Source organism: Trachypithecus francoisi, unplaced genomic scaffold (genome assembly GCF_009764315.1).
Source record: "Trachypithecus francoisi isolate TF-2019V2 unplaced genomic scaffold, Tfra_2.0 Lachesis_group20, whole genome shotgun sequence".
Lineage (NCBI taxonomy): Eukaryota > Metazoa > Chordata > Mammalia > Primates > Cercopithecidae > Trachypithecus > Trachypithecus francoisi.
Window position 1 is genome coordinate 50,216,977 of NW_022681466.1, and position 576,716 is coordinate 50,793,692.

At 43.5% G+C, this 576,716-nt stretch overlaps 6 protein-coding genes, 1 long non-coding RNA gene and 1 other non-coding gene across 11 annotated transcripts; 5 read left to right on the forward strand and 3 right to left on the reverse strand.

Annotated features, from left to right (window-relative positions):
• Positions 1–6,975: 6,975 nt before the first annotated feature.
• Positions 6,976–7,047, reverse strand: TRNAT-CGU. Its single transcript has one exon. It is a non-coding gene; the product is annotated as a tRNA-Thr (tRNA).
• Positions 7,048–18,953: 11,906 nt separating this feature from the next.
• Positions 18,954–169,005, reverse strand: RAB11FIP4 (RAB11 family interacting protein 4). 3 transcript variants are annotated; one of them, XM_033184283.1, is made up of 15 exons: positions 168,615–169,005; positions 127,613–127,700; positions 125,142–125,230; positions 39,650–39,876; positions 36,054–36,248; positions 35,047–35,181; positions 34,714–34,749; positions 33,502–33,601; positions 33,121–33,224; positions 31,920–32,060; positions 29,249–29,330; positions 28,613–28,750; positions 28,378–28,536; positions 26,658–26,801; positions 18,954–25,507 (listed from the first exon to the last, which is right to left on the reverse strand). In XM_033184283.1, the coding sequence occupies exons 1-15, from the start codon at positions 168,771–168,773 to the stop codon at positions 25,391–25,393; spliced, it is 1,914 nt and encodes a 637-aa protein (XP_033040174.1). In that variant the 5' UTR covers positions 168,774–169,005; the 3' UTR covers positions 18,954–25,390. The 3 variants fall into 3 exon arrangements, with proteins under 3 accessions (XP_033040174.1, XP_033040175.1, XP_033040176.1); XM_033184284.1 differs by lacking the exons at positions 125,142–125,230; positions 127,613–127,700; positions 168,615–169,005 and adding an exon at positions 69,032–69,305 and having other exon boundaries at positions 24,086–25,507; XM_033184285.1 differs by lacking the exons at positions 125,142–125,230; positions 127,613–127,700; positions 168,615–169,005 and adding an exon at positions 47,989–48,277 and having other exon boundaries at positions 24,086–25,507.
• A 16,362-nt stretch (positions 169,006–185,367) lies between these two features.
• On the reverse strand, positions 185,368–480,040 carry NF1 (neurofibromin 1). Its single transcript, XM_033184286.1, is given in 59 exon segments — positions 185,368–189,034; positions 203,492–203,708; positions 205,444–205,490; positions 206,147–206,289; positions 207,381–207,481; positions 207,660–207,790; positions 208,182–208,304; positions 212,310–212,467; positions 214,441–214,576; positions 215,486–215,617; positions 218,108–218,234; positions 222,109–222,249; positions 223,945–224,046; positions 224,603–224,717; positions 224,869–224,930; positions 225,164–225,378; positions 225,830–226,109; positions 226,271–226,411; positions 227,693–227,886; positions 232,133–232,335; positions 234,787–235,127; positions 236,315–236,747; positions 301,331–301,441; positions 304,609–304,755; positions 306,259–306,405; positions 307,642–307,739; positions 308,260–308,418; positions 313,811–313,873; positions 318,033–318,168; positions 327,404–327,507; positions 327,653–327,814; positions 330,858–331,069; positions 331,190–331,371; positions 331,881–331,997; positions 333,131–333,214; positions 333,674–333,796; positions 334,081–334,220; positions 334,594–335,034; positions 337,215–337,298; positions 337,529–337,602; positions 338,139–338,388; positions 339,579–339,703; positions 339,706–339,733; positions 341,257–341,380; positions 342,883–342,962; positions 345,479–345,592; positions 349,979–350,113; positions 358,515–358,646; positions 363,414–363,488; positions 363,746–363,868; positions 364,311–364,484; positions 384,899–385,056; positions 386,092–386,167; positions 386,394–386,461; positions 398,120–398,226; positions 404,724–404,914; positions 409,129–409,212; positions 412,018–412,161; positions 479,598–480,040. Coding segments are annotated over 59 exon segments (8,517 nt in total). The 5' UTR covers positions 479,658–480,040; the 3' UTR covers positions 185,368–188,891.
• EVI2A (ecotropic viral integration site 2A) lies at positions 240,956–245,184 on the forward strand. The gene is made up of 2 exons (XM_033184289.1): positions 240,956–241,341; positions 243,826–245,184. Exon 2 carries the CDS (start codon positions 243,835–243,837, stop codon positions 244,543–244,545), a length of 711 nt encoding a protein of 236 aa, XP_033040180.1. The 5' UTR covers positions 240,956–241,341; positions 243,826–243,834; the 3' UTR covers positions 244,546–245,184.
• Positions 248,744–259,173, forward strand: EVI2B (ecotropic viral integration site 2B). The gene is made up of 2 exons (XM_033184287.1): positions 248,744–248,895; positions 257,296–259,173. Exon 2 carries the CDS (start codon positions 257,317–257,319, stop codon positions 258,670–258,672), a length of 1,356 nt encoding a protein of 451 aa, XP_033040178.1. The 5' UTR covers positions 248,744–248,895; positions 257,296–257,316; the 3' UTR covers positions 258,673–259,173.
• On the forward strand, positions 267,811–271,781 carry OMG (oligodendrocyte myelin glycoprotein). The gene is made up of 2 exons (XM_033184288.1): positions 267,811–269,279; positions 270,086–271,781. Exon 2 carries the CDS (start codon positions 270,092–270,094, stop codon positions 271,412–271,414), a length of 1,323 nt encoding a protein of 440 aa, XP_033040179.1. The 5' UTR covers positions 267,811–269,279; positions 270,086–270,091; the 3' UTR covers positions 271,415–271,781.
• On the forward strand, positions 284,307–289,213 carry LOC117067569. 2 transcript variants are annotated; one of them, XR_004430786.1, is made up of 4 exons: positions 284,307–284,600; positions 285,581–285,720; positions 288,204–288,279; positions 289,100–289,213. It is a non-coding gene; the product is annotated as an uncharacterized LOC117067569 (long non-coding RNA). The 2 variants fall into 2 exon arrangements; XR_004430785.1 differs by lacking the exon at positions 289,100–289,213 and adding an exon at positions 288,820–288,986.
• Positions 480,041–562,479: 82,439 nt separating the features above from the next.
• On the forward strand, positions 562,480–569,343 carry TBC1D29P. Its single transcript, XM_033184291.1, is given in 11 exon segments — positions 562,480–562,581; positions 562,911–563,020; positions 564,268–564,316; positions 564,841–564,961; positions 565,674–565,768; positions 566,135–566,200; positions 566,663–566,762; positions 567,132–567,284; positions 568,237–568,598; positions 568,779–568,990; positions 568,992–569,343. Coding segments are annotated over 11 exon segments (1,383 nt in total). The 5' UTR covers positions 562,480–562,503; the 3' UTR covers positions 569,029–569,343.
• The last annotated feature ends 7,373 nt before the right edge of the window (positions 569,344–576,716 follow it).

Here is a 576,716-nt window from a genome sequence, read left to right on the forward strand (position 1 = left end):
AAGCTCGAAGAAGATTAAGATTTGCTCCCTGGGCCTGAAATCTCCCTGCTACCCCCTGAACACATCAAAGGACACGGCCATGGGGGGTGCCTAATCCCATCAATGGAATCAAAGCTGGACAAGAAAGGAAATTCTTCCATCTTGGGGCAGCAGCAGGACGCAGCTCGCTACAGAAAGGCAGATACCAGGGCCTGGCCTTTTCCACTGGCGGGAACATCCCAAGAAAGATCCAGTCCACAGGCAGATAGGGACTGCTCTTTTCTTCTTGAGGTGGCCACTGTGGGAAGGTCAACCACAAGAACTTGGGACACCCAGCAGCAGGACTGGGCCTGCCTCCGGGGGCAGAGAAGGACCCCGGGGGCAGAGGACAGGGGGCTCACCCAACATTCCAACATCACACAGCTTTTCTGGCTCCCAGCTTGACTTCTGGAAAGGGCTTTTGCATGTGACACTCCTTGCGTCAGCGTTTCCCAAAAGGTGGTGCTCATATGAGAGATGGTTTTAGATGGGAAAAAATGTAATATGTAGTATTAAATGTAAATTTTCTGAATATTGCTATTACAATGAGGCTAAAATGGTTAAAGTGAGCCAACTCAAAGACAATAATTTAGTAAATAATGTTATAGGTAGTATTCTGATATGGCAGCAATAGTGGCAGTTGTATGCAAATTACTATTACTAAAGTTAGAAAAATAGACCGGGCGCAATGGCTCAGGCTTGTAAGCCACAAGCACTTTGGGAGACCGAGACAGGCAGATTGCTTGAGCTCCAGAGTTGAAGACCAGTCTAGGCAACTGACGAAACTCTGTCTCTAAAAAAAAAAACAAAAAAAAAAAACAAAAATTAGCTAAGGGTGGTGCCGTGCACCTGTAGTCTCAGCTTCTTGGGAAGCTGAGGTGGGAGGATCGCTTGAGCTCAGGAGGTTGAGGCTACAGTGAGCTGTGATCATGCCACTGCACCCTAGCTTCAGCAACAGAGTGAGACCCCATCTCAAAAGAAAAGGAAAATAAAAGAAACACACTCCTTTCAATCATCTTTAGAGAAATGTTGCTTTAGAACTAGCTTTCAAACTCAGTCATGCCCATGATAGGAAATATCTGTGTGTGTGTGTATGTATATATGTGTATGTATCTAGGTACATATGTAAAACAAATGTTTTATGAAACAATTCTTATGCACTCAAATATATATTCTGCGTTACCATTTCATTTTTAAAATGCTGTTTACAACCTGTTAAATTGATTTCACTTAACAGGGTTACCTCCTGCTCTTTCAGAACTACTGCCTTCAAGAACATATACCATGATGATGATATTAACATCTCTCAGTTATTTTTATTCATTCATTTATTTGAGACAGTCTCACTGTGTTGCCCAGACTGGAGTGCAGTGGTGCAATCTCGGCTCACTGTAACCTCTGCCTCCCAGTTTCAAGCAATTCTCCTGCCTCAGGCTCCCTAGTAGCTGGGATTACAGGCACCCACCACCGTGCCCGGCTAATTTTTGTATTTTTGGTAGATATAGGGTTTCACCATGTTAGTGAAACCTGACCTCAGGTGATCCGCCCGCCTTGGTCTCCCTAAGTGCTGGGATTACAGGTATGAGCCACCGCACCCAGCCCAGAAAGAGATCTGAAAGAAGACATAGGCATCCTGGGACCAGAGGGAGAATGGGGCAGGTGATAACCTGAAGTACTTTGTCGATGACTATGGAATTTGTGAGGTTGATTTTCTCAGCATATTCTGCTTAGATGGCAATGCACCTGGGTTTGGTTTCTCTCGGCCCAAATGGTCTGGACAAGGGAGAGCCCTAGAACCCAGGGGAAAGGCAAGCAGGAAGGGAAATCTTTACTGCAGAAAAAGCACTCTGGCATTACCAGGCTTGTCACTGCTTATGGCCTGTTTCCATTCCTCACCTTCTCTGCAACCTTCAAAGAGTTATTTCCTGCCTCTGAAGTTCAGTCTCCTCGTCGACAAAATTGGGACGTGATTTTCATCTCTCTGATTTCTCCCAGCTTGATTGTTCCATTACTGGAGGAAGAGAAGTTGAGTTTTCTTTTTCTGACCTTCATTCATTCAGCCAACAAATGAAGAGCCTCTTTATCTACCAAGGGAAGGGAAGATAGGATGCTTGCCCTCAAGCAGCAGCAGAGGGGTAAATTCCCCAGAAAGGAATCCATTCTTTCCAGGTGTTGTCATATTTCAGCAATGCCATGGCTGTGCTTTCAGCTGAATTCAGTTTTCCTGGATGATGGGGTCTGGGGAGGAGGCAGGTGATCTGAGGCTCCTGGGAAGTGAGGTCACACAATGATCCCTACTGGCCCCAGGTCCCAGCCCTCTTACTCAGGGTTCTCTGAAATGCTTTCAGTAGCCAAAGCACATGTCTGGAAAATATTAGAGCCCTTGATCCAGAAGTTAAGTCTTTGGCCTATGAGCTTTATCTTTGCACTCACCTTCTGTGACTGAACTGATTCTTGTCTTTAAGTTCCCACTGTGTGTGTGATGGCCACTGTGCCATGTCACCCCTTCAAGAAAGGATTTGTCCCAGCTGCTTGGAGTGCTATCAACAGACTGCCTTCTGCCATAGAGCCGCCTAGTCTAAGGTTTCTGGACAGCCCACATCCAGTGAGTGGTGGGGGAAGGGGGCTCTCCCTCATTTCACACCTGCTTCCCACCCTTCCCCAGGTGGAATAAGCATTCTGCACATTAAACTCTGTCTAGGGGTCTGCCTTCTGGGGAATCCAATCTTTAACAGTGTATATCTCTGTCCCTCTCTTGCTCCTAAAACCTTAATATTGTAATCAAGTATAATGATTTTGGTCATCATCTGCTGTTCCTATTGATCAGGTATGAGTGTTTGACAAGTGAGGTGCCAGTTTGGCCTACAGGCTGGCAAAGAGATAGACCATCTCCTGGGTGCATGTCAAGTTAATAATGAAGATGACTTTTCCAAGAAGATTTGAGCTTGTGCATTTGAGCATAATCTCTATGATAAAGGCAGAGCTTTCTGGGTGACCCAGAACAAATCACTTCCCTTCTTTTTGCCTGTTTCTGCAGTGTGAAATGAGAGGGTTGGCTGGTTTCATTCCTGTCAGTGTATGATTCCAAATTGGTAACTTCTGTCCCCAAGTTTGGGGTTAGACCCTTAGGGTTTGCTAATAAAACCATCTACAGGGAGTGAGAATTTGTTTAATTCAAAAATCAATTTTACCTGCAAGTTAGAGGGGCCACAGGGGAAAGAAAAGAACCCCTGCTGAGATGCAACCTAGATCATGATATTTGAGTGTCAAAGATGACTGAATGAGGGCAGAGATACCCAAGAGCTGGTTGTGCTCTGTTGAGTTCCTATTCATCCTACAGAGCCCAGCCACAATGTCACCTCCTCAGGGAAGTCTTCCCTAGCCCTTCAGGCTGGGACCTTCCTTGTGCCAGGGCTCTGTCTCTGTTCCAGCTGCTGGAAACACAGACATGAGTGAGACACCATGCAAGTCCTAAGGGGCTTCCCAGTATGGTGCCAGACACACAGAGGGGTCCCAGACAAGAAAATGAGTGACTCCTTACCTGGGAGAATCAGAGCCTTCTCATAATACCACAGTCTTGCCACAGGCATCCAACCTGACTCCGATCCAGCATCTGCCTCTAGCTGCCAATTTGCAGGAAGTACTGAGGACTGAGGAGCTTACTGGGTTGCACCAAGAGTTTGCAGTAAGCAAAATCTAGACTGTGGGAAACCCTCCAGGTCCAGTGGCCCAGGATCCTCAACAGACACACTGCAAGGAAATAAAAGGGAAGGAAAGGATACCGCCTGGTTGAAAAAAAGCTTCTATCCATTTTTTTAAATGAGCAGTTAAACTATGGCGTATAAAGATGCTGCAATGCTCAATTAGGTAATAAACTAAAATGCAAGGAAGTGATTAGAGGGTTAAGGATACTTACGGCCCTGGGGGCGGAGGGGTTGTCATGATTGGGAAGGGCACATAAAAAGGGTTTCTGGGATATCTGGCAAAAATATCTGACTTGGATGGTGTTCTCCTTATAATTCATTAAGGCATTCACTTGATTTGTGTGGTTTTCAAATTTGTGTTGTATTGTATAGTAAAAGATTTAAAAACATATTTCTTGGGCCAGGCGCAGTGGCTCACGCCTATAATCCCGGCACTTTGGGAGGCCGAGATGGGCAGATCACGAGGTCAGGAGTTCGAAACCAGCCTGGCCAACATGGTGACACCCCATCTCTACTACACATACAAAAATTAGCCAGGCGTGGTGGCACGTGCCTATAATCAATCCCAGCTACTCGGGAGGCTGAGGCAGAAGAATTGCTTGAACCTGGGAGGCAGAGGTTGCAGTGAGCCAAGATCACGCCACTGCACTCCAGCCTGGGTGACAAGAGTGAAACTCCATCTCAAAACAAAACAAAACAAAACACACAAAAAAAGCATATTTCTCCAGGCTGGTAACGAGCTAAAACTCATAGAATGAGGCATAATATGTAGAATTGCCAAATTCTGGTCTGTGTTTTAAAAAATATCCTGGAGGTTTTAGCTGCCCACAAATGACTATGTCTGCCTGCGTGGCTCTCAAAATGCAGTACCAGAGGCCCTGTGTTTTGCCCTGGACACTAAGGAGGAGCAAAAGGGAGGACTCTACCAGGGGTAACCAGCATGGGCGGAGCCTTTGCAGCTCCAGCGCTTCCCATCAGGAAGGACTGCTTATAACTCTCTGGATGGAGGAGCCCTGGTCACATAGATCTCCATCAGGAGGTCGCAATGGTCAAGCCCCATTGCAGAAGGGGCTACTATGATGGGTGGGGTGGCCTGTGATCCCCTTGCTTCCGCAAAGTCCAGGCTCTGAGGTAGAAACCTAAAATTTCAGGACACGAGGCATTTAGGACATAGCTCTTTCAACTGTAGAATTTACAACTAAGGAAGCTGAAGTCTAGGGAGTATCAGCGATTTAATGGAAGTCATGCAATAAACTCAACATATGTGTCCATTTCTGCCCCTGCCTTCACTTATGTCCTCATTCTTTAAGCCAATGACCTACCCCTGGCTCCATGGGGGTACATGTATATAACTGCGGGCCTTCAAGATAATTACAAGATTTCTGTTCCCCAAGCTCACCCTGGTGCTTGTATCTGACTTGTCTTCACTTCAGTTCCTCTCACCAACCTTGACCTGGATTCCATACTTGACCCCTGCCTCTGGTCCTTCACCTTTGGAAGCCCATGTTTCCCCAGTATCTTTACACTGACCTCTTCTGTACCTTGTACTTTTTTTTCTTTTTTGTTTTTTTTGAGACAGTTTCTCATTGTCTCTCAGGCTGGAGTGCAGTTGCACCATCTCAGCTTACTGCAAGCTTGACCCTCCATGCTCAAGCGATTCTCCCACCTCAGCCTCCTGAGCAGCTGCGACTACAGGCATGTACCACCATGCCCAGCTAAATTTTTTGTATTTTAAATAGAGACAGGGTTTCGCCATGTTGGCCAGGCTGGTCTCAAACTCCTGACCTCAAGTGATCTGCCTGCCTCAGCCTCCCAAAAGTGCTGGGATTACAGGCATGAACCACCGCGGCTGGCACATTTTGTATTTTTTTTGTAGAGATGGGGTTTTGCTGTGTTGCCCAAGCTGGTCTCAAACACCTGACCTCAAGTGATCCATCCGCCTTGGCCTCCCAAAGTGCTGGGATTACAGGCGTGAGCCACCGCGCCCAGCCCCTTGCACTTCTCTTATATTGACTTTGGCTTGGCTCATCCCCCTGCCCTCCGCTGGGGTGGAATTCTCTGCTGCAGCTCCTTCAGATAACCCAATGTTCAGTCCTGAAGCTCCTTCTCACCAGGAATTTGAAGGGACAGGATTCAAGGCAATATCCAGTAGAGCAGGACTTTCCACCTTCCTATTCCCATCCCTGAATATCTGGACTCTGTCTAAGCTAAGGCGCTTGTCAGGAAAGGCCTCAACTTGTATTTAATAACACTTTCATGATGACACTGACACCCTAGCTCGGCATTACCTTCAAAAGTCAAGAGTGTCTCTTCCATTTATTGGGATCTTAGAGAAAAGGTCAATATTTCTCTGCTGCCTGGGCTCTATACCTTCTCTTCTGATAACCTGAGACTCTGCTCACATTCAGTCCACCTAAAGCTCCTCATGGTCATCTGTGTAACAGGCCTCAGGGAAAGTAATGTGGTTTTTGAGGGCTACATTAACAGATGTATGGGGTATAGAGTGAAGGAGGTGAAGTTTCATTCATAAGACTCTATCTGTAGTAGTATGTTTGGTACCGAGTGTTACAATTGAAGAGGAGGACAGACAGAGGAGTGTATCAAAAAGAAGGTCCAGGAATGGGAGGAGGTGCTCAATGTCATGTTATTAATATGTTAAATCGGACTGTTTATCCTAGAGATGATGTGGGGAGTGCCATAACTGGCTGGGGGCAGATTCAAAGGGTCAGTTCACCAGGAATGGGAGAGAAGCGCCCACCAGTTGAGCAATATGGTTTGCTTTGTAGACAGGAAGGCAGGCAGTGCGCATGGCCTGCATAACTCACCTTCCAAGGAACAATCCAGAAACGACTGTTCCGGAAACTCAAGCACCCTCTCTGAAAAGTTGCGCCGCCATAACACACGCAAATCGGGCGTGACCCGAGTCCCCGCAGGCCACCTGGACCTCAGTGTCCCCATCGGCGAATCAGTGAAGACGATTCCGGCTCTGAGGAATGCGGCTGGCGGAAAGGAGACGCGGGGACCGGTGGGGAGGCGAATTGCGGCGTGGCGGGGTTCGAGCTCATCTGTAAGGTGGACCCTGCAGTCTCCAGGCCCAGGTGCACAGGCCCCAGTCGACTGCGGAGCCCCGGGGCAGGAGAGGAGCAGGAGGGCGCCTGAACAGAATCCGAAAATGGAAAAAATGCCACGTAGAAGGGACGGCGTAAGTGGAGAAAACTGACTTCCCACAGCCAAACCCCAACCTCGGGTTTACAGGCACGGACGGGGTTCGAACCCGCGATCTTCGGTTTACGAGACCGACGCCTTACCACTTGGCCACCGCGCCTGACAGCCCAGGAAGCGGTAGAAGCTCTCAGTGGAGGGGAGGTGGTACCGGCTGGGAGCGGCAGCCTCGTCCCCGCCCCCGGCCCCGCCCCGCCCCGCCCCGCCCCGCCCCTCCCCCGCAAGCCCGAGCCCCACTCTGCGAGCACCGCTCCCGCGCGGCCAGTAGTAAGTCTCGCGCCTGCCGCCTGCCGGACCCGAACCGGCGTCTTGAGAGAGCCCGGCCCTCCTCCTTCCTCTCTCGCCCCGGCGCCCGCCGTGAGCGCCGCCCCGAGGCCCAGCCCGCGTCTAAAGCAGGCGGCGGGGTCGAAAGCGACGGCACAGAGCCGTGCCTGAGTGGGAGAGAAGCCTTGGTGGAGGCGGAAGCGGAAGCGGAGACGGTGGCCGCGGAGCGGGCCGGGCCGGGCAGTGTGTGACCCTGGCCGGGTCATTTCTGTCGTACCGGACAGCGTCCGTGGGCGGCCGGGGCCGGGTCGGTAGGGACCAGGGCCCAAGAAGAAGGGCGGCGCGGCCGGGGGCGGGGACTGGGACGAGGCCAGCGCTCCGAGGAAGACGCGGGGAGCCCGGGGCATGGAATCAGGCTTGGGGCGCCGGGAGGTGACCTTCCTTCGCTGGCCCTGCACGAAGCACGACCTTCCCCGGGTTCAAGTCGTTCCCCTTGCAGCCCCTGGCAAGGTGGACTCTGAGCATCTGTGTAGCCTGGATGACCTTGCCCCGGAGGAGCCGAGGTGGGCACGCCAGGAGAGGCCCCCAGGGATGTCATGGCGACCCGATTCGTGGAATCATATAGTCTCTCCTACCGCGGAACAGTTCACGATGAAAAGGAACCATTCGTATTCAAAGGACTGATTGTCAGCATAGGCAGAGCCCAGAAACACACGTGAAAATTTACTGGAAAAGCAGGGAGCCTGGGACTGGGGATGGGGGACAAAGGGGACTTTAATTGGCATTGTTTTGTTTCTGTTCTATGGAAGAGGCAGAGGTGAGGGACTGGGAACATGAGTGCCTATTAGGATGCTGTATACTTTTTTGGTAAACCTTTTATTTTCTTTAAATAAAGGGGGGAATTAGGTCCCCCCTGTTCTTGTTTGGCCTGTGACTACAGCATCTGTTCCAGGAGAGAGGCGAGTGTGCATGGGTGGGGGAAGAGAATCCCTTCTCCCAGGCAGGGCTCATGCTCACTGGGGACAGCCACCCTGCCACTACCACTGCCAAATTAAGCCTTATTTGTGTGTAGAATTTTTTGTTTTTGTTTTTGTTGAGATAGAGTCTCGCTCTGCCCAAGCTGGAGTGCAAATGCAATGGCACAATCTCGGCTCCCTCCAACCTCCGCCTCCCAGGTACAAGCAATTTGCCTACCTCAGCTTCCCAGGTAGCTGGGATTACAGGCGCCTGCCACCGCTCCCGACTTTTTTTTTTTTTTTTTTTTTTTTTTTGTATTTTTAGTAGAGATGGGGTTTCATCATGTTGGCCAGGCTGATCTCAAACTCCTTACCTCAGGTGATCCACCTGCCCCAGCCTCCCAAAGTGCTGGGATTACAGGCGTGAGCCACCGTGTCTGGCCTCCTCTTTATGCTTTGAAAAACTCTCTGGACTCGGTGGGGCGCGGTGGCTCATGCCTATAATTCCAGCACTTTGGTAGGCCAAAGCGTGCGGATCTCTGGACCCATCAACTAATGATGCTGGAAAAACTGGATATCCACATGCAAAAGAATGAAGTTGGACCCTAACCTAGCACCATATACAAAAATTACCTCAAAATGGATTCAGGACATAAGCATAAGACCTGTAACTATAAAAATCCTGAAAGAAAACGGGGAACGGCCTACAACATTAGATGCGGCAATTTTTGGGGGGTATTAGAGCAAAAGCAAGAGTAGACATATGGGACTACATCAGACTTTATAAAAACCGCACAGCAAAGGAAACAACAGAATGAAAGGCAACCTGTGGATGGGAGAAAATATTGCAAATCAGATATCTAATAAGGGATCACTATCCAAATTAAAATTTAGACTCCTACCACTCAACAACAACAAACAACTCAAAAATGGGCAAAAGACTGGGTATGGTTGCTCATGCCTGTAATCCCAGGCTTCTCTTGGGAGGCCAAGGCGGGAGGATCACTTGAGGCTGGTAGTTAGAAACTAGCCTAGGCAATATAGTGAGACCTCATCTCTACAAAAAATAAAGCAAGACAGGCATGATAGCACCTATAGTCCTAGCTACTTGGTAGGCTAAGGCAGGAGGATCACTTGAGTTCAGGAGTTCAAGGTTGCAGTGAGCTATGATTGTGCTACTGTACCCTAGCCTGGCCAACACAGCACAAGAAAAAGTGGATCTTTTCATCAGTTATAACAAGTGCACAACTCTTGTTCAGGGGAAGCCGTGCAGTTGGGAAGGCAGAGAGTATGTGGGCCTTCTCTGTACTTTGTGCTCAGTTTTGCAGTGAATCTAAAATTGCTCTGAAAAGTTAAGTCTGTAAAAAGGAAGAAATGAATTACTGAGTCATGAAAAAACACAGAAGAACCTTCAATGTATATTACTAAGTGAAAATGCATGTTACTGCTATGGTTTGAATGTGTCCCCTAAAGTTCATGTGTTAGAAACTTGATCCCCAATGTGGTGGTCTTGGAGATGGCACCTAGTGGGAAGTGTTTGGGTCATGGGGCCACCACCCTCATAAATGTGTTAGTGCCATTCCCGAAGGAGTGGGTTCATTATGGAGCAAGTAGTTTTCTTATAAAAGAAGTTTGCCTTCCCACCCTCTCTTTGCCCTGCTTCCGTGGGTTGATGAAGCAAGAAGGTCTTCACCAGATACCAGCTCCTCCATCTTGGGCTTCCCAGCCTCCAGTCCCATGAGCCAATAAATTTCTGTGCGTTATAAATTACCTAGTCTTTGGTATTCTGTCTTAGCAACACAAAACAGACTGAGACAAGCTAAACTGAAAAGGCTATATACTATATGACATTCTAAAAAAGGCATTTTAAAAAAACTATGGAGACATGTTAAAAAACAATGGAGACAGTAAAAATATTAATGGTTGCCAGGGGTTGAGGGGTGGGAAGGATGAGTAGATAGGGCACAGAGGGTTTTTAGGGCAGCAAAACTATTCTGCATGATATAAGGGTGGATACGTGTCATTATATATTTGTCAAAACCCATAGAGGGGTTCTGGGCTGGGAAAAATAAAAAAAAATCCCATAGAGCGTTCAACACCAAGAGTGAACCCTAGTGTAAACTGTAGTTTGGGTGATGATGTGTCAATGCAGGGTCATCAGTTGTAACAGATGTACCATTTTAGTGGAAGATGTTGATGGCAGGGGAGACTAGGGAGATATGGGGGCCATAGATATATGGGGAACTCTCTGCTTTCTGCTTAGTTTTGCTGTGAACCTAAAACTGTTCTTTAAAAGTCTATTTTACAAGGCTGGGTGCAGTGGCTCACGCCTGTAATTGTAGCACTTTGGGAGGCCAAGGCGGGTGGATCGCCCAAGTTCAGGATTTCGAGACCAGCCTAGGCAACACGATGAAACCCCATCTCTACTGAAATACAAAAAATTAGCTGGGTGTGGCAGCATGCACCTGTAATCCCAGCTACTTGGGAGGCTGAGACAGAAGAATTGCTTGAACCCGGGAGGCAGAGGTTGCAGTGAGCCAAGATCACGCCATTACACTCCGGCCTGGACAGCAGAGAGAGACTCCATCTGAAAATAAAAAAGTATATTTTACAAAAATGGCGCTGGTCTCAGTGACTGACACCTGTAAGGTCAGGAGTTCGAGACCAGCCTGGCCAACAGCCTGGCCAACATGATGAAACCCTGTCTCTACTAAAACTACAAAAATTAGCCAGGTGTGGTGGCATGCACCTGTAGTCCCAGCTACTTGGGAGACTGAGGCAGGAGAATTGCTTCAACCCAGGAGGCAGAGGTTGCAATGAGCCGAGACTGTGCCACCACACTCTAGCCTGGGCAACAAAGCAAGACTCCATTTCCAAAAAAAAAAAAACAAGAAAAATAATTATTGAATTCTTTCCTGTCTGACCTGTTGCTATGAATCGTTATCAACCCTGGGCCACACTGTAATTGCCCTTTGGTGGGGTCACTGTGGGTTCACCCAGGTCCACTTCTCAGCTGGGTAGGCCTAGGAGCTGGTTCTGAAACACAGAGCTCCAAGTGGGCAGGAATCAAGCCTTACTCACCTTCATACAGCGTAGTCATAAGAGCACCTGGTTATTTATTCTTTCAGCAAATCACGGAACATCTACTGTATGCCAAATACTGTTCTCAATGCTAGGGCTATAGCAGTGAACTAAGCAGCACAGATCTCCGTCCTTATGGAGCTTCCATTCTTAAATAAGCAAAACATACAGTCTATCGGTTGGTAAGAAGTACTAGTGAGAAAAATGCAGGGAAGGAGGCTAGGAAGTTCTTCGTGGGGGTGGGGTGGGGTGGGGGTTGCAGCTTTTTTTTTTTTTTTTTTTGAAACGGAGTCTCGCTCTGTTGCCAGGCTGGAGTTTAGTGCCACGATCTCGATTCACTACAACCTCCACCTCCCGGGTTCAAGTGATTCTCTTGCCTCAGCCTCATGAGTAGTGTAGCTGGGATTACAGGCACGCACCACCACGCCCGGCTAATTTTTGTAATTTTTTTTTAGTAGAGACAGGGTTTCACCATGTTGGCCAGGTGGTCTCGATCTCTTGACCTCATGATCTGCCCACCTTGGCCTCCCAAAGTCCTAGGATTACAGGCGTGAGCCACCATGCCCGGCCGGGTTGCAGTTTTAAATAGGTGGTTGCTTGGTGCTGTGGCTCACGCCTGTAATCCCAGCACTTTGGGAGGCTGAGGCAGGTGGATCACCTGAGGTCAGGGATTCAAGACCAGCCTGGCAAACATGGTGAAACCCCGTCTCTACTAAAAATACAAAAAATTAGCTGGCATGGTTGTGGGTGCCTGTAATTCCAGCTACTCTGGAGGCTGAGGCAGGAGAATTGCTTGAACCTGGGAGGGGAAGGTTGCAGTGAGCTGAGGTCGCTCCATTGCACTGCAGTCTGGGCAACAGAGTCAGACTCCATCTCATAAATAAGTGGGATAGCTTAAATGCAGTCACAAATTCTTTGCAGCTTTTCCCACTTAGAGGTGGAGTCTCTTCCCCCACTTTTTGGTACAGACTGGCCATGGGGCTTGCTTTGACTAAAAGAATGTGGCAAAAGTGAAGTTATGTAAGTTCTGAAGCTTAAGGCCCCTAGAGAGGCTGCCTCTGCCTCCACTGTCTTAGGAAATTGCCCTGAGAATGCTGTGGAAGAAAGACAGTCTAGCTACCGAAGGCTGAGAGGCCCCGAGGGTCATTCCAGCCAACAGCCAGCACCATCTGGCAGACATGTCAAGTGGCCATCTGCGACCTTCCAGCTCAGCTGACCCCTCAGCTGGAGGCAGCTGCAAGAATGAACCCAGGCGCAACCAGCAGAGGAACTGCCAGTCTGCCACGGAATCAGGAAGGTAACAAACCTTTGTATGCCTTAGGATTTGAGGGTGGTTTGTTACATAGAAGCAATAGTTCATTGATACAGGAGGCCATATACAGGTTACACATCTTTCCATTCTAGGTTTGTGGGCTAATGGTTATTTGCATGGAGTAGGCAACACTTAGTGATACAGGGTAACTTTGTCAGGGGCCATGTACGGTGTCCCTTCAGCCTCCATTTAGTCTGTTTCCTCATCTACAAAATGGGAGAGTTACCCATTAGTTACATCCCTGCGTTAATTATAAATTGAGCAAGGTTCATTATCCACTGCTAAAGTGAACAGCAGAATGAAATGCCAGCTTGATCCTTCTGCCTTTGGTACAGTAAACACTTTTCCCTTTGATCAAGTTTCACAGCCACCACAAAAGCTCTAAATTAAGGTGCCATTAATAGGAGGGGAAAGTCAATGCAACTTGAGACTTTTTGGAGAGTATGTGGCCACTTACTCATTTATTTCTTATTTATTTTTTGAGACGGAGTCTCGCTCTGTCTCCAGGCTGGAGTGCAGTGGCACGATCTCGGCTCACTGCAACCTCTGCCTCCCAGATTTAAGCGATTCTCCTGCCTCAGACTCCCAAATAGCTGAGACTACAGGTGCCCACCACCATACCCAGCTAATTTTTGTATTTTTAGTAGAGATGGAGTTTCACCATGTTGTCCAGGCTAGTCTCAATCTCCTGACTTCAGGTGATCTGCCCGCCTCAGCCTCCCAAAATACTGGGATTACAGGCATGAGCCACTGCACCTAGCTTTATTCATTTATTTAGAGAAAGGGTCTGGATCTGTTGACCAGGCTGCATTCCTTCTGGGATGGGGGATCTTCTGAGACAAAGTCTGGTGGAGAAGGAACTAGAGGCCCTGGTGTTTCAGGCACCTACTGCTATGTCTAATCAACTACCCCAACACTTAGATCTTAAAATAACAAGTTTACTGTTTTCCATGGCTCTGTGGGTTGACTAGGCAGTTCTGCTTCATCTGGTGGTGGTTGGAGATTTGGGATGGCCTCACTGTCCTGCTGGCCCTGGCTGGGGCCTCAGTTCTCCATGTGGCTGTTTGAGATCCCTCACAGCTGGGTTTTCCAAGAAGGTGCATTTTAAGAGGAAGGACACAGAAGCTGCTGATCCTCTTAAGGTTGGAGCTCAGAAGTCCCAGAATGGGCCGGGCGCGGTGGCTCTCACCTGCAATCCCAGCAGTTTGGGAGGCCGAGGCGGGTGGATCACCTGAGGTCAGGGGTTCTAGACTAGACTGGCCAACATGGAGAAACCCTGTGTCTACTAAAAACACAAAAAATTAGCTGGGCATGGTGGTGGGTGCCTGTAATCCCAGGTACTCAAGAGGCTGAGGCAGGAGAATTGCCTGAACCCCAGAGGCAGAGGCTGCATTAAGCCGAGATCATGCCATTGCACTCCAGCCTGGGCAAGAACAGTGAAACTTCATCTAAAAAAAAAGTCCCAGAATGTCACTTCTGCCTCAAGTGATGCATTTTTGCATCTCGTGATCAAAGCAGTCAGAGTTAGCCCAGATTCAAAGAGGTGAAGAATAAACTTCACCTCTCAGTGGAAGAGTGGCCTGCACCCAGGGAGGGAATAAATCCATGGTACCTATCTTTGGAGGCTGTATCACACTTGTCGTTCACTGGCTCTGTGACTCTGAGCGTAGACACAAACTGGACTCAGTCCTGGGGCTGGATTCACTCTTTACAAAGATGTAAAGAGACACAAAGTGGGTCTCCTTTGTCTCCGCCCCACCTCAAAAAATGGCCTCATCTTGAGGGCTCACTAGTGGGAGTGTTTGGACCAGATACTCTCCCACGTTTCTTCCAGCCCTGATGGCCTTCAGAGCCCACACTCATAGCCTCCCAACTGCAGAACCAAGGTCTGAGGGTCTGACCCAGACTCTGCCAGAGTTTGGCAAAGTCCATGTTTTGGTCAGGGGCTGCCTGCTGACCTGGGTAAGCTGGGAAAGTCAACCCTGAAACCATAGCCAAGTGGTGGCAGAGCTGGAAAAGGTATTTCTCCCCGGAGGGGCCAGTTGGGCTAGAAAGCAAGGGCCGAGAGTCCACAAGCTCCCGTGGGCTTGGTGCTGTCAAGCAGGCTGTAGGAAGTAGGTTCATGTTTCAGCTCCTCTGCACCCTCAGTTTAGGCCTTTCAGAAACTCTAGCTCCTTTTTAAACCCAAAGGCCACACCAATATGGAGCCCAAGACAAAGCCCGAAATCAAAGTCAGAGCTTGGGGTTTGAAGTGAGAGCCAGACCTGAACCTGAGGTGGCAGGAGAGTGAGGGGAACTTCCTGCAGCCGCAATCCCAGCCACCTCGTTAGTTCCAGGGAAGTCTGGCTTCAAGCCAGCTCCAGATGTCCTGGGCCCTAGAGCCCCCAACTGCTCCCAGTGGACTTGGTGCGGGGTTGACCCCCTCAGCCCACTTTAAGGCACAGTCCAGCCAGCCAGGCTGAGCCACAGTGGAGCTGCCACCCTTCCTGGTCCTCTCTTCAGCCCTACATAGCTGTGAGCAGGGCTGCAGGCTCCACCTCCTGGCTCTGCTCCAGTCGTGCTCATGTCACAACCCCTTGTTGCTGGAGAAGGGATCCAGGCTCCAGGGCTCAGCATGTGTCCTGCCTGTTTTCTCTGCCTTCCCAGCCTGCAGTGACCCTGCCCCATCTGAGCTTGAATCCCAGGTGAATCCCTGGGCTGCCTGGGCTTGAATCCCAGGTGACATGTGGCCAATGAGATCACCTGTTGTGGCTGTTTCTTCATCTGAAATACTACCCACCTCATAGGGAGTTGTGAGGGTCAGATAACTCAGGACATGCAAAGCACTTGGAACGCTGTCTGGTCTAGCGTAAGCCCTAAACAAGGGCAAGCAATCATTATTAACCACCTCATTGATGCCTCTTGTGGGCCAAGCACTGGATAAGGCTCAGGGATTTGGGAGGGGAGGGTGGTAGAAGGAGGAATGAGGCCAAATCCGCTTCCCCAGGGCTCGAAAGAGTGGACAACCAGCTGGACTAACCAAAAAAGAGGACCTGGCCCCATCCTCTCAGAGCACCCCGGCTGCTGACCTGATGGGTCTCTGGATCCAGTGGTTGGTGGTGCTATCACCTGCTGCTCCCAGGGGCCCTGGGCCTAAAGCCTGGTTCTAAGAATGAGGGGCTTTCCACCCTGGGGGAGTAGTTTGATCATTTCCTGGAGAAATGGCTTGGCTGACGTAGACCCTCCCAGCAAGGCTGTGAGAACCCCGACTCCCTCGCCCAAGCAACCACCCTACCACCCTAACCCCAGTGTGACTGTATTTGAAGATGAGGCTTTTGAAGAGGTAAGTAAGGTTAAATGAGGTCATATGGGTCAAGCCCTAATCCAACAGGTCTAGTGTCCTTCTAAGACAACAGAGACAGCCGAGAAAGAGCTCTTTGCATACAGAGACAAGGCCATGTGAACACACAGCGAGAAGGCGGCTATCTGCAGGCCAAGGAGAGAGGCCTCACCAGAACCCAGCCCTACTGGCACCTCGAGATTGGACTTCCAGCCCCCAGAACTGTGAGAAAATAAGTGTCTGTGTAAGCCTCCCAGCCTGTTGTGTTCTGTCAAGTCAGTCCCAGCTAAGACATACCGCAGTCCAGGCCACCCTCACCTCTCACTACTCAAATCTGAAACTGACCTGACCAGGCCACCCCCAGCTTAAAATGCTTTGGCATAGTCCCCACAGTGCCACTCACCATTGAGCTAGCTGGTTCGTAGTTCCTCCCCACGGCAAGGCCTCTGTACCTGCTGTTTCTGCTCCTGCTTCCGCCCTGCCCTCCCATCTCGTTTACCTGGCCAGTCTCTCCTCCTCCAAGTCTCAGTTGAAGCCTCCTCATGTGAGTCTAAGTGCCCTTTTTATACCCCATGATTCTCACCATTGGCTACACCTTGGAATCACCTGGGAGCTTTAAAAAACATCCCAGTGTCCAAGCCCCACTCCCCACCAATGGAATCAGAATTGCTGGGGTGGGGTGGTTTTAAGAACCTCTCTTGTACATTCTAGAGGCTCCCTGTGCCATGAGCCCAGCACCTCCCCTGCACCCGGCATCTGTTAGGTGCTGGTGAAGCATCCGCTTAGTGAGTGAATGCGATAGATCCACCCTTGGCCCCCTAGACTCTATACCACCTGGCTAGGCTGCAGCCCTCCACAATTCCCCTCTCTGTCCACCTCCCAGTCATAGCACCCTGAAAGGGTGGTGCTTTTTCCAAATCTCCTCCCCATGGCAGTTCCCTTAGATCCTACAGTCCTTTGGAGCTCTGCTGAAAGGCCCCTTCCTTGGGAGAAGCCATACCTGATGCCTGAGTGGGCTCAATCCACTTGCCCCCAGCTCCCGAAGCCCCCCATATCTTCCTCTTGGTAGTGCTCATCACTCTGGAAATCAATTATATCTCTCCCCTCCCCCAGGAGCGTGGGGACTTCACAGGGCAGAGGCCTTGCCTGTACGAATTCCCAGTGCCTGGCACACAGAGTGGTGCTTGGTAGATGATGCTGGTGGGTTGAGTGATTTCTGTGCTCAGATATTTTCCACCCATTCATCTGCTTTAGCCTGGGCCCAGCAGATGACCCTAAAGGGCCCTCTAATTGATTGAGGGCCTGGTAAGTCGATGGGATCCAGTGATGAAACACCTTTAGTAGGTACTGTGGCCTCAAAGGGGCACATGGATGACATCATTTTTTAATAGGACTATAAGGCAATGTTCTCCAAAATGGGTGAATGGGGAACACACCTGTGCAGAGGGTACAGCCTGTACATACAGCAGTGCTCGCTCCCACCTCTGTCCAGGATGGTAAACTGAGGCAATTCCAAAGACCTCCTTCAATAGGTGTTATGAGTTGAATTGTGTCCCCCCAAAAGATATGTTGAAGTCCTAAGCCCCGATACCTATGCAAGCTCATTTTGGAAACAGGGTCTTTGCAATGTAAAGATCCTATTTGTAATCAAGTAAAGATGAAGCTCATTGGATTACTTATCTGAAACTCAAGTTTTACTACGCATCCTGTATTCTTACTTGCCAAATCTGGCAGCCCCAGTTGGGAAGGAAAGAAGGAATATGTGGAGGAAGGAGGGAACTGGCCAGGCGCGGTGGCTCACGCCCGTCATCCCAGCACCTTGGAAGGCCGAGGCGGGCAGATCACTGGAGCTCAAAAGTTTGAGACCAGCCTGGCCAACATGTTCTCTACTAAAAATACAAAAAATAGCCAGGCGTGGTGTTGCGTACCTGTAATCCCAGCTACTTATGAGGCTGAGACAGGAGAATTGCTTGAACCCAGGAGGCGGAGATTGCAGTGAGCCGAGATTGTGCGACTGCACTCCAGCCTGGGCAACAGAGCAAGACTCCATCTTAAAAAAACAAAACGGCCAGGCGCGGTGGCTTAAGCCTGCAATCCCAGCACTTTGGGAGGCCGAGGCGGGAGGATCACAAGGTCAGGAGATCGAGACCATCCTGGCTAACACGGTGAAACCCCGTCTCTACTAAAAAATACAAAAAACTAGCCAGGCGAGGTGGCGGGCGCTTGTAGTCCCAGCTACTCAGGAGGCTGAGGCAGGAGAATGGCGTGAACCCGGGAGGCGGAGCTTGCAGTGAGCTGAGATCTGGCCAATGCACTCCAGCCTGGGCGACAGAACGAGACTCCGTCTCAAAAAAAAAAAAAAAAAAAAAAAACAGGGAGGAGGCAATAAAGATCCAGGATGACACAGCACTCCCAGGATTTGGAGGTGACATCTCCTGAGCCAGGAGGCTATGTAAGTCCAGTGAGTGGGGAGCTGTCTGCCCTCCCTAGAGGACTCATGGCACCAGGGCCTGCACTGGGAGGTGGAGGGCCTGGGCCACCTGTGAAGCCACTTTCATGCCTGGAATCCCATAAGAGAGGAAGGGGCAGAGGGCAGAAATCCAGGGGTCTGGGTGACTAAACTGGGGACCACCTTGGTACTTGATGGTGTGGCAGAGACCAGCACTGGCAGGTCTGAAGCCAGTCCTGAGTGGAGGCATTGGGCAGTCACCCTGGGGAGCCACAGTGGCGGACATGGAGGAAGCATGGCACGGGGACCCCACTGAACCCCTAGGAAGACCTCAGTGGGAAAGAGCATGGCCAGAGGACAAAGTTTCCAAACATCATAGCCCTGTGGCTGGAATGGTGGTGTTACAGAGGCTTCTGGGATCCACGTCTTCTCCCCTAGGGACTGAAGAGTGACACTGCCCCCACTCCACGCTGCCCCTGGGGACAGCACCAGCCACCCTGGGAACCACAAACTTGGTGAGGGGTAGGGGATTGCTCTTTTTAAGGGAGACTGTCTGTCCCTGTGAGCCCTGGAACTAGGCCTCTTCTGCCCACCCTCCCGCAACCAAAGAAACTCGGTTCAGTCAGGCGAGAAGAGCAAACTGTTTATTTACACCTTGGTCTGTACAGTACAGCTCCTTGGGAGGAGCCTGCCACCAACAGCCTGTTCCTTTTGAGGCAGAAGCAGGTTGGAGGCATAGAGCTCGGACCCTGGACAGCCTCAGGGCCTCACCCCCACTATCCCCTCCCTGGGGACCACAGGGCAGGTCCCACCCCAGCCCTAAAACTAAGCCTGTTTCCAGACAGAGCCTCCTGGGGCAAAAAACTCAAGTTGAATCCCAGAGTCTGAAGCCATCGAACAAACCTTTGGGCATGAGGCCACGTGTGTAGTTCATTCCACATAGGCCTCAGAAGACCCAGCCAAGAAAGTGGGAGGAGATGGAAGGGGGCCCACAGCTGTGAGTGAGTCCTCGGCAATGCACCGTCCGCTCTGTGACATCAGTCGGTATTTAATGGCACTCTGGTCTGAGCACCTCAGCAGACAAGGAAGGGCTGGGCAGGTATTCACAGCAGGCAAGGGCAGCAGCTAACGCCTCTTCCTTCGGCCCGAGTGGGGCCCGCAGCTGTTCTAGACACAGATGTGGTGGCCTCAAGGCAGGCCTGGAACCACGGACAGGTCTTCCTCTGGGGGCAGAGATGGTACACGGAGTGGCTGCAGTCCCATGACATGTCCGCTGGGGCCAGTCAGTGCCCCAGGTTAAAGAGTGATGCTCTGCCGGACATCGCTAACAATGCAGGAAAAGCTCTGTGGGAGAAGCTGCTTTACACCAAGTTGCCCTTTTCTGGAATGCAAGGCTCCTAAACTAGCTGCAGGCTGGAGAAGGGACTAAGTGGGTCCTAGCCCCCCATGTTTAAGACAATAATGAAAGATTCTGTACAAAGTTACCAAGTCTACAGGCTGAGTGAGCCAAGGATAAGTGGGGCCTGATCCCTGTGGATGAATGTGCCCGGGAGAGTTGGCCTCACCTGGGGGAGGCACGTGGAAAAAGTACACATTTACAAGGCTCGGGAAATGTCAGGGAGACGAGACTATGTAAAAAAGGAGGCAGTGGGTAATGTGGAAAATCCTGTACAGTGGCGATGGGGAAGAAAAGGCACAAGGACAAAGACCGCAAACCATGCAGATGAAAACAGCCTGTGCAGCACAGCAAAGCGGATGGGCCCCAGCAGGAGGCAGGGTTACCCTGGGGACAACAGCACTTGGATCCTGCAGGAGACATGGCCTGGATGCCATCCCCAGCTGGTGGCTCCGGGGCAGACATCTCTACCTTACAGGTGGGGAGAGGAGCAACCTATGAGGTCAGGGCAGGAAGGCCATATGGGAAACCTTGCCTGCTGAGCATGGTGGCATTATACTTCCCCAGGGTCTACACTTTTAGAAACAAATCTTTCTAGAAAGCAGCCTGTTTTCTCTGGTGGGCAGCAGAGAATATGGCAGAAGGGCCTCGGAGTTGTCCTGCCATGCAGGTAGGGCAGGCTCCTGGTTCCAGCCTCTCCTGCTTCCTGCTGGCTGCTCCATCCATGTGTGCACTCAGGGCAGGAAGTGAGGACCTGGCAGGTGCCTAGGATCAGCGTTCAAAGTCATCCATTGAAGGAACGGCCCTTCTAACTTGAGGTCCCTTGGCGCAGCAGGCCTCAGTCTTATCAGCCAGCAGCGTCACCCTAGAGGGGATTCCCTGGGTCCCAACGGGAGGGCCAGAGTCTGGGAGAAAGGACTGTGGAGGATACCAGCACTGAGTCCTAGGTGGCCCCTTTCCTCAATCTAGAATCCACAATAGCCCTTGAAAAAGAGTCACTGTGGATCTGCCGGGCAACCAAAGTCATTTTCTTGGCATGGTGACCACGCAAAACTTTCCTGGTATGATCACGTCTAAAGTTAGTGTTTGTTTTTTGAAAAAATAAAGACAAGAGTTTCACCATGTTGCCCAGGCTGGTCTGGAACTCCTGAGCTCAGGCAATCCACTCGCCTTGGCCTCCCAAAGTGCTGGGATTACAGGTGCGAGCCATCGTGCCTGGCCTAGAGTTCGTTTTTAAGTTTAAATTTGCTAATGCAGTAAACCCCACCACACACACAGGACATAGAAAGAGGGCTTCACTTCTCCCAGTTTCACCTGGCCCTGCTGGCCCCTGGAGGCTTCTGCTGGCTAAGTCCCTCACTGGAACCAAGAACTCGCACTTGCATCCCCCACCCCCACTCCCCTGAACACCAGCACCAGCGGACTAGCACCTGGAGTGTCCAGTGTGTGAGTGGGATGCTGGTTTGGCTAACAGGGAAAGAGCTGGAACTCCCTTATCAACCCAGTCAGGAAACAGACCAGAGGCAAAACCCACAAAGAAATTATCTCCTCCTGCTCAGCTATGCAAATAGGTGGCAGCTGTTTCTGAGGCTGCTTTCAGGGGGACAGCCTCACCTGTCAGTTCCCTGCCGACTCTGTTCTACCTGCTCTTTGCAATGAGCCTGTAGCCAGTATATCCCAACACATGCCACCCACTGACTCCAGGGGCACCAGGCCGAGGTCCTGCCCGCCCACTCTGGTCTGCTAACCTCCGGGTTGGTGAGAACAGTTGGATCCACCAGCTCCTGAAGGCATCTGATCTCCCATCCTGCAGGCCAGGACCATTCAACAACATAAAGGAAAGGGTACCCTCCCAGCAAGAGTGCTCGCTGTCATTCAGCCACGGGCTTGACAAGCCCAATAGCCACTTTGACCAGTTTCCTCTACCTCTGGCCAATGACCTTCCAGGACAGGGAAGTCTCAACCTCGGGCTGCATATCATCACCTGGGGAGGTCTTTGCACATCTGGATGCCTGGACCACACCCCCACCAATTCAATCCGAACCTCTGGTGGTTCAGCCCAGACAGCAGAAGCTTACAAATCTCCCAAGGTAATTCCAATGCACAGCCAAAGCTAAGCCCACTGTTCCAGGCCCTCGTGCAGGTTCCTGAGCTTTGTGTTCTTTTATTTTTAACTTTTGGTAGAGACAAGGTATCACTGTGTTGCCCAGGCTGGTTTAGGACTCCTGAGCTCAAGCGATCCGCCTGCCACTGCCTCCCAAGTGCTAGGATTACAGGCGTGAGCCACCGTGCCTGGCCTGTTCATGTTTTAAATAGGTCAGAAATAAAGTCACGAAAAGGAATTTCTCTGTGACAGTTCACAAAGAAATCTACCAGTTTAAAATAAAATGACCTAGGATTAACTCTGGCCAATTCAACGTTAAAAGAAAAAAAACATTATTACTAGAACTTTCTTAAAGCCTCTCACCGCACAGGGACTTGCTGAACCAGGAGGCACTTCATTTTCTAGTAGATAATGTATACAAAGCTCACTCCTGGTTCAGTTCATTTTGCCTGACTTCCAACTGACCACCAGGGCAGCTCAGGGCCATGTAAAGTCTGAGTCTACTACAGAAACCCTCGCCCCACCCAAAAAACACCTCTAGATTTCAGATAAGTTACTGCTAATCCCTACTCGGTAGGGTTGCCAGGTTTAGCAAAAACAATAAAAACAAACAAAAAAAACCCCAAGTAGGACACGCAATTAAATTGGAATTACCTGAGCAGCTCTTTACAAAATTCCATGCCTGGGTCACACCCACAACAATTAAACCGGAATGTCTAAGGACTCAGTCTCATCATCAGAATTTTTCAAATCTCCGCATTTCAAATATGTCCTGGCCAGGCATGGTGGCTCGTGCCTGTAATCCCAGTGCTTTGGGAGGCTGAGGCGGGAGGGTCACTTGAGGCCAGCAGCTCGAGTGAGGCAACACAGTGAGACCCTGTCTCTACAAAAAATAAGAAAAATTAGCTGGGTGTGGTGGTGCATGCCTGTAGTCCCAGCTACTGAGGCAGTTAAGGCAGGAGGATCACTTGAGCCTGGGAGTTCAAGGTTATGGTGAGCTATGACCATACCACTACACTCCAGCCTGGGCAACAGAGCAAGATTCTATCTCTAAAAATAACATCTGTCCCAAGTACAGATGTTCATTCTAAAATTATTTGTCTATCTGAAATTCAAACTTAACTAGGCATCCTGTCTACTACCTTGCAGCCCCACTACTGAGGTGTAAGGGCAGAAACAAAGATCAAGCTCCATCCCTACCACCAAGGGCTCTGGGACCTGCCAGGGGCTGTGGAGCTGGGACCCTTGGGGCATCTGCCCCCTCAAGCTAGCTTTTGAGCCCAGAAGAATATTTTTACAAACATATGCGATCTTTAAAAGCCAAGCAGGTAGGCCAGGTTTTACAAGAAATGTATTCTGGCTGAAGAAAGTAAGGTTGGACTTGAGGTGTTTGTGAGCTGGAATTCAGCCCCCCATTTAAAAGCCAGCCCTGTTCCAGAGGCCCCTCTGGCACTGCACCAGGTCCCGGGGGCCTTTTGGACTCCAGCCGCCTCCTGGAGCCTGTTCCCACGGCGCCCCCTAGAGGGAGGAGCCTGAAGCACACCCCAGGCTGCCAGCTGCTTCCTTCCACCCGCCTTTCCCGTGGCAGATTCCTTCCCACGTTGTGACTCAGGCTGTGGAACCCATGCCTCTGCAGCCTTCTCTGAAATTCCAGTGCAGCCAAAGAGTAGATAACATTTTACATATAAAATACTCAACCCTGGGGCAAGGCCCCCACGCACCAGTACTCCTTCAACCTAACACCCAGGCCAAAGCTATGTCAGGATCTGTCTTGTTCCTTTCAGCCACGGCCATTGCTTCCTATTGGCAAATTCTCAAGAGACCCTCTCCTCATGCCTTCTTCCACTGCCTCTTTGCAGACTCTTGGGGGAGCCCAAGAAGACCCGCGTCCTAAGGGGCTGAGAAACTCCAGAAGACCGACTGCCTAGCCTAGTCTTCCCGGTGTGGGTGGCTCCAAAGTCTTGGATCAGACCAATGCAACCCCATTATTTGCAGCATGAAACTAATCCCCAACATAGGATTCAAATGAAGCCACGAGACCCAACAAATGCAAAGGCTGATTGGAATGGAACTGAAGGTTGGTCCTGGCCACAGCCCTGTCTTTGTCATGAAGGGGTCACACCCAAGTCCCCAGATCCCCTCTCCTCACTGTCAGTGCCCTCTCTTTCTGCGTCTCCCCCTCCACTGTCCTTCCCAACATGCCCAAACCTTCCTTCTCATACTATAAGATGTGCTGAAGAAAACAAGAAACTGCAGGGGGGAAAATAAGACCACACACGTTTATATATATTTGGATTAAGAAAATGAATCACAAGCCATATAAAATTGAGATAAATTGGAAAACTCTAAGGTAAGTACCATGTCTATTCCCAGCTGCCTAGAACAAAAGATCCATTAAAAATCCATGGCATGAATTTCCACCATGGATCGGAAGGATGGAAGACTAAGGTTTTCCTGCAACTTTCCCAACCACCTCCCACCAGTGCAGCAAGTGCTCCCATGACTGAGAACCAAATACACGTGTTTCTAAACGCTGGAATGAAGCAGTCTTGCTGCCACGTGAGTGGAGCCCGGAGCTCAGATTCTGAAATCCAAACCCAGGCCTACCATCACCAGGCTGCATGGAGAATGAAGACAGGAAGCCAGGCAGATGGTCTCTCCATGCATCCATCTTAACATGCAGCCATGGAAAGGAAACTGGGATGGGAGTTGTGTTCCTCCCCAAAACTCATTTCTTTGGTTGCCTGATGTCAACTCCTGCCTTAGACATCCCATCCCAAACTCTCTCCTTCGTTTTTATCCCTTCATGTTACACCCAGTGAATGCTGCTTCATTGTCTTAAAACCAAAACAGAAACGGGGAGGTAGGTAGCACGGATGGGGAGTGTTTGAACTCTACAGGATGAGGGTGCTCCGCACTAGCTCCTCTGAAACCTGAGTCCTCTATTCACTCTGCACACACATCACAGAGGGCTGCCGGCCGGCGGCCAAGGCGTTTGGTGAGGGCCCCATCTCATGGACCCTCCAGATGCCCCTTCATCCTCTCTGAGCTTGAACACCGGGGCTTGAAAGGTGGCCAAAGAGCTGGCGAGGACACAAATATGGGGCATTCGAACTCCTAGGAAAGATCACAATTTTGCTCCCACACCCAGGGGACTAGGAGTGGGGTGAAAGAGCCCATCGTACTAGAGCGAATGTGGATCCTTATCCCCAGAGGTAGAATCATTTTACCCAGTACCAGAAACATGAGCTTCCAGTTCTTGTTTTTACAGTAACTCCTGATAGCAGACCTTGCCCCCTCCCACTTCCAGTACCCTCCGCCCCTTGCAAAGGGGCCACAAAGTGCATGCACGGCTAACCGTGTGGATGCTGCCCACAGCCACGGCCACTCACCCCTCGCTCGTGTGCACAGCCTCCCCACATATATACACATGTACACGTAACGCATGGTGGCCAGAGAGACATTTACAGTGTGAGTGTGAGGCCCGGCTTAGGCCTGCATCCTTGGGCAGGGTCTGCCCCTTGGTTCTAGGGTCCTAAGGCTGCTCTGCAGCCAGCCCCGTGCCTTAGTGTTTTATCTCGAGGATGGAAGGGTTGTGGTCCAGGATGGCGAGGATAATCTTGTCCATGTACTGCCTCAGCCGGAAGTTGATCTCCTCCTGCTCCTTGAGGGCTTCCATTAGCTGAAGGAAATGGGAAAGATAGGTCAGTGGCTGGGCCTGGGATGGGGTGCAGGCAGAGTCCAGATTCCCAGGCTTGTCGCAGGCCAGTGCCTGACGACAGAGGGCATCAGGAGACCCTGGGCAAGGCGGGCCCAGGACAGCCTCAGCATTTGGATGCCAGGACGAGTGTCGAAGTGGCTCAGCCCCTAGTATTACCTATGCAGGTGCCCAGGCCCCACCCCCAGAGATTCCAATGGGATCAGTTTGTAGAGTGGGCCCAGGTATGGGTAATCTTTCGTAAAAGTAGAGAACACGGGCCAAAGTCATTTACAATCAAGACTCACAAAGCCCCAGGGCCCCTAAGACTCCAAAGGGGAGCTGTCTCCTGCCTGGAACACCTCTCCCCACCCCCAGCCCCACACTGCTCTCCTCCAGGACAGTGTTCTTTCGGACACTGCTGACATGCTGCCTCTGCCCTGCGGCTGGGGCCCAGCTCACCTGGGAGCTCCTTGAGGACAGAGGTCAGTTCATCGCCCCGTGTCCCAGGCAGAGCGTAAGGCTCAGTGACAGAGTGTCTTACAATTCCTGTTCAAATGCAGCCAGGGCATTCTGGAGGCCCGGCCTTTCATAAGCATACTCTGGTGTGGCAGGAAGGGTAGGCTTTGGCTCTGGAGACAGCTGGATCCCTCTCCCTCCCTAGCTGGGTGGTCCTGGGTTCCACCTTCCCAGCTTGGAATGTGGAGCTGTTCCTAAAGCCTCAGAGTCATCAGGAGGTTAAGTGAAAACACATCACAGAAGAAGCAGGTGCTGGAGAAATGCTAATGTCCTCTCCCTCTGGGTTGGGAAGAGTGGGAGTGATAGCCTAACCCAGAGTCACGGCTTGATCCACTCAGCTGGCTATGTTGGCACTTTTCTGGCAGACCTAAGACTCACACGGCACTCGGAACCACACCTGCACTCCTTCCAGCACAGGCAGAACTCAGAGCTGACTTGACCTCTCCAGCAGCCCCCTCCCCTGCTCACGGCTTTGCCCTCTGTCATGTGGGATAGTTGTAGATGGGACTCTCTCCAAACCCTGGCCTGGTTTTCTCACTCTGGGCAGGTGGGGGCTGGGAGAAGGAATTACAGAGGAGCGGCCAGGCCCCAAAGCAAGAGCCAGTGATGTGGTTACCTCATCACGCGAGGCAGTGTCTATCTCGGCAGCCAGAGACTGGGCTTTAGTCTGGGCGGCAAAGAGGTTTTTTGCTTCGTAGAGGCTGAGGCTCAAGATCTGCCCATTCAAGTCATCGTTCTGATCCCGCAGCTTATAATTCTCCTACAGAGAGAAGGACGAAGGCGACGTCAACCCCAAGAGGCATCCACAGCCCACTGGAACCCACTTCTCCACATCCACCGTCCCCGACCCATCGCCAGTGCCATTCCCACAGGTATGCATCACGGCCAGTTCAAGGGGCCATAGATGTTGCAGCCTTTGCCAGGTGCTGGGGGGTAAGAGGGCTGGGTCCTGGTCCAGGGGCCCGGCGTCCTGGGAGTGCACAGGGTTTGTGGAGGAGTTATAGCCCTGCTCAGAGCAGCCAAGGCTCCTGGCCACCCCTTCCTCCCTGGGCCCTGCGTAGGGACACCACCCACCCAGCAGCCCGGCCTCCAACACTGGCCCTTGCCGAAGGAAGTGATGCTCTGGGCTCTCTGGGCAGGCCGGCCATCTCATTTCCTTGGCTCCCCGGCAGCCATGCTCTGAATCCTGCTTGGCTGGAGTTGTCCCAGGCAGACCCACCCAGATCCCATCACCAGTCTCACGTGCCAGCTTTTGCCTAAAGAGCCCTAATGCTCACACCTGGGACCCTGGGCGCCCCACCCCTAGACTAGGAGAAGGGCTGGGGTTTTAGGACTTCTGTGAGAGCACAGCCATCAGCCCCTTTGTCCCCAGTGGAACAAACTCAGAAGGATAATTTATGCTGCAGGCTCTTCCACCTGCAGGGTCAGGCAGAGCTGACACTTCAACCAGCACCAACTGGCCACTGCCTCCTCCTGATCCACTCCCCCACCCAACGGTCTTTAGCTAAGGCAGCGCTCCTTGAAATGCAATCTTCTGGCTAGGCACAGTGGCTCATTCCTGTAATCCCAACACTTTCAGAGGCTAAGGGTGGGAGGATCCCTTGAGCCCAGGAGTTCAAGCCTGGGCAATATAGGGAGACCCCATCTCTACAAATTACATAAATAAATAAATTAGCCAGGTGTGGTAGCGCTCTCCTGTAGTCCTAACTGCTCGAGAGGCTGAGGCAGGAGAACTGCTTCAGCCCAGGAATTTGAGGCCGCAGTGAGCTGTGATCACACTACTGCCCTCCAGCCTGGGCAACACAGTGAGACCCTGCCTCAAAAAACAAAAACAACACTAGCTGGGCATGGTGGTGGGTGCCTGTAGTCCTAGCTACGTGGGAGACTGAGGCAGGAAGATCACCTGAGCCCAGGAATTCAAGGCTGCAGTGAGCGATGACTGTGCCACAGCACTCCAGCCTGGGTATCAGAGCAAGACAACCCTGTCTCTTTAAAAAAAAAAAAAAAAAAAAAGGAACCTTAGCCTCAGGGTCTACTTCTGGGAGAATCCAATGCCAGCGGGCACTATACTGCAGCTGGGTATAGTCTCATCCTCCACCCTGAGCACCAAGGCAAACAGCAGTGTCTATTTCTTTATATGGATATAAGGGGGAGATCTGCGGATCGATTTTCCTGACTGTGAAATGGGACAGCCAGCCCTGACAAACAGGTTGCTGAGAAGCAGACAGGCAGTGCCGCTACAGCTCTGGGCTCCCCTGTCACAGATCCTGCATAGGAAACCCAGGCGGTGGACCCAGCCACCCCGCCCCACTGGACACAGAGACTGCTAGAACCACCTGCTTGAGCCGCTTGACCTCGTGCTCGAGCTCCACCTCGCGGGCCCTGGCATTGAACTCGCCTAGGCCAGAGGAGGCACTGCGGCCCCTTCCTGGCCGCTCGCAGTCCAGCTTGTACATCTGCAGGTGCTCCAGCTCCTTCCGCAAGTCCTCGATGAGCTGCGAGGGAGAGAGGCAGGTTGGCAGGAGCAGGGACGCTGGAAGGAGCCCTGGTGCCTGCTGGCCTGGGACCCACCTCCTGCGTCGCCTCCCGCTCCTTCTGGAACTCGAGGCGGTTCTGCCGCAGCTTGTCCATCATGCGCTTGTACAGGTCCATCTCATCTTTGAGTCGCAGGCTGGTGTCCTCCAGACGGTCGGACATGCGCTGCCGCTCCTGGAGCAGGGAGACCCGGTCAGGGAAGGAGAGTTTCCAGAGAGGGGCTCACTATGTCCAGGGGTATCCCTGGGGTCTGGTCAGACATCTTCACGAGGCAGATGCACAGTGAAACTAGCTCCCTCAGACGCAGCCCTGAGTCTTGGCTTACAGAAACGGCCAGAGCCCCGATGATTCTAGAAACACAACTAAAAACCTCAGCCCTCTGAAGTCCTTCAACAATGCTAGATGCAACCTGAATTGAAGGTACTAGCCCAAATAGAAGCTAACCTCTTTCTAAAACTGTAATTCTTCTCCATTGTATAAAGTAATAAATACATTCGCTGTGGAAAACTTGGAAAATCAGAAATACAGAAACACAAGTTGTTATTCACTTTTTTTGCATTTCTTAGGGGGTAGGGCATTTGTTTAGAAGTTCTGAAGCAATAAACTAAAGGCCCCCGATGGCCAGCCCTGCCCCTCTGGGAGTTTGGCCCCAAGCCTGGATCTGCTACTCACCTCGTCCAGTTTCTCTGTTTGAGACTTGAGCCGAGTCACTGTTGTTCTAAGCTCTGTATTTTCTTCCTCCAACTGCTGCACCCTGGCGAAAGGAGAAAGACAAATCTCAGAAACCTGGAATGCAGACTATCTGATAAGGGCCTGCCAGTCTGCAGTGATTCTCTGCTTCCTCCAAGAGGGAAGATACCAGAAACCAACTGAAAGAAAGAATATGATTATTATGTCAAAGACAATTTAGCCGTGAGCTTCCTATCAGCCAAAGCAAAATAGTAAGGATACTAAATTATTATCCTTCTTATTTTCCTTTCTTTCTTTCTTTTTTTCTTTTGAGACAGAGTCCTGCTGTGTCGCCCAGGCTGGAGTGAGGTGGCACAATCTCAGCTCACAGCAACCTCTGCCTTCCTGGCTCAAGCGATTCTCGTGCCTCAGCCTCCTGAACAGCTGGGATTACAAGCGTGCACCACCATGCCTAGCTAAATTTTTGTATTTTTAGTAGAGATGGGTTTTGCCATGTTGGCCAGGCTGGTCTCAAACTCCTGGCCTCACGTGATCTGCCCACCTTGGCCTCCCAAAGTGTTGGGATTACAAGAGTGAGCCACCACACGTGGCCTTTATTTTTCCAATAAGTGGAAACATTCATTAGAGAGTTGGAACGCAGATTCTGTTTGTATGCATCCTTTAGATCCTCAGACAACATGGGGATGTTTTTCTGCTAGATGGAGAAACAGTCCTCTTGTGGCTTCTGTGACTGGGCCCTCCTGTTAGACTCTGTAACTGGAAGGCAGTGATCACATTGGCTTTTCATTCCCCACCAAGAGCATCTCATCCAGGGCTCTTCTCTGAGCGCTCACTGCACCTGCCTCTGATGACCACAGGTATGGGCTCTGACAGTAATAATCCTCTGTGTCAGCATTCACACAGGAATTCCACAAGAAGACAGAACCTGGGTGTTCAGGTCGGTTTTTTGTTTGTTTTGAGACGGAGTCTCAGTGGTGTGATCTCAGTTCACGGCAACCTCTGCCTCCCAGGTTCAAGCGATCCTCCTGCCTCAGCCTCCTGAGCAGCTGGGACTATAGGCACGCACCACTATGCCTGGCTAATTTTTGTATTTTTAGTAGAGATAGGGTTTCACCATGTTGGCCAGGATGGTCTCGAGCTCCTGACCTCATGATCCACCTGCCTCGGCCTCCCAAAGTGTTGGGATTACAGGCGTGAGCCACTGTGCCCAGTCTCAGGTCGCTTTTAAATGGTCCGAGAACAGGTGCAGGTGAGTTGGGCTGTCGGTGGCACCAGAACCAAGCAGGGTCACTTCCGGCACCGATTCCTGCAGACCATCTTGTTCTGAATCTACCACCTCCCCATCACATCCTCTTTCCTGGAAGGATGGCTTCTGGGCCTCCACTGCCCTCTGGGCTCCAGAGAGGAATTCAGCCCCACCACCCGCAAGTGGCCCTGAGCTGGTGGAAGTGGTAGGGAACCAAGCATACGGCAGGACTCTGGGAACACCACTCAGATATTTTACATGAATGGCACCCCTGGAGCTGTGCGAGGGGCACATGTTAGGAGATCGTTCCCAAGAGCTGGCTTTCTGTGCTTTGTCCTGTGGCCCAGGTTCACACTGTCTTTTACCACCTCCCGTGTCCCAGCCACCTCTCTCGGGCCAGCTGCCAGAGGCGGGCTGAGCGAGAGCAGTCACCCTTAACCAGGCACCAGCCTCCAGAAACAGATGCAAAACAGCAGCTTCTAGAACAGAGTCAAAATGTAAAATGAACCCCTGGTGGGTAACTTAGCAAAGCAGGTCTCAGATACCAGGGAGTTGGGAAGTCTCCTCACCAAACTGCACAGGGGCAGGGACACAGGGGCAGGGAGGCACCTGCCTGAGAGCCCAACTCCCAGTCATTTGCTCAGCAGCCCACCAGCCACCACGTGGGGCTCGGCAACTCTGGGAAGCCTCAGCATGGAGACTGGGGCTTCAGGGGGTCTGAGGAGTGCTGGGGCAGTTGTCCTCTCTGTCAGAAGCCCAGGCGGCCTCCTCGGCCTCGGACAAGGGCCGTAAAGGGGCTTCATCACAGAGGCATCATCATAGCCCTCACCTATGGGAAGGGTCTGGACTTACATCAGCTCACCCACCCACACAGCCGCTCTGTGGGGCACACAGGGAGGTGACCCAATACGTCCAAGGCCATGGAGCTAACGGGAGACCAACCCAGATCCCTGGCCCCGGGCTGCTCCTCGTCCTGCCTGCCTCACGTTCCAATGGTGAAGCCACAGGTACACGCAAGGAACAGGAGCTGGGTTTTCCATTTACCTTGGCCCTGGGGCTCTGGCTCAGTCCCCCAGGGGTCAGGGGAGAACCTGACAGCAGGGGGCGCTCTAGGCCTGGACATGAGACCCAGCCCAGGCCCTTTTCTCATTGACAGACATATGTGTAGTTCGCATTACCAAATGTGTGCCACGCTCCTGGGACCATTCTTTAGTGAACTTTCTGAAGAACATATATGCCTCTGTGTTTCTCGTGGTATGAAAGTGGAACTGTTACTACTGGGAAGGTTCAAGAAGCTGCCCCTCAGCCTCAGCTTCCCATCTATAAAATGGGGATAGCGCCTATCCCACAGGGCTGCCCCAGGGCAGGGGATCCCTCCGAGGGAGGGGGCTCGGTGGAGGGGCCCACCTGGCATTGAGCAGCTCCACCTCGGTAGTCTTCTCCCTCTCCAGCTTGCTGTAAGCCTCGCGGTGGCGGCGTGCCTCCTCCTCCAGCGCCTGCTCGGCTGTGGTCTCCTGATCCTTCACCATCTCCTCCAGCTCATGCACCCTGAGGACAGCGCAAGGCGCAAGCTCTTGGGGACTGCACTATTTCACCCCAACCCTGGCTGTGGCATGGGGGGCCCTGGGCCCTAAAACCCTGAGTCACTGGCATGCCCACCGAGGGCGTGTGGGCCAGTAGCTTTCAGAGAGATGAACAGGGACACCACATATTTAGAGGGGGTGACGGTCACACATGCCATGAAGGAGCAGGCCTGGCAGTCAGAAGGTGGGGCGCTCAGGGCAGCACAGGGAGGGACCGCCCCCACCAGTCCCTGCAGCCACACCTGGCTGGAAGCACTCAGGCCTCCCTTCTTCTTTTTGTACTAATCCGTCCCGGCCACCCCTCTGATTAATAATTCAGCTTATTGGGCATCTTGACTCCCAAAATAGGCACATCCTGGCCAGTGGCCTGAAGTCTGCCCCAGACCTGGGACAGGGCCAGGGGCACGTAGACGTGAGCACCCCAGTGACAGCCTGGTTGGTATTTTGGTCTGGGGTACGTCTCACTGGCAACAGCCCCTCCACCAGGCTGACCTTCTGGGGTGTACAGAAGGGCCCAAGATGGGCCCTGTGACAAGGGTATGTCCCCCAAGGGTCATGCCATCGGTGAGGACAACTAAACCCTGCATCCACCACTGCAGACAGCATCAGGAACGGCAGGCTCAGGGGACCTCCAGCAGCAGCAGTGCTGGACCCTTCCCACCGCCCAGCTCACACTGGCCTGTCCCCTGCAGAGCTTGTCCCTAGGAAGGGACATCAGGCTCCTGTCACTGTATGAGAGACAGTGGATCCCCACTCCCATCTTGGACCAGCCCTGTGGCTGCAGACCTCAGGGGTGGAATCCATCTGGCCTAGAGCCAAGGTCGAGCTCCAACCTGTCTCCCTGTCCCTAAGGTCCCGTCCTGGGTACCACATGTGGGCAGGGCCATGTGACAAGAGGCTGATGCGTCACAGACCCTCAGAGCTGCAAAGGCATGAGGCTGCCTCCTCCCGGAGGTCTCAGCAAGAAGGACCCCCCTTTGTTCCCCAGAGTCACAGCCAAGCCCCCAGTGCCCTGCCTGCCTGACCTGTGCACCAGCTGCGTGTTCTCTTGCTTCAGCTTGCTCTTCAGGTCCCCATTGGTCAGGCTGTCATTCTCCAGCTCTGTCACCTTCTTTTCCAGGAAGCTTACCTGCAGCAGGGGGCAGGGGTTGGGTGGAGAAGACCCCTGAGGCCACAGAACCGAGAACCTCGACGCCGTGAGGTTCGTGAGCAGGACCTCCAAACCACCGTGTATCTGAGAACAGTCATGTGTGGGGTGGGGGGCGGGGAACACACCAGGGCCACCTATCCCCAATTCCTGGGCAGGCACAGGGTCTCCCAAGTCCCCAGACAGTAGCCCGAGCACACCCCACCTCCCCTGGGAGCAGGCATGCATTCAGTCCCTTCTCCAGCCACCCGGGGCCCACCTTCTCTGTGATGTCATTGTCACAGGAGTCAATGCTGTCCCGGAACAGGTCTTCGGTGCTGCCGTTGCTGCTGCTGAAGTTGCTGCTGTGCATGAGCTGCCTGCAGGGGTGGGGAGAGGGCGTCTGGCTGTAGGGCCTTCCAGAGACAGGGGCCTACTCAGGCCACTGGCAAGGGGAGCATCCAGTACCCCAGGGGATCTGCCCCTTTAAGGAGGCCGCCCTCACTCAGCCTGAGAGGGAGAGTGTTGCCAAACCCAGCAGATCATCCAGCCCAGAGGATAGCAAATGGGCTGTACAGACCCCCAGGGTTCCCTGGCAGACACAAAGAGGCACAGCTTCTCCTGCGGCCTCGGAGCCCTCTTCATGCCAGCAGGCTGACCTGCAGCTACCCAGTGACCTGAGCTGGCACGAGAGCACCCTCCTCTTCCAGTGGGGAAGCCCCCGAGGAGGTAGCCCAGCTCCATAGCCCTGGCAGAGGGTCTGGGCCTCCTGAGGCTTGAGCCTCTCCACCAAGCTGGCTCCTGCTACATCTCTGGGAACTCTGGGGGATGGCAAAGGCAGAGAATTCACCAGGCCTTGCAGAGCAGTGAGCTGGGGTGAGACTGGGCCTGGTGAGCTAACCCATGCCTGAGGCAAAATCCAGCTGCCACCCCCAGTGACATCCCCTTCCAGCTCCCTGACAGGCAGCAGCCAGGGTCTCTGCCAAGAGGCCAACCCACCTGGCTCCTGGGCCCTTGCTGCCAGCTCCCAAAGCCCTGAGTGTGGACCTGGGGCCACACTGAGCTGCTGCAGGACTTAATCAGAGCAAAGTGACCGGCCGTGATGGCACCCACTCATGTCCAGAGCCCCGCCTGCAGAAAACCCGGGGTCTCTTTATTGAGTATGGCTGCCAGCTCCAAGAGGGGGGAAGGGCACTGAGCGCTGTGGGGTGCTCTGTCTCTCTCAGGGCATCCCTGGTGTGCCTGCCTGAAGTCAAGGTGACCTAGGATTTGAAGAAGGGACAAGGGGTGGGGAGAGGGCAGGGAGGAGCTGGCCTCTGTTTTTCAGAAGTGGACGCTGCCCCGGCTGCACTGCCCTGGGATGGCCTCATTCCCCTCTGCTCTCTCAGCCACATGCGGGCACCAGCTGAGTCTGGGCTGCTGGCAGGGAGCCCCGGCCAGTGGGCAGCATGGGAACAGCACTCAATTTGCCCTCCCCTGAGGTAGGCCTTACCGTCCAAAGGCTGTACTGGAGATCTTTCGGTTGGGGCTAGAGAGAGAGAGGAAACAGTCATTGAACAGAGTAAGGGCTTTCATCCACCCCTTTACTCTGTCCCAACTGTAAGACACAAAAGTGCAGGACAAGGCCCCACTCAAAGGAATTCACTAGTCAGCTTGGTCCTGAGAAGAAACAGCCTGATTTCCTGTGGCAGAAGAAGCCCCTGGATCAACCCTCTGAGAACTCTCACCTGCCCAGACAGCAGGGGTCACCATGCCTGTAGCTTCTCCCTCCAGGCCCTGCTCTGGCCCCCTGGCCTCCCCCTCCCGGGCTGGGCCTGGGCCTCACCTGTTGGCCTTCAGGTTTTTCAGTCGGGCTTCCAAGTCATTGAGCAGGTTGATTTTCTTGCAGCATTGAGAGCAGTAAACATCTAGCAATTCGCTGTTGTACACGTGCCGCATTTTCCTAGGCGTCTGCCCCGCACTGATTCACAAGGGAAAGGAATCACCACCTTAATTGCTGTCCAGTCTGGTGCCCTATGCCACCCTGCTGAGCTGACTTTACTTGAGTCCCCAGTACCTTTGAACCTTGTTGGGGGAGGGACAGGGAGTGGAAGTATAGCAACAGACCATCCCTTCTCCAACACGCTCAAAGAGAAGACAGTGATGCATACCCATTTAACAGCTAAGGCAAACTGCGAGCTCATTTCAGAGAAACTGGTGACTCAGGTGGGTGAGAAGGGATCACAGAGGGTCACTTGGAAGGACCCTTCAACACTGAGGCTCTAGGACACAAGATGACACAGAGCCCCATGGCCCCCAGTGTGCAGCCTCCTAGGTCAGTTAATTCAGGAGGAACTTCTGAGCCCTCATCAGGGTGCAAAGGTAGCAACCCTAAGCCCCAGGAGCAGAACTCATGCAGCTTAGGACAAAGGAAAGGGGGCCAGCTCAGGACTCGACCCCCACCCCGACCCCCTAGGATGTGCTCAGATTGGTTCTGCAACTTTTTTTTTTTTTTTTTTTTTGAGACGGAGTCTCGCTCTGTCGCCCAGGCTGGAGTGCAGTGGCCAGATCTCAGCTCACTGCAAGCTCCACCTCCCGGGTTCACGCCATTCTCCTGCCTCAGCCTCCCCAGTAGCTGGGACTACAGGCACCCGCCACCTCGCCCGGCTAGTTTTTTGTACTTTTTAGTAGAGACGGGGTTTCACCGTATTAGCCAGGATGGTCTCAATCTCCTGACCTCGTGATCCGCCCGTCTCGGCCTCCCAAAGTGCTGGGATTACAGGCTTGAGCCACCGCGCCCGGCCTGGTTCTGCAACTTTTGACCCCAAATGACATCCCCAACCAAGGGGCCACCTGGAAGACACTGAAGACCCCAGGTCTGAGTAGACATTGGTCCTGGTCTCATCATCGGGGCAAGGGCTGCTGGGGGCGCAGTCCACGTCGTCACCCTCCCCGTAGTCTTCAAACTGCTCCTCATTGCTGATAAGTGAGGTGGTGGAGTGTGTAGAAAGGTCTGAGGTCGTCATGGATGGCGTGTGGACCAGGGACCTGAGGATCCAAAAGCACCCAAGTCAGAGGAGGACTCATGGGTCCCCAGCCACAGCCTGCGGTAGGGAAACCGAGTAGGCATTTCCCTTTAATTGGCACTACCAATTAAGTTTTTTTTTTTTTTTTTTTTTAAGAGATGGAGTCTCACTCTGTCACCCAAGCTGGAGTGCAGTGGCGCGATCTCGACTCACTGCAAGCTCCGCCTCCCGGGTTCATGCCATTCTCCTGCCTCAGCCTCCTGAGTAGCTGGGACTACAGGCACCTGCCACGGCGCCCGGCTAATTTTTTGTATTTTTAGTAGAGATGGGTTTCACCGTGTTAGCCAGGATGGTCTCGATCTCCTGACCTCGTGATCCACCTGCCTTGGCCTCCCAAGTGCTGGGATTACAGGTGTGAGCCACCGCCCCCAGCCTACCGATTAAGTTTGTACTTCTTGACCTGGTAAGTACATTTCAGGGACCCTATCTAAAGGGAAACATCTCACCACAGAAACCATCTCTACAGTTCAAACCAGTTCTACCCATGTTACCCCAGAGGAGCAAAACACTGCTTTACAACCTAACTGTCTAGCTACAGCTAGATCAAATTATAATTATTAAATTACAATGAGAGTAAATTATTAAATTGCAGAATATCAAACAGTTGTTGAAAGGTTAAAACACTTGGAGTAGTGGCCGGGCGCGGTGGCTCATGCCTGTAATCCCAGAACTTTGGGAGGCCGAAGCGGGTGGATCACAAGGTCAGGAGATCAAGACCATCCTGGCTAACATGGTGAAACCCCATCTCTACTAAAAATACAAAAAATTAGCCGGGCGTGGTGGCGGGCGCCTGTAGTCGCAGCTTCTCAGGAGGCTGAGGCAGGAGAATGGCGGGAACCCAGGAGGCGGAGCTTGCAGTGAGCTGAGATCCGGCCACTGCACTCCAGCCCGGGCGACAGAGCGAGACTCCATCTCAAAAAAAAAAAAAAAATTCAGTTCAGAGTAGCTGCTCTCCCTATGTAGCAGCTATTCTTTTATTCCTTTATTTCCTTAATAAACGTGCTTTCACTTTATGGAGAAAAAAAAAAAAAACCCAAACATTGAGAGTAATATAGAAAATGAATATAATGGATCTAAAATTTTAGATACTGTAAGACTAAGTATGGCCGTCCCTTGGTATCCAAAAGAGATTTGTTCCAGGACCCCCAGTGGACACCAAAATCTGAGGATGCTCAAGTCCCAGATATGAAATGGCACAGTATTCACATACAACCTATGCATATCCTCCTGTATACTCAAAATCATCTCTAGATTACTTATAATACCTAATGCAATGTAAACGCTATGGAAATAGTTGTTATACTGTGTTGTTTTTTGTAAGTTTGTCTTTTTTCTTTTTTTTTTGGAGACAGAGTCTCGCTTTGTCGCCTGGCTGGAGTGCAGTGGTGCAACCTCCGCCTTCCAGGGTTCTAGTCAATCACCTGCCTCAGCCTCCTCAGTAGCTGGCAGTAGCCTCCTCCTGCCACCACACACAGCTCATTTTGTATTTTTAGTAGAGACGGGGTTTTTGTCATGTTGGCCAGGCTGGTCTCAAATTCCTGGCCTCTGGTGATCTGCCCGCCTCAGCCTCCCAAAGTGCTGGGATTACAAGGCTGCTCCCAGAAAGCAGCACGGCCCCTCTCTCCATGCACAGCCCCAAAGGACCCCACCAAGAACATGAGGACTCTGAGAACCACTTGAGTTTGAGAAATCCTGCATTGAGATGTACTAGGTTGAACCTCATGAAATTACCTTTTTTTTTTTGAAGATGGAAATGATTAAAAGTTGTCAATTTCATGTGGTTCAACCAACACGGGAACCCCCTCTTCCCTCTCCAAGTCCCTGCAGCAGCCGTAACCATCACCTTCTGGTAAGGGGTTGCCACTTGCAATCCCCTCGGCTTCCTCAGGCACAATGGTGGCAGCTTCCCACCACCCCACAGCACTGTATCCCTCAAGAGACTTGGTGAGGGCTGAGATGGAAGGGACTCCTTCCTGCCAAAACCAAAGTTAAAGATGAAACTGCTTCACTGGGAAGTCACTTAAGTCTTAATGTTGTTTTTAAATAACATTTCTGATTATGGGAATACATGCTCAATACAGAAAATATAGCAGAATAGATGGGAGGTAATTAAAATGATCAATTGGCCGGGCGCAGTGGCTTGTGCCTGTAATCCCAGCACTTTGGGAGGCTGAGGCAGGTGGATCACAAGGTCAGGAGATCGAGACCATCCTGGCCAACATGGTGAAACCCCATCTCTACTAAAAATACGAAAAATTAGCCAGGCATGGTGGTGGGCGCCTGTAGTCCCAGCTACTGGGGAGGCTGAGGCAGGATAATCGCTTGAACCTGGGAGGCAGAGCGTGCAGTGACCTGAGGTCATACCACGGCACTCCAGCCTGGGTGACAGAGTAAGAGTCTGTTTCAAAAAAAAAAAAAAAAAAAAATTCATCCCGCCATACATAAATAACTGCTTAATTTTCCAGATTAATTTTTTCTAGGCATCTCCTAACACATATGTCAAGGTTTGCTTTTTGTGTTTTTTTTTAAGAGATGGGGTCTTGCTAAGTTGCCCAGGCTGGAGTGCAGTGACTACTCACTGGTGTGATCCCACTACTGATCAGCACTCAAGTTTTGACCTGCTCTATTTCTGACCTGGGCCAGTTCATCCCTCCTTAGGCAACCTGGTGGTGCCCCACTCCCAGGAGGTCACCATACTGATGCTGAACTTAGTGCAGACATCCGATCAGGATAGTGCACTAGAGCCCAGAACTCCTGGGCTTCAGCAATCCTCCTCCCTTAGCCTCCCAAATATCTGGGACTACAGGCACATGCCACTTGCCTGGCATATGTTTGTGTTTTTAACAAAGCTGATCTCATGGACATCTTTGTAACCTGCTTTTTTGTTGTTTTTGTTTTTGAGACAGGGTGTTGCTCTGTTGCCAGGCTGGAGTGCAGTGATGCGATCATAGCTCACTGTAACCTTAAACTCCTGGGCTCAAGTGATCCTCCTGCCTCAGTCTCCCAAAGTCCTGGGGTGATAGGTGCGAGCCACCATGCCTGGCCACAACCTTTTTTAAAACTAATTGAGATCATATATCTCATATCATCAACAGTCATTTAAAACTTGACTTTGTCTGCAGGACTAGCACTGAAAATAAAGTAAAATTAAATTTAAAAACTTGACTTTGCACGGCTGCCTAAAATTCCAAAACTATCCCTTCCTGTTAAGCATTTAGTATGTTTAGAATCTTTTGCTATTCAGCTAATGCCTCTGATACACATTTCGAGCATGTTTCACATTTACTTCCTGGAGACACTTTCCAAGAGCCACATTTCTGGGCTGAGAGGGCAAATACTGAGTTTCAGGCGGTTTTAACTCACTTGTCCTCTGGCAGAAACAGGCCCCCGAGTCCCCCGTCCTTCTCGGCAGGACTCCCGACAGACCCCTCCAGGCTCTGAGGGCTCTCCATGGGACTGTCCGTGTCCAACTCCTGGGGGCCCTCAGGTGGCGCCAGCGTCATAGCCTCCTCCTCGTCCTCGGGAAAAAAACCGGGCTCCCTGGGGATGAGCTCGCCATCAGCAAAGGTGGGGCCTGTGACTTCGCTGCCCTGGGAAAGAAAGAACGTGGACAAGGTAAGTGAGGCCAGCTTCCCAGGGCTCAGTGTTCCACTCAGACCGCAAGGGCATCAGCCAGGCCAAAACAGCAGGGATTGGGTGCAGGAGGCCCAGACCCCGAGACCCTAAGTGTGGGAGCACCTGGCAGGTGATTAGTCTCAGGGACCTCTCATACTGGCTGACTCATGAGCATCTAGTGAGGAACTGGAACTCCCAGGAACAGCCATCCATGAAGAATGGCCACAGGCCAGCCACTTCATTCAGGGCACCCTGGTTGGCACATCAGAGCCCCCACTGAGGCAGGGAACATAAGGCTGATTCACGCTGACTTCCTAGAGCTAAATCAAAAGAAAAACCTCAGTTTTCTGCTCCCAAGTAGCTACTCCCTTTGCATCCCCGCCCCTCCTACCCACTGCGCCCTCACTCCCCCAGCCCCCAACCTTTATCTGCCTAGCAGATGAAAAACTGAGAGTATCTCTGATTGGTCCCCTCCTGCAACCAATCAGGCTGGTCACAGGCTAAGTTTTCATTTGCATAGGAGTATAACTTTGTAACTTCACTTTAGTCTCTGGTTGATTGCTTTCTGCAACCAATCAGATGTTTACATAGGGTGTAACTTTGTAACTTCACTTCTTCGCTTTGGCCTCTGGTCCCCTCCTGCAACCAATCAAACTGTGGGCCACTACTTCATTTACATAGGGTGTACACCAAGTAACCAATGGGAAACCTCTAGATGGTATTTAAATTCCAGAAAATTCTGCAACCAGGCTCTTGATCCCCTATGCTTGGGCCTGCTCCCACCCTGTGGAGTGTACTTTTTTTTTCAATAAATCTGTAGACCAGGTGCAGTGGCTCACCCCTGTAATCACAGCACTTTGGGAGACCGAGGCAGGTGGATCACGAGTCAGGAGATCGAGACCATTCTGGCTAACATGGTGAAACCCCGTCTCTACTAAAAATACAAAAAATTAGCCGGGCATGGTGGCGGGCGCCTGTAGTCCCAGCTACTCGGGAGGCTGAGGCAGGATAATCGCTTGAACCTGGGAGGCAGAGCGTGCAGTGACCTGAGGTCATACCACGGCACTCCAGCCTGGGTGACAGAGTGAGACTCCGTCTCAAAAAATAAAATAAATGCCTGTTTTTGATGCTTCATTCTTTCTTCTTTTTTTTTTTGTGCATTTTGTCCAATTTTTTGTTCCAGACACCAAGAACCTTCCACTGGTAACACCACCACAAAAGTCTCTGCCAGAGGAAGTTAAATGGCTTCGAAAAGGCTTCTTGGTGCCCCATGTAAGGGTACAGTCACACTGAATAGCTTTTAGGATCAACAACTCTGATCTAGTAGACTTTGCTACAACGTGGTACAGTGAACGCTGCACAACTTGGGATCCACCCTCCATGACTCTGGGCACGTCATAGAATGTCTCTGAACCTCACTTGTCTCTGTAAATCAGGAATCGTGATGGAATCTTACAGGATCACTGTGTTGATTAAATGAGGTATTTCACGTTAGCATCTAACACACAGTAGGACCTCAATGAATAAACCCCGGCCAGAAGATATGATGCCCAGCCCAGGAGGCAACTGCCTGTCTGCGCCCTGCCACAGCCTTGCTGGGAGCAAGAACGCCAGGCCTCACTCCTGAGCACTGCTTGTGCTGGGTCTGCGGCCCAGCACAATGATGGTGTGTGGTAAAGACATGCTGGCACCTTTTGCGTAACTTTTCAGATAGAAGAGCTTTGGCCTGGTTCAGAGCTAACCCTAGACTGAGGGGCAGCTCTCTGTAAACCATTTACTGGGGCCACTTCACCTCTGAGGAGGGAGGTACTTCTCAGGTGGCACTGCTTCTACCTGACCCACTGGAGAGGTCAGCCTGTTCCCAAGGTTCTTTGGCGTGCTCCTCAGCCAGGGCTGGCAGGGCACGCTATTAAAGGACCTGCAGTCCCGAGACTACAGAAGGGCAACAGAAACAGGCTGGGAAAAGCCTCCTGGAGTCTCAGACAGGAACAGGTTCAGGGACAGCTGAAGAAGCTGCTCAGCGACAGGCCTGGATGTGCCTGCCCAGACATGTGCAGCTGTCTGTTGCCACCAGTGAGCTGGCAGCCCTCCTGGGGGTCCATCCCCACCAGGAGACCCTTGGGCTAAAAATAGATGGCAATATTATAATGAGCCTGGTTCCTGCCTGTGCTGTGATTGGCTGAGCACCAGATGGACCAATAACATGAGCACCGGCGAGCCGGGCGTGCCAACAGCGGAGACTGTGGAGACAGGTTGTGTAATGAGAATCCCCCCAGGGTTCCAGGACCCTTTCCACCCACATACTAATCTTGTCACATGGCTCCCAACCTATCGGATCTTGTGCCCTACGTAAGTTCTTTATCTCCAAGCCTGAAGCTGCATCCCAGTGGAAACAAAAGGAAACCAGCATCACTAAGGAGCCATCAGGCTCCAGAGATCGAGCTGGGCATTCACATACTATCCAACCTGTGCTTCGTGACAGCTCTTCAGAGCAGTGATCGTTATCCCCATTTTACAGATGGGGAAACAGAGGCTCAAAGAGTAGCATGTCAGAAGTCCTCCAGCCAGAGGGCAGGGCAGGGCCAGGCCCACTCCCCCGTCCCACCCCTGCCGCCTGCCTTTGCATCCACACACTTGATTCCATTTATCCTTGATGCCTCCCACACTTTGTGGATTTTCAAACCTCATGGTGACAACAAGGAGAGCACATTTTATAGGGACATGTGACTATGAATCCTTAGCACACCCCCTAATGTAGCAACTTCCACTTAACACCCTCACAGGACACTGCAGGTTAGTGCAGGGACACCTAAGAGAAACAAGGCAGAAGGGAGACTGGAAGAGAACTGGGGCTCTCAGAGGACCAGGCGCCTGGTCTGTTCTTTCACCTGGCCGTGAAGAACTGCAAACTTTTCACCTTCCCGGCCACATGAGTAGGGAGAGTTCCCCCTTGCTGGGAATGCCTGCCCTGTGGCTCACACATGAGCTCAGCAGCTTGGCAATGGCGTTTCTTCTGGTCTTCACCCCAGCCCAATGAGCTGAGCCTCTTTTCCCCTTTCTACACAGCCGGGTTGGGACAGGGATACCACTCTGTGTCCCCAACGCCCACCTTCCCCCTACAGCCACGTCCTAGGGAGGCTGTGGCCCGCTGGCAGAGGGCCTAGTGCAGATCGGAGTCCATGCTCCTCAGGTGTCCGACGAGGCTTCTGGCCAACTTGGGTTTAGCTCACTGACATGATGACACAGAGGCCAAGTGTGTGCCGGGCACTGCCCCACTAACACCTGGCTCACGGCATGCAGGTGGAACCGCCAGGCCCTCTCACCCAATGTCCACAGCAGCATCCTGATACTCCCAGCAGCTGGCCCAAGCCCCTGACCAGGTGGACAGAGCAGCCTCAAATGGCTTGGCTCAGGCACAGGTGGGGCAGAAGCAGGGGCATCAGGGTCCTACCCTCCAAAGAAGACTACCACCTCGTTGGGCAGGCTTTCAGCCTTGGACTAAGTGGAGTCCACATCTGCCCAGCCCTTCAGCAAGCTCCTCGCCTGTCTCACATACCCCATCCCTCACAACGGCCCCGTGCGAGCTGCCTGGGGTGGACAGGGCAAAGATTTGGGATTCATCGGCTCCGTCTGACACCTGGGGAAGATGAGGCTCAGAGTGGGAGGGCGGCTGCCCTGGAACCTCGCAGTTCACAGAGGGCCTGCGGGGACCTGACACCCGGCTCTGACACGCCAAGCCCTCACCCACCTGGCCACACACGCGCACACACTCTCAATCTCTCTCCAGCTTTTTCTCTTAAAAATGGCTGCTCCCAACATTAATACCTTTTCATTCAACCCACAGCTGTTTGTCCAAGGCAATGGGAAATTTTAATTATTACTTTAAACCATTTCTAGTAGTTTGCCCGCTAAATTCAAATATTACAAAGACAGCTTACTGCACGCCTTGGTTAGCCCAGGACAGTACTGGTTTGTGCCCATCCCAAGACCCCCTTGGTTTGGTATTTGCCATGGTCACCCTTGCTCCTCCCTGAGGGCTGAAGTCCCCAGCCCCAGTTCTTGTTTCCCCAGCCCTCTGGGGAAGGGTCTGGTGGAAGCTCCTGCTCCTTCTCCCGCCTGGAGGGGAGATGCTGGAAGGTGCCAGAACGCAGCCTCTTCTCTCCTCCTTAAGCCACCATTCAAGTTCTCTGAGGGAGAACTCGGAGTCAAGCGTATTAGAACTCTTCTTGGACAATTTCCCTTTTGTATGTTTTTTAGATAAAGTTGCAGAGGAAAAGGAAGAACTTGGCCATAATAAAAACATTGCCCTCATAAGGTTTCCAGGTGGCCTGGGGTCACACACTTCCGGAGGCAGTGGGTTCCTCTCCAGCCAGGCTGCCTGCAGGTCAGGATCATGCGGAGCCCCCTGTTGAATACATTTCCAAGTAGACTAGGGCCCATGGGAGAGGAACCATCACCCCATCTCACCGCGCTGTGCTTGTCAGGATGTCCAGAGAGTCGCCCGCTCACCCCGGCTGCACGGTCTGCATCCTCACCATAGTGGCGCCCACTGAAGGCTGGCTCTGCAGGGCTGGCGGGAGCAGCAGGGCAGGGACAGGGCCTCCCTAGTGCTCATGTTTCTAGGTGGCCGGAGTCAGCAAGTCAGGTCTGTGCCCGGGGCAGCTTCCAAGACTGCCTCTCAGAGCCCCCGTTTCCTGCCATTCCCCCATGCTGTGTGAAAAAGGTGTCCACATATGGCCATCCAGTCACAACCCAGGGACCCTAGCACTGGTGACACGTCCAGGCCTGGAGCTTGGCCTAGTGTTCCCAGGGTTTGCACGGAAAGGCTGTGTCTACTCTTTTGGGGACCTGTGGGGAAGGGACAGTGCAGTGTCCTCAGGAGGCAGCACCGGGCATCGTCTGTGGCACAGTCTGACTTGCCAGGGCTCCGTCCCTCAGGACCCAGAGCCAGCCCTAAGCTCATAGCTCCCTGTCCCCTGGGGCACAGGACCGGCCACCATAGGCCCACAGGCTTGGCTGGTACATGGCCACACCACCCCAGGCTTTCTTCCACCTGCCAGGGGGCCCCGGGGTGAAGGGAGACAGCGAACTCAATGTGTTCCTCCACAAGCCCCATGAGGTCCCTGGGGGTGGGCCTGGGTGAGGGCTCAGCTCTGGGGCCAAGGAGTCTGGGTTTCGGGCCCTGCTGGCCCAGCCACTTACAAGCCATGTGACCTTGGACAAGTGACCACCTTTGTGAACGCCTGGCTCCTCACCTACAGAATGGGGCCAGTCACCTCCACCTCAGTGGCAGCTCTAGGGGGCCATGCGTGACAATTTACACTGGAGAGTCGGCCACGGTGGGAGCCTTAAATTCTGACCTGGCCTAATGAGCCTTAAATTCTGCCTGACCTGACAGGCAACAGAGGCTAAGCCTACAGCCACGGGTCCCTGGCTGGTCAGCCAGCAATGTCCTGGACAGATGAGCAGCCAGGAGGATGCCATTCTCCTCAGAGAAGCCAAGCTGGGGAATTACCTGAGGCCAGGGCATTTCGGAGAGAGCTGGGGAACAGGATCCAGCCAGCCACTCTGGCAGGCAGATCTGCATCCCCTGCACCCCTACCTCGCTGTCCTGCTGTCCCACCCTGTCCCCAGCAGGGAGTGGGAACCTGGAGGCACACAGCCTGCCATGGGGCCCTCTCCAGTCATGAGAGCCGCGTTCGCCCGCCAGCAGGCCCCAAGTCACCCCCTTCCTTTGTAGGAAGTTGGCAAGGGCTGAATTCAGGGCGGCTGAAATGGCCAAGTATCAATACACGTGGGGGACATCCCAGCCTCAGAGTGGCCAACAACGCCACACTGTCCACACTCTCGGAGCGGATGCAGCATCTGGTCTTCTCCCTCCCCACCTCCCCCATGGGGAGCCGCCTCACAGGCACACACACCAGCACTCTGCGTTTCCCTGAGCTGACACACAGAGGACATGGACCCCGAGTGACCTCATGTCCACCTTCCCTGTGAGAGGGAGGACCCTAAGTGGGTAGCTATGGGGATTTCCACGTCTGGACCCCAGTGGTTAGCACTGTAGGGAGCACATGGCAGATGGTTAACGTGTGCTGGTTGAACCACACTGTACTGCAGTATGATGAGCTGGGAATAGCCCAGCCACAAGACCCTGAAACCTGGATGTCGACTCTGGTGTGATCACCGCCTGGCTGTGTGATGCTGGATCAGATGTTTAATTTCTGGGCCTCATCTAAACACAGAGAGGGAACCACCTGTCTGGCAGGGCTGCCACAGGGAACTAGGACGATGCCTTGTGTCATGAGGGTGCGGAATACACGGCAAAAGGAGGCGCGGGGTGGCGTTAAGGACAAGCTCTGGAGTAGACGGCCAGACCCGAGCCCTGCTCCACCATTCACCATTCATGAGCTCTGGCAGCTTTAGGGTTACTGAACCGCTCAGTGCCTTAGTTTCCCCATCTATAAAATGGAGTTAACTGTGATTAGGAGTAAATGAGCCGCTACATCCTAAGCACTTTATGGTCTTAGCACACATAGAAAGCGCTCAAAACAAACAAACAACAACAACAACAACAAACCCTTTGGAGTGCAGTGGCGCAATCACAGCTCACTGCAGCTTCAAACCCCCAGGACTCAAGTGATCCTCCCAGCTCAGCCTCCCAAGCAGCTAGGACTACAGGTCCACACCACCACACCCCAAAACTGAACTACTATTGTCGTCATTGTGCTGAGGGAAAACAATCTGGGGTGCCTCCTGGCTCCCATCCAGCCCCTGGGACCCTGTCCCTCTACCCACTGTGGCTCACTGGGCTGCAGCTCGGTTGGGTTTTTTTTGGCTCCAGGAAGCCAGACCTGCAGGTTCCAGAGCCTGCCCTCCAAACATCAGTGCCTCTTTCTCCCCGCCAGGGCCCTCTCCTGCCTACTCTCATGGAAGGTCGTTCTGCACATGACTTACACCCTTTAATAAGCATTAAGATGAGACGCTGCCTGGGGAAGGGAGTCCAAGCAGCTCTGAGGTTCCAGCTCATCCACCCCCAGCCCTGGCAACGGCCTCACTCCCCAGGCACTAACTCAGAGCCAAAGAACAGCTCTGTGGGGACGAGGCAGGGTAAAAATAGCTTGGGCGGGCACATGCCCACTTCCCTTGCAGCAAGGCACCGGCAGGCACACGTGCTGCGCTGCCGCTGGGAAGGTGTGCATGTGTGCGGTGGGGGTGGAAACATACACTAAGACTAGTGTAGGGGAGCCCAGTGGCTGCCCGGGCTAGGCCTGTGAAGAATCTCTCACCCCACGGCTGGCCAACCAACAGCCCTGGAATGAGATGGGCTGCATCAAGGTCTCACGGGATCCTCCCCATGGGCAGCAGGAAATTCAGCTTACTGAGCTAACTCACAGGTGCCAATGCCCCCAGGTCCACAGAGAAGGGATGTGATTGCCGGGGCTGGGGTCTTCTACACTCCACTGTGGCTTGGCTGCTCTCATCATGAAAAGGTGGTGCCGCAGAGGTTGGTGCGCAATCTTGGCTGTAACTGACTCCTGCTGCAGCTGCCAACCTTGGCTCTGGGTCAGGCCTTGCTCTGCAGATGCAAGGCTGCGTACTTATCAGTTGCTGATAAGAGGTTTTGGTTCAACAGAGAGTTGCCCAGGCACCAGCCAAGGCAAGGGTGGGATAAAGGGGGTTCAAGCATCCAACTAGAGGCAGTGCCTCGGCCTTGCCTTCTGAACAACAAGCAACCTCAGCTCAGACACAAGGCCTCGGCTCACCCCGACAGAGCCAGGGGTAAGCATGGGAGCACCAGGTCGCCAAGTCACGAGCATTATCCCACACCTCAGCCAGCCCCGGGGACTGACCGCATACTGTGAGATCAAAGCTCTGCAGCCCAGAGCTTCCTGCTCTGATCAGGAAGAAAAGCTGCGCTGCCACGTTCCATCCCTAGAGTGGCTCAGAGGCCCTGGGGTGTCAGGAAGGGACCCAGTGCCCCATTTCTCCAGCTAAACTCCCTCCCAGGGGATGGCAGCTAAGGCAGGGCAGCTTCCAGGCTCTCTCCTCCCAGCCAGGGGTCCCAGGATCCACCTCCTAAAACTCACCCCAGAAAGGGTGTGGCCAGGAGCTCAAGACCACCTCTCAGCAGGACCCACTGCTCCCACCCTGGAGCTTCTAGGAGCGAATCTTGTGTAGACACCCGGCTGCTGGTCTCCACTTCCATCCTAAGGTGGGCCTGCAGGTCCCAGGAGCAGGGGCAACCGGGACAACTGGGGTTCCCCAGGTGCTCATTCATCTCAGAAGCAAGCAGGTTTTGATTCTTGCATCACCCCCGGAGGGAGGTAATAAATCACCCTATTTTACAGATGGAGAGACTGAGGCTCTCAGGCAGATTTGATTCAGTCCTGGATCTGGCACTCATTGGCTGTGGAACTCAGGCTGGTGCTGAACAGAAGACAAAGCGAAAGCCATGCTTGTGTTTCTCCAGAACTCTCATGACATTTACATAAAGCAAAGGCGGTCACTTGACAAGTTCTGCTGCTGCACAAACATCACCGAGGAAGGGCTGCTGAAGCCCACACTGCCTTGCTTTCAGTGTTTTCATCACAACTCTTGAGCTGTCTCTCTCTCCGATCTCACACCCTCAGCCCAACACACACACTGCTGCTAAGGCAGCGTCATAGGAGCCCACAGAGAGGAAGCGGGGTGTGTGCCGAGGTTCCCAGGAAGACTCAGAAATGAGAGATGTCAGATAGCCTCCCAGGAGCTCAACTAAAACAGAGATGCACACATTTCCTGAAGCTGAGCAGATGGACTGAAGTACTAAGGGATCTAAAGACAGAGCCTGTCCTCAGGGAGGGGCTAAGCGGGTGGTCTTCTGGGAAACACCAAGAGGGAGGGTCTGAGGCCCACCCGGGCCGCGTCCACCCACGCACTGGCCAGAGGTGTTGGGTCTGGCTGGTCAGCACATCCAGCCTGCCCTGAAGGCTGTGCGGCCTGCCTCAACATTCCACACCTGTCCAGCCCTTGGCCCTTGTGTCCAAGTTCACGCAGCACCCACTTCCAGGAGCCTGCTGACAGAGAGAGAAGGGCTGCCCAAGCTCAGGGGAGTGCATTTCTCACCACAAAGGGATCCACTGGCTCTGCACGTCCACCTAGGGACAATCGGTGAGCATGAGTGGACTCAAACTGTGGGGTGTGGGAAAAGCCAGTAATATCTGGTTTTCGAGCCCATTAGGATGCAGACCAGACCCTGGACCGTGGTGTGATCCCACTGGAAACATCTGAACAGCTGGGTCATCCACTGTGGGGGACGCTCTCACCCCTCTCCACTTCCGTTCCAATAACAAGTGAGCATGTCAACGGTTGGCAGTTAAAACCGGACCGGGCACAGTGGCTCACGCCTGTAATCCTAGAACTTTGGGAGGCTGGCTGATCACTTGAGCCCAGGAGTTTGAAACCAGCATAGGAAACATGGCAAAACCCTGTCTCTACAAAAAATACAGAAAGTTAGCCAGGTGTGGTGGCACATGCCTGTTGTCCCAACTACTCGAGAGGCTGCGGATAGACAATCACCTGAGCCCAGGAAGTCAAGGCTGAGATGGTGCCACTGCACTCCAGCCTGGGCAAATGGGAACGAGACCCTGTCTAAAAATAAATTAACTAAAATAAAATAAAACAAAACATATTACTACAAATCTAAGCCAGGCACTGCGTGGCTGTAACCTCAACTACTTGGGAGGCTGAGGCAGGAGGACTGCTTGAACCTAGGAGTTCAAGGCCTACCTGGGCAACATGGCAAGACCCCCACATCTTAAAAAAAAAAAAAAAAAAATCTAATAGACGAGAGAAACAAAGGAATAAAAAAATGCTTGAATCACCCAAAAGGACAGAAGACTGATAGTCAGAATACATAAGGAACTCAAACAACTCAATAGCAAAAAAACAAAAAATTCAATTTAAAAATAGGCAAAAGATCTGAACAGGTGTTTCTCCAAAGGCAACACATAGATGGCCAACAGGTATATGAAAAAATGTTCAGCATCACAAATCATCAGGGAAACACAAATCAAAACCACAATGAGATACCACATCACCCTAGTAAGAATGGCTATCATCAAAAAGACAGAAAATAACAAATGCTGGCAAGGATGTGGAGAAAAGGGAACTCTCATACATTGTTAATGGGACTGTAATTTTATTTATATATATATTTTTTGAGATGGAGTCTCACCCTGTCGCCCAGGCTGGAGTGCAATGGCACGATCTTGGCTCACTGCAACATCCACCTCCCGGAATCAAATGATTCTCCTGCCTCAGCTTCCTGAGTAGCTGGGATTACAGGCACATGCCACCACACCCAGCTAATTTTTTGTATCTGTAGTAGAGACAGGGTTTCATCATATTGGCCAGACCGGTCTCAAACTCCTGACCTCATGATCTGCCCACCTTAGCCTCCCACAGTGCTGGGATTATAGCTGTGTGCCACCATGCCTGGCTGGGACTGTAATTATTAATAGAACAATCATTATGGACAATGGTATAGAGGTTCCTCAAAGAATTTAAACTACCATATGATCCAACAATTCCTCTACTAGGTATACAGACAAAAGAAAAGAAATTAGTATGTCGAAGAGAGATCTGCATTCCCACATTTATTGCAGCACAATTCACAACAGCCAAAATATGGAGTCAACTAAGTATCCATCAACAGATGAATGCATTTTTAAAATGGGGTGTATATATACACAATGGAATACTATTCAGCCATAAAAAAGAATAAAAATCCTGTCATTTGTGACATGGATGAACCTAGAGAACATTGTGTTAAGTGAAAGAAGCCAAGCAGAGAAGGACAAACAGCATGATGTCACTCCTATGCAGAATCTAAAGAAGTTACCCATTGAAGCAGAAAGTAGAATGGTGGTTACCAGAGGCTGGAGAGGGTAGGAGAAGGAAGGATGGGGAAAGGTTGGTCAACAGGCACGAAGCTATAGTCAGATGGGAGGACTAAGTCCTGGTGTTCTATTGTACAGTAGGATTACTACAGTTAACAATAATGTGTATTTAAAAACAGCAAGAAGATAGCATTTTGAATGTTCTCACCACAAAGAAATGACAAGTGTTTGAAGTGGTGGTTATGCTAATGACCCTGATTTGATCATTCTACAATACATATGTGTGTCAAAACATCACACTGTACTCTCTAAATAGGTACAATTGTGTGTCAACTAAAAACTTAAAGATTAGGTGAGATAAAAACTCTACCACATCAGTAATACTTTAAAGAAAACGGAGTCAACAATCCTATTAAAAGATCAATATTGTCAGAGTAAATTAAAAACAACTACGTGCCACTTACAAGAAACACAATTGAAATTTAATAAGATGGAACACTTTTATATCTATGCATCTAACAGTTTCAAAACATAAAGCAAAACTTGCAGGTGGCCAGGAGCTCCAGGCCAGCCTGGGAAACATAATGAGACTCCATCTCTACCAAAAACAACAACAACAAAAAAAAAAGTTAAAAAAAAAAAAAAAAAGCCAGGTGGTACATGCCCGTAATCCCAGCTACTTGGGAGGCTGAGGCCAAAGGATTGTTCAAGGCTGGCCGGGCGCGGTGGCTCAAGCCTGTAATCCCAGCACTTTGGGAGGCCGCGACGGGTGGATCACGAGGTCAGGAGATCGAGATCATCCTGGCTAACCTGGTGAGACCCCGTCTCTACTAAAAAAAAAAAAAATCTAGCTGAGCGAGGTGGCGAGCGCCTGTAGTCCCAGCTACTCGGGAGTCTGAGGCAGGAGAATGGTGTAAACCCGGGAAGCGGAGCTTGCAGTGAGCTGAGATCCGGCCACTGCACTCCAGCCTGGGCGACAGAGCGAGACTTCGTCTCAAAAAATAAAAAAAAGTAAATAAATAAATAAATAAACAAAGGATTGCTCGAGGCCACAAGTTCGAGGATGCAGTGAGCTATGACTGCACCTGGGTGACATGGCTCAAGATTCTGTCTTTAATAATAATAATAATAACAGTTCTATTTATTATTTATAAATAATTATTATAATTATATTTATATATTAATAATTATAAATATTAATAATTATAATAAAATATAATAACTATTATTATTGATGGAATAAGCAAACAAGATAATTAGAGAAAATACAGAAGACCGGAACAACACAAACTTGAGACTGATACAGACAAAACACTACACTCAACAACTGCAGAATAAAACCAGTAGATTAAAGGCTAATGAGAAACTAGATACTTGCACAATACCAAGGAATCACCCTACAGATTGCTGCAAAACACCAAAGCACCTCACATACCTCTACCAGGGAGAACACAGGCTATTGTCCCTTTAATGCAGAGATCAAATGTGATGCCTAAGAGGTATGCAGCATCACCTACAATGTGGGCTTAACGAAGCATTTAACTCAATTCGAATCAAGCCTTAGGATCTAACTTCTACCAAATGGAAAAACGGGATAGAAGAAGTTACACATCACCACAGGGAAGATGCATTTTTTTTTTATTTTTAATTTTAATTTTTTTTAATTTTTTTTTTTTTTTTGAGAAGGAGTCTCGCTCTGTCGCCCGGGCTGGAGTGCAGTGGCCGGATCTCGGCTCACTGCAAGCTCCGCCTCCCGGGTTTACACCATTCTCCTGCCTCAGCCTCCCGAGTAGCTGGGACTACAGGCGCCCACCACCTCGCCCGGCTAGTTTTTTGTATTTTTTAGTAGAGACGGGGTTTCACCACGTTAGCCAGGATGGTCTCGATCTCCTGACCTCGTGATCCGCCCGTCTCGGCCGCCCAAAGTGCTGGGATTATAGGGGAAGATGCATTTCTAAAGGTTGAGACAGGCTGGAAGAAAAGGCATTTCTAACAAGTTCTCGGGTGATGCGGATGCCGCTCGTCCCGGGACCACACTTTGCGAACCACTGTTCTAGATTAACTGAGAGACATAGAAACCGAGTATCATCCTTGATTAGATCCCAGATCAAACAAACAAACCACCACCCAGCTGTAAAAGACCTTTTGAGGATAAATAAGGAAGACAGAATCTGGAGTAGATATTGGGTGATGCCAGGGAACTATGCTTAATTTTATCAGGTGTGTTAATGGCATATCGTTGTGAAGGAAAATGTCCTTAGTTTCGATAATATTTAGTTTAATTTCTTTTCAAATAGCTCATTTGAAAAGAAACTTGGTTCATTTGAAAATTACAGGCCAGGCGCAGTGGCTCACGCCTGTAATCCCGGCACTTTGGGAGGCCGAGGCGAGCGGATCATGAGGTCAGGAGTTCAAGACCATCCTGGCCAATATGGTGAAACCCTGTCTCTACTAAAAATACAAAAAAATTAGCCGGGCGTGGTGGCAGACGCCTGTAATCCCAGCACTTTGGGAGGCCGAGGCGGGCGGATCATGAGGTTAGGAGTTTGAGATCATCCTGGCTAACACAGTGAAACCCCGTCTCTATTAAAAATACAAAAAAATTAGCCAGTCGTGGTGGCGGGCTCCTGTAGTCCCAGTTACTTGGGAGGCTGAGGCAGGGGAATGGTGTGAACCAATGAGGTGGAGCTTGCAGTGAGCTGAGGTCGCACCACTGCACTCCAGCCTGGGTGACAGAGAGAGAAAACGTCTCAAAAAAAAAAAGAAGTAAACATTGTATGGAAACATGAAAAAATAGCCTGCCCAAAATTTGCTGCTGAACTAGTTAAGGAAAGTGTTACTGCCTGTCTTTTGGATAAAAGTTATTTTAACTAGGATGGGATGATACCTCATTAGAGTTTTCATTTGCATTTCTGTGATGATCAATGATGTTGAGCACCTTTCATATGCCTGTTTGCCATTTATATAAATTACATATAATAGAAATGTCTATTCAGATCTTTTGCCGATTTTTTGATCGGTTTATTCGCTTTTTCCTAACAGGTGCGGCTCTACTTAAAAGGATATGAAGAAGTGAAGTCATCCTGAAAGAATACTATCCTAGAGGGTACAGTCCACAGAAACTGGAGCCCGTTGGACCAACATGAGCTTCGAGGATGAAATGAGAACAGAATGATGAGCAGTCTTGGTTTCGAATGATCAGATCAAGAGGCAATGGATGGCTGAGGTCATAAGAATGATCCGGCCTCTAAACGACCATTCACAGTCATAACAGTCCTAGAAATGTTTCCAAATAGAGCAGGTGGTCAAGAGCCATCCCCAGGGGGTCCCTCACCCACGGGCCTTTGCCTGAAAGCAGAACTGCCTCCCCTCTACTCTGCCAGGCTTTGCCTACCCTCCTCTTCCTCTTCCCCCTTCCCTTGAAGGAAGTTCCCAAGACCCTTTTCTGTTATGGGCTGAATCCTCTTCCCTCTAAAATTCATATATTGAAGTCCTAATCCCTAGTACTTCAGAATGTGACTGTATCTGTAGATAAGAGTCTTTATAGAGGTAATTCAGGCCAGGTGTGGTGGCTCACACCTATAATCCCAGCACTTTGGGAAGTTGAGGTGGGTGGATCACTTGAGGTCAGGAGTTCGAGAGTAGCCTGGCCAGCATGTTGAAATCCTGTCTCTACTAAAAAGACAAAAATTAGCCAGGCATGGTGGCACATGCCTGTAGTCCCAGCTACTCGGGAAGCTGAGGCAGAAGAATCACTTGAACCTGGGAGGTAGAGGTTGCAGTGAGCCAAGATAGTGCCACTGCACTCCAGCCTGGGCAACAGAGCAAGACTCTGTCTCAAAACAAACAACCAGAAAATAATAATAATAATAATAATAATAAAGAGGTAGTTCAGTTAAAATGAAGTCCTAATGGGTTGGTCCTAATGGGTTGACCCTAACGCAACGTGACTGGTGTCCTTACAAGAGGAGATTAGGACACACACAAAGGAAAGACCATGTGAAGACACAGGGTGAAGACGGCTGTCTGCAAGCCAAGGAGAGAGGCCTCAGAATAAACCAACCCTGCTGGCACCCTGATGTTAGACTTCAGCCTCTAGAATTGTGATAAAACATACTATGGTTGTTTAAGCTGCGCAGTCTGTGGTCCTTCGCTATGACAGCCGTAGCAGACCAACACACCAATATACCAATATCCCTTCTCTGCCCCTAGGAAGCCTATGTGGAAACCCCTACTCAAGCTCAGTCTGGATTTTTCGCCTACCTTGTCACCCTGATGACAAAAACAAATTTTTTCAAGGTTAATTCAATTAAACCTTTTTTTTTTATTTTTTGAGATAGAGTCTTGCTCTGTCACCCAGGCTGGAGTGCAGTGGCACAATCTCAGCTCACTGCAACCTCCGTCTCCTGGGTTCAAGCAATTCTCCTGCCTCAGCCTCCGGAGTAGCTGGGATTACAGGCGCCCGCCACCACGCCCGGCTAATTTTTGTATTTTTAGTAGAGATGGGGTTTCACCATATTGGCCAGGCTGGTCTTGAACTCCTGACCTCAAGTGATCCACCTGCCTCAGCCTCCTAAAGTGCTGGGATTACAGGTGTGAGCCACTGTGCCCAGCCAATTCAACCTTTAAAGAGAACTACAGATGGTCCTCAACTTACAATGGTTTGACTTACAATTTTTTTTTTTTTTTTTGAGACAAGTTCTCACTCTGTCAACCAGGCCGGAACGCAGTGGCACCATCTCAGCTCACTGCAATGCCCCCTTCCTGGGTTCAAGTGATTCTCCTGCCTCAGCCTCCCAAATAGCTGGGATTACAGGTGCCCACCACCACACCTGGCTAATTTTTGTATTTTCAGTACAGATGGGGTTTCGCCACGTTGTCCAGGCTAGTCTCAAACTCTTGGCCTCAAGTGATCCATCCACCTTGGCCTCCCAATGTGCTGGGATCACAGGCCACCATGAGCCACTGTGCCAGGGCTGACTTTGATTTTTCAACTGCATGATGGTGCAAAGTGATCCACAGTCAGCAGAAGTCATACTTTAAGTACCTATAAGAGCATTGTTTTTCACTTTCAGCATAGTACTTAATAAATTACATGGGGCATAAAACACTTTATTGTAAAACAGGCTCTGTGTTAGATGATTTTGCCCAACTGTAGGCTAAAGTAAGTGTTCTGGGCACATTTAAGGTAGCCTAGGCTAAGTTATGGTTTTTGGTAGGTGAGATGTATTAAATGCACTTTTTTAAACTTATGACACTTCCAATATACGATGGGTTTATCGTGACGTAACCCCATCAAGAAGCATCTGTAACTGGATTTCTAGAACCTACTCAAGAGACTCAGGGATTTAATTTTGGTCTGTCCTAAAAAAAAAAAAAAGGGGGGGGGTTGTATTCTCTTATTCTCTTTCACGATTAGTTTGAAATACAGCTGCTTCTTAAGAGATGATATTTTGTTGAAACCAAAGCTTGGTGAATCTATGATTATCAGGATGGCATTCTATAAACACTATTTATATGCCAATCTAAGTAAGTTATTTCCATTTTCTTTTTCTTTTTTTTTTTTTTTTTTTTTGAGATGGAGTCTCACTCTGTTGCCAGGCTGGAGTGCAATGGCACGATCTCAGCTCACTGCAACCTCCGCCTCCCGGGTTCAAGTGATTCTCCTGCCTCAGCCTCCTGAGTAGCTGGGACTACAGGTGCACACCATCACATCCAGCTAATTTTTGTATTTTTAGTAGAGATGCGGTTTCACCATGTTAGCCAGGATGGTCTCGATCTCCTGACCTTGTGATCCTCCTGCCCCGGCCTCCCAAAGTGGTGGGATTACAGGCATGAGCCACCGTGCCTGGCCAGGTCCATTTTCTTGTGTGTTCTCTCAGTAGTATAAGTATTGTATTTTAATTTTAGAGAAGCATATGCACAGTTCAGAGACGTTAGAATTGCAAAGGCAATTTCTGTTTGCCCAAAACTGTATTTAGTATAGTTATAAGACAAATGTAAAAGGTGTTTTACCTACACAGCAACTGGTTTACAAGAGAAGAAATCAGCAGTTAGCCCTGGAGTCACAGGCCCTCACACAAGGAGCCTTTTACCCTGGGTCAGGCTGCCTCTGTGACCTGCAGTGCTCAGTAACTGAACACGATATTACCAGTTTCTCCGTGCCAGACAGTATTTCTGGCTACTTGACATCTGGAGCATTTTCCTCTCTCTGTTGTGGTCAGTGTGGGAAGGAGGACTGCTACTGCCCCCGGGACACGTGGGCACCCTGCTCAGAGGGATGCCAGCTGGCCTGTGACATGGCCCAAACCTGGGCCCCACCCCCGCCACTCCACAGCAGTCTAGAGCTGGTTTGTAACCAAGGTGCAGCTGAATTTAGCTCAGTGAATCATCTCCAAGGAAAAGCCAGAGAGAAAGTGAACTCACCTTTTAACCAAGTCCTTGATGGGGTATGATTGTCCCAACAAAGCCCTGGGTCCCAGATCTGAGTGCCCCGGTAAGTCCATTTCCTAAACAAAAGGTGTCTGAAGAGGCTATCTAGCCTACCCTCTGCCCTGCAAACAGAGCCAACAGCCTTGATTTTCAAATGAGAATGTGGACTTCAGAGGCAAACTGTTGGGTATTATGAAAACAGAACTTAAATTGCTTCCACATCTGGAAAACAAACCCAGCAGCCAGCCCCAAGAATTCCAGGCGTGCCAGCTCAAAGAGAAGCTGTAGGTCAGGGGAGGTATTTCCTGTTAGCTTTCAGTCTCCCATTACCTACCTGAAGCCACAAAGATCTCCTGTCTATAAACAGCTGGTAAAGTCACAGCTCAGAGAAAGAGAACAAAGTTGATATACTAGGGCGTCTACCACGTGGCCAGTCTGCTCTGTGCTTTACAGAGACAGTAAACTCCTTGCAAGTAATTATCATTTTCCTCCTTATAGATGGGGAAACGTGGCCGGGCACGGTGGCTCACGCCTGTAATCCCAGCACTTTGGGAAGCCGAGGCGGGCGGATCACGCAGTCAGGAGATCGAGACCATCCTGGCCAACATGGTGAAACCCCATCTCTACTAAAAAATACAAAAATTAGCTGGACACGGTGGCACGTGCCTGTAATCCCAGCTACTCGGGAGGCTGAGGCAGGGGAATCGCTTGAATCAGGGAGTAGGAGGTTGCAGTGAGCTGAGATTGTGCCACTGTACTCCAGCCTGGTGACTCCATCTAAAAGAGACTCCATCTAAAAAAAAAGAAAAAGAAAAAGAAAGGTGGGGAAATGGTGTCCAGAGAGTCTCATCCACTCTCCCCTGAAGTACCCTGCAGTTTTTCTCTTTATTCCCCTTTGGAGTCACACAAAAAGTTGGGGCCTTGCAAACCCAAATCAGGAGTTCCCTAATTTCAGTCGTCCCATCTAAATTCTCAGAAAAGATTTTCCAAATGCCTTCTGGAAGCTCCAGTTCCCATGCAGCCACTGCGCCTCTGGTTCCCCTGAGGAAAGCATGGACCAGAGGTCCCAGCAACGCAAGTGTCAAAGCGAAGTAAAGGGCTCTCCTGGTTCTTGGAATGGGCAGTTATGTTTTGCTACAAATTATAGTTTTTCAAGATGTGGCTGTTTGAAGAGAGGGCTTAATTACTCACACAGCCAAGAATCTGTGGGGCTTGTTTTGGGGGCTCCATACTTGACCATTATGATAAGAGGAGTGATGATAAAAACACTTCACTCAAAGTGAAGGTTTGGGAGGGAAAGCAGTGGCTCAGGCCAGCTCTTTCCCCTCATAGAGTCCACTAGGTAGGTCAGGCTCCATTTTCAGGGGAGTGCCCTCTGAAGAGGCGACATGGAACTTTCTAGAGAGAGGCCACTATCCAACTCAAGGAGAGTACACCTGGATGGAGCCGATTCACGGTCCAAAGTTAGGGTGGGTTCCCACCCAACTCCTCCTCCGCCACAGAACCCTCAGGCCTTGGACAGCCAGCAGGGTGCTGATGTTTACCCACAGCTAATGGCCAAGGCTCCATGTGACCCGCCCTTCTGGAGTGGGCAGGTCAGGGTCAGCAGGGTGACTCTCCTCCTCCCAACCCTGCAGGGCCTCCTGCCAGATCCCTTGGGTTTTATAACCCTCTCCTCCTCCCTGCCCCATCTTCTGGTACCTCCCATCAGCACAGAGCCCCCATGGTCTTCCCAGAAAGCTCAGTTCAGGTGTCCCTCTTTGTCCTGTGGCCTTTGCTAGATCCAGCTACCCAAGTTTTGTGTTCCAGAAGCTGCTGTCTTGCATGGGGGATTGGGGTGTGTCACTCAAGCATAGCTGGCCAGAGCTCAGCTTAGGGCCTCCGGCCAGGGCAGGCTTTCCTGCAGTGGGGACAGGTGAGAGGGCATTAGGTCTGGGGCTCACGGGGTAGAGACTCTCCCACCCAGGGAGTCCATAGCGAACCCCCTCTAAGAGCTTATGGGCTCCCCACTGCCCACAGAACCAGGCCCAGCTCCTGAGAGCAGCTCGCAAAGCCCCTTCCAGCAGGTCTCAGCCTCAGGACATGCTCTGTCTCTCCCCTTCCCTAGTACCCCAGGCTTCTGGCACCTTTACCCACCTCCATGCCTCAGCACATGCTGCTTTTTATGCACGTGAGGCATAAGCACCACCTCATCAAAGAGGTGGTGCTTCGAATCTCTGACACTGCATGCAAAATTGAGGTCGGGCTACTGGCTTTCATTGGAATCGCAAGAGGGAGAGGGGCAGAGAGAAGATCTCTGAGGAAAACAAGGTTTAAAACCATCACCTGCTCTTAAAGCCTCCCTCCAGCCAGCAGTTCATGCTCAGCCCCTGCTTGGGGGCCACTGTCACCTAGACATCCCCATGTGGCTATCTCCCAGTGCCTCCCCAACTCAGCCCCGACTTCCATGAGTAGCCCACACCTAACCCTCTGCACTGCTCCAGTCAGACCCTGTGCAGCCTTGTCACCTGCACCCCTGCAGGTGCGGACTGGGTGCCCACCCCACCACTCTTCCTCCTCTCTCTCCATCCTGCCCCACCCCACTGCAGCCCAGCCATCCTGAAGGATGGGGGCCCTGACACATCCTGCTCACACAGGTCCCTGTGCCTTTGCCACTGCCCCCTGCCCAGAACGCCTCCGTCTGTCTCAGGAGCAGTGCCATTGGCTGGCACTCCCCGAGATCCTTAAGACCTAAAGAAGCACAAAATAGTTTTTTTCTCTCTTTTTTTTTTGAGACGGAGTATTGCTCTGTCACCCAGGCTGGAGCGCAGTGACACGATCTTGGTTCACTGCAGCCTCCGTCTTCCGGGTTCCAGCGATTCTCCTGCCTCAGCCTCCCAGGCAGCTGGGATTACAGGCATCTGCCACCACGCAGGGCTGATTTTTGTATTTTCAGTAGAGATGGGGTTTCACCATGTTGGTCAGGCTGGTCTCGAACTCTTGACCTCAGGTGATCTGCCCGCGTTGGCCTTCCAAAGTGCCAGGATTACAGGCATGAACCATGGTGCCTGGCCAAAAAGGGGTCTTAAACATTTGCGAACAAGGAAAGCATGCATCTGCAAAGCACCTATCATGTGCCAGGTATTTCTGTGCATCAGCCACTGTTTAGATGAGAATACACAGGTTCAAGGAGGTTAAGTAATTTGTGAAAGGTCACAGGGCTGTGATTTGAACCAGGTCTGATTTTAACGCAGCAAGGAGGGTACAGAGAATACCAAATGCTCTCAGTGATGCGACATCCAGCACCCCATGGACAACGCCGTGCACTGGAGTGGACTCAGGCTGACCCTGCGGCCATGGGAACAGCAGTTAGCAACGCTGATGGTACCAGAACTTGGACTTGAGCTGAAGCTTGCAGGGACCATGGCACACTGGGTTTCTGAGGTCTGTGCCATCCAGGCCATCGGGCAGAGCCCTCCTCCCCTTTCCCACCACAGGCAGCTTCAAAGAGGCTACATGTGGGAAGACTTTACAGAAAGGGAGAGGAGAGATTTGAAAGAAAATTGCTAAAAGGAAACACATGTGAAAATGAAAACTCAGGCAAAGTGGGAGAAGGACGAGGGAAGAAGAAAGAGTGATGTCCAAGGACTATAAACTGAGTCAAGAACACCAGTTTCCCTCTGCTCCCTTGGGAAGGCCAGTAACCCACTCCCTGCCCTCATTTTCCCTCTGAACCCAGATGGAATGGGGCAGACCTTAGATGATGCCCATTAAGAGAAACAGGGAAAGTTGCCTTGCACACAACCATGACAACTGTGGAGCCACGATTCATATGTGGTGAGGCTCAGAGAGGTCGCTCTACTTTGCCAAGGCCACACAAGCTGGCGAGCCATAAAGCTGGAATCTAAGCCCAATCCAAGCTTGTCCCCTTGAATCGCATCAGCGTCCCCTCATATAATCTGCCACCACTACAAGGTGCCATCTGCTTCCCTGAAGGAACTGGACAAATTATGTAAGTTCCCCAGAGGTTACCTAGTTTGTTTCATTAAATCTGAGACACCTCTGAATTTACAATGCACCGTTATTTCAACTATGCCGAGAAAAAGGCGCCGTCAAATTATAATAATCTGCGAATGTGCGACACATTCCAATTTAAGATGTTAAATGGAAAAAAAAGGAAAGGAAAAAAAGAATGTGCCTTAGAATCCCAGAAAATACCATGGGAGTGTGTGTGGGGAACAGGGATTCAATCACAGTTCTGCAGACTGTGTGTGCAGTGAAGGGCAGTCAACAACTCCACACAAGCACATGAGCACACACCTGCTGCTGTAAACTCCTTCTTTGCTAACAACTGATGAAATCGTGCAGATAATCATACAAAAATGTGTTGGCCAGACCTGCCTTGTCAACAAGAACCCTCATTTCACCAGGAGGCCATCAATTCAAGGTTGCCTAACATTAGTCAGACGGGTCAGGCACGGTGGCTCACGCCTGTAATTCCTGCACTTTGGGAGGCCAAGGCAGGCGGATCACGAGGTCAGGAGATCGAGAGCATCCTGGCCAACATAGATTGCTTGCACCTAGAAGTTCGAGACCAGCGTGGGCAACATAGTGAGACCTCATCTCCACCAAATGAATAAATAAATAGCGAGGAGTGGTGATGAACCCAGCTACTCAGGCAGCTGAGGTGGGAGGATCACTTGAGCCCAGGAGGTTGAGGCTACAGTGAGCCAAGATTGTACCACTGCACTCAAGGTGGGCAGAAATGCGAAACTCTGTCTCAAAAAAAAAATATCAGTCAGGCGGAGGCTGTCCTGCCCACCCAATCAGCCAGGCTAGGCCAGGCCAGCCAGCTTTGCCTGAGTGGAGCTACAGACCTCTGGGCAGCCAAGCTGGATGAGCAGGCAGGTTTGCTCCTTGGTTAACTACTAAGGGCAGTCACCCAGTGTGGCCGGGCGGTGGCACAGCCTGCACCTTTTTGTCTGATCTTTCTCCAAATCTCCTAGGGCGTGTGGCCAGCCAGGGCCTCAGCATTTTAATAAGGCAGATGCTGCAGGCTGGCAATGGCAGACAGGCAGCACTGCTCCAAGCCAGCTTTCCCAGCTAGGCACAGGTGGATGGACAGGCAGGCCCTGGCTGGAGGCGAAGGGTAGGTGGGCCGAGGTATGGATGGCCATCCTCCCCCTGGCAGGCCAGCCACAGCCTGGCAGCCTGAGCAGCTTCCGGAAGGACAGGTGAGGTACAGCCTCCCTCACTGAACCTGGGAAGAAGGCTGTCACCTCGGAAGCTGCTTGGCATCTCATTCACAGATTGCCACGCAGATACTAGTCACTTCACCCCAGACCCAGAATCTGCATCTGCAGAGCCCGAACAGGTTTGTTAAAAACACAGAAGCTGGCCGGGTACAGTGGCTTATGCCTGTAATCCCAGCACTTTGGGGAGCCAAGGTGGGAGGATTACCTGAGGGTAGGAATTCGAGATCAGCCTAGGTAACATAGTAACACCGCATTTCTACTTTTTAAAAAAAAAAATTAAAATTAAAATGGAAAAAAAAAGATTTAAAAACCCACAGAAGCTGAGGAAGTAGAGTTTTGCTTCTCTTGCAAAGGCTCTTGAGTAATGGAGTTTTTCCCCTGCCACCTTCCTGTTTGGGCCATGATGCTCCCCGGCAAGACATTCTGTTAGATGTGAAGGTTATCAGTCACAACAATCAAACCAGCTGAAGCCTGCAGGAACTAAGAATAACAGCTCCCCCCAAAGCACAGTTTTAAGTGCTTTTCATACATGTATATATTTGAGCCTTACCACGAACCCTGTGAGGGTGGTACCACCCTCATCCTCATTTTACAGGTGGGGAAGCTGAGGCACAGAGAAGTTAAATAACTTGTCTAATAGATGATTCCACAAATAGCAAGGGGCACAGCCAGGATTTGAACCCAGAGACAGCCTGACTCTGAAGGCATTTTGGTACCAAACTGGTCTGCCTCTCTAACCATCTAACCGTCCATGAGTGCCAACTGAGTAAGGGCCAAAACCTAGACTGGGCATTTTAAATCACCATGGCTCATTTTATTTTCACCACCACCCTGCGAGGCAGGTGCTATTATCAACCCCGTTCTACAGCTTGGGCACCCCAACCCTCAGCCACCCCGTAGCAGGGGGGGTGGATGAACAGGATGCCCCATCTGAATGCTGCCTGACACGCAAACACGCACATGTGTGCACACATGCATATATGATCTGGGGCCCTAAACTGGACAGACTAAACCCAAAGCTGCTGCCCAAATGTGGGAGTGACTCCCTGGGGTTCTTAGGACCCCACAGAACCATGCTGCTGCCTGCCCACAGGCAGAGGGAGTGAAGAGGGAGGCCAGGGAAAGTGAAACCAGAAGGGTGAGGTCGCTTGTCCGAAGTTCCACAACTAGCGAGCAACAGAGCCAGAATCTAGACCCAGAAGTTTTCTGGCACCCATTTTTTCACCTTAAGGAAACAGGCATTGGGTGACAGAGCGTGGGATGAAGGTGCCTGTGTCTCAGGTAGGCATTTCTTCCAGGAAAACCTGGGAGCAGGGGGCAAGGACTTGCTACTATTCTCGCTTCTATTCTAGGAGAGAGACTTGAGTCTGGTGCAGAGGGCAGACACCCCTCAGCTCCCTTACCCCAAGTTCACTAGAGCAGCAGCGGCTATTTGAAATGTGGGTTCCCTTTTCATGGTATCAGGCTTACAGAGCACAGAGGAAGGTGGGGGTGACCGCGGATGACTAAAGAGAGAGAGCCCGCCCACTCTCCCACACTCGTTCTGTTTAGACCTTCCTCTTTCTGGTCCCTCAAAAGAGAAAGGCTCCCATGAGCAGAGCCACAGATATTAATAACTTCTACAGAGCTTTGTTTTCATCTGAATTAATGTTTACATTGTTGGGAAAGAACCCACTTGTCTGGGAAGATGAAGCAGGTTAAATCAATTAAAAATGTGACCAACAGTTGGAAAACTTCCCATTTCTTAAGGGAAGTCAAGAAGTGGGTTTGGAAATGCCGGCATGACTAGCAACGGCCTGCCAGGCGGATCTGGGCTGGAGGTCACCCAGACCCCACAGCTCTGGGTCACAACAGCCACCCCTCTGACCTTCATACGACCTTTGTAGGCTGCATGTCTTTCTGGTTGCCTGTGTCCTCCTCCCCGTCTCATCTCCTTTCCAGGTCACGGGAAAAAGTGAAGAAGCAACCACCCAGGCTGTCTGGGTGCTCAAGAGGGTTCTGAGAATCTCAGCTCTTGGTCATCAAAGCTCTTGAGGGGGGCTCAGCTTCTGAAGCACCAAGACACTCCGGACCCCTCTGAGCAAGGCCAGCTGGGCGCCCCCAGCATCCACTCAGCCTTGAATGGGGTCCACAGAAACTGGCCAATGACAAATTCCATTCACTTACCAGTATTATGATGAGGCCACAAACACTTGGGGAAGGACTGCCATGTGTAGTCAGACACTCGGCATGAGAAAATCGCTCCAAATGAAAACAGATAAGGGTGCTGTCCAGGCTTTTGGGGGCACCTTCTCTGCAGCCTGCCACCCAGTGTGGGCTCCAGACCATGCTGCTTGGAACCATGGTCAGGCCCAAAGCTGCAAATCCTCCCAGGAGAACATGTGCTGGCCAGGAGAGGTAGCCAAGACACCCTGCTGAAGCCCCACCCACCAAAAACTCAGAGGGCACCCCAACCCTCAGCCACTCCATAGCAGGGGGGTGAACAGGATGCCCCATGTGAATGCTACGTGACATGCAAACACACACGTGTGTGCACACACGCATATATGATCTGGGACCCTAAACTGGACAGATTAAACCCAAAGTTGCTGCTCAAAGGTGGGAGTGACTCCCTGGGGTCCTTAGGACCTCACAGAACCGTGCTGCTGCCTGCCCACAGGCAGAAGGAGTGAAGAGGGAGGCCAGGGAGCTCTTGAGGATCAGAAAAGAGATGAGGAGACAGCCTGGGTGGCACGGGCCAGAGTGTGGAAAACACGGGCAGGCTGCTGGCTGCTTTATGGGCCTTGAGAGGAGGACCTGTCCCTACCCGATAGGAGCTGACCCGTGGGAACAGCAGGCAGGCGCAGGCAGCTGTCGGAGACATGGCTGTAGGCACATCACCGGTGTGCCCTTTGCTGGTTTGATTCATGTGGTGGCAACAGTATAGTCTGGCAGAAGTGTTTCCAAGCTCAATGGACAGGCTCATCTGACCCGACTCAAGCTGAGGCAGGGGAGTCCATGGCAGCAGTGGCCACAGACGCCTGTCCTCCAGAAATGCCTCAAGGCCCAAATCCCCTTGACGCGGAGGTTCTGAGGAGGGCAGAGCAATGGAAGGCAGCTCGTGCCTGTGGATTTCTAGTCTCACTTGTACTGACAGTCCCCTCTTCTCCTCCTCCTGGGATTCTGGGTTGTCACGGCATTGGGTGGTCCCCCATCTCTCTGAGCTTGTCCCCTGTCCCCCCAGCCCTGGCTTGCTCTCCAATCACATCCCGTGTTGTAGTTCTGTGGACACAGCATGCCAGCCACGGTCCCACCTCAGGGCCCTTGCAGTTCCTCTTTTCTCTGCCTGTATCTCTTTTGTCGGGATGTCACCTTCTCAGTGAGAACTTCCCCATCTGACTCTGCAACCCAGCACTCCCTCCCCTTCCCTGCTCTCCCTCCTGCCAACTACCACGCTCCGTGTTTTACTGGTCTGCCTGCCTCACTACCATCCCGCGAGTTCCTTGAAGGCAGGGGTTCTCATCTGTTTTGTTCACTGCTGTATCTTCCAGTGCCCAGCACAGAATCTGTAGACTACCAAGTATCTGGTGAATGAATTCAGTACCACTTGCCCTGTACTGGGCAACATGCTAGGGGCTGAGCAAACAGAGATGGGGAAGCCTCCGGGTCCTGAAACGCCTCCTCATGAGGGAGACTGTGGTACCATTCAGGGGCAAAGATCATACAATGTCCAGTAAGGCACCAGGTGGGCCTGCCAAATCAGCATGTCTGTTTTCTGGTGCCTAACTGGTATAGACGGGACCACCCAATAATCCAGCCATGAGACCTGAGGCAAAGTAACTGGGCATTGATTTTCGAGGCCAGTGTTTGATGCCGTAAGTGCCCAGTTCCTGAGTCAAGAGCCAGCAGAGCTGACCCAGAGGAAAACAGAGTCCAGCCCCAGGGGTTCTGTATGCCTGGCAAGGCCAGGGCACTGTGTCCCACTGCTAACACCAGGCAGATAAAGACGCTTTGGCTGGGCGTGGTGGCTCATGCCTGTAGTCCCAGCACTTTGGGAGGCTGAGGCAGGCGTATCCCTTGAGCCCAGGAGTTTAAGACCAGCCTGGACAACACGGCAAAATCCCATCTCTGCAAAAACAAAAATTAGCCAGATGCAGGGTGGCACACATCTGTAGTTCCAGCTGAGACTGAAGTGAGAAGATCGCTTGTACCTGGGAGGGTGGGAGGCTGCAGTGAGCCCTGATCACACCACTTCACTCCAGCCTGGGCCGTAAAGCAAGACCCTGTCTCAATTTAAAAGAAAAAAAAAAAAGCTTCCTTTTCAAACACAGTGAGCCCTGTGCCAGGAGACAGCATGCCCTTTCCCATTCAGATATGCCTGCCTTCTGGGAACTGCTCACCCGCTATTTCATTGGGAGCCTCTCCTGCCCCCTTTACCCCCTCCTTACCCATACCTAAAACATATAAAGTGAAATTGCGAAGGCCCCTCAGAACAGAATCAGTTGTGGAAAATCTCAGCATAACAGGCTGCCCAGAGCGGGGACTGCCAGACACCTGAGGGTGCGGATGAAAGAGGAAGTTATGAGGGCCCCAGGTGAACCGCCAAAGAGAAAACCTTGGGTCTGAAGCAGACTGCCTACCAGGAGAGGAAGTGGCGAGGAAGGCTCCAGCATGCTTTAGGAGGGGCACAGATGGTGGGGAGGGAGAGTGGGGGCCAGTGGACTGTCTCAAGCTGCAGCCTGCAGTCTTCCGAGTGCAAACTGCCCCTGGAACCCCAAAGGAGGTGGCTTAGAACCCAACGGGCCCTCTAATTTCTTCTGCTTTTCCTCCCTCACTTGGCTAAAAGTCCCTCCCAAGGGCAGGCTCCAGGCAGTCTCTCCTACAGACCTCCCTTAGGGCAAAGGTCATGCCTTCCAGCAGGCTTACCTGGCCTGGCTAGTTCTGTCCCTCGCCTCGGGCCCAGTCTTATCTCTTCTACTGGCCTTAGTCATTTACTCCACCCCCTTCACCTAAGTCCAGGCCCCCCCTCAAATTCCGAAGCTGTTCACTACCCATTTGCCCAAGCGGTGCTGCCTCCTACAGTGAAAAACCCAAGCGGCTTCCCTCGCCCCGGCAGGCCACACTCTCCCCTGTGAAGTCACAGGGACCTCAAAGACAACTGCAGGCAATTTGCAATCAACTTAGAAGAGCCGGGCTGGCCCAGAGCAGACCCAGTATTCAGACTCCCTGAGCTTGCAAACACCTTGAGAGCAGGGAAATGTCTCGCATGTAATGTTCCCTGGGCACATAATCAACAGTCCCCGAAAGCCAGAAAGCAGGGTAAGGTTTGGGCCAGTGCTAGGGTGCCAGCACCTGGGGGAGACCCCAATCAAAGGCAGCGCGACTCAGGCACCCCACCAAGGCAGGCTAGTTGGTGGGAGGAGGATATGGGAGGGGGAGTGTGAGAGCTCCTATTGCAGAGGTCTGCTGGCACACAATTAGTACTGCCTCCGACCCCTTTGGTCTCCTTTTTCCCATCTCAGCAACCACTGTAACCACCTTTCAGCTGGGGCAGGACCTGGGGATGTTCCAAGGAATGTGCCTGCCCCATTGCTTTTCAGCGTCCCAGGAGCCCAAGCCACTGCCACCTGCCGCCTGCTCTGGGAGGGCAGGACAGAGGTTTGGTGGATCACCAGAAACCAGCTCAGCGTGCTGCCACTTCAAGACCTGACGGAGGCTAAGTGCAGAGACAGGACCCAGACCTCTCACATTGCTTTGAGAAGGAAGGTATAAATCAGTCAGTCAAGGAAAACTGGCATGGCCCTCGGGGGAGTGAGGTGTCACTTCCAGTCCTCCGTGGGAGAGCAGGGTGAGGGGAAAGGGAAAGAGGAGGCACTGGAGTTAGCACGGGCGAGGAGTGAGGTCCGGGGCTGTGTCGGAACCTGGTTCCCCACAGCACAGACACGCTCTCCAGAGACTACGCCGCCAGGACCTCGGAGACACTTGTCGCCGGCACAGAGAAGCGGCTGTGCCAACAGCTCCCACCACCGGGGCAGACCGGCCGTCTCAAGGGCCACAACACACCTCCCGCCACGGCAGCTTCTCGGCTAGGGAGAGGCAAGGCCTTGTCCCCCACCACGACCTCGGCTGGCCCCGAGGACTCCCCCACTCCACCCGCCGAGAGGGACGCGGGAAGCCAGAAAACAGGCTGTGTGCAGCCGCCAAGAGCTACAGAAAAACTTCGCGGCGCTCAGCCCCCTCGGGGACCCGGCCAAGGGTACGGCGCTGGGGACCACGCCGGTCCCGCAAGGGCAGGAGGGCAGGCGCGCTGCGGGCCGAGGTGGGGCGCGCGGTCGGGTTCCCACGGAGGCGCCCCAGAAAACAAGCCCCCTTCCCAGCCCACCAGAAGCACTTCCTGAAACTGCGCTGCGGAAGGAGCCGCCACCCGCGCACCTGGCAGCGGCTTCTACCCGCGGCCGAGCGAGACGGCTCAGGTAACCCGACCTCCCAGGCCAAGTCCGCACTCCGCCAACTTCCCGGGCCCGGAACCCGGGGCCGCGGGCCGGACGGAGCCAGGTGCGCGCCGCCAGAGCCCCGCGAGCGCCAGACCCGGGGCCGCCGCTTACCTGGCTCCCGAGAGCCGGCGGAGTGCGCATCCGCGGGCCGGTCCCCGGCAGAGGCGCCGAAGCCAGCAGGCGCGGGTCGGCGGCGCCCGGGGACGCGGCGGGCAGCCCCGAAGCGCAGGAATAATTCCCGCCGCGCCGCCGCCGCTCGCACTCCTGGGCACCAGTGGAAGGCGCGGCCCCGCCCCCGCCCGCGCCTGTTGCCGGGAGACCCGCGTGGGCCGAAGGGCTCTTTGTATCAAAGCTGCGGTGACATCACGAGGCGCCCGGGCCTTGGAACTCAAGGGCGGGGCCTCGCGCCGGGGCGGGGCGGGGGCGGAGGACGGGGACGGGGCCCGGGAACCCGAGCCGCGGGGCGGGGCCCAGGTAACCCCGCCCCCAAAGGTAGGGGCAGGTGGCTCCGGGGGACCGACCAATGGCCGCGCGGCCGGCCCCGCCTCCGTAGGTGCAGCTCGTCTGGGCCTGCCTGGCTCCGTGCGGCCCGGGCCAGGACTCCAGGAGGCGGCGTTTGAGCTCGCGCCACTACCAGGTAGGCGCTGTAGTCTTCTGCCCGTTCCGCGCCACCCTCACGGTTTGTTGTCACCGCACTGCGAGATTCCAGCCGGCGCTCACCGGCTCACACGGCGCACGCCACCCCACACGGCCCGCCGCCGTCTCCACGCCCTAATGAGTTCGGGGGCGCCTAGACTGACTTTCATCCTGAGTCGTACCCACAACTTTCCCAGCCTTTTCATGTGAAGTCGGAACCATCCCCATAACCAGCCCAGGAACATAAAGAACCAAGCGGCAACTAAAGAACCAAAAAAAAAAAAAAGAGAGGACCCTTCCTGTTGAATGCTAGTAAATATTATTTATGTTAAACATGTGCCCTCAGGCTGGGCACAGTGGCTCGGACAAAGTGGCCGAGGCGGAGGATCTTTGAGGCCAGGAGTTTGAGACCAACCTGGGCAACATAGCGACACCTCGTCTCTACAAAAAATTAAATGTTTAAAAATGTACTCGCCATCCCCCCATCACTCTTAACCATTCCCTGGACTTTAAAAAGGCAAAATGAGATGAATGTAAAGCGGCAAATATTGCAAATGTGGTTGGCCTTCGACCTGCTGTTGAACTATATAACTTGAGTGAGGGCAGAGACTTATCTTCCTGTCTAGCTCAAAGCCACCCTTGCCTTCCCTGAGTCTTCACTGGCCAACAAAGTGGCACTGGCACTTTGGCACGGGCAAGATCAGTAGGGCATCTGGGTGCTTTGGTCCTGCACCACCCTAGACACCCACCCACACCCACACATGCACCCACGCTCACACACAGCAGCTTTACCCACTTCTCTGCCTCTTTGCTGTCAAATTCCTTCTCCTCAGTCTCTCCTGCCAGTAAATTATCAGCGGCCCCTATGTTTACCAGGGCTTGTCTCTGAGGCAAAGCAGCCCCTACGGCTCCCAGAACTGCTGGGGACTTTCCAAATGGGACAGCATTAAACAGAGGAGGGCCTCCTGGCCAGAGCCACCTGAGAGAGGAGCTAGAGCTGTGGCCCCAAGGTAGAAACTCCACTGCCCAGCCCTCTCCTCGCAAGGTATGCCTTGCTGTTCAGAGATCTATGTGCAGAGGCCAGTCTGTTTCTCTTGTTTGTGTCTGCTCCCACAGTCTCTAACACATAGGAGCAATGTGGTGTATCATAAAGAACACACATGTTAGTTGGATGTGGTGACGCATACCTGTAATCCCAGTGCCTTCGGGAGGCCAAAGCAGGAGGGTTACTTGAGGCTAGGTATTTGAGGCCAGCTTGGACAACATAGCAAGACCCCATCCCTACCAAAAAAATTAGAAATAAAAACATTAGCCAGATATGGTGGCACGTGCGTATAGTCCCAGCTACTGGAGAGCCTGAGAAGGGAGGATCACTTCAGCTCAGGAGTTTCAGTCTGCAGTGAGCCATGATGGCACCACTGCACTCCAGCCTGGTTTACAGCAAGACCCTGTCGCTATTTGTTTATTTATTTATTTTGAGATTTATATTTCATTCTGTTGCCCAGGCTGGAGTGTAGTGGCACAATCTCGGCTCACTGCAACCTCCGCCTCCCAGGTTCAAGCGATTCTTCTGCCTCAGCCTCCCAAGTAGCTGAGACTACAGGTGCGTGCCACCACGCCCAGCTAATTTTTGTATTTTTAGCAGAGACAGGGTTTCACCATATTGGCCAGGCTAGTCTCAAACTCCTGACCTCGTGATCTGCCCGCCTCAGCCTCCCAAAGTGCTGGGGTTACAGGTGTGAGCCACTGCGCCTGGCTGACCCTGTCTCTATTTAAAATAAATAAATAAAAGTACTTATGTGGTGTATCATGCCACTGGTTTGAAGTCAAACAGACTTGGGTTTGAATTGAGTCTTATTTCCCAGATGTCCTGGGACAAGTTCTGTTACTTCTCTAAGACTCAATGTCTTTTCATCTGTAAAATGGGAATGGTACCTCACGGGATGTTGTACACCCTAGCACAGTGGGTACACTTAATTTTAGGCACTCCTCAAAGGTGTGGTATGTGATTGAGCCCATGCACCCTGGGCCCACTCTATCTGCCTTCCCAGCTCCACCCTGAGACCTTAACTCAGCAGCCTTCCATAAGGTTTTAGGATGTGGCTGAGTCCAGGGGCTCTATCTTGGTTTCCCTTCTTCCCTTCCAAGTCCAATGTTGCCCCTAAGGTTAACTGGGCTCCAGAAAGCAGGTCACATGACAGGATCGTCCAGAACCAAGAAAGAAAAGCAGAAACCAAGGGTGATCATCCCTTCTCTGGTCTTGGCTGTCTCCCAGCAAAGGTCAATGGAGAAAGTCAGGCCTGTCAAGCCCCCTCCACGTCCTCACCACGGGCAGCCTGAGTGACATTCTCAAGAGCTCTGTGGAACGGGTTGTGTCAGTAGGTCCCTCTTTATTTTTCTCAAAGGTAGTGGAGTGGGGAATGTCTCCAGGTACTTGTCCTTAAAAGCAGAGTGACAGAGGAAGGCCACAGATGCATTGAACACTCCTGGGTTCGAAGCCTGCCCGGTTCCACTTACCAAGGGAAGTCAATGTTTTGGAGCCTGAGTCTCCACTTCTAGAAAATGGAAATAAGACTCTTCCTCTTGCAGTTGTGAAGTTTCAATGAAATGATGAAGTGTCTAGTGCAATGCCTGAGATGCTGCAGGTGCTCAATAAATGGTAGCTCCTAGTCACTACCAGCAGCATGAGTGAGCTGCAGTCTGACACACTGGTTCTGTGCATGGGTACTGGGGCCGAGGGCGGTATCTTGGCTTTACCACCTTGTTGCTAAATGACCGTAGGCAAGTTTAAGTCCCAGTGTTTCAATTGCCTCATCTTTAAATTGGAGATAATAATAGAATGTGTTTTAGAACTATTGTGAGGATCAAAATAATCAGGGCCAGTAAAATACATAGAACAGAGCCTGGCACAGAGCAAGTAGCCAATAAACAGTAGCTATTACTCATGATCATTATGGCAAGAGGCTGAGGGGAACAGAGGTGAGGATTAGAGGCAGCCCAAGGGAAAATTTAGGACGCTGACTTTTGAGGTAAGGGCTCACATTTTCCAGCAGGGTTCAGAGGAGCAGTGATAGTCCAGTGGGGGGTGAGGTGGGGATGGTGACTGTATCTGATGGGTGGGATTAGACACGGGATGAATATGGGATCTGAGGGCTCTAATACAGGCTAGGACTCTGTCCTTGGTTCAAACAGGGACTAAGAGTGAGTTAATAGGAAGTATAATCCTGCCTTCTGAGCACAGCACCACCTGTGAGGATGTGGGGAAGGAAGGTCTTGAGTTAGGTACCCTGGTCTCTTAGCATTGCTGTGAGGTTCCTTTTTTTTTTTTTTTTTTTAGAGACAGGGTTAGGCCGGGCGCGGTGACTCACACCTGTAATCCCAGCACTTTGGGAGGCTGAGGCAGGTAGATCACCTGAGGTGAAGAATTCGAGACCAGCCTGGCCAACATGGCAAAACCCTGTCTCTACAAAAAAATACAAAAATTAGCCGGTTGTAGTGATGAGCACTTGTAATCCCAGATACTCTGGAGGCTGAGGCAGGAGAATCACTTGAACCCGGGAGGTAGAGGCTTCAGTGAACCAAGATTGTGCCACTGCACTCCAACCTGAGTGACAGAGGGAGACTGTCTAAAATAAATAAATAAATAAATAAAAAGGACCTTGCTCTGTTGCCTAGGCTGAAGTGTGGTGGCGCAATCATAGCTCACTGCAGCCTCAAACTCCTAGGCTCAAGCAATCTCCCCACCTCAGCTTCCCAAAATGCTGGGATTACAGGCATGAGCCATCATGCCTGGCCTAAGTCTATTTTCTTTCTGCTGCCACCATGCAGGAGTTAGCTCAACATTAGATGGTGTAAAGAAGCAACATTCTGCACATGTTTGGGGCCATGTGGAACGACTGGCTAAATATATATATGGTTTCATGATCATTATTTTGAGAAAAGAACCCTTCTGAACATTACCTAATGTTAACATTAGCCAAGCAACTGATGCCAACCAATATTAGCCAAGTGAACAAACAACAGCTGATATAAATAGTATTGGAGCTAAAACAAAAAGTCTGGCAAGTTGTTCTCAAACTGAGTTCCTTGGAACCCTCAGGGTTCTGTGGCGACTTTGCAAAAGGGAAGGTATACTTCAGGGGGACCACAAAAATAGCTCCACTTCTGTCTGCTGTACATGCTGTCTTCTGCATGAGACTTCATGTGAATAAAGGGTTCTATGGCTTTAAAAATGTTTAAAATCACTCGTATAGTATAATCATTTCCAAGACAGGAGAATGAGCCCCAGAGGTGGGAAATGGCATCTCCCCTCACAAGTAGCACAGGCAGTTAGTGGTGGAGCCAGGGGTAGAACCAGGTCTCATGACTCTCAGTCTAGTGCTTTCCAAGGTGGACACCAGTCATTAATCAGGACCGTGAGCATCAGTCAAACCCGGTCCATCTTAGCAGGGCTTGATTCTGTCAACACACACACACACAGGACATTCTTTTTTTTTTTTTTTTTGCGGCGCAGTCTCACTCTGTCGCCTGGGCTGGAGTACAGTGGCGCGATCTCGGCTCACTGCAACCTCCGCCTCCCGGGTTCAAGCGATTCTCCTGCCTCAGCCTCCTGAGTAGCTGGGACTACAGGCGTATGACACCACGCCTGGCTAGTTTCTGTATTTTCAGTGGAGACGGGGTGTCACCATGTTGGTCAGGATGGCCTTGAGCTCCTGACCTTGTGATCCGCCTGCCTCGGCCTCCCAAAGTGCTGGGATTATAGGTGTGAGCCACCACCCCCCGCTAGAGGACATTATTTCTGCCCAGCTGGGGCTCTGTGTGGAAAAGCCCCCTGGCAGCTGGCTAGGACTTTACCACAAGCACTCATCCTCTCTCACCTCTCTCTCAGAGGTCCTTTGACTCCACACTCAGGAAGTTCAGCTACAACTCTTAAATCTCAGCTTTCATCCCAGGTGATAAATTCAGTATTTGACGACTTAAGCAGTGGCTTAGGGAAGGGACTACCAAGTAAGTAGGCAGGACTCGGAGACTGCAGAGGCCTCTTGACCCGTTCCCAATTTTTTTTTTTTTTTTTTTTTTTTTGAGACAGAGTCTCCCTCTGTTGCCCAGGCTTGAGTGCAGTGATGCGATCTTGGCTCACTGCAACCTCTGTCTCCTGGGTTCGGGTGATTCTTGTGTCTCAGCCTCCTGAACAGCTGGGATTACAGGCATACGCCACCACACTTAGCTAATTTTTTGTATTTTTAGTAGAGATGGGGTTTTGCTATGTTGGCCAGGCTAGTCTCAAACTGGCCTCAAGTGATCTGCCCGCTTCAGCCTCCCAAAGTGCTAGAATTACAGGCGTGAGCCACCACACCTGGCCCCCAATTTTTTATTTAGACAAAAAATGGGGGTGACTCCTGGATCCCAGAGCCCTCTGTCTCCAGTGGGGATGTGTCTAGGGGTCTGCACTAAGCTGGCATCTTCTCTGACCACTCCTTCCTCTGCCTCTTCCCACCAAACCCAGTGAAGATGCAGGAGGCCTGGGTTCTGGGCTCTCCCTAACTTTTTGGGCCTCAGACTCCTCCCCTGGAAGAGCTCTTGGCTGGACAGCATCTTTAGGTCTCTTCCAATTCTGCAACTCTGTGCCAGCCCAGGAGAGGATCTTGGACTGTGGAAATAAGGTGTTTCCCTAGGCAAACACCCCGGTGTTGGTGACTGTCCATTGGCTGGGATGATTTCACCACTCTGCCCCTGGGGCTGGGTTCTCTCATAACAACTGGCTGGATGCTGTGCAGACGGAGTAGGACCTGGACTTATTGACTCTGGAGCCCAGGTTGAGTCTTCAGAAGCTCCAAGCTCTATTTTTGTCAACGTGCGCATGTATAAACAATGGGTTTTCTTACTCATTCAGGCCCAAAGAAAGGGGGAAAATGGTGAGAAAACCAGTGTTTCCTCCCTAACAAACATCCCCTCTGACTCATTCAGTCATCCAAGAAGAGGAGGTGGCAGGGGAGGAGGAAGTCCAGCAAGGTCTTCTTTTGACTTGAATTGGGTGAGGGCAAGGAGAAAAACTTCCTTTTCCTCTACTCTTGGTAATATCAGGTAACTGCAAACCCAGACAGCGAAAGCAACTCTTCTCTCCCCACACACCTCACCGCCCCCACCTCCTCCCAGACTTGGGCAGCACAGAGGTCCCACCCAGGGTACCACTGCCCATGTCTCTGATTGGCCATTAACTCAGCTGGAAGCTTTGTAGGAGTGGACTGCCCTTTTTTAGGAGTAGACAACCCTTTAAAGCAATGGTTCCTAAACTGCACTGCACATCAGGATCACCTGAAGAATTTAAAAAACGATTGGAATCACTTGAACCTAAAAAAATGTTAGTAACAGCCCAGGCGCGGTGGCTCACGCCTGTAATCCCAGCACTTTGGGAGGCCAAGGCGGCGGATCATGAGGTCAGGAGATCGAGACCAGCCTGGCTAACACAGTGAAACCCCGTCTCCACTAAAAATACAAAAAAATTAGCCGGGCATGGTGGCGAGCGCCTGTAGTCCCAGCTACTCGGGAGGCTGAGGCAGGAGAATGGCATGAACCCAGGAGGCGGAGCTTGCGGTGAGCTGAGATCACGCCACTGCACTCCAGCCTGGGTAATAGAGCGAGACTCCGTCTCAAAAAAAAAAAAAAAAGTCAATAACATACCCCATGGCAACCTACTCCTAATGTCACGGTGGAAGCCAGGTGTTGGCAGTTTTTAGAGATCCCAGTGATTCTGATGCAGCGGTTTGGGAACTGCTTTGCTAAACACTTGCCGACAACAGTGGGTGCTGACATGATCACAGGTGAAGGGATCATTTGTTCTTTCAATCCTTCATTCATTCTTTCAATCCTTCATTCATTCTTTCATCCTTCATTCATTCTTTCATTCATTCCTTCATTCTTTCAGTCATTCCTTCATTCATTCAAGAACAGTTAGTGCTAGGCTCTGTTCTAGGTGTTGTAGACACAGCCTTGATCAGTACCAAGTCTTGATTGATTCTCGTGGAGCTGACATTTTAGTGGAGAAGTCGGATGATGAAACAATAAATTAATGAGTGACATGTATAATATGTGCTCTAAAGAAAAACAAAGCAGGGTACGGGCCCACAGAGACCCTGGAGGCAGGGGGACTGTTTCCTTTCTTTTTTTTGAGACGGAGTCTGGCTCTGTCGCCAGGCTGGAGTGCAGTGGTGTGATCTCAGCTCACTGCAACCTCTGCCTTTCGTGTTCAAGCAATTCTCGTGCCTCAACCTCCGGAGTAGCTGGGATCACAGGCATGTGCCACCACACCCAGCTAATTTCTTTATTTTTAGTAGAGACAAAGTTTCACCATGTTGGCCAGGGTTGTCTCAATCTCCTGACCTAAAGCGATCCGCTCACTTAGGCCTCCCAAAGTGCTGGGATTACAGGCATGAGCCACCGCACCCGGCCAGGGGGACTATTTTCACTGTGGATTTAGGCACCAATTTTTGCTTCAGGAAAGGGTGGCTGTGCACTTGCCTGCTACTCCAGACTTTATTCTTCACCCACTCTCTGGCCAAAACAGCCGTTCTTGACCATGCTCAACATCCTACCCGCTGCCTCCCTGCATGCCTCTTTCTCATAAGCTCCTTCTTCAGGGCCGAGGCCTGGCATCCTGGCACACAATGTTCTCGCTCATCCTCCTTCCCAGCTATCAGGAGTAACATCTGACAGGAGCCTGCACAAGGCAGTAATCTGTCCAGGATCATTATGTGCAGCCGCCGAGGGCTTGTTGGATGAGAGGCTATGTGGAGCAGTGGAGAAACAGTGGAACTCAGGGCCGGAAGACCTGGATTTGAGGCCTGGATCTGCCACACATTGGCTAAAGGCAAGTAACTTCACCAAGCCTCAGTTTCCTCCTCAGTCAAATGGAGACAGTACAACCCACTTTGTAAGACTGGGAGGTGCGTTAGAAGAGAAAAAGTCAAAGACTTTCACCAAGTGTTTTGCAAATATGAGGACTTTAAAACAATTATCTAGGCCTACATAAACATGAAATCACAGTGCATTAAAGCTGGAAGGGATCCCATTTCACAAATGAGAAACTGAGGCCTAGAGAGAAGAAATGACTTACCTATAGTCACAAAGCTTGCTAATGGCAGACGGACCCACACCAATCCTAGAAAAGGGAGGTGGTTGGGAGTAGAGTAGGTATGCTGTTTTTAGTACCAAACTTTTGGCCTCCTCTGTCCACTAGGCAAACTCCTATTCATCCTTCAAAACTCCACCCAGGTATGATTTCCCAGGTGATGCCTTCCCTGTCTTCTCCAGTGATAATAAATTATTCCTTGACTTCATGATCTCTATGCCTCAATCACAAGCTCCGTTACTACGAGGAACACACTGAATTGTCAGGATTGGCCTCCTGTCAGGTCCCCTACCGTTCTGCAATTCCTGAGGACAGGGTCCATGCCTCTGGTGTCTTTGGACTTAAGCTCCTAACATGTCTGGCACACAGTAGTCACCTGGGGAATGGTTAGGGCCCTGAATGGGACTGAGAATCCCTCACCCTCAGATAATGGAAAGCTGAGGACTTGATTTGTGAATTAGCAGAAGCCTTTTCTGAAGTTCCTGAGATGGGCATTTGAAGGAGAGAGACCTTTCTCAAGATCAAGCTGCCTGCTTCCCAGACACATCAGATCTCAACTCTGAAGAAACAACTCCTCTACCTAACAGGAACCTTGGACAGGGGCCCCGAAACCAAGGAGAGAACATTTCCCTGCAGCCTATTATTAATAATAGCTATGAACTATGTGCCAGTCACTTCGTTTCTTATTTTAATCCAACAATCTTGTAGACTAGATGTTACCGCACTCATGATACAGATAAGGAAACTGAGGCTCAAGAGGATTAAGTGGTGGCAGAGCCAAGATTTGTACCCAGATCTGGCCCATGTTCAGGACTCCCTTCTGCCTCTCTCGCTGCATCATTGGCTTACTTACAGCAACTAGAATTGCCTGGGAAGCAGCAGAAACTAATAAGGATGATTGAAGACCATGAGCAATAAAAGGCCTCAAGTTCCTCTTCATCATCCTTGGGTTGCAGGTGTCCACTGTCCAGCTCAGCAGTGTCTCAATCAGTTGCAGCCCACATCAGGTGTCTGTGATTCTCCCACATGCACCTCTGTGGTCCTACCTGCTGGCTTAGAGCCGAGGAGTGGCCACTGCCTGGTGTTGACTTGGCTGCTGACTCCTGCCCCAGTTCTAAGCCCAGGGAGACACATCCTGCCATTTCCCTGGCTGCCACCAGATAAGCTAAGCAGGATGAGGCCAGGGCTCCAGGGATAGAGGGAAGGAAGAAGTATTTGTTGTTTGCAAAGATGTGTTTTGTGGAAACCCCATCCCACTGTGATAGCAAGCAGGTGATCTGTGGTCAAATCACTCCCTCTTGGAGATGTCACAGGCACCTGTGCAGGAGAGAAGCCTCCCTAGCTTTTAACCCCAGGCTTCCTTAAGGCAATTGGGCTTGGACAGGACCCTTCTTATCTAACAACACAAGGGATCAGCATTCTGAGAAGAGCACACTTGGGAAGACAATGTACCAGGTTCCCAACACACACAGAAGGCAGATGTTATGTTCATCTTAAAGGTATTAACAGCTGGCCAGGTGCGGTGGCTCAAGCCTGTAATCCCAGCACTTTGGGAGGCCAAGGCGGGTGGATCTTTGAGGTCAAGAGTTCAAGACCAGCCTGGCCAACATGGTGAAACCCCGTCTCTACTAGAGATACAAAAATTAGCTGGGCATGGTGGTGGTCGCCTGTAATCCCAGTTACTCAGGAGGCTGAGGCAGAATCACTTGAACCCGGGAGGTGGAGGTTGCAGTGAGCCGAGATCTAGCCACTGCACTCCAGTTTGGGTGACAGAGTGAGACTCCTTCTCAAAAAAAAAAAAAAAGTATTAACAGCAAATGGTCACATAGCACTTAATATACACAAGCTCCGTTCTAGTGCTTCACATGATATGAGCTCATTTAATCCTCCCGACAACCCTACGAGTTGGTATTATCCCCATTTTACAGATAAAATGGGGTATTATCCCCATTTTACAGATAAAATGGGGTATTATCCCCATTTTACAGATAAAATGGGGTATTATCCCCATTTTACAGATAAAATGGGGTATTATCCCCATTTTACAGATAAAATGGGGTATTATCCCCATTTTACAGATAAAATGGGGTATTATCCCCATTTTACAGATAAAATGGGGTATTATCCCCATTTTACAGATGGGGAAACTGAGGCTCAGAAAGGTTACTCAAGGATATACAGCTAGTAAGTTGAGAGCCAGGAGTCAAACCCAGGCAGCCTGGCTCCAGAGACTGTGCACCTAGCCATTATCCTATGTAAAAAAGAGAAGCTCAGGTTTGTATAATAAAATAACTTTCCCAAAGTAACCATCATAGAACTAAGACCATCCATTCATTCACCCCGTCATTCTTTTACTCAAACAAGAATCACTGAGCAGGAACCGCAGGCCAGGCCTAGTGCTGGCCACCCAGAGATCAAGGAAGAACAAGGTACAGCCTTGCTGTGGACCTGCTGGCCGCCTGTCCAGGCACCTCTGACACCCATGCTGCTTTTCTCCCCACAGCTTGTCTGGGGACCTGGGGCTCTGCTGTCAGCTTCGCGCCCTCCCAGCCATGGCTTCTCATTTATATCTGATGAGTCAAGGAGGGTGGGCAGCAGGCACCCAGCTTCTCCCCAAGCCCAGGCTCCTTCCTCAGCCCCACAGGGGAGCACTGAGCCCCCACCAGGTAAGTGCCCCCTCCTCACAGTCGTGTGGGTGCTCCCTGCCTCCCTGAGGAACACTCCAGGTGGCAGCCATTAGTCTCAGATTTAGCCGCCTCCTGAGAGAAGAATAACAGGCCAGGATGACAGTGGACGATGACAACTCTGAGTCTGTTCTGGGGTTGGAAGGACACACACTGAAAGGCTTGTAACTCCACTCTGAAAGCAAACAGAGTCTCCCATAATTGTCTCCTAAATTATCTCAGTGATGCTGGGATGAAGAAGTATCCCAAACCACAACAAGCAAGCCACGCCACAAAAGACAGAAGAAGGGCTGTGGGCTCTGCCCTGTGGAGAAGGCGGTGGGGCTGAGGAGAGGGTGGCTCCCTGGGGCCTGCCCAAGTTTATCCCTGAATAAACAGGAGGCTGCAGCAGACCGGATGGGCTGGTGTCAGGAGACTGGCTGGCCTCCGTGCTCAGTCACAGATGCCTCCTTTGTGCCTCCCCTGCCAGGGCTGGGCAGGGCAAAGGAAAACCAAAGGCGTCCAGCCTCTGGACACAGAGCCACTGTTCCACCCGCTTAGGGGAAAACCATAGCCTGGCAACAGCTCTGTGGCTGCAGCCCAGGCGGGCTGAGGGAGCGTCTGTGTTCAGGTAGAAACTGGAGAGGCCAGGGCAGTGGGGAGACCGGCTGCTCAAGGGGTGTCCTAAAAAAGAAACCTTTCTTCCAAGCCAGGTCCCCTGCGGTCCCCACTGGATCACAAGGCCACATTCATGGGGCGAAGCCCCGTAGTGCCCTGCCAGCCCAGGTTTCAGCCCCAGCTCTGCTACTACTACCTGTAGCTTGTCTAGTCTCTTAGCCTTGGTTTCTTATGTGACCAACAGGGTTGATAGTACACACGAGGCCGGGCACGGTGGCTCACACCTGTAATCCCAGCACTTTGGGCGCCCGAGGTGGGTGGATCCCTTGAGGTTAGGAGTTCGAGACCAGCCTGGTCAACATGGTGAAATCTCTCTACTAAAAATACAAAAATTAGCCAGGCGTGATGATGTGCGCCTGTAATCTCAGCTACTTGGGAGGCTGAGGCAGGAGAATCGCTTGAACCCAGGAGGCAGACGTTGCAGTGAGCCAATATTGTACCACTGCACTCTAGCCTGGGCGACAGAGGACTCCATATCAAAAAAAAAAAAGTACAGTCGATTGTCATTATTTGCAGTAGTTATGCTCTATGAAGTCACTAAGAACACAGAATCGTGAATACTGAAACATTGCCCCTAGGGGAAATACTGGTTGAATTCCTGTGAGCCTCTGATCACAACATTTTCATCAATCAATGCATAAGCTTGTTTTAAGCATGTCTCTGTTTAAAGACACTGTATTTAATACATATTGCTGATTCATTAACATTCAACTCACTGTAGCTCATGCCTGGGCAAAGCTTATCTAACACTCAGTCGTTATTTTCTCCACAAGGCACATCCCAGCCTTCTTGCATTTAAGAACACTAGACAGCCTTTGGGGGCCATTTCAAATAGCAAAATCGCCAATAAAAAACACAAAAATGCAGAAAATGTGGCACTAACTAGACCGTGAAGAGGACACTTGTTTACAGTATGACAGCTGAAAAAAGACGGCCGCTTGTCGCCTTGTTTGACCTCAGCTGGGAACATGCACGTTGGGAAACTCACATCTTCACCACCCTGAGAATGTTTGCAAATGATCACAAAGGCTCTGCGAGTATTGATTTTGTTGTTACAAATGAATTTCAGCAAGCAGGCAAATTTGCAAATACAGAATGTGCAACTAATAAGGACCAACTGTATCTGTGTCACAGGGGTTTTGAGGGATGGCTTATTAAATGACAGAATGCACGACGAATGCTTAGCATAGCAACAGCTCAAATCTTTTTACTGTAACTAGTATTACTTGCTGAACCTACCACGTCTTGACAGCTTAGAATGTCTTTGTGCTTTTTCCAGCGAATGAAGCCCAGAGTTAGGTTTGAAGCACACCAGTGCCCTTTGCAGCCGGGAGACTTGCAGGTTAAGCTGACTCTTTCTTCTTGTCTTCTCATCTCCAGCACTGCTTCCCACCACTCACTCACAGCCAATGACCGTGCCTAATGACCTCCCCACCAGGTCTACGCTCCAACCTGCACAGGTGCCTCTACTCTGCCTTCTTCCTGATACAAAGTATTATTCACAGATGGACCCTTCCATGCGGGCCCTGGACCCCATCCCCTCCAAGGTTTTGCTCCTGCCACTCCCCTTCTAAATCATCCATTTCTCCTTCTCTACGAGTTCCTCTCCTCACCAGATTATGCCCCTGGCTTTAAAAGTTCCTCCGAGTTCCTCCCTGAACACTACAGCGGTTGAAATGAACTAACTAGAGTGTCATGGGTCCTCATCTTACCCGAACAATCCTCATAGCACCTGGCGAGGTAAATCTCTCCTTTTCTTTTTGAGACGGAGTTTCGCTCTGTCATGCCCAGGCTGGAGTGCAGTGGCGTGATCTCGGCTCACTGCAACCTCCACCTCCTGGGTTCAAGCTATTCTTCTGCCTTAGCCTCCCAGGTAGATGGGATTATAGGCACCAAATCTCTCCTTTAAACACTTCCTTTCTTTTTTTCTCTCTCTCTTTTTTGAGGTGGAGTCTAGCTCTGTCCCCCAGGCTGGAGGGCAGTGGCGCAATCTCAGCTCACTGAAACCTCTGTCTCCCAGGTTCAAGTGAATCTCCTGCCTCAGCCCCCCTGAGTAGCTGGCACTAGAGGCATGCACCACCACATCTGGCTAACTTGTGTATTTTCAGTAGAGATGGGTTTCACCATATTGGCCAGGCTGGTCTCGAACTCCTGATAAGTGATCCACCCACCTCGGCCTCCCAAAGTACTGGGATTACAGGCGTGAGCCACCACGCCTGGTCCCTTTAAACCTTTCTTGGCTTGGTTCCAGGGCACCACCCTTCCAACCTCCTCAGCTCTCAATGTTGGCATGCTCTGTGCTTCAATCCTCTTCCCTTCTCACCTAGCCTGAGACTTCAAATTCCCATGATGTCCTCACCCCACATTGTTGTCGCCCAGCCTAGACCTCTTCCTGGAGCTCCAAACTAAATGCATCCAGTTGCCTGTGAGGAAGTTGACTGGGGAATGTCTTAGGGCTTGGCCTGTGAGGGCACAAGGGATACAAGGTAGGCAGAGGGAGAAGTGGATTGCATTGCAGCTGCAAGGAGCCTCAGCTGACCCCTGGGTCATCTGGAGCCAGGCTAGTCCTTCAAAGTTGCCCAGAAAGAGGTAAGGGGGCAAAATCATTGTGTCCCCACATGGACCAGCCTTCAGATGAGGGCTGCCCCAGAGTGGATCTGTCATCCTGGGCAAGGTAGCCCCTTTGGCTCCTGGGGACGGTCTGCAGCAGCCAACACTTCCAGCAGGTGGGAGATCAAGGGTCTTGGACCTCAAGGGGATGTGGATGCATACCAGTGTGCAGACAACTTCAACTGACTATCCAGTGGGCAGCTCAAATTAACATGCCCACCGCCCAAATGTCGAGTTTCCCCTTCATGCCCGCTGAGCAAATGGCATCAACCTCCATGCAGGAGCTCAGGTGAGAACCACGGGATAGCCCTGGATGACTCTTTCCTCCACCCATATCAGCAGTCCTGGCAGCCTGGCCGAGCTGACCACCTCTCACTGCCCTAGACCAAGCCACCTCCTTCTCACCTTCTTTTCCCTGGACAAATGCAACCATCTAACTCTTCCCGATTCCAGTGCTGTCTTCCTCCAGGTGCTGCAGGGCTTCTTTTTTGAGACAGAGTCTCGCTCTGTCACCCAGGCTGAAGTGCAGTGGCGTGATCTCAATTCATGTAGCCTCTAACTCCTGGGCTCCAGTGATCCTCCCATCTCAGCCTCCGAGTAGCTAGGACTACAGGAACATGCAACATGCCCAGCTAGTTTTCCTTTCTTTCTTTTATTTTTTGTAGAGACTGGGTCTTGCTTTGTTGTCCAGGCTGGTCTTGAACTCCTGGTGTCAAGCGATCCACCTGCCTCAGCCTCCCAAAGTGCTGGGATTACAAGCATGAGCCACTGTGACTGGCCAGAGATCTTTTTAAAACATCAAGCAAGTCTTGTCATTTCCCAGCTGAAAACCCTCACCTGGCCTCCTGTGCAGACTCCTTGCTTGTGCTCTCAGAACCTCCGCCCGGGTCCTCCTTCCATTCCATTCCTGCTTCCCATCACTCAGCCACCAAACAGCCACGCTCTTTCCCACTCCCTCACCTCATGTGCCTCCATCTCTCACTCCTTTTTTTCTTTTTTGTTTTTTCGAGAAGAGTCTTGCTCTGTCGCCCAGGCTGGAGTGTAGTGGTGCAATCTCGGCTCACTGCAACCTCCACCTCCCAGGTTCAAGCGATTCTCCTGCCTCAGCCTCCTGAGTAGCTGGGTCTACAGGTGTCCGCCACTGCACCCAGTTAATTTTTGTATGTTTAGCAGAGATGGGGTTTCACCATGTTGGCCAGGCTGGTCTCGAATTTCTGACCTTAAGATATCCACCCTCCTCGGCTTCCCAAAGTGCTGAGATTACAGGCATGAACCACCGTGCCTGGCCTCCATCCCTCACTTCTGTCTGGCTCAGCTCAGGTCACCTCCCGCATGAGGCCCTCTTCCTAGAGAAAACCCCCCACCATGGCCATCTCTGTCTTCCCTTCTGCTTCTCCTTCTTTACCCACTTTCTCTATCAGCATGGGCGCTACTGACTTATTTCCCTGTTCATGGTCTTGCCTTCTCCCCTCGGACCACAATTCTTTGAGGGAAGGGACCGTGTCTTCCCATGCACAGGTGTATCCCTGGTGCGCGGCTGGGACTCATCCTGGGCCGTTGTAAGGACCTGGGATGGTGAGCGCTGGGGCCGCCTGTAGCCGTGTCTCTGAATGAAGCCTTTATGATGAGTGCCATGACTCAGCACATAAGGCCCAGCTTGGCTGCCAGCTCCGTGCGCTGGCCCCGACCCCCAAGACAGAGCCAGCCACTCTCTCGCCAGGTTCCCCGCACTGGGTATGGTGAGAGGGCTCATCACGCACACTGCACAGTGGTTCTTTATGAGCCCAGGGCGGCAGTCAGCCAGGTCTGGGGATCTGACCTCAGGTGAGCAGCCGCTTTCCTGTTCCGTGACTCTGCATTTTTTTTTTTTTTTTTTTTTAGATAGAGTTTTGCTCTTTTTCCCTAGGCTGGAGTGCAATGGCACGATCTCAGCTCACTGCAACCTCCGCCTCCCGGGTTCAAGCTGTTTTCCTGCCTCAGCCTCCCATGTAGCTGGGATTACAGGCGCCTGCCACCACGCCCGGCTAATTTTTTGTATTTTTAGTAGAGATGGGGTGTCACCATGTTGGCCAGGCTGGTCTCGATCTCTTGACCTCGTGATCCACCCACCTCAGCCTCCCAAAGTGCTAGGATTACAGGTGTGAGCCACTGCGCCTGGCCCTGTGACTCTGCATTTGAGGGCTTCAGCCAAGGCGCCTCCCCACCTGACAAGGCTCCCTGTTTCAGACACAGGTCCAGGCCCAGCCTGCAAGGTTCATTGCCAGCTTGAGCCTCAGGCTCTCCCCCTGGGCAGCAGCAGGGCGAGGCCTTTCATCCTCACACTAGCACTGAGAGCTCGGGAGCTGCTTCTGTGCACACCCAGACTGTCCCCCAGCACCTCTAGCCTGCTCACGCCTGGGCACACGGCCATCTGTCTCCCCTTCAGCAGCCCCTGACTTTGCAGCTGGGCTTGGCCACTTCCCAGCTGGGTGACCTTGGGCAACCTGCTTGACAGCTGAGCCTGTTATTTGTGAAATGGGGATAAGAATAGTATCTCTCTCACAAAGTTGTTGGGGGCTTGGCTGGGGTAGCATCTCTAAAGCACTTAGTTCCTGTGACCTCAATATGTTTACACTTCTATGAGTGCTCCAGCTCTGAGATATGTGACCAAATATTATAATCCTGGACACTTAAAAAACTCCCAATTCCAGCTGGGTACAGTGGCTCACGTCTGTAATCCCAGCACTTTAGAAGGCTGAGGCAGGAGGATCGCTTGAGGCCATGAGTTTGAGACCAGACTTGACAACATAGTAAGACCTTATCTCTACCAAAAAAAAAAAAAAAAAAAATTAGCTGGGCATGGTTGTGTGTGCCTGTGGTCCCAGGTACTCAGGAGGCTGGGGTGGAAGGATTGTTTGAGGTCAGGAGGCCAAGGCTGCAGTGAGCCATGATCACACCTCTGCACTCCAGCCAGGGTGGCAGTGAAAGTCTATCTCAAAAAAAAAAAAAAAAAACCTTTCATTTCCCAGATATACTTTTATCACATATGATTTTAAAACATTTGCTTCAGCTTTTAACCAGGACTAATGGAAATATCAAACGTTTCTGTATTTAAAAACAGTAGGCCGGGCGCGGTGGCTCAAGCCTGTAATCCCAGCACTTTGGGAGGCCGAGACGGGCGGATCATGAGGTCAGGAGATCGAGACCATCCTGGCTAATACGGTGAAACCCTGTCTCTACTTAAAAATACAAAAAACTAGCCGGGCGACGAGGCGGGCGCCTGTAGTCCCAGCTACTTGGGAGGCTGAGGCAGGAGAATGGCGTAAACCCGGGAGGCGGAGCTTGCAGTGAGCTGAGATCCGGCCACTGCACTCCAGCCTGGGTGGCAGAGCAAGACTCCGTCTCAAAAAAAAAAAAAAAAAAAACAGTAACATTGATTTTTTAAATAAAACTTCTATAGAAAACTGCATCTACTATGTGGCCCATTGTCTCCTCGCTAATGACTCCCCTCCCACTTGAAGCCTTTATGATGAGTGCCATGACTCAGCTGGCAAGGCCCTCCTGCCAGGAGTTTATAGGGGATGGTCATTATAGAGGAGACAATGTTCACTTGCCTCTCTGAGTCTCAGTGCTCACATCTGTGAAATGGGGATAAACATACCTACCACACAAGATGGTTTCAAGGCCCACTCAGTAACTGGCTTCATGCACCTAGCAGAGTGGGTGGCACATGGTAGGTGCTTAAGCAGTACTCATCCCCATGGTGCCACACCCCAGCCCATGTGTTAAGCACCTGCTTCCCTCCGTTGGATCATGAGAGCCATGTATCATCCATTCCTGCTTCTGCTAGGCCTGTGGGGATGCTCAGAGATAAGCCTGCTCCCCTACTGTAGTTCTCTGGGCCCAATACTTGGGCTCTCCCTGCTTGCCTACCTGCCTTTTGAACTCTCACCTTCATGGTTTTAAGGCATCTCATGTATGTCACTGTGAGCACCTCCAAGGCAACAAGTAGCAGAGCATCAGTCATCCTTCCGGGAAGAAATGTGCCAGTGGGTAGAGCAGAAAGCCAGGAGAGGGCTGGTGTTTGCATCAATGAGGGCCAGATCTGCGGCCGTACCCATGGTGCAGGTGCCTGAGGACCACACGAGGGCTTCCTGTGTCTGGGAGACTGACTTTTCTTGGACTCTGCTGCCCCAGGGAGGTCACAACCATTTTGATAGTGGCAGGCAGAGGATGTGGGATGGGTCTCAGAAGCAGCGATGCTCAGGCCCTCAGCTTCCTCCGTTCCCACAGTGAGAGGGGAGGAGATTAGACCATGTGGCCCTTGAGAAGGTCATGAGGTCACATGAGTCTGCAGGAGCACCCCTGCTTTGTGTCAGCCACACAATGTGAAGAAAGGACCTGTGAGGCAGTCGGGTGGAGATTTCAATCCCAGCTCCTCCATTTAGTACCTGTGTCAGCTCAGGTAAAGCCACTCTTGCCTGGGTCTCCGCTTACTCATCTCAGAGTTGTTGAGAGGCTCAGAGGAGATAATAATTGCTTAGATTTTAGTTGGACCACCAAACGGTTTAGTTGCTTTAATTAATGTCACCCTGCCAGATTGCCTTACGGATGGACATGCAGAAACTGCAAGCAAACCAGAAACGAGAATAAGAATTCTTCCCTATTCTTTCGTAATGTCTCAAAGAGGCCTTTCCTTATACCCCAAATGAAAATCATTTCCTCACTTTTCTTTCCCTAGATATAGTTTCGCCTTTTTTTTTTTTTTGAGAGAGGGTCTTACTTTGTCACCCAGGCTGGAGTGCAATGGCATGATCATGGTTCACTGCAGCCTCAACCTCCTGGGCTCATGTGCTCTTCCTGCCTCAGCCTCCTGAGTAGCTGGGACTACAGACACACACCACCATGCCCAGTTAATTTTTTTTTTCCAGTTTTTGTGGAGACAAGGTCTCACTATGTTGCACAGGCTAGTCTCAAACTCCTGGGCTCAAGCAATCCTCCTCCCAAAGTGCTGGGATTGTAGGCATGGGCCACTGTGCCTAGCCTTGCCTTGCTTTCTCATAGCACCTGTCCTCATTACATTTGGACCTGCCTATGTGTGTGATTAACTGCCTGATTACCCCTCCCAGACCGAAAGCTTTAAGAGGGGCCATTGGTTCCCCAGTGCTCAGAATGGCACCTGGCCCATTGTGAACACTACACATTAGATGAGCTAATGAATGCATGTGTCAGGTGCACAGCATCTGCCCACACCACATTTGATGTTACTTGGGCAATCTGCAAATGTCTAATGCTCACAGGGACCCTGAGAGGCAATAAGAATGAAAGCCAATACTTATGAGGGGCTTACTCTGTGCCAGACACTGTTCTAGGAGCTCAAATATGAGCTCAGTTAATCCTTCACAGTCCTACCAGGTAGGTGTGAACACATCTGGATTTACTGTGAAGCTAACAGAGCTTAAGCTTCTAAGACTCTCACGTGCTCCAGAGGAGCCCTGACAGTGCATTCACATGGCTAAGTGTTTTGCAAACTTTGCACAAGATGCTAAGATTCTTTATTTTTGAGACGGAGTCTTGCTCTGTCACCAAGCTGGAGTGCAGTAGTGCAATCTTGGTTCACTGCAGCTTCCGCTTCCCGGGTTCAAGCGATTCTCCTGCCTCAGCCTCCCGAGTAGCTGGGATTACAGGTGCCCGCCACCATGCCCAGCTAATTTTTTGTACTTTTAGTAGAGACGGTGTTTCATCATGTTGGCCAGGATGATCTCGATCTCTTGACTTCGTGATCCACCTGCCTTGGCCTCCCGAAGTGCTGGGATTACAGGCATGAGACACCGCGCCCGGCCAGAAATTCTTCACCTTAAAAAGAGATCCACATGTGGTAAGAGCTTCAGGCCCCACACAACCCAGATCCACTAGAGAATGCATTGCTCTTCCATTTCGCAGATGAGAAGGCTGAGGTTCAGAAAGATTAAATAACCTGCAAAAGGACATTCAGAGCCAGGATTTGGATGCAAGACCAAAGCCCTCTCCACTCTGCCCTGGGCCTCTCAAATCTAGGGAAAGGAGCCCAGGACAGTGGTGGCATGTGCGTGGGGGTCTGAGCAGAGGAAGGGAGAGAGAGAGGCTCTGATCAGAAGGGTCCCAAGTTCACAGCCCAGAGCCCTGAGCACCAGCTACTTGGCATTAGAATCCTTCTAAATCTGACCATCTCCTCCCCCAACCCCCTCGTGACCCAAATCTATTGTTTGCCTTTCCAGCTCCTGGAAGCACTGAGTGTAAACTGCAATGGACCAGCGCAGTTCACCCCGAATAAACCTGCTCTCTGTCCCCTTCCCCTTCCCAGGCCCCTCCTTCACTGGGGCTGCAGGGCCCAGTCATCTTGAACACCAGGCGAGGGCGAACAGGAGCTGGCAGGCTGGGCCTCAAGGGCAGGCCCTCCACTTGCTATTTTGCAAAGGACCGGTTTCAGCTGCCTGGGCATTCAGTTACCTTAATTAGAATGGGCCCCAAGCTCAGGGCAGATTCTATCACAGCAGGGATGGGAGGAGAGAAAAAGAGCGATAATGGAGCTGCCCTCCCTCGGGCGCTGAGATGGAGAGCGGTGGGCAGCAGGAGTGGGGTGGTGTGTGCCTGGGCCCTCCACAGGCTTGAACGGCCTCACTCAGTCCCTCCGTCCTCAGAGCAACCTGGGGACAGGGGTACCACAAAGCCCATTCTGAGGCTGAGATCAGTGGGGACGTAGACTTCTGTCGTGTCCCTGGACCAAACTTAGGATCAGAACCAGTCAGAGAAGAGAATTAAGTCAGAGAGAAAGACTGGGGGCAGGGATGAAGAAGGAGGGTACCAAGAAGAGAGCACTTTCTGTTTCCTCTGGAAATACTAGGAAGTGGCCGGGCACCGTGGCTCATGCCTGTATTCCCAGCACTTTGGGAGGCTGAGGCGGGCGGATCACCTGAGGTCAGGTGTTCGAGACCAGCCGGGCCAACATGGTGAAAGCTCCATTGTAGTCTCTACTAAAAATACAAAAATTAGCCGGGTGTGGTGGCAGGCACTTGTAGTCCCAGCTACTCAGGAGGCTGAGGCAGGAGAATGCTTGAACCCAGGAGGTGGAGGTTGCAGTGAGCCGAGATCACGCCACTGCACTCCAGCCTGGTGACAGAGCAACACTCCATCTCACAAAAAAAAAAAAAAAAGAAAAGAAAAGAAAGAGAAAAAAAAAAAAAGAAAGAAAGAAATACTTGGGAGCTAGATGCAGGAGGTATGGTTTAAGGATGCCGGGCCTTAACTCCATTTTCTTCTCCAGACAGGGAAGGAAGTGGTCTTGTTGACACCGAGAGCCAGGAGTGCTGATGTTGGAGAACATTCCCTTAAACCAAAATGCAGAGATTTGAAGTGCAAATTCTTCCAGAAAAATGGAAATAAGCTTTGAGTATAAATGAGCATTGACATAATAAAGCTTGAGCTTTTGAGACTCAAGGTGGTAGCATCTCCAGCGGTCCTGGGTCCCCATTAGGGACTCTGAGGGCTGAGGGAAGTTCAGCTGTGCTCTGTATGGCCACCTGGTTTTCATAGACTCTGCCTTCCTGGCTACTGGGACTGGGGAAATTACCCCAACCCCAGAGTGTGTAGGAAGGTACATGAGTGAATGGGGGAGTGCAGAGGGTCTTTTCATGCCAAGCTATAATCTACCAGCAGAGCCACGGTTGGCACTGGAAGACGGTAGGTGCCCAGGCAGGAACTATGTGGGACGAGGGTAGAAGCCCCAATCAGCTTTGCCATTCAAGAGTCTGCATAACCTCGGCAAAGTCTCAGCATCTCTCTGCATAACATTCTCAGCCTGTAAAATGGTGTAACAGCAGCTAACACTTAGCATTTAACTATGCGATAGACACTAACCTAAGTACTTTTTACTAATTCATTTAATCCTCATAACATCTTAGGAGGAAGGCATCACCACCTACAGGAAAGGAAACAAAGGCACCGACGGGGGGGAAACACATCAAGATCACAGGACTACAAGTGGCGGATTCAGGAACTGATCCCAGCCTGCCTGGGTCCAGGGTGCATGTCCTCAACCACAACATGACACTGTCTCTGCCTCCTTCCCTTGGGACCCACTGTCCTCAAAGGCACCAGATAAGCAACGCTGTAAATGAAGTAAATTAGTCAGGGGCTGGGATTCTTTTCTGATTTTTTAAAGAGAGAGGGTCTTGCTATGATGTTGCCCAGGCTAGAGTGCAGTGGCCACTGGTAGGCGCGATCCCACCACTGATCAGCATGGGAGTTTTGACCTGCTGTTTTTGACCTGGGCTTGTTTACCCCTCCTCAAGCAACGCTGTGGTCCCCTGCTCCCAGGAGGTCACCATATTGATGCAAAACTCGGTGTAGATACCCGATCAACATACAGCATCACAGCCCAGAGCTCCTGGGCTCAAGAGATCCTCCTGCCTCCCCATGACCTGGGACTGCAGGAGCCCCACTGCACCCAGCAGGGGCTGGGATTCTTTTTTTTTTTATTTTTATTTAACCAGGTGCCATCCCTATTGAGGGGCTGCAATTCTTGAATGGTGAGTTTTGATGTGGGATTGAAGCACAGAGTCCCAGAGCATAGGCCTGGAGCGCTGGGGCCAATGGGAAGAGTCCACAGCAGTGATTCTAGAATTTTGGTTAGGGGAGCGTGCTAAGGAAACAGATTCCCAGGTCCACCCACATCCTGGGCCAGTCAATGGGGCCTAGGAATCTGCATTTAACATGGACACATTGGTTGAGGAGTGAGGGCTCTGGAGTCCTAACCCAGATTCCTTCCTGACTATGGGGCAAAGACCTCAGACCTGGAGCCAGGAGAACCGAGTTCTAGTCTGGCCTCAACACAGCCTTGGGAAGTCCCAGGCTCTGTGCAACCTGTTTCCCCATCTGTAAGATGAGTATGTCACCCCAAATGGTCTCCACTGACTGCCCTCAAGCCCTGGATGAGAATATCCAGGCCAAGCATTGTGGCTCACGCCTGTAAACCCAGCACTTGGGAGGCCAAGGCAGACAAATCGCTTGAGCCCAGGAGTTTGAGACCAGCCTGGGCAACATGGCAAAATTGTCTCTACTAAAAATACAAAAATCAGCCAGGCATGGTGGTGCATGCCTGTAGTTCCAGCTACTTGGAAGCCTGAGGTGGGACTATTGCCTGAGCCTGGGAGGCGGAGGTTATAGTGAGCCAAGTTTGCGCCACTGCACTCCAGCCTGGGTGACAGAGCAAGAGCTTGTTTCCAAAAAAAAAAAAAAAAAAAAGAGGCCAGGCGCAGTGCCTCATGTCTGTAATCAATCCTAAGGCAGGTGGATCCCCTGACCTCGGGAGTTTGAGACCAGCCTGACCAACATGGAGAAACCTCGTCTTTACTAAAAATACAAAATTAGCCGGGCGTGGTGGCGGGCACCTGTAACCCCAGCTACTTGGGAGGCTGAGGCAGGAGAATCGCTTGAACCCGGGAGGCGGAGGTTGCGGTGAGCCGAGACCGTGACACTGCACTCCAGCCTGGGCCACAAGAGCTAAGCTCCATCTCAAAAAAAAAAAGAAAAGAAAAGAAAAAGAAGGTCGGGCGCGGTGGCTCAAGCCTGTAATCCCAGCACTTTGGGAGGCCGAGACGGGCGGATCACGAGGTCAGGAGATCGAGATCATCCTGGCTAACACGGTGAAACCCCGTCTCTACTAAAAAATACAAAAAAACTAGCTGGGCGAGGTGGCGGCGCCTGTAGTCCCAGCTACTGGGGAGGCTGAGGCAGGAGAATGGCGTTAACCCGGGAGACGGAGCTTGCAGTGAGCCAAGATCCAGCCACTGCACTCCAGCCTGGGCGACAGAGCGAGACTCCGTCTCAAAAAAAAAAAAAAAAAGGAAAAAGAAAAAACAGAATATCCAGCCCAGCCCCATTTTCTCTGCTCTTTGTCATGAGGCAGCAGTGCTGATGTTTCCCTTTGATTCTGGGCTCCCAGAGGGAGGGATAGAATAAAATAACCATGACAGTAACAGCTGCTCTGTCGTGAGTGGGCCCATGAGATGGGAAGAGTGCCACCAACTGTGGGCCGGCACGGCCAACTTCTGCTTGATCAGCCTGAGAAAGCTGGTGGGGGGGTCCCCCACATGGACAGCACAGGTCTCCTCGCAGCCATGTTCAAACACAGGCATGTACGATCCTTGAACCTGTGGGTCTGGCACAGGAAAAACAAATGGGGAGCAGAGGCTGGGCCCGGTTATATGCCTATAATCCCAGCACTTTGGGAGAATGAGGCGGATGGATCACCTGAGGTTGGGAGTTCGAGACCAGCCTGGCCAACATGGCAAAACCCTGCCTCTACTAAAAATACAAAAAATTAGCCAAGTGTGGTGGCGTGCACCTGTAGTCCCAGCTACTTGTTAGGCAGAGGCACGAGAATAGCTTGAACCAGGAGGCTGAGGTTGCAGTGAGTTGAGATCGGGTCACTGTACTCCAGCCTGGACAACAGAGAAAGACTCCGTCTCAAAACAAAAACAAAAAACAAAGGCCAGGCGCAGTGGCTCACATCTGTAATCCCAACACTTTGGGAGGCCGAGGCGGGCACATCACCTGAGGTCAGGAAGTCAACACCAGCCTGACCAACATGGTGAAACCCCGTCTCCACTAAAAATACAAAAAATTAGCCAGGTGTGATGGCGGGTGCCTATAATCCCAGCTACTCAGGAGGCTGAGGCAGGAGATTCGCTTGAGCCTGGGAGACAAAGGTTGGAGTGAGCCGAGGAGAAGAGAAAGGCACATGCTGGCTGCCTCTGGCCTGGTGGAGGGAGGTTCCGGATGCTCTTGCTATGTGGAAACTTGAAATGCTGGGGTCAGCTGAGAACCCCAGGCCTCCTGTGTTGGTGCCAAAACTGAGAGCCCTCAACTAACTCTGATCTAGTGCCCACCACATGCCAGGGCACTGCCGGACTCATCTTTTTTTATCTTATATGATCTGCACACCACCTGTAGCAGGGGGATTACCATTGTGCCCAGTTTACAGGTAGGGAAGATGAGGCTCAGAGAGGCTAAAGGGGTCATGATGGCAACACAGCTGCCAAGTGCCAGGGCTGGGACTCAAACCCAGGCCTGCCTGGAGTCTCGTGTTCTCCATTAAGCTGAGCGGCCTCACAGCAGGACTCCTTACATAATGGGACTATGCTCTGGTGGTTACAATGTGTTAACGCCTCCCCATGTTGATGGCTTAAGCTTTACTGGTTTTGGGACTGTTTGCTAGAGCCCTGAGCCAGCAGCCAGCAAAGTAAGTGCAGAGGCGGCCTCATGATCAGAACCCAGTCAAGGTTTTTGTTTGAGGACTGAAGCTGAGGCTCAGGATCAGGAAGGAGAATTTTCAAGAAGATGGTGTGAGGCTGGGCACAGTGGCTCACGCCTGTAATGCCAGCACTTTGGGAGGCCGAGGCGGGCGGATTATTTGAAGTCAGGAGTTCGAGACCAGTCTGACCAACATGGCGAAACTCTGTCTCTACTAAACTACAAAAATTAGCTGGGCGTGGTGGCACATGCCTGTAATCCCAGCTACTTGGGAAGCTGAGGCAGGAGAATCATTTGAACCCAGGAGACGGAGGTTGCAGTGAGCCAAAATCACACCACCGCCCTCCAGCCTGGGTGACAAAGCGAGACTCTTCTCAAAAAATAAAATAAAATAATAAAAGAAAAGAAAAAATAAAAGAAGATGGTGTGGAGATAGTGACGCTAAGAGTCTGGACCGAGGCTGGTGCTGGGAAACTGAGTGCTGGTTGAGGCTTCGCAACCAGCCAGCTATGAGACCTCAGGACAGTCCCTTGTTCTTCCTGTGCCTCGCTGGGGCTGTTCCAAGACTTTAAATGCTTCCCTGCAAATTTCCAAGCAGATACTCCAGACCCTTTCTAATGTTCACTCATGCGTACAGCTGGCCACACATCAGAATCACCCGGGAAGCTTTTCAAACTCCCAGTGACCAAGCCAAACTTCAGGCCAATTACATCAGAATTTGGTGGTAGAACCTAGGTCCCGGCATTTTTTTTTTTTTTTTTTTTTTTTTTGAGATGGAGTCTCGCTCTGTTGCCCACGCTGGAGTGCAGATATCAGCTCACTGCAACCTCTGCCTCCCATGTTCAAGCGATTCTCCTGTCTTAGCCTCCCGAGTAGCTGGGACTACAGGCACCCACCACCACACCCAGCTAATTTTTGTATTTTTAGTAGAGATGGGGAGTTTCACCAAATTGGTCAGGCTGGTCTTGAACTCCTGACCTCAGGTGATCCACCCATCTTGGCCTCCCAAAGTGCTGGATTACAGGCATGAGCCACCACACACAGCCAGCCACATTATTTTTTAAAGCTCCCCAGGTGATTTCAATATGTGGCCAAGGTCCAGACCTGTGACCAACAAAAGTGTGTCTAAAACTTTAATGAGCATATGAATGAATCTCCGGGGGGTGTTAAAATGCAGATTCTGTTTCAGTAGAGATGGGTTTCTTTTTTTTTTGAGACGGAGTTTCACTCTGTCGCCCAGACTGGAGTACGGTGGCGCGATCTCAGCTCACTGCAAGCTCCGCCTCCTGGGTTCACGCCATTCTCCTGCCTCAGCCTCCCCAGTAGCTGGGACTGCAGGCGCCCGCCACCATGTCCGGCTAATTTTTTGTATTTTTAGTAGAGACAAGGTTTCACCGTGTTAGCCAGGATGGTCTCAATCTCCTGACCTCGTGATCCACCCGTCTCGGCCTCCCAAAGTGCTGGGATTTCAGGTGTGAGCCACCGCACCCGGCCAGAAATGGGTTTCGATTCTGTGTCTCTAACCAGCCCCCAGGTGATTTGCAGATGATATACGCATGAGTCCATGGACTACACTAGGAATGTCAAGGACCCAGAATGTTCCTAAGGTGTGCTCCAGAGCTGAAGAAAGGTTGCCCTGGCCAAGTCTGCAAATGCATACTCTCATCTCCCTCTTTGGCATCCAGAGGGGCGCTGGGATATTAAAGCTCTGAGAAATCCTGCGTCGAGGTAACCCATGCATTTTTATTTGACCATCCAGGGCTTACATCAGTGCTCAGTGCCAAGCTAAGTGCTTAGTAAGTTCCCCGTATTGTGGTGATGGTTCTTAGCTGTGCCCTTCAGGGACCAGTGAGGGCTTTATAGGGTGGATGGAGATGTGGATGTAGATGATGTCTGAGTCCAAGGCCAGGCCCAGGCTCATGTGTGTGGAGTGGCTTTTCTGCCTCATCTGCACACCTGCACCTCTGTTGCAAATGGCCTCAAGGTATTTATCAGACAGGTGGGGCTATTAGGGTGGTGGGGAAGCTAAGGGTGGGAGTCAGGGGGGTTGTTGGCCAGCAGAGGCTATGAGTAAGGGTCCATGGATTTGGGTGGCATCATCGTGGTGTATGTGGGGGCTGTGGAGGTCTGTAGGTGGTGAGAGTTGGTGGATAGGGGAGGCTGTGGGTGGTAGGGGGCTTGGCATATGACCCAGCCAGCATTTACAGCACAGTGCTATTCCTTACTAACTGTGTGTGGTAACTCCTGTGAAGTGATTAAAAACACACACATGGCTGGGCGTGGTGGTACATACCTGCAGTCCTAGCTACTCAGGAGGCCAAGGCGGGAGGATCACTTGAGCCTAGGAGTTGGAGGATGCAATGAGCTAGGATCACACCACTGCACTCCAGCCTGGGCGACAAAGTGAAATCCTGTCTTGAAGATATATATATATATATATATGTCTCTATATATACGCCCACTCAAGTTTGTGTCTGTGAAAAAATAGCCCCAGAGAGAAAGCCACCTGCTACCACTAGTCTTGGAGGGAGAGAGAAAATGAAGAAGTCCAAGAATTAATGGTTCTTTGCCAGAAAATAGAAGCAAAGTAGTAATATTTATAGCCACCAACGTTTCCAGCACTCTGTCTTGCTGTCAGGCTCTAACACACATTCTAATTGATGCCAGCGGCTTCTAATTTATCTCCTGTATCCTCTCAACAAGCCTGAGGAGTACACCAGGGTCATGCCCATTTCACAGGCAAAGAAAACAAGTTTCAGAGGTGACACAACCTGTCCAAAGGCTCACGGGGAAGGGCCGAGCTGTGATTCAGACCCAGGTCCTTCTGACTCTGATGTCCAAGCTCTGAGGTGAGTCTACACCACCTGCTCCCAGGGACGGCACACACTGATCCACTGCTTACTTTGGGTCAGGTCCTGAGTTAAGCATTTGAAAAGCACTTTATTTTTTAAACAACAGCCTAGTAAAGCCAAGGCATCCGGCATGGGTCTTCAATGTGCTTGCTCCTCCACCAGACCCAAAGACACATTTTTCAGTGGACCCCAAAGCCTGACCATGAAGTGCCCACCCCATCCTATTCCAGCCAGGCTTTTTAGTAGTCTGGTCTGTCCCAGCCCATGGTGGGCTTGTGTCTGGGAAAGCAGGGCTTTTTCCTCAAGGGGCACCTCAGAGGATCGGGAGTGACCACAAGGCAGGAAGGAGCACCGTGGCCACCACCAATTTCCAGAGCACTCTGTGTACTTCTGTTTTGAGCCAGTCCCAGGCTCCACACAAGCCCTGGCACCCCAGGAGGGTAAAGTCCCAGCCACCCCTGTGTCCAGAACAACAGAGGAGCCCCCCTGGGGCACAATCCACTGTCGGGCAGAGGTATCTGGGGCCGCGGGGAGGGACTGGTGGGGGATAAAGAGGCTGCTTTAGGTGGGGGGAGGGGCTGGAAAAGCTTCTGGGTGGCAGCCGAGCTGTGTCAAAGATGACAGTGTGCAAGAAATAGGGAATTCTAGGAGAGGGAACAGCATGGGCAAAAGCCCAGGAGTAGAAAGGGCAGCAGTGCCTGAGAAGTCCTGAGTTAACCCATCAGGCATGGGAGGGGAAGCTGCAGAAAGGTTTTGGTCAAAGTGACATGCACTCATTTATGCAACAAATGGTTTATGATACCATTCATGTTAAATAATCATAATAATAAAACGCTCACCAGAACCGAGGATGTGTCAGATGTGGGTACAGAGAGGAATGAGAGTATCTGGCCTCCTGAAGTTAAGAATCTAGTGATCAAAAAACTACAACCTGATGGGCATTTTACCCCCATTTTATAAATGAGAATAAGTGATACCAGTGTGGGGTTACTCAGAGAGGTTAAGTGCTTTGCCCAAGACCACACAGCTCATCCATCTCAGAGGAAGGCATCTACTCCCAGGGTGCCTGAACAGCTGAGAGTACTCGTAGATCTCTCTGACAGGTGGCTGAGAGGAGAAAGGACTTGGAGGTGGGTAGGACTGGGGAAGTGACACCATGCAGGGGGTGTAGGCAACACTAGAGGGAAGAGACTAGAGGCAGAAAGTCAGCAGAGAGGCCATTGCAACTGTCAGACATGATGAGTGAGGGTCGGGACCAGGACTACCATGTTCAGCTGCCCAGGTTGGGTATTGCACAATTCCCACAGACTACAGTGATAATAGTGTCCCTTGGAGTTGGGTAGCTGTGACCCTGGCTAATAGAGGGACCAGACTCGCACACATGACTGTGCATGTAGCCACAAGTCTTTAGCTCCTGGGCTAACAGCTGCCAGCTAAACCCCACACTGCTGTCAAGGGCTACATTCTGTTTTCTTCTGGGGAGGAAGTGGCAGCTTCGCCCCAAATGTGTTTCACACCCTGGGCGACCCACAGGGCCAGTCCATTCTTCACTAATGTGACAAAGATGCTGGTGCATGAAGGGTTCCCAGAGGAAAGAAGGTTGGCAAACTGCCTCCACCTCTGTGCTGGGAGGCTCAGAGGTGCACATGAGCATTTTATAGACCCCCAGAAGCCCTGCAGTCAGGAAGCTGGCACATCTTTCCTTGATGCATCTCCCAGGCTCCCGTGCAGAGAATGCCCTTTCTGAGGAGCACCTCCAAACACTCCTGGCACAGCCCCACGCTGGCAGGCTCGGTGCCACCTGCCTCTTCCACCAAACCAAAGGGCTTCCCTTTTAGGACCCCCTACATCCAGGTCAGAGCCACCTTCAGGCCTCCACAAGCAGCAGGAATGGGCTGGGGGAATCTTGCCACCCTGCAATGCCTCGCGGGGCTCCTGTGATACTTGCTTCACGCCTCTGGGTAAAAGATGGTCCTGCAGCAGTGCAGCTACTCCTGATGGGCAGCTCCCAACCTATGCAACTCCTCAAAGGAACCCTCTGGTCCTGCCTCCAGGGATGGGGTGGAGGGAGTGAGGAGAGGCCTGGGACACCTGAGGAGCCTCAGGAAAGGTGGACTTAGCCCGCAATCTGAGGCATCTGGGTCAGATGCAGCTAAAAATCCTGGCCCTGCACACTGTGGCCGCGAGGCCTTGGACACACGACTTAACTGCTGTTAGAGCCTCAACTTCATCAGCGAAATGGGTACTACAGTACCTACTTGGCAGGATTGGTCTCAGTAGACAAGAGGGGGCTGGGGGTGATTAAAGGAGATTAGCATGGGGATACTCCATCTGTCCCTTCCCTGAGGCCTTTTGTCTGGCTCCTGCTGAGACCTGGGTCAGACTGGAAGGTCCCATTGTGTTGAGACTGCAGACATCAGGACAGAGAGAGATGGGGTGCAGAGAGAGACAAGAGACAGAGCGGGGAGGGGAAAAGTGGGAGAGAGAGGAAGGAAGGATAGTCAGGGACAGAGAGGGAGGCACAGAGGCAGACACAGACACTCACAAAGAGAGAGAGCGCAGACACACAGAAAGAGCCAAATTGAGAGACAGAGGGTGGGGCAGCAGGAGGGGTGTGGCCACCTGCCGGGTGGGGGTGAGGGTGGTGGGGGTCAGGCCTGCTCCCACGCCCAGGCTGTAACAGCCTTCAAAGCTCCCTCTGGGTCTCTTATCAGTCCTAGGGGGCAGCTGGGTGACTCCTCCTCTCCTTCCCACTCTCCCTCCACCTCGTCCTGCCCCGAAGAAAGGGGAAGAAGCAGGAAGCAGGCGGGGAAGCCGGTTCCAGAGGGGCCTGGGGTGGGGTGAAAGAGACAATGGAGAGTGCTTCCCCAGGTTAGGCCTGGGGACCCCTTCGAGGAGAAGGAGAGGACACAGCATGGCCGGGAGCTGGGGACCCCTGAGGAGAGGTGAGAGTGTGACCTTCTACTTCTTGGAATCTCTGAGAGGGGTCAGCTCCCGACTCTGGAAAGGCCCTCAGTCAACGGTCAGTCAACAAACAGGGACCAAGTAACGGGGTCAGGCCCAGGACAGGGCAGAGCAAGCCAAGAGGCTGTTCCTTGTCCCCCAAGAGAACACAGTCGAGAACCTGTGAGGAAAGCCCTCCAAATTCCCATTCTCTACCTAAAACACGATGCTTCTTAACCAAACTCTAAGTTTCTCTCTCTCCCCCAGTTCTGTGAACTTTGGCCACCCTCACCTGAGCAACTCACTACCCCTCCTGGAGGACAGGTTGGTCTGCGGTAAGACAGGCCCCCAGGACCAGGCCACTTTTTCAACCTACCTCCCCATACCAGTTCTTTCCAGCCTTGTTTACTCTTGCCTAGAAAAGAACAACCCTTTCTGCTTGACCGCGCTCTCCCGCACTGCAATGCTCCCGCTCCCACTGGAATAGTCCCCTCCCCACCACCCCCAGGCAGTAATCCTGTAATAAGTCTCACCTTAGTAAATCAAGATTCCTTGTTTTTATCTCTTCCTGACAGCTATGAAATGATTTACAATAAAAGACACATTCACAGCTAGACTAGTAAAATAAAAATAAACCATAGAGGAAAAGAAAGTAAATCATTAAATGGAAAGGCAGATTTTATTGATTTAGCAGTCTTGTTAGCTCTAAGTTTTCTGACTACCAAAACCAAAATGGAGACAGCAAGGGGATAGTTATGCTGTAATTCCTGTTATCTGATGTAAAAAGGTATCATTTCATCAGGAAGGACTTCTTTTCTGGTGCAAAATCCAAAAAAGAATGTACTAGGGGCCAGCAGGGTGGCCCACACCTGTAATCCCAGCACTTTGGGAGGTTGAGGTGGGTGGATCGCTTGAGCTCAGGAGTTTGAGACCAGCCTGGGCAACATGGTGAAAGCCCGTCTCTACAAAAAATACAAACATTAACTGAGCATAGTGCCATATGCGTGTAGTCCCAGCTACCTGGGAGGCTGAGGTGGGAGGATTGCTTGAGCCTGGAAGGCTGAGCCAAGATTGTGCCACTGTACACCAGCCTGGGTGACAGTGAGACCCTGTCTCAAAAAAAAGAATGTATTGGGGTCGGGCGCAGTGGCTCAAGCCTGTAATCCCAGCACTTTGGGAGGCCGAGACGGGCGGATCACGAGGTCAGGAGATCGAGACAATCCTGGCTAACACGGTGAAACCCCGTCTCTACTAAAAAAAAATACAAAAAACTAGCCGGGCGAGGTGGCGGGTGCCTGTAGTCCCTGCTACTCAGGAGGCTGAGGCAGGAGAATGGCGTAAACCTGGGAGGCAGAGCTTGCAGTGAGCTGAGATCCGGCCACTGCACTCCAGTCTGGGCGACGGAGCGAAACGCCGTCTCAAAAAAAAAATAAAAAAAAAAGAGAGAAAAGAATGTATTGGATCAAAGAGTACACAGGATGACAAATCAGTTGTCAGGTTTCCTGTAGCAATTCTAATGAAATTGAAGCAATATTCAATGAGCCATGGGAATAAAAACAAAATATACAACAGTGAAGAGGTATTTGCAAGGAGGTAAGAGTAAACAGTGCTTTCTGACACGGAACTTGATATTAGGATAGAGAATGGAAAATCTAAAGGAATAGGGTTCACATGACCTGAAGACGATTGACATTCTCTGATATCACATGTCAGAGCTGAGCCTCTGCCTGTAAGCCCAGGACGGCGCTCTCAGCGGAGGGTGAGTGCAGCTGCCTCTAGAGCGTCAGCCCTGAAGGTGGCAAAGCTGACATTCACTGCCACAGGTAAGGGTCCTGACATGCCTCCTGCCTGGTACCCATCTCAGAGGCCCCTTCAGCCTAGAGTAAAGTTTCCCTTGAGGAGAAGAGGTCTAACTAAGAAAGTTGCAAGTCACAGCACAAGGCAGAAACCCCAGGCTGGGCTCTATAAGGCAGTTGTTTTGAAATCTTGGTTGTAAAGTCACATTATCAGAGCAGAGAGGATGCTCAGCTTCCCACTCCCTGTGGTCAAAGGAGACCTAGTTTGAGTAGGTACAGTGAGGTGCCCATGTGTACAAGGCAGAGGGCTGGGGAAGGGACTGAGGCAGGAACTTGAAGGGGATCCGAATATGCCACCCTGCAATATGCCACTTTGGCATAAGGATTATTTTGAGCTGAAGGCAATTGAGAAACAGCAGACACAGGATGACACTCTCTGCCCTCCCCTTAGGTGCCTGAAAGTAGGGCATAAATTTCCATTTGTAAAGGTGCCACCCTCTCCTGTCCCATGAAAAGGAGAATAAATCCAGTGGGGAGGATATGTATCTGTGTAACACATCTAAACCATGCCCCCAATCTAACACACATTTCCTAGCTACCTTCACAGAATATACTGCCCTTAGGAGCCCAAATCCCCCTCTTCCTTGTTTAGTTACTTGCCCACAACTTATCTTCCTTGGTCAAAATTGTATAAAAACCCTGGTTCTAACCACCTCTTTGGCTTTTCATGCATGTAAAATTAAAAACAACAATAAAATTCGTATGCCTTTTTTCTGTTAATCTGTCTTTGCTCAGTTTTATTTGCAGACCACAATTACATAACATAAGAGGGTAGAGGAAAAGTTTTTCCTCCCCTACAGACTTGTTCAGACAGGAGACCAGAGACTGGAGCCCAATCCTCTTCCTGCCTGTTCCCACTGTGGTGCTCATCATCAGCTCACCTGGCACCTCCACTGCCTCCGTAGAGCCCACAGACAGTTTCTGTCTTTGTCTTTTTGTTTTGTTTTGTTTTTGTTTTTTTGTTTGAGAAGGAGTCTCATTCTGTTGCCCAGGCTGGAATGCAGTGGTGCCATACTGGCTCACTGCAGCCTCTGCCTCCTGGGTTCAAGTGATTCTTCTACCTCAGCCACTCGAGTAGCTGGGACTATAGGCAGGAACCACCACACCTGATTAATTTTTGTATTTTTAGTAGAGACGGGGTTTCACCATGTTAGCCAGGATGGTCTTGAATTCCTGACCTCAAGCTATCTTGCCTCGGCCTCCCAAAGTGCTGGGAATACAGGCGTGAGCCACAGCCGTCTGGCTGAGTTTCCATCTTAAGAATCAGACAGTGGCTAACGCCTGTAACCCCAACACTTTGGGAGGCCAAGGTGGGTGGATTGCTTGAGGTCAGGGGTTCAAGACCAACCTGGCCAACATGGTGAAACTCCATCTCTATTAAAAATACAGGCCGGGCGCGGTGGCTCAAGCCTGTAATCCCAGCACTTTGGGAGGCCGAGACGGGTGGATCACGAGGTCAGGAGATCGAGACCATCCTGGCTAACACCATGAAACCCCGTCTCTACTAAAAAATACAAAAAACTAGCTGGGCGAGGTGGCGGGCGCCTGTAGTCCCAGCTACTCGGGAGCCTGAGGCAGGAGAATGGCGTAAACCCGGGAGGCGGAGCTTGCAGTGAGCTGAGATCCGGCCACTGCACTCCAGCCCGGGCGACAGAGCGAGACTCCGTCTCAAAAAAAAAAAAAAAAAAAAAAAAAAATACAAAATTAGCTGGGCGTGGTGGCACACGGCTGTAGTCCCAGCTACTCGGGAGGCTGAGGCAGGAGAATCGCTTGAACCCAGGAGGCGGAGGTTGCAGTGAGCCGAGATCACGCCACTGCACTCCAGCCTGGGTGACAGAAGGAGACTCCATCTCAAAAAAAAAAAAGAATCAGACTTTATGCCCTGTCTTCTATGACAGCCATTTTCATTTTCCTGGTCAGGAAACGGAATGTAGCAATGATCTGGTTGAGAACAGCTGTTTATCTCTCCAATACAATGTTGGAGCATTTGCCCTCTGGCTCGGCAGGTGTGGTTTTCATGTGATCAGGCCAGTCTCTGCCCTGGGAGAATGGTCTGACAAGGGGGTGGGCTCAATTCTTGAGAATGACCAGGGGCTGAATTTTCTAGCTAGTGCTAGAGCAGCAGGTGGCTGTGGATGGGGCTGCGGGGTATGCAGCTGTGGGAGGAGGACTGGGCCCCAGGCCTTGCTATCGGCACCTGGTCACCACCTGGAGTCAAAAGATACTCAATGGACCATGATATGTCTCCCAATCTATGCATTGTGGGTTGAGAAATGCCTGCATTTTGCAGAGTGCTGAGAGCCTTCCATGCACTTTCTTTTCTTTCTTCTTTCTTTCCTTCTTTCTCCCTCTCTTCCTTCCTTCCTCCCTCCCTCCCTCCCTCTCTCTCTCTCTCTCTCTCTGTTTCTTTCTTTCTTTTTTGACGGAGTCTTGCGCCCAGGCTGGAGTGCAATGGCGCAATCTTGGCTCACTGCAACCTCTGCTTCCCGGGTTCAAGTGATTCTCCGGACTCAGCCTCCCGAGTAGCTGGGATTACAGGCACGCACCACCATGCCAGGCTAATTTTTGTATTTTTATCAGAGACAGCATTTCACCATGTTGGCCAGGCTGGTCTTGAACTCCTGACCTTGTGATCCACCTGCCTTGGCCTCCTACTTTCATGCACTTTCATGTTTCATTTTGATAACGACCCTGGGAGGAAGACACCAGTTACAACCTCCATCTAGCAAGTGAAGAAAGTGAGGCTCAGGGAGGCTCAGCATGGCCCAAGTAGTATGTGACAGCATCAGGATTCAACCTCAGAACGCGTGGACCCCAAAGGTCCCCAACTCTCCTCAAGTTTTTTTTGAGATAGGGTCTCTCTCTATGGTACAGGCTGGAGTGCAGTGGTGTGATAATAGCTCACTGCAGCCTCAGTGTCCTAGTCTCAAGTGATCCTCCCACCTCAGCCTCCTGAGTAGCTGGGACTACAGGCACGCGCCACCATGCCTGGCTACTTTTTACATTTTTTGTAGATATGGGGTCTCTCTATGTTGCTTAGGCTGGTCTTGAACTCCTGGGCTCAAGCGATCCATCCGCCTTGGCCTCCCAAAGTGTTGGAATTACAGGCATGAGCCACCGCGCCCAGCCTCTCCCCAAGTTTAAATGAATGTTTTGCCCCCAGGGCCAGTCAGGTACACCTATACCTGTACTCCTGAAACCAAAGCTTGGAAACCTCTCAGTAATGCCTCCCAGTTCCCAGCGGAGTCAGCTGCACCATCCCGCACTAGGGCAATGAGCTGGGCCTGACTTCCAGCAGGGGCAACATCCCCCAGGAGTCTGCCTGAATAAGAGGTGCGCACAGAGAAAACAGCAATGCCAGAAGCAAGCGGCTAAGCACAGTTCCTGGCAGAGAATCTGTCTTGTCTGTCACAGTAGCAGAAATGTGGAGACAGAAACCTAGCAGGCCTCACCACATGCGGAGGTGACAGTGACTGTTACAAATAACACTTGCTGGTAGATGGAGGGAGGAGGGGCAGAGGAGGCAATGAGGACCCCTCCGGCTCTTTCGGCATGGTCCCATGGCATGTGGGGGAAAGACGGGACAGGACTTGCAAGTTACAAAAGCACTGCTAGGGAGATCTGAGGTCAGCAGCACCTGAAAGAGATCAAATGAAATTCACAGGCAGACAGCCCGGGCGGCGCCTTGAGCCTAGTTAAAAGTTGACCCCGGATCTAACCGATCATGTTATCTATAGATTCCTGACGTTGTATAGACAAGAATTGTAAAAGTCCCTGTCTTGTTCTTTTTCTGTTCTAATTACCAGAACAAACGGTCTGGGCATTACACACCACCATTGCTGAGGAGCAGGCTAGGAACGCAGACCCAGGCCTGTGAACCAGCATTTTCTTAAGACCCCAAGTGATTCACATGCACAGGAAAGTGAGAGCCCAGCTGCAGAGTCTCAGAGCATCCAGGCACCCCGTTTCTACTCCCCCAGGGCACTGAGGCAGGGCGTGACTCTTAACAGCCTTTGAGCTGGTCCTGGGAGATTCCTAGGTAGAAGCCCATCCCTCCCTGATGAAGAGTCAATATTCCACATCTGAGATTCATCCATCTGCTTGTGCAACAAATCTGCACCGACAGCCTCTCTATGCCAGGCACTGTGCAGCAGTGAATGACACAGGCGAATCCCCGGACCCACGGGGCTTATAGGCCAGTAGGGGGCTGACAGGACACACGTAGATGATCAAGACTATGCCAAACAAGACACAGTTGGAAAGAAGGAATAAGTTCTAGCATTTGCTAGCACAGCAGGGAAATTATAGTTAATAATTTCTTGTACCTTTCAGAATAGCTAGACGAACCGTAATGTTCCCAACACAAAGACAAAGGTTTGAGGTAATGGATACCCCAGTTACCCTGATTTGATCATTACACATCGTATGCAGTTATCAAAATACCACATGTATCCCAAAAACATGTATCACTATTACACAGCCATTAAAAAAACATGCAGCTAACTGTGGTGCATATTCAAGGAAATAGGGTGCTCGGTGTGATGGGGGCAGAAATTCAGCTAGAAACTCGCTAGAAAATTCAGCCCCTGGGCATTCTCAAGAATTGAGCCCACTCCTGTGTCAGACCATTCTCCCAGGGCAGAGACTGGCCTGATCACACGAAAACCTCTTGAGAGGGTGGTCGGGGAAGGCTTCTCTGAGGAGGGGACATGTGTGCTGAAACCCGAAGGGCACAAGGGCAGCTGTGCAAAGATTTGGGGGACAAGGGTTCTAGTTGGAGGGGAAGCCAGGCAAAGGTCCTGTGCAGAACTCACTTGGGCAGTTTGAGGAAGAGAAAACAGGCCAGGGTGGTTGAACAATGAGAGTCAGCGGGAATCTGGGAGGGGCAAGGTCAAGGATTCAGGCACAAGTGAAACCTAAGAGGCCACAGTGGGAAGTTAGGGTTTCAGATTTCATCACTGGAGGCTCTTATGCAAGGGAGGGGAGGGTGGGACTTACGAGTTTTTTGGTTTTTGTTTTTTTGAGACGGAGTCTTGCTCTGTTGCCCAGGCTGGAGTGTAGTGGTGTCATCTCGGCTCACTGCAAGCGCTGCCTCCCGGGTTTAAGAGATTCTTCTGCCTCAGCCTCCTGAGTAGCTGGAATTACAGGTGCCTGCCACCATGCCCAGTTAATTTTTGTATTTTTAGTAGACACAGGGTTTCACCATGTTGGGCAAGCTGGTCTCCAACTCCTGACCTCAGGTGATCCACCCACCTCAGCCTCCAAAAGTGCTGGGATTATAGGTGTGAGTCACCATGCCTGGCGACTAGGAGTACAAGTTTTAAAGAACACTCTGGTGTCATACGGACCACAAAAGACAAGAGAGAATGCAGGCTGTCAGGGCACAGGGACAGGGTGTGGCTCTGCCGGGACTGGGTTGTAACCTCCAAGGTAGAGGGAAGTGGATGGCTTGGGACACAGTTTGGAGGTAAAACCATCAGGCTGTGGTGATAGGTTGGATGTGGAAGAAGGAAAGAAATGAAGGATGACTTGATCCTTGGTCAGAGTGACCAGGTTGGGGAGATGGTGCCATTTACTGAGATGGGGAGCCTGGGGAAACATTCTTGGGGCTGAGGGGATGGAGCTGGATCAAAGGGTGTAGCCTGGAACATGTTGGAAATGCAGAGGGTGCGCAAAAGATCTGATACAAGAGTCTGGAGCCAAAGGCAGTGTCAGAGGGGAAAATACTATCTTGGGAGCCCTCAGGGTAATGGTGCATTTAGAGTCCTGGACCAACTGGCTCCCCTGGGGAGGAGGCAGGCAGGAAGCACAGGGCTGAGGATGAGGCCTGAGACCCAGCACCATTTAAAAGGACCCAGGAGGAGGGCAGGCAAGGCTGAGGTGGATAGATCACTCGAGGCCAGGAGTTCAAGACCAGCCTGGGCAAGATGGTGAAACCCCATCTCTACCAAAAATAGGAATATTAGCCAGGCATGATGGCGTGGTCCCATAATCCCAGCTACTTGGGAGGCTGAGGCAGGAGAATCGCTTGAACCCTGGAGGTGGAGGTTGCAGTGAGCTGAGATCACGCCACTGCACTCCAGCCTGGGTGACAGAGGGAGACTCCGTCTCAAAAAATTAATTAATTAATTAATTAATTAAATAAAGGGGGGAGGGTCGGGGGGTGTGTGGGGAAAAAAGCAGCCTGAGAGGTAGGAGGAAGCCTCGAGCTAAAAGGACGGTCTGAGAAGGGAGAGGTTGGCTGTGCCAGGCCCTGCCCAGGGTTCTAGTAAAATGTGAATGGAGCAGAGGACACTAGAGGCTGAGAATGGGAGGGGAAGGAGAGTAGGGAGACATTTGTTAAAGGTACAGAATCACAGTTCGAGAGGAGGGATAAGTTCCATTGTTCCACATCACTGTAAGATGACTATCGTTAACAATAATACAGAGTTTTCAGTAGCTAGGAGACCATTGAATGTTCCCAAAACAAAGAAATGATAAATGCCAGAGATGATGGAAATGCTAATTACCCTGATCTGTTCACCACACACCATCACTATGTAAAAACGTGACTAGAGAACTGATGCTTGGATTTGGCCAGTGAGAAGTTCCTGGTGGCCAGGCAAGGTGGTTCATGCCTGTCATCCCAGGACTTTGGGGGGCCGAGATTGGAGGATTGCTTGAGGCCAGCAGTTTGAGGCTGCAGCAAACTAGGACTGCACTACTGCACTCCAGCCTGGGGAACAGAACAAGACCCCCATCTCTACAAAAAATAAAAATAGCTGGGGATGATGGCACATGCCTGCGGTCCCAGCTACTTGGGAGACTGAGTTGTGAGGATTGCTTGGACCCAGCTGTTGGAGGCTGCAGTGAGTCAGGACTGCACCACTGCACTCCAGCCTGGGCGACAGAGTGAGACCCCTGTCTCAAAAAGAAGTTCCTGGTGACTATGAGAAGGGTTTTAGCAGAACAGAGGGGCCAAGACATGACTGGGAGTGGCAACAGAGAGAAAGGGGCGCAAGAAAGGGAGTTGAGACCAGTCTTTGGAGGAAATAGACCAAAGGAAAGAAAGCCAGGATGTGGGGTCAAGCAGGTGCTTCCCTGCCCATGGGCATTACTACGTCAGCTCCAGAAGTGAGTGGAAAGGACCCAGCAGGCGTGGTGTGGGTGCTGGGGGTGAGGGGCTGTTTGTGAAGGCCAGTGCTTGAGTTGGCAGGAGGGGCTGGGATCCAGTGTTCAGGCAGGGTGCGAGTGAGGAGCTGGGATTGGAGGGCAGGGCCTGTGTCAGAGCAGGGTCATGCCACCCACCATCCTAGCAGCAAGCTGAAAGTGTGGGTGCAGCTGGAGGCAGGCTGGTGACTTTGGGAATGGGAAGGGGAAGGAATTCTGTCCCCAGTGTCCTGAATGATTCCCCTGAGGGTTCTGAGTGGTACAGAGAATGCAGTCATAGATACTACTGACTGGGGGACCCGTCTCCTCAGGAACCTTTAGAAACATTAATCCATTGCATTCTCACCACAACACTGAAAATCAGGCTGACGACTCCGAGTTTAGACAGGCAGAAATGAAGAAGGCTCAGAGAAGCGAAGCGACTTGCCAAATGACACAGAGGAAGTGGTCAAGCAGAACACACCCTCAGCCCGTTTGACTAGAACCTGAGCTCTTTCCAGGATTCTAAGCAACCTGGGTGAGGATTCACAGTGTCTGGTGAGGATCTGGTCAGAAGGATTCTCACAGGTTCAGGGCAGCGCTAGACAAAGGGGCCGGAATCAGGCCTCCCTGAGGCCAGCCTTGAGAGGAGGCAAAATGACATCCCTCCTGGAGCCTGCCCGTGGAGCCCATCTCAGGCCTTGGCCACGTGGGATCAAATTTCCTCGTTTCTCCCTCCCAGCCAAGGCCTGTTTTGTTACCAAAAGGAACATTGCATTTACTTTATTATAAGAAAACAGGGCTAGGAGAGGTTGTTCATGACTGTAATCCCAGTGTCTTGGGAGGCCCAGCTGGGAGCCTTGCTTGAGGCCAGGAGTTTGAGACCATCCTGGGCAACACAGCTAGACCTGGTCTCTGAAAAAACAAAAAAACAAAAAATTAGCTGGATGTGGTGGTGTGCGCCTGTGGTCCCAGCTACGGGGGAGGCTGAGGTGGGAGGATTGCTTGAGCCTGGGAGGTTGAGGCTGCAGTGACTGTGATCACACCACCACACCACTGCACTCCAGCCTGAGTAACAGAGTAAGACTTTGTTTCTTAAAAAAAAAGAAAAGGAAAACAAAATAGCAATAACAGTAATACCTTGCATAAAGTGGCCCCACAGCAGAAGAGGGACATGGGTCTACAGTAGAAGTAGGACTCGAAAGAGTAGCCTCTAAAGCAAAACAATTTAAAAAGTCTTTCCTGCAGGGCATGGTGGTTTACACCTGGAATCCTAGCATTTTGGGAGGCCAAGGCGGTGGATCGCTTCAGCGTGGGAGTTCAAGACCAGCCAGGGTAACATAGTGAGACCCTGTCTCTCCAAAAAATCCAAAAATTAGCTGGGTGCACGCCTGTAGTCCCAGCTACTCAAGAGGCTGAGGCAGGAGGATTGCTTGAGCCTGGGAGCTGGAGGTTACAGTGAGCTGAGATCGCGCCACTCCACTCCAACCTGGCTGCTAGAGTGAGATCCTGTCTCAAAAATAAAATAAAGCAGCTGGGCGCAGTGGCCTGTGCCTGTAATCCCAGCACTTTGGGAGGGTGAGGTGGGTGGATCACCTGAGGTCAGGAGTTCGAGACGAGTCTGGCCAACATAGTGAAACCCCGTCTCTATTAAAAATACAAAAATTTGCTGGGCGTGGTGGTGCGCATCTGTAATCCCAGCTACTTGGGAGACTGAGGCAGGAGAATCGCTTGAACCTGGGAGGAGGAGGTTGCAGTGAGCCGAGATCGTACCATTGCACTCCAGCCTGGGCGACAAGAGTGAAACTCCATTTCGAAAAAATAAATAAATAAAATAAAGTAAAATAAAATTGATAAAAGTCTTTCTTATTATCTTTATTTTACTTTTTTTGAGATGAGATTTTGCTCTGTTGCCCAGTCTGGAGTGCTGTGGCACAAACGGCTCACTCCAGCCTCAATCTCCTGGGCTCTAGCAATCTTCTCGCCTCAGCCTCCCATGTAGCTGGGACACACAGGTGCTTGCCACCACACTCAGCTAATTTTTGTCTTTTTTTATTAATAGATATGGGGTCTCACTTTGCTGCCCAGGCTCCTCGCCTCAAGGGATCCTCCAGCCTGGGCCTCTCAAAGTGCTGGGATTACAGGCTTCTTTCTTATCTTCAAAATATGTTTATTATGTTCCATGTTAAGTTTTAATGTTGGACAATGTTTCCCCCAATTCTTCCAGGGAATCTGCTGCTCCAGGAAGATGCCCCTTGGCTTCCCAGCAAGTGGCTGGTCTCTCCCTTGGGCACAGGTACCTGGAGAAGCACCATCCAGTATATCTTAGGGGCTTAGACTTCTCCACATTATCTCAGGTAATTCCCCCAAAGACCTGGAGGGTTCTTTTCTAGTTTTCTCTTGAGATTGGCCCTCTCAGGAGACAAATACACCTACCCCAATGTCCTAATCTCAGCCCAAAGAGGGTGGAGATGTGGCCTGGTCATGTGTAAGAGCCCACACCTCCTAACACTGTCCCCAGTGTACACCGCACAGACATTCAATGGCCCATGGCATGTTCCTGGAGCCAGAAAGTACCGAGGCCAGCTGCCTCCCCACAATTTGAGAGATGCCAAGGGTGGACGCTCGGCCGCACACACACAATTAGTCATTTTTCCCCAAATGCTAGAATGGACACAAGCTGGAAGGAGTGTTTAGATCATGTTTCACCTGGGAAAACTGAGGCCCATTAAGGGCGCCAACAATATGCACTTTAAGTGTGTTTTAGACCTGAAAAATAAACACAGTAGAACTCCCCTCCAGGCCCCCTCCTCGCCACCCCATTTTATTTTTAATTTAAATTTAAGTTGCAATCCCCCAAAGGACTAGAAAATCAATAAAGGCAAATCTAAATTGAGGGGCATTCTTTGAAGCAAGTGGTCTGAAGTTTTTAAAAAGGTCAATGTCATTATAGGAGTAAAAAAAAAAAAAAATAGAAAGAAAGAAAATAAAACAAAGGCCAAGGAACTCTTCTAGATTAAAGGAAGCTAAAGAAACATGGCATCGGCCGGGCGCGGTGGCTCAAGCCTGTAATCCCAGCACTTTGGGAGGCCGAGGCGGGCGGATCACGAGGTCAGGAGATCGAGACCATCCTGGCTAACACGGTGAAACCCCGTCTCTACTAAAAAAATACAAAAAACTAGCCGGGCGAGGTGGCGGGCGCCTGTAGTCCCAGCTACTGGGGAGGCTGAGGCAGGAGAATGGCGTGAACCCAGGAGGCGGAGCTTGCAGTGAGCTGAGATCCGGCCACTGCATTCCAGCCTGGGCATCAGAACGAGACTCCGTCTCAAAAAAAAAAAAAAAAAAAAAAAAGAAACATGGCATCTAAACTGTGTGATCCTGGATTAGATTTGAGATACAAATAAAAGCTATAAAATTATTTCTGGGAGGGACCAGGTGCGGTGGCTCATGCCAGTAATCCCAGCACTTTGGGAGGCCGAGGCAGGTGGATCACGAGGTCAGGAGTTCGAGACCAGCCTGGCCAACATGGTGAAACCCCAGCTCTACTAAAAATACAAAAATTAGCCGGGCGTGGTAGTGGGTGCCTGTAGTCCCAGCTACTCGGGAGGTTGAGGCAGGAGAATCATTTGAACCCAGGAGGCAGAGGCTGCGGTGAGCGGAGATCGTGTCATTGCACTCCAGCCTGGGCGACAGAGCAAGTTTCCATCGCAAAAAATATATATATATACATATATATATATATATAAATTGGAAAATTTGAATGTAGATTTTATAGTGGGTAACAAATTGTGCCAATGTTAAGTTTCCTGCAAGTGATAACTATATTGTGGTCACATAGGAGAGTGTCCTTCTTCTTAGTAATGGCCAAGTATTTAAGGATGAAGTGTCATGTCCGCAACTAACTTTCATATGGTCCAGAAAAAAAAGTAGTGTGTATGCACATACACCCCACCAACAAACAAAGGGGCAGAGAAACTAAGTTTAGCGGCATGTTAACAACTGGTCATCCAAGCGAAGGATATATGTGGATTCATTGTTCTGCTCTTAGAATTTTCTGAAGATTGAACATTTTCAAAATAAAAAGTTGGAGACAAAGCCAACTCTGTAGGTCTTTATTTAGTAAAAGTGATCTACTCTTTATTCCTGCACCTTCTGCAGCAGGAGCCTGGGCCCTCAGAGGTTTATAAACTGAATGGTGGGTGTAGAATCTCCACTGAGATTCCAGTTCAGCCTCTGACACATGAAGCACCCCAGGTCCTGCTGACCCAGAGTCCTCACTGGTTTCGACCACGCTGTCTCGGAGAACATCTGCCCTCATGTGATTGTGTTTGTGTGTTTCCCACAGTTACTGCTTCAAAAGTGCACTGTGCTAGACTCATTAATGAGGGAAGCAGCAGGTAGGGATAGCTGGTCCAAAGGAGAAGGGGAGGGATCAAAGTCTGTGTGTCATCAGGGAAAGAAAGGATGCTGAAATGAGACTGGAACGGCACATACGAAGGTGGTTAATGTCCTACAGGGTCATAAAACCCAAACTTTTCCCTCCTGCTCAGCTTTAAAAAGACAGGATGTAAGGAGTCTCTCCAGAGTTTTATCAAGCTCTAACTTGGTGAGTAGGTTCTAAAGATATATGTGGACTTGGATATCAGGGGCAGGAGGTGGCCCATGGGAAGTAGCACTCGCCGGCCAGCTCAGCTTAGCGTCTCTAGGGTAGGGATGGTCAGGGGCAGGAGGTGGCCCGTGGGAAGTAGCACTCGCCGGCCAGCTCAGCTTAGCGTCTCTAGGGTAGGGATGGTCAGGGGCAGGAGGTAGGAGACACATGGTCCAGGGCAGACCAGGCTGAGGCAACAAACAAAAGAGGCTTCCATAGCTGCACTGCTTCTGTCCCAGCCACCTTCGGCTTAATCGGTTGAGTTATTACCCAAAGATACAAATCGAGGATCTTACAGAAGCTCTGAAGCTTGGGATAAGTAGATTTTTTTCTTTTCTCTTTGGAAGGCGGGAGAGGGTGTTGAAACACAGAAAAATATATTGGGGCCAGATATAAGTAGAAAGGCTCCTTCCCTGAGCTCTGAAACTCCCTCCTGCCACCACACCAGTGGGAGCATGGCGCCCCACCCACACCTCCAGCAGCGCAGTGAATCACAGTGCTGCTTGTCAGGAAAAGTATTTTTAGAACTTATAAGTGCCATTGTCATGAGTGGTTTTAGAAATGCTTGTTTCAGAATGGATGAAATGAAGCAAGGGTGGGCTTAGGTGTTCAGGCTGTAGGCCTCCTCCCCAGCAAGTTCTAGAGAGAGGCACAGGTTATCATCATTTTAAAAACTTCCGGAAAGATGAGAGTTTGGCAAAGCCCCTTCTGAACATGAGCAAAACAGCCATTTTGGGCTCAGGCTCAGGTCTGGGTTCCCAGCAAACCTCAATTCCCTTTTTTTTCTTTTTAGACAGCGTCTTGCTCTGTCGCCCAGGCTGGAGTGCAGTGGCACGAACTCGGCTGGCTGCAACCTCCGCCTCCTGAGTTCAAGTGATTCTTGTGGCTCAGCCTTCCAAGTAGCTGGGATTACAGGCATGTGCCACCATGCCAGGCTAACTTTTTTTTTTTTTTCCAGTAAAGATGGGGTTTCACCATGTTGGCCAAGCTGGTCTTGAACTCCTGGCCTCAAGTGATCAGCCCACCTCGGCCTCCCAAAGTGCTGGGATTCCAGGCCTGAGCCACTGCACCGGGCCAAACCTCGTTTCCTTTGCCATCAGGGGACTGCGTGCGAAAGCATAGCCCAGCAAGAAGCTGCTGAACAGCCAGGCGAGGGAGGGCAAGAGGAACTGACAGGAAAAAGGCAAACTGGATCCCTACCTCACTCTAGACATCACAGTCGGTTCTAAGAATTATAGCTTTAAATAGAAAAATTAAATACACAAAAATAAAACAGAACAGTTTCACAATCTTGGGCAGGAAAGCATTTATAAGCTTTACACCAAAGGCTGAAGCCATAAAGCAAAAGAATGCTGAATTGGCTATAAAAATTTTTAAATTTGGTGTCATAAACAAAGCTAAAAATAAATAACAAGCTGGAAAAACTTTAATGTATGTCAAAAAGTTATATTTCTAGTTCTGAAAAAAAAACTCAATAGAAGTAAACATAGCCAGGGTGGAGAATGTGGACAGGCAATTCATGAAGAAAGCCCTCTTAGTGACCAAAAAATGTACTTTAAGAAGTTAAACCATATTATAATTCAAAAGAGGGGTTCTAATTTTAGCATCTCAAATTTAAAGGATCAGAAAACTCAGCAACACCAGTATCAAAAGGGTAGCAGGAATCTGATGCAATCCTGATGGGATTCCCGCAGAGGAATTTGGCAGATTAGTATTAGGCAGTTTTAATATTTTGCATCTTTTTCTTTTTTCTTTCTTTCTTTCTCTTTCTTTCTCTCTCTCTCTCTCTCTCCTCTCTCTCTCTCTCTCTCTTTCTTTCTTTCTTTCTTTTTTTTTTTGAGACAGAGACAGAGTCTCACTGGCTGGAGTGCGATGGTGCGATCTCAGTTCACTGCAACCTCCGCCTCTTGGGTTCAAGGGATTCTCCCGCCTCAGCCTCCCGAGTAGCTGGGATTACAGGCATGTGCCACCACGCCTGGCTAATTTCTGTATTTTTAGTAGAGATGGGGTTTCACCACGTTGGTCAGGCTGGTCTCAAACTCCTGACCTCAGGTGATCTACCTGCCTCCGCCTCCCAAAGTGCTGGGATTGCAGGCGTGAGCCACTGCGCCCAGCCTTTGCATCCTTCTCATAAAACAGTTTCCATTTGCCTGAATTTACCATATGGGTTGGCAAATTTTTTCTGTAAAGGGCAGACAGTAAATATTCTAGGTTTTGCAGTCCATTTGGCCTCCATGGCAAATTTTCAGCTCTGCCACTGTAGTGTGAAAACAGCCACAGATAAGATGTGAACAAATGGGTGTGGCTGTGTTCCAGTAAAACTTTATTTACAATAACAGGCTCCTAGATTTGGCTCATGGGGTCTGTAATTTGCCAACCTCTGATTTACTTTAAAGCAATGATTGCTGCTGGGGGGAAAGACTTAGCTATAAGAATGATTATTGCCGGGTGCAGAGGCTGAGGCAGGAGAATCGCTTGAACCCGGGAGGCAGAGGTTGCGGTGAGCCGAGATCGTGAAATTGCACTCCAGCCTGGGCAAAAGGAGCGAAACTCTGTCTCAAAAAAAAAAAAAAAGAATGATTATTATACTGCTTTTGTTAATTCCCCAAATTATGTTAAAAATATATATACACCTGGCTGGGCGCGGTGGCTCACATCTGTAATCCCAGCACTTTGGGAGGCCAAGGTGGGAGGATCACGAGGTCAGGAGATCGAGACCATCCTGGCTAACATGGTGAAACCCCATCTCTACTAAAAATACAAAAAAATTAGCTGGGCGTGGTGGCAGGTGCCTGTAGTCCCAGCTACTCAGGAGGCTGAGGCAGGAGAATGGCATGAACCTGGGAGGAGAGCTTGCAGTGAGCCGAGATTGCGCCACTGCACTCCAGCCTGGGGGACAGAGCAAGACTCCGTCTCAAAGAAAAAAAAAATATATATACACACACACACACACACACACACACACACACATATATATATGTGTCCAACAATAAGGAACTGGTATATAAATTTGGTTGTCTTCATGTGATGAAATATCATGTTGCCATTTAAAATTTAAAATGGCAACATGGTTACCTTGTTATATAGAATTAAGCATGATAGAAAATAGCATAAAAATAAACTACTAAAATATAAAGAGAGTTTAATGGGCCAGGCATGGAGGCTCACACCTGTAATCTGAGCACTTTGGGAGACCGAAGCAGGCAGATCATCTGAGGTCAGGAGTTCGAGGCCAGCCTGGCCAACATGGTGAAACCCCATCTCTACTAAAAGTACAAAAATTAGCTGGGCGTGGTGGTGGATGCCTGTAATCCCAGCTATTCGAGAGGCTGAGGCAGGAGAATTGCTTGTACCCCGGAGGCAGAGACTGCAGTGAGCCAAGATCACGCCACTGCACTCCAGTCTGGGCAATAAGAGCGAGACCCTGTTTCAATAAATAAATAAATAAATAAAATAAGGAGAGTTTAACAGGGTTATCATGACAAGATTAACACCAAAAATGAAAACCAATCCTATACATCAGTTGTAACCAATTATAAAATTTCATAGCAAAACAATCCTACACATATCAGCAATAAAAACTCCAAAATATAGTCACCCTAAGAAGAAAGTGTGCATAACCTATTGAAGAAAATTATAAAACTTTCCGGCCTGATGCGGTGGGTCATGCCTGTAATCCCAGCACTTTGGGAGGCTGAGGTGGGCGGATCACCTGAGGTCAGGAGTTCGAGACTAGCCTGGCCGACATGATGAAACCCCATCTCTACTGAAAATACAAAAAATTAGCTGGGAATGGTGATGGGCACCTGTAGTCCCAGCTACTAGGGAGGCTGAGGCAGGAAAATCGCTTCAACCTGGGAGGCAGAGGTTGCAGTGAGCGGAGATCTAGCCATTGCACTCCTGCCTGGGTAATAAAAGCAAAACTCTGTCTCAAAAAACACAAAAAAACCAACAACAAAAAACTTTCTTAGAGGGCATAAAAGGCCAGAATAAATAAAGAGAGATATATATTCCTGGATGACAGAATGCAATATTGTAAAGAAGCCAATTTCCTTCAATTAATGCACAAATTCAATTTCAAACAAGATCTCCGGCAGGATTTGTAACAGAGCTTGACAAATAGGCTGTTCCAGAAGAGAAAATACGTAAGAATAACAAAAAAGGTATTTTTTTGTTTGTTTTGTTTTTATATGTATGTGTGTGTGTGATGGAGTCTCGCATTGTTGCCCAGGCTGTAGTGCAATGGCGCGATCTCAGCTCACTGCAACCTCCACCTCCCCGGTTCAAGTGATTCTCCTGCCTCAGCGTCCCAAGTAGCTGGGATTACAGACGTGCGCCACCATGCCTGGTTAATTTTTGTATTTTTAGTACAGATGGGGTTTCATCATGTTGGTCAGGCTGGTCTCGAACTCCTGACCTCAGGTAATCCACCTGCCTCGGCCTCCCAAAGTGCTGGGATTACAGGCATAAGCCTGAAGGAAAAAAAGAAGGATGGAAAAGAAGGATGAGAGAGCCTTTCCCTATCAGATATCAAACTATGAAGCAAGAGTAACTGAAACTATGGCTTTGGCTTAAAATTAGGTAGACAAATCAATATAACAGACTAGAGTCCAGAAAGAGACCTACGTTTATCAGGCAAGTTAGCATACAATAAAGATAACATTTCAAATTGATTGAGAAAGAGGGACTATTCAACATGAGGAACTCAAAGCACTGGCCATATTGAGGAAGTAAGAGTGCCAGATCTCTACTCCCACCAAAAGCAAAAATAAGCTCCAGGTGGATCAAAGAGCTAAGCATAAATACTTCTTTTTCTCAAAAGTATCTGAAAACGATATATAGAAGAATATGTTTATAGCCTGGAGGTAGAGAAGGCACAAAATGATACACAAAATGTAAATCGTTTAAAAGGATTGATAAATGACATCAGAATTAACATTCTGTGTAATAAAACACTCCCCAAACAAGATTAAAACACAAGCAAAATGCATAAAGATTGATAATCAGGTTATATAGAGATTTCAACCTGTTGCTATGGCTCACACCTGTAATCTCAGCACTTTGGGAGGCTGAGATGGGCAGATCATCTGAGCACAGGAGTTCAAGACCAGCCTGAGCAACATGCAAAACCCTGTCCCTACCAAAACAAACAAACAAACAAAAACAAAAACTAGCTGGACGCGGTGGCATGTGCCTGTGGTACCAGCTAATTGTGGGGCCAAGGCAGGTGGATCGCTTGAGCCCGGGAGGCAGAGGTTGCAGTTGGCTGAGATTGCGCCACTGCACTCCAGCCTGGGCAGTAGAGCAAGACTGCCTCAAAAACAAACAAACAAGCAAAAACCAGAATATACAGAGATTTCTTATAAATCAGTAAGGAAAAGACAAACAACCATATCGAAAATGGGCAAAGAATATGAATAGCTAATTTGTAAAAGCAGAAATCCAGAGGGCATGGGAAGATAAGAAAAAGACGGCCTGCCTCCCTAGGAAGCCAGGCAGCACAGAGGACGGCAGCAACAGGCTTTCCTCCCTTCAGGCTGCTGAGCCGGATACCAGCAGGTGGATGGATGGCTTCCGGGGTTGGCGAAGGCCATGGGGAAAGGGGCACTCTCATATACTGCTTGGATGATACGCACGGTACAGGCTTTGTGGAAGAAAATTACATTCGTATCTATTAAAATATAAAATCTACATACCCTTTGATACAGCAATTCTACTTCCAGATATCTAGTCTTAGAAATACTTAGACACACTCAAGGAGAATGGATAAGGATGCTTGCTCTGGGTGCTGTCCTGGGGGTGAAAAGGAGGAGCTCAGCCTGAGTCCTGCAGCCACTGGGTGGACATGGGGCTGGCTGTCATGAAAGGTGAGGTTCGGGCAGTGACAGAGGGTGCAGGGCCCCCAGGAAGCTCAGTGGGCTTCCTTTGGGCTGGGGCAGAAGAAGCCAGGGAGGCTTCCTGGAGAAGGTGGTACCTAAGTAAATTTTTTTAAAAGAGAAGCAGCCTCACTACATTGTCCAGGCTGGTCTCAAACTCCTGGGCTCAAGCAATTCTCCTACCTCAGCCTCCCAAAGTGCTGGGATTATAGGTATGAGCCACCACTCCTGCCAAGTAAGTCTTAAAAAGGTGAGTAGACGTTAGCTCCTGACAAGTAAGCGGGAGGGAGGACATCCTACGACAAAGACAATACTCACGCAAAGGCTCAGAGGCAAGAGAGAACACGGCTTGCTCAGAAAACAGGGAGTGGTTTGATATCGCCAGTTTTAGGTGTGAGACGCACCTTGGTGAGAGATGAGGCTGGAGCAGTGGGTAGGAGCTGATGTTGGTTTTCATCCCTTGGTAAGGACAGGTCCCAGGAGTGGGGTGACAAATCAGAGCAGCAACTTAGGGAGAGCCTGCCAAACTGTGGTATGCGGGTGTGGAGAGAGGAAGGCTGAGGACAGGAGGACGCCTGGTTGGTGGGTGGCAGTGACTGCGATGGGAGGGGGAGGCAGGGATGACTGGGGAATGGAGGACTCCAGACAGCTGCATGAGGGGCCGCTGAGGATGACTCTCTGGGTTGGAGGCTACTGACACCGTTTGCTGGCATGGTGGCTACACAGGAGGGGCAGGTGGCCGGATGCCCTCTCCATTTAATGGGGTTCCCTGCTAATCCACCGTAGGGTGGGTGAACGGAGCCCAGGGCATTACAGCACTTGCAGGGTTAGGGTTCACATCACCACCTGCCGGGGGTGGCCATGGGCCCCTAGCAACTATCCCATTGCCTTTAGCACCCGAGTGTGGCGCTCTCCACGTGTCTCCATGCCCCCTCCCCACAGGAGCCCCTATAGCATATGGACTGGGGGCTGATGGGCAGCCTGAGCAGGACAGTCTCAGAGGGACTCCCAGGGCGATTCCAGGGACCCCAGGCATGTACCCAGGGACCCTGGAGAGTACTTCAGGACACACCTAGCATTCCCTTTGACCGGAAGCAAATTTCTCTGGGTCAGGAAACTCACTCAACAGCCTGCTCAACAGTTGGGGTTCCCAAGACTCAAAGTCTCCCTGTGCCAGGGTTTCACAGGGCTCTGGGGATGCAGGTGGAGCCACATCCAGTAAGGTCAGGAACTGGTGCACCCAGGCATCAACTGTCTGGGATAGACTCGCACTGGCCTGAGGTCTGGACAGCAGCCCCAGGGGTCCCTGACTGATGTCCAATGCTAGGGGCTTCTCGGGGCCTGAGAGGGGGACGAGAAGGGCAGGGCACTCTCAGGGGCCAGGTAGCAGCGGCTCACCCACCAGCCAGCACTCAAGCATTCACTGCTTTAACTATGAGCCACATCCAGTGGTGACATCAGAGGTCTCCATCCACACCCTGGGGAGAGGGGGGTGTGCCCAAAAGACAAGCTTCATTTCCCAGCACACAAGCACAGCACAGGGGTGGAGGCCTTCCATCCCATCTGTGTGTCATCCCCACACTTCCTCAAATCATGCCTTAGGTTTGCATTCCCTGGGGGCATCTGGGAAGCCCACTTAGTGAGCCAGGCACTGCTTCTTCTCGGTCTCAGACTGACCCCTAGGGGACAGCTAAGACACAGCAGGGTCGGGCCTGAGAAATTCGGACCTGCCCCGTCTGGCCCACTCTGACACCTCATCTGCAGAGCTGTGGTCTTGACCCTGCTACTACAGGAGCCTGAGCCAGGAAGGGGACTCATTCACAACCCATAAGCCGTCTGCTCGGTCAGGCTGGTCTTCGGATTGTGCCCCCTTCCTCTCCCTGTCAACACGCAGGAGCCCATGGTAGGGAACGGAGCCCAGGTCAACCAAGCAGCCCCAGCGAGCATAATGAACAAGGCTGCCACTGTGTGCCCACCTACTGCCATCTCATTAGGCTCTGGTCACCCAAGCCGGGGCCGGGCCTCCATGGAGGGCAGAAAGCAGTTCACGAGAAGCTTAAAACCCAAAGCAACAAACACCTATAGGATTGCAAAGTCCCACGAACAAATGAGGAGAAGCACCAGGCTTGCTGAGATAGGCTGATGCGGTCTTTCTTTCTACTTTCCCATAACCTCTAGACTTTGGAGGAAAACAATATCAGTTTACAAAAAAGAGTACCTTGATGGAGGCCTGGTCTTCTGTGCCCCCTGCTCACCTTTTCTCCACGCGCCATCTTTTCCAGAGGTGTGAATGGCAGAATGTGGGGGCCACAAAAGCAGCCAAAGACTGCAGGGAACCACCATCCCTACCCGCACTCCCCACCCACCCCAGGCCTCGGCTCCACTCCGCCCTGCAGTTCTTGGGGCAGGGCTTTACTTTGACATCATTTTGCAACACCGGTATTCAAAGGTGAACTGAAAAATGCAAACAGTCACTTCAGCACTATTTTCTTACAGCAGCAGGCGGTGAGGAGTTAGCACATATTAGGGGTCTGTCTTCCCACTGACCTTTCACAACAGACCCTCCAGATTGGCGTGGCAAGCCCTGTTTTACAGCTGAGGACACTGAGGCTCAGTGGGGTTGAGAAGAATGTGCTCGGGTTCCATGGCCTGTCCTGGGTGGCCCACGTGGGTGTGGATCCAGTCCTGCACACCTCTGCACGCTGCCTCCTGCTCAGCAATCCAGGAAGGGCCTCCCCACAAACTTCCTGGGGCACTCAGTATTTGTCCCACAGTAGGGGTCCTCTACCCTAAGCCTGGTTCCATTAGCTGGACCCAAATACATATTCAACCCCTCCTTGCTGGACCCATCCAGACAGGCCTGGAGCCACCACTGCTGGCATGGGCATGGGCCTGGAGCCCAGCTATCTCCACGCATCCCTGAGGGCTCTTGCTTTGAGCACAGCAGCCTGAGGCCTAGCCACAGTTGGTGCCTGGCTTTGGTCTCTGCTGCCGTGGACTGGCAGCCCTCAGCACTGTGTCCCTCTCTGTGGACTGTCCCTCCTCCAGTCCTGCCCAGGGAACCCAACCCTGGCCCTACGACCCAGCTGGATCAGCCAAAGCAGCCTCTGGGGTCCTGGATCTCCTTCAGCTATAAACATACTCATGTTTTGGGGGCCGGCGGAGGCACCCATCAGAACTGGGGAAAAGGATTGGGGGTTGGACTGGGTGAGAAATCAAAATCATTCTCTTCTAGTTTTGGGTGTCGCCACCAGGAGGGACCTCGCTGATTGTCAGCTTGTGCACCTTAAACTATTTCTCTGTAGGATGAAGCTGCACTATTTGGAAAACTAGTTCAAAATTTTATAAGAAACACACCATGGCCGGGCGCGGTGGCTCAAGCCTGTAATCCCAGCACTTTGGGAGGCCGAGACGGGCGGATCACGAGGTCAGGAGATCGAGACCATCCTGGCGAACATGGTGAAATCCCATCTCTATTAAAAAAATACAAAAAACTAGCCGGGTGAGGTGGCGGGCGCCTGTAGTCCCAGCTACTCGGGAGGCTGAGGCAGGAGAATGGCGTAAACCCGGGAGGCGGAGCTTGTGGTGAGCCAAGACCGCGCCACTGCACTCCAGCCTGGGCGACAGAGCGAGACTCCATCTCAAAAAAAAAAAAAAAAAAGAAACACACCATTAGGTGATGATAACAGTAAAACAGAGCCTTGGGGACTGTAGTCTTTGTCCCACTTCCTGATACAGAGCTTCAGGATGGGGCTGGTCACCAGAAAGACCAAGCATACAATGAGGTGGGAACTTCCTCACCTTCCCACCTACCCCCAACCTCTAGGCACAGGAGACGGGCTGGAGACCGGGTTGTAAAAACTGTTTTAGTTTTGGAGATGAGTCTGGCTCTGTCACCCAGGCTGGCCGGAGTGCAGTAGCACAATCACAGCTCACTGAAGTCTCAAACTGCTGGGCTCAAGTGCTCCTCGCACCTCAGTCTCCCCAGTAGCTGGGACTACAGGTGTGCACCACCACATCCAGCTAATTTTAAATTTTTTTGTAGAGACAGGGTCTCACTATCTTGCCCAGGCTGGTCTCAAACTCCTGGGTTCAAGCTGTCCTCCTGCCTCAGCCTCCCAAAGTGCTGGGATTACAAGCATCAGCCACCATGCCAGGCCTACAAATTCTCAAACAATGAGTTGCAGAGAGCCTGGGTGCTGGTAGCACAGTGATGTGCTGGGAGGCAGTGCCCCTGAAGGTACGGAAGCTCTGCACCCCCACTCCCCATACCCTGTCTTGTACATCTCTTTCGCGTGGCTATTCCTGAGTTGTACCCTTTGTAATACGCTGATCATCCTAAGTACAACCATTTCCTAAATGTTTCTAGTGAATTACCCAGCCTGAGAGAGGGAGTACTGAGAACCCTGTGTTTGCAGTTATCCAGGAAGAACCGCAGCTGGCATGGGAAGTGGGGCAGTCTCATGGGGCTGACCTTGACTTGTGAAGTCTGTGCTAATGCTGGGTAGTAGTATGGCAGGTGGAACTGACTGCTGGACACCAGTGAGTGTCAGAGAATTGGAGAGTTCATTGTTGTTTGAAAACAAACAGGAAGCGTTCACCTCAGAGAGCGATGGTGCAGGAGAAAAGGAAACAATTCCAGTCCTGCCTCCCCTCCACTTGTCACTTTCCCTCTCTGGAACTCAGTTTCTCCTCCGTGCCACAGATGGGGAACAAAGTTGCTGGGTGGGGACCCCCAGCTGTTACACACTCTGCTGGGGCTTCCCAATGGGGCCTCAGGGCTCCTGTTCCAAAAACTATTTCTTGACTTTGATGCTCAAGAAGGGTCCTCAGAGGGAGGTTCTGGATTCTCCCAGATACTGAAAATGGAGCAAAGGCGAGACCAAGGAGGAGGCAGAGCCATGGAGATCCTAGAGGTCCCCCAAGCCTTACCTGCTCCACGCAGTCTGGGATCTCTGGCGCGCACGGCAGAGTCCCGGCGCTCTCCACCGATAGCACATCCTTCAGAAGCTCCTCGCACCCTGTGCAGACAGGCAGACACAAGGGACGGTGAGAGGTTGAGCCTCAGCCTGGGACGGCTGCTCTGCTTCTAACTAATGGGCATGGGGCAGGAAGGGCTGAGGTGGGGGCCCGAGGCTCCAGGAGGCCAGCTGAGCACTGGAAGGCAGGGATGGAGCCCAGGCGGTGGGGAACTCGGCTCAGGGCACTGTGCAGGGAGCTGCAAGAGGCCCTTGTCCTCTGGGACTAACTCCCACATGCAGAGGGCAGGCTGGGGACACAGGGAAGAAGGAGGCCTTCCTGGGGGAGGGGACCTAAGGCAGTGCTGCCCACTTGGCTCGCAGGGACTCCTAACAACTCTGCCAGCCTCTGGGGAGAGCAACACACCCATTCCTTTGAGGCTGGGCACCCTCTGCGTCCTGCAGACCCTGGGACATCCAGGACAGCGCCGCTCCAGGACAGCTCCAGTTCCTGCTGACTCTGTACACAGCTGGCCTCGCTCCTGAGTTCCCAACCAAATGCCCCAAGGTTGTACTGAACACGGGAGGGGGACCTGACAAAACGCCTGGCACAGGCACATGGCAGGTGCAGCCTGCAGTGGCCCATTGTCAAATCCACGCAGAAACCCTTCCCTGGTGCCTTCTGTGTTCTGCGCCCCCTGCAGCGTGTCTTCGTTTCCCTTCATCCCTCACCCTGCATCCTTCCACCCTCCCAGGGTTCACAGGCACCCCACAGAAAAGGGCTCACCTTGATCTGAGCCACGGACAGGAAACCACGGCTTCCTTTACAGATAAGCAGACACCCTGGGACTCCAGATGTGACTGCATTCTCTCTGCAGCTAGTAGGGAGGTCTTAGCAAGCCCACCTGGCTGGTGATCTATGCCACTGTCTCAGATTTTTTTCTTTTTTGAGACAGGGTCTTACTCCGTTACCCAGGCTGGAGTGCAACGGCGTGACGTCAGCTCACTGCAGCGTTGACTTCCTGGGCTCAGGTGATTCTCCCACCTCAGCCTCTCAGGTAGCTGGGACCACAGGCACACACCAGAATGCCCAGCTAATTTTTCTGTATTTTTTGGAGAGACGAGGTTTCGCCATGTTGGCCAGGCTGGTCTCAAACTCCTGGACTCAAGTGATCCACCTGAGATCAAGCCATCTGCCTGCCTCAGCCTCCCAAAGTGCTGGGATTACAGGTGTGAGCCACGGTGCCTGGCCTTCACTGTCTCAGATAAACAGCTTAGTAGTAATTGAGTGGCCATATTCTGATTCCTGCAAGTTTCTCACAACTGGCCTTTGAATTTTTGGGACAAGACAGAGGGATTTATAGTGTCCCCCTAAAGCTGGAAGGGGGAGCAAGTAAGAAAGGCAGGAATTAGGAAGAATTAAGAGGAAGAGAGGGCAGGGCATGGAGGCCGATGCCTGTAATCCCAGCACTTTGGGAGGCTAAGGTGGGAGGGCCACTTGATCTCGGGAGTTCAAGACTAGGCTGGGCAACGTGATGAAACTCCATCTCTACTTAAAATACGAAAATTAGGCCAAGTGCGGTGGCTCAAGCCTGTAATCCCAGCACTTTGGGAGGCTGAGACGGGCGGATCACGAGGTCAGGAGATCGAGACCATCCTGGCGAACATGGTGAAACCCCGTCTCTACTAAAAAAATACAAAAAACTAGCCGGGCGAGGTGGTGGGCGCCTGTAGTCCCAGCTACTCGGGAGGCTGAGGCAGGAGAATGGCGTAAACTTGGGAGGCAGAGTTTGCAGTGAGCTGAGATCCGGCCACTGCACTCCAGCCTGAGCGACAGAGCGAGACTCCGTCTCAAAAAAAAAAAAAATACGAAAATTAGCCCAGCGTGGTGGTGTACCTCCTATAGTCCCAGCTACTCAGGAGGCTGAGGCAGGAGGATTGCTTGAGCCCAGGAGGTTGAGGCTGAAGGGAGCCATGATAGTGGCACTGCACTCCAGTAGTCTGGGTGACAAAGCCAGACCCTGTCTCAAAAAAAAAAAGGAGGTGGGAGGAGGGAGGACACAAAAGCAGCTCAGAGGGAGGCGGGCAGTTGGGTGACTAGCACTTTGTCCAGGTTTGCCCAGGAGACTCCTTGAGTTTGGTCATCCCAGAGCGGGAGACAGAGGAAGAGGACAGAAAAGCAAGGAGGGAGGCTTTCTTCAGAGGCAGGCAGACAAGGGGAAGGGCAGAAGTGACCTCCATGGGTGAGATCACAGCCCCCACGGCTGGGGCAACTGTGTTCTTCCCTCTGCCCCCTGGGAAGCCAGAGGCAGAACCGACTTCTGGCCCATCCTGGGCTCTGGGACCCCTGTCGGGAGGAATCCAGGCTGGGTCCCCAGCCACACCAGCTTCCCCAGCTGGGCAGAACCTGAAAGCGCCTGGGAAAGCCTCCCCAGAAGACCTCACCTTTCATGGCGAACACCCCCCGGCAAAAGTCCTTGAAGTTGATTCTCCCCAGGTCGTTGGGATCCAAATATTTCACAAGTTTTTCCACCTGTGGGAAGGAAGCAGGGACAGGTGTGAGACACCCAAGGATCACCCGAAGACTCAGGGAGCTGGGACGGGGAGGCCGAGAGGGAGGGAGGGACACCCGTGTCCCCGCCCCATCCTCTCCCCTCACCCTGGGGTCAGTATCGGCCATGGGGCCACTTTATTCTCCCCATGGTGACAGACAACTTGGGCGAGGAAAAGCAGAGCCAACACCAGCTCCCCCATGAGCGCACGGCTTCAGGGGCTGAGCCTCCTTCCCCCAGGGGCTGCACACTGAAAGCCAAGGCTCTGCCAATGTTTTAAAATTGGTTTCTTTCATACAAAACGGACACAAACGCATTGTAAAAGACCTAGAAACCCCACCGTTTCTCTTGTTCTAGGCGCTGGCTAGATGGGGAAACTCACTGAGATGGACACTGGTGGCTGATGTACTTTTCTGTTCTATTTGTACCTTGCACTTCAATAAAGAGTGTTAAATGAATAAGGAAGTTTCCTCCTGGCAGAGTCAGACATCCCTGAGGTTGGAGTTTCTCTCCCGTGTAATAGTAAGTAGGACAGAAAGAGTTTCCATGCTGCTTGGTGTGTACAACCCACATTGTTAGTGGCTGTAACATATTCTGCCCGGTGGGTTCATCATAATCTACTTCACCACCCCTAACAGCTGGGCATTTTGGTTGTTTCCAGCTTTTTGCTTTTATAACTCATCTTTGGGGGTTCCTGCAGCTGTGTGGATGAACCATCAACCCCCGGTCTCTCAGATTCTTGACTTTCTTATTGCCTCATATTCCACCTCAGGCACCAAGTCCCTTGGTCAACCCAGTCATCACCCCCCTCCAATACCACCCATCCGAATGTCCCACTCCCTGACCCCATCCTCCGTCCCTTCCTGCCACTGCAGGGTTCTTCAGCATCACTGGGTCTGCTCACTTTCACTCACGTCCAGTCCATGCCGCCACTGTATCCCACAGCTCCCTATTGCCCACACCACCCCAGAGGCCCCACCTGGTCATAGCCATCATCCTCTCTCTCCTGGACCATGAAAGTCTAACTGGATCATGTCACCCACTCCTCTGCTTAAAACCTTCCAGTATCATTCCACCACACTTAAGATAAAAACCCAAAGTCCACAGCACAGCCCATGAGGCCCCATGCGATCTGACCCCTTCCACTCCCTCTCTTCCCATGCTCTTCATCACTCACTGTACTCCAGCCATACTGGCCTTTGGTCAGCTCCTCAAGCAAACCACCACACTCTTCTCTGCCCCAGGGCCTTTGCACATGCTATTCTCTGTATCTAGCACAGCTGTCCTCCCCATTCATCATGTCAGTTCATCCTTCAGGTCTCCCTTTGTACCTGTATGAAACGTCCCTCCCCAAGACAGGTCTGTCCTGACCACCCGCATCGATTCAGGACCCACCCTGCTGCTATACTGTCTTGTAGCATCCTATACTTTCCCTTCAAACTATTTGTTGCAACTTGCTATTGCTAACTAAAAAGAGATTGACATGGAGGTCAAAGGAAATAGGGTTTATTTGGGAAACAAATAAATAGGGTTTATTTGGGAAACAAGGATTGCAATTCTTTGTTTGGGGAAGGGGACAGCTGCAATGCTGAGGAGGCTGGCAAAAAGTCACTTTCCTTCTTCACTGAAATTTTGCAGGTCTTTCCTGAGAGCCCACTAGGTACCAGGTTCAGGGGGGTTCACAGAAAGAATGTGGCACGGCCCCACTGCCCTTCCCTCATCCCAGACTCACAACAGAGTGGAAGGTACAAGGGATCAGGACAGCCCTGAAGAGCGTCCCAGGAGGCAAGTAGAGGAGAGAATTCTTCTTCTTTTTTTTTTTTTTTAGATGAAGTCTTGCTCTGTCGCCCAAGCTGGAGTGCAGTCGTGCGATCTCAGCTCACTGCAACCTCCGCCTCCCAGGTTCAAGCAATTCTCCTGCCTCAGCCTCTCCTGAGTAGCTGGGATTACAGGCACCCACCAACATGCCCAGATAATTTTTGTATTTTTAGTAGAGAGGGAGCTTCACTATGTTGGCCACGCTGGTCTCCAACTCCTGACCTCAGGTGATCCGCCCACCTCGGCCTCCCAAAGTACTTGGATTACAGACATGAGCCACCGTACCCTGCCAGGAGAAGACTTTTTACGGAGGATTTCTACAGAAAGCTGTTTTCAGAGGCAGCTCATTGGCTGGGCAGAAATCCTAGATTGCAAAGCCTTTCTGACTGGTGAGCTAGTTATGGTACTCGCAGCTGAGAAATGCTGGAGGCTGGCAGATCATGACCTCGGTTGCGCATCCAAGTCTTTTGGGATATTGTGTGGCTTGAACTTTAGCAGGCGTGAGTATCTCCCGACCTCACTGCAGAAAGTCTTAGCCTTAGTTTCTCCATATTCTTTCATGTAGTTGTATGTGTGTGGGATAATTTGATTAATTTATATCTTCTCTCTACAAAGTAAGCTCTCTAAGGGCAAGGACCCTGTCAGTTCTGATCATCACTGTATACCTGGGCGCTTCACCATGACTGGTACATAGCAGAGGCTTCATAATATTTGTTTTTGCTCACACCTACAATCCTCTCCAAGATCAGGGCTCTGCCTTCAAGGCGGAGATTGCAGTGATCCAAGATCACGCCACTGCACTCCAGCCTGGGTGACAAGAATGAAACTCCGTCTCGGAATAATAGTAATAATAATAATATATATTTTTAAGAGCCAGGTCCTCACGCTATTGCCCAAGCTGGAGTGCAGTGGCATGATCATAGATCACTGCAGCCTCATATGCCTGGGCTCAAGGGATCCTCCCACCTTAGCCTCCCAAGTAGCTGGGACTACTGGCACGCCACCACGCCTGGCTCAGAAGCCTGCTTCTAAATCTAAAACTGCTTCTAAAACTTAGTGGCAGCCCTCCCACAGCACCCATACAAGCATTCATTCATTCATTCATTCATTCATTTACTTATTCAACAAGTGATGACTGAGCACCTCTTACATGCCGGGCACTCTTTCAGGGCTTGATGGTGGTACGTGCTGGTTCTGCTGGCTAGCCACACATACACAACAGTGCACACACATGTGTACATGTTCACATTCCTTGTCAGGCATCTTGCCGCTCCCCCTAATAATTACCATCAGTATCTATAGCATAGCCAGGCCAGGATGAGTTCTCTCCAGAATCTGCTCAGGCTGGGCTGCAGATGATGGATCTGAGGGCACCTGGGGCCTGCAGAGCACAGCATGCAGGAAACGGCTCACTGTCACTGTTGTCAGTGTTCACTCCGTTACAGGCAGACTCACCAGCACACCACACCGCCCATAACAGGCACTGAAGCCAAACCACATTGGGGATTCATCTATTTATAGGGACCATGTTTTTCTTGCATGCCCACAGAGTGGCAGCTGCAGCAGGGGTCTGAAGCCCTGGTCACTGCCGGTGGCCTGGCACCATGGGGCTGTGCCCAGTGGGCTTTGGAAGGTGAGCAGTGGACAAAGAGGGCCCCACCCTAACCATCTTCTCCCTGCCTGGAACCTGGAGGCTCTGTGCTTGCATCTTGATTCCGGCTGACCCTGCTTTTCCACTCTAGTGTGAGTCTGGGATGAGGGAAGGGCAGCGGGGTCGTGCCGCATTCTTTCCGTGAACCCTCCTGAACCTGGTACCTAGTGGGCTCTCAGGAAAGATCTGTACAATTTCAGTGAAGGAGGAAAGTGGTTTTTTGCCAGCCTCCTCAGCATTGCAGCTGCCCCCTCCCCCAAGCCATGCCAGCTTCTGACACTGCCATGCAATGACGTGACTTCTAAGAATAGCAATGCCCAGGTGCCACCTGTAGGGCTGCAGGGGAGCCCACCCACCATCCCAGCTGGCATTCTGCCTCCTCTCGTCCTGCCTTCACATCGCTGGCATTATAGGGGGTCTGTGAATGTGGGGATGGGCCAGGGCACCCTCTACCCCCAGCCTCCCATGCTCACACCTATAATCCTCTCCAAGGTTAGGGCTCTGCCTTCATGATTTCCGAAGCAAGTCAAGGTGGAGTCGGCCACAGAGTGCTGCCTGACTGAGGACCCCCACCTCAAGTCCACCTAGGAAGCAGGAGTGCAGGGATTTGGATTCTGTAATCTCTGTGTCCACAACTCTCTGGGGCTGGGAGACACTGGCGGGGTGAGCTGTCCATTCCTCTGCCAGCAAAAGCCTACCTGGACAGAGGTGGGGGTGGGGTTGTTTGATGACAGGCAGATAGATGGGGTACTGAGGGCCGCTGCATGTTCCCCGGAGCACCCGAGCCATGGCCCAGGCTGCAACCGGGGGCACACCCCAGGCTGTGACCTCTCTACAGCTGCTCTCACAGGGCTCTTCAAAGAGCTACAGCCCCAGAGTAATGGCCACAAAAGTGCCAGGCCAGCCGGGCCTGGTGGCTCACGCCTGTAATCCCAGCATTTCAGGAGGCTGAGGTGGGTAGATCACCTGAGGTCAGGAGTTCAAGACCAGCCTGGTCAACATGGAGAAACCCCCATCTCTACTTAAAATACAAAAATTAGTTAGGTGTGGTCATCTGTGCCTGTAATCCCAGCTACTCGGGGAGGCTGAGGCAGGAGAATCGTTTGAACCGGGGAGGTGGAGGTTGCAGTGAGCCGAGATTGTGCCACTGCACTTGGGTCTGGGTGACAGAGCAAGATTCCGTTTCACAAAAAAAAAAAAAAAAAAAAAAAAAAAAAAGAGGCAAGGCACACTGATGTCTTGCCCTTTAGAGAACAGGTGTGGGCTGGGCGCGGTGGCTCAAGCCTGTAATCCCAGCACTTTGGGAGGCCGAGATGGGCGGATCACGAGGTCAGGAGATCAAGACCATCCTGGCTAACACGGTGAAACCCCATCTCTACAAAAAAATACAAAAAACTAGCCGGCCGAGGTGGCGGGCACCTGTAGTCCCAGCTACTCGGGAGGCTGAGGCAGGAGAATGGCGTAAATCTGACAGGCGGAGCTTGCAGTGAGCTGGGATCGCGCCACTGCACTCCACCTCGGGCGACAGAGTGAAACTCCGTCTCGAAAAAAAAAAAAAACACAAATAGAAAACAGGTGTGAAATTGGGCCGGGGCGGTGGCTTACACCTGTAATCCCAGCACTTTTTTTTTTTTTTTTTTTGAGACGGAGTCTCACTCTGTCACCCAGGCTGGAGTGCAGTGCCCGGATCTCAGCTCACTGCAAGCTCCGCCTCCCGGGTTTACGCCATTCTCCTGCTTCAGCCTCCTGAGTAGCTGGGACTACAGGCGCCCGCCACCACGCCCGGCTAGTTTTTTCGTATTTTTTTAGTAGAGACGGGGTTTCACTGTGTTAGCCAGGATGGTCTCGATCTCCTGACCTCGTGATCCGCCCGTCTCGGCCTCCCAAAGTGCTGGGATTACAGGCTTGAAACACCGTGCCCGGCCAATCCCAGCACTTTGGGAGATCAAGGTGGGCAGATCACTAGGTCAAGAGATTGAGACCATCCTGGCCAACATGGTGAAACCCCATCTCTACTAAAAATACAAAAAAAAAAAAAAAAAAAAAAAAATTATCCGGGCGTGGTGGTGCACGCCTGTAGTCCCAGCTACTCGGGAGGCTGAGCAGGAGAATCACTTGCACCCAGAGGTAGAGGCTGTGGTGAGCTGAGATCGCACCATTGCACTCCAGCCTGGGTAACAAGAATGAAGCTGTCTCAAAAGAAAAAAAAAAGAAAGAAAGAAAAAGAAAACAGGTGTGAAGTTATTAGAACAAGGCATGCTAGTTATTACCAATATATACCATCACCACAGGCTCAATGATTTTTAAAATAAATAACAGCATCATTTATGTGGCGAGGTACTGCGAATGCTTGGAGTCCACGGAGGGTTCATACATAGTCTCATTTAATCCTCACAGCAACCTTAACAGTAGCTATTATTATAGTCTCCTATTTTAAATTGAGGAGACTGAGGCTCAGAGAGGTTAAGACATTTAGACAAAGTCACTGTAGGGGTAATCCCCCCCCACTTTTTTTTCCTCTTTTTAAAATTTAAAATTTTTGCCCACCTATAGTGGCAACTCTTGAACCCAGGTCTTACTGACCCTGGAGAGTCAGCCGCTGCTCCCTGTTGCCTTACTGGGCCGGAGACTCTCACGGGGCTGTCTGCACTGAAGTGTTGTTTCTATCCCCTGGTGCCCTGTGCATCAAAGAAGCTTTACCTACTACGGTGGGGACCCCTCGCCTTTGATTACAAAGAGTCTCGACCTTCCTGGACATCGGGTAACCTTTTGCCACAAATGGTCCTCTGCTGGACACATTCCACAGACCCAGCCCATCATTCCACAGTCAGTGAAGCCAGGTCCCAGGGAGGGAAGGGGCTTGCCAAGGTCACACAGGGAGTATAGCAAATAGCTACCCCATGTGGTCTTCGTGGGAAGCCTACACCCCAGGCAGGGGAGCTGGGGGCTGCCCCCACCCTGGCACACACACCATGCGTGACTCCCGCTCTGGCTCCCCAGCCAGGAGAGACGGGCTCACCAGGCCTGGCAGGCGTTGCAGGAGCAGCTGTTGTCGCTGAAGCACACACAGCGGGACCCCAGCTTGCTGCCAGGGAAATTGGTTGTTCACTGGAAGTAAAATATTGATCTTTCCTTTTTGGGGCCACTCAATTACCAGGCTTCCCCTTCTATTTCTGTTGCCTTTCTCTTTGAGCTGATTTTTTCCCTGAACTCAGTCCCCTGGGTCACATCTCTTCTAGCTCAGACCAGATGATGTTAAAAAGCTTCATTGCCATTGTCGTCTGACTGATTACCAGCCAGATACTCCCTGGGCCCATGCCCAGCCACCCACGCCTCCCTAATTTCAAGGTCTGAAGGCCAGACGGACTCAAGCAAGCCATTTGCCTTTCTGAAATCTCAGCTGCCTCATCTGAGCAAGCGAGATAAGCCGGCTTATCTTGCCGCCGTGAAGCTGTCTGCAAGGCAAGGTGCCTAATACACGTTAGCCATTACTCACAGAAATCAAAGCAAATGCTTAGCGAGCCTTCCTTTGTGCCAGGCACTGTTCTGAGCACTCTATGCATATGAATTTGTTTAATCCTCGCCACCACCTGGGAAGTAAATACTATTATTATTCCCAGTTTACAGGGGAGGAAACTGAGACATAGAAAGGCGAAGTCATTCAGAGTTAAGGTCACACACTTTGTAGGAGATGGCTGAACACAAGAGGCCTGGTTCCAGAGTTCATGCCCTTAGCCAGTAATTATTATTATTTCTGCTAAAATAATTGCAATCACTATTATTACGCTGACAGGTTAAAGGCTTGCTCTGACCAGAGAAAGAATAAATCTGTATTCTGCTCTCTTTTCATCTGGAAAAACTGATATTGGTACTGACAGCCATTGCTTAAGAATTTGAGTATTAAAAGAAAAATTAGGCCGGGCACAGTGGCTCACACCTGTAATCCCAGAACTTTGGGAGGCCGAGATGGGCGAATCACCTGAAGTCAGGAGTTTGAGACCAGCCTGGCCAACATGGTGAAACCCCATCTCTACTAGAAATACAAATATTAGGCTGGGTGTGGTGGTGCACGCCTGTAATCCCAGCTGCTTAGGAGGCTGAGGTGGGAGAATCACTTGAACCTGGGAGGCGGAGGTTGTAGTGAGCCGAGATCATGCCACTGCACTCCAAGCTGGGCAACAGAGCGAGACTCTGTCTCAAAAAAAAAAAAAAAATTAGCCAGGTTTGGTGGTGCGTGCCTGTAGTCCCCGCTACTGGGGAGGTTGAGGCAGGAGAATTGCTTGAACCCAGGAGGCAGGAGGTTGCAATGAGCCAAGATTATGAATCCATCTTGAAAGAAAGAAAGGAAGGAAGGAAGGAAGGAAGGAAGGAGGAATAATTTTGACACACTGTGCCACTAAAGCAGAAGTGGCCAGCTAGCATCTCAGATGTGGCTTGTGGAGAGACTTAAAATTAGATGCCAGTATTTAAAGCCAAGCAAGCCTCCCGGTTCTGGTTAAGATGGAATAAGCACACTACAGTCTAGCTTTTCCGTTGATTATAACTAAAAACCCTGACAGGAGACATAAAACAACTACACAAGGACTCTGAAAAGTGAATAGTGGAAGTTGAATTGGGGAGGAAAACAAAAACTTTAAGTAAGACGAATATGGTGGGTCGGGCGCGGTGGCTCAAGCCTGTAATCCCAGCACTTTGGGAGGCTGAGACGGGCGGATCACTAGGTCAGGAGATCGAGACCATCCTGGCTAACACGGTGAAACCCCGTCTCTACTAAAAAATACAAAAAAAAAAAAAAAAACTAGCCGGGTGAGGTGGCGGGCGCCTGTAGTCCCAGCTACTCGGAAGGCTGAGGCAGGAGAATGGCGTAACCCGGGAGGCGGAGCTCGCAGTGAGCTGAGATCCGGCCACTGCACCCCAGCCTGGGCGACAGAGCCAGACTCTGTCTCAAAAAAAAAAAAAAAAAAAAAAAAAGACGAATATGGTGGTGAGCTTCTTAGTTTTTCTTTGCATATTTTCTGACCTAGACTGAGGAGCCCAATCCCAGAACTGTGCAGCAGGTGCACAGAGAAAAAGCTACAGAAGAAATTCTCTTTCTGAAGAGAAGCTGGGGAAGGGGGGCCTCTTGGGAAAAATCGAGTGGGAGCAGTGCCCTGGGTCTTTTTTCTCTCCAAGCCCCCTCCCTACAAGGCAAAGCCTGTCCCAAAGGTTAGGTGGTGGCAGCAGCCGTAGCAGTCACACAGGGGAACTTAAACTCCGAGAAAGGGAAAATCTTTTGCCTGGAAAAAATGAGAAAAGGGGACCCCTGGGAGCTGGATAGGGCAGCATCACAGAAAGAAAGGAGCTTGGGAATGTGATTCCATAAAGTTGTCGTATTTGAGGTCCTAGCCTACTCCTGAGCTGCACATACATGGAACTGACCCCAAATAACCTACCAAAGACTCTGAGAACTGAATTACAGTGTAGACTGAACAAACTGGCCCCTGGAGTATGTATACTTGGGGTGGATCTGAACAGCACTGCAAAGGCTTTGAAAACTGAACTCACATTGAAACTATAACTCACAGAGGGCAGGCTGGGATCTAAGGCATCAACCTAACTGATTCAAAAAGCAAACGGACTGGGCACAGTGGCTCATGCTCGTAACCCTAATGCTTTAGGAAGCCGACGTAAGAGGATTGCTTGAGGCTAGGAAGTTGAGGCTGCAGTGAGCCATGATTGCACCAGTGCACTCCAGCCTAGGTGACAGAGCAAGTTTCTGTCTCAAAAACAAATGAATAAACAAAGAAAAAACTGACATTCTTCAGAGGATTTTAACAGGACCCATAGTCTTATAGTATTCCAAATGTCCAAGACACAATCCAAAATTACTTGACATACAAAGAAACAGGAAAAGCTGACAACAACGTATAAGACAAAAGACAATAAGGCTGGGCATGGTGGCTCACGCCTGTAATCCCAGTTCTCTGGGAGGCCGAGGTGGGCGGATCATGAGGTCAGGAGATCGAGACCATCCTGGCTAACATGGTGAAAGCCCATCTCTACTAAAAATACAAAAAACTAAAAGAAAAATTAGCCTGTAGTCCCAGCTACTCGGGAGGCTGAGGCAGGAGAATGGCAGGAACCCAGGAGGCGGAGCTTGCAGTGAGCCAAGATCATGTCACTGCACTTCAGCCTGGGCGACAGAGCGAGATTCTGTCTCAAAAAGAAAAAAAAAAAAAAAAAAAAAAAGGACAATCAATAGATAGATACCAATGCTGAGATGACCCAGATGTTGCCATTATTAGACAGACTTTAAAACAGTTATTATACCCATGCTCCATGGTTCAGTAAGGTGAACAATCCTGAAATAATGGAAATTTAGAAATTCTTGCAGAAGGCCGGGCGCGGTGGCTCAAGCCTGTAATCCCAGCACTTTGGAGGCCGAGACGGGCGGATCACGAGGTCAGGAGATCGAGACCATCCTGGCTAACACGGTGAAACCCCGTCTCTACTAAAACAATACAAAAAACTAGCCGGGCGAGGTGGCGGGCGCCTGTAGTCCCTGCTACTCAGGAGGCTGAGGCAGGAGAATGGCGTGAACCCGGGAGGTGGAGCTTGCAGTGAGCTGAGATCCGGCTACTGTACTCCAGCCTGGGCGACAGAACCAGACTCCGTCTCAAAAAAAAAAAAAAAAAAAAAAAAGGAATTCTTGCAGAAAAATAGAAGCTAGAAAAAAGGAACCAAATGGAAATTTTAGAACTAAAAATACAATATATGAAATAAAAGTTCATTGGATTGGATCAATAGCAGAATGGAGATCACAGAAAAAACAGTGATAGAACACCAGAAATTACCTAATCCAAACAAGGAAAATTACCAAGGATTCAGACAAACATTATATAAAAGGGTCAACTCACCAAGAAGATACATAACAATCCTAAATGCACATGTCCCTAACAACAGAGCTTCAAAATACATGAAGCCAAACTAATAAAATTGAAAGGAGAAATAGACAAATTGACAATCATAGTTGGAGACTTCAACACTCCTCTACACAATATAACTAGTTAGATAGAAAGTCTAATTTTTAACAACAGAGCTACTTAGATGAAAAATCAATAAGAGATCTAAAAGGTCTGAATATCACCACTAACCAGCTTAACTTAATTGATGTTTCTAGAACACGCCACCCAATAATAGCAGAACACACATCCTCTTCATGTAAACATGGAACTGTCACCAAGGTAGATCATGTAGATCATATGCTGGGCTATTAAACAAACTAGAATACTTTTTTTGTGGGGGGGAGGCAGGATCTTTGTCACCTCAGCTGGAGTGCAGTGGTGTGATCACAGTTCACTGCAGCCCCCACCTCCCAGACTCAAGCAATCCTCCCACCTCAGCCTCCCGAGTAGCTGGGTCTACAGGGATATGTCACCATGCCCAGCTAATTTTCTTATTTTTTGTAGAGATGGGGGGTCTCACTATGTTGCCCAGGCTGGTCTCGAACTCCTGGCCTGAAGAGATCCTCCTGCCTTATTAGCCTCCCACAGTGCTGGGATTATAGGCATGAGCACCTGAGTCTTGCAACAAATTTTTTAAAACTGAAATTATAAATGTATGTCCTGCTGGGTGCAGTGGCTCACACCTGTAATCCCAGCACTTTGGGAGGCTGAGGCGGGCGGATCACCTGAGGTTAGGAGTTTGAGACCAGCCTGGCCAACATAGTGAAACCCCATCTCTACTAAATATACAAAAAATTAGCTGGGCGTGGTGGTGGGCACCTGTAATCCCAGTACTAGGGAGGCTGAGGCAGGAGAATCACTTGAACCTGGGAGGTGGGGGTTGCAGTGAGCTGATATCACGCCTTTGCACTCCAGCCTGGACAACAAGAGCAAAACTCAGTCTCAAAAAAAAAAAAAAGTCCTGTGATTATAATATAATTAAACTAAAAATCAATAACAGGGCTCAATGGCTCACGTTTGTAATCCCAGCACTTTAGGAGGCTGAGGCAGGTGGATCACTTGAGGTCAGGAGTTCAAGACCAGTCTGGGCAACATGGCGAACCCCCATCTCTACTAACAATACAAAAATTAGCTGGGCACGGTGGCCTGTGTCTATAATCCCAGCTACTTGGGAGGCTGAAGCACGAGAATTACTTGAACCTGGGAGGTGGAGATTGCAGTGAGCTGAAATTGCGCCACTGTTTTTATGCCAGTACAACACTGTTTTTTATATTATTTATTTATTTTTTTGAGGTGGAGTTTCACTCTTGTAGCCCAGGCTGGAGTGTAGTGGCCTGATGTCGGCTCACCGCAACCTCTGCCTCCTGGGTTCAAGCGATTCTCCTGCCTCAGCCTCCCGAGTAGCTGGGACTACAGGCATGCGCCACCACGCCTGGCCAATTTGGTATTTTTTCATAGAGACAGGGTTTCTCCATATTGGTCAGGCTGGGTTCGAACTCCCAACCTCAGGTGATCTGCCCCCCCTCGGCCTCCCAAAGTGCTGGGATTACAGGCGTGAGCCACCGTGCCTGGCCCTGAAGTCTCAAGAGAAATTAAAAATAATTTAAACTAAATGAAAATAAAAATACATTACCATAAAATTCAAGCCCAAAGCAAAAGGGAGGAAAGAAATAATAAAATTAAGAGCAGAAATTAATAAAATTAAAAACGAGACTGATAGAGAAAAATCAACAAAACCCAAATCTGGTTTTTTTTTTTAAAGATTAACAAAACTGATGCATCTCTAACCAGAATGACAGAGAGACAGAGACAGAGAGAGAGAGAGAGAGAGAGAGAGGATGCAAATTACTGATACAAAAAATGCGGCTGGGCACAGTGGCTCACACCTGTAATCCCAGCACTTTGGGAGGTCAAGGTGGGAAGATCACTTGAGACTAGGCATTCAAGATCAGCCTGGGCAACATAGCAAGACCCCATCTCTACAAAAGACAAAAAAAAAAATTAGCCAAGCATGGTGGCACATGCCTCTGGTCCCAGCTACTGGGGTTGGCTGAGGTTGGAGGATCACTTGAGCCAGGGAGGTCAAGGTGCAGTGACCCTTGATTGCACCACTGCACTCCAGCCTGGGTGACAGAGTGTGACCTTGTCTAGAAAAAAAAAAAGAAAACGGAGATATCATTACAGTCTTACATCCTTTAAAAGGCTAATAAGGGAACACTAGGAACACTTCTACACACATAATTTCTACAACTTTGATGAACTAATGGACCAATTATTTGAAAAACACAAACTACCAAAAATCATGCAAGAAGAAACAGATAATCTGAACAGTCCTTGAGTGATTAAAGAAATTAATTTCAGAATTTATATCCTTCCAAAAAGGAAACCTCAGGCCCAGATAATTTCACTAAGTATTTAAGGAAAATATACATAAATTCTACACTGCCTCTTTCAGAGAATAGAAGAGACAATTCCCAACTCATTTTATGGTGCCAGCAATACCCTGATAACCCAAACTAAACAAAAGCAATATAAGAAAACTACAAACCGGCCGGGCGTGGTGGCTCACGCCTGTAATCCCAGCAGTTTGGGAGGCTGAGGTGGGCGGATCACGAGGTCAGGAGATCGAGACCATCCTGGCAACACAGTGAAACCCCGTCTCTACTAAAAATACAAAAAATTAGCTGGGCATGGTGGTGGACGCCTGTAGTCCCAGCTACTCGGAAGGCTGAGGCAGGAGAATGGCATGAACCCGGGAGGCGGAGTTTGCAGTGAGCCGATATTGGGCCACTGCACTCCAGCCTGGGCACAGAGTGAGACTCAGTCTCAAAAAAAAAAAAAAAAAAAAAAAAAAAGAGAGAGAGAGAAAACTAAAACTACAAATCAATATCCCTCATGAAAACAGATGCAATGAGCCTCAGCAAAATATTAGCAAATCGAATCCAGGAGATACACATGAATAATATAACAAGACCAGCAGCCGAATGGGGTTTATTCAGCAAAGCTAGCCCAACATCTGAAAACTAATGGCTGTAATCTAAACATGACTAAAGAAGAAAACCTATCAAAAGATGCAGAGAAATAAAGTGGCAAAATTCAACATCCATTCATGATATATAAAAAAAAAAAACTCTCAACAAAGTAGAAATATAAGGGAACTTCCTTATCCTTCCTTAGCTTAGAGAAATGAAAACTTATATTCAAACACACACACACAAAACTGCACAAAAATGTCCACAGCAGCATTACACATAATCACCCAAACCTGGAAACATCCCCAGTGTCTCTCAACAACTGAATGGATAAGCAAGTGTTCTGTAATAAAAAGGAACAAATGATCGACACACAACAACACAGATGAATCTCGGATGCATTATGCTACGGGAAAGAATCCACTCCCAAAGGTTACAAACGGTACGATTTCATTTCTGTGCAAAAGGCAAAACCATAGTGACAAAGTTGGATCAGTGGATGCCAAGAGTGAGGAGGAGGGACTGAAGACAAAGGAGCAGCTGGAGGGAATTTGGGGGATGAGCGGTTCTGTCCCTGATGGTGGTGGGAGTCACAGGAATCTATGTAAATAGTGACACTTCTTTCCCCACTCCCAAAAAGTGAATTTTACTGTATGTAAAGTAAAAACAATTTAAACAATTTAAACAATTTTTTCTTTAAAAATCAAGGGAACTGGCTGGGCATGGTAGCTCACACCTATAACCCCAGCACTTTGGGAGTGGGTCAAGACAGGAGGATCACTTGAGCTCAGAAGTTCTCGATCAGCCCGGGCAACATGGCGAAACCCTGCCTCTACAAAAAATAAACAAAATTAGCCGGGTGTGGTGGTGCATGCCTGTAGTCCCAGCTACTTGGGAGGCTGAGGAGGGAGAATCACCTTAACCCCGGGAAGTCAAGGCTGCAGTGAGCTGTGATTGTGCCACTGCACTCCAGCCTGAGTGACACAGTGAGACCCTGTCTCAAAAAAAAAAAAAAAAAAAAAAAAAAAAAAAAAATCAAGGGAACTGCACATACAAACTTGGATATCTGGCTTTAAATTTTTATTTTTATTTGATTTATTTTATTTTATTTTTTTGAGATGAAGTCTTGCTCTTGTCCCCCAGACTGGAGTGCAATGGCATGATCTCAGCTCACTGCAACCTCCGCCTCTCGGGTTCAAGCGATTCTCCTGCCTCAGCCTCCCAAGTAGCTGGGATTACAGGTGTCCACCACCACGCCTGGCTAATTTTTGTATTTTTAGTAGAGACAGGGTTTCACCACACAGGCTGGTCTCAAACTCCTGACCTCAGGTGATCTGCCTGCCTTGGCCTCCCAAAGTGCTGGGATTACAGGTGTGAGCCACCGCGCCCAGCCTATTTTTATTTTTGTTATAGACAGGGTCTCACTGTCACCCAGGCTGGAGTGCAGTGGCATGACTGATCATAGCTCACTGCAGCCTCGACTTCTCAGGTTCAAGGGAGCCTCCCAACTCAGCCTCCCAAGTAGCTGGGAGTACAGGCGTACACCACTACACCTGGCTAATTTTTTGTAGAGATGGGGTCTCATTATGTTGTCCATGTTGGTCTTGAACTCCCGGTCTCAAGTGATCCTCCTGCCTTGACTTTCCAAAATGTTGGGATTACAGGCATGGCCGCCATGTCCAGCCCCTGGCTTTTCTTGAAATATCAGATCTGGCAACACAGGTCCCATATTCCCCCACAGCAACAATGAGCAACAGCTGAATTCAAGCACGCTCTCTAGAAAGGGAATGTGTCCTGCTCCCCAGTTGTCTATGGGAACCCCAAAATCCCAAGTAGCTCCCCACCGCAGCCCCACCTAGGCTGCGTCCCTTCCTGGCCCCTACGGGCATGAGAGTGGCAATTCCTGCTACCCCGAGCAGTAACCTGGGCTTGGCTGGGCATCTGACACCGTCTATACTCGCAAAAGGAGTTTCAGGGCTTGGCTTGGAGTAGGGTGAAATTGAAACTCCCCAGCATAAAAAAGCAGCCATAATAGAAGGCAGACGGGAAAAGAGGGGAAAGGACAGTGCCTGTGGGCCGAGAGGGGCCTACAAAGAGAGTGGCAGGTCTGGGTACCTGGAGACTCCCTGCAGCAGGCCAGGAAGTGCCTTTTGTCCCCATGTGGAACCTAGATTGCCCTGGCAGTGCTCTGGGGAGGGGACCCTCTGGAGGAGGTGAGGCAGCTGCTGGTGCCAGATCCTTGGTTAGGGGTGGCCACTCTGGAGGTCTTACACTCAGGGGACACCTGTGGGGACACTGGGGTACCGGAGGCATCGTAAATCCCAGGACCAGTTGCAGGGTTTTCTGCTGGGAGCTGCTAAGATGAGAGGGACGGTGGGGATGGATGTGAAAGGCAGCAAGAGGGAACAGGAGAGCGAGAGGGGGCAATGCTGGCAAAGGCAGGGGGTCTGGAGTGGATGGAGGGAATATGGGGAGGGGGCGTCATCAAGAGACGGGGCCAAACAGAGAGGGAATAGGTCTGAAAGACAAGGCCTTATGAGCCAGGCAAAGGGCTTGTATGTGCTTTATCCTGAATATGGGCGATAGTAAGAACAGCGGCAAGTGCAGAGCTGGCTGGTGTCAGGCAGCCTTGGAAGCACTCAAGTGCATCACTCCCAGCAGCCCCATGAAGTAGCAAACGGCCAGTCATTCCCCTCTTACAGCAGTGGATGCTGATGCTGGGCTGGCCTCACCGCACAGCAGGCAGGGTTGGAGTCCAACTCCCCCTAGCTCTGTTTCTCTTCAGACTGGCTCCTTCTCCTGCTGCTGCAGGGGCTCCAGACCTCTCCTGGGGCTTCAGGCAAGATGCTCCAGCTGCTTGTTTATCCTCACTCCGGGCAGTCCAGCTGCCTGACGTCAGGGCACACAATAGGACCCTGTATTCTGGAGCCGCCACTCCCAGGCCGGCCTGTGGGACAAAGGGCACAGGCTGCCACTGGCCCTCTCCATTAACTCTGAGGCGGGGATGGGAAAGCAGCCAGGCAAGAGCTTCAGCAACACCCGCCCGAGACAAGGGATGAAGGAGGCATTTCCAAAGTGGGTCCTGCCAGTTCCTGCACCCCGGGCTCAGGCCAAAATATCCGACTGTCTTGCTCCCAATCCCTAAGCCTCCTCCCCTCCATGTGAAGGACTGTCCCATGGAATCAGTCAGACTCGCCCTGGGTAGGCCTCTGGTAGAGGGGGAACAGCATGTGGTTGTGGAAAGAATCCTGGAGAAGTCAGGAGCCCAGGGCTCAGGACCAGCTCCGTAATTAGTGGGGCCCAGAGCGAAGGGGAAAATTACCACGAATTTCAAGAAAGCAACCTCAGAGCACTAATCCCTGTGTGTCTGCACAGGTCGCATGCTGAGAAAGCGAGCTTGGCTTGGGCTTCAGTAAGGTACCACTGCATGACCTCGGGCAAGCCCTGTTGCCTCTCTGGGCCTCAGTTTCTGTATCTCTAATGCACTTCCGACCAGCTCACAGGACCGCTGTGACGATCAGATCAGACTGAGTCAAGGACGTCAGAGGCTGTAGAGTGCCATGGAAGTGCCAGGTGCAAAGATGCATAAAAGGGGCCTGAGGGTGAGCCTTCCCCCGGGAGGGACAGGCAGAGGGGCCACTAGCCAGCTGGGAGGCTGCGGAGACCGTCCACAGGGGGGCTGAGGTGAGAAAGTAGGGTGGTCCGAGACCCTTTGAGAATCGGGGATGCCGCGCTTTCTGAGCCCTCCATCCAGTCCCAGCTCCACCACCAATTGCTTTACTGAGTGGTCTCGCTGAGCTCCTTCCCCTCTCAGGCCTCAGTTTCCCCATCTGGAAAATGACAGCATTGGATAACATTAATATTGAATGTCTCTTCCAGCTCTGAAGCCTATGTGATCGTAATGCTTTGAGGCAGGTTTGGGGTGGGCGTGGGGTTGGGAGGAGGAAGAGAAGAAAACCAGAGCGGAGAAGTCGATGGGGTCAGAGGACTGGGAGAAAAATGCCTCCGTTCACTGGAGCGTCACTGCGGAACAAGCAAATGGCTTGGGGACCTTGGAAAGGGTGTGGTCCTGGGGAATTACTCAACCTCTCTTGCGAGTCTCTTATTTCCCCTCTTCTATAGTCAAGAAACAATGACAAGAACGGAGGCAGATTCGTCAGTCACCACTATCTTGCCCCTCCCCTCTTCTCTGTCCACGTAGAGCTCCCCCTGGTCGGAGGTGCCCACCTTCTGTCTGACTAGGTGCCTGGGGCCACTCAACCTGGGGCATGAGTTCTGATTGGACCAAGCCAGTCCTGTGGGCTCATTCCCCTTGCCACTGATTGGTTCAGGCAAAGGCATGTTATACATCTCTGGCCAATAAGCCATGAGAAGACATCTGCAGGGGGCTCTGGGAGAGCTGTCTTTGGAGGGGGCGCCCATCCGTAGGAAGCTCTCCCCTCCCTGCTTCCCCTGCTGGAGAATGGACACCATCTTGGGTCGACGCCGGGAAGCTCAATGGAAGGGGATTGGGTCCTAGCTGATGCCTCTGAGCCCCTGAGGAACCAGCCCTGGAGCTGCCCTACCTTGGACTCTTGTGTTATAAGGAAGAATACATTTGCCTCAGCATGTAAGTCATTTTGTGTTGGTTCCTGGTTCTCAAAGCTGGAGGGCCCCTACCCGATGAAGGACCCGGTGTCAGGGACCCGCTCAGATAAAAGGTGGTGATGGGAGGGAAGGTGGAGAGGGCCTGTGCGGCTTTGGAGCGACTCTGGCCAGGGTGGCTAGACATCCAGAGGGCTGGCCAGCACCATGGCCCAGTGACATGGTACCCAGGCTACCGCCTCCTGGGAAGCGCTGTCCCAGCAGCCACAGCTGGAGACATCTTCCTTTATGGGACCACCAACACGTCCATCCGTCTGAGTGTCATCAGGCGGCCCTGATGTCATTCACAGCCTGATGTCATTCACAGCCTGAGCCTGGGCTGACAGAATCCCTCCGGCCACCCACGAGGGCTTTGTTTGGGGTCTGAATAGGAGCGAAAGTGACAGAAGCCTGGGTGGTCTCTGAAGTGGACTGGCCTCTGCATGCATCTGCCTATCTGTCCGTTCCTTCCGCAAATGTTTCCACAGCTCTTTAGCCAGACTGGCCTGTGGGGAGACAGAGAGGCTCCTGGGAAGCTCCCAGGGAAGGAACAGATGTCCTGGAGTTATTTTTGAGTGAAATAAAAATAGCCTGGGGAATAGCATAAAAGTGTGTAGGTGACTGTTAATACTGCCACACGCCCAGAGGCAGGGTAGCGTGGCTCCCAGGCTCTGGAGGTAGACATTGCTGAGCTGGAGTCCCACCTCCATTTCCCAGCTGTGTGACCAGTGGTGGATGACTCAACCTCCCTGAGCACTAATCCCTGAGCAACAGTATTGCCTCATCACATGTTAGGACTGAGAGGGAATGGCGTATCAAGACAGCCTGGCAGCTGACACAGAGCGGGCTTGGGATAAATGAGGCTTTCATAGGCAGAGCATGCCTGGACCCTGGTCAGGAAGCTGTGGACACCCATGAACCTCATGAGCTGGGACAGCCAGTCACTGCACCTCTTCCTCCAGCAATTTTTAACTGGCTGAATTTAAAAAATGAACTGGATCATTTTTGAACTTAGGGAAAAAGTACTCTTTTTACTCTTTTGAAAAACTGCTCACAGCATTGTAGGGGAAGATAAGACAGAATCCATCACAATGTAACCCCTTCGAAGGTGCTACCCCAAATCCTTGCAGTTTTGGGGCCCAGGGGAGACAACCCAGAGGGCTTGGGAGATGTGGAAGGGCCTTGGAGGACGAGGGGGTTTTGCTGGACTGCAGGTGGAAGAAGTGACACAGCAGGTGTGGGGAATGGGAATTCAAGAAGGGGGCTTTGCTGTGAGCAAAGGGAGGAAGGAGGGAGAGGGTAGCCAAGGCCAGGCCCTAGAGGTGCCCGAAGGGTCTGAGGAACCACCAGCTGTTCTGAGTGGCTGGAGGGCAGGTGGAGGCTAAATACGGTGGTGGGGGGAAGAGGGAGGACACTCTCTTCTCGGGGGGACCACGGAAGGACAGCTCCCTCCGTGTGAGGCCCTCTGTTGACATCTCTGGCTCTCAGCGTAGTTTGAAAGGTGCTGCTTGCTATGGGCTTTGGTTGGCTTTAAACCCATTATTTAAGGTTACATGGGAATGTCTGCTCATCAAAGGGGGGTGCTGGCCTGCAGGAGCTGGGCCATTCCAAGCTGTGGTCCCTGGACCCTGCCTCCTCTAATCCGTCTATCCTGCCCTGTCCAAAACAGGCCCAGCTGCCCAGCCCTGACACTTAAACTAGGCTCAAACTGAAAATCTCCCACCAGTCCTCCCTCCGTTCCCCAGAAAATGAGTTAACCAGGACACCTCATGGCCTTTCAGTGAATTGAGGTTTAGCTACAGAAACAAAGCAAAATATAGTGGCTCCAGCCAGAAATTCCACTGTTGTTGCTGTCAGTACAACACAAGATGGCAAGTGAGAAGGGCGACTTGTTCTGGGAATCCCATAATGGAATTTCAAACATACCACGAGACCCTGGCAGACCCCAACCTCTCTGAGCCTCAGTTTTTTCGCCTGTGAATGAGGCAGGTACTGCTCCTCACCTCATACCGTCACCATGGGGATCAGAGGCAATACGGATTTGAGAACTCTTACCATAGGTGAAACATTGCTCAGAGGTTTAATGGCCCCTTGCCGCCTGCCTCCTCCAAGCACCCCTCCCTGCTGCCTAGAAGGGGTCAGGCAGACGCCTATGGTGGCTGCAGGGCCACGGCAGTGGCGGTGGCGGTGAGGTCCTGCCCACTGGTCAATCTCTCCATCACAGAAACCCCACATGGATCCCGGGGGAGGTGCAGCCTGCAGCCCTGGCAGAGGACCAAAACCCACCTGCGCCTAGTGTCAGCCTGCTCCCTGGGACTCACTGGGGCTCAAGTACATTTCCTGGGCCAGGCCTAGCCAGGGGCTGGCGACAAGAGGAGTTCCTAGGCCAATGTGGACAGCAGAGACTAAGGTGGCCCCACCCCTTCCGATCCGTGGTCCCTGTGATGGGACAGGGCAGGATGGGGATTATGGTTCCAGTTTCACTGATGCAGTGAGTGGGACCCAGAGAGGTGAGTCCTTCACCCAAGGTCACCAGGATGGCATTTCTTAGAGAGTGTCAATGTGTTACATGTAGAAAGGTTTCTGAACTCCAGAGGTTTGAGACAGGCTGGGCCAGAGTCAGTGTTTTTCCCCGGAGGCTTTCCTGGACTAAAGTGAAGGGCGAGCAGGCTCCATTTCCACATTGCTTCACCAACTGCTGGACCGGAATATGCTTTCCTCCCTCTCTCTGCTGGACACGGGATGGGACCCCTGCTCTGGGGGTCTAGAGCTTTTCTCCCTTGCACGGGACATTAAACAGGCCATTTCCACGGCAAAACTGGCATCTGGGTGAGAGGAGGGTGGCAGTGTGCACGGTCACCCCTAGAGGATAAACTGCCTAGGTTCACTCGCTCCGCACCCCTGCCTGCGGCTTGTGGGTGCAGCTGCCAGCACTGTTGAACTCACTTGGGGAGGAGAAATTCTGGTGGGATCTCCCTGGGTCCTCCCAGGACCAAGCTGCTCCCCAGGTGGAGAAGCTGGGCGGCTCAGGCCTACCCAGCCTGGCTGCGGCCCTCCCAGAGCTCTGACTGAGGCGAGGACGTGGGGCTGTCTATGTCTCAGGCTTTCTAGCCCTCGCTTCCTCTCTGCTGCAACTGCACTTTCTCCTCGGAAGGACGCCCTGCAGTCTGAGTAGCTGGCCTCGTGGGAGGCACCCCTGGGCAGCTTGGCAAATTCTTTAGGGCCCATACGGCAGGGCCAGGGGCCACAGGGGAGGTCTTGAATCTACTCATTTTGTAGACGCTCTTTGCAGAGGCAAAGTTCTTTTCCAGCAAGCACAGCAGGAGGCAAGAGGCCTCATCCATGATTGAGGCCCTTATTTATAATTTAAACCTCTTTCCCAAAAGAAAGTGGCTCAGAGGCCTGGGGTGGAGGACCGGTGTAACAGAGTCCTGGGTATCAGAAAGGACTCAGGCGTGTGGCACCTGCACACCCTTCTCCTGGTTTATCCTCATGCCAGCCCTTGGAGGGAGGTTACTGGCCTCACTTAATAAACCAGAAAACCAAGGCTCCAGAGAGCCAGGGACTTGGCCGGGATCTCTGGGCTAGGAGACAGGAAAGCAAGGTTTTGTTGTTGTTGTTGTTTTGTTTTCTTGTTTGTTTTTGTTTTGTTTTGTTTTGTTTTGAGACGGAGTCTTGCTCTATCACCTAGGCTGGAGTGCAGTGGCGTGATCTTGGCTCACTGCAACCTCTGCCTCCTGGGTTCACGCCATTTTCCTGCCATTCTCCTGCCTCAGCCTCCCGAGTAGCTGGGACTACAGCCGCCTGCCGCCACGCCTGGCTAATTTTTTTGTATTTTTAGTAGAGACGGGGTTTCACCACGTTAGCCAGGATGGTCTCAATCTCCTGACCTCATAATCCGCCCACCTCAGCCTTCCAAAGTGCTGGGATTACAGGCATAAGCCACCGCGCCCAGCCCGAAAAATGAGGTTTGAGCTTGGCATTCCAATCCAGGGCCTACGCATGGTCCATTAAACCATGTGCCGTCCAGGGCGGAAGGATGGAGGGGGATTCTCATCCTGTTATCTCAACACAGATCTGCAGAGCCTGTTCACCAGGGTGAGACCCTGGAAACTGTATTTTCCAGGGCCTCCCCTGGAGATTCTGATGAGACCGTGAGAGGGGAATCCAGATTGGGCAGCTGGTGGACCTCACCCAGGCAGGGAGTGGCAGGGGCTGGTCTTCAACCAGGGCCCTGGTCTTGGAGCTGGCACATGCCCTCTGAGGCTGGCACAAAAGCGGTTAGGTGGTGGCAGTGGGAATATTTCTAGCAGCAACAGTGGAAACAGAGGGGTTGTGTCATCACCCCTTCCCAGGCAGACTCGGCCCACAGCAGTCACAGCCCCTCCAAGGGCGTGATACCCTTCAGCCCCCTCAGTGCAGCGTTGGGATTACAGGTGCGCACCACCATGCTTGGCTAATTTTTGTATTTTTAGTAGAGACAGGGTTTCACCATATTGGCCAGGCTGATCTTCAACTCCTGGCCTCAAGTGATCTGCCCACCTTAGCCTCCCGAAGTGCTGGGATTACAGACGTGAGCCACCACACCCAGCCCAGCTTGCACTCTTTTCTACTATGCAATACCACTTTTTCAATTTACCCCTGTATCTGCAGCCGGAGGCGCAGGTATGTTTCTCCATCATGGTCATCATCATCATCATCCTGGGACCACGTGGTGGCAGCAGCAAGTGCACAATCTCAGTGACTTATGGACTTGGATGCTTATCCCTATCCCCCCAAGAGCCCGAAATCATCTATAACCAGTGCAGAACTTCCTCTTCTAAATATCCCCAAAGCCACAGAGTGCACCCTAATAACTCCTCTGGGTAAAGGGCTTAGGATGCACAAGGGCTGTGCTAAGTGCTTCACCCACCTGCTTTCATTAGCATTATGAGAACCCTCTCAGGGGAACAGTATTGCATCCCAATTTTGCAGGTGAGGCCCATCCCAGGTCATAGAGCCAGCAAGCTGGAAAGCTGGGAGCTAACCTCTGACCCATTCAGACCCTGAGTCCTTGATCACAAAGCCTTCCTGCCGCCCAAACCATCTAGCAGCCTCAAGAAGCAGAGAGGAACTTGCTTCCAAATCACAAGATTTTTGGGGCAGGGTTCAGAAGGAGCTGGGGCTCCTGGTTCCGGGCTGGTCCCCTTGCACTCCATGTGTTCACTCACTCAGTTGGCTAAGTAACACTGTGCCCCTGTTATGTACACCCTGTAAATCCAGTACTGTGTACCAGTGCAACACCCTGTGTTGGAGGCAGAGGGCTGCAGAAACCCAGCATCTGTCCTCATGCCAGGAGAACCACAGAAATAAATGCTTCTCCCTGCTCCTCCAGTGCAGGGTGGGAACCAAGAGTGCTTGGGCTAAGAGGCTAGGTAGTCCTGCACATCTGTGGTTTCTTTCTACCCAACACTGAGCTGCCCCTCACCTGGTAGGTGCACCCTGATTCTCCTCTGGGAAGCTGCTCCTCCCCCATTCCCTGTAATTTGGGTGGACTGCCCCTGCGGATGGGCACCTGACGAGGCCTGGCCAAGTGGAGACTCACCCATTCCAAACATAATTCTTTACATCAACTGGGAAAATAGCAAGCATCATTGAAACATGTAATAGATGCTGGGAAGACATTTGGTACAATTTACCATCTGGTCTTGAATAAAACTCTAACACAAGGAGAACGGAGGGGAGAGGGGGTGGTCTTTATTAATATGCACAAGAATATTGACCTAAACCCAAGTACTGACAAGGTAGTTCGTGGTAGGAAGCTACTGTCCCTCCACTGTAAAAAATTACAAGGAAAGGATGATAGGGTCCTGCCTCCTCCATCCCTTACCAACCCTTATCCCTACTGGCTCCACCACCATCTGAGACCACACAGGGACCAGGGAACAGCCTCAGCCCAGCTAGCTGTGTGTGGCTGCCCGGATCAACTCTGTGGCCGTCTGTGCGCATGTTTCACCTGGTCCATCATCCCTCCTCTGCTGCCTGGGACTTGGTTTTTCTGCCATGAGGATGGAGTCCCTCGATCCATAGCAGGAGGCCTGACTACCTCTTGCTGGCCCCCTTCCCTCTCTATTAGGCCACCTCTTGTGCCAACACCAGCCTTGACCTCTTCAGGATTCACCGCTTCCTTTGGGACCCCGTCTGTAAGACCACAGCCCCTGCCCCGGCTGTTCTCCTTGACTCACAGCTGGGCCTGTGGCCAATGTTCCAGTGCATGTCTGTTGGGGCGATGTCTCTTGTGCCCACCCCGCTTGGCTCTAGAAATGCTGGCAGCTCCCATCTCAGAAGAAAAAGTAATTGAACTCAAAAGAAGACACAAAACAATGACTTTTGAACTGGATGGGATGGCTTACCTAGGAAATGCAAAGTCATCAACCAGAAAACTACTAGAAATAATAAATGAATTCATACCAGTGGTGAGATCAGAGAAAACATTTACAAAAAATCAATTGTATTCCTATATGCTAGTGACATGCAGCTAGGAAAATAATCAGTGGAAAAAAAGTACTGCATTATCAGCAGTAATAAAGCACATTAAATATTAAACATGTATTTAGTCCATTTGTAAAACATTTATTTTAAATATTAATATTTTGCTCCTATTGGGAGGACTAAATATAAATGTAAAGATGGCAGCTCTCTCTAATCTAATAGACTGAATGCAATACCAATTACAGACCCTGAAAAATGTGTTACATTCTTCAAAATCCATAAATAATGAAGACTATCAGAGGGATTTTTAAAAGGTAATAACGGTTGGCTTGTTTCAATTAAAACTATATTATTCCAAGTCATAATGCTCAAAATGTTATAATGTTGCATTAAAAATAAAACAAAAAACTGTTGAGCATTAAAAAGAATGATGGTAACAAGGTACGACAGGCTGGGGAGGTAAGGAGCCAGGAGTTCATAGTGATACTCAGAAAAGCGGGGTGGAAGGAAAGATTTCCTTCTTTTTTTTTTTTTTTTTTCTTTTTTAAAGAATGAGAGAATTAGAAAAATCACCATTTGGCAACCACCAGTGTAATTTACTCAGGCAAGGGGCAGCAGTGGATGCTAAAACTATTCTGTGAACCAAACGTTTACACTGTCCCAAGGTATGGTCCCACAGATTACCTATTAATTATAAGGGGAGAAGTATCATTATGTTGAATAGATGAGGCAGATACCACCTTAACCAAGTGATTGAACTCAGCATCCCCAAAATAGAACAAATGAACATCATGTGGCCCTCATGAGATGCTCTGAGGACACACCACCACCTGTCCTTGCCAAAAACACTTACTGTGTATCTAACCTCGAGGAAACAGACACATCCAGGTGATGGGACAGTCTATAGGGCAACTCAGAAGCATCAATGTTATGACAACTGGGGAAATCTGAATTATGAGCTGAATATTAGATGACATTGGTGAATTAATGTGAAATCCCTGGGTGATCACTGCGCTGCATTTGGGCAGGAAACTGTCAAATATTTATAGGAGAAAGGTCAAGATGTCTTCCATCTACTGAAAATGGTTCAAGCAAAACAAAACAACAGAAATGGAGATAGATGATAGATGGATAGATGGACAGACAGATAAGAAGTAGAGTGAAAGCCAGCCGCAATGGCTCATGCCTGTAATCCCAGCACTTTGGGAGGCTGAGGTAGGATGATTGCTTGATCCCAGGAGTTCAAGACCAGCTTGAGTAATATAGCGAGACCCTCATTTCTATGAAAAATAAAAATAAATTAGCCGGGCATGGTGGCACACACCTGTTAGTCCCAGCTACTCAAGAGGCTGAGGATCACTTGAGCCCAGGAAGTGGAGGCTGCAGTGAGCCAAGATCACACCACTGTACTCCAGCCTGGGTGACTGAGTAAAGCCTTGTCTCAAAAAAAAAAAAAAAAAAAAAAAAAAAAAAAATAGAGTGAAAGAAAAAACCAAACGTGGCAAAACACTAAACAGCTGCTGAGTTTACTGGGGGTTATAAACAAAATAGCTCATTTATTCTTGTTAGAGATGGAAAATAAGTGTCTAACTACTAAAGAAGTGATAAATATAATCAGAAACAAAGCAGATGTGATACAATTGAAAGAACATATTCATACATAGGAAAACTTTTGAGCAGTAAGATATGATTAACAGAGAGAAAGAGGAAAGCAACAGAGCAAGAAAAAATGGCATGACAAACAGTGCTGAGATATATAGAACTGACTTTAAAATAAAGGGCAAAACAAATATTCCCCTTGATAAATGCTCAAAAAAGATCGATAGGATGGTTTATGCAGAAAGAAATACCAAGAGTAAATAGCAACATGGAGAAAATGCAAAGTCTCACGAGCAATTAAAAATGCAAGTGTACTGTAATCCCAGCACTTTGGGAGGCCGAGACGGGTGGATCACGAGGTCAGGAGTTCGAGACCATCTGGCTAATACGGTGAAACCCCGTCTCTACTAAAAATACAAAAACTAGCCGGGCGAGGTGGCGGGCGCCTGTAGGCCCAGCTACTCGGGAGGCTGAGGCAGGAGAATGGCGTAAACCCAGGAGGCGGAGCTTGCAGTGAGCTGCGATCCAGCCCCACTGCACTCCAGCCCGGGTGACAGAGTGAGACTCCGTCTCAAAAAAAAAAAAAAAAAAAAAAAAGCAAGTGTAAAGAAGCCATGAAATAGCATCATGCACCTATCAAACTGGCAGAAACAAATATATGAAAATAGTAGTGCTGATGGGGCTGTGCAGAAACAGCGTCCTCGTGCCTGCAGCAAGGCTTACTTTGAGGCAGGGGAGAGAGAAGGAGAAGACGCGACCATTTTTAGAAAAGGTGACCAGAAGCCCAAAGCCAGTGCCTCTGGCCAGACAAGTGAACAGACAGGCCCTAGATTCCACCCACCCACCCAGTGTCTAGGACGTGCCCCCGGGGGGTCAGGGGTTGTAAGATGCCCACACCAGAGGCCACTCCTCTGGCTGGCAGCTGAGCACCTGGGCTGGGAGCAGAGCCCAAGGGACAGTGAGTGGTACTGAGGGAGGTGCAGCTCAGCTCAGGGTACCCAGGACTCCTCCTCCAGGCTTTCAGCAGTGAGCCTGGCTTCAGACATCCCCCCTTCTGCCCTCTAGAGGGCATCACCTGGGGAGCAAAGTGCCCCCTGGGCTCCACCCTGCTTGCACCAGAGCAGAGGCTGAGCCCAGGGGTTGACCAGCTGGCCCAGGTGCCCTGCCAGGTGGGCTGGGCTCAGTGAGCTGGGCTGGGCAGAGCAGAGCCCAGAGCAGACACTAATAGTGACTGGTGTGAGGGCCAGTCGGTGCTGGGATGAAGCAGGGGTGGGAGAGGGAGGAGACACCAGCATCTCTTGAGCAGACTCAGGCACAGTAAATACCACGAGGTGAAAAAGGACACGATAGCTCACACTCAGCAGTCACAGCCACATGTGGGTTTTAAGGTACAGAAATTCAATTTAGTGTGAGTTAGCTTTCTTTTTCTACTATAAAAGTAAAACTAAGTATAAAGAAAACTAAGAAAAACTAGGTATAAAGTAGTTTAAACTTCTAAATCAAGAACAATATTTGATAATTTTTTTGTTTTTAAAATAAAGAGCAGGCTGGGTGCGGTGGCTCACGCCTGTAATCCCAGTACTTTGGGAGGCCAAGGAGGGTGGATCACCTGAGGTCAGGAGTTTGAGACCAGCCTTGCCAATGCGGTGAAACACCGTCTCTACTAAAAATACAAAAAATTAGCCAGGCGTGGTGGCGCAAACACCTGTAGTCTCAGCTACTTGGGAGGCAGAGGCAGGAGAATCGCTTGAACCAGGGAGGTAGAGGCTGCAGTGAGCCGAGATCACACCACTGCACTCCAGCCTGGGCGACAGAGCGAGACTCCGTCTCAAAAAAAAAAAAAAAAAGAGCAGCTGCCCTTGGAACGATTCCTGAGAGCAAGGGCAGGCGCTGGAGCCGTGTGAGCTTGGCAGGCATATGAGCGCCACCTGCACTGGACCCAGGGCTCCAGCACCCAGTCACCAAGGTGGGAATCATGGAGGACCCATGTGAATGCCTCCAGACCACCTGGGAGCCTCCCTCTGACCCTCCCCTTCTCTCCATCCTCAGGGTCCCCTCTCCTTGCCCCTGAACTGGGACAGAAACCTCCCACCTCAGCCCCTTCTCCCCTACCCACGCTACTTCTAGGTGGGTTTGTCTAAAGGCATTAGAGCAGTGTGGCCCTCTGCTTAAACCTCTTCAACATTTTATCCTGACACCTTTGGGATAAAATCAAGCCCTGCCACCTCCTGCCTCCAGCCTGCCTGGTCAGCCCCTCCACCCCTGCAGGTGGGCCTCTGCACAGGTAGGTCTCACCTTTGGCATACCTGTCCTTCCCTCCACCCTGGCAGACCCTGTTCCAAACTCAGCCCCACCATCCATTTCTGGAGTCCCACTCCAGAAAGGCTTTCTCATCTTCCAGACTCTCCTGTCTTCATGCTTCAGCCACACCTGCACAAGCCGGTGCCCTTCCCGCAGGTCTGACCAAGGTTTCCATGTCAGTCCCCCTCCCCTACTGCAAGGAAGGAATCCCTTCTTACTCATCTGTATACCCTCTGGCCCCAAACATGACACAGAATCAGACCTCAAAAATATCTGTAAAACAGTGGATCAGAGAGCTGACTCAGAAAACCTAGAGTTGGTGGTAATGGTCATTTTAACAAATATATGTGGCACTTACTATGTCACGTGTCACTATGTTTTGAGGGTTTCACATGCATTGCTAATATTATCCCCATTATACAGATGAGGAGACTGAGGCATAAAGAGGTTAGGTAACTTCTCAGAGTCACGCAGCAAGTAAGTTGCAGAGCTGGGTCTCAAACCAGATGTGCCTAACACTAGGGCCCAGCTCCCAGCCACTTCCCTAGGGCAGGGAGAGAACCTGAGAGATGGCCTGGCCTGATCTGAGGTGCTGTAGAAAAGTGGAAGTAGGGAAGGGGTAGGAGAGCAGGATGGGGCCGAGGCCAGCTGGGGCTGCAGGGCCTCTGACTGGGGAGGATCTGCAGTGCAGGCTGAGGAGGATGCAGGAACAGGAGCCTGTGGTCCAGGGATGGTGGTGTGGCCAATTGGAGACACAGAAGACTCAGCCCCACACAGCCTGGACCTGCAGAGAATTACCTATGAGTGCCTGGCAGGAAATCGGAGCAGTCAGAGAAACAAACGCACACCTCCTGGGGTCATGGAATCACCACTTGAACAGGAAGTGGTGCAGATGCATAATTCCGGGCACAGTTCGCTGGCAGCCTCCCTCCCTGCCCAGTGCTGGGATGCAGTGCCCATAAGAGGGCCCCTGGCCACCCATCCTGCAGATCCCAGACCTACTTCTGATCTGTGCATTTCCCAACCAAGACCACCCCAGGCTCAAATTCCCCAGCCAGAGGAAGCCTCAAATTTTAGATTTCTCCAATGTTAGATTTCTGGAACTCAGATCAGGTCACTCTCTCCCTCCTCTGACCTTCTAAGAACATAGGACCCCCACTGTAGGAAGCTAAAAGGCAGCTTTAGAACTTGACAGACCTGGGTTCAAATCCCAGCTCCTCCAGTTACTCAAGACCCTGGACAAGTCACTTCATCTCTTGGAGCCTCCTGGTTGCCGTGAGGATGAAAGGGATTAAGAAATACAAAGGCAGGGCCGGGCGTGGTGGCTCATGCCTGTAATCCCAACACTTTGGGAGGCCGAGATGGGTGGATCACGAGGTCAGGAGATCGAGACCATCCTGGCCAACATGGTGAAACCCCATCTCTACTAAAAATTCAAAAAAAATTAGCCGGGCATGGTGGGGGGCCCCTCTAGTCCCAAGTACTCAGGAGGCTGAGGCAGGAGAATGGCATGAAACTGGGATGCAGAGCTTGCAGTGAGTCGAGATTTCACCACTGCACACCAGCCTGCGCAACAGAGCGAGACTCTGTTTCAAATAAATAAAAATAAAATAAAATAATCTGAGCCTTCACTTTTTTCAGCAAGACCCCAGCTCTTGCCAGACCCAATGGCCTGTGTAGGAAGTGAGAAGTCATAAAAGGAGTCGATTCCGTAGAGGGCAGGAATTACTGCCTGCATCACTCAGTAGCCAAGAGACAGGGACATACTTCTCTTGGATGAGGTGCTGCTGCTCATCCAAAACTCATCTAAGCTACTTAGACTCTCCCAGCTCCTGAGCCCTCCCGAAAGTCACCATCTGGTCCCTGTTCCAGCCTGAGTTCTCAGTCTCCCTGCCCTTCCTGTCCCTTTACTACATGGAGACACTTGTCACTCCCTGAAAATACCAGTCCCCATCCCTGGGTCTGTGCTTAGGACTTGTGCATGACTGATACTCAGGAAGTGGTAGATGGTGGGTGGATGGATGGATGGATGGATGGATGGATGGATAGATGGATGGATGGATGGATGGACAGATGGGGAGGCTAGGGAAGTGGGAGGAAGGGTGGATGAACAGATGGGTGGGCTAAGGGGTGAGTGGCTAATGAATGGATGGGTGGATGGATGGATGGATGGGCGGTTGGCTGGATGGATGGATCAGGAGGTACATGGTTGGGTATATATGGCTGGACGGAAGGGATGATGGATGGGTAGATGGATGGGTAAGTGGATGCTTAGGTGAACGGGCAGGCAGATGGCTGGATGAATGGGTGGAGGAAGTGTGAGCAGATGAAACTCTAGGAGATAGACTTCAGCTCGTTATATGAACAAGAACTCAGCCAGAGCTCTGCCAGGTGAGAATGGGCTTGCCTTGGGAGGCAGCGTGTCCCTATCTCTTGGCTACTGAGTGATGCAGGCGCTGAATGGGAGTCTCACTGAATGACCTCTACTCCCCTTCTGGTTTTTGTTTTGGTTCAAATCAATCCTCTGTCTATCCTGTCGAGGTGCTGGCCTTAGCCTGGGATTTTCCTGGGGACAGTGCCCATTGTAGGTTCATGTGTCATCAGCAAACACTTTGGAGGAAGCTGGCAATCTTCTCTGGGTTTTGTGCCTATAAGCCCTGAGCCACAGCAAATGAAGTGTGTGTTGGACTCAAGGCCTTGGTCTCCAGGGAAGCCAGAGGTCCTCACAGCTGGAATCTGGGCTACGGCTGTATGCTCCCTGTCTTGGGTCACGGGTCGTTATAGAAACCTATAAGGATTCGGGGCTGCTCTGCTCATCCTGCCCCCAAGGACACAGAAGCTATGGACAATGGGTCCTCAGCAGTGACCTCAGGGGTGACAGGTTGCAGGGAACTGGTGGCCCTAAGCTGTGGCCCATGGGGGAGTCTCCAAGAATCTGAAGATGCTGGGGCAAGCCTTTTTTTTTTTTTTTGAGATGGAGCCTGGCTCTGTCGCCCAGGCTGGAGTGCAGTGGCGCGATCTCGGCTCACTACAAGCTCCGCTTCCCGGGTTCACGCCATTCTCCCGCCTCAGCCTCCCCAGTAGCTGGGACTACAGTCGCCCACCATCATGCCCAGCTAATTTTGTTTTTGTATTTTTAGTAGAGACGGGGTTTCACCGTGTTAGCCGGGATGGTCTCGGTCTCCTGACCTTGTGATCTGCCAGCCTCGGCCTCCCAGAGTGCTGGGATTACAGGCATGAGCCACCGCGCCTGTCCAAGTCTGGCTTTTAAAGGGGGCCAGGCCACACCTGGGTCAGCTTCTGTAAACTCCTTTGTTGTGGGCAGTGAGATGAGACCCAAGGGCCAGGATAGAAGGAAGGGGAGAAAGAGCCCAAGATGTGCCAGGTGGGGCTGGGCTGAAGTGTGGTCCCCAGACCTGTCCATCGCCGCTGGCTCCACAGCTGCACGCAGGTCTCACAGGCCAACGTGGAGCTCCCGAGTCCTCACCCAGCCCTCTTCCTCTCTGCCTTCCCACCCAGCAACGGCAGCCTGTCTCCAAAGTCTCCTCTTGTTCACTCTCACTGCCAATCGGCTCCATTTTCAAGATCCAGCCACTGCTCCACAGCTTCTCCCCTGCTCCCAGCCCCCAGCACCCATCACCTGGGTGAAGCAGCAGCCTTGGCACTGGTCTCCCTGCCTCTCCCAGCCCCTTCTGCCTCTCCGAGGAGCCACATGGCAGCCAGGGTGGTCCCCAGTAAACCTAAGTCTGATCCTATTTCTCTTCTGCTCAGAACCATTTGGGGGCTTCCATCTCATTCCAAGAAAGCCAAAGCCCCTGCAGGGAAGACTGCAGGAACTGGCCCGCCCTTGTCATCGGGCTCACTGTGCCTCTAAGCCCCAGGGCAGGCTCCTGTCCTGAGACATATGCAAAGTGCAGCCCCCACTTCATTCTGGGCTCCACCTCAATATCCATCTATGACATTGTTCTAAGTACATTGGCTTTTGTTTCGGCACTAATGTTTTCTTCTGCCACTTACCCGCACCTGACAGTTGTTTCTATTCCTTTGTCTGTCTCTTTCCTGTGCCCCCCAATCAGAATGCGAGCCTAGGTCCCTGTTGTTTCCTGTTTCCCAGTGCCCAGGGCAGGGTTGGCACACAGTAGGTACCCACGATGTTAATGCAATAAAATGGCTTTTTTTTTTTTGAGACAAAGTCTCACTCTGTCACCTAGGCTGGAGTGCAGTGGCGCCATCGGCTCACTGCAACCTCCTCCTCCTCCTGGGTTTAAGTGATTCTCCTGCCTCAGCCTCCTGAGTAGCTGAGATTACAGGTGTGCGCCATCACCCCCGGCTAATTTTTGTATTTTTAATAGAGATGGAGTTTCACCATTTTGGCCAGGCTGGTCTCAAACTCCTGACCTCAGGTGATCTGCCTGCCTCGGCCTCCCAAAGTGCTGGGATTACAGGCTTGAGCCACTGTGCTGGGCCTAGGAATAAAATTTATTTATTTGTATTTATTTATTTTTATTTTTTGAGATGGAGTCTTGCTCTGTCACCCAGGCTGGGGTGCAGTGGTGCAATCTCAGCTCACTGCAACCTCCGCCTCCCAGGTTTAAGCAATTCTCCTGTCTCAGCCTCCCAAGTAGCTGGGACTACAGGCGCACGCCACCACGCTCAGCTCATTTTTGTATGTTTAGTAGAGATGGGGTTTCACTATGTTTGTCAGGCTGGTCTCGAACTCCTGATCTCAAGTGATTCACCCGCCTTAGCCTCCCAAAGTGCTGGGATTGCAGGGTTGAGCCACCACACCTGGCCTAGGAATAAAAATTTTTGGCTGGGTGTGGTGGCTCACACCTGTAATCCCAGAACTCTGGGAGGCCAAGGCGGGCAGATCACGAGGTCAGGAGATCAAGAACATCCTGGCTAACACGGTGAAACCCCATCTCTACTAAAAAAGCCAGGCGTAGTGGTGGGCACCTGTAGTCACAGCTACTTGGGAGGCTGAGGCAGGAGAATGGTGTGAACCCAGGAGGCAGAGCTTGCAGTGAGCCAAGATCGTGCCACTGCACTCTAGCCTGGGCGACAGAGCAAGACTCTGTCTCAAAAAAAAAAATTTTTTTTTTACATCTGGACCCATGTTAAGCGTAAATGTAAGGGATACTTCCATAAAATCAACTCTAAAAAAATTTCAGCACATTTACCCAATAACTTGGGGCTGGGAGGACAGCAGTGACTTGGGCAAGCCATATGCCATTTCCAGGCCAGCGGGCATTTCCCCTCCATCCTGCCCAGGTTGGCGTGACTCAGCTCTAAGAGTCAATCTCAGCCAGCTGCTGGGTTCCCCTTCTGCACTGTTCCTGGTGGCACTGCTCAGGGCTGGGGTGGGGACGACTGTTGGGTGGGCCAAAGGGGTGCTGCAACAGGAAGGGAAGGAGCCCTCCACCCTCCACTCCAGGACTGAGGCAGAACCCCCTCCACCACGTGGACCTATTCCTGCTGGCAGCAGGTTGCCCAGGCCGGGGCACCGTTGTCCAGGAGCCTGCTGCCCACCCTAGCAACACACTGTCCTCCAAGGCAGTGCTGCCCCGCACCGACTTTCTAAGGCGGTGGAGGCCCTGCTAAAGGAAAAAGGGGTGGCTTTGTAGCCCTCGCCCCCATTCCCAGGTTCCTGGGCTCCCTACTTCCCGCCCACCAGACCAGGCAGCACACAGGAATCTTCTGGCCCAGCCTCTCCTCCCTCCACCCAGTCCTTTCTTCTTTTCCTCTTTGGTTTTCTTCCTGGTGCTGGGGAAGGCTCCTAGGCCTCAGAGCCAGGGCCAGGTCTGAAAGCCATTCTGCCTGTCCAGCCTCGTGTCCTACCTGTACAGGGGGAACATCCCACTTCATGGGCTGTATGCCCCTAAGGGAAGCTTGTGGATGGTTCAAGGTTCTCTACCCACCGAAACCCCTCAGAGGGTACGTCTTGCTGATGGGAAGGGCTGATTCTTCCCCCTACTCAGGTCTACACGTCCCCCATTCAAGTCTCACCAATGGAGGCAGGGATCGCAGCCCCCAACCAGAGCACGGCCCCTCAACACTGGCGCTTCCTTCTCTAGAACTCCAGTGTCTTGGGAATGATGCTGGAACTCAGCAAAGTTTTGCCAAATGGATTCAGGCTTCGTCAAGAGTGTCTCACAGGCCTGTAATCCCAGCACCTTGGGAGGCTCAAGCGGGTGGATGACCTGAGATCAGGAGTTAAAAGACCAGCCTGGCCAACATGGCAAAACCCCGTCTCTACTAAAAATACAAAAAACTAGCCGGGTGTGGTGGCACATGGCTGTGTAATCCCAGCTACTCAGGAGGCTGAGGTGAGAGAATCACTTGAACCCCAGAGGCGGAGGTTGCAACGAGCCAAGATGGCGCCACTGCACTCCAGTCTGGGCGACAGAGTGAGACTCCACCTCAAAAAAAAAAAAAAAAAAAAAACGAAACAAAAAACAGAAAAAGAAGAGTGTCTGACAAAAAATTAGCTGAGCATGGTGGCATATACTTGCAGTGCCAGCTACTTGGGAGGCTGGGGTGGGAGGACGGTTTGAGCCCAAGAGCTCGAGGCTACAGTGAGTCGTGATGCAGCCCTGAACTCCAGCCAGAGCTACGAAGCCAGAGTCTGTTTCAATTTAAAAAAAAAGAAAAAAAAAAAAAGGCAGGGGCGTGTCTGACAAGAAGGATGAGTCCCAGCAGACTTTCTGCATCTGGCCTCCTCCCAGCACAGCCAAACTGGTGGGCATGAGAGGCCAGACAGTGCCCCAGCTAGGACTCGTCCTCCCACCCCAATGCAGAGTGTGGTGCCACGTGCCCATCCCCAGGCCCCAAGGGACCCCAGCCTTGGCCCCACTTCCATGATGACCTCCAACCTCAGGAGCACAGTTCCCCAGAAGCATAGGAAAGAGAACGTCTCTCTGGGCCCAGTCCTGTCCTGCTCCCACCTCAGGTCCCAGGCACTCCCACCTTTCCTGCCAGGCTCAGGGCCCCTGGGCCTTCCTTCTGATGTGCCAGCCTTGTTACTCTGCATGGTGGCCTCATTAGGGTGGGGTACATAGAGGCTGCCTGGTCTCAAAAGAGCACCTTTAACTATCACCTTTTGGGAGTGGCTTGTTGGGGCTTTGCCGGCCTTCCAGGCCCCTGTCAATTCTGCACCCCTTGCCACTGCCCAAGTTAGGCTGCTTTTCCTCTCTTACCATGTGCCACAGTCCTAAGGAGGCCTTCTGCCTCCAATCCTGCTCCCCATCCCCTGTTCTCCCACACACATCCACTCTTGGCTGCCTAGGTCTCCTCACTGCCTACAGGGAACCACTGATCTGGCCCTACCTTCCCCTTCACCCCCTCCTCCAGCCACAGCTAAGGGGATACAGTTGTTTCTTCCCCATTATCCAATCCCCACTCATGAGCAGAGGAGCTTTAGTTCCAGGTGCTCCTGTTCCTGGAAGCCCCATGTATCTCAGAAGACATCAACCCCAGCCCCAGGGCTGGCTCCTGGCTGGTCTCAGCCCATCCTAGCACCCCAACCCTTTTGCCATTTCAAAGACCCAGGCTTAAGCCAAGTGACACTAGCAATTCCCCGATAGCGGGCATTAGCTCAGAGGGGACCTGAGGACTCAGGGAGCCCAATGGGGACCATTATTTCATCTCCAAGCAGGCAGGACAGGCCCGCTGACCAGAGGAGATGGTGCTGTGTTAATGCATGGCAGAGGCCTACCTGGTGATCCTTATTTCCATTTTTCTAGCAAGAAGGACGGTCTTCAAACTGGAAAGGGAAGAGGACCATGTCACAAGGAAGTGTGGTCCAGGACATCTCTGGCTGCTTTCAATGTCTGCCATTCTGATTGCCGAGGGGACGCAAGAGGGGCAGGAATACCACAGCTGGTTAAGGAGGGTAAGTTGAGCACACAGAGGCCAGTGCCAGATCTTGACCTCAATTTCTAGCAAATCCCCAGCCTAGAACAGCCTCTCCAAAATGCTTGCAAGTGTTAAGAAAATAATAATAATGACAAGGAGAGCGCCAGCAATTCTGATATTATGCCTACTCTGTGCAGATACTTGGCTAAGCCCTTTGTATGTATTAACTCACTCAAACTCCAAAATAACCCTATGGAATGGGGTCTCTGATCAGTTCCATTTGATGGATGAGTAAATAGAGGCCTAAAGAGGTTAGGGAGACTACGCAATACATCAGGAAGGCAACGCGGGGTCAGGGTGTTGAGCCATCATGTTACATATTTATCAGAGTCCTGCTCCCCTGGCACTGTAGACTTTCAGGGTCAGGGCAGTGGTATGCCCCCATCCCTCAAAAATCTTCCTTCTTCCCTCCCTTCCTCCCTCCCTCCTTCTTTCTTTTCTTTCTTTCTTTCTTTCTTTCTTTTTTTTTTTGTGGAACGGTCTCACTCTGTCACCCAGGCTGGAATGCAGTGATGTAATCTCAGCTCACTGCAATCTCTGCCTCCTGGGTTCAAGCGATTCTCCTGCGTCAGCCTCCCGACTAGCTGGGATTATAGGTGCATGCCACTACACCAGGCTAATTTTTGTATTTTTTGTAGAGATGGGGGTCTCACCATGTTGCCCAGACTGGTCTCGAACTCCTGAGCTCCAGCAATCCTCCCACCTCAGCCTCCCAAAGTTTTAGGATTACAGGTATGAGCCACCACACCTGGGCCATTGTCTCCTCTTTTCTGCTGTGATACCTAGGTCAACAAAGTAGGGAACTATCAGGGACTAACCTAATCCATAAATAACATTATTAAGTAACATTCATACTTGATACAGACTTCCTTAGTTTTTTACCTAATGTCCTCTTCTTGGTTCTAGGGTCCCATTCAGGACACCACACTGCATTTGGTCATCTGCCTCCTTAGTCTCCATTTGGCCGTGACAGTGTCTCAGAATTTCCTTGTTTTGGATGACCTTGACAAATTTGACAGGTGCTAATCAGGTATTTTGTAGAATGCCTCTCGGTTGGGATTTGTCTGGTGTTTTTCTCAGGGCTAGACTGGGATTACTGGTTTGGGAGGAAGACCACAGAGGAAAAGGTCTGTTCTCACCACATCACACCAAGGGTATATGCCATCATCATAACCCGTCACTATCGATGTTGGCCTTGATCACCTTCTGAGACAGTGTTTGCTGGGTTTCTCCACTATACAGTTGCTCTTCCCCTCCCCTTTCCAAACTCTACCCTTTATAAGGAAGCCACTACACACATCTCATGCTTACAGGGTGTGAAATTATGCTTTACTTCCTCAGTGGGGCAATTATTAGCATATGTTATTTGGATTTCTTCTCTACAAGAGATTTTCCTATTTATTTATTATTCATTTGTTCAATAATTTATACTATATATACTTCATTATGGCCTCATGGATATTTATTTCATACTTTACGATCTAGTATATTTTGGTTTCTGTAAAGCATTTGATCCTGGTATCCCTGGTATTCTGGGGGTAGTGGTAAACTGTGGACAATCAGCTGTAAGTTCACTGAACTCCATATCTATTGAATGAGCATTATCCACCCCAGAGCACCAAGTGGCTGGGAAATCAATGCCACTGCCTGATTTTAAAGCACATGAAATAGAGTACACTGCATTTTGTAAGGGAGGCCCCCTCCACCGCTGGAAAACAACGCTCCGATTTTGTAATGCATCAGGGGATATGATGGGTAGTGGGTAGAGAGGCAAACTATATTTCCACGGGTCTCGGTCAATACAGTGTGAACAGAGAACCACCCCTACAAGTGCCTCGGGGCCCTGTCCATGGTCCTGCCCCGCATGTTTAACCAGCCTTGTGGATTCAGACACACCAAGCACTGCTTCTCCAGCCTGCAGGCAGCAGCACAGCTGAGACTGACAGAGGTAGGATGCTAGATTCTCTTTCTTGACACATACAATGCGAGGAAATGAACAAGACGAAATTAAATGGGAATAAGGGCCAAGAAACAGGCTTATATTCCAGAAATTATTGACACAGATAACAGGCGTGAATGCTTCCACGAGCCAGGATTGTTAAAAGAAAAAAGAAAAAAAAAAAAAAAAAAGAAAAGAAAAAGGAATTGTGTTACAGTAAGAGAGACTAAAAGGTGACAACAACCACATACACTGCACAGTCCTGGAGAGGAAACAGCAAAAATGGACATTTTGCGGTCAAATAGGGAAATCTGAAAAAGGTCTGCATATTAAACGAGATGAAAATTTATTGAAGCAGAAAAGTGATGATCATTTACTGGCAAAAAAATCAGGTTACAAAACAGTATGCACAGTATGATCTCATTTTCTGGAGAAAATTGACATATAAGCATGGAAACAGCTCTGGAAAGGTCTGACAGAAGTGTCATTGAGGCGCTGCGGGAGAGATAGGACACAATACGTTTTATTTTGCTTGTCCCTATTTCCAGTTTTCTGCAGTGCATATCCACCGCTTCTGTAGTAATCTCAGAGTATGTTTTTAAAAGAAAGAAATCACTGACCCTCCCCCAAGGGTGGAGAATCCCTGGCTTGGCAGAGATTTCTAAAACAGATCCCTGGAGGTTTTGGTGGCCAGAAACTTAATATGAGTGGACAGTGCAGAGGCAGCCCCACCCTGAGCTGCGTGCATGTGTGAGGTCTTGGGGCTAGTGGAGTCCTGGGTGGGCGGGGGGGCGGTCTGCTGGTCCAGCCCTTTCATGTTATTGCTAGGAAAACCGAATCACAGAATGAGGCGATGGCAGCTCCAGGGCCAGAAGCCAGATGTCTGGCTACTGGGTCATATGGAAATGGCCTAGGGCTTCAGGAACTGGGGTATTTGTCCTGGAGAAGGGAAAATGGGAGTAAGGTGCTAGGAAGGAGAGAAGGGGCATGAGTGCTATTTTCAAATATTTAAAGGCCCCGGCAAAGAAGAGAGACCCACGTGAGTCCCTGTGCAGAACGGTGATGACTAAGTGACGAGCAGGTCTGTCTCTAGAGTGTATGAGGGAGAAGGTTCTAATGGCAGGAACTATCCAGCTGGGGGAGAAGTGGGTGAGGCTTGCTGGGCACATGGCCGAGGTTGGTGGCCCCTGCCAGAGGTTGCTGGGAGACCCTTCCCACCACTGAGGCTCTGTGGTTCGGGGACTCCAGGTTTCAGCCAGAGCTGGTGGCTTCTTTACCCGACCTGCAGCCTGTGTTCTGAGAGGAAGGAGCGGGACTATACCTACACCAGGAGTCGGCTCAGCCTGCCCCAGATGGGAGCCACTGGGAAAAGGGAAGGGTGTGGCTGGCCTTTGGGGAAGAAAGGTCATGGTGGCAGCAGGCAGTGCCCCTCAGCAGAGCCCCACAGAGGGCAGCCTGGGCTCTCACAGGCACTGCAGTGGTGTTTCCTGGGGTGGGTACCTGAGTTCTCAAGCCCTGAAGCTGCCTCGCTCTCTTCTGCCCACCGCTCTCTGCAACTCACAGGTCCCGGCCCATGCCCAGGTGCCGGTGGGGAGAGAATTCTCCATTGCCTCTCACTGCCTGGTGACACGGAGGCACGGGTCCAACCTGGCCATCATCCCGCTTCCCCCATGTTCTGAAATGCCTGGTCTGACCTGTCCTGGGAACACAATGCCAGCCAGTGCCCATTTGAGGCCCATGGCCCCAGGACCCCATGCAGGGCCTGAGGCCTTAGATGGTCTTGGAAACCCACTTCTCAGGGCTTTTGTCTCCAGGGGAAATCCCTGACCATTTCAGCCAGGTGGGTGTTCTGTCCTCCCCTTAAGACACAGTCCCCAGTCCCCATGCCGGTGCCACCAGAGGACTCTGGTGTGGTGATATGACTCCGTCCACCCTACTGGCTGCACTGACCCTCCGCTTCCAGCCCTGTTAACAATCTATGTAAGTCCTGCTTTTCCCAAATAGATGCCACATGAAAGCCCTCTGCTCAGCCACCACTCCCCGAGCCTGGCTCTGCCTGGCCTGCTGCAGCCAACACAGCCGGCTGCCAGCCTGGCTGCCCAGCAGAGCCTGAATGACAGAGGTCACCCGGCACTGGGCCGGGAATACACGGTGGCCCCAGCAGACACCTCCTTCTATGTCTGGGCAGGGTGGGTGCAGCCAAGGAGCCAAGGCTGCAGAGCACCCCTACCTGTCCCTTTCACCCCCTGGCCCGGCCCAGCAGGGCGTACACAGACCCTTGCATCTTGGTCTCCGCAGCTGAGGGTGGGGTGGGGAGCCTGGGACCGGATTCTGGTTGCTCTCTCCCCAAGACAAGGGTGGATGTGCAGACCGCTCAGAAGGACCTGCACGGCCGAGGAGGGAAGGTGGGCACAGAAGCCACCCTGGGCGTGACGCGTGATGCTCGGGGCACAGGCGCCGGGGAGGGGGGGAAAGCGAGGGCCCGGCTGTGCCCGGGATACCCGGGGGACCGAGGTCCTGGGCTCCGGCGGAGGGAGGGGATTGGGAAGGAGGCCACTGCCTCGGGCCACGCGGGTGACCCGGCGGGAGAGCTGGGGGAGGGGCGGCGGGGTTGGGGGCTGGGCTGGGGTCCCTGAGCCGGGACTGGGGTCGGGCCAGCTTACCTCCTCGCCTTGGCCGAAGCGCAGTCCGAGCGCCGCGACGCGTTCCACGCGCAGGAAGCCGTCGGGGTCGCGGCCGCACACCTCGAACACCTCGCGCAGGCGGCGCACGGAGCGCAGCAGAGCCGCGGGGGCGCCCGCCCAGCCCGCGCCGCCCGCCATCCGGGCCGGCCCGCAGCTCAGCCCGGACCCCTCGCCCGCCGCACCCGCCGCCCTCCCGCCGCCGCCATCGCCGCGCGCCCTCCGGAGCCGCCCGCCTGGGTCTGCGCCGCGCAGCCTCCGCCCGGTGGCGGCCGCGGCCGATCAGTGTCAGCAGCGGCGCCGCAGCCCCCGCCGCTCCAGAGGGGAAGGGAGGGGAGGGGAGGGAAGGGGAGGGGGAGAGGGGAGGATAAGGGGGAGGGGCAATGGGGGAGGGGAGGGGCAATAGGGGGAGGGGCGGGGCGGGGGCCGCGGTGAGAGCGGGAGGGAGAGAGGGAGGTGGCAGCGGCGGCGGGGACGCTGCAGACAAAAGGAGCCCGCGTCCTCCCGAGTGGGGCCGTCCACGCGGGGCCGGCAGGCGCAGCGCGCTGCCAACGGTCGCCTCCTCCGCGGCCTCAGTTTCCCTCCGCGTCCCGGAGCCCGCCCCTTCCCCTGGACACCCGGAGCCACCCGAAGGCCCCGCCCTGAAGGAGGATTCCGCGGGGTCGTGCCCCTCTCCGCTGCCCGTGGCCGCTGCCGCGCCTCGCGTCTCCCGAGCGGTCAGGATGTCCTGGGTGCCTCCTGCGTTGGCGCGTTCCGTGACTACATTCATGTCGGAGGAAGCTGAGGCCCCGAGAGGTCGGACTCACTCTAGGCCACACAGCTCGCGAGAGGCAGGGCCAGGATTCGCTCCCAGCTCTGGAGGGCTCTGGACTCCGCTCTTCACCTCGGCGCTGCGGTCTCCCGGCGCTCTACTCCAAGACAGCAGTTGTGGGGCCATCGGGCGGGGGGAGAGCACAGAGAGGAGGAGCAGGGAACTGAACCCCAGCCTGGACCCGAGACCCTGCGACGGGGAGGTGAGGAGAAAACCAGGATGAGGCCCAAGGGAGGAAAAGCGAGGCCCTTCCAGAGGCCTGCCTGTTGCAGCACCCAGGGCTGCCCCACGCCTGGAGGAGGCTTCCTCCCTTTCCCCGGGTTCCCACCATCACACCTCCCTGGCAGCCCGCATGCCCCAAGCTCAGAGAGTCCAGGACAGAATCTCTGTCCTGGTGGCTGCAGGCTCCAGGTCAGGACCTTGGCCTCCTCCCATTAGTGCTCAGCGGAGCCTCCACCCCAGCTTGTACTAACTTCCCAGCCCCGCTTCGGGGCCCTGCAGGATCCGGCCGGGCTCTCCTCTGCTCTCCACCTCCTTGCTGGGCACATCAGGTCTTTGTGGCAACGATTGGCCCCAACCCAAAAACAGGCCTTGGTTGAGGCTACTTCCACCTATGCTGTCCTGCTCAGCACAGCGGTTTCCTCCTCCGGGAAGGCTTCCCTGATGGCATTCCGTCTTGTCTTCTATTCTGAGTTCTAGGCCCTTCTTCCAGATGCCCAGTTTGTTCTTCATTCTCTAGTGGGGTGCCCATTTCCCCTACCATGCTGGGAAGCCTTCCAGGGCAAGACATGTCTTAATTACCTTCAAGTCCCTGATCTCCAGCCAAGAGTGGGCCCAGAGGAAGCCCCACCCAGAGGGGATGGGCCCGCCCATTGTGTGAGGAGCCAGGAGCAATGTAGTGGGAGTCCGGGGTGAACTGCATGGCCTCCCCTAGCTGGGCCTCGGTTTGTACCTCTGTGGTCTTCCTGCTCAACCCTGAATATATCCTGCGCAGGGACTGCCATTTGCCTTCTGATGGTGGGCGGGGCTCTCTTCTTTCCAGCCCTGGCTCCTGGAATGAACCTGGCTTTTAGCTACTCTCCTTCGAAAGGCAGCACCTCTTGGGAAGAGAGACCTGTGGTTCTGAGGATTGAGGAGTCCGAAATGTGTGAAAGCGGGAAAGGGGAGGCCTTGGGAGTGGAGTGGGGGTATTCGGCTGAGTGAGAGCGTCTCTGCTAGCTGGATGGCCCTCAGCCGGATACTAACATATTTTAGCTGGTTTCCTCGCCTGTACAGTGGGGATAATAGTGCCTTCCTTTTAGGGCGACTGAAGATGAGAGCGAATCTAAGCAATGCTGCTTTCCCCCGACCTACTCTGCAAAATGGAGGTGGAAATGGAGGATAAGGACGGGCGGTTGGCAGGGAGAGACTGGCTGCTGGAGATTCAGCCAGCTCCCCGGCAAGGAGGTAGGGAGTGGAAGCTGGGGGCTGCTGCCTGCCCCTGGGACCCCGATATTAGTTCGTCCAAGGTCAGCTTGTGCGGTTTTCTCTCACCCAAGGGGCTCAGCACAGAAAGGAGATGGCCAGGAGCTGGGGCTGCCCCCTGGTGGGGGCTGCAGAAGTGGCTCTCCGCGCTTTGCCTGGCATTGAATGCCCCCTTACTGGGGACAGGGGAGCTGGAAGACTCACCCACTTCAGCTGGCAGAGGCGGGGACCTCAGGCCTGAGCATGAACAAACCCCAAGTGAACCAAGACAGGATCCTGCCAACAGATTAGCCAGTTCTTGTCAAAGATAGGATCATCACAAATTCAAAAATCCCCCAGGAGAGCTTTCCCTGACTCGACTCTCCTTGCCCAGGTCTCTGCAGTTTTGTCTCTGGTGGGCGGTGGTTTGAAGGACACCTGCCTCGCCCACCAGTGGCACTGGGTCTCTTGCTCACCGCTGTGCTGCTGGGGCCAGCATAGCACATCACAGGCATTCTTTCTGGGGTTGTCATGTTTTTGTGGCGCACCTATGTTGTGTCAGGTATGCTAGGGAGACAGTGAAAGGGGAGTAGCCACTTGCTGAACTTGATGGGGGCAGTCATGACCCAGTGTGATCTACATTGAGGTCCCAGGCTCTAGGAGCCCAAGAGGGCCTGCTGAATGCCTACCCAAAGGTCCCTCAGAGATGGTGCAATTATGGAGTCCTTGGGTCCCTGGACGTGGACCTGGGACCACTAGGGCTCCCATCACCTTAATCGAAGAGCTCAAAGTGCAACCCCGAGCAGAAGCAGCAAGAGAATATCCATGTCAGGACCGGCTGCAGGACTGGGAACCTCAGGGTGAAGGGGGTTGCTCCAGGAAAGCAAGAGGTCCCCATGGACAGAGTGGGAAGGCGGGGAGCCTCCCTTCTGTCCTCCACTTCCTCCAGGTGACCTCTGATTCTCCAGGGGATTTCCAACAGCTGCAGCAGCCTTGTCAGGCTGGAAATAGACTGGGAAATATACATGGAAGGGACAGTTGGGACTCTGGCCCCTTCTCTAGGAAGAAACAAGTTTGATCAGGTCCCTCCCCTGCTGAAAACTCAATGGCCACCATTGCCTGAGCTGGCATTGTGCAGTGTCTTCACACTCTCCTGCACTCCTTAACCCTAGTGTGGGAGCATCCACGCTCCCTCCTGCCTCCCTCTGTTTAGTGGGTGGGAGGCCTCAATCCTACTCCCACCCAATTCCACTTTCTCTAATTCCTGTCCTTGTGTTGTGGAAGTGGCACTTCCTACAGGAAGCCTTTCATGACCACCCTCATCTTGCCCCCTTGACCACCTCTCTCATGTGCTGCTGTGGAGAGGTGAAAGTACAGACTGTGCAGCCCACTTACAGGTGTGGATAAGGCTGTGGTGAGAGTCAGTAACTTAATACATACATGTAAGTGTCAGAACAGTGCTGCTGGTTAGTGACAGCTATTGTTCTTGTGACTGTCCTTACCATCTCTTACCCCTGTTGCCTATCACTGGAGTATCTGGGAAACTGTATGGAAGGTCGTAGGAGTGACCGTGAGGTCCCTGGTGGCAGGGACTATGTCCATTTCTCTCCTGATTTCTGTAGCTCCTAAATAATGCCCATACACACATAGTTAGGGTCTGTGTAGGAATAAATTAAGGAATGGACAAATATGGTGTGGTAGCCTGAAAAATGCCCCCTTAAATGATATCTATGTCCCAATCCCTGTACATCAGTGGTCCCCAACCTTTTTTGGCACCAAGGACTGGTTTCAGACAAGTCGGGGGAAGAGGGTCTGGGGTGAAACTGTTCCAACTTAGATCATCAGGCTTCAGATTCTCATAAGGGACATGCAACCTAGATCCCTCTCATGTGCCATTCACAATAGGGCTCCCACTTCTATGAGAATCTAATGCCACTGACCTGACGGAAGGTGGAGCTCAGGCGGTAATGCCCACTCACCCGGCGCTCACCTCCTGCTGTGGTTCCCGTCAGGCCATGGACTGGTAATGGTCTGCGGTCTGGGCGTTGGGGCCCCTTCTGTAAATGTTACCTCATTAGAAAAAGGGTCTTTGCAGATGTAATTAAGGATCTGGAGGCTGGGCGCGGTGGCTCACGCCTGTAATCCTAGCACTTTGGGAGGCTGAGGCAGGCAGATTGCTTCAGCCCAGTAATCTGAGACCAGCCTAGGCAATATGATGAAATCCTGTCTCTACTAGAAAATACAAAAATTAGTCGGGCATGGTGGCATGTATCTGTAGTCTCAACTACTAAGGAGGCTGAGGTGGGAGGATGGCTTGAGCCAAGGAGGCAGAGGTTGCCGTGAGCCCAGATCATGCCACTACACTCCAGCCTGTCTCCAAAACAAAACAAAACAAAAGCAACAACAACAAAACAACTAACAACAGCAACAAAACAACAAACTAGGATCTGGAGACAGGGGGGTTATTCTGGGTTAGCGAGATAGACTCTTAATGCAATCACACATATCTTTAAGATGGATCAGAGGCAGATTTGACACATAAAGAGAGGGTAATGTGACCACAGAGGCAGAGATTGGAGTGGTGCAGCAATGAGCCAAGGAGCATCAGCAGCCATCAGAAGCTGGGGGAGGCAAGGAGCAGAATCCCTCCCAGAGCCTCTGGAGGGCCCACAGCCCTACTGACGCCTGGATTTGGACCTTCTGGCCTTCAGAACTGTTACAGAATAAATTTCTGGTGTTTTAAGCCACCAAGTTTGTGGGAGCTAGCACAGCAGCCATGAGAAATGAATACGGATGGTACAAATACCATGTGGAAGTTATCAAAGATTATTAAGAGCCAGGCTTTGGAATTCAAAACAGCTGAGCTGGGCACCAACATCTGTTGCTCGTTTATCCCCATGACTCTGGACAGGTTAATTTCTCTAAGCCTCAGTTTTTCTACCTTGCAGAAGTCCTCCAGGGTTTTAATTTAAAAAAGATTGTGTGTTGGCCGGGCACGGTGGCTCAAGCCTGTAATCCCAGCACTTTGGGAGGCCGAGACGGGCGGATCACAAGGTCAGGAGTTCGAGACCATCCTGGCTAACATGGTGAAACCCCGTCTCTACTAAAAAATACAAAAAAGCTAGCCGGGCGAGGTGGCTGGTGCCTGTAGTCCCAGCTACACGGGAGGCTGAGGCAGGAGAATGGCGTAAACCCAGGAGGCGGAGCTTGCAGTGAGCTGAGATCCGGCCACTGCACTCCAGCCTGGGCGACAGAGCGAGACTCTGTCTCAAAAAAAAAAAAAAATTGTGTCATGCCTCACCCAGTGCTTGGCACAGTACTGGCACCTGGGTGATTATGTGTGTCGGTATGGAGCAGTTTAGAACCAGTCTAAAAGGGGGAACATTTCTGTATTTTCATCTGTGAGCCTTGATTTCATTGTCCATGTTGTCTGGAAATGGGGCAGAATTCAGTAACTTCCTGTTCACAACCTGCTGGGTTTTGTTTTTTTTTTAAACCCATGAATAATTATCACTTTGAAGGGGAAGAAGGTACTGTGAACTTATTTTCCTTCTTCACTGATCCCAAAATATGTTTCTGTGAGCAAAAGCAGAGAGGCCCCTGCTTGGAGACACAGCCAGCCCTACCTTTGGAGTGCTGACGATCCTGGCTGGACTAGGGCACATTTAGGGTGCAGAGGGGCATCTTGAGACCTCATCTTTCCTCTGCTGCATGAGCTCTTGATGTGAGGGGTATCCAGAATCTTCTCTGACCCTTAGAAGCAGGATTGCTAAAATTCCTTCCAGGATTCTAAGAAGAAATGCCAAAACCTAACTTATTCTACCCAACTGGGCTCCAGATCCTACTGTCAGCTGCAGAAATGGCCCCTGAAACTAACTTCCAGGCAGGGCACCAATATTTCCCTCCTGGCTTAGGAAGCAGTGTCCTCGGTGAGTGAAATCCACTCACATTCCCTGGCTTTGAGCCTCCTCTACTGCCCACTTCTGCCTAAAAGAAAAACTCAGTCCTCAGGGTGAGTGGCAAGCAGGAAGGCCCTTTACAGCCTGATGCTCTGTTCTTTAAAACATAGCTGAGCAGCAACATCATCTACTATACTCAGTTTACATATATTGAGCAGTTACTATATCCCAAGCATTGTGTGGCATAGACTCCAAGACAGTGACTCAACATGGAATTGATCAGTGAAATGCCTGGCTTGCCTTGCATATGCTGTTCCCTCTGCCTGGATTGTCCGCCCTCCACCACCGCCACTGCCATCCTTCAAACGCCACCCCCTGAAGCCTTCCCTGAGTCAGCTGTCCTTACTGCTCTGCTCTCACAGAACTTCGCAGACTCTACAGTGTGTTCATGATGCACACACTGGGATGCCCTGCCCATCGGCTGTCTCCCCTGGCCAGGGCACCCAGCTGTCTTCTCAGGGATGATGGGATCATTCCAAGATTAGGAAAACAGACACAGGGTAAAGAGCTGAGAGTTAAGAGGCAGGTGTAGGAAGTGCTGTCAGAGCCGTAGGAGGAGAGGGAACAGGTGCCTGGAAGCCCAAAGAGGTGAGGAAAATGACTGAATTATAGTTAAGTATGCACGTCCTTCACCATGTATTTTTTTTTGGAGATGGAGTCTCATTCTTATTGCCTAGGCTGGAGTGCAATGGCGTGATCTCAGCTCACTGCAACCTCTGCAATGTTCAAGCGATTCTCCTGCCTCAGCCTCCCAAGTAGCTGGGATTACAAGGTGCCTGTCACCACGCCTGGCTTTTTTTTCTTCTTTTAGATGGAGTTTCGCTCTTGTTGCCCAGGCTGGAGTGCAATAGTGCGATCTCAGCTCACTGCAACCTCTGCCTCCCAGGTTCAAAGCGATTCTTGTGTCTTAGCCTCCCAAATAGCTGGTATTAAAGGCACATGCCATCATCCCTGGCTAATTTTGTAGTTTTAGTAGAGACAGTTTTTTCCATGTTGGTCAGGCTGGTCTTGAACTCCCGACCTCAGGTGATCCACCTACCTCGGCCTCCCGAAGTGTTGGGATTACAGATGCGAGCCACCACGCCTGGCTACTAACTTTTTGTATTTGCGGTAGAGATGGGGTTTCACCATGTTGGCCAGGCTGGTCTTGAACTCTTGACCTCAGGTGATCCACCCGCCTCGGCCTCCCAAAATGCTGGGATTACAGGCGTGCGCCATTGCGCCTGGCCACCTGAGAGCTGCTTGAGAGCAAGGACTATTCCCCATCAACCTTGTTAACCTTGAAAGGTTGCAAGCTGTTGAGTAGAAGTTATAAAACAACGGTGAAGGTTTGGGGTTGGCCTACGGAGTTGACAGCAGTTCACCTGCACCACTCTAAACTAGTTATGCTGACACTCCCCTAAGGAAGGAAAACAAACCCAGCTCCCTGTAATCCAAATTAGGTAAAGAGCTACCTTTTGATAAAAGGAAAAAGATAAAGGTAAAAACATCCAAGAGGTGGTAGTTAATGTAATACCTAAATAAACTCTGCTCTCATAAACACCCTTTAAGCATTATCCTCATCTCTTTTTTTTTTTTTTTTTTTTTTTGAGGCGGAGTCTGGCTCTGCCGCCCAGGCTGGAGTGCTGTGGCCGGATCTCGGCTCACTGCAAGCTCCGCCTCCCGGGTTCACGCCATTCTCCTGCCTCAGCCTCCTGAGTAGCTGGGACTACAGGCGCCCGCAACCGCGCCCGGCTAATTTTTTTGTATTTTTAGTAGAGACGGGGTTTCACCATGGTCTCGATCTCCTGACCTTGTGATCCGCCCGCCTTGGCCCCCCAAAGTGCTGGGATTACAGGCGTGAGCCACCGCGCCCGGCCTATCCTCATCTCTTAAAACCCTTTTTGTTTTCGAAGCAATAATGATCATTGTAAAATGCTTAGAAAATAGACACAAAGGCCGGGCGCGGTGGCTCATACCTATAATCCCAGCATTTTGGGAGGCCGAGGCGGGCGGATCACGAGGTCAGGAGATAGAGACCATCCTGGCTAACACGGTGAAACCCTGTCTCTACTAAAAATGCAAAAAATTAGCTGGGCGTGGCGGCAGGCGCCTGTAGTCCCAGCTACTTGGGAGGCTGAGGCAGGAGAATGGCGTGAACCCGGGTGGTGGAGCTTGCAGTGAGCTGAGATTGCACCACTGCACTCCAGCCTGGGCGACAGAGCGAGACTCCGTCTCAAAAAAGAGAGAGAGAAAAAAAAAAAATAGACACAAAAAGGAATGAGTGAGCCATACATATTGTTAACATTGAATATATTTCCTTTTCTTTATCCTATGCAAAAACTATATACATATATTTGTATTTACGTAATTGGGAATTAGCCCTCTTATGTGGTTTTAAAACTCTTGATTTTATTGGAAGTCCCCTACCAAAATTTAAATATTATTAGGCCTTTTTTTTATACTTTATGTTCTAGGGTACACGTGCACAACGTGCAGGTTTGTTACATATGTATACATGTGCCATGTTGGTGTGCTGCACCCATTAACTCATCATTTACATTAGGTATATCTCCTAATGCTATCCCTCCCCCCTTCCGCAACCCCACGACAGGCCCCAGTGTGTGATGTTCCCCTTCCTGTGTCCAAGTGATCTCATTGTTCAATTCTCACCAATGAGTGAGAACATGCGGTGTTTGGTTTTCTGTTCTTGCGATAGTTTGCTGAGAATGATGGTTTCTAGCTGCATCCATGTCCTGTATTAGGCCATTTTTAAAGGCTGCATAAGGAAGTGGTCAGCCTCCAGAAGGTGCTGGATAAATGTAGATAATTTAACCAATATTTTGGTTGTCTTCAGGTTTTCTGATATTATAATACTTTGATGAAAATCTTCACTCTTTTACCATTTGTTTCTCTGGGCTAGATTCCTATTACTAGGGCAAATGGTATGGAATTTTTTTTTTTTTTTTTTTTTTTTTTTTTTGAGGCGGAGTCTCGCTCTGTCGCCCGGACTGGAGTGCAGTGGCCAGATCTCAGCTCACTGCAAGCTCCGCCTCCTGGGTTTCCGCCATTCTCCTGCCTCAGCCTCCCAAGTAGCTGGGACTACAGGCGCCCGCCACCTCGCCCGGCTAGTTTTTGTATTTTTAGTAGAGACGGGGTTTCACCGTATTAGCCAGGATGGTCTCGATCTCCTGACCTCGTGATCCGCCCGTCTCGGCCTCCCAAAGTGCTGGGATTACAGGCTTGAGCCACCGCGCCCGGCCTGTTTTTTTTTTTTTGAGACGGAGTTCCGCTCTTGTTGCCCAGACTGGATGCAATGGCGCAATCTCGGCTCACCTCAGCCTCCGCCTCCCAGGTTCAAGTGATTCTTCTGCCTCAGCCTCCTGAGTAGCTGGGATTAACAGGCATGCACCACCACGCCCAGCTAATTTTGTATTTTTAGTAGAGATGGGGTTTCTCCGTGTTGGTCAGGCTGGTCTCAAACTCTCGACCTCAGGTGATCCGCCTGCCTCGGCCTCCTGAAGTGCTGGGATTACAGGCATGAGCCACCGCACCTGGCCAGTATGGACATTTTTAAGGCTGGTAATACAGAGAGATGAGGCCATGTGCAGGAAGAACTCATCGTACCACATTCTTGACCTGCGCCAAGTATTAGTTAAGTATGTCTTCGCTAATGTGACAATGAAAATTTGTATCAGGCATCCCATTGTTTCGGTTTGCATTTTTTTTAACTAATGAGTGTGATGACCTTTTCCATCATAAATAGGAGTTGGTACAGTATTTCTGTGGATTGGCCATTCATGTCCTTTGCCCATTCTTCTTTCTACTTAGGTGTTTTCTTTAGATGGATTTTTATGAACTCTTTATAACTCCCTGTTGGTTGACCTTTTAATTTTGTGTGTGATTTTTTTGGACATGGGGACATTTTAATGTTAGGAAGTCAATGCAGGACCCTTAGGATTTCTGCTTTTAAGTTTACACTGCCTTTTTTTTTTTTTGAGATGGAGTCACCCAGGCTGGAGTGCAATGGCATGATGTCAGCTCACTGCAACCTCCGCCTCCCGGGTTCAAGCGATTCTCCTGTCTCAGCCTCCTGAGCAGCTGGGATTACAGGTACACACCGCCACGCCCGGAAATGTATTGTATTTTAGTAGACAGGCCCATATTGCCCAGGCTGGTCTTGAACTCCTGAGCTCAGGCAATCCACCCGCCTCGGTCTCCTAAAGTGTTAGGATTACAGGCATGAGCCACCGCACCCAGCACTTACACTGCTTTTAAGCTTACAAAGTCCTTCCCAGTTGTAGGAGTCATTAATGTTCTTGGCCAACGTTTCCAGCTCTTTTCCTTTTGGACAGAGGAAGATGGTGATTTTTTTTTTTTTTTTCTTTTTTTGAGACGGAGTCTCGCTATGTCACCCAGGCTGGAGTGCAGTGCCCAGATCTCAGCTCACTGCAAGCTCCGCCTCCCGGGTTTACGCCATTCTCCTGCCTCAGCCTCCCGAGTAGCTGGGACTACAGGCGCCCGCCACCGCGTCCGGCTAGTTTTTTGTATTTTTAGTAGAGACGGGGTTTCACCGTGTTAGCCAGGATGGTCTCGATCTCCTGATCTCGTGATCCGCCCGTCTCGGCCTCCCAAAGTGCTGGGATTACAGGCTTGAGCCACCGGAAGATGGTGATTTTTGACCCTTGTGACTTTGTGAAGCTGTGTGTCAAGTTCTGGCAGTGACTGTACATCTGGCCTCAAGCCTTTAATTGCTGATGCAAGAGCTTCCAGATGCTGCTCTGTCCAGTCTAGCAGTCAACAGCCACATGTTAACTATTCACATTTAATTAATATAAAAGTTTAGTTCCCCATTCTCACCACATTTCAGGTGTTCAATGGCCACATGTGGCTAGTGGCCACTGTCCTGGACAGTGCAGATATGGAACTGGTAATACAGAAAGATGAGGCCAAGTGCAGGAAGAACTCATTGTACCACACTCTGGACTTGCACCAATATTAAGTATATCTTTGCTAATGTGACAAATGAAAATGGAACCCCTCTGTTTTGGCTTCCAGCAGAACATTTCCATCATCACAGTGGCTGGACAGTGTAGCCTGAGCTCCTTCCCTCTGGCATGATGGCTGGCAATCTGTAGATCAAATGAGTGAGTGATCAGATATGGCTGATCACTCAGTCTGGAGTCCCAGGAAATCAGGGTGAGCAGAGCCTTCTGATAACAGGTGATGGACATGTAGCAGAGGTGAGAAATAAGCTTTTGTGGCTTTGAAGCCAATACACTTTTGGAATTACTCATGCTTTTCTTTTTAAATAAAAAAATCAAAGCATAATCTGGACCTTCTAGCCTGTTCCACTCTATATACTCTAATTAACATTAGTATTTAAGCATTTAAAAATTTGTTTTACTATCTAGTAAGGAAAGTTTTCGACTACCCGTTGTTACCCAGGCTTTCCTGTTTATTCCACAAGGTGAAGAATATTTTCCAAAGATCATTTTGTCTGGATACACTCTCTTCTTGTTGGCATCTTGATCAGAATTGTATTAAGCCAGTTCATTTATTTTGGAAGATCTGGCATTCAACGATATTCAGCTTTCCAACTCAGGACTCTGGTCTGTCTCTCCATTTGCTGCAGTCTCCTTTCAGCCCAGCCCCCTCACCTGCCTGCGTGCTGAGCAGTGCTGTGCGGAGAAAAATAAGCAGCAATGAGAGAAAATTGAGAACAACATAGTGACTTTTATAAAGCAAAACTAATTCATTTTAAAGAACTGTACTTCATCCTGTGATTCCCTCCCCCGCTACTCAGAGTTGAAATGGCATTTTACAAAAAACAACTATGTTAGATATATTTTTTCTGGTTTCTAAATGTGTAAGTTGATGAAATGTATTTTGGAAATTTTACTGATGGGTGAAATCTCAAAGTCTGGATTAGAATTTTCAATAGGTCTTCATTACACAGGTCACCTTTATTTTGTTAGGGATTTTGCATTGGGGTTGCTATGGTGAATGGGGTCTTTTTTTCCCCATTATTCTATTTATATAGTTCTTTATAACATAAAGCCTTCAGTATTATTCAACAACTATCTATTGAGCACCTTTGAACAATGCATGTTCCCTACACTGGGAGGCTCATAGTCCTAACCAGGGAGTTAGGAAGATAGTTGATGATTACAACGTTGTTGTATAGAGAAGCTGTCACAGAAGCAATAGAAGGGCTCTCAGCCAATGGGAGATCAGAAATCTTTCCCAAGAGGTGCTGGTGCTCAAACTGAGTGACAACAAGGCACCCAGAAAATGTTTTGCTGAATGACTGACTGCTGCACATTAAAAAAGACTTGGTATTTTGATAACGAATTTTTGTCTCCTGTAGAATCCTAGATATGAGTAAGGGTGGTATTTGTGGAGTCTTTTTTTTTTTTTTTGAGACAGAGTCTCACTCTGTCGCCCAGGCTGGAGTGCAGTGGCGTGATCTCTGCTCACTGCAAGCTCCGCCGCCTCCCGGGTTCACGCCATTCTCCTGCCTCAACCTCCCAAGTAGCTGGGACTACCGGTGCCCGCCACCTCGCCCGGCTAATTTTTTTGTATTTTCACTAGAGACGGGGTTTCACCGTGTTCGCCAGGATGGTCTCGATCTCCTGACCTCGTGATCCGCCCGCCTCGGCCTCCCAAAGTGCTGGGATTACAGGCGTGAGCCACCGCGCCCCGCCTGTGGAGTCTTTTTTAATGAAGGCACAGATCACCTAATTCCTTTCTGCCTTCCACTTACAAATTACCAAATTGCAAAGAATATCTCTTTACCATCAATTTCTTTTTTTTTTTTTTGAGACGGAGTCTCCCTCTGTTGCCCGGGCTGGAGTGCTGTGGCCAGATTCAGCTCACTGCAAGCTCCGCCTCCCGGGTTCATGCCATTCTCCTGCCTCAGCCTCCCGAGTAGCTGGGACTACAGGCGCCCGCCACCGCGTCCGGCTAGTTTTTTGTATTTTTAGTAGAGACGGGGTTTCACCGTGTTAGCCAGGATGGTCTCGATCTCCTGACCTCGTGATCCACCGGTCTGGGCCTCCCAAAGTGCTGGAATTACAGGCTTGAGCCACCGCGCCCGGCCTACCATCAATTTCTTTCTACTTCAACTTTGGGCCAGACTCAAAACATTTATAATTGCTAGGATAGAAAAAGTGTTGCTATTTTTGTGGTCTGGGACTAAGACATATCTTCATGTACCTTTTTTTTTTTTTTTTTCCTTGAGACTGAGTTTCGCTCTTGTTGCCCAGGCTGGAGTGCAATGGCACAATCTCGGCTCACTGCAACCTCTGCTTCCCGGTTCAAGCGATTCTCCTGCTTCAGCCTCCCCAGTAGCTGGGATTACAGGCATGTGCCACCACGCCCAGCTGATTTTGTATTTTTAGTAGAGATGGGGTTTCTCCGTGTTGGTCTGGCTGGTCTCGAACTCCCGCCCTCAGGTAATCTGCCCGCCTTGGCCTCCCAAAGTGTTGGGATTACAGGTGTGAGCCACTGCGCCAGGCCCATATACTTTTTACATGTAGAAAATTAGGCTGCATTCCCCAACGTGGGACAAAAGAATGGAGAAAAATAACATGAGAAGCCAATCTGTGTTGTGCTGCTTTCTGCCTAAACATTTCTCTGCTACTTGCCCTCCCTGGGCCTGTCTCTTTTTATTTTTTTTTTGAGATGGAGTCTCGCTCTGCCGCCCAGGCTGGAGTGCAGTGGTGCGATCTCAGCTCACTGCAAGCTCTGCTCCCAGGTTCACGCCATTCTCCTGCCTCAGCCTCCCAAGTAGCTGGGACTACAGGCACCTGCCACCATGCCCGGCTAATTTTTTTTGCATTTTTAGTAGAGACGGGATTTCACTGTGTTAGCCAGGATGGTCTCGATCTCCTGACCTCGTGATCCATCTCTGCGCCAGTCTCTTAATGGCCTTGATTACCTTCTGTCCATTAAATACTCCAAAACTCTATTTTCAACTGCTCTCTGGACACATTTCAACCTGGACAAACTTCTTGGTCATTTTTCAAGACCCACCTCCTCAGTTGCCAATCATGCCAGTCACTCCATGACCCTCTAAGAACCCCATCCACACCTTGGGACACTGTGGTCATTGTTTGTGTGGCTGTTTTCCCCACTAAGTCATGAGGTCATAGAGGGCAAAGGCCAAGCTTTCTTCTTTTGTATTTACAATTATAACCAACGGAAAATGTTTCTTTGAACAATCAGCTAACGTTACATCTGTCAACATTTTCTTCCTTTAAAAATATTAATTTAGGCAATGCTTTCTGAACTTCTCAGCAGGAAAGGACCCTATTAAGATTCCAATGTGACTGTCTTATTTTATATGGAGGAAGTGGCCAGTGGGGAAAGTTCTGAACCTTGTAACCCCAGAAGCTTAATGCCCTTGATCACTACTAGCTTGACTGTCAGCATAAAGACATAGTAAAGGACCTAGAATAATTTTGCAATATGACCTTTTTGAGAAAATTTTAAAAGACAAAATAATTTGGCCCAATGTAGGTAAAATGTATCAAGCTGCCTTCCATTCACAAATTACAGACAGTATCTCTTTACCATCAATTTCTTTCTACTTCAACTTTGGGCCAGACTCAAAACATTTATAATTGCTAGGATAGAAAAATATGCATCCACATATGCATATGTAGTATGTATGCACACACACAGTATAAACAGATTTTTAGAAGGTAATTTTTTTAAAAAAGCCAAACCAACTGATTAAAATTATAACTCCACATTACTTTACGAAACTTATGATTAGCCAGCACTTCTAAAAGAAAATGTGAGAGATTCAAACCAACAATGACTATGTTGCTGTAGTATTTTTTTTTTTTTTTTTAAGACAATCTCAGGCAATCACAGCTCAACTGCAACCTCCACCTCCCGGGTTCAAGTGATTCTCTTGCTTCAGCCACCTGGTAGCTGGGACTATAGGCATGAGCTACCATGCCCAGCTAATTTTTGTATTTTTAGTAGACGGGGTTTCACCGTGTTTCCCAAACTCCTGACCTCAAGTGATCCGCCCGCCTTGGCCTCCCAGTGTTGGGATTACAGGCATGAGCCACTGCGCCTGGCCGGTTCTAATACTTACAGAAACATAATCGACATTGCAAAAGGGCTTCTTTTAAAATGGCAGCTAGAAGGGTCTTAAGTGGAACTCACCTGAATATGAAGACTGATTTTCTAATGAAGACAGGTTTGGCAGATTACTTGGGGCAATTAATTGCCCTTTAAAGAATTTGGATGCAGCTCTGTCGGAGGCTGTTCTGATGGGCAGTGAGCAGGTTAAGAAGTGCCACTGGTAGTCAAGGGATAATTAGTAATGAAGGTAAATTCCCAAGATGCCTGCCACCACTAGGGGCTTCCCTTGGTGATGGTGGGGATGGATTACTTTGTGGAAGAAGAGGAGTACTGAGATGCTACTACTTGGTTGTAGGTTTTTTACTATTATTCCAGAACCTCTGGCCCCTCCTCAAAATCCCATGGGAATCAGCTCTTCAAGCCAGGCAGGTTTGGAATTGCTAGACTAGCCTAAGGGTGTCCCAGAAAGCAAAGCAAACAACAGGCAGAGAGGCCCATACAAGATGTACTAAGTGGCCCATGTCCTCAGGAAGCTTGTTGTCCAGGAAGGGAGAGCTCTGATCTAGAGGGTCACTACCCTAAAAACATCCCCTAGTTTGGACTAAGATGCTTTAGGCTACAGGGAAAAGGCAGCTATTTGCAGTATTTTGAGTTTTCAGTTCTCTGCTCCAGTGGTCTTTAAACCACCGGGTGCTCAGTAAAATCGCTTAAGAAGTTTAAACACACACTCTTTCTCCCAACAGCCCATCTTTGGAGAGTTTGCCTTTACCTTGGGGGACTGGGATGGGGACCAGTGTATTAGCAAGGTGTATTAGCACCTCTCCAGGTGAGGTACCCCTGCTTTCCAAGCCTGCCCATAAATAGACCAGTACTTGCCTCAGACCTGCAGGTATCTGTCACATGGTCTTTTTTAGTCCTTTGTTCAATATCGCACACTGTTACCCTTCTGAGGATAGCTCTGTCTTGCCCACTGCGTGTGGGTTGTGTTCTTTCTCCACTGATTGGGGGAGGTACTCCACATAATCAAGTAAGTGAAATAGTAACATGGGGCAGCTGAGCCAGGGGAGGTGGTTTACACTGTGTACACGTTTAGTGTCACAGAAGATTCTACAGCAGGAAAGCTGAAAAACTGGAGAGAACTGCCCTCTGGTCAATCTTGGGATGCCCTGGACATTTCTGACTGGCTTCATTTTAACAGAAGCCAGCCGATCCCAGAGAATAGACTCACCTGAGCTTGGCAGGCCCTAAAAAAGTATTTCACCAAAATATTTCACTTTTAGTGTGGAGAAGTTCTGGAAGTGGATCTTTCTCATGGGGAGTAGGAGAGCCAAAAACATCCTTAAAGAAAACGGCCTTAATGTTTCAAAAGATTGGGAGGACTGGGGGGAAGTAAGAAAACAGAACTTGATACATGTGAAGAAATTAAATAACTCCTCATATCTTAGAGCAGTTTGAATTTACATTTTACTTAAAAAAAAGGGGGGTGGGGGAAGTACATACACAAGGAGGAAAATGGGGTGAGGAACAATGAAGATCTGAAATGGATTTCTACAGTTTTCCCCTACAATGATCAATTTTGTCTGTTGGGCAGTATTTTTCCTGCTGGCGTACAACTGCTTACAGTATTAACAAAGTTGTAGACAAAGGAACTGCCAAAGTTTAGGCCCGGATGGAAAGGACAGTATGTTATCATATACAATTTTAGTTTACAATACACAGCATTTTCTTTAAATGATGTAACGCAGTCGCAAAAAGGAGTTAACAATACTAACACGAGAATAATCAAATTTTTGTTGTTATCCATGTGCAGCAACTAACTGCTTTACAAAAAAGCAAAATAATACAATATATCATCACATGTATTTACAGTGTAGTAAATATACTTTTTTGTCAAATTTTACACAAACTATTTACAGGTGAATATACTGCATTAAAAAAAAATTGTATGGCTGACACTAAGAATGAATTTTTGCCTAAATCCATTGCATAACATTGAGTAAGACATGCCTCATTATGCCTGGGAGTCGGGGAAGGATGTAGAAACAAAACCGAAAAACAAAAACCCCAAACAACACTGAAAACCCCTAAAACCTACAAACCTGGGAGGGTTGCTGGCTGGCACTCTGTCTCCCCGACTAGGACACAGGATAGAAGCTGACTGTTTAGGATGTGTCCTGGGCACCTGGCTCAGTCATGAACAGGTGTTGAGTGAATGGAAGATAGAGCTGTAGCCACTTTGCCCCAAATCTAGTGAACTGCATCTGCATCTTGGCAACTAAGGGCACGCCCCTCAGACGTGAGTACTGGCATAACAGGTAGATTATCCAGGACAAAAACATGACTGAGTTCCTGTTTTCCTCTTTAACAAGTCAGGGGAAACATCTACAAACCAAAACAAATTACTTATAATGTTCTTAACAGAACTTTTGTCAATTACACAAAAATGGGCAACTTGCTCTAAACTTCAGAATTTCTTTTACAGATTACAAGTATGAAGACTAAAAAAATGTTGCATTTCTCAGGGGACATGTAGTGGTGAGAGGTTTATCTCATGTACATTTTAGTTACTTGGAAAGCTAGATTTTCCTCAAAAGTCAGAATTTCTTTAAGCAAGGTAAATTTTAAACCTTAGTAAGTTTTCAAATTCCTAGGATGTACTTACTAGTCAAAGGTATTTCTGCATTTCAAAAGCAGCTCAATTTTGATTTGTGCCAATGCTGATCATTTCAGGGGGTATGAAATACTATACCTTGGTAAACTTGTTTATGGAAATATCAATATTTTTAACAGTAAACCTCTGCAAGTTTCTCTATTTTGATGGAAGAGCAAAATAGCATAACACCCACTATCATATGCACCAAACCAACAAACAAAAAAAAGAAAAACATGGAACTAAAGTTATCAAAGGCTTACACTGCCTGCTATTCCAGGGCCTAAAAACTGTGAAACTTACCCCAGAAACACTGGGTTGTGGGAGAGCCAAGACCATCATGGCAGCTTGGCATCCTTGGCACTGGGTTACTGATCTATTTCTAAACTCAGTTCTCATTTCAGCTTTTTTATATGGTCTTAGTTGCTCTGTCATTACAGACATTTTCTTCTAATGCAGCCTCTACAATAGTTTAAAAACAAAAGTTTAGAAAATTGCACCTGTCTTCAGTATTTCCAATAATTCTATGTTAAACTCACTAAGAACACTACGGTTTTCCTTCCTTTTATTTTGGCAAATAATTCTTACTTTTCCCAGGACTGTAAACAAATTAAAAAAATTAAATTCTTGTTATTTCTGAGTATCAAAAACAATTTTATTTACATTAACATATTACATTGTTACTGTGTGGATAAATGTGAAATGTATATTATTAAAATCAGAACACTTAAATGTACCATTATTTATTGAATTAGCTGTGGAATTTAATTTACTGAAATCCTCTAGTGAAACAGCACTACAGGAAACTCCCCTCTCCCCTAGGTTTATTTTTCCCCCCCTCTCAAAGTCATTATATCTTAACATATAAAGGGAACCTGGGAGTAGAGGGATTAATATCTTTTCGTAATAAATATGGTTTAGTTCTAAATTGGAACATCCAGATACCAATATGCTCACTGAAGTAAAATTATTTTGTATATTGCAGGTACCACAAAGAAATTGGATCTGCATTATTATGAAAATTCCAATGCCATGATAATCCATACCACCCGTATAGCAGCAACTCTAATGGCCCCCTATTGTCATACTAATGCAGGCTGACCAGTCTTTTCACAGTGATTAAATGCAATTCTAGCATATATAACCTACATGTTTTCTTAAAGAGGTTTCCGATTTTTTTGGAGAGGAGGAGGAAGATTAAAAGACATTCAAAATACATCTTATCAAAGAAATTTATAATATACACCATACTCTATTCTTGGAAATTATTTAACAAAATAAAAATATCAGCTACCCTAAATGTCACGTACCATTCCATTTTGCTATGGAGCTAATGCAAATATCTATGAAAATTACCTTCTGGGAACAATTTTCAACTCTTTGTTCACTGATTACCCTGCTCAGAATTATTTAGGAAAGAAGAGGGGGAGGGAAAAATAGACATATATATATATATATATATAAAATTACTATACTTAGTATAGTTTTGGTTTACAAAAAACAAAAGACCACCTTTAGCAAAATTAAAAATTAAAAGATAATCAACTGGAGAAAAAAAATAAACTAGTTTGTATGACTGAGTTTGGATAAGGACTTAGAAGCCATTGTTTTAATTCAGTAATGTTAAGATACATGTGGTCACACTTATTTTCCTGTAATTATTGCTAATACTCAAGTGTTAGTATTTCTTAAGAATCCACTATATGAAATTTCCCTGCCCTCCCCTGCCAAGTACCTTGTCTGTGGCTTTATGGTGTCAAGTCACTGAGGCTTGACCTTTATGGTTCTTTCAGTTCTGTAAGGTTAAAAAAAAAGTCCACAACTAAAAGATTAAACGTACTGGGGTTATAATACTATTTCTCTCATAAACTTGTATCTTGAAAAGTGTATAAATAGGACTAACACTTTACTCTGTAGCATGAAGAAGGGAAAACCACAGAAGGCAGAGCTCTGTGCAAATGGCTTTCACTGCTGGCCAGTAGTAGCAGTATTCAAGAATTTATCCTCTCTTACAATTGAGATGATCTCAGTTAAAGTTTCCTGACCTCCCACTTTCTTTGCAGTTGTTCTGAACACTCACATATACCAGATACACGCCAAAAGTAGAAGAAAAAAAGTTAAAGAAAAGGCAGCATTAAATTTAGGCAGTGCTTCCAAAAGTTGATCATCTGGCAACATGGCAAACTGGATGGGTTCATTATATATAAAACAGGAAGTGCAGCATTACAACATGGGGGGATGGGGCAAGGACAGGGAAGGGGTCACTAGTGAAGAGCCCATGTTAAGTTGACTTTAAAAAAGAAAGCAAGCAAGCTTCATACGATCTTCTTAATGCTATTACGTTTGAAACTGCCAGCACTTCTTTGCTTCTGCACTTGGCTTGCGGATCCGTGGCGAGTTCGTCCACTGTTACAGTGGCCAGTGGTAGGGGAGAGTTCAACGTTCTCCTTGTCGATTCCTGGAGAAAAACAGAACAGCCAGTTACTTCTTCTCTTCCTTCCAGGACTGAATTTCATTACAGTCATGTGTCGCTTAACAACGGGGGCATATTCTAGGAAACGATCATTAGGCGATTTTGCCTGTGCAAATATTGCGGAGCGTACTTACATGAACTTAGATGGCATAGTCTACTACACACCAAGGTTATATGGTATAGCCTATTTCTCCCAGGCTACAAACCTGTACAGCAGGTTACCATATTGTGTACTGTATATGGTTGTAACACAATGCTTAGTATTTGTATATCTAACATAGAAAAGGTACAGTAAAAATACAGTATTATAATCTTTCGGGACCACTGTCTATATGTGTTCTGTTGTTGACTGCAATGTTGTTATGCAGCACATGACTGTATTTGTGATAAGATACAACCTGGCAAATTGTTTTTGCACATTTCATTTTAATAGTCAATTGCTAGAATGTTTATTAAGTTAATGTCACACAGAAAACTTCACATTTTGTTAGGCAAAGTTTGCTATCACAGCAGAAAATAGCACAAGAAAAATGAAAAGAGAAGTTGCAAGGAAAAGCCAGAGGCAGGCAGGCTTGAACTAAATGAAAGGCTAGCAGCCATCAGGGAAGACTAGTGCTCTTTCCTCCAAATCATACCAGAAACTTCCAGCAGAGGTCAGCTTCTAGCCTTATTCATATCCTCATTCATGTTTATAAACAATATACTCTCCAGCAGCAGAAAGTACTGATCTTTCCAGCAAATTTGTCTCTTCAAAGAAAACTCAGATGCTTTTTATTTTTTAAATCACAGCGCTTGTCCCAAAGAAACTACTTACTGAGAAAATAATATATCACAAAGGTCATACTGTAGAATCTTTGCTTCTTTTCAGCTATGGCAAGTCATTTCACATTCTGCAACCTTAAACAGATGCCATTTATTTCTCTTGAGGAGGAGATAAAAACTCCAAAAGCTGGGCCTAACAATGATTATTTATTTGTTTATTTAGAGACAGGGTCTTGCCCTGTTGCACAGGCTGCAGTGCAGTGGTGTGATCACAGCTCACTATAACCTTAACTTCTGGGCTCAAGCCATCCTCTCGCCTCAGCCTCCCAAACAGCTAGGACTACAGGTGCATGCTACCATGCCCAGCTAATTTTAAAATTTTGTCTAGAGATAGGGTCTCATTATGTTGCCAAGGCTGGTCTTGAACTCCTGGTCTCAAGCAATCCTTCCATCTTGGCCTCTCAAAGTGCTGGGATTACAGGCATGAGCCACTGCACCCCATCCCAATTAATTTCATAAATAATCTAAGCAGTAACTTCAGAAAAGTAACCAGAAACTAAAATAAGATATTTATTTTTACCTATCACATTAGGAAAGATTACAAATTGGGTAACAGGACTGTGGTCACCCTTGCGGAAGTAGTGACTTAAGGGGGCATGAGGATGGCTTCTTGGGGTGCTGGTAATGTTTTGTTTCTTGATGTAGATGATGGATTTTCAAGTGTGTTTACATTTTAAAAGTTCATTAAACTATAAACTTGCAATTTGTAAACTTTTCTGTTACTCATCAATAAAATTTACCCCCAAAATTAGACTGATTATACCTACTTCTGGCATAACTTTTGGTGGGAGAGCAAACAGCTGCAGAACGTTTTAGTAATTTGTATCAAAATGTACATTACTGATTGATATTTACTGATACAAAAAGATGACCACAATTTTTGGAGTAGGAAAAAAACACTCACACACTGTGGGGAGAGGGGGTAGGGCTGGGTAAACATCTGCCAAAATATTTTATCTCTGTTAGAAGCCAAAGGACTAAAAAATACATTTTACCTCTGTATGGCAAGATTTCAGGTAATTTGTACTTTATTCTTCTTTATATATTGAAATTTTAAATCTTAGAATGGAAAAATTTCCATTTTTAGACAAAAAGTACTATTTCAAGTCAAGAAGTATTCATTATGTTACACAAAATGTACATAGATCTACCCAGTTAGTTATCTGTTGGCTCATGAACAGGAAATGAACTTGGGATGACCTCCCTCTAGGAGCCACTCATCTTTCATTTGGATTCAGCTCAGAATTCAACTCAAGAGTATCAGGCATCTATAAGCACATGGCCTGGTTTACACGGGCTCAACAGGATTTGCTGTCTTGAAAATCTGAAAGGCTGTCAAAGGAACACGGGCATTTGTCAGTGACTGTTTATGAACATGTGCACTGCATCAGGCATATGAGTGCAACAAAAAACATCAGCAACATTTCTCCAGGAAGTGAGCATAGCTGAACCGCCACTGAAAATCTATTCTATTCAAATCTTTTTAAAAAACCCTTATTAAAATTTTTAAGGCTAGTCATGTTCTAATCTAATCTAACCTAATCATATGCATAGAAAGATGACTAGCAACATTCATGGAACTTTTCTCTGGGTAACAGAATTCTGGTCAATTTAAATTCTCTTCTCTATATTTATTTGCATCCTCTCCAGAGCTATTTACAAAAGAAATAACAAAATTGAAAGAAAGCTGCTCATGATCTCTGGAATGTGCCTTGAACAACTTTGGGATGTCTGTTTGTGCAGGTTCTTTTAATTGTCTCGCCTATCTCTACAAGATAAAATTCAACCCATATTTTTTCTCATCTCCTTTTCCTTCATGATGCATTATTCTGTCTCTTGCCAGGACTACTTTCTCTTTCCTTGCTTTTAAATTAACTTGCCTATGATTCCCCAACTTGTATATCCATCTTATTTCCTCTACTAAGTAAAAGCACCTAGAAGGGTAAATAAAGATCATTATTATTCATTTTTGTTTTCCTGTAAAATCTAGTTATTTTTTCAATACATTGAAAAATTATTTTCAATTAATACTGAATGAACTGAATGCTTCCATTTTAAAATGTGATAGCTAGATCCCTGTAATTCAGAGCCCCAAAGCATGCAATCCCTGATCTCCAGGGAGTAGTATAATATTTTTAGTTGAAAAGATAGAACTTTTTTTTCCCCTTTGGCATCCTCCATTTAAAATTATGAATTTATCAGCATATTTGACCTTCCATTTCCTTAAATTTGCATTTGGCCTACAAGTTTCAAGTCCAGTAATTCTGAATTGTTTAACAGGAAATAAGATTCAGGCAAAACTAGGACCTTAAAAAGACAAAGGTTTGAAACTACTTGGAGCTGGTCCGCATGCAGGACGGGCATGAAGCAAGGATGACCACTAGGAAGGCCCTGTGGCTCTCTGCCAGCAATCTGCTACCCTGGGGCTTGTTCTTGTATGTCTTGCTACTACTAGACCATGGCCTACTCTGAGGGGAAAACAGTCATGACATGCGTGGCAATGCTTCTGTTTGGGCACAGTGTTATTCTTGAGAATTAAAATTACATAAATTGTAGTAATGTAGATAAAGTCACTAGGGTGAAGATATCTTCACAGAAGTGCTAAGAACATTCCACTTTCTGGCCGGGCGCGGTGGCTCAAGCCTGTAATCCCAGCACTTTGGGAGGCCGAGACGGGCGGATCACGAGGTCAGGAGATCGAGACCATCCTGGCTAACACGGTGAAACCCCGTCTCTACTAAAAATACAAAAACTAGCTGGGCGAGGTGGCGGGCGCCTGTAGTCCCAGCTACTCGGGAGGCTGAGGCAGGAGAATGGCGTAAACCCGGGAGGCGGAGCTTGCAGTGAGCTGAGATCCGGCCACTGCACTCCAGTCCGGGAGACAGAGCGAGACTCCGCCTCAAAAAAAAAAAAAAAAAAAAAAAAAGAACATTCCACTTTCTGTTTTGTGAAGCAAACCGGTCAAACCTCAAATAGTTTTAAAGGCCTTATTTATGTCCTGTTAAATGTTGAGGGTACAAAACAAGCTATAAAGTTGTTCCAATACTATGACCTCAAGTATACAAAGAAAATAAACTGGAAGGAAATGCACCAAAATGTTAATAAACAGTGGTTATCTATCTTAGAATGACAGGATTGTGGGTAACTTTTTCCTTTTATTTTTCTGAATTTTCTAATTTTTTCCTAATGAGCACATTAAGTAAAAATGTAAAAGTACGAGTGAATTGTCAGCCCTGTCCCTCATAACCAAAAGCTTCAACACTATGTCAAAAGTTGATATTCTACTTCTATTCTCAAATTCACTTTTCATCTAAATTCTTGTTTTTGGAATGTGTGTTTTCTTCCTACTTAGTGACCCAACTATATAAATCACACGTAGGTAAATGTGGTGTGACTGTGATTCCTAAGTTCAGCTTCACAGCAAAGATGTTTTACTGTAAGGATCAAAGGAGAAACTAACAAAAATCTTGGACAGTCACTTAAAAAAACAATTAAAATGCATTATATTTACACCAAAATATATCTTGAAAAAGCCAAGGTAGTATGAAACAGAATGATCATAGTATCTAGTTCTGGCATTTAAGTTTCTAAGTGTAATTCTCACTTGTAAGAATTTTGGCAGCATTCTTTCTTTTTATCCCCTAAAATTACATCTAGAAATCTCTCTAGAAGCTGGTGAAGGATTTCACCTCAAAAATCCCATTGGAAAAACTCTCAGATTATCTGACAGACCGCTCCAATCAGATGGAACACATTCTGCACTGGTATATGCTGTATTTTAAGTTAGTGAGAAGGCCTTGGTGCTGCACTTCTTTTCATCAAAGCCCCTTTAAAGTTTTGTATTCTAGTGTCTCTTTTGCCTCTAAAGCATTGGCTCTCCCTTCTGGCCTTTGGTGGACACGAACAGAAAAAACTACAAAGTGGCTGACAGAAACCCAGAGGCTACCACACAAAGGAAATAAAGCTAAACTTCTGGGGTCCTGATTTGCTAGCTTAAATGACCCCACAGACACACTGTGGTCAAACATGCAGCCAGTTACAAACATGCAGAGCAGAAACAGCTGGACATTCTGCACAGCAGTGTATCAGTAGTACTATCTTTCAATAAATTGTGGTGGTTCCAGATAAAGACAGAATCCTAAATAGAAGGTGTTATTGGCCAAAATTTAGTGAATTTGAGTAGTTGGGGAAAAGCATTAGATTACATTATTGTTATTTAAGTTATATGTCTATCTTCCCTGCTAGAACATGAATTCCTTGAAGGCAGGTACCAAGGTTTGTGTATTTTTACAACTAGTGATGTAGCTCCAGCCTGACAATTCTGTAGTCATCCATTTTTAAAAAACACTTCTGGTTTCCAAAACTGAAATAATCAGTTATAATAGTATCATGAAACAATAAAAGAACAGAATCACTTTTTTTTTTTTTTTTTTTTTTTTTTTTGAGGCGGAGTCTCGCTCTGTCGCCCGGACTGGAGTGCAGTGGCCGGATCTCAGCTCACTGCAAGCTCCGCCTCCCGGGTTTACGCCATTCTCCTGCCTCAGCCTCCCGAGTAGCTGGGACTACAGGCGCCCGCCACCTCGCCCGGCTAATTTTTGTATTTTTAGTAGAGACGGGGTTTCACCGTGTTAGCCAGGATGGTCTCGATCTCCTGACCTCGTGATCCGCCCGTCTCGGCCTCCCAAAGTGCTGGGATTACAGGCTTGAGCCACCGCGCCCGACCCAGAATCACTTTTAACTCTTGAAAAGCTAAGGAAAAATGGGTTAGGTAATTTGTGAGAAGTTATACTACAAAAATGACAGACTAATAATAACTGAAATCTCCTGCCACCTGTGCAGCAGCACTAGTAGGTTACCTTAATCTGCATTTAGTTTATTTCATATGCAGTATGGCAAACTTACTAGAAAACTCTTATTATGTACAGGAGAAGTCAAACATGTCAGAAGACCTAGCTTTGAGACTTGTTTGGATTGGTACTCTTATTTAGTTCTAATTCTTAATCTGTCAGTTAAGGGTAACAGCAGACTCGTCTATTTCAAAGGGTTGTTAGACAAAATATGTGAAGAATTTTTGCACACAGATAAAATAATTACTCCACAAATTAAGATGCTCCTAATATCTGTAGCAAAAGACCAGGTGATACAAAGGAGTTTTAGAACAAATACTAGGACTTTAATTTTATGCTAGAATTTGTAAAATTGGTGAAGCTAATATAAATAAGCACAAAATAGGATAAATCTTCATAGAAGAAAAGGTAGCTACAGCCTGTTTTTAAGCTACAGTAAATACATTCGTGGAGGCATATTAAATACATACTTAGAAATATCTTTATTTTGAGCTAAATATATACCAAATTGTAACTATAAGAATTTTTGTCTTGGTGCAGTGGCTCATGCCTGTAATCCCAGCATTTTGGGAGGCCAAGGTGGGCAGATCTTTGAGGTCAGGAGTTCGAGACCAGCCTGGCCAACATGGTGAAACCTCGTCTCTACTGAAAATACAAAAAAAATTAGCTGGGCTTGGTGGAACATGCCTGTAATTCCAGCTACTCAGGAGGCTGAGGCAGGAGAACAGCTTCAACTGGGGAGGCGGTGGTTGCAGTGAGCTGAGATCACACCACTGTACTCCATCCAGCCTGGGCAACAGAGAGAGACTCTGTCTCAAAAAGAAAAAAGAATTTTTAAAAACGATTTTCACCAACTGCTAACACTTCTTTTTCTGTTTAGGTGTAATCTTTTTGTATAATAATTACAGGTGAATAAAAGAAAAGGCATCTCTATATATATAAAATAGATATATAAAATCATATATATATATATATATATATATGTATTTTAGAGACAGAGTATCACTCTGTCACTCAGGTTGGAGTGCGGTGGTGCAATCTCGGCTCACCACCACCTCAACCTCCCCACCACAGCCCTGTGAATAGCTTTTCGTATTTTTTGTAGAGAGAGGGTTTTGCCCTTTTTACCCAGGCTGGTCTCGAACTCCTGGATTCAAGTGATAAGCCTGCCTCAGCCTCCCAAAGTGCTGTGATTATAGGCATGAGCCATCGCACCCAGTCATATTCCTTTTTTTAACCACAGGTGATTGAATAGACAGGCAGCTTTAATTTCTGAGGAAACATTGGGGTTGGCTTTCTATTTGGGGAAAACAAGTTATTTTCTAAGCTAAAACTTCATCAAACCACATATTCTGCTCTTTCTCTATTAACTCTCTCTTGAGTTTCTTATTAATCTGTCTTTGTTAGTCCAGGACTGGGACTGCATCTTCCTTGTTCAGGGTGGGTATCAGCAGCTCCTTAACTCAGGCCACACACTGGCCCTGCAATTCCTGTTAAGTACCAAGACCTTATAAAGTGGTGGCTTTACAAGTTCCTAAAGTGGCTAAGCCAGACTGAGCTTACAGGGACCAGTGAGTAAAGTCTCATGCTATGTGCCCAGGATGAGTGTTGGGTAAGCAGTATTTTCGTGCAAAGATGATGAAAGTAAAGAGTACCTTGATGAGGGAACAGTTGCATGAAAACTGCTGATTTAGAGCAAGGCAAAGAAGCTTTACAAAGAATGGAAGAAAAAAACAAGTGAGTGATGTTCATAAGATTAAAAAAAGGGTGCAATACAATTAGACGCTAGATAATTATAATGTCCCTTGGTTTTCAGAAGGAATCTGGTTTTAATTATTGAACTCTGACCATTAATTTCCTAAATTTTACAATTGGTAAATAAATGACAGAACTTACAACTTTGTAGATGTATTTTTTTTTTACTACTTATATTAAAATTAAGAATTTTAGTTTAAATTAAGAATTAAGCTAAAAATTAGATTTAAAAATTAGCAAGAATTATACCAAGAAATCACTCAATTTAAAATTATTTTTCTCCCTTAAACATAGGATAATAATGAAGAAAAAGAAAACAAATCACGAAAAAAAGGTCAGGTAATACCATAAACAATTCTCTAAAACATTAAAATCATTTCAGAGATCTTAAGTGGCCTCAAAATAGAAACCTTAGCCGGGCGCGGTGGCTCAAGCCTGTAATCCCAGCACTTTGGGAGGCCGAGACGGGCGGATCACGAGGTCAGGAGATCGAGACCATCCTGGCTAACACAGTGAAACCTCGTCTCTACTAAAAAATACAAAAAAACTAGCCGGGCGAGTGGCGGGCGCCTGTAGTCCCAGCTACTCCGGAGGCTGAGGCAGGAGAATGGCGTAAACCCGGGAGGCGGAGCTTGCAGTGAGCTGAGATCCGGCCACTGCACTCCAGCCCGGGCGACAGAGCGAGACTCCGTCTCAAAAAAAAAAAAAAAAATAGAAACCTTTAGGTTTCTTCTAAAAGGGAGATATTTCTTTTTTTTCCTTTTAAAAGATGGGGGGGGGGGGTGTCTCATGATGTTGCCCAGGCTGAACTTGAACTCTTGAGCTCAAGCAATCCTCCCATCTCAGCCTCCCTAGGAGCTGGGACCACAAGCATGTGCCACTCTGCCCAGCTAAGAGGGAGATATTCTTTTTTTTTTTTTTTTTTTTTTGAGACGGAGTCTCGCTCTGCCGCCCAGGCTGGAGTGCAGTGGCCGGGTCTCAGCTCACTGCAAGCTCCGCCTCCTGGGTTTTACGCCATTCTCCTGCCTCAGCCTCCCAAGCAGCTGGGACTACAGGCGCCTGCCATGTCGCCCGCTAGTTTTTTGTATTTTTTAGTAGAGACGGGGTTCACCATGTTAGCCAGATGGTCTTGATCTCCTGACCTCGTGATCCGCCCGTCTCGGCCTCCCAAAGTGCTGGGATTACAGGCTTGAGCCACCGCGCCCGACCAGAGGGAGATATTTCAAACCTAGTAAACAGAAGTATTACTGACTCAGAGCTAAGTCTAAGTTTAGAGAAATGGTTTGGATGAAATATCCCTCCATACACAGAGCTATCAGCACCACTGGTTTAGGAATGTTATGATCACTACCTGATCTAGCCAGCTTCTCAGGAAGAAGGTCTACATTACAGAAGCAAAGTGAGAGAATGACTGGTAGGCTTGGATGAAGCCCTGAAATAAAAATGGAAGAAAGGAATCTAAAGTAACGATGAACTAAGTATGTCCTTGTTCTAAAAAATTCATGCACTAATACTAACAGTAAAACGAGCTAATCAAACAAAAAAAAGTTAAAGCCTTTTTCCTAGTAAAAAAAGAATTTAGGCCAGGCGCAGTGTGGCTCATGCCTATAATCCCAGCACTTTGGGAGGCAGAGGTGGGAGGATCACAAGGTCAGGGGTTTGAGACCAGCCTGGCCAATATGGTGAAACCCCATCTCTACTAAAAATACAAAAATTAGCTGGGCATAGTAGTGGGTGCCTGTAGTCCCAGCTACTCGGGAGGCTGAGGCAGGAGAACTGCTTGATCCCGGGAGGCGGAGGTTGCAGTGAGCTGAGATCGCACCACTGCACTCCAGCCTGGGTGACAGAGCGAGACTCCATCTCAAAAAAAAAAAAAAAAAAAATTAAATCACAAATTTACTTGTTTTGTTTAAAAACATTTTTGAGGTGAAAAATGTGTTATAAAACTTTTCCCATAATTATTACATGATCCTTACACACAAATGTCCCTTTGAACTATCAGAATACTATATAGTACAAGGTACAACATGACAGGTATCACAATAGAGGTCAAAATAGTTATCTATGTACATTCTACTGCCGGTTCTGATCTGAAATCTATTGAAGGCAGGTATCATACCCTGGTAGCCCCTCGGCTCCTCTGGGTCTAAGAGCCCCTTGCGTATAGTAAACAATACATGTATGTAGGGTAAGTATCTGGAATTCTGGTATTTTCTACAGAGCACTATAGTATTAATCTTGTGTTTAAAATAAAAAAAATAGTGCACATTTAGAATTTGTTAAACAACATGGATCGGAAGGAAATAACTTTCCTTCCTAGATCCATGGGCAAAAACTGTCAAGTCTCTGGTGACCAAGGATTCTAATATACACCTAACATACACCTACAAAATAGGTATTCAAATGTTTATTGAATTCAGTTACAACAATTCTCCTCTGAAGAATATCAGGAGACCCTGATAAAGTATATATCAAATTTTAATACTTTGGAAATGGATCCTATTTAATTCATTTTCTTTCTTTCCTTTTTTTTTTTTGAGATAGGGTCTCAATCCCAGGCTGGAGTGCAGTGGCAAGATCACAGCCCACCACAGCCTTGACCTCTCGGGCTCAGGTGATCCTCCCACCCCAGCCTCCCAAATAGCTGGGACTACAAACTTACAAATGCATGCCACTACGCCTGGCTAATTTTTCTATTTTTGTAGAGATGGGGTTTCATCATGTTGCCCAGGCTGGTCTCAAGCAATCCACCTGCCTCGGCCTCCCAAAAGTGCTAGGATTACAGGTGTGAGCCACTGCACTCAGCCTGGGTTTCATTTTCTAGTTCTAATCCTGGTTCTTCAATTCATGTCCAGCTCAGCTAGACTGGACCTAATAAGGATCATAATATCAAATCTGAAATATTCTTATATATCATAGAGTAAATGGATTCTCTTCAAGGTGCTCTTATTGGCGTTTGAGAAATCCTAAGAACCAAAGTCTTACGTCCATTTGGGCTAAAGGGTCACAGTGAATGCAATTCTATATGCACTGAATCCCAGATGTAGTCATTGGCTCCACTGATGCCAAATTCAATTTCTACTAGGGAGGGATTCAGAAGACAACTATTTAGGTACTTTTATATGTGGACCTGTAAAACAGCTCCCCTTAGGACGTAGAATTAGGCTATGCTAATTTGTCAAGAAGAATGCATTTTCAGAGACAACTGCTTTATGTAAGTGACTACCACTTCTCCTCAAAGCTGGTAACTAATTAAATACTACCAAAATGTTTTATTTAAGTAAGACCTAATGCAGGGGCATGAGGGGGGAAGAGGATGAGGTTCATGAATCTCTTATTTTGTTGATTTGCTAGCAGAAAATGTTGGACAAAAGAAAATACAGCTTAGTAGCTGATCCTGCTAAACACCAAAGATCTAGAATGAAGAGTTTTGCATTGACATGAAACATTCGCAGCAAAGGATTGAATGCGTGCCCATCAGCAACATTTGCTTTTTGAAATACGGCAATGGAAACTTTATCTGTTTAAATCTCAGTGTAGGTTGATGTTGGGTAATTTGATGGTAAATCAAACTTATGCTCCATATTGGGGAGTGACAAAGAACTTCTTTAAATACTACTGCTGGCCGGGCGCGGTGGCTCAAGCCTGTAATCCCAGCACTTTGTGAGGCCGAGACGGGCGGATCACAAGGTCAGGAGATCGAGACCATCCTGGCTAATACGGTGAAACCCCGTCTCTACTAAAAAATACAAAAAACTAGCCGGGCGACGAGGCGGGCGCCTGTAGTCCCAGCTACTCGGGAGGCTGAGGCAGGAGAATGGCATAAACCCGGGAGGCGGAGCTTGCAGTGAGCTGAGATCTGGCCACTGCACTCCAGTCCGGGCGACAGAGCGAGACTCCGTCTCAAAAAAAAAAAAAAAAGATATGAAGCAATACACCTATTTACAAACAAAAAGATCAACTCTTACCATTAAGAGTTATTCTGTAAGAGCAAATGACAAAAACTCAGTGATGGGGCATATAAATTGGGATCCTTTTGTGAACATGAGCCCACAATTTAGAGACACAAATGGGTTTTGTGGGAGAGTAAGGTTACTTTTGAAAAGATAAACTCTTTCTCTGAAAACATGTAGTAAAATAAACTGTCAAACCAATGACACACAATTGAGTGACAGGAAGAGCTGAACACCATGATACCACTTAATTCTATTACTTTTATACCTCCTCATCTCTTCTGTGTATAGTCAGAGATTTCCAAGGTGTAGCAGTCTATTTATTCATCTTTGGAGAGTTAATGGAGGAGACACCATTAGTTTGAAACTGGAACCAAAGTCATAAAACCTATTCTGATTTTAATAAACAATTCTAAGTAAGAGATTGTAGAGTAAGACTGTTTTACCAAAGCAAATGATCTGGCAAATAGCCACTTAACACTGAACATATGCAACTAATCAAATAGCAGAGAAACCTATAATGGTTCTTTATTCTCATCCAGATTATTTTATTGTCTCCATTAGTGGGCAAAGATAGGCAGAAATTTCCCTAACAATTAGACTGGGTAAAAAAAAGTTAATAAAAAAACTAACCATTTTTGACATGTTTAACACAAGTTTAGTAGCCCAAAAGGCAAAAAAGCTTGGTTAAAATGGAGCAGACTTTAAAAACTTTTCAACTTTTGTTCAATAACCCAGAAAACAGTCCCACAGACAAAAAAGAACTGGTGAGCTTAAGGCAAGGCAGACAGAAGTAATGAATTAGCAATAAACAAACAAAAACAAGGAAATAGAGAAGGGGAAGGGAAAGTAGATAGATAATCAGACAGACAACAGACATGGAAGGCAATGAATGTAGTACAAAAGGGCCTGAACTTGGTTCTAGATAAGAACTATATAAAGCAGTTAACCTAGCTCTTCTAAAACTCAGTCTCCCCAATGTACACGATATTGTGAGCCTAAAACTAAATTACCTGTATGGTTCCCTAGCTCCAAAATGCTAAAGAGTTTATCAGCGGGGAAGCAGAAAGCAAGGAATTCAGTGACTGCAGTATCTGTAAAAAAAGTAAATTTTAAGTTTTGCCCTGGCCTTCACAGCTGAAATGCTGATAATGGGCAAGACCAGAAGCAGATCCCCCAGGGCAGTGCTTCTCTGATTCCAGTGTGCGTAAGAATTGCCTGGGGTATTTATTAACACACTGACAGCTGGCTGGGCTCTACTTGGAGTTTTTTGTGCGGATCTGAGATGAAACTCCAGCATCTGCATTTCTAACAAGCTCCCAAATGATGCTGTTGGTCTGGGATCATACTTGCAGAAACATCGTACTAGAGAGTTAGAGGCAGAGGGCAAACAAACCTTGTTACATGGGGAAAAAAGTTAGATTTCTCTTATTTCTGGGGGGAAGAAAAGGATTACCTGTAAGGCTACTGACAAATGTTGAAATAAAATTTGTTTCCTCTGCTGAGCAAAGCTTTGTTGTTAACCAGAATTTAATAGAATACAGTTAATTATGTAATAGTTTACAATACGAATTAGGTATTGCAAAATTCTTTAGAACCTTCAAAATTACATAAATTGAAATGTTCATGCAAAACCGGGATCATAAACTGGGAATTCCATTTATTGATCTTGAACATCACAGAATAGTTAGGTCATTTTTTTTTTAAATTTATGCTAACACTTAAAAGAACTATATATAGTAACTTTTCCTTATAGAATGATGTGTTTCATAAGTGAACTTTTCAGATAATGGAACTTTAAACAACTAAAGTTTCTTTTATTTTTAACCATTTTAGAAGAGTATCTTTCCAAATAGAAAACACGACCATAACAAAAGCTTTTCTTCATTACTCACTGTCATCATAACACACACAATAGTGTTAAGTTCTATAATGAATAGCACCTCCTGGGTCAACCAGTGTTGTATGAAACCATTCACTATGACACTGAATGAGTTCAGAGTTCTGTAGGTTTGCCATTTCTGCCATCTTGTTTATCTCAGTCCCACCTGAGCTATTAGCTATTAGTATTTCTCAGTGTATTCAAATCTAAGTTGCATTATGAATTGGTATGTATATGCTTATGGGCTTTAAGATGTTATTTTCTTGAGATGACTTTTTTGATTATTTACTTCCAGATTTTCAGGATGGTCTATGGATGGTTGAGTTATTGTTGGCAGCAGGAAAGTGAGGTACCTAATAGATTTTGTGTTTCTTCTTCTTCTTTTTATTTTTGTTTTTTGATATAGTATGCTGTATCAGAGACAGAGGAAAGAGGCCCTTAGGGCAATGTTAGTATATCTAGTAAAGGAATTATAGTTCTGTTCACTTACAGAATAATGTGTTTTAAGTTACTCTTCCTGCCCACACTCTAGAAACTTGTCAACCTTGGAATATCATGTGGACATTTTAACATTTTACTGTCTTACATACAACTTGTCTGAAAGTAGAAAGCTTTATAGAGTAACGAAAGTCAAGTCAGTTACAAGGTAAAGAAGAAATGTAAGGTGAATCCAATAGCAAAGACTTGGAATCAACCCAAATGTCCATCTGTGACAGACTGGATGAAGAAAATGTGGCACATATACACCATGGAATACTATGCAGCCATAAAAAAGGATGAGTTTGCGTCCTTTGTAGGGACATGGATGCAGCTGGAATCCATCATTCTTAGCAAACTATCACAAGAAGAGAAAACCAAACACCGCATGTTCTCACTCATAGGTGGGAACTGAACAATGAGATCACTTGGACTCGGGAAGGGGAACATCACACACTGGGGCCTATCATGGGGAGGGGGGAGGAGGGAGGGATTGCATTGGGGAGTTATACATGATATAAACGTCATGCACATGTACCCTAGAACTTAAAGTATAATAAAAAAAAAAAAAAAAAAAAAAAAGAAATGTAAGGTGAATCTCATAAGAAAGAGAAGCAAAATTTGCTATAAACTGATCACAAGAGAATTCCTAATGTTGGTATCTTATACTGTTGCTCAAAGTCATGTAAAGATCACATTTACTGACCTGGGGAATGCTGGGAAGTTGCAAGTGAGGTCATGGAATTAGAGAGGTTAAGGTTGGCAGTGATACTAAGCTGGCTCTGCAGTGCAGGAGGGTAAGGAGATGTGGGTGTCAGGAGGGATTCCTCACTGGTTTCTTCATCAATTCCAGGCAGGTACGTGTCAATCAAGGCATCAAGAAACTTAACAATAAGCTCAGCATAGTCTGGAATTTGTGTTTGCTGTAATGAAAAACAGTAAATTATTTTAGCTCCTTTTCTTTAAGTAAATCCCCATCTGAAGTCAAAAAAGTATTAATTTTGTTTGGACTTAATTTACTATTTTTCTTCCTTTGTATTACTTATCATTAAAAAAGGGGAGTGGAGTAATATTTATAGACTACCAGAGGACTTACAACAGGCAGGTCTATTCAGCTTACACTTAAAGCTTCCAGATGAACCTGCATTTTCTGAAAGCCATGCATAAAACAGACTGAATTTAATACTAAGGCAATACAATCATCAGGAATGATGTCTAGCCAATTTTCCAAAACAGAGAAAATGAGCAGAGCATCATCATTCCAGCTGCCATTTAGATTCTAATCACTAGACACTGTAAAGGACTCAGAGGGTTACTGGCAATCCAAATGCAAAAAATTCTGTATGATATACTTATTTCTGTAACTTCAGGCCCATTTTTTTTTTTGTTTTTGAGATGGAGTGTCGCTCTGTCGCCCAGGCTGGAGCGCAGTGGCTGGATCTCAGCTCACTGCAAGCTCTGCCTCCCGGGTTCCCGAAGTTCTCCTGCCTCAGCCTCCCGAGTAGCTGGGACTACAGGCGCCCACCACCTCGCCCGGCTAGTTTTTTGTATTTTTTTTTTTCAGTAGAGACGGGGTTTCACCATGTTAGCCAGGATGGTCTCGATCTCCTGACCTCATGATCCGCCCGTCTCGGCCTCCCAAAGTACTGGGATTACAGGCTGGAGCCACCGCGCCCGGCCTCAGGCCCATTTTTTAAGTGACAACCTTTGTATGTTAACAGATATTCAGTAATAGTGAAAAGAATTAAACAAAATACCCAATTCTTAAAAACTGGAACAAGGTTTATATAATTCATATTGATTTAGCACCCCCTGTATCTAAAACACTGCACCAGGAACTGTTCAAGGGAAGAAACAGAAATCCTGCCTTCAAGGAACTTTGATCAATTTGGAGAAAGCCTACATACAGAGAAAATGATTATATACATATTATGTAACACTACATAAACTAATGCCAATCAGAAAACAAACTGAGGCCAGGTGCGGTGGCTCATGCCTGTAATTCCAGCACTCTGGGAGGCCGAGGTGGGCAGATCACGAGGTCAGGAGATCAAGACCATGGTGAAACCCAAAATACAAAAATTAGCTGGGCGTGGTGGTACATGCCTGCAGTCTCAGCTACTTGGGAGACTGAGGAAGGAGAATTGCTTGAACGTGGGAGGCAAAGGTTGCAGTGAGCAAGATTGCGCCATTGCACTCCAACCTAGAGACAGAGTGAGACTCCGTCTCACAAAAAAAAAACCAAAAACTGGATAGGAACAAATGAGGGCAAATTCAGAGAGAAATGAATCTTATCTAATAGGCTGGAAATAAAATGGTAATGCTCCTTGCTAGTCATAAGCTATCTAAGTGTGTGCATTAAGATTATCAAATACACAAGGGGCTGTGGCAGAAAAGTATCACAAAGGTTTATGATACTCTTCTGAAAAGTTGAGCATAAGCTGACTTTCTTTGTAAAAGTGAATACACACACCCCCACACCATGCTGCCTCCTGGAAAAAAACCTTGTGATGAGAAACTTTTTACAAAAGTAACATATGTGTTTATTGTGAATTATTATTCTGGTTTTCAGCATATTGTGTGTTCTTAAAGCAAGTATACTAATTTGAACAGAAACCTTCATTTTGCCAAAAGTTAGAGAAAAATATATTTTCTTACCTTTGAAAAGGGTCCTGCAAACCGCCACAAGCCATTAAAACCAAAACCTGTAACAAATCAAATGTCACTCTTATAACAAGCAAGATATCTTTTAATTGTAACAGAAATTAAATAAGTTGTATAGCTGATGATATGTAAACCCTATGTACACGTTGAAAACACGTTTTTAGAATATGTCAAAGCGACTAAAACCCACTTAAAATATACTCAGTATAAAAAGTTGTCAACCTGTAACATTGGACATACAATTGAGAGAGTAAAAAAATGGAATACGGAAATAAACGTATGAACAAGTCTATCCCTTATAAAGAATTCTGGGCTGGGCGCGGTGGCTCAAGCCTGTAATCCCAGCACTTTGGGAGGCCGAGACGGGCGGATCACGAGGTCAGGAGATCGAGACCATCCTGGCTAACACGGTGAAACCCCGTCTCTACTAAAAATACAAAAACTAGCCGGGCGAGGTGGCGGGTGCCTGTAGTCCCAGCTACTCAGGAGGCTGAGGCAGGAGAATGGCGTAAACCCGGGAGGCGGAGCTTGCAGTGAGCTGAGATCCGGCCACTGCACTCCAACCCTGGCGACAAAGCGAGACTCCGCCTCAAAAAAAAAAAAAAAAAAAAAAAAGAATTCTGTAGTCAGTGCATTCTACAACAGTGCGCATGTTAGCAAGTTCATCAACCATCCTTCTCCAGATACATTTATTTACTTTGCAGGTAAGATGTTTGGTATTGTGGTGGGGATTCTTCATGGTACACCACACTCTGCACAATTCCATGGATTGGATTTAACAGATTTGGATCTTGGCACAGTGATAACAGGGTGTTGATCTTAGAGTCCAACAAATTATGCCTAAAAAAAAAGTCAACAGAGGAACATTTTAGAGGAAAATTATGTAGTGGAAAACATAATATACATTCCCCAGAATAATGTGCTAAAATTGAAGGGAGATGAGTGCTTTTTACTTTCTGGGGCATTTCTTCATTTTCCAGATTTTCTACAATGAACATGTGTGTGTGTCTGTTTTTGTCTGTCTTTTGTTTTTAGTCACCAGGGAAGAAATGGTGAAAACAAACAACTGGTAGTGTCATATAACCGTGTGTAACCATATACGGTAAATGTTTGCTTAAGACAAGGTTAGCTCTGTCTGCTATTTAGCATGCTTTAGTATTATTTCCACCTGTTGTATACAGACATGCACTTAGGAAGTTAAAACTAAATTTAGGTTCTGTGCAAAACGAAAATAAAAAATTAAATTTAATGTTAATCAGTGCTTTTAAGAAATGCTGAGTCAGATCAAATAGGGAAAACAAAATAGTTTAGAGGGAGTGAAATACATGATCCAATTGAAACTTAGGAAAAAAATTATTTCTAACCCGGCTACACTCCATTAATAAAAACAACTGAGTCCTAACTCTCTAACATTCTAACATGAGGTTAAAAAAAAGAAAATAATGACATGATGTAGAAGGCCTAGATCAGGAAAAGAATTTATCTGAGCTATTTAAATTTGAATACTTTGAGGTTAATATTTTTAGTCCTTAAGAGAGAATAAAATTCACCTCCTAAACAGAAGGTCAATGTCATTTGCACTCAGCTGTGGATAAATACAAAAGCTCTACTAAAAAGTAAACCAAAACAGGTATGCTGATTTACATATAGCAGTCTAATAGTTTGCTTCTAAGTGAGGAAAATGAGCAATGATCATCAAAATAAACCACTTAAATAAACCAGTTTTTTAAAAAGTCTTTCCTTATAAACTTTCTAATAGATCTAATAGGTCAAAACTAATCTTAACCCTCATTAAATCTACTATCTCAAAAGCTAAAATCACTATCACAATATCTCATTTTGCCCTCTTTGCAACCAGCGCACATTACTGGGTAAGCATTTGACTTAAAGACAGGCACGAAGGTTAATTAAAACCAAAAGGAGATACTTACACAACAGGAAATACTTTGGGAAACACAACACTGGCCTCTGCTAAGTATTCATAAAGAATTCGTTGATCAAACTCATCTGTGGTATATTTTACCAGTGTAGCCTGCCAAGATGCAAAAAAGTAAACACACAACATTTTTACTTTGTGGCTGAAATGTTATCTGTTTGGGTGAGAAGTAGAAGACTGTATCCTATTCATGTTTCTAATATTTAAAGGCCTCTTAAAAGTAGACTGGAATAAAAATTTGAGGGTGGGGGACTCAAAAAGGGGAAATCCTTACTAGAACAGTAAGAAGCAGCGCCTGGATTTTTGGATCAGTAAGTACTTCTTCATCCAAGAGAACATTTGATTCAGACACCGAAACCTTACGTAAATGTGGGTGCTGTTGTGATGAGGAAATCCTCTGAGTTTCTGCAGTAAGACAGGGAATTAATGTGATCAGCTGTATTAATCAAACACCTGGATAATCACTTCACCTATTTCAATGTTACTTCTACAATTCAACAGCTTTCTTTAGTAGATACTTTAAATACTAACGTAAACATCATATAGAATTACTATTCGCCTATACAAAAGTTTTGGTTACTTATTTACAATGTTGTATATAATACATATGACTATTTTTTACACAAGCTTCAAGGTAACTGTCATTTTAAGAATGGTAGAGTTTATCTTTTGAGAAATGGCAAACGTTTCTATATTTCATTCTAAAGATTCTAAGAAATAGCTGGAAAATAAACATGACTTTCACGTACTCTCCCACCTTATTTTCAACCATCTAGATCAATACTTTGTTTCTCACCCATTTCATAATCAGTTTCTGCTACTCTCCTCATTTTGGGGGGTGTTGTGATCCCTGATTCCATTTCTTGCCTTTTAGGAGCCTTTGTGTCTGATATCAGGTGATCAAAACTTTTCCTTGTTCCTATAAACAAAAGTTACAGAATATGGAAGTTCATTAACCACAGTGTCTATAAATGGTATAAATAGGAATATACTAAAAAGAAAATGTTTGGACATAAAGTGTTTAAGCTTTTACTTAGGACTCAAAGAAAGCTCTACTATATCCCTGGAGCAGTTTCTTTCCTTTATTTTCCATCTTCTCAAAGGGTTTTGTTTCCACAGCTTTCCGTTTCAGGATAGGATGCACCTTGCTGGTGCAAATTAAACTGAGATTATATTCTGTACACTGGAGGTAAACCAAACTACAATGGAGGTAAATCAACAAATATGATAACTGATAATAAATACAAGGGTAGGCATTATTCAGTACCAAAGGTCAACTATGTCTGACCAGTCTTTTCAGTTTAAGAAATGCTGCTGGTGGCAAGAACTACTCATTAATACATGAGTAATTTCCAAGCTTAGGAAAAAAGCAGAGTTTGATTTTAATTTTTTAAGCTTTGAAAAAAAAATATGCATGCCTGAAAATACTAAAAACCAGTTACACTGGGAGATGCTTCAAAAATAGCAAGTAGCATTATCTCCCACTTGGCTTTTAGTTTCTCTATTCATGTAACCATGTATTAACACTGTTTTTTTTTTTGACAGGGTCTCGCTCTGTGGCCCAGGCTAGAGTGCAGTGATATGATCTCAGCTCACTGCAACCTCCGCGTCCTGGGCTCAGGTGATCCTCCCACGTCAGCGTCCCCAGTAGCTGGGACTACAGGCGCACACTACCACACCCAGCTGATTTTTCTATTTTTAGTAGAGACAGGGTTTCTCCATGTTGCCTAGCCTGGTCTCGAACTCCTGGGCTCAAGCAATCCACCTGCCTTGGTCTCCCCAAAGTGCTGGGATTACAGGCATGAGCCACCAGGCCCGGCCAATAGTATTATTTTTTTAAAGCCGGAATTAAAGCCAATATAATAAAATCTGGCAATTTAACACTTGAGAAATACAAAGTCTATTACCTCAAGAATTAATACGAATAACTATTCATAATAGTCATAAATACCAAGGCCAAATAATTTAACAGCCCAACGGGATCTAGTCCAGCTTTTTCATTTCATGCACATGTACACCGATGAAGCCATGAGCAGTTAAGTATAATTAGTCTGAGGAAGCATGGCTAGGGATCTAGACAATGACCAGATGGAAAACTCAGGTTTTCTAAAACCAGTCAGTGCTTTCTATACTACATGAGATTGGGACACTACTTTCTACATTTAATTTTCCTTCCTTTCTCACTTGTCCTTTTTATTTTATTCTCTGCATTCTTCCTGGAAGATCTCATTCTGCTTCCATAGCTTCAACTATCTGTGAGCTAATCAATTCTAAATGTTTACTTGTTTACTTTCTTCCTAAATTCCAGGTACATCTTGTGGTTTATCTCTTAGTTATATACTCCTAGATGTCTTGAAAATATTCCAGTATAATCAACCAACCTAAATTTATCATGTACTGTAAACATATTAGTGCTGATCTCTATGAATGGAATCACTATCCAGACAGTTTTTAAAACTAAAAACTTCTGACATCCTTCACGATCTTCTCCCCTTCCCCACCTGTAACAACTGGTCACTAAGTCATGTCCATTCTACTTCAGAAACCTACTCCAAACCTGATTTTTGTTTTTTTTGAGACAGGGTCTGACTATGCTGCCCAGGTCAGCCTCCAACAATCCTCCTGCCTTGGCCTCCTGAGTTCCTGGGACTATAGGTGTGTACCATTATGCCCAGCTCCAAACCTGCTGGTTCTTCTCCATTCTCTCATTGCTCCTGCCTTAGTGCGGGGCCCACACCATTTTTTTTTTTTTTTACTTGGACTGCTATATCAATTTTATTAAATGGTTCCCTTGCTAAAAATCTGTTCTTGTCTCTCCACATTGCTGCTAGAAAAACTTGGCGAAAATTAAAATTTGGTCATGTTCTTCCCCTACTTAAATACCTCAGCTGAACGTGTGATAAGGGGAAAATCTCTTATCATGGCACAGTCGTTTCCAATCGAGTTCTAATCCTTCTTCTCATCTCATTTCCTACCCCATTCCCCATGACGCCATGATGTATCACGTTGCTTTCCTGCCTTTTCTTTACTCTTGCTATTCCCCACTGCCCTTAAACATACACCCCTACTTATCCTGTTGTCTATTTAGCAAGCATATATTAAATCTTTAGGACACAGCTCAAATGTTATCTCCTCTCCGCAGTTTTTTTTTTCTTCTAATTTCCCCAGATCTCTAGTTTCCTCCATTAAGACGTATCATTGTAATGGCACCTGGAATTGCTGTTGTGATTGGCTGATTGTAAGTCTTGGACACAAATTACAAACTCTTCCAGGGCAGTTACCATATCTTTTTCACTTAGTACATGGGTTGAATGAATTCAATACTACATTTTTTTCTGAGGTTAGTTTTTCATTTACAACTTCATTGGCATGAAAATCCAGAATTACAAAACACAAAATAACCAGGAAACTCCTAAAAGATTACTTATGGCAAGGTACTAACAGACGGGAACTCAAACAACAGTAACACACCTATGTGGCTAGTAACCGTGATTGACATTCACGGTTTCTATTTCTTTCATGGTTTACTGGCAGGTTATGTTACAATTTTGTTGTTTGTTCACTAATTTCCTTATGAACACAAACATTCTTCTAATATCTAAAGATATTAAATATGTTTGCATGGATAACTGAAATCTGTTGAACCATTCAGAGTGTTGGCCACTGAAATATAGATCACAATGTATTCCAGTAACAATTAAATTTTACCCAATAGGACAGAAGAACACCTCTGCATTTCCTCTGAGCAGCAATGTAAGATCAGTGTTTTTGTTTGTTTGTTTGGAGTCAGGGTCTCACTCTGTCACCCAGGCTAGAGTGCAGTGGTGCAATCTTGGCTCACTGCTACCCCTGCCTCCTGGGCTCAAGTGATCTTCATGAGTAGCTGGGACTACAGGTGCTTGTCACCATGCCTAGCTAAGTTTTGTATTTTTTGTAGAGATGGGTTTTGTCATGTTGCCCTAGGCTGGTCTTGAACTCCTGGACTCAAGCAATCCTCCCACCTGAGTCCCCCAAAGTACTGGGATTATTGGTGTGAGCCACTGCATCTGGCCTACTGGGTTCTTTCATTCATTTACTTTCAGTTACTAAAATGGAAATGAGTCTCGCAGCGTTTTAGGTGTACTTCTCAGAGACAAAAATTCTATAAATGTTGATGTAACTGAGCAATCTTAATTTCAAGAATCCTATCTTCTGGCCAGGCAAGGTGGCTCATGCCTATAATCTCAGCACTTTGGGAGGCCGAGGAGGGCGGATCACCTGAGGTCAGGAGTTCAAGACTAGCCTGGCCAACATGGGGAAATCCCATCTCTACTAAAAATACAAAAATTAGCCAGATGTGGTAATGTCTGCCTGTAATCCCAGCTACTAGGGAGGCTGTGCCACTGCACTCCAGCCTGGGTGAACACAAGACTCCATCTCAAGAAAAAAAAAAAAAAAGAATCCTATTTTCTTTCAGTAATTGAAAAACATGTCTTATTGTCTTTTCAAAGAAAGCATGGCAAATAGTACTATTATAGCTTCATACCATATTCACATATTCTCTCAGACGATAATTTTGGGAAGTATTACAGTATATCATTAAATCCCCTGAGTGCAGCAAGACTCTTGCTTTCTTATAGGTGTTTATCTAATATGTCTCAGAGTTCCATTCCCTGCTGACCAGCCAAGGCAAAACAAAATAAGGAGAGTCACAATAGTTAGTCTAAGATGCAGAAAAAACTGTTTCAAGGCCCCATTCTCATTTCTCTATCTCAACTTATAATGCTTAACTGATCTATCAAACTGTCTTTTAAATGTCATCAAAAACTTTGCTACATTGAGATGGAAAATTTTGATAATCTTGCAATTTCAAATAATCTTCCAAGAGTAAAAATATCTATTTTTTTAAATAATAAAAAAAACTACATAATTTAGATAAACTAACCAAGCAACTTCTTAGTGTTGGCCTGAGAAGGCTGCCCCATGTCCAAGCTCATGGATTTCCTGGCTCGGGGACTGGTCTGGCCGACAGTTGGATAGGTAGCTGCAAGGTATCCTTCAGAACCTTTGGGAGAGGACCATGGCTGAGTCTCCTTTAGTGTCCTGAGAGATTAAAACAATAGAGAAAAGTTAATTAACATGGTGACAAATACAACCATTGTTTGCTCCTTCCAAGTGGCTGTCCTATTTCCTAACAACAGCAATCAATTAATTTTAAAACTGCACTTTAAAGGGCTTTAGGGTACAAACTCTTGTTGTATCCCCAGGAATTATCAACTTTCTTGCCATAGTATCTTGTACCTAGTACATTTGGTGAGTACTGAATCACCAAGTGCAGAGCAAAAAGAACTGTACTGCAATTGTTAAAAGCTGACAAATAAAAAGGTATAGCAACAGGGGTGTCCAATCTTTTAGCTTCCCTGGGCCACAGTGGAATTAGAAGAATATTCTCGGCCACATATAAAATACACTAACACTAACTACAGATGATGAGCTTAAAAAAAAAAATTGCAAAAAAAAAAATCTCTTAATGTTTTAAGAAAGTTTACAAATTTGTGTTGGGCTGCATTCAAAGCCCTCTGGGGCTGGGTGCAGCCTGCGGGACATGGGTTTGACAAGCTTGGTGTACAACATTACGTTTTAAAATACGTTTACATTGGCTGGGCGCTGTGGCTCATGCCTGTAATCCCAGCACTTTGGGAGGCAAGGCGGGTGGATCACCTGAGGTCAGGAGCTCAAGACCAGCTTGCCCAACACGGTGAAACCCCATCTCTACAAAAATACAAAAAATAGCCGGGCATGGTGGTGCGCGCCTATAATCCCAGCTACTCAGGAGGATGAGGCAGGAGAATCACTTGAACCCAGGAGGCGGAGGTTGTAGTGAGCTGAGATTGTGCCACTGCACTCCAGCCTACGCAATGGAGTGAGACTCTGTCTCAAAGAAAATTAATAAATAAAAATAAAAATAAATAAAATATGTTTACATTGTAGAATGGCTAAATCAAGCTAATTAACATATGTGTTACCTCATATATTTATCTTTTGTTGTGAGAATACTTAAAATCTACTCTTGTAGCAATTTTCAAGTATAAAATACATTGTTATTAACTGTAGTTATGTTGATAAAAGACCTTGAACTTATTGCACTGATTTTTTTTTAAATCAGAAAAAATCAAGTCTAAACGGGCAACTGTTTAAAAACCAAGAAAATCAGACATTAATTTATAGTTTTGACAGGGGAACACAGGCAAACTATTTTACCCTTTCTATAACAAAAAGGGCATATCTCAAAGTAATATAATAATGGGACTGAGAAAAGTAAGACTATTGAATACCAAGTATGTTTGAAAAATTTTTGCATACATTGTTAGAATCTTAAGGAAATTGTTGAAGTCTTTTTATCAAAAAGCAGGATGTTGATAAATGGAATGATATGAGTTTTGCGAACAGAAGATAACGTTTCTACGTTCAACACTGTCCCTAAACCTTAAAGAAATTTTTTTAAATTGAAAATACAGAAAAATCCCCCAATGATGCCATTTTCATGAAATTTCTCCAAATTATACTGAAAAGTATATTACCCAAAACCATGTATAACAGATATAATTTTGACCATCTAAATCTACATTATAGAAAACTTTTAAATAACATTAGTGTGATATGAGTAAATACAACAAACATGTTAGCATGTCTGTATTTTTACAAATCTGTATAGATTCGTTCTCTATCCAAGCACGTAATGTGTTGTTTATATTTTGCGTTGTTTTTTTTCCCCAGGCCCTTCCCCCATAACCTAATATTTTCAAGAGCGTCTCTTTTCATTGTTCAATTGATCTGTGCTTCAGAGGCAAACTAATGTTAACATTAGCACAATTAGACTGGAAGAATAACTTTCCTACTAACCCACATAAAATACTACACATTTATAAAATTAGTTTTGACTTACACACTCTTCCTAGGCCATCTCTAGATTGCTCCCATATTACCTTCTAGATTACTCTGCTGCTTGCCTCCATTAGTTGGAAAATTGAAACTTGATTACCATTATGTAATTATAGGAGAGTAAATCCACTTACCTATAGGTAGGATCACCATGATGAATGGGATATGTATCCATAGGAACATTTTCCATTGAAATATCAGTAAGAAGAAGTGACTTTCTATGTTTTAGGCTGCAGCGACTTCGAACTTCTTCAGACACTGTAAGTAAAGCTAAAAGGAAAACGGTGGTAGGTTAAAAAAATTTAACAAATCACAAGTGTGACTTAAAACAGGATGAACTTACAGTCTCCTAAAGAGAATACCTGTTAAATGTGCACATATTTTGGAAGACTACAAAAACATGAAATATACAGAGATTTAATAAGCATCTTTTATTTTCCAAGTGCTTTCATGTACATTTGATTTTAACAAACACAAAGTAGGCAGGGCAGGTATTATTAAGTTGAGTGAGAAAAAATACGGAGATGTTAAATGATTTGCTCAAGGTGATATGGTTCAAACAAAAAAGTTGAACAAACAGAAGTCTGTGAAACTGAGAATCAGCACTTTCCATCAAACAACTACATTCAATAATTGTACATAAGTGCTAACTGTTGCTGAGTAGAGAAACAAAAATCAGATAAGAGCAAACAGGAAGCTTTAATGGAATGGTGGGGATAGGGCAGACATTCCAGATAAAATCACATAAGGAATGAATACTGAAGAGGCAGTCACTTGTAGGAGATGGCAAATAGATTAGCTTAAAATAGCTCATCCATTTGGAGTGGTAATAAAAAATGAAGCTCATGAAATTTGGAGAAAGATAACAGAACTGAGAAGGCTATTTAAGGGCCCAGGATGCTAGACTGAAGCATTCAGATTTTATGACGGATAACAGAGAGCCACTGTTGTGTCTTGAACCAAAGATGACCAAGGGAACACATTTCAGATTTTAATGGGAATTAAATTTATTCCTACAGAAAAATGTTCTGGCAAAACTCTCAAAATTTTAATCACTAAAGGACTAGATTGTGAACTTTCTACTCTGCCAAGCAACCGCCAAAAAACCTATAGGTATTTGCACTTTTTGGGTGATCCTTACATATAGCTGTAGCAAGATTAATTTTATTTTGTTTTTACCTGCTAAGTAGGCCACGCTCTGTGTATTCACTTCAAATTTGTCACAATTTCTGTGTTTGTTAACCAGAGTTAGTAGTGTATGTAAAATTCTGACTGTTCGTGCAACAATAGCAGGTGAAGGATGCCTGTACCCTACAAAAAAACAAACAAACAAATAAGAATTAATTTTTTGAACAAGTATCTGCTGAGGTCTTCTTCCCTGACTAACAACTCTGCAAGGAAAAGAAGTATAACTCCTATTTTCCAAGAATAGCCATTTGGGAAGGTAAAACATACATATGTGAATATGAATAATTAACTATGTATAAGATTAAGTACCAAAAATGTGTAGAATATAATAATATTCCCTAGAACTCTATAGTACTCCAGGAAGAGGAAAATTAATAAACATGATAGTCTTTCAGATCTTCTATTCCCTAAAGCAGCACAGGGATTAAAAAAAAAATCTATGTATTAGAATTATCCTTAAGATTTCTTTTGAAAATAGAGTTATTTTACAAAAACACTTTTAATTAAAAGAAAACCTGATGACATAGGAAGTATATGCTCTAATAGCCCCCAAAATAGGGTTGATTAGAGGATAAATTTGATCTTTGGCCAGCTTTTAATCATTAATGCTACCCCCATTTAAAAATAGGTGATTTGAACATGGAAAGTATCTGGTATTCTTTTCTTGTCTTTTAAGACAGAGTCTCACTCTGTCACACAGGCTAGCATGCAGTGGTAAGATCTTGGCTCACTTCAACCTCTGCCGCCCAGGTTCAAGCAATTCTTGTGCCTCAGCCTCCTGAGTGGCTGGAACTACAGATGTACACCACCTCACCTGGCTAATTTTTGCATTTTTAGTAGAGATGGGGTTTCACCATGTTGGCCAGGCTGGTCTTGAACTCTTGGCCTCACGTAATCTGCCTGCCTCGGCCTCCCAAAGTGTTGGGATTACAGGCATGAGCCGCTGTGCCCAGCCTGATATTCTTCTAGATATAAAGAGTAAGTAAGCACTTTATTAGCCCAGTTGCAATTACTTATCTTGGTATCCTTTAGTAAGTGTAGTATTTTTTGAGAAATCCCTACTGACCTTAGAGATTAACACTGTCAATATTTTTTGTAGAAATTTCCTAAGAAAGTGAAATCAAATGCATACATTCATAGTAGTGGGTGTATGCATCTCTCTCTCTCTCTCATAAAAACTGGGGGAATCTCCACGGTCCCTCAAGCCTAAGATTTAAATTGATACAAAATTGTTGACTCAAGCTATAGCTTGAATCTCTATTGTGGCCAAATCCACTGCTGAGACCACTAGGGTTCATGCCAGCTCCTTCTCCCAGGTCTTACTTTACCCTGCTTTGCTTCTGACCCACCACTACATGCTGTTCCTATTAACTGCAGTCTCTGGCCATGACTCCCCCATGTTAATGAACCAAAGTTAACAAGCTGTGAAGTCAGCAATGGGGAGTAAAACCAGGTTAGGAAGTGAATGAGCTGGCTCTGAGGAATAGCTGGAGATCACTGGCTATAAGCAATATAGAAAGGGGTGAGGATGGGGTACCAGAAAGGTGAGATACAATGGTATAAAATAATAGTATTAATCAACAGTAAACTATAAACAGGTTGACGAAAATCTGTGATCAGATCTCTTAACATTTTCTAATATAAATTATTCAAATAACACTCAGTGATTTGCAGTCTGTTTTATTTTAAAAATCAGTAAGATACTTAGGTATTGTTATTATTAATAATAATACAGCTATTCTAAGACTCAGTATGTAGGTTTTTTAGGAATCAACTCTGTGGTCTTTTTTTTTGAGGCAGGGTCTCACTCTGTCACCCGGGCTGGAGTGTAGTGGCATGATCATGGCCTACTGCAGACTTGACCTCCTGGGCTCAAGTGATTCTCCCTCCTCAGCCTCCCAAGTAGCTGGGACTATAGGCATGTGCCACTGCACCTGGCTAATGTTTTGTATTTTTTGTAGAAAGGGGGTTTCACCATATTGCCCGGCTGGTCTCGAACTCCTGAGCTCAAGACTTGATGCTTCTGCTTCGGCCTCCCAGAGTGCTGGGACTACAGGTTTGAGCCACCATACCCAGCCAGAATAAACTCTTTGGTTTTTCAGGCAAATATCATATTTGATATGGAAATGAGGCTCTCATAAAACACATATTGAACAAAACACAACTCATTAGGACAGATACCGTTTGCATTTATTTATTTATTTATTGAGACAAAGTCTCACTCTGTTACCTAGGCTGAGTGCAATGGTGTGATCATGGCTCACTGTAGCCTCGACTTCCCAGGCTCAAGCAATCCTTCCATCTACGCCTCCTAAGTAGCTGGGACTACAAGCACGTGCCATTGTGTCTGGCTAATTTTTAAATTTCTGTAGAGATGAAGTCTCACTATGTTGCCCAGGCTGGTCTCAAACTCCTAGCCTCAAGCGATCCTCCTGCCTCAGCCTCCCAAAGTGTTGGTATTACAGACGTAAGCCACCACGCCCAGCCTAGTTTGCATTTAAAGTAAGACATATGGGCTAACTTACTTCAATTTATTTCAAGTAATCACTTACTCAAATTGCTTCTGGTTTCTTAATACTATTTCATAAAAATATTCTAACATAAGGCTTTTACCTTTTAAAAGGTGTCCAACCAATGCAAAGTTAAAGTTAGAGTTGAAATTGAGTCCAACAAAATGATCCATTTGCTTGCAGTGCCACTCCAGAGGATTCCGGATTGCCATAAATACTTCCTCTGGACTCTATTAAAGATAATCATGAGACGGTTGATGAGGTTCACACAGTAGCTTTCTTTAAAAGCTCATTTAATTGGTTTTTGTGTTCAAAAGTATGACAAGATAAGTAATCCTTTCAATTTGAGAGAAATTATTTTCAGTTGACTGCAGAAAAACCACAGAACATTTTAGCTACTACAAATTAACTGGTGCAAGACAGTCAAACATATGAATAAGAAGATGGTGGAAGATGAAATCACTTTTATTTACAATACAAAATAAATAACTGTCAATTTACATCCTGGTGACTTTTAACATGCTTATTAACTCTTGATGCCTAGCATCCTAAGGGCACCAGAATCAGTATTAGTGCCTGCTACTGGGCTGTTCTGAAGATGAAAATACCGAGGCAGATGCCCCATTTGCAATGCTCCATTTGCAAATACTTTTTTTTTTGAGATGGAGTCTCACTCTGCCACCCCGGCTGGAGTGCAGTGGCACCATCTTGGCTCACTGCAACCTCCTGGGTTCAAGTGATTCTCCCACCTCAGCCTCCCAGGTCGCTGGAATTACAAACACGTGCCACCCTGGCTAATTTTTGTATTTTTAGTAGAGACAGGGTTTCACAATGTTGGCCAGGCTGGTCTCAAACTCCTGACCTGAAGTGATCCTCCCAACTCGGCCTCCCAGAGTGCTGGAATTACAAGCATGAGCCACTGCACCCAGCCAATCTGCAAATATTCTTAACATATAAATAGCCAACAACTAGATATCACTGACCACCATTGTCCCAAAATAGTTCTAGAAAAAGGGCAATGAGAATTAGGAAAGAGGGGTTCTAGTCCCAAAACAGATGTACAAACATGAGCAAGTGACTTAACTTCTTAGTTCCTTTCTAATTTGCAAAATGGAGGTCTGATTAATAAACTCCATAAGACCTCCTACCCCTAAAATTTTGTGTCCATATATCTCAGACCCATAGCTGTTCCAGGTTCACACTACATCTGGTAGTCTGAACTAACAATGTTTAGACCAAGTATCTTTACACTTAAAACCATAATCCTGTTCTTTCTACTCACAGTTCAGTTAATTTCACTTCAGGCGAATCTCATTGTATATACACATTCTTTTAAAAACATTCCCCTCTTTTCTCCTAGACACTTCCCATTTTTATCCAAAGACAAAAGGTACATAATTTCATACTATTTTATTCTCTCCTCTATTCTCTATGAACTAAAATCCAACCCCAATCAAATCTCCATTTAACAAATTAGAAAGGAACTAAGAAGTAACTTGTGTAGGGAGACCCCTGAAACTATTGCTACAGAATCAAAGAGGAAATGCTCCTGATTATTGTAAATACAAAATTGCATGCAGGATTGTGTAAAGACAATGCCAGGATGGACTGCCAGAATGAGCCAACAGCATGTGATGTGCTTTCCCCCTGCAGAGAGCCTATTAACAGATGTGCAGTCAGTCAGGGAGGTTTCACATCACCAAGATTCCTATCCCAGAAAAGCAGATGTTCATAGCTCTGGGAACGAAATGCAACCCTTGTGGAGAGCCTATAAACGGACGCATGAGGGGTGCCTGTTCATATGGATAAGATAGGGCTATAAATGCCCTCATCTTGCCACAGCTCTTCTAGGCCTCTTTAGGGTTAAGGCATACTCCCTTCTGAGAATTTCTGGTCTAACAGGTTGTCTAGCTTCACATCCTGTTTCTATGGATTGTTTGTAACCAGCTTTTGCTGCAACTGTTACTGCTGATTAATATCTTACTAATCAGAGGTTATGGAGAGACTGTGCTTCTGTTTTAAGGCTCTGTTAGAAATTACTGATGCACATACTGTATTATAAATTCTTATCTCTGTATACTGTACTTCTGTATATAGATACTATGTTAAAGAATTACTTTCACCCCATGTGACCATCTCACCTCATAATCAAATGACCCTAAATCCCTCACTAACCTACCCCCACTCTCACTAAACTTAGTAACAAATGCTGGTACATCCAGTGCATTGACAGCATCACAAGACCAGAAGGCGGCTGACCCCCCTGGACCCAGCTTTCACTATCTTGTGTGTGTCTATTATTTCTCGACCTGCCAATCTGCCTGGGAACAAAAAGCGAGCCCCGTTGTACTGCAGGCTGCTGGCCAGATCCCGCAACAAACTTGCCCATGTTCATATATACACACACACACACACAAGTGCACACACACACGCATACACACACATACACCATTAGCACCCCTCCTAACATTTATTAACCTTAATTGGAGTTGGATTTTATATATATATTTTATATATATATATATACACACACACACACTTTATATATGTATGCATATACATTACATATATATGTGTGTGTATAATATATGTATACACACATTTTTTTTTGGAGACAGGGTCGCGCTCTGTTGCCCAAGCTGGAGTGCAGTGGTGTGATCTCAGCTCATTGCAAGCTCTGCGTCCCAGACTCAAGCAATCCTCCTACCTCACCTCTCAAGTAGCTGGGATTACAGATGCATGCTACCATGCCCAGCTAATTTTTGCCTTTTTTGTAGAGATGGGGTTTTGCCATGTTGCCCAGGCTGGTCTCTAACTCCTGAGCTCAACTGATCCACCTGTCTTGGCCTCTCAAAGTGCTGGGATTACAGGTGTGAGCCATAATTGCTGGCCACTAATGGTATATTTTAAAGTAAGATTAGACAGAAGGAAAAAACTAATAAAATTAAGTACCCAAAAGTTTCCTTTAGACTCTCCAGTTTCCTTATCTACTATGAATTATACCTATTTTTCATTAAGTGGCATTATTAAGTAAAAATAAGATTACTTTTATTTCTTCACTTGTGAAATAGGTGGCAGAGAATGCTAACCTTTACCTTAAGGTTATGAAAATTAAAAATAATAGTGCTGGGCCGGGCGCGGTGGCTCAAGCCTGTAATCCCAGCACTTTGGGAGGCCGAGACGGGCGGATCACGAGGTCAGGAGATCGAGACCATCCTGGCTAACACGGTGAAACCCCGTCTCTACTAAAAATACAAAAAACTAGCGGGCGAGGTGGCGGGCGCCTGTAGTCCCAGCTACTTGGGAGGCTGAGGCAGGAGAATGGCGTAAACCCAGGAGGTGGAGCTTGCAGTGAGCTGAGATCCGGCCACTGCACTCCAGCCTGGGCGACAGAGCGAGACTCCGTCTCAAAAAAAAAAAAAAAAAAAAATAATAATAATAGTGCTTAGCATACAGCCTGGCATGGTAGCTATTAATATTATTACCATGTATTATTTATCCTCATTCTGTAAGGATAATCATGTATTATTTATCCTTATTCTGGAATTCTACTAGTATTAGGCCAGTACTTTTTTTTGTTTTTTTTTTTTTGCTATTTTTATATAAAAAAATATGCATTCGAGTTTACATAGTTCTTTATGAGCTGGTAAGGAAATATACTCACAATAAGTTACATTATAGAAATTCATATTTAAGGCCGGGCGCGGTGGCTCAAGCCTGTAATCCCAGCACTTTGGGAGGCCGAGACGGGCGGATCACAAGGTCAGGAGATCGAGACCATCCTGGCTAACACGGTGAAACCCCGTCTCTACTAAAAATACAAAAAACTAGCCGGGCGAGGTGGCGGCGCCTGTAGTCCCAGCTACTCGGGAGGCTGAGGCAGGAGAATGGCGTGAACCCGGGAGGCGGAGCTTGCAATGAGCTGAGATCTGGCCACTGCACTCCAGCCTGGGTGACAGAGTGAGACTCCGTCTCAAAAAAAAAAAAAGAAATTCATATTTAAGTTATGGCCTTCTTGTGATTTTAAAAGAATAGCAACAATAAAAGATGGAAGAGTATTCTAAATTTGAGTAATCTAGGAACCTCAAGGGAAAGCTTGCTTACCTTGTCATTGAATATACGGAGACTATCTAAAGTATGCAGGTTTTGTTCAAGAAGTGCGGTGCCTGCTGAATACAAGTTGACTTCATCAAGCTGCAGCACAGCCACAGCTACCCAAAACAGGGCTTTGTGCAGAGGTGAGTCCTGGCAAAGGAGACATGTTTGAGGCTAGTAAGATGAATCATGACGTAGTCTCTTTCAAAACACACTGCAGTAAAAAATAAAGCAGCTTATCTTCCTAAATTACCCATGTTTTTCTCTTTTGGGGAAGATAAAGATACAGGTAAGCTCTTCACCTTTCCATATGTATAACTAAAGACACCGTTAGCTGGACTGAGAACATTACTTAGCACCTCCTTTGACTTCTTCCTGTTCTTTGACTTCTAAATCCAGTCACCAAGGTTTGTCGATTCTTCTAGAGTAGCCTCTTTTGTATCTGTCATTTCTTTCTTATTGCTAATGACATTACCACATGCCAACCTTCTTTATTATAAAGGTGGATTCTTTTTACCTCAGTTTCTCCCTACTCCAATCCACTGTGCACACTATCACCAGGATCTAAGTCCTGCTTTCATCACATGACTTGTCTGCTTAAAAACTGTACATTTCCAAACTCTTTTCTGAACAATGCTGAATATGAGATGAGGTCTATCCAGTCCTCACAACTTTCCCTCTCTTGATTCCTTTGAAAAGTTTCTCCATTACAACTAGAATGTTCTACCTACCTTCCCTCCATTGTCCCGGCATTCTTGTGCAGCTCTCTCCCCTTCTCTCTACCTACATTAACTCCTATGTTTCCCTTTAATTTAGTTTAAACTCTTGTCTTTTCAACTTCTTGTCACTCTTAACCAGTATGGTAATCTCTTGCTGCTCTGAATTAAAAGCATGTATTGTTGGCGATCTTTATTTAGCACTGTGATATTAGGGAAAATACATGGACTTTAGAGTCAAATAGTATCGCATTAGAATCATGGTTCTTTTATTAGGTATGTGACCTTGGGCAAGTTATTTAGCCCTTCTGAGCTCATTTTCACTTATAAGATGGGGACCAGAGAACCATTTTGTATAATACAAAATTAGGATGTTTGTAGACAAACCAGGAATATAACAGGTATTTATTTCTCTGTTATCTCTCCCAAGTCTGGCATACCTTTGTACTCAAATCACAGAATTAAACTACTTTAGAACTGGAGGGTAACACCATGCCATTATCTAATCTAAGATTTTTCATTTTATTAATACGAAAACATGATGTCCAGATATATTAAATATAAAAATGGGTTAAGCTCAGACCATCCTAAAACAGTGGCCACATCATTTTACTCCTTTTAAATATCATCTTCATTTGGCACCCAAACTCTTATGATGATCAAGTATACTTCTCTCAGTTCTAATTTCTCCATAGTAATAATCACTAACATACTATGTATTTGGTTTACTTTATTATCCACTCACTCCCCAACCTCCACACCCACCCCAGAAAGTAGGCTCCATGAAAGCAGTGAGTTTTATGGGCTTTGTTAGTATTCTATCTTTAGCACCTAAAACAGTCCTTGGCAATAGCAGATAATCAGTACTTATAAGATAAAATAATTAAGAATATATACCTATCTTTCCTTTAGCACTGATGAGACAAAAAACTTATAAGCACTTGAGAACATACTAGCAATACTTACTCTTCTTCTAATATAACTACTTCAAACAACTAAGAGGTTCTACTTTAACTATAGCTTTTTCTTTATAACATATTCTCATCTTATTTTCTAAACTCTTTGAAAGAAAGTAACATTCAACACTGATACCCAAAATGAATGTGCTCATTTTCTGTACAGTAATTACCTTATTAAGAAGTGGCTGTAATTTGGTTAATGCTATTACTGTAGCTTCTATCAGAACTTGACTGTTGTAAGTATCAGGTCCTTTTAAGCAACTCTCAAGTGCCTTTTAGGAAAACAGAATTTTTTATTTTACTTTCACTGAAATAAAACATTAACTCCTAAACTGAATCTCAAAATGAATTCAGGAACATTTACTTATTTAATAAATGCTAGAATGATTTCTAATGCTATGGTGATCTTCGTAGCTAGCTTAATGTACATTTGTTTTCTTATGTTTTGATATTTCTACATTATAAAAGTCAGACATTATGATAGTAATTACAAATTAAATAATTTTATACAAGGCTATAGTCTTACCATATAATTAAATACTTTGAAAACTGGTAAAAGACTAAGTGTACCTGCTTAGCAAAAGAGGCAACATATTTTATTTTAAAGACATCTTCCTTATTGAAGTAATCAGAGTTTACAAATAAAGACAGCTTCTTTAGAGAAGACTTCAAATAATTACAATAAATAATCAAAATACATTTTAAAGGCTTAATAAGCAACATATATTTTATTGACCTCAAATTTAAATGTCTTTTAGAAAAATGAAAGATATGCTTTACAACTTGAGAACCATAAATATTTGGGAGAAGTGGGGGCGGAACAGGTACCTTGCTAAGAATACGGATAATCTGCTTTATCTGCCCATGAGACACTCGTTTGCTAATACACCCAAAGACAACAAGAGCTCTTGGTTGCAGGGATGGATTATATTGGAATGCAAATCTGCAATTAAAAGATCCACAGAACTTATAAAAACCTTTGTGTTTATATATACTAAATAATAAATTATAAATTATAATATTGATCATAGAGTAACAGCTATATTTTCAACAATACATATATTTTTACAACTTATATTTAATTTGGGACATACCTTTGAGCTAGTTCTGTCCACTGGTCCAGCCACTTGCACGTTGGAATATCTCTCATGCATGCCTAAAAAAGGGGATACTCTGAATACATATGTACATAAATGTTTTTAGAACTGTTAAATGTTTATTGTGATGTCATTAAGTGACCTATCTGTTACCAATAACACAGTCCATCAAGTGTTTTATTTAAGCATTAAGTGCAAAATAGCACAATAAACCAGTATTTCTTCTATATAATATTTACATATTTCTTAAAAAGGATTTTAACTTAGTTTCTTATCATTTTGCCTTCTCTACCTCCATGATCTCCAACAAAGCTTCTGTGACTGTTTCCAAGGATGTCAAAGCAAAAGTCTCTCTCTCATAGGAGCCAGGAGAGAATGACCTGTCCCGGTAACTGGAACGGAAGGCAATGACAGCAGCTGACTTGACTTTGCTAATGCCAAACAGCAAGTAAAATTTGGGTAATGAGAATTCTGTCAGACTGAGTCTCAAGACTTGCTTGGTCTCTTCTGTAAGAGAATAAAGGAACAAGTAAAGACAGAAAATATTACTTTTTAATTTCTAATGTTCCATGCTTCATTTTGAATTTAGAAAATCTGAATACCATATAAAAATTACATAATCATGCTCCCTAAATCAAACCTCTAGATACATTGTATTAACACTTCTTGCTTCATTTATCTACAAATTAGTGCTGGTAATGGAACACGGTCAACTGGCACTGAGTATTCTGCTTATGGGATAACTACAAGGGTCTACATGACAAGTATGCTTTACTATAGCTTGATATGGAATGGAAGTAATTTATTTTCTTTTTGGTAATATTGCGTATCATTACCACAGGCTTAAATTAGCAACTTGGTGTTAGGGCACCAACATAAATAAGATAATCCATATTGATCAGGTGAAGTAAAATGGAGAAAGGAACTGGTAAACACAAATTCCTTTCCGAGAACTTACCACTAAAATGAAGCTGTGAACAAGTACACAGAGAGTGAATGATATTAATGACCAGTCCATGTGTGGAAGCTCTAAGGGAGAGCGGACCTGTGGCTACTAAGAAAGTAACAACGTGGAAGAGGTAGGGAAGATGAGCTGCCACATCAAGGGAATTGTTGAAGGACAGCATCAGCATATAGCGTGCTAAAATAGCAATATCATCCCACATAAGATGTTGTTCTAAAGTAGGAGTTGGAGATAAGCATGTCTTGTCAATTATTTTGCACATCCTTCCAATAACCTGTAAAGAAGCAGGATTTTTTTTTTAAAAAAAAAACACATGGGACTAAAAGTTTTAGCACAAAAAAGTTCAGTTTAATTTAAAAGTAATTACAAAACAAAAAACCTCCTGATGATAAAACAGATATACTATAGTACAGAGGGCAAAAGAAAAGTGATTACCTTGCTTGAAACCAATTTCACATTTCCAGAAGCCAAAGCTACAGCAGTATCTGCCATCACCTCGGCTTTTATTGATCCCAAGCCACCTGTTGCACTGGTTTTGATGAAACTATCTAGTACAACATCAAGCAGATCTGTAATCTAGTTGAAGAAGGAAAATAACATGTTTTTAATCACTCTACCAATTTTTAATTTAAAAATATTCATTGGAACAGCCTAATCAATATGAAAATTCTATTTTACCTGAGGCCTCAAAAATACTAGATTTTATTTACAGACCTGTCAGTAAATACAATTTATTATAAAATATCCAGGAAAGGATGAGTATATTTATTTGATTCCTTCAGAGATTAAGAGATTAGCATTCAAAAATTTTAAAACTCTATCAATACTACCTTCAGTCACTTGCAAAGTATCTCTGTGCTTTTCTAAGACAGTAATGTAGGATCAATATAAAATAGTTATTTGAAAATACAGAGCTGGGTGCAGTGGCTCACGCTTGTAATCTCAGCACTTGGGGAGGCTGAGGCAGGTGGACTGCTTGAGGCCAGAAGTTCAAGGCCAGCCCGGGCAACATGGCAAAAACCCATCTCTACAAAAACAAACAAACAAACAAAAAAAAACAAACAAAAATTAGCCAGGTGTGTTGGTGTGCACCTGTAGGCCCAGCTACTTGGGAGGATGAGGTGGAAGAGTCACTTGAGCCTGGGAAGCAGAGGTTGCAATGAGCCGAAACTGCACTACTGCACTCCAGCCTGGGCAACAGAGTGAGACCCAGTTTCAAAAAAAATAAAATATAGGAAATGACATCAAGTACCAAGATGTTTTCTAGGGCTGTAACACTGGCTCTAAGGTTATTTCAAATTATTTGGAAGAGCAGCAGCAGTGTTTGAGTGAGGACATTATTTCCTTAATAGATTACTCTGAAGAAATGATATGCCTAATTCTTGTCAGATAAAAATAAAATTTACATTATATCCTATTTTAATACTGGCATTCTTATGTAGAACTATAAATGAAAGCAGATGTCCCAAATAGCATCAATAAGAAGAAACATCTACTGACACCTTTGGAATGTAGAGCACTAGAATAAAGCACTATTTACTAGAAATGTCATCAGATTTCTACAATTCTATATAATATATATATAAGCTAGTTATTTGCACACACAGTCTATAATTATGCCAAGAAGGAGACTGTGCAAATCACTAGCTTTTCTCTGGCTCTGAGATATGCACTAGACATTTACAATTTTGAATCAGATGAAGAGCTGGGTGAGTGTCTACATGCTTTCTGAAGGAGGAAATTGTGCTTTCTACAACTCTATCCCTAGTATCTGGGGCAGTGCTTTGCCCAACATGGGCACCAGATAAATACCTGCATAAAGGAGATACTAGATAAATATTTGAGCAAACTCAATACCTGCCCAAGGCTTCCCCATATTTTTGCTTGAATAGATGGGTACATCTGTTTTTCATTGATGGTCATTGTTATCAGCTTGTCAAGAATAGCAGTAACTCTTTGTCGTTTGGCATCATCATTATGCTTGCAAAAACGAACTAGATTTGACAGCCATGGAGTCATGTATTCCAAACAAAGGTGTTTCAATTCAATACCTGGAAAAAAATACACTATTAGCATGTGATGGTCAATGAAAATCACATCAACAATTATTTAATATTAAGAATTCAGGGAAAAAACGGTAAAAGGTAAAGACCATTACCTAGAATCAGGCCTGGAGAAAAGAGACTTGGCAAATATATTTTTGTAGAGGTGAAGAAAGAACAGTCCTTGAAGAAAGTAATTTTAAAAGCCAGTAAGCCAATTTTTGAAAAGTTTTGTCTTATTTTCCTCCATTTTAGTCCTTTCTTCTTAAAAAGTTGTTTTATTCTCATTATAAAAGGAAAATGTGGTAATCACAGAAAGTTTGGTAAAAGGAAAGCATCACCACAAAAATGAAAACTGTATTAACATTGGTGTATCATCTCATCTCTCCTCAGGCTTTCAAATTTATGTAGAGTTAATGTACATTTATGCGTGTGTACATAAGTATAATTCACTCCCACTCCCCCATAAAAACTGGGATTATGTTATACATGCACTATGCTCTGAATATTCTTTTCACTGATTACACTTAGATTATTATTTTTTTTTTGAGACAGAGTCTGGGCTCACTGCAATCTCCGCCTCCCGGGTTCACGCCATTCTCCTGCCTCAGCCTCCCGAGTAGCTGGGACTACAGGCGCCTGCCACCACGCCCAGCTAATTTTTTGTTTTCGTATTTTTAGTAGAGACAGGGGTGTCACCATGTTAGCCAGGATTAGTCTCGATCTCCTGACCTCGTGATCCGCCCACCTTAGCCTCCCAAAGTGCTGGGATTACAGGAGTGAGCCACTGCGCCTGACCTGTACTGAGATTGTTTATTCAACATTACAAATTCTGCGAACTTTTTTTAAACTTACTTGAAAAAGCTTCACATTTATAAGACAAAAATTGTACAAAAATTTATACACTTTACCTAAAGTCTCAAAGAATTTTTAAAATTGTAAAATGTATACAACATAAAATTTACCATTTTAACTATTTTTAAATGTACAGTTCCGTGGCTTTACCCATTTTTAAGGGCACAGTTCAGTGGCATTGAGTACATTCAAATCATTGTGCAGCCATCACCACCATCCATCTCCAGAACCTTTTCATCTTCCAAACTGAAATTCTGTAACAAAGCCATTTTTTAATGGCTTCATATTATTGCATCAGATGGAGAACCAATAATTTAATCAGTTCCTTATTCTTTGACTTTTGGCCTGTTCATTTTTTTGCTATTATAAATAATATCATATGAAGTTCTAAAGTAGGCAAAATAAATCTATGCAATAGAGGTCATAATAGTGTTTACTCTTGCTGAAGGGAGGGTACTGAGTATATCCCTCTGGATGCTAGAAATGTTCTGTCTTGATCTGGAGATACTTTCATGATGTATTTGCATGTAAAAGTTCATCAAGCTGTTGACTTAAGATCTTGCACTTTACTGATAAGATATACCCTCAATTAAAAAATCTACGTAAAAATAAGGCCGGGCGCGGTGGCTCAAGCCTGTAATCCCAGCACTTTGGGAGGCCGAGACGGGTGGATCACGAGGTCAGGAGATCGAGACCATCCTGGTCTACACGGTGAAACCCGTCTCTACTAAAAAATACAAAAAACTAGCCGGGCGAGGTGGCTGGTGCCTGTAGTCCCAGCTACTGGGGAGGCTGAGGCAGGAGAATGGCGTAAACCCGGGAGGCGGAGCTTGCAGTGAGCGGAGATCGCGCCACTGCACTCCAGCCTGGGCGACAGAGCTAGACTCCGTCTCAAAAAAAAAAAAAAAAAAAAAAAAAAAAAAAAAATCTACGTAAAAATAATGCTATAATAAACATCTTAACATTATTTAGGATAAACGCTAAAAAGCAGAATTATGAGGACAAAAGGTATGAATAGTCTTAAGGTCTTGTTATCCACTTCCAAATGCCTTTCTAGAAAAATTGCCCCTACTCACAATTCCACAGACCACCAGGAATAGATCTTAAAAAAAAAAATCTTTGCCAAGCTGATAACTAAATATATTATCTCACTATTCTTTCAATTTGCTTTTATTAGTGAATTTCTTAAAATATAAATACATTTTTTTTTTTGAGATGGGGGTCTCACTATGTTGTGCAGACTGGTCTCAAACTCCTGGGCTTAGTGATCCTTCTGAGTAGGTGGGATTATTGGCATGCGCCATGGTGCCTGGCTTTTTTCTTTTTTTGTACAAATATTCTTTCTTAAAAACATGATTTGTATGTTACTGTTAATCCACTTTTTATTAATCTGTAAGCACTCTTCATGATTAAGGATTTCATTCATTCATTCATTCATTTTGAGGCAGAGTCTCCCTCTGTTGCCCAGGCTGGAGTGCAGCGGAGTGATCTCGGCTCACCGCAACCTCCGCCTCCTGGGTTCAGGCGATTCTCCTGCCTCAGCCTCCTGAGTAGCTGGGACTATAGGCATGCATTACCAAGCCCGGCTAATTTTTGTATTTTTAGTAGAGAGGGGATTTCACCATATTGGCCAGGCTGGCCTCGAACTCCTGACCTTGTGATCCATCCACCTCGGCCTCCCAAAGTGCTGGGATTACAGGCATGAGCCACTGTGCCCGGCCGATTGAGGATATTAATCATTTATCGTATTTGCTCCAAGTGTATTTCCTAGTTTTTAATTATCTTCACTTGTGTTTATTTTTTTAGTAGATATGTTTTGAAGTTTTATGTAGTCAAATCTGTTCGCTATTTCCTTTGTTTCTATTCTATCCCTTTTTTACTTCATATGTCCTTACTCATCTTACTCATCTAGAAAGCAATTAAATATTCACTTGTTCCTCTTCTTTTTAAAATGGTTCCAAGCTTTTATATACAACTTTTAAAATTTTATTTTTATTTTTATTTTTTTTTAAATAGAGACAGGCTCTCACTCTATCATCCAGGCTGGAGTGCAGTGGTACAATGATAGCTCACTATAGCCCTGACCTCTGGGGCTCAAGCAATCCTCCAGGCACAATCCTCTTGCCTCAACCTCCCAAAGTGCTGGGATTACAGGCATGAGCCACCACACACAGTCCTACTCAACTCTTAAATACAGGCAGAACACACTTGGTACCTGTGGTGTACGGTGAAGATGAAGACCTAATTTAAGTCATTTCCCAACTTCATTTCTTAAATGACTTAATCTCTCCCACATCAGTTTGTGATGCTTCTTTATCAATCTGTTTCTCTTAAACTCATCTGATGGCTGATTCTTGCACATGTATGTTTTAATTACTGTACTGCTATAAAGTGTTCAGACATCTGTACTATCAAGTCTCAAGTCTCCTTTCAATATTTTCTTAGCTATTTTTGCACTTTTATGTAGAATTTAGAATCATTTAAGTTCTATCTCCATTCTCAATCCTCAAATCCCATGGTTATTTTGATGAAGTTACATTAAATTTGTAATAATCTGGGAAGAACTGTTCATGCGGGAACACAATATGCCTTTACATTCACTCAAATCTTTTCTCATATTAATATTTATCACTAAAGTTTATACTTTCCTTGTTTTGTCTGTCCTACACATTTTTTTTGTTAGGGTTATATTCCTACATCTCTTACCTGAAAAAGAGTCTTAGTGAATTGCTGAAGCTTTTCATTATCTAATATAGAAAAATCAAGAAATATGTTTGAATGCAGAAAAAAAAGTTTTACGTATTACTGGGAAAGGAAAGGGAAGAAAAGGTCAGGAAATATGCTGGGAGAAGATCAACATTTATAAAGCGACTGGATATAAAGATGGACAAATATAAAGAGTGGATGTTAAATTTATGAGACTTAGTTAATACCAAGTCAGAACTGACTCTGGGCCCTGTATTATGTGCCACTGTGCTTGCTCTCCATGAACTGTACATGTACAATAAAATCATTGTTCAAAGTCAACCTGAAGAAAAGAGAAAATGATTAGTCCTCTAAATTTAAGGAGGCAACATGGATACTTATGTGAACTTTTCTGCAAAGAAGAGAAATGCTGAAGCTACTTAAACTGTAACAGTGAAGAAAAGTAGTGGTCCAGAGGTATGTAAAGTACCAAACTCTTGCCACTTTGCTTTTATTGTCAGAATTTCGGTGGATTTCTCAATGTGGCCTACCAAAAAGTTCCTTCAGTTACAGGGTACCACAGATATAAAATCAGAAGAGGAAAAAAAGTAAAAATATAAGTGAAAGGCTTCACCGGCAAATTCTGAAATGAAAGGGTTTTCTTTGAATTCTCTTAGAATAATTGTTAGTATTAAAGAAAATTACCATTACTTACTAGATTTGCTAAATCCAGAAATACATTCTTCCAAAAATTCTAACGTGAGGTGTGGCTCATTGGCTGCCAGTGTCTTACTAATAGAGACAATAAAGAGGGTGTTGTTGGCAGGGATACATAAACCTGATGTCTCTAGTAACTGGCCCTCGATTTTTAAATTAAAGGTACAAGTTAAGGCACACAGAAGATTATAGGCAGCTGACCTAGAAGAAAACACAAATGAAGTTGTTTTAAAACATATTTTTCCTTATAGTTCCAAAATTTTTTCATAACATACAATTTGTGATTCTATTACAAAGTATGATCAACTATTTTTAAGTTTTATGATCAATTAGAAATAAGATGTTATAATTCCACAGTAAAACCAAAATACCCCTTAATCATTTAGGGATTTTATAAAAAGGGAGACACTTGATATAACCACAAGAGCACTGTGAGGCTCCTACGACACAGAGGCGGGGTGCAGGCTTTCCTAAAATAAATCTCACTGGGACATAAAATATGAAAGGACTTATGGTCCTAAGGTGGATCAACAGAAATTAAGTCAGAATAAGGCACACAATACATTTTTAGTAAAGCCAAAACTCAAATTCTGGTTCCCTTTCCCACTAGATCCAGTTATAATGGGGAGCGTAAGGACAGGTATCAGATGGCCCTTCCCTTCATCAAATTAGAATGTGAAAATCTTTAATCAGGTCTGCTGAACTTCTTTCTGGGTGTCCTAAAAGTTACCCTACAAACTGACGGTTAAAAACAAAATTAACTTGTAATTAAGTCCTCCCATTTTTCCCTCTATGACCTCATTACATCATATACAACCACCAATATCGAAAAAAAACTGTAATATCCAGTTTTCATTAAGACCAAACATCACTTACAATAACTGAAAATATATTTAAGCAATTTAGGAGACAGCCTAAAAGACTCAGACTCAATTTAAAAATTTTAATTTTCTCCCCTGTCCAGTAAAGGAAATAGTTTGCTCAGTAAACGTCAGGTTTTCCTTACCTCTGAATGTTTATCATGCTGCTATATTTATGCAACAACCATATAGGAGAACAAAGCCACTAGAATTTAAGTCGCCTAAAGGCTTTTTCTCTGGGATGACATGCTTCAGCAAAAAGCAGAAGTTGTAAGAGATTGCTTTAGGTCACTAGAGAATACAGGTTTACCCAGGCTAATAACTGTTAAAAGGTTGTTTGTATTTTTCAATGAAGGTCTTTGAATTAGAAATTAAAGGCAGGCTTACAGCTCCATGTTCCTAAAATGTGAATATTAGTGTTATTGTTTCTAAGTTTATATATCTTTTTTCGTTTTTAAAAAAATTTTAGTCAGAGTCTCACTATGTTCCCCAGGCTGGTGTGCACTGGTTATTCACAGACATGATTATAGCACACTGCAGCCTTGAACTCCTGAGCTCAAATTGTCCTCCCACCTCAGCCTCCTGAGTAGCTGGGACTACAGGTGTGTGCCACGGTGCTCAGCTTGTATCTTTTACTAATTCCCAGGAATTCTAAGTTATACAATTTTGACAAAACTTTTATCCTGTGTATTTCAACACTTATAAAGAATTGGACTTCCTCAACCCAGGATAGGTGTCACAGACACCTATGAGATAAAGGAAGCAAAGCATACACAAAATCTTGCAATTTCTAAAGCCCGTCCAAGTAAATAAATCTTGATTTTTTTTTTCTTTTTCCTTTTAAGTAAAGGAGAATTTGGAATCCTAAAAGGCCCACTATAAAACCTGGGCTATGTTATCCTCAGGGAAAATATTCAGAAGAATTTACATCTGTAAAAATCTTCAAAGTCTCAAGGTACTTGAGACAAAAAATTATCCTAACTTGGTAAGGAGAGGTGCAAGGAGACGCTGGCAGGGAGGGAAAAGGTAAGATAAGAAAATACTACTTACTAAGTATAAACTATTTGCTAGGTTGCTATACTATACTACTACACATACTATTTTTTAAGCTTTTGTAGGTATATGAGGAAGGCAATTAGCTTTATTTTACAAATGAGGAAACTAGATCTCTGAGAACTTCAGTATCTTGCTCAAAGTACAGAGCTAGAAAGTGGCATACCTGTTCAAACCAAATCTACTCACTCCACAGCCATGCTCTTTCCACATGCATATTCAAATTATTAAGCCTAAATGGAACCAATTACACTCTGCTCAGATGACGTATTTAAGATTTATTTTGAGAATTTTGTTAAGAGTGATGTAGGTGGAAAGTATGCAATACTGTTACCAAGTTATTGAGCATTAGGCCTTCTTTTGTCAAACGATAATCTGACTTGACTTTTAAACTAAATCGTGATATACTTCTGAAAATGGAAAAAAAAATTAGAGGACTTAGAGGAGGAAAAACTTAATTTAGGATACTTTGGGGGAAAAAATCTGCTATGTCGTTTTGTTTTACATGAAAGTTTCCTGGAGAAAAGACATATATTGGTTTAGTGTGAATCACCCTGTTTGGAATTCCACAGTTCATGTGAATACCCCACCACTTGATGATGTCACAGCGGTTAACCAACATTGCATACCTTCCAATTTACAATATTAAGGTAGAGGCTGTTTTAAAATTCATTAAATGGTATCATTTTAAAAGCAACAAACCCCAAATAAAACTGAAGTGAATTTTTAAAAAACCTACCGTAAACTCGGGTCAGAACTGCCTAAATTAAGTAATGCGATATTGAGCAGCGTCCCAGGGACATCTTTTGGCCGAATCTTGGTGTGTTGGGGGATAGAGTCGGGCTGTGACAGCTCCCAGCGGGTCCGGATATGAATGATAGACTGGACAATGGCTTCACACTCCTGGTGCATGAAGGTGAGTGGCGTGCCCTGGTTTGCAATGGTTAAGGTGAACTGGTTCTCATCTACTAGGCAGATTTCTTCAATTTCCGAAGCATAATAGATGTCATTTAAAAAGACTGATTGTCCTAGGACTTTTGTTCGCTCTGCTGAGGTTACTTGGACAGCAGTAGAACCAACCTGGAAAGTGGTGGTGAGGGGGTGAAGTGGAGAAGAATTAAATTATTTTATATAAAATTCTAAAAGGCTCCAGAAACCAACCAACCAAACAAAACACTATGCCATTTAAGGAAGAGTTCCCACCACTGTATATTCAAATGGTTCAGTAATTGTTACGATAAATGTTCTCAAAAGAAATAAACATTTACAAAATTTTTATTTTTTCTTTTTAAAAAGGTCAAGAATCTTATAGAATGCCGGGCACAGTGGCTCATACCTGTAATCCCAGCACTTTGGGAAGCTGAGGTGGGCAGATCACTTGAGGTCAGGAGTTCATGACCAGCCTGGCCAACAACCTCGTCTCTACTAAAACTACAAAAACTAGCCTGCCGTGGCGGTGGGCACCTATAATCCCAGCTACTGGGGAGACTGAGGCAGGAGAATCACTTGAACCCGGGAGGCAGAGGTTGCAGTGAGCCAAGATCATGCCACTGCACTCCAGCCTAGGCGACAGAGTGAGATTCCATACCAAAAAAAAAAAAAAGAATCTTACAGAAAAGTACTGATTTTATCCTGAAGGTTCATGTTCCTCACTTTGCAAAAAGCATGCAATAATCAGAAGAACTCTCATTAGGTAATTTCTACTCTCCACACATTCCTACGATTTGAATGACAACAAACTGCCCTCTCCAAAACACTCTTCTACTTCCAGCCTAACCTAGAACAAAATGTATACATTTCATATCCTCCACAGGACCTCCATGATGACACAAATGTTGGTCTTCCTACATCTAGATTTACATAACCTTTTATTTTTTGAGACAGTCTCCCTTTGTTGCCCAGGCTGGGATGCAGTGGTGCAATCTTGGCTCACTGCAACCTCCACCTCCTGGGTTCAAGTGATTCTTCTGCCTCAGACTCCCATGTAGCTGAGATTACAGGTGCCCACCACCATGCCCAGCTAATGTTTGTATTTTAGTAGAGACGGGGTTTCACCGTGTTGGCCAGGCTGGTCTTGAACTCCTGACCTTAGGCGATCCGCCCACCTGACATCCCAAAGTGCTTGGATTCAGGCGTGAGCCACCACAATGGCCTTACGTGACATTTTATACACCACTATGGGGGTAGGACACCTAGGGAGGCCAGGATATAGTCTAGTCAGTCAAGAAAAGCAATGAATCATTTACAAAACACAGACTAAAACTTACTTTAATAGAAACTTTGGTATCTTTGTGAGCTAGCTTGAGAGCATTGTGGAATACCTTCAGGTCCTCTTCTAAAGCCAAAGTGGCAGCAGGTAGTTTCTGTTGTTCGTGCTCTATGTGCTCAGCCAGTTTCCCAGGACAGTCTATGAAAACAAGCCTTTTGCTACCTTTGAGGCCAGTTAGCAGCCGCTCATGATACTTGGTGTACTCCCTGACCCAGGAGTTACAGTTATAGATATAGACTGCGGAGACGTTGTCATAAGCAAAGCCAGGAAAAACAACAAACCACTTAGAAAGAAAGTCTGTTTTAAAGCGATTGCTAGGCCCGGTATGGGTAAGGTCCACTACAATTTCATATGGCTTTGCATAATATGGCTTTAAAGTCAGTAAGACATGGTATATCAGCAAATCACCATTGATTTGACCAGTTTTGAACCTACGGAAAATGACAAAAAAGACAAAGATTATTAACAGTGCTTTAAATAAATATACAGATGCCACTCATCGATTTTATTTTATGATTCATTTTCTAGAGAGAATAATATAAAACAATTCTTCAAAGTCTAGATTCATTTTTTAATAAGGCTAAGAAAAGAGACAAATCTCCAATTCAAAAATTTTGAGCAACAACAATAAAAAATTTGCTCATTAGTCAAGAAGGGAAGAAAACAGTGGGAATTAGTAGGCTGTCTGCAGGCCCACCAAACTCCTTAGGCAAACAGTCTGGTAGGAATGACCCATCTGGAGCTCTGGAGTGAGACGGTTTTAGCCAATCCATTTATTCCACCTTGATCACAGACTGATTCAGCAATGAACACATGATTCAAACCAGGACAACCAGGGCCAAAGAGGCCCAGTTCAGGTACTTTAGCTTGAATTGTTGGGATCTGAGATATTTCTTTCCTGGTGTTTATAAACAAGGGAATACATAGCCCTAGGAGTTGCTAGCTCATATTTTGGGATATAAAAGAAGAGCTTCTCAAAAGACTGAAGAGAAAGAGCTGAGAAATAAAGAGACAAACTGGAGCCTTGGCCATATCATTTGTGTCTTAGATAAAGCCTCTCCTGGGGTCAAATTTATCCCAGGACTACTTTAGTTATATAAGCCAATAAATACCGTGTGTTGATTAAGCCATATTAGGTCATATGTTGCTTAAAACCAAAATAATACTAATAAATGTGAGCGGCCACAGTGAGGACCATGAAAAAGCCCTGAAGTAATGGTACCAAAGTTTCAAATCAAAAGAATCTATATTAACTTAGGCCCAAAGTTTTCTGTATGTGATGATTCTGGTGATAATACTACTAAGTAAGTTAAAACAAATATCTTGGCCGGGCGTGGTGGCTCAAGCCTGTAATCCCAGCACTTGGGGAAGCTGAGACGGGCGGATCACAAGGTCAGGAGATCGAGACCATCCTGGCGAACACAGTGAAACCCCGTCTCTACTAAAAATACAAAAAACTAGCCGGGCGAGGTGGCGGGCGCCTGTAGTCCCAGCTACTTGGCAGGCTGAGGCAGGAGAATGGCGGGAACCCGGGAGGCGGAGCTTGCGGTGAGCTGAGATCCGGCCACTGCACTCCAGCGGGGGCGACAGAGCAAGACTCCGCCTCAAAAATAAATAAATAAATAAATAAATATCTTTACCTCAGAGGTTGATTAATGGATATAAAAATATAATTAGGGCTTGGCACAGTGGCTCACGCCTGTATTCCCAGCACTCTGGGAGGCTGAGGCCGGTGGGTTACATAAGGCCAGCCTGGCCAACATGGCAAAACCCTGTCTCTACTAAAAATACAAAAATTAGCCAGGAATGGTCGTGCATGTCTGTAATCCCAGCTACTTGGGAGGCTGAGGCACAAGAAGCACTTGGACCTGGGAGGCAGAGGCTGCAGTGAGTTGAGACTGTACCACTGCACTTCAGCCTGGGCAACAGTGAGACTGTCTTAAAAAAAAAAAAAAAAAAAAAATATATATATATATATATATGTATTATGATAATTAGATAGAAGGAACAAGTTCTACTATTCATAGTAAGGTGACTAGTTAATAGTAACGTTGTATATTTCAAAACAGCTAGACGAAACAATTTATTTTCTTTGAGGCAATGGATATCCTAATCACCCTGATTTAATCATTACACATTATATGCATGTATCAAAATATCACACATACAGGCAGGGCATGGTGGCTCACACCTGTAATCCCAGCATTTTGGGAGGCCAAGACAGGCAGATCACCTGAGGTCAGGAGGTCAAGACTAGCCTGGCCAACATGGCGAAACCCCGTCTCTACTAAAAATACAAAAATTAGCTGGGCGTGGTGGCACATGCCTGTAGTCCCAGCTACTTGGGAGGCTGAGGCAGGAGAATTGCTTGAACCCAGGAAGCAGAGTTTGCAGTGAGCTGAGATTGCGCCACTGTACTCCAACTTGGGCGATAGAGGGAGACTCCAACAAAAAAAAAAGCAAAAACAAAACAAAACAAAACAAATCACACATACCCCACTAATATGTACAAATTATCATGTATCAATAAAAAACTCCACCTCAGAGTTTTTAATCTTGTTGGGAGAAAATAAGATAAAAATATGACAAGTCAAATGATTTTAAAACAAGTCAAATATTTCAAGATAAACGATGTGAGGTAGAATGTAATCACTTGTCAAAGAACTGCAGAGAAAATACTGTTATTAAGACAAGAGAGAGAGAGAGAGATCAACACAAACTGGGCAGTCAGTGAAAGCTATATAGAAGATACAGTGGCTGAATCGGGTAAAGAGGAATGCAGAACTCAGCAAGAGGATTGGGCACGCCTTATGGAGAAAGACAAAAAGGAAAAGACACCGGTAACTAGATGTGTTGAAGAGACAGCTAGTCTAGCCAGAATGGAGGATTCAGGTAGGGAAGTTTTGAGAGAGAAAGCTGGGAAAATACAGAATAGTCAAATTGTGAAGAGACCACAACTGCTCAAAACCAAAGGGCTTAGGTTTTCTCCTAGGGGCTCATCATTTCTCAGCATATGTTCTGTGGACTACTGGCATCAGAATCACCTGTGATGCTTGATAAAAACGCAGTTTTCTGGTCCCAACCTGGACCTACTAAATATGAATCTATGTAGCGGGGCCTGGAAATTTTTATCATGGTTGTTTTTTTTTTTTTTTTTTTCTTAACTCAGGCTGGACTGCAGTGGCATGGTCACGGCTCACTGTAGCCTTGACCTTCCCAGGCTCAGGTGATCCTCCCACCTCAGCCTCCTGAGTAGCTGGGAATACAGATAAGCACCACCCATGACCAGCTAGTGGTTTTTTTTTTTTTTCTTTTTTGTAGAGACAGGATTTTGCCATGCTGCCCAGGCTGGTCTCGAACTTCTGTGGCTCAAGTAATCCTCTCGCCTCAGCCTCCCAAAGTGCTGAGATTACAGGTGTGAGCCACCATGTCCTGCTTTTATTGTTTTTAAACAATCCTCTCATCTGATGTTTAAGTACACAAACATTTCTGAATCATTACTGTAAGTATTAGGGAATGTTCAACCGGTTTTATTTTCCCTTAAAGAAACGGGTGATATGACCAAAGACAGTGATGTACAAAAGATATATGAAGGAGTCAGGGCTACCGAAAAGGTACTGTAGTCTAGGTATGACCTGATAAGGATCTAAAATACTACTGTAGACAGTAAAGACAGGGAAAAAGAAACTGATCCAAGAATATGAAGGAAGGACCAACATGATTCAAAGTCTGATCAGGACTGAGAGGACTTGAATTAAAATGGTGTGTTGTATACTAAGCCTCTGATATTAGAATGTTGCTATCATGAACAGAAACAAGAAGACTGTGACAGGCAGTCTCTTTTAAAGAAAAAATAAAGTTCTTTTTATTTTATTAACTTAATTAATTTTTAAGAGATGGAGTCTTGCTATGTTACCCAGGCTGGATTTGAACTCCTGGGCTCCAGTGATCCTCCTACCTCAGCCTCCCTAGTTGCTGGGATTACAGATAGGTGCTGCCATACCCAGTTTTTTTTGTTTTGTTTTGTTTTGTTTTTTTGAGACAGAGTCTTACTCTGTCACCCAGGTTGGAATGCAATGGCATGATCTCAGCTCATGCAACCGAGATCTCATGATCTCTGCAGCCTCCACCTCCCGGGTTCAAGCAATTCTCCCATCTCAGCCTCCCAAGTAGCTAGGACTACAGGTGCACGCCACCCGGCCCAACTAATTTTTGTATTTTTAGTAGAGACAGGTTTTCTCTATGTCAGCCAGGCTGGTCTTGAACTCCTGGCCTCAAGTGATCTGCCTGCCTCACCCTCCCAAAGTGCTGGGATTGCAGGCATGAGCCACCGTGTCCAGCCCATACCCAGTTCTTAAAGTCTGTTTCAGACATGTTAAACTTGAGGTGATGACAGGATGTTTGACAGTTGTGTGTGTGTGTGTGTGTGTATACACACACTACACCACACAAAAGCATTTTCTGTCCCATATAATCTAAGCTTACTAGATATTTTCTCAAATAATTGATGCAGTTCCACAATTGTATGTTATCTGACCAGTATCCCATGGACTCCAAACTCACATTTTCAAATCAGTCTGTAGATTTCAAATACATCTTTTAGAGAAGATTTGAAATGGAAGATACCATTTCAAAACCTCTTTCGAATGACACTAAAGCATGTAGCAGGCCTATAGAATGAGCATACTGTCAAACGGCATTAAGTGGAAAACCCTCCCTGTTCTGGAGGCGGGGATTTGTTCTACAAAGCCTCCTGTCATGCCAGTGGCCAACTAGACGAGTTGGAGTTTTTTCTTTTTTTTTTTTCCCCCCGTGACATGTGCTTTAGTTGCAGTGGAAAGGAAATGTGTCATCTGTGGTTTGGTTTTAAAAGTGGAAAACTAGCTGCACATATCCTTTTTTTACTGCAGATTTACTTTAAGGCTCATATTCTCCAAGTCTATTCTGCTTTGAATAAGAAGACAAGAAAAGAAGTGGTTTATCAAAATCACGTTATAATCAGATTTTGACCAAGCATTTTGTAAGGTAGGTCATATATATATACGGCTTTTCTTATGTCTTTTCACTTCTAACTTTTGACAGATTAGTGTTCGAGGAAATGCTATCAAAATGAATAAGAATCTCACTAACAAACTAGAATCGTCACCGAAAATGTATACTTTTTTTTCTGTCCTATCACATAAATTTTAAGTTAGAAATGAAAAAATTTACCATCACCATGGAGTTTTAAATTAGGATTAGGAAGGATTTAAGTTTGGATTCCACAAGTAAACCGCAAATGTTTTGTTATTTTTCAAAAGTTAAAAAATAAATTTCTCTTCACTAATGCTTGGACATTACAAATTCTACTGAAAATAAATTCTACCAAAAATGATCAGAGGTAAGAAAATTTGGATAACACAACCTGGCCTCCAAGGCATAAACTGGTGTAAAAACAGTCCTCAATTCTCAGGCATTTGTAAGGGCAAGAGAAAGTCTCATTTTGTCAGACAGTTTGTTTATTTGGGCATTGCAGTACATCTGGCTGAAGACAATCAACAGCAGGCCTATTATCTGTCCCGTGGTAAGCACTGTTAAAATGTGTACCAATACTATGATGTATACTACACTGTTAATGAACTAATGTGACAAGAATAATCCACTTTAAATCATTATAGCATCTAATACAGAAGTCCAGTCTAGTATAAAAAGAAGGAAATTACTTGCTAATCCAATTTCAAGTATTTCTTTTTGTGAAATAATCATGAAATATCCAAAGATTTATGTCACTAAACTTAAAAATTAAAGATGAACACTATTATACAAAAGCCAGTGACTTGTGCCTTTAACTGTCTACTAAAAGTCATAATCTAAAAAGTAATCTTAATCCTAGACTATTTAATAATAGAGTTTTCCTCCCTACTATTAATATGAAATATAGTCTCCAGTTAGCATTGTTTATTACATGCTACTTTTGTTTGTATAACTCAACATATCACATTTCTTATTTTCAATTTCTTTATTTTAATAGTATACAAATGTTAGCCAATGACATATAACAATCATTTCTTATAAAACCTTGATATTCAAAAGCCTGACTAGCAGTGGCATCCATGTTGCTTAGGAGTTGGTTTGGAAACAAAGATTTTCAGGCCCTACCTATACTAGCTAGGTAAGAATCTGCTTATTTCTTTCTTTCTTTTTTTTTTTTTTAAAAGGACTCCTATGTACATTTGAGAAGAATTTCTATAGCACACATAGGGTTCTTAACCAGGCAATTTCATTTAGTAAATCTCAGGAGAACAATATAGTTTTGCTTTTAGTTCATTCAAATAAATGCTAACAATAAAATACTCCTTTCAAAAGTAGCTCAAGACAAACAGGTATATTATTATAAGATACCTCAATAATGACTGTAAATCTTTCCTGCTGGGTTAGCGGTACATGAAACTGTTAAATTCTAAGATATGCCATTTCCATATAAATCAATTATATGGTAGATAATAAAAACTTAAAATATAACTTGTCTCCTTTTTGTTCTGGTTTCCAACAAGCTCAGGGCCAGAGTGGAAATTCAACTTTTTCAATTATATGTTGAGATGCTTAGAATCTGCCACTTCATCCCAAATCAAGATCCTGATGCTCTATTTCTATTTTATTACACATTTTCTTTTCTTTTTTTTTTTTTTACAATTATGTCAAAATCAGAAAAAATGCTAAGTATAAATGATGCTTTAAAAGAAAACCCAACAACTTCTGTTGAACTTTTAAGTCTATTCAGAGGAAATCTGCTGCTTTTTTTCAGATTTTTAGGTTGAGAAAAACCAGTATGCCTTTGCCTTCAGAAAGACAGTCAGTCCGGGGAAATAGAAATGAAAAGAGACAACCACCACAGTAAAACTGTGTTCACAAATATACTTACAAATGTATTTCTAAGTACCAGCTTTATTCTAAGCTTCAAGATGAACACCCAAGAAGGAAAAAGAACACCTTGAATTCCTATTAGAAGTTCAGTTTCTTTTGGTTGCTACCAAACTTCCCCTCTTCCCACCAAAAAAAAATTTGCATTTTTATTTCATACATGAAGCAAGAAGGTCAAGGTCACATTTCTTCCGTAAAGATTGGTGACAGGTTAGAGGGTGGGTAGTTTCTGCAAGAATGATCCTTAATTTTTTTTTTTTTAAAGAAGGAATCAGAAAAGTAAAAGCAGAACTGACTGACTCAAAGCAGAAGTCTAACATGCTTCAAAGGGAGAAAACCATATAAAGTCACGATATTCCACTTAAAATGATTAATATTTATTTGTAATGCTAACTTCTAGCATCTAAAAGTGTAATAGGAAGTAAAATGCTTCTTCACACATAGCTGAACAGGGAAGAAATTCAGTTGAGAATGAATTCAGGGTAGTGAATATTAGGCATAAACTTGTAGTTTACCCGTAACATCTCAACACTACTTTTAACTACAGTTACCAAAACTAGGATCCATTATTCTTTTACAAACTAACAAATTATATTGCTATCCCAACAGATTACCAGTATGCCCACGGACATGGAACACACAAGACATTACCTACATCTTGCCTTTCTGATGACAACAGTTTTTTCTTTGTCTCCTGGAACAAAAGCAAACTATACCCATCTGTGGGCTAACAGCACTACTTCCTGGGATTCAGTTATTCAAAATGAGACAGGCAGAAACCAAAATGAAAACATTAACACAAACCCTATAACTCCTAAAGCAGATTATAAAGGTAATTCTACAAACATGCCTGAAACATCTCACATCGTATCTTTAACTTCTAAATCTGAAGGGGAGCTTTATATACCTTCTGTCGTCAGCAACAGTCCTTCAACAGTACAGAGCACTGAAAACACAAGCAAAAGTCATGGTGAAATTTTCAAAAAGGATGTCTGTGCGGAAAACAACAACAACATGGCTATGCTAATTTGCTTAATTATAATTGCAGTGCTTTTTCTTATCTGTACCTTTCTATTTCTATCAACTGTGGTTTTAGCAAACAAAGTCTCATCTCTCAGACGATCAAAACAAGCAGGCAAGCGTCAGCCTAGAAGCAATGGTGATTTTCTGGCAAGCGGTCTATGGCCTGCTGAATCAGACACTTGGAAAAGAACAAAACAGCTCACAGGACCCAACCTAGTGATGCAATCTACTGGACTGCTCACAGCTACAAGAGAAAGAAAAGATGAAGAAGGAACTGAAAAACTTACTAACGAACAGATGGGTTAGTGAAGAAAAATGCAAAGTAGCAATGAGAAGGGTTATGGAGTAAAAATGAAGTCAGTTGGTATTTAATCCCAAAGTGTTGTTCTGATGATCTAAAATTTGACAAGGCAGATCTTGCAATTTAGAATCAGTGGGTGAGACGGGGAGAAGTATGCCTGCTTAATTACTTAAACTGTGTACTTTCGTTTTGACACTGAATATTTTAAAAAGCAAATAATAAAATAACTAAGCATTTGAGGAAAGTTTTAAGGATAAATTGAGGAAACTGATTAACAGAGATAGCAAGGGATAATTAAATAAATATTCCCTATGTAGCAATAGTGGTTAGATGACCTTTGTCTGAATGTAATTAAACTTTGAAGAGTTTTAGTGTCCTTAAAGCCAAATATATGCTTTAACATCAAATGGAAGTCAAATTCCTAATGCAAAGATAGAGCTAAACTGTGCAATTTAATGGTACCTTCTTTGCTGGATGTGGCAGAATCCATACCAGCTTATCAATCAACACAGCTAATTTTAGCCTAGATGCTTTTATCTTTCATATGGCACACGTGAGAAAGTGTTTTTCTACTATTAATATTAAATTAAAACCTTTAATTTTGTATAATAAATTAAAACTCAGAATAAACTTGTGACTATGTATATTTCCATTCACTTTATTACTTTAGAGAACACGTTGTAAAGATCAGTAAGAAACAGAGCACGACTAAAATAAATAAGATTTATAGCTACACCAATAGGCTAAGTGTAAATGCAAAGTATTTTTTACTGTTTAAGATTAATAATATTCATCTTTTCTATAAATACTACTTACTGGAACATTAACAGCAAGTACTCAAGGGTTGATTAATATTTGGACTTCAAGGATGCCAAGTAGCCTAATGATTGATTTGGGGGGTGCGTGTGTGTGTGTGTGTGTGTGTGTGTGTGTGTATGTTCAAATTTGGAAAACTGGATACTTCAGGTTATTATTTAACCTTTCAATAAACTGGCTACAAGTAAAATAATGACTTACATTTAAGTTGAGACCCCCCCCATCTTCAATTAAATATATTACAAAAATTGGTTTGACAGACTTTCCAAATATCTACTGAAATTAACACAGGGCTAAGATCAGGCCGCATTTCAAAAACTCATCCCTTATTGGGCATTTATTTTGGCCAATATACTAACCATTTTAAAAAATATTTTTTATACATTTTTTCCCAAGTATGACTACAACCTTACTCTCCCTTAGTTCTAAGCTAGTGATTCTTACCCTGGCTGCATGTCAGAATCACCTGAAAAGTTTTTTAAAAACACCAATGCCTAATCCCCATGTCTTCCTTCTGATGCAACTGGAATGGGGTGAACTCTAGGCATTGGTAATTTTTACGTAACTCTCAAGGTGATAACTGCTCTTGGTCATCAAATTCAAACGTCTAGGTATTATTAAAATGAAAGGAAAAAAATAAAGCATCATTTTTATTATCAATTTATTAGCAGTTTGTAAAAACCAAATCTATTCTCTAAACAAGAAATCATAAAAATATTATTCCAGACAAAGTTAAGTGTCAACAAAGTAAAAAGGAAAGCATAAGAATATTCATGCCAGTTATGGTGACTGAAATCAGGTTATCTTTTGAGCGGAAAAATGACCCAGATTAGAAATGAAACTGGACAGACTTCCCATTCTGTGCAAAAATTGAAAATTTGAGATTGTGCACCAACACATCCAGTAATAACACAAAGCACTCCTTGAATCAAGGGTCATAAATAAATACTTGTCAGAGAAAATTAAAAGAAATTAGCATCATTATAAAACTAGGAAATTACTTTCATATTCAACATACTAGTCAAACATTTTCTCACCAGACAGCTTCTACCACAGGGATATTTAAAAGAGTATTTAAAATTCACCACTTACTATCTTGGCTACTAAACATACACTCTCAGAATGATACTATCCAATGATAGTTACTGAACAAACAGAAGTGGTTCCTTTCCAAATGACAGGTATTTAAAAATCGTAGATAAGATACCTTTGAGTTCAAAATTTAAAAGACATTCAGTTTTGAACAAAAACACACTCCCTATCCCTGGGTATTACAGTTCACCAGCTTAATTCAGAGATTTAAAAATAGTGAATCAGGTCAGGCACAGTGGCTTACACCTATAATCCTAACATTTCAGAGGCCAAGGTGGGAGGATCACCTGAGGCCAGGAGTTCAAGGCCAGCCTGCACAACAAAGTAAGAGCCTCATCTTTATAATAAATAAGTAAGTCAGCCAGCCAGCATAGTAGCATGTGCCTGTAGTCCCAGCTGCTCCAGAGGCTGAGGCAGGAGGATTGCTTGAGGTCAGGAGTTCGAGACCAGCCTGGGCAACACAGCAATACCCTGTCTCTAAAAACAACAATACTTCCAAAAATCAGTGAATCAAAAGCTTTATATAGCATATGAGTATATTATGCTTTATAGTAGGAGCCCGTTAAAAAAAAAAAATCTATTCTTTTTGCACCAAGCTGTAAGTACCTTGAAGTTAAGAACCAGGTCATAATAACCTGTATTTCCTGCAGTGACCAGGAAACAGCAGTGCATGGGTTAACACATTCCATATCTACTATAATATGCACCATGCAAGGCACATTACATTTATTTAATTCCACCATAAGCTTATAAATTAGGAATTATGATCTCCATTTCTCAAGAGAGGAAAGGTGACTTACCCAAAGAAATTTTTATTCAGATGGACTCACTCTTTTCAATATACTTTGTTTCGTTAACTTCAAAATTTTTTGTATTTTAAATTTTTGTGGGTACATAGTAGGTGTATATATTTAAAGGGTAATGAGATGTTTTGATACAGTCATGTAATGTGAAATAATCACATCATGGAGAATGGGGTACCCATTCCCTCAAGCACTTATCGTTTGTGTTACAAAGGATCCAATTACACTTTTAGTTATTTAAAAACATATAATTATTAACGATAGTCACCCTGTTGTGCTATCAAATAGGTCTTATTCATTCTTTCTATTGTTTTTTGTACCCATTAATTAACTGGTAACACCATCTCCCCGTCTCCTCACTACCCTTTAGTAACAAGTTAACTTTAGTTAAATTCTTATTTAAAAAATGATCCCCAATTTATTTTATTTTCCACTGAGAAGTAACTACTGTGTGGGCAACCAAATAAATGGTTGTGAACTTGAACTCAAAAGTCATTAGTAAAATATTTGGGCAAAATAATTTAATTACAGATATACAAATGGCAAACAGGCATATGAAAAGGTACTCAACATCACTCATGAGAGAAATGCAAATCAAAACTACAAGGAGACATCATCTCACCCGAGTTAAAATGGCTTAACCCAAAAGACAGGCAATAACAAGTGCTGACAAGGATGTAGAGAAAACGGAACTCTCGTACACTGTTGGTGGGAATGTAAATTAGTACAACCACTATGGAGAACAGTTTGGTGGTTCCTCAAAAAACTAAAAATAGAGCTACCATATGATCCAGCAATCCCACTGCTAGTATATACCCAAAAGAAAGGAAAACAGTACAAAGAGATACCTGCACTCTCATATTTGTTGTAACACTATTCACAACAGCCAAGATTTAGAAGCAACCTAAGTGTCCATAAACAGATGAGTGGATAAAGAAAATATGGTACATACACACAATGGAGTATTATTCAGCCATAAAAAAGAATGAAATCCTGTCATTTGCAAAATAATGTAATTATACTTTTACCCTGGACTTTTTATATTATGAGGAAATAACATTACATTTAGTGGTTACCTACAGTGGGTGAGGCATTTATACATGTTATATTATGCTATCTTATTTAATCCTCACAATAACCCAATAAAATATTCCTTTAGAAGAAGAAATGGTGACTCAGAAGTGCAGAGTCTTGCCTATGGTCATACAAGTAAACAGAACACATCACTCACTTCTTATGAGAAGAAATCTCACTATAACCCAAATGGCAGCTTTTCTTCTTAGAACATGTAATTTTCTCTTCAGGACTCCATCCTAAATATTTAATTTATATAATCATATTACTAGAGCATCTCAAATATTTATTTACATAGATTAATTAAAAGCACTCAAATCATAGGGCTCCAAAATGCATTTCAAAATAAATTCTGTTAAAGTAATATATTTCTTAGTCACTTTGTGGTTTATTGCACTTCCGGAACCAGCTATTGATAAACTTCCTCTTTTTCTACAGAAGCTATTTCAGTTTGCTAGAGGAACATTTTAAATCTGAATTGAACCACCCATTTTCCTTTCTTAGCCAAATCACCAAAATGTGCAGTTAGAACAAGAATTTAGCATTCTGCAAAAGAAGTTAACAGCTGAGGTAAGAAAATTTTTACACAATTTGGTTTGATCTTGCTTTATATAAAATTTATTTTAAAAACTGTCATTAGTGTTTGAAACTTAAACTCTGATAATCTAAAGATGTCTATAACAGGTTTTTGTGGTTTTGTTGCATAGAATTAAAAAATACTCAGTGTTCAGCTTGCCTCAGAAAAACATTTTCACCTAGGTTTGTATAAGACCTTTTAAGTTTATTTAATCTCACACACACACACAGAGACATATATTGAAACGGAGTCTTACTCTGTCTCCCAGGCTGGAGTACAGTGGTATGATCTCGGCTCACTGCAACCTCCACCTCCTGGGTTCAAGCAATTCTCCTGCTTCAGCCTCTCAAGTAGCTCGGATTACAGGTGCCCACCACCACGCCTGGTTAATTTTTTTGTATTTTTAGTAGAGATGGGGTTTCACTATGTTGCCCAGGCTGGTCTCCTACTCCTGACCTCGGGTAATCCGCTCACCTTGGCTCCCAAAGTGCTGGGATTACAGGAGTGAGCCACTGCTTCCAGCCACAGTCACATTTGTTAACCTTAGTTTTATAATTAAAAATAAACTATGGTCATGGCAGATAAAGGTAAGGGTTAGAAACATAACTAGATTCCACAGGCTATGACTGAATTTATAACCTCCAAAATATTAATTGTTAAAAGTTCTAAGGTACTTTTTATAAAATTTTCCTGTACATAATATAATCCATAAATTAAAACTTTTGTATCCCCTTTAGTTTGCATAGTAAGAATGGTCACCTTCACTTAGTTTAGAAAGAAAAAGAAATCAGATGTGCTATTTGATTAATATTATTATTATTATATGTGCTTCATTATTATTATACATGCTTTATTTTTTACATATAGATTTTTATACTTAATAATGATGACATGAAAACATTATGGTTCATTTTGAAAGCTTACTAAGCCAAAAGTGTTAGTCAATAGTCAAACATGCATGCATATATTAATATCACCTATGTGTTTATGTCATATTATGAGACTTTGGAACATAGCATAAGATAGAAGAAACCCAAAGAATAAACAATAGAAAATTGTTAATATGCACAAAAGATGCTTGCTGTGGGTAAAATGGGCAAATAAAAACTGCAAAGAGTATTTTACACACACTTGCAATTTTAGGGAATAATATGTTCATAGTGGGTGATATCCCATTTCAATACTTAATAAATACTCATGACTTTCTCTTAGAAGGATTTCTTCTAAGTAATTATTGTGGAAGTCAGAAAATAAAGATATTTATCTCTTTTTCAGATTAGGCTTGTCTATGTATTTTTCTGCTTCTAATATTTAGTTTATTTCATTATGCATATTAAGTCATAAAATCTTATTAAATTTTTTTCACTATCATATTTCATAAAATTAAACTAAAAAATTTCCCATGAATCCTTACGGTGTGTTTTTGTCATCATAGAATCCCATACATTTGTTTTTTTGTTGCTGTTTTGTTTTTTTTTTGAGACGGAGTCTCCCTCTGTCATCCAGGCTGGAGTGCAGTGGCACGATCTTGGCTCACTGCAACCTCTGCTGCCTCCCAGGGTCAAGAGATTCTCCTGCCTCAGCCTCCTGAGTAGCTGGGATTACAGGCACCCGCCACCATGCCTGTATTTTTGTATTTTTAGTAGAAACAGGGTTTCACCATATTGGTCAGGCTGGTCTTGAACTCCTGACCTCAAGTGATCGGCCCGCCTCGGCCTCCCAAAGTGCTGGGATTACAGGCAGGAACCACTGCGCCTGGCCCCATACATGTTTTTAAAGGATTATTCCCAAAACTAAAGTTTACTAGTAGTGCCTGTGTTTTCCAGCTAATTCCTACATAATTCTATTTAGAAGGGAACTTTAATTCTGATTAAGTTTGAATTGAGAAATATAAATCTGATGCCTTTCGACATCCAAGCTTTAAAAAAATCACCATAAAATTTTCAATAAACTAAAAAAAGGAGAAAAAAAAATTTCAGTAAACTTACTTTAATTACTTTACATATAACTCCCGCCAACTCACATCTCCTTCCTTCATAAAGCATTTCTATTTCATAACTTTTCTATGAAAGACAGTATAGCACATATAGTGAAATGTGATAGAAAGAAAGGATTCTGGCACAACATTAGCATGATTTTTGTATTAGTGCCACTACTTAGAGCTGTGATACTGCCAAGTTACCCAACATCTTGGTGTCTCAGTTTCCTTATCTGCAGGATGAAAAAACCACCACCTAGCTAATTAAAATAGGACACTGCTTAGCCTTTGGTGGGTGCTCAGTAAATGGTCACTATCATGATACAAGATGGTCATCAAATACTTCCTACTGTAGGTGAAGATCAATTTTTCTTTCCACTCTTCCTCAAGATGCAGAATGGCTGGTTTTTTCCTTTATCGTTTCAAAACTTCACTAGTCAGAGATAATACTACTGCTAAATTTTAATCTATTATGTTTGCAGCACAACTTTTATTATATCAAAGTAATTGATACAGCTATCTATATTTGCCTTTTGTCTAGGACATACTCTCCAAATCCTGATTCTCTTTAAAAGACAATGGCATACTTCCTATCATATCCAACTTAACAGCATCAATTTTAAATGCTGGACCCTTTAAGTACTTATGCACTATATTTATACGAACATGTCTATGGCCTGGCTTGGTGGCTCATGCCTATAATCCCAGCACTTTGGGAGGCCAAGGTGGGCAGTTCACTTGAGTCCAGGAGTTCAAGACCAGCCTGTGTGACATGGTGAAACCCCATGTTTACAAAAAACACAAAAATTAGTTGGGCATGGTGGCACGCACCTGCAGTTCTAGCTTCTCTAGGGAGGCTGAAGTGTGAGGATCGCTTGAGCCCAGGAGGCGGAGGTTGCATTGAGCTGAGACTGTACCACTGCACCGCAGCCTGGGTGACAGAGCTAGACTGTCTCCGAAAGAAAGAAAGAAAAAAAAAAAGAAAAAAAGAACATGTCTTATACATGGGGACTCTTGCTTCACTGTAACTGTCTTTAAAATGTGTAGTTACATTTATGTTTTTCTTTTTAAAATACTCTAAATATTCAGCAAAGAAAAAGAACCAAAATCACAGATTTAAACCTCATCAAAGTGCCAGCCTATAATAATGAGTAAAATACTGGCATATGAGGGCTGACAAATTTGGTATTTGCTTGAGCAGCAGACTAAGGGATTTATAGAAAAACTCTATATAAAATGTACACACGTACACGGGTTCTTCGGTGTAATTGCTAGGTATACTTTTGGATAGTGTCAGGAAAAAAAGGTGGGGGAGAGGATGGTAAGGATACTCACAGCAGACAGGAGAGCCTGAAATGAAAGGTAAATGAATTTGAACGGATGGTTCATTCTGGTCCTCCATTTTAGAAAGCAAGCTCCTCTTTACTGGCTCCCTACACTCACAAACACAGGCCAGCCACGGCAGAGCAGCATTTTGCCGTTGCTTCTTTCATCTACTTCAATCATCTCCCCCTACCCCCAACTTCTTCATTTTGCCTGCTTCAATCATCTACACTGTCTTCTTGCTAATTATATAACCACTGCTTTTTTTTCAGCTGTTTATTAACTTTTCTTCTTTTCTGTATCTTCTCTAGTCAATTGACCTTCCTCTTTTCTGTTTGCTGCTTCCTAGAGTTTTTTTTTTTCTCTTTTGTGTTATTCGTATTTCTTTGCATTGCCTTTTATCTTACTCTAAATCTTCTTCTCCTTTTTATTCCCCTGCCCAATATTGTTCTTTCCCTACAGAAAAATGTTGGTATTTCAGGTACACACCACTTACATATTTTAAAATGTGTATGCTAAATAACCTTCCACACACTGGCCTCATTACCTCTGAGAAAAAAGTCAGTTTTTTCCACTACTATATTCCCTATTTCTTCTTCTTTTAAATCTTTCTCCTCCTTCTCTGGACTATGCTGAACTGCCATCATAGAATTCTAATATGGTTTCTAGTATTCTGATGTAGCAGATCCTAGGAGGATAAAAAGCTAACTGAAGTGTGGTAGAAAGTGTTAGGATAGGCAAAAAATGGAATTTGGTTTTAATATTGCCATAACCATTAACTGACAAGTGAAAATCTCATACATGGAGGGTTCCACCAGCTTACTACTGACATTAGAGGATAGGAGCCTATCAAAATTGATCTTACAAACTAACATGGATTTATAATTATGTTCCGGTTTGGGCTCTTTCCTTCTCTAATTCCTTTTTCAGCTAACTGAAAAGAGGAACCGTATGGTTTCCTTATTTTAAGCAAAGTCACAAAAGAGGAAACATTTTTGGCTAAAGACAATTCATGGCTTGTATTTTCTGATGCTTTGGATAGCATTAAAACACATTTTAAAAATGAAATTCAGAAGAATAAGAATTTTTTCCATTTTTTAAAGAAGCCCCCTCCCTTTTTTTTTTGTAATCTATAAGAATAATGGGTAGGAACTGCATGGATGATGACCATCTAAAGATGATTCAGATCCCTATATCTGTGCCAAAAGTGTTCACATTTTCCCTTTTAAATCTTTTGCAAAATGGATAAAAAGCAGAATTTATTAATTTAGATTTCACTGCCTCTGCTTATATTCTGGTAGAAGTACTAGTAAAAAGCAAAAAATAAAATGGAAAGGAATCAAGAAGCCCAATACAGGTTAAATGCTTACTGTACTCCTAATATATAAGGCATTATACTACAAAGAAATCAAAACATAAAAACATGAGGCAATAAAGGGTAGTAAGAAGAACGTATGCTTTGGAATCAGGTGGCCCTGGGCACAAACTCCCAATCTGTCACTTACAGTGGTATAACATCAGGCAAACTGTTTAACTCATTTGATGCTGTCTCTTTATCTGTAAATAAAAGATCCCCTTACCTTCCTCATAAAGTCAAGATTCGGTGAAATAAAGTATGCAAAGCTGAGATAGTATAACACATAGTATGCTCTAGATAAGTATTTTTCTTTCTCCTTTCTGTCTTCTTCAAGGTTCTTTATAATCTTGTTCGGGGAAGTAGGTATAAGAAAATGTGAAAAGTAATAAAAAATAAACACAGTTACTTAAGAGAATAGAAGTGTGAATGAGGGACATACATGAATTATGTAAGGAACCATTAAAAACAATAAATGAGAGCTAGGGGGAATTCAGTAAATGACTAATCTGTTTGGGCTGTAGTCGGTCACCGAGAACTTGGGTTAAGAAGGGGAATTTAAACTGAGGTCTGAAAGATGAGGACAGATTCAGATATGCAGCCAGAAAGAGGAAGAGGCTAGGTGTGGAAGAAGGAAAAACAAACAAACAAACAAAAAACACCATTGAGCATGGTAAAAAACAGCATAAAAGTGTCTGTTTTGGCAGGGGAAAGCGTGTGTTTAGAAAGTATGCAAGGTGGGAAAGGGATGCATTTGGCTGGATAAGAAGTTTCAGTCATGATATGTGAATCTGGACTGGTTAACTCAAGCAAGAAGGAAGAAAATTCAATTTAGAAGTTTTATCTTAACAGGCCAGGCGTGGTGGCTCACGCCTGTAATCCCAGCATTTTGGGAGGCTGAACTGGACAGATCACTTGAGGTCAGGAGTTCGAGACCAGTTTGGACAACTTGGTGAATCCCTGTCTCTATTAAAAATACAAAAATTAGCCAGGTGTGGTGGTGCATGCCTACTGTAGCCCCAGCTACTCGGGAGGATGAGGCACAAGAATTGCTTGAACCCAGGAGGTAGAGGTTGCAGTGAGACAAGGTCATGCCACTGCACTCCAGCCTGGGTGACAGAGCAAGACTCTGTCTCAAAAGACAAAAAAAAAAAAAAAAAAAAGGAAGTTTTATCTTAACAGAAAGAGAAAACCTTCAAGCAAGGGAAGAGTAACCTGATCATGCATGCTTTTAAGATTAATTCAGCAGTGTGCAGGAGAGTTCAAAGGAGAACTGTTTTAAAATTTAGACTTAAATTATTCGTATAGGAAAAAAAAATGACATACCTTTTCTTCTACTAAAATAGGGTCATTTATCTTCACTGTGTACCAAGTGGTAGAGGAGTAAGCAATGAAAACTATTTAGATACGCTGAGAAGGTAATCTGTAAAACCTTTACTGCACCTTCCAACAGAACATCAAATCTCTCTAAATATAGGCTTATGAGTGAGAAGAACTATAGTTTCTAATCATGTATACCAATATCTAACACCCTAAGATTTTCTATTCTCTAATGTTAAGAGATAACCAAATGGTTGCCATTGTGTTTGATGATGTGCAAAACAAGTATATTATACTAAAAGTTGCAAATTGTCTCAGTAGAACTCCTGACTTTAGAGAAAAGGCAATTGAGAACAGGAAAGGTTAAGCAACTAGTTCTCATGGTTAGATAGGTAGTTAGATGGGAGAAGTAGAACTGAAACTTAACTCTCCAAGTTTTAGCATCTACCACTTCCCAGAAAAAGCCCAACCTGCCAAACTTTCATATGTGCCTTATTTTCCTGTGCCCACATTGTTGCTCTCCCTGGCTGGAAATTTGTTTAATTAGTTCTTACAGACCTTTTAAAATTCAGTTCCAGTTTTACTTCACTGAAGCCTTCCCAGGCTAGGTTAACTTCTCTGTACCTCTCCTGCATACCTTTATGAGAAAGCTTATCAAATTATTGTAACTGGGCCAGGCGTGGTGGCTCACACCTGTAATCCCAGCAAGTTGGGAGGTCGAGGCGGGCGGATCACCTGAGATCAGTTCTCGACCAGCCTGGCCAACATGGTGAAACCCCGTCTGTGCTAAAGATACAAAAGTAAGCCAGGCGTAGTGATGCGTCCCAGCTACTTGGCGGCTGAGGGAGAAGAATCACTTGAACCCGGGAGGAGAAGTTTGCAGTGAGCCCTGATCACGCCACTACACTCCAGCCTGGGTGACGACAGAGTTAAGACTGTCTCCAAAAAGAAACAAAGAAAGAAAAAATTATTGTAATTATTTTTTAGGTTTTTTTCTTTCTTCTTTTTATTTAGAGATGGGATCTCACTATGTGGTCCAGGCTGTTCTTGAACTCCTGGCCTCAATAAATCCTCCCACCTTGGCTTCCCAAAGTGCTGGGATTACAGGCATGAGCCACCACGCCTGGCTTTTACTGTTTGCTTCTACCACTAGAATCTGAAACACTTGAAGGCAGTAACTATCTTTTTTTTTTTTTTTTTTAATTTTTTAAAATCTCCTAAACCTAGAGCAGGGCTCCACACAAATGTGGCATTTACCAATAAATGAATGAAAGCAGCAGCAGGACTACTTGACCAACTGGATTGAATTTATTCCACCAGATTCAGAGATCACTCTAGGATTTTTAAGCCTAGGACTCTGAGTTGAATTGAATCCTTTAAAAATATGCAATCTTAACATCAGGCTACCATGCTATAGCGACACTGAGGATGCTGCAAAGATTACTAATAGACTCTGTGTCTGTGCCTAAGAAACTTAGAGGTACCATTAACAGATAAAGAGAAGTCGGAAGAAGAGTCAGTTGTGAGGGTAAAGATGAATTCCATTTTAAATATGTTAAATTTCCTGATAGTGGGATGGAGATATATATATGTGTGTTTATATATATATACACACATATACACATATATACATACGTGTGTGTGTGTGTGTATATGTGTATATATATATATAAAAACATCCACCAAGAAGTCATACAAATAGAATTAGGACAAAGAAGATGTAGACTGGAGGTAGAAGTTTGGGAATTGTGGCATAAAGCTGAGAACTAAAATCTTACAGAATCAGGAAAAAAGAGAAGTAGGTAAGGGTGAGGACTGAATATCAACCATATTTAGAAGGCAGAAGAAAAAGAGCTAGTGAGAGTAACATGAAAGGAAGACTGATTACAAAAAGCTACTTGAATATTAGTGAAGGAACCGTAGTGACTAATGTGGTCAAGGAGGGGAGGGGAGAGAAGAAATAAAAAAAAATTGGATTAGGTAATAGATGGTCACTGGTGTTCTTCAAGGCAGGAGAATCAATATATTTCTAGTAGTAAATGGTGAAAAAAGGTAGAGAGCACATGGATCCAGCATATAGAGCCTACGCGTTTTGAGAAGTATGACTGAAGTGAAGTACTGAAATATAATGAAGCTAGAGGGGCAGCAGAGCCAAGTGCAGAACTTGTATTAATAAAAGAAGAGAGACCACTGCTTACGAAGTCAAAATGCTGTATGATGGGTTAGAGTATACCCAAGAGTTGTTACACCAAGCCTACAGTGTATCAAGTCTAAATTATAATAACTACTAATCAACTACTACTAATTAGGAATAATGTCTACCTACTTTATGCCAGGCATTATAATGAAAAGTCAAAATTTTAACTAGACACCAATGACGCCTAACTGTCTTTCTCTTTCATTTTAAACCCACTATAGATAAGGAGGAAATATTCTGAAATGGATCCCAAATATTTCATCTTAATTTTGTTTTGTGGACACCTGAACAATACATTTTTTTCAAAGACAGAGACGATTACAACAGAGAAGCAGTCACAGCCTACCTTAGTCACATCATTAATGTCACATGTATTGGCTAATTCTCAAAACACAACAGGGAATCCTTTCGGTCAACCAATGCAATTCAACGACATTTCTTCTAGACAATCAGTATCACCTGCCAAAGTCACTGCTGGACAACCAACACCAGCTGTCTATATCTCTTCTGAAAAACCAGCAGCACATACTTCTGCTGGACAACCACTTGCCTATAACACCAAACAACCAACACCAATGGCCAACACCTCCTCCCAGCAAGCTGTGTTCACCTCTGCCAGACAACTACCATCTGCCCATACTTCTACCACACAACCACCACCGCCATTTGTCTACACTTTCACTCAACAATCATCAACTGTCCAGATCCCTTCTACAAAACTAATACCACCAACGGTTCATAATCCATCTACACAACCAATATCAACTGTCAAAAATTCACCTAGGAGTACACCAGGATTTATCTTAGATGTTACCAGTAACAAACAAACTCCACAAAAAAACAGTTATAATTCAACAGCTGCCATACTAATTGGTGTACTTCTGACTTCCATGTTGGTAGCTATAATCATCATTGTACTTTGGAAATGCTTAAGGAAACCAGTTTTAAATGATCCAAATTGGGCAGGCAGATCTCCATTTGCTGATGGAGAAACCCCTGACATTTGTATCGATAACATGAGAGAAAATGAAATATCCACAAAACATACATCAATCATTTCACTTACACCCTGGAAACCAAGCAAAAGCACACTTTTAGCAGATGACTTAGAAATTAAGTTGTCTGAATCAAGTGAAAACACTGAAGACTCCAACAACCCCAAAACAGAGAAAACAAAAGATCAAGTAAATGCTACATCAGAAGATAGTGCTGATGGATCAACAATTGGAACTGCTATTTCTTCTTCAGATGATGCAGATCTGCCTCCACCACCTCCCCTTCTGGATTTGGAAAGACAGGAAAGTAACCAATCTGACAAACCCATAATGACAATTGTATCTCCTCTTCCAAATGATTCTACTAGCTTCCCTCCATCTCTGGACTGTCTCAATCAAGATTGTGGAGATCATAAATCTGAGATAATACAATCATTTCCACCCCCGCCTGACTCACTTAACTTGCCCATGCCACCGGTAGATTTTATGAAAAATCAAGAAGATTCCAACCTTGAGATCCAGTGTCAGGAGTTCTCTATTCCTCCCAACTCTGATCAAGACCTTAATGAATCTCTGCCACCTCCACCTGCAGAACTGTTTTAAATATTACAACTTGCTTTTTAGCTGATCTTCCATCCTCAAATGACTCTTTTGTTTTTCTTTATATGTTAACATATACAAAATGGCAACTGATGGTCAATTTTGATTTTTATTCAGGAACTATCTGAAATCTACTCAGAGCCCATGTGCATAGATGAAACATTTTTTAAAAAAGTTATTTAACAGTAATCTATTTACTAATTATAGTACCTATCTTTAAAGTATAGTATATTTTACATATGTAAATGGTATATGTTTCAATAATTTAATCCCTCTGAAACAATCTACATATACTTATTATTACCCCAGTACAGTTTTTTTTTCCCTGAAAAGCTGTGTATAAACTTATTGTGAATAAACTTTTATGTTTCCATTTCAAAGACTGGGGTGGAGAGGAATAAGAGACTAAGTATACACTCCAAGTTTTAAATTAATACCTCAAGTATTAAATAAATATTCCAAGTTTGTGGGAATGGGAGATTAAAATGCATGTCTGAGAATAGAGAAACTTTCTTCTTGGTTTCATCACGAAGAGTAAAGCAAACATGTTAAAACATCAACTGAAGGGTTGGGTTAAAGACATTTACCCTGAAAAAAATATGAGGATACATCATAAAATGTAAATATTTTCCTATCATGTCGTGGGGAGGCACAAATTTTAAAACTAGCATCTTTAAAAAGTTTCTTCTTTATAAACACCCAAACAAAATCAAGTTTTATAAAGAAAAAAAGAAAAAGAAGACTATGGTTTCATTCTAAATACGGGTGATTTTGGGTGATTTTTTTTTTCAGGAAAAAAGACTATCAAAACACAGATGATTCTCAACTTTTTACTAAACTTATACTTTCTGACGCTATTCACTCTTAAATCACCTTTCTTATACAGAATTTCATCTTTATCCATTATCTGACAATTGGTAAGTCTGAGTTATTAGAGTAGGAATGGGCCCAATCTTTGTCAAGAGTGGTCATCAGCCTGAGATTTTGGGGATGCCAGCCTGTGTCTGCAGAAGTGCTCCTTTGCCCAACAGGCACATACTCTTCCTCATTAGTCCCATTTAACTCCAGGGGGAAACAAGCACTTAGAATAAAATGGTAGCCCAGTCTTGGAGAATCACTCAGAGTTCTGGGATTTTCAGAATAGAACATAGCATTTATTCATAGCACTGGCATTCATGACATTAACAAAGCTCCATATTTAATAAGAACCAGTTGGGTTTTGGACACAGGAATTTTACGTACAATGTTTTTCCTAAAATCTTTCAAGCCATCTTTACTGACCATTAATTTTTTAATCTGTAGAAACACTTCCTTGAGCTTCTTTTCCTGAATAAGCATAATACTTATTGTCATATTACATTACATCTTTTGTCTTCCTCATTAAAAAGTTTCTTTCATGTATTCTTCAAAGTTAGTACTTTTTTTTGAGACAGAGTCTCACTCTGTCACCCAGGCTGGAGTGCAGTGGCATGATCTTGGCTCACTGCAACATCCACCTTCTGGGTTAAAGTGATTCTCCTGCCTCAGCCTCCTGAGTAGCTGGGACTACAGGTGTGCACCACCACGCCTGCCTAATTTTTGTTTTTGTTTTTGTTTTTAGTAGAGACAGGGTTTCACCATATTGGCCAGGCTGGTCTTAAACTCTTGACCTCGTGATCCACCTGCCTCAGCCCCTCAAAGTGCTGGGATTACAGGTGTGAGCCACCGTGCCTGGCCCAAACTTTGTACTTTTAAAGCTAATTTCCCCAGCAGCAATCTGGAGTTGATAATTTCCTATTATTCTTTTGAATTTTAAAAATTTTTGTTATGGTAAATAAGACATGTTTTTATACTTGGCCAAGTCTTTGACATGCCTTAAATCATCATAACTCTTGTCATTTTACATTTATGACAGTTACTTAATGGGTTCTTTCCACATTTTTGTCCCTTTTTACCACCTTCTTTCCTGAAAGAAATACCGGGAAAAATAGGGAAATACCAATTTTCTTAGATTAAACAGGAACTGATTAGTTGATCATAGTCTTGTCTGGTATCTTTAAGTACTTTAAAGGGAGCTTTTCTCTTTCTGTTCTTTGTATAACAGGACAGACTACTGGCAGCAGCTGGGTTTTTATGTTGTCTTTTTTCCTTTTTTAAAGAAATTCTTTGCTGGGGGAAGAACAATTCACATTTAACTGCATGTAATTTTCCCCAATGAAGTCAGTGGAAGCTGAGTAGCCAAACAGTGGCAATCCTTGCTTAATCAGCAGGAAGAGATACAAACTAATAAATACAAGACAGAAGAAAATGCTGGAACAAGGAAAAATCTTTTAGAGAAAAGATTAAAGAACTAAGATCCAGAAGAGAAAGTCTATTTCATGAATACTGCAAAAGAACAAGGCACAGGGGAATAAAAGGTAGATTAAAGTTCACACCACATACTAGTGGTGCTTTTAACCAGAACAGCATTAACCAGAGTCAGACACAATCCTGAAGAGCATTTTGTTCAACTCCTTTTGTTTGTTAACTACTGAGAAAACAGGACCAGAGAAAGTAAGTGACATGCTTAGAAGCGGTACTAAAAGCTGAGTTTGCTCCCTGACTACTGGTTCAACACTCTTTTCACTAATATAGGACCAAAGAGCACCTACATCATGCACTGAAACATACAAATATCACGTAAGTCTTCTATTTGGTGTGACTGGTGAGAGACACAAATGAATCCAATGCAGGTGATTTTTAACTGTTGTTGTTACCTAATTCTGATAAAAAGGTAAAGCAGCACCTTTGGGAACCTATAACTAAAACATTGTGGTACTGGTATATGACTAAACAAACAGATCAATGGAACAGAAGAAAAAGTCCAGAAATAAATATCAAATCAGTGGAAACAAGCATTGGATAGACATCTGGAAAAAAGAGAAAATTTGATCCATACTTCACATTACATTAGAATAAACACCAAGGACCAGAGTTCTAAATATAAATCATGAAATTATCCAAGTAATAGAAGAAAATATGAGTGAATTCCTTTATAATCGGGAAGTGGGAAAAAACCTTCCTAGCTGAGACTCAAAATCCAGAGGCAGTAAAAAGGGAAATTAAATTATACGAAAATTTTAAATGTCATACATATGCACGTGAGCATAATAGACACACACACCTCACCATAACAAAGCCAAAAGATAAATGGCAAACTGGAAAAAAAATTAAAACTTAAATCAAGACAAAGTGCTAATACTTCTAAAATTTAAAACTCTCCTAATATGGGGCGGGAAGGGGAAGACCCAAAACACAACTTTTAATAGTGCAAAACATAAAAAAGATAGTTACAGGAGAAAATATTTAAATGGTCTTTAAACATATGTAAAAACATACACTCCCCCTCATAATTACAGAGATGCATTTAAAATTAGACGGAGATACTTGACTATCAGATGGACAATAAATCCCAAAGTTCAACAACAAAGGATACGGTGAGGCTGTATAGAACTGGACACCCTGCTACACTGTTGGTGGGACTGCAAAATGGTATAATCAATGGAGAGGAATTTAGTAATGTCTGGAAAAATTCCAAATGCATTTACCCTTTTACCCAGCAATCCTACTTGTAGGAATCATTTTCAAAGGTTTACTAGCAAACATATAAAATTACTTAGGTACAAGGGTATTCACTGTGGCATTATTTGTAATAGCAAAAGTCTGAAAAAAACCTAGATGTACACCAATAGGGGACTGGTTGAATAAGCCATGGTACATTCCCAAATGGAGTACTATGGATCAAAAAATGAATCAGATACCTATATACTGATATGGAGTGATAAGATACAGTAAGAAAAAAAGAACAAGATATCTAACAGTATGTATATATGTCACCTTTCATATTAGAAGGGGGGATAAGAACATACCATACATATGCTTAAATACATTTTTTTAGGTTTTCAAAAGAAAGGTTAATGATACAATGAAAAGCTAATAAAAAGTCACTAATAGAAGGAAGGAAACAGGATGGAAAAGACAGAGAAGCAAGATTTATCTGAATATACCTTGTTATATAATTTTGACTTGTGATCCTGAAAAGCTGAGAACTAAAACAAAGTTTATATCAAGTTGGTGATACAAAAATATAGAGAAAAGAATTATTTCACACTGCATTAGAACACAGAATTTACACTTTTAGGAAAATAAAACAAGCAGAGCTATGAAGAAAATTTTAAACTTTATTCGGTAGTCTATAATCTAATTGTAGCAGTCAATAACTGGTATTATTTTGAAATTACTGTGAGATGATGCAAATAAGCAATTATATCAATGATATTAGGAACCACTTAAAGAAAATATGGGGGACAGAAGAACGAATTAAATCTTCCCAAAGAGGCAAAGAGAAAACTCCAAGATAAGAGACTTTTTAGGAAATAATTGACTGAGTTTTAGCAACAAGCCAGTGGCATAAAGTAAAAAAGGAGTAGGGAGGTGGGCAAAGAAACTGATTCACTTGGATTTTGACTTGGTAATTTCTATGTTGTTATTTCTTTCATGCTTTTAAAATACTGTACTGAGTACTCTCAGTTGTATTCAGCAGGAAAATCACTCTAAATAGCCAACCATATTACCAAAAATAAACAATATCTGATGCTCAAGCATAGCAAATGTTATCTATAATAATGGAAAACTGAAACCAGTGATTAGCGTGGGATAGTTATTCCCTGGCAGATGCTTTGTGATACCTTTCACAATGTTGGGGTAATATATCCTAGGACACAAAAGAATATGTAAATTAATTCACTGCTTAACCTAGAATGTAAAAGTTGCCTAACTAGCTATCATTACTGACCTAGACAGACTAATATAAAATGTAATGAGTCTGAATAATACTTAAAATAAGTTGTAACAAATACTTATACCTCTTAAAAATATTCTTTTTTTGAGTAACAGTGATATAGTATTATTTTATTTCATGAGAATTTCTAAAAGTGTAAGAGACTGTTACAATTCAAATATGTTTAAATGATCTCCTTTTTTCTTTTTGAGAATTTTACAATATCTTTGAATAATATGAAGCAATTTGGTATGCCCCAAACTTGAAATGAGAAACACTGCCACTACTACTGTGTTGGAATTTTCTATTATATGCAACAGAAACTAAACTTGATACAGCCTAAACCCAAATTCATTTGAATCCATTAATGAAGTAACATGTCCTTTCTTTCAAACAAAAGTACTGTTAAGTGTAATGAAAATGCATAACTCTACTTCCACACTGACTTAATGAGATTTCCTAAAATTAAGAGACTTAAGTGGTCGGTAAATTGACCCTCAGTCACATCTTTAGAAGTGTAGCAGTGTATATATGAGCTTAAACAGAACTCGAAATGTCAATGCATTCTCTATTTCCACAATATTGCTGAATGTAGTATTTTTAACATATTACTTTTAAGCACTACAACTGATGGCTGGTTTCCTAAATCCACAGTAAGAATCTCATTAAGAGTTCAACTGAACCCTCAAAGTAAAGTGGCAATAAAGTACCTAATCAACAATAAATTTCTATGTTGCAGACTTTTAAAATACAGACACTTTTCGAGCAATATTAGTTTTATACAAAAGGTGGCTCCTCGAGTGTAGTTTCTCTTGTAAGAAAATAAACCTCGGAAGCTTCCTCTCAGGGGTGTACTCCACCCTGTGAGGTGTGGGGTGTCAGACTGCCCTAGTGGGGGATGTCTCCCAGTTAGGCTATTCAGGGGTCAGGGACCCACTTGAGCAGGCAGTCTGTCCCTTCTCAGATCTCACATATACACCATGGAATACTATGCAGCCATAAAAAAGGATGAGTTTGCATCCTTTGTAGGGACATGGATGCAGCTGGAAACCATCATTCTTAGCAAACTATCACAAGAACAGAAAACCAAACATCGCATGTTCTCACTCATAGGTGGGAACTGAACAATGAGATCACTTGGACTCGGGAAGGGGAACATCACACACCAGGGCCTATCATGGGGAGTGGGGAGGGGGGAGGGATTGCATTGGGAGTTATACCTGATATAAATGACGAATTGATGGGTGCTGACGAGTTGATGGGTGCAGCACACCAACATGGCACAAATATACATATGTAACAAACCTGCACGTTATGCACATGTACCCTAGAACTTAAAGTATAATAAAAAATAAAAATAAAAAATAAATTCAATTAAAAGAACTAGAGAGGCAAGAGCAAACACATTCAAAAGCTAGCAGAAGGCAAGAAATAACTAAGATCAGAGCAGAACTGAAGGAGATAGAGACACGAAAAACCCTCCAAAAAAATCAATGAATCCAGGAGCTGGTTTTTTGAAAAGATCAACAAAATTGATAGACCGCTAGCAAGACTAATAAAAATAAAAGAGAGAAGAATCAAATAGACATAATAAAAAATGATAAAGGGGATACCACCACCGACCCCACAGAAATACAAACTATCATCAGAGAATACTATAAACACCTCTACGCAAACAAACTAGAAAACCTAGAAGAAATGGATAATTTCCTGGACACTTACACTCTCCCAAGACTAAACCAGGAAGAAGTTGAATCCCTGAATAGACCAATAGCAAGCTCTGAAATTGAGGCAATAATTAATAGCCTACCAACCAAAAAAAGTCCAGGACCAGACGGATTCACAGCCGAATTCTACCGGAGGTACAAGGAGGAGTTGGTACCATTCCTTCAGAAACTATTCCAATCAATAGAAAAAGAGGGAATCCTCCCTAACTCATTTTACGAGGCCAACAGCATCCTGATACCAAAGCCTGATAGAGACACAATAAAAAGGAGAATTTTAGACCAATATCCCTGATGAACATCGATGCAAAAATCCTCAATAAAATACTGGCAAACAGAATCCAGCAGCACATCAAAAAGCTTATCCACCATGATCAAGTGGGCTTCATCCCTGGGATGCAAGGCTGGTTCAACATACACAAATCAATAAATGTAATCCAGCATATAAACAGGACCAAAGACAAAAACCACATGATTATCTCCATAGATGCGGAAAAGTCCTTTGACAAAATTCAACAGCAGTTCATGCTAAAAACTCTCAATAAATTCGGTATTGATGGAACGTATCTCAAAATAATAAGAGCTATTTATGACAAACCCACAGCCAATATCATACTGAATGGGCAAAAACTGGAAGCATTCCCTTTGAAAACTGGCACAAGACAGGGATGCCCTCTCTCACCACTCCTATGCAAGATAGTGTTGGAAGTTCTGGCTAGGGCAATCAGGCAAATAAATAAAGCATATTCAGGTAGGAAAAGAAGTCAAATTGTCCCTGTTTGCAGATGACATGATTGTATATTTAGAAAACCCCATCATCTCAGCCCAAAATCTCCTTAAGCTGATAAGTAACTTCAGCAAAGTCTCAGGATACAAAATCAATACGCAAAAATTACAAGCATTCTTATACACCAGTAACAGACAAACAGAGAGCCAAATCATGAATGAACTCCCATTCACAATAGCTTCAAAGAGAATAAAATACCTAGGAATCCAACTTAAAAGGGATGTAAAGGACCTCTTCAAGGAGAACTACAAACCACTGCTCAGTGAAATAAGGGGACACAAACAAATGGAAGAACATTCCATGCTCATGGATAGGAAGAATCAATATCGTGAAAATGGTCATACTGCCCAAGGTAATTTATAGATTCAATGCCAATCCCATTAAGCTACTAATGACTTTCTTCACAGAATTGGAAAAAACTGCTTTAAAGTTCATATGGAACCAAAAAAGACCCCACATTGCCAAAACAATCCTAAGCCAAAAAGAACAAAGCTGGAGGCATCACGCCACCTGACTTCAAACTATACTACAAGGCTACAGTAACCAAAACAGCATGGTACTGGTACCAAAACAGAGATATAGACCAATGGAACAGAACAGAGCCCTCAGAAATAATACCACACATCTACAGCCATCTGATCTTTGACAAACCTGACAAAAACAAGAAATGGGGAAAGGATTCCCTATTTAATAAATGGTGCTGGGAAAATTGGCTAGCCATAAGTAGAAAGCTGAAACTGGATCCTTTCCTTACTCCTTATACGAAAATTAATTCAAGATGGATTAGAGACTTAAATGTTAGACCTAAAACCATAAAAACCCTAGAAGACAACCTAGGTAATACCATTCAGGACATAGGCATGGGCAAGGACTTTATGTCTAAAACACCAAAATCAACAGCAACAAAAGTCAAAATTGACAAATGGGATCTAATTAAAGTAAAGAGCTTCTGCATAGCAAAAGAAACTACCATCAGAGTGAACAAGCAACCTACAGAATGGGAGAAAATTTTTGTGATCTACTCATCTGACAAAGGGCTAATATCCAGAACCTATAAAGAACTCAATCAAATTTACAAGAAAAAAACAAACAACCCCATCAAAAAGTGGGCAAAGGATATGAACAGACACTTCTCAAAGAAGACATTCATACAGCCAACAGACACATGAAAAAATGCTCATCATCACTCGCCATCAGAGAAATGCAAATCAAAACCACAATGAGATACCATCTCACACCAGTTAGAATGGCAATCATTAAAAAAATCAGGAAACAACAGGTGCTGGAGAGGATGTGGAGAAATAGGAACACTTTTACACTGTTGGTGGGACTGTAAACTAGTTCAACCATTGTGGAAAACAGTGTGGCGATTCCTCAAGGATCTAGAACTAGAAATATCATTTGACCTAGCCATCACATTACTGGGGATATACCCAAAGGATTATAAGTCATGCTGCTATAAAGACACATGCACATGTATGTTTATTGCAGCACTATTCACAATAGCAAAGACTTGGAATCAATCCAAATGTCCATCAGTGACAGACTGGATTAAGAAAATGTGGCACATGTACACCACGGAATACTATGCAGCCATAAAAAAGGATGAGTTCGTGTCCTTTGTAGGGACATGGATGCAGCTGGAAACCATCATTCTCAGCAAACTATCACAAGAATGGAAAACCAAACACCACATGTTCTCACTCACAGGTGGGAACTGAACAATGAGATCACTTGGACACAGGAAGGGGAGCATCACACACCTATTGTGGGGAGGGGGTAGGGGGGAGGGATAGCATTAGGAGATATACCTAAGGTAAATGACGAATTAATGGGTGCAGCACACCAACAAGGCACATGTATACATATGAAACAAACCTGCACGTTGTGCACCTGTACCCTAGAACTTAAAGTATAATAAAAAAAAAAAGAAAAGAAACTTCAAAGTTTAATACAACAAATTCTATTTGTGGTATAATCTAAATAATGCTAATATACTTTAGAGAAAAAACAAAGGATTTAGTGACAAGGCATAAAGGGATTTTCCTTACATATAATATGCTAAATATTACTCGTTTTTAAATGGTGCCACTTGGTAATGAAAATACCGAAACTTTATTTGCTTGCTTTAAAGTAAACTGGCCATTCTGGAAATCAGATTTGTGTTTTAACAGATTTATGCAAGCAGTCCATTGAAGAGTGGAGCAAAATTTATCATAAATTTGACCTCATTTTATAAAACTCATGATGAAAAATTTTCCTCTTACATTATTTCATGTAATTTTAAAACTATAAACTACTTTCCCAGAAAGTTGAAATGTGCAATACTCTGAAATCGCCTAAATTGATACTGTTATTCTTAAAACATAAAATCAAATAAATGATCAGTCATATAGCACCAAAAATGTCTTTGGAAAAAACAATACTCATATCCACTTACCATCCAAGGTTTCATAAAGAAAAAAAACTTTAACCCAAATATATAAAATAAAACACGTTTATTTTACCATAGGAACTGATAATCTAAAGTATAAGATGCTAATTTCCAAATGTATCCTGGCTTGTGTATAGCCTTGGTCAAATGATCCATTGTATCAGAAAGATAAAGAAAAAATAATCATATTTCAGTAATTCTATACATCCTAAAAGGGAAGATGGCACATTTAAGTGTTGATAAATTTGAAAAGCTGATTAAACATAATAATCACCATGTTGGAGGAAGACATAAAAATCGGAGAACAGATTTTTTTAATATTAAAAATGTGACACGAAAATTATACCATTTTAGAAAGGAATATAAAAAGGCAAGAGTTAAAAATAGTGGGACTAATATCATAGAAAACTATCCATGAGGAAGGTCAAATTCATTTTCAACATGTAAAAAGGATAAAGAGTAGAGATATTTTAAAAGATTCTTAATGAGACAAACGTTAAAATACGGAACCCAATCTCAGACAAATACATAGAAAGGAGTAAGCGCCAACTCTAATATGCATAAAGTATCCCATCCTATAGCAAATCAGATATATAGGTACACTTGATGCCGTAAATTTTTTTAAAAATTGTCCATTTTGTTGCGTGTGCACCATCAATTTGAGTCAGCACCAGCGACAGCTCTGCAGTCCTCCTATGTGGTACTGATCAGGTGGTTGCAGAGCTTCAGCTCACAGCAACACAATGCAGCTGAGCAGGCAAGCACAGCCCACAGCCAGAAACAGTTCCGACTCTCCAGAACAAGACGACCTTTAAGCTTTAAGTTTCCCGGAGAAAATGAGATGCTGATGTTGAAGACGACACTACGGTAAGATGTTATTTAAATCAGCAAAGGCTGACTTTGGAATCTTTTTCCTTTTTAAGAAAAAGTCAATGTTAAGATTAAATATATATTCAATAGCAAGTGCATGCACCAGAAATTTGCTGCAGTGTCAGTTGAGGGATATTTTTTATATATTCATTCACCTTGTAAATATATTGTTTTCCTTTAAAATGGGCACTGAAATATACAGAAAAAAACCACTTTATAAAATGTGAGGTTTATAGGTACAGTGTTGGTTTGGATTTTTCAAGTGCCTTTTACAAAGATATATTTATCCTAAAAACACAAAGATAACATTTCGAAGAACTGCTTTAATATCTAAATAAAATCTACCCTATACACACACATTGAATTACATTACTGCAGAGATTAAAAAAAAAAAGACACGACAGCCATTTTTTCTGATCTGAGTAAGAAAGCATATCATCAAAAATAGTAATAGCTTACAACTGCAACTCTTTCTTTGCAAAGAATGCTATTTTATCATATTAAGGCTCTAGAAGGGTAAAAAGAAAGAATATGGTCAGAAAAGGGGGGAGGGGGAGAGAAAATAAAGGAGAAAATGCAGGAGAGAGTAGGGAGAGTCTCTCTCTACCACATAGCCCAATTGAAGGATTAAGCATTTGGACTATAAATGAAGGGGAGCTTTGTTAGTTTAATCACTGGAACAATTATAAAAGGACTCAACAACAACGAGGTTTATTGAAAATTTTGCCTAATGCTAAGTGACCCATGCAGATGCCTAAACTGTATTTGCATATTAAAAGAAGGGTGTATCTGTTTGTTTCTAGGCTTTGATGGAATATCAGATATTGAAAATGTCTCTCTGCCTGTTCATCCTTCTGTTTCTCACACCTGGTATTTTATGCATTTGTCCTCTGCAATGTATATGCACAGAAAGGCACAGGCATGTGGACTGTTCAGGCAGAAACTTGACTACATTACCATCTGGACTACAAGAGAATATTATACATTTAAACCTGTCTTATAACCACTTTACTGATCTGCATAACCAGTTAACCCAATATACCAATCTGAGGACCCTGGACATTTCAAACAACAGGCTTGAAAGCCTGCCTGCTCAGTTACCTCGGTCTCTGTGGAACATGTCTGCTGCTAACAACAACATTAAACTTCTTGACAAATCTGATACTGCTTATCAGTGGAATCTTAAATATCTGGATGTTTCTAAGAATATGCTGGAAAAGGTTGTCCTCATTAAAAATACACTAAGAAGTCTTGAGGTTCTCAACCTCAGTAGTAACAAACTTTGGACAGTTCCAACCAACATGCCCTTCAAACTACATATTGTGGACCTGTCTAATAATTCTTTGACACAAATCCTTCCAGGTACATTAATAAACCTGACAAATCTCACGCATCTCTACCTGCACAACAATAAGTTCACATTCATTCCAGACCAATCTTTTGACCAACTCTTTCAGTTGCAAGAGATAACCCTTTACAATAACAGGTGGTCATGTGACCATAAACAAAACATTACTTACTTACTGAAGTGGATGATGGAAACAAAAGCCCAAGTGATAGGGACTCCATGTTCTACCCAAATATCATCTTTAAAGGAACATAACATATATCCCACACCTCCTGGATTTACCTCAAGCTTATTCACTGTAAGTGGGATGCAGACAGTGGACACCATTAACTCTCTGAGTGTGGTAACTCAACCCAAAGTGACCAAAATCCCCAAACAATATCGAACAAAGGAAACAACGTTTGGTGCCACTCTAAGCAAAGACACCACCTTTACTAGCACTGATAAGGCTTTTGTGCCCTATCCAGAAGATACATCCACAGAGACTATCAATTCACATGAAGCAGCAGCTGCAACTCTAACTATTCATCTCCAAGATGGAATGGTTACAAACACAAGCCTCACTAGCTCAACAAAATCATCCCCAACACCCATGACCCTAAGTATCACTAGTGGCATGCCAAATAATTTCTCTGAAATGCCTCAACAAAGCACAACCCTTAACTTACGGAGGGAAGAGACAACCACAAACGTAAAGACTCAATTACCTTCTGTGGCAAATGCTTGGAAAGTAAATGCTTCATTTCTCTTAATGCTCAATGTTGTGGTCATGCTGGCTGTCTGAGGGTCCGCATTTTCTGAAACTCATGAAAGCACTCCTCCCTGATGTACAGTTGGGAAAATATGTCCATATCTAACCAGTGATTCAAGCTATATTAAGTATTCAAGAAAGCCAGTCTTAACATTTCTGACTCTGATGTAAATGAAGTAACTTGTCTTAAATAAAAGAAATGCACAATGCCTTGGTACTTGCTGCTATTTTACTGTCTTAATTAAGTAAACTAATGAGTTTCTTTTATAAAAAAAAAGAAATGTTTTCTTTTTAAGGCTTCAATTTATTGCACAAAATATAAAGCATCTAAACTTTAATATGTATTTTATGTATGTTTACACTGTCAAACATCTGGAAAATAAAAGGTCTATGCTCATAACTGTGTCATTTGGCTTTCTAGTCATACCAACTTTAGCAGAATCAAAATGACCTCATCATTTTTGTTCTAGGGTACCTTGGTAAAATCTTTAAGGTAAATAAAACGGTGGTGGTATCCAAGGATTTTGTCACTGAAGTAAAATCGCAGCTGCCATCCCATGAATGGCTATACTACATTATTATTTTACAGACAAGTCATAATTGTTTTAAATCTAAATGATGTCCTGCTTCTGAGGAACTCTTGGCTACTTTACAGATTATATAATGGACAAAAGCTCTTCAAAAAGCTAGAAGACACTAGGCTTTGCATTTTAATAAGAAAAGTTTAACGGTTTTGTTTTTTGCATGTAAAAAAAGCGTTAAAATCACAATGAAAAAATTTAAAAACATGTAAAGAAGCAGTTTTAGTGCAGATTTAACACACCATTAATGGAAAATTTAAATATTTATAAAATTAAAATCCTACTACATGAAGGAGAAGAAAATTTGTATTTTGCAAATCAGAAATCAGAATGTGACTTACCTAAATTAAACATAAGATTAGCTTAAGAATAAAATCACTGAGTCTAACCAACTTGGGCAGTACTGAGGGAGGAAGAGAGGAAAGAGAGAGAGAAAGGGAAAAGGGCATTTGGTACTACAACCAGGTGGTGAACCCAATAAAACAGACTGAGGACTAAGGCTAGGCATGGGACAGATCTTGACACTCCACATCAAAAGACACTGGAACTCCAACTAAAAGATAATCACTGAGAAATTTTCTACAAATATGAAAGTTAGCCACCTTATGAATTAGTAACAAACATAAGAAACAGCCACAAGGCAGCAAAAGAAGTCCTGAAACAGGATAGATTAAAATGCAAGATAGGATAACTGAGATGGGTGAGACACAACTGTGGTATTTAATTTGTGAGACGTAAGGCAGAATCTCATTTCAAGCATTTCTAGAGGTGGGAAAAAACTATAGAAAGGAATTTTTATGTTCCTTCATAAAAACTTTTAAAAATTCAGATAGCCTCCTTTGCTGGTTTAGGAACATTTCTATTGAGAGAGAAAAGTAATAACATTTTAATGTGGTTTTATTTTTTTTTGGTTTTTAAAGACCAGGATTATGGAAAAATTACCATCAAGCTTTAACAAAAGAGTCCTCTTTTATGCTGTCTAGTACAGTGGCTCTTGAACATTTTCTGCCCTAGCAAACCTGATTGGCTCACTGTGTCAGGGAATCTCACCATGAAGAAACAGGATAATTTGAAAAAGTCCCCTAAATGATTTTAAAATGCATTACCTCTCTATATGGGGAAGCTATATTTCCACTCCCTCCCAAACACTGATTAGTACCTTCACCATCCATGATAGGGACTAATTGCTTAGATAATCCCTACTCTACCATATATTTGTGTATTATTTAAAAAAAATATACACCGACTTCCACAGAAAGTAGTTTTTTTGTTTTGTTTTGTTTTTTTGAAACAAAGTCTAGCTCTTACCCCCAGGCTGGAGTGCAATGGCGCAATCTCGGCTCACTGCAACCTCCCCCTCCCGGGTTCAAGCAATTCTCCTGCCTCAGTCTCCCAAGTATCTGGGATTACAGACACCTGCCACCAGACCCGACTAATTTTTGTATTTTCAGTAGAGACGGGGCTTCACCATGTTGGCCAGGCTGGTCTCAAACTCCTGACCTCAGGTGATTCGCCTGCCTCGGCCTCCCAAAGTTCTGGGATTACAGGCATGAGCCACCGTGTCCGCCCAGAAAGTAGGTTTCTTAGAGGTAATTGTCTTTTCCTCTGAGGATACCAAAAATTCAATGCTGTCTTAGAATTTTTAGGGAGAAAACTAATAAGAAAGTCAAATTACAGACTACTGCATTAGGAGCACCTATGGATTATGTCAACCCTACAGACATGTCTGCAAAATGCATAGTCTAACTTGGTAAATTTACAAGTACAATATATGTCAACTACTCAGACTCTAAGTCCTTAGACATAAGTATTATCTAGCTTTAAAGTAAAGTTGACCCTTGAACAACATGGGCACACTTATACATAATTTTTTTCAACCAAACACAGATTTAAAGTACAGTATTTGTGGGATGTGAAACCCACATATTGTATAAATAGGTTCCACAAGGAAGCATGTTCCTCAGGGCCGATTTTGGGATTCGAATATGTGCAGATTTTGGTATACACAGGGGTCTGCTAATCAACCCCTGAGATATACTGAGGGAAACTATAATTAGATAGTATTCCCTTCCAAAGAAATTGTATTCTTATTATCAACGGAAAAAGGCTCATTATTTGCCACTAAGTACTACTATATTACTGGCTCCAGAAAAATTTCAAAATGTATTAGTCCTCAGCATCTATCTCTCAAGCACATCAAATATGTATGCATATGTATACAGATATACACATACCTATATACACATATATCTATATCTATCTCCACCCAGCCATCCCTAAGGCTTGGCTCTACTTTACAGGCAATTTGCCTCTGCCACTTCTCAGCTGTATGACCATAGACAAGTTATTTCACTGCTCTAAGTCACAGTTTCCTCATCTATAAAATGGGCTAGCAGAACTCACGTGTTTTTTTTTTTTCTGAAGATTAAATAACATAATTCACATAAACCCTTCAAAGTGTCTTGGCTCATCTACATTCCTAGATGCAGTAATGTTGTTGTTGTGAGGATTATTATGACATCTGTACGTCCAAACCCAATGCTATGAGAAATTCCCATATATGGAAACATTTCAGCTCTACATACTGAAAGCAAGGGAATGCAAGGATGTGCTTGCTTTAGTCTCTTCTCTGCTAGAAACCAGGTTTAGATCAGTGAAATAGGGACCCAGAAGAAAGTCAGAGAGACATTCACTTATCACAGCAGAATGAGAAGATGTCTTCTATGGCTAACTTAAAAGATCACAAATATGTGCTATTCAATATCTTTCATAATGATGTTATCAAACAACAGCAAATTCCTTTAATCCCAAAAATGTCAGACAAAAGTTAACCTAAAATCTTTCATAAAATTATTCCTTATAAAATATATTTTAAGAACTAGATAAAAGAATGTATTATACACTACCACCCAACATCTTGCTGGTGAAGAGTAACTTATATTTCTATTAAAATCACAATCAAAACAAGGATGCCCACTATTGCCAATCTTTTTAACAATATTTGGGAAATTTCAAAACAAAAAAACAGAAATAACAGATATTGGCAACAAATAATTAGAAAATTGTGGGAAAAAATATACAATGTCAAGAAGTAACATTAACATGAAATACGCAGGATCAAAAGGGAAAAATCTGAAAAATATTAATGAGAAGTATAAACTAAGACTTGATGCAGATGACAAACTAAGGTCTCTCCATTCATTCATTTTTTCACTCAACAAATATTTAGTCAGCACCTGGAACATATCGAACACTAAGGTACAGAGGACTTCGGTGGGATACTTATAAAGTTGCAATTATTTCCAGTATAGTTTATAGATTAAGGCAATTCTGAAAAATATTCCAATGAGAAACATTTTGGAACCTTAAATCCACTTAGAAACATTAGCAAGAATAGAAAAAGAAGTAAACACTACAGTTATATTAGCCTATTTATTTATTTATTTCATACAGAGTATTGCTCTGTCACCCAGGCTAGAATGCAGTGGTGCGATCTTGGCTCACTGCATCCTCCACTTTCTGGGTTCAAGCAATTCTTCTGCTTCAGCCTCCTGAGTAGCTAAGACTACAGGTGTGTGCCACCACGCCCGGCTAATTTTTGTATTTTCAGTAGAGATCGGGTTTCACTATGTTGGCCAGGCTGGTCTTGAACTCCTGACCTCAGGTGATCTACTTGCCTCGGCCTCCCAAAGTGCTGGGATTTCAGACGTGAGCCACCATGACCAGCCGATATTAGCTTTTCTTGAGAGAGAAACATATATCAGCCATAATAATTAGGACAGAATGATAGTGGCATAAAAATAGAAAGATAACCACAATACAGAAACAACAGCACAATGAGAGCACAGGTACACAGAAGAACTGAATACGTGACCAAGCTTTACTTACTAGCTGTGTCACTTCAGCAAATTAGGTTTCCGTGCCTCTATTTCCTTACAGGGTTGTTGTGAGAAGAAAATGAGAAAATACAGATAAAGTGTTTAGAACACTGCCTAGCACATAGTAAATTCTCAAACATTGTTTGCAGTGGAAAGAAAAATCAGAAACCAAAGGGAAAGGGAAAGACTCAATAAATGAGGAAATTGGAAAAAAGTTCAGTTTAACACTCACTTCATGTGATACACTGACAAAGTGAAAGAAAACATGAACAAGGGAGTCATAAAACCAGCAGAAGAATTTAAAAATATTTGTAAGTCTTCAGGTGGAAGGCTATTTAATTATTTTAAAAAATCACAAAGAAATTATCAATAGATTGGTCTATACAAAATCCCCATTATGCTGAAACAACCAGCCTGATAAAAATATTCAAATAAAATGGTGTAAAGGAGGTTGTTAATCAGGAGCTCATAAAATTGACGAGAAAAAAATCTTAAAATTGGCAATAAATAAATGGGCAAAGGACATAAAAAGACTGTTTACAAGATATGAAACACTATGATTAATATATGGGAATATGGCCAACCACATAATTGAGAAATGCAATAAAAATGTGATATCATTTTTCACTATTAAAATAGCAAGCAATTAAAAAAAAATAAAAACCAACGATGGGGAAGGTAGAATGAAATGGCCACGTTCACATATTGGCACAATTCTTTGGGAAAGCAATCTGGCAATGAAATTTTAAAAAAGTAAGATATTTTAACTTTTGTCTATAGTTAAGGTATTTAAACTTTTGCCTATAGGTAAATCACAGCATTCTTTCTAACAAGAAAAACTGAAACAATGATAAATATCCACCATTGGGAAATTAAGTAAACGATGACCCACTGACCAGAATATGTGGCCAATAAAAATATTTATGAAGAGTTTTTTAAAGTGTGAAATGTAGAAAATGTAAATATTAGAAAAATAAGAAAAAATTACAGGACATAGAGCCATGTATTAAAAAGTAACAAAAAGAAACATGCCAAAATGCTAACACTGCAGACCAAGCATATATTATTACCTGCCTTGTCCTTGAAATAGCCAAGAGATCTAAGAAAAGAATTATTGAAATGTTTGTCTAGGACATCCAGACTGAGTAAGAAAATGAGAGAAATAAGAAGACACAGATGAACTGTGTACCAATCCTTCCCTTTCAATAATTTCTCGTATCTCAGAATAAAATCTAAACTCTTAATATGGTTTACTGCATAATCAGGGTCTTGTTTCCCTTTAGAGTATCATCTTAAAATTTTCCAGCTCTCTAACATTTTATAGTTCAAACAAACAAAATATCCTCTGTCCCTCAATCACCACGTTTCGTGCCACTAGGCTTTCAGAGAAGCTGCATGTCTTCTCTTCCTCTTCTTGCCCTCTCGAACCCTACTCATCCTTTTGATTTCAGCTTAGACATTCACTTGCCCCTAGAAGTTTGTTTTTTTGACCATCTTTATCCGCGTTTATAAATAAAAGAATGAATTAACATAGATCAAAGATGTGACTAGTGGGCTAACAATGACCTACTTAGGACAGACCAAGTCAAACCTGCTAGTCTTATTCTAGAGTCTAAGTTTCTTTCATTTATTTCAAAGTTACAGCTTCAAAGTCCTGAGAAAAGAGAGATCAAAGAAAAGGTAAGAATGAGGGAGGATTTGGCTAGGCTACTACTAGTCATATAAGAAACTAGTTCTGAGTCAGGCACCATGGCTCACGCCTGTAACCTCAATAATTTGGGAGGCCAAGGTGGGTGGATCATTTGAGGTCAGGAGTTCGAGATCAGCCTGGTCAACATGATGAAACCCTATCGCTACTAAAAATCTAAAAATTAGTTGGCCATGGTGGCAGGCACCTATAATCCTAGCTACTCAGGAGACTGAGGCAAGAGAATCACTTGAACCCGGGAGGCAGAGGTTGCAGTGAGCCAAGGTCACGCCACTGCACTCCAGCCTGGGTGACAAGAGCAAGACTCTGTCTCCCCCTCAAAAAAAAAAAACAACTAGTTTTGGGCAATGTGGAGCTACCTTTGGAACAATTCTAGAGAAAGGTTAATTCTGATACCCGTGAACAATTCAGTATAGAAAACTGTTCGAGGGAAGTTAGCAGAGAAGTAGAAACAAATGTCACCTTAAGGTGTCACTAATGTGTTAAGCAGATTAGTACATTTCACACTTAGAAAACTGTGGTGCAAAGTGAGGTCTTTAAGAAGCTCAACTTTTAAGAAATGCCAGTTTGGTTCAATAGCCCCAACTTCATTAAATATTTAAGAGCCAGGTGAGATGCATGCTCAACATACCCATTTATCCTTATCTAGAAAGCCTGGCCTGAGATTCTGAATCTAAATTTCTGGAAAGTTACTGATGAGCCCAGGAGCAGTGGCTCATGCCTGTAATCCCAGCACATTGGGAGGCCAAGGTGGGCAGATTGCTTGAGCTCTGAGCCCAGCAAACCCTGTCTCTATAAAAAAAAATACAAAAATTAGCCAAGTGTGGTGGCGTGTGCCTGTAGTCCCAGCTACTTGGGAGGCTGAGGTGGGAGGATGGCTTGAGCCCAGGAGGCAGATGTTACAGTGAGCTGAGATCATGCCATTGCACTCTAGCCTCAGTGACAGAGCCAGACCCTGTGTCTCACACACACACATACACACACACAAAGTTATGAATGAGATCAAAGCACAGAAATTAAACATACATACACACTCACTAAAAACAGGAAAACTGCTTTGCTCCTGTCTGATCAAAATAATTCTAACTATATTGGTGGTTTAACAGCAAAGCATGACATAAAGTTTATCACCTGTGTGTGTTTTTACCTTGGGCAAGTGATTAAATGTGTCCTCTGATAAAAAAATATGGTTAAGAACATATATTCCAGAGGTGTTTTAAGGAACAGATTAAAACATGTATATTAAAGCACTTCATGGGTGCTATATAGCCATTTTAATGATTACTATCCTTTGTAAAAGAGATTCTTGGATAATTAACAAGATTAGAAGTGAAAATGACTGAAACAGTAATAGTAAATAGTTTCCCACATATCCAACATCTTCAGTTATGCTTCAAATAATTAATTTACAAGGTTTGCTATTTATCCCCAGAAAAAAATTATTTAGCAGTAAAAAATTAGATGTCTGAATATTTCACACAGATACCAGAAGGCCAAAGATCAATAAATCTAATTAAATACACCAGGAAACGCAGTTTTTCACTTTGTATTATTTTGTTGCGTATAGTCACAGGTGAAACATACTAAACGCTTCTGGAAGGCTGATGGAATTCGAATGAATGTCAAATGCTTGCCTCAACAGAAAATAAACTAAGACTTAATGGTTTTTCATTAAGAAAGAAGAAAAACAAAACATAAGTAAGGGAAGACAAAGATGCCATACACCACAATAACCACTGGAAAAGCCCTAATTTGCCATCCAAAGCCTCAGCGACCACTATCACATTTGAGATATTATGTAGTGTAAGAGTAACTGGCATACAACCACATCCATTTATGAGTTCTATTATTTAGACATTAAATACTCAGCTGTATTTCCTCATACCAATGAAAAATAATCTAAGAAAGCAAACAATTGTTTAAAAAGAGTTCCACCTATTTACAGGATCTAAAATTTCCTCATGGTATGGCTTTTCCACAAGATCACATGACTTTTTTTTTTTTTTTGCTTTAACAAAATATACTTGGATAAAGTATTATGAGTCTCTTGCCTCGACTTTAAATTCTACAAAAAAAGTGCAGGTCCCTGCACGTTATGCACATGTACCCTAGAACTTAAAGTATAATTAAAAAAAAAAAAAAAAGGTGCAGGTCATTGAATATGAGCTTAGAGACACCTTGTAAAAGCTAAAGTCTCTTCAAAACATATTAAAATAGGCTGGGCGCAGTGGCTCATGCCTGTAAGCACTTGGGCCAAGTGCTGGCCAAGACGGGCAGATTACCTGACGTCAGGACTTGGAGACCAGCCTGGCCAACAGAGCAAAACCCTGTCTCTACTAAGAATACATAAATGAGCCAGGCATGTTGGCATGCACCTGTAATCCCAGCTACTCGGGAGGCTGAGGCAGGAGAATCACTTGAACCTAGGAGGTGGAGGTTGCAGGGAGCCGAGATCACTCCACTGCACTCCACCCTGGGCAACAGAGCAAGACACCGTCTCAAAACAAAAAACAACAAAAAAGCATATTAAAAGTATCAAGGAATCACTTGAAATTAGTAAAAAAATTCATATATTAACTGAGTTGACTATAAACTGATTTTAAATTTAAACATAAATGTCATACATGATACATCTCATTTTCTGTATATTTCTTCAAAGTAGTCATGTTGGATCGCTATACTTTTACTTCAATGATACCATCACTACTGAAAACAACTCTGGGGCTGTTCCTTTCAAATACCACTAAGAGCTAGTTTACAAGTTATATAACAAAACTTTTTTTTTTTAAGACAGGGTCTCACTGTCACCCAGGCTGGAGTGCAGCCTTGACCTCCTAGGCTAAAGTGATTCTCCAGCCTCAGCCTCACAAGCAGCTGAAACTACAGGCTCTCGTCACCACACTCTACTAATTTTTTGTACAGATGGAGTTTCATCATGTTGCCTAGGTTTGTCTCAAGCTCCTGGGCTCAAGCAATCCACCTGCCTTGGCTTCCCAAAGTGCTGGGACTACAAGTGTTAGTCACCATGTCCAGCAGAAAAATCATATCTTAAACAAAAAACAGTATCACTAAATGTGACATTTTGTCTTGCTTATCAAAAAATTTCAAGTGTGAAGATTTTCCACATTCTACAAGAATGTATTTCAGACTTTGACAACACTTCCAAAGAATTATTTCCCTAAAATGTTGTGCTCAAAGGTGGCACAGTTTGAATTCAGCGCATTACCTCCAATGGCGACTCTTCTGAGATGAACAACGTTCATTTGGATGCATTTATTCTCACATGCTTGTTTCAGAATCTTTCCACTTTTTTTTTTTTAAAGACAGAGTCTCACTCTGTCTTGCCCAGGTTGGAGTGCAGTGGTGCGATCTCGGTTCACTGCAACCTCCGCCTCCCAGGTTCAAGCGATTCTCCTGTCTCAGCCTCCCAAGTAGCTGGGACTACAGCCATGTGCCACCACAGCATGCCTGGCTTATTTTTGTATTTTTAGTAGAGATAGGGTTTTGCCATGTTGGCCAGGCTGGTCACGAACTCCTGACCTCAAGTGATCTGCCCATCTCGGCCTTCCAATGTGCTGCGATTACAGGCGTGAGCCACCACGCCCTCCCTCCACATTGTTTTATAGACTTAAACTTCATAATTACATCTCAATGGATTATTTCCTTTGAGGATTAAACACTTAAACTGAAATAAATGAACCACAGTTGATTCAAGAAAACAACTTTTGGCCAGGCACAGTGGCTTATGCCAGTAATCCTAGCACTTTGGGATGCCGAAGCAGGTGGATCACCTGAGGTCAGGAGTTCTATGAGACCAGCCTGGCCAACCCTATCTCTATAAAAAAATACAAAAATTAGGTCAGGCGCGGTGGCTCATGCCTGTAATCCCAGCATTTTGGGAGGCCAAGGCAGGCAGATCACTTTAGGTCAGGAGCCAAGACCAGCCTGGCCAACATGGTGAAACCCCATCTCTACTAAAAATAAAAAACTTAGCTGGGCATGGTGGCACATGCCTGTAATCTCAGCTACTCAGGAGACTGGGGCAGGAGAAGCGCTTGAACGTTGGTGGGGCGGAGGTTGCAGTGAGCTGAGATCTCGCCATTGCACTCCAGGCTGGGTGACATAGTGAGACTTTATCTCCAAAAAAAAAGAAAAAACAAAACAAAAATTAGCCAGGTGTAGTGGTGCATGCCTGTAATCGCAGCTACTCAGGAGGCTGAGGCAGGAGAATTGCTTGCTTCCAGGAGGCAGAGTTTGCAGTGAGCAGAGAGCGTGCCACTGCATTCCAGCCTAGGTGATAAGAGTGAGACTTGGTCTCAAAACAAACAAACAATAACAAAAATCTTTTTACAGAGCAACAGATGGATTGCAACGACTATCATTTTTTGTATGTGTCAAGTCATAACCACCATATTATTCAGAATGTATCAATCACTAAATTATCTTTGTTGTACAAGTCAAAGACTTGCTTTACCACTAACACCCAAGACCACTTTACTTACATAAACCAAGTTATCAGAGAAAACAAAACCACTCAAGAAATCTTTTGGCTCAATTCAGAATTCCAATTCCAATCACAAGTATTAAATCAAGTCTTTTTCCTTCAAACTGTAGTCATGTAGGTCTATAATTAAAAAGGGTAATTAGTAATTAGGCCCAGTGAGGTGGCTCATGCCCATAATTCTAACACTTTGGGAGGCCAAGGCGGATCATTTGAGTCCAGGAGTTTGAGATCAGCCTGGGCAACATGACAAACCCTGCCTTTACAAAAAAAAAATACAAAAATCAGCTAGGCATGGTGCTTCTAAAAAAAAAAAAAAAACAAAAATTAGTCTGGCATGGTAGTGCACACCTGTAGTTCCAGCTACTCAGGAAGCTAAGCTGGAAGGACCACTTGAGCCCAGGGAGGCTGAGGCAGTAGTGAGCTGTGATTGCACCACTGTACTTCAGCCTGGGCAACAGAGTGAGACCCTGTTCCAAAAAAACAAAAACAAAAATACTAGTAATTAGTTTTTTTTGTTTTATTTTATTTTATTTTTTTGAGACAGAGTCTTACTCTGTCACCCAGGTTGGAGTGCAGTGGCATAACCTCAGCTCACTGCAAGCTCCACCTCTCAGGTTCATGCTATTCTCCTGCCTCAGCCTCTTATGTAGCTGGGACTACAGGCGCCTGCCACCACGCCCGGCTAACTTTTTGTATTTTTAGTAGAGACGCGGTTTCACCGTGTTAGCCAGGATGGTCTCGGTCTCCTGACCTCGTGATCCACCCGCCTTGGTCTCCCAAAGTGCTTGGATTACAGGCATGAGCCACTGTGTCTGGCCTTAGTTTTAATACTATCACTGAACGATTACATACAAAACCTAGATTCTCTGTATATCCAAATAAAGACATCTAAGACCTGGAAGTTAAAGTTCAAAGTGTGAACAGAAAATTTATGCTCCAAGATGGTCATTGTTAAACAGTGGTTTAACAATGTTAATGTTTCTATGGTTTATGTTTCTATGGTTTAGAAAAGGAGGGATTTATCAAAATTCATCTAGAAAGACAGACAATACCAAGTGTTGGGTGAAGATACACAGAAATTGGAACTCTTATTCACTGCTGGGGACAATGTAAAATAATGCAGCTACTTTGGAAAATCATTTGGCAGTTCCTCTAGAGTTAAACACTGAGGTACCATATGGTTCAATTCCACTTCTAGATATATATCTAAAAACACTGAATGCATATATCCACACAAAAACTTACATATTATATAATAGAATATTATTCAGCTGTAAAAAGGGATAAAGTTCTGATACATGCTACAACATGGATCAATCTTGAAAACATTAAAGTAAAAGAAGGCAGTCACAAAAGAGCACATACTGTATGATTCCACTTACATGAAATATCTAAACTGTGCAAATTCATAGAGACAGAAAGTAGATTAGTGGTTGCCAGGGGCTGAGGTGGGGTGGGAGGAAAGGGGAGTGACTGTTGATGGCTATGGGGTTCCTTTTTAGGTGATGAAAATGTTTACAATTAGATAGTGGTAATGAGTGCACAACTCTGAATATGCAAAATTGTATACTTAAAAAGAAAGTTTTTTTTTTTTTTTGAGACAGGGTCTCTCTCCATTTTCCAGGCTAGAGTGCAGTGGCTTGATCTTGGCTCGCTGCTGCCTCAACCTCCCGGGCTCAAGTGATTCTCCCACCTCAGCCTCCTGAGTAGCTGGGACTACAGGCATGAACCACCACATCCAGCTAATTTTTGTATTTTTTTTTAGAGGCAGATGTCACTATGTTGCCCAGGCTGATCTTGAACTCCTGGGCTCAAGTGACTCTCCCACCTCAGCCTCCCAAAGTGCAGGGATTACAGGTGTCAGCCACTGTGCCCAGCCAACTGTACTTCAGAAAGGGTGAATTTCATTTCAATGAAGCTTTTTTTCTTTTTTTTTTTTTTTTAAACTTGCCTAGAGGAGTCAGAGTCAGGTTATCAAGATGGGTATTAAATGGAAAAGATAACGTCCCATGATAAAGGAAGGGCATTCAAACCAGATGGAAAGAGTATGTAAAAGCAGAGAGTCATGTGAGGATGTCAGGGCATGGCATAGGGGGCAATGGTGAGATGGTCAGCATAGCTGAAGTACATAGTAGTTTAAAGCGTCCTTCTACAGACATTACCAAACACTATGATGATTTAAGATGATTAACCAGTCTTCTATTATTCCATATAAATTATCAATTGAGACAAATGGTTTTAAGACTTTTTTTTCTACTATTATAGTGGAGATAATGTACAAAACATTCATTTGTCATTCTGAGCTTTTTGGGCAGACTTTGTGGCTTTGCCAGCTCCTAGAGTCTTCTTGGATCAACTGCCCTGATGATACCCTCAACAATGTATCATAAACACTTCCCTGATAATAGTCCAGAAGTTCACACAGGCTTACTTGGAATCACATCACAATGACAATAGAATCATCAGATTTTCAGAATACAAGGTCAGCATCTAGCCTCTTACCAAAATGATTTTTGATCTGCTTTGGCTCAGCAATTGTGCAAGTTAGGTGAGCAGTATAACAGATTATGAAGAGACTTGTATGAGATGCTAAAAAATATTTTTATAAGCCAGTGGGGCTTTTTGAAATGTAGTACATATATGATTGGGTGCTACATGAAACAGGCATTTCATAGTTCTGTATTTCCTTTTACTGTTAACTTTTGTTGGTTTTCTAGTTATGGCTATCAATATTGATTTTCCATTTACAGTATAAATTTTCCTTTAAGAAAAAAGTCTATAAAACTACTGAATAGATAATAGATAGTTATGAAGAAATGGCAAAAAAAAAAAAAAAAAAAAAAAAAAATCCCCAAACTGGTACATGAATGTCTTAAGCATGAAAACTTAGCTAAAAGGAGCACATAAAGATTTCACCTGGAAGTGAGATGGTCACAATTCAGAGAGATGATTCTGGCAGTGATGTGTAAGATGAAGGTGATGGGGTAAAACACCAGTGACAAATACTCCAATTAGGAAATTGTTGTAATAGCCTAAACCAGAGGTCTGCAAAGTATGGCCCACTTGCAATATCCTGCCCACAGCCTGCTTGTAACCTGTTTTTGTATGGCCTCCAGGCCAAGTATGGTGCTTACTTTTTTTTTTTTTTTTTTTTGAGACAGAGTCTCACTCTGTCACTCAGGCTGGAATGCAGTGGCACGATCTCAGTTCACTGTAACCTCTGCCTCACAGGTTCAAGCGATTCTCCTGCCCCAGCCTCCTGAGTAGCTGGGATTACAGCACAGGCCACCATGCTCAGCTAATGTATCTTTAGTAGAGACAGGGTTTCACCATGTTGGCCAGGCTGGTCTCGAACTCCTGACATCATGATCCACCTGCCTCGGATTCCCAAAGTGCTGCAATTACAGGTGTGGGTTCTTACATTTTTAAAGCATTGTTTTTTAAAAAAAAAAGAAGAAAAGAAAAATAAAAAAAAAAACTTTACATGAGCTATAAAGCCTAAAATGTTTACTATTTGGTCCTTTACAGAGAAAGTTTGCCACCCCCAGCTTAGATAACTGCTGGAGCTACCAAATAAGTTTGTAGCACGAGAGTGAAGCATAAAACACAATTTCTGAAGCAGAATCAACACGACTTAATGACTAATCAGATGTATGTGGTAAGAGCAGGTAAAAATTAAGATTCTATAAACTCAGACGGATAGGGATACTGTCAGGCCTCTGAGCCCAAGTCAAGCCATCACATCCCCTGTGACTTGCATGTATACGCCCAGATGGCCTGAAGTAACTGAAGAATCACAAAAGAAGTGCAAATGCCCTGCCTTGCCTTAACCGATGACATTCCACCAGAAAAGTGAAAATGGCCGGTCCTTGCCTTAAGCGATGATATTATCTTGTGAAATTCCTTTTCCTGGCTCATCCTGGCTCAAAAAGCTCCCCCACTAAGCACCTTGTGACCCCCACTCCTGCCTGCCAGAGAACAACCCCTCTTTGACTGTAATTTTCCTTTACCTACCCAAATCCTATGAAACAGCCCCACCCTTATCTCCCTATGCTGACTCTCTTTTCGGACTCAGCCTGCTTGCACCCAGGTGAAATAAACAGCCATGTTGCTCACACAAAGCCTGTTTGGTGGTCTCTTCACATGGATGCGCATGACAGATACTATCATCCAAGAGAAGAAAACAGAAAGGAGAGTATCTTTTTAAAATTAAATCATTTTTCTTTGATTATGAAAAATAAGTGACAAGAAGCCAAAATTAGATAACAGACTTACAGTATCATATCATTAGGAAGACAAACTTGCTCAAAGATGGGCATTCACCCTGAGAACCTGTGTTTCATAACTAAGGAGAAATGTGTTCTTTTTCCTATATTAGATTTCTAAAATGAAGAGGCTGACATTTTACTATTGAAGAGAATCATGCTTACATACATTCTAGAAAGTACTCACAATTAGGCCTATCATAACAATGTCCTTTTTGCATATCTATTGTTCACATAACTTCCAAATAGTTTCTTCCTTTTTTTTTTTTAAGAGACTGGAATTCTTTGTTGCCCAAACTGGATTCTGGGCTCAAACGACCCTCCCACCTCAGGCTCCCAAGTAGCTAGGATTACAAAATAGTTTTTTGAAAAACAACTGTCTACACTAAAAGTCCACTTTTCAGTGCTATATATACTAAAATGTTTTAAATGTTCTACTTTTAAATATAGGTTAAAAACCTAGTAGCATAAAAATTTTAATCCTGAAAACCTGAATTGCTTTCAGACAAGATCAGGTGCATTCAGGACGGTATGGCTGTAGGCCTGAACTGCTTTCAGAAATAACCAAACATACATAAATTCGTTTCTTTTTTTTTTTTTGAGAGGGAGTCTCGCTCTGTCACCCAGGTTGGAGTGCTGTGGCCGGATCTCAGCTCACTGCAAGCTCCGCCTCCCGGATTCACACCATTCTCCTGCCTCAGCCTCCCGGGTAGCTGGGACTACAGGCGCCACCACCTCGCCCGGCTAGTTTTTTTTTTGTAGTTTTTAGTAGAGACGGAGTTTCACCGTGTTAGCCAGGATGATCTCGATCTCCTGACCTCGTGATCCGCCCGTCTCGGCCTCCCAAAGTGCTGGGATTACAGGCTTGAGCCACCGCGCCCGGCCTTAAATTCGTTTCAAAACACAATTTTTTTGAGACAGGGTCTCACTCTGTCCCCTTAATCGGATGAACTGCAGTGGAGGGAACACAGCTCACTGCAACCTTGAACTCCTGGGCTCAGGCGATCTTCTTGCCTCAGCTTCCCAAGTGGCTAACACTACACAGGTGTGTGCCACCACACCTGGCTAATTTTTAAAAAAATATATTTTATAGAGACAGGGTCTCATGCTGTTGCCCAGGCTGGTCTCAAACTCCTGGTTTCAAGTGATTCTCTTGCCTTGGCCTCCTAAACCACTGGGATTATAGGTATGAGCCACTGAAGCTGGCCTCATTTCAAACTTTAGAAGTCCTGTTTAAACGAGACATGAAGGCCAGGTGCGGTGGCTCACAACTGTAATCCCAGCACTTTGGGAGGCTGAGGTGGGCAGATCACCTGAGGTCAGGAGTTCGAGACCAGCCTGGCCAACACGGTGAAACTCCATCCCTACTAAAAATACGAAAATTAGTAGGGCGTGGTGGGGGGCGCCCGTAATCCCAGCTACTCAGGAGGCTGAGGCAGGAGAATCACTTGAATCCAGGAGGCATAGGTAGAAGTGAGCCGAGATCGCGCCACTGCACTCCAGCCTGGGCAACAAGAGCGAAACTCCGTCTCAAAATAAAAAAAAAATTGTAAAATAAATAAATAAATGAGACATGAGGCACAGGTGCAATGAGCATAGACATGGCATAAAACTTAATAGGGTTTTCTAAAAAAAAAAAAAAAAAAAAAATTGCCAAGGTAATGTCTGCGCAAATATCATTCAAGAAAAGATCTCTGTGTTCTTTTCATGGGAAAAAAAAAAAAAAAATCCAAAAAGACCAAAGAAAAAAATTACAGAAGGGAAAACTGGACCTGTTTCTAAAGTAAAATATTTAAACTGCAATTTGAAATTCTCAGGAAAGTGCTGTATGAAATTTATGATCATTCTCATGATTTTCAGAAATTACTTTTTTCCATTTTCTTAAGAATTTTGGAAGAATCAATACGTGAGGGAAGACAGTTCTGGAAACATTTCAAAAACAGATCAACTGAAAGTAGCAATGTAAGTATATAAAAAAAGACACTATTTTTAAACTTAATTTTTGCTTTTTAGAGACAAGGTCTTGCTTTGTTGCCCAGGTTAGGGTAGCTCATTGTAGCCTTGAATTCCTGGGCTCAAGCAATCCTCCTACATCAGCCTCCTGAGTTGCTGGGACTATAGCTCACATCCCACCATGCCTGGTTGATTTTAGGAAGATGATACAGTGTACACACTGTTTGTAGCAATTAAGGTTCTAGCAGGAAACAGGTGGCACATTCAAACTGAGATATTAGAGATTATGTATAAAGGAGAAGGCACGTTTTAAGGAAACTCTAAGAGACAGTGTGATACTACACCTAAAGTAGTGAGTGCAGGAAGCAGTTAGCAAAAAGTAGACACAGAGCAGGTTGTGTGGAGAGGGTCACCCAACAAAAACCATACTGCGTGGAGGGATGCAGCCAGCCCACAGGGACCCTACAGAAAGGGAGCCAAAAATATATACATCCTAACCTTACTCTCTTTCTTCCCTCCAATCTTCTGCTTGTATTCCCTATGGGCCAGCTGAAAGTCAGAGAGGAGAGGAGCCCAAAGATACCCTCTGCACAGATCAGCCTTTTAAGGTACAGAGCAGGGTAAAGAACAGAGTGGATTTGAAGAGGCAAAGGCAAGATGTCCAGTATGTAGTTATGTTGGTCAGCACAAACTAATTTCTGTCACAAATAATCCCAAAATATCACTGGCTAAGACAACAAAAGTTTATTTCCCTTAGATCATGTCTTCTAATGGTTTTACCATCTTCTAGGGTCTTGGAGACTCCCTCCACTGAACTGTCTGTTTCTAGTAGGCGATGACAGAAGAAAGCAAGAATGGAAGATTGGTGAGAAGTTAAGACATCAGGCTTAAAAATGATATACAGTTGACCCTTAAACAACACAGGTTTGAACTGTGCTAATCCTTCCACGTCTGCCAGCCCAGGGACAGTAAGACCAATCCCTCTTTCTCCTCCACCTGCTCAACATGAAGATAATGAAGATGAAGACCTTCATGATAATCCACTTCCACTCAGAGAATAGTAAATATATTTTCTCTTCCTCATGATTTTCTGAGCTACATTTTCTTTCCTCAAGCTTATTTCACTCTAAGAATACAGCATATACACCATTAACTTATAAAACATGTTAATCTGTTTATGTTATCAAAAGGTTTCCAATCAACAGTCTATTAGTAGTTAAGTTTTTGGGGAGTCAAAAGTTATACGTAGATTTTCAATTGCATGGAGATTCAGTGCCCCTAACCCCAGTGTTGTTCAAGGGTCAATTGTACATCACTGGAACTGACATTTTAGTGGCCAGAACTCAGTCAGATGGTACCATCTAACTATCAGAATGCTAAGACTGGTATGGTGCTGTGCCCAGAAGGAAGAGGAATATGAATATGCTAAGTACTACTCTTATCATGTATTATGTAACACTCCAGTAAAAACTGGAACAGCACCCCAAAATCAATCTCATCAATATTTCTGCAGTGAAACATTTACTATCCACATTAAGTGAAACAAATAAAGATAGCTAAAAACTTCACACCAACGCAGATAAGGCACTTGCACCAAATAAATTGTGGTGTCAAACTTTTTTATTTTTGATAAAACTTAAAGTTTTTGGAGGATTTTTGGATTTCAGATTACAGACAAGGGATTATGTGCATTATGATCCACATTGTACAAATGAAGAAATCCTCTCAAAACAGCAGCCAGGAAAGTAGAGATGAAAGTTAAACTCAGGCCTATGCCTTCCAAATTTATGCTAATGTGAAGGGAAAACTGCAAATAACCAAATTACTCTTATTTTAGACATTAATTATACCAGCCCTCCGACATGGTGAAACAGGAGGTATTTCAATGAATTCTAATACTTACTGTGTCCTTTTTTTTTTTTGAGATGGAGTCTTGCTTTGTGCCCCAGGCTGGAGTGCAGTGGTGCGATCTCAGCTCACTGCAACCTCCGCCTCCCGGGTTCAACCAATTCTCCTGACTCAGCCTCCCGAGTAGCTGGGACTACAGGCGCGTGCCACCATGCCCGGCTAATTTTTTGTATTTTTAGTAGAAAAAGGGTTTCACTGTGTTAGCCAGGATGGTCTCGATCTCCTGACCTCATGATCTGCCCACCTTGGCCTCCCAAAGTGCTGGAATTACAGGCATGAGCCACTGCACCTGGCCCTGTATCCTATTCTTTATAAGCACTCAATATTTCAGAAGGTAGAGGGAATAGAAGGAATAAGAGGTGGTATCTTACCAGAAAAAAGCCAGAATATGGTGGAAGATTTAGTTTCTTTAGTGAAAAGGAGACTCTGGTAAGTATAAAGTACTAAAATGACTGACTCTGATGTGAAGAATTAGGGAAGGATCCTATAAAAGGTGCTGACATGAGTGGAACTTGAAGAAACAACACAATTTTGAATGAGGAAAGTACAGTAGTACCCCCTTAACTGTGGGGGATATGTTCCAAGACCCCTCAGGGATACGTGAAACCAGAGAATTACAGTATTGAACCCAATATATACTGTGTTTTTTTCCTACACATAAATACCTGTGATACAGTTTAATTATAAATTAGGCACAGTAAGAGATTAAAAACAATAAAATAGAAGTTATAGCAATATACTATAATAAAAGCTATGTGCACATGGTCTCTCTCTCAAAATATCTTATTGTACTATACTCACCCTTCTTGTGATGATGTGATATGACACAATGCCTATGTGGTAAGATGAAGTGAGTTGACTGATGCAGCACTGTGACATAGTGCTGGGCTATTAACCTTCTCATGATACATCCAACTTATGAATTGTTTATTTCTGGAATTTTCCATTCAGTATTTTCAGGCCATGGTGGACCATGGGTAATTGAAACTATGGAAAGTGAAACTTAGGATAAGAGGGGGCTATTACTACACTTTGGGCAAGTTGGGGAGGCTGCACAAAGATACAAAGTTGGTGGGTATTTGAAGACCCGAATAACGGCAAACTGATTTTTGTTTGTTTGGGAGCATTTCAGTGCTAAATAAAATTTAAATTTTACTTAATCATCATCAAGAGGCCTGGGGAGCTTAAGAGAAATAAGAAAGAGAAGATAATGAGAAACCCAATGTTGGAGAAACATTTGGCTAGGTGATGATACAATTAACCAAGAGATTATGAGAAGAATATATGTAGATACAAAAATAGGAAGGAGAAAATGCTACCTTTTGAATTTTAAACAAGTTGAGACTGAGGTGTTCGAAGCATCAATAAAGAGTTGTGTAAGTGTAGTACTCAAAAGATCAGGATTAGAAAAATAGAGTAAGTCACAGTTTGCTCAAGTTCAAAACACTACTATTACTATTATCAACTATATACCCCTAAAGAAATCCACAGAATGAGCAAGTGAGCAGAGAGAGGACAATGACAAACTCCTGTAAATTACTGTGGTACTCTGATTTATAATATCTACTCTGGTTGCCAAGAAACTTTTTTTGTTTACTTCTTAGATCTAACCATATTAACCTCCGGTTAAGTGAAGTTATTACATGTACCACATAAATTAAGATTTACCAAGCAAAGTTCTATTCATGGTTTATTCATTCAGGGGAAAAACGATCTTCATAGCACAGTAAAACAAGCACGGAACATGTACTGGCTTGTATTTCTGCCATTTATGTTGTAATTTCCTTGTATGTCAACACCATTGTTCACAGCCCTGCAATTTTTAAAGTATGCTGGCCAATGTGGTGAAAACATTAGCACAATACAACTCAACTTCCCTATATGCTAGTTATCATGGGAAACTTTTGGCTGACCAAAAGACAAAACTCCTTTATAAAATTTACTTTATGCACTTCAAGGTGAGTGGTTTAATACATTAAAAAACCATACACAAACACACAAAAGTTTGTAAACTTGGTATGAAAAAGTATCACTTTCATATGTAGTCCTTTTCTTAAGTTTCGTATTAATGAAGTTTAACTTCTTTTCCAAGGTTACTTTATTTACCAAAAGTTAAATACCTGAAATGTTGTATTACTGAATTATTTTTTAAACTTCAAAATAACCATGGGTAGAAACTACCCTATGTTCTAAGGAAAAAGCAGACAACTTTAATACACTTACTTGGTTTAAAATCATAATAATCACAGCAGGCAAAACAGTAAATTCATCTAGTTAGTCAATCCAGTGAAGCAATTCATTAATGTATACATGGATAAGAGAAATAACAAATGCTATTCACTGGATTCTTTAAATAAGCAAGCAGATTTTAGAACTTTATTTGAGTTCTTTAATCTCTGCCAAAGTCTATCTGTTTATACCTAGTTGTCTGGAAACACTCAGTTGGATACTTCCAAACAGCAAATGGCAGGTCAAGTTTAGAACACGTGACTTCCTCACTAATTATATTTAAATAGAATGCAGTGAGTGAGAAATGAGATTCCCCATAGACACTGGAGAAAGACTGAATTCTTACTCTTCAAAGAAAAATATCAAAAGGTAACATTAATTTGAAATGTTCTCAATTACATATTAGAGCCAAATGCAACTTTTACTATATATGTTAAGAGTTTTACAGTTAAAATTTGGGCTTTAAGTCATAGACTTAAGTTCTAGCTTGGGTCATTTTTAGATATGCACCCTCAGACAAGTTATGCCCCTTGTCTGAGCCCATTTACAAAATGAAGGAGTTGGTTGTGTTCATTTCTAAATCTTAAAACTATGAACTTCTCTAACTAGTTTGTTGTTGTTGTTGTTGTTGTTGTTTGAACAAAGAAAACCTCATCCCAGCACTGGGGAAATCCTATGGTTTAACCTCTTTAGTCTCTGGAGTAAATATTTAGAAGTAATATCCTAATTTGTGACCTAAACTAAAACCTTAAATTGTTGGAATAAAGGTCATGAGAAATCAAGAAAATACCAATATTTATTTCATTATTTCTTTTGTTGCTCTACTGTCCCAAATTGCCTCTCAGCCTTTGCCCCACCCTACTTTATACTGATCTCAAGCCCCCATATTTATTGTATTGAATGTCTAGTGTTTTTTTTCCTTTTTTAAATAGAAAAATGCCAATTAAGCTCTTTTTTAGTCTTTGGATTGTTTTTGCCTTCAGCTGGTAGCCCTCAATAGAAAATAGGTCTTCTGTCAGCAGATGTTGACAACAAAGAAAGGGAAGCTTTTTATTTGTTCACTAACAGTGAAAAAGCAAACATTTACATAACACATACATGTACTGATAAACACAATTAAGGATATATGCTTGCCTATTTGTGATCCATGTGTTCAATTAAAATTATCTAATTATTGTGAAACAGAGGAGGATGATGTTCAAGCTATCACTGATCGGCCTGCTCTTCATGTTTGTTAACATTCCGGGAACAACTTCAACATCAACAACCTCAAATTCTACGGCAGTATCCAGTACTGCATCAAGCCTGAATCCCAGGACCACATTTAATCCCAGGACGAGCACCAATCCCAGAATGAACACCAACCCTGGGACAAGTACAGATCTCAAAATGACCTCGAGTCCCAAGATGACTCCAAATTCCAACACAAGTCTGAATACAGCAGTGACCCCAAAGATAGCCACAACTATGAATATGAACACTGTGACAAAAGGTAGCAGCAATCCCAGAATGAACCCCAACCCTGGGACAAGCCCAGATCTCAAAACGACCTCGAATCCCAAGACGACTCCAAATTCCAACACAAGTCTGAATAGAGCAGTGACCCCAAAGATAGCCACAACTGTGAATATGAACACTGTGACAAATGGTAGCAGCAATCCCAGAATGAACCCCAACCCTGGGACAAGCCTAGATCTCAAAACGACCTCGAGTCCCAAGATGACTCCAAATTCCAACACAAGTCTGAATACAGCAGTGACCCCAAAGATAGCCATAATTATGAATGAGAACACTGTGACAAATAGTAGCAGCAATCCCAGAATGAACCCCAATCTTGGGACAAGCCCAGATCTCAAAATGACCTCAAGTCCCAAGATGATTCCAAATTCCAACACAAGTCTGAATACAGCAGTGACCCCAAAGATAGCCATAATTATGAATATGTGCACTGTGACAAATGGTAGGACCATACTCAATCCAATGGACAACATTCACTTTATTTTCTATGTAATATTTTTGCTGTTTTGTGTACACTTGCACTTGGGCTGAAGTGAACTTCAACTGCCTGCATTCTTCTCTCAGTTTCTTATTATCTGCTGAATGACAAGCATGCTAGGAAAATATCATTTATTTCAACTTATTACTTAAGAAATCATTAACTTGATTTGTTTTTTTGCAAATTATAATTGTGTAAGTTCAAATATTAACTTAATATGATGGTTTCCTTCCATATGAAGAAAGTACGTACTTACTACCTTATTATTAAATGCTGAAAGAAGCAAAATACCATGTTTGCCTTTTAAATGTTTGCAAAACTGAATTGAAACTCAGATATTTATATTAAAGGTGTAAGAGAAGAAATTATGTAGGTGGGGTGTGTGTGTGTGAGAGAGAGAGCACACATATGACAGTGAGAGAGTGAGTGAGAAACAGAAAGAGATGAAGGATAGGGGATAGGGGATGGGGGTGTGGGATAAGGAGTGGTATGGGGGAAGCTGTTTTTGTATTTCATTTTTATTTTTATTTTTTTGAGACAGAGTTTCACTCCTTTTGCCCAGGCTGGAGTGCAATGGCATGACCTCAGCTCACTGCAACCTCCACCTCCCAGGTTCAAGCAATTCTCCTGCCTCAGCCTCCAGAGTAGCTGGGATTATAGGCGTGCACCATCAGGCCCGGCTAATTTTTTGTATTTTTAGTAGAGGGGTTTCATCATGTTGGCCAGGATGGTCTCAAACTCCTGACTTCAGGTGATCTACCAGCCTTGGCTTCCCAAAGTGCTGGGATTACAGGTGTGAGACACCAAGCCCGGTCTATATATATATTTTTTTAAACAGACAAAAAATGCTAATCTGATAAACTAAAGTGCTTTACAAAATAACACATTCATCTGAACATATTTCATGAATGTGTTAATAGTAATATGTCATTTCGCTAAGAAAAGGTGCCAATTCTCCTAACTTTTGTAATGTATAATGATATTGCGCCAATGACAAGATTATCTTATATTGAGTAAACCCTTGTCTTATGTTTCAAAAAATCATTTGTAAATCAGATGCCTGGAATTGAAAACTTATTTTCCCCAGAGTAATATATCTCATAACTGTTGGTTAGGTTTTCATGCTCATCTACAAAGATTTACCCAAGCATAAAATTATAATAGTAATAAGCAAGTGATTAATAGTGCATTTGTTAAGAGCTTTGGCTTAGGTTTGAAATCCACTTCTGATTCTTACTAGTCATGCTACCATGGATTAAATACATGACCCAGTGAGATTCCCAAACACACTTTAGTAATAAATGAATCACTTGCAGTGCCTGTTAAATATATAAATAAGGCCCTGCCCCTGAGATTTTGATTTGGAAGTAGGGCTGGAGATATGTTTGTTTTAATGTTTCAGATCATTCTGATAGCCAGGTTTGGGTTTCGGTTTATATGCATATCAATTAATTGTTAATAATATCTCAGAAGGTTATTACGTGGATTAAATGAGAAATTATATAATATGCAGTTTCCTGATGCAGGGAAAGCACTTAGGAAATGTTAGCTATTATCATTGTTTACTACTACCACCCAAAAAGCAATTGCCAGGTGTCACAATATTCCTAAGAGGAAAACTCTTCTTTGTAACTTGGGTTTTGTTTTGTGTTTTTTAAAATTTATTCTTTCAGACAGGGCCTCATTCTGTTGCCCAGGCTGGAGTACAGAGGTATGATCTCAGCCCACTGCAGCCTTGACCTCCTAGGCTCAAGTGATCCTCCCACCTCAGCCTCCTGAATAGCTGGGGCTACAGGTGTATGCCACCACGTATGGTTGATTTTTGTATTTTTCAGCAGTGACAGGGTTTCACCATGCTGCCCAGGCTGATCTCAAACTCCTGAGCTCAAGTGATTTCCCTGCCTTGGCCTCCCAAAGTGCTGGGATTACAGGTGTGAGCCACCACGTCCAGCCACTTTGGGGTTTTATATTTTTAATTATTCTTACAAAAACAATATATGCTCCTGGCAAGCCAAACAACATAGAGATAAATAACAGAAATATTAAATTAGTCCTCTATCTCCTCCAATCACACGTCCGAGATAAGCAATGTGAACAGTTAATATATATAATTTCATACATTTCTCAGTCTACACATACACATGTGCAGGTACACACACACATTGTCGTCTACCTTGTAAGGTAAGTATCAAGAGTCATCTTTCTGGGCCTTTTAAAAGCTGGATGTAGAGGACTTCTGCTAGTTCTGCCTGTCCAGTATCCATTTTTCCTCATTCTGGTAACAGCAATTCAATTTTCCTTTGTGAAAACCCTGCCCCCATGCCCTCCTTTTAGTTCGTGCAATTTGGATAGGGCTGGCTTTACCACTGCATTCCAGGAAGGGGCATATGATCCAGGTCTAGATAACCAAGAAATTCCATCCCCTTTGCCATAGTGACTGCCTTAGGAATTGGCATGTGACTCACACCAGGCCAGTAAGACCAACCACTTTTGCTGAAACCACAAAACTAGGAAAGAGGTGTTTTTCCACTGGGATTGTTAAGCTAGGAGAACACAAACCATTACTGGCCAAAACTTGGGAGGAGCTGCTTGGGAATAAAACCGACACAAAGAAAGTAGAGTTAAGAGCCAGAGAAGACAGATGTTCTGCAGATGATATTGTTCAAAGCTCTGCATCTAGTCATGCAAGAAACTAGTACATCTCTTGATTTTCTTAGGCATATGAGTCAGTAAATTCCTTTTTGGCACACATAAATTTGAATTGCATTTCTGTCACTTGTAACAAGCAAAATCAACACATGGCATTATTCACTAATATAAATGTATCATCATTTATTCAACAATCCCCCTTTTGAAACACAGCTCTATTGTTTTCCTTTTTGTTGCCACTATATAAACAATGTTGCAACAATGTCCTGGTATTATGCTACTTTACCACAGGGCAAGAGCGTAAGTATATAGGATGGAATACAAGGAAAAGATTAGAAAAGTAAATTAGGCCAAATTACCTTGCATGTTTGACTACAGAACTTGGACTTTATGCAGGGAGTCAATGGGAGAGACAAGCTTTCTACTGGAAACTGGCTCCAGAAGAAATGTTAAGATTACCTAGAAGTAGTCATCTGGGGATGAAGGAGGAGGAGAATAATGCTACATTAGTATAGGTAAGACACAGTGAGAGTTCCAGTAATGCAGTGGGAGAAAATGGTTTCGAAAGACATTGCCAGGGTACCTAATAGTAATATTAGTCCATTAAGGTCTAACTAAAAAAAAAAATTAGGCCAGGCATTGTGGCTCACATCTATAATCCCAGCACTTTAGGAGGCCAAGGCAGGAGGATTGCTTGAGCCCAGGAGTTCAAGCCCAGTCTGGGCAACATAGCAAGACTTCATCTCTACAAAAACATAAAAAGAAAAATTAGCCAGCTGTGGTGGCGTACACCTGTCTTCCCAGCTACTTGGGAGTATGAGGCAGGAGGATTGTTTGAACCTGGGAGCCAGAGGCTACAGTGAGCCATGATAGTGTCATCGCACTCCAGCCTAGGCAACAGTGAGACCCTATCTCAAAAACAAAACAAAAAAAATTAAAACACATACCTAAGAACAGCCCCTGACGAAGAAACAGCACTGAGTGGTCATTTTTTTTTTTTTTTTTAGACAGAGTCTTGCTCTGTCGCCAGGCTGGAGTGCAGTGGTGCGATCTTGGCTCACTGCAACCTCCACCTCCCGGGTTCAAGCAATTCCCCTGCCTCAGCCTAACAAGTAGCTGGGACTACAGGTGCGCGCCACCATGCCTAGCCAATTTTTTGTGTTTTAGTAGAGATGGCGTTTCATCATGTTGGCCAGGACGGTCTCGATCTCCTGACCTCATGATCTGCCCGCCACAGCCTCCCAAAGTGTTGGGATTATAGGCACGAGCCACTGTGCACAGCCAAGTAGTCACATTTTGAATCACATGACTGCTGGGCCAGGAGCACATACTGGACGTAGGGGCAGCCAGAAATCAACTGGCTGGCCAGAACCTAACATTAAAGTTTCTGCCAAGCAGAGATACTTTTTAGCTGAATCCTATTTTCTTTCTGGAATTTCAGACGTGCAGTACTGAGACAATGAAGGGGTTACTATCTGGGGCAAAAGCTGAAAGAATACAGAAAGATGAAAATCATGAGGAAGAGTTGAACACAAAACTAAGAGACAGTCAAAGAGCGTAGCCAGTTCCAGCACCACAGCCATCTAGTTCCCTTTATCTGGATAGGCTCTGCTCTAATTCATACTTTTCCTAAAAGCTATTCTTGAGAAAATACAAATGACTGCTTTGCAATAATAACTAAAATAACTTAATTGATTGCCCAGGATCTCACAGGTAAAACCAAGATTTGGTGACTAACAATGAGAAAGATAAAAGAAATAAGAAGAAATAATTTAAAATGATTAGGGTCTCTAGATGGGGAACTAGAAGGGATGATGATGCTACTGAGAAAGAGAAATATGGTGTGAAGAGGAGGTTGATTTGAAGATATACTGAATTAAGTTTTGGACATTTCAAGTCTGAAACATCTGTGGACTATCTATAAGGAGATTAGAAAATCCACAATTCAAAAAGCATTACTTAACACATGGTAGTCTAAGCCACAGAAACGCAGGAATATCAAAAGAAGTCAAATCCAAGTGCTCTTTGACAAAACTGATGGCATACAGAGAGACAAGACCTTCATAATGGAGTAAATGGATACTCTGCTCTGATGTACTGTGTACTCATCTGTCACACCAGGTAAAAATGAAGGCCAGGAGGAGCTCCAGTAGGTCTAAGTAAGAAACTAAAAGGATTGAAAATCTGAAACTGACAGTGCCATATTCCCCAAAAAAAGAATGAAAGAAAAAAAGAAAATCTCAAATTTACTCCTTACATAACTTTACAGGTGAAAAAAACACTTTATAGGGGAGGTAGACAGTTTTTATAAGCACACACCCCAGCTTTAACAGATGAAGCAACAGATCTGGAAAAATAAACTTATTTATGATTATGCAGCTAAGGCCAGGTGCCGTGGCTCACACCTGTAATCCTAGCACTTTGGGAGGGTGAGGCAGGCAGATCACCTGAGGTCAGGAGTTTGAAACCAGCCTGGCCAGTATGCTGAAATCCCATCTCTACTAAAAATACAAAATTAGCCAGGCATGGTGGTGCATGTCTGTAATCCCAGCTACTCGGAAGGATGAGGCAGGAGAATCACTTGAACCCAGGAAGTGGAGGTTGCAGTGAGCCGAGATCGCATCATTGCATTCAGCCTGGGTAATAAGAGTGAAACTCCATCTCAAAAAAAAAAAAAAAAAATTATGCAGCTAATAAGCAGCAGAGCTGAGAATTCTTAGCACTCTCAAGCCACAACACTCAATAGGCTTCATGGAAACCAACTTGATTGAATCTCACGAAGGGATCTGCAGCAGGTCCAATCTGCTTTCCTTTAGTTTTTGCTAGATCACCACAGAGCAAGAATACAAATATAACAGTTTCTGATCCTGAAAAAAACCCCAGCTTTGTTTACCATAAAGCTTTGCTATTTGTAAACTAATAAGATTTTAAAGAAGACGGGGATACACATCTTCTACCTCCCTTACCAATGTTTGCTTTTTACTTAGACAACAAAGAGAAAGTAAAAATATCCTGGTTGTATTAAAGGTTGGGGTTAGAATACAAATATGGTTCATCTCAAGTGCAAACGAAAATTAAAATGATCTTACGCAATTTAGAAATGGCAACTGAGATGAGAGCTGGAGAGAGGCCTTTCATGGGAAGGTGAGGAGGGGTTACTTAAGAGTTGTTAAAGGGCAGGGGGGTGCAGGGGGAGGTTCAATGCAATTTTCTTACTTTCTTGATTCCCTAATGCTCCAGTCCTTTGGACTTCTTGGTCTTAAGGCTATCTGAATTACCCAATTAGACAAGTTTCCCATCTTCCACTGATCTTCCTTCACCATCTCTCTACTATTTCTCAACCTCAATTTGTTTCCCACACACTGCCACCTGTGGCTAGTAAGTTGACTAACCATGTAAGTCTACTAACTTAATGGTTATGGATGTTAAATACTGTTAAATTCAGGAAACTGGTAAAGATTAAGTCTACAACTAATGAGTAGCAGAAGTAAGTCTAAACATGGTCCTTGAGATTCCAAAGTCAGTGGTTTCTCTATATATCATGTTGTCTCTAAGGTTCAATTACCATGAATGTATGTCATGGTAAATGCGAAGAAGTCAAACTGACGAAATAATGTCACAGATGAGTTTTCAAAAGGAAGGTAAAATGAGGCAAGAAAGAAAAGACAATGGTAGGGAAAGCAAGGCAAGCATCATACCTATTATTAAAGAAGAGCTCACAACATTTCCAGAAAGGCTTTCTAGGAACTAGCCTCAATTGAGGGCAGCATGAACAAGAACCATTTTCCAGGCCACCGCCTGCACCACCTTCACAGATATTCTCCACCACTCCTTTGAATTATTTTCTAAATCACCCTAATGCCATCTTACACAGCATATTTTTAAAAGTTCTCAGAAATAGGCTCTTACAGTTTTATTTCTTCCTTTAAAAAAAGTTCCCGGTTATCATGTTGTGAGTACTATTTAATCAGAATATACTTGAAAACAACATATTCTTTGTGGGTTTTTAACTCTTGGTAATTAATCCATTGCAGGCAGTATTTTAAAAAATGATGTAGGACAGAGAAACCAGTATGAAATGGGTAGTATCAAAAGCAGCTACTAGATACTGACCATCATTTTAGGAAAGGCAGGCTATTTATCCTGCTATATGCTCCCAGGTAAACTTGTCTTCAATTCCTGTTAAGTCAATTAGGAAAAACCAAACTTGCCATCTCTTTATATTTGCTATAATGTAAAAAATTCTGTTAAGAGACACCAAAACATAGTATGTCTTACCTCCGTGCAACATAATAAAAAATAGGATTCCCAGATTTGGAAGTCCCAGCTTGGTAGAAAATACTTAACGTTTTCAAAGCCTTGAATTCTTCTTTTTCATGTACCTGATGCCTAAAAGAAAAAGAACAGAGTAACTATGAGGGTTTATGTCGTCTACTGAGTATGTAAAAAAAGTCTATAACTGGATAAACAATAAAACACTAAAATGAAAAAATATTTTAAAAGCAACAGGCATTCTAAAGGGTAATTTGGCAACATGCACCAAAAATTTCAAGGTATTACTCTTTGAACCACAAAAGAACTTTTAGGACTATTCTAAGAGAACTATTGGACAAGGATATTAACCATAGGATTGTTTTTACTCATGACGTTTTTGTCCCAGACAGAAGTTTATGATTTTTTAATGAATTCATTTTATCAATCTTTTCTAGTTTATGGATTTTGAATGGATGAAAAAGGCCTTAGCTTTGCTCATGTTTTTTTGATTTATGGGAGCCTATCATAAATGGTATGAAAGTATTTTTCCAGATCATTACTCAGTTGTATCAACACCATTTATTGAAAGTCCATCCTAATCTAGATTTTGAATACCAGTTATATCATATGTTACGTTCCCATATGTATTAAAGCCTGGTTTAATTGTTATATAGTTTGCTCAAGACTCAGTGTGCTTCTTTAACCTCAAGATACACGTCATTCATCAACTCCAGAAAACATCCATCCATTAGCCTTTCAAATATTACTTCTCCCCATTCTCACTGAGCTCAATTTCTAGGGAACACCTACTAGACATATTTTGGACCTTCTCATTCTATCTTCTGCATCTCTTAACCTCTTTCATATTTTCCATTTATCTGTCTGTACTGACTGTATGCTAGGTAATTTGCTTAGAAACTAGCTTCAGCTACAAATTTTATTTTTTTTGAGACGGAATTTCGCTCTTGTTGACCAGGCTGGAGTGCAGTGGCGCAATCTCGGCTCACTGCAACCTCTGCCTCCCGGGTTCAAATGATTCTCCTGCCTTGGCCTCCCAAGTAGCTGGGATTACAAGTGCCCACCACCACGCCCAGCTAATATATATATATATATATATTTTTTTTTTTTTTTTAGTAGAGATGAGGTTTCACCATGTTGGCCAGGCTTGTCTCAAACTCCTGACCTCAGGTGATCCACCCACCTCGGCCTCCCAAAGTGCTGGGATTACAGGCATGAGCCACCACACTTGGCCTAAAGTTTTTAAACTATACATATTTTCTTTTACACCTAGTATTTCTATGAGTCTTATGTCTTGGGAAAGAGATTGCATTAGCTCAGCCCATCATGCTGCTGGTACCAGGTCAGAATTTTAAAAATATTAATGGAAACAACCTAGATATCATTTGATAGGAGAAATAATTATACATGTGCATAGATAAATGACTGGGAGACTATTCAGCAAACGTTAACTGAATTACTTCTGACAGGGAGGATAAACAATTTTTTTTTTTTTTTACTTTCTTCTTTAGATTTCTATATCGAGTAATTTAATAATTTTTTTAATAACTGAAAATATTATAAAGCTACCTTCATTTTTTTTTTTTTTTTAAAGAAAATGGGTCTCCAAGAGCATCAGTGGGAATTCAGAACCAAAATAAGATCTAACATTTATTAAACAGTTTACAAGTACCAGATAGTATGCTAAGTATATTATACATATTGGATCACTTAATCTTCAAAAGCACAAAAGATTGCTTTGTAAGGGAAGGTAGGATCTTAGAAAGAAAGGAGTAATAAAAATAGTTTCCTAGAAAAACGGCTAGGATGTCCTCAGTGATGTCAAATTTAAAAATTGTTTGTTTTGATTCATTCATTTTTATATTTATATTTACTTATATTTCTTTTTACTTATTTCTTTATGCACAGACAAGGTCTCATTTTGTCACCTAGGCTGGAAATGCAGTGGTGCAATCACAGTTCATTGCATCCTCGAGCAATCCTCCCACCTCAGCCTCCCAGGTAGCTGGGACCACAGGTGCACACCACCACACCTGGTTAATACTCTATTATTTGTAGAGATAGAGTCCTGCTATGTTGTCCAGGCTTGTCTTGAACTCCTGGCCTCAAGCAATCCTCCTGCCTTGGCCTCTCAAACTGTTGGGATCACAGGTATTAGCCACCATGCCTGGCCTAAAAATAGTATTATATCTTTGTAGTATATAATTTTCAGTTACGTAATGTGAATATTCTGTATGGAAAATATGCCCTTAATTACACAGGAACAAACATTTGTTGGACTGAGAAACATCTCATAGAGCTAAAAATAAAAGTTAATTTGGAAAGGACATTATATACCCATACATTCTTATGTTTATACATTCTTTCATATATTCATATATTCTTTTAACAGTATCATTGGTTTGGGTTTATGTATACAAAACCATGACCTATATGCAACACAACTAACAACAAGCACTTACAATTCAAGGCATATTACATACAAATCTTTAACTTCTCATCATCAGATTCTGTTTTTTCTGTTTTGGCACATACTATGAACATAACACTCAACTCACAGACACCAAGGAGCATTTATTAAGCATCAAGTCCTGTGAAAGGTACTTTAAAAGATTCAGCAAACTACTCTCATTGTATCATCATAGAGTAAGTGTCTAACAATGAGGATCTTTTGGTTCACAAACTAAATCCCACTAAATGGGATTCAAACAAAAGTCCACAGAAATTTTATAGCAATACTGAAGTATACTATATTTTCTGGACCTTTATCTAAAAGAAGTCAAAACCATTAACCTTTATGAGGGTTCTGAAAAATGTTACAGTGTAGTAGAAAAGTCCTGCACTTAAAACCAAAAGACCTATGAAACAGGTGTGAAATCTTAAGCAAGTCAATTATTCACATTGAGTTGCATCTTCCTTAACTATAATTTGAAAATAATGTTGTCTTCACTCCCTGGTAAGTACTAAATGTGAAAACTTATGATCCGGCCACTGCACTCCAGCCTGGGTGGCAGAGCGAAACTCCGTCTCAAAAAAAAAAAAAGAAAACTTATGAAAGCAAGATGATAAAATATGATTTGTTACTATTGTTATGACAATCAACATATAAAAAACACACCCTATATACATAAATAATATATAGTTGGATCCCCAAACATGGCAATGTGATTATTAAATACATCTTTCCTCATAGTTTTCTATCATATCTAACAAGTGGCCTGGTGGGCAAACTCTGCTTCTCAAACAAAAAGAATGCAATCAACTATTTCAAGGTTGTACTTTACCTAGTCATAAATTCCTCAAACTTTGAACTGGTAAGGTTAAGGCTGGACCAGTGTGTATCTGCCACAGGTTTGTGCTCTGGAGGACCCAGGTACGCAAGAAGTGTTGCCATCTTATCAAAAGGTCGTCTTCCAACAGCTTTATGATCCCTAGATACAGCAAACTACTTAGAAAAAAAATTAGCAGTTCACATTTTGCGCTACACATTTCTTTAACTTGTAACTGGTTGCTTTTCCTTTTACTGTCAGCTGGTGGTCTCTGCTGATTTGTAAACAGCACCAAAAAGACCTCAGGACCATGTTTACTTCAATCCATTAATAACTCATAAAAGACGAAAATGCCCTGTCATTTAAACTCCCATCTCCCAATTGCTTACCCTTAGCTTCACAGTCCACTACTTTTCCCGTGAATATGCTAACCATTTTTATTGGCATTTAAAAATAATTTGAATTCATTTTTCCTTTGTTAGGGACTCTTCATACATAGAAATTTGGTCTCTTTACAAGTTTATATAACTAGATGAGACAGCAAGTAATTTATGATACACAAGAGACTACTAAGATTAATGAAACAATGCCCAAATTAATAATTTCAATTTTTAAGTATTTTCTTTTTTTTTTTTTTTATTTCTGAGATGGAGTTTAGCTCTTGTGGCCCAGGCTGGAGTGCAATGGCACGATCTTGGATCACTGCAACCTCTGCCTCCAGGTTCAAGCGATTTTTCTGCCTCAGCCTCCCAAGTAGCTGGGATTACAGACGCCTGCCACCATGCCTAGCTAATTTTTTTTTTTTTTTTGAGACAGAGTCTCACTCTGTCGCCCAGGCTCGAGTGCAGTTGCCGGATCTCAGCTCACTGCACGCTCCGCCTCCCGGGTTTACGCCATTTTCCTGCCTCAGCCTCCCGAGTAGCTGGGACTATAGGCGCCTGCCACCCCGCCCGGCTAGTTTTTTGTATTTTTTTAGTAGAGACGGGGTTTCACCGTGTTAGCCAGGATGGTCTCGATCTCCTGACCTAGTGATCCGCCAGTCTCGGCCTCCCAAAGTGCTGGGATTACAGGCTTGAGCCACCGCGTCCAGCCCCAGCTAATTTTTGTATTTTTACTAGAGACAGGGTTTCACCATGTTGGCCAGGCTGATCTCGAACTCCTGCCCTCAGGTGATCTGCCTGCCTAGGCCACCCAAAGTGCTGAGATTACAGGCATGAGCCACCATGTCAGGCCGATATTTCCTATACAAAGCTTTATTGCATATACTTAAAGTATCACAAATGAGTTTATCATAGAATTAAAATGCTGACAATATTTTAATTACTGAATTCCTACGAATTAGCTGTTCTTCAGATTCAAATGCCAATGCTAATTTGAACTTCTTTGGGTCTATGACAGTTTGCAAGCCATAAAAACCCAAAGAGTGAATCTGTGATTTCTTAACTTGACAAAAAAATAATAATAATAACCACTGGAACCTAGGTAGGTTTGTTGATTATTTAATATGACTTAACCTTTTGTTTGTATTTTTTTGAAAAAAAGAATCTTTCTCTTTCTAAACCATAATTCTTAGTCCAAGAAGATGCAAAGTAAAAAGCAGTATAATTTTATTAATCTAAATTTAAACGGAGAGTATTCACTATCCCCATGACTGGGAAATCTTACCTGTTGCTGGAAAGATACTGGCCAATTTTCTCCTGATTGTTCCAGAGTAGACGATGTAAAGCAAGCACATTGCCGTCACTGATGAAGGAAAGACTATGATTTACTGCATCACTTGTAGGACAATCAGATGCTATATCAAGAAAAAACCTTCAAAAATGCAAAGTCATTAGAATTTTCAACACCAGATACACCCAGACTTATGTTTGAATTAAATTTATATGAAGTAACTTTGTGAAGTAACTGAGATTACAAATATGGAGGGCTTGTTCCCAAAATGTGACTTGACATCAGACAAAGCAAAAAGGACAAGAAGAAAGTTGGCTTTCCATTTCTGATACATGGATTCAGCTTCAAAGTAGGCTTTGAAGTTAAACAACAACAAAATTGAGATGGATGAAACTTTGGAAAGAGGCTAGTATTTTACAGACAAGGAAACGAAGGTCCAGACAAAAGACTTCCCCAAAGATGCATAGCCTGCCAGAGCCAGGATTAAAACTTTGATCCTTTTAACTTTGTATGGGTACTCAGAGTGCCAGAATATGAATCCTATGCTGACATTTACTCTCTTTCCAACAAGGCTTGTCATTCAGCAATATACCTTTTAAACTCCAGTTTCCCTAACAGAAAAGCAGTCAGTAACAACTACAATGATGATAGACTGGAAGAGAGAGTTGTACAAGCCTAGCTTAGATGACGAGGATCAATTAGATTCATACTGCATGAAAAGCAGAATTCCAGACGTAAATTTACAAAGCACTTTCTTATGAATTATCTCATTTTTTTTCCTCTAAAAACAACTCAGGCAAAGACTTTATTCCCACTTTACAGATAAACCAGTAACTCAGAGAAATACAGTGAAATAACTAGTTATGGAAATCTAGCAGAAAAGTTTTCTACAATCATAAAGTTAAGTTTCTCATAAACAAAATCTTATGTGTTTGCTTTACTTGGTTTAAAGAATAACATTTTAGTTTAGATACACTTCCAAATTTAAGTACCACAAATACTCTAACATCAAAAAAACCTTATTAAACATTGTTATGTATTATTGATACCAATTTGGTTTTAGTTTTAAATAAAAAGAATCCTCCTTCTTCCTTGTCCCCATATTGTACCATCCTCAAATCCTTTATTTAACTAGACATGTCAAAAATCCCTCTTGATTTTCAAATATGAAAATCACTACCAAATTATAAAAAATATTATTTTATTTCATGACTGTCTTTTATAGTAAAATAAAATAAGACAAGTTATGTCTTGACCTAGAGCAGGAAAAGAAAAACATCTACACTGGAACTTCATGTAAAACAGGTACATGGACTTATGTGAAACTGAAAATATTTGATTCAAACAGAGCAACTGAATAAGTGGCAAGTAAATTACCTTCGTGCTGCATCAAAGTTGGTTTTCACAAAATCGTTGAAAGGCCGCATATGTTCTTCTTTTGTGAAGAGAACATGATTGGCGATACTCTGAAGTATCTATACAATAAAACAGGGTTATAAATAATCAGATTATTTATTGTATGAAGTCTATACATTAATATATTCTTTAAAAGCATGAATTTTCTCATTGATATTTCTGCTAGTACTTAAAAATTAATCATTCCTCATTCTATAACTTATTTTAGGTAGTGTTTCTATCCTTCCCAAATATAATTATTATATTTACATGTAAAAATACATATTAAAAATGTTCAATACCTTTTTAAAAAAATCCTATAGTCTACACTCTAGTCTGTTTCAGAATGTCTAGAATGATTATGCAAAAAATGATCTTCATAACACAAGACATCTGCTGTAACAACATGTTTTCTCATGAAAATAAGGTCCATCAGGTACCTAATGAATTCCTTTGTAATATAAACAAAATAAAACAAAAACACATAACTGAAAACCATAGGGTATTTCAAATACAAATGTAAGAGGAAGTACTATAAGAAAAGCTGAAAATTTAGTTGCAAAGGGAATTTAAGATAGCTAGATTATCAAAATATTTCACCTTTGACATTAACTTCAAGCCCCTTTCGATTCTAGGTGGTGGCTTTTTATCTAAAATCCCTGCTTCATACGGTGAGACAATGGCAGGATTGATAAATCTGAGGAACATGGCACTTCCTACTGCGCCGATGCTGTTCTGAGGGAAACGCTGGCTAACCACCTAAAAACAAGGAGTTGAGAATTGAGTATAAGGTTTGAATTAAAATAAGGACATGAAAACAAAGAGTTCAAAGGTAAAACTTCGCACAAAAACTCTGAATCAATCAGTCCTCATGAATGACATATTTCTATTTTTTTCTTCTCCCAAAACATGAGAAAATAAAGTTTCCTCTCAATTCTAGTCTTGTGTCATATTAAAGTACAATTAAGCTATCTCAGAGGAAAGAAAAACCTCATGGATGAGATGGGTAGAAGAAACCTGAAAAAAAATCTTCACTGTATCATCACTTGTACCACAAGTTTGATGAGTAATGAAAGCAGACCAAATTTTCACACAAAGATGATAATAATTTACTAAGATTAACAGACATGAAAGTGTGGTCAACTTTATAAGGTGAAACTAAATTTTCAACAGCACACCCCCAAAACATCCTATACCTGATAGTACATGTTTACATTTTGTTGTGTACCAGTTACAACTGAATTTAAGAAAAAAATGCTAGCCATATACAAAACAAAATCTTAGATTCCTGAGGGAAAAAAAAAAAAACTTACTTACAAGTAATGTTACTGCCAGTTCCTTTTCTTCATAGCTTCCTTTATAATATAAAAACCTACCTATTATTTAAACCATGGAGGGATGGGAATTCTTGGGGACCTAAAAGAAAAAAGGATCTCACCAGAAGAGAGAATCCCTATATCTACCTCAATTTATAATTCTGTCAAATAAAAATAATTTAAGAACTCAAGAAATGGTTGTCCAGCCTGAAAAGCAATGTGAACTCAATATTAAAAATGGGTTATTTTCCCTTTATAAAACATTCTACATTAAGATAAAATAAAAGGTACCTTAGCTTGGGAAGAGTGCTATAAAACTGGTTCAGCTCCCATCCCTTCCCAGTGTCCCCTACTTTGAATCATGTTATAGATGAAAATTATATTTTGCAATTTACATTTTTTATATATACTACATATGTTTATTTTTAAAGAACACAATGTAACATTTTAATCTCTACAGCTATTTTTGCTTAGTGTGGCTAACTGCTGTTTAAAGTAGCAGTGACTACGAAACTGTAGCATTCCACTCAATAATCTGCGATTCCAAGGATAAACCCTCATTTCAAAGGATATTGGTCGGGGGGAGGGGGTCCCAGATTTACATGCAGAATATTATGTAGCTATTTTTTTCACAATGCCTCAATAAATATTTCCTGTCATAAGTTATGATAGGAAATTATGACATAAATTATGACAGGCTGACTCCAGATTAACTCTGGAAAGAATCGGGATTATTTCCCTTCACCCTGTTCAATGCAGTGCTTTAAGCAGTCCACATTTTAAATGCGTTATCACTGCTTATAATCTCAAAATAGCTTTCTATAATCTCTAATAGGAAGTTAAAAACTAGATTTTAGAGAAAAAAATATTTGTAAGAGGTGATAAAAAGAGGTCAGTTGTAACTAATATAGTCCCACCTTCAGTTACACTACACGTAGTTCAGGAAGCTTTCTTTATGTTACAGTGTTTATTGCATGAAGAACAACCTTAACTCCTAAATGAGCGGAAACTGGTGAAGGTGACTAAATATAGCTGCTTTATTAGAATGGCTTTAAAACCTAAATACCATTTATTTTTAGCTCAAATATATAAATTTAGAATTAGACACAGAAGTTTTAGCTGAAACTATAGAAAGATGTAAAATTAAGAAAAAATTCGAGTGCTTCAACTATTTCAGTACGGTGTTCAACCTTCTGGGGATGAGGAACCTCTCTGAAATCTGATCAAGGTTAGAAAAATGAATGTAGGCATTCACACACACAAAATTCTTCACATAATTTTAGAATATTCAGAGATCATCATTGCTACTGAGTGGTTCTTCTAAAACTCCCAAATTTTAATCTTAGACAACTCTCTGGCTGGGCGTGGTGGCTCACACCTGTAATCCCAGCACTCTGGGAGGCCGAGGCAGACAGATCACTTGAGGCTAGGAGTTCAAAACCAGCCTGGCCAACATGGCGAAACTCCATCTCTACTAAAAATACAAGAAGTAGCTGGACATGGTGGCGCACATCTGTAATCCCAACTACTTGGGAGGCTGAGGCAGGAAAATCGCTTGAACCCAGGAGGTGGAGGTTGCAGTGAGCCATTGTGCCACTGCACTCCAGCCTGGGTGATACAGAGACACTCTGTCTCAAAAATAAATAAATAAATAAATAAAGGCAGACAAAACAAACCTGTAACATTTTAAAGCCCTTAAGGAGTGAGTTGGCAGGAGGGAAAAGGATTATAAATTGCTTTATAATTATTTTAAAATAGATTATTTTAAAAGAATTAGCATCTAATAAGTTTAACCCATTAAAATTCTAAAACGGTTTTTTAAAAACTAAAAGCCATAGTTTAATTTTCAAAGAACCAGTTAGTTTATAAAATGTTAACCTGCTGTGAAACACATAGAGAGCTTTCAGAATACTGTTTCATTTTTTACGCTAGTAAAATGAAGCACTGGGAGTGGAGAAGGAACAAGGAAATTTGTAATGGTTATCATCAATTAGACAAAATACTTTTTTGGAAGTAGCTATTTACTGGTTTTCTCTAGGACAAAGAAGTTTTAAAGTGTGACTCATATTTACACCTGATTTATACTTAAAGGTACTCAGCATCAGAATTCAATGAAAAACTAAGTGATTTCCCAAAAGAATATTGTAAAATTTACGAAAAGTACCACAGTTTTACCATCTTCCACATCTTTAAAAATAATTCATGTCAAAACCCAAAATATCCACACCTCAGGAACACATACTGTTTCATGTATCATATAAATATGTATCACACTGATGGCAGAATCAATATAATTTTGGAACTAAAAACTGATTTTAAAAATCAATAAAAATGCTATGTAACAAGTTTCATATAAGTTATAAGTATATATAACTTATATAAACAAGTTATAAGTTTATATAAGTCAACTTATAAAAGGACTGTTTTTTTTTCATTCAACACTAATTGACACCAGTGCAATTTTACCTCATAATACATACATGCTCTATTGGTTTTTTAATTCATAAAAATCTAATTTGGATCCAAAAGACATTCTGCATAAAAGGTCAAAGTTGGGCCAGTCTGTGTGTTGAGACTCGTTATCAGCCAAATGTCCCCTTTCTTCCCTTGGTAAAAGCTGACTGCACAATGTGAATGAATGCAGTCACAAACTACACTTCAGCAAGAGCGTTACTACCCATATATGCTTAGTTACTGCATTCTCCCTGAGTTAGGCAGACAGTTAACTTTCAAAGTAAACCTCATTATATACTATATGTTTGCGAATAAACAGTTATCTGTAATGTGACTACACAGCTATATGCTAGAAGCCACACCTCTCTATATTTTACATATTCCATCCATGATACATACACCCAAAAAGAAAGTCAGCTCTTAAAGATCACTAGATTTTGTTAAAGCACACAACTCCATAAAACAACATTTTAAATTTATGAGTATACTGTCTTCATACTTTGGAATGTACTCTAAAATATCTCAAATTACCAATTAGATTTCCCTTGTTTCCATGAGGAGCTCATATTACCTGTACTAAGAAATACATTCCAAAACTTAGTATTACTCAGAAATTAAAAAAAATTTTTTGAAAACAACTCTAGTAGAAAAAACATTTCAAGAAACAATTTTAAACAAAATCTTAATAAATAAAGCAGTGTTAGGAAGGCTAGAAAACATGCTTTAGAGAAACACAGAAAGCCTGAATTTTAATTATGTGATACACTACAAAATGGCATTAGTATAACACTGAACAAGAGTGTTAGAAGCAGCAAATTAATTTCAACGATGATGGTGTACATTATGTTAAACTCACATATACTGATAATTAGAAGTCTGAAGCATTAGAAACGTCTTTATAATCCTATCAATTTGATCATAGCTAGTCAAATTTACTTAATATACTCAAAAATAAAATCTTCAATGGATACAACAAAAGTATGTCTATAAATTTAAATTTTGATTTGAATTTTTAAAAATCTATATTTAACACTTAGACAATTTATATGTAAAGCTTAGAAACATATGTAAAGCTTTTTCTTTTTCTTTTTTTGTGAGACAGGGTCTTACTCTGTCACTCATGGTAGAATACAGTGGTATAATCACGGCTTACTGCAGCCTCAACCACCTGGGCTCAAGCAATCCTCCTGCCTCAGCCTCCCGAGTAGCTGGGACTACAGGAGTACACCACCACGCTTGGCTAATTAAAAAAAAAAAAAAAAATTATTTGTAGAGATGACTTGCTATGTTGCCCAAGCTGGTCTTGAACTCCTGGGCTCAAGAGATCCTCCCACCTTGGTCTCCCAAAGTGCTGGGATGACAGGTATGAGCCACTGTGCCCCGCCATAAAGCTTTATTATATGTAAAGTTTAGACAAGGAATGAAAGATGAAACCAGATGAACACTGTATTCTAAATTACACCCTTTTAAGAAAACTACCTACTTGACTCCTAAAAGTTTTCTTTACATCTTACTCTACTATCATTTGGATTATATGAACAAAGACAGGGCTCAGCCTGATAAGTCACTCTGACAAATAATGGCAAATGTTAAATGAATGCATGTTATATTTTGTACAAATTCCATTCACTGGAAGAAAATAATTATGACTCTCATAATTTTCTTCCTTTTAAATAAATCAGGCCAAGTTCATAGAAGCAGAGAGTATATTCACATTATGTTTGCAGAATGATGTGTTTTTCTACACATATGAACTCAGTTTTCTTTTATCTCAAAAATACTATCTTATCATTTACCTCCTTTTTTTTTTTTGAGGTAAAAGTAGTTTTACCATTAAAATTTCTAGGAAACTATGCACAAATATCTAAATTATGCCTGAGACTGCCTAGATAAAAATATGAAGAGTAAAAAAATAAAATTTAGCAACTTTTAGGTAAGATTTAGAAAGTGACACTTTCCCACCATATACTTCTAACAATTAAGAAACACTGTCATCTCTGGGAAAAGAAACCACTCACATTACCTTCAAACAAGAAGCAAGAATGAAGAGAGTCAGCGTTTCCTAAGGCCTTGAAATTAAGTTTCTTTGCATTCATTTATAATTTAAAAAGTAACAATAATAAAATTAGACCAAGGATATCCAATGCAACAAATGCCCACAAATTGCCTTTGGGATAAATCAAACCAAAGGAACACAGAGAATGTTTCAATGTAACTTAATTCCAGGGTTAATTGAAATGAAAGCTATTTTGTGCCAGAATTAGTAGAATGATTTTACAGTGAAGGTCAAATAGGCTGAAGTGAAGATATTCTTAACAAACAGCAAAAGATTTTTGTTTTGCTTTGAAAGAAACAGCTAATAAAAAGTTCTCCAAACTTACTGATTTTTTGTTTTCCTTTTTTTCTTTTACTGTAGCTTTATTCAGTAGGGAGTGGCAAGTTGCCTACAGAACAGAGATGAGCACAAACAAGTCACAGCACCGACTACATACAGCAACAAAAACAATGTTGGCTTGTACATAAAATTACACCATAAAATGTAACACAAATGGAATCAACAAAAAATTAGAAATCAACTGAATTTTGAGGAATGAATTTTAATTCTGGATTTTAATTTTTATTACATTTTTAAGCCAAGCACTAAAACAGCAAGAAATGTTGAGACCCAATCATGTCTACTATTTCTGGCTATGAATCACAGAAAAACTCTCCCGAAGTGAATTTGAGGATATTAAATATTTACATTTTGGTTAATTCCTAGCTTTTGAGAAATTTAATATAAAATACCCATTACAAGTAGATCACACACTAAAAACATTTGTGTCTACATTATTTTTTCTTGATATGTAAAATTCTTCTCTGTGTATCCTTCAATTGACTTTAAGTTCTTTTTCCAACACCTGGCATTTAATTAAGATCTTATTGAATAAAGAAATAAAAATTATATGGATAAACATAAAAATGCACTTTAGAAACTGAATTAAAGACTTCTCTCTCCCTAAAAAAGATTACTCTTATCATTTCACATATTTTTCAATGTTTGCAGGCTACTTCCTGAAATGGTTCTAATCAGAGGAGGTTAAAAGCTCTGCAACATTTGGGAGAAGAAGGTTATCAGCTCAACTAGTAAGAAGCATTAATATTATTAAAGTGAAGAAACTGCAGAGAAAATTACAGAACAAAACTGTAGGCCTGCTTAAAACTTCACATATTACAGTTGACCATTGATCAAAATATCTCAAAAAAAAAAAAAAGCCACCTAAAAAATCCCAGAACTCCAGACACATATTGGCTTCATCTCTCAGAGCTCTTTCTAGACCAAAGAATTCTTTCAAAATTAAAACACTCTTGATAGGACTAGCCTAGGCAGAATAATTACTTTAAAAATATTTCAAAAACCATGTCAGAATTATTTAATCCACAAATAGATGGCATCTTATTTTGGAATTCTGGGCATCCAACACCATAACCCATAACTTGGGCTTTAAGTTAGTTAGACATCCATTCATCCACCCACCCATTCATCCATCCAAGCAGTTACTGTGCACCTAAATGTCAAATGCCATTCTAGGCATTGGGAAATAGCAGTAAAACAAGAAGACACAGCCCCTTAGCTCATCGAGCTTTGTTTCAAACTTTAGACTATATACGAATGTATTAGTAACCATGGTATATAACTGTCATTTACAGCCTTAAAAATTTGTGTAAACTACTTCAGTTTGGAGAAGGAGATTTACTGAAAAAAGGTGAGATTTATTTAGAATCATAAATTAGTTCTTAGCATTCTCTCACCATAAGAGAATATGCACTCTGGGAATTATTTTATCTTTATTCTAAAACCATCAGAAGTGAAAACAACACATGAGAAAATGATTTAATTATAAATCTGACACATGTTCACAGTTGGCTATTCTTATATAACCTTAATCCAGTCAACTAAGGAAGGAAGGTATATAAAGTAATACAGCTGATTAAAGCATGATTTTAAAAGGCTTAAAGGCCAAGATATGAACTCAAAAAAGGGGCTAAAGTCCAGAGAAGTTTATTAGCTAGCAATATACTCACTTCCCTTACAACATTTCCCCAGTAGGTCCCAAAGCAGGAGCCAAGGGACTACTATCCCTCCAGGCAGAACACAGAAGAGCAGGAAGGTACACTTGTGCTACTGCCAAAGGCAAAGGGGCAAGAAGTCAGAAGAGGGAAGACAAATAAAAATAAAAGAGCAAATGAAAAGGAAAAAAACTAGGTTTGGGGAGCAGACTCAATAAAATACTATCTTGAGACCAAAGCTTTTTTTCCTATCTTTCTTTCTTTCTTTTTTTTTTTTTTTTTGAGACGGAGTCTCGCTTTGTCGCCCAGGCCGGAGTGCAGTGGCCGGATCTCAGCTCACTGCAAGCTCCACCTCCTGCAAGCTCCACCTCCTGGGTTACGCCATTCTCCTGCCTCAGCCTCCCAAGTAGCTGGGACTACAGGTGCCCGCCACCTTGCCCGGCAAGTTTTTTGTATTTTTTAGTAGAGACGGGGTTTCACCGTGTTAGCCAGGATGGTCTCGATCTCCTGACCTCGTGATACGCCCGTCTCAGCCTCCCAAAGTGCTGGGATTACAGGCTTGAGCCACCGTGCCCAGCCCTATCTTTCTTTCTAATCAGTAAATGTAACATTCCCTGTTACCAATTACTAATTAAAAAACAAAGCCTTATTTAATAACAACACAGCATACTGTCTCTGCTCTTCAACAATGCTTTTACCCAATACTCAAACAATGCACTGATACCACATTTAATTCATGTTTTTAAAGATAATAATTTTATGGGAAATTTTAACATAATAATCTAGGTTTGTTATTAATATAGGATATTTTATTGTGAAGTGCTCTAAAAAGCATAACATACTGTTTAATAATCACCACATACAGTGTTTAATAATCTATTTTCTATTTTCACTATTTTCCTCCTTTCTCAGCTATGAAAGCTGGCAAGAATCTTGTTTACTTAGGTGGGAGGGATGGGGAAATTTATTTCTTCATTAAATATTTCTTAAGTACTAAATAAGTGCTAAGACCTGTTCCTTTTACATTATCAGAATCATGGTCTGCAAATGGTCTCCAAGTTTGCTGATGATACAAAAAGGTTTTTCTTTTAGGATGACAACCACATGAAGAAATTCTACTACAATCTCCTAGACCATGTAATCATGTAGTCAGTCCCCATTCACTTTTAACCAGCTAAAGTCAAAGCCACTGTCATTTTAGAAACCCACTTGCTCTCTGACACCAGTTACTACAAGGCCAACCAAGAAGTCAACCCAGACTATTTTTTAATGTGCTATTTCCCGTCTGCCTAGTTTCATCAATAGAACAATTACTAAATAAAATTTAAAGAGAAACCTGAATACAGCCCAAACTTAAGAGAAGATATTCACTGTATTAAGTTTCATATTATAACTAAACCACCCTTTAGAGTCAGATTTAACTAGCTGAAAAAATTATGTAGGATTTTCCTAAGTTTCCTTGAGTCTTTTTGTAAAGACAGAAAAGTCATGATAAATTAAGAGAGACAATGTTAAGTATGTTTTATCATCTATGTATACTGTGAAAAGCTTTTTTACAGATAGAATAGATACATCTTTAAAAACAGCAATGGGGAAAAAATTCACATAGAGCAGCCTCAAACAGCTTTTAAAATGGTGACTTCAATGATGCTGTTAATGTCTCTAAGCAACTGAAGCCGTGCGCTAAAAAAAGCAAACGGCTGCGATGACTCTGCAAAGAGAGAGACACAAAGACATGGGTTTTGATAACTGTGTATTTCCCTTATACCCGCCCCTACCCCAAATTCCAGACCCATTAATGTTTCTTCCAGAATCATAGTTTCCAAAAGGCTAACGTGCATTTGCAGGATCTCCCTTGGAATAAATAACTCCTAAAACTGCAATGTGCAATTCAAAAACACAGTAGAAGGCATAAAAGAACACAGACCTAATTCCCTCAAAAAGAAGGCCATGACTATGGCTATCTTCTGAATTCAGATGTATTACTTGCAGTGCTAATGTTAGAAAGTCTAATAATTTGGTCTGAATGATGATGATGCAATATCTCTTTTAAGAAACATGCTACATAAAATAAACAGAACAATCAGTCTATCCTGGGAAAACCTGACACAAACTAATTATACATTAATGAATAAATCAAAATCACAGATGATCAAGCAATTCACAAGGCAAAAAAAGCGAGGAGGAGACCCGCCTTAAGTGTGAAACACCCTGTAAATAATTTAGGTTAATAGACGATAACAACAAAAATCCATAATATGTTCATTTCAGTCACACCCATCACATCCAATGGATTCACTGCATTTTAAACTTGCTCCCAATGCAAGGAAGATTTAGTATTTTAAAGTCTTCTCTTACTTCAAACTGTTGCCTAAGTAATATTTAAGTTTTTTCAAAGACAATTCCAACAACAATTCTCAACGTGTTATTCATCCAAACTCACTCAGTATTATAGTTAACCACACACCATCAGCAGCTAGATCCTTCTTTGATAAAGCATTCTTCATAATTTAACTTTAGATTAATAATGGTAATCTCTAACTGTAAGCATACCTGATATAAACAGTGGCACACACTTCGAAGTTGAGGGGGGAATTCTGAGGAGGAACTGATGATGGCATGGAAGAACTTTTCAGTCATCTGAAGGAGGTTCCGCTGGTTTTCCTCAAGGCTCTCTGATGGTTCTAACCTACAAAAAAATAAAAACCCTAATACTTTTGTTTCAAACAAATAACAAAAATCACTCCTTAAAGGAGACTCTTTTAGAGACATTAAGCCAAATGGTGTGGACTTCGCTGGAATCTTTAAACAACCAACTATAAAAAAGATAATTTTGACAGGGCACAGTGGCTTACACCTGCAATCCCAGCACTTTGGGAGGCCAAGGCTGGCAGATCGTTTGAGGTCAGGAGTTCAAGACCAGCCTGGCCAACATGGTGAAACCCCATCTCTACTAAAAATACAAAAATTAGTCAGGCGCCTGCAATCCCAGCTACTCAGGAGGCTGAGGCAGGAGAATCGCTTGAACCTGGGAGGTGGAGGCTGCAGTGAGCCAAGACTGCACCACTGCACTCCAGCTTGGATGAGAGAGCAAGACTGCATCTCAAAAATAAAAATAAAAATAAAAAAAAGACGACTTTGAGATAACTGAAAAACATTTAACAGAAAACTAGTCTTAGATATATTATTCAGGATTACTAACTTTAATTTGTGTGGAAATACTCAGGCTGTGCACGCATGTGTGTGTTTAAGTCTGTGTCTGTTAGGAACATGATCTCTGAGATATGCTTTAAAATACCCAAGCAACAAAAGGGGGAGAGAGGGGACAGATAAAACAAGAATAGCACATATTTTTCCAATTCATAATCCTCTATGTGTATATGCCCATACGAAAAAATTAACACACACATATGAATGATGCAGGGCTTTTTGGGGGGGTTGGGGGGGTGGAGGGGTCTGGAGGATGGGGTTTCACTCTTGTTGCCCAGGCTGGAGTGCAATGACACAATCTCAGCTCACTGCAACCTCCGCTTCCCGAGTTCAAGCGATTCTCCTGCCTCAGCCTCCCAAGTAGCTGGGATTGCGGGCATGCGCCACCACACTCGGCTAATTATATATTTTTAGTAGAGATGGGGTTTCACCATGTTGGTCAGGCTGGTCTCGAACTCCTGACTTCAAGTGACCCACCTGCCTCAGCCTCCTAAAGTGCTGGGATTACAAGCCATAAGCCACCACGCCCAGCTGAATGATGTAGGTTTTTAATTTTTTCATCAATAGTAACAAAATGCAACTTTCATCTTTCACCCTACATCATGTTTCTGAGATTTGTCCATGTTGACAGATGAAGATATAGTTCACTTTACTGCATAATAGTCTATTGTATACCATGATTTATCTATTCTCTAATTAATGAACATTAAACAGTTTTCACCTTTATAGACACCATTGCAATGAACATTCTTGCACATAAGAGTTTCTCTAAGGCAGCTACCTAAAAATGAAATTTCTGAGTTATTGAGTATATGCAGATTTAACTTTACTAGATAACTGCCAAATAGCTCTAAAACTAGTACTGTATAAGAATTCTTATTCCCCTCCAAACTAGTAGGTGGGAAAAACATCAGGTAGTTCATGTTTTTAACTTCTATTTCCACAGTTCCTACTAAGGTTAGATATGCTTTTAGATATTTTGTGGCCATTCAGGTTTCCCCTATTTTGAACTGCATTTCACATCCAGTCTGACATTTCTAACTGCTAGATGTCCCCTCCCCACTGATATCTAAAAATCAGTATGCCTCAAATTAACCGATTTTTCCTCATACTCGTATGTCTTATCCTATGCCCTATGTTATCAATAGCACTATCACTTTCTTAATCACATCATTCAGGCCATCTCTGATGTCACTTTTTCCTGCTCTACTTCATTATTCCCCATATCCAATCAGTGTTGCTTTTTTTTCTTTTTTTGAGACAGAGTCTCGCTCTGTTGCCAGGCTGGAGTGCAGAGGCACAATCTCGGCTCACTGCAACCTCTGCCTCCTGGGTTCAAGTGATTCTCCTGTCTCAGCCTCCCCAGTAGCTGGGACTACAGCCGAGCACCAACACCACGCCCAGCTAATTTCTGTATTTTTAGTAGAGACAGGGTTTCACCATGTTGGCCAGGATGGTCTTGATCTCTTGACCTCATGATCTGCCTGCCCCAGCCTCCCAAAGTGCTAGGATTACAGGCATGAGCCAGCAGGCCCACCTCGGTGTTGCTAACTCTTATCAGTACCACCTCTAAACTCTGGTGTTGCGATTAAAGGAAGAGATTCCGCAGGCAGATTTACTAGGTTTAAATTTCAGCTCTATCAGTTATCGATCATTATGAGCTTGGTCGCAATCCTTAAATTCTCTGGGTGTCATTTTTTCTCATCAATAACACAGGAATAATAATGCCTGCTTTATGTAGTTTAAATTTTACCCAACAGCAATCAAATCCACAAACCTTTACTCTCTAACTAGCCTAATCTGAACTCTCAAAATACATCCCTTATGAAACTCACCACTTATCTGTTATGTGTTTTATCCCTCTTACTAAACTGTAAGCTCCTTGAAGGAAGTGTTTACTTATGTACCCTTAAAGACTAGCACAGTGCCTTACCACAGCAAGTACTGAGTAAATATTTGTTTTAACAGATTAACTAGTAATTTTGTTTCTATACTAATTAACGTATTACAGAAACGCTTTGGACACTTACGTAATTGCTCTAGATTCCTTAAGAGTTTGCTGTGTGGTACAGCATTGAATACAGTAAGAGTTCAGAAATTAGCATGGACTGCAAAGCAGGAAATATTTCATTGAACAGGTGAGTTCCAAAGGAGGCACAGAATTTGCATAGACAAAAGAAGTAAGGGTATTTCAGAAAGAGAAAGTAGGTAGGGCAGGTACTCAGTTCAATCCAATAAACATTTAGTGCACATCCACTATTTGCCATCTTAGTGTCAGGTGCTGAGGATTCAACAATAATTGCCTTTCGACCTTTTCAAAAAGGAGAAAGACATATACACCAGGTATTCCACACTAAGTACTCAATACAATAACTCAAGGATATTGTGATAAACATATATTTGGTCTCTGCTCCTGGTTCCTGACACATTGCTCTTAAAACCCTTGGAATCTCTGGAAGTGCTGAGTGTCTTTTGTATGATAATGAGATGACCAGTGGCTGGGAGGCCCTAGGGAGCTTCAAGACGGGGCTAGTCACCAGAAGGACCAAGTTATGATTAGAGGGTTGAGACTTTCAGCCCCACCCCCCAACTTCCACGGAGAGGAGAGAGGCTGAAGGTTGAGTTTATCACCAACCACTCATGATTGAATCAATCATGCCTATGTAATGAGGCCACCATAAAAACCCAACGAACAGAGTTTGAAGAGCTTAAAGGTTGCCAAACACAAAGAGGTGCCTGGAGGATAGTGCATCTGGAGACAGCATGGAAGCTCTAAGCCCCTTCCCACATGCCTTGCCCTGTGTGCATATTTTCCATCTGGCTGTTCATCTGTATCCTTTGTGATATCCTTTATAGTAAGTAAGCAAACGAAAGTAAAGTATGCCCCTGAGTTCTGTGAGCCATTCTAGCAAATTAATCCAATTCAAGGTGAGGCTGTGAGAAGCACAGGTAACAACCTGTGGCTTGTAATTGGCATCGTTAGTGGTGGCAATGTGACTCAGCCCTTATCCTGTGGGAAATCTGATGCTCACTCCAGGTAAACAGTGTCACGGTTGAACTGAATCACACGGACACCTGGTTGGTATCCATTGGAGAACGGCTGATGATTGTTAGGAAGCCAGAGGAGGAAAATGAACCTGCAATATGTGGCTAATTGAAGAGACTGTCTAAATATGGGGATTATATGCAGGTAGAACGTTAAGATACAACAGTAATCCAAATCTTAGATATGGAGGCCTAGGAATTGGTGGGTATGAATGAGATTAACAATTTATTTAGCAAGGCTCAAAGAGACTGCTAGAAACCCTGACAATTGCGTGTTTTTTTTGTTTTTTTTTTTGAGTCAGCATAGCAGCAGGAACACTGCAGTCCATTTCAGGTTTCCCTATAAAACAATACCTTCTAGCCACAGTGCTCTCTTGCTTCCCACACGCCAATGGTAACCTGTTGAATATTCTAGTAATTCTGAACTACAATGAACATCTGTGTTCAATTATTCAAGTGTTCCTGTGTATAAAACTTTTCGCTCAAGTTGATTTTCAAAGAACCAGCTTCAGAATTGGAGGTGGAGCAAGATGGCTGAATGGAAGCCTCCAGGGATCGTCCCCCCTATTGGAACACCAATCTGAACCATCATCCATACAAAAAAAGCACCTTCATAAGAACTGAAAATCAGGTAAGTAAACAAAATACCTGGTCTTAACATCATATTAAGGAAAGAGGCACTGAGGTGGGTAGGAAAAACTGTCTTGAATTACCTATATCACCCTTCCTTCACCTCCTGGCAGTGTCCCCATGGTGTGCAAAGAAAATCTGCATCTGGGGGACGGACGGTGCAGTGATTATGGAACTTTGCATAAGAACTCTATGCTGCCCTGTCATAGCAGAAAGCAACACAGGGCAGAGCTCAACTACTGCTCACGGATGGAGAACTTAGAACAGACCTAGCCAGAGGTAAATCACCCATCCCAGTTGTTGAAACCTGAGTTCCAGCAAGCCCCACCACCAAGAGTTCAAGTGCCCTGAGGTCCTAAATAAACTTGAAAGGCAGTCTAGGCACATAAGGACTGCAGTTTCTGGGTAAGTCCTGGTGCTGTGCTGGGCTCAGAGCCAGTGGACTTGGGGTAGACCTAGTGAGACAGCCAGGGCAGCCAAGGGAATTCTTACATCACCCCTCTCCCAAACCCAGGCAGCTCAGCTCAGTTCATAGCTCCAACAGAGACACCTTCCCTCTGTTCAAATACAAGAGTGGAGAGAGTAAAGAGGACCTTGTCTTGCAACTACGAGCTTAGCCACAGTAGGAGAGGGCACCAGGCAGAGTCCTGAGGACCCCATTCCAGGCCCTAGCTCCCAGACAACACTCTTAAACAAACCCTGGGCCAGAAGGGAATCTGCTGTCTTAAAAGGAAGGACCCAGTCCTGGCAGAACTCATCACCTGCTGACTAAAGAGCCCTTGGCCCCGAATAACCAGCAGGGATAGCCAGGCAGTACTTGCTGTGGTCCTTGGGTGAGACTTGGGAGACATGCTGGCTTCAGGTGTTACCCAGCACATTACCAACTGTGGTGGCCACGGAGACAGACCCCTTCTGCTTGAGGAAAGAAGAGGTAAGAATAAAGAGGATTCTGTGTTGCAACTTGGGTAATAGCTCGACACAGTGGGGTAGAGTACTAAGTAGGTTCCTGGGGTCCCAGATTCCAGGCCTTGGCTCCTGGAAGACATTCCTGGACCTGCCCTGGGTTAGAGGGGAGCCCCATGGCCTTAAGGGAGAGACTCAGAACTAGCAGCATTCACCACAAGCTGAATGAAGAGCCCTTGAGCCTTGAGTGAACATCAGTGGTAGCCAGGCAGCTCTCACCATGGGCCTGGAGCAATGGCGGCCATAGGAAAAGACTCCTCTGTTTGAGAAAACAGGAAGGAAGAGTGGAAAGGACTTTGTCTTATAGCTTGGGTGCCAGCTTAATGCTTAGCCACAGCAGAATAGAGCACTACGTAGATCTCTAATGTATCCAACTCTAGTCACTGGCTCCTGAACAGCATCTCTGGACCCATGGAAAACTCACTGCCTGAAGGGAAGAACACAAGCCTGGCTGGGTTTGCCACCTGCTGACTGTAGAGCCCTTGGGCCTTGAGTGAACATAGGTGGTAGTCAGGCAGCAGAACTGCAGGCCTTGGGCAAGACCCAGTGCACTCCCAGTGGTGGTGGCCACAGGGCTGCTTGTGTTGCCCCTCCCCCAGCTACAGGCAGCTCAACACACACACACACACAGAAAGAGAGAGAGAAAGAGAGAGAGACAGACTGACTCTGTTTGTTTAGAGGAAAGTAAGGGAGGAGAACAAGAGTCTCTGTTTGATAACCCAGGGAATTCTCCAGGATCTTACCCAAGACCACCAAGGTGGTACTGCTAAGAGTGTACAAGAGCCACAGCATTACTGAGCTTGGAGTGTCCCCTAAAGCAGATATAGCCGCAGTGACCAAAGACTTAGATAACAACACCCAAGTGCCTTCAAGTACTTGGAAAGCCTTCCCCAGAAGGATAGATACAAACAAGTCCAGATTACAAATACTGCAAAAATACCTAACTCTTTAATGCCCAGGCACTAATGAACATCCATAAGCATCAAGACCATCCAGAAAAACATGACCCATCAAACAAATTAAATAAGGCACCAGTGATCAATCCTGGAGAGAGAGAGATATGTGACCTCTCAGACCAAGGATTCAAAATAGCTGTTTTGAGGAAGCTCAAGGAAATCCATGATAATGTGGAGAAGGAATGGGAATCCTACCAGATAAATTTAATGAAGAGATTGAAACAATTACAAAGAACCAGGCAGAAATTCTGGAGACGAAAAATGCAACTGACATACTGAAGAATGCATCAGAGTCTCTTAAAAGCAAAATTGATGAAGCCGAAGAATTAGTGAGCTTGAAGACAGCCTATTTGAAAATACACAGAGGAGACAAAAAAGAATAAGAAAGAATGAAGCATGCTTACAAGATCCAGAAAACAGCCTCAAAAGAGCAAATCTAAGAGTTACTGGCCTTAAAGAGGAGGTAGAGGCAGAGGTTGCACCATTGCACTCCAGCCTGGGCGACAAGAGAGAAACTCCGTCCCAAAAAAAAAAAAAAAAAGGAGGTAGAAAGAGCAGTAGAAAATTTATTCAAAGAGGTAATAACAGAGAACTTATGAAACCTAGAGAAAGATATTTATCAATATTCAAGTCCAGGAAGGTTACAGAACACCAAACAGATTTAAACCAAAGAAGATTAACTCAAGATATTTAATAATCAGACTCCCAAAGGTCAAGGATAAAGAAAGGATCCTAAAAAGTAGCAAGAGAAAAGAAACAAATAATATACAGTGGAGCTCCAATATATCTGGCCCCAGACTTCTCAGTGGAAACCTTAGAGGCCAGGAGAGAGTGGCATGACATATTTCAAGTGCTAAAGAAAAAAAAAAAAAACTTTTACCTTAGAACAGTATATCTAGTGAAAATATCCTTCACATACGAAGGAGAAATAAAGACTTTATCCTAGACAAACAAAAGCTGAGGGATTTTATCAATGCCAGACCTGTCCTAGAAGAAATGCTAAAGGGAGTTCTTCAATCAAAAGGAAAAGGACATTAACAAGCAATCAGAAATCATCTGAAGGTACAAAACTCACTGGTAATAGTAAATACACAAAATATTAGAACACTGTAATTGTGGTATGAACTACTATCTTGAGAAGACTAAAAGATGAACCTTTTAAAAATAATAACTACAGCTTTTCAAGACACAGATAGTATAATAAGGTATACATAAAAACAACAAAAAGTTAAAAAGTGGGGAGATAAAGTGTAGAGTTTTTATTAGTTTTCTTTTTGCTTGTTTGTTTGCTGCTTTATGCAATCAGTGCTAACTTGTCATTGGCTTAAAAGAATGGCTCATAAACTATTATTGACAAGCCTCATGGTAACCTCAAATCAAAAACATACAACAGATGTACAAAAAATAAAAAGCAAGAAATTAAAACATACAACCTGTGAAAATCACTTTTACTAAAAGGAAGGCAGGAAGGAAGAAAAGGAGGAAGAGAAGACCACAAAACAACCAGAAAACAAGTAACAAAATAGCAGGAGTAAGTCCTTGTCAATAATAACATTGAATGTAAATGGACTAAATTCTCCAATCAAAAGACGTAAGAGTGGTTGAATGGATTAAAAACAAACAAACAAACAAAAAACCCCCATGACCCAACAATCTGTTGCCTACAAGAAACAGACTTCACCTGTAAGGAAAAACACAGACTGAAAATAAAGGAAAGAAAAAAGATATTCCATGGTTGGGCGTGGTAGCTCACACGTGTAATCCCAGCACTTTGGGAGACTGAGGGGGGTGGATTGCTTGAGGTCAGGAGTTTGGGACCAGCCTGACCAACATGGTGAAACACCGTCTCTACTAACAATACAAAAATTAGCCAGGCAACGTGGTGGGCACCTGTAATCCCCGCTACTCAAGAGGCTGAGGCAGGAGAATCACTTGAGCCCAGGAGGCAGAGGTTGCAGTGAGCCAAGATTGCGCCACTACACTCCAGCCTGTGTGACAAAGCAAGACTGTGTCTCAAAAAAAAAAAAAAAGCCAAAAAAAACCAAAAAATAAAAAAAAAATACATATGGCAAATAAAGTCCTAACTGAAAGACAAGAACATCTTAACATGTGGCTTATAAAAAGTAAGCATAAGAAAATCAGTTAAAATTTATTCACTTAACAAATATTTATAAAATGTTCACTATAAGGCAGACACCATGCTAAATACTCATGGAAGGATATAAAGATGTAAAAATGTGTAAGAGCCAACAGTCTAGAGGGGAGATAAACTCATAAACCGTCCCAATTGTTACAATGGTGGTGTGAGGCACAGAACAAAGCATATTTCTTTGTTCATGGGTAGTACCTGGTAACAGGCAGAGAAAGCTTCACAGAAATGGTGGTTTAAACTGTACTCTGGGCTGGGCATGGTGGGTCACACCTATAATTCCAGCACTTTTGGAGCCCAAGGCAGGCAGATCACCTGAGGTCTGGAGTTTGAGATCAGCCTGGCCAACATGGTGAAACACCATCTCTACTAAAAATCCAAAAAAAAAAAAAATTAACTGGGTGTGGTGGTGCACGCCTGTAATCCCAGCTACTCAGGTGGCTGAGGCAGGAGAATCACACGAACCTGGGAGGCGGAGGCTGCAGTGAGCCGAGACTGCGCCACTGCACTCCAGCCTGAATGGCAGAATGAGACTGTCTCAAATTTTAAAAAAAATGACAAATAAATAAACTGCACCCTACATCACCTATTAGCCTCTTTCCCTTCTCCTAAGTCACTCCTCATCATAGGAGAAGTGAGTTAGAAAAAGAGTATGCATGCAAGTGACTGTATATGAATATGCAAATGCATGGATAAAGGACAGTGGAATAGACTTAACTAGTAACAGTCTCTGGAGGTGGAAATCAAAGACACCTTTCTCCAGTCTGTCCCTGGATCTAAGGCAAATAAAAAAAAAGGATACCTTAAAAAAAAATTACAGATATCATTAAAGTGTATTTGCATATACCTTTTATAATTAAAAACTAATTTTAATGATCAAGGGGAGAAGGGGCCTTGCTTCATGCAGTGTTAGTAAAAAACAAAACAAAACAAAAAAAACCAGAGCAGTTCTATGTGAAAAGATGACAAACCTGGTAGGATCCACTTCAAAGCTAACATGCTGCCAATCAGAGGATGTGATCACAATTCGTAATAAAGGATCCAGGAGTTTCTGTAGATAGGTAGCACCATATACCTACAGAAATGCATGAGTAGGAGTTGATTATGCCTGCTCCATATATTTTACCTTAAAAGAAGACAATCAGTCCTGCACATTCTGTACATAATCATTACTTGACATACGTCAGCACACACATGCACACAAAATGAATGATACAAACCTTGAAACAGAAAGTCATTATTTTACTGGCCAAGCTGTTGCCTCGGAAAAGAGTCTGCATGGAGTCTGCCAACTCTACTTCTTTTGAAAACATGTTCCAGAGCAGTTGGTAGAGTAAATGCCGAGAATCAAACAGAGTAACCAGAACTCGAGCTAGTTCATCCTGAGAACAAAACACAATCAGCTTAGCGCAAACAATCCCATTTTTGTTCTTAGGTAGAAAGCTAAAGAGTAGCAAAAATGTAAACCCAAAGTTGACAACCACTTGTTAAATTAAGGCAAATGGTGACTGATTAATATTTATCCTGAGATTTAACTGTGTACATTGTTTATGATAGATGACTATATACCATGCCTACGATAGCTGTTAATTCCAAGGATTAACTGGTGAAAGCTATTGAGAGAGGCCTAGGCTTTACCAGGAGACAAAACCTCCAAGATTCAGCTCAAATTACATCACAAAATGAAAGAGAACACAAACAGAAGATGACAGTGAAGAATTTAGTTTGATTTGTACAAGCATTTGCACAGAGCAGAAATAAGACTGAAGATCAGAAGAGTTCTACTCTCTTCTCATACAGTCAGGGGAACTCAGTGAATACTGAATATATACTAGGCAGAGACATGACAAAAACAGAGACTATAGGATTTTTGAGAAATCAGGAAGAAAAGGAATTGGGTATTCAGAACCTAGAGATCAGTCAGATTTACATACAAAGCTAGGGGTGTAAGGATGAGGGGTGAAATTCCTATCTATTACCTAAATGACATCCTTTATAACTCCCTGTAGTAAAGCAGTTTGGGGTACACTCAAGAAAAAATGATCTAATGGTAAACCACTGTTTAATCACATGATAAGAAGAAATTTATAGAGAATAGGGGTAGCTATAAAAAGATGCCTCAATCCTCAAGCACTAACAACCAAGGCCAGGATTATGGCCCATAGCTCTCTAATTCTTGCCTGATCCTAGGATTACAATAATGTGATAGGTGAGATCTGGCCTAACAGAAAATTCCTTCTCAAAGTCATATAATATAAAACTCAACAAATTAAAGCTACTTGAACTTAACTGATTTTTTTTTTTTTTGAGACGGAGTCTCGCTCTGTCACCCAGGCTGGAGCGCAGTGGTGTGATCTCGGCTCACTACAAGCTCCACCTCCCAGGTTCATGCCATTCTCCTGCCTCAGCCTCCCGAGTAGCTGGGACTATTGGCGTCTGCCACCACACCCGGTTAAAATTTTTGTATTTTTTTTAGTAGAGACAGGGTTTCACGGTGTTAGCCAGGATGGTCTCGATCTCCTGACCTTGTGATCTACCCACCTAGGGCCTCCCAAAGTGCTGGGATTACAGGTGTGAGCCACCACACCCAGCCCTTAACTGATTCTTAATTTAAAAAATTACTGAGTATTTTCAGTGCTAATTATAAATAGGTGCTAATAAGATAATTCAGAACATCCATTTTCAAAACATTTGAACATCTGTGAACTAATTTTAGGCTTCAAGAAGGTTTCAATAATTTGGGGCTGTTGCTAATCAATGAGTGTAAAATTTCAGTTATACAAGGTAAGTTCTAGAGATCTGCTGTGCTGCATTGTGCCTACAGACAGCAATACTGTATTATACACTTAAAAATCTGTTAGAGGGTAGATCTCATGCTACGTGTTCTCACCAAAATAAAATATCAGAGGAGAAGCATTTCAGGTGGTGGCAGAAGCAAGGGTGCTCTAAGGCAGAAACAAGTCTAACAAGGAGGGACAGAAAGGTAGCTGGTGTGGCTTTGGTGAACAAGAAAGAAAATAGCTTAAGATGATGTTAGAGATCTCTGAGGCAGGGCCCAGATCAGGTACAGCCTTGTAGGACAGGATAAGGAGTTTTAATTTTTTTTTTTTTTTTGAGACGGAGTCTCGCTCTGTCGCCCAGGCTGGAGTGCAGTGGCCGGATCTCAGCTCACTGCAAGCTCCGCCCCCCCCCCGGGTTCACGCCATTCTCCTGCCTCAGCCTCCGGAGTAGGTGGGACTACAGGCGCCCGCCACCTCGCCCGGCTAGTTTTTTTGTATTTCTTAGTAGGGACGGGGTTTCACTGTGTTAGCCAGGATGGTCTCGATCTCCTGACCTCGTGATCCGCCCGTCTCGGCCTCCCAAAGTGCTGGGATTATAGGCGTGAGCCACCGCGCCCAGCCAGGAGTTTTAATTCTACTTTAAGTACAGGTATAAAAAATTTTACTTTAAGTACAGGTATAACAATGACAGATTACCTTATTAGTCATAATTTACTATAACTGAAATCAGTTTTGGTACAGTAAAAAGCAAATAGCTTTTTAACACTGGAAAGGAACAACAACACTTCTCAACGTTTTAGCATGTATTAAGAATGATGTGATTTTAGGAAAATTTTTCATTAAATTAAGAGAGAAACCTAATAGCCATATGATGTTTTCAGTGTTTAAAACAAATATCATAATATCAAATGCAAATAAAAAGTACTTAAATTTTTAAAAAATTGTATAAGACATTCTGGGGAAAAGAATAGCAAACTGGAGGTAGTACACAGGCACAAATCGTGGTTTCGAGCTCCAGTGTTGCAACAACTAACTAAAATTAGGTTTAACCTAATTACCTTATCAAATATATGAAGACACCAGAGTAGATCAGCGATTTTTAATCAGTGTTTAAACGGAACTTTTTAGTAGGATGGAAAGATATAGAACACCAGTCAGCTCTAGCGGTGCAACCACTTCCCTACAGCTGAAAAATCACCTAACTAAACATCTTCTAAGATTTCTTCTGGGCCGAGTGCGGTGGCTCAAGCCTGTAATCCCAGCACTTTGGGAGGCCGAGGTGGGCGGATCACAAGGTCAGGAGTTCGAGACCAGCCTGGCCAATATGGTGAAACCCCATCTCTACTAAAAATACAAAAAATTAGCTGGGAGTGGTGGCGGACGCCTGTAGTCCCAGCTACTCAGGAGGCTGAGGCAGGAGAATCGCTTGAAGCCGGGAGGCGGAGGTTGTAGTGAGCCGAGATTGGGCCACTGCACTCCAGCCTAGGAGGCAAAGCGAGACTCCATCTCCAAAAAAAAAAAAAATGATTTCTTCTGGCCCTAAAGTTTTACCCATTTATTCAACAAACACTTACTGAACAAATATATTCTGAAGGATTTGCTATATGCCAGGCACTTTTCTTTCCCGCTTACTCTATGCACTTACCCACTGAGAACAAGGAACCACATTGGCCAGAGCCATCGCTATAGGGAGTTCTCCTTGATCACCCATCATTGTGACCAGTTCCACCAATCTCTCAAACCGATCAGCCAATACCGTTTCTGCAAGTGTGTCAAATTCTGTGCCTTGTTGAAGGATTTTTGTCAGAACTTCCATAAATGTAGCTCTTGTCTGGAGATCCTTGTGGTAACCTAAGCCTAATGTGGACAAACAGATGCAAACTTACTAACATGGCCTTGCTGAAGTAATTTTTGCTTATCTTACATGCCAGTTCTCTAGGTTTTGTATTTCTATATGAAACTTTCTTTTGATCTCACCTATGGAGTGCATGAGACCACTGTCTACGTTGGCATTGAGTAAGTTTGACATTGCAAGGACTGTACAGTGCCTCAGTGATGCCAGCCTCCGAGACATGCCACGTTTCCTGCCACCTGTTTGTGCATTTTCATCTTCAACTTCACTGCAGTCATTCAAAAGGTTCATAAATAATGTGAAGTATCTGAGAAATAAAAAGACTGACCTTTACGTAGGGAAGGCCGTATCAACTAGAAAGCTAACCAGACATTCCAAAACAATCATATGTGCATGGTGTGACTGGCCCTGGGTTAACTGTTTCTTTCCTCTCTCAGGATAACCAGCCAGGGTGGCTCATTATGAAGTGTGCTATGTTGGACATGATTTTAGTTGATATAGCCTAGTATACCCTTCATAACATAAGCATCAAATAGATGCAATGTTACCTGGTTAAATGTGTCACTTTTAATGCTTAGTATATAAAATTAGTGGTCCAAACAGCTTAGACAATGTCACTTTTGTAAATGACTTAATGAAGCAATCTGGGTTTTATTATAAGTAAAATTTCACTGATCATATTATTTTCTTTAAAAAAATCACAAAACACAGTTATTTTCCTATCCTAGTCCTGTCATGGGGATTATTTGTTTTTGTGTGTGTGGTGGGGGGCTTTATTTGCTTTTTGCTTTATGTTCTTTGGTGACCGAAATTTACTTAAGAAATAACTGTGATTTGGCTTCCATCAATTCCACACCATCTCCTTCTTCAGGCTGCAGAGGGAGACCAGCTAGAAGTGAAACTACTGCTTCCATGCTTGCCTGGTCCAAATCTCTGGAAAAAAAAAATTTAGAGACCATAAATCTTTCAGGCTCTTTTGCTTCCCCTCAAATAAACGTCTTACTAACAGATATAAGCCTTAGGAAATATCTATTTCATTAAACAAATTATTAGCACAACCCAAATAATTTGAGTTAATATGCAGATCCCAGAATACAAAATCATCTCAAATGGGATAAGGTAATACTTTCTACAAAGTAATCTTGGCAAAATGATTACCTTAAATTTAGAATGTACAATTAGCCCTCTGTATCAGTGAGTTCTATATCCATGGATTCACCCAACCATGGACTGAAGAAAGTTGGGGGAAAAAAAAGTAGGGTTTCATCTGTACTCAACATGTGCAGATTTTTCTTTGTTGTTATTCCCTAAACAATATGATATAACAAATATTTATATAACATTTATATTGTATTAGATATTACAAGTAATCGAAAGATAATTTAAAATATATGGGAGGATGTGCATAGTGTATATGCAAATACTATGACATTTTACGTCAAAGACTTGAGCATCTGTGGATTTTAGTGTTCAAGGGAGTGAGATGTGGGGAGGGGTTTGGGGAATGGTTTCTGGAACTAATCTGACAGATACTGAGAGAAGACTGGATTTTAAAGCTAGGCTTGGTCAAAGAAACATATGTGAATGCTTATTATACAGTCCATAGTGTTTAATCACTTTCTGATATGTGTTAATAAGTATTTATCATTAAAGCAAACTTAATTATTTCCTTTTTTTTCCGTCTCTGGTGCTTGAATCAGGAAATCAATTATTTCTTAGAAAGATTCAACACAATGAGTTCCTCAAGTAATACCTTTATCTATCTAATCATAACATAAATGCAATCTGAGGCTTTATGTATCTTATTTCCCAATAACGCTACACTATTCTTCATAACCTAGCAACACTAACTTCCCAAACATATCGCTCTTTCATATTTATTTTTACTGAAAGTCTATCAAAAAAAAAGCAGTAATAAAGATTAGTATCTTTACATATTTCAAACACAAAAGTTTGACATCTAAAAAGTTTAAATACACATAAAATACAAGTATAAAGCTGTAATGAAGTAGTTATAATTCTCACAGTAAAATCCACTAATACTTGAAGGTCATTCTCTTTTTTACCTTGTAAGACATTTTACATCATCATCCGCTGCTTGGTTTGATGTTCCCATAACCCAGTCTGTCAGGTATTCTACCATCTTATTCCTATAGAATGGTGGAGAAAAGAGAAACAGCAAACAATTTTTTTGAAGCCACACACACACCTTTAGTCATGTAAGATTTCTTATAGTGCAAATAATTTGCCAGATAACCTAAGTGACATGATAACTTTATAAAAGAGATACTGCTATCACAGACATACAAGCCAGAAGGGAACAAGCAACATGGATATTTACCCTCCATTATGGCCCTTAGTTATGGTATCAGATTGGAAACAGAATCAAATTCTTAGCTCAATTATAGCACAGTTTTAGAAAAAGGGAGCACTGTCACAGGCACAAAGTTTAGGGAAATTTGAGAAGAGATGTAGAGAAAAATAAACATGTAAATTGCTCTCTTTTCATGTCCTCCTTTCTACCAATAACCACATATCTACTCTTTTCCTATACTTCATTGAACATATTAAGATTTACAAGACCCTACACTGCTCTTTTGAGAACTCACCTAAATTTCATCTCTTGGCAAAATGAGAGGTCATCTCTCCTTGCCATCATTACTTCAACTAATTGACACAGTTTTGTTTTTATTTGAATCGCATGGACCATATTCCCAAGCACACGAACATACCTATATAGACATAGAAACAATAAAAAAATTATCAGATATAGACAAAAGAGAAGGCATTCAAAGTACTTTAGTCATCAAGTAAAATGAACTAAATTTAAGTTTGAAAACAATAAGATATTACTTAGAAAAGAACATACACAACTTCTGGTTACCTTATTGTCACACCCTAGTTTGTGTGCAGTAAACAATGGCAAATTATTTTATCAATTACCACCAATATCAATGTGTAAGAGGTTTTTCTTATCTCTTAAAATGTTTCTGCTATATTTCAGTAGAACGCTTACCTGACCAGATTTAACATCATTGTTTCAATGCTAGCTTGCCCCAGATGTTCAGAGCTGCCTTCGGTATGATTATCTAGCAAGTTCTTCATTATAGCTATGGTTTGTTCTACAAATTGAGTATTGGTATCAGTCAATAAAACCTATAGAAAGAATAAATATATTAAAGATTTGCCATCAATGCCCACAAGACAGACCCCCTAGAGAGATGAAACTGACTGATCTAAACACACAGAGTAAGTGCACCCACAAGCACAGAGCCAAACAAGCATACAGATATAAGAAGACACTCGTACCCATACACAAGGCACATATACCCTCAGGCACATGTACACACCAGAGTTCCTAAGAGGCAAGCTGACCCCTACATTGAGATGACTCTACTTTCTGCAATTTTTTGGAAATTTTTAAAAACTGTGAGAACCTAATTTAAATAATCTCAAAGAAAAAGGCTTATTTCAAACATGTCACTCTATTCATAGGGAAAGGTTAAAAATAAAAAAGAGAACACTTTACCTGTCCTTGGGAGTCAAAAAACTTGCTGATGGTATTCTTCAATTTGTTAAATAGCATTGGATACAGAGCAGGACTCAATTCTAGACCCACTAGATCCTTAACATTGGTCCGTATTTGAAGTCCCACTTTCTCATGGTTACACACCATTAAGGACAAGAGCCGATCCATAAATTTGCTGACAGGTGTATCGGCGTTTCCCTCTGAGGACATCACTGAAATCATGGAACCCTTACGTTCATTGACTGGACCCATGGGTGGGCTATAGGTTGCCAGGCCAGAATTGCTTCTCTGCTGGAGGCACACTCCCCCAAGGGCACAAAGGAAGCCAGTCATGTTGATCCATTCCTGTAGGGAGTCTGTGTCAGACAAATCTATGGATCCTCCTCCACTCACATGGGACATTCGCCTCTTAACAATGGTCTTGTGAAGGCTTTCAGCAGCCTAAACACAAAATTTTTGTGCAAAGCATGAATTAAACCTTAATTAGTTGAGACCTGACAAATTATTCTTCATCCAACATTTATTTCATGACAAAAGTACAAAAATGTAAAAAATACATTAAAATCAACCCCCAAAATTACCATATACATTTTTAAAGAGCCACTGATTTATTTTTATCATATACTAATATAATCACCTGAGTATCAAATGTCTTTCAAAAAGCTTTGATTTTACATGGATGAACCTTGGAAACATTATGCTAAGCGAAAGAAGCTAATCACAAAAGCCCGCATATTCTATAATTCCATTTACAGAAAATATCCAGAATAGGCAAATCTACAGAGACAGAAAGTAGATTCGTGGTTGCCTAGGGCTGGAGAAGTTGGAGGAAGAGAGGCAAGAAAACGGGTGGAGGGTGGTTAGAGGCAGAGATAGCTAAAGGGTACAGGGTTTTTTTCTCAATTGATGAAATTGTTCTAAAACTTGATTGTAGTGATGGTTGCAGAACTCTGTGAATATACTAAAAACAGTCACTGAATTGGATAATTTAAATGGGTGAATTGTATGGTATGTAATTATATATTATATTAAACCCCCCAAAAGCTTTCATTCTAGAGCTACATGTCCCCTCCAAATAAAGGTATTAGGTACATAATTTTGCTTCACAAAATGTAACTTTTTTCTTGTTGTAATTAAGCATGACCAAAAAAATGGGGGAATAACCAGTTTTTACAAATCACCTAATAATGAGAGCAATATGAACATTACAAATCAAGTACACACAAACACCAACTGATCATTAATTTCCAAAGTAACAGGTAATATAGTGAATAGTAATAGATGAATGAACTGTCCACATTTTAAAATTTCATTTACTCTATGGGCTCAATCTACTGCCTAAGACATTCCTTAATTAGAATACCTAACAAAATAGCAAAATGAATTGTTTCCATGTTAATTCTTCTCTACCTCTGTTGCTCCTTTTCTGAAAATTCTGTGAAACACCCTGATGAAGGGAGAAAGAGCAAGAAAAGGTAAAGAAATGGTCTCTGAAACAAACAGTCTCTAGCAATGCTGCCCAGTATTTCTGTGATGATGGGAACATTTTCTCTCTCTGCTGTTCAATAGAGTAAGTAACTGTCATATGTGGCTACTGGGTACTTGCAATGTGGCTACTCTATGATTGAGGAACTAAATTTTATTTAATTTTAATTATGTTAAAATTTAAGTTAAATCGTCACACATGCTAGTGGCTACCATATTACAAAGTACAGGTCTAGATAAACCACAATTAAATATCAGTCTTCAGCATCCATACAGCCAACAGACACATGAAAAAATGCTCGTCATCACTCGCCATCAGAGAAATGCAAATCAAAACCACAATGAGATACCATCTCACACCAGTTAGAATGGCAATCATTAAGAAGTCAGGAAACAATAGATGTTGGAGAGGATGTGGAGAAATAGGAACACTTTTACACTGTTGGTGGGATTGTAAACTAGTTCAACCATTATGGAAAACAGTATGGCGATTCCTCAAGGATCTAGAACTAGATGTACCATATGACCCAGCCATCCCACTACTGGGTATATACCCAAAGGATTATAAATTACTCTACTACAAAGACACATGCACACGTATGTTTATTGCGGCACTATTCACAATAGCAAAGACTTGGAATCAACCCAAATGTCCATCTGTGACAGACTGGATTAAGAAAATGTGGCACATATACACCATGGAATACTATGCAGCCATCAAAAAGGATGAGTTTGTGTCCTTTGTAGGGACATGGATGCAGCTGGAAACCATCATTCTTAGCAAACTATCACAAGAAGAGAAAACCAAACACCGCATGTTCTCACTCATAGGTGGGAACTGAACAATGAGATCACTTGGACTCGGGAAGGGGAACATCACACACTGGGGCCTATCATGGGGAGGGGGGAGGAGGGAGGGATTGCTTTGGGGAGTTATACATGATATAAACGTTATGCACATGTACCCTAGAACTTAAAGTATAATAAAAAATAAAAAAAAAAAAAAAAAAAAAAAAAAAAATATCAGTCTTCAGACAACTATATGCTTACTTTACTGAGTGACTCATGAAAGATTACCAAAGTGAAGTACATATATTTAGCAGATTAATAGACAAAAGTCAACTTTACAAACTTACCTGGCCATCTTCCATTTTGGCTTTTGGATAGTTAAGGATTAGTTTTGTTGCTTGTTCCCATTTTGCATGTGTATCTTCCCAAGCCTAAAATGAAGGCAGTTATCACTTGAAAGCAACTTTAAGTCTAGAGCTAAACATCCATGAGCAACAGCCAAGTTTCAAACTTGATGCATATTACTCAGATATTATGCTTGTAATATGCACATATCTTAGATTCACTTCAAAAGCTATTCCTGATCACACGTATGTAACAAGAGGCTTCCAAAATTGAGGGTGGGCACCTGGAAGGGGTGTTTCTGTTGCTAAGGGCATACCTCAGTGTTTCCTGCAGTGGGATGCTCAATGCGCCTCAGCAGTGCCATCACTCTTTTCTGAAGTGCTGCTCTTCCTAAGCAAATACAACAGCAAATCAAGTTACTGCACTTAGGGCCCTGCCTGTCAATGGAGAACCTGATAAGCCCCACCCAAAAGGCAGAGTAGGAAAAGCAGAGCAAATGCTTCAAATGATAAAGCCGAAAACTTCCTTTCACTAACCTCAGAGGAAAGGTACTTATCTTGGACTCTACAATGTCCACAGAATAAAATAACTATTCCCACCTATAATTTACTCAAAACATATGCCAATGTTCATAAAACTTCACTACCTACAACTTAGGCAGAGTAAATTACATAATCATAACTGATAGTAACATACACTGCCAATTATTTTTAAAATGTATAGCATATTAGCAACTCAGTAGGAGACTAACAATTTACTTCAAATGCTTTTTATTTTCATCTTACTTTGTTCAGAGAAGGATTTCAAGTAAGCTATTTGAATTTCCCCTGTAAACTTACAAAGTAGTGACCTTAAATACATTCTCACAATCAGATGCCATGTGCTTTGAGGCAGACTGAGTAAAAAAAACCACTATTCACATTTACCTGTTGACATCATATTGCTGACAGAGGCAAACTCCATGAATGTGTTATAGTTGGGCAAGAAGTTATGCACTGACACTTCATCCACCCCACACCGGATATCTGCTTCCTCACAGAGGTGGCGGAAACAGGACATGGCAACCAGAACAGCTTCAGTGTCAGGGTTCCACAGAAACATGTATAGGGCCACTTCTAGTTTGGTCTGGGCTTGTCGGCAAATCGGGGGGGTTCCGCTGCATCCTGCTGCACTATCCTGACAGTCAAGGGTGGAAGACATATATTTGCAACTTGGGTAATTTTATATATAAAACCCCACAACGCAATCAACTGTGTGTGTGTGTGTGTGTGTGTGTGTGTGTATCTCAGCATACAATACATCACAAGAGCTTTTTCCTTTAGTAATTATAGGAATTTTTCAAACCCCAAGATATCTTGTCCAAATGAGAAATGAGATTATGTCGACCAACATAATGCTACTATCTATTCAATTTCAAATAAAATAGGTATTATCCTAATCCAGATTCCAGATTCCAGATTCCAGAAATGTAAACTGATTCTAACATGGACAGGTAAAACACCATAACATAAATCTACTGCAGTAACAATATAATGTACTTCCCAGTCAATTAGAAATGACAAAAACAGAGGAAGTAACAGGAAATTCTATCTACTTGCTATAGGGAAGTAATAAAATAAGTACACTGCAGCACTCATTGAAACAAGGGCATAAACAAGAACCAAATATAGCTGTAGAGGATATACTTGATTCTGAATTACTTATTCCCCAAACATGAAATGGAGAAGATAATTGGTAAAAATAATGCAAATTCTACAAGTAAAACAGACAATAGTAAATACCATACTGCCTAGGTGTTTTTTTCCCTAACAAGGTTATGTTAAAAATTAGAGATGAAAAAAGTTTTGGTTTGGAAAATAAACTCTTCTGTAATGATCTGATATTTTCACTTGAAATATGATTTATATTTAAAAGAAATTATACACACAAACACAAATCACAGAAACACTTATCTTTAACATGAAGCAAAATACTTTGTTTTTATCCCTGTAAATCTGTACATTTGTTAGCTGGTACAAATCTATACTTCTGTTGTATGAATGGGTTTTTTATGGAGTGGAGGTTTATAACAATTATAATTATCAGATATAGCTTGTAAGTGTCAAGTGCTATTCACACATCCTTTTATTTACCCCTCTTTAACACCTCTGGGGCAGGAACTATTACTGTCCCCATTTTAAAGCTGAGGAACTGAGGAATAAGGATGTTAAGAACTTGCCCAAAGTTTCCCAAAGAGCAGTAATAGAACTAGATTCTAAGCAGTTTTTCACTATTACACTATATACCTAGATGAAATTTACCGAAGTTCATTCAGAAAATAAACAGAGCACATAAACTGATACAGGAAAAGTACAGAAGAAGCTGACCATAGAGGAGTTCCCTTTTCCCTTCCGGAGAGAGGCTCCAGGAGTACGTAGTAATTCTTCATGATCCATGGACATTTGACTAGTATTTCCACTAGAAGGAATATCACATCCTACCCCATAAAAAGGAGAAAGTGACAGGAACTTCTATCTGCCTGCTAGAAAAAAAGAAATAAATAAGCTTTAATGAAGCACTGACAACCAAGAGGAATAAACACTTATTTGAGTTGTCTTCCTGTTTGAGATTCTCCTAAAAAACCTCTCCTCTCAATGTCTATGCCCCAACTTGAAGGAGATTCACTAGAAACCCATTAGAACAAATAAGGTTTACTTAATGTCTTTAAAATTTCTTTCAGTTTCCCATTCTCTAAATCATCAGAAACAGTAGATTCTACAAATATAAATTAAGTCTCACATAAACATAAATAAAACATCAACAATGTAAAACTACTGTATGAAAACTGTAATTCCATCTCAACGACAAATATTTTTTTTCCGTAAGATTTTATACTATGCCATGTTGGGATAACCAGAAATTGACTCTTAAGTTTTTCTGGACCAGTAATTAACCCTGGTATATACACCAAGTATGTCACAAGAGTGACTGCGCCTACCAGGGCACTAGGAATTCATTACTGGATTCCTCATACTCGCATTCTGGAGATTACACCATAGGCAAGGGCATGAAAGTCTGAAGTCTAATCTCTTTCTGTATCTTTGGAATAATGCCAAATTCCACTACATTAACACATCAAATAAGCCATATGTGGATAAACCCACGTCACTATTAGTCTATTTCCGAAAAGAGGCAATTTATTAATAATAAGCTGTAAAACACTGAAAAGGATATGAGTTTCACACATTTAAGGTTTTTCACAGTTATGCTTCTAGTACCAGATAAAACCTCATTAAATCAAGTACTCTGAAAACTAGGCCATAACAGAATTCCTAAATTGATTAATTACGGAAACTATATTTTAAAAGAAATTTAAGGCTCTTCTCTATCCTCCACAACCTCACCATGTTTCAATAGTTCAGAATCAAAACATTTCACTCCACCGCAACGAAGAAGTCTCCTGATACTTTCAAGAAGTGAAACCCTTATTGGAGGAATAGAAATAAATCTAGATTGAGAACCCTCAACTGTTTCCCTTTTGGTTCTTGATAGATAATTCTCTGGACTAGTGTAGCCATGAGATCTAGGCCTTTACGATCTCTCAGAGCTATTATTCTAGAACTGGACAAAAACTAATTAAATCAAGTACTCCCAAATCTATGACATAATAGAATTCTTAAATTATAGAAGCTATATGTTAAAATAAATTTTATGTATGAATTATGTCTTATGTATGAACTTGAGAGTAGAGACAGAATATGCTCCTCACCAGCTACTTTAGTTATAGCAGCCCCCATTTTTCCTAGGCCTGCCCCATAGAGACCTATTTAACTCAACTAGAACTAGAATTCATCAACAGTGTGGTTGTAAGGCTAAAGCCTCAGAATAATTTTTAAAATGCTGATTTGCCAGCCATTGTCCTCTGCACATATATTTCCTTTTGAGAACATTGGGAAGAAGGAGCAGCTGAAATAGAACCTAATTTGGCTATAAAACACTTTCTTAATCTCTCACCATTACCATTCCAAATATTCTTCCATTTTTTAAATATGTCATTTTGCTTACCTTATTTTTAAGAAGAAATTTATTCCTGCAGATCAAAATTTCCCGCAACCACTTGAGAATTTCTGTGCTACTAAGCATTTGATGACTAGTTAATTTCTTGCAGATGTAAAAAAGCATTTGTGAGCTGCAGTAACATAAAGTTCATTGTTACTAGCATCATCAATAACCTAATGCAGATATAACCAGACATAAGAATGGCATTCTCTCATAACGAATACAAGTTTAGAGAAGCTTAGTTTCCCTTGTAGGGCTTTAGAGAAACAGTTATCAAAGTGTCAACAGCATTATAATCAAAGGAAGTATGTCCATAGGTTATAGAAAAAAGCAAGTATTTATTTATAAGCTCCCTATGTTTCATTAAATTCCCAGTGTTTCTATCCATGTAACTCATCCTTGCAGTGGACATAAGAAGAAACAATAAACCATATGCACAGCAGAGACTGCCTATAAACCCAGTGCTCCACAGTGGGGGTCTGCAAGCTACCATCCACAGACCAAATCCAGCCTATCACTTGCTATTGTATATAAAGTTTTAGTTAAACACAGCCATGCCCGTTAATTCACATGTCTGTGGCAACTTTCATGCTCCAAAGGCAGAACTGAATGGTTATGACAGAAACTGTATGACCCACAAAGCCTAAAATATTTATTATCTGGTCTTCTAGAGAAAAATTTTCTGATCCCTACTCCAGAGCTGCACTGTCTAACATGGTAGCCACTAGCCAGCCACACATGGCTATTGAGCACTTTAAGTGTGGCCTGTTCAAATTGAAATGTGCTGTAAGGATAAAAGACACACCAAAGTTTGAATACTTTATTAAAAAAAGAGAATGAAATGTCATTAAAAACTTTTATATTGATTACATGTTAAAATTATATTATAGATAATATACACTGGATTAAATAAAACATTATTACAATTAATTTTACCTGCTTCTTTTTACTCTTTAATGTAGTAAGTAAAAAAACTTTAACATATGGGGTTCTCATTATATTACTAGTGGAGAGCACTACTCTAGAGTAAGGTTTAATTCGGCTGCCAAGTAACAGAGCATACCCATTCTTATAAGATAATGGCAAATGTCAGGTTTACACATTTACATTTTCCTCAGTGTGGTGACTTCATGCTTATTAAAATGTAATGATTTATATAATCTAGGAAGTAGACCACAAAATTCTGTATATATTTTTTCTTCTAAGCAGGTGTCCATTATTAATTCATTCATTAAAAGCATTGGTATTACAGAAAGTTTACAAAAGATCATAGTTTAAAAAACTGAAAAAACAGTATTGTTACAAAATTTTATCATTCTAGGCTTATGACTATGAAAATCTATTAAAATACAGTAGTAACCACATTAAAATCTGAAAAAAGTAATGTATCAAACAACAGTACTTATGTTAGGGTGACAAAATTTAGCACTTTTCTTAAAATTTATTTTCTAAATTGCTATGATACTTTTCTTATAGTTAAAGCAAGAAATTCTAATAATTTGAAGTCAAATAAAATACAAAACCATAAAACCCAGTTTTACAATATAGTAAGTACTACAGAGTTAATATTTCAAGAGAAAAAATACAAAATAAAATTTAAAAATTGAATTTAAAAAATAGAAGTACATATACCTAATCTCCCAAAATGTTTCTACAGGAGCATCAGGATTCCACAAATCAATGCTATCTAACTGATGAAGAACCAGCAGAGCCTGAATTTTTTAAAAAAGAGAAAGACAAACAGAAGACTCACTCAAACATTTTTGGTAAACATAACATTGGAGTACTTATTTTATAAATGCTAAGAAATTGAGCTATTTCATTTGTAGTTTCAATATATAGGAAAAGGTTAAGAGAGAAAGTCTTGTGAACACAAACCTCTAGGGAATAATACAGGCAGAATGAAATAATTTTATTACCATCATCCTGACTCTAACTGGCATGCACATATAAAGCTAAATGATGAATTTGGAACAATATATAACTGTAAAAACTGCTTTAAGAAACAAACAAAATAATTTCAATAGATAGTAAAGAACTCTATGAAACAAAAAGTTAATCCCCAAGTAAGAAGGGCTTGCCAAAATTAATACACACAGCAAAAGATAAGTAAATATTGTCTCACTTGCCACAAAGTCATTTGTAACAGAAAAGAGAAATTATTTTTCAAACTCAAGAGAGAGGAAGCAAAATGGATTTTGTATTTCATAGCAGATTATCCATTCTAAAGCATTTCAATTGACCACAGAACTGAAACTGGAATCTGGCTCAGAGAACATTAACAGGAATTAAATAATTCACTTACAATATATAACATATGAATAGATTATTACATAAAACCATCAAAGATATAAAAAATAAAACACAAACTCTTCCTTCAAACGGATCCTATCTTAACTCCAATTCTACAATCCCAATTTACATTCCTCCTACACCCCTCCACCCCCAACCCAGCAGACACTGAAGCTCTGGACATTTCTTTCAGTCCTTGGTCAACATATCAACATATAAAGGCCAGACCCACATTATCTTATTTCAAACATTTTTATTGTAAGTACTTTGAGATATTTAATGAAAATTGCAATTAATTGTGAGAATCTTAAAAAGCTGTATAATTTATAGCTCTCATATCAAGGAAAAACAACACAAATTAAAATTCAATTTTGCTACTATTGTACAAAAACTTGGTACAATTTACTGTCAGTAGTTTTTTCAAGTGACAAATTCTCTATATTTTTGTTTGATAAAACTTTAAATATATATATATATTGAAAGAAAACGTGTTAGCCTTTTCCAGGCTTTAATTTTCTTTTCATGTTGCCTTCTTTTTTTGTATTTTCCATGTTTTAACAAAGCCATAAACACAGTATACTCAACTTGACATTTCATATTTTTCCATATTGCTGTGTGATCTATATGTTCTAATAAAAGTTTAACAGCTCACCAAGTTAAAATACCATTCTCATTATTGAATATTAGCCCATTCTCCTCCCAGTAAATAAAGCTCTAATATTCTCATATTATAATTAAGAGCAATAAGTACCTATGTGTGCAGCTTTTTCCTTTTGAGTTATATTCATAAGATTTTTAAAGTGCTAGAAATTGAATTATTTGTACAAAAAATGAAATGTTTGTATAGCTTCTGCCAAATAGCCTTCCAAAAAGACTACAAGAAATGTATCAATTTATGGTACCAATAGCAATGTACACAAATGGAACCAATGATTACATAATAAGTGCTAAAACATTTTTTATAAATAGTTTTACTGGGTACGAATAAACATTTTTATAGTATGTACATTAGGATGGCTATAATCAAAAAGGCACATTATAACAAGTATTAGCAAGGATGCAGAATATTAAAACCTTCATACCTTCTTATTGAGAATATAAAATGATACAGTTGCTTTAGAAAAAGAGTTTGACAGTTCCTCAAAAGTTCGAGTTACCACATGACTTAGCAGTTCCACTCCTATATACTTAAGAGATATGTCCACATACAGACTTTTACACAAATGTTCATAGCAGCATTATTCATAATAGCCAAAAAGTAGAAACACCAAACGTCCACCAACTGATAACTAGATGAACAAAACTGAGATCCATACAATGAAATATTTGGAAATAAAAAGGAAGAAAATAGTGATTCATACCACAACATAAATGAACCTTGAAAACATTGTCAAGGCAGCCAGACATAAAAGGCCACATATTCTATGATTCTATTTATATGAAATATCTAAAACAAGCAAAGCCACAGAGACAGAAAATAGATTAGTAGTTGGTAGGGAAAAGGGAATGGGGAGTCAAGTTTCTTTCTGGGGTGATAAAAATGTTATGGATTAGAGAGTAGTGATAGTTGCACAACTGTGTGAATAAGAACTACTTAAAATGTTCAACTTGAGGGTATGTGAATTATGTCTCAATTTAAAAATCAGTATTTTTAATATTTAGTAAAAATATTTTAAAAAATTTTAAAGTCAACTGCAATTAGAAAATCTCGAACTATTTTATTAAGCATCAGAATTTGTACAATGTTGTTATGTGATATAAAGCAAGTAAACCCCTTCTTTCTCCATGGAGTTTTATAAAACAATGTATAGACATAAACATACCATTTCCAGAAATGACATCTACCTATTACTGATAGAAACCATACACCAAAGGATCATGAATGTACATAGTTACAACCTTTCCTTCAAGAACCTGGAATTCATTTTCCCCTTACCTCCATTGCTTCCTGCGCAATCTCTGGCATGTGTGACTGAGGGACCAGTTGGACGAGCCCTGTAATTAACTCCGCTGTACTGCCTTGGGTTTCGGGCCCCTGTTTTCTTGGATTCTGCAAGGAGAAAAAGGAAACTTCAATTAAAAAAAATAAATCAAGAGAGATTAGAAGGAGGAAGAAATAGACAGTGACTGCTAAAGGGTACCAGGCTTCTTTTAGGGGTGATAACAATGTTCTAGAACTAGGCTGGGCATGGTGGTTCACGCCTGTAAGCCCAGCACTTTGGAAGGTCGTGGCAGGTGGATCACCTGAAGTCAAGTGTTTGAGACCAGCCTGACCAATATGGTGAAACCCTAACTCTACTAAAAATATAAAAATTTGCCAGGTGTGGTGGCATGCGCCTGTGGTCCCTGCTACTCGGAAGGCTGAGGCAGGAGAACTGCTTGAAACTGGGAGGCAGTGGTTGCAGTGAGCCGAGATTGCACCACTGCACTCCAGCCTGGGTGGCAGGGTGAGACTCTGTCTGAAGAAAAAAGAAAAAAAAATAGAAAGAAAAAGAAAAAAAATATTCTAGAATTACACAGTGGTAATGGTTGCAGAACCTTGTAAATATACTGAAAACAACTAAACTGTAAACTTTAAGATGGTGAATTTTATGGTATGTGGGTATGGTATTTTTATCTCAATAAAATACAAATTTTGTTAAAACAAAACTTCTTTTGTTAGGGATTCTTTTAATCCATGTCTATACTTGTTCATTAATGTGAACAATGTCCAGGGAAAATCCTAAGGAGAACAAAAACCACTAATCCCCATTGAAAATTACATCAATAATATGAGGAGTAATTTTTTTTCCAGTTTAACAATAGCAAACTGGCTTAAGAACGTATCTCTGGTTTGGAAGTTACTGGTTTTGAGCTTATACATGGTTGTGATCAAAGGCAAAGGACACACATGTTGGATAAGGATCACATGATTATCCTGTATAGCCCTCTTGTCCCATACAAAGGTCCTGCCCAAATCCACACAGCTGTTGACAAAGCAAAGGCTAGAATTCACATTGCCAGATACTCATACTTTGGTCCTTTTCATTGTGGAAAAATATAGTGTACTAAGCAAAGAAAATTAACCTTGTGTATAAATGCGAATGCCTACTTTTTTTTTTTTTAAACGGAGTGCAATGGCATGATCTCAGCTCACTGCAACCTCTGCCTCCTGGGTTCAACAGATTCTTCTGCCTCAGCCTCCCAAGTAGCTGGGATTACAGGTGTGTGTCACCTTGTCTGGCTAATTTTTGCATTATTATTAGAGACGGGGTTTACCATGTTGGCCAGACTGGTCTCAAACTCCTGATCTCAGGTGATCCACCTGCTTCGGCCTCCCAACATGCTGGGATTACAGGCGTGAGTGACCATGCCCTGCCAAATGCCTATCTATTTACAGACTAAAATGTTTCTCTTAACTTGGAAGTATATATTTGCGCTTCAGGAATATATGGTTCGGCCAGGCATGGTGGCTCACGCCTGTAATCCCAGCACTTTGGGAGGCCGAGGGAGGCGGATTGCTTGAGGTCAGGAGTTCGAGACAAGCCTGGCCAACATGGAGAAACCCCATCTCTCCCAAAACTACAAAAATTAGCCAGTGTGGTGGCAGATGCCTGTAATCTCAGCTACCGGGGAGGCTGAGGCAGGAGAATTACTTGAACCCAGAAGGCGGAGGTTGCAGTGAGCTGAGATCACACCACCACACTCCAGCCTGGGCAATACAGTGAGACTCTGTCTCAAAAAAAAGAAAAAAAAAAGAATATATGAAGCCAATGCAACTTGTGTCCCATATTTTATTTTGCTGACTATAGATTTTTCCCCATTATAATGACTAAGGTAAGCCCTCACTCCAATATATCTGTATTTCAAAACTGTTAGCTTATTTTCTGACATTCATATAAATTCATTTAAAATCAAATAATTTTTATTGAATGCCAAAGACACAACAATGAAAAACAGAAGATGTGTTTCCCATCCTCCATGAGCATGTAGTCTCATGGGGGAAGATATCATCAATAAAATAATCAGATCAACAAGTATAAAAATGCAAATCACATAAGAGCTATAAAGGTACATGCTGCTATGACAGCCTATAACATGGGAAAGTGTCCTAGTCAGGGAGGCTTCCTTAGTGCAGTGACAACAGCTTAGAATGAGTAGGAATTACTATGTGAAGAGTAGGCAGATTCTAGGCAGAGGGAAAGGCAAGTGCAAGGGAGGCATGAAGGCATGTGGTTAGAAAGATTGAAAGGAAGACCATCATGAATAGAGTAAAGGAAGACAAAAAATGTAATGCTACATGTGGAAGAAATGGCAGATGGGAGAAAGATTTTGCACGACCTTGCAAATCTATTTGGAGTTTGGTCTTCATAAGCAAAAGAAATTTCAACTAAAAGGTTTCAAGCTGATTGGGGGCATAATAAGATTTGCTTCTTAAAGAGATTGCCGTAACTTCAGTGTGGAGAAATGATCAGGGGGATCTAAGAAACGATGCAAGCTGAGTAATCAGGAGGCTTGAGAAATTGAGAGTACTAAAATAAGACAAAATCATATTACTTTAAAAATACCATGATTGAGACCATTTAATAATTATTCCTGCACTCTTCCTAAATTACTAAGACTCAGAATTTTTATGTAAAAGACAAAACGGTCAAATGTTTACAATGAATCTTCTATTTTAATGTACTCATTGTTACTTTGAGAAAACGTATTAACCACTAGATGGCAGCAAAGCAAATAATTTCCATTTTAAAAGATCCTTGGAAAACAGCAAGTAGAAAAGGCATTGGTGAGTTTGGTGCCTGCTTTGAAAGTGAATTATTGCCATGTAAACAGAGTGATGCTAGTATTATGTGACCTTCATGATGAAATAATGCCACAAACAGCTTGTGACACATAATAGAGGAATGAAGAGAAAGGGAATTTCATTATTTTTATAGAGTTTCACTGACAGGTTTTAAGGAATTTTTTCATGCCAAAGATCTGTTTATTCTAATTAGACTTTCAAATTTGAATGGATTTTTCAGGGTCAAAGTATCATAGGCCTTCTTTTAGAGTCACTGAGCCTTTGGGAATGTTTTTTCCTTCTTTCTTCTCTCCTCTCCACTCTCCAAGAAACATTACTTATAAATACACATTTTTTAAAAATTCATGAAGTTTCATAGAACTCTTGGAACCACAGGTATGTAGTTATAAACTCCTGTATTACAGTAATTTGAAAAACATGCCGCCGAAATCAAAAGCACCTTAACACTTTTTTAAAAGCCTGTTACTGAGCAAAGCGATAAGAAACTTTGCTTGATGCTGTTCTCCAGGGACTCAAGAAGCTCAACAAAGGTTCAACATGTCATCCTATGAAAGTCACAATATAGAACTATTACATTTGGCACATTAATAATATTAGTGTTAAACTGTATCTTATTAATAGCAATAATAGCTAACATTTATTCAGTGCTTATTATGTACCAGGCATTGTTCCTAAAAGCATTCTATGTACTATTTCAATTTTCTTAACAGTATCTCTGAGATAGGAACTATTATGATCCCAATATATCAGATGAGAAAACTAAGGCATAGAAAGATTAAATAGTCACCCAAATCATATAGCTAGTAAGTAGTCTCCAGCGTCCATGCTGTTAATCACTTCACTATGACTAATTTTTATTATTTTGCATTGTTCCTAATTACTCTGTGTACCAGAGTGATGTTCTCAGAAATTTAATACCATCTGAGGCAATAAGAGTAGTTATGACAATAACTGATTACTAGCCAGGTACGGTGGCTCATGCCTGTAATCACAGCACTTGGGGAGACTGAGGCTGGAGGATGGCTTGAGGCCAGGAGTTTGAAGTTGCAGTGAGCCATGACTGTGCCACTGTACTCTAGCCTGGCAAGCAGAGCGAGACCCTGTCTCAAAATAATAATAATAATAACAATAATTCAAGTACTAACCACACCCATTTTCACCTCATTCTCTTTCCAATACAGTATTTGTAGGCAGAGCCAATAACAGAAAGCTGATAACAGGAGGAAAGGGCGATAGAAAAGCTAAACTGGCAACAGCAACTGGAGATTTTTTAAACCAATGGTGTAGATGTAGACAGCACTGTGACTGATGGTCACTTCTATCCCCCATACCAGGATTATACCTGAATAATATATAACCTAGTAATAGGATGAGAACAGAGATCTCATCAAAGTACGTTAGTATAATGATAGGGAAATTAAGAAGAAAGAGAAATGTTAAGAAATGGTAAGGGCACTTAAGAATCTGATCTAATTATGTTAGCATTCATTATACATCAATTTTCTTAGCGATGTCTTAGTTTTCAGGTATGATCAGAAAGGATCAGTAAGTGCTCTTGAGCTAAAAATTATCCTCAAGGTCTTGGCATTTCAGCTAAACCAAATTAACTTAGTGTGATCATTTTGAGACATTTCATAAAAAAATACTTACACAAAGCAAGAGCTTTGGATCTGCATGAATTAGTTTCACCATGGACAAAAGAAGATACTTATAGCTTCTTGTCTCCAGGTCTGTAGGTTTTTCTTTAAATTTAAGGCTTGTTACTTTTTCTTTAAATGTAAGAGTCTAAAAACAAAACAAAAACATGGTATCAGACCTAAGACTCAGGATAATAGTTATCCAACTTTTTAAAATAAATTATTTAAAAACTTTGAAAAAAGCTATTTTTTATACTACCAAATGTGTGGTATAAGTAGAAACACTCAATAGTAAACATAAGATCAGTATCATTAAGCTTAACAAAACAATGAAAACTGTTTTTGCACCATTTATGTTATTTTTTAAATCAATCTAATAAAACAATGAAAATATATTACAATACTAAAAGCTTAATATCAGGTTGTAAAACACCTATGTGAAAAACTATTTTCCAAAATGTAAAAACATAAGGGAAAAAATATTTGGTCTAAAGTTCTCACAAATATAACTACTGGGTAATTCATTTAACAAACATTCCCCACACATATATACAAGTATTTCATAGACTCTACAACATTATCAATTGTAAGATGCATCATTATTTGATGTCCCAAAAGGAATGAAAAACTGCATTTTTTGAACATTATTTGATGTCCCAAAAGGAATGAAAAGGACAACATTTTAAATAAGATACACTCCCAATTTTAGAGAAGAATAAAAATAAGTGCTTCTTAGAATTAACGAAATATGTTATGTAGGCAATTTACTCTATATTTACTAGTCTAATTGTAAAATTTGCTTTTCCCTTTGATGGCACTCCACCTCTTTCAAGTTACAGAATGCATGCATTTTGCCTAAAGAACATTCACGAAACAGAAAGAACTCTGAGAAAGGTAAACTTACAGAAAATATGTTTCAATTATAGAGACATACGATGAACTAAAATAATTATAGATGTTTTTCAACCAAAAATCCAACAATTATATTCTAGAGCTAGTATCACCTCTCTATTATAAAACATTTCCTTCCTTTTTTCTTGAAATAACACAAAACTATCTGCTTTTGACATGAATGCCTTTATGTAAACATATATGTAACACAGAAATAATAGACTATGTACCAACTGTGGACCCATAATACAAATGTCCAAGTAAACAGGTTGTCTTTCAAAGTTAAGAAGCAGACATGCATATCTACAACACAAACGAACTATCCTCAATGTTTAAGTGAAATATGCATTTGTTATTACACCCAAGAACACCGAAGGGTTTTAGTCCTCAGGGGGGAAGACTAGCTATTTAATGCATACATTTATACTCAAGAATGTCACTACAGAAGACAGATAGCAAAACTTATAAATAGTTTGCTTTTATAACTGCCCCCTGACCCCAAAGCAAATGTTTCACTAAATGATTTAATAAATTCTGGTTTTACTGTTTGCTCTCTTTCAACTGTATTTTTCCCTCACTTTAAGTTGAGGTGTTTCACCTTAGATCAAGCTGAAACTTTGATCAAACAAATTATTTACTTTGATGTAACTAAGTGTAACTATCAAGCAGCTCTTCCCTGATGCAGCCATTACACAGGAACACAAGATCAGAGAACAATTAGCAGGTATCAGAATTTTTCCTTAGTTAAGAATCATTTCCAAAAAAACTAGAGTCATAGGCCACATAACATTTCAGTCAATGATAGACAATATGTAACACAACTAAAAAATTCCTGTCACTTAGTGATATAGCCATCATGATGTCCAAGCACAATGCATTACTTGTTTGTAGTGATGTTGGTGTAAACAAACCTTCACTTCTAGTCATATAAAAAAAGGACAGCACATACAGTTATGTGTAGTATACTATACTTGATGAGAATAAATAACTGTTACTGGTTTATATATTTATTATAATATACTTTATTTGAGACCAAGTCTCACTTTGTTGCCCAGGCTGGAGTTCAGTGGCGCAATCTCGGCTCACTGCAACCTCTGCCTCCCGGGTTCAGGCAATTCTCCTGCCTCAGCCTCCGGAGTAGCTGGGACTACAGGTGCACACCACCACGCCCAGCTGATTTTTTTGTATTTTTAGTAGAGAAGGGGATTTGCCATGTTGGCCAGGCTGGTCTCGACTCCTGACCTCAGGTGATCCACTCGCCTTGGCCTCCCAAAGTGCTGGGACTACAGGCATGTGCCACCAGGCCCAGCATACTATAGTATACTTTGTATTGTTATACTCCTACTTAAAGATAAAAAGTTAACTATGAAACACAGCCTCAGAAGGTCCTTCAGGAGGTATTCCAGAAGAAGGCATTGTTACCACAACAGATGACAGCTCCACATGTTATTTCCTAAAAACCTTCCAATGCGAGCAGATGTGGAGGTGGAAGACAGTAACACTGATGATCTTGACCCCATGTAGGCCTAGGCTAATGTGTATGTTTCTGTCTCAAATCTTAAAACAGTTTTCAAAACAAAAATTAAAACAGAACATTTTCAAATAGAAAAACTTACAGGATATAAAGAAAAATATTTTATACAGCTAGTTGTACAATGTGTTTTAAGCTAAGTGTTATTACAAGAGTCAAAATTTAAAAAATTAAAAGTTTACATTTTAAAAGCTATGGTAAAGTTAATTATCAAATAAAAATTTTTTTATAAATTTGATATAGCTTAAGTGTACAGTGATTATAAAGTCTACAGCATAGATCCTGAGTATGAGAAAAATGCAAAAGTATTAAAAGTAAAATAAATTTAAAAAAATTTTAGGTCTACAGTAGTGTACAGTAATGTCCTAGGCTTCACATTCACTCAACACTCACTCAGTGAGTCACCCACAGCAACTTCCAGTCCTGCAAACTCCATTTGTGGTAAGTGTCCTATACATTTTTTTTCTTTTATGCTGTGTTATTACTGCACCTTTTCTGTTTGAATAAACAAATACCTACCATTGTACTACAACTGCCTACAGTATTCAGTACAATAACATGCTGTTTAGCCTAGGTTCGTAGCCTAGGAGCAATAGGCTAGACCATATATCCTACGAATGTAGCAGGCTATATAATCATCCAGGTTCATGTAAGTAGACTTTATGATGTTTGCACAATGACTGAATCACTAAAGATGCACTCATTTCTCAAGACATGTCCCTGTCATTAAGTGATGTACGACTATATTAGTTTAATTATGTCACCTCTTAATCCCAAGTATCAACATGTAAATTCTGTTCCAACATGGCTGCCTAATATGAAATGTATGACTTCAGAAATTCCAATAAATATAATTCATCTCAAATACCTTTTAATTTTAGTGGGTTACAGAACGTCAGGAACAACATGCTAAAGAAGCAATGTGTTTCTTAATTAGAAATGTAAGAAAAAAATTCATTCATTCATTAGTTGATCTTCTATATTGCAGGTATTATTAGGAATACAAGCTGGTACATGTGATCTGGCCAAAGATGAGAGGCAATCATGTCTGGGAAGAAATTCATGAACCAGAGTCTTCAGGTATCTATTAAAGGCCCAAACCACTTGTTAATTTAGACCATGTGACTGAATAACAGGCATGTAAGAAAGATCTGGTAAGCCAGCATGCCATTTAAGATAAAAAATGTTGAGAAATAACAAATATTTGTGAAAATTCATACATCTGTTATGGGCAGTTTTGAATTTTATGAAAGCAGGACATGTTAGTTTTCAAATAGTAAAATTAGTGCTAAGACAAACATTTCAAATATTAAAAAATACTACAGGCCGGGCGCGGTGGCTCAAGCCTGTAATCCCAGTACTTTGGGAGGCTGAGACGGGCGGATCACGAGGTCAGGAGATCGAGACCATCCTGGCTAACATGGTGAAACCCCGTCTCTACTAAAAAATACAAAAAACTAGCCTGGCGAGGTGGCGGGCGCCTGTAGTCCCAGCTTACTCGGGAGGCTGAGGCAGGAGAATGGCGTAAACCTGGGAGGCGGAGCTTGCAGTGAGCTGAGATCTGGCCACTGCACTCCAGCCTGGGCGACAGAGCGAGACTCCGTCTCAAAAAAAAAAAAAAAAAAAACTACAAAAGTACAAAGGAAGAGAAGTTATGGCTCAACATTCATATAAAAATGGTCAAAGAGTTTAAATAACTAAAATGTCAATATAAAATAATAATACTATCTTAGGTTGTATTAATAGAAACAGGGTATACAAACACAACAGTTTAATAGCTTTTATCAATTATTACATCATAGTATTACATCTGCATCACTAACATCAGATCTTAATATGGCATTTTAATTTTAAAAATTTTTGTCAGGTTGGTCTTTCCAGAAGAGAAGCAAATCAGATATAGGAGGGTTTCTGTTTTTGGTTTTTGCTTTTCTGAGACAGTCTCATTCTGTTGCCCAGGCTGGAGTGGTGACACAATCTTGGCTCACTGCAAACTCCACCTCCCGGGTTCAAGCGATTCTCCTGCCTCAGCCTCCTGAGTAGCTATAACCACAGGTGCCTGACCCCGACGCCTGGCTAATTTTTTTGTATTTTTAGTAGAGACAAGGTTTCACCATGTTGGCCAGGCTGGTCTGAAACTCCTGGTCTCAAGTGATCTGCCCGCCCCGGCCTCCCTAAGTGCTGGTATTATAGGCGTGAGCCACTGTGCACGGCCTGGAGGAGGATTTTGAAACCAGATCAAGTAAGAAATTCATTCCTTCATTCATTCTGCAAACATGTACTAAATGCCCAATATGTATCAGATGTTGTTCAAAAGTTAGGGATTCAGTGTTGAATAAGCCAGACAAAGCTAACGCTTTCATCAAGCTAACTTGCTAATGAAGAAGAACAACTAAAGAACCTAATAAAAGACACTGAACTGAATGTCAAAAAACCTCAGAACTAACTCTGGTTGACTATTCATTAACCATGCATTTGTTATTAATATAACTTTATTTAAGCTTCAGTTTCCTTAGCTATAAAAACAGACCCAACAAACACACATACACTTTCAAAGACAGCTAAAAGAGGCCAGGCACAGTGGCTCATGCCTATAATCCCAGCACTTTGGGAGACAGAGGCAGGTGGATCACTTGAGGTCAGAGTTCAAGAGCAGCCTGCCCAAAATGGTGCTAAATGGTCTACTAAAAATACAAAATTAGCCGGCATGATGGTGGGTGCCTGTAACCCCAGTGAGTCAGGAGGCTAAGGCAGGAGATCACTTGAACCTGGGAGGTAGAGGTTGGAGTGAGCCAAGATCACATCACTGCACTCTGGCCTGGGTGACAGAGTGGGATTCAGAGTGGGACTCTGTCTCAAGAAGAAAAAAAAAAAAAAGAGAGAGCTAAAAGAATAAAACGCCGAAACTATATAAAAATAAAAATAATTCTAGGAGTACAGAATAATATTATTCAAATATCTGCAGGGACTCCCTTGTGGAAGAATCAGAAGTATTCCAGAGTTCCAAAAGAAAGAGGATCAATGATGGCTGAAAGTGACAGAGACAGGATTCTATCTTGGTCGAAGAGAAAATTTTCAAATAATTAGCTCCTTCCAACAAGTAATTTGTCTCTCCAAAATACAAAGTGTTAGTAAAACCTTGAAGCAGGTATTATTTTACTTCCACTGTTTTGCAGTAGAACTCCTTGATTGCTACTTCTGAAGCAAGCTAATGGCTCAGGTTTATCAGAGTCTCAAATCATTTGAGGCAATACAAATGAGGGACAACCCACTGAACATACTCTGTAATACAGTGGTTTCAATTGGGGGTGATTTTGTCCCCCAGGGGGCATCTGGAAATGTTTGGAGACATGTCTGGTTTTCATAACGGGGAGGGCTGGGGGGTAAAGGAAATATTGGCAGCTAGTGGGTAGAGGCCAGAGATGCTGCTGAATATCCCACAATGCACAGTATAGCTCCCTATAATAGAGTTATCCAGTCCAAAATGTTAATAGTGCCAACAGTAAGAAACTCTGACGTTAGGTATTATCTGTAAACCATTTATTATATATATTTGCCTGTGTTGCCAGACTCCATGCCACCTGTAGTGAGTTTTTTTGGTTTTTTTTTTTGAGACAGATTCTCACTCTTGTTGCCCACGCTGGAGTGCAATGGCGCCATCTCAGCTCACTGTAACCTCCGCCTCCCAGGTTCAAGCGATTCTTCTGTCTCAGCCTCCTGAGTAGCTGGAATTACAGGCATGCACCACCACGCCTGGTTAATTTTTGTATTTTTAGTAGAGATGGGGTTTTGCCATGTTGGCCAGGCTGGTCTCGAACTCCTGACCTCAGATGATCTGCCCACCTTGGTCTCCCAAAGTGCTGGGATTAACAGACGTTAGCCACTGTACCCAGTGTGAGTTCTTCATTAGGCATTTTCAGGCAAAAGCTACAAGCCTTTTGCTTGGAATCTCGGTGAGGGGAAGTACTGTGTATGTTTAGTTTGTCATGCTTCCCTGGCATTAGCACCTTTGCCTGGCAAATAGAAGGTCAATACCTCCATACTAGTTATCTGACTGTTAACTCACCAAGTTTACGAAGGGTGAGATTTTACTCTAACAGCCATTCAAAACCTAAAATTTTCTTATTCTAAAAACTGTTTCATATTAAATTTGCTATTTATTTTCTCTCCTGGATATATCAGCCCAAAAGCTGTCCTTTAGTCATTATGTACAAATATACATACATATAACATTTCAAAAACATAAACAGCTTAAGAATGATTTTGAAAATTAAATGTATGTTGATATTTTCAGAAAACAATTAGAAATAAAAACTAAATTCTTATTACAGGGGTCCTTGGGCCAAAAGAGGAAATCCTCTCTAGTTATGGTTTTTCAGTAAAATAATATGTAGCTCTGAGAATCAGCTTACAACTAGGGCTAAGAAGTAAAATAACTTTTAAGTGTAGAGAACATATTCCGACTACCAATCAAATTTTACCTCTGTTCAAAATAATCATTTAGTTTCATTTTTAGTCCTTATTCACAGAAAATTATGGGCAGCTGGTAAAGTGGATGTTGAAGTTAAATAGGAAGTGAATATTAACCTCCCACCAAGCCCTATTATTGGGGGCCATTAATTTTCTACCAGAAAAGGTAGTAAACTTAAAACAAAAAAGTGAAATAAACTTCTAATTTCCCAGAAGGTCTCTGGAATAAACAGGTCAATAAATAACTTTTAAACAACTTATTTCAAGTAGTTTTTAAAGATTTTTAAAAAGTGTCTTGTTAAATAACATTTAAGCAGCTATTATTTATGCTTACCTCCAATTAACTTATACCTGTATTGAAAATTTTTTCAATTTAAAAAAAAAAATGAAGTACTTGGCATTACAAAAAGTCAACTAAAAGGTAACCTTGCATTTTAAAGTTTACTTAAGGAAACATCACTGTCATGATCTTTTGGCTATATTTTTTAGGCTCAATAATCCCAAAATATATGACATAAAAAAACTTCTGTATTTGAACATCTAAGATAAACTATCCTCAGAAATAATTACTGACAACTGGATAAGAGTGAACCACAACTGTATAAAACCAAATTATTTCACTGACTAAGGGGACTTAGAAAAAGAGAAGCATGCCAGGGAGGAAGCTGTTTAAATTTCTCCTAATTGTGAAATGACTAATTTACTAGATAAAACCAACAGGTGAAGACATGCTATATTTTCAGTTGAAATGACAAAATGTGACTATAATGGTAACTATACACAGAAAAGTCAAAGAAACCAAGGACTTTTCTGAGGTAGTTACAATGGGTCATACTTACAGCCACAGAAGCCCACTGCCATGCAAAACAGTGACTGGTTGGCATCTGATCATGTGAGCGACAGCAGCCAATAAGAATAGAAAATAAGAAGCAGAAGACAAAGCACCACCAATCAATGTCAAGAGTTGCCATGTATAATACTCTTGCTATACATAAACACCAAAAAATGACTTCCACAATCGTATAATTATCTTTTTAAATTGATTCCATAGGAGTTTTTAAATTCCATATTAAGAGTAATAATCTGTGAGAATACCCAATTTTAAGTCTGCTTTTTATTTAGAGTCAAATGTCAGTATCAAAGTACCTATCATTTGTAAAGGCTCAAAGCATATTTGTTGAAATATAAAATATTTTTATTTTATATACAAAAACTCTAAATTTTATTCATTTCCTATATGTAATAGTCACTATTCAATGAGTTAAAATGTGCATTAGCAGTAACATTCACTCTAACCCAGGAGTCAGCTTCCCTTACTCATCCCCAAAAGATGAGAAGCTAATCAAAATATTTTTGCTCAAAAGTTTTAAAGAGAAAAAAACTTTAAAAACAGAAAAAAAGGTGACATTCATTAAGACTTTCAGTGTTTTGTGAGAACATTTATCTAAGAAAAGCAAGTTCAACTCATGGAAACAGTGGAAAATAAACATTATTATCTAGTATTCAACAATATTCTACATACAACATACCACAACATTTAGAAGAACTGAAGGACCCCTTCAATTCTCTAAAATAATCAAAGCAGCAGGAATGGGATAAAGACACTAAAAAATGCAACAGAAAGGAGGTGAGATTCAAAATTCATGATTTATCTTACCTGTGCCATTCGTATTGCTGGGTGTGCTCCACAACCTTGCACTGCTTTATGAAGTGTTTCACCAAACATATTTCGAAGTTCAACCGAGTGACAATACACAGCATCAATCTTAGGCCACCAATCCAATGCCGACTAGAGAAAAAGAAAGACCATAAGGAAGAGAAAGTACAAAATTACATGAGTTGTATACTGTGTTTATCACTGTAGTTTTAAGTTTTATCCTTTTGTCAGGAGGTTTCTAAGACCATGCAAACACACACCATGATTTCCAAAGTCTTCAAACAATGTCTTTAATTCAAACACTAACTCATACACATTATATTATAAAACATAATAGCAAGAGACAAATTGCCCACTTCATGAGCATGTGCATGTGAGACTATCTTTTCTCAATGATAAGCCAGTGAATTTGAAAACTAAAGTCTTCAGAGAGCTAATCTGTAGCCGATCTTCTTCTTTTGTTTTTTTAAGTTTCAAGTTTTACAATTTCTGGAACACATGCATAAATGGCATATATTTTCCCAGGTAAGAATGCTATTATCAAAGCTTTAAAAGTGATTAGTGGTTCAACACAATATTAAAAGTGTATGTGGGAAACCATTACTTATATGTTTACAGAAAACAATGATAATTACAACATGAAATTAGTAAATGAAATAAAAATATTAAGTAAACCTATAATCTTAAATTGATATGCAATGATGACATGATACATGGGAGACTAACAATTACCATAAACAAAGACAAACTGATCCTAGCGAAATATTTTTTTAAAAATTATTTTGTGTATTTTCTATTTCAATTTAACCTTTTTGCTTTGATGTCTAGTTTTTATGCCTATTTTATTTGAAAGTGTATCTTTAACTTTAAAATGAATGACTTGATATATTATTAAAAAATGACAATTATGAAAATCACTATTATCTTTAAAGTCTATCAGTTAATACAAAACTGACTGGATGAATTTTCACTACATATGTAGAGTATGCATGAAATGACCTAAAATGTAGGCTTCTAATTTATAATACTCCAGATGTTTATAAAAAAATCTAGAGGAATAACACATTCAAATTGTAGATAAGAGAGATTTAATAGCCTCACATCTCTCACGTCTCATTCCCACATTTTTTCTTATTCAAAACTAAGCTAATTCAAGTGTCAACATTTTAATTTCTTCACTTGGAATTCTCAGAATATTTTGAATAGCATCAAGTTACATTACCTTAACCCAAACTGTGGATTACAAATCCTGTTCGCCGGATAGTAAAATGTAAAACCAACTTATGATACACATTTTGAATACTGAAATCCATTCAGGGAGGAATCCCAAAACTGGGAGGGAAGAAATGCTTTTTTGGGACAGTATGGTTGTTTACACTTTTCCCTCAACTCCTACTTCATTTAATCTAGTTCCTATACATGATCAATTTTTAGTCTGATAGTATAATGGATTCCTCCAACTCTTTGCAATTTTGACTTGCCCAAAGCAACCAATGCAACTTGATTTCCTTATACTTACTAAATTATACAGCTTGTGTTAATCAGCCTAAAGTAACAAAAAGCTGAATAGCAAGGTACATTGAGTGAAGGGTCTTCCTCACCCAGCACATCTCATAAGATCTTGTCAGAAACTGATAAACTAAAAAAGACATCCCATATAACATCCTATTCAAATTACTGTGTCATTTTAAAAATAGCTTTTAAACTGTATTGTGGTACCAGGTGCACCATATAAAATAACTTTAGGCTTAAGATTTAGTAATTTTCATAGTTTTCATTTTTCATAATATATTCATTTTAAAGTAAAAGATACATTTTCAAATAAAATCAGCATGAAAAACTAGACATCATGTTGTTTGTAAAAAAGTTTAGTATTTTGAGCAGTTACTAAATGTGTCCTTCCGGAACACCAGTCAATTAAAGTAGACTTACTCTTTTTTTCCTTGAAAATACCATGTTTATAGCCAAACGGCAACCCTGACATAATATGAATAAATTATGTGGCAATTCCTCAAGAGATTTAAATAATTTTCAAATGCCTTGGAAATAATTCCTTTCAACTACAACCTCTCAGTAGAAAGAAATCATCTCATTTTCAGTATGTGATCTATATGTAAATTATGATCAAGTGTCATAAGGAAAAAAACAGAAATACGTAATATACCAGCTATAGCATGTACCAGTGATGGCTAAGATAATTGGTTCATAAGTGTGTATACTACTTTTTAAATTTCCCAATTACATATCTAATTTAACCTAAAAGAAGTCTATGAAGATTATATAACATAGATCTTACAACTATAATTCATCTCTTATGGCACATCATAATAAAAAAGAGGACAGTACAACTACTACTATTTTAGCAACTGCTAGGAACCTGCATTACAGTAAGAATCAAATAGTGGATATATTTTAAGATTTTCTAAGAAGAAACACTGGAATATTTTAGATCTAAACTCAGTACTTATGAACTGAGTATGAGTACATTTTACAAAAGTAGAACTCCAAACATCTTACTACTTCTACACAAACCCTCAATACACATCAGTAAAACTTTTATCTTATTTGAGAACGTGATACTTTAAAAAAAAAAAAATGTGTGGACTGGCTAAAGAACCATGGGAGAAGAGAACTTATGAGGTACATTGAACCAAGAATCATTAGAAAAAAAATTTACACTATGAATGAATTTAAGATCAGAAGTCCAAATATCTAAGAATAATTTCATGTGATTTTTCATGACAAAAATATTTCCATAATAAATGTCTTCAATGAAACTCTAAAATAGTCAATCTCATAAATTTGTATATTCACTTTATAAATAATCCTTTTCAACCAAAAAAGTACTTCAGATTCAATAGTGATTAGCCTCAAACCAAGGGGGAAAATATCCTAAGGAGAAACAATTTCCTACACAATCTATAATAAAAAAGTATCACTACCCAAGGCCTGATTTTAAAAGATACTTTGAACTAATATTTATGTTCCTTTTCAAGTTACTTCATTGAAAAGCTACTGATACTTAATATTTAAAAATCAATGTAGTTTTTTAAAAAACAGATTTTCATATAACTTGATCTCTGATACAGACACACTCCACCCTCCACACATGCAGTACTCATTAGAGTAGAAGAGGATGCACAGCCACTTTCACCAAGTACACTGAGACATGCATGAAGCACCACTCCAGGCATGCTTGGAACCCAGAAAGGAGCAGCTCAGCCACTTACAGCAGTGCCAAGTCCATGCTTGAAAGTGCTCTATATAGTCAATTGTAGACAAAAATATTTCACAATTAAAGTAACTAGCCACAAAGTATCAAAAAAGTATATATTTGGGTTTATTATATACAAATTTTAAGCACTTATGTAAAGCTATCCACTCTTTGAATATTTTTAGTGTTCTGAGCCACAGCAGAAAAAAGCAATAATGTCTTATTTCTGAGTTAAACATAAACTTCAGGGTAGAAATCATCTTTTTTTTCAATGGCCTTGAAAGTAAACCTTTAAGGTACAATGCCCTGGCTCATTATGCTGACAAAAGTACAGTAATTTTTTTTTAAGTTTTTAATACAAACATACCTTATTTACAATCTTCATTAAACTTTCCCTTTTGGAACAAAGCATATTCAATGTTACTTCTACCTACAATTTAACTCAGTGATACTCAACTAAGGGAGGAAGTATCATTCCTTCAGGCATATTTATTTGTTCATAATGACTAGGGATGGGGGAGATGCAGCACAACTGGCATTTAATGAAATGAGGCCAGAGATGTTAAAGGTCCTGCAAGGCCCAAGGCATCCTGCACAACAAAGGACTGTCCTCCCAAAATGCTCACTAAACACGTGCTGGGAAAAATTAAATGCATCACCAAATAGCTTTATCAATAGTTAATTTTCCACTGCAGGAATGGATAGAATATGGGCGGCATTTATTTTAAATAAATACACCATTCAGGGCAAATGAGGGTGAAGAGTTATTTTCAACTCACCAGAGGCACAGTCTTAAAATGGAATTTGATTATAAACAGGACAAATATACTAAGTTATCAATGATTAAAGCCTCCTTTAAGGAAGGAAAATGTTGACCATTTTACCCATAAATGTGAGTATCTATCATTTGATAAAAGTGGAACAATGGAAAATAACACCTGAGAACTTTCAAAATAGGGTTGTTCATAATTACAAGAACAGAATTTTTAAAATCCACAGTCCAAATCTGATAAAGTTTTGCTGTCTATTTAATGTCTCCACATTAGAGCTGAAGCTTTCACAAGTACCTTTTAATGATTTCGCTTACTTTGCCTGATATGCTTTTGTATCTTGTGAATACCTACTTTAAAGTATGTTAGTATTTCATTTTGTTTAAGAAAAATGAAATTTTACACTATGAATGAATTTAGGATCAAAAGATTTAAAAGTACCATCAAATACAGTCCCATCACTTTGTCAATGTGCTATACTAGACTACAACATAAATACTATTACTTTTAATTTAAATGGTAAGGTGGGCAAGTCAATGTATCAAATGCTGTGAAAGGGCTAAGAGTATTCAAATAACATGTTTGAAAAGCTTTGGTAGGAAAATTTTAAATAGTATTTTCAGTGGCATTTTTCTCAAGGACTTCTGATCTGAGTAAAACATTTTAGATTTAATCTTTCCAAAGCATCTTATTAACTCCATGTTCCTTAATATGGTCCCTTCGGTCAACACTTAATATGAAAAATACAAATATTTATCAATTATCAAATATAATCACTGTGGAGAAACTTTCCTATTTCATACATCTAAATTCAGAACCTTTTTGAAAACCAAGAGTGCATTTCTTAAAAAGAAATATGCAAAGAAAAGAAAGAAAAATTTTTTTTAGTAATTTAGCAATACCTTTTGGACTTACATTGGTGATGATTCGATGGAGTGAATTTACCAGCACATAGTGAAATGTAGAAGGTGAATTCTGAGCCAGGCAGATCTATAGAAAAAGAAAAACAAAGCAGATTATTTCTATGAGAAAAATACTCAGTAATACAAATGAAGTCAAAAAGAACAGCAAATAGAACGTTTTTTTAAAAAAAAAACACTAAGTTTTTAAGGTCTTGAAATGAACATCAATACATAATAGTGAGAAATACCGATAAAAGTAAACCTATTATTAATCTCTCTAGTCTTTTAGTTTATAAAGGATAACAGCATCAGTAAACATAGTTAGATAAAAACCAATGCTCTCACCTTAAAGTGTTGGTTGTTGTGAGGACTTATACGAAAGCAAGAAACAAGGCAGTCAATCATTAGATCCACATCTGCAGGCTGACTGCCTCTTGAGAATGGCTTACTTGGATTAAAAAGCAGGTTCTATAAAAACCCCAACAGAAAACAAAAGCCTTTAAATACTCATGCAGTATTTCTTTACTAACATGTAATAACATCAACACATTACCCACACAGATGGCAGTAAAATTCAGTTGCCAGAAGAAGCACAAAGCACCAATACTGTAGTTTATCAGTCTGATACAACTGTTCCTATACTATATATAGGTTCCTTTCAGGCCCTAATAGACACATTATTTTAAACCTAAGTCTGTATATTTATGCTCATTTAAGAAAATGGTGTTTTCTTCATATTCTCAGTCCATTTAGGCTGATGAACACAGAAAAAAACAAAAGAAAGTCCTATGAACTTATCAACAAAGAATCAGAACTTTAATGTTAGCAATTATCTTTGACAAAATACTTATGCTAGAAAATTCACTTCATTTTCTTAAAGTTTGTAGTAGAGAAAGAATAAGCATGTTACCTTAAGATCAACCACCATGGACTGAACAAGTAGGAAAATGACAGAGTTATCTTCCCAATTGATGTAAGTACTTGCTTTACACAGTTTGACACAGGCAATTGCAGCACTTTCTGTCAGCTGCCTACTTCCTCCATGGCCAGCAAGAGCTTTTCGTAGACTGTCCAGAAATAACTTCTACAGAATTCAAATATAGCGATAAGATAATATATGAAGTTTCTTCTATTCCAGATTTACCTATTATAGCAAATTAACAGCCTCTAAAACTCATACTATAAAGAATGCATAATTTATATTTGTGGTTTTCAATTTCATAATTTAAGTAGTAGTCATCATTTAAATGTTTCTCAAATTTAAAAAAAACATGCTTTTTCTATTTTCTTTATTGAATTATTAAATGAATACAAAAAACAGTCCTTCCCAAACAAGCTGCTTTCTGAACTTTTTTTTTCCCCCCAAGATGGTGTCTTCCTCTGTTACCCAGGCTGGAATGCAAAGGCACAATCTCGGCTCATTGCAACCTCTGCCTCCCGGGGTCAAAGCGATTCTCCTGCCTCAGCCTCCAGAGTAGCTGGGTTTACAGGCGCCTGCCACCATGCCTGGCTAATTTTTGTATTTTCAGTAGAGACAGGATTTCACCATGTTGGCCAGGCTGGTCTTGAACTCCTGGGCTCAAGTGATGCTTCTGCCTCGGCCTCCCAAAGTGCTGGGATTACAGGCGTGAGCCACCACGCCTAGCCTTCAACTTTGAATTCAGCTGATCATATCTTCTTTTTGATATTTAAAGTCTAAATATTATACTATCTTGGCTCTGGTCTATGATAAACTGTTCCACCCTTTTCTAACACACCAGGTTATATTCAACCTTCAGCCTTCTAAATAGGAATACATTCAAGGCTGTTCTGTTGCTCTAAATTTGTTTCTCAAAAAAAATTACCTACTCTTGTGATGTCAATCCCTCTTTACAGTTCATTAACAAATTTCTTCCCTTGGCTTTTCTCCTAAATGAGTATCTCACATCTCCACCTACATGTATGCTGAAATGTAACAAGTCAAGAACTAAACTCACCCAACACCAGCATAATATATTCTTCTCAAGTGTACACGGAACATTCTCCAAAACAGACCATATGTTAGGCTACAAAATAAGTCTTAATACATTTAAAGTAACTGAAATCATACAAAGCATGTTTTCTGATCATAATGGAAATGAAAAACCAACAGCAGATAAAAAACTAAAAAATTCACAAATATGTGAAAATTTGTGAATGTTAACAGATCAAAGGAAAAAATCACAAAGGAAATTAGAAACCAACTTGAAACAAATGAAAATGAAAACACAACATACTAAAACTTATAGAATACAGTGAATGCAGGGCTAAAAGAAAAATGTAAAGCTGTAAACATTAAAAAATAAGAAAGTTCTTATTCAATAACCTAACCATACACCTCAAGGAACTAGAAAAAGAGTAAACTACACCAAAGCTAGCAGAAGAAAGAAAATAATAAAGATTGGAGAGAAAACAGAGAACAGAAAAACAATGGAGAAAAATTACAAAACCAGAAGTTCATTCTTTGAAAAAGTCAACAAAACTCTAGCTAGATCGTTTAACAAAAAAATAAATAAATAAAAGAGAGACAGAGAGAAAGAACACCAAATTACTAAACTCAGATATGAAAGTGGTGACACGGTCAGATGCAGTGGCTCATGCCTGTAATCCCAGCACTTTGGGAAGCCAGGACAGGTGAATTACTTGAGGTCAGGAGTTCAAGACCAGCCTGACCAACACGGTAAAACCCCCGTCTCTGCTAAGAAGACAAAAATTACACAGGCATGGTGGTGCATGCCTGTAGTCCCAACTATTAGGGAAGCTGAGGCAGGAGAATCGCTTGAACCCAGGAGGTGGAGTTTGCAATGAGCCAAGATCATGTCACTGCACTCCAGCCTGGGCGAAAGAGCAAGACTCCATCCCCGCACCACCGCCTCCCCCCAAAAAAGAAACAAAGTGGTGACACTACTGATTTTACAAAAATAAAAAGAATTATGAGATGATGCTATGTAAAACTATATGCCAACAATTTGGATAACCTGGACAAAATAGACAAATTTCTACAAACACACAATCTACCAAAACTAACTTATGAGGAAATGGAAAATCTAAATAGAACTATAACTAGTAAAGGGATTAAATCAGTAATCACAAAGCTCCCAAAGGCCAGGACCAGATAGCTTTCACTGGTTGATTCTACCCAAAATTTAAAGAATGCTTCTCAAACACTTCCAAAAAATAAAAGCGAAGGGAACACTTCTCCTCATTAGTTATATGGTCCAACATTATCCTGATACCAAAGCCAGACAAAAATACTACAAGAAAACTACAGGATAATATACCTTAGGAATACTGATGCAAAACTCAACAAAATCAGCAGCCTATTAAAAGGATGACAAACCACGACCAAGTGAAACTTACTCCAGGAGCACAAGATGATTCAACAACAAAAAAATCAATGTAACACACCACGTTAATAGAAGGAAGAAGAAACTCCACATGATCATCTGAATCAATACAGAGAAACCACTTGACAAAGTTCGACACCTTTATGATAAAAAACACTCAAGCTAGGAATAGGAGGAAATTTCCTCAACATCATAAAACCCATATAGTAAAAACCAATAGCTAACAACATACTCAATAGTGAAAGATTGCAAGTTTTTCCCCTAAGATCAGGAACAGGATGACGATGCCCACTTTTTCTTCTTCTATTCGGCATAATACTAGAAATTCTAGACAGAGCAAGTAGGCAAGAAAAAGATGGAAAAGTCATTCAAATTGGACAGAAAGAAGCACAATTATGTCTATTCACAGATAATATATCTGTAGAAATCCCTAAAGATGACATATACACACCAAAAACAATCTGTTAGAGCTAATAAATTCAAAGTCACAATACAAAATCAGCACACAAAAATCAGCTAGATTTCTATACATTAGCAATGAAAAATACAAAAATGAAATTAAGAAAACAATTCCACTTATGATAGCATCAAAAATAAAATATACAGGAATTAAGGAGGTGAAAAACTTACACAATAAAAAACTACAAAACACTGCTGAAAGAAATTAAACATAAATAAATGGAAAGATATTCCACATCCCTAGATTGTTAAGGTAACAATATTACCCAAAGCAATATACAGATTCAATGCAATCCCTATCAAAATCCCAATAGTATTTTTTGCAAAAAATAAAAAAAAGAAAGAAAAACCCATCCTAAAATTCATACGGAATCTCAAAGAACTGCATATTAGTCAAAACTGTCTTGAAAAAGAATACAGTTGGATAACTCACACTTTATTTGAAAACTTACTACAAAACTACAGTAATCAAAACAATGTGGTACCAGCATAAGCACAGTCATACAGACCAATGGAATAGAGAGCCTAGAAAGAAACTCTCACACATATGACCAATTTTTGACAAAGGTGCTGAGACTATTCAATGGAGAAAGGAGAGTCTTTTCAACAAATGATGCTAGGAAAACTGATTATCCACATGCAAAAGAATGAAGATGGACCCTTCTCTTACATCACATACAAAAATTAACTCAAAACAGATCAAAGACCAAAACTTAACAGTAAAGCTATAAAACTCCTAAAAGAAAATATAGGAAAAAAAAATCTCCAACATTGCATTTGGCAAAGATTTCTTGTATATGATACCAAAAAAGCACAGGCAACAAAAGAAAAAAAACAGATAAAGTGGACTTCATTAAAATAAAAACCTTTGTATAACAAAGGACACTATCAAGATGAAACAACAATCCACAGAGTAGGAGAAAATATTTGCAAATAACGTTATCTCATAAGGGATGAATAACCAGAATATATTAAAAATTCCTATAACTAAAAAAAAATAAAATTTAGAGCCTTACAAATACTTTGTTTTAAAAAACTGAAAATAGATGAACCAAGCCATTGCCTCAAGAAATAACAATATAAATAAAATGAAAGCTAAAATTAATGACACAGAAAAATTTAAATGCTAGGAAACAAAATCAAAGCCTAGGTTTTAAAGACCAATAAAATAGTAAACATGAACAAGGAAAAAGAGAAATGAGTAAACAGTTACAAAGATGGATACTAAAGATAATTACATGAGAATATGGAAATATAACCTTTATATAATTGTACAAGTAAAATATATAAGTATTATATACAACTCTGCACTGATAAAATTGAAAAATATATTTTCTAGCAAAGAACAAACCATCAAAAGTGACTTTAAAAACAACAGAAATTCTTCAAAAAATTAAAAATAAAATAACGACATGATCCAGCAATTCTACTTCTGGATATATTTTCAGAAGAATTAAAAGCAGGGTCTTGAAGTTATTTGTATACCCATGTTCACAGTAGCATTATTTATAATAGCCAAAAGGTGGAAACAACCGAAAAATCCACTGGCAGATAAATTTAGATAAATAAAATGTTGGTATACACATACAATGGAATATATCATTCAGCCTTAAAGAAGAAGGAAATCCTGACATGCTACAACATGGATGAATACTATTTCAGCCATTAAAAAAAGAATGAAATCCTGTCTTTCATGGCAACACAAATGGAACTGGAGGACATTATGCTAGTAATGTAAAGTAAATAAAATAAGCCCATGTCCAAAAGACAAATACTGTATAAGTCCACTTATATGAAGTAGTCAAATTCAGAGAGACAGAAAGTAAAAAGATGGTTGCCAGGAGTTGAGGGTAGGGAAGAAAGGAGAGCTGTTTAATAGACACAGAATTTGTTTTGCAAGATGAAAAGGTTTTGGAGATTAGTTGTACAACAATGTGAAAGACAGTGCTACTAAACTATATACTTAAAAATGGCTAAGATGGTAAATTTTATTTTGTGTATATTTTACTGCATACAAAATTTTAAAAAGAGACAGAAAACCTACATAGATCCATTTATGGGAGTTGAAATAAAAGGTGATTAATGACTTATTTTAAATAGGCAATAGATAGGCTAGTTCTAGAAACAGCGTTAAGAAACCAGTAGCAGGCCGGGCGCGGTGGCTCAAGCCTGTAATCCCAGCACTTTGGGAGGCCGAGACGGGCGGATCACAAGGTCAGGAGATCGAGACCATCCTGGCTAACACGGTGAAACCCCGTCTCTACTAAAAAAATATAAAAAACTAGCCGGGCGAGGTGGTGGGTGCCTGTAGTCCAGCTACTCGGGAGGCTGAGGCAGGAGAATGGCGTGAACCGGGAGGTGGAGCTTGCAGTGAGCTGAGATCCGGCCACTGCACTCCAGCCTGGGCGACAGAGCGAGACTCCGTCTCAAAAAAAAAAAAAAAAAAAAAAAAAGAAACCAGTAGCAGTACTTAAGAAGAAAAGTATAAACTGAAGGTCAAGACTGAACAGGAAGCTTACTTTTCCACTGAATTTCCTTCCTGATGTACAGTGAAATTTTCCATTATGTCAGTTTTTTTTTCTTTAAAACTAATGATAAGCAAAAGTCAAAGGAAATCTTAACAGCTTCTAACCTTGATGATTTTATAATGATTTCTATCTAATCAGATAATTTCTATTATTTAAATTATTCCAGGCCATAGAAAAGACTGATAGTTCTCGAACTCACATTATTAATTTGGCACAAATAATTGTTAGAATAATTAGTTACTTTCAAAAGTGATAATGCATATTATGTTAAATATACACATTTTCTAAGCATCAGAAAACTGAAGCACTGGAAGGAAATGTTTTATTAAGTAGCTACGCAATACATTTGCCAATAGCCAACCAAGTTTACCTCACACACACACACACACACACAAATGAACATACTAAAAGTAAGGATTTCCAAATATATTTCAGCTCCAAATTAAAAGTGAATGTTTAAATAACATAGAAACTAACTGACTGGATACAATTCAGCTCTAAAACTAGAGTTCAGGGCCCTTTATGTTTTGTTATTAATTTTAAATTTTTTGATGTATTAATATTTATGAAGAACATAGTAAGGTTTCCATAGATATACAGAGATCAAATCAAGGTAATTAGCATATCCATCATCTCTTATCATTTCTTTGTGCTGGGAACATTCAACATCCTCCTCCTAGTTCTTTGAAACTGTGTAACATATTGTTAATTACAGTCATCTTACAGTGGTATATAACACTAGAACTTACTCTTCCTATCTAGTTGTAACTTTGAATCCTTTAACAAATCGCTCCCTACCCTTCCTGCGCCCTATTCTTCCCAGCCTGCAGTATTCTGTTCTACTTTTTACTTCTATGAGATCAACTTTTTTTAGCTTCCATGTACGAACAAGAACACGCAGTGTTTAACGTTCTGTCCCTGGTTTATTTCACTTAATATAATGTCCTCCAATTCAATCTATGTGCCTCAAAATACAGAATTTCATTCTTTTTTTATGGCTGAATACTACTCCACTGTGTATATATACCATATTTTCTTTATGCATTTATCTGTTGTTAGATACTTAGGATGATTCCATATCTTGGCCATTGTGAATAGTGCTGCAATAAACATGGGGGTGCAAATGTCCCTTCCTTTGGATGTCCAGTAATGAACTGCTGGATCACATGGTAGTTCTAGTTGCAGTTTTTTGAGGAACCTTCTCACTGTTCTCCATAGTGGCTGTACTAGTTTACATTCCCACTAGCCACATTTAAGAGTTCACGTATCTCCACACCTTTGCCAGCACTTGCTATTTTTTGTCTTTTTGACAGTAGCCATTCTAACCAGGATGAGATGATATCTCACTGTGGTTTTGATTTGCATTCCCTGATGGCTAGTGATGTTGAGCTTTTTAAAAAAATGTATCTGTTGGTCATGTGTCTGTCTTCTTTTAAGAAATGTCTATTCAGGTCATTTGCCCATTTTTTAATTGGATTCTTTTTTTTTTTTTTTTTTTTTTTTGCTGTTGAGACGTCAGAGTTCCTTGCATATTCTGGATATTAATCCTCTGCTGGATACATACTTCGCAAATATTTTCTCCCATTCTGTAGGTTGTCTTCTCACTCTGCCAATTGTTTCCTTTGCATTAATGTTAATTTTTTAAAGAAAAGTAACTTAAATGCTTGACAATATGGAATTTAAAATACGGTACATTCAAGCTGGGTGCGGTGGCGCATGCTTATAGCTGCAGCTATCTGAAGGTTAAGGCGGAAGAGGATCGCATAAGCCCAAAAGTTTGAGACCAGGCTGGGCAACATAATAGCAAGACTTAGTCTCTTTTTAAAAAAATGGTATGTTTAATTTGGGGAACACCTTACAGCAATTAAAGACAATGACCTAGATGAACAATAGTTCTCAAATTTCAATGTGCATTAACAACCACTTGAAAGGACTTAATAAAAACTGCTGTTTTTAGTGAGACACTAAATATTTAGTTAGAAACTAAGAACTGGCATTTCTCACAAGTTTCCAGGTGATGCTGATGCTGCTGGTCTAAAGACCACACTTTGAGAAACACTGAACTATATACCTATCTGTCTATCTCCCCATCCTCATAAAAATGTAAAAGCTAGACTGGAAGAATACACATTTAACCCTTTGCAGTGGCTGTCCCTGGGAAAGAAGAAAAAGAAATTAGTGGGATTTGTAATTAAGTGAGAATTTATGGAAGTATTACTGGTTCACAACTTTTAAAAGCCATATAAGGACTAAGCTCTGATGTTTTAACTTGCCCAAATTCCTACCTAAGGGGTCTAAGGGAGGCATGCCCTACAAACCGTTAAGTTCTCATCAGATGGGTTTTATTTGACCCTATATATCATGACTTACTTTTCTTTTCCTTTTTTTTTTTTTTTGAGACGGAGTCTCACTCTGTCGCCCGGGCTGGAGTGCAGTGGCCTGATCTCAGCTCACTGCAAGCTCCGCCTCCCGGGTTTACGCCATTCTCCTGCCTCAGCCTCCCAAGTAGCTGGGACTACAGGCACCCGCCACCTCACCTGGCTAGCTTTTTGTATTTTTTAGTGGAGACGGGGTTTCACCGTGTTAGCCAGGATGGTCTCGATCTCCTGACCTCGTGATCCGCCTGTCTCGGCCTCCCAAAGTGCTGGGATGACAGGCGTGAGCCACCGTGCCTGGCAACTTAGTTTTCAATCTGACTCTGGCATAACATTATGAGACAAGGACAAAATATTTAGCCCTGAAATACATTTTCTTGCCATACCCTGAAATTGCCATGCAAGGTCTCTTGTGGGAAAAAAACCCACATTCTATAGAGAATCCCCTTTTCCCTTTGTTTTCCTTCCTTCCTTTCCAGATCGAGGAGATAATCGACTAAGAGCCAGGCACCCTTTTAGGTCTAGTAAGAAACATTTTACAACCTGCTCTCTGAAGTTTGCTGAGAGATTCCTCTGCGCAACAAAACCTGGTCTCCATAATCCTTTATCCTTTATCTTAACCTGGACACTCCTTTCCATTAATCCCAAGTCTTCAGACGAACTCAACCGTCAACCAGAAAATGTTTAAATTTACCTATAGCCTGGAAGCCCCCACTTTGAGTTGTCCCACCTTTCTAAACCAAACCAATGTATTTCTTAAATGTATTTGATTGATGCTTCATGCCTTCCTAAAATATATCAAACCAAGCTGTACCCCAACCACTTTTGGGCACATGTTCTCAGGACCTCCTGAGGGCTGTGTCACTTGTATGGTTCAGAATAAGTCTCTTAAAATATTTTATAGAGTTTGACTCTTTTCGTGGACACATATATAAATTTCTCAAAAGACGAGCAAAATATAAAAATGTTAATAGGAGTATGGGCAACTGTTACATTCTTTGTACATGTCAAATATTTCTTTTTTAAAAAAGATACAATAGTCAAAAGAAACAGGTGATTGGAAAATATTTACACACTAAAATGTAGGATTACTGCTCTTAATATACAAAAAGTTCCGCAAATTCATAAGGAACTGGAAGCAACATAACAGAAGAATAGGTAAAGGAAGTCAACAGACACCTGCAAAAGAAAACATGCAAATGGCAAAGAAACATATGAACTGTTTTCAAACCTCAGTAACCTTAAAAAGAATAAAAATTACAATGAGATACTATCTTTGTTCTCAGTATCTGAGAATTTTAATTAGTGCTCTCATTTGGAAAATTAATGTTTAGGTCATCAATACTTTTTTCTTTTGTATCACTTATTAAATACCAACTTTCAGAATAGTCATGTAACCACAACCACAATCATGACATAGAACATTTCAATCATCACCACAATCAATCACCTACTGCTCCTTTGCAATAAATTTCCTCCCCTAACTCCCACTCCTGACATCCACTTATCTGCTTTCGGTCCTGAATTTTGTCTTCTCTAGAAGTTTTAAGAAATCACATAGTATGTAATCTCTTGAGCCTGGCTTCTTTCATTTAGCATAATATTTTTGAGATTTACACATGTTGCCGAGTCAGTAGTTAGTTCCTTTTTATTGCTGAATAGTATTCCATGGTTTCAAGGCATCACCATTGGTTTATTCATTCACCAGCTGATGGACATTTGGGCTGTTTTCAAATTTAGGCTACTACAAATAATATGTATACTCGAGTATACATCCTTGAGTGAAGGTATATGCCTTTGTGTGATTTTTTTATTTTCATATTACAGGCACACAACATAATTTTCATTTTCTTCAAGACTAACTTGCCTTCAACATTTGTATCTATGGATTAATATTCACAGATATAAATGTTTAATCTATATGCATATTATTGTTCCTAATCTTGTTATCATTCTATGCTTGAAAATTTATAACATATTTTTAATGTACTGTTTGCTTCCTTTCTGAATGACATTTTTTCAGCTTTATTGAGGTATGATCGAAAAATAAAAACTGTATATATTTAAGGTGTACAACATGATGTTCTGATAAACTTATACATTCTAAAATAAGTACCACAATCAAGGTAATTAACATATCCATCACATCACACAGTTTACCTCTGAAAGAGAAGGTAAGAATACCTGAGATGAGATACTATCTTACCTTATTAGTGTGGCAAAAATTTTAAAGACTGAACAACAGCTAATCCTGATAAAAATGCAGGAAAATAGGCAATTCAGTGGGGATGAAACTGTGACCTGCTGCAACTACTGGGGAATGTAAATCTAGTAATAACTATTACAAATTTTAAATGCAAATGTTCTTGACACAGGAACCCCCAGTTTTTGGATTCTAATCTATAGAATTAAGAGCATCAGTTAACAAGAATATATGAACAACATATTTACTTAAGGCTTACCTATAGTGTCAAAAAACTGAAAACATCTGAATATCCACCCATTCAGTAAAATGGCTGAGTAAATGAGGCTCATTAGTGTAACAGAATGTTACCTAATATTGAAAGGAATGTGTTAGTTTTCTATCAACTGTTTTGAGGAACAGCTAAAACATTTTCTTAAATAACGATGCAGAGTAATGTGTATAAAATAATTTCATTTTAAAATACAACCACCTAAGTGGGTCTCAAAATAACTATATTGAGTGAAAGAAGCCAGCCCTCCGGCCCCCCCACCAAGAAAAGCATATGCTAGGCCGGGCGCGGTGGCTCAAGCCTGTAATCCCAGCACTTTGGGAGGCCGAGACGGGCGAATCACGAGGGCAGGAGATCGAGACCATCCTGGCTAACACGGTGAAACCCCGTCTCTACTAAAAAATGCAAAAAAACTAGCTGGGCGAGGTGGCGGGCGCCTGTAGTCCCAGCTACTCGGGAGGATGAGGCAGGAGAATGGCGGAGAAGCTCGGGAGGCGGAGCTTGCAGTGAGCTGAGATCCGGCCACTGCACTCCAGCCCGGGCGACAGAGCGAGACTCCGTCTCAAAAAAAAAAAAAAAAAAAGAAAGAAAGAAAAGCATATGCTAGTTGATTCCACTTATATAGAACTCTTGAAAATGTAAACTATACTGGCAGAAAGATGAGTGGTCACTTGGAAATGGGGGCTGGGAAAGACAGAAGGGAGGGACTAAAGAGGCATGAGAAAAGTATGGGGATCATTATCTTGATTGTGGTGATAGTTTCATATGTCAAAACTTATCAAATTGTCTTCGTGCAATATGCGTAATATACTGTATGTCAATTCTACCTTAATAAAGCAGTTAACTTTAAAAAATTTAAAAAAAAATAAAAATAAAAATAAATAAATAAATAAAATACAACCACCACCACCCTACGTATGTATGTGTACTTTGCATTTGAATGTATGGGTAAATAGATGTGAGTGGAAGAATACATACCAGCCAATAACACTAACTAGCTTAGAGGGAATGTGAGTAGAAAAGGGTGAGAATACTATTTTATTTTGTTATTTTATTTTTTATTTTTTTGTTTTTTGAGATGGAGTCTCGCTCTGTCACCCAGGCTGGAGTGCAGTGGCCGGATCTCAGCTCACGACAACCTCCACCTCCCAGGTTCAAGCAATTCTCCCTGCCTCATCCTCCAGAGTAGCTGGGATTGCAGGCGCCTGCCACCACATCCAGCTATTTTTTTTTGTAATACATTTTTAAAAATACATTTTTTAGCCGGACGCAGTAGCTCATGCCTGTAATCCCAGCACTCTGGGAGGCCAAGGCAGGCGGATCACCTGAGGTCACGAGTTCGAGGCCAGCTTGAACAACATGGAGAAACCTCATCTCTACTAAAAATACAAAATTAGCCAGGCATGGTGGTGCATGCCTGTCATCCCAGCTACTCAGGAGGCTGAGGCAGGAGAATCGCTTGAATCCAGGAGGTGGGGGTTGCAGTGAGCCGAGATCGTGCCATTGCACTCCAGCCTGGGCAACAAGAGTGAAACTCCGTCTCAAAATAAATAAATAAGTGAATAATACTTTTTTTTAAATCCAGAAAGATATAAAAATCTAAACTTTTAAATCTAGAAAATACCAGAGAAATATTAAAAAGCATACTTCAAAAATCTTGGCACATGCCAGACAAAAAGGTCACATGCTGAATGATTCCATTTATATGAAATGTCTAGTTTAGAATAAGTAAATCTATAGAGACAAAAAACTAGATTACTAGTTGCGAGCGAGGCGAGAGGAACGGGGGGAAGTGATTACTAACAGGTTTCTTTTTGGGAAGATGAAAATGTTCTGCACAGAAACAATGGTGATGATTATACAACTTTGTTAATGTAGTAAAATCGCTGAATTTTACACTTCAAAAACATAAATTTTATGGTATGTGAATTATATCTTAATAAAATGACTAATACCTTGTGGGAAGAGAAGTCTGACCAAAAAAGCTAGGAGACAAAAAAGAACAAGGCTGAGGTGACTACATGCAAATTGTAAATATCTATATAGTAAAAAGAACTCATAAAGTTTAAAAACGAAACCAAGTAAAAATGTACACATATACCCTCACAAATCAATAAAAGACAAACAATTCGTGTGGTGGCGCATGCCTGTAATCCCAGCACTTTGGGAGGCCGAGGTGGGAGGATCATGAGGTCAGGAGATCGAGACCATCCTGGCTAACACAGTGAAACCCCGTCTCTACTAAAAATGCAAAAAATTTTGCATGGTGTGGCGGCGTGCGCCTGTAGTCCCAGCTACCTGGGAGGCTGAGGCAGGAGAATGGCGTGAACCTGGGAGGCGGAGCTTGCAGTGAGCCAAGATCACACCACTGCACTCCAGCCTGGGCGACTGAGTGAGACTCCATCTCAAAGAAAAAAAAAAAAAGACAAACAATTCAATGGAAAAATTAGCAATTCCCTGAAGATATACAAATAACCAATAAACACTTAGAAAGCTACAGTTGTGATTATTAAAATGTAAATTCACTCGAGTACTACTGAATTTATAGCTTTTTATTTATTTCTATTTTTCCAATAAACAACAAAACAAAACACCCTACTGTATTAGTCAGGGTTCTCTAGAGGACAGAATTAATGGAATAGATACTTATATAAAGGGGAGTTTATTAAGTATTAACTCACACGATCATGTGGTCTCACAATAGGCTGCTGCAGGGTGAGGAGCAAGGAGAGCCAGTCCAAGTTCCAAAACTGAAGAACTTGGAGTCCAACACTGGAGGGCAGGAAGCATCCAGCACCGGAGGAAGATGTAGGCTGGGAGGCTACACCCGTCTCTCTTTTCACATTTTTCTGCCTGCTTATATTCTAGCCACACTGGCAGCTGATTAGGTGAGCCACCCAGATTAAGGGTGGGTCTGCCTTTCCCAGTCCACTGACTCAAATGTCAATCTCCTTTGGCAAAACCCTCACAGACACACCCAGGATCAATACTTTGTATCCTTCAATCCAATCAAGTTGACACTCAGTATTAACCATCACAAGTCCACCCCTTGTCAACTTGAACCCATACACATCTCCTGAGATCATACATGATCTTCAAATAAAGACAATAATAAGGTCATAATTACGCCTAACATAACACAACTATCCTTCATACAACCAGAAACACATCTATCCCAACCCAAATACTCAAAGTTAATAATACTTAAATGCTGATGTGAAGTCAAATCTTAAGCCATATGATAAAAGAAAAAGGAAATAAAATGAAGATATTTTCTTAGTACAGGTGTATACATGCACAAACATTTTTAACAAAAGGAAAAGGAAATAATCATGACAATTACAGTCCTGGTTTCTGCAGCTGGTCATGCAGTTGCAGCTGGTATTGATGACTACCTTCTTCTACTACCCATTCTGTATTCCCTTTGCCTTCAGCAAGCACCTCTGCAGGTGGTGGATTTTTCCTGGTAGAGTGACCCAAACCTTCATTCCTCTGGGTCTGGGTTATTTGCAGTCCTGCCTGGATGGGGCTGTTGTAGTTTCCCATTTACCTTAATCACAGGGTATGGTAATACATGGTAATACTAAGAGACACCCTAATGGATCTCCATGCACACTCTTCTTTACCTCCGCTGTGGAGTAGTAGACTGATTTCATCTCGATAGTCAGGGTCAATCACCCCAGTCAACACTGTTAACTCCCTTCTTAGCCTGTTGACTTAAAGGTAGGAGGAGCCCAAAGTGTGTCCAGGTGGCAATCTTAACTTCCAGTTTAATGGAATCGTCGTTGTGTCTCCTGGTGGCAGGTTTCCTCCCTCTGGAACTAAGACTTCTAGGCCAGCAGAACGTAATGTCGCAAGAACGGGAAGCAAAAATTTTCTAGTGGATCACTAGGGGTGATGGTGAGTAATTCCTGGACCCATGAATACTGGCTATGGGAGAAACAGTACCATATATTGGACACTGATTCAGAGCATACACAGCCTTCTGGAAAACTTTGCCCCAAGCTTGCAAAGTACTGTCATCTAGTTGGTGTTGTAATTGTGACTTCAAAAGGCCATTCCAGTTTTATCAATCCAGCTGCTTCAGGACAGTGGGGAACATGGTAAGACCAGTGTGGCCAGGCACACTGGCTCACACCTGTAATCCCAGCACTTTGGGAGGCCGAGGCGGGTGGATACAAGGTCAACAGATCGAGACCATCCTGGCCAACATGGTGAAATTCCATCACTACTAAAAATACAAAAATTAGCTGGGCATGGTGGCACACGCATGTAGTCCCAGGTACTTGGGAGGCTGAGGCAGGAGAATCGCTTGAACCCAGGAGGCGGAAGTTGTAGTGAGCCGAGATCGCGCCACTGCACTCCAGCCTGGTGACAGAGTGAGACTCCGTCTCAAAAAAAACAAAACAACAACAACAACAAAAACAACACAAAACCGTGAATTCCATGAGCATGAGCCCACTGCCACACTTCTTTAGCCATAAAGTGAGTGCCTTGGTCAGAGGCAATGCTGTGTGGAATACCATGACGGTGGGTAAGGCATTCTGTGAGCCCATGGATGGTAATCTTGGCAGAAGCATTGCGTGCAGGATAGGCAAACCCATACCAGGAGTAAGTGTCTATTTCAGTGAGGACAAACCTCTGCCCTTTCCATGATGGAAGAGGTCCACTATAATCAACCTGCCAGAAGGTAGCTGGCTGATCAACCCGAGGAATGGTGTCACATCGAGGGCTCAGCGTTGAGGTCTCTGCTGTTGGCAAATTGGGCACTCAGCAGTGGCAGTAGCCAGGCCAGCCTTGGTGAGCGGAAATCCATGTTGCTTGAGCCCATGCATAACCTCCATCCCTGCCTCCATGGCCACTTTGTTTATGGGCCCATTGGGCGAGGAGAGGGGTAGCTGGGGAAAGAGGCTAAGTGGTATCCATAGAACAGGTCATCCTATCCACTTGATTATTAAAATCCTCCTCTGCTCAGGTCACCCACTGGTGAGCACTCACATGAAATACAAACATCTTCACAGTTTTTAACCACTCAGAGAGGTCTATCCACATACCTCTTCCCCAAATCTCTTTGTCAACAGTTTTCCAATCATGCTTCTTCCAAATCCCTGACCTTCCAGCCAAATCACTGGCTAGAGCCCATGAATCAGTATATAATTGCACATCTGGCCATTTCTCCTTCCATGCAAAGTGCACAACCATGTGCAATGCTCAAATTTCTGCCCACTGGGCAGATTTCCCTTCACCGCTATCCTTCAGGGATGTCCTAGAAAGGGGCTGTAGTGCTGCAGCTGTCCACTTTCAGGTGGTGTCTGCATATTGTGCAGAACCATCTGTGAACCAGGCCCTAGTCTTCTCTTCCTCTGCCAATTGATCATAGGGAACTCGATCCATATGAGGCCATCAGTACAGGTTGGGAAGAGAAGGCAGGGTGGCAGGAGTGGAGACCATGGGCATTTTAGCCACTTCCTTGTGTAACTTACTTGTGCCTTCAGGACCTGCTTGAGCCCAATCTTGTATGTACCACTTCCATTTGATGATGGAATGCTGCTGTGCATGGCCCACTTTATGGCTAGATGGGTCAGAAAGCACCCAGTTCATGATAGGCAGTTCAGGTCACACGGTGACTTGAAAACCCACAGTCAAACGTTCAGTTTCCACCAACAGTAACAGGTCAAGAGTTGTGTCTCAAAAGGAGAATAGTTATCTGCAGAAGACGGCAGGGCCTTGCTCCAAAATCCTAGAGTCCTCTGCTGTGATTTACCTATGGGGGCCTGCCAAAGGCTCCAAACAGCATCCTTATCTGTCACTGACACTTCAAACACCATTGGATCTGCTGGGTCATATGGCCCAAGTGGCAGAGCAGCTTGCACAGCAGCCTGGACCTGCTGCAGAGCATTCTCCTGTTCTGGACCCCACTCAAAACTGGCAGTCTTTTGGGTCACTGGATAAATGGGCCAGGGTAACACACCTAAATGAGGAATGTTGCCTCCAAAATTCAAATAGGCCCACTAGGCATTGTGCCTCTTTCTTTTTTATAGGAGGGGCCAAATGCAGCAACTTATCCTTCACCTTAGAAAGAATATCTTGACAGGCCCCACACCCCTGGAGCCCTAGAAATTTTACTGAGGCAGAAGGTCCCTGAGTTTTAGTTGGATTTATTTCCCATCCTCTGGCACCCAAATGTCTCACCAATAAGTCCAGTGCATTTGCTACTGCTTGCTCACTGAATCCAATCAGCATAATATCATCAATGTAATGGGCCAGTGTGATATGTTGTGGAAGTGAAACTCGATCAAGGTCTCTCCAAGTAAGATTATGACACAGAACTGGAGAGCTGATATACCACCGAGGTAGGATAGTAAAGGTATATCCTACCTCCGCTGAAGGCAAATTGCTTCTGATGGGTCTTATGGACAGGAATGGAGAAAAAGGCATTTGTCAAGTCAATGGCTGCATACCAGGTACCAGGAGATGTGTTAATTTGCTCGAGCAGTGAAACCACATCTGGAACAGCAGCTGCAATTGGAGTCACCACTTGGTTAAGCTAACAATTATCCACTGTCATTCTCCAAGACCCATCTGTCTTCTGCACAGGCGAAATGGAAGAGATGAACGAAGACGTGGGGAGAATCACCACCTCTGAGTCTTTCCAAGTCTTTGACGGTGTCACTGATCTCCACAATCGCTCCAGAGATGCAATATTGTTTTTGATTTACTATTTTTCTAGTTAGAGGCAGCTTTAATGGCTTCCATTTGGCCTTTCCCACTATAATAATAGCCCTCATCGTACCAGTCAGGGAGCCAATGTGGGTGTTCTGCCAGCTGCTAAGTATGTCTATGCCAATTATGCATCTGGCACTGGGGAAATGACCACAGGATGAGTCCAGAGACCCACTCTAAGTCAGACCTGAGCTAAAACTCCATTAATTTACCTGACCTCCATAAGCCCCTACTTTAACTGGAGGACCACAATGACGTTTTGGGTCTCCTGATCAATGTCAGCATAGAGCCAGTGTCCAGTAGTCCCCAAAATGTCTGATCATCTCCCTTTCCCCAGTGCACAGTTATCCTGGTAAAAGGCCAGAGGTCTCTCCTTGGGGAAGGATGGGAGAAAGATTCACCGCATAAACTGTCATCAATATAGTGGGGTCTTTCCTCAAGGGGACCTGACGCCCCCTTTCATTCAAGGAGGTTCTGGGTCTGTAAACTGGCTCAAGTCTGGAAACTGATTGAGGGGTCATAATTCTGTTTTTTATAATTCAAATCAGTCTTTTGTTCATTCGACCTAGAAGTTTTCTGCTTGTATAAATTAAGTGGGAATGCAGTAGGCTTCCTATCAATTTCATTTTTAGGAACACCGTGACTAATTAGCTAATGCCAGAGCTCTACACGAGTCAGACTATTCTGATTGTGGCTTTGCCTGTCCTGTCCATTAAGGCAGCTACGCCCACCTTGCCTTTGACGGTCAAGTGTTGCCACTTGGCTCCTGCCACCTCAGGAGCCAATTATTCCCACTGTATTTAAATGTTGTAGTTGAGTGACTACGGTTCCCAATGTCAGATCTGACATACAGAGAAGAGCAATTACAGGGCTCTTCAGAGATGCAGGTGCTGCCCTCACAAATCTATTTCTCAAGGCGTTGGTCAAGGATATATCTTCTGGACCCTCCCAGTTGGGATGAGTAGGTCTAAAATAACTAATCCACCATCCCAATCTCCCTAAGCCTTTAGATCCCTTTCTCTACATTAAACCAAGTGAGATCAGGCATTTCCAGCTCACTCACAGTGGGCCATCTTTTAATCCATATATCAGCTAACCAAGCAAATAATCTATTAGAACCTTTTTTAACTCCCCGAGCTGCAACATTATATGCAGAGTCCCTACTTTGTGGTCCCAAATAAATAAATTCAGCCCAATCCAACTCTATTTTCCTTCCATCATTATCCCACACCTTTACTATCTATTCTCATGCCTGTTTTCCAGATTTGTTTATATAAATTAGAAAACTCAAGCAGTTCTGTTGAAGTGTAGCGCACCTCCTCATGGGTCACACTCTCAGCCTCACCTCTAGGGACCTGCCAGGACTTTAGTCTGGTTATAGGTCTAGAAGCAAACAGGGATGTTGGGGGTGACTCCTGAGGAGAATCAACATTATCTTGCCTGGCAACTGCCTCAGGGGAGGCCATCGCTGTTGCCTCAGGCAGCGCAGGGTTTATCTCTTCAGACAAAGGTGGAAAGGCTGATGGCACCATGGCTCCAGGAGGGCATGCTGCCGTTAATGGGGATGGGGAAGCTGTTTCTTCTGGCAAAAAAGGTTCATCAGAGTTTACAAACTCAAGAGTCCCCAGCTTCATTAGGGTCCTCCCACAGATCCCCTTTCCAAGTTGCAGGGTCCCATTCTTTTCCAATCAATGCCCTTACTTTAATAGTAGACACCTAGTGAGACTGTGCACGCACCTTTCATTGTATGTCAGATACTTGCACGGTAAGAGTTTGTATCTGTTTTTCCACCAATTCAGTTATTTCTCTACAGGAGCTAAGACTCTCACTCAGGGCAATCTGAGTAGTATCTGCTTCTGAAGCCGGGACATAGAATCCGTGAGTTCATCATTTTCTTTCATCACTTTGCCCACTGAATTTAGGAGCAACCAACCAGCTCCATTATGTTGTTTGGTTCTCCATATATGGTCAAAGGTATTATACATAGAGTCACTAAACTCCTTGCCTCTTACTAGCGGTGAATCAGGAGTGTCAAATGCATTTATTTTGCATAATTCTCTCAACAGTTCATGCCGACGACTATCAGTGTTCTCTACACTATTAGAAGCAGAGTCCTTAGCATTTGGAGGTCTAATCATATTAAGCAGCAAACTCTAGAAACCTCCAAACTAAAAAATTCCATCCTTAATATTCTGTTCCTCTAGAACCACTCCTTGTACCAAAATCTCTATTAGGGTTCTCTAGAGGGACAGAACTAACAGAATATTTATATAAATGGGATATTAAGTATTAACTCGCACAATCACAAGGTCCTACAATAGGATGTCTGCAGGCTGAGAGGCAAGAAAAGCCAGTCCAAGTTCCAAAACTGAAGAACGTGGAGTCTGATGTTTGAGGGCAGGAAGCATCCAGCACAGGAGAAAGATGTAGGCTAGTAGGTTAGGCCCATCTCTCTTTTCAAATTTTTCTGCCAGCTTATATGCTAGCCACGCTGGCAGCTGATTAGATGGTGCCCACCCAGATTAAGGGTGGGTCTGCCTTTCCCAGCCCACAACTCAAATGTTAACCTCCTTTGGCAACACCCTCACAGATACACCAGGATCAACACTTTGTATCCTTCAATCCAATCAAGTTGACACTCAGTATTTATCATCATACCTACTATTTTGAAGGGCTCCAAAACAATCTACCATGAAAAATGGTGTCCTCATAACGGAAAAGTTGAGATATACACCTAAGTGGAGTAACACACAATCACAGACTCTCAAGGATTACCTGGTTTATTTATTTACCCTTTAATGTATACATTCCCTACCCAATGCTTCTGCAAAGTAATAAATCATTGACCTGATTCTGAACATCTCCATCTACAGGCAAACCATGAAGGAACCCATCTCATGTTTAGCCAGCTAAGAGTATTTCTCCAAAAGCAGCAAAAAATGAAAAAAAATTATTTGCAAAACAAACTGCATATTGAAATGTCAGTAAAACTGTAAGATTAATACTCAGTTCTTTTTTTTTTTCAATCGCCTAGGTGATTATTTAAAAAAATTTTAAGAGCCTCCTAGAATTACCAGGTGTCACGGTGCCAATTTCACTATAGATGGTATATGCGAGAGCCTTACCTTCCTGGCAAAATACTTTGAAAACTGTTCTAAAATACCTAAAATGAGTTACTACATAATTTCAGTAGCACCATATGGACACACACCTAAGTACATGCAAATAACACACTATAAAAGTGATGAAGTCAAGTAGGGCAATCCTTGCAGTCAATATTAGAGAAATTACATTTAATATTAACAGAGGTATCATTTAGTCTTCTCAGATAAAAGAATGAAACTAAGGGATTATTTTAAATCTTTGATCATTGACTGGTATTATTTATCCCTCTGCCAAATAAAATTATGTATTAGTATGTCTCTTCTAAGTCCATCAAACAAAGAAACCTAAAATAATTTAAATGGTGCCCTGAAATAGTTTGCTGAAATAATAAGCCTAAAGTAATACACACCTCGAGTAAAATAAACTGCTTCACATCTAGATATAATGGAAATAATTCTGCCCTCCTTACCTTATTCATGTTGTTTTCATCAACCACATCCTTGGATATATCCTGGATTATTTCTGGACACAAGATAAGGAGAATGATTTGCAGTGGCCAAACTGCTGCTTTACGTTTGGTGCTTTCAGCAAAACCATCCACCAAGTCAAACAGCTTTTCTGCACATTCTACATGAAAAATATATTAAATGACATTATTAGATAGGAACAAAATCCCTGGCATTAAAGTAAAAGCTGACACTATGTAAAAACCCAAGGGCATGGCTCACGTCTATAATCCCAGCACTTTGGGAGGCCGAGGCAGGCGGATCATGAGGTCAGCAGATCGAGACCATCCTGGCTGACGCAGTGAAACCCTGTCTCCACTAAAAATACAAAAAATTAGCCAGGAGTGGTGGCGGGCACCTGCAGTCCCAGCTACTCAGGAGGCTGAGGCAGGAGAATGGCATGAACCTGAGAGGCAGAGCTTGCAGTGAGCCGAGATCACGCCACTGCACTCCAGCCTGGGAGACAGAGCAAGGCTCCATCTCAAAAAAACAAAACAAAACAAAAAAAACAAAAAAACCCAAGGGCAACACTTTTAAAAGATAAACATGGAACTTCATTTAAGCAACTACACAAATGCATTCTGGTAAGTAGACAAGCAATGTAATACTGTCTATGTGTTAGCAGAGCTATCTTGATCTATCCTGGAAAAGCCCACATTTTAGAATGGATGATCATGTATTTGGTCTCACTGTGCAGGCCCTTACGCAAAGTGTGATGTACCCAAGCAACAAAGACTGAACAGTTTCCCCAAAAAAATCACCAAAGTTCTCCAGGAGTCTGTATTCTCTGCCTTACAGTTGAGTCTTACATCATAGGTAAGAATATTACTACTTTATACACATCTCCCTAAATACAAAATAAAGCTTTGGAACACATGCTTCTCTACAACAAAGAGCCAAACATTCCATCCTAACACAACTCTAAAGATCTGACCTTCATTTCAGACTACTTTATTTGCTCTAAGGAAAGGAAGAGGGTTGGGCGTAATTTGGAAATGTAAGAGAAAAACAATATTTCCTATTTGACACCAGTTGACAATAGAAGATGTAAAAGCACCTTTATAACAAAAATAACTTGGAAAATGATAGGTTTTTATGTCACAAGTAGGCATTTAAAAGACAAAAAAAAAAAAAAAAAAATCAATCTTATCCTTACCAGCCATATCAGTCTGTGGGATCTGGTACAGTTTTGTAAATTCATCTGGATAATTTTCTACCCAGTTCCAAAATGCCTATAAATAAAGAAACACATGTCCTTATATGAAAGCAGTGATCTTTTGTAATATAGTAAATAAAATGCCACAAACTTCTAACTTCCTTCATAATATTACAATGTATTCTTCCTGAAAATTAATGTGCAACTGTCACTCAAGTCATAACTTTTTGATTCAGGCTGCTAACGACAGCAAATTTTATCACCAAAAACAAAATTTTAATACCAGAGAGGTTGTAACTTACCTTTTCCAGGCTATTTATAACTGCTAACTGTGCAACCTTCTTTAGGGCTTTAAATTTAAATGCTGTTTCTGGAAAAAACACAATTTTTAAAAATTAACTCTAGAATAAGTTAACACAAATACAACTCAGAGCAAAATAACTTTCCATTCACTTATTATTTTTGCTCCAATGTTATCTGTAAGCAATGAAAGGTAAAGACACCTAACACAAACCCAAAACTTGATAGTTGTCTGCTAGGAAAGAAAAATTCCAAAACAGCAAATATGCCTTGGACATCAATGATTGTGAGCTTCTTCCTTTGTTTTTAATAACTTGCTTTTTCAAAAAAAGTATAAAACACATACAGGATATTGATTCTTCCTATCCATGAGCATGGAATGGTTTTCCATTTGTGTCCTCTCTTATTTCCTAGAGCAGTGGTTTGTAGTTCTCCTTGAAGAGGTCCTTCACATCCCTTGTAAGTTGTATTCCTAGGTATTTTATTCTCTTTGTAGCAATTGTGAATGGGAGTTCACTCATGATTTGGCTCTCTGTTTGTGTTATTGGTATATAGGAATGCTTGTGAGTTTTATACACTGATTTTGTATCATGAGACTTTGCTGAAGTTGCTTATCAGCTTAAGGAGATTGTGGGCTGAGACGATGGGGTTTTCTAAACATACAACCGTGTCATCTGCAAACAGGGACAATTTGACTTCCGCTTTTCCTACCTGAATACCCTTTATTTCTTTCTCTTGCCTGATTGCCCTGGCCAGAACTTCCAATATTATGTTGAATAGGAGTGGTGACGGGGGCATCCTTGTCTTGTGCCGGTTTTCAAAGGGAATGCTTCCAGTTTTTGCCCATTCAGTATGATATTGGCTGTGGGTTTGTCATAAATAGCTCTTACTATTTTGAGATACGTTCGATCAATACCTAGTTTATTCAGTTTTTGGCATGAAAGGGTGTTGAATTTTATCAAAGGCCTTTTCTGCATCTATTGAGATAATCATGTGGTTTTTGTTGTTGGTTCTGTTTATGTGACGGATTGCTTTCATTGATTTGTGTATGTCGAACCAGCCTTGCATCACAGAGATGAAGCCAACTTGATCATGGTGGACAAGCTTTTTGATGTGCTTGTTGGATTCAGTTTGCCAGTATTTTATTGAGGATTTTCACATCAATGTTCATCAGGGATATTGGTCTAAACTTTTCTCTTGCTTTTGTGTCTCTGCCAGGTTTTGGTATCAGGATGATGCTCATAAAACGAGTTAGGGAGGATTCACTCTTTTTCTATTGTTTGAAATAGTTTCAGAAGGAATGGTACCAGCTCCTCTTTGTACCTCTGGTAGAATCTGGCTGTGAATCCATCTGGTCCTGGACTTTCATTGGTTGACAGGCTATTAATTATTGCCTCAATTTCAGAACTTGTTATTGGTCTATTCAGGGATTCAACTTCTTCTTGGTTTAGTCTTGGCAGGGTGTACGTATCCAGGAATTTATCCATTTCTTCTAGATTTTCTAGTTTACTTGTGTAGAGGTGTTTATAGTATTCTCTGATGGTAGCTTGTATTTCTGTGGGATCAGTGCTGATATCCCTTTTATCACTTTTTATTGCATCTATTTGATTCTTCTGTCTTTCTTCTTTATTAGTCTGGCTAGTGATCTATCTATTTTCTTGATCTTTTCAAAAAAACCAGCTCCTGGATTCATTCATTTTTTTTTTTTTTTTTTTTTTTTTGAGACGGAGTCTTGCTCTGTCACCCAGGCTGGAGTGTAGTGGCGCGATATGGGCTCACTGCAAGCTCTGCCTCCCAGATGCACGTCATTCTCCTGCCTCAGACTCCCGAGTAGCTGGGACTACAGGCGCCCACCACCATGCCCGGCTAATTTTTTTGTATTTTTGGTAGAGACGGGTTTCACTGAGACCAAGGCAGGCGGATCACGAGATAAGGAGATTCACTGATTTTTTGAAAGTTTTTTCGTGTCTCTATCTCCTTCAGTTCTGCTTTGATCTTAGTTATTTCTTGCCTTCTGCTAGCTTTTGAATTTGTTTGCTCTTGCTTCTCTAGCTCTTTTCATTGTGATGTTAGGGTGTCAATTTTAGATCTTTCCTGCTTTCTCTTGTGGGCATTTAGTGCTATAAATTTACCTCTACACAGTGCTATAAATGTATCCCAGAGGTTCTGCTACGTTGTGTATTTTTCTCATTGGTTTGAAAGAACATCTTTATTTCTGCCTTCATTTCGTTATTTTCCCAGTAGTCATTCAGGAGCAGGTTGTTCAGTTTCCATGTAGTTGTGTGGTTTAGAGTGAGTTTCTTAATCCTGAGTTCTAATTTGATTGCACTGTGGTCTGAGAGACTATTTGTTATGATTTCCATTCTTTGGCATTTGCTGAGGAGTGTTGTACTTCCAATTATGTGGTCAATTTTAGAATAAGTGCAATGTGGTGCTGAGAAGTATATTGTGTTGATTAGGGGTGGAGAGTTCTGTAGATGTCTATTAGATCCGCTTGGTCCAGAGTTGAGTTCAAGTCCTGGATATTCTTGTTAATTTTCTGTCTCATTGATCTGTCTAATGTTGACAGTGGGGTGTTAAAGTCTCCCACTATTATTGTGTGGGAGTCTAAGTCTCTTTATAGGTCTCTAAGGACTTGCTTTATGAATCTAGGTGCTCCTGTATTGGGTGCATATATATTTAGGGTAGTTAGCTCTTCTTGTTGCATTGATCCCTTTACCATTATGTAATACCCTTCTTTGATTCTTTTGATCTTTTTTGTTGGTTTAAAGTCTGTTTTATCAGAGACTAGGATTGCAACCCTGCTGTTTTTTGCTTTCCGTTTACTTGGTAAATCTTCCTCCATCCCTTTATTTTGAACCTATGTGTATCTTTGCATGTGAGATGGGTCTCCTGAACGCAGCACACTGATGGGTCTTGACTCTTTATCCAGTTTGCCAGTCTGTGTCTTTTAATTGGGGCATTTAGCCTGTTTACATTTAAAGTTAATATTGTTACGTGTGAATTTGTTATTATGATGCTAGCTGGTTATTTAGTCTGTTTACATTTAAGGTTAATATTGTTACATGTGAATTTGTCACTATGATGCTAACTGGTTATTTTGTCCATTAGTTGATGCAGTTTCTTCATAGTATAGATGGTCTTTACAATTTGGTATGTTTTTGCCATGGCTGGTACCGGTTGTTCCCTTCCATGCTTAGTGTTTCCATTAGGAGCTCTTGTAAGGCAGGCCTGGTGGTGACAAAATCTCTCAGCATTTGCTTGTCTGTAAAGGATTTTATTTCTCCTTCACTTACGAAGCTTAGTTTGGCTGGATATGAAATTCTGGGATGAAAATTCTTTTCTTTAAGAATGCTGAATATTGGCCCCCACACTCTTCTGGCTTGTAGGGTTTCTGCCTAGAGATCCACTGTTAGTCTGATGCGTTTCCCTTTGTGGGTAACCCGACCTTTCTCTCTCGCTGCCTTTAACATTTTTCCCTTCATTTCAACCTTGGTGAATCTGACGATTATATGTCTTGGGGTTGCTCTTCTTGAAGATTATCTTCATAGTGTTCTCTGTATTTCCTAAATTTGAATGTTGGCCTGCCTTGCTAGGCTGGGAAAGTTCTCCTGGATAATATCTTGAAGAGTGTTTTCCAACTTGGTTCCATTCTCCCCGTCACTTTCAGTTACACCAATCAAACATAGATTTGATCTTTTCACATAGTCCCATATTTCTTGGAGGCTTTGCTCGTTTCTTTTTGCTCTTTTTTCTCTAATCGTGTCTTCTCGCTTTATTTCATTGAGTTGATCTTCAATCTCTGATATCCTTTCTTCTGCTTGATCGATTTGGCTATTAATACTTGCATATGCTTCACGAAGTTCTCGTGCTGTATTTTTCACCTCCATCAGGTCATTTATGTTCTTCTCTAAGATGGTTACTCTAGTCACCAATTCATCTAATCTTTTTTACAGGTTCTTCACTTCCTTGCATTGGCTTAGAACATGCTCCTTTAGCTCCAAGGAGTTTGTTATTACCCATCTCCTGACGCCTACTATTGTCAATTCGTCAAACTCGTTCTTCGTCCAGTTTTGTTCCCCTGCTGGTGAGGAGTTGTGATCCTTTGGAGAAGAGGCATTCTGGTTTTTTTTTTTCAGCCTTTTTGCACTGGTTTCTCCCCATCTTCGTGGATTTACCTACCTTTAGTCTTTGATGTTGGTGATGTTGATACTATTCCTTTCTTAGTTTTCCTTCTAACAGTCAGACCCCTCTGCTGCAGGTCTGGAGTTTGCTGGAGGTCCATTCCAGACCCTGTTTGCCAGGGTATCACCAGTGGAGGCTGCAGAACAACAAAGACTGCTGCCTGTTCTTACCCATGGAAGCTCTGTCCCAGAGGGGCACCTGCCAGATGCCAGCCAGAGAGGATACAAACAAATGGAAAAACATTCCATGCTCAGGGATAGGAAGAATCAATATCGTGAAAATGGCCATACTGCCCAAAGCAATTTATAGATTCAATACTACCCCATCAAACTACCACTGACTTTCTTCATAGAATTAGAAAAAATTACTTTAAAATTTCATATGAAACCAAAAAAGAGCTTGCATAACCAAGACAATCCTAAGCAAAAAGAACAAAGCTGGAGGCATCACACTACCTGACTTCAAACTGTATTACAAGGCTACAGTAACCAAAACAGCATAGTACTGGTACCAAAACAGATACATAGACCAATGGAACAGAACAGAGGCCTCAGAAATAACACCACACACCTACAACCATCTGACCTTTGACAAACCTGACAAAAACAAGCAATGAGGAAAGGATTCCCCATTTAATAAATGGTATTGGCAAAACTCGCCAGCTATATGCAGAAAACTGAAACTGGACCCTTTCCTTACACCTTATACAATAATTAACGCAAGATGGACTAAAAACTTAAAAGGAAGACCTAAAACCATAAAAACTCTAGAAGAAAACCTAGGCAATACCATTCAGGACATAAGTATAGGGAAAGACTTCATGACTAAAACACCAAAAGCAACGGCAACAAAAGCCAAAATTGACAAATGGGATCTAATTAAACTAAAGAGCTTCTGCACAGCAAAATAAACTATCATCATAGAGAACAGGCATCCTACAGAATGGGAGAAAATTTTTGCAATCTACCTATCTGACAAAGGGCTAATATCCAGAATCTACAAAGAACTTAAATTTACCAGAAAAACACAGAAAAACCCCATCAAAAAGTGGATGAAGGATATGAACAGACACTTCTCAAAAGAAGACATATATGCAGCCAACAAACATATAGAGAAAAGCTCATCATCACTGGTCATTAGATAAATGCAAATCAAAACCACAATGAGATACCATCTCACACCAGTTAGAATTGTGATCGTTAAAAAGTCAGGAAACAAAAGATGCTGGAGAGAATGTGGAGAAATAGGAACGCTTTTACACTGTTGATGGTAGTGTAAATTAGTTCAACCACTGTGGAAGACAGTGTGGCGATTCCTCAAGGATTTAGAACTAGAAATACCATTTGACCCAGCAATTCCATTACTGGGTATATACCCAAAGGATTATAAATCATTCTGCTATAAAGACACATGCACACGTATGTTTATTGTGGTACTGTTCACAACAGCAAAGACTTGTAGAACCAACCCAAATGCCCATCAATGACAGACTGGATAAAGAAAATGTGGCACATAAACACCATGGAATACTATGCAGCAGGATAAAAAGGACAAGTTCTCATGTCTTTTGCAGGGACATGGATGAAATTGGAAACCACCATTCTTGGCAAACTAACACAAGAACAGAAAATCAAACACCACATGTTCTCACTCCTAAGTGGGAGTTGAACAATGAGAACACATGTACACAGGGAGGGGACCATCACACACTGGGGCCTGTTGCGGGGTGGAGGGCTAGGGGAGGGATAGCATTAGGAGAAATACCTAAGGTAGATGATGGGCTGATGGGTGCAGCAAACCACCATGGCACATGGACACCTATGTAACAAACCTGCACGTTCTGCACATGTACCCCAGAACTTAAAGTATAATAAAAAATTTTTAAAAACATATACAGGGCCAGGCCCGATGACTCACGCCTATAATCTCAGCACTTTGCAAGGCAGGAGTGGGAAGATAGCTTGAGCCCAGGATTTCAAGGCTACAGTGTATTATAACCACGTCACTGCATGCCAGCCTGAGCAACAGAGCAAGACTCCGTCAAAAAAAAAAAAAAAGAAAAAAGAAAAAAAGAAAGGAAGCAAAAGCATAAGTGTTAAGGGAAATTTTTAAAACCATCAATGATTATATCATTTGGAGACAATCACAGTTAACATCTGGTGGTGGTTTTTCTTCCATCACTTTTCCTATGCATGTAGAGAACAAATATATTTAACATAATTGAGATCATGTAGGCTATACCAAACCCGTTCTTTTTACACAGTGTCCCTAATTTTTTCTATGTCAGTAAAAACTCTTCATATATATATACACATATATGTATACGTATACATATATGTATACACATATATGTATACGTATACATATATATACACACATATATGTATACGTATACATATATATACACACATATATGTATACGTATACATATATATACATATATATACACACACACACTTTTTTTTTTTTTTTTGAGATGGAGTCTCGCTCTGTTGCCCAGGCTGGGGTGCAATGGTGTAATGTTGGCTCACTGCAACCTCTGCCTCCCAGGTTCAAGTGATTCTCCTGCCTCAGCCTCCCTAGTAGCTGGGGATTACAGGCGTGCACCACCACATCCAGCTAATTTTTGTATTTTTAGTAGAAACGGGGTTTCACCATGTTGGTCAGGCTGGTCTCGAACTCCTGACCTCGTGATCTGCCCACGTTGGCCTTCCAAAGTGCTGGGATTACAGGCGTGAGTCACCCCACCTGGTCTATTTTTGATGGCTCTATATGCAATAGTAACTATTACACAAACAAAACATACCAGTTATTTTTAGTATGATATACTTAATTCTTTTGGAATCTTAACGCTTTCAGAATATTACAGATGAGCAAACTGTGTGTCTAAGGTTACAGATCTAATAAATGACTGAATTGGGCTTTAATACCAAGGTCTTTTCAGTATGCTTTGATGTCTCTCATAATATTTAAGTCACTGTATTAAGTTACTGGTTATTTAAATGTTTTCCAGTTTTAACACTGAAGTTATTTCTGTTATTTCACTATTATAAATCACATTAATAAATACTTTTTTATCAAAATATTTTCCCATATCACTGCTTATTTAAGATAAGGAATCTCTAGAAGTGTCCAGTCAAAGAGATGAATATTTTTAAGGCCCTTCATAAAGATTACCAAGCTGCCTTTCATTAGGGTTGAGCCAAATGCTATCACCAAGCAGCATACGAAAGTGCCTTCATCATATCTTTGTCATCACAAAAGCATGTTCATTTTCTTTATTTTGTTAATTGGATTGTTCAAAATAGTAGACTGCATTTTAACGCAAGTAACAGTAAACATTTCTCCATATAAATATACTGGGTATTTTAATTTCTTCTTCTATAAGTTTATAGTCTACATCCAGAAAAAGATTTATGTCTGGAGAAAATGACCTGTCTATAAATAATTTTACTGGCAATGGTCCCTCTGCAAAGAACTTCTCCTGTTGACTTTTAATGAAGTGATAAAGATTTTTATTACATCTATATAAGTGTCTAAGAGAGAGATGAGTCTTTTTTCTGGATGTGCAAATAAGTTACTCTCCAAATCAGTTTTTAAAAGTACCCCTTTGAATTCTCTTTGCTCTCACCCTCCACTGATTTCCAAATAATGACATTACACTTCACAGTGTTCTTAAGCAACAACTTTACCTTTATGACATCTTAAATGGGTTATATACTGTAATCTATTCTCAAAGCCAAAGTATCTTCCAGTTCTACAAGTTTCTTGTTGGATATCCTACTGATACCTCAAACTCAGAAGATCTAAAACTGAATTTATCATTTTCCTGGTCAAACCCTCTCGTCTGCCATGAACCTTTCCTTCCTTTTTCTGCTCTAATCAGCTTAGGCTATACTATTTGGTGATTATCTAAACTCATATATCTAAATTAACTACCAAATGCTATGTATTCCATTTATTTTTCCTATTTTTTAGATGGAGTTTCGGTCTTGTTGCCCAAGCTGGAGTTCAATGGCGTGATCTCAGCTCACTACAACCTCTGTTTCCCAGGTTGAAGCGATTCTCCTGTGCCTCCGCCACCCGAGTAGCTGGGACTACAGGCATGGGCCACCATGCCCAGCTAATTACTCTATTCTAGTCTAGTCTAGTCTATTCTCCTATTCTATTCTATTCTATTCTATTCTATTCTATTCCTATTTCAATTTTGAGACGGAGTCTCGCTCTGTTGCCCAAGCTGGAGTGCAGTGGCAGGATCTCGGCTCACTGCAAGCTCCGCCTCCCAGGTTCACGCCATTCTCCTGCCTCAGCCTCAGGAGTAGCTGGGACTACAGGCACCTGCCACAACGCCCGGCTAATTTTTTGTATTTTTAGTAGAGACAGTGTTTTGCCGTGTTAGCCAGGATGGTCTCAATCTCCTGACCTCATGATCTGCCCGCCTTGGCCTCCCAAAGTGCTGAGATTACAAGAGTGAGCCACCGCGCCCGGCCCATGTTTTGTATTTTTAGTAGAGACAGAGTTTCACCATGTTGGCCAGGCTGGTCTCAAACTCCTAACCTCAGGTGATCTGCCCACCTCAGCCTAACAAAGTGCTGGGATTACAGGCGTGAGCCACCGAGCCTGGCCTCCACTTCTTTGAATAGCTATCAAACTGGTCCCCGTCCCCATCCTACCCCATTCCATCATCTGGACCTCCACAACTCTCATTATTTCTCACTTATATTACTGCATAACCAAGTTCCAGAAGGTCAGGTAACCCTCTACCAAGCCACCCTGCAAATTTCAAGCAAAGTGGTATATCTAAAATAAAATACTGATTAAGGTATTCCCCACCTCAAAGCCTTTCTATCACTTCCCATGGCCACTAAAATAAAGCTTCATAACTCATAAGCACAACAGTGCAGCAGTCAAGTATTTTGGTTCTAGAGATGAACAGATGTGAACTCAATCTTTACTGATTGATTACTAGCTCTGTAACTTTGGAAATTTACTTAGGCCTCAGTTTCCTCATCTACACAGGAGATGATAATACTAGTATTGCTTCACAGGGTTATTGTAAGAATTGATGAGAAAAGGCATGCAAACTGCATAGTGCAAGGCCCAGCACAGACTGAAAATGTAACAAATGTTTTTCTCCCTCTCTTTCTCGATATATCTATTGAGATATAGACATTATCTATATATCCAGATCTATATAGTATACATAGATCGATCTGGATATATACATATAGATCGATATATCTATATACAGATAGGTATATCGAGAGAGAGAGAGACAGACAGAGAGACAGACATACAGACAGGATCTCACTCTGTTACCCAGGTTGGAATGCAGTGGCACGATCATGGCTTACTGCAACCTCAACCTCTTCATGGGCTCAAGTGATCCTCCCACCTCAGCCTCCCAAGTAGCTGGGACTACAGGTGCGTGTCACCACACCTGGCTAATATTTTTATTTTCTTGTAGAGATGGGGGTCTCTCTATGTTGCTCAGGTTCAAGCAATCCTCCTGCCTTGGCTCCCCCAAAGTGTGGGGATTACATGTGCGAGCCACCAGGCCTGGCCATATTTTTATTAAAATGATCTGACCTATTATTGTACCTTCACATCTTGCTCATCTCCCATCCCCTCAAACAAATATATACTTCTTCTCTCACTTCACACTCACCCTATTTGAGTTTATCATAGGTTTTTTTTTGCAAATAATTTGATAATGATATCATTTGTCTCATAAACCATGCCATGAGCTCCTTAGGGACAGATTCCCTATTTTATTAACTTTTGTAATCCCAGCACTTAGCATGGCTTCTTATACACAGTTTCTCAACAAAAGCTTGTTGAATTGTATTTAAAACACATTACTACCTTTACTACTCATTATTGAAAGGGTGCATTCCTTTTATCACTGTCACCAAGAGTCATCTTTTGCTGACCTATTTAATATTGGTTTTACACTTCATGTATTTATCAGCATATACTCTAAATTTATGTTCATGAGGGAGCTGCATTCAATGGGAAAGTTACTACAGTATAAAAGAAAGTCATTTATCTACATATTCAATTAGTTTCTCTTATTTGGACAGAAGAGCCATTTCAATTAATTATTATGGATTGAACATTTCTATTGTTTTAAACATCTATTCACAGGCAACCTGGGCTAGACTTGTTTCCAAAACATCACTGAAGAGTTATGAAAAATGATAAAATCCCACTAATACTTCTTAACTTTAACTTATAGAGATCTCTAAATTTTACCATTCAGTTCCTCAACTGCTCAATGCTTAATAATAGATATTAAAATGTTGCAAATCTTAACTATTAATTCAATGGTGGTTTATTATAATCTAAAATAATTGCTGTCCACATGTTCGTATCTTGGCATAACAGCTAAAATCATCCCTATATTTTCCTTTATTAAAGTTACTGAACACTGATTTAATTGCTGCTTGGTTTCACAATGGTAATGACCTAAAATCATAAATTATGAACAAGGGTAATATAAATAGAACACAGCTTTATATTATTCGTCTATACAGGTATTGCCTTTTTACATCTCTGGTGAGATAGTTATTGAGTTTAAAGCAAATATTAAGAAAAAACCAGGTATTTTGAAAATTATATTGCAGAACTGACGTTTTTGAAGCTAACATTCAATCTGTTTTAGGTCAGATATTAAAAATACTATTGTTTGACAATTCCTTAAGTTACAAATAAAAATATGTGTGAACTGTATAAGGTTTCATATCTAAATCAGCCAGGGTCTATCTAATAATGCCAAAAACTAAAAAACATTTTTTGTAAAATGAAATTTAGATATTCATACTCAGTTTATGAATACTCATTGATATCTGATTTACATGAACACATCACTGCTTACCACAGAATTTATCTCAATTCCTTCTGATAGTTTATTTCAATCCACAATCACGTAAAGTAATTCCAAAGCTTTAAAGTCACATATTAGGTGTTATAATACATCGAACTACTATTGACATGTTTAACAAGGAGACAAAACTAGGCAATGGAAGGTTAAGGGACTTTGTAATACTGTAAAGTCAGTAAGAGAGCTGAAAACAGAAATGTCAGAAATGAAATCTCTGGCTCACTTCATCCTCTCACCGTAACATCACAATCTCCTCGTTCCATTCTGCAATAAAACTTTGATATCCTACTATAGACAATCTTTGTAAAGCACTATAATAGCTAAACAGATAGCTTCTATAACCTATAGCCACCCTTGGGAGATCAAATTCCAGAAAAATGAAATAAGAGCACCCTTGCATTCTCTGTATTGAAAACAAAAATTGTAGTTAAGCAAAACTTTCCATTGCCAAGATTTAAAATGCTCATTTTCTCTACTGCATTATTTTCAAAGATTGAAAAATAATTAACCATATGTATTACTGGCTATTTCACAAGGAAATGTCATTATGAAATCCAGTTTGGTGTTCTAGTTCAGCACAATTAATATAATTAGTACATTCATGATATTGGTTTTTGACCTAGTGATTTTTTTTCAGATATATTATACATTTAAACTTACCCTTCAGGAGTCGTTTTAATTTTGCACAATCCACATTGATATACTGTAACAATTCTATATCATGAACATCAACATTGTCTTCTGAACAAACAGTTAATTCCTGTAACCTAAAAAGTAAAAACCAAAAATAACTTATCAAATTAAGTATTAGGGGCCAGGTGTGGTAGCTCACACCTGTAATCCCAGCACTTTGGGACGCCAAGGCAGGAGGATCACTTGAGGCCAGGAGTTCAAGATCAGCCTGGGCAACACAGCAAGTCATCATCTCTACAAAAAAAAATACAAAAATTAGCCGGGCATGATGGCACACACCTATAGGTCCAGCTACTCAGGAGGCTAAGGGAGGAGGATCTCTTGAGCTTAGAAGTTTGAAGCTGCAATGAGCTGTGATCACACCGCTGTACTCCAGCCTGAGTAACAGAGTGAGGCCCTGTCTCTTTAAAAAAAAAAAAACAAAAAAGTCTTAGGGTATCTCTAAATTCTGAATTCAACAGATTCTTCCCCCAAAGATGAGTTCATAAGAGTAAAGACACATATAAAAATAAGGCCATAAATATTTCTTATAAAAACCTAAAGGAACATAACTAACTTAAAGGATATGATAAAAGAAACCATGATAATCCAGTAAACATAGCATTGTAGCATCCTTATCCTTAAGACTGAGGTGTCTAAATGATATTTCCAACTTTCGGCCAGGGTTCTTTGGGAAAATTATTTAATTCCAGGATGGGGGCAAGAGATCTACAAGATGAGGGCAGGTCACCCTGGGCTTGAAAACAAGGAAACTATCAACAACTATCAGAGTCATGTCAAATATCACACATGTATGGACTTTAGGCATCTCAACTGTCAAAAATGGGATAATCTGAGGATCAAAAGAATTATGTCTACAATGGAAATACATACAATAAATTAAAATACACGAGCCTGTTATAATATTGAAAGAAAAAACTTCATGGGTAACCTTTCGCAACTGTTAGGGTACCAACTCGTTCTGATAAAGAAAAATGAAAGTCAAGTCTGTATCCTGCATTCCCTACATGGACTGTATTGCAAGATAACTAAACACACAATGAAGCAAAAATCTTTCATAGAAGTCACAATTTTAAAATAAAGAATGAATGACAGAATAGAAAACTTCATTTTCTAGCCCCCAGTGAAGTGGAATCCAGGCAGTTATCATCAGTGATTACCAAAAACATTAAGTAAAAATTTATGGGAAACTGTATACGCTGATAACATCGAAATCCAACCACTGATCATAACATTAAAAGTCAGTAATAGGACATGTTTCCTGATGTGATGCTTTAGGAACCACATGGCATCATCAGTAAAGTATTCTTGTCCTCCCAGCCAAATGAACCTGAATCCAGTGAAACCCAAATACAGAATGTAGAAAGTTTTATAAGGCAAATAACACAGTCCAACAAATAAATGGCATGAGAAAAAATGGAGAGCAAGGTGAAGAAATGAAGAAATGATACAGATTAACAGAGGCTCAGGAGAAATATCAACCAATTGCAAAGTATGCATCCTGTTTGTATCTTAATTTGAACAAAACAAATAAAAAAACCACTTCTGAGATAATGAAAAAAATTAAACATAAATTTGGCAATACATATTAAGGAATTATGATTCTTGATAGGTATGACAATACTATAGTTAAATGCTTAAAAATCTACTTATTAGAGATACATACTGAAATATTTACAGGTGAAATGATGTCTAGAGTTTGCTTTAAATTACTAAAAAGGGAGGAAGAGAAATCATAGCATGCTGGAAACAGTTAAAGCAGGGTAAGAGATGCATGGGGAACTGAAGTACTGTTCTCTCTGCTATGTGTATGTTTTAATTTTTCTACAATGAACAGTTTTAAAAATTCATATTTCAAATTATAAGTATAATTTTAATTAAAAGTAAAACTATAATAAGTAAACTGGATTTTACTAACTTCTACTTATATCAACTAGATTTCTGAAACATGAATGAAACTTTATATTCACAGGGTACATTTACTTTGTATTTGAAAACTGAGTAAGCCTTTTTTCATTGCACTTTTCAGCTTGTACATGTGTTTATGTAATTATTTGATTAATATCCCTCCTTCACAGTAGAATGTAAGCTTATAAGGACAGGAATATCTGTTTAAACCAAAGCTTCTCTTATGCTGAATATGAAGTTATCACAAATGTAGAAAAATTTAACACTTAACAAATATGTAGATACTTTTAAACTGATAAAAGAAATTCACTTAGCCTAAATGTTAATAAAAGCAATTAAACTTTTCTTCCATTTTACATCAAAAACCACAGTGCTCAGATTTTCAAAAGTTGGTATTGCTAACCTATTAAATTATGCTACCTAATGAGGCATACTCATTATTCATATTAATAGACATCAAAAACATAAGCAGCACAATTAAATTTTTAACTTTTATAAATGCAGCAATACAGATATGGTGAAAAGGCACAAATACTATGTGGTCTTATAATTTATAAGAATTAACTTGAATTTTAATCATTTAGTGCAATTTGCAACTGAGTTATTAATCATTACACTAAACCTTCAGTTGGTAAGAATGTAATCAATCCTATTCTTTCTTCTCAAATTTTCCTTTCACTCACTTTAGCTTTAATTAGCCTACAGCTAACAGTAAAACTATTCTAAGCACTTACATGAACACTCTTCTTATCATCAGGGTAAGAAAAGCTCAGCATTTCAAGCTGGGAATGAGGTTGTCCTCAATGCTAAAAATTCCACAGCTGCTGCAAGGAGCATAGAAATACGGAGTACAGCTCCTTAGAAAACACAACATCATAGATTAGCAACACCAACTTTTCAAAAGCTGACTCTTGTGTTTGTTTGTGAAAAATGGAAGAAAAATTTTGTCCCTTTATAAAAGGTAGTCTGGTACTCTTATCAGGAGCAGGTATTTTGTGAAGGTTAAACATCATTTCTGAAGCAGATAAATCAGATAAAGGGTAGTCTAAGCAAAAGAAATGAAGAGTAGAAAACCCGTCACTAAACCATCTGGAAAGACTAGGCATACTGAAAGATACTTTAAATGTATAGGTCCAGAAAAGAAGAAAACTGAAAACCAGAGAGTTAAGTGCATGAGTACATGGTCCGGCCCTGCAACAAAGGAAAGATGAGTGAGGTTTTTGATTCTCCTTAACCTAGCTTGGGGCTTAACATTCACTTGGAGACTGGATATAAAGCCTTGTAACCTAATAATTCAGGATTCTAACTGGGGCCCTGCATAAAATATGAACTAGAAAGAACAATGCACTTCCCCTGCCGCCACCACCCCTCACAAAAAAAAAAGAAAAAAGAAAAAAGAAAAAAAATCTACCAGCACAAAGAAGCTTACCTGCTCTGTCTAAACTTTGGATAAAGTGAAAAAAGTCATCTAGAGCTGTTTACCTTCTAAGAGTTTAGGGTTCAAATTTATACTGCCCATACAGGTTGGGACTGAGAAATTAAAAAAAAAATAGTTCCAGAACTGGGCACCTGGCAAATGCAAATGCAAAACCATCACTAGAACACTCCCTCAGCCCAAGCCTACAAAAGATTCTCAAAGAAAATATAGGCCCCACTAAAGATAACTTTCCAATCAAGGATTCCAAAACTGAGATGAAACAATTCACTATGAGTGAATCAGCACAAACAAATCAATATTAAACAATACTAAAGAGAATGTAAAACATGTTTTAAATGATCAGAGACATATAAAAAAACTGAGAACTATTTTTATAAAAGGAGTAAGAAACCATAATGAACAGATTTACATAGAACCAAATAGTAAACTGTAAAGAACCCAATGACGTTTAAAGTCATTGGGTTTTCTGCTTCTGGTGGTATATCAAATTAGATATTCTGAAGCACCATCTCACTACAAAACAACTAGATCAACTGCAGTTGTGGAGTAATTCTGTGGAGAAAGCAGCTACTCCTCTACATAAAATAGTACTATGAGCCACAGAAAATGGTATAGTCCAGGAGAAAAATAAAGCTATCTTAAGATTTATAGCTAGCCAGGCCTGGTAGCTCATACCCTGTAACCCCAACACTTTGGGAGGCTAAGGCAGGAGGATCCTTTGAGCCCAGGGGTTCAAGACAAGCCTCGACAACATGGCAAGACCCTGTCTCTACAAAAAAATTAAAGAAACTAGCCAGGCATGGTGGCATGTGCCTGTAGTCCTGGCTACTCGAGAGGCTGAGGTGGGAGGATCTCTTGAGCCCAGGAGGTCGAGGCTGCAGTGAGCCATGTTCACATCTCTGCACTCCAGACTAGGTGACAGAGACTACGTCTCAAAAAAAAATAAAAAAATAAATCTATAGCCTATCTTCCCCTAAAGAAAAATAAAGGTCAGAAATATAAAAACCAAATCTTAAAGGAGAAACATTGATGGGGAGAATGCACAAACAGGAAACATCTTCATGATATTGATTCATCTCTTGTATATAAAACATAAAATCAATCTTTAGAAAGAACTGCCATTCAAGCCACATGCATATTTTAAGTCACCTAATACTATGACAGCGTAAGATGTTCCCACTTAAAGTAAACCATCATAATGGTCTTTTAGATGAGTGATCCTTTAACAAGATCAGCTCCTATTTCTGACACAAGCTAAATGAAACTGCAAATGCAGTTGTCTGAAACAATGTTATTTCGTAGATGCCATTTCTGAGGGTCTGTCCTCTAAACGCTAATAAAATTTTAGATACTTGGTTTCTATTCTGGCAACAGTGAACTAGATTCAGGAAATAAACAAAAGTTGCTTATTTTTTACATGTACTAATGCTGCAAAATCCCATAAAGTAAAACCTTTGGTGACTAGAAACTTTCTAGAATTTTCCAAGGTGGCACATTTGTTGTGTTCTATAAAGCAGCTCATGCATTGATAGACTAAAAGACACTTGGGTTTTTTTGTATCACTTTCAACCTTCAATGTAACAGGTGTTTCAAATAGTAAGGCTGGCCTAGCAGTCACCTAAATGAAAACAGTTTGCATTTTTTATTAAATACAATTTTCCACCCTCCTATTCTGTAGGTATCTATTACCTTGCTGACTCAACCACTGTATTATTACTCAGAATATAAAATGTTACTGCTCAAAAGATTTCATGAAAATATTTTTCTATCATATATATATCACCCAAGATTATCAATAATATACCACTAAATAAAACTTTAATTTTCTTTGGATCAAGAATTGCGTTGAGGTTGAAAAATATTGCTGACTAGGATCTTAATTACAGAAATGTCATTGTTGATTAAAAAGACTGCAGGACTTTGAAGTTAATCAATTCCCCCCCAAAAAATAACACAAATTATCAAATGGTGATGTATGTTGTCATTCACACCTGCTGGAAAACAACAAAGGAATCAGTAAATCTGACTAATAAATTCCACTGTTCATACAACACTGACAAGCCAAAGATGCAGGCATCAACAGAGAGGACTGTTTTTCTCTATTCGGTATTAGTTTTCGATCCATGAATCAATAAATAATTTGCGCTATAGTGTCTAATTAAGTTAACAACCCATTTGACTTTACTTGCCTGAGAAAGGCAAATCATTTGCATAACAACAATGTGCAGAGTTACTTGCTACTGTCACTTATAATTCTATCCCATAGGGCACTACCTATACTAATTTCTCCACCTGTATGTAGCATATCACAACTAATGCTCAGGATAATTTTGAGTCATGAATAAAAGCTTAAATCATATTTCTGATACATCTTTAAAAATAGAAGTATATTTTATAAGAAGGATTTCATCAAAATGTGGCTAAAATAAATAGGGAAGCAATCTGGTATAGTGAAACTAATATGAATTCTGAAGCCAGTCTGACTTAGAAATTTTGGGTCCTCCATTATTTGGCACATCATCTTAACTTTTTTATTAGTTTGCTCACCTGTAAAATGGGGGAAGTATCATCAGGGTTACTGTGAGGATGAGACAGCAAAGGAAATGCTGTAAATACTCAATAAATGGCAGTATTTTACATACACTTAAAACCCAGTCCACTTTCTGGAGAATTCTACTTTGCAATTATTCACTTCCTTGTGTTTCCACATCACTTAGGTTTTTTTTTTGTTTTTTGGTAACCTAAGATCTTGTGATAAAGGGTAGAGCTGTGAAAGTATTCGAATTCTGACTACTCTCATCAATTATTCCATCTGATTGGGTAGTTTCATTTAAAGGAATAACATGTTTAAAAAGCCAAACCAAAAGTTCATACCTAGTATTGTTTTTTAAAGCCTGCTCATGGCAGATATTTTAATGTAAAATTTAGACTTTCACATTCATAACAGTGCTCTTATTTAATTGCACATATCAATATCACAATATTACACAATTAAAATGTCAAAGATATTAATGCATACAATTTCTATGAAAGCCCAGACAAACTCATTTCTCCGGAGGCTGAGGTAGGAGGATCACCTAAGCCTGGGAGGTTGAAGCTGCTGTGAGGGGCAACAGAACTTGTCTCAAAAACAAAAATCCTCATTTCTGTTAACTTTTTATGTAGCCAAAATCAAGACTTCTAATATTCATATTACTTTAGTCCCATGTGGATTTACACACTAACCTGGTAGAAATGCGACTAAAGACTGCATTGAAGTTGTTGCAGCTGAGAGAAAATAAAACTCCAGAGGCAGAATTCCGAAGTTCAGCTGCATGCTGGTTTCCTTCACGACAGGTGTGAAGAAAATGGCAGATTTCTGGCAGCAACTGTTTGACCAGCATCGTTTCATCTAATCTCATTGTGTCCTTTGGTTGCTAAAATAGAAATAATCACATTATTCTAAAACTTTAATTTGATCTGTAAACACTTCTATTATGAAAATTTTCAAACACACAGAACAAAAATAATGAACACCTATATACACACTTCCTAGATTTAACAACTGTTAACATTTCGTCATATTTGCTACATCTGTCTAAAGATAGTTTAATAAAGAGGATGGTTCCATCTCTGACCCCATAATCACAATTAAAGTTCAATCCCCCTGCCATCCTTACAAGTTCTCCCATTCCTGCTTGCTCCCTTGTTCATCAAATGAGCCCTTCCCTGAGAATCCCCATTTTGTTGTGAGTTCTACAATTACAGAATCAACTTAACTCATACTAATTGATGAGTGCACTGTGTCATCTGTCTTAACATTTAAGTAAATTCCTGGGTGAGCCATCACACTTGCTTTTGTGCAGACTGACCAAAACAGACACTATTTACTCAAAGTAATTTTATTTTGGTTGAATCTTTTCAAAGTAAGTTATAAATGTAATACTTCATCCCATATGACCTGGCATCTCTTAAAAGTAAGAATTTTCTCTAATGTAACTTCAGTACAATTAACACACCAAGGAAAAATAAACAATTCCCTTGTGTCATCTAATACCAAGTCTGAATTCAAATTTCACCACTGCCCCCCAAAATGTCTTTCATAGCCATTTTTATTCAATAAGGATCCAAAAAAGTTCACCGATTGCAACAGGATGTTTCCTTAGTTTCATTATTCTGTGCAAGGGCATAATCTCAGCTCACTACAACCTCCACCTCCAGGGTTAAAGTGATTCTCCTGCCTCAACCTCCCGAATAGCTGGGATTACAGGCGCCCACCACCATGCCCAGCTAATTTTTGTATTTTTAGTAGAGCCGGGGTTTTGTCATGTTGGCCAGGCTGGTCTCAAACTCCTGACCTCAAGTGATCCACCCTCCTTGGCCTCCCAAAGTGCTGGGATTACAGGCATGAGCACGACCCCCAGCCCATATTCACCACTCTCATTTCCCATGACTTTAAGTGGGCCAGCTGCCTTACAGAATGTTCTATATCCTTGATTTAATTATTTTCCAGTGACATAGGTTGATTTACTCTTCTAGTTACTGTATTGTGTATTTTCTTACTTATTTATTTTTTTTTTGAGGCGGAGTCTCGCTCTATGGCCCAGGCTGGAGTGCAGTGACACGATCTTGGCTTACTCCAACCTCTGCCTCCTGGTTTCAAGTGATTCTCCTGCCTCAACCTCCTGAGTAGCTGGGACTACAGACATGTGCCACCAAGTCTGGCTAATTTTTGTATTTCTAGCAGATATGGAGTTTCGCCATGTTGGCCAGGTTGGTCTTGGATTCCTGACCTCAAGCAATCCGCCTCTCTCGACCTCCCAAAGTGCTAGGATTCCAGGTGTAAGCCATGGCGCCCAGCCTGTATATTTTCTGTAAGCTAAAATTTAAACCTAATGGTCTGATTAGATTGAGGTTAAATAGTTTAGGGGATTCACTACAGGTTATATTACATCGCACCATGAGCACATAAAGCGAGGTTGTCCCGCTAACAACACCAAGTTTGATAACTTTGGTGTTAACACTGAAATCTCTACTTTGTAAAGTAAATATATACTTTACAATTAACTATCAATGGATAAGTTATCCTGCAGGTATGCTGTTCCACATTACTATTTCACCTAACAGTCTTGATATCTGTATGTGGATAAGAATTTTAATAACATTGAGCAAGATGGCAAAGAACAAAAATCTGTACAATTGTGTGCTACGCTCAATTCTGTAACTGCAATCAAAGCACTCTCAGATGCAAATACATTGAAACATAGGGACAATATGTAAACAGACTTTATAAAAACCTGTGAATTCACATTACAATGCCTATTTCTTATTTATAGGCTAACCAAATAACACAGATGTTAACTCTAACATAAAAATCTGAGAAGTATTAAATCTTTTAAATAAGTCATATTCATAGGAACAAAAATACTTAAGATTCCTCAAATTCTACAAAATTTCACTCATAACATATTGGTAAGTATTTTTCTTTCACTTAACTATTCCAACTATGTATATGACAAACATGTACTTATGAGCTCAGTTCTTCTTAAACTGCCTCAATTTACACTTTGATTCAAAACTAAGAATCAAGAAACATCTGTAAAATCATTGAAAGAAATAAAGAAAACAATTGTTCAATAATATAAATAGCATCATTTTTTAAATCGTAAATGTAATGAAAAAGCGTACACATTTTTCAACAGTAGAGCAGGGCAAGGTAATATACATTTTATGCATTATATAAGTTATACCAGGTCCACTTATTAGCATTTCATTAGGCTATCTTCAAAGAGTATTAAATCAAACAGAGGCCAATAATATCAGTATCATTCTCCAAAATACATTTATCATTACCTCTCAATTACAAATGTTAATGGAGAAAAGCTATGAAACTGAACAAGGCAATGAACCACCCCACACCTCACCATTCAATCATGGGTGTGGCTGATATACTCGTAATTTGCAGTCAAAGTAATAAGACCACTGGAAAAAACTGATTCAAGAAGTTTAAAATTTGCCCACCTTCCCAATTCCATCATTCTATGTAACAGCTCTTTAGCTCTTTCACTCCATTTTACACGAACAATAGCACATCATAAGTTAACAGAAAATACCATGCTAAAACAACTAGCTCACCTTCGATTTTAAGTAGAAAACTTACAAACACTGTCTCCACAATTTTGGAATATGGTCAAGGGTCAACAAGAATATTTAAAATATTATGCTTAGGGCAGGCACAGTGGTTCATATCTGTAATCCCAGGACTTCGGGAGGCCAAAGTGGGCAGATCACTTGAGGATAGGAGACAAACTAGCCTGACCAACATAGTGGAAACCCCACGGCTACCGAAGATACAAAAAAATCAGCTGGGCATGGTGGTGCATGCCTGTAATTCCAGCTACTTGGGACGCTGAGGCATGAGAATAGCTTGAACCCAGGAAGTGGTGGTTGCAGTGAGCCAAGAGAGTGCCACTGCACTTCAGCCTGTGCCACAGAGTGAGACTCTGTCTCAAAATATATATATATACACACACACTATATATATATTTATACATATACTGGAAATGTCTATATATATACTATATATATACATTATATATACTTACATATACACAATATATAGTATATATAAATATATATAATGTGTGTGTATACATATATATTTTGCTTAGATTTTTTGGCTTACAGCCTTCCCTAGGGATACACAATTGTGTCAATATAATTTTTTTTTTTTCAATTCCCTATCCCAGTGCTTCCACCAATGCTTCTCAACCACACTATCAGTCCTCATAATATTAAGGTCTCTTTCAACTAGTTTTACTATAGCGAACTGCAACATATGTGGAACAGGGAAGCAATTCTGAATAAAAACAAAATTCTGAATTCTGAGCCAAAGGAAGAGAGAACATAAGAAATGAGTTAATTTCAATACACATGGACTAGGCAGATCATTAAAATGGAGGTATTCAATTTATATATTTATATAAACTCTTACCATGTTCCAGGAAGAATTAAGGATACTGACATATAGAAATACTTTCTTTACACAATAGAAATAGTCTTGAAAAAGTTCAAATTAATTAATGGTTGAAATACACTGTGGTAACAACTTTATAGGAAACCAGAGAAATAATTGTTTGGTACTCTCCTCCTCCACATACCTATCACATGTGTGTGTGTCTACATAAAACAAGTGTTCTCAAGGTAGTATCTATCCTTAATAGGTTTAATTTTTAAGTTCTTATTTACATAAATTTGAAAAGTAGAATATCAAAATCATATTCATATAGGAGGAAATACAAGATTACTCTTGGTCTTCTGAATCACATTCTCCAACAACTCTCCGAGAGATCCGTCAAATTAAATAGTGATCTCTTCATAAAATATTTTCTAAAAACCTGAGAGACAGATACGTGGCTGAAACATAACATTTTATAAGTAAACTTAACATCTGTTTAATTTACAAAAGATGAGAGAATTTTCTCATGAAAAATTGTCACCAGGTCAGCTATTATTAACAAAACTCGTATTTATATGTCTTAGACAAAAGTCCGTATGACTGTCCTCTTGGTCCACATCTGTACTTTGGTACATAAGATCATTCTCAGGATTGAATTCACAAAGCCTGCCTACTTAAGATCAATTTACTTACCCCAGCAAGACATTTTTCCAGTGTATCCAAAATAATCAACTGAGAGAGATATAAATTTTTTTCAGCAGCTTCTCCAAATATTCTCTAACAGAAAAGATATTCAGAACATAAACGTTAGTTTCACTCTCTGCTACCAATCAACACACATCTGAAAAGTGAAAGACTAAAAGATCAACAATAATCTTCTATTTTATCTCCCAGATTATACTATACTTAAATTTATTATTTCTGATTTTATCCTAATCCTCATAAAAACTAAATTCTCAGGCAAACAGATATGGCATTTATTAAGAGTCCGCCATTAACCTTGTAACAGTAAAAGATGCTGTTTTGGTTCATGTTTTAAAAATATGTAGGATTTAGACACACATATAGATCTGTACCAGAATCTTGAATTAGGGATTTAACTACACTTTTATGCCAAGAAATAATCAAAGTCTTAATTTTTATAGCAAAAAAACGCTACAGCACCATAGTGAATTTTAAGTACTCACTATCCTCAAAATGAATACTACGTATGTATTAACAAGAGACTATGGTTTTGAAAACTTATTTAATAAGCACTAAATGAAAGCCAATATAACAATGCTGTTTTGTTTTGAAAAGAGGGTCCCAAATATTAAAATATTTCAGTCTAACTGGGAACACAGCCATATATTCATATGTACAAATACTAAACTGTGCCCCACACACTGCAACAGAGGAGCTAAAAAAATATTAACTATCTTTCGGTAAATCTCTTTATATATTTATAAATGGTCCTACTTTTGGGGGGAAAATACTAATTTTTTCCATAAAGAATGTAAATGATTTTCTGCACCTCCAGTTTATTAGTTTTGTACGTTTAGGGTATTGTGTAAGCAATTTTCTTAAAAGGAAACACACCAAGGATGATGTGAACAAAAAGTTAAACATCACATGCTCTCACTCATATGTGGAAGCTAAAAAGAGTAAAAAGTAGAAGACAGGACACTAGAAGGAGGAAGGGTAGAGTAGGGAGAATCGGGGTGGGTAGAGATTTGTTAAAGGATACAGAAATACAGCTTTATAAAAGAATTAAGACTTAGTGTTCTATACTACTGTAGAGTGACTACGTTAACATTATCTAGTTAACTTTTTTTTTTTTTGAGATGGAGTCTCATTGTCACCCAGGGTGGAGTGCAGTGGCACATCTTGGCTCACTGCAAGCTCCGCCTCACAGGTTCACACCATTCTCCAGCCTCAGCCTCCCAAGTAGCTGGGACTATGGGCACATACCGCCACACCCCGCTAAGTTTGTGTATTTTTTTTTTTTTTTTTTTGTAGAGACAGGGTTTCACTGCCCGTCTCAGCCTCCCAAAGTGCTGGGATTACAGGTGTGAGCCACTGCGCCGGCCTATAGTTAACATGACATAGTTTCAAATAACAGGAGAATATTCAATATTCCCAACACAAAGAAATGATAAATGTTGAGATGATGGATATGTTAATTACCTTAGTGGGATCACTATGTATCATATGTATTGAAACATCAATGTACCCATAAACATGTACAATTATTGTGTATCAATTAAAAAATAGAACAAGAGAAAAAGTATTTAAAATATGGGAATAAGGCAAAAAGGTCATGTCTTTCCGATGTCATACTAGAACATTATCTAATAAACCTAAGGAGCATCTCAAAAAAAAGGGAGGGGGAATGATCTTCACAACCTATAACCAGTTGTTTCACAACTCAATACAAACAAATACAAATCGGGATTATAAATGCAGGCTGGGCGTAGTGGCTCACACCTGTAATCCAAGCACTTTGGGAGGCTGAGGCAGGCGGATCACCTAAGGTCAGGAGTTTGAGACCAGCCTGGCCAAAATGGTGAAATCTTGTCTCTACTAAAATACAAAAAAATTAGCCGAGCATGGTGGCACATGCCTGTAATCCCAGCTACTGGGGAGCCTGAGGCAGCAGAATCACTTGAACTAGGGAGGGGGAGGTTACGGTGAGCCGAGATTGCGCCACTGCACTCCAGCCTGGGTGACAGAATGAGACCCTGTCATTCATTCATTCATTCATTCATAAATAAATAAATGCTAAAGACTGGCAGACAGTTCAGAGTTACTCAAGAAAAATCCAGATCAGTTGCCATGAACTGAGTATGTTAGTTTCGAACAGCTTAGAATGGAGACATTACATAGGAATTTAGAGAGAGGAAGGGATCACTTGAGAGACAAAAGACGTATGTTCAAAGGTACAGTGGGAGAACAGCTGGAGTACTCTGAAGTCTAGGAAACGTCAATAGATTTTAGAAAACGGGAAGAAGAAAGAAATGAGCTTTTAACAGCAGAATTATTTGATGAAACTGGTATTTGAGAAAAACTGTTTCAACAACAGGCTAACTACTACAGAATCTGTTACAGGTTACAGAAGGTAGAAAAAACACATTAATATTTTCATTAAAAAAATCAATCCACATTTTAGGACTATGAGATCATATTCTATCATCTACTTAGGGCTGAGACAATCATGTAACTTGAAATAAGATGCTGAAGAAAAATATGTGTAATAGATTACTATAGTCAGTTCGTGTATGACACAAAAGCTGTATGAAGTCCTAATTCAAGAAAAATACTGGAAAACGAAATATGGTCACAAAGAATAGGAGACGTTTCTAAGGGAAATAATAAATTAAAATGAAAGTTACTTGTGCTCACTGAATCTAAAACCCAGCTAATTAAAAATTTGAAAAAAAAAATAAAAAAGGTTCTCTGTGCTTGTAAACAAAATAAGATTAATGGTTATATCCAAAGTCCACAGAAAATCCCTTTCCATACTTCAAAATATGGTGTTCTAAACTTTTTAATAAAAAACAAAAGAAAGCAAATTCCCTGAAACACAGTAACCCAAATACTCACCATATTGTTAACATTCTTTAAGATAGTAGTGAGGCCGCTTATAACCAAAGAAAACTTGTATTTGGAAATATTGATTAGACATTCCTTGTTGTGCTCAGTACTGACTTTGGTATGTGTGTTCTGCTGTCCTGTTTTTATTGGAAGCTGAAAAAAAAAGAAAAAAAACCATGTCAAGAGTTTATCCTTAAAAATGACTCTAAATAACTTACTTCCCATTGAAAATCATGATGTTTTAGGAAAACTATCAATCACAGATACCTATATTTGCAACTCAAACTCCAATTTTCAATAAAACTCCAATATCTGATACAGAGATAACTATATTTGAATCTCAAACTCCAATATATGATAGCATTTATTATAGCAAATCTTAAATTCTTTGGAAACTTTCACTTTTGCAGCTTTCTTTCTGGAAGTCTTAAATCTCTAGCTACAAAATTAAATTCTTTACCCAGAACTATATAAGAAGAAATGATGACTCACAGAAATAGAGCTATTTCCTTGTGGCTAAAAATTATTTCAGAGAATGTCTGCAATAAAATGCATACAACCGTTTCCCTTATCCATTGAACTCAGACATTACAAGAAAAACAGACCAAGAACATCTATGTCCTAGACCTCTAGTCAATAATGGCAAACAACTGCTGATTGTTCAGAAACAAGAACAAACTATAAAACCTGGAAAAAACACAGTAAGACTGACTCAGTAAGATAAGCACCCTCAGCTACACAACTGAAGGGATAACAGAACACAAGCAGATAAATCCCATGAGAAAAAATATTCTATGAGAAGATCACATTTACATTTCTCTGTGAATGAGTTAAGTTCCACTGTTTAGAAGTTCATCTCTACTCTGCTCAAAAATAGCAAAAGCATCATGGACATACTTACTGTTAATATTAAACCCTGCTAATGCTAACAAAGAAACCTAGCAATGTTCCTCTGTGAAAAAAATAAACCTGAATATAACTTTCTCATTTTTAACACAGTACAACTAAAGGTGGAAAGAGACCGAGGGGCATGCCCAAGTTTGCTAAATCAGTTAATAATGGACGATTATCTTGATAGTAAAGAAATACTAAATAGGCTGGGCACGGTGGCTCAGGCCTGTAATCCTAGCACTTTGGGAGGCTGAGGCAGGCAGATCACGAGGTCAGGAGATTGAGACCATCCTGGCCAACATGGTGAAACCCAGACTCTACTAAAAATACAAAAATTAGCTGGGTGTAGTGCCATGCACCTGTAATCCAAGCTATTTGGGAGGCTAAGGCCTGCCAAATTGCTTGAATCCAGGAGGCAGAGATTGCAGTAAGCCGAGATCACGCCACTGCACTCCAGCCTTGTGATAGAGCGAGACTCCATCTCAAAAAAAAAAAAAAAAAAAAAAATACTAAATGAAATGGGGGGGTCATTTTTAGAGTGTAAAGGAGTGGGCAGAACAGAAACTACAGAACTTTGTAATGTTAATTATAAAGATTATGGAGGAAAAAAAACCTGAAGGGCCAAAAATAGGACTTTTAGAAGATGGCAGGAGCTAAAATACAGCTTGTGAATCTCCCTAAGTATCCCGTAAAAATCAGAGAAACGGCCAGGTGCAGAGGCTCACATTTGTAATCCCAGAACTTTGGGGGGCCAAGGCAGGCAGATCACTTGAGGTCAAAAGTTCAAGACCAGCCTGGCCAACATGGTGAAACCCTGTCTCTACTAAAAATACAAAAAATTAGCCAAGCATGGTGGCACACATCTGTAATTCCAGCTACTAGGGAGGCTGAAGCACGAGAATGGCTTGAACAGCAGGTGGAGGTTGCAGTGAGCTGAGATCATACCACTGCACTCCAGCTTGAGCATCAGAGGCTCTGTCTCAAAAAAAAAAAAAAAAAAAATTAGAGAAACTAGAATTTTTCTAGCAAAACCACACACTGATGAACATCTACATGAAAATGAAGGGACAAGGCCCCTCATTCCCAAACCCAGAGAAGTGAACAAATAGAAACAAACCATTTACAGTTACAAAACTGGTTGGGGACAGGCACAATGGCTCATGCCTATAATTCCAGCACTTTGAGAGGCTGAGGCAGGAGGACTGCTTGAGTCCAGGAGTTTAAGACCAGCCTGGGCAACAGAGTGAGACTTCATCTTTACTTTAAAAAAAAAAAAAAAAGCTAGTCTTGGCAGTGTGTGCCTGTAATCCAGTTACTCAAGAGGCTGAGGCAGGAGGACTGCTTGAGCCCAGAAAGTTGCAGTGATCTAGCCACTGCACTCCAGCCTGGCCAATGGAGCGAGATCCTGGCTCTGGAAAACAAAAAACAAAAACACTGGTGTGATACAAGCATCTATGCAAGAGAAAGCAGGTAGAAGGAGAATGTCTAATGGATCTGACAAGAGGAGATTCCCCAATGTACTACATCCTTAATAAAAAGCACAGCAGCCCAATTTAGGAATATTAGCCAAAACAGAGGGTAGTTATGCTTATTGCAATTTGCAGATGAGTGAAAAAGGCCCATGATAAAGTCTGAAGAGAATGGAGCACATTCAAAACCATCACTGTCTACTAGAATTTGCTGTGGTAATGATACTGCTCTGTATGGGCAATGCCCAATATAGTAGCCACTAGTCGTCACATGTAGCTATTAACCACTTGTAACATAGCTGGTATAGATGAGAAATCAAAAGTTTAAAGTTTATTTAAATTATTATTAAATAAAGTTTATTTAAATTTAGCTTTAAGTAGCCACACATGTAATTATTAGATCTGACTGGACAGCACAGTTCTAGCCCACACTGAGAAGAAACTGCTGAGAATAAACTCCAAACTGAAAACAGGGGTAAAGAGAGAAAAGGAAAAAGGTCCAAATAAAGATGAAAAACAGAAAGATGAACAAGAGAGCTCTGAAAGAATGAGACCTTTTTTTTTTTTAATTTCATGAAAATAAAAAAAGAATAAGCTCTAGAGCCATAAAGCTACAAAGCTATCCTGGCCTACAAATCTCTCCTACCAATTCAGAAAAATTAATTTCACATAAAAATGAGCCAACAGAAAAGTACTATGATCAAATAATATGTAAAGTTATTATAAGAAAAAAGAATACAAAACAGAAAAACATAAGAATAAGGATCTAAACAACAGAAAATCAAAGTATCCAAAAAGACATATCCACCAAGAGATGAAAACTGTAAATTATTATTTCAAAGTGAGCCAAGAGAAATTAAGAAAAATACAAAAGATGTGGAATAACACAAATAAGAAATAATTACAGATAGAAATCAGTTGGTAGAACTCAAGAAATAATTAGAAGATAAATCATTTCAGAAATGAAGACTAACCAGAAGATACACAAGAATGAATTAACACAGAAGATAATGCTTTAAGAGTAAACGAATGCTGAAAAAAAAAGGAGGAATAAGGAGGAAAGTTGTAATATAAAAAAGTAATTACATATGAGATCATAAGGATTTGCAATAAAGTGACAAAAAAGATACAAAAAGAAGATCCAACATACATATAACAGGAATCACCAAAGAAAGAAACCAAACCAATGGAATAAAATGGATAGTAGAAACTAGAATTCAAGAAAACTTTGCTGAAATTATTATCGAAATTTTTAAAAACTTGAAACCGTATCTTTAATGTGTATACCACACACCTGGAAAAAGTGAGCCAGAATGACCAACACCTGAACATATTTTGAACTGTGAACAAGAAAAAAAAAATCTTTTGAACTTACAGGCAGAAAGAGGAAATTATTTATACAAAAAAAAAAAAAAAGAATTAGACAGACTCTCATCAGACTTTGACAAAATTTTGTCAGAAAACAATAAAGTAAAATAAATGTAAGATATTTAAAGAAAACATAAACCAAGGATTTCATATATAGCCAAACTGAATTCAAATAGTCAGCCCTCTGAATCCATGAGTTCTCCATCTACGCATCCAAGAAACTGCAGATCAAAAAAAAAATTTAATGTCTGTACTGAACATGTACAGACTTTTTGTCATTATTCCCTAAATAACAGTGTATAACAACTATTTACATAGTATTACATTGTATTAGGTATTATAAATAACAACTATTTACATAATATTACATTGTATTAGGTATTATAAGTAATCAAGGGATGATTTAAAGTACACAGAAGGATATGTGTAGGCTACATGCAAATACCACACCATTTCATATCAGGGACTTGAGCATCTGCAGATTTCACTGTCCATGGGGGATCCTGGAACCAATGTCCCAGATACTGAGGGACAATTGTATAGCAATGACAAACTGTTCTAAACTGCAAGAACCCTGGAAATTTTGTTCCCTTTTCCTTTTCCTGGAGGATATACTAGAGCATATGCTTCAGATGACCAAAATACCTCAAGAGACATCCACATTAATAAGAATCATGAAATATATTTAGTCATGTGTCACTTAATGATGGGGTATGTTCTGAGAAATGTGTCCTTACATGATTCCACTGTCATGTGACATCACAGTTTACTTATACAAACCTAGATAGTATAGCCTGCCACACTCCTAGGCTATATGGTATACAGGGTACAAAACTGTACAGCATGTTACTGTTTTGAATATTCTTGGCAACTTTAACACATGGTGTTTGTGTATCTAAACATAGAAAAGGTAAAGATACCATATTATAATACTAAGGGACTCCCATTACATATGCAGTTCATCACTGACCAAAATGTCATTATGTGGAACATCACCGTATTTTTTCTTTTTTTTTTTTTTTTCTGGAGACAGAGCCTTGCTCTGTCACCCAGGCTGAAGTGCAGTGGCATAATCTTGGCTCACCACAACCTCTGCTTCCCAGGTTCAAGCGATTCCCCTGCCTCAGCCTCCCTAGTAGCTGGGATTACAGGCGTGCACCACCATGCTGGCTATCTTTTTTGTATTTTTAGTAGAGACAGGGTTTCACCATGTTGGTCAGACTGGTCTTGAGCTCCTGACCTCAGGTAATCCACCCGCCTCGGCCTCCCAAAGTGCTGGGATTACAGGCGTGAGCCACCACGCCCAGCTGGAGCATCACTGTATTTTCTAAAAGAACTGAGAATGGTGGTAATAAGGGAGAAAGTATATTAGGTGACTGCTTTATGTACTTGATAATATAGATACAATTATCAAAATTGAGGAGAGGGAGGGTGGTGACAGCATATAAATAGCAGATTATGTTTCTTGTCTTGTTATTAACTGAGAGTAAAATGTGAGGAAAAAAGATGATGAGGAAAGGAGGTTTCTAGTTCTTTTCATTATTGCTCAGAGTAAAAAACCAACACATAATACCCCTCCACCCCAAAAGAGAAGGAAATTAGAACACCATATAAAGGTATTAATATAATGGTAACCACCAGAAGAAAAACACAAATTGTACTGGTGGTGCGTGGTGTGTTAACTGTTAAGCTGGGAACTACTTTCCCAGATCCCATTCACTGTATGGTTCTGGGTTAGAGTTGGTCTAAAGGGTAATTTGTACAGGCTTTCTATCCCTAATCCAAAAATCTGAAACCTACAACACTCTAAACTCCAAACTCTCAACAACATGTTGATCAACAACATGACTCTCAAAGGGAAATGCTCATTTCAGATTAGGGATGATCATGATGAGTAAAATGCAAATATTCTAGAACCCAAAAATATCTGAAATCCAAAACACTTCTGGTCCCAAGCATTTCAGATAAGGGATACTCAACCTGTATAAAATTTGTTTGAAATGTGGAAGTGAAGCAGCAGCTATTGTTCTGAAGGTTTTCACACTAAGATACAATGAGAGACAGATACAAAGCACCCAGAAAGTTCCAGCTTTTACTCTCTCTCTTTCACTCTACCTCCAGCTCTTTCTTTGGACCAGTGGTCACTTTGGCTGACCAATACTAGCCCAAACCTACCACCAGATGCTTGGGTGCAAACCTACAGGGCTTTGTAAGACAAACCTTACATGGCAAGAGCTTCCCACAGTACCCTCTTCAAGCTCCTCCTTCATAATCTCACTTCAGTGGCTGGATATACTTAACTTCTCAGACTTCCCAAACCCCTCCAACTTATCTACCCATTGTCATTGATGTGGACGATCTGGTTAGTGGACTCCCCTGATCCTCCAATTCCCCGTTCTAGATACTCACCTCACTTAATCCCCTCAAAACTGTATACAATCTAATTTCTACAATAAATTCCTTATCATTACACAGTCTGAATGCTGGTCTGAATAAATCTTTCTAAATACAAAAATATACGTTGAGGCCAAGGCACACAATCGAAACCAGCCTGGCCAACATCGTGAAACTCCATCTTTACCAAAATACAAAAAAATTAGCCGACCATGGTGGTGCACACCTACAGTCCCAGCTACTTGGGAGGCTGAGGCATGATAACTGCTTCAACCCAGGGGGCAGAGGCTGCAGTGAGCTAAGCCCCACCGCACTCCAGCCTGGGCAACAGAGCAAGACTCTGTCTCAAAAAGTGTGTGTGTGTGTGTGTGTGTACGTGTATATATGTGTATATATTTATATATGCTGAAAGAGCAAATAGCATGAACACAGTGACACTTAAATAAAAGACATGTATAAAATTAAATGTAATGTAAAACCAAAAAATGAATCAAAATTCATTAAACGATAGAATAATCTCCAGGCTATATCTTAAGTTAGAAAAAAAAAACAAGATGGAGAAAATATACACAGTATGTTCCATTCATCTAAGAAGAGGGAGGAGATAGAAATATATGTTTCTTATATTAAGAAACAAAACAAAACAGCAGAAGAATGAAATGCTCAAAAAAGTTAGTGGTTGCCTTTAGGAAATGAAAGGAAATAAAGTAGAAGTGACAAGGATAGAATCCATATTCTATATGGAATACATATTGTTTTTATAGATTTCATTTTAGAACTATGTAACTTACATAAACATAAAATTAAAATTTTAAGAAGTCTAGAAATCAAAAATAAACAAATGAACTGAAATCTGTATCTAATTCTTTAATGGTATAATCACAAAGAAAGGAACTAAATAATTTTGTGGTATTTTAATTCCATCACTCCTAGTGTCTCTAAAAACCCAAGACTTTCAGCATGGGAAATAAAAGTAATGGTAAAGTAAAGCACCTGTAGTCTTGAATTTGAAACAGAAGTATCTATATGAAGTCAAGATATTTTATTTTGTATTTTAAAACATATACTTCTACTTCTGTCCACTGAAAATGCCTAGAAACAATGACCAATCCCACAGTAATGACTAATGACCAATCCCATAATAATCCTCACTCAGTTGTAATCTTGAACTACCATTTCCCAGTAAAAGGAATCTGAACTCCTTTAGGAAATGGCTGCTTCTACGTCTGGAGGTAAAAACACACACACATACACACAAAGGACATAATGACCCTGGAACATCTTGTCATACCAGACAGCAGCACTAATAAGGGTCAAGTCAAAAATGGTTAGGAATGAATTTTAAAGAGGTCCCCACTGGCCAAAAGTGTAATAATTTGAACATTGTTAAGGATAGCACTTTACTGAAACAGATTAAATATATTTAAATCCATACTACTGTTTCCATGTAGGACAGAGTAATTTACTGCAAAACAATAGCTCCCACCACAAACTTAATTTCTAACAAAAGATGAAATATAAAAATCATCTGTTTGAAGAATTCAGAGAGCTACTGAAGGAATAGGGATTAGTAACACTAAGATTCCAAAAAGAGTGAGCTATAACGAGATAAGGGGATCTTCTGCAGCTGCTTTTCCCCTGGGACATTTGCAGATTCTGGTCAGGAAAAGAGATTGAGAAATAAGGCTTTTTTTCCCAGGCAATGTATCTCTATTGGAAGAAGAAACCATCAGAGATTCTGGTGTTCACTGAGGGCTAGATTGGCAAAACTGAAGACGTGAGGGAATCTCAAATGCCCCCATGAGTGGAAGAGTGTAAAAAGGCTAAGCTAAAAACTTCTGAAAAGCAGAATTTGAAAGCCTTGCAGCTTCAAGACGACAAAAGAGTTCAGAACCTGCTAGTGGAGATCTTAGTAAATACAGTTCTCAGTGATAAGCCCTGGAAGGCTGTGTCTTCTACAAACAGGAGCAAATTACAGCAACTGGAAACCTTGGTGAGCTACTAGTAGGTGTGTAACTCAGCACTTACCTTGGAAACTGGCATTATCTGCTGAAATTGGCATTATCTGTTAAAAGTGAACACACACACACACATTCAGCAATTTCACTAGATATATATACCCAACAGAAATGTATATATTTTCACCAAAAGACAGGCACCACAATGTTTTATAGCAGCATGTTTTATAATTTCCAACAACTGGAACAATCCAAATGTCAACAGCATAAATGGTTTATAAAAACTGGTATAGTCATACCATGAAAAAATACACTACAATTGTGAGCTTAATTTCACAAATACAATACTGACAGAAGTCAGAACAAGATATACTGTATGATGTTACATAAATTTCAAAACCATGCTAAATTCATCCCATGATTTCAGAAGTCAGGATAGATCCCTGGAAGACAGTGACTGAAAGGAAACACGAGGAGGACTTCTAGATTCACAGCATTGTTTTATTTCTTGCTCTGGATACTGTTTACACTGGTGTGTTTACTTTGTGAACATTTAACTGAGCTGTGTATTTACAATTTGTGCCCTTTTCTATACACATAACAGAAAGTTTGCTAAATATATGCTTAAATCCATGAATGCATAATGATAATAAAAAACAAAAACAAATTGGCCATTTGGTGGATACAGAGAAATCGTGGTAGACACTGAGGTGCTACCCAGTTCCTCCTCCAAAAAAGGACTTGCCTTAAATGCTGGGACTGCTGTCAGTCAGCCCCTTCAGGGAATGCCTCACCTATAGGCAACAATCCTGTTCCTTCCCAAGATAAGCCACATCCAAGGACTAATTGATATGGCAATATAAAGGCCTGGACACCTCAGCCACCGCAATTCTGGGCAACTCAGAAGAGCCATTCTTGCCCCAGGCTCCCATTCTCGCTCCAGGCTCCCAGTGGGGGTTTGGCCAAAGCTGGTGTTGGGCCTGCACTGCATTTGCCCAGTGCTCCTCACTCCCAGTTGTTGATTTCAAAGAAAAAAAGATAACAAAAAAGCTGACTAACTTCCAATTGAAGACTAAGTTTGAAAGCTAGAGAACCTCTGAAAACAGAGACTCTCCTCTCCTGCAGCAGGAGGACAGAGAGACCTAAGGACCAGAACCAGCACTTAATTATCGCTCATTTATTATACTTCTATATCTCAGAGATATACAGGTTGGATGGATGGATGGATGGACGGAAGGACCGACAGACGGACGGACAGACAGATAGATTAGGTATCTAAATCTATATGTGTTGAGTTTCAAAGGTTGAACTCCCAAAGGCAGCAGGTCACCTATGCCCAGATCAGGGACCCGGCTGGGAAAGAACAAGATTCTGACACATGGAATGGAAACTTCTGGGTTGGCGCTCCCAAAAATCTTGTCTCCCCAGATTCCTGAACCTTCTGCCAAAAACCAGTGAGCCTGGAAGAGAACCCCAAGCCTCAGATAAGATTGAGACCCCAACCAAAACCTTGATTTCAGCCTGATGAGAACCCAGCTAAGCAATGCCCTGACTCCTGACCCACAGAAACTGTAAGATAGTAATTTTGCGAGTTTTAGGCTACTGTTTGTGGTAGTTTGTTACATGGCAATAGAAAACTAGAACAACTACCAAACCTGAATCTGTAATGTAAACTCTTGTGAGCTTCAGATGTGTTACCCAAATGTCCATTTGGTTTCTCCACATGGATAACTTGTAGGCACTTCAAACTCAACATTTCCAAAGCTTAATTCATAATCTTCCTACCATGTTTCCTGTCTTAGTAAATAATACCACACTCTCTAGTGTCAGCAACACCATATGGAACAGAAGACCTGCCCAGCTGAACCTGTTCTCTCAGATGTCCCATGTTGGACATCTGAGAATCTTCATGATACTTTGTTCCCTTTACTTCATCTCCCTTTAGTCAGAGGAATTTTAAAAATATATTTTGGCCTCCACCTTTACCCATTTCTCAACTTGCTCAGAAGCCAGGCAGGGAAGGAAGAAAAGTGGTACTCAGATCTCCCAGGCTCCTACTAACAGCACCAAATCCTATGAAACAGAAAAAAAAAAAATCAAGATTAAGGAGTTCTAAGTAACCAAGAATTTATCAGATGAGGTGGTCAGGGGAAGCTCTCTGAAGATGTGACATTTGAGCAGAGACCTAAAAGTAGTAAAAAAAAAATGGGAAGACCAGCAATGGGATTAGCGGTTGACACCTCTAATTCCAACACTTTGGGAAGCCGAGGCAGGTGGATCACATGAGGTCAGGAATTTGAGACCAGCCTGGCCAACATGGGGAAACCTCGTGAAACCAAAAAATACAAAAATTAGCCAGGCATGGTGGTACATGCTTGCAGTCCCAGCTACTCAGGAGGCTGAGGTGGGAGAATTGCTTTAACCCAGGAGACAGAAATTGCAGTGAGCCAAGATCACACCACTGCACTCTAGCCTGGCAAAGAGTGAGACCCTGTATCAAAATAAATGAATGAACGAATGAATGAATGAGAATGGGAAGACCCATGCAAAGATCTAAAGAAGAGCATTCACGGCAGTAGTTGCAAGTAAAATGGATCTGATGTTGGGTGTAGCATGTTCAAAGCCTACCAAGAGGGCCAATGTGGTTAACCCAAAGGCAACAAAAGAGTTTCTAGGGGATGCCGTCAGAGATTCAAGAAGCAGGAGTCAGATCATGAAAAGCCTTATAGGCCATTTTAAGAACTTTGAATTTCTTTTGAATTTGATGATGTTGCAGATTATATTTTCCAACTGTCAAGTATCTCTCATCCCACTTGCTTTCCTGAAATAAGACTTTGCCACTCCCTCATTAGGAAGAGAAATTTATTTTTCTACCTCCTTTCATCTAGCAGGTCCAGTGACTATTCTGACCAGTAAAATACGGCTGAAAGGCACACTGTGTAGTTCCAGGCCACAACCCTTAATTGGTCTGACAGTTTTCATTTCCCTCTTCCTAGAAGTCAGCTGCCATGTAAAAAAATGGGACTACTCTGAGATGAGCATGCTGTGAGAAGCCGAGGCCACACACAAAGATTCTGAAGAATGGGATGCCATTCTGGAGAGAGAGGCCAAGAAGCACTGATAGGCCAGACATGTGACTGAAGAAGCCATAATGGAAGGAATTCTCCAGTGTCAGCAACACCATATGGAACAGAAGAACTGCCCAGCTGAACCTGTCATGAATTCCTGACCCCCAAAAATTGTGAGCACAATAAAATGGTTGTTTTTAGGCTACAAGGCTTTGGAGTAGCTTATTATACAGCAATAGATAACCAAAAGACGGGAAGAAGGCACTGAAGGAATTTAAGCAAAGGAATGACATAATCCGATTTATGTTTTTCAAAGGACCCTCTTGTTGCTCTATGTTAGAAAACAGTCTTACTCAAGGGAGGATGGTAGCTTAGTTAAGCTAGTAAGAACAGAAGAGAAAGTAGTGAGATGTTATAATAGATTTAGAAGGGGGATGTTTATTTAAAACGGTAAGCTGATTCTGAAGTTAATTTAGAAGAATAAACTTGTGAGAATATCAAAGAAATTTTTGAAAAACAAGAACAAGGCCAGGCGCGGTAGCTCACGTCTATAATCTCAGCACTTTGGGTGGCCGAGGAGGGCAGATCACGAGGTCAGGAGATCAAGACCATCCCAACTAATACGGTGAAACCCCGTCTCTACTAAAAATCCAAAAAAAATTAGCCGGGCATGGTGGTGGGTGCCCGTAGTCCCAGCTACTCAACAGGCTGAGGCAGGAGAATGGCGTGAACCCGGGAGGCGGAGCTTGCAGTGAGCCGAGATCGTGCCACTGCACTCCAGCCTGGGCGACAGAGCAAGACTCCGTCTCAAAAAACAAAACAAAACAAAGCAAAAAAAGAAAAACAAGAACAAGAGACATGACCAAGCACTGAAATATACTGTTAAGCTCTTATAACACAACCTGTACAAGTATAAATTAATTTCAGTCACAGAAAAGATACTCCTATTTACACAGAAATTAATATAATAAAGGTGGCTTTTCAAATCAATGGTAAAGAATGGATCAGTCAATACAATGATGCCACATCAAAAAGAAAAGACTAATTAATCCACACCAAATTTTAAAATATATGGGCGCTGCCAGGTGTGGTGGCTCATGCCTGTAAAACCAGCACTTTGGGGAGGCTGAGGAAGGAGGATCACTTGAGCCCAGGAGTTTCGCACCAGCCTGGGCAAAAAAGTGAGACCCTGTTTCTACAAAAAAAAAGCATTTAAAAATTGGCTGGGGGTGGTGGTATGCACCGGGAGTCCCAGCTACTTGGGAGGCTGAGGTGGGAGGATATCTTGAGCCCGGGAGGTTGAGGCTGCAGTGAGCCGTAATTGTACCACACCACTCCAGCTTGGGCGATAGAACAAGACCTGTCTCAAAGAGTGTGTGTGTGTGCGTGCGTGCGTGCGTGCGATTAAGAAAAAACAAAGCCATAAAACTATTAGGACAAATACTAAAGAATAATTTGATAATACTGGAGTGAGAAAGATTTTCCTAAGCAAGACAAACACACAGCACCTATAATAAAAACAATGATATTTGCCTACAAGAAAATGTATAAATTCTATAACAGACACTGCTAATAAAGAAACAAACAGGAGGTAAAAGAATGTACAATTAGCTACCAAAAAGTTTACATAACTAATAGATAAGGTTGTCTTGTCTATTGATAAGAATATTTATTGGAAAAACTTCAAGAAATAAGGGGCAATGCAAAGATAAGTGATCGGTCAATATATAAAAATATGATCATCTCATTAATAATTTTTTTTTTTTGAGATGGAGTCTCACTCTGTTGCCCAGGCTGGAGTGCAGTGGCGTGCTCTCGGTTCACTGCGAGCTCCGCCTCCCAGGTTCACGCCATTCTCCTGCCTCAGCCTCCTGAGTAGCTGGGACTACAGGGGCCCGCCACCACACTCGGCTAATTTTTTGTATTTTTAGTAGAAACCGCCTTTCACCGTGTTAGCCAGGATAGTCTCGATATCCTGACCTCGTGATCCGCCCACCTTGGCCTCCCAAAGTGCTGGGATTACAGGCGTGAACCACTGCACCCAGCCTCATTAATAATTTTTAAAGTGCAAAATGAAATTAGACCACATTTGTAACCACATTTTTCACAAAAAAGGTAATATTGGAACACACATAAGAAAATAATTATGCCTAGAATGAGGAGGAAAAAACCTAGAGCCAAATTAAAAATATGAGGTCATTGTATTTGAGAGGTAAGAATAAGATGATTTTTAAAAATTTTTACTTTTATGAGTTTCTCTTCTTTTCAATTAGATACATTACTTTCACACAATTGGGGAAAACCCCTTTTTAAAAACATTTCTTGCTACATTATAGAAATCTTTGGGTATAATGGAAGAAATGTAAAGCTAAACTGCATGAAGAAATATAATTATCATCTCTATTAACAAACTATCAGCAACTTTAGATATAAGATTTCAAGAAACAAGAGGATTTAGCAAAAGAAGGCATAACATTAAGCAAAGCACTCTGTGAACAATGGTTAATTTGTTTCTAGTTTCACTTAGAAAATTCTTCAAAAGGTCACAGGCTAAAATTTTTGCCCCTGTGTACATTCTACTCATTTTCTAAAAGGCCCCTTAGACCATAATGGGGGTGGGGTTTACATTAAAATTCACATAAGTTTTCATCTAAATGAGAGAAAAAATAAAGAAAATAACCATGCTGGGGGAAAGTGCCCAAGTACATCAGCTCTAGACACCAGGTAACAAACATAAACCAGGAAGAAGCCCACATGATACGGAATTAAGTCCTCCTCCCAATAATCAGGGGAGTGAACTTGGAAGCACATCATTCCCTGCCCCAGTAAAGCTTTCAGATGATATAGCCCCAGCCAATAGCTTGACTGCAACCTCAAGAGACCCTGCTCCACAGGCATCCAGCTAAGGTACTCCTATCCTTCCTGACCCATAGAAACTGTGGGATAATAAATGTCTGTTGTTTTAAACTGCTAAGTTTTGAAGTAATGTGTTTTGCAGCAATAGATAACTAACACACTGCAAGTCTAAGTGCTGGAGAGTCAGAAAGCACCAATTACTCCCAAGAAAAGAAAAACAAGACTTTATCCCAACAGATCCCTGCTGGCTACAGAAAGGATAACATTTAAATTCTAACTAAAAGGCCAACAATAATGTCCCTGAAGAAACAGCACCAATACCAACACTGCAGTAAGAAAAAAAGGAAGAATATTTCTTTTATTAATATCTAAAATCACTATCCTTCCTAGATGTCTCTCAACTGAGAGAATAGAATTTCTGGTAAATATTTCAGATACTTAAAAAAAAAAAAAACAAAAAAACAAGACTAAACACCTTCTATGTGTCAAGCATTATGCTGGGTACTACAGATACAACCATAAAGTTAAGCCTGATCTCTGCCCCAACAATACCTTTAAAAAAAAATTTGTGCATATGAGATTTACAAGATGATATCATGGGATGTGTATAGACAGTAAAATGGTTACTATAGTGAAAACATATCAGTGTGTGTGTGTGTGTGTATTATGAGCAGTGAAATTACTTAATAAAAATCCCTAATACAATTTTATTAACTATAGTCTTCATGTTATACCTAAGCTCTCCAGACTTCTTTATTCTACATATCTGCTATTTTGTTATCTATATAACCCCATTTCCTTCCTCCTCCTGCCCAAGGTAACCACTGTTTTATTCTCTATCTCTGTATATCTGACTTTTTAAAAACATTCCACATATAAGTGAGATTATATTTTATTTTTTTATTATTTTTTTTTTGAGACAGAGTCTCGCTCTGTCGCCCAGGCTGGAATGTAGTGGCCGGATCTCACCTCACTGCAAGCTCCGCCTCCCAGGTTCACGCCATTCTCCTGGCTCAGCCTCCCGAGTAGCTGGGACTACAGGCGCCCGCCACCTCGCCTGGCTAATTTTTTGTATTTTTTAGTAGAGACGGGGTTTCACCGTGTTCGCCAGGATGGTCTCGATCTCCTGACCTCGTGATCCACCCGTCTCGGCCTCCCAAAGTACTGGGATTACAGGCTTGAGCCACCGCGCCCGGCCCATAAGTGAGATTATATAGTATTTTTCTTTTTGTGTGTGGTCTATTTCACTTAGCATAAGGTCCAACCATACTGTGGCAAATGACAGAATATCCTTCTTTTTAAAGGCTGAATAACGTTCCATTGTATAAACACACACATACACATTTTCTTTATCAATTTGCCATCAACAGACATTTTGGCTGTTTTCATATCTTGGCTACCTTGGGAATAACACTGCAATGAACACAGGAGTGCAGACACCTTTATGAGGTGATTTCAACTCCTTCAAGTATCCACCTTGAAGGGAGACTTGCCCTAGCTATACATTTGAAACACAAAAATTTCTATAAAACAAGGATTTTTAAGTGATAACTGATTCTAAGGATATATTGTTTTATTATAGAGTTGACACAAAATTTTTGTCTTTATAAAATTACTTGCTAGGGATCTTCTATTTGATCATCCAAGATAACAATATTGCTATAAACAATCACTAATTAGCACTTACTGAGCACAAGTACCAGGCACTAAACACATTATACACCTCATTGAATCCCACAATTGTCATTATCCCAATTAATCTCTCAGTCTGAGTCTCTGCCACTCTCCTTTTATTCTCCCACCACTTTCCTTATTCATACTTTCAGAGATGCCATCCTGAACCCCACAGCAGTAAGCTGCCTTGACCTCCCCTACATGATTCTTATTACTGTAATTACATAACCAGATGATACGTTGTTTAAAATCCACTGTTGTGCTAGAATGTAAATTCCATGGGAGCAGGGCAGGTATCTTTCTTGTAATCATTTTATCCCCTATGGTCAGGAGTTTTAAAAGGCAATTAGTACATGCTTGCTAAGGAAAGAAAAACGCACAGCCTCTTGCTGCTCTCAACAACCACCTTTTTACTGCCTAGGGCAGTATGCTTCTAACTGTTGTCCAAGAACAAGTGGTCTCTGCGAGTCTACCAACCAGTCTACAGATAGTTTGGTCATCTCAGAGGAAGAGACCCATCAACGATTACCTTCACCTGTGTTTTACAAACTTGAACTGTAAAATAGTATTTCTACAATAATCCTACTTCCTTACTTCATTACTTCCTTAACGAGTGAAAATCTCTATAACATAAACCAGCAGCCTCTTTCCTTTATCTTGCTTCCAAGTCCGACAATCAGACATATGTCTTCCCAGGCAACCAACCACGCAATATTTTCTGGAACAAACTAATGTTCAAAGAAAAGACAGACATTTAGAAAGCCTCCAACAATAAAGTTAGTTCTCCACCAACTTACCCTACCCCATGCACATGAGCTTCCAATTATCTCACATTTAAGAGTAGAGGCCGGGCACGGTGGCTCATGCCTGTAATCCCAACACTTTGGGAGGCCGAGGCTGGTGGATCACGAGGTCAGGAGATCGAGACCATCCTGGCTAACGCGGTGAAACCCTGTCTCTATTAAAAATACAAAAAATTAGCCGGGCGTAGTGGTGGACACCTGTAGTCCTAGCTACTTGGGAGGCTGAGGCAGGAGAAGGGTGTGAACCCAGGAGGCGGAGCTTGCAGTGAGCCGAGATCGCGCCACTGTACTCCAGCCTGGGTGACAGAGCGAGACTCCTTCTCAAAAAAAAAAAAAAAAGAGTAGATCTGCATTTTTTTCCAGCTTCAGGTATAATTGACAAAAATTATAATTTAAGATCTACATGGTAATTTAATAAATGTATACATTCTGAAATGATTACCACAATCAATTGACACATCCATCATCACAGTTACCATGTGTGTGTGTAAAACATTTAAGAGCCAAGACTAGGCCAGGTGCAATGACTCATGCTGTAATCCCAGCACTTTGAGAGGCCCGAGGCAGGCCAATCACTTGAGGACAGGAGTTTGAGACCAGCCTGGCCAACCAGGTGAAACCTCGTCTCTACTAAAAACACAAAATTTAGCCATGCATGGTGGCACATGCCTGTAATCCCAGCTACTTGAGAGGCTGAGGCACAAGAATTTCTTGAACCCGGGAGGTGGAGGTTGCAGTGAACTGAGATCATGCCACTGCACTCTAGCTTGGGTGACAGATTGAGACGCTATCTCAAAAAACAAACAAACAAAACTTCGATATTTAAAGTGAAAACAGCTCAGAATCATCAGGTATAAGTAAACCTTATTAACACGAAAGAAAAAGAACCAAGAAAACACAGTTAATTTTGAGAAAAAAGATAATGAGGAAAGAGAAGAAAACTTCAAAAAAAGGTAAATTATTAGTATCTTAAAAAATACTTAAAAATTTAAAGAATGCTGCCTGTGATCCCAGCACTTTGGGAGGCCAAGGCGGGCGGATCACGACGTCAGGAGATTGAGACCATCCTGGCTAACACGGTGAAATCCCGTCTCTACTAAAAATACAAAAAAAAAAAAAAAAATTAACCTGTAGTCCCAGCTACTTGGGAGGCTGAGGCAGGAGAATGGCGTGATCCTGTGAGGCGGAGCTTGCAGTGAGCTGAGATTGCGCCACTGCACTCCAGCCTGGGCGACAGAGCGAGACTCCATCTCAAAAAAAAAAAAAAAAAAAAAAAAATTAAAGAATACTATTTTTAAAATAGAGAGCAGGCCAGGTGCAGTGGCTCACACCTGTAATCTCAGCACTTTGGGAAGCCCAGACAGGCGGATCACCTGAGGTCAGGGGTTCGAGACCAGCCTGGCCAACATAGTGAAACTTCGTCTCTACCAAAAATACAAAAATTAGCCAGGTGTGGTGGCAGCCACCTATAATCCTAGCTACTCAGGAGGTTGAGGCAGGAGAATCAACTTGAACCCGGGAGGTGGAGGTTGCAGAGTGCCGTGATCGTGCCACTGCACTCCAATCTGGGTGACAGAGTGAGACTCCATCTTAAAAATATAAAATTAAATATAAAGTAAAATAATAAATTAAATTAAAATTAAGAGAGCATAAGAACAAAAGAGAACATTCGGAATGTTAAATATACAGTGCAGTATGTTGGGAATCCCCAAGATCATCCACAGGTTCAGTGTTCTCTAGAAGGGCTCACCAGGACTCAGCATACAGTCATATTCATAGCTATGATTTATTACGCAAAATAATACAAAGCAAAATCAGCAAAATGAAAAGCTGAAAATGGGACAAGGTCCAAAAGAAACCAAGTGCAAGCTTCCAAGTGTTATCTCCCAGTGGGACCACACAGAACATGCTAAATTCTTTTAACAATGAGTTGTGACAACACATGTGAAATATTGCTTACAAGGTAAGTTCATTAGATACTTAGTGCTCAGGGTTTTCACCAGGGGCATCCTCTGCCTAAAACATACCAAATTCCAGGCACCCAGAAGGAAAACAGTCATTCAGCATAAACCACATTACACATACCATTTTAAGTACAATGAGCTATTCTTATCAGGGAATGGTAGGAACCCTTTCAAAATCCAAGCTCCCAGATATCAGCCAATCGCCAAGCTTCGGAGCACGCCTTTCTAAAGATAATAGTCTTAAGGCCTGTTATGTTAACTTTGCACAGATAAAAGAAAACAGGCCAGGCCGGGCGCGGTGGCTCAAGCCTGTAATCCCAGCACTTTGGGAGGCCGAGACGGGCGGATCACAAGGTCAGGAGATCGAGACCATCCTGGCTAATACGGTGAAACCCCGTCTCTACTAAAGAATACAAAAAACTAGCCGGGCGACGAGGCGGGCGCCTGTAGTCCCAGCTACTTGGGAGGCGGAGGCAGGAGAATGGCGTGAACCTGGGAGGCGGAGCTTGCAGTGAGCTGAGATCCGGCCACCGCACTCCAGCTTGGGCGACAGAGCCAGACTCCGTCTCAAAAAAAAAAAAAAAAAAAAGAAAAGAAAACAGGCCGGGCGCAGTGGCTCACGCCTATCTATAATTCCAGCACTTTGGGAGGCCAAGGCTGGCGGATCACGAGGTCAGGAGATTGAAACTATCCTGGCCAACATGGTGAAATCCCATCTCTACTAAAAATACAAAAATTAGCTGCGCGTGGTGGCACGCACCTGTGGTCCTAGCTATTTGGGAGGCTGAGGCAGGAGAATCGCTTGAACCCAAGAGGTGGAGGTTGTAGTGAGCCGAGATCGTGCCACTGCATTCCAGCCTGGCTAATAGAACCAGACTGTGTCTCAAGAGAAAAAAGCAGACAGACAGGACAGGACAAGACAGGACAGGACAAGACAAGACAAGACAAGACAAGACAAGACAAGACAAGACAAGACAAGGAAAAGAAAAGAAAAAAAGAAAAGGGAAAGAAAGAAAACATTAAAGAGTTGGAAGATAAAGTCAAGATTTTTCTACAAAAAAAAAAAAAAGACCATAAAAGAAAAAATATGTAAAAAATTACATGAGTAATCAATTCCAACATGTGAAAAAAAGAAAAAATTAATAAATAAGATAGGAAGACACTGCCAAAGAATAATACAAGAAGTTTTCCAGACTTGAAGAGTCTCTAAACTAAGTAAGACCCATTTGGTATCCCAGTATGTTATTACTGAACTGCAGAACAGCAAGGACAAAGGAAAAAAAATTCCAAGGATTCTAGAAAGGAAAAAATAAACAGATTGCTGACAATGCAACAGAAATCAGAATGGCACTGGGGTTAGCAATAATCTCAGTGATAAACTAAAAGGCAAAGGAGGAATTCTTTCCAAATTCTGGGAAAAAAAAATTTTTTTCATATTAGAATACTTAGACAAATTATCAAATTTTTTTTTTTCAAAAAAGGCAGAATAAAGCATTTGCAAACATTAAAGGTCTCAAAATTTATCTCCTTTGTACTTTTTTTTTTTTCCGAGCAAGCTAGTGGAAGGTGTGCTGTAAATGAATGGGATCCACAAAACAAGGAAATAAACACAGGAGACAAGCAATGGGAATTTCCAAAATGATGCTGAAGGGAGAACCCAGGAGGATAGCCGCACACCTGGCACAGCAAGCAGTCAATTCTAAACAGGAGCATGGGAGGAAATCCTCAAGGAAAACGGTCACATTGGACAGATTAACAGGTTTGACCCTGTGTGAAAAACTGTACTGAGAACGTGTTAATGATGTAAAGAAATAACAATAGGTACACAAAAACTGAAGCAAATAAAAAAAAAAAAGACAGACTAAATGAGACTTATTAAATTTAGGAGACACAAAAAGTTGTACCAGAAAGTAAACTTAATCACAGTACAGTTCTTGGCTCAACCTCAAACAATATTACATACATCTAATTGTACTCCCAGAAGAAAACTAATACAAATACAGAAAAGAAACAATATTTGAAAAGGTAATGGCTATTTTTTTAGACCTGTTAGACAACAACACATGTCAGTCCCAAGAAGTCCAAAAACTCAAAGCAGAATAAATAGAGATCTATATACCTACAAACATTTTGGTGAAACTACAGAACAAACAACAAAAAGGAGACCTAAAAAAAAAAAAAAAAAAAACAACTGGAGAGAAAATATCACCTATAAAATAAAGGCAATTATGTCAACTGAATTCTCAACGGCTATGATAGCAGACAGATAGTGAAACAGTATCTTTAACATACGAGGGAAACGTAACTGTCTGGAATTCTATATATCCAGCAAAACTATCATTCAAGAATAAGGGAGAAATAAAGATACAGTAGTCTCCCATTATCCATGGGGTATAAGTTCCAAGACCCCCAGTGGATGCCTGAATCCAGAGATAGTACCGAACCCTATATACACACTATGTTTTTTCCTACACATACATGCCTATAAAAAAGTTTAATTTATAAGACACAGTAAGAGATCGACGACAATAACTAACTTTAAAAAAAGAACAATTACAACAATATGCCAGCGTCACTACTCTTGCTCCTTGGGGCCATTAATACGTAAAATAAGGATTAATTGAACACAAGCACTACAATATTATGACAGTCAATCTGATAAATGAGATGGCTACTAAGGACTAACAGGCAGGTACCATACACAGTGTGGATACACTGGACAAAGGGATGATTCGCATCCCAAGTAAGACGAAGCAGGACTGTGTGAGATTTCATCACACTACTCAAAACGGCATGCAAGTTTAAACTTACGAATTGTTTATTTCTGGAATTTTCCATTTAACATTTTCACACTGCAGTTGACTGTGGGCAACAATCCATGGAAAGCAAAACTGCTGATAAGTTGGGGGGGCAGCGGTGGGGGCTACTGTATTTTCAAAGAAAGGAAAGTTAAGAGCAATTACTGCAACAGACCCTCATCAAAAGAAATTCTAAAGAACATGCTTCAAGCAGAAGTAAAATGAACCCAAAAGTAAATTCTGAGATTCAAAGGGTAAAAAATTGAAACAGCTGAATAAAAGGCACATAAGAAAATGACAGAGCTGGGTGTGGTGGTTCACACCTGTAATTACAACACTTTGGGAGGAGGCAGGCAGATTGCTTGAGCTTAGGAGTTCAAGACTAGCCCCTGGGTAACATAGCAAGACCCTGTATCCACAAAAAAAAAAAAAAAAAAAAATTTTTTTAATTATCTGGACAAGGCCGGTCGCGGTGGCTCAAGCCTGTAATCCCAGCACTTTGGGAGGCCGAGACGGGTGGATCACGAGGTCAGGAGATCGAGACCATCCTGGCTAACACGGTGAAACCCCGTCTCTACTAAAAAATACAAAAAAACTAGCTGGGCGAGGTGGCGGGCGCCTGTAGTCCCAGCTACTCAGGAGGCTGAGGCAGGATAATGGGGTAAACCCAGAAGGCGGAGCTTGCAGTGAGCTGAGATCCGGCCGCTGCATTCCAGCCTGGGAGACAGAGTGAGACTCCGTCTCAAAAAAAAAAAAAAAAAAATTATCTGGACAAGATGGTACATGCCTCTAGTTCCAGGGAGGCTGAACTGGGAGGATCACTTGAGCCCAGGAGACAGAGGCTGCAGTGAGCCATGATCACACCACTGGACTCAGGTTTGGGCAACAGAGAAAGATCCCCGTGTTTCAAAAAAATAGTAACAATTAGATTAAATTTTAAAAAGAAAATGGCAGAAAGGAATCCAAATATATCAGTAATCACAATGAATGTAAATGAACTAAACACTCCAGTTAGAAGAAAAAACCATCAGACTGGTTTCCCACATACTGTTTGTAAGAGACAAACATAAAACATATGGGCACAGACATATTGATAGTTACGAAATGGAAAACAATCTATTAGGCAAATAGAAACAAGAGAAAACTGGAGAGGACTAAGACAAAAAGGACTAGAGATCAAGAGGCGCACTACATGATGATACAGGACTCGAATCAACTGTAAGATGCTGTAAGCCTCTATGTACCTAATAACACACACACAAAACTGACACATCTGCAAGAAATAAGTATAAACATACTAATTCAGTGAAAGATTTCCTAACTTACCTCTCTCAGTAGTAAGATCTAGCAGACAAAAAAGAATCAGAATTTAGAAGAGTTGAACTGCTTAATAAACGTGATCAAACTCCTATGTAAAAATCACACTCAAGAACTTGGGACTACATATCATTCTCAAGAAGACATGAAACCTTTATAAAAATGGACTGTATGCTTACGGTAGCCAGACTCCAAGATGGTCTGCAAGTATTCCTACATTCTGATATCCACACCTGTGTGTCATCCTCTCTCATCTGGTATTGGGGTTGTTTTGCATAACCAATATTATATGGCAAGCAGAAAGGTATGTAACTTCTAAGGATCATGAAAGAAAGTGGCTTTTGATTCTCTCAGATCACTCACTCTGAGAGACGTCAGCTGCCACATTACAAGTAGCCCGACGGAGAAGCCCAAGTAGAAAGGAAGTGAGACCTCTTACAAATGGCCAGCAGAGAACTGAGGCCTCCTGCCAAAAGCTATGTAAGTGAATTCACCTGGAAGCAAATGCTCTACCCCCAGTCAAGCCTTCAGATTACTACAGACCCAGTCAAGACTGTCACTGTAGCTTCATGAAAGACTCCGAGCCAGAAACACTCAGTTAAGCCACTAATGGATTTCAGATGGACAGAAACTAATATGATAATAAATGTTTGCTGTACAAAACTGCTATATTTGGGAATAATTTATAACAACAATAAATAACTAATACATATGCTCAAGGTCACAAAGCTAACTTCAAATTTGAAATTACTGGTAACATGTAAACCATAACATGTTTCATATTCATATGAAACACTCTAGGTGAAAGGAGAAATCATAATTGAAAACATTATATGGAAATACAGAACTGAAAAATAAAAAGCCAAATATTGAAACTTGTAGGATACAATTAAAGCAGCATTTAATAAATTTATAACTTTGAATACTTTCAATCAAATGAAATATTCAAAATTGATGAGCTTAAATCTGACTTTTAAAGTCAGAAAACATGCTAGGTACCATGGTTTCCACCTATAATCCCAGCACTTTGGGGAGGCTAAGGCAGGAGGATTGCTTGAGTCCAAGTGTTTGAGGCTGCAGTGAACTATGCTCATGATACTGTACTCTAGTCTGCATGACAGAGCAAAAACCTGTCTCTATAAAAAAAAAAAAAAATCATAAAACCACGTAACACTCATTAGGATTGCTACTGTTGAAAAGAGACATGAAATAAGGCCGGACACAGTGGCTCATGACTGTAATCCCAACATTTTGGGATGCCAAGGCAGGCAGATTGCTTGAGGTGAGCAGTTCAAGACCAGTCTGGCCGACATGGCAAAACCCCGTCTCTACTAAAAATACAAAAATTAGCCAGACGTGGTGGCGGACGCCAGTAGTCCCAGCTACTCGGGAGGCTGAGGCAGCAGAATCGCTTGAACCCGGGAGGCGGAGGTTGCGGTGAGCCCAGATCACACCACTGCATTCAAGCCTGGGCAATACAGTAAGACTCTGTCCCAAAAAAAAAAACACAAAAAAACCCACAAAATAACAAATGTAAATGAGGATATGGAGAAATTGGAACCCTTGTGCACTATTGATGAGAAAGTAAAATAATGCATTTACCTATGGAAAACAGTAAAACAGTTCCTCAACATATTACAAATAGAATTACTGTATCATCCAGCAACCCTACTTCTAGGTACATATGCAAAAGAACTGAAAGCAGGGTCTTGAAGTGGTATCTGCACACCCATGTTCACAGCAGCATTATTTACAATAACCAAAAGGTGAAAGTAACCCAAATGTCCATCGATAAATGAATGGATAAAGAAAACATGGTTTACATAAATAACAAAATATTATTCCGCCTTTAAAAGGAAGGAAATTCTGACATATGCTGCAATGTGCATGAACCCTGAAGGCATTATACTAACTGAAACAAGTCAGTTATAAAAAGACAAATACTGTATGATGCCACTTATTTGAGGTATCCAGGGTAGTCGAATTCATAGAAACAGAAAGTAGAACGGTGGTTTCCAGTGCCTGGGAACATGGAGGAATGGCAAGTTCTAGTTTAACGAGAAAAGGTTTCAGTTTTTTAAGATGAAGGGAGTTCTGTAAATTGGTTACACAACAATGTGCATGTACTTAACACTATTGAACTATATACACTTAGGAACAGCTAAGATGGTAACTTTTATGTTATGTACATTTTTCCACACTTAAGATTAAGGCCAGGCACGGTAGTTTACGCCTATAATCCCAGCACTTTGGGAGGCCGAAGCAGGTGGATCCCCTGAGGTCAGGAGTTCGAGACCAGTCTGGCCAAAATGGTGAAATCCCATCTCTACTAAAAATACAAAAATTAGCTGGGCATGGTGGCGAGCGCCTGTAATCCCAGCTACTTGGGTGGCTGAGGCAGGAGAATCACTTGAACTTGGGAGGCAGATGTTGCAGTGAGCCGGGATCACGCCACTGCACTCCAGCCTGGGCGACAAGAGTGAAACTCCATCTCAAAAAATAAATAATATTAAAAAGTTAGGGGAAAAATGCATAGCAGAATAAACCCAAGAAAAGAAAACGATAACAACAAAAGTAACGAAACAGAAAACAAAGTTTAAAAAGCTAAGAAATTAGTCTTTTTATTTTTTTGAGATGGAGTCTTGCTCTGTTGCCCAGGCTGGAATGCAGTGGCATAATCTCCGCTGGCTGCAAGCTCCGCCTCCTGGGTTCAAGTGATTCTCCTGCCTCGGCCTCCTGAGTAACTGGAATTACAGGCGTCTGCCACCACACCTGGCTAGTTTTTGTATTTTTTAGTACAAACAGGTGTCACTATGTTGGTCAGGATGGTCTCAAACTTGTGACTTCAAGTGATCCATCCACCTCAGCCTCACAAAGTGCTGGGATTACAGGCGTGAGCCACCGAGTCTAGCCTAGAAATGAGTCTTTAAAAATACACTGAGGCCAGCCACAGTGGCTCACGCCTGTAATCCTAGCACCTTTGGAAGCCAAGACAAGAAGATTATTTGAGTCCACGAGTTCAAGACCAGCCTGGGCAACAAAGTGAGACCCCCCGTCTCTACAAAAAAACCTTTTAAAATTAGCTAGGGGTGGTGGCATGCACCTGTAGTCCCAGCTCCTTGAGAGGCTAAGGTGGGAGGATTGCTTGAACCCAGGAGGTTAAGGCTGCAGTGAACAATGATCACACCACTGCACTCTAGCCTGGATGACAGAGTGAGACTCCATCTCAAAAAAATAAAATGAAATACACAAACAGAAAAAAAAATCAAGAAACAATACAGAAATAAACATTAGGAGTGAAAAATAAGACATAACTTCAGTTAACACAGAGATTAAATAGATTATATAAACTCCCCAATTGATTTTATAAGGCTAGAACCACCTTGATATGAAATCCAGACATGGGCTATGTAAAAAAATTACAAACCAATCTTACTCAAACATAGATGCAAACATCCTAAGCAAAATATCAGCAAGTTTACACCAACAACTGATTTGTTAAAATTATACATTTCAATAAGAACAGCCCACAGAATGTAACATCAACGTAATTACTAGAAATCATGAAAAGCCACACGGAGGGGGCTCCAAGATGGCCAACTAGCTGCAGCCAGTAGGAACATCTCCTAAAGGACTAGGATGACTGGCACACTCCTAGCAGATCTTCAGAGGGAAAGCACTGAGTGCTGACAGAGGGAAGACACAGATGCTGAAGAAGGAAGAAGCGAGGAGCCCTGCACAGGGACTTTTTCCTGGCCCCCAGTGACTCCTGAAGAGGCAGTTGAATTGAACAGGAAAGGAGCAAGCCACCTTCACCAGGGGACTCTGGAATCCCTGCAGGAGGAGACTCCTCCACCACAAGGAGACCCCTCAACCACCAAGGACATTTGACTTGGCTGGGAAAGCTGCTTAGAGGAGTGGTAAGGGCAGAACTCCAGCCAGGGCAGAGCTCAGAGGGTTTGGTGCTGGGGCACCTGTAGTGGAACAGGGCCAGGAATGTCCATCCCCCAAGGCTTGACTTGCTCCCATAGGAGACTTTAGCCCTAGAGGAACTGCCAGACCTGAACTCTGCACGGCAGTCTTCCCCATAAGGTGGGGGCGGTGTGACCTGAGCACCCTTAGTCTGCTGGCCTTTCATGGGGCCCCAGCCTGGCCAGGATGCTTGCAGTGCTGCCCCCTGGTACCTCTGGGGGGCGCCACATACCAGCTCCTGCACTGGCGAGGTGCTGACAGGCAGAGTGCTCCACCAGAGTGATCCCTGTGGAAAAGCACCAGCCTGCCAGTACTCTCCTCCCACTGAAGTCTGGTCCATGCTGCTTTGCCTGCAGGCACTCGCCCATGGCCACCCCCCAAATGCTTTGCCTACACGTGTGCACAGGTGTACCTTGTTTTCCCTTCCCTGCCAGCATACATGTGTGCAGGCACCCTCCCACGCCACTGCGGCCAGCATGAGTACACCCTGCCCCTCCCCCCACGGCCATTGTCAAGGGAGCACTGGCAGCTACAGAGTCCACCAGTGCCATCCCCACCAGAACCCAGCCCCTGCACCAACATGAAACTAGGCAGAGAAAACAGAGGACCCACCCTTACCCTCTAGTGGCCACTGCCACTAGCATGAACGTGCACAGAGGGCACACCCAGTCCTGCACCCACCAGCGGGTGCTAACACCACCACCAGTGCAAATGTGTACCAGTGGCCCCCCACCCTGGCCTTACTGCCACTGCTGCTGCCAATGCCCACATGGAGGCCAACACCCTGGCACCCTGCCTTGCTGCCACTGTTGCTGGCACATGAGAACAAGAATGGATTCCACTGCCACCCCCTACACTTTGCCTGGCACAACCCATGCTAATATTGTGACCAGAGGTCCAGGAGCACCTCGGCCCCTCCAATGCAGCAAGTTCCTAACCTTGAAGAACCAGAGAACAAGACTGGTGCCCAATACCAGTCCCCCAGAGTTAGAGGACCCACGTACTCTGGGAGTCCTGAGAGGAGCCCTGGCCCTTCCAGTAATGAAGCCAGTTAACTGAACCCACCTTGTACCACAAACATCCAAGGTCATCAAATAGGGTAAAAGAAAAAAAAAAAAAAAAAACAGCAACTTCAAAGACTAAGGGAACATCAGCCCACAAAGATGACAAAGCACCAGCACAAGAATGACTCTGATAACTCAAAACGCCAGAGCATCTTCTTTTCTCTAAAACAAATGACTGCATTAGTTCTCTGGCAAAGCTTCTGAACTGGACTGAGATGGCTGAAATGACAGAAACAGAATTCAGAATATGGATGGGAATGAAAATCATTGAGATTCAGGAGAACGTTGAAACCCAATCTAAGGAAGCTACCCACAATAAAACGATGTAGAGCTGACAGACAAAATAGCCAGTATAGAAAAGAGCATAAACGCCCTCACAGAGCTGAAAAACACTCGACAAGAATTTCATGGCCGGGCGCAGTGGCTCACGCCTGTAATCTAAGCACTTTGGGAGGCCACGGCAGGCGAATCATGAGGTCAGGGGTTCAAGACCAGCCTGGTCAACATGGTGAAATGCTGTCTCTACGAAAAATACAAAAAATTAGATGGGTGTACTGGCAGGCGCCTGTAAGCCCAGCTACTCAGGAGGCTGAGGCAGGAGAATCATTTGAACCCAGGAGGCAGAGGTTGCAGTGAGCTAAAATCGCCTCACTACTCTGTCTCAAAAAAAAAAAAGAATTTCATAATGCAATCGCAAGTATTAACAGCAGAACAGACCAAGCTGAGAAAAGAATCTCAGAGCTTGAAGACTGGCTTTTTGAAATAAGACAGACAAGAATAAAGACAAAAGAATGAAAAGGAACAAACAAAACCCCCAAGAAATATGAAATTACATAAAGAGACTAAATACATGACTCACTGGTATCCCTGAAAGACATGGGGAGAAAGGCAGCAACTTGGAAAACATGTTTCAGGATATCATTCATGAGAACTTCCCCAACCCAGCTAGAGAAGTCAACATTCAAATTCAGGAAATAAAGAGAACGCCCACAAATTACTTCACAAAAAGATCATCTCCAAGAAACATAATCATCAGATTCTTCAAGGTTGAAATGAAAGAAAAAAATGTTAAAGGCTGCTAGAGAGAAAGGACATGTCACCTATAAAGGAAAGCCCATCAGAATAACGGTGGACCTCTCAGCAGAAACTATACAAGTCAGAAGAGATTGGAGGCCTATTATATTCAACATTCTTAAAGATAAGATATCCCAACCCAGAATTTCATATTCGGCCAAACTAAGCTTCATAAGCAAAGGAGAAATAAGATCCTTTTCAGACAAGCAAATGCTGAGGGAATTCGTTAGTACCAGACCTACCTTACAAGAGCTCCTGAAAGCAGCACTAAATATAGAAAGAACATTATCAGACACTAAAAAAAACACACTTAAGTACACAGACCAGTGACACTACAAAGCAACCACGCAAACAAGTCGGCATAATAACCAGCTAACAACACAATGACAGAATCAGATCCACACATGTCAATACTAACCTTGAATGTAAACGGGCTAAATGCCCCAGTTAAAAGGCACTGAGTGGCAAGCTCAATAAAGAAGCAACAACCCTGGGGCTGGGTACAGTGGCTCATGCCTATAATCCTAACACCTTGGGAGGTCGAGGCAGATGAATCACTTGAGCTCAGGAAATTGAGACCAGCCTGGCCAACAGGATGAAACCCCATCTCTTAAAAAAAAAAATCAGCCAGGCATGGTGGCACACGCCTGTAGTCCCAGCTACTTGGGAGGCTGAGGTGGGATGATGGCTTGAGCCCACGTGATCAAGGCTGCAGTGAACTGTGATTGTGCCACTGCATTCCAAAAACAAAGCAAAACAAAAAAGAAGTGCAAGGTACAGAAGAGGTCAATGTACCAAAAAAAAAAAAAAATTAATTAAAAACAAGACTTAGCTTCCCAATGTCATCTCCCCTATTCAACATTAAAAGCCCTCAACAGATGCACAGATTTAAAAAAAAAGACTGAAGATAAAGAAACAAAGCTACAACTATTTGTAGATTATCCACTGTCTACACAGAAAACCCCAAAGAACCTAGATATAAGTCAATAAAAGCACAAAAACAGGCCAGATGTGATGGCTCACACCTGTAATCCTAGCACTTTGGGAGGCTGAGACCAGAGGATGATCATCTGAGGCCAGGAGTTTAAAACCAGCCTGGGCAACATAGCAAAACCCCATTTCCTTAAAAAAAAAAAAAAAAAAAGTATAAAGACAAAATACAAGTTTCATTTCTATATACAATCAGAAAATATAATTTTTTAAATATCATGTACAAATAATAAAAATATTCTAGGAAAAACTGACATTTGACGCACAAGTTCTTTATATAAGGAGAAAATTATAAAACTGGAATGATTTTTTAAAACATAAAATAAATAGAAAGTCATATTATGTTCTTAAATAGGAAGCCTCAATATCATAACAATGTCAATCAATTCTTCCCAACTTGATCCAAAGACTCAATGCAGTACCATTCAAAATCCCAGTATCTTTTTTTGTGGAAATCAATAAGCTGACTCTAAAATCAATATGAAAAGGCATTATTATGAGTCTTTTGGAGACTTGCCATACTTTATACTAAGAATTATTATAAAGCAACCACAATCAGGACAAATAATCAAGTGGATTACTGGCACCACAGGAGAGAGCAGAATTGAGAGCCTAGAAACTGAGCCTGTGCATATACTGACACTTAATATTCACCCAAGTAAGCATTGAGATCACAGGAGAAAAAATGCACTACTCAATAAATAGGCTGGAACAATCAGGTATCTGTTATCATATGGGAAAAAAATAGAAGTGGATCCTTACAAAAAAAGTCTTTCCACGTGGATTAGAGACTTAAATGTAAAAGTGAAAAGCAAACAACTTTTAGAAAATAGAGAATTATCTTAATGATATGAGAAAAGACACACAAAAAATTTTAAAACATAAATCATAAAAGACTGATAAATTCAGCTGCAGTAAGATCAAGAACTTCAATCACCAGAGTTTTTTTTAAATCCAGTCATAAACTGGAAAAGGTATTTGCAACATACGTAAATATGAAGAATTAGATCTAGGCCAGGCACTGTGGCTCAAACCTACAATCCTAACACTTGGGCGGGCTGAGGTGGGTGGATCAACCGAGCTCATGAGTTCAAGACCAGCCTGGGGATCATGGCAAAACCCCATCTCCACAAAAAACATAAAAATTAGCCAGGCACAGTGGTGCATACCTGTAGTCCCAGCTACTCAAGAAGCTGAGGTGGGAGGATAGCTTAAGCCCAGCCAAGGTTGCAGTGAGCCAAGATTGCATCATTGCACTTTAGCCTGGGTGACAGAACCAGACCCTGTCTCAAAAAACAAGAGAATTAGATCTAAAGCCATACAAAAATTGCTATGAATCAATCAGGAAAAATTACACAATCCAAACAGAAAAGTGGGCAAAAAAGCATATACAGATATTTCACAGAATAAGAAACACAAATACATTTCACAGAGTAAGAAACACAAATGGTCTACGAATACCTGAAAGAAACTAAACCTCATTGGTAGTCTAGAACACACAGATTCAGCTTACAAGGAAACAACATTTCTTACCCACCAGACAGATAATTCTTTTTTTTTTTTATTTTTAGACGAAGTCTCATTCTTATTGCCCAGGCTGGAGTGCAATGGTGCAATGTCAGCTCACTGCAACCTCCGCCTCCCAGGTTCAAGCAATTCCCCTGCCTTAGCCTCCCGAGTAGCTAGGACTACAGGCGCATGCCACAACGTCCAGCTAATTTTTTTGTATTTTTTAGTAGAGACTGGGTTTCAACACATTGGCCAGGCTGGTCTTGAACAGGTGTAAGCCACCGTGCCCAGCCCCATAAAATTTTTTAAACAGACAATTCTAAGCATTGGCAAGGACACAGAGCAATAGGAATACTTATACATTGCAGTTGGGAGTGTCAACTGATTCAATCACTTTAAAAAATAATTTGGTGGCAGAGCACAGTGACTCACACCTGTAATCCTAGCACTTGAGGAGGCTGAGTTAGACAGATCACTTGAGGTCAGGAGTTCGAGACCAGCCTGGCCAACATGGTGAAATCCTGTCTCTAATAAAAATACAAAAATTAGCTGGGCGTGGTGCGCATGCCTGTAATCCCAGCTACTCGGGAAGCTGAGGCAGGAGAATCTCTTGAACCCGGGAGGCAGAGGTTGCAGTGAGCCCAGATCGTGCCATTGCACTTCAGCCTGGGGGAGAAGAGAGAAACTCCATCCCCCCACAAAAAAATTAATTAATTAAAAAATTTTAAAAATTAGAAAAATTTGGCATTACCTAAAACTAAACAAACCCATACCCCATAAAATGAGAAATTCTGCTCCCAGATATACGCTCTAAATTGCCGCACATGCACAAAAGACATGAATAAGAATGTTCATAAGCAGCATTGTTAGTAATAGCAAAAAACTAGAAACAATCCAAATAGGCATCAATAGCCCAGATAGTGATATATACAAATAATGAACTAATGTATAGCAGTAAAACTGAATGAAGTGCACACAATACCAGAGATGACGCTCAAAAGAAAAATGATGCTTACAAAAGAAATCAGAATACTTATTATTCCATTACATGAAGATCAAAATAAGTAAACAAAGCAATACATTGTTCATGGAGACATAAAGAAAAACAAGGAAATTTTAAAATACAATTCAAGATAGTGGTAGGGGGAATGGTAAGAAAAGAACTGTGATTTGGGCCATAGAGGCATTTCCACAGCACTGGGAATGTTGTTTTTTACTCTGTGGATTGATAAGAGTTCACTATGTTTTTTTTAAAGTATAAATTGTACAAACATGATTCATATATTCTTACAAGTTTCACAGTATGTTTTAAGTCAAATAAAAATTCAAGGTCGGGCGCGGTGGCTCACGCCTGTAATCCCAGCACTTTGGGAGGCCTAGGCGGACAGATCACGAGGTCAGGAAATTGAGACCGTCCTGGTTAACATGGTGAAACCCCGTCTGTACTAAAAATACAAAAAAAAATTTGCCCGGCGTGGTGGCAGGCGCCTGTAGTCCCAGCTACTCGGGAGGCTGAGGCAGAATGGCATGAACCCAGGAGGCGGAGCTTGCAGGGAGCCGAGATCGAACCACTGCACTCCAGCCTGGGTGACACAGCGAGACTCTGTCTCAAAAAAAAAAAAAAAAAAAAATTCAAGAATACAAATACATGCTTCCTGAAGCATTGTTTATAATAAAACAAAAACACAAGCAAAAAAAAAAAAAAAAATCCTGAAAACAAATTAAGTGTTCTCCTATACCAGAAATGGATAAACTGACATACTGATAATAGAATATTATACATGCAGTCAAAGTGAGTTAACTCAATACACATGTATAAATAGGAATCAAGTCTTAGAATAAGTTTAAAAAGCAAGCTGCAAGGCCAGGAGTGGTGGTTCACATTTATAATTCCAGCACTTTGGGAGGCCAAGGTAGGAGGATTGCTTGGGGCCAGGAGTTTGAGATCAGCCTAGACAACAAGGCAAGGCCCTGGCTCTACAAAAAAAAAAAAATTAAAAATTAAAAATTAAATTAAAAAAAGCAAATTTCAGAATATTTACAAGTATTTTTTATGTAAAAATGTTAAACTATAATTATTGTTTTATGAACACAAACATATGTAATAAAAGGATAAAAACTGACAGAACACAAATTAACTTCAGAATAGTAGTTAACAGAGAGGACAGAATGGGATCTCAGAGGGGTTCAAAGAGAGCTTCAACTATATCTGAGATCATTTGCAAATTAGAAGTATTTATAATTTAAAAATAAAAATATCCCCCCAAAAGAAAAATATAAAAATATTCTCTCTCCTTCTCTCCCTAACACATAAACATACACAGAGAGAAAAATAATAGAAAAGAGAAAAAATGCTTTCTAGAACAAATGTAATGAACAATAGAATAGGAGGCTACTTGCCACTATCGCCCAAGCTGGTACACTCAACCTTGCTTGAAGGAATGTTATTCTTGGATTTCCCAGCCTTTAGAATTGTGAGAAGCTAAGTTTCTGTTGTTTATAAACTACCAAATCTATGGTATTTTGTTATAGCAGCCTAAACTGACTAAGATATTTATCAAAACGAGCTGCCTCTAGGTCATCATTTTAGCTAACATTTCAACTATCTTCACTTGCAAAAATTAATTATTTTCCTAACACTACTCTTTAAAATGCCATCTGGACATTGCAGTTGCTCATGCCTGTAATCCCAACACCAGGAAGGCTGAGGTGGAAAGATCATTTGAGACCAGAAATTAGAGACTAGCCTGGGTAACAGAGAGAGACCCTGTCTCTACAAAATAAAAAGCCATCAACCAAATTTCTGAATAATTCCTTTTCCTAGTTATATAAAGAAATAAGGCAGCTAATGTTAAAAATGAAAATGGAAAATAAGGATTCTGAAAGACTGAGAATGAAGATTATACGCATTTAACTGTGTGTGTGTGTGTGTGTGTGTGTGTATGTGTGTGTGTGTAGGAACAATTAAATTATTTGATGTTTACCCCTGGGATTTGAATTTTTAAGAACATATTAACAAAATATCCTAGCACAATTCACAAACTATACATGTAATAAACTAAAAATTGTAGAAGAAAAGTCAGCACAATCAGTGAAGATTCCCATGTAGGCTTCATCTCCTTCATGGGACTGAGAAAACGGTTTTTGAATGACAAAGATTCTATGTGCTACTTTTAACATGGCAGTTCAAGCACCTGCCACTGTGCTAAGTTTATAACTTAATTCAAGCCAGAAGCTTGAGCTATTTAGTCATGTACTAATGGCCAGGTTACTTATCAGGCTGAATGAAGGAGAATTTCATTCATAAAAAAAAAAAAGAAAGATGCAGATCAAAATAAACTTGGACTCATCAAGAAGAGGATAGAGCCAATAGAAATTTAGCTACCAGGCTTAAGCTTAGAAGTCTGCCTGCCTTCATACTGAGATGACCCATTAGTCTATTTTTAACCATTTCTTCTCCATACCAAAATGATTCCATTATATTCAACCAGGAAAATAAAAAATTCACCTTCAATTGATATTACAAACCATATACTTTGTATAATTAATCTTCAATTTATCTGAAAACCAATAAGCAAATGAAATTACAGAGGCAGAAATGCTCTTTTGGCCCATAAGTAGACAACAATTAAAGAAGACAAAGCAGATGCAATTAGATGTTTAAGCCAACAGCACCCATTCAAGCAAAATAAAACAACATGATACCTATTTCAATGCAAGACTGCATCTAAAGCAGTTGGGGGGATTTGCTTTGATGTGGGGGTGGGAAGCATCTAAAGCAGGAAATAATTTCAAAACAACTTTTGGGATCAAAGTCCATTTTTAAGTCCTTTATGAATACCTGAAAACAATGTTCCCCTTTGTTCAAAACAATAAACAAGAAAATTCTCATTTACAACTCCTCCCTCTCCTCAACTCTTATTCACTTAAATCTCCTCCTTTCCTCCTTACCCCATCATCCATCTGAAGCCTTCCAATTTCATCTCCTAAACAAATCTCATGTCCAGGTTGCCCCTGATTTCCTATAATCAGTACCCTGGCTCAGAACATCATCCCTATTATAACAATTTCTTAATTATTATTCTTGCCTTTAGTGTCCCTTCAAATCCATCCTCTATATCACTACCAGGAAACACTCTTTAACACATGTGACCATGCCACTCACTTGCTTAACTCTTCAATGGCTCCCTGGAACCCAGAGAATAAAGTTATAATTCTTTCATTCATTCAACAGTTAATTGCCTATTATAACCAAGCAAGAACTGTGCTAGGCCTGGGGATATTAATGAGACACCACTGAAACACTTGCGTCCTTCGGAACCAGAATAATTTTTGTAGGATGAAAAAGTCATAGTAAATTCTTCCCAGAAAAAAATTTAGCATCTGTGAAAATTCTCGCTAAAATACCGGCAAAACGAATCCAGCAGTACACCAGAAAGCTTATCCCCCATGATCAAGTCGGCTTCATCACTGGGATGCAAGGTTGGTTCAATATATGTAAATCAAGAAACATAATCCATCACATAAACAGACCAATGACAAAAACCACATGGATTATCTCAATAGATGCAGAAAAGGCCTTTGATAAAATTCAACACCCCTTCATGCTAAAAACTCTCAATAAATTAGGTATTGACGGAAAGCATCTCAAAATAATAAGAGCTATTTATAACACACCCACAGCCAATATCATGGTGAATGGGCAAAAACTGGAAGCATTCCCCTTGAAAACTGGCACAAGACAAGGATGCCTTCTCTCACCACTCCTATACAACATAGTATAAGGAAGTTCTGGCCAGGGCAATCAGGCAAGAGAAAGAAATAAAGGGTATTCAAATAGGAAAAGAGGAAGTCAAATTGTCTCTGTTTGCAGATGACATGACAGTATATTTAGAAAACCCTATCATCTCAGCCCCAAATCTCCTTAAGCTGATAAGCAACTTCAGCAAAGTCTCAGGATACAAAATCAATGTGCAAAAATCACAAGCATTCCTATACACCAATAACAGACAGAGAGCCAAATTATAAGTGAACTCCCATTCATAATTGCTACAAAGAGAATAAAATACTTAGGAATACACCTTACAAGGGATGTGAAGGACCTCTTCAAGGAGAACTACAAACCACTGCTCAAGGAAATAAAAGATGACACAAACAAATGAAAAAAATGTCATGTTCATGGACAGGAAGAATCAATATCATGAAAATGGCTGTACTACCCAAAGTAATTTACAGATTCAATACTATTCCCATCAAGCTACCTCTTTTCCTATTTGAATACCCTTTAATTCTTTCTCACAGAATTGGTTCTGTTTATGTGATGGATTATGCTTCTTGACTTACATATGTTGAACTGGCCTTGCATCCCAGTGATGAAGCTGACTTGATCATGGGGGATAAATTTAAATTTCATATGGAACCAAAAAAGAGCCCGTATAGCCAAGACAATCCTAAGCAACAAGAACAAAGCTGGACTACACTACATGACACTACAGTCACACTACATGACTTCAAACTATATTACAAGGCTACAGTAACCAAAACAGCATGGTACTAGTACCAAAACAAATACATAGACCAATGGAACAGAACAGATACCTCAGAAACAATGCCACACATCTACAACAATCTGATCTTTGACAAACCTGACAAAAACAAGCAATGTGGAAAAGATTCCCTATTTAATAAATGGTGTCAGCAAAAAACTGAAACTGGACCCTTTCCTTATGCCTTATACAAAAATTAACTCAAGATGGATTACAGACTTAAACGGAAGACCTAAAACCATAAAAACCCTAGAAGAAACCTAGGCAATACCATTCAGGACATAGGCATGGGGAAAGACTTCATCACTAAAACACCAAAAGCAATGACAACAAAAGCCAAAATTGACAAATGGGATCTAACTAAATTAAAGCGCTTCTGCAGAGCAAAAGAAACTATCATCAGAGGTAACAGGCAACCTTCAGAATGGGAGAAAAATTTTGCAATCTATCCATCTGACGAAGGGCTAATATCCAGAATTTACAAAGAACTTAAACAAATTTACAAGAAAAAAACAACCCCATCAAAAAGTGGGTGAAGGATATAAAACAGACACTTCTCAAAAGAAGACATATACGCAGCCCACAAACATATGAAAAAAGCTCATCATCACTGGTCATTAGAGAAATGCAAATCAAAACCGCAATGAGATACCATCTCACACCAGTTAGAATGGCGATCATTAAAAAGTCAGGAAACAACAGATGCTGGAAAGGATGTGGAGAAATAGGAACTCTTAAGGCCAGGCGCGGTGGCTCACGCCTGTAATCCCAGCACTTTGGGAGGCCGGGGCAGGCAGATCACAAGGTCAAGAGATCGAGACCATCCTGATCAACATGGTGAAACCCTGTCTCTACTAAAAATACAAAAAATTAGCTGGGTGTGGTGGCACGTGCCTGTAATCCCAGCTACTGGGGAGGCTGAGGCAGGAGAATTGCTTGAACCTGGGAGGCAGAGGTTGCAGTGAGCCAAGATCATGCCACCACACTCCACACTCCAGCCTGGTGACAGAGCGAGACTCTGTCTCAAGAAAGAAAGAAAAAAAAAAAAGAGAGAGAAATAGGAATGCCTTTACACTGCTGGTGGGAGTGTAAATTAGTTCAACTATTGTGGAATACAGTGTGGTGATTTCTCAAGGATCTAAAACTAGAAATACCATTTGACTCAGCAATCCAACTACTGGGTATATACCCAAAGGATTATAAATCATTCTACTATAAAGACACATGCACACATATGTTTATTGCAGCACTGTTCATGATAGCAAAGACTTGGAACCAATCCAAATGCCCATCAATGATAGACTGGATAAAGAAAATGTGGCACATATACACCATGGAATACTATGCAGCTATAAAAAAGGATGAGTTCATGTCCTTTGCAGGGACATGGATGAAGCTGGAAACCATCATTCTCAGCAAACTAACACAGTAACAGAAAACCAAACACTGCATGTTCTCACTCCTAAGTAGGAGCTGAGCAATGAAAATACATGGACACACAGAGGGGAACATCACATACCAGGCCTGTTGTGGGGTAGGGGGGCCAGGGGAGGGATAGCATTACAAATACCTAAGGTAGACGATGGGTTGATGAGTGCAGCAAACCACCATGGCATGAGTATACCTATGTAACAAACCTGCACATTCTGCACATGTACCCCAGAACTTAAAGTATTAAAAAAAAAGAAAAATTCAGCATCTGGACTGCAGTTGAGATTCCTAAAGATCCTACAACATTTTTAAGAATCCAGTGTAATTTGTGATTGTTTCAAACCAAAAGTTAAAGAAAGTAACAATTCCCACAACTTCTAGGCCCAAAAATCCTTTTAGAAACTTTTATGCTTATAACACAACATATACCAAAATTTAATGAAACACTGAATTGAAAGAGTGCATTTACCACATTTAACCCAGTTTTAAAAAAAAAAAAAACATGTATTAGTTTCATATGCGTACCATATTTGAAAGCATAATTCAATTTCTCTATAATTCAGCCCTTATCCCTTAAGTCAGGCTGCACCTAACCCCTAATTCACAAACATTGAGGTTTAAACTATATTTTAGCATTTTCCAGGCGTTCAAAAAGAAATACCAAAGAATACCTAAAAATACCTATCATGATTTGCTTAGAAGGGAATAAGAATGGTAAACAAGGGACACTCTGCCATATAAGACCAGTTATATGACAAATACTCTTCAAGAGCATGGAACGTTTTATTTCGTATATTCATTCATTCAACAAATATTTATTGAGTCCTTCTATGTGCAAATCACTACTTTTTTTTTTTTTTTTGAGATGGAGTCTCACTCTGTCGCCCAGACTGGAGTGCAGTGGTGTGATGTGGACTCACTGCAAGCTCCACCTCCCGGGTTCACGCCATTCTCCTGTGTCAGCCTCCCGAGTAGCTGGGACTATAGGCGCCTGCCATCACACCTGGCTAATTTTTTTGTATTTTTAGTAGAGACGGGGTTTCACCTGTTAGCCAGGATGGTCTTGATCTCCTGACCTTGTGATCTGCCTGCTTCGGCCTCCCAGAGTGCTGGGATTACAGGAGTGAGCCATTGTGCCCAGCTGCAAATCACTATTCTAAACAGAAAGACTGTAACTGTGAAAAATGGAAAAATGCTTGTCTTTATCAAACATATACTTAATAAAGAATATAATGAATAAAAACGGTTTTAGAGGTCAGGCACAGTAGCTCACACCTATAATCCCAGCACTTTGGGAGGCCAAGGCAGGAGGATCACCTGAGGTCAGGAGTTTAAGACCAGCCTGGCCAACATGATAAAACCCCGTCTCTACTAAAAATACAAAAATTAAGCCGGGCATGGTGGCACACCTGTAGTACCAGCTACTGCAAAGGCTGAGGCAGGAGGACTGCTTGAACTCAGGAGGCAGAGGTTGCAGTGAGCCAAAATAGCGCCAGTGCACTCCAGTCTGGGAGACAGTGAGACTCCATCTCAAAAAATAATAATAAAAAAAAAACGGGTCAGGCACGGTGGCTCAAGCCTGTAATGCCAGCACTTTGGGAGGCTGAGGCGGGTGGATCACGAGGTCAAGAGATCGAGACCATCCTGGCTAACACGGTGAAACTCCCATCTCTACTTAAAAAAAAAAAAAAAAAAAAAAAAAATTAGCCGGGCGTGGTGGTGGGCGCCTGTAGTCCCAGCTACTCGCGAGGCTGAGGCAGGAGAATGGTGTGAACCCAGGAGGCAGAGCTTGCAGTGAGCCAAGAGGCTGCACTCCAGCCTGGGCAACAGGGCGAGACTCCATCTCAAAATAAATAAATAAATAAAATAAAATGATTTTGGAGTTCTAAAAATAAAATTTTCTAACTATATTAAATAATAAGTTTTTAAAGATGTGGTCATATGTTTTGATAGGGCCTTGAAAGGGAACACTTAAAATTTTAAGTTCTTCAATTTCAAGTCTCTCAAGAGTTCCTCTATCCTTAAGCAGGTAGGTTAGACGGGTCCTAGTTAGATTTGGCAGATACTCTTATCTGAACATTTATATTATTCCTCTGAAACATATACACCACTACACACATAAAAATTGCTAACCCTGACAATTTTTCAAAGGGTAAGATCTTTAATTCATCCTATCTCTATTAATATTTAGGCATTTTCCCTAAAACTTTCAATGAAATTAAATAGTTTTACCTAAATTTGGTCAACTATGAGAAGTGTTAAAGTATACCAAGTCAATCTGTATCTCGAAACAAATGACAGCCTAAAAAGTTTTCAACCATACAACCTACAACAATGGATTTCTATCTGGTAGATTTCAACACAATTAGTGAGATACCTGCATCAGTCAAGTCTGCAGTTCAAAACTCACTGCTTTACAGTTATTCCAAGGTTTTTAGATAGATGATATAGCTGTCAAAATTCTATGATTTATTTAAAACATTTCTTGGTGAGATACTTATTACCTATTTTGATATTTTTTAATGTGGAAATAAAATGTTCAGAAAATATTAATGATAGTGGATAGTACCATACCTTAAAAAGAAAACAAAATAAAAACTCTATATACATGGAGGGGACAGGAATTTCTCCTCACTGGCACCAACATATTCTGAATATGAATGTGCATTCCCTGCCTGCAGTGCTTCTGCCAGTATCACCATCAAGGACATGGGTGACACCTTGTTCATCACCAACATATACTGCTCAACACGACTTTGATCAAGGAACTCATTTCACAGAAAAAGGGTTACGTAGGAATGGGTTATGGAACTTGGAAATCACTGGTCTTACCACATACTCCATCACCCAGAAGCAGCCGGTCTAACAGAATGGCCTACTGAAGACTCACTCAGTTACAGTGCTAGCTGGGAGACTAAATCCTCAAGAATGAGGGTTCTATCTTACAACATATACTAACTGCTTTGGATCAATGAGCAATATACAATGTTGTTTTCCCTATAGCTAGAATACAAAGACCTGAAAATCAACGGGCAGAAATAGAAGTAGTTCCTCTATTATTCCTAAAAACTCCAATAGCAGAAGTTTTGTTTCAAGTACCTACAACTTTGATATCTGCTGGATTGGAGGCCTTGGTTCCCAAGCAGGGAATGATTCCACCAGGTTCCACTGAACTGGAAGTAACAACGACCTCGTGACCACTACTGCCTCCATACCACTAAATCAGAATTTCTCAACCTTAGCACTACTGACAGTTTGGACTGGATCAGTCTCTACTCTTGGGGGCTGTCCTGTGCATTTCAGCATGCTTGGCAGCATCCCTGAACTCTACCCACTAGATGCCAGTAGCATTCCCCCACCCCCACGAAAGCTGTAACAATTAAAAATGTTTCCAGGCATTGCCAAATGTCCTCTGGGAAGCAAAATTGTCCTAAGAACCACGACACTACATCAACAGTCAAAGAAGGGGGTTATTCTATTAGCTGATATAATTCAATCCTATTACTAGGTGATACTGTACTGTTGCTACATAACGGGGAAAAAGAGGACTATGTCTGGAACCCTGAGGATTCCCTGAAATGCTTTTCTAAACCTATATATATAAGAGCAAAAGTTAATGGAAAACTGCAGCCACAGGCATGCACACACATGAAGCAGGACCACCGAGGATCTGTATTCTTTTTTTTCTTTTTCTGAGACGGAGTCTTGCTCTGTTGCCCAGGCTGGAATGTAGTGGTGTGATCTTGGCTCACTGCAACCTCCACCTCCTGGTTCAAGTGATTCTTGTGCCTCCACCTCCCAAGCAGCTGGGATTACAGGCACCTGCCACCACGCCCAGCTAGTATTTGTATTTTTAGTAGAGACAGTGTTTCACTATGTTGGCCAGGCTGGTCTCGAACTCCTGACCTTGTGACTCACCCACCTCAGCCTCCCAGAGTGCTGGGATTAAAGGCATGAGCCACCGTGTCCGGCCCATAGTCATTTTTTTTTTTTTTTCTTTTTTGTGAGATAGAGTCTCGCTCTGTCGCCCAGGCTGGAATGCAATGGCATGATCTTAGCTCACTGCAACCTCTGCCTCCCATGTTCAAGCGATTCTCCTGCCTTAGCCTCCCGAGTAGCTAGGACTACAGGTACCCGCCACCACGCCCGGCTAATTTTTTGTGTTTTTAGTAGAAACAGGGTTTCACTGTGCTAGCCAGGATGGTCTCGATTTCCTGACCTCGTGATCTGCCTGCCTTGGCCTCCCAAAGCCATATTCTTTATTAATGAAGATTTAGGTTACCCCACCAGCTGTGATCCTGAATGAGAACAAAGGAAATATGGAATGCACAGCAGAAGTAGTTATAAATATGAACTACAATCTCTCAATCAGTTACAGAAGCAAGGTCTACAGCAGCTATACATATTTTCTTCCTTATTACAGGGAATCGGGCGAGTTTATAAATCAATTCCTTCTCTCTTTTTCTCTGTTATTCAAACTTTATTAAAGATTAACTTTACAATTTAGTCCCTAGGTAACAGGATATTCAGAAGGGACTATGAATTTGAGGCATAATTAACACAGCCTAGAAATGGATAGTGTGAATGTCACCCAGAAATCGATACAATTATGAGACTCTGCTCCTAATTTTGGGGAGAGGGTGAGGACATCCTCATTTTTACAAAGAACATTTTCATCTTTTTAGGCAAGAGCTCAAGAGTGTTTTTCTTCTTGTAAACAAGATGAAATATTTATATAAAGGCTGAGTTGTCAAGCACTTTGGGAGGCTGAGGCGGGTGGATCACCTGAGGTCAGGAGTTCGAAACCAGCCTGGCCAACATGGTGAAATCCTGTCTCTACAAAAATTAGCTAGACATCGTGGTGAGTGCTTATAGATCCAGCTACTCAGGAAGCTGAAGTGGGAGGATCACTTGAGCCCAGGTGGTCGAGGGTGCAGTAAGCCATGATCGTACCACTGCACTCCAGCCTGTGCAACAGAGCAAGACCCTGTCTCAAAAAAATTTACGGCCTGGCCAGGTTCAGTGACTCATGCACTTTGGGAAGCCGAGGCAAGAGGACAACTTGAGGCCAGGTGCTTGAGACCAGCCTGGGAAACACAGCAAGACCCTGTCTCTACAAAATAAGAAAATGAGCCGAGTGTGGTGGCGTGTACCTGTAGTCCTAGCTTCTTGGGAGAATCACTTCAGCTCAGGAGTTCAAGGCTGAAGTGAACTATGATCATGCCACTGTACTCCAGCCTGGGGGACAGAGCAAGACCCCGTCTTTAAAAAGAAAAAGAAAAAAACCTATGGCCTAAATAAAAACAAACAAGATCAATAAACATCCATGTATTTCTATATATTAGCAACAATCAAAAATTGAAGCTAAAAAACAATACCTGTTAAAATGGCAATCTTTCCAAAGTTGATCCATGGACTCAGGACAATCTCTATCAAAATAGGCTTTTTAATATAAATTGGCAAGCCAATCCGAAACCATATAAGGATAACAAAAGATCTAGACTAGTCAAAATAATTCTAAGAAACAAGAAAGCTGGAGGACTTATACTACCTGACTTGGTATTTTATTATATAGTTTATATAGTTAAGCTCTTCTACAGTTAAGATTATGTGATATTGGCATAACAGGCATATAGCACAAATACAAAAATTAACTAAAAATGAGCCACAAACCTGAGTATGAATCCTAAATTTCTATAGAAAACACAGGAGAAAATTTTGTGACCTTGTACTAGAAAAAGGTATCTTAGATATACCAATAACATGATCCATTTTTTAATTGATAAGGTGGACTTCAGAAAAATTAAGAACATCTGCTTTTAAAAAACTTTGAGAACAAAAAACAAGCAAAAACTAGGAGAAAAGATTTGCAAATCATTTATCTGATAAAGAATTTGTATTCAGCATACATTATGAACTCTCAAAATTCTAGTAAAACCCAATTTTTAAAAAATGAGCAAAAGAGATAAACAGCTCACCAAAGAAAATATTCAGGCCGGGCGCGGTGGCTCACGCCTGTAATCCCAGCACTTTGGGAGGACGAGGCGGGTGGATCACGAGGTCAGGAGATCGAGACCCTCCTGGCTAACACGGTGAAACCCCGTCTCTACTAAAAAAAAAAAAAAAAAAAAAATACAAAAAGAAAATATTCAGATGGTAAATAAGCACATGAAGACATGCTCAATATCATTAGTCATTAGGGAAATGCAAATCAAAACCACTAAGAGACACCACTTCATACCCACTAGGATGGCTATAATTTAAAAGAAAAAATTAAATAAGTGTTGGCAGAGATGTGGAACAACTGGAACTCTCATATACTGCTGTAAGATGGTACAATCATATACTGCTGTAAGATGGTACACTTTAGGAACAGCTTAGCGGCCTCTTAAAAAATTACAGAATATCCTATAACATATCATTATTATATACATCCACCATATGATCCACCCATTTCTACTCCTTTGTATTTACTCAAGATAAATGAAAGTCATGTATATGAATCTTCAAGACAACTTTATTTGTAATGGTGAAAATTTGGGTTGTCTTTAGTTATCCATCAACAAGTGAATGGATAAATGACTTATGATATATCCACTGAGACAAAAACAGCTCAAGAGTTCCCTAGGGATGGGATGGAGGTAGGAATGGATTATAAAGAGGCTAGAGAAAATTTTTGCTGGTAAAGTACGTTTTTCATCTTGATTGTGGTAATGGTATCAAAGGCTTATTTATGTGTGTATCAAAAATCATCAAATTATACATTTTAAATATGTGCAGTTTATTGATTGGATGGCAATTTTACCTTAACCTAAAAGCTGTAGAAATTCTATTATTCTAGAATAGCAAAAAGCAATAAAGTTCCTAAAAGCAGCAACAAAAACAAGAGGCAATAGGTCTTGTCTATACACTCATACACTTACCCAAGTGGGTGCTCTTCATTATTTCCCAGTTTTGCACTTCCACTTCAGATATTTTCGTTCTGCCTAAAAAACTTCCTTCAGTAATCTTACAGTGCAGGTCTGCTGGTCATAAATGGTCAGCTTTTGATTGTCTAAAAACGTCCTTATTTCGCCTTCTTGTTTGAAGGATATTTCTGCTGGAAGCAGAATTCTAGCTTGGCAGGTTTTTTTTGCCAACATTTAAAGAATGTCTGTTATTTCCCAGTTTCCAGTTGTGTTAAAAAGTCAGCCATCAGTTATATTATATTGTTCCTTTGAACACAGTGCCCTTTTTCCCCTCTTCTGGCTGCTTTCTTTGTTTCCCCCGGGCACGGTGGCTCACGCCTATAATCCCAGCACTTTGGGAGGCCAAGGTGGGTGGATCACGAGGTCAGGAGTTCGAGACCATCCTGGCTAACGTGGTGAAACCCCGTCTCTACTAAAAGGTACAAAAAATTAGCTGGGTGTGGTGGCGGGCGCCTGTAGTCCCAGCTACTCGGGAGGCTGAGGCAGGACAATGGAGTGAACCCAGGAGGCGGAGTTTGCAGTGAGCCGAAATCGTGCCACAGCACTCCAGCCTGGGCGACAGAGTGAGACTCTGTCTCAAAAAAAAAAAAAAAAAAAAAAAGAGTTTCTCTTTGTTTCTAGTTTTCAACAGTTCCATTAAGATATGCTAAGTGGGGCCGGGCGAGGTGGCTCAAGCCTGTAATCCCAGCACTTTGGGAGGCCGAGACAGGTGGATCGCGAGCTCAGGAGATCGAGACCAACCTAGCTAACACGGCGAAACCCCGTCTCTACTAAAAAATACAAAAAACTAGCCGGGCGAGTTGGCGGGCGCCTGTAGTCCCAGCTACTTGGGAGGCTGAGGCAGAATGGCGTAAACCCGGGAGGCGGAGCTTGCAGTGAGCTGAGATCCGGCCACTGCACTCCAGCCTGGGCGACAGAGCAAGACTCCGTCTCAAAAAAAAAAAAAAAAAGATATGCTAAGTGTAGTTTTGTGTTCATCCTGCTTGCTAAATGTACTTTAGCAAGTACATTTGCTAAAGTACTTGAATTTATAGGTTGATGCCTTTCATCAGTTTGGGAAAATATTTTATCATTACTTCTTCAAGTATTTGCTTCCATGCTAATGTCTCTACTTTTGGGTCTCCAATTACACATTAGATTTTTTACAAGTGCTCTACATGTCTCTTAGGCTCTGTTCTACTCTTTCCATTCTTTTTTTTTTCCTGTGCTTTTATCTAGATATTTTCTATTAATCTGTCCACAAGTTCTCTAGTCTTGCCTTTTGCTGTGTACAGTCTGCTACTGAACCAGTACAATGAATAATTTCAGATTAATGTCAATTAATTATTAATGGGGGGGGTTTGTGGTGGTGGTGTTAAGGAAGATTTTGTTCTGTCTTGTTTTTTTAATGTGGCATGCAGTTACCAAACCCTGGGAGTACAGCAATGAACAAACCAGACATAGGCCCTGCTCTCGTGGAACTCAAATAGTATATATTCAATTTACCTGTTTTTTTTTTTTTTTAAAGAACAATAAAGAATGAGGGAACAATAAAATGAGGTCCTAGAGCCCTGCACCAAAGTTTCTAATCAAACTACAAATAAAGACCTTAAGCAACCAATGTTGTGTTTTTGATTCCCAGAATGTCCATTTGATTTCTTTCTGTGGATTCCAATTCTCTGAAAATTTTCATCCATTTTGTCCATATTTTCCTTTATTTTCTTAAGTATATTATATTTTAAAATAAGTCCTTGTCTGATGAACTTCAATTTTCTGAGTCTGCTTCTACAGTTTTACTTTTCTCTTGAATTTTTCCACCCTTTCACATCTCTAGAAATAGTTAATAGTATGATAGTATTATAAATGAAAGAATCATAGAAACTCCAGAATATATCTTCTCAGTAAGAGCTGTCTATTTCCTCTATTAGACAAAGGGATAAGATAGGCTGGTCACCTCAGTCCAATAAGGAATTGAACTGGGCCAGGGATATGTTGCAGTTTTAGTAAAATGCATTTCCTCTCTAGTTTCCTTCTCCTTGAGTGTGTTTCCTGAATCAGCAAACGTCAGCAATCCTCTGCTCACCTATAAAGATCTCTTCTATCTCTGGAATTCTAATTCATCTAGTCCTCATTACAGTCATAGCTCTCCACTATTTTTTTTTAATATTGATTGTTAAAGTTCATCCAATTGTGATTTTTTTTTCTAACTTGTTGCAGTGATATATATGATTGTACTGTGACCTATTAAATATCACCCAGAAATTAAATTCTCCCTGTATATCACACAGCAGTGGTTTACAAACCCAGCTTTATGTCAAAATGACCTGGGACCTCTAGAAATCACAAGATGTTTAGTAGAGCCAGGAAATCTGTCCTTTTAACAAGTCTTAAGTGATCTGGCAAAGCTGACATTTCTAAAGAAATCTGCCTGCCTGCACCAGTTGCTCCTCCTCTCCCCTCCCCCATAGCTCAGTATTTATAAGGACATTTAAGAAAAAAATACACACTACACACAATGGATGAAATTAACAGAAGAGTTAAAACAAAAGTTCAGAATAACTAGAAATTTTAAAGACAAAAATATGTAGAGGCTTTTAAAATACATTAGGATCAAAAAGATGAGGAAAGAAGAACAAGAATCACTAGAGTCCATGATCCAGCACCAATAGGTCATTAAAAGCAGAACTATTCAACTCAATTTTTATTTCTAATCGCTCTAGTTGAAAATAAAATGAGGCCAGGCATGGTGGCTCATGCCTGTAATCCCAGCACTTTGGGAGGCCGAAGCAGGAGATCACCTGAGGTTAGGAGATCAAGACCAGCCTGGACAACACAGTGAAACCCCGTCTCTATTAAAAATACAAAAATTAGCCGGGCATAGTGACAGGCGCCTATAATCTCAGCTACTCAAAAGGCTAAGACACAAGAATAGCTTGAACCCAGGAGGTGGATGTTACAGTGAGCCATGAGATCGTGCCATTGCACTCCAGCCTGGGTGACAGAGACACCATCTCGAAAAAAAAAAGAAAATGATCTTCAAATTTGAAAAAGAGCATTGCTGAGAGTCGTCAGAACTTAGATACATAAAGCATGAAGAGCCCACCTCCCTGCTTTACCTAAACTCAAGTGTACATGAATCCAAGGTACAGATGAAAATTTAGAAATACAGTTTAAGAGAAATGCTGTCACTGAATGCAGAAGTCATGAAAAGTAGACAGGAGCCAGATTGGGAATGAGAAAATGTTGCAATTGTCAAAATGCAAGAATGGGTAAAGATGAAAGGGTGACTTTAATACTATGGACTTAATTTAATGTCAGCATCCAAATATTTCTAAGATTGATTATGCATGAGTTGTTAGCACTTATACAGGGAAGCAGCATTTACTAATAAAATCTTACCTTTGTAAAGCACTTTTGCTTGAGTTCAGAATAGACAAAATACTTTCACGCACATTACCTCCTATCTTTGATTCTCATACATTCCTGTGAAAAAGGGCAGGTAACATTATGTTCCCTCCACCACCTGTTACTCTCTTCAACATATTAGGAATTCAGGGCTCATACAGCTTGGCTTGCCCCACTGTTAACTCACTCCAGTAGAAAATTAAGACTTAAAGTGAAGTCCTCTGATTTCTAATTGCGTTGTTTTTATATTACACAGCTCTTAAAGTCAGTATAAGAATAAATCATGCTGAAATAATATATAGAATTGCTTTAAAATAATAAAGAAGTGGTGAGCAGGAAATGGGTAGGAAAATGGATGAAATAAGACTAGGGAGAAATTGAGTAATGGATACAAAAGGATTAATTTATAATCATCTCTCTAGGCCATGTACAGCGGCTCACGCCTGTAATCCCAGCACTTTGGGAGGCTGAGGCGGGCAGATCACTTGAGGTCAGGAGTTTGAGACCAGCCTGCACAACATGACAAAACCCTGTCTCTACAAAAAATACTAAAAATTCAGCCAGGCGTGGTGGTGTGCACCTGCGATTCCAGCTATTCGGGAGGCTGAGACAGAGGATCACTTGAGCCCGGGAGGCAGAGATTGCAGTGAGCCAAGATCGTGCCACTGCACTCCAGCATGGGTAATACAGTTAAGACTCTGTCTCAGAAAAAAAAAAACAACAACAACAACAACTCTCTACTTTCATGTTTGAAACTTTTCATTTTAAAACATGTTGTGTCCGGAATTGGTGGGTTCCTGGTCTCGCTGACTTCAAGAACGAAGCCGCAGACCTTCGCGGTTAAGTGTTATAGTTTTTAAAGATGGTGTGTCCGGAGTTTGTTCTTTCAGACGTTCAGATGTGTCTGCAGTTTCTTCCTTCTGGTGGGTTCGTGGTGTCGCTGACAGGAGTGAAGCTGTAGACCTTTGCAGTAAGTGTTACAGCTCGCAAAGGTGGCGCATCTGGAGTTATTCGTCTCGCTGGCTTCAGGAGTGAAGCTGCCCACCTTCGCGGTGAGTGTTACAGCTCATAAATGCGGTGTAAACCCAAAGAGTGAGCAGCAGCAAGATTTATTGTAAAGAGCAAAAAAACAAACCTTCCACACTGTGGAAGGGGACCCGAGAGGGTTTCTGCTGGCCGGCTTGGGTAGCCTGCTTTTATTCCCTTATCTGGCCCCACCCACATCCTGCTGATTGGTCCATTTTACAGAGAGCTAATTGGACCACTTACACAGAGTGCTGATTGGTGCCTTTATGATCCTTTAGCTAGACAGAGTGCTAGACAGAAAAGTTCTCCAAGTCCCAACTTGGGTTAGCCAGATACAGAGTACAGACTGGTGTATTTACAAAGCTTGAGCTAGGCACAGATTGCTGATTGGTGCATTTGCAATCTTCTAGCTAGACACGGAGTGCTAGACAGAGAAGTTCTCCAGGGCCCCACTAGGTTAGCTAGATACAGAGTACCAATTGGTGTATTTACAAACCTTGAGCTACACACAGAGTACTGATTGGTGCATTTACAAACCCTGAGCTAGACACATTGTGCTGACTGGTGTATTTACAATCCCTTAGCTAGACATGAAGTTCTCCAAATCCCCACTAGACTCAGGAGCCCAGCTGGCTTCACCCAGTGGATCTTGCACTGGGGCGGCGGAGCTGCCCACCAGTCCCAAGCAGTGCCTGCACTCCTCAGCCCCTGGGCAGTTGACGAGACCACGGAGCAGGGGGCAGGGCTCGTCAGGGAGGCTCGAGTCACGCGTGAGCCCACTGCTGGGGAGAGGGTTCTGGCCTGGCGGGCTGCAGGTCCCGAACCCTGCCCCGCGGGGAGGCAGCTGCGCCGGCGGCCGGCACTGCTGCGGGACCCAGGGCACCTACCGCAGCTGCTGGTCCGGGTGTAAAGCCCCTCACTCCCTGGGCCGGCAGCTCCAAGTGCGGGCCCGCAGAGCCCGCGCCCCCACCCGCCGCAACTCGGGCTGGACTGTGAGCGCAGCGCGCAGCCCCGGTTCCTGCCCGCACCTCTCCCTCCACACTGCCCCGCAAGTGGAAGGGGTCGGCTCCGGCCTCGGCCAGCCCAGAGAGGGGCTCCCACAGTGCAGTGGTGGGCTGAAGGGCTCCTCAAGCGCTGCCAGAGTGGCCGCCGAGGCCGAGGAGGCCCCAAGAGTGAGGGCTGCTAGCCATTGTCACCTCTCAATGTAATTAACATTTTTGATAGGTACATTGTACTGGTAATCAAATGCATACCAAAAATACAATGTACCTGAAGCTCAGCATTTTTTTTTTTTTTAAAGAGTTTCGCTCTGTGACCCATGCTGGAGTGTAGTGGCACAAACACTACTCACTGGAGTGTAGTGGCACAAACACCACCACCTGGGCTCAAGCCATCCTCCCACCTCAGCCTCCCAAGTTCCTGGGACTACAGGCGTGCACCACCACATCCAGCTACTTTTTTGATTTTTTTGTGCAGATTTTTTTGTGTATACTAGCTATGTTGTCCAGGTTGATCTCAAACTCCTGGGCTCAAGCAATCCTCCCTCCTCCACCTACCAAAGTGCTGGAATTACAGGTGTGAACACCATGTCCAGCAAGCTCAGCATTTTTAAATCCATTTAATTTTCATATAATGCCCTCATGCAACATTGAGAGGAAAGATGAAAAATGGTATGCCTGAGTACTGACCACCATTGCACCAAAAGGAAAACAATTAGGATAGTAAGGTGTCTTGAAAACATGTCCTTTGAGAAATGGCTGAAGAATGAATGAAATTTTTTGGTGGGGGTGGGAATCTAGGGTGTACTTAAGATGTCTTCAAATGTTTTTCTTTTATTTGTATGTATTTATTTGTATTTATTTATTTATTTTTCAGAAACAGAATCTCGGTTGGGCACAGTGGCTAACGCCTGTAATCCCAGCACTTTGGGAGGCCGAGGTGGGAAGATAGCTTGAATCCAGGAATTCGACACCAGCCTGGGCAAGATGGTGAAACCTCGTCTCTACAAAAAATTTAAAAATTAGCCGGGCATGGTGGCATGCACCTGTGGTCCCAGCTACATAGGAGGCTGAGGCGGGAATATGGCTTGAGCTAGGGAGGTCGAAGCCACAGGGAGCCATGTTTGTGCTACTGAACTCCAGCCTGGGTGACAGAGCAAGACCCTGTCTCAAAAAAAAAAAACGAGTTTTGTTCTGTCACCCATGCTGGAGTGGCGTGATCATGGCTCACTGCAGCCTTGAACTCCTACCAAGTGGTTGACACAATAGGCGTGCGCCACCAGGCCCAGCTAATTAAAAAAAAAAATTTTTGTAGAGGCGGGATCTCGTTATGTTGCCCAGGCTGGTCTCAAACTCCAGGTCTCCAACGATCATCTCATCTCGACTTCACAAAGCGCTGGGATTACAGGTGTGAGCCACCATGCCCAGCCTCAAATCTGTTAAAGTAAAAGGACAAATTTATTCTGTTGAGTTATAGACGGTGGAAGTGGAAACAATGGATAAAAGACTCCAAATTCTAAACTTTTCTATTCTTTTATAAAAACCCACACTTCTTTAAGGCTTATGGCTCATATACTCACTACCACACCTTGTCATAATTACCTACCAATTTTCTAGCTATTTCCCCCTCATCAAAAGAAACTGGTTCCTGGCTCACTTTCTCCTCTACCTCACATCCACCATCATCTAGATAGCATCTAGGTTAGTGTTACCTGATAAAATATAGGACTTCCAGTTAAATTTTAATTTCAGATAAACGTGCATAATTTTTATATTTTAAGTATGCCCTATACCATATTTGGGAAATACTTACACTAAAAATTTATTCATTGTTTATCTGAAATTCAAATTTAATGGACCATCCTATATTTCTTCTTGCCAAATCTGACAACCCTAATCTAGGTGACTTCAATGTCACTTATCCAATATCTAGTCCTCAATTTTCCTTATCTCCTCAATTCCAATGACTATGACCGTAAGAAAGAAAGGGTCTGCAAATTCAGCTGAGTTTTTAACAGTGTCCAATATTGTTAAGTATCCTTAGACCACTCTTTCATTTCCCCCAAAGCTATTATGAATCAAACCCATTCTTTCCTTCTCTACCATTCAGTCTCTAAATTTCACCTTAATTTGGATCTCTAACTTCTTCAATGTCCTATGGTTCTCCATTTCATCATTTCCCTTGTTTATACTTGTCAACTTCTCTCACTAAAGGATACGCCATTCAATGAATGCCCAAAGCCTTCACAAAAGAATCTGAACATCTTAGTATGGCATATAAGAAGCTATGAGATTCACAACTCATTTCAGCTATCACTTTCTCTGACAAGCTCTCTCTCAAACTGCCCCATCTGAATCAAATGCTCCTGTTACATACTCCCATCGTACTTTATGCATCCATCATAATATTAACTATAATTTTATTTTATTTATGCCATACTAGCTTTAGGATCTCTGGAAACCAAGAGCCACATCTTATTATTATTTCCCTAGCATTTACCACAATGTTCCAGCATCTATAACAAATAGAAGGCACTTAAATGTTTGCTGATCAGATTTAGACAGATGAGGCTCAATTTAAGGGAAGAGCTTATAACAATTACAAGTCTACAAATGGAAAGAGTTACCTTGAGCTATAGTATACCTGGTCATCCAGAGGTCAAAATAAGACTGCCTATCATAGTATTTAGAACAGCACAAGAAAAGAATGACGACCTGCCCTGATGTCTTTTAATGGAAACGGTTAAATTTTGTGTGGCACAATCATTTAACCATCCTTGAAAACAAATCCAAAGACCTGTCAAGCAGACTGCTCTTATATGGCAGTTCACAGTTCCCTCTTACCTAAACAGGGCCAAAGGTATGGTAACAAGTTCTCAGCTGGGTAAGGTGGCTCACGCCTATAATCCCAGCATTTTGGCAGGCCAAGGTGAGCAGATCGCTTGAGGAGTTCAAGACCAGCCTGGGCAATGTGGTGAAACCCTGTCTCTACCAGAAAAATACAAAAACTAGCTGGGCATGGTGGTGTACACTTGTAGTCCCAGTTACTCCAGAGGCTGAGGAGGAAGGATCACTTGAGCCCAGAAGGTCGAGGCCAAAGTTAACTGTGTTCATGGCACTGCACTCCAGCCTAGGTGACAAAGCAAGACCCTGTCTCAAAAAAAAAAAAAAAAAAAAAGGCCAGATGCGGTGGCTCATGCCTGTAATCCCAGCACTTTGGGAAGCCGAGGTGGGTGGATCACTTGAGGTCAGGAGTTCGAGACCAGCCTGGCCAAAATGAAAAAACCTTGTCTCTACTAAAAACACAAAAATTAGCTGGGCATGGTGGTGCACGTCTGTAATCCCAGCTGTTCGGGAGGCTGAGGCAGGAAAATCGCTTGAACCTGGAAGGCAGAGGTTGCAGTGAGGCAAGATCACACCACTGCATTCCAGCCTGGATGACAGGAGAAAAAAAAAAAAAGAAGTTCTCAGACTTTAATCACCTTATTATTATATTCACCTCATATTTAGATCCTGCTCTTATGTTAACCTTACAGTACTAGAAATTATTGAGAGTGTAATTTCTTACACTGACACATTCTGGTTACGTTTTTAAATAACATTTACTGTTATTTTTCTGATTACAAAAACATATGTTCAATGTAAAAAATTCAAAATTTTTTAAATATTAAGAAAAAACTGCCAGGCACAGCAGCTCACGCCTGTAATCCCAGCACACTGTAATCCCAACGTGGACAGATCACTTGAGGTCAGGGAAAAAAAAAAAGAAAAGAAAAGAAAAAACATTACATATAATCCTTTAAATTTTAAAACAATATAAAAGAAAATGTAATCATATGGTGTTTATATTAAAAGAACAGATTATAAAACAATTTAAGTCATTCAATTCCAACACCCTAACAATAATACTGACATTTATTGAGCTCCTATGTGCCAGAAACTGTCATATGCTTTACATACATTTCCTTATCAAATCTCACAACCACCTCTGTGAAATAGGTGCTTTTAACTCTATTTTACAAGTGAATAAACTGAAGTTTGAAGAGGTTAAGTAACTTGTCCAAGGGCTAAAAGCAGTAGCAGAGAGCAGAGATTCAAACCTAAGCAGTCTGATTTCAGAATCAGCACATTTAATAACATGCACTGGCTGGGCGTGGTAGCTCACGCCTGTAATCCCAGCACTTTAGGAGGCCAAGGCAGGAGGATCACCTGAGGTTAGGAGTTCAAGACCATCTTCTGGTCAACATGGTGAAATCCCATTTCTACTAAAAAAAAAAAAATATATATATATATATATATATAAAGATATATACACACACACACACACACACACACACATTAGCTGGGTGTGGTGGCACGTGCCTGTAATTCCAGCTACTCCTGAGGCAGAAGAATCACTTGAACCTGGAAGGTGGAGGTTGCAGTGAGGTGAGATTGCGCCACCGAGCTCCAGCCTGGGCAACAGAGTGGGGCTCTGTCAAAAAAAAAAAAACCCACGCACCAAAATCTTAACAGTGGTTCTGAGTCACAATATTAGTAATGATATTTACTTTTTGTGATTTTGCTGCATTTTCCATACTACTAGGATATGAATTACTACTTTTTTTTATTTTTGATGTCCACATAGAGATTAGACAATCAGCTGTCAGGGATACTGTACAAGTAGGACTTAAATAATCTCAGATTCCTTCTAACTAAGAATCTGTGACTAGTCAATTACTGACTGGAATTATTTTTTCAGCCAGAGGGCTGGCTCAATAAAAAAGAAACAAAAAATCCATTTTAAGAATTGTAAAATTTGACCTTATATGGAGATTTTTTTAATTTTATGAATTCTGAGCCACAAAGGCAGCTTGTGTCATGAGAGGAACAAGAGCTTCAGGTCTTCATTGATCTTTGTTGTTAATATATGACTAAAACAAAACCTACCATCACTGTCATTCCCTACTGCAGATTCACTTACCAGAGGCCAAAAACTGAAACATAACAGGGAAATAAATACTTTCCTTTTTTTCCTCCTCACTCATTACCCAAAAGGAAGAAGATTCACATGGAACATAAAGGCACATTTTCCCAGACCCATGGTGGGACAGGAATAGAAGGCATTGATAAAGACAGGAGAGTAGAAAAAATACTCCAAAAGACAAGATGAAGGATTTGAGAGTTGTTCTAGGGAAAAAGAAAAACTGAAAAAGTAGATGTAACAATTAAAAAAACCACATCCAGAAATCTTCATTCAAATACTACCAAAGTTTAAAAGTTTGCCTCAAATGTAATCAAACTCTAAGTAAAATGTTCTTAGAATACAAAACCAACTTTATGAAAACAGACTGTGCAATGCCAACATCAAAGAATAATCTCATATTTATAGCTGTATGTGTATTTCTGTTGGTATTCTCACAAATTCTATTCTCTCACTTAAGAACGTACAGAGAGTATATAACTAAATAAAAGGGAAACAATGTTACAACTTCTAACAGCTGAAGAAGTTTTGATAAAGTGACCAGGAGAATACATAATGAAATCAAGGATATAATTTTAAAATTTACGTCTATTTCTAACATATAACCAACTTAAAAAGATTCAGATACTCTAACATGAACATAAAAGGAAAAACATAATATACCATCTTCGAGTGAAGAGGCAATCACACATCCCTCATTTTGCATATTTGTACTACCTGTTAGTAAAATTTAGAATTTTTAAGACTATTTATTGGAAAGTTAGTGATCTAAGTTTAGAGTATGGATTAAGACATCCATACTCTAGTTTAACTCAGTTAATTAGATATCATATGATTGTGAATGTGTTGTTTTGCCTCTGTAACTTTTTTCTCATGTAGAATAGAAATAATAATCACCAAATTATAAAGAATGGATAGGAAAAAATAGTGCACAGATGCTAATACATTTTAATGACTATTTACAGCTTCCTTTCATGTAAGATTCATACCTAAGTCATTAAACAAGCCCATGATGTAAGTAGGTTAAGTATCATGCCCATTTTACATATGAAAACATAGAAAACTGATGTTCAGGCCAGGCACGGTGGCTCAAGCCTGTAATCCCAGCACTTTGGGAGGCCGAGACGGGCGGATCACGAGGTCAGGAGATCGAGACCATCCTGGCTAACACGGTGAAACCCCGTCTCTACTAAAAATACAAAAAAAACCTAGCTGGGCGAGGTGGTGGGCGCCTGTAGTCCCAGCTACTCGGGAGGCTGAGGCAGGAGAATGGCGTAAACCTGGGAGGCGGAGCTTGCAGTGAGCTGAGATCAGGCCACTGCACTCCAGTCCGGGCGACAGAGCGAGACTCCACCTCAAAAAAAGAAAAAAAAAGAAAACTGATGTTCAAGAGAGATTAAGAGACTTCCCCAAGACCACACTGCAAATTGCACAGTCAAGAGCTTTTACTACATAGTAGCCTACCCTCACAAGTCTAAAGTGGTAAAAGTTGTTTTCTCATGCCCAAATTACTATGAGAACTACCCAAGAGAAACTGTGTCAACAGAAAACAGTCACCACTTGAGATCATTAAGAGATATAACTTCCCAAAAGCTCATTATCTGAGTATAAAATTTTGATTAAAAATAAGTTAAATAAAATCCTTAAAAGTTTCTAGCAGTCCTGCTATTTACTAAATTAACTTCATGCCTCTTGTGCTAGATACACCACTCTGTTGGTGGGTGTTCCATGGGAATGAGGTGGAACGGGAAAGAATTTCATCAGAAAAAGTTAAGTTCTCGGCCGGGCATGGTGGCTCATGCCTGTAATCCCAGCACTTTGGGAGGCCAAGGCAGGCAGATCACCTGAGGTTGGGAGTTTGATACCAGCCTGACCAACATGGTGAAACCCTGTCTCTACTAAAAAAACAAAATTAGCTGGGCGTGGTGGCACATGCCTGTCATCCCAGCTACCCGGGAAGCTGAGGCAGGAAAATCGCTTGAACCTGGGAGGCGGAGGTTGCTGTGAGCCAAGATCACGTCACTGTACTCCAGCCTGGACAACAAGAGCAAAACTCCATCTCAAAAAAAAAGTTCTCTGAAGTTCAACAGCATAAGACATTCAAAGCTATAAAATATGAATAAGAGCAGGCGACAGCTTATGGACTGCAGTGGCAACCCTAAGCCAAACCATGAGTGCCAGACTATGGTTTAAATGAAATATGCAATCTGGAAGTTTGCACCTCAAGTTACTGCTACTGCAAAGTAATTAGTACCATTTATGGTAAGAATATGTAAAGTTTTAGAATGTAATGCCAATTCTCCATTTTAGTGGGATGAACTCCCCTTGAAGCTTTGTCTCAACAGAAGCTTTTTTGATGATATAGTCCATGGCTCAAAAGCCACTCAGGACCCAGCACAGTAGTTCACGCCTGTAATTCCAGTGCTTTGGGAAGCCAAGGTGGAAAGACTACCTGAGGCCAAGAGTTTGAGACCAGCCTGGGCAACATAACAAGATGCTGTCTCTACAAAAAAAATTAAAATAATAGCCAGGTATGGTGGCGCACACCCATATTCCTAGATATTCAGGAGATGGGAGATCTCTTGAGCCCGGGAGTTCGAGGCTCTGGTGCGCTATGATCACACTACTGCACTCCAGCCTGAGGAACAAAAACAGACCTCACTTCTAAAACAAATGAATAATAAATTTTTAAAAACCAGTTATATGCGGAGAATATAATCATATATCACAGGCATATAACATTTGAAGTGATCAAATGGATCGTCTTTAAGAGACGTTAGTGAGGGTACTATAAATAGCAGTTATAATTCATATCCTATAGCATTAAACACCTGAGAGTACTCTGTTTACTGAAGGCTCTACCACATACTGTGATACAGAAATTTACAACTTGCTGAAACCTTAAACTTAATTCACAGTCACTACGATGTAAAACCACTTTTCTATCCTTCAAGATCAAAACAAATGGTCTCATCTTTCCCTTCCCACCCCCAAGAAAATGAGGTATTCTAAAAGATGTCAGATGAAACAAGCCAATGCTTTTATAAACACAAGTCAATCCTTTGCAAAGAAACAGATTAACATGCTCATATTCTGCTTTGGTATTGATCCCAAGCCTTTTAACAGTTTAAGCTGACCACAAATCTCCCCTTCCACTTCTACAGAACATTCTCCTCCTTAAACTTCCTTTAGAGCCTTCCGATACCTCCTGTCCCTTGACTTATATATACACACACCTCCAAAACAGACGCAGACCTAAGGAACACAAGCAGAAAACACATTTTTTATTAATACACTGCTTATTCTTAAAAGTATGTTGTTAGAATGCAACAATATAGTCTACATAGAACCCCAGAACACCAAATTTGAAAGCTACGACAAAAATGCCCCATAGCAATCTGAGTAATTTAAACAACAAAGATGTGAAAAATAAGGCATTCTGACTACTGTATTATATGACTCAAACTTTTAAGGACAAAATTTTTGGTTGGGTGCAGTGGCCTGTACTCAAATAAAAAATGAAAAACAAAAATACTTTCTCCATGTTAAAAAAATGTATTTGTTTTGAGACAGGGTCTCACCCAGGCCAGAGTGTAGTGGTGCAATCATGGCTCACTGCAGCCTTAATTTCCTGGGCTCAAGCAATCCTGACTCAGCCTCCCAAGTAGCATATACTACCACACCTGGCTAATTTCTGTCTGCTTTTTCTTTTTTTTCTTTACTTTACTTTTAACCAATGCACACTGGCTGATTTTTTCTTTCTTTTTTTTTTCTTTTTTTTCACTTTTTGTAGAGATGGGGTCTCACTCTGTTGCCCAGGCTGGTCTCAAACTCTGAGGCTCAAGTGATCCTCCCACCTCAGCCTCCCAAAAATCTTGAATTATAGGCATGAGCCACCGTACCCAGCCAAAACATTTTTTAAAAGCAGACTTAAGGCCAGGTACAGTGGCTTACACCTGTAATCCCAGTACTTTGGGAGGCTGAGGCAGGTGTTTGAGGCCAGTCTGGCCAATATGGCAAAACCCCGTCTCTAGTAAAAATACAAAAATAGGGCCAGGCATGGTGGCTCAAGCCTGTGATCCCAGCGCTTTGGGAGGCCGAGGCAGGCGGATCACCTCAGGTCAGGAGTTCAAGACCAGCCTAGCCAATATGGTGAAACCCCACCTCTACTAAAAATACAAAAAAAATCAGCTGGATGTGGTGGTAATCCCAGCTACTTGGGAGGCTGAGGCAGGAGAATCGCTTAAACTCTGGTGGCAGAGGTTGCATTGAGCCAAAATTGTACCACTACACTCCACCCTGGGCGACAAAGCGAGACCTTGTCTCAAAATAATAATAATAATGCAGATTTAAGAAAATAATCTAATTTCCTAATAGTTAAAAAGTCAAATAAAAAGAGTAGGGCAAAAAACAGGAACATTTAAAATAAAATGTAACAATATTAGCCCAGCACCATAGCTTATGCCTGTAATCCCAGCACTTTGGGAGGCTGAGGCAGGCGGATCGCTTGAGGTCAGTTGTTTGAGACCAGCCAACATGGCAAAACCTTGTCTCTACTAAAAATACAAAAATTAGCCGGGTGTGGTGGTACATGCCTGTAATGCCTGCTACTTGGGAGGCTGAGGCATGAGAACCGCTTGAACCCACGAGGTGGAGTTTGCAGTGAGCTAAGATCATGACACTACACTCCAACCTGGGCAATAGAGCGAGACTCTATCTCAAAAAAAAAAAAAAGAAGAAGAAAAAAAGAGAACTTGTCAATGGATACTAAAGTAAGGTATATATTGGCCAAGGTACATACAAAGGAATATCCAGAGACTAGTCACGCTCCCTTTTTTTTTTTTGGAAGACAGGGTCTCACTCTTATCACCCAAGCTGGAGTATAGTGGCACAATCATGGCTCACTGTATCCTTGAACTCCTGGGTTCAAGTGATCCTCCTGCCTCAGCCTCCTGAGTAGCTGAGACTATAGGCACATGCCACCACACCCAACTAATATTTTTTAGAAACAGCATCCCACTATGTTGCCCAGCCTGGTCTTGAACTCAAGGCCTCAAGCAATCCTCCCACCTGGGCCTTCCAAAGTGCTGGGATTACAAGCACAAGCTACCACACCCGGCCTACTCTCCCTTATTTAGTGAAAACACAATAATCAGTAATAAGCTACACTGCACTCTAGCCTGGGCGACAGAGCAAGACTCTGTCACAAAAAAAAAAAAAAAAAAAGTAATCAGCTATAAAGAAAACATATAAATCCTGTATTAGAAAAATGTTAGACTTTTCAAAGTGCTTCACATTCATATCCTATCAGACCATTGCAAAATGTCCTAACAGTAAGTGACAAATCCAAAATTACAAAAGTAGGTGATCAGATCTGAAACCTGATTCAAAATACATGTTTGCTCTATGGGAGGAAATATAAATATGTATAAATTCCTTCTTTATGCTAATTTTCTTACTCATTCTTAGTTAAAATATCACTTATCAAACCTAGGCTATTACAAACACGGAAGTAAAATTCAGTAAAACAAAGCCAAAAGTACCACTTTTTTTTTATTTAGCCAGTCTACCCTTCAACCAGGAATCATTTCAAAAACATTCCATCAATGTTCTGTGTGCTTAAGACTGTGCTGGGCACTGGGGTGACTAGAAGAGAATTCAAACGGGGTTCCTTGCTTTTCAGAAAGTATACACTCCATTTGATAAAAAGACAAGAAAAAAAGAAAACAAAGCCAAGTTGTGTTCAACCAACCCTCCTAAAGGAAGAAAACTTACTGTGTGGTTCTGTAAAACTCCAGGTGACAAAGATACCAAGAAGTGAGATAGCAGAGTTTAGTCTGAAACAACCTCATGGGAAAAAAAAAAAATGAAGTCTGAGCTGAACACTGAAGGATGGACAGGAATTAGAAAAGCACAAAGGAGGAATTAAAGCATTCAGACAGGGACTGGCAGAAACAAAGACCAAGAAGTGGGAAGAAGCAAGATACATACAAAAGAGACTGAAGTGACCTGCCTGGAACATACGTGCATGCAGAGGCATAATGGGAAAGAGTTTAGTAAATTAAGTGGGGTCAGCTCCCAGTAGACTGCTGGGTCACAGAGACATGCTGTTAGAATATTAAAATCACCGAATATTTAAACTTGAAAGAATCTAAAAGATTTTCTAGCCACTTCTTTTTCAACAGATGAGGAAATCAAGGATCTATAGGAAAGCTAATGGCTAGGATAGGGACAAAGGCAGTGAATAACAGAACAAAACTAAGACCACCACTAAGGAACTCCAATTCAGCAGAAAGGTATTGTGCCTTGGGAACCAGAAGAGATTGGTTTCCAGTGGGTACTGGAACATCACAGTGGCATTACAACTAAGCAAAGACCACTACGTTTTGCCAGAAGGAATCACTTTCAAGAAAACAGCAATCAAGAAGGAAAGCAGAAGCACGAGCTACTTTTCAGAATTATAAAGGAAATGGGTGGATAAACAGTAGAGGCGGGTATCTGACAACAACAAAAAAGACTGGTCCACAAAGAGAGCTGCAGGACCAAGTAAACGTCTGATTTCCAAGAGAAAGGAAATCTTAGCCTGAAAAGTGAAAAAGAGAGAAGCCCACATAAAGACTAAATTAGTTCCTAGACAGATAAGGTGGAAAGTGTAAGGGGTGCAGAGAACTGAGGAACAGTTGGAAGAAATTTTTTTAAAGGATGAATTCTGGGCCGGGCACGATGGCTCATGCCTGTAATCCCAGCACTTTGGGAGGTCAAGGCAGTCGGATCACGACGTCACGTCAAGAAATTGAGACCCATCCTGGCTAACAAGGTGAAACCCCGTCTCTACTAAAAATAAAAAATTAGCTGGGCATGGTGGCACGCGCCTGTAGTCACAGCTACTTGGGAAGCTGAGGCAAGGGAATCGCTTGAACCCAGGAGGCAGACGTTGCAGTGAGCTGAGATCGCGCCACTGCACTCCAACCTGGGCGACAGAGCAAGACTCCATCTCAAAAAAAAAAAAAAAAAAAAATTCCAAAGTAAAGAATAAGCATTATTGTGCTCGCTTCGGCACCACATATACTAAAATTGGAAGAATAAGCATTATTTCTCACTCACCATAAAGTATTCCTCATCATAAAAGAGTACTCATTTTCAACTATTATAAGGCCTTATAAAAATTACAGACCAGGCTTGAAGAATGAAGCTAGGAGGTATTTTTTAAATCCAAAAAGCTTCAAAGTTTTGCAAATCTATTTGTCTAATTAGTATGTGGTTTGTAATTTCGAAGATACTTGCCAATCATTTTATACTGTGAACCTCTCACTGTATATTCAAAGTACATTCAGATGAATTCTCAATGTATGAGAACAGATATGCCATTATAACCTCTAAAATCAGAGTTTATTCTGTAACATGTTATTTAAATGAGTTTTTTTTTTTTTGGCTTTTATACACTGCTTTCGCTTGATCAGATATGGAAAATATAATTGCTTTAAATAATCATATTTACAACAAATCATTTTGGGATGGACTTCTTTTTCAAGTTCAAATATCCATAGTTTTCCCATACTTCCTTTCAGAAATAAAGCTCTACAGGGACCAGTGGGGCATACAGAACTAGGTGAGATACACAGAAGGTTCTAATTTGCTTAGAAACTGGGTTAATGAACCACAATTAAAAGCTACACACCTGGCCGGGCGCAGTGGCTCACACCTGTAATCCCAGCACTTTGGGAGGCCAAGGCAGGTGGATCACCTTAAGTCGGGAGTTCGAGATCAGCCTGACCAACATGGTGAAACCCCCGTCTCTACTAAAAATACAAAAATTAGCCAAGTGTGGTAGCTCCCAGCTTCTCGGGAGGCTGAGGCAGGAGAATGGCTTGAACCCGGGAGGCAGAGGTTGCAGTGAGCTGAGAACTCGCCATTGCACTCCGGCCTGGGAGACAAAAGCAAAACTCCATCTCAAGGGGGGAAAAAAAAAAAGCTACACACCTACAATTTGTCAGTTTCAATTAGAAACTTGCTATTTGGCACCATAAAGGCAGGCTAAAGAGAGACATAAGATGTAACTGATAACATTCAGCTTTCTGGCTGTCCACCTTTGCAACTGTCATTTCCCTAACCAAGGAGGTGATTACTTCTAAAATTGGTAATACTCATTCAAGTTAGACCCTAAATACTAGGTTTAGCTGCAATATTATCAGGTTAAGGAATTTTATATTACCCACAAGAATGTGAGCTCAAAATGTCAATATGGCACACATCCACTTATTTTAACTGAGTCTACTGCACTAAGTTGCTAAGCAATACCCATCAGACTGCAATATGTCTGTAATCAGCAGTGGCTAGAAATGCATTTCTCCTTTAATCACACCGAATATTAGAAATCCAACCAAAACAGCCATCATAAACAGAGTTGCCGTCTTCTGACACACACATGCTCCCTGGGGGCGTAAGTGGTCCAACATGCAAACTCTTAGCTGTAATAAGAAGGAAAAGCTTAACTTCCCCTGGGCCCAGTAGAGCAAAGTACAGATAATATAATCCAAAATTCAAAAGTTTTATTAACAGTTGAAACTATTAAGATTCTTTTTTGTTTTTTTTGAGACAGAGTCTTGCTCTGTCACCCAGGCTGGAGTGCAGTGGCGCCATCTCAGCCCACTGCAAGCTTCACCTCCCGGGTTCAGGCCCTTCTCCTGCCTCAGCCTCCAGAGTAACTAGGACTACAGGCGCCTGCCACCACGCCCAGATAATTTTTGTATTTTTAGGAGAGGCGGGGTTTCACTGTGTTAGCCAGGATGGTCTCAAGCTCCTGACCTCATGATCCACCCACCTTGGCCTCCCAAAGTGCTGGGATTACAGGTGTGAGCCACCACGCCCGGCCAAACTATTAAGATTCTTATACAAATATCTCTCAGTACATGCAGGGCTTTTTCTCCCCTCAATAAAAATGTAAGCGATGGCTCACGCCTGTAATCTCATAACTCTACTAAAAATACAAGTATTATCCAGGAGTAGTGACGGGCGCCTGTAATCCCAGCCACTTGGGAGTCTGAGGCAGGAGAACCATTTGAACCCGGGAGGCAGAGGTTGCAGTAAGCCAAGGTTGCATGACTGCACTCCAGCCTGGGCAAGAAGCGTGAAACTCCGTCTCAAAAATTAAAAAAAAAAAAAACTCTTCTAAGTATATTTAATGGATTAGAACAAATTCTGTGGGATACTTAGGAAAAGTATCTCCCTGATGGTCAAGCATTCACTACTTTTCATACTGAAGCTTTTGTTAATACATTTATGTCGCTTAACCTCCCTATGCCTCAGTTTTCTGACTAAAGGACATTTTCAACCTTAAGATGAACTCTAATTTGAATTAAACATTTATCACTTCTATAATAAATTAATATATGTAAGTACCTTATGTTAAACACTGAAAACCCTTACATTTTTGCATCTCAAGGTCAGAGACTAACTTTCCAAGAGAAAAACATGAGGAATAGGCCAGGCACAGTGGCTCACGCCTGTAATCCCAGCACTTCAAGAGGCCGAGGAGGGCAGATCACCTGAGGTCAGGAGTTCGAGATCAGCCTGACCAACATGGTGAAACCCCGTCTCTACTAAAAATACAAAAATTAGCCGGGCATGATGGTGCACACCTGTAATCCCAGCTACTGGGGAGATTGAAGCAGGAGAATCACTTGACTGCGGGAAGCAGGGGTGCAATGAACCGACATCAGGCTACTGCACTCCAGCCTGGGCGACAGAGGGAGACCTTGTCTCAATTAAAAAAAAAAAGTGAGGAATAATCTCTCCTATATATCTTTCTCTTAATTACAACATAAGGAATGCAGAAAAATGCTGTTTTAAAAACTTATGTCCTTAATTTTTAACAGATGGTGGTGAGTTTGATTCCACAATATGCATAACAATGAAGCTTTAAGGTCTTTTAACACTAGGGACAGAAGGAGAAACACTTTCTTGGATTAATGGGCATATAATCAAAATCATTCCTTTTTTTTTTTTTTTTTTGAGACAACAGTCTTCCTCTGTTGCCTGGGCTAGAGTGCAGTGGCATGATCTCGGCTCACTGCAACCTCCATCTCCTGGGTTCAAGTGATTCCCCTGCCTCAGCCTCCTGAGTAGCTGGGATTACAGGCGCCCGCAACCACACCAGGCTAATTTTTGTATTTTTAGTGGAGACGAGGTTTCACTATGTTAGTCAGGCTAGTCTCGAACTCCTGACCTCAGGTGATCGACCTGCCTCAGCCTCCCAAAGTGCTGAGATTACAGGCGTGAGCCACCGCGCCCAGTCCAAAATTGTTCCTCTTTAAAATATCTTTTTCCAATACGGTAAATAAGCCTAGAGATGAACAGGTAAGAAGTAAAAAAAAAAATTAAGAAAAAACTGAAAAAAAATTTTAATTTTTAAAATTTAAGGAGAATTGTGGTATGAATCCTTCAAATTCCTACATCCAGATTCTGCTGTCCGCAAGGGTCAGCTTTGGGGTTCTTCTATTTGCCTTTTAAATCCTTTCTTAAAATTAGAGTCTTTTCTACCAAGTTTTAAATCTAACACTCCATCAATAATGCAATATTTTATATGCAGTAACATTAAACCACAGATGGATTAGTATAGTTTGGTTTAGATGCCTTTGGGTCTGGAAGCATACGAATGGATAAAACAATTCCTTCAAGTCTCTGACAGCTTCGTAATTCTATTTTATCTACATAGCTTCTTCTCAACTTCCTCTGCCTATTCCCAGATATTTTCCAGGTAGGTCTGAAACACTTTGAGTCCCGTAAAGAAATGTTTATGGATCAAATAAGGGAAGAGCTCTTCCCCCACCCCTTCAACTCCCACAATGTTTTACCATTATATCCAGTAAACAAAATAGATTGACTCAATCTTAAAACAATTCCCCCATCACAGGAAGCCCATTGCAACCACAGCTGCAGAAAGTATCCCTTAAACCATCCCCAACTACCTACAGCAACACGAAGTTAAACTAATTTCCACTGACAAAAGGCTATGCTGCGTGAATTCATTCTAATCAGCCCCAGGATTTATTGTGTGAAACTCAGGCGATAAAAAGTCACCTCCTCAAGCTACAAAACTTTTTTTTTCATCCCAAATATTCTCAATGAAAGTTCTCTTGTCAACCAGGAGGAGAGAGTCAAAAACAACCACAAACACTAGCAGAATGATCCGCTCCAGGACCATATCCCAGCTGGCTTTGCTCTGTGTTGTTGGTGGCTCAGAAGCAGTTTCTCACTTTCCTTTCACCCTTCTCCCCTTACTCCCCAACATCCTCACTCGAGAATACATCACATCCTCAGACCGGTGGCAAAAAAAAAAAGGCGGGGGGAGAGACTACAATTATCAAGGAAGGGGAAGATATTTCAGAAACACGGTTTCCACTTCAAACGGCAATAAAAAAAAAAGGCAGTCTGTGTCATCAGGATATGGGGGACGACGTTTTGGGGCATCACAAAGATGTGCAGTGAGTGTGCACTTGAAGCTCTCGGGGCAGGATGAGACGATGGAGCAGAAAGTAAGAAAACCTGTGCCTTCCTTGCTTTCTTCTGCTCTTCCCCCTCCAGGAGAGGAAGCTGAAGAAACTGGGGGAGGGGCGGAATGTTATCGTTCTCCTATTGTGGGTACATACGATAGGCCTTAGGGTTCGCTCGTCCCCAGTTAGGAGGGTCACGGAGGGAAGAGGAAGAGAGAACCCCTAAACGTTACCCACCTCTGCTCAAAAACAAAAGTAAGGGGGTAATTATTAAATCCAGATGGCGCGCCCCTAAAGGGGCACCCAGGTCACTCATCCCCATTCCCAAGCGGAAGGGCTGGGATAAAGGGTACGGAGGGTCGGAGGCTGGTCAGGAACAAGGCCCCACCCCCCGACTTAAGAGGGAAAGGGAGCCCAAGCTCCCAGCTGTCCCCTCCTACCCCTCACCTTCCGCCTTGGCCACCCCCACTTATCCCCCCTTCCCTTCTCTTCCCTTCATTTCCTCCAGAGCCAGAGGCAGCCGCGGGGGAGGCGGCCGCTCCTACCTCCCCTCACCCACTCTGTCCCCACCCCCACTCCGCTCCCACCTCCCGCCAGCTACGGGCCCGTTACCTGCTCGTCGAAGCGGCTGACCACGGCCTGGACCCATTCCACCGGCCTGTGCGCGGCCATGTCCTCCCCGCGGCCGGGGGGCGGCGGAGGGAAGGGTGGGCCGGCGCCCTGGGCCGGGAAGAGGGCGGGGAGCGGAGGCTGAGGTTAGGGAAGAGGCGAGGAGAGGGTCTGAGGAGTGCAGGCTCCCAGCGTTCCCACGGGGGTGGGGATGGGGGGTCAGCGCCGAGCGGGAGGGGGAGAGGGAAAGGGGGCGTTGGCACAGAGGCTGGGGGAAGGGGGGTAGGGGAAGGGGACCCGGGGAGGGGAGGGGGCCTCTTGGTCGCTTTCCCCACTAGCGCCGTCTCCCCACAGCCATCACAGTCCGAGACGCCGCCATGACACCCCACCGGAAGTGGGATCCTTTCCACGGCCCGGGGAGAGGGAGCGCGAGCGAGCTAGAGATTGAGAGCGCGGCTGGGAAAGGGGAGGGGGAAGCGAGAGGGAAGGGGGCCTGACGCGCATGCGCCCGCGCCGGCCGGTTTCATTAATGAAAAAGCGAGTCCTCCTGGAGGTGACGTCATCTAACCCCTCTGGGCCGCCTGGCGAGCGTCCCTCACTGCCGTGGGGCTCACCTAGACTGGCGCTGGGCTCAGCCAGCGAGTGCCAGAGCTGACCCCGGAGCATCCGCTCCCATCCCCACCGCCCCCTAGGGCTGTCCCCTCCCCCGCCGGCCTCCGGGTTTGGATTGTTCCCGGAGTTGGAAGTTAGGGCGCCCTGGGGCTAGCCTTTCTCCGGGCGCGCGGATCTCTGCCGCTAATCTCCTGGGGAGGCTCCTGTGCTCTCAGCCTTAAGTTCTCAGAAAAAGTTGGGTACACACCCTCCGATTTTCAGGTTCTTAGCTTTGTAGACTGCTGAGAAACAAAAAAGGAAGGCCAAAGAGAGATTCTGTGATTTTTTTTTTTTTTTTTTTTTTTTAGAGGTCGCTTAAATCCCAATGCTAGACCCAGTGGCAATCAAGGTCTAGCCACCGGGTCTAGCATTGGGATTTAAGCCCAGCTTTCCTCTGCAAAACTCATAGCCACCCAAGTTAATATAACTTTTGCACAGTTGATAATAGATTCAAGTTTCACCACCCTCAAAATACCTTTAGGGCCTCGCTTTCATTATTAATTCAATATATTCATCGTCTTATTTAAATATTTCAACAAACCTTTTCAATACATATCATTATCCTCATCTAACTGATGAATAGGTCACGTTCCCCACCCCCGTGGGAATGCTGGGAGCCTGCACTCCTCAGACCCTTGATTTGCCCAAGGTCACAGAGTTGACAGGTGGCAGAGTCAGGATGTAAACCTATGTGGTTTAACTCCAGGGACAATAGAGGCAGACTATGGCTCTCCTAAAACAAAGTCCTTCCCTATACCTCCAATACCAGAGTTGAAAGGATTTCATGTGTAATTGGTTGTGCCAGTTTTCCAGGAAGAGGATTACATACAAAACAATGGATAATCTATCTATGTCTGACATTGGACTTTGGAATGAGTAATTTTTTTTTTTTTTTTAAGACAGAGTCTCACCCTGTCACCCAGGCTGGAGTGCAGAGGTGCACTCGGCTCACTGCAACCTCCGCCTCCGGGGTTCAAGTGATTCTTCTGCCTCAGCCACCCTAGTAGCTGGGACTACAGGCACTCGCCACCACACCTGGCTAATTTTTGTATTTTTAGTAGAGACAGGGTTTCACTGTATTGGCCAGGCTGGTCTTGAACTCCTGACCTTGTGATCCGCCCGCCTCAGCCTCCCAAAGTACTGGGATTACAGGTGTGAGCCACTGCGCCTGGCCAGGAATGAGTAATTTTAAAATTTGTCTTCCTAGATACATTTTACCTAGGCAAATGTTTTTGTTTTTCAGAGACAAGGACTCACTCTGCAGTGGAGTGCAGTGGCTCAATCAGCTCAGACTCCTGGGCTGAAGTGATCCTCCCACCTCAAACTCCTGAATAGCTGGGACTACAGGTGAGTGCGACCCTGCTTTGGCTAATTTTTTTTTTTTTTTGTGGAAGAGACAGTCTTGCTATGTTGCCCAGGCTGGTCTGGAACTCCTGTCCTCAAGTGATCCCCCTGCCTCGGCCTCCCAAAGTCCTGGGATGACAGGGGTGAGCTACCACACAGGCCCCTAGGCTAATGTTAAAATGAATTTACACATTCCAAGCACACGCTAATCAGCCAGTTAGGCCACAAAGAAAGACACTGGGTGATAAGGGAGAACAAAACTAGAATTTTAATTTTACTACAGAAAATCCACAAAGCCAATAACCCACGTACAGAGAGATACATCCTTGAGAAAAGTTTCCAATCTCTCAGTTGGTGGTTGTCCAAAATACATGTTAAATAAATGTTTTATTCCACTAGAACAAAAAGATAGTTTGGACATGTCTTTGGTCCCTTCTTCTTTTAAGGATGCAATGCAGATACCAATTTCTTTTAGATGTTGTCAGAATGATGATAATGCTGGAAAGAAATGGATGAATATTAAATGAATGAATGTCTATGTTTCTCCCAAGTAGGACCCCTGAAAAAGCACTCACTGATACCCCCACAATAGTATTCCAGTGCCCCTACTGTACTGCTAAACTTCAGACCCACAACCTTCCTCTCCTTTTCTTGTACTTACTCTGAAAGTCCCTAACTACTTCCTTGTTCCCATGGCTTTTTGCCTGTCTATCTCCCTGATCTTCTTCCCTACACTGGACGCCACTGCCCAAACCTTCAGCTCCCTTGCCTTCCCTGGCATTCCGTTGCTGAAGTTCCTCTGTGCTTTTCTTTCCTCTTTAGTTTCTTTCACCATTGCCCACTCTTCTTTAGCTCTGTGGTAAGACACCCAAACTTCTGCTGGCCCTCTGCTCTTCTTCCTTTACTCAAGCTCCTGCCTGCATGTCATTAATTCATCCTAATTTGTACTCCCTGTTCTGTTGCTTCCCCTGAGTGCCAAGCCTCTCATTACAGTCAGAGGCCTAGACTTCACCACAACTTCCTCTCCAATGAAATTCATTCAGTTCTGCTGAACCAGTATCAAGTGTCCAAATGGGCCAGTGATGGTGGCTCACGCCTATAATCCCAGCACTTTTAGAGGCCAAGGTGGGAGGATTGCTTGAGCCCAGAAGTTCAAGACCAGCCTGGGCAACATAGTGAGACCCCAGCCTCTACCAAAGAAAAATTGTTTAAATTAGTTAGGCATAGTGGTGTGCATCTATGGTCCCAGCAACTTGGGAGGCTGAGATGGGTGGATCACTTGAGCTTGAGAGGTCGGTGCTGCAGTGAGCTGTGATCTTGCCACTGTTCTCCAGCCTAGGCAATGGAGCAAGACCCTGTCTCTAAAAAATAAATAAAAATAAAAGTATCCAAATGCCTGTTACACATTATGTACTTTGTTAGATCATACATAGTATGTATGGCACGAATTCTAAACAAAAATGCCAAAGAAGACTGGGTGCTGTGGCTCATGCCTGTAATCCCAGCACTTTGGGAGGACAAGGCAGGCAAATCACCTAAGGTCAGGAGTTTGAGACCAGCCTGGCCAACATGGTGAAACTCCATCTCTACTAAAAAATACAAAATAGCCGGGCGTGTTGGTACATAGCCGTAATCCCAACTACTTACTAGGGTGGCTGAGGCAGGAGAATTGCTTGAACCCAGGAGGCCGAGGTTTCAGTGAGCCGAGATTGTGCCACTGCACTCCAGCCTGGGCAACAGAGTGACTCCATCTCAAAAAAAAAAAAAAAAAAAAAAGCCAAAGAAGGGTAATGCATAGAGACTGTGGTGAACTAAGGAGCATATGCCCACTTCTATTTGTCCAGATAAGAGATACTCTCTCCAATTAAAGAGTATCTGTCACTCAACTCCAGTTACTGCCATGCAGGAATGTTGACCCAGTGTTGCTAGATCTTCTAGTTACTCGAGAGAAGCTAGAGATCTGAACTTACATATAAACTCTTCCAATTTTTACATAGTGGCAGCCAATTTACATTTTTTAAATGCTGTGCAGCCAAACAAAATACGTCTGCTGTCTGAATTTAGCCCATGGAACACCAGTTTGACCAGCTCTAGTCTAGTGAAAAGGCATGAGCCTTAGAGTAGAACAGAATTAGATTTGTATCCTAAGTTTCCCCATTTTGCACTGTCCAACAGTATTCAGGGAACCCTTAGTGTTTCATATTGTTTTAAATGCATCTCTCTCATTCAGCCTCTGTTTTTTGGTCAGGCAACAAGCTCTGCCAATATTTTCTTCAAGAGTCTTGTTCCAAGCTGGGAGCCATGGCTCATGCTGTCATCCCAGCACTTTGGGAGGCCAAGGTGGGTGGATCAGTTGAGCCCAGGAGTTCAAGACCACCCTGGGCAACATGGCAAAACCTCATCTCTACAAAAATGTTTTTTAAAAATTAGCTGGACATAGTGGCATGTGCCTGTGGTTCCAGTTACTTGGGAGGCTGAGGTGGGAGGATCGTTTGAGCCCAGGAGGTCAAGGCTACAGTGAGCTGTGATGGTGCCATTGCATTCCAGCACTCCAGCCTGGGCGTCAGAGTTAGACCTTGTCTTATTAAATAAATAAATAAATAAATAGCTTTTACAGTAGCATTCCCTTCATTCTACCCACCGCCCCCATCTCCAGTGGCCCAACCAACCATCACAGCATACCAAGGAGCACACCACTCTTCAGGACTAAGGTGCTCATTTCTTCAGCTGCTGGGCGCATTACTTGCCAACAGCTATCAGTTAAATCCCTTTCCAGGAGTTGCCCTCAGCTGAAGAAAGCTGCCTCTCACTAGGTCCGTCTGCACTGGCTGGCAGATGCAGGGCTTAGGGTGGGGCTGCTCTGAAGGGCTCTCCTTGCTCCAGAGCTCCCTTAGGATCTGGAAGCTGAGGCATTTCCTGTGACTACATTTAGTTCAGCTTCTCTTTCTGCTCAATCCTACTCCTTTCTCTCCTGCACGAAGTTGATTCCAAGGGCAACTGAGTCCCATGAGTGTGGCTGGACACCATAGCTCAGGCCTGTAATCCCAGCACTTTGGGAGCTGAGGCAGGTGGATCGCTTGAGCCCAAGAGTTTGAGACTAGCCTGACCAACATGGTAAAACCACATCTTTACAAAAAATAAAAAAATTAGCCAGACATGGCAGTGAGCAGCTGTCGTCTCAGCTCAGCTACTCAGGAGGCTGAGGCTGGAGGATTGCTTGATCCCAGGAGGTAGAGGCTGCAGTGAGCCACGTTTGTACCACTGCACTCCAGGCTGGATGACAGAGCAAGACCCTGTCTCAAAACAGATAAAAATGTCCCATGAATGTGGTCTGATCCAGTGGAGCTGAAACATCTCCCTGGTCAGTTAGCAGTAAGGTCCCCAGGAGAAGCCCAGACAGGCCCTGGCTTGCCATAGCGGTACAATGTTAAAACTTTCAGCAATGGTGAAGAGCTGGAATGCGTGGGATGTAACATCAGTGGAACAATGCACTCATAGGTGCAATCTATCAGGCATTTTAACAATATGGGACAATAGTAGTTGAAGAACAATGAAATTGGATAGCTACTGATGGAGTAAACCTGTGCTTTGGAGAAAGACAATGAAAGGTTGAGGATGATTAATCACCAATTAAAGGCTAAGGAAGAAAGCCAGAGTGCCTCCTTAGCAGCATATAAAGGAAGTAGGAGCAGCATAAGGCAGAAAAAGCAGAAGATCAAGCTCAAGATTTAATTATAAGAGCAGCAGAACTCTGAAAAGGTTTTCAGCCCTAGTGAGTCTACTATACCAAGGTCAGGGGCATAGTTGAGAAGTGGGACCCTGACACTTTAGATGGGGCATCTGGGTCAATGCACTTGAGAAGGTCAAAACCCACGTCACCTTGAGTGCTATGGGTTTGTAGAAGTGTCCCACTCCTCCCTCTAGAAACTAGCACCCCAACCCCCTTGCTTGAAGATCAAGAAGTATTATCTACCTTGCAAGGCAACACACACTCTCCTCAGGATCTACCTGCACTTTTCCACCTGTCTAACAGACCAGTAACTAAGGTCAAGTCACACATAACCCCATTAAGAAAATGCTAGACCTGCTAAGGGAGGAGAGGCACTATATCCTGAAGGAGCTAAAAAACCTACCCAACTTAGGCTGGGCGCAGTGGCTCACACCTGTAATCCCAGCACTTTGGGAGGCCGAGGCGGGTGGATCACGAGGTCAGGAGATCGAGACCATCCTGGCTAACATGGTGAAACCCCCGTCTCTACTAAAAATACAAAAAAAAAAAAAATTTACCCGGGTGTGATGGCATGCGCCTGTAGTCCCAGTTACTCTGGAGGCTGAGGCAGGAGAATGGCATGAACCCAGGAGGTGGAGCTTGCAGTTAGCCTAGATCGGGCCACTGCACTCCAGCCTGGGTGACAGAGCAAGACTCCGTCTCAAAAAAGCCTGCCCAACTTATATATACATCTGCAGAAGGTGGGAGAAATGGGGAAGGGGTCCCCAGTGTGCTGAAATGGGGAGGGAGGAGAAAATAATGCTAAATAAAGCAGAGTGTATGGATATAAGCAATGTAAATGTATTTACATTCTGGCAAGGACTCCAGGAGATAAAGCTAACAGATTGCTAGGATGGCTCTAGAAAGCTTGGAGAAAGCAATGGCCCACACTAAGCAAAATAGAAAGGCCAGAGCTGTCCTGGCGAACAATGGAAGAAGGGAGCAAAAGACTTGGAAGTGGGAATGATATATTATTTACATGCTATCCTGTCAGCCGTGTTCTGCTGTTTATCACAAGCAATAAGGAATATGCTATTGAGAGGGACACAAGCATCACTGAGAAATCCAATAGCCCCTTTTCTGCTGGTTATTTGTTAAGTACTTATGTAATTATTGTAAGTGGTAGTAGTATCATTAGTACTACTATAACAAAATTTTGTAAGAGGAACATTCCAGAGGAAGGGGCACAAAAGGAAATGAGAGCTAGAAATTGACACTATCATGCCTTTACTCTTTTTACCTGGGTCTGAAATAACTTTTCTTTTGTCTGTCCTTTTTTTTTTTTTTCGAGGCAGAGTTTTGCTCTGTTGCCCAAGCTGGAGTAGAGTGGCACGATCTCAGCATACTACAGCTTCTGCCTCCTGGGTTCAAGTGTTTCTCGTGCCTCAGCCTCCCAAGTAGCTGGAATTACAGGCATGTACCACCATGCCCTACTAATTTGTGTATTTTTAGTAGAGTTGCAGTTTTGTCATGTTGGCCAGGCTGGTCTCAAACTCCTGGCCTCAAGTGATCCATCTACCTCAGCCTCCCAAAGTGCTGGAATTATAAGCGTGAGTCACTGTCTCTCCTTTAAAGCCCACCTAATCCTCCAATGCTGAACTTGCTTGGCCACTCCAGTCCTTATTCCCCTGACTTTTTCTTTTTCTTTTTTTTTTTTTTTGAGACAGAGCCTTGCTCTGTCGCCCAGGCTGGAGTACAGTGGTGTGATCTTGGCTCACCACAACTTCCGCCTTCCAGGTTCAAGCAGTCCTCATGCCTCAACCTCCCGAGTAGCTGAGATTACATGCACCCACCACCATGCCTGGCTAATTTTTGTATTTGTGGTAGAGACAGGGTTTCACCATGTTGGCCAGGCTGGTCTGGAACTCCTGACCTCAGGTGATCCGCCCGCCTCAGCCTCCCAAAGTGCTGGGATTACAGGTATAAGCCATTGTGCCCAGCCTATTTCCTGGACTTTTAAGCGCACGTAGTCATCTTGTCTTCATCTCAGGCATGCTAGGCTCCTAGCAGTATCGAACCACAGGAGAACCATTATAAATTTGTTTTGATTGATTAATCAAAGGGGAGCAGCTGGAAACAGTTACAGGCTAATTTGTTATCAACTGCCTAGGTAAGGAAAATTACTATGAGGATTCATCCTATGTGAATGTTCTGGTGTAGCCATTAAAAAGGTAAGTCATAAACAGCTGAGAAAGAAACATTTGTCCTTCAGTCTTTGGTGATACAGTCTCTCAATCTTTCAGAGAACTCTGCTTCTATTAATATCATTCATTTCTTCATTCTTGCATACCTATTGCAGCTAAGTGTTCCATGGGACTCATAAGAGAAGATTCAATTTCTGCTCTGAAGAAGTGTAGTTATGAAAGATACATCAGGTCTCTAAATAACTATCAGAGATGATAGAATAATAGAAACTTCCTTTTAAGGGGTACTTGCAAGACACCAGGCATTATACTATGCACTTATATACAATATTGTTTTTAAAGTCCATACAGCCATACGAGGTAGATATCACTATCCCCATTTTACGGATAAGGAAAAGAGTTCAAAAAGATTTAGTGAAATGCTCAAGTCGCCTAGCTGGTATGAATCTGGTAGTCAGCTGAAGTCAGCTTTGTCTGACTCCAGGTTCATGCTCTTATCCACCATACAGCATGGTCCAAAGACAGTTTCTTGGAACTTTCATGCCTCCAAATGACTCGTGGCCAGATGAGTTTGAGAAATGCTATGCACTGTAGTTCCCTATCGGCAGTTCACAGTGGTGTTCTGTATTACAATGTAATAGTTTAAGCCAGTGGCCTCCAAACTTTTTTGACAGTATATTCCTTTTTTAAAACAAACAAACAAAAAAGTTTTTGAAGACATATTCGTATCAGTAAAAGAATGTAAGCACCTCTGCCCAGTATAGGACTTACAGATTCTATATATTTTTAACTATTTTTAATTTTAGTCTGTTTAATATATTACTTTTTGTTCTCACTAAAATTTCCAGCATTAGTAATATTTGTGACATGATTAATAGTATTTAATATATTATAAACATAAAATGTTAATATTATTTATAATAATATTTTTACTAAGAGCATTGTGATTGGACTTGTTTTACATTTTTCAGCTTTTTTTTTTTGAGACAGAATCTTGCTCTGTCGCTCAGGCTAGAGTGCAGTGGCACAATCTCAGCTCACTACAACCTCCTCCTCTTGAGTTCAAGTGATTCTCGTGCCTCAGACTCCCGAGTAGCTGGGTTACAGGCACCCACCACAAACACCAAGCTAATTTCTTTTTTTCTTTTGAGATGGAGTCTCGCTGTGTTGCCCAGGCTGAAGTGCAGTGGCGTGATCTTGGCTCATTGCAACCTCTGCCTTCCAGGTTCAAGCGATTCTCCTGCCTCAGTCTCCTGAGTAGCTGGGATTACAGGCACCCACCATCTTGCCCAGCTAAATTTTTGTATTTTTAGTAGAGACAGGGTTTCACTATGTTGGTTAGACCGGTCTCAAACTCCTGACCTCAAGTGATCCACCCACCTCGGCCTCCCAAACTGCTGGGATTACAAGCATGAGCCACTGCGCCTGGCCCTTATTTCTCAGCATATTGATTTATTGTTCTTTTCAAAGTTCTGCTTCTAAAGTTCAGGTTTTTTGTTTGTTTGTTTGTTTTTGAGACAGAGTCTCACTCTGTCGCCCAGGCTGGAGTGCAGTGGTGCAGCCTCAACTCACTGCAACCTCTGCCCCCGGGGTTCAAGCCATCCACCCACCTTGGCCTCCCAAAGTGCTGGGATTACAGGTATGAGCCACCACACCCGGCCTATTTTGTTCCATTTTAAATGCATATCATAACTTACACATTTGCTCTAAAAGAGTACATATACACAAATGGATGAAATTGTCATTGGTTCTGCTTACTTTTTCTTTTTTTTTTTTTTTGAGACGGAGTCTCCATTTGTCGCCCAGGCTGGAGTACAGTGGTGCGATCTCGGCTCACTGCAACCTCTGCCCCTGGGGTTCAAGTGATTCTCCTGCCTCAGCCTCCCAAGTAGCTGGGATTATAGACGCCCACCAACACACCCCGCTAATTTTTTGCATTTTTAGTAGACACTGGGTTTCATCATGTTGGCCAGGCTTGTCTTGAATTCCTGGCCTCAGGTGATACACTTGCCTCTGCCTCCCAAAGTGTTGGGATTACAGGCATGAGCCCCCGCGCCTAGCCTATGATATTAATTTTCCACCCTGTTCACTAATTATGCAAGGGTGCTGCTGCTCCTGTAATGCTGTTAGCATCTTTCCATTTTCCCTGATGGGAACCAGTTGTTTTTCTAAACTAACAAATGAGTACAAAATCCACTGAAACATTTCCTTTTAAACCTAAATGGGTTAGAAATTTTGATTTCCAAGTTTTAAAAAATATACGGCTGTGAGTTTTTTTGTTTGTTTGTTTCCTTTTTTGAGACGGAGTCTCACTGTGTCGCCCAGGCTGGATGGAGTGCAGTGGCGTGATCTCGGCTCACTGCAGGCTCCACCTCCCGGTTCAGGCCATTCTCCTGCCTCAGCCTCCCGAGTAGCTGGGACTACAGGCACCCGCCACCACGCCCGGATAATTTTTTTTTGTATTTTTAGTAGAGACGGGGTTTCACGTGTTAGTCAGGATGGTCCCGATCTCCTGATCTCATGATCCGCCCGCCTCGGCCTTCCAAAATGCTGGGATTACAGGCGTGAGCCACCACGCCAGGCCGCAGCTATGAGTTTTTATAAATACATACTTGTCTTTACAACAAAGCCACATAACTATGAAATATTTTTAAGAGATCTGTTTTCCAAATGCCCTCTCCATAACATGTTTTTTTAGGAAAGGAGTTTGTCATTCTCTCAATCATTGTTAACACTTTTATTTTATTTTATTATTTTTTTGTTTGTTTTTTTTTTTTGTTTGTTTTTTTTTTTTGAGACGGAGTCTCGCTCTGTCGCCCAGGCTGGAGTGCAGTGGCCGGATCTCAGCTCACTGCAAGCTCCGCCTCCCGGGTTCCCGCCATTCTCCTGCCTCAGCCTCCGGAGTAGCTGGGACTACAGGCGCCCGCCACCTCGCCCGGCTAGTTTTTTGTATTTTTTTAGTAGAGACGGGGTTTCACCGTATTAGCCAGGATGGTCTCGATCTCCTGACCCCGTGATCCGCCCGTCTCGGCCTCCCAAAGTGCTGGGATTACAGGCTTGAGCCACCGCGCCCGGCCAACACTTTTATTTTAAAGGTCACATTGTGTGTGTATGTACCCGCACGCAGGCATGTTTTGATACTACTGACAGCTTCTGGCCTTCACAGAAAATGTCAACAAATTTAGTTTATCGGAATCCAGTTAGTGTAATCTATATAACCACTTAATTAGGCACAGACAAGCTGCAATGTATCACCATGCACTGAAAATCAATAAATGAATGAACCTGGAGGGTGTCACTAACATGTCCTCTATGGTATGGGGTCCCACTCTTGGAGAAATGAGAACAGCCTGAGAAAATACAGACATAAAGAACTGGCTACCTCCCTTCCTTTCTCTAACCTTATCCTCCTTCCAAGACTAAATTGTGAACAAAGGAACTGTCAACCAGGAGCTCCTCCTGGGGAAGGAAAGAAAGCAGACTTGATTAAAATGTAACTTCTGGGCTGGACACGGTGGCTCGCACCTGTAGTCCCAGCACTTTGGGAGGCCGAGGTGGGCGGATCACAAGGTCAGGAGATTGAGACCATCCTGGGTAACACGGTAAAACCCCGTCTCTACTAAAAATCAAAAAAATTATCTGGGCATGGTGGCGGGTGCCTGTAGTCCCAGCTACTCAGGAGGCCGAGGCAGGAGAATGGCGTGAACCCAGGAGGCAGAGCTTGCAGTGAGCAGAGATTGTGCCACTGCACTCCAGCCTGGGTGACAGAGTGAGACTCTGTCTCAAAAAAAAGTAACTTCTGGTGCTGGTGTAAGGACAGCTATAAAACAATGAAATAAGCTAGGCGCGGTGACTCACGCCTGTAATCCCAGCACTTTGAGAGGCTGAGGCCTCAAGATCACTTGAGGCCAGGAGTTGGAACCTGGCCAACATAGTGAAACTCCATCTGTACTAAAAATGCAAAATATTAGCCGGGTGTGGTGGTGGGTGCCTGTAATCCTAGCTACTCAGGAGGCTGAGGCAGGAGAATTGCTTGAACCTAGGAGGCAGAGGTTGCTGTGAGCCGAGAACGCACCACTGCACTCCAGCCTGCGTGAGACAGTGAGACTCTATCTCAAAATAAATAAATAAAAATAAATAAAATCGAGAGTCCGTAAATAAACCTTCACACTTACAGTCAATTGATTGTCAACAAGGATACCAAGACAATTCAACAGGGAAAGAATAGTCTTTCCAACAAATACTGCTGGAATAACTAGATAGCCACCTGCAAAGTAATAAAGTTGGACCTCTATCTCACACCATATACAAAAATTAAAATGGATCAAAGACCTGAATATAAGAGCTAAAATTCTAGAACTCATCAAATAAAACAAAGAAGTAAATCTTTGTGACTTTGTGTTAGGCAATGGTTTCTTAGATATGATGCTAAAGCAAAGCAGTTAAGGAAAAAAAGGTAAATTGGACTTCACATTTTTTTTTTTAACTTTGTGCTTCAAAGAATTCCATAAAGAAAGTGAAAAGACAACTCAAAGAATGGGAGAAAACATTTGCAAATCATATATCTGATAAGGGACTTGTATTTAGACTATATAAAGAACTCTTACAACTCAAAAACAACAATAAAAACAAATAAGCCAATTTAAAAATAGGCCAATGGCCCAGTGCGGTGGTTCATGCCTATAATCCCAGCACTTTGGGAGGCCAAGGCGGGCAGATCACATGAGGTCAGGAGTTCAAGATCAGCCTGGCCAACATGATGAAACCCTTCTTTACTAAAAATGCAAAAATTAGCTGGATGTGGTGGCATGTGCCTGTGGTCCCAGCTACTCAGGAGGCTGATCAGGAGAATCACTTGAAAGCTGTGAGGCAGAGGTTGCAGTGAGCCAAGATTGCACCACTGCACTCCAGCCTGGGTGACAGAGTGAAGCTCCATCTCTAAATAAATAAATAAATATAAATAAATTGGGCACGGTGGCTCATGCCTGTAATCCCAGCACTTTGGGAGGCCGAGGTTGGTGGATCACCTAAGGTCAGGAATTCAAGACTAGCCTGGCCAAATTGGTGAAACCCTGTCTTTACTAAAAATACAAAAATTAGCCAGGCATGGTGGTGCCTGCCTGTAATCCCAGCTACTAGGGAGGCTGAGACAGGAGAATCACTTGAACCCAGGAGGCGGAGGTTGCAGTGAGCCGAGATCACACCACTGCACTCCAGCGTGGGCAACAGAGAGAAACTCTGTCTCAAATAAATAAATACAGGCAAAGGATGTAAATGCATGTTTCTCCGAAGAAGATATGCAAATGACCAATAAGCACAAGAAAAGATGCTCGACATTATGAGCCATTAGGAAATGCAAATCAAAACCACAGTGAGGTACCACTTCATGCCTATTAGGATGACTATAATAAAAGACAGATAATAATGTTGTAGCAAGGATGTGGAGAAATTGAAATCCTGATATACGGCTGGTAGGAATGTAATATAGTGCAGCTATTTTGGAAAACATTTTGGCAGTTCCTCCAAAGGTTAAACAGAGCTATGATCAAGCAACTCTACTCCTAGGTATATACCCAAGAGAAATGAAAAAACATGTGTGCACACATAGACTTGTATACACATGTTCATAGCAGCTTTATTTACGATAGCCAAAAAGTCAAAACCTCCCAAAGATCTATAAACTGATAAATAAACAAAAGTGGTATATTCATACAATGAACTATTACTTAGCTATAAAAAAGAATAAAGTACTGATACATGCTACACCATGGATGAACCTTGAAAGCATTATGCTAAGTGAAGGAGGTCAGTCACAGAATAACACATATAGTATTGTATAATGTCATTTATATTAATTGTTCATAAAAGGCAAATCTATAGAGGCATAAAGTCAATTAGTGGTTGCCAAGACTGCTAATGGGTATGAGGCTTAATTTTGGGGTGATGAAAGTATTCCAAAATTGACTGTGGTGATGGCCTGCAACTGTGAAAATACTGTAGTAAAAACCCTCACATTGTGTGCTTTAAGTGGGTGAATTGCATCATACTTGAATTATATGTGAATAAAGTTTTTTTTTTTTTAAGTAACTCCTGCATTCTTCATTTTTTTGTTTTTAGGCAGGGTCTCACTCTGTCACCCAGGCTAGAGTGCAGTGGCATGATCACCGCCCACTGCAGCCTCAATCTCCAGGCTTAAACAATCCTCCCACTTAAATGATCCTCCCACTAGTCCTCCCAAACAACTAGGACTACAGGTGCACACCACCACACCTAACTAATTTTTTTTTTTTTTTTTTTTTTTTTGAGGCAGAATCTCACTCTGTCACCCAGGCTGGAGTGTAGTGGTGCAATCTCGGCTCACTGCAAGCTCTGCCTCCCAGGTTCATGCCATTCTCCTGCCTCAGCCTCCCGAGTAGCTGGGACAACAGGCGCCCGCCACCATGCCCGGCTAATTTTTTTGTATATTTAGTAGAGACGGGGTTTCACCGTGTTAACCAGGATGGTCTCGATCTCCTGACCTCATGATCCGCTCGCCTCGGCCTCCCAAAGTGCTGGGATTACAGGCGTGAGCCACCATGCCTGGCCACCTAACTAATTAAAAAATTTTTTTTGTGTTGCCCTGCCCAGACTGGTCTCAAACTCCTGGGCTCAATGAGCCTCCCACCTCAGCCTCCCAAAGTGCTGAGATTACAGGCATGAGCCACACGCCTCCTCCATTGCTCTGATAGGCAAAATGAGAAAGGGGCTAACCCCTCCTGTGCATTATAATGGGATTTAGGGACTTCAAGGGAAAGGGGAAGCACCTTATTAATGAATAAAAACTTCTTAATTAACCACTATCTATTAAATCTAACAAGTTCAAAAGCTACTGACACAGCCATGTTTGCTGAACAGAATAGCAAGCACAAAGATAATCTGACCCAGATGACCCATACCGATCCTCAGCCACAGACCCTGGTGAGCCTGAGCCTCTCCCCAGCTCCTGCTACCTCTGATGGGTCTTCAGGACTTGCTTGTCCTAGCAGGGCTGACAGTCCTGCTGAGTTGCCCATTTGAATGAGGAAATGTCTGGAGAGAGGAGAGGGATGGAACAGAGCCTTCCCAGTGGTTTCCAGTGACTCAAAGAGGTTTTCCCAAAAATCTCATAGTAGAAGATGCTTGAGGAAGTGGGATATTCAGGGCCAGACCTTAGCAGAATCCTCTACCCCAACCCCTTGAAGGCCTCATCTTGTGCTACTTTCCCTTGCAACTCGGGGAGAATCAGATTCATCAAGAACTTCACCTTCCTTCTACTGAATTTTGGTTCCCTTTCCAATGGTTCCAACGTGCCCAGTGAAGTGAGTTGTTCCATCTGTACAACCTGGGGTGGTGTGGTAAAGGGGAAGGAGACGCGCTCCCTCTCCCACTTCCCAGTGAGGCCTATGAAGAGACAACTAGACTCTTCTCCTACCAACTGGACTACCTCAGGCCTAGAGTTGGAGTTAGCAGACCACTGTGGGAGAGCCACAGCCCTCAGTAGAGCTAGGAACAGTGGGAAACAAACCTGTGACTATAGGACTTGCCGCTTTTTTTTCTTTTTCTTTTTTTTTTTTTTGAGGCAGAGTCTTACTCTTTTGCCCAAGCTGGAGTGCAATGGTGCGATCTCAGCTCACTGCAACCTCCACCTCCTGTGATCAAACGATTCTCGCCTTAGCCTCCCAAGTAGCTGAGATTACATGCATGTGCCACCATGCCTGGCTAATTTTTGTATTTTTAGTAGAGATGGGGTTTCACCATGTTGGCCAGGCTGATCTCAAACTTCTAGCCTTAAGTGATCCATCTGGCCCAGCCTCCCAAAGTGCTGGGGTTACATGTAGGACGTGTTTCTATGTGGATGACTCAAGGTATATGTAAGACCAAGCTTTCCATGTATACCCATGTTAGAAGAAGCTGACCTCAGAAGGGCATGTGAATATTTGGGTGAGAAAAGGCAAAACATGGCTAAGGAGCAGCCAGGAGGCCAGGTTGGCTGGAATATGGGCCTAGTTAGAAGACAGAGTCATGGATGGGGCTAATCTGGGCAAAGCCTTGATGGTCTCACTGAGAAACTGGAATTCTCTGCCTATAGCCCCAGTGTACAAAAGGTGGTTGTTACCCAAGGACAAAGCCACAGCTATGTCCTTTGCTCGGATTTCAGAAAAGAATACACTTTTAAATCATCTGCAGGAGCCTAAGACAAAGGTTTATCTTTGGCTCCAATTATGTAATTCCAGAAGTACGAAGACTTTTGTACGTGTCTGGTTCTTGGTTGCACACCTCAGAAGCCACGTGCAGTTTACCTAAACAGAAAGGGAATGAGTATATTGGAAGAATGTTGGTGGGTCACAGAATGGGTGGGGAGGCTTGGCCACCAGCCCCAGGAAACAGGCAGGAACCCATGAAGGTGAGTCAGCAGGAAGCCCAGTCAAAGATGTGACACGGGAACATCACCCACAGCCATAGCCGCTGCTGTGGATGCTTTCTAAGGGCTCCTGTGTCTTGGCATCATCACACCCTCCAAAACCAGCATTCCCTGCTGGAATGGCCCACGGTGAGCCAGGAGGCAGGGACAGGGAATGTCTGGCCTTTTCCAGCTCCCACAGGCAGAGGCCTTCCCATCAAGACCTTCCAAAAGTGGAATTCCCACGAAATAGGAAGGAGATCTAAGTGTTACGTAGTCCCCGAAACCAGCAAATGTTCATAATTTGGAAATACTTAAAAAAGACTGATATTTCTTTTTCTTTTTTTCTAGTTTTAACTCAAAGATATGGTAGGTTCTTAAAGGATGTATGTAAGAACCAGACTATTCTGGTTTCTCTTAATACAGTACTTTGGAACGGCAGTATAGGAGAATGGTTTCAGTATATGGCCTGAACTCGGACCAGACCTGGGTTCGAAGCCCAGCTTTACCGTTTCCTAGCAGTGTGGCCCTGGGCAAGCAAAGTAACCTCTCAGAACCTATGCTCTTCTGTAAAATGGGGTCATTATAGTACCTACCTCACAGCTTTGAACTTTGAGATTTAAGTGAGATCATGCGTGTGAAGATCTTATCAGTGGTTGGTGCTGGGGAAGCACTCCATAAATATCAGCTATTGTCATTGAGTGACCTGTCCTAAGGTCTGAGAAAACAATGTGGTCACTTTGGGCCCCATACCTGGGGGTATGTAGGCTCTGGCCTGACTTTAATTCCAGGCAGCTAGAGCCACACAAGGGAAGGGGGATGTACAGATGTCCACTTGGATATGTTTCCCCCTCATTCCTTGCTTTTTTACCTTTTATTTTATTTATTTATTTTGAGACAGAGTTTTGCTCTTGTTGCCCAGGCTGGAGTGCAATGGCGAGATCTCGGTTCACCGCAACCATCACTTCCCAGATTCAAATGATTCTCCTGCCTCAACCTCCCAAGTAGCTGGGACTACCAGCATGCGCCAGGCGATGCCCGGCTAATTTTGTATTTTTAGTAGAGGCAGGGTTTCTCCATGTTGGTCAGGCTAGTCTCAAACTCCCGACCTCAGGTAATCCACTTGCCTCAGCCTCCTAAAGGGCTGGGATTACAGGGGTGAGCCACCATGCCGGCCTTTTACCTTTTATTGCTTAAGGCCATGAGCTTTGGTGTTATAGGTTTGAATTTGAATCCAGACCTACCAGATGATGTTGGGCATTTCAAGTAACCCTCAGGCTTTTTTATTGCAAAGTGAGAATAATGCTATCTACCACACGTGGCAGTGCTGTAATAAGTAAATCAGATAGTCTGTGGAGGGTGCTTAGCACCCTGGCTCATAGATGAGAAGGGTCCTCATTAGTATATATTGGTCCTTATGGGCTAGGGGAGAAGTAGCACCTCCCAAGAAGATTCTTTTCCTTCTATAACATCACACGTACGTTTATCTCTTTGATGCTTAAATTATCTGGCAAGGATTCTTTTAGTTTTTAAAAAAAATTTTTGTTTTAAATTACCTTGACAGTGGGAGATCACATCTGTGGAAAATGCTGGTGTTCATGTAACAAAAAGCTAGACCAGATCACTGCAAGTGTGCAGGTCCAAGGGTAAAGCAGGTCAGCACTGCTGAGAGTATTGTCCATTGGACTCTCATTCCAGAGATGCTCCTCAGGAAGGGTGCTGTAGTCCAATAGGTTTGGCAAGTATGACTCCATCCTTCTTTTAGAAAATTACAATGCAGGCCAGGCATGGTGGCTCACTCCTGTAATCCCAGCACTTTGGGAGGTTGAGGCGGGTGATTCACTTGAGTCCAGGAGTTCGAGACTAGCCTGGGCAACATAGTGAAATCCCTTCTGTACTAAAAATACAAAACTTAGCCAGGTGTGGTGGCGCACGTCTGTAGTCCCAGCTACTTTAGAGGCTGAGGCACAAGAATCACTTGAATGGAGCAGGTGGAGGTTGCAATGAGCCAAGGTCACGCCACTGCACTCCAGCCTGGGTAACAGAACGAGACTCAGACTCAAAATAAATAAATAAATAAAAATAAAAGTGTATATAAGACATAGTATAAACGTAGTTCTCCAAGGCGGGCGGATCACGAGGTCAGGAGATCGAGACCATCCTGGCTAACACGGTGAAACCCCGTCTGTACTAAAAATACAAAAATTAGCCGGGCGTGGTGGCGGACGCCTGTAGTCCCAGCTACTCAGGAGGCTGAGGCAGGAGAATGGCATGAACCCGGGAGGCGGAGCTTGCAGTGAGCTGAGATCCGGCCACTGCACTCCAGCCTGGGCGACAGAGCGAGACTCTGTCTCAGAAAAAAAAACATGGTTCTATTCAGAATCTACCATGTTATAAATCTGACCTAACATTAATATGTATGGAAGCTATAGTAAACATTTAATCAAAGATAATTTTGTATGCCCCCTTAGACTTTAGAAAAACTTTTAAAATGTGTGATTAGAACTTACCCAAAGAAATTTTACTACTTGCCTTCTTTTTCTCTCAGTGCCTTCTATTTTTCTCATTATATTCAAAAGTATGCCATTTGGTTCAGTCCTACACTTGACACTCTGTTGACAACCATCAGAGCCCTTCATACGTTTTCAGGAAACCACACAAGTGAAAAGAAGCATCAGGAAATTCCACAGTGAACAGTTTAGGAAGGCAGATAGGCAGGTGCTGAATTCTAAATATGGTGTGCATATGTGTGTGCATGTGTGCATGTATGTGATTTGCATGTGCACATGAGTGTGACTGCATGTTTTTGTTCATGCCTGCATGTGGGAACATAATTTGTGTGCATCGGTGTGTGCACAAGTGTGTATTTGTGGGTACATGTGTGTGTGCGCAGCTGTGTGTTGGAAGACAAAACACAACCAAGATGCTGCTTCCTGAAAGGGGATATTGGGGTTGGGGGCAACACAACTCCTTAAACTGTGTTTAAGGCAGTCCTTACCAGTTAACTTCCAGAGAAGGGAATAAACTCAGAAACCTTTCAAAGGAAGGAAAGAGCAACAAAAGATTGGGCGTGATTAATTCATAAAAAGATGAATGAAAATGTAAATAAAATGTTAAATCGAGCATTAAGTTCTTCAAGAGGCTAAGAAGGAACAGGTCTGTCTTTATTATATTGCATTAAAACCAGTGATAACTATTTTAAGTTTTAAGTTGTAATTTTTTTTTTTCTTTTAAGTCTTTTTCTAGGTTGGGTTTCCCAGAACACCACCCTGAGATGAGGACTTGTGTGTAAGTAATAAATTAAGCAAGGGCTCCCAGGAGAAATCAGTGAAGGCATGGAGGAGGCAAGCAAGGGAAGGAGCCCAGCCAGTCTGTGATTCAGCCCTATCCTGTGGCGGGGGAGGAGGGGTGGGGGTGGGGGAACACTCTGGAATGTAAGTCACACCTGAGTCTGTCTCAGCCTAAGACAAGAGAGGGTCTCACCCTTGGTCATCCACTGAGGGCCATGCCAAGAGCATGAAAACCTACTAGGCACTTCCAGAATTCCGTCCTTGAGGGAAAAGTGGCTCCAGCAGCCCAGGGCAAATTCCCCTAAGAAGAGTCACAGGTGTAGGCCATTGTAAACAAAAGCACACTTGAAGGTGGAGAGAAATGACTAAGATCATAAAAAGATCTAGAGGGGGACTCTCTCTGAAGCTGCTGTGATTCTGAGGGCTGCCTGACTTAAAAAAAAAAAAAAAAAAAAACCATCTGGAGGATTTGGGCAGAACGCTTACATCAAACATCCTCTTTCACCATGGGGATTCCTGTCTGGGCCTTCTGCCGTGTGGGATATGCAGAAGGCACTGCAATGAAGAGAGAATCACCGGTGCGGAAATGCAAACCATGAGGAGATAGTAAGAGGCATTTGGAAGTCCTGAAGTACCATAAAGAATGAAGACATCCAGCACGGTGGCTCAGGCCTGTAATCCCAACAGTTTGGGAGGCTGAGGCGGGTGGATCACTTGAGGTCAGGAGTTCAAGACCAGCCTGGCCAACATGATGAAACCCCATCTCTATTAAAAATACAAAAATTAGCCAGGCATGGTGGCACATGCCTATAATTCCAGCTACTCCAGAGTATGAGGCAGGAGAATTGCTTGAACCTGGGAGGCAGAGGTTGCAGTGAGCCCAGATTGTGCCACTGCACTCTAGCCTGGAGACAGAGCTAGAATCAGTATCAAAAAAAAAAAAAAAAAAAAAAGAAAGAAAAGAAAAAAGAAAAAAAAAAAGTAGGTAGACCCAGCCCTGTGGTCCAGGAAAAAAAAGAATATGACTCAGGGACCGGCCTGAGAACCCAGAATTGGTTCAGAATATGAGAAACTCCGTTGCAAGAGGCCTATGAGCCCCCACCCAGATGAACTCTCTTAGCAAAGATTGTACCATGAAACAGAAATCATCCCTGGCCTGGCCAAAGAAGCATGCCTGGACCACCACTGCCTAACAACTAGTTGAATGGAAAGTCTTTGAAAATTGGGTCATGGACTGGGTAGCCTGAAATGTGCACTAAATGGGGTATTTATCTGTATTGCTAGAGATCGCCAGTTCCCAGGTTCCAGGCACCTCTCTCTGCCCTCTTGCGAGGCAACACAGTAATCCATTTAAGGGTTTGGAGTCAGACTGCCTGTGTTTGTATACAGTACCCTGACTGTATACAAAGTGGGTAAGCTAAGCCAAGCCACTTCACTTCTCTGAGCCTCAGTATCCTTATCTGAAAGTGGGGTTATTTATAAGACGTACCTCCTAGTGGTGGTTTTATTTTGTTTATTGGTTTTGTTTTTCCTAGATTCATTAGTGTATATAGTTCAGTGCCTGGGATAGCCTGTGATCAAACACATTATCTGTTATTATTTGGCTATACTTTCCTCTTGAATAGACTTCCTGAAACAAGCTGCACCCCAGCTGAACTTATTTTGATATCATTAGCTTTTAGGTTATGGTTTATAAAAGCATAGTATATAAATATTCTATTTTGGGGCTAAGAAGAACATTTTCAGACTTTTAAATCAATGAAACCTTATTTTCAAACCAACTTCTGTAAGAAGCTGCATTTGTAAAGCCAGTGACAGCTGCCTCTAGTTGAAGTTGTTGGGAGCAGAAGCCTCACCTTTCTTCCTGCCCAGTGCCTGGGACACCACAGGAAGTGCTGGTCTCCTGGAACAAGTAGGAACACGCCCCAAATTCAACATTGCCCCAGTACATCCTCTTAGTTTACAGTCTGAAGTTCATCGGGGGAGATGACTTGTTCAAGATCTTTCCAGCCTGTCAGTGACAGAGCAGGCACTTAAATCCAGGCACTGTTCTCTTCGATGACTTCCCTCACTTTCGTCACTCCAGGATCACCTGCACCATTTTTGGTTTTGCTAGAGTATCATGTTATTTATTCATCTAATTCCTTGCAGTGATTTCCCCCTTCTTTTTTAAAATCTTAGCCTTGCTATGAGCAAGGCTCATACGAATCTCATGTTTGACCTATTATAGTGTTTCTTAATATGCATTTAAACAAATAAGTATTTTTAAAAATATGTGTTCATGGCCAGGTGCATTGGCTCACACCTGAAATCCAAGCACTGTGGGAGGCCAAGGCGTGAGGATCACTTGAACCCAGGAGTTGGATACCTTGCAACAAAGCGAGACCCCATCTCTACGAAACATTTAAAAAAAATTAGCTGGACATGGGGGCACTCACCTGTAGTCCAAGCTACTCAGGTGGCTGAGGCAGGAGAGTTGCTTGAGCCCAGGAGTTCAAGGCTGAGGTAAGTTATGATCACGCGACTGAACTCCAGCCTGGGCAACAGAGCAAGACCCTGACTCAAATAATTATTCACACACACACACACACACACACACATATAATTTTGGAACATGTATTTGGAACAAAATATATAATTTTGGAACATACTGCTCTGTGTGCAAAACAGAAAATGTCTTAGCTGTATGGAAGCCAGTCCAAGTTAGGTGCTGTGTTTATACCAAATACCAAGAGGTCCAGGGATTTGCTGGGCCCTGTTCCCTGTGGGCCTCAATTCAACAGGATGACACAAGTTTAGAATGAAATTAAAGCATGACTACAACGGCGTTTTTATGTTTCTTTTTTTTTTTTTTAATTAGAAACGAGGTAGGAGGACAGTGAATTGGGTGCTCCTTTGAAAGTGTCTCCCATTCTATAATTCACTAGGTTCCACATACTATGGAATGTTTGAATTTATAACTTTTTAAGAACTGTCTGTATATGTTTAATGTGTATACAATACATTGAGAAAGCCAGAGTTAGTCCAGCCTTTGCAATCACAATAAGATGCTGCAGGGCTCAAATGGTGGGGAAATAACTGGCACCTTGGAATGTTAATTGCACTTGCTTCTGAGCCTGGAGGCTGAAAATGCAGGATCATTGTGCAACACTACACGCCCCATCTTGTCTGACTGGCTCTAGCTTTAGAAATGAAGAAAGAGAAGAAAATCATTTAAGTTTTGCCTAGAGTTAAGGTTACTTTTTTTTTTTTTTAAAGCATTCCTCCTTCCCCTTTCAGATAAAACAACCCATATAGACTGTACAAGATATAGAGATTTAATGCTTTTTCTGTTCTCTTCAAAGATAAAATTTTCAGTGGACTTTTCCACTTGGTGCATCTCCTATGCTTGGCTTGTCACCTTACATCTGACACAAAGGTAATATAACCCAGGACTGCTGAGACATACCCTTTCCTTTGCATTCCACATTCAGAAGATCTCATTGCTGCTTCCAGTTACACAAGTATCAGAGTCCCACTGTGGGTAAAAAGTCTTCCAGAAATGGGAAACCCAGATTAGCTAGTCAAGCTGCCCCTCGCAGATGAACTAACAATAATAATTAGTAGGCTTGCCTGTCATCCTCAATAAAGGATCCTCAAAAAAAAAAAAAGAAAGAAAGAAAAGAGAAAAGAAATCTTTATACTATAATAATAAGGATTATTCTGATAGTTACTGTATTGATTGTTTTTATAATTACTGTGTTCTTAGTTGCAGACAACAGAATTCACTCTAGCTAGTTTCAATAGAAAGGGGTTACAGCAGGGTATTAAGTAGTTTACAAGATTTTCACCAGTGCCAGAGAAGGATAGGTTCGGATACCACACAGCCAGAAACAACCCCAGCAGAAATGCCCAGCCATAAACAGGACTGTTCTCATAGAAGCCCCACCGCTGCTGCTCAGCAGTCAATACCTGTGATGCTAGGGGCTGGACAGTGGGGCTTCTCTCAAAGCTCTTTCACAGTCATGTCTGCAAAAAGATGGGCTCACCTACATGTACTGCCACTTCACTTAAATGACCTTCATCTTCCTGCAGCACATAGGCATCTGCTGGGCAGAACCAGGCTCATAGGCAGAACCCTAGCTACAAGAGAGTCCAGACACTGTAGGTTTTACAAATGGTCAAAGCAGATGTTGTGTGGACCCATTCGTGGAATCTGCCACAGTGACCGTATGGATTTCAGTCAATTTGTAAGTAATGGTAATCATGAGAGCTATATGAGAATAATAGCTAGCAATTTCCAGTGCTTTCTAGCACTTAATAGCTTTAGAAACATGATCTCATTTAATCCTCAAAGCAGCCCTGTGAGGTAGGTACTATTCGTATCCTTGGATTGTAAGTGAAGACATCAAAGGACTAGAGAGGTTAATTCACTCACCCCACATCTCATGGTGGTAAAGCCAGGATTCAAACTCAGATCTGTCTCAATGAAAGTCTGTACTTTCAGCTAGTATACTGCTAACGTAATGAGATTACAGGCATGAGCCACTGCACCGGCCAAGATTTCTTTATTAGTCATATTCAGGTTACTAAGGGATAAATAAAAGTATGTATAAAATCCTTGCCCTTGGCCAGGCACGGTGGCTCATGCCTCTAATCCCAGCACTTTTGGAGGGCGAGGCAGGCGGATCACGAGGTCAGGAGTTCAAGACTAGCCTGATCAATATGGTGAAACCCTGTCTCTACTAAAAATACAAAAATTAGCCAGGCATGGTGGTGTGCGCCTGTAGTCCCAGCTACTCTGGAGGCTGAGGCAGGAAAATAGCTTGAACCCAGGAGGCGGAGGTTGCAGTGAGCCAAGATCACACCACTGCACTCCAGCCTGGGCGACAGAGTGAGACTCCATCTCAAAAAGAAAAACAAAAACAGAAATAAAAACAAAAAAACCTTGCCCTTGCCTTCAAAATGCATTTATCCTAAAATATACCAAATAAGTGGCAACCTGTTTTTTTTGTTTTTTTTTTAAACTTAATTTTCTTTGGCAGCGGAAAGCCTTTTCTGACAAACTAGCAGAATGAGCTAATTAAACTTGAAGCTTTACAGAAAAGAATCCTCACTTGGGTCTTTATTGAGGATGACAGGCAAGCCTACCTGGCAGTGTTCTCTAGAAATTATAATGGGAGAGTTGAAAGGTGAGCCAGAAAGCCAGTCTATGTGTGTAAGTACTTGGCTTGGTATGTTGTATATAGTCATTAATGTGCTTACTTATAGGATGGTACCCAGGGATGTGCTCAATTACAATGAGGAGAATGCCTTGAAAGAAGTAATTAACAAGAGTATTGAGATATCTGTCCAGACAGATTTTGAATTAATGAAAAATTACTGTGTGATGGGTACAGCCCTGGGTGAAGTGTGGTTTTAGTTTTACCAGTGTTCTTGTCTGTTTTCATTGTCATTAGTAGTTTTAAAAATATAACATCAAATTCTTTCTCCTTACAAAGACTGCTCTTTTTTTTTGAGACAGGGTCTCACCCTGTCTCCCAGTTTGGAGTGCAATGTTGCAATCTCAGCTCACTGCAACCTCTACCTCCCAGGTTCAAGCGATTCTCCCACCTCAGTCTCCTGAGTAGCTGGAACCACAGGCGTGCACCACCACACCCGGCTAATGTTTTGTATTTTTAGTAGAGATGGGGTTTCACCATGTTGCCCAGGCTGGTCTTGAAGTCCTGGCCTCAAGCGATCCACCTGCGTTGGCCTCCCAAAGTGTTGGGATTACAGGTGTCAGTTACGGCACCCAGCCACAGACTGCTCTTACGGTGTGTGTTTTGAGCGACTGTGGTCCCACTGGCAACTCTCTTGTCATTTTTATTCAATGCCTAGTTTCCCATTTTCTCCCTTATATATTTCTGGCAAAATGTAATAACCTGTTCAAAGCAGATCAGAGAACTTTTCACAATGCTAACAGGCATAACGGTCAAGTGCTTGAGGTACTTATTGTCTGTCTTCCTCAATAAAAGAGCACAGAAAATGCGGGACCTCCAGCTTAGTCTGTCAGTTGGCATATTAGTTTCCTATGGCTGCTATAACAAAATGCCACAAATTTAGTGGCTTAAAACAACACAAATGTATATCTTATAGTTACAGAGGTCAGAAGTCCAAAATCAGTTTCACTGAGATTTAGCCAAGTGTTTGCAGAAATGGCTCATTCTGGAGGCTTCAGAAGAGAATACATGTCCTTGCCTTTTTCAGTTTTGCAGGCTGCCTGCAGTCCTTGCCTCATGGCTCCTGCCTCACATCACTCCAACCTCCCGTTTCTGTGGTCACATCTCCTACTAATCATTCCTACCATCCTGCCCCTGCCCCCGTTATAAGGACCCTTGTGATTACATTGAATTTCAGTCAATCAGGCCCACCTGGATAATCCAGGCTCGTCTCGTCATCTCAAGATCCTTAATGTAAATCACATTTTCAAAGTCCCTTTGTCGTATAAGGTGATATTCACAGACTATGGGGATTAGGGATTAGTCAGTCTACTACAGGTGTCAGGAAAGCAAGTTCTAGCTTTGTCAGTCAATGAGGACTTTCTTAGAAGGTTACATAGAGAAATGATTAGGAAATCAATAAAACCAACAGGCATTTGAGATACAAGGCAAATACCTGGTTATCTTGCTGTCCGCTCAGCACAGGTGCCTATTGCTGCAGACTCTAGACTTCTATCTTTATTGTGACTGTCTTCACTTCCTCTCTGACTGATGATTCTAGTATTTCTAGCAGTCAAACTGAGTCAGCCAGAGCCCATCCTATAGAGGGCGCCCCTTTTCTGCCAGGCTATTTTACAAGGACATCTCATTGGCTGCTGTTTAACCTACAGATGGCAGCTTTTTCATCAGTCCCTAGTCCTTGGTCCACTCAGCTTTGGCCAGGAAAGCTGGGCCACAAGACACAAAATATGTACAGGAACCACGGGCCTTTGTCTCTGAAAGGCGCTGGGAAGTTGCAACAATTCAGAGACTGTTAGACTCTTCTCCAAAACACTGTCAGTGACCACAGAGTTTGGGCAAAATTTTTTGCTTCCTGATTTTTGAAACTGGGATGCTTGTAGGTGCTTGTTACAAATGGATTTTGGTTAATATTTACAAAATGTAGTATTCCTAAGAAAACAAATTAGAAAGATCTAAAAGTAAAGAGTGCTTTGGAAAGCTAAAGGCTTGTCATGATGGCCTGTAGTCTAATCATAGACTCTAATTACAGGAAAAGATACACATTCAACAAAGGAAGTCTTCTAGGTCAAAGGTCTTTATGGTACTTCAAATTATATAAAGCAACACACTGGAATTCCCAAGCTCTGAGTCATCCATGAAAAAAATAGCTCATATGGCTTCCAGGACACTGAGTTGAATTCAGAAATCATTTTATAAATGTCTACTCTCTTTCATAGAGGAGATTTAGGAAAGGAGAGAAGTAATCTGGAGTGTAGCAGAGAATTAAACTGAGTTTTCTTTAATGGAGTCATAGAGCCTGTTACACTGTGGATTCTTGGATTGTGTCAGATAATCATAGGTTCAGCCACTGGATTAGTCATATCATGAATTTCATAATCACTATATAATTGACACAGACTTTTAAACAGTTCTTTCTCCTGGAAGCCAGTTTATTGCTGGAATTAAATGAACTGTCCCTCTCTGCAGAAAATGGAACCAACTTTTCACTTGGTTCACCTTGGCAGTAATTAGGAGCTTTCAAGGAGTTAGCACTCTTCCTTGCCAAGCTGTCCAACTGGAAACAAGCAGATTATCCTTAAGAAATGCAAAGGCTCAGCCGGGCGCAGTGGCTCACGCCTGTAATCCCAGCACTTTGGGAGGCTGAGGTGGGTGGATCATGAGGTCAGGAGATCGAGACCATCCTGGCCAACATGGTGAAACCCCGTCTCTACTACAGTACAAAAAAAAAAGAAAAAAAGCCAGGTGCAATGGTGCGTGCCTGTAGTCCCAGTTACTCAGGAGGCTAAGGCAGGAGAATCACTTGAAGCCAGGAGGCAGAGGTTGCAGTGAGCCGAGATTGTTCCATTGCACTTCAGCCAGGCAACGGGGTGAGACTCCATCTCAAAAAAAAAAAAAAGAAAGAATGTAAATGTTCTCTCTCCAAGTGGGAGACCAGAGCAAAGGTAAAGGAGAAAATATTTAATGTTCAGCCTGTGAAGAAAAGTAATTAACTGATTGTACTATGTGTATTTCCACTTCGTAAACACCAACAATTAATTAAGCCATTATACAGCTCAGGCACATCTAACTCTAGGTTGGACTCTGGGGCCAGAAGGACTGCTCAAATCCCAGTTTAGCCACTTACTGACAGTGTGATTTTTGGCAGATGGGACCGACAGGGGTGCATGTTCCATGGGAATGTTGTGACAATTAAAAGCAGATGAAATTCACATGGCAAATTATGTGAGTGGGACCCCTCACTAAGCCTTACCTACTTTTTGTTATTCACTGTTCACTCTCACCATTCCAAATCTCTAAGCCCTATCCAGAGTCATGTCACACTCAGAAGCCGCCTCAAACCACCAGGCTACCCCTCTCTTCTTTGAAACTCAGTTTTGGAATCTATTTTGGACTTATTTGGGCTTTCCAACCCTCCAGTAACACTTTCTAATACCTAAACGTAAGTCTGGAGTTTAGCTTTTGATGATATCTTCTCCTCCCCTATGTTCTAAGCAACTTTCTTTTATTCAAGATTTTCCTTCATTCTTTCCCTCCAATTTTTCATCCCTGGTCTTCTCTTTCCCTAATTTTCTCTCTCCAAGGCCAGAGATTGAAGAGGAAATTCCCATCAAGTTTAAAAAATATGAAATGTGTTCAGGCTGGGGGAAGGAGAAAGGGAAGAAATCATACCCTTATGATTCCTTTATTTCCGCCCCACACACACATAAGTTCAGCCCTGGTAAATAATTCCCTTCCCTTTCCTGGTCTGTAGTTTCTCAACCTTCTTGGAATCCCCTTTGAAAATATAAATATTTCCTTCCATACCTCACCCCAATTTTATTCAAAACTTCAAAATAAATGTGACATGACTGAAAACATATTAAAACAATGGTCATCTTAGAATATGCCTATCCAGATTACACAAGCACCCTGAGAAATGTGAAATCTCTCCCATGGCCCCCTCTCCACTCCCAGGCAGTTGGCAGTCACCACCTGGGTTTCATGATCTTCAACAGAATGTGCTCTAAATTGGTGAGTTTCCTGACCACAGCTGGCTCTTTGGGTGTAAGCTTCCAAAACTGGTGACCATTTCTATCTAATTCTGTTTGTGTTTCATCCAGAATAGTACCTTGTCATATAAGCACTTAAGTCTGATTCTTGATACAGATTTCTTGGCAAATATTGGGCATGGTTAAGAGAACTTGTTCTGGAGTCATACCACGCACAGGACAGCTACCTTTCATGGCCTCTGTGGCAATCATGTTAGGACCAGGTTGACACGGTTCTGGCCATTTGACAGGCGTAGATGTGATGTATGTCACTTATAAACCTGTTTCCAAAATGTCCCACACTGTCTTCCTTCACTAGTTGGGCAATCACATAGAAAAGATCTAGGAGAGAACTTCAAGAAGGCTCTGGGGGGTTATGGAGCTACAAGATAGAGCCTGGATCCCTGAGTCACAACTAGAAGAAGATTGCCTGAAAGGGGCCCAACTCACATTCACTGTGAGGTGAGGGAGAAATGAATCCTTGTTGCATTAAGCCACAGAGATTTGGGGATTCTTTGCTATAGTAGCTAGTGTTAATTAACCTAACACATTTTAAAAGTTCTTAGAACATAATAAGGGCTAAGAAAAAGTTAGTTTTTACTAGCTTATTATTTGTTCCATCCACTAATATTTATTGTGTATTACTGCATATGTTTCCCACAACACCTTAGAAGGTGGGTGCCCAGGCCTTGCTCTCTCTCACCAGAGGGCCTTTATCTATGTTTTCTCTGGCTTACCTGTTCCATCCTCCCCTCTCCGCATAGTCAAACACTACTCATCACTAAGATCAAAGCTCAGGTGTGCTCCTACTCATCAAAACCCTCCCTAACTCCCTAGACTAGATCAGTGTTCCCTATTACGAGATCTCATAAATCCCTAAATGTCTCCTGCAGGGTACTTAAGACACTTTGTCATTACATGACCGTAATTCTTTTTTTTTGACACAGAGTCTTGCTCTGTTGCCAGGCTGGAGTGCAGTGGCACAATCTTGGCTCACTGCAACGCACTCTGCCTCTTGGGTTCCAGCGATCCTCCTGCCTCAGCCTCCTGAGTAGCTGGGATTACAGGCATGCGTCACCACGCCCAGCTAATTTTTGTATTTTTATTAGTAGAGACGAGGGTTCACCATGTTGGCCAGGATGATCTCGATCTCCTGACCTCGTGATCTGCCCGCCTAGGCCTCCCAAAATGCTAGGATTACAGGCATGAGCCACCACGCCCGGCTGACTACGTAATTATTTGGTAAACATCTCCCTTCCTAGACATAGAGTAAGCACCAAGATAGCAGGGGCCATCCTAGTTGATTCACTGTGATATTCCCTGTGCCTAGCCTGATGCCAGACACACAAGATGTGCTCAAAAAGTATTTAGGTGTATCTGGGCAGGATAGGTCTCACAGGCTTTCTGCTTCTTGGTGAGGTCAACTGTCAGTGTTGGATCTGGTCCTTATCTTTGCAAGTTTAGAAACTTAATTTTCATGGAAGGCCAGCACCTGGAACAGGATTCCCAATAACTACACTTAGAGGATATCTGCTTCCTGACTGTGAGGTCCCTGAGAAAGTAAATTAGTGAGTATTCAGAAGCCCATTTGATGACAAAAGAAAGAGCTTGGCTTTGAGAGGAATTCGCTTCTTTTAGGCTGGAAAATTAACCTTGTTTTCTTTTAGTGCATATTTCTTCCAGATAAAGCTTTCTTTTCACCATTAGAAACCATTGAAATAATCCTTAGTAAGGTCATGGCATATAATAGGAGCTCAATAAGTATCTGAATACGTATCTGTGGGTTGTATTTGTTGAATGACTGACACATGGCCTTATGCTTTGGCTCTCCATTTCTAGACCCCAAGTAGTGATTGCCTTTTGTTACAGTATCACTTGTCCTTGAATCTCTACCATGGAAGTTTGAAAAGAACTAGTGACTGTGAGCCAGACCTACAAGATTATAAATTCCTTGAAGTTAAGAATCATCATCAAGGCCGGACACAGTGGCTCACGCCTGTAATCCCAGCGCTTTGGGAGGCCGAGGCAGGTAGATCATTTGAGGTCAGGAGTTCAAGACCATTTAGTAACTCCATTTTACAGATGAGGAAATGAAACCCAGCAATGATAAAAGACCAGGTGAAAGTCACCCAGCTAGTAAGTGACAGAGGTAAGATTTGAACTGAAGCCTGTCTCACACAGAGCCTGTATTCTCATGCGCTGTGTGTAGTGCATTCCAGACTGCATTCATCTTGGTATCCCTATAGCACCTGAAAAATCAGCATTATATTATGCCTTCCAAACATGTCTATATAGTCAATTGTTGGTTGCAAGCAGCAGAAAACCACTCTGATTATTGTAAGCAGAAAAGAGACTAAGAGGCCACTTTGAATTAAATAGTTTCAAGTTTTTATGAGGCCTCAAAATATGTAAGAAGCAACAAACAGATTGTAAGAAGGTGAAGAATGAAAATAGGGATAGGGTGTACAGTATGGGGACTATGATTGATAATAATGTACTGTCTATTTGAAATTTGCCATCACACACACACACATACAGAGAGAGAGAGAGAGAGAGAGGTAATTATATGGGCCAAAACCCAATAGAGACAGAGGCCCAAGGAGCAGAATACAAGATAATCATATTTGAGCAGGAACAATACTACCAGGATGCCTTGGCCAGATCCTTCCAATGCACATGGATTCTTTTTTTTTTTTTTTTTTTTGAGACGGAGTCTTGCCCTGTCACCCAGGCTGGAGTGCAGTGGTGCGACCTCGGCTCACTGTAGCCTCTGCCTCCCGGGTTCCAGCGATTCTCCTGCCTCAGTCTCCTGGGTAGCTGGGATTACAGGCGCATGCCACCATGCCCAGTTAATTTTTGTATTTTTAGTAGAGACAGGGTTTCACCATGTTGCCCAGGCTTGTCTTGAACTCCTGACCTCAGGTGATCCGCCGGCCTTGGCCTCCCAAAGTGCTGGGATTACAGGCGTGAGCCACCATACCCAGCCAATGCACATGGATTCTAACTTTCCATTCATCTTTGCCTCACATCACACATTTATTCACTTATTAATGTAAAGTCTAGGGTGAGAGCATCTGATTGGGCAGCCTGTCATTTGCCTCTGTGCTAACTAAAAGCCTGCTGGGGAAGAGGTTAGTCTCTAGATCTTCCTACTTCCCTAGACGGAGGCGTAGCTTGCTGTGACTGACCCAGTGGGAATTTCCCCCAAATAGAGGGAGGGCATGGATTCTAGGCTGCCACAAACGTTGACAAATGTCCGCCACAACAGGTGTGCATTAACTCAGGCCTACAACAATCCCTGAATTGCAATTTATGTCACATTCCAGTCCCCTTGTTGATACTAGAGAAACCCCAGAAGCATGATTACAAGTCATCATTTAGCATAGTTTAAGCACGTGATTCATTTTCATTTTTATTTTAGAAGGTGGCATTTTCTTTCTTTTTTTTTTTTTTTTTTTTTTTTTTTTGAGACGGAGTCTCGCTCTGTCGCCCAGGCTGGAGGGCAGTGGCGCGATCTCAGCTCACTGCAAGCTCCGCCTCCCGGGTTCACGCCATTCTCCTGCCTCAGCCTCCTGAGTAGCTGGGACTACAGGCGCCCGCCACCACGCCCGGCTAATTTTTTGTATTTTTAGTAGAGACGGGGTTTCACCATGGTCTCGATCTCCTGACCTTGTGATCCGCCCGTCTCGGCCTCCCAAAGTGCTGGGATTACAGGCGTGAGCCACTGCGCCCGGCCAGAAGGTGGCATTTTCTGACCCACCTTGGAGATGTGCCCTCTGAGGAGCCTGCAACCTCCTGCACCTGAAGAAAGTGGCCCACTCATGAAAACGCCCAGGCCCCCAGTTGGGGAAAACCATCTCCAACTGAGGGGGATCCAGATCCAGTGGAGAAGAATTTTTGTTATTGTTTTTAGACAAACTATCTTCAAATAGTGCAGTACAGGCACTTCCTGCCTCGGTGGAAATTCAGCACACTTCCTGCTGCTCACCCGCCCCATCTGTATTTACCTTCTGCCTAAATCGTGTGAAGGCCAAATGGGTAACGTGAGTGCAGCTGGGTCAGCTGTGCTGGGGTCAGCAACAGCTCCATGTTTTGAGGGCAGATGGAGGCTGCTTTGGTCTAGGAGTTGGAGGGGAGCCAGTGGCTGCTTCAGGCCTCCTTGTGTGGAGTGCGTGGAGCTGGAAGTAGAAACAGGGCCCAACTGGGGGCTCCATTGGATGAAGCACACCATCCCATTCAAAAGCCTGCTCCCAATGTCCTCAGTGAGCTCTCTTTGTTTCTGTTTCTTCTATATGTATACATATCAAATGTGTGTGTGTTTGTGTGCGTGTGTGTATGAAACAGAAGGAAACAAAGATTTCTTTGCTCTTTTATCAAAGATATTCACTTGTCAGGGACACTAGAGCAGTGTCCAGTCTGCATGTAACATCAGGTGGGAAGCTTTTATAAATTAAAGCAACTATAAAATAGTTGCAGAGGGCCATGGAGACCTGTAGTGTAGGTGTCTTACAGGCATTTTCAGGTTTTTATGAGGCCTCAAAATATTTTATATATATTTTATATTTTATATAGTTTGAGGCCTCATAAAAACCTGAAAATGCCTGTAAGACACTAGACTATAAGGGTCTCCATGGCTCTGTGCAAAATATGACCAAGCTCAAAAAGCACACAAGGTTAGAAGACACCACAGATTTGGCAACAGCCCATGATCCTTGGGTTTATTTCCCCTCAGAGTGGCTCCTTAAAGTGACACTGGCACTTTTCTGACACGCTTTCCTGCAGGTTCTTGAGCACATTCTAATGGAACCTCTCTCTCAGAATTATGCACATGAGAGTGTCATTGTAGAACTCTTTTTAGCACATCCACCACAGGTATAATGAAACACAGGCTACATACTGATAAAATGGAAGGACCAAATTAAACAAGACTATTCATATGCACTTATGTGTCTCTTTGCATCTGTGGTTTTCAGACATTAGTGTGCATCAGAATCTCCTGCAGGACTTGTTAAAACGCAGATTGCTGGGCCGCACCTCAGAGTTTCAGATTCAGTAGGTCTGTGATGAGGCTCCTGGAGTTGCAGCAAGTACTCAGGTCATGCTACTGCGTCACCTGAGGCCCATTTGTGACAGTCTCTCTGTTCTGTGTAATAAAAAAGATCACATTTTCCTCTTCTCTATGTCTGATGTGAGGCTGGCCTGTCTTACATTGGACACCTCTGGGGAAATATCAGGAAAAAGATGGACAAAGCAGAAGTGCCTGAAATTATATTTATTAATTGGGGTTCTGAGTAGCTAAACTGAAACTTGATTGTGCCCTTACCCCCAGCTCCTCCTGGGCCTGGAGCAAGGACAGGCTACATCTGAGGCAGCAGGCATTTGGAAGGAGTAAGATTGGGTTAGGGCTAGTTTTAGGGCAAATGAGGTACCTCTACCCTTACCACCCAGCTATGTAGTAACAAATCAGCCTCTTCTAGATGGTCTGCAGTCTATTACATTGTTATAAAAGTTTGGCTTATATAAGTGTTTCTAAAAATGTTTTATCATAAAAAGTTAAACACCTGGAAACTTAGAATAGTGCAGTGAACACCTATCTGTACCCAGGAACAAAATTCAATTATTAAAATTTTACCTATTTGTTTCCTTTTGAGACAGAGTCACACTGTCACCCAGGCTGAACTGCAGTGGCACAATCTCGGCTCACTGCAACCTCTGCCTCTTGGGTTCAAGCAATTCTCATTCCTTAAGCCTTCTGAGTAGCTGTGATTACAGGTGTGCGCCATCATGCTGGGCTAATTTTTGTTTTTTTTTTTTTAGTAGAAACAGAGTTTCTCCATGTTGGCCAGGCTGGTCTCAAACTCTTGGCCTCAAGTGACCCACCCACCTCAGCCTCCCAAAGTGCTGGGATTACAAGCGGGAGCCACCACCCCCGACCAATTTGCTTCATTTACATATCATCTATATGTTTTGCTGACATCATCTCCAAAAAAGCAAGGACATCTTCTACATAATCACAATGTCATTATTACCTAAACGTTAACAGTATTCCCCAATATTGTCATATGCCATTTCTTCCTTTTATCCCCAAAATGTGTTTTATGGATATTGTTTCTTTGAGTCACACACAGAACTTAAGCAATGTCAGGGCCAGGATGAGATGGGTTAAAAGGGCCCCAGAAAACTCAGTAATCAAGAGTAATAATCTTGTAATGCAGTATTTCAAAAAGTCAAATTGGCTAACTGCAGCCCGTAGGCCAGCTGCATGTTTTTGCAGGAAAAGTTTTACGGGGCTGGGATTAGCATGAGATGAATGAGGCAGGGTTGTACAAATGTAGGCTCTTTAAACTTCTGATATTTTGTTCACTGTGGGTTTTTATATTAATTTTGATTTTTTAAAATATTGCATTAAAATTTTATTGCTCTTGATCAATGAGTTTTTGGGCATTCCCTTAAACTTTGCACTTAAAACAAGTGCCTCACTCACCTCACCTTAGTAGTGCCAGCCTGACTCTTAATGCTCTGTTCATCTCCACTTCATTCACAACTTTGACTTTTTAGATTCTTTTAGTGTCTATAGAGCACACAGCCAGCCAGGCAAAATGCTCTGCAAATTAAATTAGAACCGCTGATCTAAGAAGGATATGTTCTAATATCAAACATGACGACATAATGTACAGAAGAAGCAACAAACGACACAGAACAAGAACAGGGAAAGAAGACAGGGACATTTCCCTCGTCCACGCCTAGCTCAGGATCTTACTGATCCCCAGCTGAGGAAAAACTGGAAATGAAGAACAGAAAAAAGCCTGCCCGTGTCTCCTCTTAGCTCCTACTTCCTCATTTTTCTGCTCCCTTCACGGCCAAACTTCTCAAAAGAGTACAACTTAGACTTGTTTCCAGAGACCACACCAGTTGTCTTCCGGTCTGCCCCAGGCTCTGAGCTTGCAGACTTCTCATGGTGTCACAAAACTTCTTCGTTGATCTCCTGTATTCCCCCGAAAATGGAACCTAAAGGCTTAACAAGATTCAAGTTAAACATTTTGGGGATGATTACCTTAGATGTGACATGGTGTGCCTCGTGTTGCATCACCTGAATAGGTATGTGGTGTGTGATTGTCCTGGACTTGTATAGTTTTAATTCCATCGGTTCTGAGTCTATGTGGCTTGGATTCTGAGAAGGAATATTCTATTGACTGCACTATCAAGGCAAAGGGAACTGAAGACTCAGATGAGAACATCATCATACTGTGGAATTTCTAATAGGTAAGAATATTTTGTTTTGTTTTGTTTTTGTTTTTGAGACGGAGTCTCGCTCTGTTGTCAGGCTGGAGTGCAGTGGCACGATCTTTGCTCACTGCAACCTCCACCTCCCGCGTTCAAGAGATTCCCTTGCCTCAGCCTCCCAAGTAGCTGGGACTACAGGTGCAGCCACCATGCTCGGCTAAGTTTTGTATTTTTAGTAGAGACGGGGTTTCACCATGTTGGCTAGGATGGTCTCGATCTCTTGACCTCATGGTTCGCCCACCCCTGCCTCCCAAAGTGTTGGGATTACAGGCGTGAGCCACTGCGCCCGGCCGGTAAGAACATTTCTTATTCATTTTATGGAACAATGTGGATGTCTTGCACAAAATCAGTTTACGTGTTGAAAACCCTCATGAATTGAACGTCATTTATAAAAGTTATTTATTAAAATGTTTATAATGTAGTTTCCTTATTAAAATAAACTTTTAATTTTGAAACAATTTTAGATTTACAGAAAAGTTGCAATGATAGTAAAGAGTCCCATATACTCACTCAGTTGTGAAGCTGGAGTGCCGTGGCCTGATCATGGCTCATTGCAACCTTGAACTCCTGGGCTCAAGCCATGCTCCCACCTCAGCCTAGTGAGTAGCTGGCACTATTGGCATGCACCACATGCCCAGCCAATTTTTAAACATTCCTGTAGAGATGAGATCTCACTGTGTTACCCTGGCTGTTCGCAAACTCCTGGCCCCAAGCGATCCTCCTGCCTTGGCCTACCAAAATGCTAGATGCTAGGATTACAGGCATGAGCCCACACTCAGGCCCATATACTCTTTTTTTTTTTTCTTTTTCTTTTCTTTTTTTTTCTTTTTTTTTTTGAGGAGGAGTCTCACTTTGTTGCCCAGGCTGGAGTGCAATGGTGCAATCTCTGCTCACTGTAACTTCTGCCTCCTGGGTTCAAGTGATTCTCCTGCCTCAGCTTCCTGAGTGGCTGGGATTATAGGCATGCACCACCACACCCAGCTAATTTTTGTAATTTTTGTATTTTTGTAATTTTGTATTTTGTATTTTAGATGGGGTTTTACCATTTTCCCCAGGCTGGTCTTGAACTCCTGACCTCAAGCAGTCCATCCACCTTGGCCTTCCAAAGTGCTGGGATTACAGTCATGAGCCACCACGCCCAGCCTTTTTTTTTTTTTTTTCTGAGACAGAGTCTTGCTGTGTTCCCCAGGCTGGAGTCCGGTGGCACAATCTCTGCTTACTGCAACTTCTGCCCTCCAGGTTCGAGTGATCCTCCTGCCTCAGCCTCTGAGTAGCTGGGATTACAGGCATGTACCACCATGCTCAGCTAATATTTGTATTTTTAGTAGAAACGGGGTTTCACCATGTTGGCCAGGCTGGTCTTGAACTGATCTCAAATGATCCGCCCACCTCAGCCTCCCAGAGTGCTGGGATTACAGGTGTTAGTCACCATGCCCGGCCCCCAGATACTTTGAACCCAGTTTGCCCTAATGTTAAAAATCTTATATAGCTATGACACATTTATCAAAATTAAGACATTAACATTGGTACAATAATATTAACTATAGATCATATTCTTTTCCAGGATACCACATATCATTTAGTAACATTCTCTCTTTCTTAAAGTTGTTGTGATTTTTCAAATTGTGGTAAAATATACGTAACATAAAATTTACCATATTAACTGTTTTTAAATGTATGGTTCAGTGGCATTAAGTACACTCACATTGTTGTGTAACCATCACCACCATCCATCTCCAGAACGTTTTTATCGTTCCAAACTGAAACTCTGAACCATTAGACAAGTTTCTTTTTAAGTATTAATTTTCAAACCTCCAGTACATTAAATTGAAATAATTTAGTCTGGGCCTGGCTTGGTGGCTCATGCCTGTAATTCCAGCACTTCGGGAGGCTGAGATGGGTGGATACGTGAGGCCAGTAGTTCGAGACTAGCCTGGCCAACATAGTGAAACCCCATCACTACTAAAAATGCAAAACTTAGGTGGGTGTGGTGGCACATGCCTCTAATCCTGGCTACTTGAGAGGCTGAGGCAGGAGAATCGCTTGAACCCAGGAGGCAGAGGTTGCTGTGAGCTGAGATCATGCCACTACACTCCAGCCCGGGCAACAGAGCAAGACTCTGTCTCAAAAAAAAAAAAAAAAAAAAAAATAGAGACTGTGCCACGTACATGCTCTCAGGCACTTGAGGAACCACATAAGCTGTTTCCTGTCCTTTTCCAGGTACCTTCTGAGAGCAGACTTTAGGATAGAAGCATAGGGCTGTGGCACCAGAAAGATGCTGGTGAGAATCGTGGCTGCTTATTGCACACGTAACCTAGGTAAGTTACTTGGCATCCCTGCACCTCAGTTTCCTCAATGGCAAAATGAAAGATGGTGTCTCATGAAGCTGTGAGAGTGGAAGAGATCACATCTGCTGAGAGCCTGGAGTGTTGTAGGCATTCACCCTGGTTGCGCCCATTTTTCTCAGACCGTTCTTTGCTACTGAAGCTAGTTCTGCAAAGAAGTTGGGGTGGCTTAGATATTGAACTGACTTGTTTGGCAGGTTATGTTTGGTGCCTATGCATGAGAAGCTAATTGGCCATTCATAGGACACTGAGCAGTTTGGAGACTCAGGACTTCCTGCATCCTATGTCCTTGAATATTTGCATGGTCAACAGTTCAGAAACATGCACATCCTGCTGAGAGCTCCATAGCTCTGTGAGAAGAAAGGATTGGGTCTCTATACCAAATGCAAAGCCTGGCCAGGCGTGGTGGCTCATGCCTGTGATCCCAGCACTTTGGGAGGCCAAGGCAGGAGGGTTGCTTAAAGCCAGGAGTTAGAGACTAGCCTGGGCAACATAGTGAGACCCCCCCCCAACCCATTTCTACAAAAAAAATTAAAAATTAGCTGAGTATGGTGGTACATACCTGTAGTCCCAGTTACTCTGGAGGTTGAGGTGGGAGAATGGCTTGAGCCTGGGAGGTCCAGGTTGCAGTGAGCTGTCATTGCACCACTGCCCTCTAGCCTGGGTGACAGAGCAAGACTCTGTCTCAAAAGCAAAACAAACACAAAGAAACAACAACAACAAAATAAACAAATGCAAAGCCCCAGGAGCTCTTCCAAGACACTATGGGTCAGTTCCATAAACAATCACTGGAGGTACAGAGGAGCTGAGCATCTTCGAGGAGTTCATTAGCCTCTGACATGGCTTTATGGGGCCAGTTTCCTGAATAGAGGTTGTTTTTTCATATTTCTGTAAAGTAGGACCCTTCTGCCTGGATACCCTTCTCATCCATAATGGCTCATTGAGTGCAGGGCCATCATTGGAATTGTGCAGTGAACAATCTGCACGACTGTAAACAGCAGCCTTGGGTAAGAGAATGGGCTCCACAGTCAGGAAAAGCTGCATCTATATCTCACTTCTGCTATTTATTATTAGTAAAGATGTAAGCAAGTTGACTTTATGTATGTATTTATTTATTTGTTATTACTATTTTTTTGAGACAGTGTCTCACTCTGTCACCCAGGCTGGAGTGCAGTGATGCAATCTTAGCTTAGTGCAACCTCTTCCTCCTGGGTTCAAATGACTCTCCTTTTTCAGCCTCCTGAGTATCTGGGACTACAGGCATGTGCCACCATGCCCGGCTAATTTTTGTATTTTTAGTAGAGATGGGGTTTCACCATTTTTTTTTTTTTTTTTTTTTGAGACAGAGTCTTGCTCTGTCACCCAGGCTGGAGTGCAGTGTCGCGATCTCAGCTCACTGCAAGCTCCGCCTCCCGGGTTCACGCCATTCTCCTGCCTCAGCCTCCAGAGTAGCTGGGACTACAGGCGCCCGCCACCACACCCGGTTAATTTTTTTGTATTTTTAGTAGAGACGGGGTTTCACAGCGTTAGCCAGGATGGTCTCAATCTCCTGACCTCGTGATCCTCCCGCCTCAGCCTCCCAAAGTGCTGGGACTACAGGCGTGAGCCACTGCACCTGGCCAGGGTTTCACCATATTGGTCAGGATGGTCTTGAACTCCTGACCTCAAGCAATACACCTGCCTTGGCCTCCCAAAGTGCTGGGATTACAGGTCTGAGTCACCATACCCAGCCTATTTATTTATTTATTTGAGACAGGGTCTTGCTCTGTCACCCAGACTAGAGTGAAATGGCATGATCACAGCTCACTGGAGCCTCAACCTCCCAGGCTCAAGTCATCCTACCACCTCAACCTCCCAAGTAGCTAGGACCACAAGGGCATGCTACCATATCCAGCTTTTTTTTTTTGTAGAGACAGGGGACTCACTATGTTGCCCAAGCTGGCCTCGAACTCCTCAACTCAAGTGATCCTCCTGCCTCAGCTTCTCAAGTCCTGGGATTATAGGTGTGAGCAACCACGCCCCACCAAGGTGACCTTGCTAAATCTCACTTTCTTCATTTGTGAAATTGGAATAATTGCAGTAGTGACCTCTTAGAGTTGTGAAGATTAAAATAAAACAGTATCTATAGGGCGATTTAGCACAGTGCTTGGCACACAGAAGACGCTTAATAAAAGCTATAGTAACTATTATTCTTTCTGGCAAGCTGTTACTCTATTTTAAAGCCTTTTCCAATTCCTCCCAAAGCTGGGTCAAATGCCTCTTCTATGTGCTCCCATTCCCCGCTAGCGGTGCCTCCAGTACTGCTGGGTTCCTTCCAAAAGTGTGACCTCTTGACAGCAGGGATTGTGTCCTTTATACTAGGGTCACCAGTACCAATAACAATGCTGGGAACATAGTAGGAACCCAATAAATGCTAGTTGAAGGAATGAATGCATGAATAAATGTGTATATGTTGTCTTTGATGGGACCAAAGGGAAACTTGCTCTTCTTATTTTCTGTTAGAAGCCAGTAATGGGAGAAAGAGGCAGAGAAATGGGAATGGAGAATATGGACTGGATATTTGGCAAAGGCAAGTCACTCTTTCCTGTGGTCATTTTTTGGGTAGAAAGAAAACTGAGTGAAACCTTGTACTAAGCTGGGTCTGAGAAGATAAACAAGCCAAGGGTTCTACCTAGACAATGGCCTGATTCTCCCTGACGGGGGGAAGGTGGGAGCCGTGGGGAGCCAGACAAATATCCCCTTCCACTTCCCTTCCGTCTGTGCTCAGCTCCTGCAAAGTATCACAGCCCACCTCCCTCACCCCCTGCTAAAGCCTTTCCTTCATAGAAGGTGTCTTCAAATCCAAGCCAGGCTCTTATCTGGTGAGATCTTTGAAGGCTGGAAGGAGCTGCAATGAGTCTGAATCACTCCTAACCACAACGGCCTTAGAATGATAGACGGTTTCTGTTTCCAGGGCGTGTTCTAAAGTGGGTTTTTTGGTGGCTCAATTTGCTTCCATATGGCCCCTGCCAACCAGGAGCTGAGATGAGCAGTTTGCATAGATCAAATTATTGAACTTCAAAACATGCATGAAAAATTGTGAAAACAAAACAACAGCAGAAGTACAAAGTATGAAGAGATGTGGTTTCCCAGAAGCACGTGTGAAAAATGACTTTGCAGTCTAGATGCCTGCAGGCCCAGCATGAGTCAGCTGAAGGATGTGGAGGCCAAAAAGCCTCAGACAAGTCTGGACCAAGCGGAGCTTCCAGAAAAAGAAAGGTGACGGCCAACTCCACTCCACACTGTCCGGACCACCCTGGAGGAGGGCTGGCTCCCTCTAGATGCCATCATGTGGCAGGAAAGGGTGTGTACTGAGTGGAGTTACCAAGATTGGGAGGCGGTGGGGGAGGACTCAAAAGTTGGATAAGAGGAGAGGAGATGTGTGTCCTGCGGAAGAAAGGAGTTAATGTCGGGGTGGTCTTCTGCCTATAGCTTCTGCTTGTTATTCCTTCCCCTCCTTTCATCCTGGAGAACTCCTATTCATCCCTTAGGCCTCAGCGCCTGCCACCTCTTCTGAGAAGCCTTCCCTTACCTCTGTAAGCAGAACCAGCCACAGCTGCATTTGGACCTCCTCCTCCCGCACTGGGAGTCAGGTCCCTTCATTACAGCACCCCTTGTGGAAGAATGTTTTGAGTGTGTGACTAGGCAGGGTCCTCGTCCTACTTATCTTTGCATGCCTACTGCTGGCATAGTGATCACTCTTCAGCAAATGTCTGATGAATTAAATTGTTGGCATGAAAACCAGCACCAAACATTTTGACCATGAGGAAGAGAGATTGTATTTTATCTAGGTGGCCCAAAAAGATGGAACTGGAAGAGAGAGTGGTGATTACAAGAAAGTGGATTTCAGCTCAAAATCAGGAAGTACTTTATAATAGTAATTACCACAATTTTATCATGTGTTTTAGTCACCTACTGCTGCATAATAAATTGCTCCAAAATGTAGAGGCCTAAAACAACAATAAGTGTTTATGATCTCACACACTGTATATGGGTTAGGAATTCAGGAGCAGCTTAGAAGAGTGGTTCTGGCTTAGGATCTGTCATGAGTTTGTAGTCAAGATACTAACTGGGGCTATAGTCATCTGAAGGCTTAATTGGGGCTGGAGGATTGGCTGCAAGATGGCTGGATTGGCTGGGCATGGTGGCTCATCCCTATAATCCTAGCAATTTGGGACACTGAGGTGGGAGGATCACTTGAGCCCAGGAGTTTGAGACCAGCTTGGACAACATAGGGAGACCCTGTCTCTACAAAAAATACAAAAATCAGCTGGGTGTGGTGGCACATCCTGTAGTCCCAGCTACTCAGGAGGCTGAGGTGGAAGGATCACTTGAGCCTGGGAGATCAAGGCTGCAGTGAGCCATCTGAGCCATGATTGTGCTTCTGTACTCCAGCCTGGATGACAGAGTGAGCTGAGCCCCTCAAAAAAAAAAAAAAAAAAAAAAAAGGCTCAATCACATGGCTGTTGGCAGGAGGCCTCCATTGCTTCCCTGTGGTCCTCTCCATAGAGCATCTGAATGACCTCATAACATGGTGACTGGCTTCTCTCAGGGTGAGTGGTGCAAGAAAGAACAAATTGGGGACAACAATGTCTTCTGTGACCTAGCCTCAGAAGTCATACTGTCACTTCCACAGTAATCAATGTCGGAAGAGACCACACAGAGGCATGACTAGCAGGTGGTGGGAATCACTGGGGTCATCCTGGAGATTGGCTGCCAGATTCAGTATCAGTTGTGGACCTGACATCCTGCTGCATGCTTAATACTGGTTCTCTCATGTCATCTTCACAGCCACCTCAGGGGGTTGGTGTTTCTGTTATCCCCATTTTATAGATAAGGAGACCAAATCTCAGAGGTGTTAATTAACTTGTCCACAGTCACACAGCTGGAAAGTCTTTGAGCTTTGGTTTGAACCTAATAACCTGACGTCATTACACTTTCTGCTATATTATATACATTCGGCTGTCTCTTGCGTATTCACTTGTCAGGGACGCTGGAGCAGTGATTCTCAATCCTGGCCGCACGTAAACATCAGCTGGGAAGCTTTTATAAATTATGATTCCTGAGGCTGAACTCCAGGGTCCTGATCTAATTGGTTTGGAGTTTGATTCTGGCATGCAGCCGGGATTGAGAGCCTTTTTTTTTTTTTTTTTGAGACGGAGTCTCTCTCTGTCGCAGAGGCTGGAGTGCAGTGGCATCATCTCTGCTCACTGCAAGCTCCGCCTCCCGGGTTCACGCCATTCTCCTGCCTCAGCCTCCCGAGTTGCTGAGACTACAGGTGCCCGCCACCACATCCCACTAATTTTTTTGTATTTTTAGTAGAGACGGGGTTTCACCACGTTAGCCAGCTGTTCTTGATCTCCTGACCTCGTGATCCGCCCGCCTCGGCCTCCCAAAGTGCTGGGATTACAGGCGTGAGCCACTGCGCCAGGCCAAGAATCACTTCTATAGAGAAACTGCCAGTACCAACTGGGGGTCAGGTCGCACCCTCCCTGAGGTCCCCTCCAAATATTTCATGTTATCCCCTAGATAAAATGGAACATATTTTTATTACTCTAGTAGGTAGGGAGTCGAATATAATGTGTAGATGAATTCTTTATTTTTTGAGACGGAGTTTTGCTCTTGTTGCCCAGGCTGGAGTGCAATGGCCTGATCTCGGCTCACCGCAAGCTCTACCTCTCGGGTTCAAGCGATTCTCCTGCCTCAGCCTCCTGAGTAGCTGAGAATACAGGCATGCACCACCACACATGGATAATTTTGCATTTTTAGTAGAGACGGGGTTTCTCCATGTCAGGCTGTTCTCAAATTCCCAAATTCAGGTGATCTGCCCACCTCGGCCTCCCAAAATAGATGATTTTTTTTTTTTTTTTTTTTTTTTTTGAGACAGAGTCTTACTTTGTCGCTCAGGCTGGAGTGCAGTGGCACGATCTCAGCTCACTGCAGCCCCGCCCCCTGGGTTCAAGCGATTCTTCTGCCTCACCCTCCCAAGTAGCTGGGAGTACAGGCGGATGCCACCACGCCCAGCTAATTTTTGGATTTTTAGTAGAGACAGAGTTTCACCATATTGGCCAGGCTGGTCTTGAGCTCCTGACCTCATGATCCGCCCTCCTCACCCTCCCAAAGTGCTGGGATTACAGGCGTGAGCCACCGTGCCTGGCCGTAGATGAATTCTTCATTGTTATCTTAGGACTTTTGGGGATGATGTCTAAGCTGCGTCTTGAAAGGCAAGTAGATGTTGAGCATGCTGAGAAAGAGGTATATTCCAGCTAGAAGGAAACACTCAAAACCTAGTGCTGAGGTAGAATTTCAGGAATGAAAATGATTAACAAGAGAGTTTTTACAGAAGTCTTCTCTCAGATTTTCTGACAATTGCTAGCCTAATTTCTCACCCCCTTCATCTATACCCCTAGCTCCTACTCACTGTTCACTCACAGAGACATGTCTTTTTTTTTTTTTTTTTTTTTTTTGAGACAGAGGCTGGTGTACAGTGGTGCAATCACAGCTCACTACAGCCTCAAACTCCTGGGTTCAAGGGATCCTCCCACCTCAGCCTCCCAGGTAGCTGGGTCTACAGGCACATGCCACCACTCCCAGCTAAAGAGACACTTTTTTTTTTTCTGGAGATGAAGTTTCGCTCTTGTTGCCAAGGCTGGAGTGCAATGGCACAATATTGGCTCACTCCAACCTCTGCCTCCTGGGTTCAAGCAATTCTCCTGCCTCAGCCTCCCGAGTAGCTGGGGTTATAGGCATGAGCCACCACGCCCAGCTAATTTTGTATTTGTAGTAGAGATGAGGTTTCTCCATGTTGGTCAGGTTGGTCTTGAACTCCCGACCTCAGGTGATCCACCTGCCTCGGCCTCCCAAAGTGCTGGGATTACAGGCGTGAGCCACCGTGCCAGGCCAAGAGACACTTTTGTTTTTTTTTGGCAGAGATGGATGTTGCTGTGTTGCCCAGGCTGGTCTTGAACTCCTGGCCTCAAGTGATCCTCTCACCTTGGCCTCCCAAAGTACTAGGATTACAGGTGTGAGCCACCGTGTCCCGCTGAGACACCTTTCTTAATGCATACAGAGAATAAGTGGGAAAAGACCCAAGCATGCTGAGTTAAGTCCCTGCAGAAAAGGGAGGGACGGGAAGATAATTCCTTTTGAAGTAATTCTTGGTTATTATCCTCTGCTTCTTGAGTGTGATATTGCTCTGCAGTTGATCATAGAATGACGTTCACAGGTGGTCATCGTAAGCTTCATCAGTGTAAGCACACAACTGCCAATAACACTAATCCTGGTGGCAGAATAGTATAGCATCCACTCATCTCAGGAAATGCTGATCAAGACACTGGGCCAGGCACTGATGTAGGCAGTAGAGATGAAGTCCTGAACAAAGCAAAGATCTTGTTTTCATGGAGTTCTCCAGAAAGAAAGCAGCTAATCTTTAGTTGGGCAAGAATTAGGCTGATGTTAGAATCTTTGACAGGATGCAAGAGACACTAGAGGAATGTTTGTAGAGTACTGAAAGGAATTTTGATCCTAGAGTTTTATATCCAGCTAAGCTATCTTTTAAATGATGGAGTGAGTTAAAGATAGTGTTAGGTACTCTAGAGATGCACAGAAGATTTGCCACACAGAGACTTGCTTTGAATACACTGTTGGAGGAAGTTCTCCAACAAGGAGAAAAATTAAGCCAGAGAAAGTTTTGAAGTAAAGGCACTGAAATTAGTTACTCACGTTCATTGCTATCTAAAGACATGATAACAAAAAAAGGGCAAAGATTATAATAAGCCATAACCCAAACTCTAGATAACACAAATAGCAGACATAAGAAACCAGAGCTGGGCTGGGCACGGTGGCTCAAGCCTGTAATCCCAGCACTTTGGGAGGCCGAGATGGGCGGGTCACGAGGTCAGCAGATCGAGACCATCCTGGCTAACACAGTGAAACCCCATCTCTACTAAAAAAATACAAAAAACGAGCGGGTAAGGTGGTGGGCACCTGTAGTCCCAGCTACTCGGGAGGCTGAGGCCAGAGAATGGCGTAAACCCGGGGGGCGGAGCTTGCAGTGAGCTGAGATCCGGCCACTGCACTCCAGCCTGGGTGACAGAGCGAGACTCCATCTCAAAAAAAAAAAAAAAGAAACCAGAGCTGGACAGGCACTGTGGCTCACGCCTGTAATCCCAGCACTTTGGGAGGCCAAGGTGGGCAGGTCACCTGAGGTCAGGAGTTCGAGACCAGCCTGGCCAACATGATGAAACCCCCAAAATACAAAAATTAGCTGGGCGTGGTGACCGGCACCTGTAATCCCAGCTACTTGGGAGGCTGAGGCAGGAGAATCGCTTGAACCTGGGAGGTGGAGGTTGTAGTGAGCTGAGATCACGCCACTCCACTCCTGCTTGGGAGACAAGAGCAAGACTCCATCTAAAAAAAAAAAAAAAAAAAGAAAAACACACAAAAAAACAGAGATAGTGAGATATACCTAGGTAGATGCCTCTTTGGAAGAGAACGCATAAATATTGATAAGGTTAAGAAGCTGACAAGAGAGAAATATACGTATTAATGTAAAGGGTAAACCCCAGAAGAATAAAAATAGAATGTATATCTTATGCAAAGAGTAAAAGAAAATTTATTCTATCCAGTGAAAGGAAAAAAGGAATAAAAAAGAAACAAAAGTATGAAATAGAAAACATGAAATTAAATGAAAACATGAAATTAAGTTATATAAATATTAGAGTTCTAATAGACTGGTGATTAGAATTTATGTAAATGGGTTAAATTCACCAATGAAAAACTACCAAATTGGATTTAAAAAATAGGCTGGGAACGGTGGCTCATGGCTATAATCGCAGCACTGTGGGAGGCTGAGGTGGCCAGATCACTTGAGCTTACGAGTCCAAGACCAGCCTGGGCAACATAGCGAAACCCCATCTCTATCAAAAATATAAAAATTAGCCAGGTATGGTGGTAAGTTGTAGTTCCAGCTACTTGGGAAGCTGAGGTGGGAGGATTGCTTGAGCCTAGGAGGTGGAGTTTGCAGTGACCCAAAATTGTGCCACTGCACTCCAGGCTAGGTGGCAGAGTGAACCCTGTCTAAAACAAAAACAAACAAAAAATTTCTACGAAGGAACTACTATAAAAAATAATCATAGGCTGAATAGGACAGATGTGGTGGCTCATGCTTCTAATCCCAGCACTTTGGGAGGCCAAGTTGGGTGGATTACCTAAGGTCAGGAGTTCGAGACCAACCCAGTCAACATGATGAAACCCTGTCTCTACAAAAATACAAAAATTATCTGGATGTGGTGGGACATGCCTGTAATCCCATCTACTCAGGAGGCTGAGACAGAAGAATAGCTTGAACCTGGGAGGCGAAGGTTGCAATGAGCTGAGATTGTGCCATTGCACTCCAACCTGGGCAACAAGAGGTGAAACTCTGTCTCGAAATAATAATAATAGTAATAATAAATTTTTAAAAATTTAATATATTTTCTATAAAAGAGATATTTAAAGCAAAAAGCTTATTTAAAGCAAAAAGATATGAAAGGTTAAAAAAATAGAGATGAGAGACACTAGCAAATATGAACCAAAAGGAAGCCAGGAAACAAAGTTCAATAGCCAGTAAAATAAATGAGGCCGGATGCAGTGGCTCACACCTGTAATCCCAGCACTTTGGGAGGCCAAGGAGGGCAGATCACGAGGTCAGAAGATTGACACCATCCTGGCTAACACGGTGAAACCCCGTCTCTACTAAAAAAATAAAAAATTAGCCCGGCGTGGTGGCGGGCCCCTGTAGTACCAGCTGCCCCGGAGGCTGAGGCAGGAGGATCGCTTGAGCTCAAGAGATTCACGTTGCAGTGAGCTGTGATTGTGCCACTGCACTCCAGCCTGGCTGGCAGAGTGAGACCCTGTCTCAAAACAAGCAAAACAACAAAAAGAAACAGTAGAATGAACATAAACATCGAGTAAACATGAACATGCACTACATAATATAGGTCCAGACAATAAAAACTAGTAACTGACAGAATTGTGGGTTGAAAAAGATAATTAACATTTCTAGATATTAAAACACCTCTTTCAAAAGCTATATTTCAAAGAAGCAAAAAGTTAAGCAAAGATAAAGAAGATTTTAATAAGCCTGATCTAATAAGCATAAATAGAATTGATCACTCATAAGAACTACATTTTTTAAGTACATGTGAAACATTCATAAAAATTGACGTGAACTAGACTACACAGAAAACCTCGAGGTCCAAAAAATTCATATCATGTTGACTTTCTCTGACTATAATATAATAAAATTAAAGACAAAATTTATTTATTTATTTATTTATTTATTTATTTATTTTTTGAGACAGAGTCTCGCTCTGTCACCCAGGCTGGAGTGCAGTGGCCGGATCTCAGCTCACTGCAAGCTCCGCCTTCCGGGTTTACGCCATTCTCCTGCCTCAGCCTCCCGAGTAGCTGGGACTACAGGCGCCAGCCACCTCGCCTGGCTAGCTTTTTGTATTTTTTAGTAGAGACGGGGTTTCACCGTGTTAGCCAGGATGATCTCGAACTCCTGACCTCGTGATCCGCCCGTCTCGGCCTCCCAAAGTGCTGGGATTACAGGCTTGAGCCACTGCGCCTGGCCTAAAGACAAAATTTAAAAATTAGTTTTAAGAATCCCTTACAATTATAAACTAAAACATGTGTCTAAAAACTATTTACATAAAGAGGAAGTCATAAGGGAAATTCTTAAATATTTAGAACTAAATGAAAGTGAAAGTACTTTGTCTTTCTAATGCTATAATTAGAAGGGAATTTGTAGATAGAGATATATTAATTTAAAAACTAGAAAGCTTTTCTTTAATGAGTTAAGTGTTTAACTGAAAATTTGGAAACAAAACAAAACAATAGAGTAAGCCTAAAGAAACAAGATGGAAGGAAATTATAATCAATAAAATAGAGAACAAAATATTATAAAGAAGATTGATAAAATCAAAACTAATTCTGCAAAAGACAGGTCATGGGGAGGAGAGAAAGAGAGACTAAGGAAATTCAAAGTACTATGACACAGAATGAAAAGCAGATAGTCAAAAGGGGGATTTAAAAATTAAGAAAAATGTGCTATAAACTCTATGCCAGTAAAATTTAAAATCTAGATAATGATAAATTGCTAGAAAGGTGTAAAATGCCAAAATTGACATAGGAAGAAATAGCAAATTTGAATATTGCAATAAAATGAAAAAAAAATTGGTAGTCTGGGCACAGTGATTTACGCCTGTAATTCCAGCACTTTGGGAGGCCAAGGCAGGCAGGTTGCTTGAGCCCAGGAGTTCAAGACCAGCCTGGGCAACATAATAAGACCCCACCTCTACCCAAAAATATAAAAATTAGCTGGGTGTGGTGGCGCACGCCTACAGTTCCAGCTACTAGGGAGGCTGAGGTGGGAGGATCCCCTGAACCTGGGAGTTGGAGACTGCAGTGAGCTGAGATCATGCCACTGCACTCCAGCCTGGGCAACAGAGTGGGATGACCTTGCCTCAAAAACAAACAAACAAACACAAAAGCGAAACAAAAAAATGGTCAGGCGCAGTGGCACTCACGCCTGTAATCCCAGCGCTTTGGGAGGCAAGGTGGGTGGACTGCTTGAGCTCAGGAGTTTGAGACCAGCCTGAGCAACATAGTGAAACCCCCATCTCTACAAAAACTAGCTGGGTGTGGTGGCACGCACCTGTAATCCCAGCTACTTGAGGAGCTGAGGTGGGAGGATTGCTTGAGCCCAGTAGGCAGAGGTTGCTGCAAGCCGAGATCACACCATTGCATTCCAGCCTGGGCAACAGAGCAAAACCTTGCCTCAAAAAAAAAAAAAAAAAAAAAAAAAGACAAGAAATTAGTAATCAAGATATCGTCCACCATCCCTCAAATTCTCTGGTCCTATTATTTCATAGGTAAGTTTCACTAAACTTGCAAGGAATAAAACCCCATATCTTGTGCAAGTTTTTCCAGAAAATAAAAATAGAAAGTTACCCAAATCATTCTGTGGAACTGGTATAAATTTGATTCTAAAGTCATATAAAACAGTTAAAGAAAATAAAATTATAGGCTCATTTTACTTATTAACAAAGATAGGAAAAATTATAAGTAAAATATTAGTAAATCAAATAGAAAAGAGGACAAAAGTCGGACTCATCAAAGTAATATGACATTAGAAAATTAATCAGTATAAAAGCAAAACAAGGCCAGGCAAGGTGGCTCGCGCCTGGAATCCCAGCACTTTGGGAGTGAGGTGGGCGGATCACCTGAGGTTGGGAATTTGAGACCAGCCTGACCAACATGGAGAAACCCTGTCTTTACTAAAAATAAAAAAAAAAATTAGCCGGTTGTGGTGGTGCATGCCTGCAATCCCAGCTACTAGGGAGGCTGAGGCAGGAGAATCGCTTGAACCCAGGAGGCGGAAGTTGTGGTTAGCTGAGATTGCGCCATTGCACTCCAGCCTGGGCAACAAGAGCAAAACTGTGACTCAAAAAAAAAAAAAAAAAAAAAAGAAAGAAAAACAAAAAGAAAAACATACAGTTATCTCAGTAAATGCAGAAAAAGTATTTGGCAAAGGTAAACAGCTATTTATGGTTTTTTAAAAAAACTATCAGAATGTTAGGAATAGAATACCCCTAACTTGACATCTACTAAAAACCTACAGAAAGACATTATGGTTGGATGAGAAATTTCAGACTCACTTTGCTTTAAAATGGGGAAAAAAGATAAGGATACCCACTGTCAAAGTTACTTTTAGTTGTAGTATTGGAGGTCTTTGCCATCATTATAAGGCAAGAAAAATAAATTAGAGTTATAAGCATTATGAGGGAAGCAAAAAATTTATGAATCAGAAAGTTCACCAATGTTGCTGTGTAAATGATCACTTAAAAAATGAATAACCAGGCGTGGTGGCTCACACCTATAATCCCAGCACTTTGGGAGGCTGAGATGGGCAGATCACAAGGTCAAGAGATCAACACCATCCTGGCCAACATGGTGAAACCCCGTCTCTACTAAAAATACAAAAATTAGCTGGGTGTGGTGGCACACGCCTATAGTCCCAGCTACTGGGGAGGCTGAGGCAGGAGAATGGTGTGAGCCTGGGAGGCAGAGGTTGCAGTGAGCCGAGATAGCACCACTGCACTCCAGCCTGGGCAACAGAGCGAGACTCCGTCTCAAAAAAAATTAATAGTCAGGGGTCTCTAGAGAAACAGAATCAGTAGGGTGCATTCATTTATTATAAGAAATAATAAAGGATTTATTAAAGGAATTGTCTATGTGATTATGGAGGCTGGCAAATCCAAATCTGTCCAAGTCTGAGTCAATATCCCAGTTTAAGTCTGAAGTCAGGAAGCTACTGTAGAACCAGGAAGAGCCAATGACTCATTTCAAAGGCCATTAGGTGGGAGAATTCTCCTCGGGGGATGGCCAGCCTTTTGTTCTGATCAGGCCTTCAACTTATTGGATGAGGCCCACCCACATTATGGAGGACAATCTGCCTGACTCAGTTTACCAATTTAAGCTCACCAAAAAACACCCTCACAGAAACACCCAGAATAATGTGTGACCTAATACCTAGGCACCCCGTGGCCCAGTCAAGTTGACACATAAATCTAACCAATACAGTGTTCCTCCTCATTAAGGTAAAATATTTAAAACTATCTCCAGTGAATCATGCCTCTCTGGATCCATCCCTTTGCAAAGTGCCTTTGCTCTCCTGCCCACCATCGGGCCCCCAGACATGTTAATGAAGCCATCTTGAAGCCTCTAAGAAAGTCCATTCACCCCACTGATGTCATGTGGAGCACTGTCTGCAGAGAGCTGCCTGAAACTCTGACCCCCAGAATCATGAGTAATAACATGGTGGGGTTTTTTTTGTTTGTTTTTTTTTTTTTTTTTTTTTTTTTTGAGATGGAGTCTTGCTCTGTCTGTAGCCCAGGCTGGAGTGTAGTGGTGTCATCTTGGCTCACTGCAACCTTCGCCTCCCGAGTTCAAGCGATTCTCCTGCCTCAGCCTCCCAAGTAGTTGGGATTACAGGTGTCTGCCACCACATCTGGCTCATTGTTTTGTACTTTTAGTAGACACGGGGCTTTGCCATGTTGGCCAGGGTGGTCTTGAACTCCTGACCTCAGGTGATCTGCCCGCCTTGGCCTCCCGAAGTGCTGGGATTACAGTTGTGAGCCACTGCACCCGGCCCGGTTGTATTCATTCACTGAGTTTAGGGAGTGCTTTATTATGCAGCCATACATAAGTGATATAACTGATACTACTGATTCAGTAAGTAATGAGAAAATATGAATTAAGATATGACACAATAGCACCAGAAATTATTGTGTATCCTGGAATTAACCTAACACAAATGCACAAAATCTTTATGAGGAAAAATATAAAACTCTTTCAAAGGATGTTTTAAAAGACTCAGACAAAAGGCATGACTTTCTTTTTTTCTTTTTTTTTTTTTTTTGTGACAGGGTCTCACTGCATCACCCAAGCTGGAGTACAAGTGGCACCGTCTCTGTTCACTGCAACCTCTGCCTCCCAGGCTCGAGATCCTCCCATCTCAGTCTCCCAAGTAGCTGGGACCACAGGTGCACATGACCACACTCGGCTAATTTTTTTGTACTTTTGGCAGTGATGGGGTTTTGCCATGTTGCCCAGGCTGGTCTTGAACTCCTGGGCTCAAGCGATCTGCCCACCTTGGCCTTCCAAAGTGCTGGGATTACAGGTGTGAGCCACTGCACCTGGTGACATGCCATCTTTGTACAGTTTTATTGAAGTGTAGCTGATCTACAGTTGGCAGTACATTTTAAAGTGAACAATGTAAGTTTTGGCATATGTATATACTTGTGCAGTCACCACTCCTAGAACTACTGAACATATATCCATCATTCCCAAAGGTCTTCTCAAGTGCTTTTGTAACCCTTCCCTCTTACCTCTCCCTGAACCCTTGTCCCTGTCCCCAAGCAGCTACTAACCTTTCTGTATCACTATAGATTAATTTTCACTACTAGAATTTTATATAAATAGAATTATCCAGCAATTTTATTGTCTGGTTTCTTTAACTCAGCATAATTATTTTGAGGTTCATTCCTCGGGTTGTGTGTATCAATAACATATTCCTCTTTATTGCCAAGTAGTGTTATTCCATGGTTTGTATATACCATAATTTGTTTATTCATTCATCCATTGATGCACATTTAGGTTGTCTCCAATTTTGAACTAATACAAATAAAGCTGACATGAATATTCATATTCAAGTCTTTATACTGACTTACACTCTCATATCTCTTGGATAAATACTTAGGAGTGGAGTGGCTGGCTCTTTCAGGTGGTATTCCAGAAGAAGGGATTGTTAACACAGGAGAAGACAGCTCTATGCGTGTTATTTCCCCTGAAGTCCTTCCAGTGGGACAAGACGTGGAGGTGGAAGACAGTGATATTAGTGATATTGATGATCCTGACATTTGTAGGCCCAGGCTAATGTGTGTGTTTGTGTCTTAGTTTTGGACAAAAAAGTTAAAAAGTAAAACAAAAACAACAACAAAAAAAAACTTTTTAATAGACAAATGCTTATAGAATAATGATACAAAGAAAGAAAATAATTTTGTGCAGTTTTACGATGTGTGTTTTCCACTAAGTGTTATCCCTAAAAAGTCAAAAATTTAAAAATATTAAGAAAACAAGTTAAAAAGTTACAATAAGCTAAGGTTAATTTATTATTGAAGAAAGAAAAATATTTAAAAAATAGGCTAGTGCAGTGGGTGGCTCACGCCTGTAATCCCAGCACTTTGGGAGGCCGAGGTGGGCAGATCACCTGAGGTCAGGAGTTTGAGACCAGCCTGGCCAACATGGCGAAACCCCATCTCTACTAAAAACAGAAAAATTGGCCGGGCGTGGTGGCTCACGCCTGCAATCCCAGCACTTTGGATTATGCTGAGGCACAGGCTGAGGCCGGTGGATCATGAGGTCAGGAATTTGAGACCAGCTTGGCCAATATGTCACTGTCAAGAGACAGTGAAACCCTGTCTCTACTAAAAATACAAAAATTAGCCCAGCGTGGTGATGTGCACCTGTAATCCCAGCTATTCGGGAGGCTGAGGCAGGAGAATTGCTTGAACACAGGAGGTGGAGGTTGCAGTGAGCCGAGATCACGCCACTGCACTCCAGTCTGGGCGACAGAGCAAGACTCCGTCCCAAAGAAAAAAAAATAGCTGGGCGTGGTTGCAGGCGCCTGTAATCCCAGCTACTGGGGAGGCTGAGACAGGGAGAACTGCTTGAATCTTGGAGGTAGAGGTTGCAGTGAGCCTAGATCATGCCATTGCACTCCAGCCTGGAGTACAATGACAGCCTGACAGAGTGAGACACCATCTCAAAATAAATAAATAAATAAATAAATAAATAATTTTAGTATAGCCTAAGTGTACAGTGTTTTTGAAGTCTACGGTAGTTACAGTAATGTCCTAGGCCTTCACAGTGATTAACCCTCATTCACTGACTCACTCAGAGCAACTTCCAGTCCTGCAAGCTCCATTGACGGGTAAATGCCCTATCCAGGTGTACTATTTTCTATGTTGTATACCATATTTTTACTGTACCACTTCTATGTTTAGATACACAAATACTTCCCATTGTGTTACAGTTGCCTACAGTATTCAAGACAGTAACATGCTGTACAAGTTTGTAGCCCATCCAATAGGCTATCCCATATACCCTAGGTGTATAGTAGGTTATACTGTCTAGGTTTGTATAGTACACTCTACGATGTTTGCACAATGATAGAACCATCTGACAATACATTTCTCAGAACATATCTCTGTTGCTAAGTGACACATGACTGTACTTATTTGCCATCTACATGCCTTCTTTGGTAAAATATCTGTTCAAATATTTTGCCTATTTAAAAGAATTGAGTTCTTACTATCGAGTGTTGAGAGTTCTGAGTGTATTCTGGATACAAGTCCTTTATTAAATATATGATTTGCAGATATTTACTTCAGTCTCTGGGCTGTCTTTTTATTGTCTTACCCAGATGTTTCAAAGAGCAGAGATTCTTAATTTTACTAAAGCCCAGTTTATCAATTTCTTCTTTTATGGATTATGCTTTTGGTGTAGCTAAGAAATCATTGCCTAATGCAAGGTCACAAAAATTTTCTTCTATATTTCTTCTGGAAATTTTAGTGTTTTAGATTTTACCTTTGGGTCTATGATATATTTGAGTTAATTTTTGAATATGTTGGGAGATAGGAATCAAAATCCGTTTATTTGGATGTGAACGTCCAATCATTCTTGTACCATTTATTTAAAAGACTGTCCTTTGTCCACTGAGTTGTCTTTGCACTTCTATAAAAAACCAGTTGTCCATATTAGTGCAGGTCTATTTCTGGACTCTGTTCGAGTCCATTGATCTATTTTTCTCATGTCAATGTTGTCAGTCTCCACCTTAAGATTCTTTTTTTTTTTTGAGATGGAGTCTCACTCTGTCGCCCAGGCTGGAGTGCAGTGGCGCGATCTTGGTTCACTGCAAGCTCCGCCTCCCAGGTTCACGCCATTCTGTAGCCTCTGGGACTACAGGCACCTACCACCACACCCGGCTAATTTTGTTTCTGTATTTTTAGTAGAGACAGGGTTTCACCGTGTTAGCCAAGATGGTCTCCATCTTCTGACCTCGTGATCCGCCAGCCTCGGCCTCCCAAAGTGCTGGGATTACATACCTGAGCCACCGCACCTGGCCCACCTTAAGATTCTTAAAAAGGAAGAGCAAATTAAATCCAAAGTAATCAGAAGAAAGGAAATAGCAAAGATTAGAGTGGAAATCAACACACTAGACAACAGAAAAACAATATAAAAAAATGCAGTGGAACAAAAAGCCCTTTCTTTGAGAAGATCAGTAAGATTGAAAACCTCTAGCCACACTAATCAGGAAAGAAAGGGAGGATACAAATTAACAATATCAGGAATGAGACAGCCAACATCCCCACGGACTCTTAGATATTAGAGGATGATAAGGGAATTTTATGAACAATTTTATGACTTTTTTTTGAGATAGGATCTCACTCTGTCACCCAAGCTAAGTGCAGTGGCATGATCATAGCTCATTGCAGCCTCAAACTCCTAGACTCAAGTGATCCGCCCACCTCAGGCCCCTGAGTAGCTGGGACTACAGGCGTGTACCATCACACCCAGCTAATTTTAAAAAATGTTTTGAAGCGACAGGGTCTTGTGATGTTGCTCAGGCTGGTCTCAAACTCCAAACCTCTGACGATCTCCCACCTCTCTGGGATTACAAGTGTGAGCCACCATGCCTAACCTTAGGAGAATTTATATGACAACTTAGATGAAATGGAAAAATTTCTTGAAAGACACAAACTGCCAAAAGTTATTTCATAAGAAATAGATAACCTGAATAGCCTTATCTATTAAAGAAATACAATCTGAAGTTAAAAATCCTTCCCACAGAGAAAAATTCAGGCCCAGGTAGCTTCTCTGGTGAATTCTATCACATTTAAGGAATAAATAATACCAATTCTGCACAAACTGTTTCAGAAAATTGAAGAGGAGTTAACACTCCCCAACTCATTCTAGGAGGCCAACATTATACTGTTACTAAATCCAGACGAAGACTTTGCAAGGAAAAAGAAAAGAAGGAAACAACCCCAAACCAAAAAGCTACAGACCAATATCCCTCATGACAAATATCTCTCTTAAAAATTTTAGCTTCTGGGCGTGGTGGCTCACGCCTGTAATCCCAGGACTTTGGGAGGCCAAAGTGGACGGAACACCTGAGGTCAGGAGTTCGAGACCATCCTGGCCAACATGGTGAAACCCTGTCTCTACTAAAACTACAATAATTAGCCGGGCATGGTGGTGAAAGCTTGTAATCCCAGTTACGTGGGAGGCTGAGGCAGGACAATTGCTTGAACCCAGGAGGCAGAAGTTGCAGTGAGCCAAGATCACGCCACTGCAGTCCAGTCTGGGCAACAGAGCAAGACTCTGTCTCAAAGAAAAAAAAAATTAGCAACAAGTTCATGGATAAGATGACCTTAACAATTGTAAGATGTCAATTATCTCCCCAATTCATTGACAAATTTATGCAAGTCGATTCAAAATCCCAACAGGACTTTTTCAAGTAAAATTTTTAATGAAGTATATACGTAGAGAAAGCTACACCAATCATTAAGTATACGGCACAATAGATTTTTGCAAAATGAATAACTCGTATAAACATGACTCAGATTAAAAAAACAAAACAAACAACAAAACCAAAAAAACTACAGTATTATCTGCACCTCAGGAACACCCCCAGCATCCCCAACCCTGGTAACTAGAGAATAGCTTTGGCTATTTTGTACCTCATATAAATGGAGTGTAGGCTAGCCGCTGTGGCTCATGCCTGTAATCCCAACACTTTGGGAGGCCAAGGTGGAATTACTGGGCTCAGATCACTTGAGCCCAGGAATTCCAGGCTAGCCTAGGCAACATGGTGAAACCCCATCTCTACAAAAAATACAAAAAAATTAGCTGGGTCTGGTGGCACGCACCTGTAGTCCCAGCTACTCAGGAGGCTGAGGCAGGCAGATCGATTGAGCCTGGGAGGTTGAGGCTATAGTAAGCTGTGATTGCACCACTGCACTCCAGCCTGGGCAACAGAGTGAGACCTTATCAAAAAAAAAAAAAAAAGAATATGGATGGTGTATAAAAGGAAAGTACGTAATTGAATAAAACAAGAGCAGTTCCTTGCTGATGATAACGTACCATGAATTGAGAGGTATGATGAATTCAACCCTCTCCACCTGAGAGAGCTCTAAAAACCTACAGAACAAACTAGCAGAAAACATAAAGCCTTCTAGTGAGCCTACTTTATCAAGTTGAGGCATATCTGAATTCCAGTGGTAGACACAATTTGGGTTCTTCCTGCTCCCATCTCCCCACCCCCACCAGCTCCAAAAAGAATGAGGTACTTTTGGGACTAATAACATCCTAGACTGGGTGGGTGTTAGGTGCTCCTCGTTCTTGTAGTTGGGTTCTTTTCATCGCTCAGTTTCCTCATCTGCTAAGTGAGTTTACTTGTCCTATCTAACTCACAAGCATTTGAGGATGAAGATCAAAATAGGATAAGATATCTGAAAACAACTAGTTAACTGTAAAGTATTGTTAAAATAAAAACCATTGTAGTTATTTATAAAGAAAAGTGGCCGGAGTTCGAGGCCAGCCTGGGCAATACGATGAAACTCTATCTCTACTGAGATACAAAAAATTAGCTGGGTGTGGCAGTGTGCGCCTGTAGTCCCAGCTACTGGGGAGCCTGAGGCAAGAGAATTGCTTGAACCTGGGAGGCGGAGGTTACAGTGAGCAGAGATCACGCCACTGCACTCCAGCCTGGGCAATAGAGTGAGACACTGTCTCAAAAAAACACCAGAAAAGTTTCAGGCCTATGTAACAGTTCTGCACATCCTGTACGCCTGAATTTAAAATAAAAGTTGAAGAAAAAAAAAGGTTCAAACAACTCCAGCCTGGATTAAAAAAAAAAGAAAAAAAATAAAACTCCTTTATTTTATAACGTGAAATATTTTAAGACAATATAAGTATTTTGACTTGTGGGATAAAATGAGCCTCTAAATTGAACTCTTAAGTGCTATGTTGTGTGTATATTGCTTGTTTATTTATGTATTAAACTTCAGATTACATGTAATAAACTGTCTTTGGTGCAATGCTATTGATTTTCCTGCATTAGAAGCTGAATTAAATGTGCATTACTCGGGCTGGTCATCATAGGGGAAGCTTAAAAGTTTTGACCAAAAATAAGTGAAGAACATTAAGGCTTGCTAGGCCCCACCTCCCGTTGATCCCTACCACCCTAGGGAAGTTTTACTGCTATTTGGTCATGTGGACATCCTTGTTTCAATGCTTCCTTTAATGGTATCTAATGGCTGCTTGGCTACATCACTTACTTTATAAAGACAAGGCTGCCTTCTCCAACCTTGTCTTGGGCACATTCTAGAAAAAAAGTGGCACTTTTGAGTATATCCTGTATGAAATACAAAATTCCATGCTGAGTCTCTTTTGTTTCATGTGTTCATTTGCTCATTCATTCATTCAACTAACACTTACTGCATATTTACATTGTTCTAGGCATTTGGCCCGTTGGTCTTCATCACCAAATTTATCATCACATAGACAAATAATACTTGTCTCTGTGATCAGTACTTGGAAATGAATTACTACTCACTTGTCCTTGGAGAATGTTAGATTATTGGGAAAAGCAAAGAGGTGGAGTCCTGGATTAAGATCCCACCTCCCTTCCCACCCAGGTGGACTGCCTTGGTCAAGTTACTTTTCAGAATTGAGATCTTCCTTGTGGCCTAGTATATAATCAGTTTCTATAAATACTGATTATATGTTTGGAGAAAATGATATTTACTGTGTATGGGGTACAAAGTTTAGTATGGAGACATTAAATCGATACAGTAAATTGTTCATTAGAATTTTCCAAATTCGTATAGTGTTTTTTCTTAGTTTTCAAATTTAAAATGTGATCAGACTGCATTTAGACCTTGTTTAAATTAATTCGGCCCAACACCCTGTGACCTTTTGAGCTTCAAAGTTTACTATATTCACTTGAATGTTTTCCCCTGCTTGACTCTTTAATTGCTCCTATTTTTATTTTACTTTACTTTAATTAATTAATTAATTTTAGAGAGACAGAGTTTTGCTCTGTTGCCTAGGCTGGAGTGCAGTGGCATGATCATAGCTCACTGCAGCCTCAAACTCATGAGTTGAAGGGCTCCTCCTGTCTCAGCTTCCCTAGTAACTGGTACTGCAGGCATGTGCTTCCACACCCAGTTATTTAAAAATATTTTTTGTAGAGATAGGGTCTCGTATGTTGCCCAGGCTGATCTTGAACTCCTGTCCTCAAGCAATCCTCCTGCTACAGGCTATTGCTTCTATTTTATCTGCCCTGTGCCTTTCTTCTGGGATTTCTATTACAGGTGCCTTTAGCCACAATTCCAAAATTCTAAAGTCTGAAAACCCAAAATGTTCCCATGAGTTGGCAACACGTATTTGGCAGTAAACCCTGACCGAACATGATGTGAGACTATTTGTCGTCTTTATTTCCCTCTGTGTTTTCCTACAAAAGTGTTGATGGTTTTGATTACAGGGTACTGACCTAGACTCTGCTGAGAGGTGTATATAATATCAGCACAAGCCCCACACCATCTTTCTAAAATCCTCTAGTGCTGAATTTTGGAACACACCTGACTCCAGGGGTTTTGCATAAAAGATTGTTGGTCTGTACGTATGTCTACATTGGATCTCTTGAACAAATCTTCCACACATCACTCTTGATTTTGTAGTTTTCATATTTCTTCTCTACATTCTAGGTGAATTTCTTGTGTGTCTACACTAAATTAGTGTTTGGCATTTCTGCCTCTATGTAATTTCCTTCTCCATGAAAATCTTTTTGGATCTAGAGTGATTCCTCCTTTGGACTTCTTGCTCTGTATCGGTCAATGGTCCCTTCAATTTGACTGGAAGAAAACATGAAGCAGAAGCTCTGCTTGCCAGAACACGTCAAATGCAAGAAATAAAAACCCAGCTGGAAGTGGCTTTAGGAGAAAGGGAACGTTACTGGGAAGATACTGGGGAAGGTGATGAAACCAGGACATCTCCAGGAAGCTCAGAGAGAGACTGGAACCAGGTGCTTTTCTGTCTCTCTCTCTTTCTCTTTCTCATCTGTCCCTGGCTTCACTGGCTTCATTTCCTCCCTCTGCAGTTAGATTTGTGTCCCTTGGTTAGAAACAGGAACACTAGTAGCGTCAAATTCACCTCCTTTCAGTTCTGGATAGAGTTTCTCTTTTCCAGCTTCAAGGGAAACATTTCAGGAGAGGCTGATTGGCCTAGCCTGGGTGTCATTCCCAGAACTGTGTCCAACGGAGGAGGCCAATTATTATTATAATTTTTTTTTTGAGACAGAATTTTTTTTTTTGAGACAGAGTCTCACTCTGTCATCCAGGCTGGAGTGCAGTGGTGTGATCTTGGCTCACTGCAACCTCCACTTCCCGGGTTCAAGCGATTCTCCTGCCTCAGCCTCCCAAGTAGCTGGGATTACAGGTGTGCACCACCACGCCCAGCTAATTTTTGTATTTTTAGTAGAGACGAGGTTTTCCAGTGTTGGTCAGGCTGGTCTGGAATTCCTGAGATCACCTGTCTCAGCCTCCCAAAGTGCTGGGATTATAGATGTGAGCCACCCACCCTGCTGAGGCCAATTATCAAAAGAGGTAGGGGAGGGATGCTGAGCAGATTAAAGAGTAACATCCACCTCCTACATTTTCTCAAATATTGATACATTCATTCAAGTTGGGGAGTTTCTCCTGCTTCTCCAGGGTGGTCATCTTTGATTTGTAGCGTCTTTTCCTACGTTGCCTCACGTGGGAGGGAGCCCCATGTGGTGTAGCTGCTGCCTGGTTCAGCAGAAGGCTGGGCGGTGCAGGCCTCCTGCGTGCTGGGTCGGCCCGCCCCCAGCCCTCCAAGACAGGAGAGGAGAAGGGCTCTGTCAGGGTTCCCCTGTGCTGGCGGCAAGGTGACTGCCACAATTCTAAGCCTCACCTGACAACATCCCCAGGAAGACAGCCTCTTTTGGCAGCGATCTCTTCAGCACCAGGGTGAAATGTCCCAGAAGCTGCCAGCAGACTTCTCCTTACATCTCAGTGACTCCAGTCCCTTTGTGAAACCATCCCCGTATCCAGGGAGACGTCACGTATGAATCCGCTCAGGCCTGGATTCCTGAAACAATCAATGGTTGGGGATAGAAATCCGCTTAGGCCAATTGGACCAATCCCTGGTGCTGGCAGTGAGGTCGGTCTTGAAGCACATGGGGTTACGTGAGAGAAGGTGGGAATCTGAATAAAAACTGGGATACTGTAGGGCAGAAGGAAATGGGTGCTGGGCAGGAAACCCCTTAAGGAGCACTCTGCCTCCTTTCTGTGTCTGATCCAAGTCCCTGCCATCCCAAACTGTTGGAAATTTCCCGTGTTGGAAAAATCTGGGAGGGGAGATAAACTAGATGTTCACACTCACCTTGCCATTTTATCCCTCACACCCTAGACACCACCCAATTCAAACCCCTCATTTTACAAATAATGAGACTCAGAGAGGAAAGTGACTGCCCAAGGTCCTGCTGTGGCTACAGTTGGCTGTAAAGTCATTCAAGCCTTCCCAGCTCCTTTTCTGAGACCTGTCTGTGATGGGTAATTTTATGTGTTAACTTGGCTAGGCCACGATACCCAGATATTTGATCAAATATTATTTTAGATGATTCTGTGAAGGTATTTTTTAGATGAGATTAACGTTTAAATCAATAGACTTTGAGTAAAGCAGATGACCTTTGATAACATAGGTGGGCCTCAACCAATCAGTTGAAGGCCTTAATAGGAAAATGATTACCTGCCCAGAAGAAGAGGGAATCCTGTGAGTGGACTGCCTTTGGGCTCAGCTGCCCTCTTCCGTGGGTCTCCAGCCTGCCTTCTGACCCTGCAGATTTTGGACTTTGCCAGCCTCCACAATTGCATGAGCCAATTTTAAAAAGTAAATCCCTCTCCCCATGCATATACATCCTATTGGTTCTGTTTCTCTGGAGAACTCTGACTTCCCTAAAGGCTCAACCTATTATTTATCCTGACTTTGGACCTACACCTATGTTTAAAAAGGTAATATTCTAAACGAGTGGCTGCTCAGCAATGGATATAGGATTATTGAATAACTAGTTTTCAGTTAGTGATGAGCTGGAGGAGTGTATAGAGACTAATGTCAGAGTTCTCACAACTGCAGCAATAATGTAACTGAAGAAAAGAGGCTTACCCTGTTGATGTTCAACATCAGCAAAGATCCTTTTCTCCCTGCTGTAGCTCTTCCTGCTTGAGACAAAATGTCCATGTTATCAGGATCTGCTATAGGCCATTAGGCTCCCTTTAGTTGCCCTTTGGGCTGCCCACATCCCTTTCCCCTTCCAAAATTCCTTTTGGGGCGTTACCCTTCTCTAGTGTGAGTGGCTAATTGTGGCTGGTGCTCCTACTAAGGATGCTTAAGGGGCCAGACCTGTCTCTCCTGGCTCCAGTTCAGCCAGAGTGTGAGCACGTAACTTCAGCCCAGCCAATCACGGACTCTCTCCTGGGACTTTAAATCAAGTGGCACTAGAATAAGACTGTATTAGTCCATTCTCATGCTGCTGTGAAGAAATACCCGTGTCTGGGTAATTTATAAAGCAAAAAGGTTTAATTGACTCAGTTCCGCAGGGCTGGCAGACCTCAGGAAACTTCCAATCACGGCAGAAGGGAAAGCAAGCATGTCCTTCTTAACATGGTGGCAGCAGGGAGAAGTGCAGAGTGAAGGGGAAAAGCCTCTTATGAAACCATCGGATCTTGTGAGAACTCACTCGCTATCACGAGAACAGCATGGGGGTAACTGCCTCCAGGATTCCATTACCTTCCATCAGGTCTCTCCCACCACACATAAGGACTCTTGGAACTACAATTCAAGATGAGATTTGGGTGGGGACACAGTCAAACCATATCAGAGAAGAAGGTTGGTGCCATGCATTGCAGAAGAGGCAGTAGAGGCATCAACCTTTCAAACTGGCTTCTCTGATTATGAGATGATTTACGTACTTTCTGTGAACTCTGTCCAGCTTCTTGGCCTTCCAGTGTGCTCATGGTTCTGGCCATTTCCAAGCCTGACTATCAGGCTCCTGTCAATTTTACAGGCCTCTATGAGTCTTTACTTTGGTTATCCAGAATTGGCATCTAACCAGCACCCAAGTCCCCCAACTGATACAAATCGTTGAGTACTGTTTCCAGCTCTGCTTTAACTTAGTGATGTCATTTCACTTCCCCAAGCCTCAGTTTCCTCATATGTAAAATTAGGGAATGAGCCTAGATCTGTGTTCTGCAAATATGTTTCAGCCATAAGAAATTTCATGCAAACAAATCTCCCTTATAGGAGTAGTTAACTCATAAAACTGGTCCACGCAGTGCTGCTCTGGTTTAAGAGAATCCTGTCCTCTTGGCACTTTCTCAGTAGTGCCCTGCTGTGACTCCTGCAGGATTCCACAGAGCATGCTGGACTAGACAATCTCTAATACCATAAAGGGACAGGGGTGTACTCTCTCTCCCTCATGGCAACGAAAAATAGTCTGGGTTGATTTAATTAACTCAGGGAGGCATCATATCCACAGTGTCTTATTGACAAAAACTTGTTTCTTCTCTTCTTGAAGGAACTGTGCCTAGCAAATGTTTATGAAATGTTTACACACACACAACCTCGCCCCCCCGATTTAGCTGGCAAGTTTTAAGAGCACTTTTTATCATGGAGAAGGCACAGCAAAACCACAAAAAGCAAACAACAACAACAAAATAGTGGAGTGGGGATGTTTTAAAACATTTAAAGTGTCTCTTTTTAACATTTTTATTTTTTAATGAATTAATTAATTTTTAGACTGTATTATAAGACTGGCTAATTTTTTTATTTTAGTAGAGATGGAGTTTTGCCATGTTGCCCAGGCTGGTCTCAAACTCCTGGGGTCAAGCGATCCACCTGCTTCAGCCTCCCAAAGTGCTGGGATTATAGATGTGAGCCATTGTGCCTGGCCTAAAGTGTCTCTTTAAGGCATTTGTGAATAGAGTCTTGTCCGTTTTAGATTATTTTATTGGGTCTTTGAGATATGGAATTGAGTACTTCTCCATGATAAATGTATAAATCAGCACTTTTTTTTTTTTTTGGTGAGAAAAACAGAACTAGCGTAACTTCCACCATTAAGATCTGCTGTAGGGGCTGGGCGTGGTGGCTCATGCCTATAATCCCAGCACTTTGGAAGGCCAAGGTGGCTGGATCACTTGAGCCCACGAGTTTGAGACAAGCCTGGGCAACATGGCAAAAGCCATCTTTACAAAAAATACAAAAAATTAGCTGAGGTGATGGTGCCTGTGGTCCCAGATACTTGGGAGGCTGAGATGGGAGGATTGCTTGAGTCTAGGAGGTTGAGGCTGCAATGAGCCAAGATTAAGCCATTGCACTCCAGCCTGGGCAGCAGAGTGAGACCTTGTCTCAATTTTGTTTTTTTTTAATCTGGTTTAGGCCTGGCGTGGTGGCTCACATACCTGTAATCCCAGTGCTTTGCTGGGCTAAGGTAGGAGGCAGGAGGATCACTTGAGGCCAGGAGTTTGAGATCAGCTTGAGCAACATAGCAAGATTCTATCTCTACAAAAAATTAAAAGAAAAAAATTAGCTAGGCGTGGTGGCATGTGCCTCTATATAGTTCCAGCTACTCAGGAGGCTGAGGTGGGAGGATCACTTCGAGGCTGGAGTAAGCCGTTATTGCACCACTGCAGTCCAGCTTGGGCAACAGAATGAGACCCAGTCTTAAAAAAAAATCTGGTGTATATTTAATTCCATGAAGAAATCAAACCTTATCCCTGCTTTTGGCCTGTAACACCAGGTACTTTGCTTAGGATTTTCACACACAATCTCATGTACTCTCAAACAACTTTCTGGAAAACTACCATAAATGATTCCTATTTTATTGTTGAGGACACTGAAGCTCAGACAGGTTAAGTCATTTACTTAAGCTCCCACAGCTAGTAAGCAGCCACTAACTGCATGGCTGCAAAGCTTACGTTCTTTCAAAGATAATACTCTACTCCTTTCATTAACACTACGCATTTGGAGATATTAAAGTGTAGAATAATTTGACTACATAGTTCAGTGGTCTTTCAGCTTTCTCTTCTACATACAGCCTCAATAGGGAGACCCATAACTCCCAGCTGAAGAAGCATCAGAGACCTCTGGGTGCCTCCCTTGGGTTCCATGTGTCTTTGCAGGAACACTGGTAGAGTTAGTTCTTGAAAGAAACGGTCCTTTTAACCCTGGGCAGTCTTATTTCTTTTAATCCAAAGAGTATTTATTCATTCCAATGAAGTCAATCAACATTTGCATTTGTGGTTTTTTGGGCAATAATACATTTCTAGGTACTGGTCCTAGTACCTAGGTACTAGGTACTAGTACTTCATAAGTAACTGTGTGCTCTTTGGTAGGTCACATAAGCTCATTGAATCTTACCAGCTTAATCTCTGAAATGAGAGATTTAGATGAGGCATTCTGTAAATTTTTTTTTTTTTTTTTTTTTTGAGACGGAGTCTCGCTCTGTCGCCTAGGCTGGAGTGCAGTGGTGCGATCTCAGCTCACTGCAAGCTCCGCCTCCCAGGTTCACGCCATTCTCCTGCCTCAGCCTCCCCAATAGCTGGGACTACAAGCGCCCACCACCTCGCCCGGCTAATTTTTGAATTTTTTAGTAGGTTCTTATTTTGCTGGTTACTTTCAAGGACCTGGGATCTATGCAATCCCAAATATGTCCAGCAGAGGTCAGGAGATGTCACTAAAAGCTCTGAGGTCTACTTTAATCCCAGTTAGCTGTGTAAATAGTTTTATGGTAGTCCCTACTCTCTGTGTTACTTACCTGATTTTTTAAGGTTGGGCAGGCATTTTTCTTGAAAAATTAAAGTAGAGATGCATTGTATTCTTTAGGCCTCTTTCTCAAATGTAAACCATTTCTCCACTGGCCAATGACTAGTAAACTACCCAGCAGAAGGTGACACGTGGGAACAGTTCAACCTTTGGTAAACGTAAGCAAGTATGGATGCTATGGCAAATTCCATTTCATCAAAATTCTCTCTTTATGACGAAGGATTTCTAAACTGTAGCTAGTGATCTAATATTTTGAAAAAATTTCAGGATCCCACCACTGCACTCCAGCCTGCGCAACAGAGTGAGACTCTGTTTCATAAATCAATCAATCAATCAATCAATAAAAAATAAAAAGAAAAGAAAGAAACATATTTATCCAGCAAAATTCTTGTCACAATATGGGCTTCAATCAATATTTATCTTTTTCTCTCTCTTCTGGGTTTCATCAGAAAAATTATCTCGGAAATACACCATTGCAGAGATAAAGAATCCTAATAAATATTTAAATATTATAAGCATTGGTTTATTTAGGCAGAAACAGGAGGACTGATTTAAATGTGGATTGAATCCAAAGAATTGGGAATCAGAGGAAGACCCTGCAGCAAGGTCAAGCCCATCCCAAAGAGCTGTTTAAAGAAAATGTAGTAGAGACAGTCTGGAGATTAAAGTTGACTCTGGGTAAGACCTCCATTTAAACCTTGGTCAAGTTATTTGGTAAAGTTTCTTAACTTTCCTGGAGATAAACTCCTTATCTACATAGTGATGACAGTGAAAAGACCTCATAAATGAATTAATACACATATAAATGATTAAGTGAGCTAATACACATATATAAAGAGTTTAGGAAAACACCGCCACACATTAAATGAGCCATAAGTGAGAGCTATTGCTGTCATACATTTTACTAGAGAGGAGTGTTTTTAGAAAAAGCAAATGGAGAGCAAAATCACTGTGTCTTTTTCCAAATCTCTCTCATGACTATGTCAGGCTAGGTTTGATGATGCTGTTGTGTGTTTCAGCCACCGGAGCTGACAGACCCCGATCTGGCCACCTGGCCTGTTGATGGCCATGCAGACCTAACTGGCACCATCATCCCCAGCTCACAGGAGCAGCAGAGGCAGCTGGATGCCCATTCCTGCCAGCCAGTCCTTACCTGACTGCCAGCCCATCAGCCATAGTGGGAGGCTGCCTTCCCCATGGAGCAGGAACGGTCGGTGGCTTTTCCCCTCTCTCAATGACCACGTGGAGCCTAGGCTGGTGCTGGCTTGCCTGCTCCCCGCTTGGAGGTCAACTTCCACCCAGTGCTTCACCTTTTGCCTCCAAGGCTTTTCTTTTTTTCAGCACTCAGGCCAGGTGAGGGTGGCTCATGCCTGTAATTTCAGCACTTTGGGAGGCTGAGGCTGGTGGATCACTCGAGCCTAGGAGTTCAAGACCAGTCTGGACAACTTGTCAAAACCCTGTCTCTACAAAAAATAAAAAAATTAGCTCAGTGTGGTGGCGCACACCTGTAGTCCCAACTACTTGGGAGGCTGAGGTGGGAGGATCTCTGGAGCCTGGGGAAGTCGAGCTTGCAGTGAGCTGAGATCGCGCCACTGCACTCCAGCCTGAGCAATAGAGTGAGACTGTCTCAATAAATAAATAAATAAATAAATAAACACTTGATTTATTTATCGTCATTATTTCTTCCCCTGCTCTGGCAGGCTCCTCTAGAGCAGGTCTGCACTGATCTCTCCCACCATCGCTAACACACGGTAGGATGGACTGGGCTCTGAGAGAGCTGGGAACAGTGGGCCAAACAGGGCAGAGAGGCCTATGTGTGTCCTGCAGGAGACAGAGCTGGGTCGTGCTGCGCTCTGATGATGAGGGGTATGAGCTGGGTGGCAGGAGGCATGGGTCAGGTGGGATGGCTCCCTCAAAGGTTGGAGAAAGGCTGGCAGGGGGGCAAATGAGCAGAACATTCCAGATCAGCTGTGGCACCCATCACCCACCCTGGGCTGTCCAGCAGGGTGGGGGCCAGAGCAGGATTTCTACAACCTGCTCACATCCTTGAGACCCTTCTGAAGACCCAGGCCAGTCACTGAGGGATCTCCCAGGGACTCAAGTTCAAAACCAAAGATTAAAAGGGAGATGGCTGTCTCCTTACACTGACCATAGCTCCAAACTTTCTGAAAAAGGCTTAAACTCTTAAGGTTTCTGCTTACTCAAATGGAAAGAAAATGGGAGGAAGTGTTGATTCAAAGAGAAACTTTCTGCTTCCTTCTAAAGATGACTGCAGCCTAATTCTGGCTCTGACACTGTCTTGCTCAGACCCAGTCAAGCTCCTGGCTCCTCCAGGCCTTGCTTTTGGTGCCTGTAAGGCAGCTCTGGAGTAATGGGGGCAAGCATCACCTGCGAGGAGTCAGGGAAGGCATGAGTGTGATTTGTGATTGCCAGTACGTGATGCCCACACACCCCATACATGGCATGTATTGCTGTCGGTGTAATTTAAGATATTTTTAAAAGACCAAAAAAGTTGTTAGAAATTTAGTGTCTATCTTGTTGGAATTCCCCTTTAGGAAAGTGCTAATGCTAACTATTGAACATGTATCCATTGCATTTATAATAATCCTAATAATAACTGCCATTTATTTAGTATATAGAAAAAGTATATAGAAAGCCATGGTGCAGTAGCACCATTCTTCCCATTTTACAGACAGGGACGCTGAGCCTTAGGGAGATGAAGCAATCTGCCCAAATGCAGGCTGCTAGGGACCAGTGGGCCCCAGGCATGCATGAGCTCAGAGCTGGCGCTCTTAAACCCTTCTGGGTCTCTCCGTGCACAGTGAGTTCCTGCTTGGCCCACCCTTGGGGCTCTGGGGACAGGCCTGCCTCGGGACCTTTGCAGGTGCTGCTCTCCCCTCCTGGGATTCCTCCTCTTCCTCCCTCCCGCCTCCCGCCCTTCCTTCAGGCCTCTGCCCCATGCCTGCTATTACTGAGCCTCTCCCTCCCACATGAACGGATCCACCTCTTCCCCCTTTCCCTTTCTTGTTTGTCTTCCTCACTTCCTTGTTTGATCATTCTCTGTTTGCTTCCCCCACTAGAATGAAGGCCTGTGGGGTCTTTGTTTTGTCCGTGGCTGTATCTTTAGCATCTAGGAGAAGGTGCTCCCTCACTATCAATTCAACAAACCAGTGAATGAATGAGTGGTCGCCAGGATTAGCGGGGCTGGTGGGCAGAGCAGAAGTGGTCTGGATGCTGAGATTTGAGGGAGAGCCCCCTCCAAGCCCTCAGGACTCACTGTAGAGTTAACTGTGCCACAGGGCCCAGCTCTGGCAGAGCACAGTTCAACAGCCAGGAAGGAGCCCAGCTCCCTTCCCCACTCCCTGCTTCATCAGAAGACTGACCAGCTTTTCCCCGCCACCCCACATCCAGCAATACTCCCCTTGGCTCGGAGCAGTGACTCACGCCTGTAATCCCAGCACTTTGGGAGGCTGAGGCGGGCGGATCACGAGGTCAGGAGATTGAGACCTTCCTGGATAACATGGTGAAACCCCGTCTCTACTAATAATACAAAAAAATTAGCCAGGTGTGGTGGCGGGCACCTGTAGTCCCAGCTGCTGGGGAGGCTGAGGGAAGAGAATGGCATGAACCCAGGAGGCAGAGCTTGCAGGGAGCCGAGATCGCGCCACTGCACTCCAGCCTGGGAGACAGAGCAAGACTCTGTCACAAAACATACCAAAACAAAACAAAAAACTTCCCCTTGGGGCCTTTTCTGTTTGGGAGGTACTGTGGGAGTGCTGGGGTTGGGGTGGGGGGCAACCGTGAGGGTCTCTGGGGAAGGGAGATCTGTAAACACTTCCGTTTTAGCCTTGAAATCCCTGAAGTCTCTTCCCTCTGGCTGGTTTGTCCAGCCAGAATAAACTTTCTTTTGGGGTGAGCAGCTTGGCTGGCTTTTCAAGACTCAGTTCAGACATCTTTGCCGCCCATCTTCCAGGTTAGTGCCCTCCTTGCTGTCCTCAGGACGGTCTCAGCCCTCTCCTTGCTTCTCACAGCAGCGTTGCCTCTGTCTGCTTCTCAGGGAACACTCATGGTCTGTGGTCGTGCCTTTCTTCCTCTGGGGCCCAGGCCCAGAACAGCAGGGCCTCAAATCAATGTTTGCTGAGTAAATGAAGTGGGATGGGGAGGGTACTCCAAGACAAAGGCAACCAATGTTACCATCTGAAAACCAGCACTGTGCATCCTCAGTGTTTGCATGCCTTCTCCAGCTGCAAGTGCCAGGGCCAGCCACGAATCCAGAGGGGACCACTTTTTATTTAGGCCATAGGACTGACTCAAGACAAACCAGTGTTGCTGGTAGCAGGCTGCCCTGCAGTTAGTCCCTATCCAGCTCAGAGAATGAAGACACTAGCACCACATGCATCTCCCTCCCTCCTCCCCTCCCTCAAGCTCCAACAGCTTCTTGCCTGCATCCTCAGGCTAACTGTAGAGTGAGGGCTGAGGAGTGGGGGCAGTTCTCGTTTATAGGGGGAAAGACATCCTGGGTTGAGAGAGAAAGGGGAGGAGCAGTAGAGGAAGCCCTGAGGAACAGTGAGCACCCCTAGAAGCCCAGAGACCTCGTGAGTTTCCGTTCTGACTTGTCAGTCTTCCAGTTCTTTCTAGCTTCTTTTTGTTGAGATGGAGTTTCACTCTTGTCACCCAGGCTGGATCTGTGATGGCATGATCTCAGCTCACTGCTACCTCCACCTCCTGGGTTCAAGTGATTTTACTGCCTCAGCCTCCCAAGTAGCTGGGATTACAGGCACCTGCCACCATGCCCGGCTAATTTTTGTATTTTTAGTAAAGACGAGGTTTTACCATGTTGGCCAGGCTGGTCTCGAACTCCTGACTTCAGGTGATCCACCCACCTCAGCCTTCTAAAGTGCTGGGATTACAGGTGCAAGCCACCGCACCCAGTCTTTAGCTTCTTGGCAAGGACAGAGGCCCCTACTGAGAGGGCTTCAGGAATGGCAGAAGTCTGAGATGGTGCAGTCTCAGTCATACCCAGAAAGAACTTGGATAAGTCTGTCTTGCCGTTTTTCCAGTTTTTGTTTTTACCTCCTGAGTAGGACTAGCCCGCCTTCATTCCTAGCCCCACCAAATTGACAGGTTAGAGTGACTCAGGGACCATCCCCTTTGTCAGGCAGTTCCCTCACTTGCTGGACTGAGTGTGGTTCTGCAGTGTGGTTGGGGCCCCTGCATAATGCTTTAGCCAGCAACTACATTAGAGAACTCTCTGTCTAGACTAAAGCCTCATTTCCCAAAGTTGTCAGGTTAAAGACATCCCCTGGAAGCTCTGACTGGGTCTGTCTGGGGATGCCCTGAAATCGATGTCTGAAGTGCATCGATGATTTATAAAATAGCTCATTAAAAACCAACCTCATAGGGAGTGACAGAAAATGTGAAAAGACAAACAAACCTCATGAACGCCTGGCCGTTTCCCAGCTCTCAAGCCTAAATTCCTGCGCATGCGCCCTGAGCTTCCTCCTGCAGTTCACTCTGCTTGGAAGGCCCTTTCCCACCTTTGCCTATCTGGGGAGCTCTGAGTCTGGGTTTTTAGCCTGGGGAGGCTTTCTCCATTACACTCTTGAGGCCTCTCACAGAGTTAAGAGAGTCCTCTGCTCCATAGCTCTGTGGGTGTTTCCCATCTGGAGCCTGCAGCAGGCTGGAACGAGAGGTGGCAGTAGGAAACCAGCCCTCTTTATGAGTAAATGAGTATTTGGTCACCGATACAGCTGAAGTGCTGGTTAAGTCTTGCTTTCCCTGGAACAATGCTGCTGATTTGTACAGTTGATGACTCTCGCTCACCAGCCCCAGATTATTTCAATGGCTTCCCATTGTGCCTGGGATCGAGTCCAAGATTCAAGTGCCTAGCATGCTGCAAGAGCCCTAAATGACCTGTGGGTCCCTCTGGCCTCATCTCCACCCATCCCACCCCTACCCTCCTTGCATTTCCTCACAAGGGCCACACTCTCACACCTCCCACCTTCATTCATGATGTTCCCCCTGCTTGGAATACTTTATCCTCATGGCCTACCCTGCCTCATCTGACTCCTACTCATCTGTCAGAAGTCACCTCCTCTGGGAAGTCTTCGCAGGTTAATGAGAGGTGAGTCAACTTCCCAGCAAGACGGAAAAATCAGGATGCCCCTAAATAGGGGGTTGAATAAATCCAGGATTCTACCTCCACAAAATGAAATAAAACTGGAGATGTGAATTTTCTTATTTCTTTATTAGGCAGTTTTAAAAATACTACTATGTTCATGGCAATATATTCAAGAATGTGAAGTGAAGAGTAAGTCCCCTCTTCCTGGTTTCCGTCTTCCCTGTGGCATTCACTGTTGTCAGTTCCTTGAGTGGGTCTTACAGAGGTGTTCCACCCCTGAACAGGTATACATGTGTATCAAGGTGAGAGAGGGGTAAAGATGGGGGGATTTGAAATGTATTTAAGCCATGGCCCCTGCACCTGAGAAACTCAAAACTTCTTGGGAAGGTTAAGTCAGCCCTACCCCATGAGTTAGAGTATTAAAAAACATGTGGGAACCTGAATGAGGTCACTCACTCAAGGCCACTCAAAGGCACTCAGAGCCAAGATTCAAGCCCCAAAGAGACTGAATGGGCTTGTTCTATAAACCACCCACCTGCCATCAGTAAAGGGGACACCTTTCATAAGTGGTATCAAGACAGAATTCCTAAGCCCCAGTCCCCAGGTATAGTTCAAATGCACATTATTATAATCCCTCTACTGCAAAGTCCTGGTTCTGGGACTTTGAAAGCTGGGACATAGCTGAGTCTGGGGCTGGAAACCAGGACTGGCAGGTGTAATAAAAGTAATAGTCCATCAAGCTTTGTTGCTTGAACTATGGTTACCACAAGTTATTATAGGAAAACCAAAAACACTCCATGAAACTGAAGTATTAAAATGAAACTCCAGCTTTGAGAACAGAAACAGTTTTAAAATTGGGGCATCTTTTGGTCTGACATCTCCACCCAGGCCATTTGACATGTGAGAAAATCTCGAGAGGTGAAGTGATTTGCCTGAGGGCACTGGGTTGGTTTTGACAAAATGAAGACCAATATGCCTGGTTCCTATTCTGAGTTAGTCACTGTCCACAGCACCGCCTTCCCCACCACCAAGGGGAAGAAAGGCTGCAGAACATGGTGGGTGCGCCCATGTCCTTCCTGAGACGCAGCCTGCGCCCTCTTGAAGTATTCTCTTACTTCAAGGGAGAACCGATGGAAATATCAGGCTTGGAAGAGCAAGTCAAGGACTCAATTACTGCCTCACTGTCATTGTTCCCAGCTACAAACCATAGACACTGACTGCCTGAATGAAGAAAATGTATCAGAAGGTAAACAGGCAGCTCAAAGAACCACCACAAGACCCTAAAACTAGGTTTAAAGCTGCACAGTCAGGCCGGCGCGGTGGCTCCCGCTTGTAATCCCAGCACTCTGGGAAGCCGAGGCGGACGGATCACGAGGTCAGGAGATGGAGACCATCCTGGCTAACACTGTGAAATCCCGCCTCTACTAAAAATACAAAAAATTAGCCGGGTGAGATGGCGGGCGCCTGTAGTCCCAGCTACTTGGGAGGCTGAGGCAGGAGAATGGCGTGAACCCAGGAGGCAGAACTTGCAGTAAGCTGCGATCGCACCACTGCACTCCAGCCTGGGCGACAGAGTGAGACTCTGTCTCAAAAAAAAAAAAAAAAAAAAAAAATCTGCACAATCAGGGACAACACCCCCAACGCAACCCAAGCCCTATGTGCTGAGAAACCTCAATGTGTCCTCAGCCGGCTCAGTGGCCCCTGCTGTGCCAGGAATTCAGATGTGCTGCACTGCCCACCATCCACAGTGGACATTCTCGGGAGTCCTGGCCTCCCTCAGACCCCCCAAGGTTCCCCCAAGGTCTGGCACAGGTCCCTCTAGTTGGCCAGCCCTGGTCACACGCCCTGGCTGTAGTTGCAAAAGGGAGGCTGAGAAAGGGGAAACAGAACATTTCCGTTTCTCTAGTAGAAGGTGAGGACCTCCTCCCGGTCAAACCATAAAGTGAGAGTCCCCCAAACATGAGAAAGGGGTTTAAATGGCCGGTGGCTCCAAAAAAGAAGATACATGTCCTCTACCTGTTGGAAGTGGAGCATAAGGAAGGTGGATGAGTCCTAGAACAGGGAGGGACAGGAGACCCTCCACAGGGCTGGGGCAGCTGGGTCTGTTAACTGCAATTTGACTTCGTGGTGCAGGAACGTGACACATGAGGCATAACTCCACTATCCCAATATCACAGGGCCAGGGTTGCCAGATGAAAGTCACATGCTTGGGGAATTGCAACACAGGAAGAGAAATTGAGCAATGAAGAGAAATTGAGAAATGAAGTCTAAGTACGTTGAAGAGGAAGGGAAGGCTAATCTCTTCCTGCCCTGGTTAAGAAAGAATTTGAATGGAGAAGAGGAGGAAAGGAGGCTGACTTGTATTAAGCACCTACTATTTTTGAGCACCGGGCCCTGAAATGTGGCTGACATGATCTCCTTTAATATGGAGAAAGAGAAACAGTACAATCTTGATAATTTGGGGGTTTGGGAAAAGATTTCTTCCCCGTGTGTTTCTTCCGTTAGTGTCACAGCCTCCTGGCCTCTCTCCCCTTCCCGCAAGCCCCTCCTGGAAGGAAGAGGTGGCTGTGAGTTGCAGAGGACAGTATAAGCCTAGCTCTGCCTGCCTCCTGCTTTCCCTTGGGTGGGGCCTCCCATTGGCAGCTGGCGAGCATAGCCATCAGGCAGCCAGCCCTGCAGTGAGGCCTGCATGTCTCAGTCCTGCCTATGACCAGGCAGGTGGGTCTAATTCTGAGTATGACATTAGGATGTTGGTTGTTGCCTGGTTCATCTAAGCCACACCCTCAATCCGAGCTTTCATCAGCAATGAGGGTGATACTGCAATCCATATCTATTTTACTCCTTTATGTCTCAATAGTTTAGAACTCACACTGAGGAAAAGGGATGCTCCTTACTGCTCCCTCTCCTCAAATCTCACCCGTAATTTCTGGTAGAATTAGCACAACATTTGACAAATATTAAAGGATTCAATTTTTAATCATCCTGGGAAGCAGGGCTACTAATGTAGGGGTTTTGGGATGAAATTCAGAGCATAGGGCATTCATTTATTCATTCCTTTTTTTTTTTTTTTTTTTGAGACAGTGTCTTACTCTGTTAAACAGACTGGAGTGCAATGGCATGATCTCGGCTCACTGCAACCTCCAGCTCCCAGGTTCAAGCGATTCTCCTGCCTCTGCCCCCACCAGGTAGCTGGGACTATAGGCGTGCACCACCACGCCTGGCTGATTTTTGTATTTTTAGTAGAGATGGGGTTTTGCCATATTGGTCAGGCTGGTCTCAAACTCCTGACCTCAGGTGATCTGTCCACCACAGCCTCCCAAAGTGCTGGGATTACAGGCGTGTGCCACCATGCTTTCCCCCTCTACCCCAGAGTCTGAGGGAAAAATACTTTCTCTCCCAGATAGTCTTGCAGGTGAGAGTCTCACATAACATAGTTGGCCAGTGAAGTATAAGCTGAAGAATTCTGGGAGCTTCTAGGAAAATTTTGCTTCCTTGATTGCAGCTGTGATTCTTAAAACTATGGTGGCCACACCGGGTGCAGTGGCTCACACCTGTTATCCAAGCACTTTGGAAGGCTGAGACGGGTTGATCATGAGGTCAGGAGTTCAAGACTAGCCTGGCCAAAATGGTGAAACCCCATCTCTACTAAAAATACAAAGATTAGCAGGGCATGATGGTGGGTGCCTGTAATCCCAGGTACTCGGGAGGCTAGGCAGAGAATTGCTTGAGCCAGGTAGGCAGAGGTTGCAGTAAGCCGAGATTGCACCATTGCAGTCCAACCTGGGCAACGGAGTGAGACTCCATCTCAAAAAAAAAAAAAAAAAAAAAAAATTATGGCGGCCACTTTAGAGGTTAAGAGGCAACATAGAGGCCTCAAAGGTAGCTTGATAAAGATGATGAAAGAGGAAGACAGACGTTGTCTGAATTCCTGTTGGCATTGTTTGGATGACTCCAGTCTTTAGAAAAGGCACAGAATAATTTTTCAATGAAATGAATGAGGTGGGAACCAATTTGTGGAACCTTGAGAAGACAAATAATACATAAAATAGAAAAACAACTGTAAAAATTAATTACTATTTCAACTAGGTAAGGGAAGAGCCTGCAATTGCAAAATGAGATTAGCATGCTCTAAAAAAGGAACAATTGGCCGGGCGCAGTGGCTCACGCCTGTAATCCCAGCACTTTGGGAGGCCGAGGCGGGCGGATCACAAGGTCAGGAGATCAAGACCACAGTGAAACCCCGTCTCTACTAAAAATACAAAAAAATTAGCGGGGCGCGGTGGCGGGTGCCTGTAGTCCCAGCTACTCAGGAGGCTGAAGCAGGAGAATGGCATGAACCCGGGAGGCAGAGCTTGCAGTGAGCCAAGATCGCGCCACTGCACTCCAGCCTGGATGACAGAGCGAGACTCCGTCTCAAAAAAAAAAAAAAAAAAAGGAACAATCAGAGAACAAGTTTCCTGAAAAATTAACGTATGATAGAATACATAAAACGTTCCAAAGAATCACTGGAAGATCAAGAAAATCTTCCTGAAGGTAGAAAAATAAGAAGAAAAAGGCCAGGCGCCATGGCTTGTGACTGTAATCTGAGCAGTTTGGGAGGTCGAGGCAGGGGGACCGCTTGAGCCCAGGATTTTGAGACCAGCCTAGGCACCAAAGTGAGACCTCGTCTCTACAAAAAAGCAAAAACTAAATATTATCTGGATGTGGTGGCATGTGTCTGTAATCCCGGCTACTTGGGATACTGAGGCAGGAGGATCTCTTGAGCCCAGGAATGGTGTTTGTACCACTGCAACACCAGCCTGGGTAACACAGCAAGACCTTGTTAAACAAAAAAAAAGAAAAAAGAAAAAGAAAGAAAGAAAGGAAGGAAGGATGGAAGGAAGGAAGGAAGGAAGGAAGAAAGAAAGAAAGAAAGAAGGAAAGAAAGAGAGAGAGAAAGAAAGAAAAAAGAAAAGAGATTTATGGGACCAGTCCAAATACAAACAATTCCCTACTCCCCAGCTTATGATGGTTCAAGTTTATGGTGGAAGAAAGCAATAGAGTACCCACAAAACCATTCCATTTTTCATTTTCAGTACAGTATTCAATAAATCATATGAGAATTCAACACTTTATTATAAAATGGGCTTTATGTTAGATGATCTTGTCCAACTGTAGGCTAATAGAAGTGTTCTAAACATATTTGAAGTAGGTTAAACTAAGCTATGATTTTGTTTTTTTTTTTTTTTTTGAGACAGTCTCACTCTGTCGCCCAGGCTGGAGTGCAGTGGCGTGATCTCGGCTCACTGCAAGCTCCGCCTCCTGGGTTCACGCCATTCTCCTGCCTCAGCCTCCCGAGTAGCTGGGACTACAGGTGCCCACCACCACGCCCGGCTAACTTTTTTGCATTTTTAGTAGAGACGGGGTTTCACCGTGTTGGCCAGGATGGTCCCGATCTCCTGACCTTGTGATCCGCCCGCCTCGGCCTCCCAAAGTGCTGGGATTACAGGTGTGAGCGACCACGCCCAGCCAGCTATGATTTTTGATAGGTTAGGTGCATTAAATGCATTTTGGATTGACACTATTTTCAACTCACAGTGGGTTTATCTGGATGTAGCCCCATGACAAGGTGAGGAGCAACTGTATTCTGAAGCTCCCTCTGTCCCCTGAAGTGCAATGGGAGACCCTGGCCATGGCCTTTGGGAGACAGTGACACATGGACTTTTTTGTTCTTTCTTTCTGTTTTATCTTTTGAGGCAGGGTCTTGCTTTGTTGCCTAGGCTGGAGAGTAGTAGTGCAAACATCGCTCACTGCGGCTTTGACCTCCTGGGCTCAAGTGATCCTCCAGCCTCAGCCTCCTGAGTAGCTGGGACCATAGGTGTGCCACCATGCCCAGGTAATTTTTTAATCTTTTGTACAGACAAGATCTGGCCATGTTGCCCAGGCTTGTCTGAAACTCCTGGACTCCAGTGATCCTCCCTCCTCAGCCTCCCTAAGTTCCAAAATTACAGGAATGAGCCACCACACCTGGCCAACACATGGACTTTCCAGTCCACTTGGAAGTGGGGTCACTCAGAGTAGTGGTGACCTGTGCCTTGTAGTGGAGAAGAAAAGAAGCTGCAGGGACCAGAAGCCCTAGGAGTCAGCCTGAATTATGAAGATCACACTCTAGGCCTCTTTGATTTAATTAAATTAATTTATTTAAAAAATAGAGATGGGCCGGGCGCGGTGGCTCACGCCTGTAATCCCAGCACTTTGGGAGGCCGAGACGGGCGGATCACAAGGTCAGGAGATCGACACCATGGTGAAACCCCGTCTCTACTAAAAATACAAAAACTTAGCCGGGCGCGGTGGCGGGCGCCTGTAGTCCCAGCTACTCAGGAGGCTGAGGCAGGAGAATGGCGTGAACCTGGGAGGCGGAGCTTGCAGTGAGCTGAGATTGTGCCACTGCACTCCAGCCTGGGCGACAGAGCGAGACTCCGTCTCAAAAAAAAAAAAAAAAAATAGAGATGGGATCTCACTGTGTTGTCCTGGCTGGAGTACAGTGGCTATTCAAAGGGGCAATCACAGTGCACTACAAGCCTTGAACTCTAGGGCTCGAGCAATCCTCTTACCTCAGCTGCCCAAGGAGCACTACAGGCATGTGACACAATGTCCAGCTTTCTAGAGCCTTATTTTAAAAATTATTATTTGTATATCATCAATGTAGTTTTTTCATATAGATAATACTCTAGGCCGGGCGCGGTGGCTCAAGCCTGTAATCCCAGCACTTTGGGAGGCCGAGACGGGCGGATCACAAGGTCAGGAGATCGAGACCATCCTGGCTAACATGGTGAAACCCCGTCTCTACTAAAAAATATAAAAAACTAGCCGGGCACGGTGGCGGGCGCCTGTAGTCCCAGCTACTCAGGAGGCTGAGGCAGGAGAATGGCATGAACCCGGGAGGCAGAGCTTGCAGTGAGCCGAGATCACGCCACTGCACTCCAGCCTGGATGACAGAGTGAGACTCCATCTCAAAAACAAAAGAAAAGAAAAAAAAATACTCTAAATATTCAAAAAATTTAAAGTGAAAAATCTCCTTCCCACCTAGCGCTCCAGTTCCCCTAACTGGATCCCCTTTCCCTCAGTTTCCAATAACATTTTTCTTTAAGTCCTCAGTCTGTCCAAATGCCATCAGGCTTGTGCAAAGAGCCTGGCATCTTAGACTTACACAAACACTCTCCTCAAAGTCCTTCCAGTTTCCATTCCCTGCCCAATTCCAAAGCCACTTCCACTTCCATATTTTTAGGTATTTGTTATGACAGCACTTCATCAAAATCTATATTAATTATCTATAGCTGCACAACACATTAACCTAAATTTTGGCAGCTTAAAAAATATAAAAATATCTATTTATTAGATTAGGAATTTGGGTACCTCTTCCTTAGTGGGATGGTTCTGTCTTCGGATCTCTCGTAAGCTTGCAGTCAAATGTCAGCTGAGGTCACCGTCATCTGAAGGGTTTTCTTTGTTTTGTTTTTGAGATGGAGTCTCACTGTGTTGCCCAGGCTGGAGTGCAGTGGCCGGATCTCAGCTCACTGCAAGCTCCGCCTCCCAGGTTCACACCATTCTTCTGCCTCAGCTTCCCAAGTAGATGGGACTACAGGCGCCCGCCACCACACCCGGCAATTTTTTTGTATTTTTAGTAGAGACGGGGTTTCACCGTCTTAGCCAGGATGGTCTCCATCTCCTGATTTCGTGATCCACCCACCTCGGCCTCCCAAAGTGCTGGGATTACAGGCGTGAGCCACCGCGTCTGGCCTGTCATCTGAAGGTTTGACTGGTCCCCCATTTCCCTAGAGCTACAGTCCTCACTGTCCCCATGGGGAAGTGGGAAAGGCATCAGGACAGTGAGGGCTGTGGCCCTAGGGGAATGGGGGAGAAGACGGGCAGTGCCCCATTCTGGGCATCTCATGGTGAGGCCAGAGAGGCAGCAGGGCTTGTGGCTAAAGACCCTGGATCTGGTGCTGGTAAGGGATCTGGGGCCAGGTAAAAGGAGCCTAGCCAGGAGCCCATCCGTCAGGCATCATAGGATGGAGAGACAGGATCCAGGGGAAGTAGAGTGGGAGTGAGCTTATGAGTTGTGCCACTTCTGAAACGCAGGGTGTGTGGTTCACATGCAGGGAGAGGCAGGTGGACACTGGGAGGTCAGACCCTGCAAGGGTCTTGGGGCTGTCAGTGGAATGGGCCCCTGGTGCACCCAGGGTGCACCAGGCAGGTCTCAGGGCAGGCTCCCTTGACCCTGGTAGCATAATGTGGTCACTCCCTGAGGGACTCCTGTCAGGGCCCGGTCACCCACCCTGGGTGGCCCCCATCCAATCTCAGGGCTGACCTTTCTCAGCTCCAGCAGAAAGCACCACCTCCAGTACAGGAGGGGCAGACTTATCGTGCAGCCCGACTGCCCCCACACCAGGGGCTCCAGTAACCCCCTCCAGGCTGGCCCCACACTCCCTCTTCTCCCAGGGCCTGCCCCTCCTGGGAGTCAGTCCCACCTGAAGGCCCTTGTCCTCACTTCCCTGTGCCTTCTCCCGGGCTGAGCCCTGAGCTGGATGGGGACACAGCCAGTCCTTTCTGGGGGTCAGTCGGCTCTCAGACTGGGGCAGCTCCAGGCCCTGTGCATGTCCTCAGCTTTGCCTATGTTGCCTTACAGTGAGATGGAGCTGCCCTCCTGTCACTGCCTGGGAAACGAAAGTAAGAGCCTGATGCATGGGGGGGCTGGTCCAGGGATGTGGGCAACAGGGCAGGTGGTCGGTGAGGCAGAGGAGGCAGCTGGCCTGTGCAGTGGCAGCTGAGGGCCACATGCTGTCACTGGGAGGGGCAGCAGTCCCTGCTGGACTTGACCCCAGGTTGCTGTAACTTTGGCAGTTTGATAAAATTCCAAAGTGAGAAGCACAGTCCTGACTTGGGGGTGGCTGCCCACCTGTGTCAGGACCCCACCTAGAGGCTGGGACCTGACCTAAGACTGGTGTGTCTGTGGCCTGAGGATGGCACGTCCCGGGGTCCCAAAGCCAGCCCACTGGCGCTCATTTGCTCAAAGGCTCTCAACCCTTAGGGTCTGCCCTTCCCTGGCTCCTTCCAACTGGGTCCCACCAGGGCTCTAGAGCTCAGGACCCAGCATCCACGGGCGGCTCTGGGAAGCCTGGCAGCTCCGCTAACTCCAACATTCCTCATTTGACAGCAAATTCGGTAGCAGATGAGATGAAAGAGCAAGTGGATAGAAATGCTGGGACAGTGGGAGACACAGAAGAACAGTAAAAAAGTAATGTGTGGAGGGAGAGGCCCCCGGAACCACTCTCTGGAGAGACAGGGGACAGGCACCCATGACTGTGACCTGGTACCATCAGCCTCTCAGAGGGCAGGTGGCACACTGTCCTCACCCAGAGGACTGTAGGCCTGATCGCCAGATTTCCTGCCTATTTATGGAAGCATCATCTTGCTGGGAGGGAATCTGAATCTAGGGCTGGGACCACCCGGAGCTCAAGGCTAGGGATGCCCCGGTGACCTGAAGGAAGGAAAAGGTTCAGATCAGAGTTCTGACTCTGAGTGCCCATCTACTCTTTCAGTCCTGGGAAGGGAGACACTGTCCCCGCTTGATCTCACCTCTACCTAGGGATCGTGGGACCAAAACCAATGATTTCCAGAATCCTCAGGCTCTGGCCCTCACTGGGGTCATCCCGTGGCCTGTGACACCAGGTTATTTTCTGCCCACAGCGGATAGATCGAGTATATAAGGGCATTCCCATGAACATCTGGGGCCAAGTGTGGTCAGTCCTCCTGAACATACAGGAAGTCAAGTCGAAAAACCCCAGAACATACAAGGTACGCTCAGCCAGAGCACAACAAACAGGACAGGCCGTGTCAGGGGCCCAGGTCTCCAGCTGGAGGGAGCATCAAGCCCAGCCTGGGGGGTGGGTGGGATGGTCAGATGCACATCCTGGGCACGGATGGTGACATAGTCACCACAGACAAACTCGGCTCTGGTGACCCTCCCCGGCTTCAGTAACAAGCCAAAAAGCAGCTTTGTGCAGAAGGAAACCTTCCTGCTTTCCTTCCTTCCTGAAGTGCTGACTGTGGGCTGACTGCCATTTGGGGCAGGGAGTCTTCCATCTGTTCTGAGGCTGCTTCCTCCTCTTGGCTCTGTGATACAGGTCATGAAGGAGAAGGGCAAGAGGTCATCTGAACACATCCACCAGATCGACCTGGACGTGAGCGGGACATTAAGGACTCACATCTTCTTCAGGGATCGATACGGAGCCAAGTAAACCTATGGGAGCCACAGGGTCCCAGCAGAGATGGAGTGAATGAAAGGGATGGGGGCTTCCCTGGAGTAGAAGCCAGGGTCACCCAGGAGAGATGACAGAGCTGCAAAGACCTCTCCTGGCCCAGGGAACAGCTGGCACCATGAACCGAGCACCTGGTTCCAAGCCCTGGGCCAGACTGGAACATGTGGGGCCAGAATCCAGGAGGATCCTGAGGAGACAGAAGGCAGCAAACAAAATCATGCACAATGGTGAAAGGTGCTCTCCCTGACCCACGGGGACCCATGGCAGGACCCACGGGAGGGTGGCAGGATGGAGGGCCCATAAGCCTCTCCAGGCAACACTGACAGCACCAAAAGCTGGGGGGATTAGGGGTCCTGGAAACTGTCATCCTTGTCTGCTGGGAACGTGACATGGCACAGCCACTTTGGCAGCCAGTTGGGCAGTGGCTCACAAAGCTCAATGGACTTGAACCGCATGTCCCCAAAGTGTCACAGATATTGAATCCACTGATTTGAAAACTGAGGTCCACATGAAACCTGCATGCCACGTTCACTGCTTGATTCATCATCACTCACACAAGGAGCCTTTGGGACAGTCTTCAACATGGGAATGGGGAGAGCAAGGCTGGTCCTCCCTTCAAACGGAAGACCCAGTGAGAAAAGGGAACGAGCCAGTGATGCCCGCACGAACGTGGGTGGATCCTAGATGCATTTTGCTGAGGGAAAGAAGCCAGGCCCAATAAGCTACCATGTAGGAGTCCCATTCCTAGGCCATTCTGGAAAAGGCCAAACCATAGGGACTGAGAAGCAGTCTGGGTGGCCAGGGGCTGACGGATCAGGGAGACGCTGGGTGCATAGGGGCCACTCTGGAGACTTGGAAGATGAAGGAGTCGCTCCAGGAGGGGCTGAGGCAGTGACTGGGAGACTCTGCACATTGGTTTAGAACCACGGAGGAACTGTACATCCAAAGACTGAGCTGGCGTGTGTAAAAACTGAAAATAAATAAAGAAAATCATTCAGAGTGAAAAGGATCAGGCAAGTCACTGTGCAGCTGGGCTATTTGCATTTCACAGATGTGGATTTTACTGAAACATTTCCTCAAAGTCAAAGACCCTGAAGAGCTCACTGCTTATCTGGTGAATCATCTGAACCTGAAATGGGATTTGTTGTTAGGCTTTGTAGACAAACTGAAACTAACGGCATCTGCACAAAACAAACCAAAGCCCCCTTTCTCTGTCTCCTAGGCAGCGGGAACTATTCTACATCCTCCTGGCATATTCGGAGTATAACCCGGTGAGTATTCCCGGCAGTGACGTTCCCAGGCAGTATTTCCCTATTCACAGGAGTGGGTGTCTGGTGCGGTGCCGTCGCTTCTTTTAAAGTTAGTATTTGTGAGCCACCAGGATATAGGAGGTAGAACTCCAGCTCACTGCTGGCATAAACCTCCAAGCAAGGGGGTGGTCTCAAGGGGTCAAGCTGAGACACAAAGGAGTCGGGGCCTGGACTCCTAGTGTCACCTGGGTCTGACCACCACTGCTCAGAAAAAGAAATGACGCCCTCCTCCTGGGGCTGCCCCAAAGCCCAGGAGCTTGGCAGCATCGCACAAAGGGTGGTGCTATCAGGAGACATTTTGGACAAGGTGCTGAAGTGCCTGATGGACTTGGCTCTTGTCATGAAATGAATTTGCATCCTGAGGAAGCCTCTTCTTCAGTGAAATCCTCCCCAGTCACCTCTGCCCTCTCCAATGACATGAGTCTTCCCAGGTGACCTCAGCCCTCCCAGGTGATGTCCTTTCATGGTGACTCTGGCTCTTGCAGGAGGTGGGCTACTGCAGGGACCTGAGCCACATGGCAGCCTTGTTCCTCCTTTATCTGCCTGAGGAGGATGCATTCTGGGCACTGGTGCAGTTGCTGGCCAGTGAAAGGCACTCCCTGCAGGGTAGGTGGACAGCGTCCCTGGGACCTCATGCAGCCAGACCCTGGGATGGCCACCCTGGCCAGACAATCTCGGCTTTCAGCCAAGACACCTTCCTTGTGTAGTCAGCTCCTTGGGAGTCTTCAGGGTATCTCTGCTGAGGGTCCCACAGGAATCCGAGGCTGACCCCCAAAGCCCAAGTCAGACGCCTTTCATCCCCATCAGCGGAGGGCATCTCATCCTCCCCGTGGCCACCCTCTGTGTCCTGCTGTCACAGCCTCTGGCTCTGATTCTGTGTAGCTGACTATCCCCTCTCTGAGAGTCCTCCTGCCCCACAGCTGCCCGGGCTTCAACTACCCTTGGTGCCCACAAATGGGCCGACCAAGCCCAGGTGGCAGCATCTCCCCATCCCGTGTCCCCTGGCCCAACCCCACTTTTAGGAGATGTCCAGGAAACCCAGCACCCACCCTGTTGTGGCCGTCCTGTCGTGGCCTCAAAGTCAGGCTTGCCCTTTTTGCACCATGGTTCATGAGGCCTCCAGGTGAACCTCCAGCCAGGCTCCAGGGGATGTTCCTGCCCCACCTCCCCAGGGCAAAGGCCACATGGTGGGGTCACCAGATGGGAGGGTGGGAGGCCTTGGGATTTGGGGGCCTCTGCAGCTGCCCAGCTCTTCCAGCTGATGGCTCCACATCTTGGGGGAAGGCTCTGATTTCATGATGGGCTGGGGGCTTCTCAGGATTCCACAGCTCAAATGGCGGGACAGTCCAGGGGCTCCAAGACCATCAGGAGCATGTGGTCCCCACGTCACAACCCAACACCCTGTGGCATCTGGTGAGTGTATCGTCCCCTTGGCTCTTCCCCAGAGGCCCTGCATCCCGTGGGGCTGGAGGAACGGGGGCTGGTGACTGGCTGAGTCCCAGCCAGGGCCTGACCGGGACATCAGGTTCTCCATGGGCTGGGAGTTGGTTTCCTTTCCTGCCCTGGAGGAGACAGAGGCACAGGGATGGGGGCCCAGCTCCCGCAGAGCAGGGCAAAGGGCAGTGTGTCCACCGGGAGTGTGGGAAAGGGATGGTGTTGTGGGGAGCCCTGGACACCGCCCAGTGTTCTGCACTAGGGGAAGGGTCTTCAGAGGCCCTGGAAGAGGGAGGTTTTTAGGGCAGCCCAGGGGGCCCTGAGCACCTCTGTTCCTGCCATCAGGACAAGGAAGGTCTATGTGCGCAGGGCTCCTCTTTAGGCTGGCTTCTCCGGATGTTGAATGATGGGGTAAGGAGGCACAGGGAGACCCTGGCTCTGAGACCCTCCTTGCCCTGCAGTGCCCTGCTTCCCCAGCCAGAGGGTCTGGCTCACCCACAGCCCACAGGAGGCTCAGGCGGGTCCCCGAAGTACACACAAGCAAAACCCTCTGCCCACGAGGGGTCATCCCAGGTCAATGACCGGGGCTCAGGCCCCGCCTTATAGGCAGACTGGGCCAGAACTCAACTTGGGAGGGATCAGGGAAGCCTCATGCCCTGGGCAAGTCCCTCTCTCCAGGAGCCACATCCCCCCTCCAATGAGTGTCCCCCATGAGGAGCTGCAAGACCTTGTCTGACCCAGCATCCTGGAGGGCTCAGGCAACCCTCATGGGGAAGGTCACTGACTGTGGGGACTCTGTCCCAATGTGTGCAGCTCAAGCCACCAGCCCCAGCCTGGAAGGGCCAGGTTCTCCCACACCTGCTGTCCCCACAGATCTCTCTTGGGCTCATCCTGCGCCTGTGGGATGTGTATTTGCTGGAAGGAGAACAGGTGTTGATGCTGATAACAAGCATTGCCTTTAAAGTTAAGAGGAGTAAGTCTCCATGTGCCCAGTGGGCCTGGGGAGCCCTGGGGTCAGATCCCAACTGGCCCGAGGGCAGCTTCTTCACACTGTCCTCATGATCCTCTGTTCTGACCCAGAGGGAGGTTTGGCCAGGTGGGCTGGGCAGGGCACAGTGACACTGAGCCCGTTCCCCACTTGACCCAGATGAAAGTCGGGAGTGTGGTGAGCACTTCCCTGCCCAGGTCGTCCCCCAGCCACAGCCTCCTGTGCACATCTGGACCCCTGGGGTGGCCACAAAAGGATCTGGCACTGCCCGGTGGGAGACTGAAGTGGTTGTGGGGTATGGGCTGTGCCCCCTCCCAGGGAACTCTCCTGGCCTGATGTCCACCCTGTCCCTAGAGCACCTCATGAAGACGTCCAAGTCTGGCCTGTGGGCACGTTTTCAGAACCAGTTCTTCCAGACCTGGACACTGGATGATGACACTGTTCTCAAGCATCTTAGGGCCTCTACGAAGAAACTAACAAGGAAGCAAGGGGACCTGCCACCCCCAGGTGGGCTCCAGTGCCATGTCCCCTCCCATGTCACCCTCTGGGGCAGTCAATAGTGGGGGAGTGCCCGGGACCCACAACCCTACTACCTGGGCCTTCCTCTTCACCTTTTCTTCCTCCTCTTCCTCCTGGACTCTAAGAAAGTACAGGAGGCCCACCGGTCCTCAGGGCAGGCACTCAGTGCATGTGTACTGGATGTGTTGTGCATGCAAGCCCCCTCCCACTTTCCAAGATGTCTCGCTGTCCCCCTCACAGGGCCCTCAAGGGCACTGGAAGAGCCAGACCCATTTGTGGGAGACCCCGCCCCTCCCTGCAAGCACTGACTGTCTCAGAGAGCAGCAGAGGCCCCTCACTGCTGCACGCTCCTCCAAGGTTGCCAAGACAAAAAGCCTTGAGCCAGGGAGACAAGGGAATCGGGTGTCCCTGACCCCAAGAGCATTCAGTGAAAGGGCACAGGCGGGACCCCAGGCCCAGAGCCAGAATCAAGAGTTCAGCCAGATGTGGGAACAGTCAGTCCTAGCATGGACTGGGCAGCCCGGGAGGGCAGAGGGTGACCCACATCCGTGCCCAATCACCCACTGCGGAGATGCGTCCCCATGTGAGGTGGCAAGGAGCTGGGTGACATCCAAGGACCCTCCCACCTGAGTTCGAACTGGGGGCTGTATCCCAGGCCCAACAGCCCTGGGACGAGGGTGAGTGGCAGGAAGCCCCCAGCCAGTCTGAACCCTGGCGGGCAGTCCCAGGAGCCACCTGCCATGCTCCGACAGTTCCCCCATGCCAGGCAGCACACACCCCTCCCTCTGGGATCAGCAGACTATAGGTGTGTCCTCAGTGTCAGACCACGGGGGCCACACAGAGACTCCGAGGACTCCAGAGACGCAGGCAGGTGGGGCCCAGCCCAGAAAGGTCTGCCTGGGCTCACTAGGGACGCTGACCATATCTGTTTTCCTTTCAGCCAAACCCGAGCAAGGGTCCTTGGCATCCAAGCCTGTTCCGGCTTCATGTGGCAAGAAGACCCTCTGCAAGGGGGACAGGCAGACCCTTCCTGGTCAACCAGCCCAGTCCCAGTGGCTCATTTTGTTAGCTTCCCTGCCACAGGCACCTGGTTCTTTCACATTGTGTCTTATTGAGGCTGTCTGGGAAGATACTTCTCCTGTGGGCACTCAGGGTGTGCCCAGCCCGGCCCCGGCTCAGGGAAGACTTCAGGGTTCCTGGAGATTCCTGGAGTGGAACTCAATGCCCCGTCTCCCAACGGACCTGGATGTAGGGGGCCCTTGGTTCCGCCATTATGATTTCGAACAGAGCTGCTGGGTCCGTGTCCCTTCTGAATGTGTCCTGGACAGCCCCGGGACTGTGGGACAGGGTTAGCCTGGGAAGCCCATGGGGACCCTGACACCAGACCCTGCCCAGGCCCATCAGGACTGAGGGAGGTGGGGAGACATCCCACTGCAACAGGTCACCCCATCTGCGGACAAGAGACTTGCACCCAATTTCTAGAATGGCACCATATCCCAGGAGGACCAGCTGGCCACCTGCTGGCAGGCGGAACACCCTGAGGAGGGGGTGAGATTGGCTTTCACTGCACTGAGCCACAGTGTGGACATGGACTTCCAGCCCTGCACTGCACCCAGCACTGATTCCGACCAGGACACCTCCTTCACAGCTAAGGATGAGCAGCAGTGCGCTCCCACCTCAGGGCCTTGCCTCTGCCACCTTGGAAAGTTCTCAGTTCCCTCCAGGCTTCTAGAAGCATCTGGGCCAGGGCTCATGGCTGGATAAGTTCCTGAGGCTTAACAACCCAAGCAAGCTTCACGTATTTCCTTTATTTTTTGTTAAACTTACAAAAACTTATTAATAAAGTGCACAGCTTGAAAGACATTCTCAGATGGAACACACCAGCCCCCAGATCACAAAGCCAACCATGCCCAGCCCCTCCCAGCACCCCCAGCCGTGTGACCAGCGTTCTGAATTCTGATGACACCGTGAGCCTGCCTTTGTACTTTCAACTCATAGATGGTTAACCCCCTTCATGTTTTAAAATAAATGTTTTCTGTTGAAATTATTTTAGATATAAAAGATTGAAAAGGCGACTATAGTGTATTCCTACACGTTCCATCTAGCTGCCCATAATAATGACGTTTTGTAGTCTCATGGCACATAAGAAATTTAGGCCGGGTGTGGTGGCTCACACTTATAATCCCAGCAATTTGAGAGGTCGAGGCGGGAGGTTCAGGTTCACTTGAGTCTAGAACTCTGAGACCAGCCTGGGAACCATAGGTGGACCCTGGCTCTAGAGAAAAGTCAAAGAAATTCGCCAGGCCTGGTGGTGTGTGCCTATAGTCCCACCTAGTCAGGAGCCCCATATAATAGTCAATGGCAGAACCACAGTCAAACTCCAAAGACAGTGGTCTAAACTAGTACACATTACTGTCAGGCTACATCCACATTCTTAGAAAATAATTTAGACTTATCCCTGGGTACAGATAAATGAGCTTTCAAGGTCGGAGAATTCTGCTTCGTCGAGTGTGGCACTTGTAATCACAATTTCATTAGCGTAGAATAACTGCTTTGAACTAAGCAACTCACTCTAGAGGCTTTGGAGTGCTCAATCAGATTAAAAATAGGTGCCATCTGGAGGAAGCAGAGAACGGTACTCTTCTTCCCCCTTAAGAGAATTTCTCAGAAGTCTACACAAATGTCTGATCACCTTTCATTGGCTAGAATTTAACCACATGGCCACATCTGGCCACAAGGAAAGCTAGGGTGTGTATTCTTTTGATAAGTAGTAGTGTTCATTAGTCCTATTGTTTTGAAAAAGAAGTGGATAGGAAGTAGGCAGCTAGCAGTTTCTGCTTCCAGTTGTTTATATTCTGTTATTCTAACAACAATGCTTCGATAAGCATCTTTTAACAACAAGGATCAGTAAAAATATCCCCAGCCAATTAGGACAGACCCTATAGCCAGAAGAGGGTCCCTCTGTGCCAGTCATTAACTCTAGTTGCTGGATCACAGAAAAGTGCAGGGCTAAGGGTAAGGGATGGAAGCGGTCCAGGGAGTGAGGGTCAAGGGCACTTAAACGACCTGAGGTTGGGGCTATTTACCAACCAAAGGAGAAGCATTTCGATATTCTAGAAACTGGTAGAGGCTTGCTTATATTTTCCTTACAGTGTACACATGGCAGTGTGTCTCTGAAGAAGAGTCACTGGGTCACAGGGTATACATATTTTTAATTTTAATAGATTCTCCCACATTTTCTTCCAAGTTACCTATGCTAATCCACACCACCCCAGCAATACCACCCCAACCTCAACAATTCTACATATTAAGGAATCGTATCTTAAAAATAATTTTGCTTAATCGTATGGAAGAAAAATGATATCAAATTTTTGTTTTTATTTGAATTTCCTTATCACTGAGGGTGAGAATCTTTTTATATATTTCATGACCATACTTGATTTCTGGTTTGTCAATTGACTCTTCACAGACTTTACCCATTTTCCTGGAGTTTACTTTTGTTTATAATCTGAAGTAGTGCACTAAGTTTTTTCCAATTGGATAAGTAATTGTCCAAAATCAATTACTGAATGATCTTCTCTTTTCCCGCTGATATAAAATGCTATGTTTCTAAGCTCTGGACTCTCTCTTTGATTCCATAGATCCATTTGTCAACATTTACAAATAATAGGGTCTTAACATGCTTCAATTTTGTAATGTTTTTGTAAGATTTTTTAGAAATAATATTTATGTAAGAAGAATCATAAAGAATAGACAAAATGCTTTTGAAAATAAAAGGAAGAATGTTAAAAAAAAAAAAAAAAGTAGGTGCCATCCACCCAAAACTGTTACTTTGGTTTTAAGTGAGTTGAGGAACAGCATGTGGCCCTTATTGCTGGCTGTTTACTAAGGTCATTTCGAGCTTGTGAAAAGAAGCCTGATCCAAGTATAGCACAGTGGCTGAGAGTGAGGACCCCGGAGCGTGACAGGTCTGGTTTGCATCTGGCTGCACTACTTGCTAGCTGTGTGACCTTGGGAAAATTAACTTCCCTTTCTGAGCCTCACTTCTCTTTTCTGTAAAGGGAGGATCATAATTCCTACTTCAAAGTTGGGCAGACAAAATTACAATCTATGTACACATACATACCCCTGGCACAGAGCCCTCAACACTGGCAGCTACTATTCTTGTGGATTTCTGTGAAAAGGGATGTGTGTCTGTCTATTCCCTAGAGCGGGGCACCTACAGACAGCTCATGCAAAGTGTATCATTTCATTAAGGAAATATTTCCAGATAAAGAAAACTCAGAACCTGCCCCTATTTTATTCAGCTGGATATTGTAAACTCAACCATGAAGAGACTCCAAGGCTGAAGCCGGTATTACTGTCACTTCCATAGCTCTATGTGGGCTCGTGATTCCCATATGGAGGTCAGGAAGCTTCGTATGTGACCAGTTCTGCCTCAAGAGTCATTAGCCAGGGACGGGTCAACAAAATCACTATCTTATGTAATTTCCTCGTGAGGTAACAAAGAGCATCGCAATTGTCTACAGGGGACAGTCGCCACCCAAACGGCTCCTGCTCCCAGTGAAAGCCTTTACAACATGAGAGGGCCATTATCAGCCATGGCTTGTGAGTCCTCAGCTCTTCCAAGTATCAACTCCACTGCTCCCCATGCTCTGAAACTAGAGCATGAAACCAAGGCCTGGGTAGCTGGGAGGGGCCTGCGAGAGACAGCTGGCCACCATGACAAGCATGCGTCCTTCCACCTACACCTCTTCAGCTTGTACCAGACCCAGTAGTGTAGCGAGTCAGCCTAAGAATCTGAGCTCAGGACCCAGATCACCTGGACTCAGATCCTGACTCCAACTTAGTAGCTGCGTGACCGAGGACAAGTTATTTAACCCCAACATCATGTTGCTGGGGGAAGTTTCCTCTGATGACAACACAGATGGGCAGAGATGGGCTGAGATTTTCATCTTCCCTCCCAGCATGTGCGTCCTGGCTCACGACACAGGTATTTGGAAGCTTAAGTCCCAACAGGAAGCTGACCTTTCTGGATTCTACAGACCTGTGTTTAGCATTAAGTATTTTCAAACAAGCTTTCTAAGCCAAGGGAAACAGCTTCTTCCGCCTAATAATGAAGACTGCTGAAGAATAGTGGCCACTTTGAATGACAGAGAAATGGGACAGGGAGAAAGGAACTGACATATACTGGCACTCTGTGCCAGATTTTACGCCCCTCCCCCACATCTCCTATCTCCACCTCCTTTAAAGATCAAAAACATTATCAGAGGTTGTCTTCATTTCACACATGAAGAGACAGTAGCTTGACCAGGTTTGCCCAACTTCATTCCCCAAGTCTTTCTGATTTCAAATCCGAAGCTCTCTCCTTCACATGACACTGTTTATGACTTTTCCTCACACACTCCCGTTTACCTGATTTTAGATCCAAATATTAATATTACAGGGCTCAGGTCTTGGCCTAGGAACAAGGACTGGCATCCTCTTTTCTTCTTCTCCCAATCTTTACAGAACTATGTAGAATTCCTCATTCAGTCACACTATCTGAAATGTTAACAAGTAGAGAATTCAAGGGGTGAAAAGCCTCCTGGCATGTTCAGATGTAGGGAAAATCCCATATTTGATTATAATAACATTTTACTTCCTCTTTCCAACCTGAAAAAAATTTAAGTCTTCTTGTATTGCAGGTTCTCAGAAATGTGGATCCCTCTTTTGTATCTAAGCTTTTATCTCTCCTTTTGCAAAAGCTGCTCCAAATACCAGCTGTGCTGCTCCACAGGCTCTGAATGTTCAGAAGGACATTCTCGTTATGAGGATGACTCTGTGGAATGCTTGACCACTAAGTTTGGTAACTAGCTGGTCAGTCTTTTTCACTTTAGCCACAGCTGGGGAGGCAAGCCTCTATATGAGTGGCAGAGGTTGGCTGGCTGTTTAGCAGACTTGTTTCTTCTTTCTGAGGACACAGTAGCTTACATTTCCTAGCTTTCTTTGCTATTGGTTTGCCATGGCCATGCAATTGAGTTCTAGCTAATGGAATATAAGCAGAAGTGATGCACCCCACTTCCAGGGTGAGCCCCCGAACTCCCCTGCTCCCCATGCACAGCCTTCCACTCTCTCCTTCCTATTGCTGGCATGAAGCACATAAGCAAGCTGTCTTGGAAGCCACGCTTTGAAACTGGTGAAGACTACAAGATGGAAGCAGCCTGGTCCCGGAATCACCACTTGGAGAAAAGCCTCTTGCTGTGCAACTACACCAGTTTTGAATTTCACACACGGACAGATAACCAGAAAAGAATAACCAGTTAAACCAGTAAGACTTGGATTTCTGACCCCCTAGCTGACCGACAAATCAGCTGACCCCCTTCTGATCCCCTAGCTGACTCACAGATTCATGAGAACGATTGTTATTTCAAGCCACTGAGCTTTGGGACAATTGACTTTTGTTGCAGCAGCTGATTAAGACAATGCGGATTCTCATTAGTTGCATCACTTTGACAAGTCAGTCTAACCTCTTTCTTCTACCAACACCACCACGACCACCACTGCCGCCGCCCTCCACGGTACTCCTAAAGACAGTGGCTACTTTTGGGGATTCTTAATTTCTTGAAGTCACTATGTGGAGGCCAAAGCAATCCCATGTTGGATGCTAATCTGCCATGTTGACTTCAGGTTAACCTCTGCTCTGGCAAGACCATTAAGATTTCCAGTTTGTCTAGTATTCCTTGTGTAAGAGCACATACTTACTGTAAATCCTGCTCTTAGGGTAAAACAGCTTTGCTGTTATCATACTTTAATTGTCCTGCACATCACTTCTGAATCATGTATACCCTTTCCCTGTGGTATATCAGCCCTGGGTCTGCAGGGTAATGGTGCATGTACCATCTAATCTCTCCACTACCAGACACTGACATGGCTTCTGTTTGTAAGTCCCTATTAAATATTACTTTCTTGTTTTGTTTTTTTGAGACAGAATTTTGCTCTTCTTGCCCAAGCTGGAGTGCAATGGCGTGATCTCGGCTCACCGCGGCTTCTGCCTCCCGGGTTCAAGCAATTCTCCTGCCTCAGCCTCCTGAGTAGCTGAGACCACAGGCATGCACCTCCACGCCTGGCTAATTTTCTGTATTTTTAGTAAAGACGGGGTTTCACCATGTTGGTCAGGCTGGTCTCCAACTCCCGACCTCAGGTGATCTACCCACATTGGCCTCCCAAAGTGCTGGGATTACAGGAGTGAGCCACTGCACCCAGCCACTTTCTAAGAGATAGGATTTGTCAGCCGCTTTCTTCTGCCGCTCAGGTTCATTGTACTTTGGGGGTAGGCTTGCATAGATTTGCCTGCCGTGGAACAACTCTGCATTTTTTCTGAAAGAATGGCGCTGTTATAGTTGTGGAATACCATAGTCATATTACATTCAGGGAGTGCCAGCCCATGCTGTATTTCAGATGTCATTTCATTCCTTCCTACAGGCTGGTGAGGCGGGAAGACTTTGGGGTTACATCATTGTGTATTTTGTTGGCATAGGAGAAGGTAATATTTGTGAGTCTTGGGGTTTCAGCATGTAACTGAGAAAGGGAAGCTCAGTGAAGAGGAGAACAATGGTAGGGTGGACACATTATTTTTTGGAGTTGGACCAGCCTGAAATAAGTAAAGATTTCTGGGCCACCAATGACTGTCCATGGCACAGATCCAAGCATACCAGTCAGAAAGCAGCCACTTCCCAGGGAGCATCATGTAGCTTTTAGACTCCAGGGACACCACAAGCCACTGTCAGGTGAGAGGTGCAATTCACACAACCCAGCACAGAGGCCCCCTCTTTATTTCTCAAAGTTTTGGGAGAACCCAAGACCCATAGCCTTTATTTTAGGGACTGTTTAATCGACTTGGCAGAGAAAGAGACTATGTAATTGACCCAGGTCTTTTGAGCTCTTAGCATTAACTGAGATCCTGTAACACAGGCAGATTTAGCCCTTTTGTTCCTATTTCTATATTTAATATAAATGTATATTAAATTCTTGCAAACATTTACCTTTTGGCTAAAGTCAGCCTTTGGCCACAGCAGTTGATCAGCAGGGAAACAGAAGGAGAAGAGGGATTTTCACACTTAGCAAGCAACTCATGTGTGCCGGTTGCACAAAAGCAGGGTTATAGTGAGATATCCAATTCCCATTAGAGAAACAAGGGAGCTGGAACTCAGAGAACAAAATGATTTGCTGACAGTCAAGGTTTGTGGGTGGCGGTGCTGGGATTGGAGCCAGGCTCACTTGGTCCTAAGGTCCATATTGAATAGAAACCTTCTCTAGTGTTCCCCAACAGACATACATACCTATGCCGTTTCAGGTCCACTCTCAGGTTGCTTCTGCTGGGGCCTTATGTGCCTGAGGACAGAAACTCATAATCATTTGAGGACCCACGTGGCGTTGTAGTCCAGCATGACCATTTCAAACTCTAACCACTCCTGCATCTGCAAAATGGCATTTTCCCCGCTGGGTGTCTAGGGTAGGGTAGCATCCTACCCTGTATGGTTCCTAGCTGGGGGCCCTGTCACCAGGGAAATGGTGCTGGTTCTCACCCAGAAATAGATAAAGAGGAAGTGTCTCTGCTGAATAAGAACAGGTATGCATCCCTTGATGTTTGTGACGCTATCCCAGGTTGCATTGGCAGAGGCCAACACCAGGGTTTTCCAGTGGCTGAAGTCCAACACATGGTTAATGTCATTGCCTTTTCCTCCCTTCCTCGGGATCAGAGGAATAAACATCTCTTACTTAGAACTGTTCCATACAGACTTAGAGTGGCAGAGGAGTCACTTAACCTATCAAAGGCTATTTTGAGCAAAAGTCACCTTGTGTCACTGAAGCTGTAGAACTGAGCCACAGGAGGAAACTGTTAAAGTCGCAGGGTCAAGGACTAGGTACCTATGTTATCCCAACTGCGCAGAAGCACAGCCTGAGTCTCTTCTTTGGCTGAGCCGAGGGTGGGCTGGAGAGGCCTGGGAGAAGAAGGAGTGGCCCTTGTGACCAGTGCCCTTTCGGTTCACAAGGAACATCTCCTCTTGTTTAAGTGACTTGGCTGAGCTTGCTACTTCTGCTTTGAGAGTCAAATATCAGGATCAAGACTTTAATTATCCCCAATTTACAGATGATGAAACCATATTGGGCAGGAAAGAAAGTCACCCCAGGAGAGCAAGTTGGGCCTGGGCACTGGCTGAGGACACGGGGGAATGATCATTTGGGATGTAGCTTGTTAAGGGGCCTCACAGGTGTTCTGATCCAGGTGTTGAGAGGATAGAGCAGAAAAGTTGCCAGGGAGACGCGGGTAGGGTGCACTGCGAGAGTGGGAGAAATTAAAGAGAACTCGCAACAAAGCCTTGGGACACTGCGGGGAGGGGGGGATGGACCACTCTGTTTTGTGCTACAGGAGAAGAG

What these genes read in the sequence shown, in the direction of transcription:
- RAB11FIP4 (XM_033184283.1), bottom strand. Translation starts at nt 168,773, where the DNA reads ATGGCGGGCGGCGCGGGCTGGGCGGGCGCCCCCGCGGCTCTGCTGCGC. An exon ending in GGGGGTGTTCGCCATGAAAG is followed by an intron (nt 125,231 to 127,612) that starts GTGAGGTCTTCT and finishes CTGTCTGCACAG; the next exon opens with GGTGCGAGGAGCTTCTGAAG. An exon ending in GGGTCTTCAGTGTCTTCCAG is followed by an intron (nt 35,182 to 36,053) that starts GTGGCCCCTTGG and finishes CTTGTGAATCAG; the next exon opens with TGCGGGGCAGACGCCTAGGA.
- EVI2A (XM_033184289.1), top strand. Translation starts at nt 243,835, where the DNA reads ATGCCCACGGACATGGAACACACAAGACATTACCTACATCTTGCCTTT.
- EVI2B (XM_033184287.1), top strand. Translation starts at nt 257,317, where the DNA reads ATGGATCCCAAATATTTCATCTTAATTTTGTTTTGTGGACACCTGAAC.
- OMG (XM_033184288.1), top strand. Translation starts at nt 270,092, where the DNA reads ATGGAATATCAGATATTGAAAATGTCTCTCTGCCTGTTCATCCTTCTG.